The 552,963-nt window shown below is 46.5% G+C and overlaps 14 protein-coding genes, 2 long non-coding RNA genes and 2 other non-coding genes across 35 annotated transcripts; 8 read left to right on the top strand and 10 right to left on the bottom strand.

The window, feature by feature from the left end:
* Nucleotides 1–503: 503 nt before the first annotated feature.
* RNF215 (ring finger protein 215) lies at nt 504–7,611 on the bottom strand. The gene is made up of 9 exons (XM_043559287.1): nt 7,229–7,611; nt 6,851–6,994; nt 6,301–6,372; nt 6,135–6,220; nt 5,520–5,676; nt 1,979–2,098; nt 1,756–1,899; nt 1,408–1,510; nt 504–1,319 (listed from the first exon to the last, which is right to left on the bottom strand). Exons 1-9 carry the CDS (start codon nt 7,511–7,513, stop codon nt 1,297–1,299), a joined length of 1,134 nt encoding a protein of 377 aa, XP_043415222.1. The 5' UTR covers nt 7,514–7,611; the 3' UTR covers nt 504–1,296.
* Nucleotides 7,612–21,724: 14,113 nt separating this feature from the next.
* SEC14L2 (SEC14 like lipid binding 2) lies at nt 21,725–42,183 on the top strand. 4 transcript variants are annotated; one of them, XM_043559270.1, is made up of 12 exons: nt 21,725–21,892; nt 24,001–24,076; nt 28,421–28,464; nt 28,867–28,926; nt 29,194–29,382; nt 30,381–30,476; nt 30,673–30,733; nt 31,366–31,449; nt 35,912–36,018; nt 36,124–36,263; nt 36,403–36,572; nt 41,924–42,183. In XM_043559270.1, the coding sequence occupies exons 1-12, from the start codon at nt 21,839–21,841 to the stop codon at nt 42,052–42,054; spliced, it is 1,212 nt and encodes a 403-aa protein (XP_043415205.1). In that variant the 5' UTR covers nt 21,725–21,838; the 3' UTR covers nt 42,055–42,183. The 4 variants fall into 4 exon arrangements, with proteins under 4 accessions (XP_043415205.1, XP_043415209.1, XP_043415208.1 ...); XM_043559273.1 differs by lacking the exon at nt 21,725–21,892 and adding an exon at nt 22,090–22,187; XM_043559274.1 differs by lacking the exon at nt 24,001–24,076 and having other exon boundaries at nt 21,736–21,892.
* On the bottom strand, nt 40,047–40,119 carry TRNAK-CUU. Its single transcript has one exon. It is a non-coding gene; the product is annotated as a tRNA-Lys (tRNA).
* A 3,016-nt stretch (nt 42,184–45,199) lies between the features above and the next one.
* Nucleotides 45,200–48,443, top strand: MTFP1 (mitochondrial fission process 1). Of its 2 annotated transcripts, none has more exons than XM_043559268.1 (4): nt 45,200–45,407; nt 46,159–46,286; nt 46,589–46,821; nt 47,786–48,443. In XM_043559268.1, the coding sequence occupies exons 1-4, from the start codon at nt 45,341–45,343 to the stop codon at nt 47,898–47,900; spliced, it is 543 nt and encodes a 180-aa protein (XP_043415203.1). In that variant the 5' UTR covers nt 45,200–45,340; the 3' UTR covers nt 47,901–48,443. The 2 variants fall into 2 exon arrangements, with proteins under 2 accessions (XP_043415203.1, XP_043415204.1); XM_043559269.1 differs by having other exon boundaries at nt 45,205–45,407; nt 47,828–48,443.
* A 15,912-nt stretch (nt 48,444–64,355) lies between these two features.
* On the bottom strand, nt 64,356–73,960 carry LOC122470983 (SEC14-like protein 3). Its single transcript, XM_043559267.1, has 12 exons — nt 73,837–73,960; nt 72,779–72,854; nt 72,459–72,502; nt 72,278–72,337; nt 71,046–71,234; nt 70,017–70,112; nt 69,298–69,358; nt 68,052–68,135; nt 66,828–66,934; nt 66,298–66,437; nt 66,032–66,201; nt 64,356–65,195 (listed from the first exon to the last, which is right to left on the bottom strand). The coding sequence occupies exons 1-12, from the start codon at nt 73,888–73,890 to the stop codon at nt 65,074–65,076; spliced, it is 1,203 nt and encodes a 400-aa protein (XP_043415202.1). The 5' UTR covers nt 73,891–73,960; the 3' UTR covers nt 64,356–65,073.
* A 9,356-nt stretch (nt 73,961–83,316) lies between these two features.
* On the bottom strand, nt 83,317–100,211 carry LOC122470982 (SEC14-like protein 4). 3 transcript variants are annotated; one of them, XM_043559264.1, is made up of 14 exons: nt 100,096–100,211; nt 99,866–99,976; nt 99,610–99,740; nt 96,867–96,942; nt 90,650–90,693; nt 90,278–90,337; nt 89,967–90,155; nt 88,430–88,525; nt 88,068–88,128; nt 87,017–87,100; nt 86,578–86,684; nt 86,362–86,501; nt 86,101–86,270; nt 83,317–84,968 (listed from the first exon to the last, which is right to left on the bottom strand). In XM_043559264.1, the coding sequence occupies exons 2-14, from the start codon at nt 99,954–99,956 to the stop codon at nt 84,829–84,831; spliced, it is 1,389 nt and encodes a 462-aa protein (XP_043415199.1). In that variant the 5' UTR covers nt 99,957–99,976; nt 100,096–100,211; the 3' UTR covers nt 83,317–84,828. The 3 variants fall into 3 exon arrangements, with proteins under 3 accessions (XP_043415199.1, XP_043415200.1, XP_043415201.1); XM_043559265.1 differs by lacking the exon at nt 99,610–99,740 and having other exon boundaries at nt 99,861–99,976; XM_043559266.1 differs by lacking the exon at nt 100,096–100,211 and having other exon boundaries at nt 99,861–99,973.
* Nucleotides 100,212–111,365: 11,154 nt separating this feature from the next.
* On the bottom strand, nt 111,366–120,161 carry LOC122470928 (putative SEC14-like protein 6). The gene is made up of 6 exons (XM_043559170.1): nt 120,118–120,161; nt 116,848–116,953; nt 116,632–116,771; nt 116,371–116,540; nt 116,018–116,130; nt 111,366–111,431 (listed from the first exon to the last, which is right to left on the bottom strand). Exons 1-6 carry the CDS (start codon nt 120,159–120,161, stop codon nt 111,366–111,368), a joined length of 639 nt encoding a protein of 212 aa, XP_043415105.1.
* A 5,641-nt stretch (nt 120,162–125,802) lies between these two features.
* GAL3ST1 (galactose-3-O-sulfotransferase 1) lies at nt 125,803–144,771 on the bottom strand. 3 transcript variants are annotated; one of them, XM_043559261.1, is made up of 3 exons: nt 144,615–144,771; nt 131,038–131,177; nt 125,803–130,233 (listed from the first exon to the last, which is right to left on the bottom strand). In XM_043559261.1, the coding sequence occupies exons 2-3, from the start codon at nt 131,166–131,168 to the stop codon at nt 129,090–129,092; spliced, it is 1,275 nt and encodes a 424-aa protein (XP_043415196.1). In that variant the 5' UTR covers nt 131,169–131,177; nt 144,615–144,771; the 3' UTR covers nt 125,803–129,089. The 3 variants fall into 3 exon arrangements, with proteins under 3 accessions (XP_043415196.1, XP_043415198.1, XP_043415197.1); XM_043559263.1 differs by having other exon boundaries at nt 125,803–130,230; XM_043559262.1 differs by lacking the exon at nt 144,615–144,771 and adding an exon at nt 137,134–137,439.
* A 1,796-nt stretch (nt 144,772–146,567) lies between these two features.
* Nucleotides 146,568–160,583, bottom strand: PES1 (pescadillo ribosomal biogenesis factor 1). Of its 2 annotated transcripts, none has more exons than XM_043559255.1 (15): nt 160,255–160,583; nt 157,707–157,786; nt 156,789–156,942; nt 155,511–155,620; nt 153,005–153,176; nt 152,830–152,919; nt 150,188–150,304; nt 150,001–150,075; nt 149,691–149,777; nt 149,424–149,554; nt 148,922–149,047; nt 148,618–148,802; nt 147,996–148,162; nt 147,696–147,857; nt 146,568–147,069 (listed from the first exon to the last, which is right to left on the bottom strand). In XM_043559255.1, the coding sequence occupies exons 1-15, from the start codon at nt 160,276–160,278 to the stop codon at nt 146,986–146,988; spliced, it is 1,764 nt and encodes a 587-aa protein (XP_043415190.1). In that variant the 5' UTR covers nt 160,279–160,583; the 3' UTR covers nt 146,568–146,985. The 2 variants fall into 2 exon arrangements, with proteins under 2 accessions (XP_043415190.1, XP_043415191.1); XM_043559256.1 differs by having other exon boundaries at nt 147,696–147,854; nt 160,255–160,385.
* Nucleotides 160,584–160,605: 22 nt separating this feature from the next.
* TCN2 (transcobalamin 2) lies at nt 160,606–202,653 on the top strand. 3 transcript variants are annotated; one of them, XM_043559257.1, is made up of 11 exons: nt 160,606–160,693; nt 188,003–188,155; nt 188,513–188,726; nt 192,653–192,845; nt 193,841–194,010; nt 195,058–195,219; nt 196,291–196,463; nt 196,601–196,787; nt 197,635–197,800; nt 199,557–199,672; nt 202,067–202,653. In XM_043559257.1, the coding sequence occupies exons 3-11, from the start codon at nt 188,663–188,665 to the stop codon at nt 202,126–202,128; spliced, it is 1,293 nt and encodes a 430-aa protein (XP_043415192.1). In that variant the 5' UTR covers nt 160,606–160,693; nt 188,003–188,155; nt 188,513–188,662; the 3' UTR covers nt 202,129–202,653. The 3 variants fall into 3 exon arrangements, with proteins under 3 accessions (XP_043415192.1, XP_043415194.1, XP_043415195.1); XM_043559259.1 differs by having other exon boundaries at nt 160,628–160,693; nt 188,516–188,726; XM_043559260.1 differs by lacking the exons at nt 160,606–160,693; nt 188,003–188,155 and having other exon boundaries at nt 188,256–188,726.
* TRNAN-GUU lies at nt 200,427–200,499 on the bottom strand. Its single transcript has one exon. It is a non-coding gene; the product is annotated as a tRNA-Asn (tRNA).
* A 4,489-nt stretch (nt 202,654–207,142) lies between the features above and the next one.
* On the top strand, nt 207,143–213,890 carry SLC35E4 (solute carrier family 35 member E4). Its single transcript, XM_043559252.1, has 2 exons — nt 207,143–208,475; nt 212,930–213,890. The coding sequence occupies exons 1-2, from the start codon at nt 207,857–207,859 to the stop codon at nt 213,361–213,363; spliced, it is 1,053 nt and encodes a 350-aa protein (XP_043415187.1). The 5' UTR covers nt 207,143–207,856; the 3' UTR covers nt 213,364–213,890.
* A 3,950-nt stretch (nt 213,891–217,840) lies between these two features.
* Nucleotides 217,841–227,726, top strand: LOC122470978. Its single transcript, XR_006294046.1, has 2 exons — nt 217,841–218,959; nt 227,650–227,726. It is a non-coding gene; the product is annotated as an uncharacterized LOC122470978 (long non-coding RNA).
* On the bottom strand, nt 225,552–232,486 carry DUSP18 (dual specificity phosphatase 18). Its single transcript, XM_043559254.1, has 2 exons — nt 232,043–232,486; nt 225,552–229,363 (listed from the first exon to the last, which is right to left on the bottom strand). Exon 2 carries the CDS (start codon nt 229,292–229,294, stop codon nt 228,728–228,730), a length of 567 nt encoding a protein of 188 aa, XP_043415189.1. The 5' UTR covers nt 229,295–229,363; nt 232,043–232,486; the 3' UTR covers nt 225,552–228,727.
* An 84-nt stretch (nt 232,487–232,570) lies between these two features.
* CD3H5orf52 (chromosome D3 C5orf52 homolog) lies at nt 232,571–239,289 on the top strand. The gene is made up of 3 exons (XM_043559253.1): nt 232,571–232,836; nt 234,960–235,068; nt 237,918–239,289. Exons 1-3 carry the CDS (start codon nt 232,571–232,573, stop codon nt 238,113–238,115), a joined length of 573 nt encoding a protein of 190 aa, XP_043415188.1. The 3' UTR covers nt 238,116–239,289.
* Nucleotides 239,290–253,502: 14,213 nt separating this feature from the next.
* OSBP2 (oxysterol binding protein 2) lies at nt 253,503–430,696 on the top strand. Of its 2 annotated transcripts, none has more exons than XM_043559251.1 (14): nt 253,503–254,194; nt 286,151–286,359; nt 397,779–398,035; nt 410,917–411,109; nt 411,742–411,859; nt 414,111–414,162; nt 414,415–414,561; nt 415,664–415,909; nt 418,650–418,770; nt 419,056–419,159; nt 419,232–419,327; nt 419,410–419,594; nt 428,672–428,898; nt 429,122–430,696. In XM_043559251.1, exons 1-14 carry the CDS (start codon nt 253,518–253,520, stop codon nt 429,262–429,264), a joined length of 2,775 nt encoding a protein of 924 aa, XP_043415186.1. In that variant the 5' UTR covers nt 253,503–253,517; the 3' UTR covers nt 429,265–430,696. The 2 variants fall into 2 exon arrangements, with proteins under 2 accessions (XP_043415186.1, XP_043415185.1); XM_043559250.1 differs by having other exon boundaries at nt 429,119–430,696.
* A 14,352-nt stretch (nt 430,697–445,048) lies between these two features.
* On the bottom strand, nt 445,049–486,310 carry MORC2 (MORC family CW-type zinc finger 2). 5 transcript variants are annotated; one of them, XM_043559245.1, is made up of 27 exons: nt 484,948–486,310; nt 477,380–477,433; nt 475,033–475,067; nt 469,217–469,285; nt 468,174–468,264; nt 464,641–464,749; nt 460,710–460,869; nt 460,490–460,601; nt 459,846–459,971; nt 459,161–459,240; nt 458,367–458,449; nt 457,723–457,808; nt 456,429–456,569; nt 456,176–456,330; nt 455,932–456,060; nt 455,308–455,413; nt 454,651–454,783; nt 453,233–453,307; nt 452,767–453,147; nt 452,128–452,259; nt 451,627–451,681; nt 451,065–451,206; nt 450,696–450,938; nt 450,515–450,608; nt 446,577–446,765; nt 446,391–446,483; nt 445,049–445,320 (listed from the first exon to the last, which is right to left on the bottom strand). In XM_043559245.1, the coding sequence occupies exons 1-27, from the start codon at nt 485,013–485,015 to the stop codon at nt 445,252–445,254; spliced, it is 3,210 nt and encodes a 1,069-aa protein (XP_043415180.1). In that variant the 5' UTR covers nt 485,016–486,310; the 3' UTR covers nt 445,049–445,251. The 5 variants fall into 5 exon arrangements, with proteins under 5 accessions (XP_043415180.1, XP_043415181.1, XP_043415179.1 ...); XM_043559246.1 differs by having other exon boundaries at nt 446,391–446,453; XM_043559244.1 differs by having other exon boundaries at nt 446,391–446,765.
* A 678-nt stretch (nt 486,311–486,988) lies between these two features.
* On the top strand, nt 486,989–496,166 carry LOC122470972. 2 transcript variants are annotated; one of them, XR_006294045.1, is made up of 3 exons: nt 486,989–488,891; nt 490,052–490,776; nt 492,431–496,166. It is a non-coding gene; the product is annotated as an uncharacterized LOC122470972 (long non-coding RNA). The 2 variants fall into 2 exon arrangements; XR_006294044.1 differs by having other exon boundaries at nt 490,052–496,166.
* The last annotated feature ends 56,797 nt before the right edge of the window (nt 496,167–552,963 follow it).

Below are 552,963 nucleotides of genomic sequence, written 5' to 3'. Positions count from 1 at the left end.
TCTGACAGCTCTGGGAAAGAACCCATTCCTAGGCTCATTCTGATTGTTGGAGGAATTCCGATTCTTGCAGCTATAGGACTGAGGTCCACTTCTTTGCTGGCCACTGGCAGCAGGGGCCACTCTTAGCTCTTACAGGCTGTCTGTCTTCCTTGCCCCCTCTGTCTTTAAGTCAGCAACAGAGAATTTCTCATGCATTGAATGCCCTTCCTGCTTCAACTTTTGACTTCTTCTTCTTCCATCAACTAGAGAAAACTCTCTGCTTCTAATGGGCTCTCGTGTTAGGTTAGGCCCTCTTGGATACTTTCTCTACCTTAAAGTCAACTGTGCCATATAACATAACCTAATCATGGGAATTAAATCCATTAGACTCATAGTTGCAGGTTTATAACAGGGGATGTTCAGGAGGGCTGGGAGATCTTGGGGCCCATTTTAGAATCCACCTCCCACACAGTAGAGCCCAAAGTGACTCTTCTGTCTTAAAACATCCACACAAATCTGATAGCTTATGTTAAAATATATCCATGTTTACTTCAATATTAAACCTCCCCCCTACCCCAAATCTAAAAAAACCGGCTGCCCCTAAAAGATGCACCACATTTATCCTGCAGCTTCAAGTATCCTGGGCGGCAACCTATAGCCCGGCCAAGAAGCACAGGACTTGATGGCTCTTGAGGCCTCTGATCCCAGCCAGGCCTGGGAAGGGAACCCCGCTGGACAGGCAGTAGCACTCATAGCTCCCAGTGTCCAAGGGCTGAGGGCAGTATCAGTGGAGGGGCCTCTCTGGGTTGACCATCACAGCCTTGACCAAGAGGTGTCCCCAAGGCTGGACAGCTCCTCCCACAACCCAAACCCCAATAAATAAACATAAAGCCTGGCCAGCCACTGCAGCCTCAGCCCCCAGGGATACCTGGACAGGCAGGTCAGAGAGCTGCCAGAGCCCTGGGAACAGCTGCGCTGCCCCACACCCTCTTTCCAGGGTTCCCACCCAGGGTCATGGGATCTGTCTGTGGGGAGGGCAGACACAGACACGCCAGGATGGCAGAGAAGGGCCCCAAAGTGGCTTCTCCCTCTTGACTGGCAGGTCCAGACCCTGCATCCTTAACTGGGGGCTGTGGTCCCTCCTTCCCAGTACAAATATGATGGGGTGCCTTGCCCCCCAGGAGGGGAGGCCCCTATCCTTCCTCCCACCGGCAGAGCTTCCCATCCATCTGCTGTTGTGTTCCACGAGCCCAGGCCTAGGGCCAGGGTGCAGGCGGGAGGGTCCCTTGCCCACATGCAGAGACCCAGCTGCGGCAGCTAATCATCTGAGTAGCGGTTCCCTGCAGGAGAGGAGGAAAAAACAGGAGGGAAGGGTCAGGTGGGAAGCAGGTATATAGCCAGCCAAGGGTCCCCACCCTTGGTGCTTACCCAGCACATTGAATTTGCACAGAGGGCAGGTCTGCTGGAGCATCAGCCAGGGGTCCACGCAGTCTCGGTGAAACTCGTGCTTACAGGGCAGCACCCGGAGCCACTGCAGGGGGTGAGGCAAGAGTTCAGGCCCCAGAGTCAAGCCTCCAAGTGGGGATGCCTGGCCCCCACCTGAGCTGGGGAAATGATGAAAATCCTGTGGCCTATCCCCCGCCCACTTCTGCTTTCCTAATTATAGCGGGGGCTGGGAGCATAAGGGCCCGGTCGGAATGGTTCTGGGGTCTCTCAGGAGTGGAGTGAGAGACATCATGGGTCAGCTGATGGCTGGCCTCTGCCCAGGGCACTAACCTGCTTGTTGCAGAAGTAGTCCAAACACACGGCGCAAGTCTCAGCACCAGGCTCTGGGGGCCCCTGTGCTGCCCTACCCAGACGGCAGCGCCGGGTCTTGAGGGATGCCAGTCTCCGCACCACACGGCGCTTAAACAGATCTACCTGTTGGGGGAGGGCAGACACAGTTAAAGGGTAGGTTGGAGGTCTGGGGGCACTGGGGCTCCCAGGAGCTGGCTCTCACCTGGCCTCCGGGCTCCCGCTGGCTCTGCCTTGATGCCTGCCGCTGGGCCTGGACCACAAGGCCTGTGCACAGGAGCATGGCCACCAGCAGGATGGCGTTCCACAGCTGCTGCAGGGGCTTCTGGAGAGGGGAGTAGAGTGTCAGGGGTCCTGGGGCCACTCCACACTCTTCCCACAGTAAATCCACTCAAAGGACCAGGCAGGTAAGGTCCGTTGGCACTGTGTCCCTGCAGGCTCCTGGCTTCCTCTTCTGAAGCCTCTGTTCCTCCCATCTGTGTGCTCCCAGGGTCTGCCCCCGGCTGTCTACACAACTCCTCATCCAGCAGCTGAGGGGACCCACATGTGTCCCCAGCCCAGGCCTCTCTTGGGCAACAAACTCAGTGTGTTTTGCATACTTGGAAGCTTCTCTCTGGCAGCCTTACAGACTCCCCAGCCCCTCCCCAGCTTACCTTCCCATCCCAATCCCTAACCCACACTTCTCCTGGTCTACTTTCTTGAGCGCCATCACTTACCCACTTCCGTGTGGGCAGAACATTCACATGGTCCCCTGTGGCTTCACGCTTAGGAGTCTCATGCATCCCTTCCCTCCATCCCACCCCTCCACTCCTTGGGTGACCTGCTCAAGCCTCATTAGCCCATTTCCCACAGCCACAAGGATCTCACCTGCAAACTGATCATGGAGGACCCCTGCTGGACACTCTTCCCTGCAATGCCCCCACCCCCTGCCCCCACCCTCAGGAGAAAACCCAAACTCCTCTAGCAGCCCTCTGACAAGGCCCTAGATCTTCCACCCACTCTGTTCCTTGCTTCTTCTCATGTTCCCTGTTCTTCCTCACCCCTTCCCTTGGCTAATGCCTTTGGAAGTCCCTTGCTCCCGAGCTCTCCCTGACCACCAGGGCTAAGCAAATGCTCCCACTTGCCTCCCCCTGCCCAGCCAAGCCCTCCTCACACTCTTTAGTGTGTACTTCCTTGCCGCCGCCCTTGGTGGTCCCGCTGGTGGGAGGGAACCACATCTGACCTGCCTCAGCCTTTGCGAGTCCCCTGAGGGCCTCAGAGTTCTGGGGCACACAGTGACTTTGACTGAACTCCCCCCACAGCAATGTGGCAGCTGGACTTTGACTACAAAACAGCTGGCTCAGGAAATGATGCAGCAGAGTAAGCAAACTCCAGCCAGCTCACCCACACAAGCTCACCTTTTCACAGGGTCTTTGGATATGTTAGGAGGAATGAAAGCATTCATTTAAAAGCTTTCTGCATTCCTAGCAGCTTTCTGCCATCATGTTCTTCCTCAGCCAACAATGAAGTTCAACTATCATCATGTTGGGGGAGAGAGGCTGAGAAATGATTTGCTACCAAAAGAGAACACCACTCTGGGTAAGGCTGGGTGTCACTAGTGTCACAAGATGTTAATCTTGCTCAGTGGTGGCACCCGAGAGACCATTATCAAGAGATGTCAGTGAGCCCCAGCTTCCCACTCCTCACCCTCTCCCCTGTGGTCTTTGTGTCCCTGTCTCCCTTGTGCACCTGCTCCAGGAAGCTTTCCCCAGCCCCTTAGGCTGAGCTCAGATGCATTTGCTGTGTCCCAAGGGCCGATGCACACCATCAGCTTGGTGTTCAACCCAGCAGAGGGACAGCCATGGCCTATCTCCTCCCCAGATGGGGCCCAGGGCTGGAGTCCAGGGCTGGAGCTACCCTGCTGAGCCAGACTGACACGTGGCAGGACTCCATGGCCATTGCAATGTAAGCTCTCCAGGGTGGAACCTGGACTTCCAGGCTTTGGAGCAGCCTGTGAGCACTGGGTGGGTGGAGGGCATGGCCGCCTTGGAGCTCTGCTGCAGGCTGGAGACCAGCCTCCCCAGGCTCAGCCCATCTTAGGGACCCCCAGGTGAGGAGGGAGGGCAGGGTCTGTCCATCCGAGCAGTAAGGGAGTGGTTCATCTGACCTTTCTGATACACGGGTGCTGTAGCTCTGGATTTTGAAGCTGGAAGGATGGTGACTAGGCCCTGGGGTTGGGGCTGAGAGCTGGCTTCAGCCACCCTTAAGATTCCTCAGCTATCATGGCTAGCCAACAATTGTATGGGTCCACCGTGGCCAGCAGCATGGCTGTTCAGCTTTGCCCTCTGTACCAGCCAGACTGACCTGAAGACTGCGTACATTCCCAGCTCCAGGCCCCTTGCCCAGCCTGCCCCTTCCCTATCTCCAGTCTTTCTACAGGCACTTCCTCTCATCTGACAGCCCTTCACCAAATGTCTGCCCCACCCACAGGTCTGAGGGGGCTGCCCTCCAGCGGGAAATATGGTGGGGCTCCCTTTTCTTCCAGAAAGCCCTTCCATTCTACCAGTCCCAGTGGCTGCTCCTTCCCTTCACAGAACTGTGGTTCAGTTCCTGCTGCTCAAACAGTAAATACCACAAGCTGGGCTGAACTGCAGAGGCCTTTTTGTGTGAGAGAGCCCTGCTCATCTTTGAGCCCTTCAGGTCAGAGCCCAGGTGTCTCAGGTCTTTTGGACCCTCCACAGCCCTTTTCATGGAGCCCTAAGTGTCCTAAGATCTCAAAAGTTATCTGATGACTGCTAACTCATTCAGGAACTTCTAACAGTGAAGATATTCAGGGTAGCAGCACCTGCCCATCTGCTCCATGCCCACTGCGAGCTTTATGTACACGACTCCCTGACAACCCTGTGGCTGTGTGCTGGCCTTGGTTCACAAGCGAGGGATATGAGACCAGAGAAGTTAAACACACAGCCTGAGATCACTCAGCTAAAATTGCAAGTCTGCCTGACTTGAAGTTGCCCCGCATGGTCCACATCCACCAACATCTACCGGAGGCTGCCCACCAGGAGACCAGGACATGCCTGCCCTGCAAAGAGTAGGGACTCGAGAAATGCTTATGGATGGAATACCTTTGAACCCTCTCGATGCCCAGCATTGAGAAATCCAGAGATAAGTAAGACATAGCCCCAGCCTTCAGGAGACACCCATTCCCCAACACATATACAGGATGGCCTGTCCTAAGAACCCTGTGAAGGGCTTGACAAGGCACTGCTGTGATTTAGAAGAAGGAGAGAGGAACAGTGAGCGGAGGTTGTGAGGGAAATTTTCCAAAGAAAGCAGGCAGACAGAGACATATGGAGATGGAGAAAAAGAGCAGGCATGGGCAAGGCCTAGAGGCAGGAAACCAGGGTATGTGTGAAGGCCAGTAAATGGCACAGGATGCAGAATATAAGGAGAAAGCTAGAAAATAAAGGATAGGTGAGTAATTAGGAGTGCTGTGAAAGCCAGACTAAGGAGTCTGAGCTTTATTCTGTAGGCAATGGGCAGCCAAAGAGGGCTTCTGAGGGGGAGAATAACATGACAATAGTAGTTGACACTGTGCATGACCCTGGTCAGGCACTGCACGGAGCACCCACCATGTCAATGAACACTCATTTCAGCCCTGGGAGGTGGAAGAAGTGCTCCTGGTCACCAAGGTGAGGAGAGGCCACAGGATCTGAGACAAGGCATGTGTGCGGCCCCACCTGAGTCTCCTCCCCCCAGGCACCCACCTGCTCCTGGGCCCGACTGCCTCCCAGGCACACCAAGTCCTGCCATCCTCCGTAGCCATCCTTGGAGAGGCCACAGGTGGTCCACAGGGTCAGCTTCCACTCGATATTGGCTGACAGGGACTCTCCGCTGGTGATCTCAGCTGTGGCCTGGGTCCTCCTGGAAGGGAAAGCCACAGAGGGGCCAGACAGAAGGACTCTTGGGAGGAGAGACCCAGACCCATCCACCCCAGCCTTGTAGAAAAAAAAGGATACCCCCAAGTATCCTCCCACAGCCCTTCTGCTTTGGCTTCTAGGTCCTTCCTGGCTATTGGTTTTTCCAGTTCTTGTATCAGCCAGGCCAGGGAGGCCTGCAAGTCCCAGAAAGAACCCGTTAATCAGGAATCCAGCTTCCTCCTTGCTAGAGCCAATTCCCCTCTGTCCCTAGAGCTGTCTCTTTGCTCCAGGCCTTGGTATCTTCTTTCAGTCCCCTCACCCATTTTTCAGACTAAGAGACTATAGCTTTAAGGTTAACAAGAAAATCCCTGGTCCTGAGACCTCTGAACCATGGCAGATTCAGGGACCCCTCAGTACCCAGGCTCCCAGGCCCAATCCTTTGGAACCCAAACCCCAACTCACTGCAGCAGTGCCTCCAGTAGCTTGGTGACATTGGAGGAATAATGGAGGACAATCACTGGTCTGAGCAGAAGCTGCGATATGTCTAGCTGTTAATGGACAAGAAGGTCAGCTGGCCTTGGTCCCCTCTTCCCTGGCCTGCACACCCCCACTGCCTGAACACGTTTACCTCTCGGACCACGTTGTGGTTCAAGATGAGGAGGAGCAGGGCAGAGGCTCCCAGGAAGAGTGCTCTCCGCATCTGCAAGGGGACAAAGGCAGAAGCTAGCAGGCACCCTGCCCACACACCTGCCTCACCACCCACGACAGGGTTCTTAGTTCCTGGCTCTGCAGCAAGTGTTTCCTCTGGACAGACTGGCTGTACACTCTTTGAGGTCAAGGGCAGAAACTCTTATTCCTCCTGCCATTCCCCCAGATGCTCTGTGGGACTCCAGTGATTCTGTGCCTTCCCTGGTCCTAGCAGGAAGGGCCTGCCCCCACACCCTGGGCAGGAACTCCCCATCTGATACTCTCAGAGCCTGATGAAGCTTCCTGGCTCTCTCTGGCCTCCTCCCACCTCCCTGTTTCCACTGACTCAATTCTACAAACTGGGGGCCCTTGCCTCACCCAGGCCCAGGGTTTCTCTGGAAGCTCCTTAGGGGCCCACATGGTAGTCTGGCTCTAGCAGATGCCTTGAAACCCCTTCCTCCAGCCCCCTTTGCCACCTACACCCTCTGCACCTGCTGGACCAGGGCCTTAGGATAGGCCTGCGGGCCGCTGCCCTGACTCTCCTGGTGGAACTGGGCCGCCTGCTCCTTGCCCACGTATGCCACTGCAATCCAGCCTTCTACCGGCACCTCCTGCTCAGCATCCACGATGTCCATCTGTGGGGCAAAGGACCATGGGCAGAGGGAGGAGGGGGAAGAAGAGGGGACACACGGAGGATTCAAGGCCAGGGTTTGGAAGCGAGTTTGAAGGGGAGAGCATCTGGATCTCAGGTTTTGGAAGCCGGAATCTGGGGCCTGGGCAGCCTGGGGAGGGAGCGCTGGACTGCTAGGGCTTGGTCCAGGATGAAGGCCAGATCTGGGTGCGGAGCCAGATGGCTCGGCTGCGCTCACCAGCAGCAGGCGACCGCCCAGCGTGGGTGCTGGGTCGGCTTCGGGGCCAATCCTGACGCCCTCCAGGATCAGAGCGTCCTGTCGCGGCAGCCTCACGTCCACCCTCACGGCGCGGGCCCCGCCCCGCCCCGCCCTGGCCGCAGGCTCGCTGCCGTCCGCCGCGGCGCCGGGTCCCGCCAGGCCCAGCCAGAGCGGCAGCAGGGGCAGCAGCAGTAGCAGTGGCGACGGCGGCGGCGGAGGAGGCGGCGGGGGCGACCTCAGAACGGGGCGAGCGGCGGGGCCCATGGCCGGACCCTGCGAGCAGACGAGACGGGAGCCGGGGGTCCGGGGCGCTGGGGGGCGAGGGGGTGGGGAACGTAAGGAACGAGGCCGCGGCCGGACGGGGCGGGGCGCCGGGAGGGGTGGGGGCGGGGCCGGACGGGGCGGGGCGGGGCGCCAGGATGGGGGTGGTTCTTTGCGACTCCAGCGCTCAGACTGGGCCGCGCGCACCCCCTGGTGGCGGCAGAGAATTCAGGCGCCCGCAGCCGCGGAGGCCGGAATGGGGCGGAGCCCGGGTAGAGGTCTGTGCAGAGGTGGGAAGTCAGAGAGTTAGCGGTCACCGCCTGTGGCTGTTAGACCTGCCGAGACCAGAGCAGGGAGACCGAGGGAAAAAGTTGGCCGCAAGGGAGGCGGAGGCACGATCAGGGCTCCAGAAGGGCAGGAGCAAGGGACAGCACTTGCTGTGCGCCAGCCTTAACGGTTACACGGTCATACGGTGTGGCCTTGGTCAAGTCACAACCCCCTCCTTCCTGGGTTTCTATCTCTCCTCCAGACCAAGCTCCAGGAGACAGAGAACCAGACATTGGCGTGGGAAGAAGATGGGGGAAGGGTCCTGAAAGGGCTGAGAAAGGGGCTTGGGGTGCTTGCCTGGACAAAGCAGGGCAGACACAGCTCCTCAGTGGCGCCCACAGGCTGGGTCTTCAGGCAGGTCACTTTCCTGGGTAGTAAAATGAGCGCGATATTAGAGCAGCACTGCCTCATCTCTAACGATTTCTGATGCCTAAAGGAATGTGAGAGGTCCACACGTCCTAAAACTCATCCTTTTCTCCCCAAGGTTGTGGCTGCTGGGAACTACCTCGTCTGAAATCTGAACCTTTTAAAAATTGTATCCTGGGGCGCCTGGGTGGCTCAGTCTGTTGAGCTTCCTACTCTTGATTTTGGCTCAGTGTGGTCTCATGGTTTGTGGGTTCCAGCCCCATGTCTGGCTCTGCGCTGGCAGCACAGAGCCTGCTTGGCATTCTCTGTCTCCTCCCTCTCTCTCTCAAATATAAATAATTTTTTAAAAATAAAAACTGTATCTTGATAAAAGGGCAAAGGCCAGATAAGGCACAACACTCTTTCCCCAGTATTTTATTTTGAACATTTTCAAATATACAGAAAATTTGAAAGAATTTTATAGTGAACACCCATAAAACCACCGATGATGAACTGTCAAGATGCCCCTGAAGAATAAGATGGAGAGATTAAGACAGTCCGATGTAAGTCCAAAGACAGACAAACAGGCATCCAACAGAGAAGCCAGAAACTGGCCTCCATAACTAAAATGTGGCTATGTCAGAGGAAGCACTGCAGTTGGGGGGAGTGGGGAGGGCCAGTATGATCACTGTTTGGCAAATTGTGCTAAGAAAATGAGTTTACCATAAGGAAAAGAAATGAAATTGGACCTCTTCTGTGCATCATACACAAAAAAATCAATTCAGTATGAATTAAAGATCTAAATATGAAAAGTAATACTTCAAACATTTTTAGAAAGAAATATAAAAGGCTATCGTATTTCCTTCAAGGTCAGGAGAGATTTTTTACAATGTAAAAACATTATAAAGGAAAAGATTGAAAAAATGCATCTACAATAAAATGACAAACTTCTAAATTTTATTTTAATGTTTATTTATTTATTTTTTAACATTTATTTATTATGGAGAGACAGAGAGACACAGAGTGTGAGCAGGGGAGGGGGCAGAGAGAGGGGGAGACACAGAATCCGAAGCAGGCTCCAGGCTCTGAGCTGTCAGCACAGAGCCCGACCCGAGGCTCGGACTCACAAACCGTGAGATCATGGCCTGAGCCAAAGTCTGACGCTTAACCAACTGAGCCACCCAGGCACCCCTAAAATGACAAACTTCTGTTAATCAGAACCTTGTAATAAAATGGCAGGGGAAGCCACAAACTGGGAGAAGGTGTTTGCAACCAAAGGATTCCTCTGCAGAATGTACAAATGGATAGATAGTTAAGGGCCTGAGGTACGCATAGCAATTGACAAAAGAGCAACAAGAATGGTCAATAGATATAACAAGGTGCTCAACGTCATCAGTAATCAGGAAAATACAAGTTAAGATCACACGAGAGATCAACTGGCAAAAATTTTAAATCTGACATATCATGGGTTGGTAGGGATGTGGAATAATGGAATCTGTACTATTGAGGGTGGTATGGCTTGGTTGTACTGAAAGGGCGGGCCTATGATGGCCTGTGGACTCCATCTTGTTCTGTGTCCTTCACCTTGACCACACCTCCTCCCCTTGAGCAACCCCCTCCCCCACCTGCCTAACAGGACTCGGACCCTTCCCCAGCCAATCGTCTGAGGCCATAGCCATTACATCACCAACTGCCCCTAGGCCCCAATAAAACCTTTGTGCTTTTGAAACTCGCTCTTGCTCCCTAGTATCTCACCGCTGCTGCATCGGTGCAGGTAGGGGATTGAGCTCGAGCTAGCTCGAATAAGGGCTCTTTTGCCTTTACATCGGACTCGGCTCCCTGGCGGTATTTGGGGATCACGAATTCTGGGCATAACAGTACCATACAGTTGGCAACGATTTTACATCAAATCAAACTGAAAATGTACACTCCCAGGAATCCCACTCCTAGGTATACACTCTAGAGTAGTGGTTCTCAACACAGACTGAACATTAGAATTATCTAAGGATCTTCTTAAAAATGCTGCCCAAACCCTACTCCAAATCAACAGAATCTTGGGAGGTAGGGCCTTGTTGCTGGTAATGACAAAAGACTTGTACTCCAGATGACTCTAATGTGCAGTCCCAGGTGAGAACCATTCCCTGGGTATATGCAGAACAGCCCTGCTTGAATAGTAAAAGACTAAAATAGCCTGACTCGTCATCACTACGAGAAGAGATAAACTGTAGTATCTTCTTATGTAAAATACCACGCAACAGAGAAAAACAAGTGTATTAGTTGTGCGTATCATCATGGACAATTCTAATAGAATGCTTGGCACAAAAAGCAAGTCTTCAAATAATATCATTTAAGCCCCAAAACATCAGGATTTAAGGGCGCCTGGGTGGCTCAGTGGGTTAAGCACCTGACTCTTGATTTCGGCTCAGGTCGTGATCTCCCGATTTGTGAGATGGAGCCCTCACTGGACTCCAGGCTGACAGCATGGAGCCTGCTTGGGATTCTCCCTCTCCCTCTCTCTCTCTGCCCCTCCCCTGCTTGCACATGCTCTCTCTCTCAAAATAAACTTTTAAGAGAAGTCAGAATGTATAAGATCAACACACAAAAATCAGTTGTGTATCTCCACGCCAGCAATGAAAGATTTTAAAAGAACATTAAGGTAACGATTCTATTTGTGATAGTTTCCATAAAAAGTTAAATTACCTGGGAATAAGCTTAGGCAAGGAGCTGAAAAACGTGCATTGAAAACTACAAAACATTCCTGAAATAAAGAAGACCTAAATAAATGGAGAGACATCCATGTTAATGGGTTGGCAGACTTAATATTGTTAAGATGGCCATACTACCCAAATTAATGTGCAGATTCAATGCAATCCCTATTGAAATCCTAATGACCCTTTTTGAAGACATGGAAAACTCATCCTAAAATTCATATGGAATCGCAAGTAGCCCTGAATACCCCATATTGAAAAAAAGGAACAGGGACGCCTGGATGGCTTGGTGGTTGGGCATCTGACTCTTGATTTGGGCTTAGGTCATGATCTCACGGTTTGGGAGTTTAAGCCCCATGACAGACTGCACTGACAGCGTGGAGCCTGCTTGGAATATTCATTCTCTCTCTCTCTCTCTCTCTCTCTCACTCACTCTCTCTCTCCCCACCTCCCAAATAAGTAAATAAACATTAAAAAGAAAAAGAAGAGAACAAATTTAGAGGACTCACACTTCCCAATTTAAAAATATACTACAAAGGACAGTAATCAAAACAGTGTGGTACTGGCATAAAGCGATCCATAGATCAATGGAATACAATTGCCAGTCCAGAAATATACCCAGACATCTATGGCCAACTGATTTTCAATAAGGGTGCCAAGACTATTCAATAAGGGAAAGAATAGTCTCTTTAACAAATGGTGCTGGGACAACTGGACAGCTACATGCAAAAGAATGAAATTGGACTCCTACCTCACGCTATATACAAAAATTAACTCAAAATGGATCAACAATGGGTATGTAAAATGGTGCAGCTGCTATGGAAAATAATATGATGGTTCCTTTAAAAATTAAACGTAAAATTACTATATTATCCAGCAATTCTACTTGTGGGTATATATCCAAAATAAATGAAGGCAAGGACTCGAACAGAGATTTGTACACCAATGTTCATAGCAGCGTTATTCACAATGATTGAAAGGTGGAAACAACTGAAATGTCCATTGATTGATGGATAAATTTTGATATGTCCATATAATAGAATATTATTTAGCCATAAATAGGAATGAAGTACTGACCCATGCTACCATATGGTTGAAGCTTGAAAACGTTATGCTAAGTGAAATAACCTCCACACAAAAGACCTAGATATTGTATGATATATCCAGAATAGATAAATTTGTAGAGACAGAAAGCTGATTGGTGACTGGGTCAGGGGGCAGGTAGAGGAAATGGTAAGTAACTGCTTAACGGGTATAAGGTTTCTTTCCGGGGTGATGAAAATGTTTTGGAACTAGATAGAGGTGCTGGCTGCACCACATTGAGTGTACGAAGTACCACTAGACTTTTTTTAACTCTAAAATTGTTAATTTTATGTTATGTGAATTTCACCTCAATTAAAGAAGAAACACGCAAGACTGACTATATTTTTAAGAGATAAATTCATCTGTAACATAACTATAGAGAAAATCAAAGGAATGAGAAACACAAACTTCAGTTCACCTGTGGGATATAATTGGGGAAGGGCACCCAGGAGTATTCTGCTTTTTAAATCACATCAGTGTTCATTATATCATTCTTTATTTCTTTGCGTAGGTTACTAACATTCTTTCATACGTCAAAGAAATCATTCTTGGGGGGCCTGGGTGGCTCAGTCGGTTGAGTGCCCAACTCTTAATTTCAACTCTGGTCATGATCTCACAGTGTGTGAGTTCGAGCCCCACATGGGGCTCTGTGCTGACAGTGCAGAGCCTCCTTGGGATTCTCTCTCTCTGCCCCTCCCCCACTTGTGTGCATGCTCTATCGCTCTCTCTCTCAAAAGTAAATAAATATTTTTTTTTAAAAAGCATTATCCATAATTTGCAAAATACACTGTGCAGTCTCCTTGGTGTCCACTGACAGTCTTGTTTCTCCAATTCTGTGGATGTCCCACCCCATCTGTCAGCCCCAATGACAGGGTTGCAAGGACACACCCTGTAATCAGCCAGGCTGCTGGCTCCACTGTCTGCCTATCCCCATTCCCACTACTTACTCCCTAACCCCCATCCTGGCCACCCAGGCAAGGGGTCCTCACTGCCCCCTTAATGCATATACACAAACCAGGCACAGAGCCTTGCCTGTATCTGTCACCAGCCTGGAACAAGTTTCTGCTTCCCCATGAATATACATATCCTGGCTTTCCCTCAGTGGGAGCCTGAGCACCCTTGTAAACTTGGTGAGTAATCAGAGTTCCTCTGTGGTCTGTCCTCCCACTGGGTAACCCTTAGTTACCCTCGAAGAGACAAGTGCTTGTAAACGTGGCAGGGTATAGCCCAGCCCAACTGGGGCCCTTCTGCTGTTGTGTGTGGTGGGTTGGGGTGGGGGGCAGGTAGAGGGGCAGTGAAGATGGGAGCTACTGCTGGAGGGAGTATCAGCCCAGGGACAAGGCAGCAAAGGTCAGGAGACTGACTGCAGGGAATGAATGCCAGGAGAGGTCCTGCTTGGGATCACAGCATCTGAGGAGGAGGAGACTAGAGGACCCAACAGGGAAGGAAGGGATCCCAGCTGGGAGAAGAGGCAGGCAGCTAGACCTGGTGCCGTACCTCGGGCTTCCCTGCTCTCAGGGAGGGACAAACAGGATGCTCAGCCCTGTGGGCCGCTCCAGAAGAGCCAAGTTCCTCAGATCCTAGCTTGCTTCACTTCTGGGGCTGGGTGGGGAGCTGGCAGGGACAGGGCTGTCACTCTTTCTGCCATGTTCTTCTGAGCAAGCCACTTCCCTTTTCTTGGCTTGTGTCTCCAACTGTAAAGTAAAATGGGAGTTGGACCAAACACTTTGGAGCTGGGGGAGGCTTTCACCAGAACATGCTGTCATTCCAAATGGCTTGTGTCTTGGGTTAGAAGGTTTCCTAGCCCTGGGCTGGGCTGTGAACTGTGTGGAGGAGGCCCCAGTGCACCCTATCTCCTTCACCCCCTTAAGTTGCAGGGACCTAGGAAGAAATGAAGCTGTTAACAAAAGTGTGAGGCATGGCATGTGTTCCCCCAAGTGGAACAGGGTTGGGCCAGTGAAATGTTTTAGAATCGACACCAGTAATAGAATATGTGGTAAGGCCGGTGAGTTCCACGGGCACAAGCCCATGGCTGCTCTTCCTTTGCTGTGAAATGAATTCTTCAATGTGATGCCAGGCTGTGCATAAAAATGGACAAAGCATTCCGTGAGCGATGCTGGAAGTAGGATGAAGGGCAGGGAAGGCAAGTCCATATCCAGAATGTGTGTCTGCCAGCCAGGAGTACCCTCCCGGGATGGAAGAGGCCAATGTAATCAAGCTGCCACCAGGAGGCAGGCTAGTCCCCGGGGACCACGCTGGGGCCCCGTGCTGCACTCTGCTGTTTTCAAAAAGGGCCTTCAGGAAGGCAATGCCTAGCTGAGGGGAGTGCGCCCCGCCCCTACCCCCATGGGAGCTTTCAGGACCAGTGGCAACAAGAGAGGGCTAGGCTGGGGGCTGCATTTTCAGACCTCAGAGATCCTTGAGGTCCTTTCACTTAATAGGCATGAGCTCCGGGACATGTAACAAATTTTCTTAGAAAATTCTTAGACTGTCGGGGCATCTGGGTGGCTCAGTAGGTTCAACATCCAACTTCGGCTCAGGTCATGATCTCACGGGTCATGGGTTCAAGCCCTGCGTCGGGCTGTCAGCACAGAGCCCTCTTCAGATCCTCTGGTGCCTTCTCTCTCTGCCTCTCCCCCACTCGTGCTCTCTCTCTCTCTCTCTCTCTCTCTCTCTCAAAAATAAATTAACATTAAAAAAAAGCAGATTTTAAAAAATTTGTCTAGTTACATTGCCCTCTCCCTCCCCTCCCCCAGATGCCCAGAAAGGGGTGGTGACTTTCCAAAGATCACACAGGGCAGGGTCAGAGGTATAGAGTAGCAGCATCTTAACTGTGGTGTCAGGGGGAGGAAGGGCTACCAAAGGAGGGGTGGCCAGGGGCCTGCTCCTTCCCTGGGCCCAGCCCTTGGGGGACAGAGTGAGTGCTGGGTCCTGCCCACAAATGGATATGGAGCGCCTGCTGGGTTCTAGGCACTGGACATGGAACAGTGACCAGGACCAGCAATGGCTTCTGCCCTTCCGAATAGATAGGAAACCATCACCACATATACAAGCAGGGTAATTTCAGGCCATGGTTAGTGCCATATGAAGGAGATAAAATAGCATGGGGGGGGGGGGGTTGCTAGGGGCTACTTCAGTTTCAGTACCAAGGGAGGAAAGGCCTCTCTGAGAGGTGGTGTGTGTGTTAAGATCTGAATGGCAAGAATATCATGGGGGGAAGAAATAAGAAGTACAAATAAAAACAGCCAGTACATTTAATATGTTCCAGGCACTGTTCAAGGTCCCTTTGCATGAATTAGCTCATTTAATCTCACCAAAGGCATATGAGGTAGTAGATTATCATTGCCATCTAATGGAAGGGAAATTGAGGCATGGAGATCAAGTAACCTTGGTAGGTGATGGAACCAGGACCTGAACCCAGGTAGTCTGACTCCAGAGTCAGGGGGGGCTTATCCCATGCCATTCTGTTTCTCAAAGGCACTGATCTGCCCTGAGCAAGTCTGACTGTAGAATCTGGATTCTATCTCGGATGCAGGGTACAGGTGTAGAAATGAAAACCCACTCTGCCCAAGGGAAGTCTCCAGGCTCATGCCAGCTAGTCCAGAGCCAGGGTAGGGTCTCCAGTACCCTTCCTACACTCCTCCACTGTCCCCTCCACTCGGGGGGAGTCCTGAAGTCCCTGCTCCCTGCCCCCAGCTTCTGGGTTCACAGCTAACTGGGCCACCTCATTCTAAAGGGATTTGAATCCCTGGGACAACTGGAGACGGGTGAGAAAAGGCTTAGGGATTAGATAATGATAGCTGGGAAGGTAAGGGACTTAATTAGGGGGGTTCGGTTGTGGGAAGTGGGGCGGGGAGGGGATTTGCGTCTTCACAAAGCCAGGATGGACTGCGGAAGTGAAGAGGAAGTGGGCTCCTTGGGAGGAGCTGGACAGGCTAAGTTTCTCCAGTCTGTTGTGCCTTCAGAATTAACACATAATAGTACTAATAATCCCCCACATTTGTGCACCCATCACTTTTTCAGCCATTATTTCACTTGGAATTCTCACAGCAGCCCTGGGAAAGAGGCAAGGATTATTTTTCTCCCCAGGAAACAGGCACCTGGAGAAGGCAGGTGACTTTGCCCTCTGAAAAGGTGGGATTTAGCTCCAGGCTTCCTTGCTCTCACTGCATTACTTCAGGGGGAGAGGCAACAGCAGGGGCCAAGGAGCTGCCTCAGGGGAGGAACCCCGGCTGCCACCTCCTATCCTGAAGTCCTTGAAGACTCCTGCCCTCCTCACTGGGAGCTGGGGAGGAGAGGAAAGAGTAAGGGAATAGAGAGGTTGCCAATCTGTATTGTGGGCAGTTGGGCAGGGCTGGGCTGGGACCTGAGGGGTCTGGCAAGGGGGCTCTTTACCCCACCCCTTCTCCTACACATACCCTGCCCTCCCCAAGGGAGATCCATTTGTGGCCCTTCAGTCTTCAAAGGTACTTTCTGCCTGCAGTCTGAATTTACCCTAGCAGATGTCCCAGTATTATTCAACACCAAGGATGTTGAGGCCCCAAAAGGGAGAAGACTTCCCCACCCCCGCCATCCACACAGAGCATCCCCAGCTCAAGGGTCTTAGAATAACCCCTCACCACCGCTCAAAGGTCCTTCCTGACCCCTGCCTCTCCTACATGCATGTACCCCCAAGCCCTGATTCTTTATCTGAGTCCCTACTAGCCCCTCTCACTTCTCCACAGCCCAAGCTCAGTCTGGGCATGGCCCCAACCCCAAGTTCCATGCGGGCAGTTTTTTTACTCCAGGATTACCACAGTGCTCAGTGAAATATGGGAAGAAAGGAAGGAAGGAAGGAAGGAAGGAAGGAAGGAAGGAAAAAAGAAGGAAGGAGGGAGGGAAGGAAGAAGGAAGGAAGGAAGGAAGGAAGGAAGGAAGGGAGGGAGGGAAGGGAGGAAGGGAGGGAGGAAAGAAGGAAGGGGGGAGTGAATGGTTTCCAGGACTCCTGCCTCCTCCAATATGGCAGACTCCTGCTCAGTCATTAGGTCTCTTGACTGGGTGTAGAACTTCCTGACTGCACCAATGTGGTGGTGCTGGCTGCACTATACTGGAATGACCTGTTGCCTTAGCCATTCTCCCTGTGGACCAGGAACTCCTTGAGGGCAGGACCTGGTTGGCCTCATTCTCTAAGGTGTCCCCATGCCTGGTGACATGTCTGTTGCCTAAATACTCATGGAGCCAAGGCACAAAAGGTGCTCTGGCTCCCAGCTCCAGTTAGGAGCTGAATCCTTGACCATCTGGAGGACAGTGCAGGCAGGAATAGGAGTCAGTCTATCACTGCTGCCTCCTCATTCTGCTGCTGTCACCTCCACTGTCAGGGCCGTGTCATCCCAGGTAGGGTAGATTTCTTCATTCCTTCCCCCACTTTGTTGGAAAAAAACTTAAGGCAGCTGAAACTCTGCATGGCAGGCTTGGGATAAGGACAGGAAGCATGGAGGCTGGAGTCAGGGCCCTTCTGCATGGTCACAAGGGCTTTCTAGAAAGTTCTGTCTGGCCCTATGGAAGTAGAGTTTTCCACAAATATTTGTTGAAGGGTTTAAGAGACTGTTCAGGTCTCAGACCACTGTGCCAATCTCAGCACCACCCCCTTCCCGCTGGCACCAGAGAATCAGAGGACAACGCACCTAGGAGCCTCTGATCTGGAGGTCAGTGGCCTTGTTTTAGAGAAGAGTCAACCAAGGCCCAGAGGTCAAGGCAGATAGCCCCGAGGTGCACACCCCCTCTCCCCAGTATTCATTGCTAAATAGTCACTGCAGCACATTCACTCAAGAACACAGTCAAAAGCCCTAGCTCTGGGAAGTCTGGGTGGCTCAGTCAGTTAAGCATCCAACTCTTGATTTTGGCTCAGGTCATGATCTCACAGTTCGTGAGATTGAGCCCTGCATGGGGCTCTGCACTGACAGCATGGAGACTGCTTGGGATTCTCTCTCTCTCCCTCTCTCTGCCCTCTTCCGCTCACTCTTTCTCTAGAAAATAAATAAATAAACTTAAAAAAAAAAGGGAGGGAGAGACCCCAGTCCAGTGCTCCTGCCCACGTCTGTAGCCATGTCACAGAGGAATCTTAGCCCCAGGGCACTAACTCCCAAGACTAGAACCATCAGTGACCCCACGTTCCTTCTAGACCTCCTAGGCCCAGCAGCCTTCTTTCAGCTGTTAACATCACCTTGCCTGGCAAGGTATACTCAGCATAGCACCCTCATCACACAGCTGGCAAGCAGTGGGGCCTGGATCTCACCTGGGACCTGCCTGACTAAGGATGCTGGGCTCTTCCTATTGGGCCAGGCCATTGCCTGATAGTCACCACTGCAATACAGAGTAGTCAGTGTCAAGTTCAAGAGAGAGGGGCTACTGTTTTGCAGGGCTCGTGTTGGATTGGTTAAATCAGGGAGAGGGTTCCTGGAAACAGCAGGAACAGGGTTCTGATGGCCTGGGAGGATCTGGCAGGAGGATCTGGCAGGAAGAAACAGGAGAGAGAAGCAATTTTGATAGAGGCAGGAGGGCCAAGGTATGTCTGAGGAACAGCACAGAGCTTCTTTGACTAAAACGAAAGTGTGTGGAGGGGAGGAGCGGCAGTGAAGGCCCCAAAGGATGCTGGAACGAGATAGGCCTTGGCCTTGAATGCAAGTCAGTGAGATTGAGCTGATGCCTGAAGGAACTAGGGAGCCACTGCAGAATCTTGAACAGGGGAACAACATACCTAGCAGGGAGAGAGAATTGCTGGACAGGGGTAGGGGGATAGAGAAAAGGTAGGGATGTGGAGGAGGGGTTCTCTCTTAGTAACCAGCTCAGAGGAATTTACCAGATTATTATTCTAGGATTTATATGATCAGATTAACTAGTCCTTCCATAGTGGGCCAGAGATAGGTAAGTTTCAGTGGAGGAAGGAGAAGCAGGTAGCCACAGGACTTGGAAAAAGCAGACTGGAAGAAGGGTACTTCACTTAGGCCTTTATCGTAGGTAACTCCAGATTCCTGGGGGTTTGTTGGGGGCTGAGGGTGATTTCCTGCTGTGTAAACGTTTTCCTGGGTAGCCTATGCAGGTAACTCCGAGGCTAGTCCACACCCCAACCTATGGGTGCCTGGAAGCATAGGGCCCAGAAGCCAGAGACTTGGGTGCAAGTCCTAAATTTGCACATATTCTTACAGGATCACTTCTCTCCCTAGGTTCCTCAATAAATCACCTGACTCAGAGGGTCACCATAGGCTTAAACGAAAAGCTAGATCTGAAAGTGCCTTCTAAACTGTAAAGTGCTGTAAATGGGCTATTCTATTTTCCTTTGAATGGGCCCTACATCTTGTCCCTGGGAGGGTCTTATATAAGGATTTGAGCCACAAGTCCAACAAGGAAGGCAGCCTTGTCCTGCCCTAAGCCAGAAGGCGATGGTTCTTTCTTTAACTAGGGCAGAACAGCTGGGACAACCTGAAAACTCCTCCCAGAGGTGGGAGTTGGGGGCTTCTCAGTCACAGAGCTGAATCTGAGACCCTCAGCTCTGCACCCTGTAGCAGACCCTCATGGTAGGGGGCCTTGTCAGGTGCAGAGCAGAGTCCTCCCAGGTGTCTTTAACAGGCCTGCTGTAGCCGGCCTCTGCCTTCTAACTGGGATCCTCCTGCTTTCTACTCTCCTGGAGACCGGAGCGTAGAGTTGGCGGGAACCAACTCTGAGAGGTGGGATGCCCACAAGCTCCTGGGCCTAGCTCTGCAGGCACTAAGTGGTGGTTTTCCATGTGCCAGGCACCGGGCAGAGTTCTCCACATCTGTCACGCCACTAACGATTTGGGGTCGTGCTCTCTCTGGGCTTCAGTTTCCACAGCTGTCAAGTGAGGTGAGCTGCCTGATCCCTGAATGATCTGTGCTTAGGTCTTCTTCCCTGGGCTCCCTCAGCACTGGGCTCCGTGCCTATTGGAGCATTTCTCACATTCATTCATTCAGCATACATTTATTGAACAGCCCCTGTGTATAGGATGCTGTGCTGAGGGTAAGGGGCTTGTGGGGGTTCAGAGATGAGTAAGCCAGGACGGTGTGCCCAAGGACCTCATGGTGTAGCAGGGCCGATGCTACTAAGCAGGGCCACACTGTGGTCCCTCCTGCCTATTCTTCCTCTCCCCTCCTCTCTGGCAGGAGCCATGCTTCCCATCAACCACCCGAACTTTGCTTATGTCATTGTGCCAGCATGGAATGAATGGATTTCCTTTCCATTTCCTCCCTACCCCATATTTTAGGGTGCAGCTCCAATGTCTCTCCCTCCACAAAGCCTTCTAGGATTCTTACAACCCAAAGCAAATTCTCCTCCTTAACCTCCCAGGCACTTGTTCTGTTTGGAACATTTGTCTCGCTCCTATATTCTAGGTGATGGTGCCTGTATCTTATCTTTGGGAGGCAAGATGGTGTCTGATTCATTTCAGAATAGTGCCTAGGACCTGGCACACAGTAGGAGGAAAGAATGGTCCAGGGTATGTGAGCAGCTGCTACCACAGAGGTAGGAAGAGAGTATATAGTGTGTGTGTTGCGGGGGGGGGGGGGGAGGGCAGGAGGGGGCAGACAGAGGGAGGAGGCTGTTGAGCACAGAAAGGAGGAAAGGGCTTCATTGTATGAGGAAGGGGCTGTGAGACATGGCAAGACAGTCACATAGCACTGAAGCATCCATCACACAAGTCAGACTCGCAATTATAGGAACCCAGAGCTCTGGCCCTTGGGCAGAAGCAGGGGAAGCAGATAAGCTGATAGCAGGCCTGCTTTCATTGAGCGGTGGCTTTACTGTGGCTTCCTCCATGTCCACCCTACATCCCCACCCAGAGGCCAAAGCCTGGCCAGGCAGGCGGCAAAGGGAGGTGTGCAGGGCAGACTAGGGAGTGGTCACAGAGGCAACCCCTTTGTTAGGCACTTGAGTGCATAAGGCACAGAGTGACTTATATACGTTATATAAGCTCCCTTGATGCTCTCAAGCTGACTTGAAATCCAGATCATCATCTCCATGTCATGAATGAAGAAGCTTGGGTGCACAGAGGTGAAGTCGCTTGCTGAAGTCTGACAGACAGAAGTGGAGGATTTAGGATTCAAACCCAGGACTTCTGATTCCCAGAGAGGAAGCACTCCTCTCTGCCTGCTGAGGAGCAGCTCTTGGAGAGCTGGGAAGGTCAGAAGCAGAGGTCAGGGCCCTGGGTTGGGATACCTGGTCTGTGGTTCCTTGTTCCCTAGGCCTGCCTGTCTCACAGGTGGAGGGAAAAGTCTGTCAACACTGAGAGACCCCAAGCTGGTTGGCAGCAGTGGTCCAAAACCAATGGCAAAGGGAAAGAGGGCAGGGGCTCCAGAGAGAAATGGCCAATACCATGGTTCATCACAGGGCGTTGTCTAGGTTTCAGGACTTGGCCCTCCACAGCGGCACCAGGCAAGCTCTTCACCATCTGGGGCAGTGAGGTTCTGCCCTATGGGGTCTGATTGCAGGAGAGGTCATTAGATAGCACCTAGATGGGGAAACTGAGGCCCAGAGAGTCAGGTGTCTCGTCCAAGGTCACAGGGGAGCTAAGGATAAATTTGAGACCAGAACCCAGATTTCCTGACCCTCTAATGTCCACTAACCTCGGCCCGGGTGGGGCACCCCTGGTCGCCTCCTGCCAGGGTCTCCGACTTCAGGAGGATAGAGGGCAACGCGCCAGAGGCTCCCGCGCCCAGCGCATCCCTCCCTACTCCACCCCTCGGGATCCTTTAAGAGGCGGGGCTTGGCGGCCAGCCCCGAGGCCCGGGGAAAAGGCTGGGACTTTACTCCGGCGGCAGAGAGCGACCCGTGCTCCATCAGCTGCCGCAACCGCCGCGCCCGCGCCCGAGCCACGATGAGCGGCAGAGTCGGCGATCTGAGCCCCAAGCAGAAGGAGGCGCTGGCCAAGGTGAGTCCTCATCCTGGCCCGGCCCCCGCCCCCCGGCCCGGGGCCTCACCTTCCGGCAGCTGAGAGCTGGGAAGGAACTGGGCGGGGGGCGAGCGACGGTGCGGGACCGGCGGGAGGCTGGCGGAGCTGCGGCCGGCAGCACCTGGCGCCTCGCGCCCCTCTCCCCGAGGCCTGCCCCTCCCAACCCTCGCCCGCCGAGGAGGCCCCGGGGAAGTTTGGCCACCCCAGCCTCAGCCCCGAGCGAGACCTTGGCGGTGCCAACTGGGAAGAAGTGGTTGCTTGGAAGCCCTCGGAGGTAGCTAAGGGTACAAAGGCAATATTCATTCACAAGACTGGCAGCTGGGCCCTGGGGGCTGCTCCCTTCCATTTCCCAGAGGTTTTCCTCTTACGGGGCAGCGGCACCCTGAACAGGGCCCTGACAGCTCTTGAGGATACTTGGAGAGCCCTTTCTGGGGCACCAAGTCTCTCTGCCGACCTTGGGCAAAACCGGTCCTTCTCTGTGTGCTCCTTGATGAAACGAAGTGAGGGGTTGGACCCGATGGTGTTGAAGGGAGCACCCTCATGTGAAGGCTGGAATCCTATCAGCGACTCACTGGGTTGAGGTTAGTTTGAGCTCAGACCAGCCCTCCCTTGTCCTGCAATCCAGGCCCCTCCCTGGGACTGGGGCAGATGCTCTTCAGAAGGCTAGAAGGTAAGCCTGGCTTTGCCTTGGCGCCTGGGCAGAGGAGGGGGCAGCAGTTTGAAAGCTGGACCCTCTCTCCACCAACTGAATCTACTTTTTGTTGCCCTTGAGGAGAGGGGAGGTTGGCTGTTCTGGGAGCCAGAACCCATTGGGTCTGGTCTGAAGGTTTGGAATCTTCACAGCTGAGCAGTTTTCCATGGCTGGACAGGGGGTGGGGGGCCAGATGTCTCCTGCCATGGCAGTGGGCTGAGGCACCAACCCCATGAAGGTTCTGCCCCAGGCTGGGCCTCCCCCATCCCAGGGAGGCTGGATAGGGAGGTTTCAGGTTTTACTGCTGACCTGCAGGGGAAGTCAGGCAGAGGAGGGATTAGGTGGTGATTAAACTGGAAACCAGGGGCTGGGTAGGGTCCTTGGTGAGGGGTGGCTTCATGCCTGGGCCCTGGATGAGCAGTTCCCCTGGGAGTCTGGGAGTCTGGGGGATGGGATGGGATGGTTCAAGTCCCTGGCTGACCTAGGCAAGGGGTGGAGGTGGCAGGTCCTCATTGGTCCCCTCTGGACTGTCCTGTAAGGTCAGTGAGTAGGGAAAGGTGAGTGGCCAGGAGCAGGAGGCATGGGGAGAGCACGTGGGGGTGTGCTCACCTACTTGGAGGTGGATGTCCACATCCATCCCTTGTTTGGCACTCCCTGCACTTTCTGCCTTCATGGCTTCCTGTTGGAACTGTTCCCTCCACCTGGATTGCCCTCCTCCCTCCTCCTGCTGCCTTTGAAGTCCTTCTAGCCCAACGCAAATGCCATTTTTTTGAAGTCGTATGAGACCACTGTCTTCCTGGGCCGGTCATAAAAACTTTTCCTCTGCTCCCCCAGCACATTGTTCACCAGTCCATTACTAAAGGGCAGAAGACTACAGTGGAAAGAGTGTGCTGTCTGGCCTCAGACAGACCTGGGTTTGCATCCCAGCTCTGCTGATTACTAGCTGTTCAGCCTTGGGAATGTTACTTAGCCTCTCTGAACTCTAATTTCTTCATCTGTAAAATAGGGACAGTGAAACCTCCAGGGACTCTGAGTGAGGCATGAATAAGATAAATGCCAAGTTCAGTGCTGGGCACACAGGGAACGCTTGGCAAACTGATAGCTTTTACTGTGGCATGTGCCAGAGTGTCTATTATCACAGCTGGGAACACATATGCCCACCTGCCACACTGGAGTGGAAGTGCACACAGCCAGGCAGAGGTAGTGTCTTACTTCCTTCCTGCCTCCTCCTCGCTATCCACTGAGGCAGCAGAGTGTACTATGCAGCCCATGTGCTCAGCCAGTGTCTACAAGTTGACTGTATTGAAGAGAGGTCTAGCAAAGTCCCTGCGGAGAGCCCCCGGCAGAGGGTGGTTGGGGTGGGGCCTGCCACTCACCCTACTGCCTCTCCCTACAGTTTCGGGAGAATGTCCAGGATGTGCTGCCTACTCTGCCAAATCCAGATGACTATTTTCTCCTGCGCTGGCTCCGAGGTGAGGGAATCGGGGCTGCGGGAGGCTGGGGCAGGGGCTTGTCCTGGGTAACAGAATGGTGCACTCTGGAAACCCTGCCCCTGGCAATCTGAGAATCCGGAGAATTCAACCTTTAGAACCCAAAGGGCTCTTGGCAATTGTATAACCTTGATCCTCCTATTGGGTAGATAACAACCCTGAGGCTCAGAGAGGTGAAGTAACTTGCTCCAAGTCACACAGTGCTTGAATTACAGGCAGAGAGAAGACTAGAACTGGTGGGACTCCCAGCCCAGTGCCCTTTCCATCCATTTGATAAATGCACTCTCCCGATGGACTTGGGGAAATGGGTTGAAGAAAAGCCTAGGAAGACCAAGCCACGTGAGTAGTCAGAGGCAGAGCCAAGTTTAGAACCAGAGTGCAGGCCCCTGGGAGAGGCCGGCCCCCTCTGTGACCTCTTGGGATGGCAAGCCACCTGCTGCCAGCAGTTTAGGTGGCTTGAAGGAGGGGCAGAGTGCACGGGGAACGTGGGAGCACTCAGCCAAACCTAGGTTGACAAGACTGCCCTCAGGCCACTACCAGGCTCCAGAGCCTCAAGTTCTAGCTCTAACTCTGCCCTGGTCTGGCTGTGGCATGTAGGCCAGGGGCACACATCTGCTTTAGGCTCCTCTCTGCTAGAACAGGACCAGACAGGGTGCCTTGCCTATTACAGGATGTAACATGACAGAACTCTGTGTGTGGTGATGAAATGTACATGTTTCTACTAGCTTCAGAGTCCAATTCAGCTCCATGCCCCAACTCCTGAAATCTCTCCTTTCTTGTTTCCCTTTTTTTCCTCCTGTGGTTCAAGGCATGTGCTACCCTCTCTGGTTCCTGTGACACACTTTTTTTTTCTTTATAGAAATTCTCTTAGCAGACACTGAAATAATAGAGAAAATTCCACTGTGTTAGATTGGCAGAGATTCAATTATGATGTAGAATCATAGCCCCAAATATTAAAGTACAAATCATGCCTGATTATTTATTTATAGACACATACACACACGTACATACCTTAGGGGTCTTGGAACAGGTGAAAAGATGTATTTTCCTTTTCTGTCCAGAAAAGGTACTAGTATGTATCCCATGGCAGGTGCAGCCAGGGAAGCCACACGGGGCCCTGTGTGCCTCTGGAAGTGCCACTTGCCCTTTCCCCCAAAAAGAGCTGTGACTACCCCACCAGCACCACCATCAGCCCACTTGGATTGGGTGAAGGGGCGGCACGGGGGCTCAATGGCCTCAGTCCAGGGGTGGAGGATGTTTTGCTGAAGGGCCTTAGCTAGAAGTGGGCGGGTAGGCAGCGTGGGAAGAATGTGCTGCCTTAAAGAGCCAGCTGTAAGATGATCAAACACCCCACCGAGCTGCTGTTAGGTAGAGGCGTGTGGTTTCAGAGAGATGAACAACATAACACAGCTCTTTTATCTAAGAGAAGACCACCTGGGCTCCTGGCACTTGGTTTCCCAGGCATTCCCAACTCCCCAGTCCTTGGATAACCCCTCTCTTTGCAGGCATACGGAAGAGTATAGTCATCCTCATTTGCCGGTTAAGACAACTGAGGCTCAGAGCGGGGAAGGCACTTACCTGAAGGCACACAGCTAATGAGAAGCAGAATCAGGGCAGAAACCTAGGGCCCCAGACTCCCAGGCCAGCAGTCTCTCTAGGAAGCCACCCCTGCCCTCTGAAGACAGAGGAAGTGTCTCCTCTGCCCTTTGTGCCTCACATTTCCTGGGCAGGAGCTCAGGCTGGGTCAGACTCTGCTATGAATTTCAATTACGGTTTTTGTTGCGTTTTTTTTTTTTTTAAGGAAACATTTTCCCTCTTACCTTTGATTCTAAAGGAAACATTTTCAAGGCGCATGCCAGCAGAATGTCTTTCTCTAACCTAGGTATGAACTCGGGCTTCTACTCTTGGCCCCTTCTCCTCACATGGGTTGAGTTTTCTGCTGGCCCCAAGCCCTGAGAGCAGGCACACGAATCTGTACTGCTTCAGTACAGGGTCAGGTGGCCAGATGAAAATGAGGAGGTGGTAGAAATATTGTGTGTGTGTGTGTGTGTGCGTGTGCGCGCGTGCGGGGTGGGGGCAAAGGATGTCTGAGTCTTCTTCACTAGGACTAGGAAGTGATCAGATAAGAACCCAGGACAGCTGCTCCTGGACCAGCTTCTCTGGCAGTGCCCTAAGCCATGCTTTGAGCTGCCCCTGACTAGGGTAGCAGGAGCTCTGGAGAGGCCCGACTCAGCAGGCATGGGGAGGCAGTCAGGGCCAAGTGGCAACTTGGGGAGGGCCCTCAAAGAAGACCCTGGATGTTGGACTCTGGCAGATATTAGGGAGCTCCCTCAAAGAAGATGCTAGATGTTGGACTCTTGCAGATACCGGTTAACTGGAGAGTCACCTGGAGATAAGGGGGGTCACAGTTCACTACCACTCCTTCACAGACCAGCTGGGTTCCCCCATCATGATAGCATGTTGCTTTGCATCTTTCATGTGTTTCCAGATCATTAGATGATTCAGAGATGTGCAGTATCTTGTGCAAGGTCAAACTGCAAGAAAGTGGAGGGGCTGAGAGGCAAACCCAGATTATATTCCTCTAAAAGCCGCCCCTTGCTGCCATGATGGCATGTAAAGGGTGGCCATCAGAAGAAACTTCCTAAGAGCAAAGGCTGTTCACCAGTGTGTGTCCAGCACCAACGAGAGGGGGGGCATTGGTCAAATCTCTTGATATACCCTTTGGGTGCAGGAGCGTGGACTGGATTTCATGATAGCAGAGTCAGGGAATGTGCTCGGCCACTCCCAGAGATCAGTGATTAAGGTGACAGTCCAGAGGGCAGCCTGTCTGGCCCAGCTTCCAGGGCTGTCAGCAATTCTAGATACCAATCAGATCCACAGAGGACATGCAGCTGGGAGGGAAGGTTCATAGGTCAGTTGGCAAAATTGGTAAGAGTCTGGATCTCAAAAACTCTTTAAAGGATCAAATGAAGCTGATTGTAACAAGAGGAAATCTGATAGGGATGGGTCCAGAAAACCACCTCACAACATATGGGATGGAGGCTTCCCAACAGCACAGCTGAAAAGGATTTGGGGGTTTCCGTTGACTGAAAGCTCCATCTGAGTTAAGGGTGGGACTGTTGCCGAGAAATTTCTTAGGCTTTGTTGGAGAAGGGTAGACAACACCTGGTGCTGTGCTCAGTTATGGACAGCACACTTTATCATTAAAAAAATTTTTTTTAATGTTTATTTATCTTTGAGAGGCAGAGACAGAGACAGAGCATGAGCGGAGGAGGGGCAGAGAGAGAGGGAGACACAGACTCCAGGCTCTGAGCTGCCAGCACAGAGCCTGACGCAGGACTCGAACCCACAAACCACTAGATCATGACCTGAGCCGAAGTTAGATGCTCAACCAACTTAGCCACCCAGGTGTCCCTGGACAGCACACTTTAAGGAGGGCACTGGCAAACTGGGAAACATCTAAAGGGAAGTTCTGTAGATGGACTTGAAACTGGGCTGTGAGAAATGGTTAGAGAAAGGATCCATGGATGGGCAACATGATAGCCGAGAGGACTCAGGTGGCAGCACAGAGTTCACTAGTATTGAAGAGGCTGTCACATGACTGAGGAAGCGACCCTATTTTCTGAGTGTCCCGGAGGCAGATCTCAGTGTAACAATGAGGACTGAGTGCAAATAGCAGTGCAGATTACCTGGAAGGAGGTGGCATTTGGGGTAGTGAGGTCTTTGTGTTCAAGTTTGAGCAGAATGACTTGGGGTTGGAACATAAAATGAAGACTTGGCCCAGGTGAACTTGAATTCTGAAGCTTTCCAGGAACCGTGGGAGGAGGGCCCTCTGTGTCTCATTAGGGTATGCATGGATCCTTTGAAGATAGGGCAAGGTTGACTCGAGGCTCATCAACTCTATCCTACTGGGATGTTCTGCCAGATCCACCCCAGACTGTGGGGCAACTATGCTCATCTTTGAACTGTGGATCAAGTTCTCAGAATTGGATGTTAGACCGTGAAGATTAACTTTGTGTAACTGGAGAGGCAGAATGATAAAGCGGTCCAGGGTTTACTTTCCGTGAGAGAAGATAAGATCTTTCACCTATTGCATCCACTAGGGTAAAATTCTTTTAATCCTGAAGTTGCAAGGCTCTAGCCACCTGCCCTGATCCTTGACCTTCAGGGACTATGGTGTTCCAGAAGCACCCAGTGAAGGTCTTCATGTTACCTTCTGCTTGTGGGGTGATCTGGGAGTCAGCCCCTGCATGGGAATAGGGAAATCTCCCTGTCCTTGGATGCCCAGCCTGCTGGTCTAACCCTAACCACCTTTCCCTGTTACAGCTAGAAACTTTGACCTGCAGAAGTCCGAAGCCATGCTCCGGAAGGTGAGATCCATTTGGCTTCATATCCCGCTGTTGCCTCCATTCCTGCCTGTCAGGATCACACTGTGCTTCCTTTGCCCACCCTGCCCATCCAATCACAGCTTTTGGCTTGTGTGACATATCTGAGTATTAGCTGACCATTGTTACCTTCGACCTCTGTGACAAAGTGCATTCCCTTCCTTGGAAACACAGAACTTTAATAGTTCTGGGCCAGCCAAGAATTATAATCCCTTCTTCCCAGACCTCTAAACCATGCAGTGCCTTCTTTTCCATTCCTGCCAGTTGCCTTCTCATGACGTACCTGAGATGTGATGGTGGCCTCTTCATACTGTCATCTATTGCTAGATACCCCTTAAGGGTTCCCCCCACTCCTGCTCTTTTAAAGCCCTGACTGTGTGTTTGCAGCACGTGGAGTTCCGAAAGCAAAAGGACATTGACAACATCATGAGCTGGCAGCCTCCAGAGGTGAGGACAAATGATCTTGCCGCATCCCTACGTTGGGTCTGTTAGACCCACAATCTGTGCCCGAATCTGGTGGACTGGGACCTTCAGAGGAAAGGTCTGACAATTCTAAGTGAGCCCCAGTGGTTCCCAGGGTGGGTTATCTATTGGCACCCAGGAGAAGGCTGTGGAGGGAGAGCTTGATGAACCCCTGGGAAGGCTCTGGGATACAGGGAAGGCACGACTGCCCTGGGCCTGCTGACCAGGTGCCTCCTCTATGTTTTTGCCCAGGTGGTCCAACAGTATCTGTCAGGGGGCATGTGTGGCTATGACCTGGATGGCTGCCCCGTCTGGTATGATGTCATTGGACCTCTGGATGCCAAGGGTCTGCTCCTCTCAGCCACCAAACAGGACTTGCTCAAGACCAAGATGCGGGACTGTGAGCGGCTTCTTCAGGAGTGTGTCCGCCAGACCGAAAAGGCAAGTGGGCTTATCACGGTTGAAAATGAGTTCATCACAGTAGAGGTGTTCAAGCAGAAACAGGCATATCACACAGGGATTTAAGCACAGCTTCAGGACTGGGGCCCAGACGTTTGGATTTCACACACGAGTGAAATTACAAAGTTTTGGGGACTGACATACGTTGCCAAATTTTTATTTTTCCAAGTAAGGACTTAAAAAGAAAATGTACCAGCTACTATTGCCATAATCAGCCCCCAAAACTATAGGAATGGCATAATCTCAGAATAAAGAGCAGTCCTTTAAATTGAAGAAATTTATTACATTATCATTGTTTTTCTCATTCATCTGGGCACCAGTAAAATCTTTGTCACGGACCACCCTGTCCTCAGACAAGTGTTTGGGTACCGCTGGTGAGATGAGCTCAGAGTCTGTATTCAAAACAAAAAGGTGAGGACAGGTGATTCCCTCTCTAAGAAAAAGACTGAAGGGAGAGCTGGAGCCACACTGACCATCTCTTCTGCCTTCCTCTTCAGCTATCATAAGGATCCAGTGAAATAATGTGATAAATTTGGGAACACTCCAACACCGTCATTCACAAACATGCACTGAGAGCCCAGTGTGTGCAGAGATCCTGCAGGCTGGGGACACAGAGAATCATTAGGTGGGCATGTACCCTTAAGGGCTTAGGTTGGATGGAGAGTCTCCGTGCCTGCTCACCAGAAAAGTTGCCCAACAAGGCCCCACGGACTGAACACTACCAGGTGCTGCACACAGAGGAAGGGGGGGCCACGAGGTCAAACTGCAGAACAGAAGGGACCTCAGAGAGAATCTAGATCCACCCAGTTGTTTACTGGACAAGAACAGGGACACCGAGGCAGGAAGAGTGACTAGCCTAGGCCACAATTCTGGCCTGGGGGTGATTATTTCAACATGGAAGGCCCTTGGTATGGCCCTGTCCAGATCTGGGCCCATGACCAAATCAGCAAGATGTGACTCTGCTCCTCTGTCCTCTGCAGATGGGGAAGAAGGTGGAGACAGTCACCCTGATTTATGACTGTGAGGGTCTTGGCCTCAAGCATCTCTGGAAGCCTGCGGTGGAGGCCTATGGAGAGGTGAGGAGCAGGGCTGGGAGGGGGCTGTGAGGAGGAGAAAAAGTAGGAGTGAGCCCCTCTGCTAGATGCTCTGTGGGTGAGGTGATGGGGGCGGAGTTTAGCCTGAAGGAGGCGGAGCCTGCCTCCCTCCTGCCTCCCTCCTGCCTCCCTGGTACAGAGGTCTGGGCCCTCTGGACTCCGTGATTTGTTTCCACAGTTTCTCTGCATGTTTGAGGAAAACTATCCTGAGACACTGAAGCGTCTTTTTGTTGTTAAAGGTAAGTTGAGGGGCGCCTGGGTGGCTCAGTCAGTTAAGTGCCTGACTTCAGCCCGGGTCATGATCTCATGGTTTGTGGGTTCAAGCCCTGTGTCAGTCTCTGTGCTGACAGCTCAGAGCCTGGAGCCTGCTTCAGATTCTGAGTCTCCCTGTCTCTCTGCCCCTCCCCTCCTCATGCTTTGTCTTTCTCTGTCTCTCAAAAATAAATAAATGTTGAAAAAACAATAAAAAAAAAAAAATAAAGGTAAGTTGGGAACTATCTGTGATGAAGTCAAATGGGAAAGAGGGGCCCAAAATGTTTCTGGGACAGGTCCAGGGGAGTAGAATGGGGTGAGGCAGAGGAGGGGATCTGGGGACCCCTGACATATGCAGACTGGGTTACAATTCACAAAGCTTTTAGGATTTATTATCTCCTTGGAGCCAGCCAGACGGGTGAGATAGGAAGGCAATACCCACTTTCTAGACAGGGAAGCTGGATGTCAAAGAGGTGCCTGTGCCAAGCCTCACACCCTGGGCTGTGTGGGCTCCACAGCACTGGGGAGCCTGTGGCCCGACACAAGGGGCTGTGGAGGACACTGTTAGGGACAAAGTGAGCCTCGCTCCCGGTCTCACATTGCCTGGTCTCTGTTCCAGCCCCCAAGCTGTTTCCTGTGGCCTATAACCTCATCAAGCCCTTCCTGAGTGAGGACACTCGCAAGAAGATCATGGTCCTGGGGGGTGAGTAGCCCAGACTCTTCTCAATGCCACTGGATGCTCTGTGGGCCAAATTGGGGACAGCTTTAGATGTATCTAAGGTGAAGGCTTCCTTTGCTGGTTTGGTAGCAGTGAGACCCAGGAGCAAATAGGGGCCGGGCTAGGGTCTGCCTTTCTGTTTTAATAAGAACTCTTTCACTCAGACGCTCTAGAAGAAAGTACTGAGCTCAGCACTGTAGATGCAAAGATGAACAAAATACCAGTCTTGCCCTTAAGGAGCTTACAGGGTAATAGGAGAGAGAAGACCTTTAGAGAGAAAGCGATGATACAAGCTAGAAAAGGTACTAGAAACAGCAGAGAGAAGGTGCATGGAGGAAACAGGAGCAGAGGTTGCTTTCAGTTAGGGGCAACTAGGAGTTGCTTCCTTTGATGAGCACCTACTGTGTGCCAGGCCCCCTGGATTAGGTGACAAAGATGAGTAAGATAGAATCCCTTGAAGAGCTCCAGGCCCTGTTGGGGAAGGGAGATGCAGACAACACATTACATGTAAAAGAGAGAAAGCAAGTGGGTGGGGACACTGAGCAGGGACACTCACCTTCTCCTGACCCAGGAAGGAGCAGATGCCTACCTCACCTGAGTGCTACAGAATGAGTTAAGAGGCAGCAAGATGATGCCAGGCAGGAACCCGTTGGGCAGAAAGAACAGCACTGAGAAAAGACCTTACACACCGTGGTTTAGGCAATTGTAGAGAGCACAGCAGGGTGTGACAAGAGAGGGGCCACACTGGAGAGGGGCCGAGAGCCAGGGCACAGAGAATCCAGGGCACCATGCCGAGAAGCCTGGACATGACTCTACAGGCCACTGGGAACCACGGAAGATTCTGAGCAGGGAAGGTACTGGCATCAGATTCTTTAATTAATTAATTAACTTTCTAGCCATTTTATTATTATTTTTAATGTTTATTTATTTTTGAGAGACACATCGACAGAGTGCAAGCAGGGAAGGGGCAGAGAGAGAGGGAGATACAGAATCTGAAGCAGGCTCCAGGCTCACAGAGCCCGACGCAGGGCTCAAACCCACAAACCGTGAGATCATGACCTGAGCTGAAGTCGGACGCTTAACCGACTAAGCCACCCAGGCGCCCCTATTTTATTATTAAAAAAAAATGTTTTTAATGTTTTTATTTATTTTTTATTTATTTTGTTTTATTTATTTTTATATATTTTATTTATTTTTAATGTTTTTATTTATTTATTTATTTATTTATTTATTTATTTATTTATAATGTATTTATTTATTTTGAGACACAGAGTGAGTGGGGGAGGGGCAGAGAGCGAGATGGAGACACAGAATCTGAGGCAGGCTCCAGGCTCTGAGCTGTCAGCACAGAGCCCGATGTGGGGTCCGAATTCACGAGCCGTGAGATCGTGACCCGGGCTGAAGTTGGACGCCTAACTGACTGAGCCACCCAGGTGCCGCCCCTTATTATTTTTTAAAATTTATGCTCAAGTTAGCTAACATACAGTGGTCTTGTTTTCAGGAGTAGATTCCAATGATTCATCACTTACACATAACACCCAGTGCTCATCCTGACAAGTGCCCTCCTTAATGCCCCTCACCCATTTTCCCCCACCCCTCCACCCCCATCAACCCTTAGTTTGTTCTCTGTATTTAAGAGTCTCTTATGGTTTGCCTCCCTCTCTGTTTTTATCTTATTTTTCATACCCTTCCCCTATGATCATCTGTTAAGTTTCTCAAATTCCACATGAGTCAAATAATATATTTCTTTCTCTGACTTATTTCGCTTAGCATAATAGCCTCCAGTTCCATCCACGTTGTTGCAAATGGCAAGATTTCATTCTTTTTCATCATTGAGTAGTATTCAATGTAGTAGTATTCAAAGTAGAATTGTATATGTGTACCCCATCTTCTTAACCAGGATCAGATTTTTACTTTATTTTTTAAGTTTTTAAGTTTATTTATTTTGATAGAGAGTGAGAGAGAGCACAAGCTGGGGAGGGGCAGAGGGAAGGAGAGACAGAATCCCAAGCAGCTTCCATGCTATCAGTGCAGAGCCCGACGTAGGGCTCAAATTCACATAATGTGAAATCGTGACCGGAGCTGAGATCAAGAGTCAGATGCTTAACCGACTGCACCACCAGGCACCCCAACCAGGATCAGATTTCAAATGGAGACACATTTTACTGGCAAGCTTGCAAAGCACAGGTACCAATTTGCAGTGTGGCCACAGTCCATGCAAGAGGTGTTGCAAACCTGAGCTGGGGAGGTGGCAGTAGGGATGGAGAGAAGAGGATGGACTAGAGACTTACTTAGGAAGTGAAACAGCAGAACTCAGTCGACTGGATAGAGGAAGGAAGAGAAATCTAGAAATGACTTTCTGGTGTCTGGCGTGAATGACTGGATATCACAATCATTCTGGTACAATTCGTTCAGCTAGAGAACACAACTGGAAGAATAAGCTTGATGTTGAGTTTGGGGAATCTCTGAGATACACAGATGTTGGGGTTACTTGAGCCTGAAGCTGAGGAGAGAACTCCAGTTTGGAAATTCGGGAGTTATCGAATACAGGCAGCAACTAAAACCTTGTGAGTAGATAAAGGATGCCCACAGAAGAGTGGAGGCTCAGCCCTGGGGACTGTCCAAGCTCAAGGGCAGGCAGAGCCAGAGGAGCCCACCAGGGAGAATGAAGAGTGATTGGTGACGTTGGCAGGACCACACCCGGCAGGGATTGGATGTGCTGGGGAGCTAGGAGAACATCAGGGCACAAGAGGGAAGCTGGAGCAAGAGACGCATAGGAATCAAGCCAGCCACGGACAGAGAGGAGCTGAGTTTTACCAGAACATTAGGCGAAGTTGGTGGGAAGAAAAGACCACAGAGGTAGATTGGGACTGGCTCCTGGAAGACTCGATGTCACCCGTGGAGTTGAATTTAGGGGTAGGTAATACAGATTCTGAACGTTTCTGAATGTTCACCATTAGGCAACACATTGAAAGTGGAAATCTTCCCAGTGCGTATTAATGAGCCCCGGGAGCAGCGTGGAGCATTCTAGAAAGTACAGGACTTCTGGGATTTGGTCCTGACTCTGACAGCAACAAGTTCTCCTTCTTGTTGCCTCAGTTACTCTCTCTGTAAGATGGGAAGTTCTTTTTGGCCTTATTCCAACTCTCCAGCTGAGCTGGGGGAAGACATACAAAATCTGAGCAAAAGGCTCTGATGATTCTTGGCTTTTCTGCTGCTACCACCCACCATGAGCATGTGGTGGTTGGGTTTCCTGGCAGCAGAGCTGTAGAGAAGGTGCCGTCTGTTCTCCCACCCACACCTGAAACCCTTTCAACCAAACCCATCTCAGTCTCGGAAGATACAGGATCTTCAGCAGAGGAGGGAAGACATTCATTTTGGGTTGGTCAGTGAGGCTTAGAAGCACAGATTAAATCACTCCCCAAACCACAGACGCTGTGTCGCAGGAGTTGCATGGTCCCGGGACCCTAGAAATCAGAGGGTTGGGAGACTCTGGACAGTCTCTGTGGGCTTCCAGCCAGTACCAACAACAGAGGATACTGGGTTGTACCCCATGACTTGGAGCTGCTGCCTATTTATGGTCTATATAGTCAGCATGGAAAGGTTTCCAGCATCAAAATATTGTACTTGGCTGATAATAGGTTAGGAATTTGGTTCTCAGCATTGGTTGCACTAGAATCAAACTCTCTGAGTCAGGAAAGGGCTTGGTTATTTACAAAAAAAAAAGGGGGGGGGGCCGAGTCACTGGCAGCTTAGACAGCCTGAAAAACAGCAGAAGTAAAGTCGTGGCTGGGGTAAAGCCAAGGGAACCCATTTCAAGGGCCACTCTACAGTGGTGCATTCAGTAACTCACGACTGAGCATGATTCGTATAGATAAAAGTAGGGGATGAGACACAGGGTTGTGCCCTCCTGGAATTCAGTCTACCCAGGACAGATTATGTTGATTCAGGCCCTCCTGCTTGATGCATATGCTGTTCCCTCTACGTGGGATGCCCTTCCCTTTCTTTGTTCCCTCTGCCTGCACTGCAGGTATTTGTATCATCTTCCAAGGAGTGATAATATATTCTGATGTGCGTAGGGCACTTAACAGTTTATGGCATCTTCTCAAGTACTTAGTTCACTTCACCCCCCACTGAAGCCTTGCAAGGTGGGAGGAATCAGGCTCAGAGTGAAGCAATGCCCAAGGTTGTTCAACTGGCCAGAGGCAGGGGAGACACGACTCAAGGTGTTCTGATTCTTAGTTCAGGGCAGGGCAATCCTCTGGGTGATGGTTCCTCCTGAATCCCCTGCAGATCTGTGTGTATACTGTGTACTCCTAATGCCTGTGTTTTGCGTCCTGGGGCAGACAGGGTTTTTCCTGCCTCTTTTGTGTTGACCACCAGGGCCGTGAGGAAATCTTGCCTAGTGGTGACCCTTTTTTTCTCCTTCCTTCCCTCTACTGCCCAGCAAACTGGAAGGAGGTTTTACTGAAATATATCAGCCCTGACCAGCTGCCTATGGAGTATGGGGGTACCATGACTGATTCTGATGGAGACCCCAAGTGCAAATCCAAGGTAGGGGACTGCATGCCCCCCGCCGCGTAGCCCATAGGGCTAGGGGATCGCCCGGGAAGCCTGGCTCAAATGCCCATTCCAGTTCATTCTGTGTTCTGCTTCTAGATTAACTACGGGGGTGACATTCCGAAGAAGTATTATGTGCGAGATCAAGTGAAACAGCAGTATGAGCACAGTGTGCAGATTTCTCGTGGCTCCTCCCACCAAGTGGAGTATGAGATCCTCTTCCCTGGCTGTGTCCTCAGGTAGTGCTCTGGACCCTAGGAGGCAGCCTGTGCCTTTGAGCCAGTGGGTGGGCCGGGCTGGGAGAAGCCCTGGGGGCAGGACCCCAGAGAGTGCACACATGGACGGAATCACGTCTCAATGGGTGGATGTCTCCTGCAGGTGGCAGTTCATGTCAGATGGTTCAGACATCGGTTTTGGGATTTTCCTGAAGACCAAAATGGGGGAGCGGCAGCGGGCAGGGGAGATGACGGAGGTGCTTTCCAACCAGAGGTACAATGCCCATCTCGTCCCTGAGGATGGGACCCTCACCTGCAGTGATCCTGGCATCTGTAAGTCTTGGCTTACAGCCCCTGCCCTAGCTGTCTGCCTGTGAGGTCCCTCTTTCTCCATGGGTTTATGCTCTCAGACTGTTAGAACTAGACATAGGGCTCCATCAGATCAACCCTCTCCTGACATAGGTAAGGAAACCTAGGCTTGGACAGGTACAATGACCAGGTGACCCTCCTGGTTAGCAGCAGGATGGGACTCTGACCAAATATTCCCAGGTAGAGATGAGTCATGGTGCTAGGTGATCACAAGGTTCAGAATATTTGCTATCTGGTTCAAGACTAACTGGATCTATGACTGTCATCAGACATTTCTTGGGAATGTTCCTCTCCCCAGACATCAGAGAGGCAGAACTTGCCTGGGTGGGTGCAGGGATCCCCGGGTGAGCAATGCTGAAAAGCCCAGTCTTGATCCCTCTGAGCTTCATTTATCTCCACCTTGATCAAAAAAAATGGGCACAGACCATGAATAGGAAGTTTGGGCAAGAGGAATAAGAATGGCAAACAGGCATTTGAAAAAGTGTTTGATCTCACTCAACTTTGTAGTATCTATTAAAATCCCCTTTTAGCAATTCTAATTCTGGAAATTTAGTCTACAGGAATGTTTATACAAAGACACAAGGATATAGGTACAGGGATGTTCCTAGCAGTCTGGGAAACTGGCAATAAACTAAATGGCCTTAATAAGATCTCGTTAAATGAATTATGGTCCATGCATATACGTATATGGAACACAATATACACATTAGAGGGAATAAATTGACACATAAGATGTCTGGTACATGTTTTAAAAAAACAAAGAGTGAAGCATAGCATATGGTATACACTCTGCTTTTTTTAAAAACATGTATATTAAAAATAATTCTGGGGAATAGTGGTTATCTCTGAGATGGTAAGAAGCTTATAGAGGGCTTTAATTTTTTTACATGAGTTCTGCAAATAGTTATTTTACAATGACCATGTACTACATTTATAAGTAGAAAAACTACACACACACACACATACTTCCCTTCCAGTCTCCAGTTTCCTTTCTATTAGAGCCAATGGGCCAGGCATGGAAAGTCAATGAGAGCAAGGGCTTTATCATTAAGCCACTTGGATTTGACTCTAGACTAGTCCTTAGACAAGTGACAGCCTCCCTGGGCTTCGGTTTCCTGATTGCTAACTGGGGATCAAACTCTCTACCTCATGGGGATAGGTCTGTGCAGCACTTAGCATAATTCCTGGCGTACAGCAAGCACTTAACACACTGTAGTCACCATTATTGTTATTAGGGCAAGACCTGGCAGGGAGAAGGGCCATCCTGGAGATGATGTTGGAGATGGGAGAAGCCCTGTGCCCCATTTCTAGGGCAGCATCACCAGGAGATCTGAGCTAGCCCCCAGATGCCTCACAACATCATCCCGATCTCAGATGCCGTGTACTTCCCCACATGCCAGGCAATGTTCAGTCTCTACAGCCCCTTCCTCAGATGCTCTGTGGTATGGCTCCCCACGGAGGAGGAGTATTCTTGTTAGTGAGCAAGCAGCTAGGTCCTTGGAGGAGAAGGCATATTACTACATGCTTCAGTAAGAACAAGTCCTAGCACACCAGCCCAGATACTATTATCCACAGAGCATAAAGCATTTTGTATATAAGCTTAAATTTTTTTTAAAAAGTTTGTAAAAATGTTTTATTTATTTTTGAGAGAGAGAGGGAGAGAGAGAAAACAAGTGGGGGAGGGGCAGAGAAAGAGGGAGACACAGAATACAAAACAGGCTCCAGTCTCTGAGCTGTCAGTACAGAGCCCGATGTGGGGCTCAAACTCAGGAACCATGAGATCATGACCTGAGCCGAAGTCAGATGCTTAACCGACTAAGCCACCCAGGTGCCCCAAGCTTGAATTTTTTAAAATATTTTTTTAACTTTATTTATTTTGAGAGAGAGAAAGAAAGAGCGAGCAAGCCAGGGAGGGGCAGAGAGAGAGAGAGAGAGAGAGAGAGAGGAGAATCCTCAGTAGACTCCATGCTGTCAGTGCAGAGCCTGATGCAGAGCTCAATCTTACAAACCATGAGATCATGCCCTGAGCCAAAACCAAGAGTTGGACGCTTAATCAACTAAGCCACCCTGGTGCCCCAACTTGAATTTTTTTTAATGGACGGGGAAGCTGAGGTATAGAGAAGGGATGTCACCTCTCCCACAAAGTAGCTTATATGAACACCAAAAGACAGAGGACATGAGGCAATCCTAGAGTCCTGGTCCAGATCTCTAGGCCATAGCTATCTTAGAGATGATCAGGTCTGCCCTGATGTTACAGAACAGAGAGTGGAGTCCCAGACCAGGGAAGTAATTTACCCAAATTCATGCAGCCAACAGCAGTGCCCCACCCATTTTCCAGCAGTGCTCATTACCAATTATAGTACCGGAAGGACACAGCCTGAGAGAGGACCAGGAACCTTATAACATAACCAGGCTTAGGTTTGCAAATCCCAAATATATTTTAGCTCTTCTTGGATACATTCCCAGATGGAACGTTTATCGGCCTGTGGGGCCTTGACTGCCGCTTCTTGTCCATTCCAAGGAGGATTAGAGGCAGGTCAGGGCATCCACCTCCCAGGTGTAAAGACAATGAGGTGGGATCAGCTGTTGTCTGGAGCCGTGGCTCAGGTTAGACCTGAGCCCAGAGAGAATGCAGTATTAGGTTACAAACTTACCTGTGGGAGGGCAGTGCCCTTGGAGAGCCAGGTGACCCCCTGCAAAGTGGAACATAATCGCTCAGTGGAGAAATTAAAACTCTGTGCCAGCCTCCAGTGGTAAAAACACATTAATCCTCCCCAGGCCACACGGGTCCTTGCCCAAGTGTACTTAATGGCTGAGAAGGATAAACGAAGTCTGAATTGATTTCACTTATTTTTTTTCTCAACTAAAATTTCCTGAGGGCCTGAGTTTAGAATACTTGGAAAGAAGATTCAGAAGAAAAGATACAGACTTTGTCTGCCAGGAGTACTTAACATGGTCTAGAAGACCTAAAAGACTAGATGAAGGTTCAACAGTACTTCCAGGCAGTGTTGGGGAGAAGAGAGTCTTGGGGAGAAGAGAGTCTAGCCAGGCTCCAGGAGGCTTGGTTTCTGAGTCCCCCTGTGCCATCAACTCTCCAAGTGTTTTGGGCAGGTGTCTCTAAGTAGTTTTTGCTTTCCTCCTCTTCCCCCTCCCCCTCCTCCTCCTTCTAAGTTTGTTTATTTTGAGAGGATGAGCAGGGGTGGAGCAGAGAGAGGGAGAGAGAGAATCCCGAGCAGGCTCTGCAGTGTCAGCACAGAGCCCCATGTGGGGCTTGATCCCACGAACTGTGAGATCATGACCTGTGCCAAAGTCAAGAGTTGGCTGCTTAACGAAGCCACCCAGGCGCCCCAGCTTTTGCTTTCCTTCTTAAAATGAGGGGAGTGGGCTAGAGCAGGAGGTCTTTTTTTTTTTTTAATTTAATTTTTTAAGTAGGTTCCATGCCCAACGTGGGGCTTGAACTCACATCCCTGAGATTAAGAGTCACATGCCCTACCAACTGAGCCAGCCAGGCTCCCCTAGAGCAGGAGGTCTTAATCTGGGGTTTGTGGACTCCCCATAGATGTGACTGTGAATCTTAAAAGACCAAACCACCCCCCTTTTATAACATAGAGTGTCTAACATCCCCTTTTCTATTCTCAAATGAAATTCATGGATAATATAACCCATCTAAACACATGATTTAAAAAGCAATATAATCTCCCACTGGGAGAAATAAAAGGAAGTTAATTTAGAATATATATTTGTTTCCATACATAAACGAGAGGGCATGATTACACCCATGTGCTGAGACTCTTCAGAATGGTGCCTTTCCCATTGGGACCCCCTGCCCCCAAGGGTCCATGATGGGGTCCAGGGGATCTGAAGTTGTATGATTTCATCAGATTCTCAGGGGGCCAGTTCCCCAACAAAGGTTGAGGAGCCCTAGCCTGGAAGGATCTCTGAGGGCCCTACAGGCCTGTGAGTACATGATTAGTGTCAAAATGAACCATGTAGTTCATGAACTCCACTTCCCTTGGGCCTGGGCCTTAGAACAGCCTCTTCCTTGTTTCTGAGAGCAAAATATCATACAAGGCAGAGCCATCTTGATCCTGGTGCTTGGTCCAAGGAGCTCAGACCTTTCCTCTAGCATGACTGATTCTAGTTGCTAGGGCTCTGTTGTCCAGGACAGCGAGGCAGTGTCGCTCTTTCCGGAGGGACTACTGGTTCTGAAAAACCTCTGGTGCAGAGAGAAAATCAATGAGTAATACTTCCTTCATACCGTGAAAAAAGTGTGGGTGGAGTGTCTACTCAAGGTCTAAACTATGTATTTTATTTAGGGGCAGGAAAGAGGAGAGGCTAATTCTCAGGATTAAATATACTTTTTGGGGGGGGGGGGGCTTGTTCTAAGTTTTTATTTTTGCTGGGAAAAGCGAGAGAACTCCTGGATAGGGAAAGGGCAGAGTGAGTGTTTTTGTTCTCACACTCTGTTCTCTTGAAGGGGTACTTGACTGAAATGGAACTTCTCAACAAAAAAAAAAAAAAAAAAAGGGTTAGATTAAAAGCAGTTTGTTCCTCGGCCAAGGCTTCAAAGCCTTCTCTGCCAACTGCATGCCCACTTTGAGTTTTCCTAATCATTTATGATTACAAACAGGGGCAAAATGAGCATCTTTGTCCATTTATTTGGGACAAATTCACTGGGATGAATTCCTGGTTCAAAAATTCTGTGTATTTTTTACCTTGGCCAGAAACTGAACAGGGCTCGTCTTTTTCCAGGGCCCAAGGCAGGCAACAATGCAGACCAGAGGGAAATTGCAGCTCTATCACCTCACCATGTGATACAGTGACCTCCTTTTTATACCCTATAAAGCAGGATTAATACTGAATTCATAGTTATTTGGAGCAATAATCTAGTAGTATATATAGATTACCAAGCCAGGGCTGAGACACATAAGTAGGCATTTTCCCATAACTATTATTATTTTGACAACTACTGCTGCTACTAATTCTGCTATGCCATTTCAAGGCCCAGTTCAAGTTCTAACACCTCTGAAAAGCCTTTTTACATGATTTCAGTCAATAGGGCCCTCTCCTTCCAAGCTGTTAACAGATATGGTTGTCTCTCTCACTCATCTGGCGCTCGGCATGTTCCGTCTCATATATTTTTTTCTCTCTGTGCATATCTTGTCGACCCAGCTTGATTTAAGTTTCAGAAGGTGAAGGACCATTGCTTATGCCACCTTCATCCTCATTATGGACCACACTGCCTTGTTCAGTCAACAAAACTCGCTGCCCTTTGTTAGAATTGCCTGAATGTCTGGTTTTCTGCCTCCCCTCAGATGTCCTGCGGTTTGACAATACCTACAGCTTCATTCATGCCAAGAAGGTCAGTTTCACTGTGGAGGTCCTGCTTCCAGACAAAGCCTCAGAAGAGAAGATGAAACAGCTGGGGGCAGTCACCCCAAAGTAATGCCTCCTCCCACAGAAGGCCTGGCTCCCTCAGTGTCTCCCTGTCAGTTTCTGTCCCTTGTAGCAGTCATTTGCCCAGTATCCAGATGCCTCCCAAAAAACTGGGCTACAAGAAAGACCCTGGGCTGGATTTGGGAAACTTTCATTTCAGAATTAGGAAGAGGGAGAGTAGCAGGAGAGGGTCCCCTTGCCTCTCAAATTGCTAAGAAGTCCCAGGGGCTGGGCACCATGATAGGACCTACCATCCTATAAGCTGTGCCAACTTTACCTGTCCAGTGACAGCTGAGACAGGAAGTGAAAGGGGGGGAGATGGGGGTGGCAGCAGGGAAGAAATTAGAAAAGGGGGGAGAGATTGAGACCTAACACTTTGGGGAAGCCAGCTGTAGGGGAGGAACTTGTTCCCAAATGAAAATGTTAAGTCTAGATCATAATGAGGAGTATAGCAAGGTAGCAGGTTGCTAGAGTTATGGTGGGGGTCAAAAACTCTTCTAAACTTTCTATCACCAAGGCTGGGATCTTTTGGCTTTGCCTATCAGGTCTCAGAAGATGGTCTCAGTGTAGATCTTCCCACTCAGGGGTAGACAGGAAGGCCACCTTGAGATTTTTGCAATTCTTGGGACCCACTGGCTGCCTCTTTAATTACTGATTGTCAGTGACTCAGCTTCTCAGGACAGTGAGATTTGGTGCCCAGCCACTGTCCTCCAACATAAACAAAGCACAGGGAAATTACCTCCAGGGATCCCAGCTCCATGATGGGCCAGGGAGGTTAGGGGTGGGGGTGAGTCCTGAGGCTTCCACCCCCCCTTTTCAGTGCTGCCGGCCTCTCATCAAGTTAACTCTCCATTTGAGCACCCCACACAAAAATGACAAGTGGGCTCAAAACAGTAGATCTCAGTGAGTGCATTTCCCAGTCTGAGTCTCCCACGGTGCCGGCCAGGCCGCTTCCTGACTGACCTCAGCAATGCTTTGGCAGTCCCATCTCTGTGGGAGGCATTCGGCTGGTGCATTGGGTTCCTGGTGTCTGGCGGGGAGGCTGCCCGGGCAGGGGGCCAAAGCCCGGGCCAGCATCTGGGGGCAGCCACAAACGGCCTCACAGGTCCCCAGCCCCTCCATCCACAGTGACGAACAGGGGGCGCTTGGCGACCAGGTACTGGAGGGCACGGACCCTGGGGGCAACCACAGCACTTAACACCACGCCCTGCAAACGAACACTGGAAAACGAACCCGCCTGGGCCCTCGCAGGGACTGCTTTCCCTCCGAGACCCAGGCCCCGGCCCAGCGTGGGGAGATGGTCTGGTGAAACTGAGTAGGGGCTGGGCTGCGTGGACAGCAGCCAGACCGCTTGGCAGGGGTCACCCCGACCTTGGTTTACAACGCTCTGTTAGGAAAATTAACCAATGAATAAAGCAACATTCAGTGCACAGGAAGTGGAAATCAATGCCCGCCGCCTCGCTCCTCTCTGCCCCTCCCTCAGAACGACAAATTTACTCCTCAGCAGCAACTAGCCGGCAATAGGTGGGGAGCATGCGCAGAAGTCACCCGTTACTTCCCTCTGGCGCGCGCTTTCCCTTGGGGCCCAACAGCCAGCTTGCCTCCAGGCTGGCCCAGCCCGTTGCTGTCTTCCGCCATCTTTGTTAAGGGCACCAGGGCTCGCTACTGGCCGCCTTCAAGGTCAGGGCGGAGGCCCCGCCCCACTCGGTCCCTCGTTACGCGCCGGAAGATTCTTGCGCGCTGTTAAGTGCGGGTCTGGGGAGTACGTGCAGCGCCTGCGGTGGGCCCGGGGGGGGGGGGGGGGGGGGGGGGAGCGGACGAACGACGCTCACGTGGTGCTAGGGACCGTCTCCTAATTCCGCGTCAGCATTACCGATGTTTCCGGGGCTGGAGATCCCTTTGGGCCCAAGCCCAGCTTCCTGCGAGGTCACCGCCAACCGGCTGACCTACACGACCGAACGATGACAGAGACGGCCAGGGCTGAAAATGGGGCCCTTAATATTGAATCAGTGGTCTTTATTTTCTCTGTCTTTATTTGATGACAATAAAAGCTAATTCTTTAATGAGCGCATACTAGGTACCATGCAACAACCCTGTGCTTCGTTAGGGCCCTGGGTTGTTGCAGAAATTCAAGGAAATTACGTGCAAAGCGCTTAGAAGAGAGCCTTAACAAGTGAGTGCTCAGTAAATACTGACTACTCATAAATTTTACTGACGTGGCTAATAGGTGGCACAACTGGGATTGAACCCAGGACTACCTGCCTTTAATGGCTGCATCTTCGCTGGCAAAATCCAAAGGATTCAGAGCTTTAGTGAAGTGCACTCATTGCCCACATGAGTAAACAGAGGTCCAGCTGGGGAAGAGTTTCTTAGTAACCACTACCCCCCCAAGACCACACATTCTGTTCTGCTCATTTCCCTGAAGTCTTGTTTCCCTTGACTCATTCATTCGTTGGTTCATTCATTCATTCATTCATTCAAGGTCCTGCCCCCAGGAAGCTTGGTCTGAGGGTTATATGGATCCGGTTAGAACCCAGAGCTTGATAAATGAACATGGCACCTGCCAGGAAGGCACTCGAGTCCAAATACCCACTTCTTCAGGGCGCTCACCATTCACTCCCCAGACTCATTAACTCAACTCCCCTTAAGAGCGTGGAATCTGGAGCCACACGGCCTGGATTCAAATGCCAGCTTCACCACTTAGCTGTATGACCTGGAAAGTGACCCATCTTTTTTGTGCCTCTATTTCATCATCTGTAAAATGGGGGTCCCAGGTTGGTGGGAGGCTTTAAGAAAGTAATCTGTCTAGAGTCTTTAGTCAATGGTCTGATCAGTAAACTTAACAAATGGTTACCTAAAAATAATCCTTGCAACTGTCCGAGGAGTGAACATTGTGTTCCGCATTTAATACATTAATACATTAATAAAATGAGGCTTAGCGAAGTACAGCCTATTGCCTGAGGTCACACAGCTATGAAGTGTAATTAGGAAGTGTAGCTTCCCGCATTTGAACCCCCTTCTCTTAGGCTCCAAAACTACAGTCAGTCAGTCGTGGGAAAGGACTGCGCCAACCGCTCAAACCCAGAAAAAACGTGAAGAAAATTAATCTGTAAAGCCCAAGCCTGGGAGAGGGGCTTCAGTGCGCGGGGTAATTTGCAGACGCTCCCTGCTGGCGGGGACAGCGCGACCTGTCCTTCAGTCCCGGACCTTCAGCAGGTCCTGCCGCGGCAGATTGGAGCGGTAGTGGAAGCTGAAGTGGTATCGGCTGCAGTGGCTGGTGCGGAGGTAGAAGCGCCATGTCCGAGCCGCCCCCTCGGGGTGCTGAGCGCGACATTTTCCGAGACACGTGGGTGCGGTACCTAGGTGAGAGGGGGCCGGGGGTGCGCGAGGGGCTCCGCGACCCCTCACCGTGTGGCTGGAGAGGTAGGGGTCGCCAGACGCTGGTCAGGGGCCTGGAGAAGGTGGAAGGATCTTAGTTCTCATTCTGCCCGGGCCAGAGACTGGGCTCAGAGAGGGCTAGGGACTTGCCCAGAGTCACACAGCTCAGGTCGGCCCACCCCTGCCCTCGGGGTCTGTCTGTACAGATCAGTCTCCCAGGTGTAAGCTCCAGACGGGCTAGGAGGAACGGGGCGGGGGGGGGGGGGGGGGTGGTTACTGGCTGTAGAGTCAGATTATGGGGCCTCATACCGATTCAGTTTGACTCTTGGTTTTCTCATCATAAAGGAATGAACGCAGCGTCTCTCTCATGGGGTGGTAGTTGTAAGGGTAGAAAGAGATAAGGCAGAGGAAAGGCCTGGCACATGGTGAGTACCTCATCAGGGAACTTGCTCTTAGTCTCTCCATTAGTGCTCATGCTTCTAGAACCCAGACTGGGAAGGCAAGTGAGTGATGACAATGGTGACTGTACTCAGCGCTCCCACAATGGGCCTAGAATGGAGGTGGGTTTCATGGATGCCTCTTTATAGACTGGGAATCGAAAGCTCGGAGAAGTAAAATCACTTACCTAAGGTCACCCAGCTCCTCCTTAGCAGGCTGGGAATTAGGACTAGTGCCCCCTTGTGGAGCAAACCATACCCACTCCTACCCCTGGAATTAAATGTCTCCTCTCCAACAGGCTATGCCAATGAGGTGGGAGAGGCATTCCGCTCCCTGGTGCCAGCGGCTGTGGTGTGGTTGAGCTATGGTGTATCCAGCTCCTACGTGCTGGCAGATGCCATTGACAAGGGCAAGAAGGCAGGAGATGTGAGTGTTAGCCTGCCTCTCAACCCCCGACCCTAGTCCACTCCCTTGTGATTTAGTCCCCAGCCTTGCATGTGGTAAAATCCCTTGTGGGACAGTCCAACCCCTACAACCTTGCCTGGTGCAGTCCATACCCCCATCCTGTTTGTAGGGTGCTACATCCTGCCCCCAGCCCTGAATTGGTACAGTCCAGAACCCGACACCCCCAACCGGCCACTTCCCTCCCCTGGTCCAACCTCATGCCCCTTGTCCACAGCGTTTCCCACCTCTGCCCTGCTGGATGAAGTATCTCTTGTCCCTACCAGGTACGAAGCCCTGAAGCAGGCCGCAGCACCAGGGTGACTGTGGCTGTGGTGGACACTTTCGTGTGGCAGGCTCTGGCTTCTGTGGCCATCCCAGGCTTCACTATCAACCGTGTGTGTGCTGCCTCTCTCTACATCCTGGGCACTGCCACCCGCTGGCCTCTGTCCATCCGCAAGTGGACTACCACTGCACTGGGGCTTCTGGTCATCCCTGTCATCATCCACCCCATTGACAGGTGAGTGCCCCTTCCAGCTTCAGGGATCATCCACTCTACAGGTGGAGATAAGCTCTGAGAGACATGGTGTCCCCACTTTGCACACAACAGTAGCAGCAGAGGCAGGGCTGGCACTCAGGACTCCTCAGGTAGAAAGGACAGTCTGTGTCCTCGTCATATGATCCTGGCAGGTACTTTGGCAGTAAACATAAGGAGGATGCCTTGAGGGTATGGGACACAGGACCAGTAAGTTCTAGAAAGAAAACCTAGTGTTACAAAACAACCGGAGGCAGGCAGGAACAGGTGCGCATTGGAGGGGATGGGTTTGGGGAGATTTTGGTGACAGGAGCCCACCTGAAACTGGGCTAAGTAAAATAAGAATTAATTGCTTCATGAAACTGAAAAGTCCAGAGTTCTGCTGCTTTCAGGCATGGCTGGATCTAGGCACCCAAATGATGTCATTAGGGGTCTTGGTCTCCCCATCCTGATGCCTGTCTTCTGACACCACCCCCTATTGGCTTCACTCATATTCTCCACAGGGGAGCAGAGATGGCTTCCAGCAGTTCCCAGCTTCCATCCTACCAGCTTAGCAAGACCCATAGGAAGCTTCTTATAGTCGACCATAAATAAATAAATAAATAAATAAATAAAGTAAGTAAGTAAGTAAGTAAGTAAGTAAGTCGGAAAGCTGTCATTGGTCTATTCTGGACTGAGTGCCTAGTCCTGAGCCAGTTTCCCTTTTCTGATTGGCCAGGCGTGGGTCATGTGCCTGCTCATAGAACCAAAGATGGGCCAACCTAGATCAACATAGAGTGGGAGGAGCAGTCTTTTTCCGAGGGAACATAGCTGACCCAAAGGCCCAAGGGTGAGCCTTTTAACCTCTCTGTGCCTCAGTTTCCCCAACTGAATAGAGAAATGGCACTGTGTCCTGCATCTAGGAATCCCTTCGCTGGCCCTGACCTCCTGCCTCCCATTCCCCCACTAGCACCCATTGGTCACCTGCTCATCACTGTCCACTGTCCCACAGATCAGTGGACTTCCTCCTGGACTCCAGCCTCCGCAAGCTCTACCCTTCAGTGGAGAAGCCCAGCTCCTCCTGATCCCGCCCTGGTACCTGGTGTGTGAGTTGGCCTACTCCCTGCTCTGGTCCAACTTCCTCCTCTTGCCAGGGGATGTGGATGCCTGGCTTTCTGGGGTCTGAGGCCCTGGCGTCTGAGTATATTTGAGCCCAATGGAAAGTGAGACACAAAGGCCTCAAGGAGCAGCAGCTGCAGTAACTCACAGAAAGGGGACACCTGAACCCTATTTGCTTCCATGGAATCCGTGATACTGAGTGGGAGTGGACCTGTCTTTTGACAAGGAAGTAACATCCTCCCATGGAGGATAAGCAGACTAAGGCCCAGATAGGGCCAGGAATACAGCCAAGATCACTTGGCAAGCTGGGGACCCAGGAGTCCCAGTGGCTTGGCCCCATGGCAGTATGGCTGGCTGGAGGAGCAGCAGACACACGGAGAAATGTAGCAGTGCAGTGGTGGGCACCCTCAGGACTGATTCTCTGGCCAGCCCATCCCTGGTGCAGGAGCTGCTCGGACTTGCCTGGAAGACAGGACAGCCCCCGGCCCAATAAATCCTCAAAAAGTTGAGTTCTCTTCTCCTTTCCTCTTGGGGATGAGCAGGGGTGTGGTGGTGGGGAGCAAGCCTGGGGGCCCTCAGAGGTGGAGGCCAACTTTGGCTATGCATTGCTTGCAATAGCCAGCACTGGGCCTGTCTGTACCTCCCCACCCACCAGTGCTCCCCTGCAGATGCCTGGGATCCCACCTTTGGTGCTGTCAGCCTCCTTTGGGCATTGACCTCTTTGCAAGCCTAAAGGACCAATACTTCTGGAAGGGGAGCCTGTTGGGCAGGAACCACCTGAACCTGAAGGTGCCTGAGGTGAAGACAGCCCCCATATGAGTATCACAGAAGACTCAGGAGTCTTGGAGAAAAAAGAGTGACCCGGTAGTAGGGGGCAGGGGCTGTCCCTGGGAGCACTGTAGGAAGGGAGACATTCCTCCTTGATTCTGGGCCAGCCCCTTTTTTGGCTGTTAACAACTTGGAGGGGTAGAGAGGTGGGGAATGGGGTTTTGGATGTGGAGCAGAAACAGGCCTAGGTCTCTGTCACTCAGCACTGCTCCAAGCCACAAATCGGTTCCAGCCGAGACCCTGGCCATGCCCCTTGCAGCCCAGGTACAGACTGGGGGGGCTAACCCCACCCCAGAGAGACCCCCTGCACCTGGATGGGGACTTATAGGAGCCAAGGGACTGGGCAGGATGGCTAGTGAGACAAGATGGGGGCTCCAGTTGTGGCTCATGCTCTGGGGGTGTCTGCAGCTGCAGGGTGAGTCTGATGTCTGGGGGTCTCTGACGGTGAGCCTTTCTCTGCTGCCCTTCTCATCCCACAGCAGCTGGGTTCCTTTCTCAGTCCCTCCCTGACCTCTGCTCAGTCTCCTGCTGCTCCCTCCGGCTCCCTTAAATGCTCTGAGCCCCTGCAATTCTCCAGCCCTTTCTCTGCCCCCTTCTATGCCCCTCTCCAGTCCTGCATCCCCCTGTACCCCCCACCAGGTTCACACCTGCATCCCTATGACATCTGGGTTCTACCACCAGTTCCCTGCTCAGTTAGTCTCTAACCTTCCACCCTCTGAGTTCCCCCTAAAACTGGGAGCTGCTGGCCAGAGTCAGACCTCTGTGTTTTGGGCCACAGCTCTTGGACCTGCCCCAGCCTTGTGTTCTTCCCTATCACCTGCCTCCTAGCCTCTCTTATCCCACCCCACACTCTTCCTCAGCTGGAAATACTTTTCCTCTTAGTCAACCTTGAACATTCTTCATAACCAGCCCCGATACCCCTTCTGTATTGCCCCTCAGCTCTTTCTGAGAGTGTGCACCTGTTGTGTGGTTACCTGCCCCTGGTCACCCCATCAAAGAGCCTTGGCAGGTTGGAGCCTCTTGGTTTTGTAGGTAGGGGTTAGGGGTAGGCTCTGAGGCACTCATAGCAGTGGGGGGGATGGGCCTATGGAAGGTACTGTCGTGCTTCTGAAGACCTTTGAGGAAGCTGACCCTGGCCCTTCCAAACTATGAGACCCACTCAAGTTATCTGTTGATCAGGAGAATCAAAGAGGGATCTGGCCTCTGGAGAGCCCTCTGAGCCCCCTTCTATGTGTGATCTTGGGCAAATCCCTTCCCTCTCTGAGCCTCAATTTCCCCAAGTATAAAATGAGGGCATTAAGCTTGGTCTGCCACTTTTGAGCTTCTGGTCTCATCTTTATTAAACAGATGCCTAGAGACTCATTCAATTCCATTCATACAATCTTGGTAAGTGCCTTACTGAGAGAAGGCTCTTAGTCACTGACATCATGGTGTAAACATGTTCTGTTCTTGCTTTGAGATAAATAGCTTCGTTTTCTCTCAACTTTCAGCACCAGTGGGCAGATACTAGGTCAGAAGGTTAGAGGTATGTAGAGGTTGGGTGGGTGGATGGCTTAAAGCCTTCTGGTGGGATATCTTTATCTTCCAGCCTCTGGCAAGGCCACTGAGGAGGCTTCCCACCAGTTGACATGGTCCTTTTAGTTGAGTTAGGCTTCTGACTCCAGGGAGCCCAGAGGTGAGCGAGGGAGTCCCTTTCCAGAGTTTGGGCCCTTTTCAGGGTGCCCTTCACAGTGGAAGACACTGGGGCCCCAGGTTCGGGGACCCTTGGCAATCCCAGTAGAACCTGGTTCTGGCTTCTTCCTTCCCCCTTCCCCCATTTGGCCCTCATTCATGGCCTGCCAGAGTAAAGCCCAAAATCTCAGACAAGTTAGCTTTAAGCTCGCTCACCCCATCACTGTGGAAGCCACTCACCCCTCTGAGCCTCCTCACCCTGAAGAAGGGTAACTGCCACCCACTATATATTAATAAATGCTACCGTTTGTTGCCTGGCAGCTTCCATTTTTCTGTGATGACCTCATTTGATTCTCCTAAGAATCCTATGCAGTAGACGTGGTAAATGACCAGCCCCATTTTAGAGATGAGGAAACTGAGGCTTGAGGTCACATAGGCACCACTTAGCCCAGTACACCCGTTCTCTCCAAGTCAACAACACAGTCTGGGGGGTGGAAGCTGTTGCCCAGCCCCTTTCCAGCCCTTGCTGGTGTACTTACTGCCTCTCCAGGCCCTGATCAACCTCTGCCTCTTACGCCAGGGAGTCTCCCCAGCTTGCTGATGCTGTTGCCGATGCAGATGTCAGGGACTCTGCTCATGGTGGTGTTGACGTCTATCCTAGGCATGGGCTTCTGCATCTTCACCCACTGCCGCTGGCTCAGGGCACAGAGCCTTGCAGACATGTCCAGCTGCAGGCCTAAGCAGCGGGGTCTAAGGAGCCCCCAACCCCTACCGAAGTTTTCCAATAAAGAGATGTTCACCAATGACTCTATTACTTATGATTTTCCTGAGGCAGTTTGGGGAAATAAGGCCCCCCAAAGCAGGAGCTAGTGTTGGGTCTTCTATGAGGCCCCTGGGAATAAGCAGATCTTGTGCCTGCCAAATGTGAACCTGGGCAGGAGTGGTGGGGTGGTGGGCAAACCTGTGGCTTACCCGGGGACACTGAGACTAGGGTGCTTCTCCTTGTCTCCTCTAATATTTGCCCAGCAGCCCCCTAGGCAGAGGTTGGGCCTCTCCTGGATGCCTGAGACCCAGGCCCATCTGGAGGCTTTGCACATCCTCTTGCTGTGGGCCAAATAGTGGTGTGCTAGTGCTGTTCATAGGGGCCAGAGCTGATATTGTTACCTTTTTAGGAATCATTTTAAACAGAGCCATTATTAAAAATTAAATGAGGGGGAGAGGCTGGTGCAAGATGCCTGCAGTGTGTCAGAGCGTCAAGGGCCTGGTTGCTGTAATAACCGAAAGAGTCTCTGGCCCGGGTCTGGCCACGGCAGAGTGGCAAGGGGCCACTGCTGTGCTTCTGGACCTGCCCAGTTCCAGTGGGGAGGCCCAAGCCAAGAAATTAGGGAAGAGCTGGAAAAAAAAAATTAAATAAGGTGAAAAAAAGAAGGATATAAACAGATTTAAATGCATTATATTGGGGCACGTGGGTGGCTCAGCTGGTTAAGTATCTGACTTTGGCTCAAGTCAGGATCGCATGGTTCATGAGTTTGAGCCCTGCTTCGGGTGAGCACAAACCCCTCATCGGGTGAGCTTGAACCCTGCTCAGATGAACATGAGCCCCGCTTCTCTCTCTCTCTCTCTCTCTCTCTCTCTCTCTGCCCTTGATTACTTGTGGCCTTGATTTTCTCCCCCCAAATAAATAAATAAATAAATGTGATATATTGGGGCACCTGGTTGGCTCAGTGCAGCTCTTGATCTTGCGGTCATGGATTCAAGCCCCATGTAGGGTGTAGAGATTACTTAAATAAGTAAAACTTTACAAAAATGTGTTACATTAAAAACAAAGGTACTGAAAAGTTATCATCACGAAGAAAAATTTGTAGCTTATGTGTGGTAATGGATGTTCACTAGACGATTATAATCATTTTGCAATATATCCAAATTGCAAATCATCTACACCCAAAACTAATATAATGTCAATTATATCTCAAAAAACCACACACACACACACACACACACACACACTCAACCAAAAAAGAACAGGTAGTAACACTCAAAACATGTTGCTTCTTGGTGATTTTACTAGACTTCATTATTATCTACACTCTTGAGGTTATTTATATTTCTTGTTATCTGTTTGGTGGCTGTACTCTATTAGAGTATTAGCATGTTGCTTCTACAACTCTGTGTTCAGTAACTTCTCTTGGGTAGCTTGAAATAGGTCACAATGGGACTATTAAATTTTTTTTTTAATGTTTATTTATTTTTGAGAGAGAGCATGAACAGGGGAGGAGACAGAATCTGAAGCCGTCTTCAGGCTCTGAACTATCAGCACAGAGCCTGATGCAGGGCTCAAACTCACAAACCATGAGATCATGACCTGAGCTGAAGTTGGACGCTTAACTGACTGAGCCACCCAGGTGCTCCTTGATGGCACTGTTTATACCACGAAGATCAACAAATCAGGGTCCTCTTGCCTGGGGAGCCAGTAAATTAAACATTTACCAGCACACTACTGCTCTGGCCCTCCTGCCAACCCAGGAGGTGGGTCATAGCACCATCATCCCCCTGTATAGACCCACATCTAGGATCAGAGAGGGCAAGTGACCTGGCAGAGGCCTCACAGCCTGTAAGGTCATAGGTAAGACTCATCCCTGGTCTGCTCCTTCTCCCAAAAAAGCCAGGTGGGGAGAAGGGAAGGTGGCCTCGGCTGCAACCCTTGCTCCTCTGGAGCCTTCACTCCAGCTTTCCTCCGGCTGCTACCCCAGCGCCTGGTGCTCTGGCTCAGGCCCTTCTCGCTCTTCCCTGGGTGTTCCCATTCACTCATATAGTTTCTGCCCCAATCCTCTGCCACCACGTGTCCTATCTGTCCCCTCCAGGCTTGGATGAGGGCAGCAGCCTCTGGCTTATCTCCCCACCACACCCCCACCCCCACCCCTGGCTTTTCTATCTACCCAACATTCTTAAAATGTTCAGAACAGAGTCCAGACTCCTTGTGGGGACTCTTACTTAGATCCCTACATAGTATGGATGACCCCACCCTTGCCCCTTCCCCTAAATCTTCATTTCAGCCATTCTGTCCTTTTTGGTTTCTTAGATCTGACATTTGTCTTGACTGGGCTTTCTCATACAGTGTTCCCTCCTACTGGACACTCCCTTCCAACCTTTACCCCACCTCACACTGTAGGCCCACCCTCCCTCCGCTGACTACAGCCTACTCAATTCCTTCCCCCTCAAAGTACCCTCTGACCCCCTAGTGCTGGCTTGGTAGCTTCCTCTGGGCTCCCTCCAGCCTGATACTTCCTCCATTGCCTGAAAGGAGGGGCAGGCCCCTTTTGGGATTCACGGGCGGGGAGGCTTGTCTTTTCCCAATGCCCCCCAGGCCTTTGTCCGAGAGCATTCTGGGAGTTGGGTCTCCCCGGTGGCCACTTCATGCAATGCTCAGCATCACCACAAAGAGGCAGCACCACCAAACATGCTTTGTTGGCTGTTTCAAACTGCCTCCAGGGTTTTTGAGAACAGCATGTTAGTGAACCCCTGGGGGCCTGCACCAAGTCCTGTGCTAAGCACTTCCTGCCATGTGGCTCATTTACTCTTTACAACCACATCATAGTTAGGTCTGTGTTTCTTGGAGTTGGAGTCACTAGCCTAAGCTCACACAGTCTGTCCCCCACCCCTACCTGCCCTCCCATGTAACTCAACATTCTCTCCAGTTCTTCTAACTTCCCTCTCTCCCTCCTCCCCTAACCTCTCTCAGCCCAATTCTGATTCTGTTCCCATTGTCTTCCAACTCATGGTTCTCTACACAGCAAGGGCAGAGCTGATTCACAGGCTGTGTGACCATGGGCAAGTTACCTAACCTCTCTGAGCCTCGGTTTCCTCACCATACAATCTTCTATAATGAGCTCCTAAAACTGCTGCCAGGATTATAGGAGAAATGGCTCACAAAGCATTCAGCCAGAGCAAGGCTCACAGAGAGAGCTCCACAAACACTGGCCATTATTAGTGTGTCAAGACACCTCTACTTCAAGGGCAATTGATTGAATCATTCCATCTGATGACTAATCCAGATATAAATTATGCCAGTTATATGCTTCAAGGATTCCACTCCCTAAGAATTTATTCAGAGGAAATAATTGGATGATTGTCCAAAGATGTGCAGCTGAAGGTGATCGTCGTGGACTTATTTGTACGAACTAAGATCTTGGGAACTCCTTAAATGCCCAACGCATAAAGGAACATTCTTCTGAGCTGATGGTGCTGGTGGCTGAATCTCCCCAAGGGCCTTCTGTTCTGATACCTCGAATGACTCCAGGCAGCCTCCACGATCCAGTCCCAACACCTCAGCGTGGCATTCAGAGCCTTGAGGCCTTGACAGCCTCATCTCTCATCACGACTCACCCCTGCACCTGCATTCCTGCCTCTGCTGACTCCTTACCGTTCCCTGGATGTGCCCTGTGCGTTAGCCTCTGTTCCTTCATCCAGGCTGTGCCCTCTCCACTTCCGTGTTCTTCTGTTGCCAGCCCCAGCTCTGATGGTACCTGCCCCATGAACACTTCTCGACTTTTTCTCCAGACAGCATCATCTTGCTGTGCAGCCCCCTCCATCATCATGCCCCTCCCTCCCCTTGGACAAGAGTTATGAAAGACTGAGAGCAAACATGGATGGAGCACTTACTGTGTGCCAGGCACTGTACTAAGCACTGTGTTATACAACCTCCACCAGAGCCAGTGCAGTGGGTTCTCATCCTACAGATGAGAACATGAAGCCCACTGTGCGGTAAGCCTTCCATCAGCATTAACTCTTACAGACCTCACTAAATCCTCATGAGTAAGGAGGACGTTGGTATCTTTTCTAAAATCAGGAGGCACTGCAGGCAGATGGGGGAGTGTGGAAGTATTTGGCCTGTGCCCAGCTCAGCCATGCCCTAGGCTCACCTGTGGGCTCCAGAGGAGGTTTGTTCCCTCCCCAGCCTCCTCTGGACCATTTTAAGGGGGCTTGTGGAGGGGGGGCAGCAGTGTTTCTTTTAATTATCACCACCCCCAGGGGCCTTCTGCAGGTTGCTCTGGTCTTGCTGCAGCTGGGTAAGTTCTGGGCAATGGGGATCCCTTGGGACCTGGAGTGCTGGGTGGGGGTCCTTCCCCCCTCCCCGAGCTGAGCCTCCCCCTATCAGCAGTGCACCTGGTGAGCCCCTTTGAGGATAACTTGAGGAGCAGCAGGAGCAGACTTGGCATCCTGGGGATACCTGGAGGAGGGGACTTCTTTCCTGATGGCCTGTGAGTGGCTCTGCTGGTTGCCTTTCAACACTTGGCCTCACCTCCTAACGCCTCCAGCCCCTGGAGTTCCTTGCTGCTTCCCCCACTGAGAGCTAATGACACTAGAACCCTGGGTCACCTATTCTTCTTCCCTGACCTTCACCCTGCTTCTTGGGAGTCTTTCAGCCTTGTCCTAGGCTGAGCAGGATCCTCCTGGAGTCCAGGCAGTCCTGCTTCTTGAGGCTCGGGGTCCCCAGCCAGGCAAACTTGGGGGGCAGAGGCCCCCCCAGTTATGCACCCCTGGCTTCTAAGGCAGAGCTTGTCATGCAGTAAACACCTAGCAAACGCTAAACAGATGCCTTACCTTCGTATCTTAAAAAAAACAAATGAACACCCAAAAAGCCTAAAACTTCTTTCTGGTCTTTGGTCTGCCATTGCCCTCTGGGATGAGATAATCCTTCTTCAGACAGGGTGGCGAGGTGGTCAGGAGCCCAAATGGTAAAAAGAATTAATTGGGGCTATGCAGGGGTGAGTGTGCTTTTACACCACTGCTCACACAGACGAGAAGAAATAGGGAAAGGTAAACTCAGGTTTCATTTTTTTTTTAATTTTTGAAAAAAAAATTTTATTTTTGAAAGAGAGAGAGAGCACAAGTGGGGGAGGGGTAGAGAGAAGGAGACACAGAATCTGAAGCAGGCTCCAGGCTCTAGGTTCCAAGCTGTCAGCACAGAGCCCGGACGCAGGGCTCAAATCCACAAACCAAGAGATCACGGCCTGAGCTGAAGTCGGACGCTTAACCAACTGAGCCACCCAGGCACCCCAAACTCAGGTTGTATTTTAATGCTGTTTGGTATCCTTAGAGTCTTGCCATATGAGAACTCCAACCTTTAAATATTTCTGGAAGAGGGGCATCTGGGTGGCTCAGATGGTTAAGTGTCTGACTCTTGATTTTGGACCAGGTCATGATCTCACAGTTTAGGAGTTTGAGCCCTACATTGGGCTCTGTGCTGACAGCTAGGAGCCTGCTTGGAATTCTCTCTCTGTCTCTCTCTCTCTCTCTGTCTCTCTCTCTCTCTCCCTCTCTCTCTGCCCCTTTCATGATCACACATTCTCTCTCTCTCACTCAAAGTAAATAAACATTTAAAAAAATATTTCTGGGGCACCTGGGTGGCTCAGTCAGTTGGACATCCAACTTCAGCTCAGGTCATGATTTCACAATTCATGAGTTCGAGCCCCACGTTGGGCTCTGTGCTGACAGCTCAGAGCCTGGAGCCTGCTTTGGATTCTGTGTCTCCCTCTCTCTCTGCCCCTCCCCTGCTCTCTCTCTCTGTCTCTCCCTCTATCAAAAGCAAATAAACTATAAGAAAATAAAAAAAATTTTGAATTAAATATATTTCTGGAAGAGACCTTGCTTGGGAGTTTGAATCTGAGTTCTGCAGCTGAGAAGCTGCATGTAACACCCATGGGCAGATGGCAGCAGGACTTCCTGCCTCAGTGTCCACATCTGAAAAATAGAAGTGGTTGTGCAGTTCACAAAGTATGTGTGAAATTTCCCCAAATGGCAGCTATGATGATACTCAGTGCTGGTCAAGCTCATTTGAGCAGCTTCTCTTTGGCCTTCCCACCCCCATTACCTCCCCTGGGGTAACTTGCCCAGGGCTTGCCCTTCAGTCTGGCTGTGGGGACCCACCAAATGCCCTTGACCTGTGGTGCCTCTTTCTCTGCAACCACTCAGCCTAGGCCACTCCTTGGGCAGGAGGTGAACAGTTCTGTTGCAGGTGGCCTGTCATTGACCCAGCATGGCCCTCTGAAGAACCCCTTCCAGGAGCCTTCACCCTGTATCACAAAGCCCCAGCAGGTGACTCTCCAGGTACTGCATGGTGAGTCTTGGGCTGTTGTGTATATGTGTGTGTGTGGGGGGATGGAGTGTGGACCCCCGAGGGTTGCCTAAGGGGGAGATCAGAGTGTGGTCTACCTATACCATCTTGTGTCTGGCCTCAGTCTTCTGCCCTTGGTGGAACAGGTGCACACCCATTTGGTAGATGAGACTGGGGTAGAGAACTGAGGTTCAACCGTCTCTCTGAGCCTCCATCATCCTACCTGTAAAATGGGTCTAGCAAACACTTCTAGGACCATTCAGGAATAAATGGAATTATGGTTGTGACCTAACAGGCATGCAGTATATACTTGTTAGGAGGTGGCGATGACTACTTACCAGGAATAACCCTCTTCCCTCTCTTCCCCCAGATGCCTTGCCACCTCCCCATGTAGAAGGCTCATGGCTGACTCTTGAAGCCTACATCCAGCTTGTGTCAAACTAGGCCATGAAATTCTACGTGGATGAGTGTGTGGGCTCTCAGAGCCATTACCTGAACCACTCCCAGAGAATATACACCCTTGTCTTCAACTGAGGGTCTAAGAGGCTACAGAGGGAGTAAGAGGGAGGGCAGGGGCTTATCCCTACCCTGATGTCTTGCTGAGCTGGGCCATTGGTGTGATAATGTAGAGGGGTCTATCTTGTTGTACTTGGTCATTGGTGACCAGCCTTTTTTTGTGTCTGATCTGAACTTGTCTGGGTCTGAACCTGCCACCTGGGCTATGAGTTTGGCAAAGGATGGGCTGTCCTTGCCAGCCAGGATGCAAGCTGTTGAGTGACTATAGAGGCCTTAGGGTCTGCCGTTTGCTCAGGCTAAACACAACTGTCCTTGAACTCTGGTAATGGGGTGGACATTCTTTAATGAGGCTTTAAGGAGCAAGAAGGTCCCATAGTATGAGCTTCTTTGTGGATTCACAGGAAACTTGTTCCAGCCAGTCTCTGAGTTGAAGATCCCTGTGGTCCCCTTGGCTGTCCCCCGGGTGCCTCTCAATAGGTCCCAGATCTGGCCCTTGGTCCAGGCAGGACAATGAGACACTACAGTTCAGCGTGGAAGCCTTCATGCTCAACAATGATGTGGAAGAGAATGAGGCGAGGACCATGCCTCAGGCCCAGCTGGAGGTGCTGGGGACTCTCTTCCTGTTACTTTTCTTCCTTTCCCAGAGCTATTTTGGGCAGAGCTGGAGGTCAGCCCAGAAAGGGAGTGCTGGATCCCCTGATAGGGTCTACAAATAAAAATATAGGATATCCAGTTAAGCTTGAATTTCAAATAAATAATGAATTTTTTAGTATAAATATGTCCCAAATATTGCATGAGACTGATTTATACTAAATTTTGAAAGATTTAACTGGGTGTTCTGAATTTTATCTGGCAACCCTAACCCCTGAGAATGGCAGTGGGATAGGGATCCAGAGTTGGGATAACACCCACAGCACTGGCTTTGGCTGCAGCTCTGACCATAAGGTGAGTCCCTCAGGGTCTCACATTTCCATGTGTGGGATCAAGTTTGGGATCAGGCCTGGCTCAAGGATTGCATGTTGGGGGTGGGTGTTGGGAATTACCACTCACCCCAGAGAGATCTTGATAAATGTGATTATGAGTGAGGGAACCTGGGTAACCATGGCTTCTGTCCCTCTGATGCTGAAAGCCTGGGGCTACTTGGAGCTTCCTTCCTTTGTATCATCCTAAGATACTGTCATCATGGGAAGTACAGATGTGCGACAGACAACTGTCACTGCTTGATGGTTGTCCCAAGATGGCACTGGAATTTCCTAAGTGTATGCCTATTTATAAAGAGCTATACTTGACACTTGACTCTTCGCTTTCTTTCTTTTCTCGATTTACTTGTTAACTCATGCATAGAACAGGAAATGAAAATCCTGAAATCCTGAGAATCACTAATATTTGTATATATGCTAAGTTAGTGTTTTGTAAAATAGGATTCTTTTTTTAATGTTTATTTATTTTGAGAGAGCATGTGAGAGTGCATGTGAGTGGGGGGTGTGCAGAGAGAGAGAGAGAGAGAGAGAGAGAGAGAGAATCCCAAGCAGGCTCCGCAATGTCTACACTGAGCCTGACGGGGCTCAAACTCACGAACTGTGAGATCATGACCTGAGCCGAAACCAAGAGTCGGACACTTAACCAACTGAGCCATCCAAGAGCCCCTATAAAATAGAATTATATGTGCCATTACAGAATTTGTGTCTGGCCCCCACTCTCAACATTAAGCACATTTCTCTGCATAGGAGAACATTTTTGTATTCTCTTATGAAAGTTAACAGCTACATAGAACCCAGTGTCTGACCAGGTTGTAGCTTAACCAGGGCCCTGTTTGAAACCAGGACTGCAGTGAGAAAATACTCATAGATAAGGGAAAATAAGAATTTTCTTTCCCTCTAAGGACCTGTAATAGACTGGGGCTGTGCCTTCCACAGACTGGCCTGACTTCCTCCCTGCAGTGCCCAGCTCAGGGAGATAAATAAGATATAACATGGTTCTACACGTGGGTGGCTGTCAGGGGCCATGGGTGCCCAGGAGGAACCTCTAAGTGGGTGTTGGGGTCCCAGATTCTTCCTTAATCCATCCTTCCAGGTGTATATCACTTGCTGACTGAGCACTTGGAGTTGGACAAGACCCTTTGAGTCTGGTTGGAAATCCTGTTTTTATAACACTTCCTCATAGAGGTGAGTGTTCTCTGTTTCAAGCTGTAGGACGCTGGACAAGCCCTTTCACTATTTTGGGTCTCCAGGACCCCCATTTCTAAAATGAGCATGTTTGCTGCCATGATATGTGGGCCTTAAGTCCTGGAAGCTGGCCAATGGAGAGAGGATGAAAGGCCTCACCTGGCCCTGTACTGGGATGCTTCATCTGGACCAGTGGAAATCCTTACCCTGGAAATATAGGTGGCCTCTCCCTGGTATAGGCAAACCAGGGAGAGGAAGGTCCAGGGAGGCCAAGTGATGGCCTGCTGTCACCCAGCTAATACTGCCATGCTGGAATCGGACATGGGGTAGACTGTCCCCCTCCTACCTTCCTGACTGAGCGTGTCTTTCTGTCTGGACCACTGGAAGCTGACAACTGACAGATAAGTGGGAGAGTTCTGTGTGTGACTGCTGTGACTTTGGCTGTTCCCACCCAAAAAGAGGCCGGCGCCGTGGTAAGGCAGAGCGGGACCAGGTTAGAGGGGCTACTGAGGGCCTTCGGCTTGTGTGGGCAGATGGATGTTACTGAATCTGCCATGGGCACAGCCCCTGGGCTGGGAAGGTAGCAAGGTGGTGAGTCAGGGGGCAGGGGCCAGGAAGAAATTGTAGCTTGGGTGGGATGGGCTGTGGGCTGTTGGGTAACCCATGTGGGTGCCTTGAGGAGGAAGCTTGCTCTGGTGAGGGCAACCCTGCTTGGTGCCAGGACCTCATGATATGTATACTAATAACATTCCCCTGCCCTCCTTTACCAAACAAATATAATAAGTATGTAACCATCCAAGACAATTTAGAGACTTCAAAAAGATCTAAACCTACAACTCAGACCATTGTTAACTAGCATCTTAGTGTAACCATATCCAGACAGCTTTTGTTGTATATACACATTAATATAATGGTCCAGTTTTTATTCTGTATTCCAGTATTCTATAATACTCTGCAGACAGCTCTGTAGGTCAGATATCTCTTTTACATTTATGACCGTACGAACCGTGGAATGGAGGTATTAGAATTTATTCGGTCCCTTGTGGATGGATATTTGTGCTCTTTAGGTATTTTTCTCTTAAACCTTGTTAAGTGACAGCTCACTGTCCTTTGCCCCCTGCCCCCATTTAGTAGTTGAACACACACCTGCTTAGGCGTTACCTGGCTCCAAGTCTCTGCCAAGGGCTGGGAGGGGAGGAAGATGCCAGGGCTAACAGCTTCCCCTCCACAGAGTTCCAGGCGAAGGGAACACCCATATGGTAGTCGTGGGACCACTGACAATCAAGAAGCTGCTGATGTCATGGTTTAAAAATAGGTGCAGGGCGGGGAGGCAGCCTAGGCCCCAAAAGGTCTGGTTCCACCATCCAGGTTCGTAGACACTTGCTCTTGGTCCTGATCTCCCTGCCTTATCTTATCCCAAGCCACATCCTGTTTTTCCCCACATGTTCCTGGTTTTTCTTTTTCTCCTTTGAATAACTCTGGGCTCAAAGTCTGCCCCAGCTGTCTTGTGTGGCCTGCCCTAACCTCCAGGCAGTCCTGAGCCACTCCCTGGCCCCATCCTTCCCAGCCTCTTGAAAGACACTGAAGCACTTGGTGGCAGTGGTGCTGGTCTTCAGCTGTGTCACTCTGCTACTGATCCTGTTCCTACTGGCTCTGAAGAAGTTAGTCCAGGCCTTTGCGCTGCACTCTCCCCTTGGCTGCCTAGGGAGCATGCTGGCCGACCCAGGATGCCAGGAGTTGAAACCAGTGGCTGAAGCAATGGAGAGACCCTCTTCTGAGGAGGAGATTGATATGGTGTCCCAGTCTGCCATCAAGGAAAGCTTGGAGGCAGCAGGCCCTTCAGAAGACAACTAAACCACTCTTTTACACACAATAAAATTTTCTATTTCTCTAGTGCTCTGGTCTTGGGTTAACTCTCTCTGGCTGGCACTTGTGTATGTTAGCACCATGTGTTGGGGGACGAATCGGACCTCTTAACTGCATGATGTGAAAGTGGGCTCTCTGGAGAGGCCACTGCAGTGGTGGCTTCCTGAGGAAGGTGCCTGTTTGGCACCATTTGGCTTGTTCTCTGCCTGTGGGTTGCCCTGGCCTGGGGCCTGCATGGTAAGTGTCCCAGACTGCCAAATTTGATCCCTCTTATGGGAAACAGCCCGTAGCTACCAAGGGAAGCTGAGGCCTTTCCTTCCCAGTCAGTTCTGGGCCGTTGGAACTGAAAGGTAATTGACCTTCACACACTGTAGGGAGCATGCAGACCTCAGTCTTTCTGCCCCTACACTGCTTGCTGACCATTGCTGTAATGGGGTGTCCATCAGCCAAGGTAACGAAGTAGGGCCTTTTCCCCTCCCCCTACACCACCTCCTGGACATTCAGAACTGGAGCTAAGTGGCCCCTCAGTGAGGCTGGGAGCTGGGGAGGGCTATTTCTCCACTGGTGGTGGAAATGAGGTGGGAGCTGATTTGCCATGGCTGGGTGTCAGCAGATGCTGAGGGACACTTTTTGGTTCTCAGTTCCAGCCCTGGCCTGGGCTCCCTGTGCTGCCCTGTTTTTTGGTAGCAAGTACCCTTCTGCTCAAAGTGATATCCCTGAGCAGCAGTAGAGGAGGTGAGGCAAATGAGGGCATCCAGTGGTGCTTATGGCTGCCTCAGCTTCGAGGGTGCAAAGGTCCACCCCCTCATCCTCTTTCTGACTCCTCTGCAATGTGGGATCCTTTCCCTCGGGGGCAAGGGTGAGAGCGCCATGTCCATCTACCATGCACCACTGATGCCTGAGCCAACCTCTCCCAAGGACCCCTTGGCCCACATTGCTGATGTTACTACAGTCTTCCAAGACAGTGAGCCCATCCTCCTCTTCCCTTTCTCCCTTGCTTCACCCTCCCTTCTCCCTCATTTGTAGGGTGGCCAGATAAAATACAGGATGTCCCATTAAGTTTTAATTTCAGATAAACAATAAATTTTAAGTATGTCCCAAATATTGCATTTCCCCCCATAAATATGACAACCCTCTCTTCCTTTTCTTCTCTTTCTCCCTCCCTCACCCTCCCCATCTCTGAGAGTTGGCAGTCTTATTCTGGCATGTTGCTGTAGTAACATGAATTTGGTGGGAGTGAGCAGGTGGGGAGGGTAGCCTTAACTTCAGTGCTATTTCTGCCATGCATGGGCCAAAGGAAACAAGGCCAGTGCCTTTTGGGAGCTCAGTTTCCCATCTATAAAGTAGAGATAAAATCCTGTACCTGTAAGCGCAGATGGAAAGTGCTAGCTGCTGCTGAACGTTTGCTTGATTGGTTTCAGAGTCAGGCCTCCCACTCTGGCTCACTCCAGCAGCCTTGGTCCTGGGCAACCCATTCCCAAGGACCAGTTAGCCCTTTGGTTCCCACCCACCCATGTTCTCTGTGTAATTTGTTTCCTCCTGGCAAGAGTTGTGTCAGGATGTAGGGCTCAAGCCAGTGAGGGACTCCAAGTCCCTGACTTGGAGTAGGAACATCGGGGAGACCCTACTTCTCCCTCAGTCACCCAGGGCCATAGTGGGTGTCAGAGGGTCATGCTTCTCAGAGGCCATGTGAACAGTGGACAGCATGCTAGGTTTAGAAGCATAAGGTTTAGAAGCATAAAGTTTAGAAGCTGGCCCATTTTCCCATGAGTTTCCTTGAACAAACATTATGCAGTTGAGTACTGGTGGGTCTCTATTGCCTCAGCTTCCCAATGGGCATAACACATATTTTGTCCTGGGTGTCAACTAAGGACACATCTACTGGAAGCTCTAGGACAAACAAATCATTCCTTCTCTCCTTTTTTGTGTAAGTAGGCTCTTAGGAAGTGGTATTAAGGGACAATTAAGAGCAATGTCTTCGGAATAAAGAAACAACAACAACAACAACAAAAACCCTGGATCTTGAATCTGCCATTTAAGAGTTGTATGACATTGGGAGTGACTTCACCTCTCTAAGCCTTAGTTTTCTATCCATAAGATGGCCATGATAAGTGGTCCCAGGGAAGGTTTGAGTGTGAAATAGGCTAAATTCATTAAGCACTTGGCACCATGTGTGATATGCAAGACATCACTTACCAGATGATAGCTGCGATTTTTAAATTTTTAGTGCCAGGCAGCAGCTAGAACCAGATAGGACTTCCTTTGCTTCCGGTAAAATTTCTTTAATTGTTTAAAATATAAGCTGTGAATTCCAAGGGAAAAGGGTAAGGGTCAGAGTGATGGGTTGGGAAAGCTGTGTGCTGAGTCAGACAAAGCCTTATGCAGACATCTCCTACCTACCTGAGGGGGCAGCCACTCCCAGAAACCTGGGGGCTAGATCACCTGGGTCCTGCAGGAGAGTCCCCTGCTTCCACAGCCCTGTCTCTGTCCGAGGTGCTGAAACCTGCTCCGGGTAAGGTTCCTTCTTGTCAGGCATACCCATGAATTACTTGCTCATTACCTTAATTCAACTTCACAAGTATACATTGAGCATCTACTGTATATGTATCTAAAAAGAATTTAGATATACCTGTAACCCACGTGGCTCATAGATGATAGGGAAGAAATTCAAACACACACACAAATGCCTTAGAAGAAGTGAGGACAAAAGCTAAGGATTCATTTCCTATTTCTTGGGTTTCAGTGACATTCACCTCTTGCTTTTGCCTTGCTTCTTCCCCTATGCAATCTTGGCATCCTCCAAAACTGTGCCTCTCATACCTTTCCTGATCTAACCACAGCATATAAGTCTTCCCCAAGGCAACTTTTTCTCTACTCACTAGTCTCAGTGTCAAGAGGAGTAATGATCAATTTCTGAGGGGATAGTATATAGATAGACAAAGGAGAGGGTCAGGGGTCTCTGAGAAGTGAGGGGGCAGCCTAGACAGGGGTGAGCTCCTTGTCATACTTCTGCATGCCCTCGTCTGGGAGCAGCACCTCCACTGTGAAGCTGACCTTCTTGGCGTGGACAAAGCTATAAGTGTTGTCAAAGCGCAGGACATCTGGGGAAACAAATGGACCGATGGGTAGTTAGATCTGGCTTCATACTCCCCATGTCTCTGCCCTGGCCACCGGAGGGATGACAAGCTCTATTCCTAATTGCTGTGTTTGCCAAGCTGGGGCAAGTTCTCACTACTCCTGTCCCTTTCCCATGGGAGCTGTCACCCTTGAGCCATGTCTGTAAACAGACACTGACCTCCTCTTGGCATGTGCCCAGGCTGGCTTTAGTTGCTCCAACTGACAATGAGAACAATGGCCATTGCATCCTATTGTCTCTACACCTGGACATCGCATGATAGAGGTGTGGGGTGGGCAGTTGAGAATGTCAAAGGCCTCTCAGCCTCCTTGGATAAAGTGAGATGCTGGATAAGGCCTGTGCACACCCTTTACTTCCTCACAACCACCCCAAAAGGCAGGGTTTGTAACCTCTGCTTCACAGATGAGCAAGCTAAGGGTCTGGATTGGTAAGATTTTGCCCAGTGTAATGCAGCTACCATGAAGCTGAGGTGGGACCCTGGCATCACACTCAGCTCTGTGGCTCTGGACAAGTTGATTTACTTCTCAGAGCCCCAGTTTCCTCCTGCAAAATGTTGCATCTGCCCTATTCTCTGCCTGTGTCCTGAGTGCTCTCACTCCCTGCAAGGCCTATGTGTCTCTGGTTCTTGGTGTGTAGCAAATGCTTGAGAGTGGGGCCTGAATGAACAACTGTGTGAATGAATAGCACTAACCTAGGCTGTATGTTCCTGGGGAAGGGGGTGGTCACTGACCCTCTTTTTCTCTTTCTAAACTATGAGACAGGTGGCCTTCCAGAGCTGGGGCCCAGCCAGTGTAGACTTACATACACCAGCTTCTGAGCAGGTGAGGCTCCCGTCCTCAGGCACCATGTGGGCATTGTAGCGCTGGCTGGGCAGCACTTCTGTCATCTCCCCAGCCCTCTGTCGCTCCCCCATCTTGGTCTTCAGGAAAACACCAAAACCAATGTCTGCACCATCAGATGAGAACTGCCACCTGGGTGAGCGGGAGGAGGACAAGTTCCTGCTCAGTCTGATGGGAACTTGAGGGTCTAAGACACAGCCAGGGATGGGTTGGTGGCCTGGTGCTTACCTGAGGACACAGCCTGGGAACAGAATCTCATATTCCACCTGGTGTGAGGAGCCACGGTTGATCTGCACTGAGTGCTCATACTGAGTCTTCACTTGGTCCCGCACATACATGGACTTGGGGATCTCCCCACCATAGTTAATCTGCAGACACAGGACAAAATGGGCTTGCTTCTCTCTTTTGGCCATTGCATTGTTTGTGCTGTTTCATCTGCTTGAGATGCTTTCAACATCTTCTGGAAGTATCCTGCTCACCCCGTCCTCTCCCACCCCCTGGGAAACCTTCCCTGACCCTACAGGGTCAAGGCCTCTTCTGGAAACTTCCCCTTCCAGTTCATCCCTCTGAGTCAAATTTTCCTCATTTCTTGTTTGCCTATACAGCTTCTGAGAGCCCGGTGATGGTAGGGCTAGGACTGTCTAGCTCAATACCTGGCTCACAGGGGTTTCTCCATAGACATTTGTGGAATGAATGGATGGGTGAGAAAGGAACTCAGCTCTATTCCTTTCCCCTCCCCTGTCTGGGGCTCTTCATACCTTAGTTAAACATTTGGGGTTCCCATCTGGGTCAGTCAGAGTCCCCCCAAACTGAACAGGCAGTTCCTCGGGACTGATTAATTTCAGCAAACCGTCCTTCCAGTTGCCTGTGGGCAGAGGGGTTGAAGAGTTGTTACCAGGCATGGAGGGGACTTGTCAGCCCCTCATTTCCACCAGGGGGACCTGAGCTTGGGGAGAAACCCTACAAGGATTAGGCTTCCAAGGCCAATTCCTCAGCTTCCCAGGCCTCAGACTGCAGGAAGTGTTTTCCAGCATTATGTTGCTATGGAAACATGTTTCCTCCTAGGTGATGGGTTGGCACATTTTTGAGGGTCTTCCAGTCATGAGTAATGAAGATAAGAATTATCTAATTGTCTCAAGAAGACTTTATTTTTTAAAAATGTTTATTTATTTTTGAGAGAGACAGAGCGTGAGTGGGGGAGGGGTAGAGAGGGAGGGAGACAGAATCCAAAGCAGGCTCCAGGCTCTGAGCTGTCAGCGCAGAGCCTGACGTGGGGCTCGAACCCACGAATCATGAGATCATGACCTGAGCCAAAGTTGGATGCTTAACCTACTGAGTCACCCAGGTTCCCCTCTCAAGGAGACTTTAAAGCCTTATGAGGTCAAGGACCTTGTGGGGGACCCTATAGCACATAAGTGGCATTTATTGACCTTTCCTTCTCTGAATCACATCTTCTCTTCTACTTTTCTTCCTCATCCTCCCCAGCCCAAATTGGCTTTATTTTTTTTTTAATTTTTTTTCAACGTTTTTATTTATTTTTGGGAGAGAGAGACAGAGCATGAATGGGGGAGGGGCAGAGAGACAGGGAGACACAGAATCAGAAACAGGCTCCAGGCTCCGAGCCATCAGCCCAGAGCCTGACGCGGGGCTCGAACTCACGGACTGCGAGATTGTGACCTGGCTGAAGTCGGACGCTTAACCGACTGCGCCACCCAGGCGCCCCCCAAATTGGCTTTAGAAGCACTGAGGTGTTGAGTGTTGAAAGGAAAATGAGGCTCATAGGCTCATTGGCTGATTGACTATCAACCAAACTGAAACTGATAAGGAAGAAGGTGTGAAGGCCTTAGTCACCAAAGACAGGGAATGAAGCAGAGGTAACTGGAAAGACTTTGTCGTGTAAAATACATTTCGCTTCACTTTTGGGGACACGTTTCTGAGTCTAAGTGGCACAGAGTTCAGGGGATAGAACTGGAATTACTTACTTCCCAATACTATAATTTTTCTGCGAGTGTCTTCACTCAGGAAGGGCTTCATGAGGTTGTAGCCCACAGGGAACAGTTTGGTGGCTGGAGAGATATAAACAGAGATAATGGAGGAGAAAATAATTCCATTGGGCCATTCTCTCCATAACATTCATAGCCAATCATATGGAAAAGTCATGAATTGGAAAATGCCCTGCACCTGACAAACCATTCAACAACTGGTCAACCAGCCAACAAACAAGCAAGCAACCACCCACCCAATCATTCATCCAATCTATCAACAAACCAACAGAATGGCCAATCAACTTATCTTCTATTCAGCCCACCAGTAAACCACCAACCAGTCAGCCAACCTACCAAATAGTGAAACAACCAATTATCAAATCAGCCAACCAGAAAACCCATCAGCCTGTTAAGCAACCAGCTAACCACCCAGCCAATTACCTTCTGCAACCAGCAGAAGATCTAGCCAAACAACAAACCAGTCGGCCAACCAACCAATCTGCCAACTAGCTACTCACCTACCTACTCAACCAAAAATGCCAGCTGATCACTCAGTCGACCAAACTAACAACTATACAACAAACCAACCAGTCACCCAACCAACCAACCAACCAACTATCCAACCAAACACCAGTCATTCAACTAGACAGCCAACCAATTTGCCAGTAAACTAGACAATCAACTAAGCAGCTAATCAACAAATCAACCAATTAACCAGCCAACCATCAAATATCCACACACCCTTCCATCTACCAATCCACTCAAACAACAACACAAATACCTATTGAACATCCACATGGTCCCAGGCCTACAAAAGATACAACAGAAGTGGAAAATCAGAGGCCCTGCTTTCAAGGAGCAGACAACTCAGGAAAAAAACCAGGATGAACACACATAAGACAACTAGAGGCCTCCAGAAGACAGCAGACAGGAGAGGCCAGACTTGAATGTTCCAGATGCCAGTACCACAAGCAGTTTGGGAATGGAGAGATCAATGTAGGTGGGAGAAAAGAGTGAGGATTCCTAGAAGAGCTAGTGTTGGAACTGCCTCTTCTCGCAGTAAGGCCAACCATAGAAATTGCTATTTATGGAGCACTTACTTTGTTCCAAGCACTCTAAGTGATTTTTATGAAGCCAAGCAACCAACCTGCCTCACTACTACCCAGGAAAGAAGGCACTTTTGTTGTCCCCAGGGTTCAAATGACGAAACAGAAGTACAAAAAAGTGAAGTCACTTGCCACACCTTTCACAATGAGCATGAACTTCAGGGTCTCTGGGTAATTCTCTTCAAGGAGGCCGAAGAACTGTGGAACCAAGAAAGACCCCATCAGAGCCTACATCTCATCTTCTCCTATCCCCATCACCTTTGCAATCTCCCATCTGGAGTGTTCAAAGAGAGATAGAGGGTTTCCCTTCTTTTCATCACCTCCACTGGCCTCTGGAGGACAGCTTCGCACCTCAGACAATAACAACCACACTTTAAAAACAATTATTTTTAGAGTAAATCTTATAGTAATTATAGTATAGCGATATTAATGACTATTGTATATTAAATGTTCATTATTTGCCAAGCACTGTGTACACATTTTATATATCAACTCACTGGAATATCCCTACATCCCTTTGAAATGCAGAATATCAGTGTCCCCATTTTGTAGGTGAGGGAACTGAAACATGGAGGGATGAAGTGACTTGCTGGAGTCACAGAGCTAGGGATGACAGAGCTGGGAAGGGTTGGAAGAAGGTGGTCCTGGTGGTGTCAGTACAGTGTTGAATCTGAGGCCTGATTTGTGGGCTCTTTCAGGAAACACATTAAGGCCACTTAGGTCCTGAGTCACAGTGCTGGGGCCCAGAAAGTCCACTGTCTTTTACCAAATCCTGGCTCTGAGTGAGCAAGAAGGTCACTGCAGACTGAACTCATCATTAAAGTAGGCAGGGGTCACCCAGGGGCCTTCTCCTCACCTCTTGGTACACTTCCACCAGAGGTTTCCAGAAGTGCTTCAGTCCCAGGCCCTCACAGTCAAATATCATCACAATGGTCTCAATCTTCTTTCCCAGCTGCAAGGATGAAAACAAAGACCAGTACCCAGGTTTAGGGTGCAGGCTCAAAACTTGGGAAATGGTGACCCTAGCACATGACCCCTCAGAGATTCTTCCTGTCCCCTACTCTGAACAAGTGAACAAAACAGTGAATGCATTTACCCACACATCCACCCGCCCATCCATCCATCCATTCATCCATTATCCATTTATAATCCATCCATCCATCCATTTGTCCATTCATCCATTAATTGGCCCACCCATCCATCAATTCACCCATCCATCCTTTCTTACTGCCATTCAATCATCCATTCATCCCTCCATTTGTCCAACTGATATTTATGAAGCACCTATTTTGTGCCAGACACTGAGAGTATAACATATAATACTCAATAATCCACAGTTCTGGTCCTCAAAGGGTTCACAGCCTGCTTGGAGAGACTGACAAGCAACCAGATCACTATAAGTTCTGAGATAGATGCTGCAAATAAACAGCACAGGAACTGTGAGAATATATGTTAACCCATATATGACGGGGACATCAGAGAAGGTGACATCTAAGTTTGAGACATGAAAGATAGAAGGGAAAGAGCCAAGGGGAGTGTGGGAGGTAGGGGTGTGCTGGAAGTAGAGTTATCCAGACAGAAGGAACAGAACAGGCAGCCTCAGAGGGAATAACAGTAACTAGGGTTGAGAAATATGCATGAAGCTCTGTGTGCTGGGCCATACATTTGCATTATCTCATTTAATCTTTGCAACCATTATTTATTATTTATAGGTGAGGAACAGGCTCAGAGAGGGGAGACCACTCTCCAAGAACACACAGCTAGGAAGCAGCAGAGCTGAAATTTAACTCCAGAGTCCTTTGGTGGTGATAGTAGAGAGCACAGGTGTATTCCTGGGACCATGTTCCCTGGCAGCCTCACCTCCCCACAGAGGAGCTGGCCTTACCCGCTCGGTCTGCAGGTCACACTCATGCAAGATGCGCTCGCAGTCCCTCATCTTGGTCTTAAGCAAGTCTTGCTTGGTGACTGAGAAGAGCAGGCCCTTTGGGTCAAGTGGTCCAATGATGTCATACCACACGGGGCAGCCATCCCGGTCATAGCCACACAGGCCTCCAGGCATGTACTTTTGGATCACCTGGGCATGGAAAAGATACACAGAACTTGGCATTATTCACCTCCCGGAGACCCCCAGACTAGGTTAACTTGGGTGGCCCAAGCCTACACACAACATGATACAATCACTGTCTCTTCCCTGAAGGTGGCACTATTGTCCAGGTGAGAAAACTAAGGGACCTTCAGGGGAGGGCCTTACAATGAGTACATGGCAGAGCCAGGCCTTACCTGGGCCTGGCTGAAGGCTTCTGGAGTCCTTAATGTTCTGGAGTCCCCCCGCCCCCAACATCTCCCACGTTCTTTTCCATTGAGAGAAGTTAGGTTTAGTGATGGAAAACATGGATTCTGAAGGTCAACATGTCTGGTTCAAATACAGACACTCCTGCTTCCTTGTTGTGCATCCTTGAACAAGTGACACTATCTCTCTGAGTCCCATTCCATTCCCTCTTCTGTAAAATGGTTTAGATACTTCCTCCCTTAGGGGACTGTTGGGGAAACTCCCCAGTATCAGTGACTGGCCCACAGTTCATGCTCTACAAATGCAACCATGTCCATTGTTTTACTAAGGTGCCAGTGGGTGGGACTGTTCTCTCCAACTCCTTAGTGGGTTAAGTTTCTTTCCCACCAGACAGGATGTTCTGAGCAAGACCCTAGAGGTGAGGGCTCAGAGGCACAAGCTGACTGTGGTGGTGAAGAACCCAGCTTCATGAATTCAAATCCCAGCTCCACATTGGGGCTGTGGGACTTTGGGTAGGCTGCTTAACCTTTGCTGGACCTCAGTGTCCGCATCTGTAAAATGGGGACACTTGCACCCACCTCACTGAGCTGTGAGGACTAAATAAGTTCATGCGGCTAAAGTTTTAACTCAGGTCAGAATCTCATAAACACCCAGGAAATATTCATAATTATCATAGGAGAGGTGCCTGTAGGCCTGTGGGCAGTTCTACAAGCTTCCCAGGCTTTCTGGCCTTCACTCATGCTTTCCAGTGAGCCAGAGGCTGTTTGAATGCTGTGTCTGTAAAAACTTGGGATGTGTGTGTGTGTGTGGGGGGGCGGTTGGCTCACCTCTGGGGGCTGCCAATCAAGGATGTGATCAATGTCCATGGACTTCCGGAACTCCATGTACTGAAAGAGAGAGGAGAGGTAAGGTCTCACAGGCTCCCAGCACCTCTGAGATAGGGGCTCAAGACATGGATTGCCCCCCACAAAGCCTTTCCCCAAATCTCCGGGGGTGGATGCATCTCACCTTGCGGAGCATGGCCTCTGATTTCTGCAGGTCAAAATTTCGAGCTGTGTGAAGATGGAAGGAAGGTGTGAGGTGACAGAGAGGCTACCTTGTGGTTACCTCGTCCTGGTTCTGGGCTGTGAGGAGCTAGGCATGGCACTGGGGGCCCGGGGAAGGACCTTCATTCTCTGCACCCTCCCTTCTCCTGGACCTGAACATATGAAGTGAGATGGCATGGCTGGATTCTGAGAGCCATGAGTTGTTGTGGAACAGTTGGGACAAGGCCCCTCTTGCTGCCCCTCAACCTGATCCGCCCCCCACCCCCCAACCTCTGCCCTCACCTCGGAGCCAGCGCAGAAGGAAATAGTCATCAGGATTGGGCAGGGCAGGCAACACATCCTGCACATTTTCTCGGAACTGGGAAAAGAGATGCTGGTTAAAGTGGCTTCTGCACTTAGCCTTTGCCTCCAGACCGAATAATTATTTTCATCATCCCTTCTCTTACACATGCAGTCTGGTGCATAATGGTGGAAGGATGGGTGGGCAGATGGGTAGAAGGAGAGATGGATCATTGGATGGATATATGGATAGATGGGTAGGTGAATGCAAGTAAGGATAGATGCTAAGTAAATGAATAGAAAGAAGAATGAATAGAGGAATGGGTGGGTGGATGGAAAAAGAAGGAAGGAGAAATCAATGGATGGGAGGAGAGAGAGATAGTTGAGTAGAGAAAGGAGAGATTGGTGGGTGAATAGAGAGCAGGGGGGATGGATAGATGGGTGGGTGGGGTGCAGGGTTGGATGAAAGAAAGGATAAATGAGTGGGTGGGATGTGGGCAAGTGGATTGGAGTATGGAGGTATCCATAGTTCTTTCCATGTGCTGACTCACCAAGGCTTCTGCCTTTTTTCATTCCATTTTCTACAAAAGCATGGTTAGTGATTACGTGTCCCCTTCCCCATTGACCATGGGGATGACAACACACCCTGCCCTATCTCGCTCTTCCAGACAGGTTGTCTTTCAGGGTCCTGGGGAAGGAGGGGGAACAGACTCAGAGGTGCAGACCATTAGCATCCTTAGTCTCCCACCTAAGGGGCCTGGGAGGGATAGGAAGAGGGCAGCTGTTTGGTAGAGCTCTCTAGTTCTGGTTCCTACATGAGAAGTCAAGTTTGATCTGGCGCACACACTATTATTGCTTGGATGCGGTACTGTTCCATCAACTCCTGCCCTGGACAGAGCTGATGTCACTGGCCGCTTTGGAGCATGGCCCTGGGTAAGGTGACAGTAAAGGGAAAATATCAAAGACACTCTAAGCCAACAGAGTGGGCCAGGGCTCTGGCCACCTCCTCCCCTTGCCCCTCAACCCTTTTCTTCTGGGGGTCCAGGGAAAGGGTCTCTCACCTTGGCCAGGGTCTCTGCCTGCTTGGGGCTCAGGTCTCCGACTCGGCCACTCATGGTGTCTGGTTGCAGCTAGAGGAGTGGGGGACGCTTCAGGCAGAAGCCAAGCTTGATCTGTGGCCCTGACCCAGCTAGAGCCTTTTGCCCCACTCCTGGGTGTGGCTCCAGGCCCCTCCTCCTTAGCCAACTGTTGGATTGCACGTTACATAATTGGGATTAAGTGAGGTCCCGTGCTTGGCTCTGAGACAGGTCTGGGGGGGCAGGTGGGCACAGGATAGCATGCCAGAGGGCATGGTTGTCCAGGCTGGGTGCCTGTAAAACCTCCATCCATGCTCCCAGACCTCTAGAGAAGCGGGCAATGTCAGGAGGAGTGAGGACTTCTCCCTGCAGGCACTCTTTCTCTCCCATCCTCAGTCTCCCCATCTCCCTAATGAAGAGACCCCACACCTGGAGTTATGCAAAGGTCACCCTCTACACCCAGCTCTGACTGGTAAGAGTCAGGGACTTGGCCAATCCAGTAAATAATTCATTCAGTTTGTTGGGGGTGGGAAACTCACATCCTTTTTCACCAAGCATCCATATTTAAGAAGAGACAGGCTAGGGCAGAAAAATGGAACTCAAATGTGTCCTTGCTGAAGGTTTGTTTTTTTCCACAGGATCATAGGACTTCTATGATGCAATGCTGACCCTGAACCTTCAGCATGAGGAAGGGCTGAGCACCCCCACCCTGTTGCCTGCTTTCCCATCACTGCGATCCCTCATGCCCTGGGCCCTAAGGGAGAGGTGGTGCATATTGATAGTCTTGGGGGACAGTGAGGGTGTTTTTTGAGATTTTTTAAATGTTTATTTATTTAACAGAGAGTGTGCACAAGCTGGGTAGGGGCAGAGAGGGAGAGGGAGAGAGAGAGGATCCCAAGCAGGTTCCATACTGTCAGCACAGAGCTCAACACAGGGCTCAGACTCACAAACTGTGAGATCATGACCTGAGCCAAAATCTGTCACCTGATCTAAAGAGACAGAGTCAAGTCAGATGCTTAACCTACTGAGCCACCCAGGCACCCTTCGGATTTCAAAGGCCTGATCAGTGAGGGGTGTCCACCAAGTATGCGAGGTGATGAAGGAAGCCCAGAAGATTTCCCTGCCTTTTGATTTCTGTCATGCTGCTTGATGTTCCACCATTAGAAATGCCTGCGAGGCCCGGCCCTCCTCCCCATTCCTCTATGAGACATCCCTTTCAGGATAACATCTCTGAGTGTCGTTTGTCTCATTTATGGAATGGGGCTATCAGTGCTTGCCCTGTCCTTATGCAGAGAGAAGATCTAAGGAGACATATAGACTGTCAAGGGTCATAACATCTAAGGGATTATTCTTGTCCAGCTGCCAAAACTCCAAGAGAGCAGAGGCCACATTGTCAATGGCTATCTGTAAAGAAACCAGAAGTGCATCTGCTTGAGATCACAGCATATCCATGTGGTCACCTCTTCCAGGACTTGAGGGCTAGCCCAGGGCTCTCCCAGGTTCCCTGTCTGTAAGCATCCTGTGTTCCCATCCCTGGACTATCTTGGGACTTCTTTAGGCCAGCTGACATCAGTTAGTGCTGCACACCTTCTTTGCTCTGGGCCCTGATAGAGTCTGGCCCAAGAGAAGGGGGGACATCTTTGGCCATCTCCTTCCATCTGAGGCACCTGGCCAGGCATACTCAGGAGCAGTTAGGTAACTCCATACCTCAGCCCCACCCCACTTCACATTCCAGCGTCTTTCTGCAAAGCCCCAGCTGCTGTCCACACCCACTTCCTGCCAGACTGGTGGCAGATGGAGATTGGGTTTCTCCACTGCTCTCTCATTAGCCCCTAATCCTGCTTATTTCCCACCAGTCTCCTTTCTCTCCCTCATCCCTCTAATGTGAGGTGCCCCAGTTATTTCTAGGGACATCAAAGGCTGAGCAAGGAGGGTCAGGAGGAGTGCCTATTGCGCCCACAGCATCATCATTCATAGCAGCATCCAATAGAACTTTCCACAATGATGGAAATGTTCTGTATTTGGGCTGTCCTATTGGACATATTTGGTAGCTTCTAGTTAGATAGGAAAATGGTTAGTGAGGCTGGGAAATATAAGTGTGAATTGAATTAAATTCAATTTTGATTAATTTTAATGAATTTTACTTTAAATCACCCCATATGGTTTGTGGCTACCATATTGAACAGTGCATGTTCACTACACTTATTGAAGGCTTATTCCATGCCAAGCTCCATCCTAAATGCATTACCTCGTTGAAGCCTCAGAACACCCCTAGGGGTAGGTACCATTATTAAGCCCGTTTTACAGACAAGCAAACTGAGGTATAGAGAAGTTAAGTAACTTAGCCAGAGTTAAGCCCAGGCAATTAAGTGCTCTGTTGTTGCACAGTCTCAGCTCCAGGAGTTTCCGTCCTAATCAGGGAGAGGACCCAGACACAGAAGTCACCCCAATGGGATGCAAGTGGTATTTGAGCGAAAGGAAGGATGTGAGTTAGTGGATTGGAGTAGAGGAAAGGGCATTCCAGGTGGAGGGACCAGCATGGGCAAAGTCACGGGGGTGGGAAAGTGAGGAGTGTGTGCAATGCTGGAGATATTGCAGTAAACAAGATGGATTAGGTCTCTGCATGGAGCTCACAGTCTCCTATTTGGGGAGCATTTCCTCTGAGTATTATTACATCATTATGGGACCATTTGAAAATAGATAAGGGTATCCCCATTCTACAAACAAATGGAAGATCAGAGAGATTAAGAAAATTTTCTGAGGTCACTCAGCCAGGAAAAGGGGAGCCAAGATATGAACCCAAGCCTGTTTGATTGTGGAACCTGCAGCAGAACCACAGCCCAACCTCGCCTTCCCTTGGAAGGCACATTTGTTCCAGGGACATTGTGTCTGGAACATTGTAAGTGCTCAATAAATGGTCTAAATCATCATCGTGTGCTAGGAAGCCTGGGTCCACACCCCTCGGGCTACAGAGTGTTTTGAGGCCAGCAGAATTAATTTTCCTCCTCTGAAACAAAGGCCCTGGCAAAGGAGAACCTCCAACCCCCAAACCCAGTACATGTCTTCTCCAAGTAAATCCCCAGATTGTGTTTAGCTGCTAGCTTGCCAAACTCTCAGGGGAACATGGCAACAGCCACAGAAGCAAACAGTGGCAGGGGGGCAGATGGGGGCACCCACACCACACCCTGGAATCCCTCCTTCTAGGCGGTTACTAGGAAATGTGAAAAGGCTGCCCCTCAGGCCCCTTGGGCCCCAGCATGGTCATATTTCTGCCCACCTTCCCCTAGATAAGTCATACCAGAACCAGTTGGGTGAGTGCAGAGGGGGCCCAGGAGAAGCATCACCATGGGGTGACTGTTGCTGGGGAGAGGCAAGTAGGAAGGGTTCAGATGGCTGTAAGGTGAGATGGGGATGGCCTGAAAAGGGGAGATGGAGGGGAATTGGGGGTGCCTCACCAGAGTTCTAATGACATTCTGGGTAGCAATCTGAGACAGTATACTTCCCATCTATACTTTTGGGCAGTTTTGTCTCCTTCTTAAATTAAAAAACTTTAGGAGTGCCTGGGTGGCTCAGTCAGTTAAACATCCAACTTTGGCTCGGGTCATGATCTCATGGTTCCTGGGTTCAAGCCCTGTGTTGGGCTCTCTGCTTTCAGCGTGTAGCCTGCTTCAGATCCTCTCTCTCCCTGTCTCTCGGCCCCTCCTCCTCTTGCACGCTCTCTCTCTCTCAAAAATAAATAATTTTTTAAAAATTTAAAAACTTGTGGTGTTATAATTCACATACCATAAATCCTTGAAGTGTAAATTCAGTGATTTTTAGTATATTCACAAGGTTGTGCAACTATCACCACTATCTAATTACAGAACATTTTCATCACCCCCCCCCAAAAAAACAACCCCTGTACCCGTTAGCAGTCATTTCTCATTCCCTGCTCCCCTACTCCAGCCTTTGGCAACTACAAATCTACTTTCTATCTCTATAGATTTCCCTGTTCCGGATATTTCATATGAAGAGAATCATAGAGTCTTTTGAGACTGGCTTCTTTCACTTGGCATAATGTTTTTAAGGTTCATCCATGTTGTAGTACACTTGCCCCAGCACTATTTGTTGAAGAGATTATTCTTTTCCCATTGAATGGTCTTTGTACACTTGCTGAAAATCACTTGACCATAGTTGAGTGGATTTTTGGACTCTCAATTCTATTCCATTGGTCTGTATGTCTATCGTTATGCCAGTACCACATTGTTTTTGACTACAGCAGCTTAGTATTAAATTTGAAATCAGGTAGTGTGAGTCCTCCCTGACTTCATTTTACTTTTCCAAGATTGTTTGGGCTATTCTGAGTCCCTTGTGTTTCCACATGAACTTTGGGATCAGCTTGTCCACTTCTGCAAAAAAAAGCAGTTGGGATTTTGGTAGAGATTGCACTGAAATTGTGGATCACTTTAGGGAATATTGCCACCTTCACAGTATTAAGCCTTCTGAAACATAAACATAGGTGTCTTTTCACTTATGAAGTCTTTAATTTCCTTCAACAATATTTTATGGTTTTCAGTGTACAAATCGTGCACTACTTTAGTTAAGGTTATTTTTGAGTATTTTACTTTTTGATGCTGATGTAAATGAAATTGTTTTCTTAATTTCATTTTTTGAATGTTCCTTGTCAATGTGTAGAAATACAACTGATTTTTGCATACTACGCTTGTATTCTGCAACCTGGCTGAAATTGGCAGCTCTAATTTTTTTTCTGGTACATATTCCTCATTGTTTAATTTCCTTTCTTGATCAAAGAATAAAATTAAGTATAACAGTGGTGACGATGATGTTGGTGGTACAGTTGCTTCTGATGTCTGCACCATGGAGTGCCAAGAGCCACAGAGAATCAAAACTCTCGCTGGAGGAGATCTCAAAGAACTCTCTGAGTTGGTGACAAAACTGGACTGGTCAAGTTCATAAGCTCTTTCCTTCCTTCTCTCATATGCTGCTTATCATAGGAATGGGTTGCTATGGTGATAGGAACATGGGGGTGGATAGTGAAGGAGACTGCAAAGTAGGGTAGCTTATACACTTTCCAGAGCAGGAGCTGGCATATCCCTTCTCACAATACCTGGGGGCACCATGAGAGTATTGAGTATTCTGAGTTCTTTGTGCCAAACTGCTCTCTGTTTTTATTATCACCCTTGGGAAACCTGGAGTGCCCAAGAGTACTGTGGGGGAGGCTGAGTCTGGGGGTGACCACAAAAAAACCACCCAAGCAGCTTAATTCCTCTCCCAACACTGAGCAAATAATCCCCAAGTAGTTCAGAAATGGATGGTACTGAAACATAGCCTGGGTGCCTGGGTTTGAATCCTGGCTTCACCTTTAATGTACTGTATGATTTTGAGTCTCAGTTTTCTCACCTGTAAACTGGGGCAAATAACATCCCCCTTTTATAGGGCTACTGAAATGGCTAGAGGCCATTACCACCCACTGCCTGGCTCACAGTAAGTGACCAATAGTGCTGGCTTTTATTTTATTTTTTTAAAGTTTATTTACTTTTTAAAGTAATCTCTACACCCCAAGATCAAGAGTTTTATGATCTTCCAGCTGAGCCAGCCAGGTGCCCCAATAATGCTGGCTTTTATAGTTATTGTCAGGCTGGTCACCCAGCCTACCATCCACTCCAGGACGAGGGCACAGCTAGCCGAGCCACTCCTTTCTGGTTCCTACTCCTCTGTTCTGTGGCTGTCCAACTCTCATTGGGTCTCTTGCTAGTGCTGAGTCATGCTGTTATGCTCCGCTTTTTGGCAATGCTCCTGGTATGACCCAACTTCTGGGAGTGGATGGGCAAGGGAGACACCTTGCTCTGGAGTCAAACATCCTAGATTCCAGTCTTTTTTTTTTTAATTTTTGTAAATGTTTATTTTTGAGACAGAGTGCACACTGGGGAGGGGTGGAGAGATAGGTAGAATCTGAAGCAGGCTCCAGGCTCTGAGCTGTCAGCACAGAGCCCAACCCGAGACTCGAACCCACAAACTGTGAGATCATGACCTGAGCTGAAGTCGATGCTTAACCGACTGAGCCACCCAGGCACCCCCTGAATTCCAGTCCTGATGCCATCACTGAGCAAATAACTGTCTCTGAGACTTACTTTCCTCCCCTATATAACCAAGATGACTATATTTATTTGACAAGGCTGCCATGAAGATTAAACAAGATAGCACAAGGGCAGCAGGCCTACATAGGTGCTCAGTAAATGGTTATCTATTGTTTTTGCAAGGCTTTATTGAGCATCTGAGGAGTGTAGCCTGGACTGGTGGCTGGTGGGGAATAGGAGACAGACACAAAGCAGATAATGACTCTACTGCATGATAAACACTGGCCCTGTTGCTCCAAGAGCATGCAGAAGAGACTCTAACTCTGCTAGAGACTACGGGGGTTGGATAGGCAAAGAAGGCCCTAAGGACCTTGAGGGTGAACAGAACAAGACTGGGAAGGGAGTCCTAGACTGAGGGAACAGCATGAGCAAAAGCAGGGACGCAGAAACCAGTCTGATAGATTGAATTCAAGTCGTTGATAGAATTCAAGTCATTGGGTGAAACTGCAATGAGGGTGTCATAGCCAGGTCACAGAGAGCCTTATAAGCCACCAATGAAACTGAACTTTCCCTGGGGGAGAAATGAGGAGCCAGTGAAGGGCCTATACAGGAAGTGATGATCAGATTTTCATTTCAGAAAGATTTTGTCTGGCTATCCTGTGGACTCTCATGGGAGGTGGTAGGAATGGGCACAGGGAGACTCATGGACTCCTTTCTAATAATCCAAGTAAGAGATGATGGAGGCCCTGACTAGGGTGGCAGGCACGGGATAGAAGATGGAGCCCTCAGGGGTTTAGAAAGAAAGCCAGGCAAGTGGCAGAACCAGGATCTGAACCAAGGTGGGACCACCTCTTTCTGCTGCTCCAGATGGGCCCACAAATAGCTCAGGCCCAGTGAATTTTGCCTCACCCCGCCTGTAAAACCAGCCTTCGTGAGCGGGATGCTAAGGGGCCTGGTTCCTGCTTCTGCCACAGGGAAAGAGGCACAGTTGGCTCAACACTACCCCCCGGTGGCTAAGAGCAGAGATCGCCAATGTTAGCTGAATGCCATCGGCTCAAGCTTGCTCTCTGAGGTCACCAAGTGTGAAGCCTGCTCACCCAGTGTGCTCAGTTAGCACCTCGCCTATCTGGATTGGTGAACCCCATTTCACGTCTTTTTTTCTTTGAGTTTATTTATTTTGAGAGAGATAGTGCGAGTGAGGGAGGCACAGAGAGAAAGAATCCCAAGCAGGCTCCGCACTGCCAGTGCAGAGCCCAATGCAGGGCTTGAACTCATGAACTGTGAAGTCATGACCTGAGCTGAAACCAAGAATCAGATGCTTAACCAACTGAGCCAGCCAGGCGCCCCTGAACCCCACTTCACGTCTTACCTTCCCCTCTTTATGTTGTGAGACATGACAAGTCACTTCCTGCCCTAGGCCTCCCCCTCCTCATTAGTAAACAGGGGATGATGCTTCCTGCATCAGCTTGGGCCTGGCACACGGTAGGCATGGAGCGGAGCTGACATTGTCCCAACCCACAGAGAGGCAGCTTCCTCAGGCTCTGGTCAGTGCCACTGTGTCCCACTGTGTGCCCTCTCCCCAGGCTGGACCTCCCTGGCAGGAACACACCTGCTCGCATTGGCCCTCTCCTCCCTTGCAACACAGGGCGGGGTCACCCCTGGCAGCTAACCCGGGTGCTGGCTCTAACTCTGCCACAGGATACTCAGCCTTTGGCCAAGGCACTCCCCCTCACTGAGCCTTGGTTTCCTGACTATAATTCCTGTCTGCTTCAGGGATGCATGTAAAGGAGCTATACAAATTGTGGAGGACCATGGCCTGGAGCCCTGCTGAAGACTTGTTCTGGGCTGCTATGATTGTCCCACACTGGTGTCCCTTCTGGCCTGGGGACTTGGAATGTGAGCTGAACTGAAGTAGAGTTTTGGGGGCAAGGGAGCTTTTCCAACTGCCCTCAAAAAACCCTAGCGGTACCCCGCTGCTTATCCGCCTGCCTGCCCTGGAAGACTGTGGGGCTCTCCAGTTAGGAGATACGCCCTGGGGAAGGACAGGCCCCGCCCCCATTCCTCTGGACAGGTAAGGCCTATTTCCAACCACCTCATTTTGAGCAAGGGTTTTGATCCATGGCTTCCTGCCAAGATTTTGTCATTCTTTCCTGACGAACAATAAGTCTCTGTTTTGTAACCTCCATTATGAAATGGTTTTATTAACGACTACCTAATGTGTACTCAGTTGTTCACAAAGAAATAGCAAACATCAGTGACCTATTACCTGCGTCACCCAAGGGCCCTCCTGGCTTTCCTCTGGCTTCAAACACCCCACGGTTGCCCTCACCCCATTCCTCAGTCTGGAAGGCTCGCCCACACCCTCAGCTCTCCCTTCAGGGATTCCTGCCTTGGGCAAAGCATGTCTGATCCCCCATCAGGCTTTTTTTGTTGGATGCTCCCCCAGAATTTGGCTCCTGCCCCACCAAGCTGCCCACCTGAGAATGCCCATCAGAGTCATTTTGGCCTCCCTCAATACAGGCAAGCTTCCTGCTCACAAAGTCGGGTAAGCCCAGCACCCCCGGTGTCCCCAGGGCCTGCAGTGCCTGGGCACTGGGGACAGACTCAATAAACATTGACGAATGAATGGAAGGAAGAAGCAAACTTTAGGTGAGCCAGCCCCTCTCTGGGCTACTTCTTTTTTTTTTTTTTTTCCTGTAAAGAAGTGATGGTATTGAGCAAGGGATGGAGTTGTGGAGGACATGCCCCCATCCACCTTGCCAGATAGGAGGTCCTGTCCTCACTTCCGAAGGTGACCACTGTGCTCACTGCTTAACATGAGGTGCACTCTGCCAGCTCCGAGATTCATCACTGGTTCCCTGCACCCGACCCCTCTGTGACTTGCTACTCCCCAGGCAGTCCCGTGCAAATTAAACCCTTGGGCATGGTGTGAGCCAATCTGCTACCTACAAGGAAACCAGAGGCTGTGCTGATGGTGGAAAATGAGCGTGGGTGGTTGGAAAAGCAAGGATCAGGGTTCAAATCCATGAACACCTTGTTTTTAGGCCGGGGTTGTGAGGTTGAAGGGAGGCATTGTGAGCCCCCAGTCAGGACAACAGGTGGGCCCAGGGAAACCTGTCAGGGGAAACCTTACAACCCCCGCCGGCCCAGTGGGAAGATGGCTCTGGAACACCCAAGTGTCTCTGCATCTGGGGAGGCTGTACAGAGGGTGGCCACACAGTGCAGTGGGGACGCTGGGAAAGCTTCTTGCATCGGGGATGCAGGAGCGGCGCTTGGACACAAGGATATCTTGTGATTTTCACCTGACAGCCCCAGGCTATCTCCTTGGAGCTGGCACAAAAGTTTTTTTCTTGCCAAACTCCTCAAACACTGTTGGGCCAGGAATTCCTCAGTGCACCAGCTTTTCGTATTTTATTTCCTTTGGTTAGTTTGCTTTTCACAGCAGCAGAGCCCCCTGTTCAGACTATGTGCTGAACCATGGGTGATGCGGCTGCCACAGAGGGCGGGCCTGGGGCCCCAAGGACCTCACAGAGCTCACCTGAAGACCCACCTTCACAAGCCTCATCATTTTCTTACCTGGGAAGAACAGGCCCTGGGAAATCAGGAAATCTATTAAATAGTGAAAATGAAATCACAGAATCTGAGAGCAAGAAGGGGGCTAGAACCGGGTTCTTATTCACAAAGCACCTGGATGTTGCTGTTTGCTGAGGCTTCCGGTCTCTGGCAAGGGTCTCGATGGCCAGGATGTTAATCCTTTGCAGCAAGGATCCCCTTTGACAGGGACATCTGACCACTCAGCAGCTTCATTGGCTCATTCCGGGCAAGGTCTGCTCTGCTGGGTGCGGTTTGTCCAGAAGAGCGGACTGCGGTCCTGACTGTGGGTGTGGGGCACCAGGAGAGCCAGCCTTTGGGAAATGGAAGCCATCACTGGCCAGCTACGGAGTCGCATTTGGGGTGGGTTGGTAGGGAGCTGGCAGACATTAGCTGTCCCTCTAGTGACACACAAAGACGGAGGAAAAGCTTGATGTTTCTCCAAGAAGTAAATCAAGTCTGGGATGAGCACCCTGGGATGGCAGCCCCACCCAGGTGCGTTCTACCTTATTCCAGCATGTTCCACCTCACTCCAGCACTGCTACGATCCTGGTCCTTACTCAGAGCCAGAAAGAACCCAAGCTGAATGTCAGCTGGATCACAGCAGGTGAGGAGGAGGCGGGGGTCACTGAGAATTCCGAGAGAGTCTTCACCCATTTAGCTCTGTGTGGCTGAGTGTGGCTTTTCCTGATGGTTATCCCCGCTGGGCCTCATGCTCCATTTCTGATCTTCCCTCCAAAGGCAGTAAGGAGACTCTGAAGAGGCTTTGGTGCCCTGCCAGAACCAAGACCCTCAGCTCCACCACCCGGCTGGTCCTATCCCTCCACCCAGCTGCCTCCAGCTGGCCTTGTCTATCCGTGTCGAGCCCCCACATGCAGAGATGGGGGCTTCCCTGCTCTTCAGACTTGACGCTGTGCTCCCTGCCTGGCCTGGGACTCATGCACACGCCCCCAAGCCGGGTCACTAGGTGTGGGTGAGTCCTGAGACGGTGGACCTCATCAGGAGTGACATAAGGGCAGCTTCTGTGGGCAGGACCCTCCCTCAGTGGCTTCTGGTTCATCCTCAGCGTCCCCATTCTCAGTCTCTGCAAACAGGAGATCAGGTGCCTGTCTGAATCCTCAAGGTGGCCTATGAGCTGGATGTCCCCTTCCTGCTCTGCCACCATGCCAGGTGAGCCCACGAAGAGCCGAGATGGTGATGCGGGGAGGGGGGTGGCTCCTCCAAACACCACGCTGCTCAGGAGGGAAAGGGACAGGGAGGGGGTACTAAGGGGTTGAAGAGCACAGGGACTGAGAGGTATCAGGGGTCTTCATTGCGCTGGGGACGGTCTCCTTGCCTCAAGACCCTGAATCTTCTCTTCAGAGGTCTTGTCTGGGAGCAGCACCTCCACAGTGTAGCTGACCTTCTTGGTGTGTATCAGGCTGTAGGTGTTGTCGAAGCGCAGTACGTCTGCAAGGACGGAGAAGTCGTCAGGCGAAGTAAACCCAACTCATCTGCACGCCTGGTGCCCTTGAGAATGGGCCCAGGGCTGTGGGTGTTGGAGGGTGAGCCACGACCCAGCCCCCAGCCCCCAGCCCCCAGCCCACTGCTCAGGACCATCTCCTTGTGCTAACTAAAGGAATAATAATAACCAGCTGGCACGCACCAACCCCTTCTATGCACCAGGCATCACATCTGCACTCACAGCTGTCTGAATCCTCAAAGCAGCCCCACAGAAGGTACTATCACCCCCATTTTAAGGATGGGGAAGCTGAGGCCTACAGAGGTTGATGGAACTATCTAATGAGTGCCGAGCTAGGGAAGGGAGGGACTAGGATTCCCTTATCCTGATGCTCCAACCCAGAGAGGAGCCCTGCTCTCGCCAGAGGAGGGGGCTGAGCTCCATAAGCCACTTTTCCGTCTCGCCTTTCAAAGAAGGCATTCCCTTCAACGCCAAGATGCAAAGCGAACTCTGGGAGGTGGTAAGTCATCCAGATTTCTTGGGCTCCACCCTTCTAATTCTCCCTTTCCACAAAGGTGAACTAGGTATGTATTAAACCAAAGCATTAGTAAAACCTGTGCTCCTCAACCTTGGGTTCCCCTTCTCCTAGCTCTGTCGCTGATTGAGGCGGGAGGTCAGCACGGTTCCTGGGGAATGTTCATCTGGCCTGGGTGGCCTGAGAATGAAGGATAAGCACATGGAAGAATCATCTCTTTGGGACTCCCACAGTGGGTCTGCTTATGCTCCTGGGCAGGCTGGGACCCCGGAAGCTAAGCGCACGGCTGTTTACCTATCTGTCTCTTAGCTTGTTGAATGCTGTGTAAGGGCTTCCCGGGAGTTGAGTTTATGGTTCTGGGCTATGCATCCCACTTTCCAAAATGCATCTCTGCCTTTGTACCCATACCCAGGGGCCACTCACCAGATCCAACACCCCGAAGCCAATTCCCCTGGCAACCACGGGATCTAGGAGCTCACACAAACCCCCACACCCTCCCCGAGAGCCAGAAATAGAGGGCAAACAGGACAGCCTGGCAAGAGATATCAGCTCATTTCTCTGCCAGAAGGAGGAAAACAGATTCCAATGAATCCTACAGCTCTTACAGACGCCGGGCTTGAGGCAGGTGAGGCTCCCGTCCTCAGGTACCAGGTGGGCTTTGTAGCGCCGGATGGGGAGCACCTCCACCATCTCCCCCGCCCGCTTCCGCTCACACGTCTTGGTCTTCAGGAAAACCCCGAAGCCGATGTCGGCCCCATGAGATGCGAACTGCCACCTGCAGGGGACAGGGCCCTACTAATGACCACCCGCTGGGGCTCCGGGCCGCTCCCAGCTGGGCCCAGGTGTGGAGTGGCCGCCATCCCTACCTGAGCACACAGCCTGGGAACAGGATTTCGTTCTCCACCTGCACGAAGGAGCCTCGGGCCACTGTCATTTTGTGCTCATACTGCATCCTCACCTGGTTGCGCAGGTAGTAGCTCTTGGGCACCTCACCCCCATAGTTGATCTGTGGGTGAGGGCTGCTGAGTGAGCACTGACCCCAGCCATCAGCTCTCCCTTCTCACCCTCTGGGCACCCGGTACCTTGGTCAGGCACTTGGGGTTGCCATCAGGATCAGTCATGGTCCCCCCAAACTCCATGGGCAGCTGCTCAGGGCTGATGAACTTTGGCAGCTCCTGCTTCCAGTTGCCTGTGGGAGTAAGGTGGTGGGGGGGAGCTGTGGGGAAATCAGGGATGCTCAACAGAAGGGAGAGGAGCCAAGTCCAGGGAGGAAACCTGATGTGACCTTGGCTTGCTCCCCTATGCACCTACTGCAGAGAACACCCAAATGCTTTATATGGCCACTCAGGCTGGGGTCTCGGGCTGAAATATCATCTGAGTGTGCAAAGGCCAGCAGGGGTCAGGCCAAAGTCAGTACCTGAGTAAAGAGGATGAGCCAGGGAGAAATGGGGCCTTTCACATTGACCTCTGCTTCTCTGGTAGATGCGGAGACAGGTACAGCCAGGACACCAGGTCACTCACCTCCCAGAATCACTATCTTCCTTTGTGTTTCCTCACTCATGAACATCTTGACCAAGTTGAAGGCCACAGGGAAGAGCTTGGGGGCTGAAACACATGAAGCTCCTTTGGGAAGCTGGGCTAGAGGACTTGGAGGTATAGTCATGGCCAAGGGCATAAGCTGGACAGGGGTTGGATAGATCTAGATTCTGCTATTTCCTGCTGTGTGACCTTCAGCTAGTTACTCACCCTCTCTGAGTCTTAGTGCTATTAACTAGAAAATGGAGAAATTTAACCAATGTATGCATAACACTTGGCATAGTGTCTGGCTCTCAATAAATGGGTGCCTCCCCTACCCAGTTGGAGGGTGCCAATAATGTGGATTTCCCAATGGTGACTCTTTTTTTTCTTCCACACTCACAGTTTTCCCAAGTTGTCTTGGAATTCTCTGGGGTACAAGTTGATGTGGCATCTGCGTTAGACCTCACGTCCCACTTGAATTACTTATACTTACTGGGTGCTTTCTATGGGCCAGACTCTGTGTGACTCCTCCATAAAGTGTCTCATTTAAACTCACAGCTGCCCTACAGGGAGGTGCCACTGCGCCCCTATTTTACGGGTTGGGAAAACTGAGGCTCAGTAAGGTTAAGTAGACTTGATCAAAATCACAGAGCTAGCTAGATTGGAAAGCAGATCATCTGACCCCAGGACACACATGGTGGCCCCCTCACTCTACAACCATCGCAGACAGGGAACACGCCCACTCAGCGCACATCTGTCAACCAGTGTGATCCACGAACTGTCTGTTGCCACCAATCCACACCCAGAGAGGTAAAGAAAATAAGGGTGTATGTTTAGAAACAGAACTTATTTGATATTTGCTGCCACGCACCAGAGCATGAGTTTGTATACTCCAAAAGTATTGGTCTGTGAAAGGCTGACTGAAAAAACAAAAAACAAAAACCTGACCTTCTCAAAGCATGGCTTGAGAGGCCCTGTACTGGGTGATTTGTCCACTGTTCCCCCCTATTCCCCTTCCCCCTTCCCCAAAGAGTCATTCCCATTATGGGCTCACCTCGAATGACAATTAAATTCTTCAGCGTCTCAGGATAATTTGCTTCCAGGATGGCAAAAAACTGTGGCAAGAAAAGTCTCGTCAAGGTCACACTCCAACACACTCTATGCCTGGACTTGGTGGCTTCTAATCCCTCTGAGACCAGAGCCCATGCCAACCCCCACGCCCCCGGCCATCCACTTCCCCCATGAGATGTACTTCGTTCTCTGTGATGTTCGTGCTCCTCTTTCTCCTTGGAGGGGGAAACCCCAGGCCAGCTTCTCTGGCTGCTCTGGGGGCCTGGGGGCCAATTCCTCCTCCATGGATGGGAAGCTGGTGTGGAGAGTGGCTCCCCGTTAGCCTCGAGCCAGCTGCCTACCTACCTGCTGGTAGATCTCTACAGCTGGCTTCCACAGGTGTTTCAGGCTGAACCCCTCCAAGTCAAACACCATCAGTACCATCTCGATCTTCCTGCCCAGCTACATGGGACAGCACAGATACATAGGTCAGACAATAACTCCAGCCAGGAGGTCCTGGTCAGGGAGACCTGGAACTCACTGCTCCCACCCTCCAGCTACCCTCAACCTCAATTGCCCACAGAGTTTTCTAAACAGAGCCCACCCAGGATCTAAGAAGATACTGCATCTGAGCACTGGCACAGTCTCCTTTATCCCACTGTTTGCTCAACACGATTGCCTGGAATTAGTTAACTGTAGAATTAAAGATATCACTCATCGCTCATTGGGCATCTTCACGTACAATAGCACAGTGTCTGCAGTCCCATGGTGTGTGAAACCAGAGCTACACTGCTGGCAGGCTGTGTGGCCTTGGGTGGGTTTTTAAGCGCTCTGAGCCTTGTTTTTTTCCTCTGTGCAGGGGGGATAGTTCCAGGTTCTGACGGAATTTCTGTGAAGATTCAGTGAGATAACTCACAAAGAGCCCCGTGCCTGACACACGCTGGTCCCTAGTAAATATCAGCAGATGTTATTATTAGTATCATCATCACCACAATTATCAGCTCCAACTGGAAACGTCCATGAAGTAGAAGATACTGTTGTGACTCCATAAGGTCAGCCACGTTGTTTGAAAGACACACATCTGTTCAAACTAGGCACTGAATAGGGTGCTTTGCAATTTTCTTAGGTTTGCCACACATCTTTGTGCAGAGGGCCTACTTTGTGTATGACACCATGACAGACACTGGGGATGCACGCCCGGTCCTCGTCATTAGGCAACTCATCCCACAGTGACATGACAGCTCCCTGCCAGTGTTCTTCTTAGGCTCATGTAGACACTTAGACTCAAGGCCAACAGATCATGCTTGGCATTGGATTCATTCTGAAGGGTATGAACCGGGAAACACAGAGCCAGGGCAAAGAGAAGATCTGCACAGGTGGGTGTGGGTCCTTCTTGGCTTGGAATCCCAATGCCCCACAGAACTCAATTTTTTTTTTCTGTAGTAATTCCATATTAGCTTCTAGGGATCCACAAAGGATGCACCAAGTTTCAGGGGTCACTGTTCTTGGGGATACCCAAAGCAATGTCTCCCCTGTCAGGTGTTATAGTTATGCAGTTTACAACTGGGAACATCTTTTCCATAGGCAAAGCTGACCATCCACTGTTCCTAGAGTTCCCAGGGAACAGAACTAGAGCATTCACTGCACCCAAGGTCAACCTCTCACCCAAGGTCAGAGGGGAAAGGGCTTTGGTGTTCCTTGGCACCTGCCAGCAGAGAGTGCCACGCACATGTTAGATGCTCATGGATGGGTAACTTCGGGAGAAGCCACGTTCCACCAAGGCCCAGAGTGCTGAGGCCTGGGGAAAAGCAGAGGCAGGGTGTCCTTCCTACCTGGTCCTGGTGCCACCCTTTGGACAGATCGGGTTCACCATATGCTGCCCATCCTAGACCCAGTCACTTACCTTTTGACTCTGCAGCTCACACTCCCGCAAAAGCAGCTCACAGATCTTGATGCGCTTCCGGATCAGCTCTTCCTTGGAGGCTGACAGGAGAAGACCCTTGGGGTCAAGGGTCCCAATGAGGTCGAACCACACGGGGCAGCCTTCAGGGTCATAGCCGCTCAGACCACCAGAGTCGTACAGCTGGATCACCTGGGCACGGGGGTGAGATCTTAAACCAGTCTACTAGGCCATGTCCCTGCTCCATCAGATGGCTGGATGTGAGGAGGTCTGAGGGACATCTGCCTGTCTTGGGGGTGCTGCATGGGGCTCACCTCTGGGGGCTGCCATGTGAGGATGTTGTCCAGGTCCTGTTGCTTCCGGAATTCTATGTGCTGCAGAGAAATTGCAGGACCTGAGGACTGCCTGCTACAAAGGTCTTGAGGGCACCTGAGGGCATCAGGCCAAGTCCCTATGCCTACATCCCCAAGACCCTGCAAGAGCATCCCCAGGCTCTACTCATAGAACCGGGAATGGCAATGCCAGGAGGAGGGCTGTGGGAGAACCAGGTCTGATGCATAAAGGGATCCAAGGAGGAAGGGAGGAAACACATGAGAATAGGACAGGACAAGAGTCCCCACCCTTTGTCGATGATCCCTGGGGTACAGTGTGTGGGAGGCAGGACACTCATGAGTATGGGGCCTCACCTTCCGGAGCATGTCCTCAGATTTCTGCAGGTCAAAGTTCCGAGCTACAAGAAGAGCCAAGGTAAGAGGAGGCTTGAGGCCGGACTAGAACTCACAGTTTCCTGAAAACTCATGAGGAAATAGCGGGGGTACCTGAGCCTTTCATGACATCCCGAGAATACACTGGGGGTCTACACATTATTTTTAATTTTTTTTAATATTTATTTATTTTTGAGAGAGATAGAAACAGAATGCGAATGGGTTAGGGGCAGAGAGAGAGGGAGACACAGAATCCGAAGCAGGCTCCAGGCTCCGAGCTGTCAGCACAGAGCCCGACGCGGGGCTTGAACTCACGAGCTGTGAGATCATGACTTAAGCCAAAGTTGGACGCTCAACTGACTGAGCCACCCAGGAGCCCCCTAGACATTATTTTTAAAAGCAAGGTTTTACTCTTATGTGGATCCTGAGAAACTTAACAGGAACCCATGGGGGAGGGGAAGGAAAAAAAAAAAAAAGAGGTTAGAGGGGGAGAGAGCCAAAGCATAAGACACTCTTAAAAACTGAGAACAAACTGAGGGTTGATGGGGGGTGGGAGGGAGGAGAGGGTGGGTGATGGGTATTGAGGAAGGCACCTTTTGGGATGAGCACTGGGTGTTGTATGGAAACCAATTTGACAATAAATTTCATATAAAAAATAAATAAATAAAAGCAAGGATCTTTGGGGCGCCTGGGTGGCTCAGTCCGTTGAGTGTCCAACTTCAGCTCAGGTCATAATCTCACAGCTCGTGAGTTCGAGCCCCACGTCGGGCTCTGTGCTGACAGCTCGGAGCCTGGAGCCTGCTTCTGCTTCTGTGTCTCCCTCTCTCTCTGCCCATAACCCATTCGCATTCTGTCTCTGTTTCTCTCAAAAATAAATAAAACATTAAATAAATAAATAAATAAATAAATAAATAAAAGCAAGGATCTTTAATCCTGTAGAAGATGTTGGAGGCCCTTGATTTCAGTATCCAGGACTTTTTAATTTTTTTTTTCAACGTTTATTTATTTTTGGGACAGAGAGAGACAGAGCATGAATGGGGGAGGGGCAGAGAGAGAGGGAGACACAGAATCGGAAACAGGCTCCAGGCTCTGAGCCATCAGCCCAGAGCCCGACGCGGGGCTCGAACTCCCAGACCGCGAGATCGTGACCTGGCTGAAGTCGGACGCTTAACCGACTGCGCCACCCAGGCGCCCCTCCAGGACTTTTTAAACTGTTCATTCCAGAGGCTGATCTAACCTGTAATATTTGACGTCCCCATGGGAGCACAGACCTCCTCAGTATTAAGGCTAGTGAGGAGCATGGACTTTGGAGTCAGACTTGGGTCTGAATTCTAGTTTTGTCCTTTTATTTGTTGTGCAACATTGAGCAACTCACTTACCTTCTCTGACTCTTAGTTTTTTAATCTGCTAAATAGGAATAGTATCTTTTTCAGGTATTCAAAGGATGACATGAGATAAAACATGTAAAGTGCTTGGCACATTACCTGGCTCCCAGTAACTTCTTAGTAAATAGAAACTATTGTTGTGACTACTTCTTGTGAAGAAATAAATTCCTTTTAATTGAAAATGTGATGCTTTATTTTAAAAACAAAATTTCTAAATTTAGAAAAGAAATTTAACTCCTCCCTTCTAGTCTTTACACCACTGATTACTTTTTTTCTTTCCTTATAACATTGGCAAGGGTCTAATTCTATTTAAACTGTAATGTTGTGGGGCGCCTGGGTGGCGCAGTCGGTTAAGCGTCCGGCTTCAGCCAGGTCACGATCTCGCGGTCCGTGAGTTCGAGCCCCGCGTCGGGCTCTGGGCTGATGGCTCAGAGCCTGGAGCCTGTTTCCAATTCTGTGTCTCCCTCTCTCTCTGCCCCTCCCCCGTTCATGCTCTGTCTCTCTCTGTCTCAAAAATAAATAAACGTTAAAAAAAAAAATTAAACTGTAATGTTGTTTGACATCCTTTCCTTGTTCCTGATTTTATTTATCTATCTATTTTTAAATGTTTTATCTATTTTTGAGAGAGAGAGCACGAGAATGGGAGGGGCAAAGAGAGAATGGACAGAGGATCCGAAGTGGACTCGTGCTGATAGTAGTGAACCCAATGTGAGGCTTAAACCCACAAACCATGAGATCATGACCTGAGCTGAAGCTGGATGCCAAACTGACTGAGCCACCCAGGTGTGCCTCCTTGTTCCTGATTTTAAAGAAAACGAATCTAAACCTTCTACTTAAGCATAGCATGTATTGTAAGAGTTTTGCTACATAAGCATTACCAAGCCAAGCCAAGGAAATTCCCTTCTATTTCTAGTTTGGTAAGACTTTTATTTTGTTTTTATATTATAAATAGGATTTGAACCTTTTCAAATGTTTTTCCTGCATTAAGATAGCCACATCATTCTCATTTTTAATTCTATTAATGTGTGCAATGACACTGATAGATTTCCTAAAGTTGAATTCTTCCTGCATACCTAAGATAAACTCCCCTTCACCATGCTGTGTAATTTTAATACCCTATCGGATTCTATTATGTAATGTTTTACTTAGATTTCCTTACATCTACATTAATAAGTGAAACAAGACTAGAATTGTCTTTTATTGTCCTGATCTCATTTTGGAATCAAACTTACTCAAGCCTCATAAAGTAACTTTCACTTTTTTTTTTTTTTGAGAGAGAGAGAGAGATAGTGCACGCGAGCAGGGGAGGAACAGAAGGAGAGAGAGAGAGAGAGAGAGAGAGAGAGAGAGAGAGAGAGAAAGGAGAGAATCTTAAGCAGACTCCACCACCCAGCATAGAGCCCCATGCAGGGCTTGATCTCACAACTGTGAGATCATGACCTGAGCCAAAATTAAGAGTTGGAGGCTTAACTGACTGAGCCACCCATGTGTCCCAACTTTCAAATTTTTATATATTTTAAAGCAACTCAAACAATTTATAAAAGTAGGTATTAGCTAGTCTTAAAACTTTGGAAAAATTCACCTGTAAAGCCATTGGGGTCTGAGTTTTGGAAGGAGGGAAGCTTTTTAGTACCACTTATGTGTCTTTAATATTTATTGGCTTTTTACTTTTTTTTACTTTTTTATTTTTAAACTTTTTTTAACGTTTATTTTTCAGAGAGAGAGAGAGAGCGAGCATGAGTGGGGGAGGGGCAGAGAGAGAGGGAAACACAGAATCCAAAGCAGGCTCCAGGCTCTGAGTTGTCAGCACAGAGTCCAATGCAGGGTTCGAACTCACGAACTGCGAGATCATGACCTGAGCCGAAGTCAGACATTTAACCAACTGAGCCACCCAGGTGCCCCTTTAATATTTATTAGCTTTTTAAAAAATCTCTGTGGTGTCTATAGATTTTTTTACTGAGAACCAGGGTGTTTTCTTGTTCCATAGAAAGTGGTTTGGGTGCTGTTGATGGACCCTCACAACTTTTTTAGTAGCACCTACTATGTGTCAGGCTGGAGGTATGTGGCAGGCACAGTCCCTGCCCTCATGGGGCTGGCATCTGAGTGGGAGAGATGGACACAGTCATGGAATGGAGATAAAGAAAACAAAGGGAAGCGACTTCAGAGAGAGGGTTCTCTGTGTCTGGACTGAGGGGGAAGGTTCCAAGTTCAGCCCCAGTGATCACTCTCCCTGTTGCCTGGGTCTTGAGCTAGTGAGGCAGGAAGTGGCTACAGAGGTGAAGTTGAAGGGGACAGGGCCACATCAGCAGGTCTGCCACAACAGACAATGGGAGGCATCAGGACACCTGGTGTCCTTAGGTGACCTTTTCCTTAGGTCCTTTTCCTTTCCCGTGACCCAGCAGCCTACAGGGTCTGTGACTTCACTCCTTTCTCAAGGACACACCAGGTACCTGAAAAGTTGGTTTTTAACCCCAGAAAGACTCCAAAAGAGGAGAGAGGTCTGATGCTGTATCAAGGGGCTTCAAGAAACCTACTGTCTGGGGGCCAAGGTGGGACTAGGCATGAGCCACCTTGGATCTGACAGCCCAGAGAAGGGCTAGAGGAGTAAGGATGGGGTCAGGCGTTGAGACCGGGCCTTGTGTGAACCCTTAACCCCACCCTGCTCACCTTGGAGAAGCCGTGAGCAAGAACCCTGCTATATCAAACTTCACAAGATCCAGGCAGCCCAGAACATCTCCAAGACGATTGCCACATCACAGAACCATAATCTATCTCACTGCTGACAACCTTGTCCTGAATGAAAGTTTTCCCTGGGGCAGCGACAGCCTCATCAAGGGTAAGAAACTCCCTTGGTGACCAGGAACTCCACCCCCAGAGAAGAAGTGGATCTATTTCTCCCCTGGTTTTTTTTTTTTTTTTTTTTTTTTTTTTTTTTTTTTTTTTTTCCACGTTTATTTATTTTTGGGACAGAGAGAGACAGAGCATGAACGGGGGAGGGGCAGAGAGAGAGGGAGACACAGAATCGGAAACAGGCTCCAGGCTCTGAGCCGTCAGCCCAGAGCCATTTCTCCCCTGGTTTTTGAGAAGCTAGCTTGGGGTCCAACATACCCCCATCTCACCCCCAGTATCATGTGATGGTCCCTTTTGCATCTGTCCTCCCAACCCTTCTTGGATGAACAAAGCCTGACCAATTTTCAGAGAAATGATTTTGCTCCTTCCTGTGTTAGCCAGAGATGTTGGGATTGTGTGATTTCTGAGCGATTTCCTACAATGTTGGTTCCTCCCTGTAGGTCGGGAGGCGATAACTACCATCCCAGAGATTCTCAATGAGGTTTTTTTTTTTTTACTTAAAAAAAAAGGAATCTACTGTCCTCACTCCTTCTTTAGCCCAAGAGAATGACATGGACATAACTTGTCAAAAACAGAATAGAAATTGCCACAGCCGAGAGCGCCTAACAAGTTTAATGTGGCATCCTAGATGGGATCCTGGAACAGAAAAACTCAGGAAATCTAAATAAAGTAGAGATTTTAGTTAATAGTCACGTATCAATATTGGTTCATTAAGGGGCACCTGGGTGGCTCAGTCAGTTAAGTGTCCGATGTCAGCTCAGGTCACGATCTCACAGCCCATGGGTTCAAACCCCGCGTCAGGCTCTGGGCTGACAGCTCAGAGCCTGGAGCCTGCTTCAGATTCTGTGTCTCCCTCTCTCTCTGCCCCTCCCCTGCTCACACTCTGTCTCTTTCTCAAAAATAAAATAAAAACATTAAAAAAAATACTGGCTCATTAATTGTAACAAATGAACCATAGGAATGAAAAATGTTGATAGGGGAAACTGGGTGCAGTGTATATGGGGGCTTCCTGTACTATCTTCGCAACACTTCTGTAAATCCAAACCAACCTAAAAAATAAAGTTTGTAGAAAATGGTAATTTTAAAAAGTAACCAAACAGAACAGAACAGGAGGGAGGGAGGGTTTCCTCTATGCAGGCGCTGTGCACGCCCCTGACCTCATATCTGACTCACAGCGTCCTGAAGGTGGGAAGCAGTTTTACACCCATTACCCAGAAGAGAAAAGTAAGGCTGAGACACAGTGGGTAATTGCCATAGGCACACTGCTAGCACGGGGCAGAGCTGGGATTCAATGGCATGTGTGCCTGAGTCCAAGGCTGGTTATTATCACCACACTGTGTGTGCACTTTCCAGCCCCACTTCTGACTTCTCTCCCATTTCAAGTTCAAAATCCATCCCATGGGGTGTGTTGAGTTGAAACGAATTTTTCCCTAAGGTTTCTGTTATTCTCATTTTACACCACTGTGGCAATTCCTAGAAGAAACTGCTTCTCTACCTTTAACTGCATCGACTTCCTGAAGTGTTTGCTGGGCACCTGCTCAGTTTCCAGGTTCCCCAGGGGGATGACACAGCCCTGTCTTCAAGGAACTGGAGACAGACCCAAAGGCAAGTCGTGCAGAGTATATTCAGGGTTATCAGACTCAAAGGCCTGGCCAGGCCAGTCATCCTGAGAACTTCCCAGGTGTGAACTGTAACCTCACCTGGACCATATGCCCACCCAGTGCCTGGCATTTGACACTGACAACAACCCTCGGGGAGGTAGCCCCATCCCCACTTTACAGATGAAGAAACTGAGGCTCAATGGGTTTTTTATGCCATGCTGATTTGGAGGGGAGCTCAGACTCCAGTCCAAAGCAGGCTGATTCCAGGGCCTACGTTCTCCACTGTCTCCCAAATCCCCACCCACTTTCCTGAAACCCTTCTGCCCTCTCTCCCTCTCTGCCCCCTGATGCTGCCAGCCTCACCTCGGAGCCAGCGCAGGAGGAAGTATTCGTCAGCATTGGGCAGGGTGGGCAGCAGGTCCTGGAGGTTGTCCTGGAACTGAGGGGGAGATACAATGGTCAAAGGGGCTCCCATGACCCCTGTGCTCCCCACCCCATCCCTGCCCCTTCCCAAACTCAGTCTGCCAGTCAGTCCTGTCCAGGGACCCTGCAGGGTGGGGGACCCTGCACAACTAGCAGCAGCTGCCTGGACCTTTTTGCCACCTGAGAATGGGGCACCCCTCAGCCCACCATGGCAGGAAGAGTTGGGTCCTTCTCAAACTTTGAAGGTTCTACACCTCCCCAAGATCCTCATTCTAGAGGTCTGAGGTAGAGCCCTGCCATCCCTATTTTCAGAAAGATCCCTGGAGAAGCTGATGTGAGCAAACCAGAACATCGTAGGAACCTTGCCCTCGATATACCGTATCTCGAGGGTCTAAATTTGGAAGCAAGTTACTTAACCACTCCGAGCCTCAATTTCCTCATCTGTGAAGTGGAGATAAAGATAAACTTGTGCCAATCAAAGGAGTGTGCACAGGTAAAGCACTTAGTGCCAGTCCTGGCTTGCAACAGGTGCCAAAAAAATGTGGGCACTCAGCAAACTTGGGCTGCCCGGAGCTCTGGACAGTGGAGTCTTTGTGGAAACAACCCCAGGCAAAGGTCAGCAGGGAGGAACTGAAATAGAAGCCAGGGATGCCTCATCAGGCACCATGGAGGCTGGAGAAAGAGGGGGGCTGACCTGCTGCCAGAGCTTCTTCCTACCGACAAAGTTTGGGGAAGCCACTGAAAGTTTGGGCACGGGACTGAGGCTCAGGTCTGGGACGGAGAAGAGACCTCACTTTCATGGGGACTAAGGGAGCTGAAGGCAAGTCCTGGAGGAGCGGGTTTGCAGGGGGACCCGTGCATGGGAATTTGGGATTAGAAGCCAATGCTAGCAACACCATAGGAAGCTAGCTGGACAGCCATCCACCAAACCTCCTTTAGCTTCATGGATGATGTTTCAAATAAGAATGTATTCATGTATTGCTCACATAATTAAAAGCGAATAATAGGATTAAACATCTCCAGTGTAACAAGTCACATGAATGACAGCACGTGCTATCATCACCCCCAGTCCACCCCCAGGCTCCTGGAATGGAGGTTCTTGCACATTGATCAACTGCAACCTCTGGGCCTCGAGGAGGTTTTTTAGTGGGAGCGAAGGCAGTAACAATAACGGAGAAACAGTAACTCTGCACCCCTCCGCCCTTCCAGATTACCAGAGTCCCTCCTTTGAACCTCAGGATGTGCCTGCCCTAGGGCAGGAGGAGCAAATGTCACATCCCTGCTTTGTGGATGAGGACACTGAGGCTGGCGGTGGAGGGTCTTCCCCAGGGACAGAGTGGGGGAGCTGCAAGGCTAGGAGAACTCCACAGTTTCCAATCCCAACGCCACTCCATCTTTGGAAAGCACATCAAGTAAGAGAGAACGCCACTAAGCAGGTGCTGGAGAGGGTCTCGAGTAACTTGAAGAAAACACTATCTTAACAAAGATGCCATAGGGAGAAAGTAGCCTCTGGCAGTGCAACTAAAGGTGGTAAAAACCAGGCTTCAGAAAAAGCTGGAAGGAAACGCTCCTAGGCATGGTTGTCTAGACCTCTGGGACCATGGATGACTTCTTCTTTATCCTACTTTTCCCTTTTCCCTAAATTTTAAAACAACTACCATTCATTTCTTTTAAGTAATGGAAAAAATAAGAATAAACTCGTTTTACATTACTTAAAGCTCTTTGACCCACAAGCATCACCATCATAATTCACCCCCAAAGTCCAGGTGTCCAGCCCTTCCCATGAGCCTAGTGGCTGGGGCTTCCTTGAGGTCATTGCCAGTGAGGAGGGAGAGGGCTAACCAGGGGACTCCCCCTCCTCCTTCACTTGGGGACACCTCCTTCAGCTCAGGACCCTCAGCTCCTGGCACCTCCTCCTTGACCTGGCAATTCACTCAGGGACCCCACTCTTCACCTGGGACCCTTCTTTACTTTGCTAGGAATTCACCCAGGATTCCCCTCCTTCATCAGGGATCCTCATTCTTCCCTGGCGGACCCTTCCCAGGGTGGGAGTCACAAAAGAAACTATTCTCCACAAGTCTGAAGCTGTCCAAAGTGTGAACCAGGCCTGTAACCCTCACTCCCCTAACCCGAAGTCACAGTTTCTAGGCCTTGCCATCTGCAAACCAAATTAATGCTGTGGCACCTAAGACCTGAATATGCTCCTTTTTCCCCGTGGGGTGACACTCTCAGAGGCAGCTTGCAGGACTGTCACCAAAGCTGGCCCATTCCTGTTTAATGAAAACATTGATGATAGGAAGAAGGCTTGGACCCCCGGGGAGCCAGAAAGGCACAAAAAGAAACCAAACAAATGTTGCAATTCCCGCAGGAGATCTGCTAGTCTGTCTGCCCGAGACTGCCCAGAGGAATGGCAGCACCACCCTACCCCCACAACCAGGGGACAAGAGCCAAAGCCCGGGGGTCCGGAGAGGGCAGCAGTGCAAAGCCGGATACCCCCGCGCGGGTAGCCCAGGGAAGGGCTCAAGTGTGCTGCCCCGCATAAGGCCGCCTCAGCAACTGCGTCCCGAAGGGGGCGGGCGCTCTCTTGGGTCCCTTTTCTGGAACAATGGGGGTTCCAGACCTGGTGGGCAGCGTCAGGCAGCTCGCACCCTCCCGAAGCCTTCCCGCCCGCGAAGCCCCTCACCCTGGCCAGCGCCTCCTGCTGCTGGGGGCTCAGGTCCCCGACTCGGCCGCTCATGGTGCCCGTGGGTGCAGGGGGTAGCGGGGCGCTGGTGTGTCTGGAGTCTTCGGCCCGCAGCCTGACCTCGCCGCCTCCTGGTTTTGCCCCGCGGATCAGATGTTGGTCCCGCCCCGACGGGAGAGGACCAGCCCTGCCCCGCCCCGCCCAGTTCTCCCCTCCCCTCGGGTTGTTTGGCGGCGGTGGCCAGGACTCACCCTACCCGGGGCTGGGAGGTGACCGGCTCCAGAGGGTTCCCGGAGCGCAGACTCCAGGGGAGGGCTGTAGGTGTCACCACCTCCAGGCGTCCTCATCCCAAGGCTTCCACAGGTTCCTGCGTGGTAGGGGAAGGGGGGTGGGCATAAAGGACATGTGGGCAAGTTCTGGGGAACACACCTAGATCCTCCTCCCCCCCCCCCCGCACCCCGCAATATGGAGGGACCTTCTATAAACCTGGCTCAACGCTCTAGGTGATCCCCAGGACCTTCTGCCCTGAGGGACGCCATCCTCCCTCCCCTGGCCTTGAACACAGGCTGGGCCCTGTCTGTGTTCACTGGCTGATAGAAGTCTTTATGTGCCAAATGGTTCCAGCCTTCAAGATGGTCAGGAGGATTAGATAAGATGATCCACCAGGGGTTAGCCTGGCATTGCACCACCAGTCAGTGTGCAATGTTAGGAATATTGTATCATCATTATTATTATTGATGCGTTCACCAGAGCAGGGAGCTGCAGAGGTGGAAATTCTGGGACGGCCTTCCGCTGGTGAGCTCCTGGGTAAGATCTACAGCCTGAAGGCTGGCGAATGGGAGGTGGCAGTGGATGGCTGGAAGCCCCGGGTGGGGTGATGGAGGAGTCAGGAGGCCAAGGGTGGGAGGCAGCTGACACAGGTGGCCAGGATGGCATCCAGGAACCAGGCAAAGGTCATGGAAAAGGTGAGAAAACAGCTTGGCTGGGCAGGAATTTTCAAGAGAGGAGCAGGTGGAAACTGAAGGAGGAGGTAAATCAAGCCACCAGAACCTTTCTCCCTCTGCCCTCCCTCGAGGCTGAACCAAGTTCTAGACCTGTACTGACCAATCTGGTTGCCATGAGCCACATGGGGCTGTTAAGTATTGGGACCTTGGCTCGTCACTGGCGCGGAATAGAGATGTGCTGTAAGTGTAAAATACACGTCAAATTTTGAAGACTTAACACCCCCAGAATGAAAGATTTCATTAATTAATTTCTTACATTGATTATAATATTGGAATATTTTTTTGAAATATTGGGATAAATAAGATATATTATTAAAATTGATTTCATCTGTTTCTTTAAAATATTTTTTATAATTTAGAATTTTTTTAAATGAATAAGTTTTATTTTTTAGGGCAGTTTTAGATTTACAGGAAAATTGAGTGGAAAGTATAGAGACGTCTCATATATTCTGTTCTCCCCACCACACGCACAGCCTCTGCCACTATGGACAGTCTCTACCAGGGTGGGACATTTGTCACAACTGATAAGCCTATACTAACACATCATTATCACCCAAAGTCCACAGTTTACATTAGGGCTTACTTCTGGTAAGTAGGGCTGTACATTCTGTGGGTTTGGACAAATATGTAGTGACATATATTTACCATTGTGGTATCATACAGAATACTTTTACTATTTTCACTAAAAATCCTCTGTGCTCTTTTCTTTTTACTTTTTAAAAAAATGTGACTACCAGAAAAAATTCAATTGCATGTGTGGCTCACATTTGTGACTTGCATTCTATTTCATTTGGACAGCACTGTCCTAGAGGGATTTAAAATCTTAATTTAAAAAAAAATTGTAGCCTGGGTGGCTTAATCAGTTGAGCGTCTGACTTATGATTTTGGCTCAAGTCATGACCTCAGGGTGGTGGGATTGAGCCCCATTGTGGGCTCTGTGCTGAGCATGGAGCCTGCTTGGGATTCTCTCTCTCTCTCTCTCTCTCTCTCTCCCTCTGCCCTTCCCTCTCCGCTCAAATAGAAAAAAACAAAATTGTAAAAAGCTAAAATAAAGTGAAACTGCCAGCCCATCTCTGGAAGGGCATGGTCTTTGTTTAAAAGCAATGACAGGGGTGCCAGGGTGGCTCAGTTGGTTAAGTGCCCGGCTTTGGCTCAGGTCATGATCTCACAGTTTGTGGGTTTGAGCCCTGCTTCAGCTTCTGTGCTGACAGCCCAGAGCCTGGAGCCTGCTTTGGATTATGTGTGTGTGTCTCTCTCTCTGCCCCTCCCCTGCTCATGCTGTCTTTCTCTCTCTCTCAAAGTAATAAATAAACATTATTATTTTTTTTAATTTAAAAGCAATGACAGAAATCACAAAGGGGATAGTCGATTTGACTACATAAAAATGCAAAAATCTGTTAAACAAGACACACAACTAAGCATTTGCTAATGTGAATTTGTAAAAATAATATACAAAAATTGATATTTTTATAAAGAATCCATGTAAATTAATAAGAAAAACAGTAAGGCACTAAGAAATGGACAAAGGACTCAACACACTGTCAGAAGAGGAAATGCACAGGGGAAATAATCAAATGGATAAATGCTCAAATTCCAGGTCATCAAAGAAATGGGTATACAAGCAATGAGATACTTTTTTTCCCCTGGCTAAATCAGCCTCAGAACAAACCAAACCAAACCACACACACACACACACACACACACACACACACACCCATCTTTTTTAAAAATAATCTGATAATAAAGGAAGAAGCTGGGGGCACGTGGGTGGCTCAGTCGGTTAAGTTCTGGACGTCAGCTCAGGTCATGATCTCACGGTTCGTGGGTTCAAGCCCTGGCCAGGTTCTGTGCTGACAACTTGGAGCCTGGAGCCTGCTTCGGATTCTGTGTCTCCTTCTCTCTCTGCCCATTCCCCACTCACACACTCTCAATCTCTCTCTAAAAAATAAATAAACATTAAATTAAAAAAAATAAAGGAAGAAGCTGGTGAAATGGAGATATGTATACATTGCTGACAGGACTGGTAATTAATTCAGCTTTTCTAGAAAACGACCTGACAATATGCATTGGATCCTTCAATAGTTTACCACTTTGTCCAATAACAATCCTAACTAACAGAAAGGATTTTCTTTTTTTTTTTTAAGTTTTTTTTTAATGTTTGTTTATTTTTGAGAGACAAAGAGACAGAGAGTGGGGGAGGGGCAGAGAGAGAGGGAGACAGAATCTGAAGCAGGCTCCAGGCTCTGGGCTGTCTGCCCAGAGCCGGACATGGGGCTCGAACCCACAAACTGTGAGATCGTGACCTGAGCTGAAGTCAGACGCTTAAATGACTGAGCCACCCAGGTGCCCAACAGAAAGGATTTTCAACTTAAAGTTATGTGTGCATTGTTAATAGGAAAATTAGAAACAATTTTTCCAGAAACCACAGTGCTTAATGTGGTTGATGAAGAGTGTATAATGACACAGAAAAAAAAATACCATGGAACAATTTGGCAAAGATGAGACCACGTTATATATGCCATATGCTTCCAGAATAGACAACAAAATCCATTCAATAAAAGGAAGTCCAGGCAAGGAATATGTTCCCAACTTTTCCCAGTCTCCGAGAAGTGGGGAAAGTCGTATTTTTAAAATGCCACAAGTAACAAGTCGCCTTCAAAGAGAAGCCTTTACTTAACAGCACTTATAGGCATTTCCCTTGGGCCGGGCCTGTTCCAAGGGCTTTGTAAATATTAGTTCAGTACTGTCCAGTAGATAAATAATGAAAGCCACATGGGTAACTTTAATTTTTTTTTTTTAATTTATTTGAGGGAGAGAAGGGTGGGGGGAGAGACAGAGAGAGTGAGAAAATCTTAAGCAGTGTCCACACCCAGTGCAGAGTCCTTCTTGGGGCTCAATCTCACAATCATGAGATGGTGACCTGAGCCAAAATCAAGAGTGGGACTCTTAACCGACTGAGCCACCCAGACACCCTCACAAACGTAACTTCAAATTCTCTAGCAGCCATGTTAAAAAAAATCTCATTTTAATAATGCTTTATTTAACACAGGGTAGCCAAAATATTATCATTTTGTCACCTGTAAACACGATCCATAAAGAAGATAATTATCTTATTAAAAAATTAATAGTGAGATATCTTGCATTTTTTTTGTACAAAGCCTCTGAAATACAGTGTGTATTTAGTATTTCAGCTTAGTATGTAGTATTTCATTTCAATTCTGACCAGCCACATTTCAAACGCTCAATGAGCCACATGTGGTGTTTTAGATTGAATTGTGTCCCCTCCCAAATTCATATGCCGAAGCCCTAATCCTCAGTATCTCAGAATGTGGCCTTACCTGGAAACAGGGTCATTGCATATGTAATTAGTTTAGATGAGGTCATACTGGAGAAGGATGGGCCCCTATTTCACTGTGACTGGTGTCCTTAACAAGAGGGGGAATTTGGATACTGACATACCCACGGGGAGAATACCATGTGAGGGTGAAGACAGAGATTGGGGTGATGCTTCCACACGCCAAGAAATGCCAAAGATTGTGGGGAAACCATCAGAAGCCAGGGGAGATGCAGGGAACAGATTCTCCCTCAGCCCTCGGAATGAAGCCTGCTGACATTTTAATCTTGGACTTGCAGCCTCCAGAACTGTGAGAGAATAAATTTTGTTGCATAAGCCACTCAGTTTGGGGTGCTTTATTAGGGTGATCCTAGCAAACTACCACAGGTGGTTAGTGGTTGCCTTCTTGAACAGTGCGGGGTTGGTTCATGTGGTCCTCCTGGCACATTCTGAGATTGGCACTGTGATCACCCCCCTTAGGGACCAGGAAACTGAAGCTCAAGGAGCCTCTGAGGTCTCAGAGCCAGCAAGCAGCAAAGCCAGGCAGGCTGGTGCCGGTCCAGGCACTCATCGCCCATGTTGTGTCCTTCTGCCTGCCAAGCTCCGTGCTTCCAGGTTACCCTCAAGTCCTGTCATGCTAACAGGGGCAGATGTCCTCCCCCTGACCCTGTAGCACTATGCCACCTCCTCAAACGTCATCTACTGGCTGGTTGTGGAGCACTTTCATTCTTTTTTTTTTTAAAGAATTTTCATATTCTTTATTCATATATAATATATTTAAGTTTATTTATTTACTTAGAGAGAGAGAGCAGGGGAGGGGCAGAGAGAGAATCCCAAGCAGGCTTCGCACTGACAGTGCCGAGCCGGACTTGGGGCTGGAACCCCCAAACCGTGAGATCGTGACCCGAAATCAAGAGTCAGACGCTGAACCCACTTAGCCACCCAGACGCCCTGGAGGACTTTCATTCTAACCATCCAGTGTTTTGAGGGACAGATACTTCCCCTCTTCCATGGTGTGCCTGTCTCCCCCTGCCTTCTCAAGCTCATTCCCTTGGTCCCCCCTGACCCATGGGCTGAGAAGCTAAACCACAATGGTGGTATCATCATGGTATGTAACCCGAATCCCACACCTCCTGACCACTCACTGCACTTCCTCTCCTGCCCACCTTCTGGGTGCTCTGGAAACTCCTGGCATCTCTCAGGGGCCATAAGTGCTCTGCTTGCAGTCCTAATTCAAGCCTAAAACCTACCAACTGAAGGAAGTTCTGTGGGAGTGAATGGCATCTCTGTTGTTGGAGTGGGATCATTCTTTGCAGGAGCCCCTGCCTGCTCTGCCCCTCCACATCATGGCTAAATCAGTCCTACCCGTCAGACCTGTTGGCTGGACAGATGCCACTGAATGTCTCTCCAAATATGTAGGATGTGGCTTGGGTTACCCTAGGTGCAGAGTTTGGAAAGGAGTATCTACCTGACACAGATGCCCAGGGCAGGTGTGGCCTCATGCCTGAGCCTGCTTGGGAAGTGGAGATTAGGCTTTACAGCAGCTGGGGGAAAGTTCTGTTGGCTCCCACCACCAACTCAGGATGGCCCCAGGAAAAGGTGGGGTCTGGTGTGGCCACATATCCTCTACGCTCTAACTCTAAGAAGGGAGGTAGTCACAAGGGTCTGGGAGAGGGAGGGGTGGGCAGTGGGAGCCTGACCAACAACCCTAAAGACCTGGGACCAGGGAGGAAAAACATGGCTTAGGGGTCTGGGACCACAACTGCATTTCTATCTTTCTTCCCTCACAAAAGCCAGGAGGTCTCTGGCCCTTCCCAAGCCACAGAACATCAGGTAGGGAGTGTATAGAGCTATCTCTCTCCCCTTGCTGCTCTCTCCTGCCATAGGGCCTTTGCACACGCAATTCTCTCAGCTTGAATACTCTTTCCTTGCCTCCTTTTCCTGCACTGCCTCATTAGTGCTGCCTCAACTTCTCTGATCCCCAGTTAAATGCTCAGACAGAACCGTGCTCCTCTATTCCAGAATATTGTTCTCATTAGACATTGCTTGATTCGACTATTTGACTCACCCCTTAACTGTCAGCCCCATGAAGGCACAGGCCATATTTGTTGTGCTCACCATTGGACCCATGTGCTCATTTACATGGGCAGCAACTGAGAGGCTAGTAAGACCCAGAGCTAGGATTTGAACCCTTATTTGTCTATACCCAAGGCCTGGATCTTTAACCACTACCTGTCTTGGATCCCTGAAGATAGAGTGTTTTAGTAAAGACATAAGCAAGAACTCTGCACTAGGGGGGTCCTGAAATGTCCCCCAGAGGAGATGGTCTTTGGGCTGGGCCTCTAAGGTGGGAACGGGAAGAAGACATTCTGGGTAGAGACGAAGAAACTCATAGAGGTAAGAGAGGGGAGAGGGGCCATGAGGGCAGGGACTTCAAAAAGATCGAGGTCAGGTCATGAAAGAACTTCAAGCCATGTTGGGGACTTTGGGCCATGTCTTGTCGTTGGTGGGGAGCCTTTGAAAGTTTAGAGGGGTCCCTGGGTGGCTCTTGATTTTGGCTCAGGTTATGATCTCATGGTTATGAAATCAAGTCCTGCATCAGGCTCTGTGCTGGGCAAGGAGCCCAAGATTCTCTCTCTCCCAGGGCACCTGGGTGACTCGGTTGAGCATCCAACTTTGGTTCAGGTCATGATCTCGCAATTCATGAGTTTGAGCCCCACATCAGGCTCACTGCTATCAGTGTGTCAGCACAGAGCCCACTTTGGATCATCTCTCCTCCTCTTTCTGCCCCTCCCCTGCTTGTACTCTCCCCAAAATAAATAAATACTAAAAGGAAAAAATTGTTTCTCTCCCTCTCTCTCTGCCCCACTCTCAAGGAAGGAAGGAAGGAAGGAAGGAAGGAAGGAAGGAAGGAAGGAAAAAAGAAAGTGATAGCTTTAGAGGCAGAAACTGATGATTCTCCCTGTGCCAGGAAGATAACCCTGGGCCCAAGTGAAGAATGACAGAGCAGATGTTCAGAGCAGGAAACTGGTCAGGAGGCTATTGCATAAATTCATGGTGGATGTGGGAGAGGAAACAGAGAGCAAACAGTGATCAGGGACAGGTCAGAGTCTCACCTCTATCCCAAACCGGCACCCTGTTGGCAAACTTGCTTGGGGAATATGAAGGCTGAAAGTTGCTCAGTGCCTGACTGGTCTGTGGGAGTTATACTCTACCTGTAAATTACCAATTCATTACAAGTGGTAATTATGAGCACTTCAAATACTTTGAACAGCAAAGGCAGAAATCCAATGATTCTCAAAATTGCTACAATAATACTTAAGCTTGTTTCTAAATATTCCACTTGAACTTCATTTGTTTATTGGTTATTTCTATACTTCTTTCATACCTTCCTATAACATAACCACAGGGTTACAGCTCTATAATTTTACATCTCTGCTGAATTTCAATGTTACACTTTAATTATTTTGTTGGAGTTGTAATTTGAATAGGCCCAGGTGAAAATGTAAATACTTCTTGGTGTCACAGTTCTGAGTTACAGGCCAATTAACTGGACTAGAGGAGCACGGAATCTGGGGTTTTCTCCCAAGGGGATTAAAGCCAGACTGAATTGACTGTCTATAAACTTTACTTGTTACCTCAGTCAGACTTAAAGTTCACACCTTTTACACACGGTTCACTTGTTTGTTTACAACTTAAAGTGCCCTTCCTTTCTCCAAAATGGCTTTTTATGCTTTTCTGTTATTATGAATCATTGGTCTGATTTGCTTTTTAAATATTCTGCTTCATTGGTTGAGCTATTTGGAGGTGTCCTCTCCAAGGAGATAAAGGATCAGTTTGGCTCAGGGGCCCCCCCTCCCTTGGGAAGATTTCGTGATGTCATCATGTTATATAGCACTGCCCAATAGAATTTTCCCCAATGATGGACATGTCCTATGTCCACGCTGTCTAACTTGGTAATGCCAAGGAGCAACAAAGCCAGACACTAACTAGTTAAGGCAAACAAAATTCTTGTATTTTTAGGGAGGTAGTGGTGCTAGTTGGAGTAAGCATCCTCCCTCCCATTCACTCCCAGCCCCCAACTTAGGCTTTTACCTCCCACAGGAACTGGGAGCAGGATCAAAAGTCATCTTCTTGAATGTTTGACTTTGAAAGAGATGGCTTTCAGGTACTTGATGCAATAGTTTTGGGTGGTAGATGATTTACCTCTCAAAGGGGTAGAGAAAGGATTTATAAGTGCAAGCTTGTCAGTGGGCATTTTAAGGGAATTGGGGCAATCCTAGGGACGGGCACAAGCAGCTAGAAGCCATGCTGAACTTGGTCAAGGAGAAAGTCTTTGCAGCAGCCACTAACCACATGTGGCTACTGAGTCCTTGAAATATGACTAATGAACTGAAGAACTGAATTTTTTATTTTAGTTGTTTAAATTTAAATCGTGGCTGATTACCACTGTATTGGACCACACAGTCTTAGAACATACTATTGACACATCCTTCTTCTTGGTTATTGTGTGTGGCCCCTTCTTTGACCCCCTTCTCACCTATTATAAAGTCTGACTTTATAAAGTTGGTCAGCCCTTCTGTTCTTTATGTAGTTCTTTATTTTTCCATGACTGTGTGGCCAACTCATATCTCCCCATGGATTTTATTTCTTTGCATGTGTATTGCTTATATATTTGAGATGAAGGAATCCACAAGTGTTATTTTATTTTTATTTACTTATTATTTTTTGAGTAAACTCTCTCCCAATGTGGGGCTCAAACTCACAACCCTGAGATCAAGAGTCACATGCTCTACCCACTGAGCCAACCAGGTGCCCCCACAAATGTTATTTTTTAAAAATTTCTTATTGGAGTAAAATTTGCATAACATAAAATTAACTAATTTAAAGTGTGCCATTCAGTGGCATTATTTGTCAAAATGTTGTCCAACCACTACCTCTACCTAGTTCCAAAACATTTCATCAACCCAAAAGGAGAAACTCTATTAAATTTTTTTAATGTTTATTTATTTTTGAGAGAGAGAGAGAGAGAGAGAGAGAGAGAGAGACAGAGCACAACTGGGGAGGGGCAGAGACAGAGGGAGACAGAATCCTAAACAGGCTCTAGGCTCTGAGCTGTCAGTATAGAACCTAACACGGGGCTTGAACCCACAAACCGTGAGATCATGACCTGAGCCGAAGTCGGATGTTTGACTGAGCCACCCAGGTGTGGAGAACCCCCATTAAACAATCACTGCCCATTTCCCACCTTTCCCCAGCTTCTGGCAACCACCAATATGCTTTCTGTCTCTGGATTTACCTATTCTGGATAATTCACATTCAATGCATCATACAATATGTGATCTTTTGTGTGTGGCTTTGTTCACTTAGCACAATGTTTTCAGGGGTCATCCATGTTATAATGTGCATCACTACTTCATTCTTTTTTATGAATGAATACTATTCTATTGTGTAGATATACCCATTGTATTTATCCATTCATCTATTGATGGACTCTTGGTTGTTTTTACCTTTTAGCTATTGTGAATAGTGCTGCTGTGAACCTGGGTGTACAAGTCTTTGTTTGAACCCCTGTTTTTCTAAAACAATTTTTTAAATTTTTATCTATTTTTGAGAGAGTGAGAGAGACAGAGCAGTAGCAAGGGAGGGGCAGAGAGAGAGAGACACAGAATCCAAAGCAGGCTCCAGGCTCTGAGCTGTCAGCAGAACCCAATGCAGGGCTCAAACTCACGAACCATGAGATCGTGACCTGAACTGAAGTTGGATACTTAACTGACTGAGCCAGCCAGGCACCCCTGAACCCTTGTTTTTCAAGTCTTGTGGGTATCTACCTAGGAGTAGAATTGCTAGGTCATATGACAATTCTATGTTTAAATTTTGAGGAACACAGGGCCGCCTGGGTGGCTCAGTCGGTTAAGCAGCCAACTTTGGCTCAGGTCATGATCTCACAGTCTATGGGTTTGAGCCCTGCATCAGGCTCTGTGCTGACAGCTCAGAGCCTGGTGCTCACTTCGGATTTTGTGTCTCCTTCTTTCTCTGTCCCTCCTCCACTCGCTCTCTGTCTCTCTGTCTCTCGGTCTCTCTCAAAAATAGACAAACATTAAAATTTTGTTTTTAATTTTGAGGAACACGATTTTTTTTTTCTTAAAGGCAGAAGCACAGACAAAGAGCCCAGGACTCTGGAGTCCCTGCTCTCCCCAACCCCAGGTGTCCCATCTGGGAAGTGTCAGCACATAGGCCCCGTGGGGCCTGGCCATCTCCTCTAGACAGGACATGCTCAGTGGGAAGGCATAGATAGACAGGAAGAGAGGGTCTTTGGAATAGAAAGTTAAGCCCAAGTGTAGGGCAGGATTGAGGAGACAGAAAGAGAGACAAAAGGATGAGTAGGGACCCTTTAGAAGAGGCAGGAGCTGTAGAATGAGCATCAAGGACTTGGAAGAGCCTTGTGAGTGGAGCCACACCAAAGCCTCCCCAGTCCTTGGCAGGGGGACTAGTTTTCTGAAGCCTGAACTCAGGAAGGCTCAGCCCCTAAGCCTGTTCTGGTGGTGAGGCTGGTCGGACACCCATTGCTTGTTGAGTTCAAGCTGCAGGACAGGGGGGGCTTCTGCTCACAGAGGCTGCCTTTGACTGAGAGCCTGAAGCCTAGGCCCAGGAGACCATGGGTGTGACAGGATCCCCTGGGGTTATGGTGCAGAGGACGAGCCTCTTAGCAGAGCATCCCAGAAATTCATCAGAGCCCTACGCACAGCAGAGGAGGAGGAACTTGGCATCGTTTATTCATTCAGCAAGCAACAGCTCCATGCCCTGCACTGGCCCAGTGCTGGAGACGATTAGTGGAAACTGTGGACGGGAAACATTAGGAGCTCCTGCATGTACTGCCAACCCTCAGCTGCCTACAATAGGTCCTTCAGGCCAGGAGCCCACCCAGGTCTTGGCCAAGGGCCATGTGTGCTCCCAGAAGAGGACCTCTAGGCTTCCTTTTCTCTCTGCCCCTAAGGTACACTAGCAGCCTCTTATATGGCTGCAGGGTGGTGGTGTCCTGGAGGCCTGGGGTGAGTGGACAATCCCAGGCCTGGCCAGGGCAGCAGGGGTGGGGGGGACATGCACTGCACAAGGGGGCTTCTTACCCTGCTGCCAGAGTCATTGCCTCATGGCCAAGATTGCACTGACCCCAGAATGGGGGATATTCTGAGAGCCGGATAGTTCGCAGGCCTAATGCCCAGAATCCAGAGCCCAAGTGGGTGGCTGCAGTCTGTGTTACCACTCCATGAAATTTGTTGAGCTGGAATAGATGCAAGATCATTTACTAAGGATGATTCTCTCAGGTCTGGAGGGGCACTCACCACCCAGAGCAAAGAGTCTATGGAAAGATGTGTAAGTTCACAAGCTAATGGCAGTGGAAGCCAATGGGCACTGAATCAGCACAGGCTGGACGGGGCCACAGAGAACATAATACACGTGCCCCGGATCTGGCCAAGCAGTCCCTGCAGGGGGGAATGGGGGACGGCTCTCTAATGGCCTAAGGAGAGCAGGTGTTTTGAGCTATTGGCTGAATTAAGAGAAGAAAGTCCAGCAACAGGGTAAGTGAGAAGGTAAAATTCAGGGGAAGATATAAGGGGGGTCACTGAGTCTTATGTGCAAGAGATCAGGGTCAGGGTTGGCCACACTAGGACGCCAGCAGCCAGCTGGGGGGGAGATGGTGGAGAGCACCAGAGTGCACTGGGAGATCAGAGCCGGGGTAAATAACAGAGGGACTTTTGGGCTAGCCAGGGGGAGAACAGCAGAAGAGATGAAGCTGTCTGGGCAAGGCTTGTGGGACAGGGGCAGGTAGGTCTCTAACACTTGTTATCAGCACCCATTAGTAGCTGCTGTTTCCCACCCACTTGCTCTGTGCCTGTGGCTCTCATTTCTCCTCATAGCAGCCACTCTAAGTACTGTTGGCTTCCCCACTTTCCAGTGAGGAAACAGCCTCAGAGAGATCTGGTTAAGGTCAGACAAGTGCCAGAAAAAGAACTTGAACTTGGGTCTGCCTTATCTCACAGACTGTGCCCTATTTTTGAAAAGATGCTCAACATCACTAGTCATTAGCAATGTAAATTAAAACCACAGAAACATAACCACGTACCTTCTAGAGTAGCTACACCAGAATAACTAGTAATACCAAGGCCCTGGATGTGGAGCAAACGGAGCACTCAAACACTCTGGTGGGAATGCAAAGTGATGCAAAACAGTTGGCCAGTTTCCTACAACATTAAACATACCCCAACCAGCAGCTCAGCGGTGATCCCACCCCTGGACATTTACCCTGGATCGATGAAGACAGGATCACACAAAAACCTGACGCAAATGCACCTAGCAGTTTCATTAGTCATTGCTCCAAACTGGAAGTGCAGCTAGTCTTCAACTGGGAAATGGATAAACACTCTGTGGTGCATCGGCACAACAGAATATTACTCAGCCACAAAAAGGAACCAACCACATGCAACAACACAGATGAATCTCTGGGCAGTATGCCGAGTGAAGAAAGCCAGCTCCAAAAGGCCACATACTGTATGATGCCATCCTCATGGCATTTCGGAAAAGTCAACTGCAGCGTTACAGAACAGATCAGCAGTTGTCAGGGCTGGGCTGGGGGAGGGGTTGACCACAAAGGTGATGAGGGAACATAAGGCAAGCTGAGGACAAAGCACAAGCTAGCGAACACCACCCCCTTCTCCCCCTCCCCATGAGATATGTGTGATGTTCCTCAGGCACTCCTGGCTGCCCTAAAGCTACGAGGCGAAAACAAATGGTTAACTGATCGAGATCACAGTCACATAGGACCTGAGTCTCCGTCAGTTTACAAATATCTTAGTAAATTACAAGAAAAAGGCTATCTTATCAATAGCTTCATCTCCAGAAACCTATAGACTCAGTTTCCTGGAGCCCCAACATCACCCTCCCCTCCATAGTGTTGTGGGGAACAAAGACAAGAAGGAAATGGTAGGTAAAATTAAATTTCTTTATAACCTGTTGCTCATTGACTTAAGGCATATACAGAGTATAACATTTCTCCAGCAATTCCCTACTGTCTTTCTCTTTTTTAAGTTCATTTATTTATTTTGAGAGACAGAGAGAGAGAGAGAGAGAGAGAGGAAGAGAACAAGTCGGGGAGGGGCAGAGAGAGAGGGAGAGAATCCCAAGCAGCCACTGTCAGCATGCAGAGCCCTGTGTGGGGCAGAGAGCCTGATATGAGGCTGGAACTCTAGCCGGAGCCCAAGGCAGGACTCCAACTCACAAACCATGAGATCATGACCTCAACTGAAGTCAGCCGCTTGCTTAACTGACTGAGCCACCCAGGTGCCCCAACTGCCCACTGTCTTAATGTTAATGTCGTACTAGAGGGAAAACAACCTTACCGGGACAATAACAAAGCCTCCATTATCTTAGAAGCATATGAAAGTCCTTTTACAGGCCTCCCTTTTGCCTTTACCTCCCCCAACTCCATAGTATGTGATCAGTCACTCCTCACAACCCCAGTGAAGCCCTTTCTGCCCAGGGGTCCTGTCCCTGTGCTTCAATAAAAATCACCTTTTTGCACCAAAGATGTCTCAAGAATTCTTTCTTGGCCATCAGCTCCAGACCCCCACCACTCCAAAACCTCATCAAAGGGATAGCAGGAGGGAATTTGGGGGGTGATGGAGCTGCTATGTGTCCTGATTGTGGCAGTGGTTATGGGACTGTATGCGTTTGTCAAAGCTCCCGGGATTGTATGATAAAAAGAAAGAGTCTCACAGGTATAAATTACTAAGTACATGCCCTCACTCTGACTCAGCACTGCCTGCTGGAGAGAAAATTTGTACAGGGGGAGAAAGGCAGGCCTTCTAGGTGAGGAGACAGCTTGAACAAAGACAGAGATTTGGGGCAGGGGAGGGTGAGCCTGGAGTGGAGGCTTTGGGTGGGGGGACAGTGGGAGAGGAGGCAGGTGGGGACAGCTGTGGACATGTCCATTATCTGGCCAATGGCTCCGGCCTTCGGCCCACGTTTCAAGACTGTAGCAAGGGCAGATGCTAGAAGCAGATGGGGTGATGGGTGGGATATGGCAGGTCATGGGAAACCCCTCGACCCTTGCCTTGGCTCCCCAGTGCCCTCCCCTCCCCCACTAAGCTGCAGCCCACATGGCACCTCCAGCTAACCTCCCTCAACCACCTCCCCTCCCTGCCAACCCCAGTTCCTTGGTGCCGTCTGTTCGAGATAACATGGTAGAATCATGGAGGATGGTAGGAACCAGCCAATCAGGAATCAGTTGAGTAAACTTGCTACCAAAATTCTAGGACAGATTGTTGAGTAGGGGTGGATTATGGTGAGCCCTTAAAAATGAAGGCAATGACCCCTAGGAGCCTATGTGGGGTCCCTAAGAAAGACCTGTTGAATGCCCACATTTCCATATTTGCACAGGTGGCCATATTTGGCCATGTTTGCCAAGTGGCCAATGAAAGAAGTAGTTTGGCTGGCAACCATACTGACAGCAAGCGGGGACAATGTGTGTGAGTAGTGGAATGCTTAGGCCAGAATCTCTGTTGAGATCTAACCTAATGCGCCTGTGGGACCTGACATCAGCTCAGTCCGAGGCTGAGTCTAAAATCTTAATGAAGGGGCGCCTGGGTGGCTCAGTCAGTTAAGCCTCTGACTTCAGCTTGGGTCACAATCTCACGGTTGGTGAGTCTGAGCCCTGTGTCGGGCTGTGCGCTGACAGTGCAGAGCCTGCTTGGGATTCTCTCTCTCTCCCTCTCTCTCTCTCTGCCCCTCCCCTATTTGTGCACTTGTGCTCTCTCAAAATAAATACATAAACTGAAAATAAAATAAAATAAAATCTTAATGGAGAGTTTAGATGGAGAACCAGACAATGAAGACATTCTCAGATGCCCTAACACTGGAATGGAAAGTTTATGAGTCAAAATTTCTTTCTAGATGGGGAAAGCTCTAAGGTTGAATTCCTTTTTTAAAAATATTTATTTATTTTGGGCAAAATGCCAGTGGGGGAGAGGCAGAGAGAGGGGGACAGAGGATCTGAAGCGGGCTCTAACGTTGACAGGTTGACAGCAGTCAGCCCTATGTGGGGCCCGAACTCAGGAACCATGAGATCATGACCTGAGCCAAAGTTGGAAGCTCAGCCCACTGAGCCACCCAGGTGCCCCTGAGGCTGAATTTCAATTCAGAGTGGTGATTGCTGTATTGCCTTGTCTTCTGTATTAACTGTATCAACCTTGTCTTCTATTTTCTATATTCTGATGCTCTGACATCTGGGGCCTTGCTGACCCCGGGAGGAACTGTGTCTCCCAGGGATAGCCAGTTCCTAGAGATAGCAAACAACTGACCCAGGATTGCGCTTTTCAAATGCAAACCAACTAATACAGAGCCTACACTCCAACCACCTCCAGTGCTGGCTCTAGCACTTAGGGCCACACTATTTCCTTGCCCTGATCACCCTATTACCTGGGGCAGTCCCTACGCCCCAGAGCCTGCTGACATCATGCAAACTAGCCAATCCTAATGATTTCCCCGCCGCACCCATTCCTTCCAGGGAAAACCGTAACCAAAACTCCCACCCAGTTCCTCTCCCCCTCTACCTCATGAGGAACCCTGACGTTTATTCCATTTGTCGATTTCTCCATGTGGCTCTCTGTGGCTTGGCATCTCCATCTCCTCCTCTTGGGAACTGTGAGTAATAAATTATCTTTTCAACGGCAATTGTTTCCAGATCTGTTGTTCTTACTATACCTCAAGTGTTAGAACAGTAACTCATAACTTGGTATTGGCTCATAGAAAAGAGCCTAGAGTTTTCACTGAGCCTGAGGTCCCAGGAGGATAGAGTGTTTTGGTTGCTTTGCTGTGGCTGTCTGGCCATCGGGACACAGTCCCAGCAGTGACACGGTCCTAAGACGCTGACCCACTGTGACAGATGGGCTGGGAGCAGCTGTTGTAGGATTCCCATCCCTGGGGAGGTTGGAGAGTGTCTGGCCAGGGAAGGCTGTGAATTCACTGTGGACCCAGAGATCAAAGGGGAGGCTGTGGGAGCCACAAGGTTTGCCCAGGATCTCTCTGTCTTCTCCACAAAGGTTTGGTCAGTGAGCAGCACCTCCACAGTGGAGTTGATGTGTTTGGAATGAACTAGGCTATAAGTGTTATCAAACCTCAAGACATCTGCATTGAGGGACAGACATTCAGACAGGGTGACCCACCCAGGAGCTCATCCTCCATGGTGTAAATCCTTGTACCAGGACCCAGACCAGGGAGCCATTGTCATGCCTGAGAGCCTGAAGCCGGCTATACACTGTGTCTACCGGAGCCAGGGGCCTCCACGTGGCAAAGCCTGGATGCACCTTGAGGCGCCTGCCTCCAGCCCCCCAGCTCCTAGTGGAGCTGTTCGCTGCCAATACTGACAGATGCCAGCCTCGAGGCAGGTGAGGCTCCCGTCCTCAGGTACCAAGTGGGCTTTGTAGCGCCGGATGGGGAGCCCCTCCACCATCTCCCCCGCCCGCTTCTGCTCACACATCTTGGTCTTCAGGAAAACCCCGAAGCCGATGTCGGCCCCATGTGATGCGAACTGCCACCTGCAGGGGACAGGGCCCTACTAATGACCACCCGCTGGGCTCCGGGGCCGCTCCCAGCTGGGCCTAGGTGTGGAGTGGCCGCCATCCCTACCTGAGCACACAGCCCGGGAACAGGATTTCGTTCTCCACCTGCAAGAAGGAGCCTTGGGCCACGGTCATCTTGTGCTCATACTGCATCCTCACCTGGTTGCGCAGGTAGTAGCTCTTGGGCACCTCACCCCCATAGTTGATCTGTGGGTGAGGGCTGCTGAATGAGCACTGACCCCAGCCATCAGCTCTCCCTTCTCACCCTCTGGGCACCCGGTACCTTGGTCAGGCACTTGGGGTTGCCATCAGGATCAGTCATGGTCCCCCCAAACTCCACGGGCAGCTGCTCAGGGCTGATGAACTTTGACAGCTCCTGCTTCCATTGCCTGTGGGAGGAGGAGAGGGGACCTGTGGGGTCTCAGGAAGGCTTGAAAGAGGCAAGAGATGCCAAGCCCAGTGCTTTCCTGTGCCATACTGCTTCCTATCCCTGGCATGCTTCTGGTGCCCCTAGGAGAAGAAGCTAAGAGACTGTAGATCTAGGCTGGGGGTTTACTATATGCACCTGTGTTGACCAGTTCCTGCCCCCAGACCTGCCCTTCTAGACCCAGCACCCTGCCCTCATCTGTCCAGGTGTTGGCCCCTTGGCCATCTTAGTAGGGACTCAGACTAGCGCCTCGTGGAACCCAAAGCCGAGGAGGGGCTATCTCTGACCTGGGCTTCCTTTCCCTTAGAGACTGAACTTCCAATCAGCCTCTCCCCTCGGCATCTACAGCTCCAGCACCCCCAGAACTGGGGGCAAGCTTGTGTCAGTTTTCCCACAAGCTGCTCTGAGATAGCCAATGGTGGTCCATAGACAAAGGAATGTTATTGTAGGAACAAAGTAGAAGAAAGCAGAGGTAGGGTCACCTGGGTGGCACAGTCAGTTAAGCATCTGACTCTTGATTTCAGCTCAGGTCATCATCTCATGGTTCATGAGTTCAAGTCCCACACTGGGCACCTTGCTGACAGTTCAGAGCCTGCTTGGGATTCTCTCTCTCTCCCTCCCTCTCTGCCCCTCCCTCATGCTCATGTGGTCTCTCTCTCTCAAAACAAACAAACTTAAAAAAAAAAAGCAGAGGAAAATATCTAACATACCTACAATAGGTATGAACTACTGAAACATAAAAGCAATGGAGAAACCAAAGGAAAAGCCCCATGAATGTAACATAACACAAAGTCAAAAGCCAAAGATAGCAGGAAAACTACAAACTGGGGAACATGCCACAAATATGACAGAAAAGGCCAATGCACTTAATATGTAAAGAGCACTTATAAATCAATAGCAAAAATACTTTTCTAGAAAATGGGCAAGAGATACCAGGAGGCAATAAATAAACAAAAAATTAAAACATCAGTTAGCATAAAGAAAAATTCTTACCACACCAGTGATAAAAGAAACCCAATGCAGTCCCTTAGATTCAGAGCAAGAATGTCATCACACATCATGTAGCCTCTGGGAAACTCTGGTGTATATACATGAGAGGATGAGAGTGAAAAAGGCAAATAACATCTAGATATTGTTATGAAAATAGTTTAGACCTTGAGGGCCCCCTGAAAGGGTCTTGGGAGCCCTCAGGGTTCCAGGACCACACTTTGAGAACTACTGGTTCAGACTGTGAATGACTTAAAATACATAAGGAGGAGGGACACCTGGGTAGCTCAGTTGGTTAAGGGTCTGACTCTTGATTTTGGCTCAGGTCATGATCTCATGGTTCATGTGATCGAGCCCCGCTCTGGACTCTGCGTTGACAGCAACACAGATCTTGCTTGGGATTCTCTCTCTCCCTCTCTCTCTACCCCTCCCCTACTTGTGCATGCACACACACTCTCTCTCTAACATTAATAAATAAACTTAAAAAAAAAACCATAAGGTGGATAACCCAAAAGGTCACATCTCCACACTGTCACCAACCTGTGACTTTGAGCCATTCCCTTCTCTGTTAGAGTTCAGTTTTCTTGCCTCTCAGTTAAGGCAGCCCATGACCCAGTGGCCCCACCTCTTGAGATCCACCTGAGAAAAACACTCACACATTTGTGTAAGGAAAGTGTGTAGGTTTTCCACATTGAAGAGTTCGTAATAATGAAACATTGGAAACAACCTGAATGTCCACCCCTAGTGGGCTGGTTATGTAAATGCTGACCCCTCTACCCTGTGAAATACTATACAATCATTAAAAAGGACGAGGTGTATTAAAACATTCTCAGATGGACAAATCTGCAAGTCATATGTATTATCTAATAAAAAGAGCAAGTTGCAGAATAATTCTTATAATATATTAAATCATGTGTTCTTGGTATTTCTATTTTATTATATTATTTATATTCTATCTATACTCTTAAAAAATTTTTTAATGTTTACTTTTTTTTTGAAAGAGAGATAGAGTGCGAGTGGGGGAGGGGCAGAGAGAGAGGGAGACACAGATTAGAGGCAGGCTCCAGGCTCTGAGCTGTCAGCACAGAGCCTGACATGGGACTCAAACTCACGAACCACGAGATCATGACCTGAGCTGAAATCAGATGCTTAACCAACTGAACCACCCAGGTACTCCTATTCTATATTATATTTTGTATATTTATATGCATATTTCTGTGTGTATGCATGGAAATGTATTGAAAGAGTCTGCAAGATACACAGAAACTGGTGACAATCGTTATTTTGGGGGGCTCAGGAGGCTTCAATGTTATCAGAAAGGTTTGGATTTTTTATAATGAGAATATTTTCAGATATCCCCTGTATAATTAAACTTTATTTTTTTTAAAATGGTTTTTTTTAATGTTTATTTTTGACAGAGAGACAGAGCATGAGCGGGGGAGGGGCAGAGAGAGAGGGAGACACAGAATCCGAAGCAGGCTCCAGGCTCTGAGCTGGCAGCACAGAGCCCGATGCAGGGCTCGAACTCACAGACTGCGAGATCATGACCTGAGCTGAAGTCAGACGCTCAACCAACTGAGCCACCCAGGTGCCCCATAAACTTAAAAAAAATAATAATAATGTGACAATAGAGCACTTCACCATTGCCAGCCACTCTTCAGTCCTCAAATTTATAATTCAAGAGGTTCATGGAGCAGATGGAACCAGTTCTGTCCAACTGAAAGTCGGGCTTCCAGGAAGGGAGTATTTAAATCAATCACATAGAGTCACCCACTGGAACATTCTGCAGCCTTACAACTATACTAGAGAAGAAAATCTTTTTTAAGATCAAAACAAAGGTTTTTTTTAAGAGAGAGAGAGAGAAAGAGGGAGGGAGGGGAGGAGAGAGAGAGAGAATCCCAAGCAGGCTCCACGCTGGCAGGCGCAGAGCCCGATGTAGGGCTTGATCTCACAAACCTTGAGATCATGACCTGAGCTGAAATCAAGAGTCAGACTCTCAACAGACTGAGCCACCCAGGTGCCCTGGAAAGAAGAAATGTTTTAATGACTTGGAGAGAGGTTCCTGAAATTAGCAGTGAACAAAACAGTATATAATGTAGGAGCTCAATTGTGTAAAAAAATAATTATATGTAAAGTTACCTCATGGTGATGGTGGGATTACAGGTTATTTCTATAACCCTCATGGTGCTTCTCTTTATCTACACTTTCCAGATTTTCCATGATAGAAGTGTGCCCTGATATCATAATCAGAAAAACATGGATGTTAGAAACAAATGCAAATCAGGTCTTATTTAGCAGTCCCTATAGGCTGGCAACCCAGGCCTTTGCTCCAGGGCCAACCCCAGCTGCTGCAGTGATCCCCTGGCTCTCTTGGAGCCAGAATTGCTCCTCTGGGCTCACACTCCTGCTTCTGCAGCACTTCCGCTAAGTGCCCCTGGCTGATGAGAACTGAGTGGTTTCACTTGGTCTGCAGAGCCCCAGCATTGATCACTGCATTGAGTTCACATGGATCTGGTGGGCAGACAAGAGAGTCTAGTTTCTCATGAACAGACAAGGAAACTGAGGCCTCAGTCACCTGTCCTGGGTTCCACCCAGCTAGTAAGAGGCATGGATGGGATTAGACTGGGTCTTTAGGACTCCAGGAGGGATTCTTTTCTGATTTGGTGGCCGTCTGAGGGGCATTGTGGGTGGAGGGAACTGTCCGAGCAAAGGCTTTGCACTGAGAAAGTGTCATAACTTGGATAAACTAGACTACATTCAGAGGCAAGTGGCCCTCAAAGATTTACAAAAGCTGTTCATCACATATTAAGTATTCCATGCATGCTTTCTCCATTAGGGGATGGGAATTTTTGTGTACTCAGCAATAGTTGGGGTATGTGTGACCATCAACATGGCTTATATTGGCTTCCTCGCAGCAGCCAAAAGTGATTCCAGCCCTATCCTATGGAGAAGGAGTCCAAGAACTCCTGCCACATTCTCAGGGCCATGGACAAGGGGTTTCCTTTGTGTGCATTCAGATTCCTGGGATTCCAATGTATATCTCAAGAGCAAACCTCTTCCCTATCCTTTTCTCCAAACTCTTTCTCTGGGAGGATGTTAAACAATTGGTCTCTAACAACAGACTGACCTGGCTTTGCCACTTGCTGGCTGAGTGACTTTAATCAAGTGGTTTAACCTCTCTGAGCCAGTTACCTCCAATGAAAAATGGGGCTGATAATAGTATCTTCCTCACTGGGTTGTTGTGCAAAAAAAAAACAACAAACAAAACCAAAACCAGAACCAAAACAATACAAAACAACAATATATGACAATAAACAAAAATTATCTTCCTCAGTGCCTGGCACAGAATAAGTCCTCAAAAGATAGCAGTAATTATTATTACTCCTTGCAGTAGCCACCTCCAAAATGGTTCCCAATGATCCACAACTCCTGGTTTTCATGGCCTTGTTCAGCCCCCTCTGACACCAAGCAGGGCTGACCTGTGTAATCAAGAGGATATTGCAGGAATGATGTTGACCCTTCAGACGACTGCAGTGCTGGCTGACATCTCACCTGTAACAATGGAGACCCTGAGCCGGAACAAGTCAGCTCTACCATAATTCCTGACCACAGACACTGGGAGATAAGAAATGTTTATGGTTGTTTTAAATAAATGGCTATGTTTTGGAGTAACTTGTCATAACAGATGTAGATATAGCAATAGATACACAATACACTCCTCTTTTTACCCTTGACCTCATCCCACTCCACCCTCCATCCTCACTTTGAACCAGAGTAGGAAGGAGTAGTCATCAGGGTGGGCAGGACAGATAGCACATCCTGGATATTATCCTAGAATGAGGGACAGATTGGGAAAGACCAAGGTCAGAGGGGCTCTGTAGTGCCAGCACCCCTCAGGCCTTCAGATCTCACCTGCCCTTAGGAGAGGACCCATTCCTGCTGGAGGAGCCAAGGCTTGGGTCAAGTCAGGCATTAGCTTTCTCCTTCTGTGAAATGGGATAATAACAAGCCAGTTTCCCAAAGCTTAATCCACAGAAAGGATTAAATGTGGATTAAATGCAGTTTGGGGTTATGTGCCAGACTCTTCCCTCAGGTCTATAGGTGCAGGGAGGGGCCCTCTTTACACCTGTAATCCACATCTTCAGAGCAGATTGTGGTGCTACATGGAATCTGAGGCTCAGAGAGGTCATGCAATTTGCCCGACCATCATCACACAGCCAGCAAGTAGCAGAGTTGGGAGCCAGATCACACATCTGGCCCAGAGCCCATTGTCCAGGCCTGAGTGAAGGGCAGTTTGACCTAGCCTGGGAGAGGATCTTGCACAGGCAAGCCCAAGAGTTGGTTGCTGACTGTGGGCCAAAGACAAACGTCAATAGTGATGAATCTGGTGGCGAAAGAGCACTGGACAAGAAGTCAGCAGCTCTAGTGTGGCCTTGATTGGGTCACTTCCTCTCTCTCCGGGTCCCAGTTTCCTCAGCTTCTAAAAGAGGGTCCAAAGGACTTTCTCTGGGCCCCCTACCCCAAATGAGCTGTTAACCTTTGTCTTCAAGGACACAAAGGAGTGTTTGGCTCTGGACTAAGCATTAAATTAACCCTGACATGATACTGCTTTTATACCCGTTCCCCAGGTGAGGAAACTGAGGCTTGAACTTGTGACTTGATTTGCTCAGATGAGATCTGGACCCAATTCTTGACCCCAGCTGTCTTGTAACAGGATTTATTCCTGGCCTGGGACGAATATGCCCTCTTTCTGATGGAACACTTCGAGGGCAGGAGTCGGGACCTCCACTGCTCAGTCACTCCCTCAATGTTCATGAAAGTGTGTGAATTTCACTGGAGCCCACACTTGCCATTAGCAACCACAAGGGAAGGACCCTAAGATCCTATGAGATACTCCTCACAGTCTAGAGACGAAAACTCACACCTGCTCCTGCTTCCTAGTCACAGCTAAAGGTTGTGACCTGCCATGCCAGGCTCCCCTCACAGGGCTAGCAGTCCTTACCTGTGCCATCCAATATGAGCCACTCGATGTGGCTGGTCCAAACTGAAATCTGCTGTGAGTATGACATACACAAAATACAGGTAGGATTCCAAAGACTTGGTACCCCCCCCCAAAAAATCTCAGTAATAATTTCTATATTGATTACATATTGAAATGGTAATAATTTGACTGTATCAGGTTAAATAAAATATATTATTGAATTTATGTCATTGGTTTCTTTTTACTTTTTTGAATGTGGCTACTAGAAAATTTGAAATGACACATTTGTCTTGCATTTGTGATTTGTGTTATATTTCTAATGGATAGCACTGGTGTGGCCTCTCGTCACCAAGACTCTCAGAGTTGGGAAGAAACCCAGAGCTATAGAGCTCAGAGTGACTTCAGGGGCCTTGGGTGCTGCCTTTTCTGGGACAGAAGAAGAAACTGAGGACAGTGTAGGCCAGAAGAAGAAACCAACTTACCTGGCCTAAAGTCTTCTCCCGTAACACAAGGTGGCCAGGCTGGTGTCTGAGTCTCTGGTCTGGGGTCCAGGTCCTGCCCTGTGACCTCCTCCAGACCTCCTTTCTTTTACCCAGTGGCAGCCCGCCATGCCTACCCCTCCCCAGAAAGACAGCCCCTTCCTGCCGGGCTTCTATTCTCTACCTCAAGGTGACTTGTAGGGCCCATTCCTTGCTAGATGCCTGAGGCACTGGCCCCTAGACTTGCTGCCCTGGGTTCAAAAAGTCATTTGTAAAATGAGGACAGTGGTGCTTTCCCCACGGTGTTGATGTGGGTGTGTTGGAAGGACACCATCTGTTGTCACACACATACATACGGGCTGTTGTCCATCCTGCCTCAGTTCCCCACTCTCTACTCCTATGGTCCCATCAGATACCTCCTTGAGCTGGGTTGGCTTCTGCTCACCCCCAGCAAAGGCCTGGAACCCATTGTCATTGTGTCCCAAATTGTCCCAGGCTCCATCTACCACCTGATGTGTCAGGTGCAACTGTCCATGATTCAAACAGCACGTGGCTTCAGGGTGAGGAGAGACGTCCCAGGTCCAGACCCAGCAGGTGAATGTACAGCCTGACCTTTGGGTGAGGGGTGATGGGGGACTCCTGGCTATAGTCTGCCTCCATACCCTCTGGACAAGCAGAAAGCCAGAGCCCAAGACAAGGACACATAAGACTGTTACTGGCAAGACCCCCTGACTCCCTAAACTCAGGAAATTCCTGGAAGCTTCTGCCTAACTGTCAATTTCATCTTTTGGAAACTAACTGACAAATTTCTGAAATAGGAAAAGACACATCTGAGGACCATGCCTATGCAGGTGATTAAATGCCCAACAGATAGCTTCATTATAATGTTAAAATCTCTTTCTGAATATTCACCCCAAACCCTAATAAAAGGAGCCTGTTTACTCCTGTTTAGGGAGTCACTGCTTTGGGAATTATTCCCTGTGATCTTCTTATTAAAAATAACTTTGAGGGGCGCCTGGGTGGCTTGGTCGGTTAAACGTCCGACTTTGGGACTTCGGCTCAGGTCATGATCTCACGGCCTGAGAGTTCGAGCCCCGCGTTGGGCTCTGTGCTGACCGCTCAGAGCCTGCAGCCTGTTTCGGATTCTGTGTCTCCCTCTGTCTCTGCCCCTCCCCTGTTCATGCTCTGTCTCTCTCTGTCTCAAAAATAAATAAATGTTGAAAAAAAAATTTAAAAAAACCCAAAACTTTGAGAAGCAAGGCCACCTGGTGTAGTCTCTTCCTATAGCTCACCAAGGAGCGGACCTACTTCGGTCAGGTAAAAAGATCATGCTGTGTGCAGGGGGTCATGCACACAGTAGGTACTTGTCTTAGTCTTGTTCACCCAGAGGCAGACCCTGAGACAAGGGTTCCAGTGTAGGGAGTTTATTCCAGATGTGATCCTGGAAAACCCAAGTAGGGCAGTGGAGGTAGTGAGACCAAACATGGGAGGCAGGTATACAGGGAGGGTAACCAAGGATATAAAGCAGAGCTCAGTCCCAGCGGGGACTAACGTGAGTGAGGGGCAGAGAGAGAGGGAGAGAGAGTGAGGAGCTTGGAGCGGAGCTCTCCTGAAGTGAGGCTTGAACTCACAAAATCATGAGATCATGACCTGTGCCAAAGTCAGACACTTAACCAACTGAGCCACCCAGGCACTCCCTGCCCTCCCTTTTCTGCTTCTTCTCTTCCACCTTCCCTCCTTTCCTTCTTTCCTCTCTTCCTTCCTTCTTTCCTTTATCGCTTCTTTCTTTCTTTCTTTCTTTCTTTCTTTCTTTCTTTCTTTCTTTCTTTCCTCTTTCAATATTTATTGAAAACCAACTGTGTGCCAGGCAATGGACTGGGCACTAGAGGCTGATTGTGTTAAGACAAACAAAGATCCTGTCCTGGAGGAGCATACCATCGGGGCCTCGCAGACAAATGTATCCATAGTTGTGGCCCTGTGTGAGCAGGACTGAGATGGGGGAGCCCAGAAGCCCCAGGCTAGCTTGAGGGCTAGGCTGTCAGAGAATGTCCAGAGGAGGCAGCAGAGCTTGCTTTGAAAACACTCAGCAGTGTTAGACCTGCAATGGGAAAGGGGCCTTATAGTAGAGGGAACAGCACGTGCAAAGCCGTAGATGCTTGCAGTTGCATGGCTTCTCCCCGAGGGAAAGGGGGACCATGGATGGCCTCTGGTTGCAGGTGAAGGGTGGATCACAGGAGCAAGCCTGGGGGAGGGAGCCGGGGAGGGAGTCCAGGTAAGGGGCAGAGGCTTGACCCAGAGCAGGGCCCTGGGCACAGAGAATGTGTTTGTGTCCTGAGGCTGCTGTAACAAAGTACACAAACTGGATGGCTTAGAACAACAGAAATTTATTCTTGCACAGTTCCGCAGGCTGGAAGTCCAAAATCAAAGTGTCAGCAGGGCCTTGTTCCCTCTGAGACTCTGGGTAGAATCCTTCATTGCCTCTTCTTAGCTTCTGGAGGTCACCATCAGCCTTTGGCTTATAACTGCATCATGCCAATCTCTGCCTGTCTTCATGTGGCACTGTCCCTGTGTGTCTGTATCTTCACATGACATTGCCACTTCTTTTAAGGACACCAGCTATGGCCATATTGGATTAGCTCCCACCCTAATGACTTCATCTTAACTTGATTACATGTACAAAGACCTTATTTCCAAATAAGATCAGTCATAGAGAACTGGGGGTTAGGACTTCAACATATCTTTTTAAGGGATACAATTCATCCCATAACAGAGAGGAACAGGGAGTTCCACTGAATTTCTCCCAGGGAACAGCATGACCCTCACCCTGGCTTTCACTTGTAGGCTCAGCCCTAACTGTGGGTGCCCTCAGCCCCCACTGCTGGGAATGTCTTGACAGGCTGAGACCAAATTTGGCACCATGGCGCCCTCTGCTGCCAGGTGTGGCTAGAGCAGGCTGGTTCCTGCGAGCTACGAGCTGCAGAGCCCCTCGGAGACCTCATACATTTTCAACCATGGAAAAAACCTCGGTCCTGAGGCTGAGATGGCAGGCTGGAATGGCACTGAAGGTCTGGAGCCTGCAAACACCAGCCTTGGTGTCTGACAGACCTGGGTTTGCATCCTGCCTCTATGGCTGCCTGGCTGAGTGACCGTAGGGCTTGTTACTCAGCTTCTCTGAGTCTTGGCTGCCTCCTCAGGAGAGCAAAGGGAATTGTCCATGTTCCTGTATGGTGCAGAGTGCTTGTTCAGTACCACGCAACTACGTATTGTTAAATATTAATTATGTTAATAAATGAGTTAATAACTATAATGTTCGTAAAACAAATCAGGCAGATAGTAAATGCTAATGGGACAATTTATATTCTTGGCATCTATTATTTGCCAGATTTATTCTCCTTGGATCCCTAAGGGCTTAGAAGTGCCAGTATTAATAATAAATAATGTGATGACATATAATATTATTATTGGCAGTTTTAGGCCCCTAAAGGTCCAATGAAATAAAATTATGGGGTTCCACAAACCCAAGATACTATCATATTGCACTAAGTCACATCTCTTTTTGATTACTAAAAAGGGAGGGGGATTATCTCATGAATTTGGAGTCAATAATAACTTACACTTTCTTTCTCCCTTTCTTTCTTTCTTTCTTTCTTTCTTTCTTTCTTTCTTTCTTTCTTTTTTTCTTCTGCTTAGTTTTCTCCATATGATTTAAAGCCCTCAAAGATGTGCTTATTGCTTGCTGCAAAGAAACTTTAAGAAGGTATAGACAGTAGCTCCTGGGGGCTGGTGGGGTCAAAACTGTTCCAGGCTGAGCAACCATCCTGGTTGCCCAAGACTGAGGGGTTTCCTGGGATGTGAGACCTTTTGGTGCAAAAACTGGGACAGTCCGAGGAAATTGAGACAGCTGGTCACCTTCTTCCCAGCCTGTTTGGGCCAGAAACTTGCTCCCAGGAGAAACAGTGACTCAAACTCAGGGAGGGGTTAAGATAAGAGCTGACTAATCTGGCTTTGAAATGTGGTACTGGCACTCATTAGATGTGTGGCCTTGGGTAGGTCACTTAACCTCTCTGAGCTTTGGTTTATAAAGCTGGGATGTTGTAGATATTCAGATAAGGTGTGCAAGCATGTGGTTTGGAGCCTGGTACAGACAGGTCTCCAATAAAGTCACTTGCTGTGGTTTCTGCCTTTTGTGTCTGGCTGCTGGCTCTTAGAGATCTAAGAGTCCCGTGCCCCAGAAAGGGCTGTTGTCCCCCTGGGGAGGCTGAGGGAGACAGATGGTTAGAACTGACGCATCCCCACCTTTGTTGGTCATACTCAATGTGACTTGATTGCTTGGCCTCTATCTTTGTCTCTGGACCTGAGCTCCAGGAGGGCAGGGATCAACTTGCTGACTGTTGTATGCTCAGGGCCAGCTCAGGGGTGGGGGGCACAGCAGCTATCTGATAAATGCCAAATTTTTTTGGATTAATTAAACTGAACCCCAGGGTAGAAGGGGGAAACCCAGAGCCTGGGCAGGGTGGAGTACAAGCAGATGGTGAGGCAGCCTGGAGTGGTCAGTGGAGAGATGGGGTAAACAGGGACAGCATGCACAGGCATTGAGGCAAGGCATCTGGGGTCCCAGGGAGAAGAAGGTTTAGTTTTGGGTCTAATGTGTACCTGCAAGATCTCGGGAAAGTCCCTTTTGCTGTCACTCAGAATGTCAATTCCCACATCTGTAACATGGGATGGTAACTGTGCCTACTGCAAAGGGTGATTGTGAGGATTAATGAGATTACACAAGGAACTCAGCCTGGGCCCAGGGCTTGCTGCTCAGCGCTACACCAAGTACTCCCTGTCACACACACACACACACACACACACACACACACACCACTTGGACGGTCTCAAATCTGGCTGCACACATCATCCTTCCCGGCCTCTGTTCCAGTCCTACCACTTACTTGCTGTGTGATCTTGGCCAAACGACTTTCTCTCTCTGAGCTCCCTTCCTCATCTCTGGCATGAGAAAATAACAGTTCCCATGTTGCTAAGTTTTGACGAAGATGAACTGAGATAACCAACCCACTTAGCCCAACGCTGGGCACATAACCAATGTTCAATTGGAGTAAGTGACTGGAATAGTCCCAGGATGATCACACACACACACGCTCTTCCAGGTCTTGGTAAATCATGGGAGTCCTTCAACCACTCAGGGCTTCAGCATGTAACAGGTGCACATCAAACCCCGTCACGTCAACTGGGCTCTGTCCCACAGACACTCTCAGGTACCCGCCATGCTCTCTTGCGGGTCCCCCCATCCTCAGTCACCTCCCACCCAGGGCCCCATCAGTCAGCACCACTGAGGCTGATTAACAAAAAACACAACATCAAATTCTTTTACTTCTCAAGTCTCCCCTTTAAGAGGAGGCAGGAAACAGAACATTCGTTTTTGGAGGGGAGGAGATTTAACTTTTAAAAAAGCTATAACTAGTCAAATACTGATCTCAGGCCCTGTGTGCCTGGGCCCAGTCCTGGCTGGCTGCGCCCCTGCAGCAGCCCCACCTTACCCCCAGAGCCGGGGTGGCACCAGGAGGGCATAGGGGAGGCCAGCAGGCCCCTGCCCGGCCCCTCCTCAGCGATGCAGCGGGCAGAGGGGGCTGCCGGTGGGCCGGATGTCACCACTTGAGAAAGTCCCGGATGAGCTTCCAGAGCTTAGTGACCCACAGGTTGACACCGAGGTCCATCAGGTACTGGATCTCAGGCGTGAGCATGCGACGGCAAAGCTCCGCGTGCCGCTGCCCGATGCTCTTCTTGAGGTTGTAGCCCAGGATGGACTTGGCGCCCAGCGGCTGCCAGGGTTGCATGGCCGAGTCCTGGATGGCGGCGGCATCCACGGCTCGGCCCCCATCGATACAGATGTGCCGCATGCGCTCGTTGGCGCGCCGCAGGGCGGCGACCTCGCGGGCCATGCGCTCCCTCCCGAACGCCTCCACCTTGCGCCAGAAGCTGGCGTTGAAGTGGCGGTAGAGGCGGGCGTCCAGCACATTCCAGGCTGTGGCGCGCTGGTACAGCTCCCCGGAGAGGCGCGGCACGGCTGAGGCGCGGCGGGCATTGAGCTTGAAGTAGAGCACGTCCTCCAGCTCCCAGCACAGCAGGTCCTTGAGCAGCACCAGGGACTCGTCGAAGTACTCCTGCAGGAGCACCAGGTGGAAGCGGCGCTCCACCTCCAGGATGTGCTCCTGCACCTGCGGGTTGCCCGGGTCCAGGCCACTGTCGTAGCCCAGGTCGAAGAAGAGCAGGTTGCGGAGGTAGTGGGCGTTGTAGCCGTTGGGGTCATAGTAGCGGTCTGGGTCCTGCAGGAACTCGGCCAGCTTGTCGTGGCCCGAGAGCTTCCACGTGAAGGGCACCACTGAGCCGAAGTAGTGGAAGGAGGACTCGAAGAGGCGGGCTGGGTCACGGAGCACGGTGATGAAGGTGGCGTTGGGGGGCACCAGGCCCCGGACCTCGTCATAGTGGAAGCGCATGTGGTTGCAGATGATGTTGAAGCAGGCCCCGGGCCGGTAGTCTTGCACCAGGCTGCGGGCAAAGAAAGCCGGGTAGTCGAAGTCGTTGCGGCCGTTGGGGAAGGCGAACTTCAGTCCGTGCTTCTGGCCAAAGCGGAACAGGATGTTGAGCAGCGTGCTGCTGGCCGTCTTGTGCGTCTTCATGAACACGATGTCGCGCCGAGGCTGGCACCCTCCTGCAGAGCCGTTGGCGAGGGTGGGCATCTCTGGCTCACCCGGGGCCGGGGAGCAGGGTGCTGCGCCCTCTGGGGTCCTGCTGTGGATGAAATGGTGGGGAGAGCCTCAGGGTCTGCTGGGGCCCTCAGGACTCAGCACCCCCTGCCCACTGGTATCTAAAGATCAGGGTTGTTGAGGATGGTGATAGCAGGAGAGGCAGGCCAGGGGACCAGACCAGTCTAGGGGACCAGACCAGTCTAGGCTGTGATGCGTGGGCAAATGGTGTGGTCTCTTGGGCCTCACTTTCCTTATCTATGAAATGGGGAAAATAACAGGCCCCATTTGCGGTGTTGGTGTGAGGTCAAGCTTGCTGGTTCTTGTCTCATCCATGGCCACCACATCCTACATTTATCATGAACTAGGATTAGGCTGAACCACATATTTTGTAGGTCAGTTTTTGACCAGAAAGTCAATAATTGGTAATTTCCTCTAGTTCAACTTAATACCACCAACTAAGAGCACAAGCCATGCCAGGCCTGGCTGAGCAGCCCCACGAGGAGGTGGGAGAGCCTCATGGCTAGGAGCCAGGCTTGGAGGCAGACAGACCGCAGTCTGAATCTCGGCCCTGTGCCAGTGAGTTCTCTTGGACAAGTCACCCCCGCCTCCCAGCTCCATTGCAACCTCAGATGATAATCCCAGCCCTGTACACAGTGTTATTTTCTTCACATGATCCACAAGGCAGGCTCTATTATGCCCACTTCACAGATGAGGACACTGAGGCCCAGGATTACACAGCAAGCTCTGCCCTCAGTACAATTTCTGCCCAGCACAGCATGGTGCAGGGTACAGGGTGCCCCCTCACCCCAACCCTCCCACCCCTTGGCCCTCCAGGAGGGCCACTCACGTGGAGGCCAGGCCAGCGTGCAGCGGGGGGACAGCATAGGAGTACAGCAGCAGCAGGAAGCTAGTGAAGAGTGCTCCTAGCACCAGCCCCTTGGCCATGGACACCCAGCGCTTCTTCTGCGGCAGCGGCATCTCAGACAACTGAGGGAGCAGAGAACAGGGCAAGCATTAGGAGGCCGGCCCCAGGGAGCCTCCACTGCTACCCCAGGCCTGGCTGGGTTGAGGGGAAGCCTTTGACATTGGGACTGGCCTCTGCCAGCTCTGTGGCGCCAGCAAGGTCTATACAGGGACAGAGTGACAAACACATGGAGAGGGAGAAACAGGGTTGCAGACAGAGTCAGTGGGCAAAGCCAATGCAGACAGAGACCCGGGAATGGGACAGGGAGAAGGGAGAAGGTTCTACTGTCTGGTTTGGTTTTAAAAAAAATTTTTAGGGGCGCCTGGGTGGCTCAGTCGGTCAAGCGTCCAACTTCAGCTCAGGTCACGATCTCGTGGTCCATGAGTTTGAGCCCCGCGTCGGGCTCTGTGCAGACAGCTCAGAGCCTGGAGCCTGCTTCCGATTCTGTGTCTCTCTCTTTCTCTGCCCCTCCCCCATTCATTCTCTGTCTCTCTCTGTCTCAAAAATAAACGTTAATAAAAAAAAATTTTTTTTAGGGGCACCTGGGTGGCGCAGTCGGTTAAGCGTCCGACATCAGCCAGGTCACGATCTCGCGGTCCGTGAGTTCGAGCCCCGCGTCGGGCTCTGGGCTGATGGCTCAGAGCCTGGAGCCTGTTTCTGATTCTGTGTCTCCCTCTCTCTCTGCCCCTCGCCCGTTCATGCTCTGTCTCTCTCTGTCCCAAAAAATAAATAAACGTTGAAAAAAAAAAATTAAAAAAAAAAAAATTTTTTTTAAATTGATGAGTGCCTGGGTGGCTCAGTTGGTTAAGTGGCAGACTTCAGCTCAAGTCATGTTCTCCCAGTTTGTGGGTTCGAGCCCCATATCGGGCTCTGTGCTGACAGCTCAGAGCCTGAAGTCTGCTTCGGATCTGTGTCTCCCTCTCTCTCTGCCCCTCCCCCACTCCTGCTCTGTCTCTCTCTCTCTCAATCTCAAAATTAAATAAACATTAAAAATTTTTAATAAAATAAATATTTTAATTGATTAATTAATTAATTTTCATTTTTGGGGGGGAGAGAGAGGGTGAGAGTAAGCAAGGGGTTGAGAGAGAGAATCCCACACAGGCTCCACACTGTCAGTGAGGAGCCTGAAGCAGGGCTCGAGCTCACCTGATGTGGGACTTGAACTCGTGAACTGCAAGATCATGACCTGAGCTGAAGTCGGATGCTTAACTGACTGAGCCACCAAGGTGCCCCTTGGTTTTAATTTTTAAGCTGAGGGGTAGGGTGGATACCTGGGTGTTCATCAGTGTACTTCTTATACATTTTTGTGCTTCATAATGAAATCATTTTCTAAGATGGAGAAGAAGACCGTCTCCCAACGCCCTGTCCCCCCAGGCCTGGGGCCAGGGACCTCCCAGGGCCTGGATGTCTCACCTTTCAAAGGACCTAACCAGTCCCACCTGTTCCCTGTGCCACCCTTCCCAGCTGCCTGGTGAAGGGTTGAGGCTCTTCCGCTCCTTTCGCTGGCCCCTATGTCCCTGTATCTGTAGGGCAGGCAGATGGAGAAACTGAGGCTCAGAGAGAGGAAGGAGAGGTTCAAGTCACACAGCACAGCCTCTGCCCACATGCCTACCTCTTCTCTAATTTCCAGCAGGCAGGTTTGCCCAGGTAATCCTGAATTTCAGATAAACAATGAATAAAATTTAATTTTAATATTATACAGGACATAATAAAAATTATTCAATGTCTATCTGAAAATTAAATTTAGTTTGGTGTCCTGGTTTTTTTTTGGGGGGGTGGCGGGCTTGGGGAAAGTTTCAGTCTAGTTTTGGTCTAATTGTGGCAACCCTAATAGCAGAGGAATGAGGCATGAACTGTAATGGAGGTAGTTCATGCTGAGGGATGGGAGTCCAGGAGAGAGCTGGGGCTCAGGATGCCTTCCTACCTCCCTTTAGCTATAAGACCAGGGCACGAAACTTTCCACTCCTGTTCTGACACAAGCTGCATGGGGGCCTTGGGCCCCTGAGGCCACAAGAAATCATGCATGCTGCCCCGTGACCACACACGCATGGCACGTTCCCACCATCCCTGGGGCAGAGGCTAAATAACCAGCCTGGAGGGGGACCCCACACTCCCCTCTGGGAAAGTTATCCAAGGCACCCATAAACGCTTCTCAGAGAAGGAGCACTCCAGGCCAACCCCACCAGCCAGCACCCATCCCTGAGTCTTCTGCTTATCTAGAAATTTCTCGTCACTGGAAAGGACATGAAGAAACAAGTTGCAGAGGAAGAAACTATGTGAGAGGGAATTTGGCTTCCCTCATGACAATGACATATCCCTGTTCACTCTTAGGTGGGCAATGTGGACAGGTCAGGAGTAAATGAGAATGGGGGAGAATGTTTCCAGAGAGCCATTTATTCTATCAAAGGAGGAAGGTATAAGCTCTCCAAATTCCAACTATTCTACAGAAACACTTGGACAAAGTCACACATGTAATGGTGTTTATAGAAGCTTAGTCAAAAATTTGAAAAACTAGAAACAATCTGTGTCCATCGGGGGGTGGGGGGAAGGACTGTTACACAAACCAAGGCCTTTTCCCAGATGGAGTCATCTGTACCAAATAACAAAACAAGGCAGAGCTAAGTGGACTGACTCAAAAAACATCATGATCTGGGGCGCCTGGGTGGCTCAGTCAGTTAAGTGACCGACTCTTGATCTCAGCTCAGGTCACGATCTCACTTGAGATTGAGCCCCAAGTTGGGCTCTGCACTGACAGCACAGGGCCTGCTTGGGATTCTCTCTCTCTCTTTCTCAAAATAAATAAATTTTTTTTTAATCCTAGAAAAAAAAAAAAAGCACATGATCTATTAATGTGAAAAAAAAAGTTCCAGAACTTTATGCCCCCACATCCATATGCATATATAGGTAAATATACATGCAGGCCCAGAAACAACTGGAGGGCAGTATTCTAAATTTGAGCCGTAGTATCCTCTACATAGCTTGGAAAGGGGTACATAATGGAATATTTTTCAATATTATGCGTTTCTGTAACAATTACTTTTTTAAAAAGGAGTTATATATATTTTTTAAGTTTATTTTGAGAGGGAGAGCACACATGTGCAGGGGAGGGGCAGAAAGGGAGAGAGAGAATCCCAAGCAGGCAACCAGTGGTTGGGGGATGGAGGTTGACTCCACAAACCATGAGACCATGACCTGACCCGAAATCAAGAGTCAGACGCTTAACTGACTGAGCCACCCAGGTGCCCCAAAAGGGAATATGGATTTTTTAATAAAAAGGCAATAAAATATATTTAATATGTTTAAATAATAGGTCATAAAGCTTGCCAGGTGGGGTAAGGTCATAAAGCTTGCCAGGTGGGGTAAGGTCATAAAGCTTGCCAGGTGGGGTAAGGTGACTAGACAGTATGGTAATGGAGGGGGAGGTGCCGACCTCAGGCTCTGGAAGCCCCAGGCCTGTGTTTCAATCACAGGAACCTGAGAGCCTCAGTTTCTCATCTCTGAAATTGGGAAGCTGATAGACCCCCTCACTGGCTCTTCCAGAGATGGGAGTAGGCAAAGCAATTAGCACATAGGTCTCTCTCAAAGAGTATTAGCTGTTTCCCTCCTGAGCTCCTGGGGACCTGCTCCTGGTCTCTGTCAGGGTGAGCTCTCCTGAACAAGGAGTGGCTGCTAGCCCCCCGCCGTCTCCCCCCCCTTTCCCTGTCCCCCACCAAGCACAAACTGGCCCCATGCATCAAGTGCCCCATTTGGCCTCCCGCTCCCTGGGGGCCCAGCGAGGAGGTGGTTAAGGGGGAACAGGGCAGAACCTTGGGCCAGGCCAGAGCCTCAGACTGGGGCCCAAACCCTGAATGAGGCCCTAGGCCTCAGGTTCTCTGACTTTAAAACAGGGAAGGGTAAAATTCTTGCCCTCCCTAGATCTCAAGGGCCCACCCTTGTCCCAGCAGCGCAACTCACCAGGGCACTTTCCAGAAATCTGGAAGCTGAAGGCACAGGCTCTGGGGTGGAGGCCCAGCAGTAGGGGGCAGACCAGCTTCCCAAAACCACCAATCAGTCTCTGCCTAGACTTGCCCAGGACAGCGCCCCCAACCCTCCCATCACTGCGTCACTACTTCACTCCACCACTTGGGCTTCCTCAAACCATGCCGGCCCTCAGGTTTCACTTTTGAGCCCCTGCTATGAGGCAGGCCCTGGACAGGGGTTTCTCTAGAGCATCTCATGGGTTCTGCTCAGCTATCCTGCCAGGCAGACCCCACTGTCACCCCCATTTTGCAGATGGGGAAACTGGGGCTCCAGGAGGTGATGTGACTTGCCCAGGTAAGGCAGGGGGCAGGGCCGGGATTGAAGCCCAAGTCTGTCGGCCTCCAATATGCAGTTTCCAGCTCTGTCTATGACAGCCTCTGCCTGGCACGTCCCAGGCCTGGTCCCAAGCCTGCAGGAAGTGTGTGTGCAGCCAGAAGATCCACTGCAGGAGGCCACAGTGTGGCTAATGGGGCTCTCTCTCAGCAGCACAGCAGATTCTGGCCTCTGTGGGCTGGGGTAGGGCAGCCAGGATGAAGAGTGGACAGACGGGGGGCCTTGGTGGCTGGTCCCTACTGTGTCAGCCTGAAGCATTCAAGGCTAGTGGTTTCCTTCCTGCCTGGCCTCTGTGAACTTAGGCATGTCGCTCACCCTCTCAAGAGTCTCAGTCTCCTCACATATACAATGGACACACAACAGCAAGATAGGGGCAAACAGGGCCCTTGGTAATCACAGGCAGAGCCCCTGGGTAGACCGAGGCCCAGAGAGGGGCTGGCTGGCAGCCAGGAGCCTGGCAGAAAGGAAATAGTCATGAGACTGAGATTTGAATGAGAGAATGCATGCACACGAATGGAGATCAATCCATATTAATTATTATTATCACTATTGACCAGGGCCCAGTCCTGGTTCGCAGTCCCAGGCTTATGGGAGGAGAGATCTCCTCTGTGCCCAGCCACACGCAAGCCTGAAGCTAACTCATCCCTGAGCTCTTGGAGCCTGGCACCTGGTAAATGTTTGATTAATGACCCCCCTGACCTTCAGAGCAGAGCATGGCCAGGGCTAATACAAGTGTGAGAGCCACATATGTGAGTCACACATATGAGAGGCACCTGGAGCCAGCACCTTGGGGCCAAGGTCCTGGATTTGAAACCCAGTTGTGCTGCTTCCTTTCTGTGTGCCCTAGGCAAGGCTGTGTCTCTCTCTGGTTCTCAGTTTCTCCTCCAAAATGATGCCACCAACTCTCCATCACAGGGTGCTCTGCAGAAAGCATCCCACAAGGAAAGTGCCCAGCACAGGGCTGGCACAGAGCAGACACTCCCTGTGCAGGAGCTGCCACCATTATTATTATTATCATCATTATTATTACCCTCCCAGGTCCCAGTCACAGGTGCTTCAAGGTGTGTGCTCACTGGCCCGTGATGGAGGCTTGCAGTCAGCTAAAAGCCCCAGGTCCAAGGCCATGGGGTACCAGGCACAATTTCAGTGTGGCCCAAGCCTCACAGCTTCCAATCTGGAAGACAGACGGCAGAGAGGCTAAGGCTCAGAGAGAACAGGGCCACCCTCAAGGTCACACAGCACAGCCATAGCAGAGACAGAACTAGAACCTGGGTCTCTCTTCCTCTGCCTATGGTCGTGACAGTTCCAGGCACTCAGGGTAGATGGCACCCCCTCCCTAGTCCACCCCATCTATTCCTGTCCTTCTTGGTTACCCTAGCCACATCACCTTCCATCTGTGCTGACAGCTGGCTCCAGGCCAGGCCCAGCAATCCTCCTGTTTGGTTGGACCAGCATCCTCTAGAGAATGAAGGAGAAACAGGACTCATCCCCACAGTGTGCACATAGGGAAACCGAGCCCAGGATGGTAAACCTTCTGTCCTACAGCATCACTACTGGCAGGCCTTGGTTCCAGGTGTCCTGCTCTCCCAGGGACCTAAATGCAGGAGTGGAGGAAGACACACTCACCTCAGGCCGTAGCTGGTTGCCCCTTTCCTCTCCCTGTATAGCCACGTCTGACTCTCAGGCTGCCTCTGCGGTCACTGGGAAACAGGAACGCTCCAATGACACCCAGCAGTATTCTGGCTGGCTCCCTCACGCTCCAGCGGGTGTGAATATTCATGAGCTCCCTCCCTGGGGATAGCAGGTGGCATGTGTCTATACCTTGCAGGTGCTGCCTTGGCCCTCTGCCAGGAGCACCCTCTGGGTGGTCCCTGACTGTCTCTAGACCTCAGCAGCCAGGCAGCAACTTCATCCAAGGGCTCAGCAAGGTCTCAGGTGTCCTTGGATAAAGGACACAAGCAGCCGCAGAGCCCTGCAGAGAGTCTGGGATAGGCTCAAAGGCCATGGGAGGGACAGGGAGGCAAGTGGGGCAGGGAGGTTAATTGCTCCTCAAGCTGCACCTCATTTAAGTTGCACGCCTGCCCTAGGCAGGAAGCACCAGGATTAGCCCACTCACAAGGTGAAAAACCAAGGCTCAGAGAGGTGAACTCATCTGTCCACGGTCACACAGTTAGCAGGGGGCAGTCAGAGCCAGAGTTCAAATGCAGACTTGCCAAACTCCAAGGCTTCAAGATTCTAAGACACAACCAGAGACCAAGGTTTGGCTAAAATCTCTGGGAGCCCAGAGAGCAAGTAACCCAGCCTGGGAGGCCTCCTGGAGGCGGAAAACCTGACCAGCTCTGGGAGGAGGTATCTGATGAGATTTCACCTCTCTGAGCTCCAAGTCCTTCATCAAAGAGGCAGTATGGTCATGCCTGTCCTGACTGCAGTTGCCAATACTTCCCAAGGTCTTGACAGGAAGAGGCAGTTCTAGGGGCCCTAGTCCCAAACCCCAGTGGCCCTCAGGCTCAGCCCAGGCACTGAAATCTCTTATACCTTGCTCTTAGCTGGGTTCAGGTCTGTCTTCAGGTCTGGATTCAGCCTTGCCCATGAACAGAGGATGCCCAGAAAAGAACCTCACACCCTTCCTTCAGGCATGGGGGGCTCTAGGGACCAAGGTGTCACTCTCAGCTAATAGTAACCATTATTGTGACAATCATGTATCCCACACTGAGCACTGTCATAAGTTGAGCGGCTGCCAGCTCCTCCCAGGGAACAGCAGGCATCTGACACTGCTCTGACATTTTGCTCTTTCCCCTAGAGCCCCACACAGCCTGGGAGCAACCCTCAAGTACCCATGAAATACCAGAGTTTAAACAGCCACTGGGGAGGCTGAGAGTCCTTATATCTGTGAGTGCTGGATTGGTCCAGGGCATGGAGTAGAGTCGTTTTATCTGTCCTGGACCAAGCTAGTCTGAAGACAGATAAATGTATGGGCGTGAGTCAGGGCAGAGCGGGCATAAAACAGCAGAGAGGTGGTTTATGAGTGTGGACTTTTGAGCAAACACAGTCTGGTGCCTGGGACTTCCCATGCATCACACACACCCCTAATCCTTGCCACTGGGAGGCCCTGTTACCACCTCTAGTTTACAGAGGAGGGAGCTGAGTCTCAAGGACCAGATATGACACACAAGGTTAAGGACCTCAGGCAGGTGGGAGTGGAGCTCAGGCTCCTGAAGCAAAGGTGAGGTCATGGGTGGGGTGGGAAGGCCAGTAAAGAAGAGCCTCGTGAAGGAAAGCTTTCTAGAGTAGGAAGCATTGATAGCAGAACCTATGCTTCCAGCCCTGCCAGAGGCTTCTCTTCTCAGAATATTGATAGTGACACCATCTCTGGCCAGTTCAACCCCTAAACCCTGGCAAAATTTATTTTAATCATAAAAGCAGTGCATGCTCACTGAAAAAAAACAAACATACAATTACAGAAAAATGTAAAGAAGACCATTAAAGGAGGCCACTGTCCTTAAAACTTTAGCACAAGCCTCCCCGTATTTTTTCTGTCTATATTAACCCATACAGATGACAGAAGGGTCTCTTCAGGGAAGCACATTTTGTTTTTAACTTGCTCCCCAGGCCCCTCCCACATATCAATAGATTGTGGATATCTTTTTCATGACCACAAGGAGTTTTAAATTGATCTGTTCCACAGATACTTAGGGAGCACCTGCACCATGCCCAGTGCTGGGGTTCATGTTGTCCTGTGCCAGAGCTCTGGGCTCACATTCCTGGGGGTGAGAGGAGCAGACAGCTGCAGGTTGTGATGGAGGACACATTGGTGGGCCCTGCTGGAACACAAACACCTGATCCAGCCTGGGGAGCAGGAAAAGCATCGTCAGGGAAGCTTCCTGGGCTTACAGGGCCCTGGTAGCAGAAGCTGCTGCATGTTTTCCAATTTAAAGGCAGTTAGTTCCTTTTTCTCCTGGAGTACATGGCCAAACTATATCTCCCATCCTCCCTTGCAGTTCAGTGTCCTTATGTGACGGAATTCTGGCCAATGGAATGTAAGCAGAATAATAACTGTTGATGTTAAGCGGGCAGGCCTTCTCTGTGGTCTCCTTTCCCATAGGCTGGATGAATGAGGTGGTCTTTAAGGATCTGGAAGTGGGCAGGGCTACGAATGGGAGGAGCCTGGTATTCGCTTGACCACTCTCCTAACACCCATTTCAAAATGACAACTAAACTTCCAGTGTGTCAAGCCTTTTGGAACTTGGGGCTTGTCTGTTACAGCAGCTAGCATTAATTAATGCACTTGTTACCCTAGAATGAGCCAGGAGGCAGACAGAAAAGCATGTGCAAAGACCCAGGGGACTCGAGAAACTAACAAATGTTCAGCTTGGCTGGCCTGTCCAGTATGTGTGTATGTCAGAGGTTGGGTGTACAGGGGAGACTGGAGGCACAGCCAGAAAGGGGGCAGGGGCAGGCAGGAGATGCAAGACTTTGGGAGGCATGCTAAGGAATCTGGGCTGGATCCTGTGGGCAATGGGGAACCCTGGGAAGGTCTTCAGCAGAGGAGTGAGGAGATGGGATTCCCACCAGGCTGCTGGATGGAAAACAAACAGTAGAGGTGGGGAAGGACTGGGAGAAGCCAGCAGACCTTGACAGTGTTTGTTATAGCTGTCCAGGTGTGAAATGACCTGGACCAAGGAAAGCACTGGGAATGAACTGGAACCATCTGTAGACCATGGAATAGACAACATTTGGTGAGTGATAGGGTGTGGAAGAGGGGAAGGAAGAACTCCTGTTGGGTGACTGGCTGGCTGGGGGTGGAGCTAGTCCCTGAGTGGGGGGCAGATAAGAGAGCCGTATGTTTACTATTGGAGTTGTGTTTCAATTTTCAGTTTCCATTTAGGACCAGTTAAGTCTGGGGTGTGTGGGGGATGCTTGTAGAATGTGCAAAGAGCAATAGGATCCCTTGCCTGGAGCATAAGAGGGAGACCTCAGGAGAAAGAGGTTGGGGGTCATGGGCACAGAGGTGGGGACTGAGGTCGGAGGGGCAGATGGGATCATCAAAGAAAGGGTGAGGAAGGTGAAGAGCCCTGAGCTTAAGAGAGCAGGGAGGGGAAGAGCCCCCCAAGGAGATAAAGATAAAGGTTGCCTCTAGAGCCACTCCCTGTAGAACATTCTGTGGAACACTGCTCCCCATGAGCCATTCCCTGACTGTTGGTCATCAATGCTGTTTGCTCAGTGTGCATAGCAACAGGGCTCTGGCAGAGAAGCTGAACGGGTGAGGGTGTCCTAGGGTTGTTTCTTGTAGCTGGAAGGGAATCTCATGGGGAGGACACTTCAAAAGTGGAGCAAAAAAACTCTCCCTACAGTGCTCGGACTGCAGGTTTGACAGCAACTTATTACAGTTCTAAAAGTGTCCAATCTCAGACCCAGCAATACCATCTGTGGTAATTTGTTCACAGAAGATAATCTAACAGGAGATCTGAGATGGGTGCAAAAGTTTAGCAAAGAGGAGAGAAACAACTTAAATGTCCAATGATAGGGGATGGTTAAAAATATTACGTGCCATTAACCCCATGGTTTGTTATGTATTCATTTAAGTGGTGTCCACAATACATAATGAAGTGAAAAAATATATACACACATATATAGTTTTGTTTTACCAAGAGTCTGTATTACTTGGGGAAAAAAACTAAAATGAAAAATAAAGATATTTCCATTTTGAAAAAACTAGTCTGACTGGTGAAGGAGGGAGAAGTGGCTAGTCTGAACCATACCCCACCTTGCTGTGTGACCATAGCCCTCTCTGAGCCTCAGTGTCCTACAGTGGGGAAAAGGCAGCAGGGGCATGGGACAGAGAATCTGGGAAGTGTGGGCTGCACAGTTAAAGGTGCAGATGGGAGAGGTTGGCCCTCCACCCGGGAGTCCTGGGGCAGTGACCTGCAAGGACCCAGAAGCTTCCTCACTCTGTCCCTCTGGAGTGGGGTGCTGGAGTAGAGATGGGTAGGATCGCCCAGAGAGGCACTTAAGCTGAACCCCAACTTGCTGGCTTGCAGGATCCCCCCCAAACTGTCAGCCCTGACATCTTGCTCCTACTGCCCCCTTGGCTGGGGGAATGGCTGCCAGTTGGGTACCAGGCCTGGCAGCTGACTGGAAAGAGGGCAATGTCTTTGACGACTCGGAAAGCACTTTTTGAACCTGCAGGGTCACCTGTCTTTACTGTTTCAAATGGCACCCATACCTGGGACCTCAACAGGTTTCCCAGTGTCACCTGCTGGCCCATGTGACAGGTGGGAAAACTGAGGCCCAGAAACTTGTGGAGGGGCTAAATGGGCAAAGTCAGAACTACAGGCAAGCTCTTCCTGCTACACTGCCTTGCCTGGGCAAAATCACCACCAGACTGGAGTTGCCCCAAAGTAGCTTCAGAGTGGCAAAGAACAGGTTAACCAAGAAGTCAGTCATTTCTTTATTGGTACCAAAATTACTGAGAACACCAGAGGTGAGTATGTGGAGGTTGGTAATATCATTCTCTGTATCTTCTAGCATGACTGAACTGTTTTCACTTACTTATTTTTTTTAATATTTGAGAGAGAGAGAGAGAGCATGAACAGGGGAGGGACAGGGAGAGAGAGGGGGCCAGAGGATCCGAAGCGGGCTCTGTGTTGACAACAGTGAGCCTGATTCGGGACTCGACCTCAGGAACCACAAGATCACGACCTGAGCCAAAGTGGGACGCTCAACTGAATGAGCCACCCAGGCACCCTGACTGAAATGTTTTTTAAAGGAATGCCATGCACTTGTTTGCATAAAAATATGTAACAATATAAAGGTTTTTCCAAAGTGCTGAGCAGTTGCTCTGCACCACGTCCTAGGTCCGCCCACCTGCCTCTCCCCTCCTGGAGAGGCTGAGATGCTTTGGCTATGAAGTCTGGCTCCATCACTCCCCAGCTGGGCAGTCTTGGGCAGGTGACTTCACCTCTCTGAGCCTCACCTCTTAAAAATGGGAATACTTTGACCCTCTCAAGGGCTTGCTGTGAGGATCAAATGAGACGAGGCATGCAGAGCCCTTTGCTCATACCTCAGATTATTATCATGACCCTTCTAGACCCACTTGGCAGGAAAAACAGAACCCACCAGTGCAGACTTCTGGGGAGGCTACCCTCCTCATCCAAACACCCGTACTTCCCATGCTCCAAACCCAAGTTCCCTAACCCCCAGGTTTCACATCGGGGGAAGCTGAGGCACAGATAAGAAAAGACTTGCCTAAGGTCCCATGACAAGTCAGGGCACTGTTGGGACCAGGCCTGGGAGTGCCCAAGCCACCTGGAACTGGCAGGTGGGAAAGAAGGTATTGTCTGGAACGCCAGTTCTTTCCAACCATCACTCCTCTCCTGGGGATTCCTCCAGCCCCCAGCCCACTGATCCCCATGGGCACCTCTGCTCAATCCTGCCCTTCCTGTCTGGAGTAGAATAAGGCTCACAAAAGGGGTTGTTCTTCATATTCCTCACTCAGTCAAAGTGAAGCAAGAAGCCCTTCACAAGCCTGCTGCCATGCCTGGAATTCTACCATCTGTGTCTCATTCTCCCAGGTTAATCACTGCCTCTCCCTGGGGTCTGTTAGGGCCCAGAGTGGGGACTGTCAGGGATACACCCCTTTCTTGTGGGGTGACAAGAGGGCCTCCAACCCATGCTCTCAAACAGCAGACCCATGTCCATTGGACAAGGGGATATGTGGGAAGCAGGCAGGCTTCTTTGTCCACAGGGAGCTTCCTTCAGGCAGGGCTCTGCCTGAGTGAGAAGCAGGGAATGAAGCAGCCCGAGGTGGCAGCTGGGAACAGGGCTCTGTTGTCTCTGCTCCCAGGGTAGCAGCCTGCCCACCCCCTGAGTGTCAGGCAGAGCTGGGAGCTAGGAAGGCAAGGAGGGGGAGGGGTCCTGAGCTAGGGGTTTGGGGCAGCACAGGCAGATCCAAGAGCCCAGGACCCCAGAGCAGCAGAGAGGTCTTGAGCAGGGCTTTGGTCCTGAGATGCAGGCTGGGACAGGACTCCTGTGATCTGTAGTCAACTCAGCCACCTTTGAACTATGTGACCTTGGGCAAGTCACTGAATTGCCTGGAGCCTCAGTTTCTCCATAAGGATAATGGGGATGGTAGCAATGCCTCCGCTGCAGGGCAAAATACAGTGCAGCAGTATTGGGGCTGCTCTGGCCCAGGCCTGCTCGTGCCTTACCCTCCCTGGACCTTGGGTCACCCCCTTGGTAAAGGAAGAGGTTGGATTCTCCCAACTGGACTGTCCTCCTGAGGATTTTCATGGCACCTGTCACCTTGGCAACACAGGCGATCAGGTGTCAGGTCTGCAGCCCTCTCCCCCCCCCCCCCCACTGGTGTGGGTTACTGCAGCCAGATGTGTGATCATACCCTCTCCTGCTCAAGACAGGTGGGGAGAAGGGCTCCCCTGGGAAGAGACCACAGTCTTGCTCTGTGCTGTGACCAAATACTGGCTTGATACTGAGGGGACAGACCAAGCTGGACCCCCTCCTGGGCACTGGTGCTGGAAACTCAACTGGCTAGGCTGGATTTCCTGTGGGCCCTTCCTGGATATCAAGGTTTGTCCTACTCCCACATGCCTCTCTTTGGTGGCCTTGCCCCCTCTGTGGTTTAGGACAGGGCCTTCCCCAAGCAGAGGGGACCCATCCCTTCTCCTGGCCCCTAGCCCCTGGTCGGATGCCCCTCCTCCTTGGGGAGAGCGCTGGTGGGAACAGGGGAGATCCCTGCCCTTCCTCCTCCAGAGCTCAGGCTGCTGTGTCCAAGATTAATCATTAATGGACTGCCAGCTCCAACCCAGCTCCACCCACCCCACATCCAAGGACTGGGAAAACCCTGGACAGGGGTCTACGAGGAAGAAATCAAGGGCAGGGCACACACCAACCTGCCCCCTCCCTGCCCCCACCTGCCCACCCTCTGTCAGCCTGCAGGGGCACTGGGACCCTGGAGCAGTTGTGCAGCACTCCCCACTCAGCTCTGAGTCTGAGTCTGACTGCGGTCCCAGTTTGGAGGTTTGGGGAGTACTGGCCGAGAGACCCCCGGCAGGGCACAAGCTGGCGGTGGGTCCTGGGCCCCCAGAACATACCTTGGCCCCGTTCTCCTCGGGCTTGGCGTGGCTGGTTCGTCCCGGGCCGCGCCGCCCGGGCCCTTCCTAGGCGGCGGGGCGTACCCGCCCGGGCCCCCGACTCCACCGGGCCTGGACCATGCTCCCGCCTCCGCCGCCGCACTTACTCCGGCCAGGTGCGGCCGCCTGGCCCGTCCCCCGGTGCTGCGGCCAATAGGCGCCCTGGCCCCGGCCCCCTCCCGGCCCCTCCGCGCCCGCCCGGAACGCACAGAAGCCGCATTCAGCGTCCCCGAGCGCAGCGCCTCGCCCCCGCCGCCGGCTCAACAAGGCGCGTTTGTCTCGGAAGCGCCAACGGGGCCATTGTCCCACCGCCGGACCCTGAGGCTGGGCTGAGCTCCCAGCCCCGGAAGGGGATTCGAGGGTGCCTGGGAAACGGGGTGGCGTGGTGGTGGTGATGAGGGCAGCCCAGCTCTGGGAAAAGGGAGGTGGCTAGACCAATTGGTGAACTTTTACTGGGGGTTCCGGAGCCCTAAAGATCCAATGTAAGGTATGGGCTCCTGGTTCAAGAGTCAGGGCAAGCTGGGGACATACTTTTAGGGTCCAAAATATGGATGAGAAGGGTGGGGGTCGTGCCAGAATCCCTTGAGGGAAGCTCACACAAGGGACCTATCTGCAACCAGTCATGCCACTAGGAAGTCTCAGCTGCCACACCTCTCCAGGGTGCCCATAAGGGTTGAGCATAGCACAGGCTGCAGGTGCCCCATCCCCATCCACCTTTTTTCAGTTCCTGGCTTCCCTCCTCACCCTAGAGGACCAAGGATAGGAAGTAATGCCCACCTGAGTTGGGAATGCACAGCTCCAGCTGTGGGCAGTGCAAAACCAGCTGGCCACTCAGTGGGACATGGGCCACGTCAGAGCCCCACTGCCCCCACCATTATGGGCGACTCTGGAATGGGGAAAATTCCACATCATCATGGCTGCCGGGGATTTTTCCATATCTGATGGGCTTGCTTTTCAGCCTTGCCCTGGCACTCTTGCCATGGTCCTGGGATGCACATGCACCAAGGCAGGCCCAAGGCATTCCCTAGGGCACAGGCTTTGGCTCGAGGCCCTGACCCCATCCCTGCCTCTGCACGGACATATACCACCCTATCCCCATGAGCATGCCAGAGTAGAACATAACCCTCCCCACCCACAGCAAAACCCAGCCAAGAGGGGGGCCCTGGGTTCTCTGGTCCCTCTGCCAGAGCCTGCCAAACTCTGGTCTTCCCTCCTGCACACGGTGAGCCTGCAGCCACTGCCCAAAACACTTTGAGAGAGCCTGGGCACAGGCCAAGGCCCTCAGGTGCCGACTGGGGGGACACGGAACCTCAGTCCAAAGCCACACTCCACCACCCTGGCCCCAGCTCCTGATAGCCTTGAGCACCGTCCTGAGCCCTGGTTTCTGGCCCTGGCTCTGCTGTGGGGTCCTAGCAGTCTAGGCAAAGGCATGTTTCTCCAGGCCTCAGCGAGGGCACTGTCAGGGTCAGGTGGGAAGCTGTAAGGCTGTCCCAGCAAGGGTCACAAGTCAGACTGGTGGCAATGCCCACACTGGGGGTTACTGGGTAGTTCTGACCATGAGCCAACAAGGTAAAGCTAGGTACCCCTCAACTCAAGCCTCACAAATCCTTTAGGCACTGGCTTTCACCTCTGGTCTTACTCCAGCAGAAAGCTATGACAATCACAGTTGGTATTTATAGAGTACCTTACTTTCTAGACCTTGATACTAAGTCTGCATAACATTATCACTGAACCTTCCTCACCTACAGCACTCCTGGCTCCCCAGAGAGGCTCCAGAATTTCTACCCCTAATTTACACACAAGGAAGCAATGTTTATAGGGGAAAAGTACCTGGGCTGGAATGTGAACAAAGGGTAGACTCCACGTCACTAGGTGTCCCTTCTCCAACCCCAAGAAGGCTAATGGGACACAGAATTCAATCGTTCCAAAACTCCAGCTGTTTAATAACAAATGCTTCCTCACCCTCACCCCATCACAGCAGCAGGAAAATCACCAGTCCAACCTTGGAGGGAGGGGTGCGCTGCAGAAAACCAGAGAACAGGGAACAACTGGTGAGGGGCTGGTCCTGCCCCCCATGTCACGGATTCCTGGGAGCATCAAGTTGGGCTGGGCACAAAGGCCTCTCCTCTGCCCAGCCACCAGCAGGGAGCTCCATCCAAGGGAGGCTGGGGATCCAGCCAGAGAGCTTGAGAGGAAGCCAGGGCTGGCAGGGGGAGGAAGGGGATGAAAAGAGAAGAGACTCTGGTCTGCCACCAAGCCTGGGTCCTCTGGCCTGCCTGTGCCAAGTCCAGCTGCCAGGAGCGGGCCTCGCCCATCAAGAGGCTGCCACCACTCACACGGGCCTGGCCTTCTTGGCTTTCTTCTGAGACCTCACAGCGTCGTCGTGGGCTTTCCGCTTCGCTGCCAATTTGGTGGCCTGTGAGGAGGAAAAGGGGATCAAGCTGTGATTGTAGGGTACTTCTCCTACTCAAGGCCATCCCTTAAAAGCAGAGCTTCCACAGAAACTAAAAAAGCAAATTACCAGGAGAAAAAACAATTATTTGAACCACCTCAGGTCATTAAACATGCCTTTACCTTTGCCTTTATGACTCTATTATGTTATGGGCCCACAGCAAGTTAGTAGGATCCCACGTTCCTAGAGCCAGAGGCAACTGCCCCATTTACCCTTCTCCTTGGGAAAGCTGAGTGCCAATCAAACCTTCACCAGGCTGCTGGGGAGGTGTCAACCTGGAACAGTAGTCTTTTCGCCTGGGGAACATTTGGCAATACCTACTACAAAACACACATAGGCCTCTCAACCTGGCAATGACATGCCTAAGAATTTACCCTGCAGAGACTTCAAAGGGATGTGCTCAAGGATATTTTCTAAGAATGCCTCAAAATGAAAAACAATCCAATCCTATTGGCAGGTAACAGGCCACTTGTATAAGCTACAAAAGGGATGGAATCAGCACAGAGGAGAGCAAGCTGGCCCCAGAGTTCACATGTGCAGCCACAAATGGTGGCCATACCTGGAGTCTCAGGCAGATGGCAGGGACTCACCTCTCGGATTTTGCGCCTCTTGCCAAACATGATCTTGTTATAAAGATACTTCTCCCGCTTCTTCATCATCATGATGGCCAGGCGCTTGGCTTCATTCTCCTCCTCCTGGGCCAGCCGCTGCTTGTCCTCCAGCTTCACAGTGCCTGCCATCACTCTGGGCTTCTGGGGACACAGGGTCAACACTTGCGGATGCCCCACCCCCACCAGTCCCCTGGCTCTTGCCCTTCTGGCCCAGGGCTGGTACCAAAGATGGCCAGTGGAGCTGCTTTCCAGACTGTACCCCAGTCAGCTTCCCAGTACCTTCCCCTCCATCCTCTCCTCCTCCAGGGCTGTCAGTCGGGCCTCTTCTTCCTTTTCTGAACCGGCCTCCACATCTTCTTCCTCCTCCTCTTCGTTTTCTCCCCCTTCATCACCATCACTATCATTGTCTTCCTCTTCATCCTTCTCTTCAGATTCATCCATACTTCCTGTAAATAACCAACGACTTCTGAGCCTGCTCTTCTCCTTGCAGGGTGAGAACTGGGGCCAGGCACCACATTCCTCAGCCACGAAGACATTCCAGAGACAGTGCAGGGCTGCCCCAACCACAGTTCCTTCCGGCACCTCTCCCCACAGCCCCCAACACCTTCAGAGGAAACTCAAGGCGCCTCCTCCTGAGCTCTGCCACCTCCTATATAAATACTGATGACAACTTCCAGACCACTCGTGCTCAGTTACTCTCAACATCAACAGGTGATCATAGAATACAAACGTTGCCTTCTCCTAAGCCTTACTCCAAAGGTAGGCTTAAAGGGCTTTGTGCCCCTGCTGCCCACTCTCAGGAGTTTGCTTTCTTCGTAGCCAAGAAGGGAAACAACCAGGTGGGGCCGAGGCCAAAACCAGCCTGGAGGCACCCATCCACCCCATCGCCTGGCCCACTCACCTGGGTGCTCTCCCCGCTGCAGGGCCAGCAGCTTCAGCTTCTCAGGAGGGATGTAATCTCCTTCCTTCTCTGATACGAAGGGTGAGAGGTGTGGAGGCAACTGCACTCCAGGGAAGTAGTCCGCCACGGGGAGGAGGAGCCGGGCATTTACACAGTCAAACACCCACTGGGGCTGCACATAATACCTGGTGGTGGAGATAGGTCATGGAAGCAACCTGAAGCCCCACTGCATCTGCGCTTGAGACAGACCTCTACACCCAGAAACCCAAACAGGAGAAGGAAGATGAGAGCCTTGGGGGCTTACCTGCCAATAACAGGTGTCTGTTGCCCAGGCCGGTCCACAATCTGGTGGGTGATGCAGGAGTCTGTGACATCATATGTGGCCCCAATGCACAGAGACTTGTCCCAGGACACATCCCCCCCAAAACTCCTACAGGCACAGGAAGAGCCCACAGGAGTATTCAGTATGAAGTGGCTGTCCTGGGACCCACTGGCCCACGAGCTCACCCTCCCGGGACACTCCTGTCCCCACCCCACACCAGGATCAGCCCTGTCGTCACGCTAACATATCCAGTGCCAGCCCAGTGGAGGCCTGCCCTAAGCTGGTGAGAAAGTGGTGCCAGCTGCCCTCTAACAAGTGCCTGCCACATACTCCAGAGCGAGCCAAGCACTCTCCAAGCCCACACAGGTGAATCTGCACAAGCGCCCTGAGGGGTGGATACTGACACCACCCTGATATTACTGTCGGGCATCTGGGGCAGGACGCAGCCCAGAGTGTGGCAGAGCCAATGCCATCAGCTTCCCACCTGATGACAAAAGCCAGGGCCTCGCGGGGCACCTCACGGTTCAGGAAGAACTTCAGGCCCTCAAAGAGCTTCTTGTGCTTTTCCTGTGCCTCCAAATCCTTCCTGCGGTCCTCCTCCTGTGCCGTCATCTCCTGCCACAAAAGGGGCCATGGCACCATCAAACCTGCCCATACCCGCACTGGAGGGCAGAGGGTGGAGATGGTCCTCAGCTTCCATCTAGGTCCCTCAGTCCCAATGCCCGCCACTACCCCAGCACGCAGTCCTCACCCCATCAGCAGGAAACTCGTCCACCTCGGCCTCTTCCTCCACAGGCACTACCATGCGGGCCAGACTGGCACCGAGGGCCGCCAGTTTCTATAGGAAAGAAGCAGGGCTGTTGCTTGCAGGTGGGAGATCTTGTCTGGGTGCACAGTCAGGGTGGAGAAGGTGGAGCAGCAACAGTTCTGGGACATCAGTGGGCTTGCGTTGCAAGGGCAAGCCCCGAGCCCACTCATCTAGCCATGCACAGTCCCACCCCCAGGCCAGGACCCACCCTTCTGAGGGGATGCAAGGCCAGTGCTCTGGAAGCCTCTCTCACCTCCATAGAGCTCTCAGAGTCCAAGGCATAGGTGTCCTCACTGGCCTTCACCTCTGCATGGGCCTGACCCTCCAGCTGCAAGGCAGGGGGAAGATCAGAGGGAAAAGATGCCACAGCCCCCTACATCCATGCGGGGAGAAGGGCCACAGCCCCTGCACACTGAGAAAGACCCAGGCTGGGACCCTACCTTGGGCGGGTAGTGCAGGTTGATCGACTGGTAGAGGCGGAAGTTGACGAAGCCCAGTAGGGTGGTGTAGAACTCGGTGAAGGTGGCCATGACCCTGTAGTCAACATCTGTTGGGTGCTGGGGGGCACACAAGACCCGTTGGCAGTGCAGGTGCAGGTACAGGGGAAAGACAGCACGGACAACCCACATGGGGCAGGGGACTCCAGCCTGCCTGAAGCTCTACCATGGTAGCTCTGCCTTCAGAGCTCTGTTCCATGAGAAGGAGCCATGTGGCATGTCCTACCCAGGAGCATTTTGGCTGAGGCTCTGGACAGGGGTCCCAAAGGTTAGGGGCATCCTGAGGTCAGTCCAAATCCCTGAGCCAGAAAGGGGGAGATGAAAAGGAGAAAAGGGAAAGTTCTGTCATGCCGCTCCCAGGACTGGATGGAGCTCCGCTGCCCCTGCCCAAGCTCCCCAATCATCCTATAAATCCCAGCTCAGACCAGACTTCGGTCACAGAGGTGGCCTTCCAGGGCCAGTCGGGTCACAGCTCATTCCTATGCATCAGTCATCCCATAATCTTCATTAAATGTCTTCTCCAGGCCTAGGCTGCTAGCCTCCCAGAGCCCCACCCCATCGCCAGTCCAGCTGGGAGAGGCGGCCCTGCAGCAAGCAGTCTGTCACCCTGGGTGGACAGAACTCAGCATCCTCAAGCCTTGGCAGGAGGGATGGAGACTCAATTCAGCAACTCAGCCCCAGCCCCAAGCCAGAGACAAAGGTACAACTTAAGGATCCAAGATAGGGTGGAACAGCTGCCTGGCTCAGCCCCAGGAAGCTCTGGAGAAATGGTGGGAGAAAAGCTGCTTGCTTGGGGCAAAGGCACACAGCTACCCTCAAGAGCAGCCAACCCAGCAAGTAGGGAACATCAAAGGACTCATCTTTGCCCTTGAGGAGTTGATAAAGCAAAATACGGAAAGGATCTGAAAGCCAGAAAAACAGCCTCGTCTCTTGAGCAGCACTGCCCCCAACAACCCGGGAGGCTAGCCCAGCTCTGCTGACCTCTGGGACCTGGATGGCAGGATATACCCAGCAATGTCAAAGTTAGTAGTGATCACAACGTTCCTTTTTATGCTGGCCATGCCTGTGACTTTGAGGATGCAGGGACCAAGAGGTACCCCACCTGTCCCCCTACTCACACCTCCATCTTTCCAAGAGCATCTGAGGACAACTCCATTCTGAACCGCATAGTGCTGAGCAGGGTCCCTCCAACCCCCCCCTCCTACCCTACTGCCTGCCTGGGTCGTACTTTGAAGAGCCCAGCACTGGCTGCTCAGGGAAAGAGGACACAAGGGCCTTAGCTATGACCCAGGACTGGTCCCCCATTCTCCTGCTGAGAGGAAGTAGCAGTAAGCTGGCAGGGAGGAAGGAGGAATGGGCAGTCTGTTCCCTTCCCCCAGGGTCAGCTGTGTGGAGGCTGGCCTCCACAGGGCCCTATTCACTACCCATAGGACATACAAAGACCAGTCTGAGCAGCACGGGGGTGGGACATCAGAGAGAAGGAAGGAGAGAGAGGGCCAGAGAGGAAGGAAGCATGGCAGGAAGACAGGAAGGAAGGAGGAGGACAGAAGGGAAGGAACAAGGAAGAGGGAAGGGCCAAAGGCTTTGGCACACAAGTGCCTTGAAGAGTGGGAAGAGGGGATTGCCGAGGACCAAGCTACCTCTTACCCACAGACTGCAGCCTACCCCCAAACACCTCTACTGCCCTGTGGTCAGAGTGGGTTCTGGCCTCGGACCCCTGCCAACCCAGAGAAAAGGGAAGGGGCCCAGACCCCCAGCTCAACCTGGAGCACCTGATAACTTGGCGGGTGAACACACTGTCCAGCCAGGCTGGTGCATTTGCTGCTCAAAGCACAGGCAGGAAACTGGGTCAAATGCAGGCCCACAAGATGACAAGTCAGGCAGAGGGACAGCCTGGCCGAGACTGTGGAGGGGAATAGAGGCTAATGCTGTCCCACGAGGAGGCAAAACCAGGATTTCTCTCTGTGGATCCCTGCCAAAAATTCCCAGTTTAAACCAAAATAAGTAAGTAGTACCATGTGCTAAAACCTTCTCATGTGCTCATCCTCCTCCATCTCTCCCAGTCCCCCCAGCCCTGGGTAGCGGTCAGGGGAAGCTGAGGAGTTACGCAAAGCAGCCTGGCCAAGGTCTGGCAGCCACTAGCGGTAGAGTGAGATGATGACCCCATGGGTCTGAGGGTAGGGTTAGGCTCATCCAAGCCTTGGCAGTTGCTCACTGTTCACTCAGCAACCCCAAAGGGCCAGGCACCAGGCACTTTGAAAGATTTTATTTTTTCTTAAATCCTCAGGACAAGGCTTAGAAAGTGGAAGCACATCAACTGAGGCACAGAGAGATGCAGGAACATGTCCAAGGTCACCCAGCTGGAGGATGCTGGAGACAGGCTGACTCCAGTTCTTACTATGATGCTGTGCAGTACACTCCTCACCCCACATCCCAGCCCCGGCCACACGCAGGAACCCAGCACATGCTGGACTATGCAGGACAACAAAATCCCCCACTCTGCCCAAGTCCTCATCTCTGTGTAGGAGCCAGAGAAGGAGCAATGGCCCAGCACAGGCCCCTGCCTTCCCCATGAGCATACTCACGTCATGGGAGAAGGCATACGGTGTGATCCACACGATGGGCTGCCCCAGCACTTCAGCCTGGTAGTAAATGCCTTTGATGGACAGGAAGACCTATGGGGAGAGACAGTGTGGTGAAAAGGGCAGGCAAAGGAGGGAGCTGGCCGGTCCCCCCTTCCCCAGGAGGCCCTGGGCTTACCTTGCGCAGGGCACGGGCAGCAATGACATAGTGCATAAACTCCACAGTGAGCCGGCGGCACAGATGAATGGTCTGCACGTGGCACTTGCCAGTCCGTGGGAAGGTGGAGAAGAGGAAGCACATGGAGAGGGCGTCGTCCAGGTCCCGTAGAGCGTCTATGAATGTGGGGTACCTGCAGGACCAAGAGGACAGTGCCCAGAGGCTTGGTCAGTCTGGGTTTCAAGGGGGACCCTGAATCCCTTGCCCACCCTGTTAGTCACCCCAGAGGCCCCATTCCCAATCAGGCTTTGCCACTCTCATCTCCTGACCACAAAGTTGGGCAAAGCCCAGGGGCCTGGCAGTGCCAGCTTCTCTATAGCCTTGGGAGGAACCATGGAATGAGGAAATGCCCACTTAGCTCTGAGGATCAGAGAAATCCCAATGGAGGTTCTGAAGACACCCACTGCTCACCAGTCTCTGCCTGGACCCATTTCTATTTGTGGCCAAAGAGGGTAGACCGAGTCAGTGGCTCGCTAACTCTTTTTCAAGGTGGAAACTGCAGTTCAAAACAAACATATCTGGATGTCCAAAACAGAAAGCAGAAAAATGTGATGCTGACCTAGTGGACCAAGGGGGAGGGTGGGGCCTGCCCACACTCAGCAGCACTTACAGCTTGGCCCAGCCACAGGTCACCAGAGTGGGTTATGTCTTGTGCCTCACCACCCAGACCTCTAAGTTTACAGAACCAATTAGAACCAGATGATAAAAATGCTGGAATTTTTTCAGTCCTGGGGCAGGAAAAGTCAGAGCAAGAAAGTGCCTCCAGGAATCCTGTGGTAAATTAGGAAGCTGACGAGAATGAGCCATCCATGGCGGTGGAGGATCCACTACTGCACATCTGCCCTGCTGAGGGATGGGGGCCTGGGTCATGGAGAGGACACTGGAGTACACGTAAGGACACCTGGATGCGTCCCAGCTGTGACCCAGAATGGGTCACTTTGCCTCACACAACCCTAGTGATATCATTTGGAAAATGACATTGTTGGAACAGACTATTGGTTTAAAACTGGGCTCCTGCAGCTCCCTGGAAACACTTGGGGACAAGTGGACAGACAGGGCCTCAGGTCTCCCTCCCCCAGCCAGAGTGGTTGTCAGGGCCTCTGGCACCCTAACTGCCTTCCAGGAAGTTTTCTTTTAAAGAAAGGGTTCTGCTGCTTCAAAGAGGAACTCTGAAAGCCACGAGACCAGAGGTGGCCATAGTCCTTCCAGGGCAACACTCCTTGCAATGCCTCAGGAGGAACCTGCCAGTCTTCGAACCATACCAAGATGGAAGAAAGGCTGCAGGGGCCTCTCCAAAGACAACAGGAAGAGAGGCATCTGGTTTTCTTGTGTGGAGGTGGGAACCTCAACTGGCCCCCTCTGGTGCCTCAAAGTTTTCCTCTCTACACCTCATTGACAAACCCACCAATCCAGGGCCTTTGTAGAAATAGCACCTGAGCCGCCTGCTTTTTTTTTTTTTAAACGGATGGCTAAGGAAATGGGGGTGACACACACTTGGAACACCACAACCACACAGCCACCTGGTGTGGGCATGAATCCAGACACTTGATTTTTTGTGTGTGTAATTTTACATTTGCTCCACACAACAGCTGTGTGTCACAGGCAGGACAGGAGCTATCGTCTCTCTCTGAGAGAACTTGCTCAGAGCAGGAACTGTTCTCAGGCCACCCAGGCTGCAGAGCTATGGTGAGGACACATGTTGGGCTCCTAAGCCAGGGCTCTTCCCATGCTAGCCTGTGGCTGGCCTGACTCAATGAGCCAAGTCCATCCGGCCTGGAACTAAGTGTTCCCAGGCCATCAGCCCCCAAGAGAAAGCAGACATTCACTAGCCCAGAATTTCAGAACCTTACCACTACTGACAATTTGGGCCAGGTTGTTCTGTGTGGTGGGGACTGTTTAGCAGCATCCCTGACCTTTACCCATTAAACACCAGTAAGACTCCTCCCCTGCCCCCCAAGCCCAAGTCACAAGAACCACAAGTGCCTCCAGACATTGCCAAATGTCTCCTAGGTGCCAAAACTGCTTGGTTAAGAACCACTGACTTTGCCAATGGATGAGTGGGACTGCTGAGTAGGCTGGGCAAAAAACACTTAAGATCAGAGGCAGCCAGCCATGTCTGCCAGGTGTGACCATGTGCCTGGTATGCACTCCCAGAACTCTGGCTCTCAATCACCACAGGGCCTATACACCTGCTGTTTCCTCTGCTTTGACCAGGCTTCCTTTGGCTGGCTGAAACATCTGCCCCCAAAGACTTATCTGACAAACCTGTAACTAACATATGTCCCCCAGATCCCTTTACACTGTTAGCATCCCACATGGCTCTTGCTGTGACTTGCAATCATTATAGCAATTTGTTTGCTTGGTTTTTTTTTTTTTTTTTTTTGGTCAGCTTCCTCCAAAAGGATGCCAGCAACATAAGCAGGGTCCTCGTCTTAATCCCAGTGCTTGGACTGAGTCCCCAACTCACCGCTCCTTGACAATGTGATCAAGTTTGTAGTTTGGTTTGTTGTCCTTCAGACGCTCTACCGTGTTCCACTCACTCTTCCCATAGGCCTTCCGGAGCTTCCTGACGAACACCTGGGTGAGAAGATCACTGATGCTGGGACCAAAGGCTCCTGGAGACCCCTCTTTCATCAAAGAGGGATGCATGGGGCAGGAGGACTCTCAAGGCCTTCTGAAGCTGACCACAGCTGTCTGATTGTGCCATCTGACCCCCTCAAGCCCAGGATGTATAAAACAGCAAACTCCAAAAAACATCAAAACTGACCCACACTGATAATCAGAGCCAGCTTGCTGGACCCATGATGGATGACCAGAGATAACCACTTAGAAGGCTGACTCCTCACATTTACATGAAAACATATTTTCAGCTCTATTTTCCAACTGAGGCCAAGTGACTCGCCAGCAAAGCAGCTCAGGGCCAGGAAGGCTGGCCTTCATTCTCAGCACCAGTCTGCACGGGCATGAAGCAAGCCACGGGCCCACATATGGGGCTAGGTCACACAGGAAAATGCAGCTGAGGCCAGGCATGGGCCCAGAAGGTCCTCCAAGCCAACTGATTTCTTCCCTATAAGTACTTTTGGTCAGGGCTGCCCTTGGTACTCTTCAAAGGCTCTAAAGCTGCCTCTGCTAGTGTCATGAACAGCAGCTCCAAGACAGCCATTTTCCACAAGAGGGCCAGCAGCAGGCGCTGGCCAGTCTCCTGTAGCCACCAGGCGGCGCCTCACCCTTCCTAGCACAGGGCCTCAGCCTGGTCCTGCAGCTCAGTGAAGGCTTCAGTAACAGTAGTCTACTCTCAATTACCTGCATTTGGTCTATGAAGTTTCTACTTCCCCTGTGGCATTTAAGCATTTAATAGTTTCTATTCGTGGAATAAAAAGCTTGGTCTCCTGGGAGCAATTCCAGAACGAATTCGAAAAGCAGTGGTTTCTTTGGGCAAAGAAGAATACACAAAAAAGCCCCTCAAATAGTACCACCTTTGCTTCAAAGGCAATAAATTTATTCTTCCAAAAGACCCAGGGGAAAGGTACAACAGGTAAAGCATTAATCATTTGCCAGGTTCTGTGCAAATGATTTCCACACATGTGATCTCATTTGGTTAATCCTCAAGACATTCCTTTGAGGTAGAATTACTTCACCCTTCCATAGGCTTGCTCAGAGAGGTTAAACAATCTGCCCAAGGTCACGGGTGGTGGGTCACAGAGCAGTGATGGACCCCATCCAGACACTAGAGCCTAGGCCTTACCTTGTACTCCCGGAACTTGTTGACAATAGGTTCGTGGAGGAGGAACTTGATGTCTTTGAGAAGGTAAAAAGTTCGGGCTGCTGTGGAGCCCTTGTTAACCTTCTTCTTATGTTTGGGTTCATGGGGATAAATGCCCTTCAGGATGCACAGCCGCCTGGAAGATAAAAATTATTCCTTCTGTAGGTAAATGTACTAAGCACTGGCCACATCAGGCCAGCAAAACAGCAGTGAACAATGAAAATGGGGGCCTTGCCCTTAGAGAATTCACATCTTAGTGCAGGATCTGACAATCCCAAGTTCCCCCAAAACCAACTAATGTAGACTGTCACAAGCACCAGAAAGGAAACAATCAGAATGCTAACAGGGGCCAGATGGCAGGTATCCTTTTTTCACAAAGGGAGTCAGAAAAGGCCTTGCTGAGAAACTCACACTTCAGCCATATAAAAGGTAGAGGGAAAGGCATCCTAGGAAGGACAGAGGCTGTAGGAGCGAAAAGTGCTGTGTGACTAAAAGCGGGCCATGTGGCAGGGCCCACAGGCTGTGGAAAGATATGATTTGACTCTATGAGGAGTTGAGAACCCCTAGCTGCAGGATCAGGGGTCTCTTCTGCCAGAATGGAGGGAATGGGTGACAAAGACCCAGCCAGAGAGTAGCAATGCCTTGTACCAGTGGACCCATTCTGATGATTAAGGGTGGCATGACCCATTCTCCAGCTTCCCTAGAGACCACACCTGGCAAAGCACAGCTCACTTACAGCAAAGCCAGATGAGGAAGAGAATGAGAAATGTCAGAATTCTGGACAGAGTTTGTGGTGGCACAGGGAAGATAGGGATGTGGCTGAGTTTTCACCGTTACTGAGCATGATTCATTGCTCAGGAACCCCCGTGGCCCCCTTATGCCACTCCTCTCCAACCTCACCTGAAGTCGGCCAGACTCAGCTGCAGCTTCTTTCGGGCTTTGTTTCGGGTGATGTAGTTGGTGGCAGAGCCTCGTTCATACTTGGGGAGAAAAAAACCCAAGTGACCAATAGCAATGATTGCAGTGATAGCATCAATCTCTGGGCATGCCTCATGCTAGGGGCAACTATCACTGTGCATAACCAGCTGATAGGCTTCTGGGACAGGAAATGCTATAGGGAGGGAGTCCACCCACCTGAACAAGCTCTCCTGTACTGTCCTTGCAGTACTCAGCATAAAGGACACACACATCTGCATGATGTTGGGGACCATGAGGTTGCTATGGATCAGGTGCTATACCAAAAGCACTTAGTAGTGGCTCTAAGTATTGGCTACTTTGATCAGCAATTATTTAATCCTCACAACAACCATGGCTTGTGTCCAGGTCACACAGATTTTTAAAGGCTGGGATTCAAATGTAGGTCTGAGTCCTGAGCCTCAGTGCCTAATCCCCTCAACTGGTTTTTTCAACTTTTTCACTATAACCAACCCTTACCACCAGAAGGTTTTTTAGACCTCCCCCTTAATCATCCCCTCTCACAGCCCCACGAAATGTTAATACTACAGACATACCAATGATCTGTTTAATGTGGTCTTTTAGAGGGCCACAAACCATGGAAATATCTAAGATACCTTCAACGAATTTTTGTTCGTTTGGGGGTGATATCTGGTTGAAAATGCATGCCCTAAGCTAAAAAACCTCTCCCCTCCATCATTCATTCACTTAACAGAAAATAAGAGGATCTCTACTATGTTCCAAATATTAAGCAAGATGCTATGAGGGCAAGGAAGACAAAAAAGGCCTGGTCTCTACCTGCCCCTAAGGAGCATACTGTCTGATGCAATCATGTGGATGTCTGTAGTGCCAAGATGCTGCCTCATGCTCATATCTCTGTATTCCTGATAAAGAGTAGCAGTTCAAGGTACCAAGCGTGTCCTTTCCAAACAAGATCATCCTCTGCAGTAAAACAGCAGGGACCTGACGGCCAGGTCTAGCTCTAAAGAGATAAACCTATAGCCCCTCAAGAGGTTTATGATCACCCCCCATCATAAAACACACCTTCATTTATTCTTTCCAGACATTGTCCACTGGGGATACAAAGATGAGCTTCAGACTGTCTCAGAAAGTTGGGTTTAAAAGTGTTTTCCATTACATATATGTCTGTCATTATGCTTATCCTTTTAAATAGCAAGTGGATAAATAGTTCTCAACTGGGATGATTTTACTCCCTGGGTGTGTGTGAGATGGAGGGAAGGGAATTAGGCATTTTGGGTTGTTGAGTGGCACTGGCATCTAGTGTGTAAGAAGTCAGGATGATACTAAACATCCTACAATGCACAGGACAAGTCTTTCCACAACAAAGCATTATGTGGCTCAAAATGGTTGTGAAACCCAGCTTTGACAACTGTCGTGACTTGTTTACATATCTGCACCTGTGCTGCAAGGAAAAATTTTCTATCTTAAATCTTTGTGATTCTAAACACTAGCACTTACTGGTTGTTCAACAGTGTATTGGGTTAAATATAAACAGGCAACAGAAACTTTCAATCTGAAGAAAACACAAGACAACTACATCTTCCTCACCTTCATCCCTTCCCCCATCTTTTCATACCACTAAGGTGATTCTCCATACGGCAACAAGAAACCCTTGAAAAACTGTATCGTGGTACTTTCCCTTTAGCTGAGTTGTACTGCACTTGGAATAAAATCCAAGCTCCTCACTGTGGCTCACAGGCCTTATACATCTGGTCCCTGTCTAACCTCAACCTCACCAAACGCCATTCTTCCCTTCCCTTGGTTTACTATACCCTAAGCCATCTTGATGTCTTAATTCCTCGCGCACAGAAAGCTTTTCCCACCTAAGGGTCTTGGCACTGAGTTTCCCCCGCCAGGTTTGCTCGCTAAGCACTCCCATGGCCCAGAACCCACGTGAGATCTTCTGAACTTTCTGATTGCGGCTTAAATGTTGAATAGGAGAGACCTTCCAAGACAACACCAACTAAAGTAAGTAGCTTTTTCTATCCACCAGCCTTATCTTTCACATCACATTTAACAATCTGTGATCGTTTTGTTGGGTGTCCACATCCATTTGTTTACGTTTCCCTCTCCAATGTCAAGGGCAAGTCTAACAGAAAAGAGAATAACAAGTTTTGGAAATGATAAACTTGACCTAACGATAAACTTCTCATAATGTTTTTTTACTGTTTCAGTAAACAGTTGCCTTTCGACCGGGGCTGCATTTGGGGTGCTTGGCAACCCCAACTTTGTTTTACAGCCCTACTCTAAGGTTCTTTCCTGAACTTCATCGGACGAATAGCCGTCCTCGCCTATTCTCGGACCCCATCTCGTGGCTGTTTCTCATTGCGCTGATCCCAGTCGTTTCTGTACGCATGAAGGGCTGAGGCCGGGAAAGGCGCAGTCCCCTGGCTCCGTCGCTCCCACCTCCCACCCCCCGCCCCCCGCCCCCCGCCCCCCAGCGCCACCCCGCCTGGTCATATGCCCCACTTACCTTCTTCTTCTCTAGGCCTCCCATGGCTCCACGCTGAAGGGTCTACTAGCGCCCCGTGGGCAGACGGCGCCACTTCCTCCCGCAACGTGCCCCGCTTAGGGCCCCGAGGCCCCTACGCCGCGGGTCTGCGCGGGCTGCCCGATGAGGTGCCTGAGCGAGTCTGGGGAATTATTTGACTTTCCTCCTCGAAATTTACTACTGAACTTTCTGGAAAAAAAAATTCACTGAGACCTCTATTTAGAGTTCTTTCCATCTATGGACCTATTTTAGACAGTTTTAATGTTTCAGCGAACGCAGATTTTCAGGCGTTTCTATAGACATCCTGATGAGGATCGCTTGACTTTATGAGCCCCGTTGCATGTTGGGATGGAGGGAGGCGGAAGGCCCTGCGGCTGCAGCGCAGTACCTTCTGGGATTCCAAGGACGGCTACAGTCTGAGGTGCGTGAGCGGCAGTGGCGTTGTCCCGGTAACGGTTGCTAGGCGTCGTGGGAACTTGGGAATTTGTCCTCTGTGGAGGAAAAGCCACCGCCAGGGGCGCTGAGTGAAGCTGGACTCTGTTCCCCGCTGGCCTGTGTCGGTTTTCCTTTGGTTCTTTGGCTCTTAGTGGGGATAAAGTAGATCAAAAGCAGACTTTTCCTCACAGAAGTATAGTGACTTGAGAAGCCACTCATATATACCGAGCCTTAGCGGTGGATTGAAAAATGACAAAAGGCCAAGTAGAGTTATGGAACTTGTGGTATTTTAAATGTACATTCAGCACATTTGAGCTTTTTAAATGTACATATGTCTTCCGTATGTGTTCCTCAAAGGATAATTACAAGGTTTATACAAATATTCACACCACCTTCAGATGGTGTGTGATGTGAAATGTTGGGATCTGGGAGCCAACAGTCAAGAAAGAATTCTTGAGATGTCTCTGGTGCAAATGGGTGGTTTTATTAAAGCACCGGGCTAGGACCCATGGGCAGAAAGAGCTGCACTGGGTTTGTGAGGAGTGACTGATTATATGCTTTCAAGTTGGAGGCAGGGATAGTGTAAGTCTCTAAGGAATTTGGATGCAAGGTTTCTAGGACTTTGAGGGGCTAGCTGCTGTTAAGACAAGGTCATTTACTACTGTCTAGTAAACCCTTAGTCATGAGACCCTTCAGATGTGTATCAGTGGGCCATATGCTTGGAGGATGATTGCTAACATATATCTTGGAGGAGAGGGTAGAGAAAAAGGCAGTTTCCATAGAGATGTTTACATATTAAAGAAGACTTACAGGATCCTGGAGAATTTGGGCTAATGTTAAGATAAGGTTGCCTTTTGCCTCTAGCAAAGTACTAACATCGAGGCAGTTGAGTTCCTGGAGAATGGTCACTCTCCCTGTCTCAAGTACTTGTCAGTAGGCTGTAAGTCATAAGGAAATTTAATTTTTTTTCTTTTGCCTTTGTTCTCCAAATCATTGCCCAGCCCCTCCGAATAATCTTGACCCTAAAATCTTTAAGGTTGCTGAGGTTGGAAGGTCTTATCTTCTGTAACTTCTTGCTGAATAGGGGTGTAGAGATGTCCCTACCTATGGTCACTTGGAGACATATATATAGGAGTTACGAAAAGTAGAGACAGCTGAATCTAAGGGAGACTGCATATATGGATCTCCCTGAGTGGAAGGGATCATCTGCCAACTTGACGATATGGCAGTGAAGGAGTCTGGTCACCAGGTGGGCGGTATGGGAGAAAACAGCAAAACATGATTAGAATAACAAAAAGAAGAAGAAGCCCAAATAAGAGTCCTTTGATAGTTGACAAAAATCATCTCCAGTCTAGGAGTTTAACCAATCATTAAAGGAAAGAGAGGGATCATTTATAAGTGCCCATTTGAGGGGCATCTGGATGGCTTAGCTGGTTGAACATCTGGCTCTTGATTTCAGCTCAGGTCACAATCTCATTGTGACTCTGAGCCCCACATCAGGCTCTGCACTGAAAGGAAATTCTCTCTTCCTCTCTCTGCCCCTTTTCTGGGCACGTGCTTGCTCTCTCTCAAAATAAACTTAAAAAATAATAAAGTGACCATTTGAGTATTCATGCCAGTTAGAAACCCAGTAACATTTTTGTTGCCACAGAATGTGTCCATGGTTGTTTTAAATTTGGAAGGTTGGCTGGGTTGGTAATGGTTTTAATAATGCATCTGTGCATCCAGGCAAAACCCAGAGTACAGCAATCTATCCAGCTTGGGGGAAACCATGACCACAGGTTAGAGCTGCATAGACATTGGGTCTCATTAGGAGCTAGCCATCTAATTCTGGGCCTCCTTGGGATGCAGTCAGGATATCAAGGGTCATTCGGTTTTAGAGGGCCACCTTTTGAATTTGTGGTTGACAATGAGTTGGGTCTGGTTAAAGGCGGCTGTTGTATGCTTGGCTGAAGCCTCTACTTGCAATTTTATATCATTAGAAGCAACTCCTGGGACAAATATGGCTAAGGGATAAAACCATCAAGAAACCCTCTTTGTTTGATGTCTAACTTTAACAATATCCAATTACGAGGAATCACTGGCAAGTAGGAGAAAACTTGTCTGGGGATATGGGCATCCCCAAGTGCAATATCCAATACAGTCATAAGGAAAGTGGGGCCATCCATTATCTCCACAAGTCCATAGTTAACCCCATGGAGTGAAGTGCACTCTGGCTTTTTGTGGGGAATAAACGTAGGAATCCCCTGGGCTTCACCAGTAGGTTAACAAGGCATAAAGAAATACAAAGCCATAGGATGCTTACACCCGAGTTTGGGTAAATAAGATTGGCAACCTGGAATAGGGAGGTGCAAAGGCACCCCCAAATAGAGGAGGTACAGAGCCCCCAGAATAGAGAGGGAGGGGCACAAAGGCACCCAATACAAAGCTATATGAGGTAAACAAGATTAGGTGTTCAGGGTGGAAGCATCCCCCAATTTAGTACTATAGCAAAAAGCTGCTTTCACAGGAGGAAAGGACGAAGTTAGGTAAACTGGTAAATTGAGCTACAGACCTCTGCACTGCAGGTGAAGCAGCCCAGAGTGGAAATAGTTAACAAAAGAAAAGTTGTCTTGTTAACCCTCAGGTTATTACCCCTATCTGCCTTATCCCCTAGGCTAACTAAGATAAACAGACAGGGTGCCTCCTGTCTGCTGTTAACAACAATCTGCCCATCTGCCTGGTGCCAGGATTTTGTTTTATATTGACCCAACCCCCAAACACCATATATCTTCAAAACCCCCTTTTCCCTCTCATCCCCAAGTTAATGTTCCTAGTTTCTTTGTCTCTTTGTGCACATCCATCACATTTGTAAGCCTTCTGATCTTAATAAATAGAGGGCAAGGACCCTTATTTGGGGCTCTTGTCTTTTCCAGGACATTAGCCATCTCTCACTTTTAATCCTGTGTTCTGCTCTCTTGCTAGACAAGAGAGAATTTTAGACCCAGAGTCTACAACAGCTTTTAAGAAGTGATTTTTTCATCCCAGCCACACAGAATTGGTCAAGATGATAGTTGAGTTATACAATTGTTGAGGAATCCCTCCCATTTTCTGGCTATTCAAATAATCATATGCCCACGGGGTCCTGTGATTATCCCCACAGAATAACAAACATGAAGATTGTCTATACATGAGCTATTGTGGCAATTTTTTGGAAGTTTACCTCAAGTTGTCTACCTTAGACAACTAACAAATATTCAAAGACAATCAAAACTAGAATTTAACATCTGCAAAGGTGTGTTCCTGAAACATAATTTTTCTTTAAATTCACCCTTATTTCCAGAGATAGCCAAATCAAGACTAATTTGTTTGTAAAACAAGAGCAATTTTAACCAACTTGGCCTAATTGTTTACATAAGTTCGGCAAGAATAGTGATTGATCGTACAGATCTTTCAAAATCCGTTTGGCTGGAACTTTTTTTCTTTTTCTTTTTTTTCCTTTTTTTATTAATCAACTTTTCTTATTTTCTATTTTTTACAGTATATTTATTTTTGAGAGAGAGTGACAGTGCGTGCATGAGCAGGGAAAGGGCAGAGAGAGAGAGGGACAGAGGATCCAAAGAAGGCTCTGTGCTGACAGCAGCGAGCCCAACATGGGGCTCAAACTCATGAACTATGAGATCATGACCTGAGCTGAAGTCAGACACTTAACCAACTGAGCCATCCAGGCGCCCCCTGGCTGGAGCTTTAATAAGGAATCTAGATTAAACTTTTAGTAGCCCCTCTAGGCCAATAGCCAAGCCAAACACTTGCCATCAGACATACTTGAAAGAGCTGTAGATTTGGGCAAATTCCTCTTCTCAAGATCCCCACAATATCCTGAGGTTTCTGTACCTGCCAGGAAGTGACATTCTTTACTTACCTGGTAAGTCTGCTGGGAACTCTATAAGCAAGGTATCAGGCCAACATTTCTAAGGGCTTTATTGACTCCATAAAGCTAACCTGAATTCCTTAAAGCCATCTGGTCATATCTGAGTCTATGCGTGTCTCTCTCAAATATGACATTTCAGTGAAAGCCTTGGTATAAAAACAAGAAGAAGAAGAAGAAGAAGAAGAAGAAGAAGAAGAACAACAACAACAACAACAACAACAACAACAACAACAAAACAGTGTTTCCAGTGGTGTCTTGTTACAAGGAGAACAGCTTCTTACTGAACTTATGCAAAGGATTGTAATTGCCATGGGGGAGAAATACTGAGACTTTTTGAATTTCAGAGGGTTCAGGTAGGGAGAAAAAATGCTTCCATTTGTTCACAAATGAATACTTTCATTACATTTTTGTAAGTCATAGTTATCTTAAGAGAAAGTTTCCTTAATCAGGAGGAGCCAACATTAGAGAACCAGCAGTGTTTCAAACAAGAGTCACAACAACTGTAATCCTCTTCCTCAATTCATTTAGTCCCATGTTACTAATTCTTGTTCAGTTTGAATGCAGCTTTTTAGTTAGTTCTGGAAATTATTCCCCACTTCAGTTTTAGGATCGTAAAGATACCAAATACCTGTATTTGTCAAAAGACCTTTTTATGAATCTCCTTGGAGATTAAACACGTTTCACAAATGACAAAAGGACTATAATGCAATTGACAAGGAAATTCAGTTATTTCTGTGACACATAACACTGCAATAATCAGAATATTAAGTGCTGACCTTATACCAGAACATAACATACCAAATAAACAAGCCTAATTAGTCAGAGACTGAGCTTAAGATTTAAATCTTGGGGAAGTTTGTTTAAAAACCTCAGAAAGTTTTAAAGCACAAGCCTAAGTAGGATTAGGAATCATCAAAGACCTGATAAAAACAAAACATAGAAACTGGTTTTTCTGGGCAGCCAAAGAAAAAACAACTTTGTTTACATTTTCTTGCCAAGAGCAGATCAGCAATCCAAGAAAACCTTGTCTTTTTAACAGGAGAAAGCAGATTTTCAGTCTTATACAAGTGTACTTTTAAAATCCATTCATTTCATGGGAGCCTGGGTGGCTCAGTCCGTTGGATGTCCAACTTTGGCTCAGGTCATGATCTCCTGGTTTGTGGGTTCAAGCCCCGTGTTGGGGTCTGTGATGACAGCCTGGAGCCTGCTTTGGATTCTGTGTCTCCCTCTCTCTCTGTTCCTCCCCCTCTTGCGCTCTCTCTCTCTCTCTCTCTCTCTCTCTCTCTCTCTCTCAAAGGTAAATAAAGATTTTAAAAAATTGTTTTTTAAATCCATTCATTTCAATCTAGTCCATCCTGACCACACATAAAATTCCTTTCCAAAGGTTTGCCTTCACAAACCTTCTACAAGTTGCTTTTGTATTCAGATTTTGCCCCAATCCATTTCTCTCCAAACAGCCAGTCTCATTTTAGGACAAAATTACTTTCTTTTTCCTTCAACAAAAATGTATTCCTGTTCCTTATATCTTTCTCATACATCTCCTACTTTCCCTACATACAGAGTTGCTTCCCTTATATCAATCAGTCTTAATTACATTTAGCAGAATTTTAACTCTTAGAAATCTTAGTCTCCAGTGAAAACTAAGTACTAATCAATTGTGAACTGTCTGTTGTGCCAGAATTCTTTAGATAGCAAATTTATGAATACATTTAAGCACAAAGCATGTTTTCCAACAGACCCAAATATCCTTAGTTTCTTTGCAATAAGAAGCCAAAAGCACAAACCTACATGCAGGAATCAGTGCTTTAGCACTCCCTCCTATTTGGAAAAGGTCTAGATGTCCAATGAATTCAATCCAATTTATCATCCAAGCAAAACTTTAAAGTTTCAGGTTGCCAAAGACTATCTTAATTACCCATGAAAACATTGAGACAGACAAAATTAACCATTTTAAGTCACTGTTTTGCTGACAAATTGCAACAGGTAACATGAGCTAATTTGACCTTCAGTAAACCAGGGTAGAATAAAAGTTTCAAATTTAATGCTGATAACTCCAAAGACATGTCTATCTTAATTAAACCAACAAACTTAAATTAGTTTAAATACCAAATATGTTCTACCTGGGTCTCCTTAAAAGTCAGTCAATTTGTTCCCCAATGTCAATTTTACCTGGGGCACCAGTGGGGAAATCTGAAGTGGGTGGAGTTCACCCACTTCAAGGGGGTGCTCTTCACTCCTTGACAGTGAGAGTAGGAGGAGGAGCCCATGGTGCCAGAGGCACGCAGAATGGTACAGGAGCCAGTGATGCAGACTACACCCAACGTGGTACAGAAACAGGAAGAGGGGAAGAGGGAGGCAGAAGAAGTGAGGGGCTGCCTGAGGGCCAGAAAGAGGACTCCTGGTTCTAAAGCTTATCATCTCAGACAGATGAGCAGATGCCATGTTTTTTCTTCCAACAAGTAAAAGTAGGCAGTCTATGTCAGGCCAGAGAAAACAGAAAACTTCCCTGTTACAAGGAGTTTCAGCAGCTGCTTGGAAATATTCTTTAAAGTCCCCATCCCAAGGTAGACTAACCACAGTTGGCTCCAATGATCATAGCCATTAACCCAGGAAATGAATGAAGAAGAAGCCCCCACATCTACTAGGAGGAACAGTGAGAGAGGGTCAGCATCCCCTTCGTTAGGGATGGTCTGTGTTTCCTCCAGCAACCTGGGTTTAGGAGGAAACCTATTTGGATAGTTATTATCCATTGTCAGGAGGGAGTTTACCAGCCTGGTTAGTGGCCAAACACATTCTGCAAAATGCCCTTAGATCAGGGTTCTGATTTGGGGCCATGCAGGGCTGGACATAGAGTAAATTCCATCCATTTACTCTATTTCCTGCAGAAGAAATCTAACTGATTTATTGAAGCTTAATGTTCCTTTAATGAACCATTTTTCCTCGTCTCCTAAGGAGTATTAAAGCCATCCAATGTTACAGAAGAAGATCAGGCTTTTCTTAAATTTTGCAATCTGAATTGTTTCCAGTGCATTAAAAGGAAGAGTCCTTGGGAACTGAAGAAGATCCTAGAAAAGTAGAGAAGGTCCATTACCCAAAAAATCACCTCCAACTCCCAGGTGGCATCCCATGCAGGATATGTCAGAAGTTCCTGGTGTCAAAGTGACCTGAGGTGTCCCTCAAATGAAATCACTATGATCAGTGCCCTGACCTGTAGGAGGGATGCCAGCAGTCCCCTGCTTCCCTATTGCATTCTAGACTACAAATGGGTGCTGGTGTATGGGCCGAGATACTGTGACACACTGCACCATGCCATGCCATGCCATGCCTTAAAGAACCTACCCTTTTTAACCCATGGAAAACACTAGAAAAGTTTTAAAAGGGGAAATTACCCAATTTTGTAATTTAAGTAGTTAATAGGGAGCATTGATGGGAAACAGTAAAGGTAGAAATCCATTATGGTCTGAAAAACTTTCTAACACATGTAATCCTTAAAGCCACGTTCCCTAAGAAATGGTTCCTGGTTGGGTTTTAATTCAATTGGGTACTAGTTTGGGCTGGCTCCGAGTGGAGGTCTTGTGGCCAGAAGTGGCTAAACCAGAGATGTGGAGGGGATCACATTAGACCAATTAGGAGGAAACCTTACATGGGGGTCAAGATTTGCAGCTGTCCTTGTGACTTAGGTGGCTGTCCTGTGCCCAAGACAGACACCTTTGTATAAGGACATGAATGAAGAGAGGAGAACAAGTTTCTGGGTCTTCTTATCATTCTGGCCATGGTACTAACTTCGAGTCAAAAGGCAGGCTTTTAATTCCTCCCTATAAAGCAGCCAGGGGCTAGAGCATTGCAGCCTGAACAATTGACATGAAAGTGTTCCGATAAGACCATACTCCTTGAAAAGCTCCTGGAATGAAAGTAAAGGAATAGAAGAGGAGATACTCATGAATCTTGCACCTAGCCTCAGAGTCCAGATGAGAAGACTCAGGCCCCACGTTGGGCCCTGAAAGATGTGAAATGTTGGGGTCTGGGAGCAAATGGTCAAGAAAGAATTCTTGAGATATTTTCAGTGCAAAAAGGTGGTTTTATTAAAGCATGTGGACAGGACTCATGGGCAGAAAGGGCTGCACTGGGTTTGTGAGGAGTGACCGATTACATACTTTCACGTTGGGAGGCAGTTAGGGATAGTGTACGTCTCTAAGGAGTTTGGAAGCAAGGTTTCCAGGACCTTGAGGGGCTAGCTGTTAAGTAAGGTCATTTATTACTGTCTAGTAAACCCTTAGTCATGAGACACTTCAGATATATATCAGTGGGCCATATGCTTGGAGGATGATTGCTAACATATATCTTGGGAGGAGCGGTAGAGATAAAGGAAGTTTCCATAGGGATTTTTATATGTTAAAAAAGACATAGGATCCTGGAGGTTGGACTAATGTCAAGCTAAGTTTGCCTTTGGCCTCTAGCAAAACATTAAGGCAGTTGAGTTCCTGGAGGAAGGTCACTCTGCCTGTCCCATGTACTTGTCAATGGGCTATAAATTATAAGGAAATTTAGTTTTTTTTCCCTTTGCCTTTTTTCTCCACATCAGTGTGGTCTTGGGAAGTAGATAAAAATTTTAAGGCCTCCAAACTCCCATTTAGATATTGCCTTGAAAGTTTAACTTTGATGCTTTTGTGAATCTGACCTAGCCCAAAGTCATGGTCACAGAGTTCATCCTTTAGAGGTAGAGACAGACGTTAAACACTGGCTGATGCTTGTTTTGAACTATGTGAAGTCTATTATCGACCTTAAACTAAAGCTAAAATAAAGATCCAGAAATTTCACAAACAATGAAAAATGAAATAAAAACCAGATAGGGCAAAGTGAGCTGGCAAAGACTTTGAAGAAACTTGCCAGAGAGAAGTGTGAGGAAAACCAGGGGCATGTGATGTTAACAGCAGAAGACTGAGGAGTGTTTCACAAAGAATCTGAGGACAATAGGAGTGGAGTAAGGATGAAGGAGAAAGAGACTGCCCAGGCCAGAGGCAAAAGTTTGGGTGATTTGAAGAATGACAGATTGCAGAAGTCCATTATGACTGGAGCCTGGAGGGTGTGACTGGACAAAAGGAGATGATGGACACGAGAGGTCAGTAGTGGCTGGTTCCTAAAAGGAAGATGGGAGTGAGACCTGTATGAGACATGTGACCTGGGCAGTTGTTCCTGGCCCTGTGCTTGATCCAGTACTCTCTCCATTGCTATCTTGAAATTCTCTCTCTCTCTTTTTGAGAGAGAGCATGCGAGTGGGGGAGAAGGGCAGAGGGAGAAAGAGAGAGAAATTCTTAAACAGGCTCCATGCTCAGCACAGAGCCTGACACTGAGCTTGATCCCACGACCCTGGGATCATGACCTGAGCTGAAATCAAGAGTTGGACAATCAACCAATTGAGCCACCCGGTAGTCCCACTGTCTTGAAATTCTTAACAATTTTTTTAACAAGGCACCCTGCATTTTCATTTCACACTGCCCCTGATAAATCATGTAGCTGGTGATGTGATGTTATGGGGGTCAGGAGTGAACGGTCAGTAAAGAATTCTTGAGACGTCTTTGGTACAAAAAAGGTTTTTTTATTAAAGCATGGGGACAGGACCCATGGGTAGAAAGAGCTGCACTGGGATTGTGAGGAGTGACTGATTATATACTTTTTAGTTAGTAGGAGTTAGGGATAGTGTAAGTCTCTAAGGAATTCAGAAGCAAAGCTTCCAGCACCTTGAGGGGCTAGCTGCTATTAAGTAAGGTCATTTACTACTGTCTTACTAGACTTACTAGACTTACTCTTAAGTCATGAGACCCTTCAGAGGTAATCAGTGGGCTTGGAGGATGATTGCTAACCTGTATCTTGGGTGGTTAGAGATAAAGGAAGTTTCCAAGGGGATTTTCATATGTTAAAGAAGACTTACAGGATCCTGGAGGTCAGCTAATGTCAAGCTAAGATTGCCTCTGTCTCTAGTGAAATATTAACATCTAGGCAGTTGAGTTCCTGGAGGAAGGTTACTCTGCCTGTCCCAAGTACTTGTCAATAGACTGCAAATTGTAAAGAGATTTAGTTTTTTCTACATTTCTTTTGCCTTTATTCTTAGTATCAGTTGGTCCTGTTCACAGGAGGGACCTTGTTTTGCTTACATTGATCTTGAGGGGTCAGTAGAAGACACAAGTGGAGGTATCTAGGAAAGCAGTTGTACATTTAGGTGCAGAGCTCAAAATCGAGGTCATATAGGTACCAGATATTTATAGGTATCTAAATCTCAGGGAAGTGAAAGGACTTACCCAAGGTCACTGCACCCAAGGTAAATTGGCTGAAGAACCCACTGCTGAATGCACATTCCACTGCCTGAAGAGCTGTAGACAGGCTCAATTCAGGCATGTAAGGCTTAGTTCCCTCCTGTCTTATGGAAAGTGTTGTGTAACTCCAGAACAATGTGAGGCAGACTTTAGTTCCATAAAGGGAAGATTTTTTTTGTTTTATTTTTTATTAAAAGTAGGGATAAGACAGAGAAGCTTTAACCTCTGTGCCTGAAAAGCTGTCTTTTTTTTTATAATATAATTTACTGTCAAATTGGTTTCCATACAATACCTAGTGCTCATCCCAAGTGCCCTCCTCAATGCCCATCACCCACTTTCCCCACTCCCCCACCCCCCTCAACCCTCAGTTTGTTCTCAGTATCCAAGAGTCTCTTATGGTTTGCCTCCCTCCCTTTCTGTAACTTTTTTTTCCCTTCCTCTCCCCCAATGCTATGGGCACCAGTGACAGTCACAACAAAGTTTATTGCAATGAGAGGCAAGGCCAACCGATTGGGACCGACACTCTTGACCAGAGTGAGGTCTCGAACAGCCGGGGTACAGAGTTTTTATAGCCGACCACATCGTCTTATCATCACCTGGTAACAGAACAAAGAAATAGTTCCCAGATGGGGGTGGAAACAGCCCCAATCCAATCAAACACTAATCCAGTTGATTTTGCTTGAACTTTTGTTCCCTGATTGATAGGACAAGGTTGTTATCTCTTAATCTACAGTGTTAAAACAAAGCTGTTATTTCTTAAGGCTACAGGTTAGCCCTACACTACAATTTAACCCTTACACAAGGTCTTCTGAAGTTTCTCAAGATCCACATATGAGTGAAAACATATGGTATCTTTCTCTGACTGACTTACTTCACTTAGCATAATACCCTCCAGTTTCATCCACGTTGCTGCAAATGGCCAGATTTCATTCTTTCTCATTGCCAAAGTAGTATTCCATTGTGTATATAAACCACATCTTCTTTATCCATTCGTCAGTTGATGGACATTTAGGCTCTTTCCATAATTTGGCTATTGTTGAAAGTGCTGCTGTAAACATTGGGGTACATGTGCCCCCACGCATCCGCACTCCTGTATCCCTTGGGTAAATTCCTAGCAGTGCTATTGCTGGGTCATAGGGTAGTTCTATTTTTAGTTTTTTGAGGAACCGCCACATTGTTTTCCAGAGTGGCTCCACCAGTTTGCATTCCCACCAACAGTGCAAGAGGGTGAGGGAAGAGGTTTTTAATCTTTAGATCTGTCTGATGTGATAGGATGTGGGCTCTGGGAGCAGATGGTCAAGAAAGAATTCTTGAGACATTTTCAGTGCAAAAAAGTGTTGTGCCCAGAATTCGTGATCTCCAAAGACCACCAGGAAGCTGAGTCCGATGCAAAAGCAAAGAGCCTTTATTTGAGCTAGTTCGAGCTCAATCCCCTACCCGCACCGATGCAGCGGTGAGATGCCGGAGAGAGAGAGAGCGAATTTCAAAAGCACAAAGGTTTTATAGGGATCTAGGGGCGGTTGGTGGGGTAATGGTCGTGGCCTTAGCCGATTGGCTGGGGAAGGGTCAGAGTCCCGTGGCGCAGATTGCCAGATGTGGTTTGAACGGGAAGTTTGAACGGGTGAGCGGGAAGTTACTCAAGGGGAGGAGGTGTGGTCTGAGGTTTGAGCTGGAATTTCTTTCTGTGGTTTTCCCGGAAAGGGGGCCATGTTGGGGATATAGTCACTCAAGATGGAGGACACAGAACAAAATGAAGTCGGCCGGCCTAGGTCAGCTCTTTCAAAAGGTGGTTTTACTAAAGCATGGGCACAGGACCCATGGGTACAAGGAGCCACCCAGGATTTGTGAGGAATGATTGGTTATACACTTTTAAGTTGAGGAGGGACACAGAGAAAGGAAGTTTCCAAAACAATTTCCCTATGTTAAAGAAGACTTAACAGGATCCTGGAGGTCTTGCTATCTTAAAGCTAAGGTTGCTTTTTGCCTCTAGCAAGGCGTTAACTTTAAAAGACAATTGTCAGTTCCCGGATGAATGTCATACTTTGCCTGTCTCAAGTATTTGTTAATGGGCTGCAAGTTGTAAGGAAATTTAATTTCACTTACATTTCCTTTTGCCTTTATTCTCTTCCTCCTGTGCACTCACAGAATTCATTCTTCACCATTGTGGGTGAAGAACCCAGTCTCTGCAGGTAGACACATCTGGCTTTATCCCCAAGCTATGGACAAGCCACTTTACCCCTCTGTACCACACTTCCTCAGTTGTAAAATGGGGAAAACACAAAGTAGTTGTTGATATAAATATTGTTAAATTATTTTTTTAAACAGACAATTGTGATACAGCCACTTTGGAAGATAGTTTGGCAGGTTTTGTTTTTTTGTTTTTTTTTACAAAACTAAATGTGGTGTTACCATACTATCCAATAACAGCACTTTTAGGTATTTACTCAACTGATGTGAATATTAAATGATGAGGTTTTTGGGGTGACAGTGGGGTTTGTGGGGTCCGGAGCTGATGACCAAGAAAGAATTCTCGAAGACATCTTTGGTGCAAAAAGGTGATTTTATTAAAGCACAGGGAAAGGACCCGTGGGCAGAAAAGAGCTGCCCAGGGAACATGAGAAGAGACTGGTTATATACTGTGGAGATCAAAGTCCTGGGGAAGTTTCCAATGGGATTTTCATATGTTATAGAGGACTCGCAGGCTCCTGGAGGCCTACCTATTGTCAGGCTAAGGTTTTTCCCTCCAGCAAAGCATTAGCATTAAGACATAGGGAGTTCCTGGAGAAACTTTTTACTCTGCTGACCTCAAGTATTTGTCAATGGGCTGCAGGTTATAAGGAAATTTAGTTCTACCTGTCGTTTCCTTCTGCCTTTGTTTCCACATCACTATGGAGGGGTGATGTTGGGGCTCCAGGAAACGGAGTCTATAGTTTTCTGGAGATTAGGCTATTGATGAGATTGCCTTTTTCTTGTGATTTACTAAGATATTTGTAAATAGATGGAGACTTGGGTCCTGCATGACTGTGATCTCTCCCAGTTAACCATTTGTTTTTCCCCTTTCCTTTGTTCTTGGGCCGCCTGAGGAATATCACACATATCCCACCTGGGGGTGTGTGGGGGTATTTGCAGCCTGTCAGCTTGCCTTATGCTCCTTCATCACTACATATACACATAAAACCTGCACCTGAATATTTACAGCAACTTTATTCATAATTGCCAAGATTTAAAAGGAACCAAGATATCCTTCAATAGGCGGATGGATAAACAAATCACACTATGATATATTATGTATATACCATACAATGAATATTACTCCACAATAAAAAGAAATGCATCATCAAGCCATGAGAAGAATGGATAAATCTTAAATACACATTGCTAAGCAAAAGAAGCCAGTCAGCAAAGCCTATATATCTTAAGATTTCAATCTTGTGACATTCTGAAAAAGGCAAACTATAGACAGTTAAAAGGTCAATGGTTGACAGCAGTTTGGTGGTAAGGGCTAAAGAGGGTTGAATAGATGAAACACAAGGAGTTTTTTAGGGTGGTGAAACTATCCTGTGTGATACCGTATAGGAGGATGTATGACACTACGCATTTGTCAAAACCCATGGAATGTCACAGCACAAAGAGTGAATCTTAATGTGTGCAAATTAACCACAGAAAAAGAACCACTTAGGAGGCTGGTGGAATCCCAGCATGGAAGGCAGAATGTGACAAAACAGTCTAAAGGTTTTACAAATGTATGAAACAACCTTGCTGAAATGGATGGGAAAAAAAGGTAATGAGACAAGTAACAAGTCAAAAATCATTTGCTATATATGCGAGGATTTATCTTTGGTCCCTCCATTATATTACATTGGTCTGTATGTATATCCTTATACCAAACTATTTTTTAAAATTCTCTATGCTATACTTTTCATCTCCATGACTTATTTATTTTATAACTGTAAGTTTGTATCTCTTAATCCACTTTACCTATTTAACATGCCACCCCTCTGGCAACCACCAGTTTGTTGTCTGTATTTTAAGAGTCTATTTAGCTTTGTTTTGTTTCTTTGTTTGTTTTAGATTCTACATATGAGTGAAATCATGTGGCATTTGTCTTTTTCTGTCTGACTTATTTCATTTAGCTTAGTACAACCTAGGTACATCCATGTTGTCCCAGATGGCAAGATTTCATTATTTTTTATGGCTGAGTAATATTTCATTGTACACAACATATACCATATCTTCTTTATCTGTTCATCTATCCATGGACACTTTGGGTTGCTTCTGTATCTTGGCTATTGTAAATAATGCTTCAATGAACATAGGGGTATATATATCTTTTCAAATGAGTGTTTTTGGTTTCTTTGGGCAAATACCCAGTAGTAAAATTACTGGATCATAATTTTAATTAAAAATTTTAATTAAAAATTTTTAAGTTTATTTATTTATTTTGAGAGAGAGACAGAGAGAGAGGAGAGTACGGGCAGAGAGAAAGGGGGAGAGAGAATTCTAAGCAGGCTCTGCACTGACAGCACAGAATCCAACATGGGGCTTGAACTCATGAACTGTGAGATCATGACCTGAGCTGAAATCAAGAGTCAGATGCTTAACTGACTGAGCCACCCAGGCACCCCTCTATTTTTAATTTTTTGAGGAACCTCCATAGTGTTTTTCATGGTGGGAAGTATAACCAAGCCTTTATGGGACCAGAGGGCACAAGTAAGCAACATGAACAGGTAGTCTAAGGCCTCTCTATTACACACAACAGTTGCTCCAGAATCCCTCCTCACTTTGTACCAAAGGCTGTATGGAGGTCCCATTTGACTAGCTGAAGGAGGAGGAAAATACTCAAGCTTGATTTATGGATGACTAGGCTCAGTATACAGGTACAAGGCAAAAATAGACCATAGATGATGCATCATAGCTACTTTCAGGGTTGGTCTTGAAAGACAGTAGAGATGGAAGATCTTCCCAGTGGGTGGGGCAGCAACCAGTCATCTGTCTATATGGAAGATAAAGTGGCCCAAGAGAAGAATACACATAGATTCCTGGGCAGTAATTAATGGTTTGGCTGTGGGGTAGATGTATGTTGATGGATGTGATGGTGAAAGTAATAGAGAAATCACTGATCCCCCAATATGCCACTATTCTTTGAGGCAGACAACTGGCTACTCAATGGCAGTTTAGCCACAGTATACACTCTTTGTCCTGGAAAGGTCACTGGTTTGTCCTCACAGGGATAGATACATAATCTGGGTAAGGTTTGTCTTTTCTGCCTGGAGAGTTTCAGCCAGCATCACTATCCAGCAGCCTATGGAATTCCTGATACATGTCATTTCATTCAACCAGGGGACCCATTTCACATGTAACATTATGTAGGAGTCAGCAGGTGGCCATGGGATTCAGTGGTTGTATCACTTATTGCACCATCCAGAAGCAGCCAGCATCACAGAATACTGGAATGGTCTTCTACAGGCATAGCTGAAGCATCAGGTTGGAGAAAATACTCTGCAACAATGAGAACTCATTCCAATTATACCCAATGACCCACTGGGAGGATATTATACTACTCATCCTCGTAACTCTGGGCTCTGCAGAGCTGGAGACCCTGGTTCTCAAAGGGGACATGCTTTTTCCAGGATCCACAGAAAAGATCCCATTGAACTATAAGTTATGGCTGCCACCTGGGTGCTTTGACCTCTTGTTGTCCAGGGACCATCGGGTTTGAAAAGGAGTCACTGGGGCGCCTGAGTGGCGCAGTCGGTTGAGCGTCCGACTTCAGCCAGGTCACGATCTCACGGCCCGTGAGTTCGAGCCCCGCGTCGGGCTCTGGGCTGATGGCTCAGAGCCTGGAGCCTGTTTCCGATTCTGTGTCTCCCTCTCTCTCTGCCCCTCCCCCGTTCATGCTCTGTCTCTCTCTGTCCCAAAAATAAATAGACGTTGAAAAAAAAAAATTTAAAAAAAAAAAAAAAAGAAAAGGAGTCACTGTACTGGTAGGAGTAATTGACTCTGACCAGCTGGAAGAAGAGGTCAGGCCACTTTATTCAGTGGGGATGGGGCAATATGTATAGAGCACAGGTGAATTGTGGGAGCTTCCTTGTATTCCATTGCCCATTGCAGCTGTGAGTGGACACATGGAATGCCCTGCCATGAAGACAGTTAGCATTCCAAGGGCTCAGGACCCTCAGCAATAAGGTTTGGATTACACCACTGAGTTAGCCATCAAGACCTGCTGAGTTGAGAGCTGAGGGTCAGGTAAATTTAGAATGGATAGTGGAAGACAGAGAGGAGGAGTACCAGTTGCAACCCCGAGAACAACTGAAACAATGGGGTGGTTGTAATTTATTCCACGAACTTCCCTCTTTTAAAGTTCTGCTAAGGAAACGAGGCCTGTGGAGCTATTCCCTGAACCTGTGTGGAGAAGCCAATATATATAGCACAAGGGGTGGACTGTAATGGCTGCAAAACACACCCCTTAGATCTCCTACTGTGGGAAGCACAATTGTCTGACTGCCCCAGCTGTGCTATGAAGTTTATCACATGTTAGTGCCAAGATGACTCTTCCCATGGGGCTGCTCTCAGCCAATGACTGAGCACAGCAAGGATACAGACTTGTTCCTTAGGATCACAGGACTCCTCTATTGGGTGATTGTTTTGTGTCCATCTCAGCTATTGATAGTGATGCTCTCAGCTAGGAATGTAAGGCACTCCTCTGGGGCTGTACAACTTGTGATGGGCCCCCACAGACATTGCCCAGACTGGAGCTAGTGTTGTGGTCAGACTGGCCCTTGTGCTTCCTATTATGATTGCAAAACATACCTTAACAATAACCATCAGGGAGATTAAAAAAAAAAGGTTTATTACTCACAGATTCTAGAGGGTACATGACATGCCCAGGGCCATACAGGAAGGTCATGGGTAGAGGGAGATAGAGCATGCACCAGGGGTTTTGCCTCTATTAGGGTCAAGGATGAGTTGCCTATGGTTTTGAGGTTTCACTCTTCATTGGCAAATTAAAAACATAAGAACAGGAAATAGGGCACCAGGGGAGAAAAGCAGGGTCGCTCAATGGGCAGTCATATAGGTTATCCAGGGCTTAATAACACGGAGACTGCATGAATGGGGTCTGCCTCTCTCCTTATCTGTTTGGTTAGCTAGTAACTGGATCACATAAGTTGGCAATATGTTTATTTCAGATGAATGTTCTTGAAATGGATGCCTTGGCAATCAAAAGTTTAATGTCAGGCACTTCTACTACAATTTTTAAAAAGCTTATTTTCAGACACAGACACTATAGTGACTGATTTGAGGGCTCATTATCAGTCTTGTTAAAACTTTCTTAGAGCTATACACCAGCCTTTGATCTCCCTTACTTATTTCCTTCTTTCCCTCTCTCCTTCACAGGGTTTAGACCTGTACCCCAGGCTGATGGGTCCCCTGGCCTCCTCTGGCTCCCTCCCAGAGAATTCTCCCCAGTCAATCCTATGCACCCCTAATCTCATCTTGGCATCTGTTCTTGGAGAACCTGGACTAACATAGCCAGTAATAGGTTCATAGCTTGTTGATGGTTCAAAGTAAGCATATCCATAGAACCAGCACCCAGATAAGGAAACAGAATGTGACCAGCAACCTGGAAGTCCTCCCAACTGTGTTCCCTTTTAGTTCCTATTCCTCAAAGAGAATCACTAATTTGACTTCCCAAATCATACCTTAGCATTGCCTGTTTTTGAACTTTGTATCAATTGACTCTCGATTGTTTTGTTAAGAACTGTGAAGGGTCCAAGGTGTTAACCCACTCTCACAGATATGTAATTTTATATATAAACACTGCAGAAACATGAGGCCTCTGGGTCAGGGAAAGAATTTTTGCTTGATACCCACAACCAGATCAATAGCTAGAGTAGCACTGTAGCATTGGTTCCCTGCACCTAGACCCACAGACAATTCAGTAACAGCTAATGGAGGCTTTCTGTGTGAGTGGTGAGTCATACCTCATAAGTGAGAGATAGAAAACAATGGTTTTTCCCCACTTATATATGTAGGAAAAAAGCAGCTGCCTTCTCCTTCCCTCTTGAAAGAGAAACATCTCTGTTTATTGGACACTGAATGCAAAAGCTCCTAGGTACTTACCCTAATCTGACAGATTGTAAATACATCCTTCCAAGAACTGGATAAGCCCCAGTATCTGGCTCTTATGATGTAGAGATGTTTGGGGTATCTGGGCTTTATCCATTTTGACAAGTAAGTACATGGGGAGAATAGCACTCCAGTCTTCCTGGAACCTTGGGAGCTTAAGCCAGGGGCCTAGTTAGATTGTACCCACGTGGCCTTCTCAGGGAAATAAGAGAAGTTTTATTATGCTTTTGGATAGGACTTAAATTAACTAGACAAATGGCTACAGATTAAGCTCTCGTGATACCTGAAAAGTTGAATGTTGAATTGAAAGTGAGCATTGCCTATCTTTATATCATATACATGCCCACATCTTAGGAGACTAGGGTTTTCTATAGGAGCACCGAGACAGCCATGGACGTTTTATTTCCTTCCACGTTGTTTTCTTTTTTGTCTGGCTTCTTTCATTCAACATTATGTTTATGAAATTCATCCTTATTGTGTGAATGTCCATTCATTCTCATTGCTATACAGAATATGCCATACTTTATCCATGTTATTTTTGGTGGAGACTAGATAGTGCAAAAAGTTCACCAACTGGGAAGATAGGGAATAGTCCACACTTCTGACAATAATTACAAGTTCAGGGGTTCCCAAGATCATCCTCAGGTTTGATAATTTACTAGAAGGATGGATTTTCAAAACTCAGTGAAAGCTGTTATACTCATGTTTACAATTTATTACAGGCAAAGGATGCAGATTAAAATCAGCCAAGAGATGAGACATATAGGGTGGAGTCTAGGAAAGTACCAAAGGTAGAGTTTCAAATTATCCTCTCCTTGTAGACTCAAGACACTGTTAGTACATGGACTGTGATAGCTGATATATTTGGGTTTATGTCTTCTGTCTAACTTTTGTTCTATCTATTCACTTTTTCTAGGTTTTGCCCCCCACCCCTCCACTGCTTTTTGTTTTCTTTTGGATTCATTCTCCCAATACTAATTCTGTTTTTCTCTCTACTAGATTATATACTGTTTCTGTTCTTCTAATGATTACCCCCAAATTTTAACTTACACCTTTGACTTAGCAGATCCTAAAGTTAATCATTATTTTATTCTTCTCAGGAAAAATACACAGACCTTTATTTCCTTTAATTCCAATCTGAACACTCTACACTTATATACAATTGTACTTTATTTTTATCTTGATGTTATGCCCTGTATATTAGACATTATTTACATTGTTTTACATAGTCAATATTTGTTTACATTTGTCCTCAAGCTTGACATTTTCTTTGCTCTTGTTCTTTCTTACATCTTAGACTTTCCTTCTGTAAGGAAGTTTGGATTTGTTTATATTTCTCTGGCTTGAGATTCACTGGTATTCCTCATTCTGAGGATTTATATCTTTTCTCAACTGTAAAGTTGCTCTTCCTCCCACTTCCTTTCCATACTGTACTCTTCTGAAGGAAGTCACTATGCATAGCCCATACTTGTGGAGTGGGGAGCATAACTCCCCACTTCAAGAAGGCAGAATATCTACACACATTATTTGGAGTTCTTCTGCATAATATATTTGTCTCTTATCCATTGTCTTAGTCTGTTAAGGCTGCTATAACAAAATACTGTAGACTAGGTGGCTTATACACAATAGAAATCCATTTTTCACATTTCTGGAAGCTGGAAAGTCCATGATCAAGATGCCAGCAGATTTGATATCTGGGGAGGACCTGCTTTCTGGTTTGTAGACAGTTGTCTTTTCACTGTGTTCTTCACATGACTGAAGGAGTAAAGGAGCTTCCTGGGGTGTTTTTTATAAGGGGACTAATTCCACTTATGAGGGCTCCTAATTACCTCCCAAAGGCCCCACCTCCAAATACCATCACATTGGTTGCAGATTGGATTAAGTTTCAATACATGAATTTTGGGAAGACATAAATGTGCAGCCTATGGCACCATTTGTTTACTTATTCAATCATTTATTAAATCAGTATGGACTTAATGATATTGTTGTTTTGGGAGTTATATTCTAATACTTCTTTATTTTGTTGCTCAGATTGTTCCAGCTTTGGCCATTAGGGGGTTCTTTTCATTGACTTCTCTATTCCCTTGGCACACTCCATCAGATGCATACATGCCTCTGTGTGTGTGTGTGTATGTGTGTGTGTGTGTGTGTGTGTGTGTGTGTGTGTGTGAAAGGGGGGGGGCTGGCATGTACACACTTCTTTACTTTCTGGCACTATAAGGTGTTCCAGGCTCATCTTGTATATTTCTTGCCCCAGTCCTAGAATCAGGCTATTTTCCAGGGAGCCCTCCTCTCTCTTATTGGAGAATAGTATTATAAACTAAAATCTGGGCAGTAGGTAATCTTATTGCTACTGTGGTGTCTTTGCTTCTAGGCCTTCACAGCTGATAGCAAAAAATATATGTATGTACGCTGTTAACCTTAGAAGTAAAAGTGCCAATTATTTTACCGGCAAAAGATGGCTTTACTTGGGAATAGCTGAGAATTGCAATCCAGGACAGGCAAGCTACAGCAAAACCATAAGTGAGTCAGGAGAAAAAATGAGAGGAACACTTTTTTTTTTATAGAGAAAAGGGGGATTTGGAAGGGCTGTTGTAAATAGTCCATTGGAGTAGACTGGGAGTTCTAAGAATAGTGGCTTCTTATTTGCTGAACTTTGACTGTCTCTCATTGGCTATGTGGTTGCCAGGGGAGGAGGAAATCTTCCTTCCTCCAGCTAGGACACTAGGGTATCCACGTGCAAAGTCTCTTAGAGGGTCTGCAACTGAAGACAAGTGGTAGGCCACGAGAGCTCCCCCTGCTGGCTTCTCAATGCCATTGTAAACAAAGTTTCCTTTTTTTAATTTTCACAATACTGTTCTGTTTTGTACACACAAATCTATACATATTCTATATGTAACCATCTTTGTCTACGTTAAGCTAAATATGACTTCATAGTGATGCCTCCAGTGCTAATCCATTATCATCTGGATCATTCTAACCTCCCCTTGCTTATCTGTAAATTCCCACTCCAGCTGTGAGAAACCTACCTTCCATAATCTGCCATCCATTTACTTAATTGTTCAGTTCCAGTACACATGCCTAATAGTATCAGAATTAACTCATACCCTCATGATATACAACTTAGAGTACAGTGCTTATGTGCAAATCCTTTTGCCATTATTCTTACGATCCCACTCATTTTCAAAGTTTCTTAGGTCAGCATCCTCTCCTCCACCCTTTCAGTGAGGTTGTTTCATATATTGGTAATACAGACTAGATTGCTTATCACATTCTGCTTTCTATCCTGGAATCTCCTGATCTCCTCAATCATTTTTTTTAATTTGCATGCACTAAATTCACTCTATGTGTTGTAAAGTTCTATAGGTCTTGAGAAATACATATATTATGTATCCACCATATTACTATCATACAGAATAGTTTTACTGTGCTAAAAAAATGCCCTGTTCTTGCTTTACCTATTCAATCCCCCTACCCTAGCTTCTTCCCCCCAGTCTCTGGGAACTCCTGATCTTACTATCTCTATAGTTTTGCCTTTCCTAGAATGTTATATTACAGTCATATACTAGGTAGACTTTTCAGACTCTCTTCTTTCTTCACTCATTAATAGGCCTTTAGGTTTCATTTGTGTGTCTTTGTGGCTTGTTTTACCATTTCTTTTGATTGCTATTTAAATTTATACCATATTTCATTACATATGTGTGTGAGAATTTGTTTATCCATTTACCCATTAAAGAATATCTTGGGGACGGTGCCTGGGTGGCTTAGTCAGTTAAGCATCTGACTTCAGCTGAGGTCATCATCTCGCGGTTCATGGGTTTGAGCCCCGGCTCTGGCTCTGTGCTGACAGCTCAGAGCCCGGAGACTTCTTCAAGTTCTGTTTCTCCCTCTTTCTACCCTTCCCTCACTCATGCTTGCTCTCTCTCTCTCTCTCTCACAAAAATAAATAAACACTAAAAAATTTTTTAAAAAATATCTTGGTTGCTTCCAGTTTTTGGTAATTATGAATAAAGTTGTTGTAAAGTTACACATGAAGAATTTTGTGTGGACCTCCAGTTGGGTAAATAGCTAGGAATATGACTGCAGGATCTGATAGTAAGACTATGTTTTGCCTTTAAGAAACTGCCAAACTGTCTTCCAAAGTGAGTGTTCCACCTTGCATTCCCACCAACAATGAATGGCAGTTTCTGTTGATCTGCAGACTCACCAGCATTTGATGTTGTCAGTGTTTTGGATTTTGAGCACTATTGGTGTGTAGTGGTATCACTGTTGTCTGAATTTGCAATTTCCTAATGACATATGACATGGAGCATCTTTTCAGATGCTTATTTGCCATTTATATATCATCTTTGATGAGGTGTCTGTTCAGGTCTTTTGCCCATTTTTAAAATGGATTGCTTGTTTTCTTAATGTTGAGTTTTAAGAGTTCTTCGTATATTTTGGGTAACAGTCTTTTACCATAAATGTCTTTTGCAAGTATTTCCTCCCAGTTTATGGCTTGTCTTCTCATTCTCCTGACTGTGTCCTCAGCAGAGCAGAAGTTTTTAATTTTAATGAAGCTCAGCTTATCAGTTATTTCTTTCACAGATCATGACCTTGATGTTGTATCTAAAAAGTCATCACCTCAGGGCTCCTGGCTGTCTCTGTCAGTAGAGCGTGTGACTCTTGATCTTTGGATTATAGGTTTGAGCCCCATGTTGGAGGTAAAGATTACTTTAAAAAAACTTAAAAATCTTAAAAAATGAAAATAAGAAATAAAAAGTTATTGCCTCTTCTAGAAGTTTTATAGCTTTGTATCTTACATTTAGCTCTCATTTTTTAATAAGACCTATCCCTACATAGACTTTTTTTTTTTTCTGCTTATGGACATCCAATTTGTTCCAGCACATTTGTTGTACTAGAACACAAAATTACTATCCTTTTTCCATTGTCAATTTCCTTTGCTTCTTTGTCAAGATATCAGTGGACAATTTTTGTGTGGGTCTATTTCTGGGGTCTTTATTCTGTTCCATTAGCCAATCCATTGATTCTTTCACCAGTTCTATACCATATATATATTTGTTAATATTTATTTATTTTTGAGAGACAGAGCGTGAGCAGGAGAGGGGCAGAGAGAGAGGGAGACACAGAATCTGAACCAGGCTCCAGGCTCTGAGTGGTCAGCATTAGCTCAGAACCTGACACAGGGCTCAAACCCATGAATCACGAGATGATGACCTGAGCAGAAGTCAGGCGCTTAACTGACTGAGCCACCCAGGTCCCCCAACACCATCTTGATTATTTATATCCTGAAATTATAGTAAATCCTGAAATTTATAGTAAATCCTGAAATTATAGTAAATCCTGAAATTAGATAGTGTCAGTCCTTCAACTTTGTTCTTTTTCAGTAGTTGATTATTCTCGGTATTTTGCTTCTCCATACAAGCTTTAGAATCAGTTTATCAACATCCACAAAATAGCTTACTGGGATTTTGAATGGGGTCATTCGAATTTCTAGATCACATTGACATCAGTGTCACCATGACATCTTAACAATATTGGATCTTCCAGTCCATGGATACAGGATATTTCTCCATTTATTTAGATCTTCCTTGATTTCTTTTATCAACATTTTAGAGTTTTCTACGTATAGATCCTATACATTTTTTTTAAGTAGGCTTCACACCCAGTGTGGGGTTTGAACTCATGACCCTGAGATCAAGAGTTGCATGCTCCACCAACTGAGCCAGCCCAGAGCTCCAATCCCATACATATTTTGTTCAGTTTACTGTTCACATTGTTTTATCTCTTTGACTTTTGGAATTCTTTGAAGCCTAGGTTTGAAGTACATTCTTTTATTTTTTTATTATATTTTTTATTTTTTGAGGGAGAGAGAGAGCGAGCGAGCTGGAGAGGGGCAGAGAGAGAGGGAGACACAGAATCTGAAAACAGGTTCCAGGCTTTGAGCTGTCAGCACAGAGACTGACTTGGGGCTCAAACCCACAAATGGCGAGATCTTGACCTGAGCCGAAGTTGAATACTTAACTGACTGAGCCACCCAGGTGCCCCTGAAGTACATTCTTTTTTTTTTTTTTTTAATTTTTTTTTTTCAACGTTTTTTTATTTTATTTTTTTTTTTGGGACAGAGAGAGACAGAGCATGAACGGGGGAGGGGCAGAGAGAGAGGGAGACACAGAATCGGAAACAGGCTCCAGGCTCTGAGCCATCAGCCCAGAGCCTGACGCGGGGCTTGAACTCACGGACGGCGAGATCGTGACCTGGCTGAAGTCGGACGCTTAACCGACTGCTCCACCCAGGCGCCCCTGAAGTACATTCTTAAAGACCTACCATTTCCTTCTGCCATGTGCTGAGATGGTTGTCCAAGCCCGTTTCTTATAAAATGGGAGTGTAATACTGTACTCCTAGGTTTCTCATTAGGATCAGATGAGAATGTTTGTGAACTGCTTAGCACAGTGGTAGGCATATGGTTCAAGCTCATTCCATTTTAGTGCTTATTAATGGCTAACTATCAAAATCCAGGAAAGAACGCTACAGGGGAAGAGTTAAATGTCCACTTAGCAAGTTTCCCATCTCCAAAGGTCTGGATTCCAGCTTAGTAAGAGAAAACAGAATTGCACGTGACACAAGACTGTTAGACTATCTTAATCCATGCAATGCTGGGCAACATCAGACAATCTGAGTAATCCTGTCTGACAGCCTTTCCTTCTTTTTTTTTTTTTTTCATTGTAGTTTTTTTTTCAATATATGAAATTTATTGTCAAATTGGTTTCCATACAACACCCAGTGCTCATCCCAAAAGGTGCCCTCCTCAATACCCATCACCCACCCTCCCCTCCCTCCCTCCCACCCCCCATCAACCCTCAGTTTGTTCTCAGTTTTTAAGAGTCTCTTATGCTTTGGCTCTCTCCCACTCTAACCTCTTTTTTTTTCCTTCCCCTCCCCCATGGGTTTCTGTTAAGTTTCTCAGGATCCACATAAGAGTGAAAACATATGGTATCTGTCTTTCTCTGTATGGCTTATTTCACTTAGCATCACACTCTCTAGTTCCATCCACATTGCTACAAAGGGCCGTATTTCGTTCTTTCTCATTGCCACGTAGTACTCCATTGTGTATATAAACCACAATTTCTTTATCCATTCATCAGTTGATGGACATTTAGGCTCTTTCCATAATTTGGCTATTGTTGAGAGTGCTGCTACAAACATTGGGGTACAAGTGCCCCTATGCATCAGTACTCCTGTATCCCTTGGGTAAATTCCAGCAGTGCTATTTTCCTTCTTTCACCTGAAACTCCCTCCATCCTGAAAGGCTGGTTGTTCTGACCAGGACCCTTGGAGAGAACACACTGGATCCCTGCTGGCAGGTCCCAAGAGAACTTCTCAGACAGATCCTTGGGACTGTTTTGAATCTGCAGGCTCCTCTGTGGAGCAGAGCAACTATGGGGGTCTGACCACACAAACAGAGAGGTTATTGAAGTATTTGGCAAAAGGCTGTGGTTAGATGAAATGTAAACCAAGCAGTGTTTCGATAGACTCAATGCATTGCAGGGCTGCGTGAGAGGGATCAACTTCAGACCTGGACAGCAAAGTGGACCCAAAGTCCTGTTCCCTTGGAAATTACAAGGATGGGTGTGTAATGTTGTGTCCAGAAACTCCTTACCTGAGGCTGCTTCTCTGTGTCAAAGTGACTTAGCTCCTCCAGGCATGTTTCTTTCTTATAATTATGATTTCAAATAGCAAATTTATGATTTTAGGGGGAAAACAAAGAAATCTCAGTAAAAAAGTAATAGTCACTCAAAGAACATGATTATTGGGACACTTTATAGCTGTAACATGACCTTGGGAAAAATGTTTCCTGTTAACATTGCAGCTGACTTTATCGGTACCTGTCCTGATGCATGGACAGGGCAGACTTTCACTTGTTCATTCCAAGCTAACTTTTACTTTCTTGGTGTAGATCCCTAAGTAGAAATCCTGAACCAAACATTTTAGTCATCTTTCTTTTTCACTTTTCTAGAGGGTATTACCTAAAACAGCCCAGCTTTGCCCCCAGTGATTCTGTTTCTGATAAGCTATGGGAAATGTACCTCCTCCCTGGTTGGTCACCACAGTACTTTTGAGTCTGTGGGAATCAGAGGTGATCCTCCTAAAGGAAACTGTTTCTCACCAGAGGCTGGAGGATGGGGAGTTCCTCCATCATGGTTACCTCCTCCAGGCTGCCTTCCTGGAAGTGGCAGGAATCAGAATCACCACCACCCACCACAGGCAGAGGGTTGGGGGGCCAGGACGGTCCTGTCCCAGATCAAGACAACTCCATTGCACACAAATTGCTGAGGGTCCACTGGAGGTCCAAACCTGAGAATCTGCAGATGTTGGGCCTCCAGCTGGCCTCCCTCCTTCCCAAGAACCTCACTCCTATGGGCCACACCCAGTCTTCTTGCACCAGAGAATCTAATTTGAATTTGTAATGTATTTCTGTAAACAGATACATATACTTGTATTTATCGATGTCAAGAGCTTGAATTGTGATAAGTCAGGCACAAAACCAGATTATCTTGAAAGGCTAAACCTTGGCAATTAGCCATAATATGACTGCATTCCTCATTAGAGGAAATGATTATAGGTGTTTTAAGATCATAACATTTTCACAAGTTGAGCTGGAAAGGAGCTTAGAATGATCTCATGCAACCCTGTCATCTCACACAGAAGAAACTATTTCAAACTCAGAGAGGTTAAGTGACCTGGCCAAGGCCACACAGTACCACCAGGGTTAACTCTTAGACATTGATTCTCCTGTTGTAGTTAGGCAGATGAGGAATCCTTTGTTCTCTCTTCTCCTTACAGATTTTTTTAAGGTTACTTTCCTAGACCTAATAAGTAGCCCTGCTACCCAGCGCTTCGTGTCTCAAATGATTAAATCCTGTTCCTTGTTTCGTTTTGTCTTCAGGAGGCCTCCAGCTTTCCTGGCCGGTTGAAAAAACTGGCCCGGGTCCAGCCCCTCCCACCCCCAACTCTGGGCGGGCAGGCAGAGAACAGCTGACGCCAGCAGTCACTCATGTGACCACTACAGCTTTCTGTTTGCTCCCTGTCCCAGAACTGGGTGAGCACTTCCAGGGTCTCCTTCTGTTGGGGTGGGGGGTACCAGGTAGGCACCCCAGTCCTTCCTGTCCACAGCTGGAACAGTGAAAGGGATACCACACAGGCACAGTTGGACAGACTTGGGCCGATCAGATGTCAGGCCTTCTGTGCTTGCCCAGGGCTCTTTAGGCAGCAAGACAGAATGTGGCTGGCCTCAAGGTGTCTCATACCATTCCTACTTGCCCCCCCTCTCCTCCCCCCCCCCCCCCGCCGCCGTTCCCTACCTCCAGGAAGACTGCTCTGCCCTTCCTTCCTCTGTTCTTTGCCCTTCCTTTTCCCTCAGCTACAGATCTTTTCCTCTTTCTCTCTGTTGACTTAGCAGTTTGCTGCTTGGCGTGGAGGGATTAATCAGTGACAGGAAGCTGCCTCTTCTAGAGCCGTGACCGGCTGTGGTTAGGAAAGCCTCTGCAAGACCAGCCCTAGGAGTCTGTCCAGCTTCCCGCCTGCTGCTCACCCACCTGCTCCTGCCATGGGGCACCTTGGAGTCCTCCTCTTCCTGCTTGGGGGCCTGGGGGCTCTCGCTGATATCTGCGGTGAGTAACCAGATCTACCCTGCACCTCTTTCCTCCTGGGTCCTTAGGAGGGAGGACTATAATGTCCAAGCCCCTGATTATATAATACCTGGGGAAGTAGGCTGGGGTGTGTGGGAGGGTGCACTATATCTGCCCCTTTGGGCTTCATTAACAGTTGGGACTTAGCTGGACCTCAATGTTTGACACACTATAATGAGATTAGTTATAGTTGACCCTCGAAAAATGTGGGTTAGGGCTGCCAACCCTCCATGCAGCCAAAAATCCATGTATAACTTTTGACTCCCCTAAAACTTAACTACCAATAGCCTACTGTTGACTGGAAAGAAGCCTTACTGATAAGGTAAACAGTCAATTAACACATGTTTTGTATGTTATATGTATTATATACTGAACTCTTATGATAAAGTAGGCTAGAAAAAAATATTATTAAGAAAATCACAAGGTAGGGGCACCTGGGCGGCTCAGTCAGTTAAGCGTCCGACTTTGGCTCAGGTCACGATCTCACAGTTCATGAGTTTGAGCCCTGCGTCGGCCTTGGGCTGACAGCTCAGAGCCTGGAGCCCACTTCCGATTTTGTGTCTCCCTCTGTCTGCCCCTCCGCTGCTTGCACGCTGTCTCTCGCATTGTCTCAAAAATAAATAAACATTAAAAAAATATTAAAAACAAAAAAAATCACAAGGTAAAGAAAGTATATATTTTTTAAGTTTATTTATTTTGAGACAGAGAAAGAGTGTGAGCAGGGGAGGGGCAGAGAGAGAGGGAGAGAGAGAGAATCCCTGCACTGATAGTGCAGAGCCAGATTGGGGCTCGAACCCACAGACCGTGAAGTCATGACTTGAGCTAAAACCAAGAGTCAGGCACTTAAGTGACTGAGCTACCCAGGCACCACAGAAAATACATTTAAAGTACTGTACTGTATTAAGAAAAATTCACATATAAGTGGACCCATGCAGTTCAAACACGTGTTGTTGAAGGGTCAACTGTGTATGTCTGATAGCCCACCATACAAAAATGCTCCCATTCATTCACTCATGGGTTTATTTATTTATTCAACATGCATTGGCTAAGACTTCTCTGTGTCAGTGCAGTGTTAGACTTTGGGGAAAGAACAAGGAGCAAGACAGGTCCCATCCTTGTCTTCCTAGTCCATCTGTTCTAGTAAAGGGGACAGACAAAAGAAGTCAAGAGACAAATCAGTGCTGTATTTGGGGGCCGTGGTAAGCACCAAAGGAAGTGAGCCAGGCATGGAGGTGGAGAGCTGGGGGCCACTGATTCAGGAAGAGCGTTCAGGGAAGGATTTCCGAGGACCAGGGGTGACAGGGGGATTGAGGCCCAGAGGAAGAAAAGGAGCTGGCAAGAAAAGGAGTGTGTTTGGGGGGTAGAACGGGCATCCCAGGCAGAGGGAAGCTAGTATGCAGTCACTGTTACAGGAGACAAGCCCGAGAGAAGCACAGGTGGCAGGTCATGGCAAGGCATTTGCATACTAGCATAGGAGCCTGGCTGCTTCAGCTCTGTGTGCCCGTGTCCCCAGGAGTCTCTCTGGGAACCCTTGGGAGTCTGAGCACACAGGCCTGGGGCTATTTGTGCTCTGACGATGGGCAGAAAGCAGAAGGCAGACAGGGAAGCCTCTGTGTTTTGGGGCTACCCACCTCTCCTCCCTCCTTATATTCTGCCCACGGCCTTACACTGTGCAATATGCTTTCACTCCCAGTGTCTCTTGTGATCTTTGGAGAAATCGAGAGGCAGGTTCAGTCATGTCCAAGTGACAGATAAGTCTGTCAAGGGTTGGAGGAGCCCGGTGACCTGTCGGGGCTTTGTTGGACTCAGTTCTCAGAATTCCAGGCCAGGGTCTTCCCTGAGCACCAGGAGCCTCCAACCTGTGTTCCATAAGTGCAACCAGACCCCTCACTATTGGATCTTGGTTCCTGTCTAGATAGTCCCCAGGGGAGACCTGGGACCCAGTCCTCATCCTCACTGGGCATGAACCATTCAATAGTGGGCCCATAGCCAAGACAGAAGCCCTGGGCAGGGCTTGGGGGTACAGCCCACTACTGCTGAGCCACTTACCTGCCCAACCCTCATTCCCTCACCTGCAAAATGGTCTAAGAATGCTTCCTGGCCTTCCTCCTTGGTGTGGTGTGAAGGATCCCACAACATCTGCTTTACCAGCTTAAAGCTCTGTGCAGTTGTGAAATTGACAAGGATGCTGCACTAATGCTTGCCCAGGGTAGGCTTCTATGCTTCTGAATGTCAAAGCCAGTCAGCTGGCAACGCTGGGTGGCCCTGTGAGCAGGAAGCACCATGGGAGGGAGCTTGCCCAGCGCCACTTTTATTACTGAGGTGAATCTGCCTGTCTCCTTCCTTTTAAGGAGGCTGAATTGTGGTTATCAGCCTCTCTTTATAGCCCTGGCTCCTCTTTTTATCACTTGTAACCCCAGGGCTGACTCATCTGCTGGAGGTCAAAGCCTGGAGTGGGGGTGAGGCTCCCCTACCAGTTTGAAGAAAAGAGAGAGGGAAAGAGAGGTACAGAGAGACAGATGACCAGAGAGATAGGCTGAAAGAGGTAGAGACTAAGACAGATCCAGAGAGAATGAGAGAAATACCTACAGAAATGGAAGCAGATACAGAAAGGCACTGAGAAAGAGAAAGAGAAAGAAAAGTCACCCTTACCCCTTACCCCCACCACCTCCACAGGTAGCAACAAATACCTGTGACTTTTGGGAAAAGAGGCATAAGATGGTGGGACCCATTAGGCACCTGGCTAGCTCAGTCTGTAGAACATGGGACTCTTGATCTTAGGGTCGTGAGTTCGAGCCCCACGTTGAGGGTAGAGATTACTTTAAAAAAAAAATGGTGGGACCCAAACCAAGAAAGATGGGCCTGTATGAGAGGAAACCCTGTCCTCGTATCAGAAGGCCCAAGAGGCAGGTGAAGAGCTCTGGTTGGCAGTTCCATTGCTGAATCTCCTGGGAGGGGTAGCCTGCCCAGCATCCTGAGATGTGGCCCAGTGGAAGTAGCTGGAGCCCTACAGCAACTGGGAGGCAGTAAATGGGGAAAAGTCCAAAGTGCCTCCAGGGCCACCTACTGAGCTCAAGTTTCCTTCCCTAAGGGTGGAAGGCAGCAGTCAGCTGGAGCTGGAAAATATCCCTGAGGCTTCCCCTAGTATGTCAGCATTTTGGTTACACAGTTTCAGGCAAATCCCAAAGCACACAGAGATATGGTTGTAAACGATGATGGCTTTCCAAGGATTCACCCCTCAATCTCAGGTCCCTTTCACCTAAACAGATGTGATAGGAAAAGCATTATTTTGAGATCTATACAGAGGAAGCTCACCAGGCAGCCCCAGTTAGCCGTAGGCAGCCAGCAGAGTTTTAAAACTGTATGTAACATGTTCTGCATGTGGGTTGCAGTTTGTGTAAATGGATAGAACATGAATTTAGCCGAACACCAGAGAACAGGGGTTTTGTAGGCAGGTTTATCCTTGGCCGTGCAACCTTCTGGAAGACACAACCTGATTCTGAATGGATGTTTCCTCTTTTGTGCAAAGCAATGATGACAGTACTTATGCCACAGGGCTGGCATGAGGACCAAGTGAGGTCGGGCACAGTGGCTGGGGCATAACACACGGCTTGGCCTCCATTCTCTGTTACTCCTGATGGCAGACTGGTTGCCCGGTACCAGCTTCCTCTGCCCTCAGCCCGCCACCTCTCCCTGGCCCACTCCAACTGCTCTTCTGGGAAATCTACTTTCCCCTATTTACATACTGCCTTTTATTACAGCCATATTTCCCCATACAAGTAGGGTGTGTACTGGATGGAGAGGGAGTAGAGCTGTTTATACCCCGGAGAAGGCCCTGGTAAGGTAAAAGCAGTTCCTTGCTGGTGGCCTAGCCTTGTGACCTCACTTGGTCTGTTCTCTTTCCTAAGAAATACCACAGGTGGATAGCAAGCTGGTGGAGAGGCTGGGCCAGCGCCTCTTGCCCTGGATGGACTGGCTCTCTCTGGAGCACCTGAACCCCAGTATCTACGTGGGTCTGCGCCTCTCCAGCTTGCAGGCCGGGTCCAGGGAGGCCTTCTATCTGCACATCCTCAAACTCAGTTACCAGCACAGCCTCCTGGGGTATTGCTGTTCACTTTCTTCTCCTTTCCCCACACCTTGCTCCACATCCTAAGAGACAGGAGAACTATATTCTCGTTTGGGCTGCCATTGATTTGTTGGGAGATTTTGGGCAAGTTTGTCTCCTTTGGCACTTTCTCCATCTGTAGAATGGGGTTGGCTTGACCAGATTGGAGGCAGACATCACTAATCCATGACCACAGTTCCCCCTCTGCCCCCCATCCCATACTGAGCCCAGAAGCAGCATCCGTCTGTGCTTCCCTCCCATGCTAAGGCAGACATCACTAATCCATGACTGCAATCTTCCATACTAAGCCCAGAAGCAGCATCTAGCAGCATCTAACTCTGTGCTCCCTTTCCAGGGGCATTAAGGAAGACCTGTTCTGAGGCTCACTGTGAGAGTTTGAATGAGAGGTGAAGGATCAGGAACACCATGAAGCCTGTCCTGCTTGGACTCCCTCTCAAAGAGTGGATGCAGGGCAGGGAGAGGGAAGAAAGGGAAGACTGTGTAGGCAAAGTGTGATCAAAATGGTGGGGTAAGCACAGGTCATTTGGATGTGAGAACCCTCAGGGTTTGTCCTTGAGTCTAATTTTTCATCTTTATGGTGTGTGGCATGCACCTTACAACTTGCACAGCTGATTACATCTGCTTTGGGCGGTTCAAAGTTTCTTATTGTTAGGTTTTTTTTCACTTTATGATGTTGAGGGGGGTGCCCCAAGCCAGGCTCACCAGGGTGGCACTTTTTTTTTTTTTAATTTTTTTTTAACGTTTATTTATTTTTGAGACAGAGAGAGACAGAGCATGAACAGGGGAGGGTCAGAGAGAGGGAGACACAGAATCTGAAACAGGCTCCAGGCTCTGAGCTGTCAGCACAGAGCCTGATGCGGGGCTCGAACTCACGGACCATGAGATCATGACCTGAGCCGAAGTCGGATGCTTAACCAACTGAGAGGGTGGCACTTTCTTACAGAAGTGTTGTTAACTGGCTTTTTCCTAGGCTTACCTTCAACGATGACAACAGTGACTACCAGGACAAGCCCTCCATGGGCCAGCTGGCCCTCTACCTGCTAGCTCTCAGGGCTAACTGTGAGCTTGTTGAGGGCCGCAAGGGGGACAGGCTGGTCTCACAGCTGAAGCGGTTCCTGGAGGACGAGAAAAAGGCCATTGGTGAGGGGGACGTGGTATGCCAAGTGTTGGGGGGTGGGGCTCATCAGATAGTATTCTGTGGGGAAGCATCTAAGTCAGAACTTTGGGTTTTCTCCTCAGGCTTCTTTCCTACCCCCCATTCTGCCTGTGTCACTATCCACCTAGAGGCTTAGGCCTGCTGCAGTTGCCATCCTTGATCAAGTCTTTCCTGCACTCTACATATACTCTGTTGACAAGTTCTACTGCTCAGCCACCATGACTGACCTGACTGTCGACCCCTGGCACAGCCCCTGTACTACTTACTCCTCAGCCTCTCTCTGCCACTGTCTTGCCTCCTGATTCGGCCTGGCACATGACAGCCAGAGCAAGCATTTTAAATGTAAATCTGATGTTATTAGCCCTGCTCAAACCCTGCACAGGCTGCCCACTGCTGTGTCCACAGCACCTCAAGCCCAGTCTGTCTGCCCTTCTTCTCCTCTCTAAGACCTGCTCTCCCATTCTCTGGCTCACCCAGTCACCTGCCCCTCTGGCTCTGGCCACACTGATCTCTCAGCTTGCAGATCAAGGTCTTAATATATGTTTTCTCAATCTAGAAGATTTCCCTCCCCTTCTAGCTTACTCCTGCTTCACCTTAGCTCCCCTCCCCCCCCCCCCCCCCCCCCGCCCACCATCCCAGCATCACTGTCTTAGAGAATCCTGCTCTGACTCCCCAGCTAGTCAAAGACCTCTACCATATGGCCCCAGAGACCTCGGTCCACATTTCAGTACTAATCATGCTGTCATGAGTACAGGTTGTGTTACTGTTGGAGACCCTGGCTGTGCTGTGCCTGGCCGGTCACCACCGGCTTGGTCATCACTCTGAGCACAGCACCTGACACATAGTGGATCTTCAGCAAGAACGGATTGAGGGAATGAAGGAATGAAGGATCTCTCAACCCAAAGGAGGGTGTCAGGAAGCATAGGCAAGGGGGTCCTGTGTGCCGGCTGGGATGGTTGCTGGGAGTGGGCAGAGAGGCAACCCCTCAGGCCTGGTATGAAGTCCCTGCCCCATGGTTTTCTCCCTCCCAGGACACAATAACAAAGGCCAGCCCCACACCAGCTACTATCAGTATGGCCTGGGCATCCTGGCCCTGTGTGTTCACCAGAAGCGGCTCCATGACAGTGTGGTGGGAAAGCTCCTGTATGCCGTGGAACATGAACAGCATCTCCACCAGGGCCACCTCTCTGTGGGTGAGTGGGCTAGACCCTGCTAAAGCCAGGCTGGCACTCCTCCAGTCCCCAGCCCCAACTGAGGGCCTCTACCCCTCGGCCCAAGATCACCTTTCCTTGGGGCCCCTCCTCATGAGTCCCTTAGGAGTGAAATGGTGAGGACTCTTGAGTGTGGTACAGTGGTTGTGAGCCAGTGTTGGAGCCGAACTGAGATCCTGACCCCTGCTCTGTCACACACACTGATTGTAGGACACCCTGGGTAAGCCAGCTGGCCTTTCTGGTTCAGCCTCTCCTGTAAAATAACCTCCCAGCAGTATCTTGATAGAAGATGCCTTATAAATAAAGGACTTAGATTGGTGCTTGGCACAGAGAAGTTCTGGATACATAGTTATAATCTTGTCATTATATGAGCTTGGAAGCCTGAGACGTGGATTTTGGAACTGCTACCTCACTATGTGACCTTGGGCTTCCAGTGCCCTTTCTTGTCACTGTGATTCAGGGTCTCTTTCAGTTCTGGCATTCTGTGAGTGAGTGTGTGTGCCTCGCATAGGGTGGGGGTAGGATGGAGTAGGTTGGGAGGGCAAGGAGGTGCCCCAGAGAGAAGGCAGTAGGAAGCTTTCTCTGCCCGAGGCTTGTAGAAAAACCACTGTGGACACAGTAATCACCTTGGGGCCCAGGAAGCTCCCTGGACCAATTAAATCTAGCTGGAGGTAGACCCAGCTATCAGTGAGTTCCAGACTTCCCTGGTGATTTCAAAGGGCAGGCAGGTTTGGGAATGAGTGGTGTAAGATAAAGTCCTCTTGGATCTCTCTCCTCCAGGTTCTCTCCCTAACCTCTAACCCTTAAATAATAGACAGGGGTAGGGTGACCTATCATCCCCATTTGCCTGGAACTAAGGGGCTTCCAGGACTCTGGACTTACAGTGGCCAAACTGAGCAAACTCTAGGCACGCTGGACTGAGTTGTTCCCTTTAGCTGGTGAAAACTTTCTAAACTGCTGATCTGATTATGGCCCTTCTTCGAGGCCTTGGGTGGTCACCTATTGCCCCAGGGCCCTGCCTGGTCTGACCCCAATTGGCTCTGTCCCCTGCAGACACAGTGGCCATGGCAGGCTTGGCCTTCACCTGTCTAGAGCACTCCAACCTCAACCCCAATCGGAAACACCAGATCACCCGGGCCATTGAGAACATACGAGAGAAGATCCTAAAGGCCCAGACCCCTGAGGGCTACTTTGGAAATGTCTACAGCACCCCTCTGGCACTACAGGTAGGAAGGAGAGCTTGGGGCCATAGCCCACCCTGGTGTTTGGTGGGAGGTGGCCTGGTCAGAGGCTGGAAGACTTGTCCCCTCCATGCCAGCTGACCCACCTCACCTCCTCCTTCTCTTCCCTGTTCTGTCACCAGTTACTGATGAAGTCCTCCATGCCTGGGGTGGAGCTGGGCACAGCGTGCCTTAAGGCAAGGGCTGCTCTGTTGGCCAGTGTGCAGGATGGGGCCTTCCAGAATGCTCTCATGATTTCCCAGCTGCTGCCTGTCCTGAATGGCAAGAGCTATGTGGATCTCATCTCCCCAGACTGTGAGGCACCAAGAGGTAGCTAGGCCTTTCAGGGGAGCCCTGTTCTTTTCAGTCTGCAGGGCCCTTCCTGAAGTCTGCATGTGTCAGGGAAGGGAAGTTGCTTAGTCCTGATTTGCTGAGTCAACGGGGGTTTGGGGGTGCACGTGGGACATACTGTCAGCTAAGATGCAGTCACAGCTTCTAGAAAGCCACAGTATGAGGAGGAGATACCAAATAGAGAGCTCTGGGTGGGCCATGAATCTGCAGCCCCTTGCATGATGCCCGATATAGAAATGTTTGAATGAATGAATGGGAGAGACACATTTTGGGTAGCTCTGATACATCGTAATGAGTTCCAATTAGCAGCTTGAATCAGGGCTTCATCTGGGAGACAGACTTGAGTTGGAGAGTGGGATCTGCTAGTGGAGGAAGAAGGTAGCAAGGGCAGAGGAGAGAGGAGGCAGCAAGAACAGGCACTGAGGTGGAAAAGACTGAAATTTTGGGGAAGGTCTTACTAGAGAGTAGGGTCTGGGAGAATGAGCTGGGCTTACAGGCAGGAGAATGAAGAGAGGAGACCTTCGGAGGTAACAGGGGAGTCATATGAATAAATGCATGTTCTAGAAAGAGCCCTCTGGGGTGCTATGTGGGAAGGGGGATACTGGAGGCAGAAAAACCAGTGAGGGGCCCAACTTTGGGCAGCTGGGGAACTGGGGGGCTAAGGGACAAGGAAGGCTGGGATGGCAGCTGGTGGTGCTGGCTGAGATGGGACCAAGGGGCAGGAAGAGGTTCTGACGAGCCATAGTGTCTTCGAGGGAAGAAAGGAACACCAACACCTGGCTCCTTGCCCTCACACCAGCTGCCCCTTCCTCTCTCCCTGACATAGTCATGTTGGAACCAGTTGTGGAGACCCCTTCACCGCCCCAAGAGGTCATCCGTGTCGTGCTGAAGGTCCCCAGTGTCTCGCCACCATACATAAACTCCATCTCTGTCCCTGCTGGGTCCTCCTTGGAAGATGTCCTTAAGAAGGCCCAGAAGCTCAGAGGATTCATGTGAGACCCCCACCTCCCAGCCCTTACCCCCTCCTGACCCCACATCCCTGAAACAGAACTTGGATGGGACGAGGATGGAAGAGAAGGCTCCCTCAAGAGAGGTGCCGGCCCAGGCTCTGCTTCCACCTTCTCCAACCCTGATAGCTCACGCTGTAGTGGAAACAGACAGCCATGGGCCAGCGTTGTTCTGTAGCTATGAAAACATGCTCTGGAGGCAGAGTACCCACACTGGAATCCCAGCTCCACCACTCCCCAGCTACAGGCCCAGAACCCGTTATTTCCAATGAGCCATTGAAGACACCAGCTGTACCCTGCTCCTCATGGGGCCCATGCAAAGAGTCTAGGAATTAGTGCACAAAGAAGACATGGAACATGCTTGTTATATATGCAGGGTCCCACACTTAGTAAGCTCAATACATGTTAGCTTTCATAAGAATAAGAATTTTTATTATCAGATGGGCTTGGTCTACTCCCTGTGATGAGTTACCTACTAAGCCCACCTCAGTTCTCTTCCTGGTAGCCTGCAGCTCATACAGCAATACTGCTGGGAGCCAACACAGTCCCAGACGGCCACACACACGGAGCACCTTTGGCAGGCCACAGTCCAGCAGGCATTGAGATTACCCAGAACCTGCTGGCCTTCCTGTCTGTAAAATGTCATCAAAATGAAAAATAAATAAATAAAAGAACTTAACGTTTTAATTCAGAATTCCAAAGCCTCTGAGAATACATCAGGGATATTAATCAGAGAAGCAATTCTGTTAGTGGAAGTAGGTGTCTGAACTGGGTGCAGAGGCCAGGCAGGAAGGCCATGTCTGACGGCACATGAATGCATGGCAGGGAAAGCTGGACTGCAGAGAGATTCCTGAGAGAAAGAGAGGAGAGAGAGAGAAACAGAGAGACGTGCTCCAAGCAGCCACACGGACCCATAGAGTTAGGGAATGACAGGGCAATGGGGACTGCTCCATGACACCCCCTCAAATAACACTTTCCCTTTGACTAAGTCACCATGAGTGGTTTTCTGTTTCTTAAAACTGTAAAAACCCTCCCTCTCTAAGACAGAAACGTTGATAAGCCTTTTGGGGAGAGGAAGAACATGGCCTATGGATTTAAGAGGATCCCTTTGGCAACAGCATCCACATGATCTGGAGAAACACAGAGTTGGAGACCAGGAACTCAGGGTGGGGGTGGTGTGAATAAGGAGTCTCTTGGTTGCAAAGGTCAGAAATCTAACTCCAACTCTCTCTGGTAACGGGGAGCATGGGGTGTGTAGAATCAGAGAGAAGACTGAGCAATCTTGCCACAAGAAGAGGGGAGTGCCACTGAGTCATAAAATTTCCAGAACCAGAGACCCAATGCCACCACCAGGTGTCTCCATCTCGCATGTTCCTGCTTTTATCTACATGCTGGCTTCACCCTCTCTCATTGGGCATTGGCATCTTATATATGGGGCTGGCATCTTCTGACCGTCACCCCTGCAATATCAGCTCCCAGAGAAGGGGCAGCTGCTGAGTTGTTAATATAATAGGTGTCCCTTCCTGTAGGCCATGGTCCTGGTCAATGCAGAGGGGGTGAAGTCCCCTGGGTGGGCAGTGTCAGGGGGCTGCAGAGGAGGCATGGAGGTGAGGCCTATGGCCTGGGAAGGACTCTGGCCCTAAGGGAGAGGCCAGGACTTTCTTGGTGGGAGCAGTTCTGCTCCTGCTGTTGGGTCAGTGGAAGCAAAAGTCACTTCTCCCTCTCTTTGTCCCTTTGGTAGGTATGGAACGCAGAACACCTTGTCAGGCCCCTTCCTGACCTCTGTGATGGGAAAAGAAGCTGGGGAACGTGAGTTCTGGCAGCTCCTCCGAGCCCCTGACACCCCACTGCTACAGGGTAGGTCTGGTGTCCAGCTACCTCTGGACATTTCCCCCATCCAGCCTTGTTGCAGTGAGGCCAGCACACCTCAGCTTTCCTCTGAATCTTTCTGGGCCTCAGCTTCAGATAATCACTGATGCCCAAGGTTGCTTGTACGTTATTTAACTGAATGCTTAAGAATTTTTATGTAAGTTACTGTGGCAACTGTAGGAAATCAGGCAAAAAAGAAGAAAGTTAAAATCACCTATAATTTGCTACCCGGAAATAACTTCTTTTAACTATTGATATATTTTCTTTTCCTTTCTTTTTTCTTTTTTTTTTGTTTCTGTTTTTGCTTTTTATTTCTTGTTTTTAACTGTTGGTGTATTTTTTCTACCTAATTTTTTAAATACATAAGTTTATTTTTTCATAAAAATGGACCCATGCTCTGTAGCAATACTGTCCAACAGAAGTAAAATGCAAGGCACATGTGTAATTCTAAATTTTCTAGTTGGTGACACTAATATTAAGAATGTATCTTATTTAACCAAATATATCCAAAATATTATCATTCCAAGTTATAATCAATGTAAAATTATTAGTGACATTTTGCATGCTTTTTCTGTGCTAAGATTTCAAACACTGTATAGCTGCATGTGGCTAGTGCTAGCATACTGCATGGCAGAGCCCTGTATATTGTTTTGCAACTTATTTTTTTTAATTTTTGTTCTTTTTTTAAAACACTTTATTTGTTTGTTTGTTTGTTTGTTTGTTTATTTTAAAGTAAGCTCTGTGCCCAGTGTGGGACTCGAACTCATGACCCTGAGATCAACAGTCACATGTTCTACCAACTGAGCCACCCAGGCGCCCCTTTTTTCATTCTTAATGTATTGTAGACATCTTTCTGTGTTGCTGTATGTAGATTTCCCCCTTCCTTTGTAATAGCCACGTAGAATATATCACTCACGAGGGTGCTTTGAGCTGTAAGTAACAGGAAACACGATGCAAACTAGCTTCCACTGTATGACATCCATTGGGTTGTTGTGACCCAAGTCCAGAGTGTCTTGGACTGAGGACTTCAGGGCTGGTGTAACCTGGTCTCCAGCCCTGCTCCCCTGTGATTCCATACTCCTTTCTCTGTTGGCTTCCACACCCTTCTTATGTCTTCCCAGAGCTGCTCCCTTTTAGAACTTTGTTTGCCCCCAGCAGACAAAGGTGGAATTGGGACACAGGCACATTCCTGGACCCATCCCTGTTGCTAGGAGCTGGTTCAGGTTCTGCACTCACCATTGGCTGGAGAGCAAGGATTGCCACACACCTGGTTTAGGCCAGTCAGGGCCTGCCCTGGCACTGTGTGCTGCAGTGGGGCATAGAGTGAGATGGATAGGCTGCAGCTTCTTGATTTCTGCTAGATATTTGGGGTGTCTCCAGTTTTAACTCTTACACCTCAAGCTGTCATGAGCATCCTTGTGCATCAGCCCCCAGTCACCAGGCAGACTCTTAAGGGTCATCTGTCCCTGCTCTTGCTACCTGGAGCTTCTGTTGGGCACCTGTCATGTGCCAGGAATTGAGCTAAGTGCTTTCCAGAATGTGGGACTTTCTGAAGGAGTCCAAGAAAAAGCATTCTCTTTCTCTGCCTGGCTTCTGAGAAGATTGAGTAATAAAACAAAGACGTGGCATATGGAGACCCCAGATCTGGCCTCTAATTACTGAGGCTGGGCTGTGGGGAAGGAAGGGGGTGGCGCAGGGAGGGTAGCCTGGGACAACTCAATCATGAGGCAGATGTGGGACATGTGTCCTCTATCTCTCACCCCCTAGCCCTCCAGTCCAGCTTGAACCCCCTCTCATGGGGAAAAAGGAATACCTGGTTGTTGATACCATTATTGTCCCCATTTCAGAGATGGGAAAACTAGCACTCACAGAGGTTAAATAACTTGCTCAAAGTCATACCACTGATGAGTGAAGAGCTGGGGCTTGAACCCAGGTATCATGCTGGAGCCTGGTTTGTCTCTAGTGATCAGAGGCTGGCCCTGAAGGAGACTTCACTCACGGTCTTGGTTCTTCCTTCAGACCACACTGAGCAAGCCCCTCTTCCCATTGGCCCCACAGGGGACTATGAAGACAGTGACCCTGCCCACCAGGTGTTGTCAAGGGGTCTCTGGCTCCTTTCACCCTGTGTTAGTTATCCAGAATGCTGTCCTGTATACCCCCTTGGGGGGGCTCCCCCACCTTAAAATAAGCCTGTGGGCCTTAGGGACCCGCGGTTACAGCTAATTTCAGTTTCCAGACTGGCTCTGGATAGTTCCCACTTTCCCACCACCAAGCCCTGAGTGGATCTTATAGACCCTGGCCTCAGGGTGCTTGTCCATAAGAAGAGGTTGGGGATAGGATTCTCTTCCCTGTTAACCCCCCCTGCTCAATCTGTTTCTGCAGGTATTGCTGAATACACCCCCAAGGATGGAGAAACCATTGAGCTGAGGCTGGCTTCCTGGTAGCTTCTGCGCTCACTCACCCCAGCAGCCTTGCCCACTCCCTGGGCTTCTGCCTTCCCTCCAGACATCTCTGTAACAGGCCAACCCTGCTGCTACCTCATGTGCACTTGGATAGGGTCCCCTGGATCATTCCAGCTACCACCCTTGTGAAGGTCCTAAGCTATCATCCACCCTGGATCAGTTAACCAAGCGCTTTCCCTGGGAGGGCTGTCTGCTCCAGTCTGGCCCAGTCTGGCCACACAGGCATCCTTTGAAGGCCATGCATGGTCTGTAGGGTATAAAGCATCTCCGACTCCTCAACACAAGGAGGAGAAGTCACCGGCTACTGGTGCTATGAGGACTGCCCCTCTGGGATTGAAGCCCTGCAAGGAGACCTCTATGGCCCAGGGGCTACAGCCCTGATCCCAGCTCTCAACTCCACCTTCATGGTGGTGGCCCCAGTGCTTGCTGTGGCATAGTAGCTGGTGGGGGCTCCGCAGAGATGCTCAAACCCTGCCTATGAAATGATTAAAGTGTTTGTGCACCTGCCCCAGTGTCCTGATGCCTCAAGTTGGCGAGTGAGTGCCGGGGGCTGGAACACAAAAGGAAGAGGTACCTGCAGGGGAGCAAAGGAAGGTGGGTGAGCCTTCTCCTGGGTGCTGGGGGAGTGATGCAGGCCGTAGTAAAGGTGATTGCTGTTTAGGGAGCATGTACTTGCTAGACACTTTCTTGCATGACTCTGAGGTTGTGGATATTTTTGTTTCCATCTCTGCCTTACAGTTAAGGAAATTGGTACTCAAAGAGGACATGTGACTCACCCACAATGTCAGGCAGGGGACGTGCCTTAGGAGACAGACCTGGCCTGGGGTGGCCTCCTGGCTCTTCCACTCAAACACTGAAAGTTGGGGCTTCCCATGGTTGTTATGACTATATGGCAGAACCCAAAGGCAACCTGAGGCCCAGGACCCTAGAGCTTGGGCTCTCGCTTCTGCTTTGCCCAACACACAGTCAGGGTACCACTCCAGGCCCCAGCAGCCAGGCCCCAGAACCTTGCCTGTTAGTGGGAGGGCCCTGAACCCTGAGCTGACCTTGGGAACCTCAGGAAGTGGGGTTCAGGCCAAGGAGGCACCCCACATGCCCCACCTCACCGAGGTTAGGAAGGGGGCTTGTCTCAGAGGGGCTTTCTGAGCTACAGCGCTACAAAGTTATCAAACCTGCATATTACATATATGCCTCTTCCTAGGACTCCAGTTTCAAATATTTAGCATCTGGATTGGAAGGGGAAGTAGGCGATTTAAAAATTCTTATATTGAAACAAACGTCAAAGTACCAGAAAGCCAAATGAAGATATGCAGCCTGCTTTGAAGGTGAAATGTATGTGCCCAGAACCCCAGAGTGCTTGTTCCCTTGCCCCACCTTAGTCACCATCAGGAGCACTTCTCAGAGGCTTCAGAACCTGCTCTGTGCTCCTTGGTTTTACAATCCTGACAAAGAAGGGTGGAGACTCAGAGAGGCCTGAGGCTTGCCTTAGGTCACATAGCCTGGAGGTGTCAGAGCCATTGATGCCAGCCCTCGGGCACTTGCCACTGTACCACCCTGCTGCCTCCTCACCAGCTGGCAGTGGCAGGTCTCAGGCCAGGCTAGGGAGAGCCCCCTGCACGGGCTTTCAAGGGCATATGTACTAGGTGTGATCTACCCCTTCCAAAGGGATTATTGTAGTCAAGGATGTGTTTGGCTCTGAGGAGCAGGGACTACTCAGTCCTGCTCAAATCAAAGCCTATTTGCTGAAAAAGCCCAGCTCATCAACTCAGGGGCAGCCAAGGGTGGTAGAGAAACAGAAGTTGGGGCTCAAGGTTCCTTCAGCTCTGCTAATGCTCCCTACTCTCTGTATCTTCCCCATCAGTCAGCTTCTTCTGAATGTGGCCCCAGCAGTGGCTTTGTCACTTTCCAGTTCAATTTCCCAGCCCCCTCTCATTTTCTCAGCCCATGTCCCATAGCCTGAGAGGGGTCTGCCCAGCCCAACCCACCTGTGGATTCTGGGCTAGGTGTCTAGTCTGGCACAATCTGCTGGTACCCTGAGAAGGGGTGTGTGTGAGAGCACAATCATGTCTGGTGCAGGGCCCCACCATAAGAGATAAACAGAGATAAACAGAGGCCCTCCCTGGGGATTGGGGACCAGGTTTGTATTTAGCCTTAACTTAGATCTGTAGACCTCCAGACAAACCACTTCCCCTCTTTCACAGCTATACGATGGTGCCTGGGTTTACATAGCATGTTCATGCTTATCAGCTCATCATGTTGCAGGATTTTTTACCACAATACCCAGGATTCGTTGTCTCACTGCTTTGAAGAATGAAGAGGTGGACACAAAATGAACAGCCGGCAAAAGTTTATTAGAATATAAGATTAGAAAGGAAGAAGAATAGGAAAGCTCTCTTTACAGAGAAGAGACATTCAAAAGTGAACGCCCGAGGACTATAAGGCAAGGGTCCATGTTTTATAAGGTTCTGGTCAGCCCTCCCCCTTCCTTTCCCCCTTGTTCCTTCCCAAGTTCTACCCTTTTTGGCTTGATAGTTCTAGGTGCTGGGTTGTCCATTCCTGATTGGTGGTGAGGGATGGTCAATGGCCATACTTAGGTCTTTTGTCAAATTCCAGAAGGGAAACCTGAGGTGGAGTAGCTGGGGCCTGTTACACTCTTAAGAGGAACCTGGACACTCCCAGCATTGTTCCAAAATAGGTGTTTTTCCCCACACAGGGACCTCAGGCCATAATCTTTTCCTCTCTGCCTACTGAATCCTGTCTTCTCCTATCATAATCATATCACAGATGGGAAACTGAGGTCCTAGCAGTGATTTATCTAGGGACATGCAGTGACCAGAGGAGAGGTCTATCCCACAGCCTCTGTAGCACAGTTGCTAGAAATGGGTTCTCCTGCCCCTGGTGCCACCCAGAGTCCCTCTCTGAATTACCTGCTTCCCATAGTACCCTGGGCCCCCCATGGGCAGAACTTGGATCTAAAGGATTTGGGAGTCTGTGGGCAAGGAGAGGCTGCTCTGGGCTTTTGGGTGGACCCCAGGGATATGGAAGGAACCCCCTGCTCCCATTTTTGCACAAGGAAATATTCTATAGAGAATCTTGCTGCCTACAAGTCAAGGCAGGTTAAAAAACTGGGGCTCTGGACCCAGGCAAAACTAATCTGAATGCCCCCACCAGCACTCAGGCTGCACAACCCCTGCTTTGGGCTGTGCTCTCAGCTGCTGCCTCGCCTCCCACCACAACATGGGCAGCTCTCTCTATCCTGCCATGGCCCACTCAGGCCTTATCTTGACTAATCTTCATTACTCATAGCCCATCCCTTACCAGGCTGGGCAGGTAGGAGGTGAGCTGCTTTGTGGCGGTCTTGGAGGAGTTGTAAACACTGTTTACCACTCCCTGGGAGCTCAGCTCTGAGAAGGTCAGGGTATTTACTATCTTTAAAATCATTATTATTATTTTTTTTAATTAAAGGAAACTTACTGGAAAACTGACAGAATCTCAAAAAGAATATAACTCTTAGGTGGCACTGATTCCTCTTCTTCAGGAAATATGGAAGGAGGGAGGTTGCCCCCTTGGCTGGCTCAGTTTCTCTCCCACAACCCTTCCTAGAGAAACCCTGTCCAAATACTCCCTTATTTTAGTCCTTGACCTAGAAATCCCTTACCCTACAATTTGGGCTATTAAGCAGCTATTTGCAGGCTCCAGCAGGCATCAGAATCACCAGAGGCAAGTGTAAAAATGCAGATTCCTGGGCCCACCAGAAACCGTATGATTCAGCAGCCCTCCAGTGAAGCTGGGGACAAGCGTCGGGGGAGGACACGGTACTAATCCTTGCCCCGTGATTGTGATGGGGCTGGGGGACGCTTGCTGTCATCCCGCGGTCTGACCACGGCGGGGCGCCGCGGACCGAGCTAAGTGGTTCCCCTTTGGGATCTTGTTCCTCAGAACAGGCTGCGGTCATCAGGACTTGCTTGTCAGACAGCAGGCCAAGGTTGAGCCGTGTTCCAGTGGGCAGGAGCTTCCGCAGGAAAGGAAGCCGGACGTCAGGAAAGAGGCTCACAGTTGGCAGTGGGCACCTACCTGCTCCAGACATTCATTCCACCTTGGTTCTTGGCGCACACTTCAGAGCTCAGAGTCGAGCCTGGAATCCGAAACAGCTTGTTCTGTTCTGGGGTGCGTTGTTTACCCAACTCTGAGCTCAGAGAGCATCCGTTGTTCAGATGGGAAAACGGAGACCGAAACAGGGGCAAGGGCTTAGTGGCTGCTGCTCTGGCTCCCAGCCCACCCAGGGCTCTTTGTCCTGTTAGGGGGCAGAGGGTGGACCCCAGAAAGTCCAGCTATGAGTCAGCTCTGAGTGCCCAGGGGACGGGACAGGGGCTGTTGGCTAGGGACAGATGCTGGCTGGCACCCCGCTTCCACAAATGTCGGTGGCCTTGGTGATTCAGTTTCCTTGCGCCTGCCTAGAAGGGGCCGGCCCTAGGCTGGGAGAGGGAGGAGGTGCTGAGAGTAGGGAGGGGCTATGGAGGGGCCTAAGGGGCCCGGTGGTCCAACTCATCTGGATGCCGAGGTCCCACGGAGTAACTGTAGCCAGAGATCGTGTGGCCCCGAGACTGGTCCTGGAATGGGGGTTCCTGGGTGGGGGTCCTTGACGGTGCAGTCTCCTGTGAGGCTGGGGGATTTTATTGAGATCCCTCAGAAAGGCACACTGTTGTCCCCGCCTCGTGTTGGTCTCTATGGGGGCTTGCCTTGGCGCTGGGTGTGAAGGGGTCTGATCCCGCACTGGTGGGAGGAGTAAGGAACAGGCAGCCTGAACACTCCAGCTGGGGGGCTCGGCTGAGGGGAGGACTTCTTGGAGGATGGAGGAGGGGCTGTGAGCAGGCGGCGTGGGGGCGGAGCGAGACCGCCCACCCGGCTCCGGGGGCGGTGCCTGGCCAGGGGCGGTGCTGGGGGCTCCCCCCAACTTTCCGGGTGGGGCGCGGGCGGCGGCGGTGGAGGCGGGGTCTAGAGCGCGGGGCCTCGCCCGCCGCGCCGGCTCGGGCTGAAGCCAGGCGGGAGGTGCTGCCGGAGCCGGAGCCGCAGCCGCAGCCCGAGCCGCCGGGAGCCGGAGCCGCCAGGAGCTGGAGCCGGAGCCGGGGCTAAAATACAGGCCTTGCCGCAGCCTAACCGAGCCGAGCTCGTCGCCTGGCACCAGCCTGAGCGCGGGTCGGTGTGTCAGCCAGCCGCAGGGCCTGGGCGCACTGGCGGAGGGAGCGAGCCGCGACCACCGGACACCACCGGGAGCGTGTGCCCGGATCGCCCCTGCCAGGCCTGGGCCCGGCCTGAACAAGCATTAGGTCGCGGGGTCTGGACCAAAGAGAAAAAGGAACGAGGGTTCCATCTAATTGTGGAGTGGGCTTAAAAGCGGGAAGAAGAGTGGAGACTTCACCTAGGATTGAGCAGAGGTGCCTGCAGCTTACTAGGCCAGGCTGGAGCACCAGAGAGCCTGGCATCCCAGCAGCTACGACCTGGGTTCTGTCCTGCCCGAGCCAGGAATACAGCATAGCTCCTGGACCTTGGCTGGCACAGGCCTGGCACAAGAAGCAGTGCCTTAACCTGTCTGAGACTGGGCCCAGGACCCGAGGAACTTGGGATCAGGCCTGGCCCAGAGTGGGACTCTCTGGTGGCCCAGAGCTGGTCACTGGGGAGCTGTCCTTCTGCCCCAGACCCACTGGTACGGATGTGTCGCTGCCCACTGGAGCACCATGACGGCAGGATGACCTCAGCGGAGGCAGTGGCAGTGGCCAGTGGTGCTCGGGTGGCTGGGTCCCCCGAGTGGCCCCCCGACACTCCCCAGGCCCTTGGTCGGCCTGGCCGGGTCAGGGTGGCAGTGGCAGCGCTGGTGTGGCTGCTGGCAGGAGCCAGCATGTCGAGCCTCAACAAGTGGATCTTCACTGTGCATGGCTTCGGGCGGCCCCTCCTGCTGTCAGCGCTGCACATGCTGGCAGCAGCATTGGCATGCCGTTGGGGGGCACAGCGCCCCATGCCCAGCCGCACCCGCCGCCAAGTGCTGCTGCTTAGCTTCACCTTCGGCACCTCGATGGCCTGTGGCAACGTGGGCCTGAGCGCTGTGCCCCTAGACCTGGCACAACTGGCCACCACTACTACACCACTGATCACGCTGGCCCTGTCAGCGCTGCTGCTCGGCCGTCGCCACCACCCGCTACAATTTGCTGCCATGGGCCCACTCTGCCTGGGGGCTGCCTGCAGCTTGGCTGGTGAGCTCCGGACACCTCCTGCTGGCTGTGGCTTCCTGTTGGCTGCTACCTGCCTCCGTGGCCTCAAGTCCATTCAGCAGAGTGAGTGGTTGAGGAGGTGGGGACTGGGGTGGTTGTGTGGCCTGGGTCATCCTGGGAGGGGCATGGCTGTTATCCCATTTTCCAGATGAAGAAACTGAGATTCATGACTTTGGAAGAGGCAGAAACTGAGACTCAGAAAGGGCTAACAGCTCAGTGAATTCCAGGCCCCAAACTTAGGCTCTAGACCCCAACCGATATTTAATAATAGTTGCCGTTGATCTGTGTCTCGTGTTTTTTCTTTTTTTTAAATTTTTTTTTCAACGTTTATTTATTTTTGGGACAGAGAGAGACAGAGCATGAACGGGGGAGGGGCAGAGAGAGAGGGAGACACAGAATTGGAAGCAGGCTCCAGGCTCTGAGCCATCAGCCCAGAGCCTGACGCGGGGCTCGAACTCACGGACCGCGAGATCGTGACCTGGCTGAAGTCGGACGCTTAACCGACTGCGCCACCCAGGCGCCCCGTCTCGTGTTTTTTCAAGCCCTTTATCTCTTTGGATCTCCATACTGCCCTGATTAAGGAAGGCACAATATTGTTCCCACTGACAGGTAGAGAGACTTGTCCTGGGTCATGTGGCCAGTGAGCAACAGAGACAAGATCTGAACCCAGGCAGTCAGACTCCATGCTGTCCAAGTGATGTGGTATAAGGCTGTGGACCCAGAGGGGAATCTGATAGTGGGGACCTGGGAGAGAGAAAGAGGGCAAGACCTTGAGCCAGGATCTGGGAGGTGAGGTGATATTTAGTGGGAGCTGCAGTGTAAGAGGCCCCATGCTGGGTGTTGACCTTGAATTGTCATGGCAACCACCACCTTCATCCCTGTTTTATAGCCCATGGAACTGAGACCTAGAGGTGCCCCAGGTCACCTCACCTCTGAGGAAAGGAGCCAGGGGGCTCTGGGAGAAGGTGAAGTGGAGGCTCCAGGCCTAGACCCTGCCAAATCACTGTGTCTGATGGTGGAGGATGCCTTCCTGTGGCTTATCAAGGGGCATCCAAGTCACAGTCCTCACTCTCTCTCTTCCTCAACTGAAGGGAGAGGCTGGGGAAGGCAAGGTGCCCATTTGGGGTAGGAGGCCTGGGTTCTAGCCACACCCTTGTTCATACTTGTTGGTCAGCCTTCAGCAGATCTGGGTCTTATCTGGGCCTCAGTCTCCTTATCTGTTCAGTGGAGGAGGGTTGGAGTTGTTGGGAGTCCCAGGGGTCTCTTGCTCTCTCTCCCTTCCAGCTCTGAGATCTGTGACCCAAGCCTGGGAGAAGGAAGAGGGGGCTCCAAGGGTGCTAGGCTGGGGTTTGGGGCAGCCTGAAGGCAAGAGAAAGTTGAAGTTAGAGCTCAGCCCCTGCCCTGGCATCTTCAGAGCCAGCACTCAGAGGCCTTGTCCCCATACTGGGCCCTGAGGCATGGCCAAAGCTCAGTTCTATTTTTGCCCTCCCAGTTACATGAGAGCTGGTGACTAAGCTCGGGCCTGAGCTCTGGGCAGGAGTCGCAATGGGAAACCTGACCTCTTGCCCCCCCACCTTACCTGGGAAGGCCCCAGCTTTCAGGCCCATGCCATGCCTGCTGAGGCCGGTGCTTCTCGCCCAGGCCACAGGCACACGGGCATGGAACAGCAGGTGCCTGGCATTGGGCTGCTTCTTGGCTGCTGCCAGCCTTCTCTCTCAAGTGTCAACTGCCTGGCCCTCGAGGTGGCTTGGTTGGGTGCTTCCTCCAGGCTCCCACAGCATCTTCTACTTCCCCTATCACAACTCTGAATGTCCTGTATTGTAGCCACTTGGTTACCTGTCTGTGTCCCCCCAGACAGGAGCTCTGAGTGGGCATGGACTGGTTTTGGGCATCTCCTTGTCCCCAACACCTGGCCTGAGGCCTGGAACGGGGCAAGTACTCCTTAGGTGGTGGTGTTATTAATGGCTCTGACAGAATAATTGGCAGGCTGGTTAGGCTACATGGCCTAGAGTGTTAAGGAGGGCGCTTGGGAGGCTGGAGGCCTCACCAACAGAGGTGGGATGGGGAGAAACAGACTGGAGCCAGGAAATGAGTTGGGTTTTGGACAAGAGGAGGTGTCTACTCCCAGGGGTTCCAGATTCAGACTAAAGTGTAAATGACAGATATCAGCTCCTTTCCTGAGAGCAGACTCCATGGCAGTAGGCATGAAAGTCCAGGAAGAGGAGCATCCAGGCAGCCACAGGCAGGGCCAGTAGCTTCCTTCCGACCTGGGCCAGTTGCAGGCCCAGGGGGTCTACACTCACAAAAAGACTGGAAAGTGGGGGGGCAGCTTGCTGAACTTGCTTTTAGCTGTACCCACCTGCATCAGAGAGCAACCTGACCTGATCCCTGCCTGAGCTCTCCGGCTGGTGGGCAGATGCACTCAGAAACAGAGATTACTATGGCAAGAGAAAAGTTCTAGAGCCAAGGTGGGCACAGGTGTGGTCAGGGGCGGTTTCTTCCTCCTGGGGAGACCAGGGGAGGCTACCTGGGGGAGGAGGCATGCAATGATGATAAAAATAAGATCATAGTAGTAGTGAACACTTGCTGAGCCCTCACTATGTGCCCCCACTGTGCCCAACTCTATGCAGGAGGGCATTCTGGGAGTGGGAAGCAGACCTTGCCAGGGCACAGGTGTCAGCCAGCAGGAGCTGTGTGGGGGATCATGACAGCTATCATAGTGAGCAGTTGCTGCTGGGCACCAGTCCCTAAGCTCAGCATCTCACACACTCCAGTGAGGGGGCTGTTGTCACCTTCCCCAGGCACACATGAGGAGACGAGACACAGAGTGACTTGTGTGATGTCACACAGCAAGTGAAGGAACAAAAATGGGATAAGCCAGCAGGCAGTGGAACAGAGGGTCTAGAGGACATGTTTGTCTGAATGTGGCAGAAGCCTGGGTGTGTTCAGATGCTGAAACAAAAATGCCTTTAGAGAAGGAGAGGTTGAGATAGAGGGTTTGGTGGGGCTAACAGGGGAGGGGTCATTAAGGAGGCAGGATGAGAGACTGGCATTTGGGGGGGTTTGGGTGGGGTGAGTGGCCTGTGGTGGAGGATCATTGCTTTTTCCCCTGGGCTGCAGGGAAGGGAGGCAGAGGGCTGGGTGGGATGTAGAATAGGCACAAGGGGCTGGGGATGGTGGGGGGAGGTTAGGACGTTCCTCCCTGGCTGCCTCACAGAGGTGAAGTTCACCTGAAACCCTAAACACCTTCCAACGATTGGACCTTAAACGTACAAGCCACACACTACTTGTAATGGTGCTAAATTTGGAGTGAATGAGCAGGAGACATTTCAATTATCTGTTCATTTCTAGAAACGCTGGAGGAACTGTTGCCTAGAGAACAAAGCCAAAACATCAAAATGAAATCGAGAGAAATACAGTTTTCCTCTTCTAGCCTATGAGTAAGCACCCCTTGTAGCTCTTTGGAAAGCGTGTTTCAGAAAATGCACAGAGGCTCCAAGAGCCCTGGGAGGGGGGCCTCCATCGATTACTCATCTCTCTCCACTAAAGCTTGGAGGAGGCTGCAAAACATCATTGCCTGTGCAAATACTATCATTTCACTGAAGCAGTGTCTGACTTTGGTGATGGGCACCGCTTCCTTTGCGAACCAGCTGGGCAATAACACATAAGTGCACACACACACACACACACACACGCAGGCAGACGATCACACGTATGCAAGCTGGTAGGATCCTCTCCTCTGCAAAACTAAAAGGTTTCCTCTTAGGCCTGGATTCATCTTGACAAGCCTTAGTGATCAGTTATAAACAGTGAGTGACAGCCAAGCGCAAACAATGACTTTCTTGTTGTTCTTAGTCATCCCAGGGGTCATAAGTGAATGAAGCAATGAATGAACCCACCATTTGACTCAAACAATTCATTATTGTAACACTTTTTTTTTTTTTTTTTTTGGCTAGTCAGTGGCGGAGCTGGGACCTTCTACTGGTCTGTCCCTGCTTTGGTGGTGGGAGCTGTGGTGTGGGGTAGTGGGTGTGGTAAGGACTAAGGCCAAGAAAGGTGGGTCGGTGTCCCTTGGCACAGGACCTTCTGAGCAGGTTAAGAACCTCGGATATTTTTCTCCAGGGCCTGGGAGCCCCTGAAGATTTTTTTTAGAGCCATGCTTCATGTTTATTGATCATATCTTTTTACATTTACTGAGCATTTACCTTACAAAGGCTTTATAAATGTTATCTATTTTAATCTTTACGACAATGCTGCGTATTAGGTGTGGTTATCACTGAACTTTGCAGGTGATACAGAGGTTAAGTACGAGGTCACAGCTGGTAAGGAGTGGATACAGGTCACAACCCAGGTGGTGTGACTGGGTTCTTGTCCCTCATGTTACGGAGCAGGAGCCACTGATTCTGCCCGAGGGATTGAGGCAGGCTTCCAGAGTGATGGGCCCCGGAGGCCATGCCGGATTAGCCAAGTGGGGGTTGTCTGCCTCCGGTTGCTGATGGCTGCTGTCCTGGTTGCAGGTGCCCTGCTGCAGGAGGAGAGGCTGGACGCGGTGACCCTGCTGTACGCCACCTCGCTGCCCAGCTTCTGCCTGCTGGCGGGCGCGGCCCTGGTGCTGGAGGCTGGTGTGGCACCGCCGCCCGCTCCCACCAACTCCCACCTCTGGGCCTGCATCCTGATCAGCTGCCTCCTGTCCGTGCTCTACAACTTAGCCAGCTTCTCCCTGCTGGCTCTCACCTCTGCTCTCACCGTCCATGTCCTGGGCAACCTCACTGTCGTGGGCAACCTCATCCTGTCCCGGCTCCTGTTTGGCAGCCGCCTCAGCGCCCTCAGCTATGTGGGCATTGCACTCACCCTTTCAGGAATGTTCCTTTACCACAATTGCGAGTTCGTGGCCTCCTGGGCTGCCCGCCGTGGCCTCTGGCGGAGGGACCAGACTGGCAAGGGTCTATGACATCTTAGGGGAATATGTGGGCTCCTGGAACAGCCCCAGCCTGAATCCAACCTCGGCCAGTGGCCATGGGAAAAGTGGAGAGCAGGCAGCTACTGGGGCCATGGGAGAGAGAGGGGCCTTCTGGAAAGGCCACCTTGGAAGCTGGCATGGGGATTCCCAGACACCCACCTCCTGTCCCTGCCTGCCTCTCATCACAGACCTCACTCACCACTGGATGGTGGGTCCAGACCTGGCACAGTCACTGTGCTTGTCGGACTGATTATTATGATTAGCATCAACTACTACTCCAAAAATTTGGAAAACCTCACCACGTTCTGATGACGACGATGATGATTCTTGGCGATTGCACAATCCTTCCTCCAGGAAGTGGGGGAGGCAGCTAGGGGGCCCAGGGAAGGGCTTCTTTGTTGCTGGGATCCCCTGGGGATTGGGGTCATCTATGCCAATTCCAGGCAGCTGCTGTAGCCTCACCCCTGGGCCCCCCAATTTTGGGTCTTCCATCCTTAAATAAACTATTTTTGCTTGTATACCTGTGTCATTGCTCAGGGTTACAGCCAAGGAAATACAGGGAGAGCTCTGGGCCTGCTGGTGACTGCCACCCACCCAGAAACGGGGACATCCTTCCTTACCCGTCATAGCCTGTCTGGGTCCCCAACCTAGCCCCCTTCTCTAAAGTCCCTCCACTGGCCAGGCCACCATTGCTCATATTCTGGATGGTGGCAGTAGCTTCCTCCCTGCTCTGCTCTGGCCCCTCCACTCCACCTTACACGTAGCCCCAGAGGGATCTTTCTAAAACACACACCTTCTGGGGCTCTATACTGCTTCTGGGACAAAGTCAGAACTTCCTGCCCCAGACCATAAGATCCCCGGGGTCTGGCCCCTGTGGCCTCACCAGGCTCCTGTCTCACTTCTCCTCTCCTTGGGCTCTACTTTCCATCCTCGCTGACTTCCTTCAGGCACCTGGCCTGGGAAGGACAGGCACAGGGTTTCCTGGCCCTGGCCTCCACCCGGCTGGCCTTGTGGAGGGGAAGTGGGCCCAGGCTGAGTCACTACCCACCCTGCCTGTGACTCAGAGATGCCACTGGCCCAGCCCTGTCCCTGTGGAGCCTGGGCATTTCCAGCCTCCGCTCTGAGGCTTGGCCAGAGAAGACAGATTAGATATCTTTGGTTCGGCAGAACCTCACTGGTACCCAGGACCCTTCCCCCATTCAAGGGAGCCCACAGCCATAGCAAGATCCTCCCTGTAGCACCCTTGCCCTGGCTCCTGGGTCCCCACGGAATGCTTGGCTGAAGAGTGAGCCTATCCCACCCCCATCCCCAAACCCGGCAGATCAAAGCCAGCCCTTGGTGGTTGTGGGGATAGGGCAGGGGGGAATTGGAGCTGTGCTTGGCGGGGGGCTGGCTTGTCACCAGACTCAGGACCATCCTGCATTGAGGAGATTCCCTCAAGGTCATGTTTAAAGCACACCACCCCCCCCCCCCCCCATCAGAAAACCCTTTCTCACAGTGTGATCTGTTTTGGTCTCTCTTGGCATCACAGAGTCATTTCATTAGGAGTGGGCAGTGAGGATTGCTAGAATAACTGGTAAGAAAGGCTTAGTTGGGGGTGATCCCCACCAAGGGCCCCTGCCCCTCTAGGCTCTGCTTCTTACTAGATGATTGCCCCAGGCAAGTCACTCTGCCTCTCCACGCCTCAATGTCTGTACCCAGGAGAACAGATGTCCCCTTCCTTGGGAAACTCTTTCCTAACCGCACCGCTGCCCTGCCCCATGCCAAGCTGAGTTGAGAGCCACAGCTAAAGGTCAGCCCAGCTCCCTGTACTTCAGGCGGGGCGTTGAGCACATCCCACTCTTAGAACTAGTTTATCACCTCTCTTCTCCACCAGGAGGGGCTCTGGGAGGGCCAAGACAGCTGTCCTGCTCATGGCTGTCTCCCCAGTACCAATACCTGGCATGGATAGAGTAGATGGAAGAGAATACTAGGGGTCAGACTTGGGTTCAAACCCCAGCCCTGGTGTGTCTAAGCTGTGTGACCCGGGAAAAAGGCCTTCGCCTGTGCCTCTGTGTGTTAAGTGGGGGTAGCAGTAGAACCCAACCCTGTCTAGCTCCAGGAGGCTGCAGTGGGCTAATGTGTAGGAAGTGCTTAGCAATAGTGCCTGAAACTTAATAGGCCTTAAGAAATGTTAGCAGACTAACTCACACAGACACTTCACAGTTCCTTCCCAAGGCTTTTCACACTAGCCATCCCCCTCCCACCCAGCCTTCCACTGCACACTGAGAGCCCCCAGAGAGTGCTTTTGGAGCACAGCGGGGTGGATGCCCTAGCTCCCGCCCCCTTGCCCTGCTTTGGAGGAAGCCAGGGAAGCTGGGTCTGTGCTGGGCATCCTGCCATTGTGGATTCAGAACAAAGCTGCTGCCTTGTCTTAGCCCCAGCTGCCAGGAGGCCCCTCCCAGCCTCCCCAGGAGGCCCTTGGATTGTCATTCCAGGGGGCCAGTGCAAACAAGGACTCTTCTCGCTCTCTGCTCTGCTCTAGAATCAGCTCTGGGATGCCAGAAACTCCACCATCTCACTGCTCCTGCTCAGTTGCCAGTACATCCTGGAAATAACACAAAATGTGATGGAGAGCCATGAGAGGTTTTGAGCAGGCAAGAGCCATGATGTTCAATAAGCATTTCCTGATAATGGCCCTTTAGTACAGTCTGGATCCTATGTGGAGGGGATATTGACAGGAGGTAGAAAGACCAGGGAAGAGGTATTGTAGTGGTTCAGATGACAATGGGAACAGTGTTTTGGGCACAGCACAGAGTACCATAAATTGTATAGGTTTGGGGTAACAAATTATCTCCAGACATTATGGCTTAAAGCAGCACATATGAATTATTTCACAGTTTCTGTGCATCAGGTATTTGGGAGTGGCTTAGTGGAATAATTCTGGATATCGGCCAGGGCTGTGGTCATATGCAAGTTTGGCTGGGGCTAGAGGGTCCACTTCCAAGATGGGTCATTCACATGGCTGCAGGAGGCCTCAGTTCCTTGCCACATGGGCCTCTCCACAAGGCATCTTGAATGTCCTCATGACATGGTAGTTGGTTTCCATCAGAGTGAGTGATAAAGGGAGCAAAAAGCCACAATGGCCTTCTTGACTCAATCTCAAAAGTCACACTCATTTCTCTAATATCTTCATTTATTATTTAATTCTAATACTGTTATTTCTCTGCTAGCTTAGGTCAACTCCATTCAGTATGGGCCCTCCCATCTTGACTACCATTAGGGCATGAATGCCAAGAGTACAGGATCTTTGAGGTCATCTCAGGCTGGCTACCACATTAGTGAATGTTGGCTGAGTGAGTGATTGAGGAGGACACAGCTTGGGGCCATGGGGAATTAGTCTGGGAGCCTCCTGCTCCAGGTGGATCTTGTCAACCATATCTCCGCATCCTCCCTGATAAAATACTATATGATCCTGCCCACCATGGTCACTTGGCAAATGTTTGCTCAATGAGGGCTGGAGGCTGCTTTCTCTGCTCCCCACTTGCAGACTCCTTGGTCTATTTGAAGCCCTGGATGCTCTGATATCTCCAAGCCCCCTCCCTCTGATTTCTTCCAGTTATATGAGGCCAGATCTGCTCCCGGTACCTGATGGAACCTTCCAGTATCTAGACCTCCTACTGCCTGCTCCTGACAGCCACAACCCTCATGTGACCCTCCTTCCTTCTCTAAGCACTGCCACGCATCCCAACTGGGTAGATTCTGGCCCAGCAGCACCTGCTGCCTGGACTAGGCCATTTCTCTTTGTACATAAACTTTCTTTGGTGGAAGAACACTTGTCCCTGCATACTATGCTGAAGTCGGATAGCAAATGAAAGCTGAGTGGCCTTAGATGAACCAGGAAACCTCTTACCCCTGAGGCATTGCTGCTAAATTTCCCAGGAACCCTGTTTGAAAACCACAGATCTAATTCAGTCCTTGTCAAACATATGAGGAAACTAAAGCCCAAAGAGGAGGAAGAACCAAGATGATTATCTTAGTCTGTTCAGGCTGCTATAACAAAATTCCACAGGCTCCAAAACTATAAGAAATAAACAACAGAAATTTCTTACAGTTTTGGAGACTGGAGGTCTGAGACCTGGGTGCCAGCATGGTCGGTGAGGGGCCTCTTCTGGGTCACTTTGTTGTATCCTTACAAGGCAGATGGGGCTAGCTGGCTCTCTAGGGCCTCTTTTTTTTTTTTTTTAATTTTTTTTCAACGTTTATTTATTTTTGGGAGAGAGACAGAGCATGAACGGGGGAGGGGCAGAGAGAGAGAGAGACACAGAATCGGAAACAGGCTCCAGGCTCGGAGCCATCAGCCCAGAGCCCGATGCGGGGCTCGAACTCACGGACCGCGAGATCGTGACCTGGCTGAAGTCGGACACTTAACCGACTGTGCCACCCAGGTGCCCCTCTAGGGCCTCTTTTATAAGGGTACTAATCTCATTTATGATGGGTACACTCTCATGACCCCAACACCTCCCAAAGACCCTGCCTCCTAATACCATCATCTTGGGCATTAAGCTTTCAACATATGAATTGAGGGGGGGTGCGGACACAAATATTCAGACCATAGCAAAAATCTTATGCAAAGAATGAACAGCAGGGCTAGGATTTCACCTCCTAAGTTTTTGGATTCTGCCATATCCTGCTTCCCACTGTGCTCTGAGAACAGAGCCAGGGTGTGAAGTTATGGAGGTATGCAGGGTCTGGCTCAGGTTGACAGGGAGTGTCTGTCATAGAAGCTACCAGCCAGGTATCCCCCAGCTCAGTCAACAAAACATTTTTGTCTTCAGGGGGAAAGAATTACAAATGTTTTGTCAAGGGGAAGTCTAAAAAGATTTGTGGCAAGAGGCTGTTACATGTGTTGAGAGCTTTCTGCTTTGGGTGTCTCTTGGAAACTCTGAGAGGTGGGTAGGATGGTGTATTACTCTGGGTCCTCTGAGAAGCAGACACCAAGGTGGAATGAAAAGTACAAGGGTTTTATGAGGGCAAACGTTTGTGAGAGAAAATGGGAAGGAAGCTGGGGAGGCTGGGAGAGTTGTCAGATCATGATTTAAATCAGACTCTGAGTGGAGGAGAGAGGGGAGCATGGTTGGGGAGAAACGTTCCTGACCATGCTGCAGTCTAAGGAAGGTTCGGCAGGGCCATCAGAGTCCTTGAGCCAAAGAAGCCAACCAGAAGAGTCCCACGTCTCCTAGGACTGGGTCTGCCTTACTGAGTACATCCCTGCTGTACTCAGGAACTGGCTAGAAGGAGTTTGAGGGAAATCAAGCCTCAGCATAAACATGGTGATGGATTTCACCCTGCCCTTGGTCAGTTTTTCTTTCTGTTATTGGAGGTCTGTGGGACACATTCTTAGAATCACCATAGATGCCATTGTCACTTGCATTTTACAGAGTGGGCAGAATTCCAGAAAAATTCCAGGGTCTGTCTGAACTCACAAAGCAGGATGAAAATCCATCTTTTGATTCTCTTTCAAGCTTGTTACGTGATATAGATCCTAAATCCAGAGGTGGAGTTTGAAGGATTCTTAGGGCATTTGGATGTAATATCCCAGAGATAGGTAAGCAGGGTTGTGTGCTTCAGGGTCGAGAGCTAACTGTCCTTGGGGTTTGTAATAGGATCACCATCTTAACACATGTTGTTCAGGGAAATCACCAGGGCCACTATCATGTCACTATTTATCTGACAGGGTATTATGAATTTCACAGAAACTTCTTAAACCACATTAATTCTTTAATTCATCATAAAGAAAGAAAGTAATTCTGGACTTTTAAGGTGGGAAAGTTAGGGGCACCTGGGTGGCTCAGTTTGTTAAGTGTCTAACTCTTGGTTTTGGCTCAGGTCATGATTTTACAGGTTCATGAGTTTGAGCCCTGAATCAGGCTCTGTGCTGGCAGTGTAGAGCCTGCTTGGGGTTCTCTCTCTCTCTCCCTTTCTCTCTGCTCCTCCCCCACTCTCACAGTCCCTGTCTCTCTCAAAATAAATAAATAAGCTTAAAAAAAATAAAGTGGGAAAGTTAAAGGTTCATAAAATCTCACAGAGACCTGGAATCCCTGTTCCAGGCCAGGATGTTGGGCTGTGAGGATCACTTCATTTTCCCCTATTACAGGACTATGTCAAAGCTCCAACATGACCTACTTTTCCTATGTTGTTTGAGTAAAGGGCTACTCTCCTGAGTCTGAAGGAATGAAGTGAACTTTTTGGGAAAAGGACTTGAACCCTCCCAAGAGCCCTTGATCTCAACCTCTTCCACTTAGGATGTGAAATCCTGGTCCTACCACAACCAATTCTGAAAATTAAAAAGATTATTTTCGGGGCGCCTGGGTGGCTCAGTTGGTTGGGCGTCTGACTGTATCTCAGGTCGAGTCTCGCTGTCTGCGAGTTCGAGCCCCACATCGGGCTCCATGCCCGTCACTCAGAGCCTGTTTCCGATTCTGTGCCTGCCATCTGACTCTCTCCCGTCCGCACTCTGTGCCAAGAAAATAAATAAAGGTTAAAAAAAAAAAATTAAAAAAAAAAAAAAAGATTATTTTCAAAAGGAAGATCCAAAATTATATTTCTCCAACTACAAAAAAAAAAAAAATGCATAGAAGGAAATATACCAGTACACTAAAATGCTGACTTCGTTATTGCCTGAAGATAGTATTGTAGGTGGACTATATTTGTTTTCCTTTTTCTGCAAATGGGCACATATTTTTAAAAATAAATTTCTTAGGGTTCCAGTTCTGAGTAAGGTAGAGTAAGCATCATCTGTCCTTCCCCCAAATGCAACTAAAAACACTGGACAGAATGGAGCAGCTCTCTGAGGACTCTGAAAATGAAAGTGTAGCAGGTGGTTTGGGAAAGGGAATCAGATTTGAAGTATTAACAATCTGGCGGTGAGCTTCCTGTTTGTTTTTTGTTCCTGTATCACCTGGCCTGGTCTCAGAGGCAGCGTGACTCCTGGACCTGTGCACTGGACGTGGAAGAAAACAGTCCAAGAGAAGCCATCTTCCTGGTCTGAGGAGTAGAAAGGAGGGCCCCTTTAGAACAAAGTAAGGGAAATCCTCCCCCCCCACCCCGACTTTTCTCTTCTTTTGCCCTATCCCCAGGCAAGCCTCATACTTAAGTTAGAACTCAGGGCAGCAGCAGTGGCAGTGGCAGCTAGGAAAGCATACCAAACTCTGAGGGGAATCCTGCTCTCTGAACAAAAGAACTGTCGCCATAAGAAAAGTGTGTATGGAGGGAGGAAGGGAGGGGCAGGGGGAGGAATTCTCATTACCTTTTATCTCTTCATCCTGTTGCTTGGCCCCCGAGCAGACCCAGTCACAGAATGTATGCTGCAGAGCAGGCAGACCAAAAGGCCCTGATTTCTAGCTGGAGGAACAGGGAATGGGTGGTCTAGAAAACTCGTAAGTGTGGCAGAGATCGTGGAGAAGAGAGAGCTTGAGAAATAGATCCCATAAAGTTCCACATGAACTGGTAGGCTCCATGCATGGATCTGACTCTAAACAGTATTCCAATGACTTCCAGAACTAAACTAGGTAGCCCAGATTACAGACTGGCCCCTGAGTGGCACAAACTTAGGACAGATCTAAACTACATTGCAAAAGTTTTGAAAATTGAAATGACGTTGGAACTATGGCTCTTTTAAAACACAAACTTCAACTGAGTAGATTTTAAAGATCTTATAGGCTTTATTCAACAATTCATGAATCTGGCAGCATCCAATCTAGCAGAAAGAAAGGAGCTCCAAGGAGTTGTACAAAATGAAAGACATTTTTAAACAGAAGGGAGCAGGTACAAGAAAGTTATTTTAGGCAAAACAGTGGGTAGGTTATTGCAAGGTAATTTTTCTTTAGGGGATGGCAGGGATTTATCAGGCAGATTACCTAACTAGTACTGATCATGCAACTTCTGATTGACTGGTTTAATATTCCATTTCTGGTAGAGCCAAAACTGTAATTAAATAAAGTCTCAGTTTGGTGACATGGGGCTCAGCATAAATGACTCCATTTTGTGCTTTGTGTTTGTAGTGTTGTTTTTAACAGTCTATAGGAGGCAGATCAGAACTGAACTTCAATGGGGCAACTGCCTCCTAAAACAAAAACTCACCATTTTCCATAGGATTTAACTAAGACCTACAGCCTCATAACATAGTATTCAAAATGTTCAGGATACAATCCAAAATTACTCTATGTAGAAAGAACGAAGAAAGTCTGAACACTGAGATGACCTGGACGGAATTATTGGAAAAAGACTTTAGAAATGAAAAAACTTAGCAGAAAAATAGAAGCTATAGAAAAAAACTAAATAGAAAGTTTTAAACTAAGAAATTATATTCATCAAAATTAGAAAATATACTGGATGGCCTTAGTAGCAGAATGGAGATGAAAGAGGAAAGTCTGTAAACTTGAAGATAGATCAAGTGGGTGAAATGCCCAACCCTCTCAAAGATGTCCTGCCCAATTTTCTGGAAACAGTGAATGTTACTTTATATGCCAAAAGGAACATTTAGATCTAATTGAGCTTATGGACTTTAAAATGAGGATTACCTGGGGTGCCTGGCTGGCCAAGTCGGTTAAGCTTCTGAGTTCGGCTCAGGTCATAATCCCGAGGTTCACAAATTCAAGCGCTGTGTCGGGCTCTGTGCTTACAGCTTAGAGCCTGGAGCTTGCTTTGGATTCTGTGTCTCCCTCTCTTTCTGCCCCTCTCCTTCACTCATACTCTCTCTCTCTCTCAAAAATAAAAAATAAAAAAAACATTAAAAATAATATGAATATTATCTGGAATGTTGGGCGGGCCTAATCTAATCACATGAATCCTTAAAACAGAGAATTTTCTCTGGCTAGATTTAGAGTGATGCAACAGAGGGAAAAGTCACAGTATTCAAAGTGTGAGAGGGACTCAACCTGCTGGAAAGCCTTTGAAGGAATGTGGGCAGCTTCCAGGAGAAAAGACCAGCCCCCACCTGACAGCAAGGAAATGGGTCTTTTGTGCTACAATTACAAGAAACTGAATTCAGTCAACAACTTCAATACACTTGGAAGCAGAATCCTTCCTTAGTGCCTCCAGTAAAAAACAAGACAAACAACAACAACAACAAAAAAATGCATGTAATTTCAGCCTTATGAAATATCTTGATTTTGGCCTTGTGAGACCCTACGCAAAGGATTCAGTCAAGCCCAACAAGACTTCTGACCTACAGAAATTGTGAAATATTGATAGGTATTGTTTTAAGCCACTGAGTTTGTGGCAATTTGTTCTAGCAGCAAGAGAAAACTAATACATTATCCACTGAACATCAAAGGGAAGTGATTAAGATATTAATTCTAAATAGATTCTGAAAAGTTAAGTATGTATATTATATTCTCTAGTGTAACCTCTAAGAAAACTGTATAAAATTAAAATGGAATACTTTAAAAGTATTCAATAATCCGAAAGACAGCAGGAAACGGGAAACAAATAGAAAAGAGGGCAAATGGAAAACAAAATGGTAGACCTAAATCCAAATATTGATAATTTTGGTCTAAACACACCAATTTAAAGACCTATTGGATGTGTAAAAACAAAATGCAACCATAATGTGTCTCAAAAAAACCCATTTTCAATGTAATGATATAGTAGGTTCAAAGTAAAAGGATGTAAAAGTATGCAAATACTACTCAAAACAAAGCTGGAGTGGCTATATTAATATCAAAGTAGACTTCAAAAACTTAAGAAGGATAAAGAGACATTGCATATTGAAAAAGGGTCAATTCACCATGAAGACATAACAATCCTAAATATGTATGTACCTAACAACAAAGCTTCAAAATACATGAAACAAAAATTAATAGAATTGAAAGGAGGTATAGACAAATCTACAACTTCAGTTAAATATCTCAACACTCTTTTCCCCGTAATCAGTAGAATAAGTAAACAGAAAATCAGGATGAGTGTAAAAGAATTGACACCACCATCACCATCAATCAATAAATTTCAATCAATAAATTTACATTTATTGACCACTCTATCGAAAATAACCTTTTTTCCTCAAGTGCACATAAAGCATTCACCATGATAGACCATATCCTACATGATAAAGTGAACATTGACAAACTAAAAAAAAGTTCATGTTTTTTAAAAATTTAGTTTTGAAAGCAAGAGAGACAGAGCATGAGCGGGGGAGGGGCAGAGAGCAAGAGGGAGACAGAATCTGAGACAGGCTCCAGGTTCTGAGCTGTCAGCACAGAGCCCAATGCGGGACTTGAACTCACAGACTGAGAGATCATGAACTGAGCCGAAGTTGGACATTTAACCCACTGAACCATGCAGGTGCCCCAAATTTAAAAGAAATGAAAGCATACGACTTATGATGTCCTCTTATGATGTTTCATCATGATGGAATTAAATAGAAACCAATAACAGAGAGATGGTTGTAAAATTTTCAAATACTTACAAATTAAAACTATACACTTCTAAGTAATACATGGGTAAAGGAGGACATTTCAAGAGAAATTAGAAAATATTCTGAAATGAACAAAATGAAAATGCAGCATATTAAAATTTATGGGATGCAGGTCTGAAATCAATAATCTAAGTTTCTACTTTATGAAATTAGAAAAAAGAACAAAATAAATTTGAAACAAGCAGAATTGTAGAAATAATAACAGAAATCAAGAAGTAGAAAAGGGGATTGGGGCACCTGGGTGACTCAGTTGGTTGAGCATCTGACTTCAGCTCAGGTCATGATCTCGTGGTTTGTGAGTTCAAGCCCCACGTCCAGCTCTGTGCTGACAGCTCGGAGCCTGGTGCCTGCTTCAGATTCTGTGTCTCCTTCTCTCTCTTCCCATCCCTCGCTCGTGCTCTGTCTCTCTCTGTCTCTCAAAAATAAATAAGTAAATGTAAATAAAAAATTAAAAAAAAGAAGTAGAAAAGGGAAGAACAATAGAGAAAATAAAAAACAAGATAGGTAGTTCTTTATTTCTTTTAATGTTTATTTACTTTTGAGACAGAGAGAGAGAAAGAGAACGAGCGGGGAAGGGGGAGAGAGAGAAAGGGAGACACAGAATCCAAAGCAGGCTCCAGACTCTAAGCTGTCAGCACAGAGCCCAACAAAGGTTCGAACTCACAGATTTCGAGATCATGACCTGAGCTGAAGTCGGAAGCTTAACCGGCTAAGCCACCCAGGTGCCCCGTAGGTGGTTCTTTAAAAAGACTTTAAAAGTTGATAAACCTGTAGCCAGACTAATAAAGAAATAAAGAGAGAAGACAAATTATCAGCACAAAGAATGAAAAGGTGATATCTCTGTGAACCCTGCAGATAATAAAGCTAATAAGGAATACCACACATAAGTCTACATCCATAGATTTGACAATTTCAATGAAATGGAGCTATTCCTCAAAATTCACAAACTACCAAAACTCACCCAAGATGAGATAACTTGAACAACCTTCTAACTATTAAAAGAATTGAATTCATTGTTAAATACTTCTGAAAAAGACATCTCTAGGTCCAGACAGTTTCCCTGGTGAATTCTATCAAACATTTAAAGAAATAACACCAATTCATACATCTCTTTCAGTAAACAGAAGAAGAGAAAATACTTTCCTACTCATCCCTAACTTCCTTAACTTAATAAAGGGTTTCCTTAACTACAAAAACCTATAGTTAACATCATAATTAGTGGTAAAAGATTGAACATTTTCTAAGATCAGGAACAAAGCAAGAATGTCTATTTTCATCCCATATTCATCATCATACTGGAAGTTGTAGCCAGTGTAGTAATAAAGACATTCAGATTGGAAAGGAAGAAATAAAACGATTTCTGTTTGAATATTACATGATTGTCTACATGCAGATTGCCAAGGAATCTACAAAAATGTTCTTAGAAAAGTCATAGGATACAAGGCCAACACACAAAAATCAATTGTATTTCTATATGGTACCAACAATGAACAATTGGAAACCAACATTAAAATTTTTTTTTTTTTTACAATTCCCTCTCAGTGAAATACTTAGGTATAAATACAGTAAAATCTATAAGATTTGTATGCTGAAAAACCACGAAACACTGATTGAAGACATCAAAGACTAACTAAATGGAGAGATATAATATATTCATGGATCAGAAGATTCAACAGAGTAAAGATGGCAATTCTCCCCCAAATTGGCCAATAGATTTAACACATTTTCAATTGAAATCCCAGTAGAAGTTTATTTTTGTTGTTGTTGATACAGACAAGTTGGTTCTAAAATTCATATGAAAGGCAAAGAAACCAGAATAACCCAAACAATTTTTTTTAAAGAAGAAAAATTGGAGGACTCATACTATCAGACTTTAAAACTTACTATAAAGCCACAGTAATCAAGACAGTTATGGTACAGGTGAAGAGAAAGATACATATATTACACAGAATAAAGAATCCAAAATAGACCTAAACAAAGGAGCAAATGCAACCAATAAAGACAGTCTTCAACAAATGTAGTTGAAACCATTAGACATCTATATGAAAAAAATATGAACCTCAAACTAAACCTCACACCTTATACCAAAGGATAATAAAAATAAGTGAAAAATTTAACCCCCCAATCTTTAATATTGGAGAAAAGCTTTGTGCTCTGGGGTTAGGCAAAGAATTCTTAGACATGACACCAAAACAACAATCTATAAAAGGAAAAATTGGCAAGTAGCCCTTCATCAAAATGAAAGACTTTTGTTCTGCAAAAGACATTTCTAAGAGAGATGCAAAGACAAGTCAGACTGGGAAAAATATTTACAAATCTGTATCTCACAAATGACTTGTATCCAGAATATATAAAGAATTCCCAACCCTTAAGAGTGAGAAAACAGTCCAATTTTAAAATGGGCAAAAGAGCTGAATAGACATTTCACCAAAGAAGGCAGGTGGAAGGCAATTAAGTACACAAAAAGATGCTCACCATCATGAACCATTAGGAATATGCAATTGAGCTAATACCACACATCTATCAGAATGGCTAAAATAAAAAGTATTGGCAATACCAAATCCTAGTGAGGAAGTGGATCTCTCATAGTGGAACACAAAACGGTATGCAGCCACTCTGGAAGTCTGGTAGTTATTTTGTGAAGTTAAATATAACCTTTACCATATAACTGATCAATCCCACTCTTGGCATATACCCTAGACAAATGAAAACTTATGTTGACATAAAAACCTATACACAAATGTTTGTAGCAGTTTTATTCAAAATCACCCCAAACTGGAAACAACCCAAATATCCTTCAATGGGTGAATGTTAAAAAACAAACTGTGGTACATCTGCACATTGGAACACTATTTAGCTATAAAAAACAACCTGAATGAATCTCAAAGACATACTAAAGAAGCCAGTCTCCAGAGATTACATCCTCTATGATGCTATGGATGTGACATTCTAGAAAAGGCAAATCTTCAGGAATGGAGAACAGATTGGTGTGTGCCAGAGGCTTGAGTGGAGCGAAGGTTTGACAACAAAGAGGTGGCATCAGATAATTTTTTGGGTGATGGAACTGCTGTGTTCTAACTGCAGAGGTAGTTACACAAATGTGTTAAAACAGAACTGTACATACAAAAAAGTTAATTTTATGGTATATTAATTCAAAGTTTTTAAAAATGAAGATAAAACATGTCCCAATCAATTTCTTTTTAAGAAGGCTATAGAAGAAATTTCCCCCTTGTGTTTATTCCAGAAAGTCTGCTTTGTGGGGGCTCTGCCACACCAGCCCTGGTGTTTGGGGGTCTGTTTATTTGCCTATAAAACGAGAAGTCAGTCTACAGCAGTGATTTTCCTTCTCCCCCACACTCTAAAATTGTACCCTTGGGCATGCCCGTCATGGAAGTGGGGGTGGGGTAGAAGGCATTTGGCTTCCACTGGACTCGACCCACAGAGAAGTTGTGCTTTTGTCTCCTATATTGTTCATTTGAAAACCTCTGGATTAGAATTGCTGGTCTTGAGTCAGATCCTCAGGTCCTTGGGAGGTTTACACCATCTTGGATTTCAGGTTCTATAGGTTGGGCCCACTCATTTGTCCCTTTGTCATGTGCCCTCATAGACCCAGGTGGTTAGCCAGCCCAGGGCACTGGCTTTAGTGGTCAGCAATCTAAACAAGGCCTTTGTGGGGAATCTGGAAGAGTGCTCCTTGCTTTAGGACCCCCAGGGCATGCATGGATTAAATGCAATGGGAACTCTGAAAAGGCTAAGAAGCTAGGCCTCTTCTAAAGTAGGGTGTGAAGGGACTTAAACCATTTTTTTTTTTTTTCACACAGGAGGACTTTTTGGAAGAACATTTTGTAAACAGTAAAGGGTTGTGCAAAGATAGGGGAAATGCCATTGTGAGGATGACCGCGATAACCGGGACCAGCAGGGCCAAAGCATCATTCATGCCTAGAGTTGCTACCATAAGCCCTGACCATGTGTCAGGCACCAAGTTAAGGAATTGCTGAATCTTCATGACAATGCTGGGAGAAAAGGGCTGTAATTGCTTGGACAGATGAGAAAGCTGAGGCTCCAAGAGGTCCCAAATCATATAGGGAGGAGGTGACAAGGCTAGGTTCCAGTCTGCAGCTCTGGCCTTCCAAATCAAGACCTGTGAGAGGAACCCCTGAAGCCTGATGTCAGGCCTGCTCTCCACGTGTGCCTCTAAGAAGGAAACTAATGCCACCATCAAAGGCCGGCGGGGGACTGCCATGGGTACTTTGAGACCTTGCCACCTACAATAGCACTAAAAAAAAAAATTTTTTTTTTAGTTTTATACAATGGAATGCTTTCTTTGAAAACTATGTCATGTGTAAATCCAATCCAGAAAACCAGAGTTGGGTCCCTGTGGCTGAAGGTAGAAGCAGGGTTGGCCTGGGCCCCCAGGGCTCCCAGAGCACCACCTGAAGGCCATTTATCTAGTAGGTTGGCACTGACTGTGAGTGGCACAGGAGGCGCCATGATGCTTAAGGCTCTGGCTTTGGGTTTGAAAGAGTGAAGTGGAATGGTGGCTGACTCGTTTGTGGGTTGGTCGGTCTGCGGGAGGGCAGCAGGCTTCCAAGCTTGCCATATGCTTTAGGCACTGGTCCATTTGTCCTGGGCACTTGCCTCTCTCTCCCATCTGGCCAGCAGCCATGACCTGTCACTCACAGGGTAGGACACTTACCTGCACCATCGTACAGTTAGTGAATTTAATCTTTGAAGATATGGATAATAAGGTTAAAAACTACAGCACCTTTCCTTTTTTTTCTGATCCTTATAAAAGGCATCATCTGTTTTTTCTGTAACAACAGTAGAACGTTTAAGTTCAGATCTCGGTCAACAGCAGATCTGCACCTTTGACCTGGGCACAGAGGCTGGTGAGATGGCTCACAGTGGAATCATCAAATGGACCTCCTTCTCGTAGATGTCAGGGATTACTCCCATAGGGGAGCTGACCATGTGCACGGAGTTCTTGCCAAAGAGCTGGAACTCATAGTGGATGAGCTGCTCCCAAAAGCCATTGTTGGGCCGGATGATGGGCCGGCATGACTTGGTCCACGTGTGGGCGTCCAGCAGGGACATGGCATGGTACTTCATGAGGTAGGCAAGGCAGAGGGCAGCTGAGCGGCTCACGCCAGCAGCGCAGTGCAGCAGTGTGCGGCCCTGCTTCATCTCCACACTGTGGATGTGGTCAGCAATGGGGTCAAAGAAGTCACAGAGACGTGAGATGGGTGTGTCAGCCACTGGCACCTGTACATACTGGATGTCCTCGTATAAAGTGTTCACCACTTCTACTGAGACATTGATGACCGTGGTGATCCGGTTGCTGGAGAGCATGAGCTTGTTGTTGGCAGCCACCCCATTGCTGATGTATAGGCTGCTGGTGATCTGTGAGAGGCCGCTGACTGATGGCTGCCGGAACTGAACCGGAAAGGTACACGGGGGTGCTGTCATCAGGCCAGTGGGTCAGCGGCCAGTGAGGCACAAAGGCTGCATCTTTCTGCTAGGCTGTGCCATGGGAAACTGCAAGGAGGGAGAGAATGTTTAGAGAGCAGGAGCCCAGCTGGGCCAGAAAGCCAACTGCAGGGGATTCCTGGGAAATGGATGGATGGATCTACAGCAGAATCCCCAAGGTGGTCTTCTGGCCATCACAGCAGAATTAGCCAGAGAACTTATCTTCAAGTCTGGAACTCAAGGCCTCCCTTGAGGGGCTCCATGTCTCTAGCTGGGTAGGCTGACTGGTGTCCATCAGATGTGGCCTGGCCTCTCTACCTAGATTCACACGGCCCTCTTCTCCCTCTAAGTGGGAACTTCTCACACAGCTTTACTTCTCTTCTGACTTTATGCTTAAATCATGAGACTCTGAACCAGTGATATGGTACCAGAGCCTACTGTGCTGGGAGTCACTAGTGGTATAAGAGGACGTAGGGTCTCAGCTTCCCCCCTTCAAGAACTACCCCTTTGAAGAGACCAGATGTGCCCCTGTAAAAGTGACGTAAATCACAGAATACTACATCACTAACCAAGTTCCTACACCTTGCCTCTAAGGAATGCCTGGGGAAGAGGGTGGCTGAAAGCTTCCTGGAGGCCAGCATAAGGCACACTATATAGCAGCTCCCAGGAGCAAGTGCAGAGAAGCAGAGGGGCCTCAGGTAGACAAGCTACACCAGCATGATGCTGTGTGCAGCAGGGCTGTGGCATGCACCCCATGGAGGGGCATAGCCCTGCTTTCTCCTAAGAAATCCCTGGCCCTTCACTCTCCTAGTCTTGAACATAGCTGTAAAAAAAAATAGCACATTTTCACATGTTCCACTGAAATAGGAATATTCATATTTAAAGCACACTTGTCAAGGCCAAATAGCAGCCTTCATCAGGCATAGACAAATGAGGAGCAGAAGTTCTGTTCCCCTGCTTAATAGCTGCCCACTGTCAGGATGAGATAGAGCCCCTTGGCTTGGCTGTCAAGGCCATTTGTGGTCTGGCTCCTGCCCATCTCTAGCCTCTTATTAGCTTTTCCTACATCCTGAAGGGCTTTAGCTAGGCTGAGCCATTAGCAGTGCCTTATGGACACCTGGTTCTCTCTGGCCCAGGGCCTTTGCTGCTCTCTCAGCCCAGAACCCTCTTTCCCTACAAGCCTATCAGATCCTGATCTATTCCATTCAGCAGAAGACTTGGGATCTTAGTCAAGGGTCACTTCCTGAGGGAAACCTCCTGGAACCATACCCCTCTCCCACATTTGATCAAGCCCCTGCTCCAGGCTTTCTAAGCCCTGAGTGTTTTTCTTCCTACCATTTCCTGAAGATGGGGTTTTGCCTTGATTTGTCTGTGAGTTCTATTGAGATTCACTGTAACTATCTTTACTTCTACCATATCACTAATGCTAAGTTCTGTGTCCCTACAAGTAGGTGCTTGATAAATATTTGTTAAACGAAGGAATGACTCTAACAGCCACAACTCGGCGTTCTGAGAGATCTTCTGGAAAAGATGAGTTCCCTGGCTTTTTTTTTTTTGTCTAGAATTTGGGCAAAGAGCTTAGTAGAAGTAAGAATGATTCCTAAGCTGCTGGAGAGGATGGCCAAAGGCTACATAGGCAAATCCTACCAGCCAATGCCCCAAAGCATCAGGCTCACCTCAGGAATGGCAGATGGGGTGTTTGTTCTAAAGGTCATGTGGGGGCAGAGAAAAATCCCCTCAAAACTCAGTTGAAAGCCTAAATGCTATGGGATGTCCATTACCCAAAATGAAGGATCTTTATCGCCCGAAAATCCAGAGAAAAGTGGACTGAGGGTCCCCAAAATTAGTGCCCAGTGGGTAACAGGTATAGAGGATGCTATTGATCACAGTGACAAAAAGTTTGCAGAGAATACACTTCTCTTGAAGGTGAGGGTAGTGATGGGAGGAGACATTTTCATGCTAGTCAAGAAATATTTATCAGGCTCTGTATTAGGTGCCAGGAAAATCAAGTGTAAAAGAGAGTGATGGCCCTTCCTCACAGAGCAAAAAGTCCAGTAAGAGAGACAGAAGACATTAAATAGACAATAATAAGCACAACAGAGCTGGAAAACAGGGAAAACAGTGCCTATCTTATAAGGATCTTCTGAGGATGAAATGAGGTAACCTAGGTAAAGTGCTTAACAGGGCCTGGCACAGAGTAAGCTATGGTAACTAGCTGCTGTTAAGGACGTTGAAATGCAGGGCATTATGGGAGTGAAGAGTAAAAGGATTTATTTCAGGCTGGGGGTGAGGGAGTTGCAATGATTGCCTCAAGAAATGACACAAAGATTTGAAAAATATTCAGCATGAAGGGGAGGGTGGTGGAGATTAATTTCACCGTTTTATAGCCTACAAAGCCTTTGGCTTCCCTCATCTGGTTCTGTCTTCAAACCAACATAACAGGCTGGTGTCTGGAGTTAGTATCTCCATTATACACACGGGGAAAGTGAGATAAAGAGGAGAAAAGGATCTATCTAGGGTCACGAAGCAAGGTCCTAAAGCTGATCTTTATGGTCTCATTATGGGCGAGAAAAGTCAGCAAACACCGCGGGGCGTTCATTAATACTGGGTTAAAAGCATGGAACGAGGTCCACGGGTTGACCAGAGCAAATAGCCCCTTCCAGGGGTGAGTCACATAGGTTTCCTGGGGGAGTTAATGTTGGAATAGGCTCTTTCGCCTGCTGAGTGTTAAGACCCCCATAATCTTACCTTTCTCTCGTGGGCGAGAGAGCAGGTTCGTTCAGGAAGCAACCTCTCCCGAAGTGGGCGAGGGTCTCGGGGAGAGAGAAGACCCGTCACCACCATCCGGGAGCCACAATCCCGGGCCGTCCCACGCTCTGGTTTCCATAGCGATGGTCCTTCCTCGCGGTGAGGGATCCTCAGGGCCGGGTCTTCGGAGAAACCCCGGCCTCCTCTCCGCTCTCTGGAGCTGTCCCGCCCGCCCTCGCCAGGTTACCCGCCCCTCGATCACGCCCGGGCCACATCAGTTTTAGCGGTGAGGTAGTATCTGCCACGCTCTCCGCAGCCCGCTGAGTCTCGCCCAGCTCGTTTCCACGGCAACGCGCCCGGCCGCAGTACGGCGGCCGCCGAGGGACAATCCTGCCGCGTCCGCAGCCCCCGGGGCTCCCGGCACAAGTCCCGCCTCCAGGTCCCACCTAGTCCCCCGGGCAACGCGCTTGGGGTTGCGCAACGTGTGCGCCCTGGGACTCACTCTGTGTCCGCCCGCGCCCTCCGAGCATGGCTTATCATCTGGTTACCATTTCTGAGTCGTTCTCCAGTGTGGTAGACGCGGCTGCCCAGCAACCCAGGCCCTCGGTCACATGGAACCTGGGCTCGCCTTTGGGTTATTTGACCGCCGCCCAGGCCACCACCAGTTCCGGCACCACCCCGGCCTGGACCTTCCAGCGCGAGAGGCTCGGCTCTCACCCCGAAATCAACGTAGGGACCCACCCGCAGATCTGCTTCCTGCGGCCGCGGACAGCGCAGCTGCCGGTGCTCTTCAGGTGCGGCCCAGGTGCCCAGGGCTTTGCTCAGACCTGGAAATCTCTCAGATCCCCGCTCCCCCAGCGGCCTTGGGACTCCCCCCCGCCCCCCCCACCCCCACCCTTGGCTCTCCCAGAGCCCCGAGCCCCTCAGAGCCTGGCACTTCGTGAAACTACAAGAGAGTCTGGATTTCTCGCAGGTGCGAGCCCCTCAGCTCCTTCCCAGTCCAGCTCCTCGCATCCCCGGGAGCCCAAACGCCCTCAGCCCGGACTCCCAGGAAAAGTTGGAATCTCCATCTCCCACCCACATGTCTTCCAAATCTCCCGGGCCCTTCAGTCACCCAAGCTTGACATCTCGTGGCGCCAGGGTCCCCAGCGCCCTTTGGGCCAGCCTTGAATTTCCTTAGAGCCTAGCAAGTCCCAGGCCCCCTCAGGCCTCTGACATCCCCGTCCTCAGCCTCTCTGTTCCCCAGTAGTCCTGACAAAGCCCCTCAGCTCAGCTCCAGTCCCCACAGACTCAAACTTCCCCTCCTTCCCGTCCATTCCACAACCCTGGCAGCATCCTCTAGGCTCCCACAAAGGCTTTGGGTTGGAAAGCAATTTGGTTCAAAATGACCACTTATTACTTGAAAGGGGATATGTACAGTCACTGCCCCCGCCCCCCCCTTTTAAATTTTCCCAGGAAGTATTGGTAAATTTGGTGCACCACTGAGTGGGTGAAGAGTGTTTTATATTACCTTTAAATATTTTTGGTCTTTTTAAAAAAAAAAAAAAGGAATTAGGAGACTTTCGTATGTGAGCATCTTTTTGTATGTGAGCCTTTTTCATTTCATGCCTTTGCTGTCAGAAAAATGTAAATGCGGGACTGGGGACATTTGTTTATACTAGTCTGAAAATGTAAAAACATTCATAAAACTTTGAAATTGGCTGAAAGTAAACTAGAAAAACATTTTTTAATCCTTCAAAATGTTTTAACCTTTAAAAATTGCCCTTTTTGTCCTATCAAAGTAATATACACTTATAGGAAAACCATACCAGACAAACAAGCAAAATGTATGGCCACATACAACCACCGTGTATATTTTTCCTGATCCATTCATATATATGTACCACAACATAGTGATACATCTTTTAGGGGAAAATTTTGTCACAAGAAAGTTCACTCTTGTGTTACCTATCTGCTCCCCCCTCCTCTAATACACCATGGATGTCTGTTTTATTCATGGCTGCATAGTATTTTATTGCATGACCTAATTATGATTTATTCAATTGCTTCCCTATTGTACATTTAGTTTACAAATTTTAGGAAGAAAATATGAAGAATTATTTTGAAATAGGCAAAAACACTTAAAGGTACATATTTGCAAAACCATTTCATGGTGCAACCAAATTATCAAAAAGTGAAAACTTGGCATATCCATTTTTGACCCAAATTCTTCATTTTGGCCAAATTTTTATCTCTAGTTTCACCTGGAGCACTTGGCTCCATTCTGTTCCCCTCCCCACCCCACCTGCCTCCCTCCCATCCCATCTTTATTTCTCATCTCAGAGAGTTTTCTCAAGCCTTTCTCCACCACAGATTTCCCTCACTTTTCTAGACTTTTTCCAAACCTTCTTCCCTTAGAATTTCCCTATTAACCAGCCTAACCTCCAAACCTCTCTTTTTCCCTGCTTCCCCTGATCCCTCCCCCTTCCAGTCTTTCTTAGACCTAGGCTCTGGAGCAAATGCTCCCCTCCTCACCTCCCTCTGACCCTTATCGTACAACTTTTGCTCCTTTCCACTAAGACCCCCACCTTCCATCTCATCCTACATTTTCTCCTTAAGATGGCTGCTTCTGAGGACAGTTCTGAGTCCTGTTCACACTTTTCTTGTGGACTGCTATGGGCCTTTCTACATCCTTCTCAGGATGGCTTTTCCTTTCAACATCCAGGAAATACCCCTTTAGTGCATTTTCTGCAAGAGGAGTAGCCTAGGCCTACTCCTTTGCTCCTCTGACAATTATGACAGAGTTGTGTCTCTCCTAAGAATATCCTGGAGAAGTCTTAGTCATCCCCCTAGGACCCCAGCAAATCAGTCCCTGTCCTAGCCCTGCCATATGTCCCCAGCCATCTCACCCCGCACCACTTTTCCCTTCCATTTCCAGCTTAATGAATTCCAGTGAAGCAGCAGTGAAAAAATTTTTACCCAAGAGCAACTTACCCCCGGTGATTATTCGTGACAACCTCAGTGCACAACGAGTCTATGAGATGGAGGTAAAGTCATCAAAAGCTTTTGGCTTAGAGGACATTAGTGGCTTGACCCGTGTTCACTTCACTCTCCCCAGTAGCCTTGGGGGTGCAGATTACAGATCTCAGAGGTGATAGGGGGCCATCAAGGTGCTTTAAAGCTAGTCCCATTTTACAGAGGAGGCAACTGAGATTCAGGGTTACTGATTTACCCCAGATGTCCTAGCTATTCTTGGGCTGCGGGAGCTAGGGAGAGGATTCTGTTTCTTGGCTCTTGTGGCATTTCTCCCCCTCCAATCATGTTATTTCTCTATTTAGGGAATCCATAAATGGATTCTACTATATCCTGTAGAAAGAAATCTTGGGTCTTAGAGTTTGAAGTGGCATCAACACTATTCGGTCTGTTTTTTCCCTCAGAGATTCCCCCTGTTTTCCGGAGGAGAACTGAAGCCCACCCCCCCTTTTTTTTTTTGCTTTTAAGTAGGGTTAGACCTGCTTACCCAAAAGCCCACAGAAGAATGGGAAAGAAAACAGTGTTTTCACCACACAGGCTCAATTAATTCATTAAATATATCATTAGGGACTTTTTGGGATAGGCACTGTGTTGGGCACTAGGAAGAGGCTGGTGAACACAATGGACTATGAGGATGTACTCATTTCTTCAAGCAGAGCAGGCAGCCCAGAGTTGAGTTGCTGCCCCCTTCTTGACTCTACTGACTTCTCTCCAACATTCCAGGCCCAAATCTGGATGGGCCTATGAGATTCTGACATTAAAAAGAGTAGAAGAGGCTCAGGAGATGATGCTAAATCCTCTTAAAGGTCTTAGAGGCCAAAAGAAGAGCAGGGGTCTGGGTGTTTCTCCTTCTGCTAAACTTCAATGGCACAGTTAGTGGAAAGAGGGTGGACTTGGCAATGGGCAAGCCAGCTTTGTGTGACCTTGGGGAATCACATTTCCTGTAGGACTCTTTCTCATTTGTAAACTAGGATCTATTAGGATCCTTTTGGTTGCAGGTGACTCAAACTGAACTTGAACTAGTACAAGTAAATAGAGAACAATGTGTTTACATAATCAAGGATAGGTAGGGCAGGATCACCAATGTTTGGGATGAGAGGAGCCAGAGGCTCCAATACCATTGGATGTATCTTCCATTTTCCCTTTTCATCTCTTTCCTGTGTCTTTTTGCATGTTGGCTGGCTATCCCTGGGGAGCATGGCCCCAGGAAACCTTGGCCTGTAGCCTAGAAAGGAAATGGAGTGTTTCCACTGTTGCTCACATTAGACAATTCCTGGAGAAGGACTCCTATTGGCCCAGGATGTGTCACTGGTCCATTGTTGCCCCGGTCAGTGTGGCCAGTGGGTATGAGCTATTCTGATTGGCTCAGGATGGATTGGGGGTCAATTCCTATAACCAGTGGGGGAGGGGATGTTATACCTCTGGCAAATGGGTTGAGGATCCCTGAGATACTATAACTGGAGACTCTCCTGAGGTGCTTTATATGTACCAGAGGGCTGTGCCAAGCACCCTCCAGCCATCCAGAAGTTCTCCTTTTAAAGCTATATCGAGCCCTTATGTGTTTTAGATACTCAGTGTCCATTATGTATTATTAACCTACTTACTAGTTCAGGAAATTGAGGCTCAGAGAGATGGAGTAAATTCATTAAGATCATACAGTGCATCATTGTAGAATTGCAAACCTGGGTCTGACTGACCACGGTATGGGACATCTTCCCTTAAGGACAAAGACTATCTTCTCCTTATTTGTAGACCTGGTGACTTGCTAAGGGCCCAGCATGGCAGTCTTTCTGTCTCCCCACAGAAAGGAAAAGAGGCACATTAGGCAAAGAGGCAGCTTTGACTAGCCACTGATTTCTCAGGACCTTGACAAGAACAGCAAAGGCCTTGTGTCTTGGGAATAATCTGAGCACACAGAGAGAAATCACCCACCCTCCCTCTTTATCCCTTGTTCCCAAGATCCACTTAGGTTCTTTAACTCCCTTTGTCACATAATCATGGCAACACTGACTGGCCTTTATGGAGTTTTCCTTTGCTTATATTTTGCTGGGTTTTGAGACAGCATCCATTTTTAGAGTCCCTGGGAGAGTTTGTGAAAATGTCAACCCCAAGATCACCTCCCACCTGATTCTTATTTCACACGCCCAACGCTTCCCCATCCTTCAAAACCCAACCCCAATTTATATGTCACTCTTACAGGAGGCTTTTCTTGATATCTCCCTTCTTTGAACTCTGTATTTTTAGGGATATGGCACCCTGTGCCTCACTTAGAAATATTTGGGCATGTGCCCCACCTTCCTGACTATGTTGTAGTTGTTATGAAGACCTGTGGTTGATTTTTGTTAGTATCCTCCTCACAGCTAGCTCATTGGAATAAGTACATGAGTGAATAAGATAGAGAATGTGCCTTCCCAGAGCTTCTAGTCTTGTTGGGGACAGGACGGAAATGATATGATAGATGAAATAAGTAGAGTTCAGTGTGATACAGAGGATGTCGCAGACAATATGTGGTAAGCACTGAATGAATCATAGGGACGGGGTGATAGGATTTGAAGAGGAGGAGGAACAAGATGGTCTTTTCCTCCACCCTCCCCACCCGCACCTCTTTCTGACCAGTTTTCAAATAGAGATGTTGAGGTCAAAATCAGGCCCCTGGGCTGCAGACTGTTGGAGGTACTCTAGGGGTAATCTAGCTCAATGCCCACATTTTACAAATAGGGAAACTGAGGTTCCCTATGAGTCAATATATTTATGGAATATTGGGTCCATCTGGCACATTTTCCACCCCCATATCAGCAGCATGAGCATTTCTCTTTCTGTGAAGTAGCCTCTTCATCCTAACGTCGCCTCTGTTTTTTGTCAGATAAGAGCTTCAGACAAGACCAAGAGAAAGATGAGCCACTTGTATGACCATCTGAAGAAAAAGTTCATGACCGACCAGCTCAGAAAGCTGGGGTGCTGGAGACGGGAATCCATGAACATCCAGCAGTACCTGGATAGCATCCAAGTATGCAAGGTCCAGTTCAACCTCCATCCTCACAGGAAAAGCCAGCCACCCTAGTCAAGGCAGAATAATCTGCCCCTGAACCATGATGACACTAGACTACAGGAGGAGGAGACTTAGAAACTAGCCAGCCTACACCATCACAGAACCATAATAAACTAAGATCAGTGGACAGTGGAGCACGAAAACCCTCAGCCACTGTAATATTCCTTCCCCTACCCATCCCATCTGTTCTGGTAAAGGTGATCCTGAAGGTCCTGTAGCTGCCTAACTGGGAGGAGGCTGAATCAAGCTGGTTTCCATGGTTAAGGCAAAGATCGACCTCTGGTACCCATGTGTCTGAAGTGAAATGTTAGGCCAGGTGTCCTGGGACAGTAGTACCTTAAATGGGAAGGATTCAATAGTGCCACTGCCTAGTGGTAAGGGGGTCAAGGTGGGGCATTGGACAGACCTAGGTTAAGGGCTATATCTGCTACCCCTCAGCTGTGTGACTTTGTAACCTCTCTGAGCCTCTGTTTTCCTATCTGAAAGAGTGGGCTAGTAGTGAGGGAACCAACCTCCAAGAACTGGTGTGAGGATGTGGTGTGTGGTGTGGTTGGCCTGGGGCCTGCTGATGGCTCTTATCATGATGGCTCCCGTTGGCTTCCAGCCTTGCCAGTTCTCACTTCCTGGCCTGCCTGCTGTTCCAACTACACTCTTGACAGTTCTCACATTGTGCCTTTACATGCACAGGCCCCTTATCCAGAACACTCCTTCAGCCCCCCAGGGCTGTCAGAAAACTCTTCATCTTTCAGTTTATCTCAATGCCATTTCCTGCAAAGTGTTTCTGACCTCCTCTGCCTCCTGCCTGACCCTTCTCCCACCCTGCCTTTGTCACATGGGTTTCTTCTCCCCTCTGAACTTGGATTACCCAGGGTGGCTTCATTCTGCCTTAGGTGGTAGCTGTTTGGGCATTTGTCCTAACCCCGATTAGATGGTACGGACTTCAAGAGCAGGGACGAAGGATCCTCCAAGATTCAGTCCAGGCTTCTTCTGTGACACTTGCCCCACCTGGCCCCAGTGGAAAAGGCCACTCCTTCCTGTGCCCACACCTCTGTCTGCACTGAGTATATGGTTGGCCATTTCTTGTTTGCTCACTGTCTCCCTAACCAGATTGTGAATGTCTTAATGGCAGGAACCCTGACTTACTCATCTGTAACCACAATGCCTAGTAAATGGAGTAGGCACTTGGTGTTTTTTTATTTTTTTTGTTTTTTTTTAAATAAACGACTGGTTCCTCTTTGTATTATAGCTTTAGCACAGTGCATAGAGCAAGGGCCTAGTATATATATATTTTTTAAGTTAACCAAGTCCCCTCATTTTCCAGATAAGGAAACTGAGGCCAGAGAGGTGACCTGATATACCCAAGGTCATGCAGCATGTTAATGGCAGAGAACTAGAAGCAGGTTTCCTTACTGCCATGGAGTGGTCATTCTGCATCACAACACCTGCTAGGTAAGGACATCAGTACTCTCAGTGGCTGTTCTCACTGTCCTCACCATGCCCTCTCCAGTCTTGCTGCCTGGCAGCAGACCTTCCTCTAGGCTGAATTTCCAGGAGTCCCCAGCCCAGGTGGCCTGCAGATGGAGGGGGAGGGGGAGATGTTCATGATGTTTTTCTTTTCCTCCTTTATGGTCTTCCTTTGAGAACTGGAGTGTGCTGCTTTTCAGTAGGGGTAAAAGCAGTCTTTTCCCAGACTCTTATCTGTTTCCTTGGCTGATCACAATTGATTAGAATAATTGATTTTCAATATTTAAATTTTATTTTAATATTTTCAATGTTTAAATTTTATCATACAAGCAATATGACCACATTTGCCAAAGACCTCTTCTGTTAGATCAACCATTGTTAGCGCTTTGGTGTCTTTCCTAAATTTGGTGTATTTGTTTCCTTTCCACAAATATTTTCCCTTGACCATCAGCTGATGTACCAGGAAAGGGGAAAGGCTCTGGGGATCCTGGAGTCTTTACAGGACACACAGAGCAGCCCCAGCCCCTCTTTCTCCAAACTGTCCCCGGGGTCTCCCTGCTTCCTGGATCTCATTTTATGCATTCTCTCTGAGCCTTACCCCAGTCTAGCCTCCAGCCACATGCACACTTCTCCCCTGGATGGCTGGCCTTGGCTGAGGGTCTTTGCATTCTCTTGCTGTGGCTGGAAGGATTGGGGGATCCTTGGGAGTGGAGCAGGTGGTGGAGCTGAGATGTCAACCTAATGAGTCATGTTATAGGTCACTACTTCACCTCTGATTGTGTGGACTTAGTCTTCCCATTTTCACATTAAAAACCAGGGAATGTTGTGGCACCTCGGTGGCTCAGTCGGTTGGACGTCCAACTTTGGCTCAGGTCATGATCTCACAGTTTGTGGGTTTGAGCCCCTTGTTGGGCTCTGTGGTGACACCTCGGAGCCTGGAGCCTGCTTTGGCTTCTGTGTCTACCTTTCTCTCTGACCCTCCCCCACTCATGCTTTGTCTCTATCTCTCAAAAATAAATAAATGTTAAAAAAAAATTAAAAAGGGGTGCCTGGGTGGCTCAGTTAAGCGTCCTACTTTGGCTTAGGTGATGATCTCGAGGTCTGTGAGTTCGAGCCCTGCATTGGGCTCTCTGCTGACAGCTCAGAGCCTGGAGCCTGCTTCAGATTCTGTGTCTCCCTCTGTCTCTGCCCTTCTCCCATTTGCACTCTGTCTCCCTCTCTCTCAAAAATAAATAAACATTAATTTTTTTTTTAAATTAAAAATGGGATGTTGCATTTAAGCAGGGAACAAGACATGATAGAATTCTGGAGACTCCACTTAATTGTTGGGTGGGAAAAAGAAGTTTAAAGAGAAGAAAAATCAGCAAGGAAAGAATGGAGGGGTGTTGGATGGGATGATATTGTTCAAGAAATAGAATCTTGAAGTTAAGGAGGTTTAGAGATTCTTTAGTTCAGTGGATACACATGCATGCATGCACACATGTGTGAAACTATTAGTTCAAATGAAATTTTGCCTGGAAGCCCATTATGGTAATCAAGACTTTTGCCATATTAACATTTATTTAGCACTCATGTGCCAGGCACAAGGCTCAGCTCTTTTCAAACATGAGTCATTGAATCCTCCCAATGACAAAGTGGGTAATTTTATTAGCCCCATTTTATAGGTGAGAAGGCTCAGAGAGTAAGAATCCTGTCTAAGGTTGGGCACCTAATAAGTGACAAAAGCCACCCTAAGCCTGTCTCACTCTGAAGACCATCTCCTAACCACCATGTGTTAAGTTCCCCATCTTTATTACTCTAGTTGAAAGTGGAGGGCCTGGGACCTAGAGCCTTCTGGAGCATGATTTCACAGATGGTCTTGCAGGAGCCTCAGCTGTAATAGCAGCTGGACTAAAGCCCAGGTCTGCCTTCTGCCAGGTGGCTAAGAAGACCTTGTCAGTGATCCTGGGATGGATAGGCTGTTTAAGGAGAGTTAGGCTGGGCTAGGGAGATAGAGATGAGCGAGATGAAGTAGGGCACAGGAGTCCCACCTACTGCCCACTGGCTGTGAAGACATGTTCCCAGTTTCACCCTCAGGAAATCTCTGTGGGATATCTTTTGTGTCTGAGGAGCTATGCTGAGGGCAGGGCACAGATGAATATAATCTCTTTGAAAGGGATCGAGTCTGTTTCAGCACACCTTTAATTCTTGCTGAAAATACATTTCATTCCCTCCTCCTCTATCACCACATGCATGTTACTACTTTAGAGTACTTGGAAAAAATTCCCAGTGTATAAAATGTACTGGGTGCACAGTGGACCTTGTTTTCCTTCCAGAATTTCTCCATGACCTGGAACAAAAGGAGGGAGCTTCTATTTACTGAGCACCTGTTTCATGCAAGGCATTTCATATTTTACCTCATTCAATCCTCACAATAGTTGTCAGGTATGATGTCCATTTCACAGGTGAGAAAACCAAGGCACAGAGAGGCTAAGGAACTTGCTCAGAGTCAGTACGTTTGATCCAGCCCATGAAATGCATAGGGCACACTCTTTCCATACCATCCAGTCACTCTGGTGATCCTGAGCCTCACTGTCAGCACCGAACCCAATTCCAGCCATTGTTGGCTGCAGAAATTGCTCTGTGAGGGATACCCATGTTGTGGGCCTATTCATGGCCTTGGCCGCTGACTTTCTTCCTGGCTACTGCTGTTGGCCACGGTGGTCAGTGACATGGCGGGGAGGAAGTCTTAAATGAAGACTCAATCCCCTCATGGCGGGTCCCAGCTCCAGGCTGTCAGACTGGGGCAGTGGCTTTGGAACCCCAGCAGGGGAATGTGGGCTGCCAAGGGGCTAGACAGCTAGAATTATAGCCGCAGCTTGTCAGGGAGCAGGGGGAGGCAGCTGGCTGCTACAGCTGCAGCTCAGAGTGAACCCAGAATTCTTACATATCCACCCCAGTAGTCCGTCTGTCCGTCCATCCATCCATCCATCCATCCATCCATCCATTCCTCCATCCATCCACTCAACTATCCATGTGGCCCTTCAGCACATAATCAGAACACAAAGGTGGAAGAACTCATTTTCTTGTTTGCTGTGATTCCTCTCAGTTTTCCTGATCAGTGGGGAGAAGTGGGGTGGCCTGCCGGCTGGGAGTGCTTCTGCCTGGCTTCACTCTGACCTTGGGTGGGCAAGTCACCTCTCCACTCTAGGAGTTTGTGGGGCTCAAAAAACCTTAGGGCTGCCTGGTGCAGGTCACTTCTCTTATTTTACTGGTGGGTAAGTGAGGCAGGGAGAGGGGAACTGATTTGTCAAGGTTAAGTAAGGAATTCATGGTGGATTTAGGACTGGATTGCAGGATGCTGCCACTCATTTGTAAAGTGGGAGTGGGGATCCTGGCTCTCCTAGCCTCCTGGGATTGTAGGGAGGACCCCACAAGGTAAGTGGTGGGAAAGCGCCTTGAGAAGTGAGGTTACTAGGCCAGAATGTCCCAGAGGAGCAACCAAGGCCCAGGCTACTGGGCCAGGACAGATCCCACAGTGACCACAAGGGGTCAGCAGACAGTTGTGAGCTCAGTCAGGATCTGCTGGAAGGCAGGAGCTTGTGTGCTGGGGTCTGGGAGGGAGGCCAAGTCATTCAATTCCTGGGGACCCGTAGCACAGAGAGGTGGGGACCTATCCCAGTCCAGCCCCTTGTTGAATTGAGAAATGTTACTTTGGGTATTGTAGTACAGAGCCTGGTCCAGCTGATGACTTTGGAATTCTGCCCAGCTGTGAGGGCTGAGGAGGCAGAGCTAGAAGCAGGCCTGGGGCTCCCTACCTTCTCAAGTAAACTTTCTCTGGGCTTTAGCTTTCCCACCTGCAACCTGGTGGCTGACACCTGCACTTCCTTCCAGTTCTCAGCTCCTGAGATGTGGCAAAGGGCTTTGCACACATAATGCCCCATAAATAACTGCATTTGAATGGATGGGAGAAACTCCTGCTCTTAGCTAATCCAGGTTTATCCCAAATGATAATTCAGGCTGAACTTTGCTTTACTAATGTTATTTATCACCTGGCAGAATAATTCCTAATGAGATTACTTTAGCCACTCTGCTCATCTGGGAGCATTTTAAAGGTTCTGTCACCAAGTCACTGTCATTCAAGTGCACATGCCCTCCTGCCCTCCATTATTCACATTAGATCTCTCAGCTGCTGGCTGGCTCAAATCCTTTGCCCTCATGGAGGTTACATTTGAATAGTCCCTAGTGGGGGAAAATGAATCAGATGAAAATCCTGGCTGTTGGTGGCTGGTACCTCTTTTGGGTTCTACAGGAAGAACTATTGGGGCTGCACTTGCCCTGTTCAACCCTTTTAGCCACTGGAAATGCTGCCCACAAGCCTTGAGGATTCTTGTGTCCTCATTCTTCACTGCCACAGTGAGGTTTCATTCATCTGATGTACATGGGCTCTGTAGTTGAATGACTCTGAGTCGGAATCTCAGCTCTATCTTTCAGGAGAAAGCTATTTTACCCTCCACCCCCCCTATTTGGAGCTTTAGTTCCTCATCTGATGATGGGAATAATTGTGGTATCTATATTATAGGCTTATTCTTAGAACTCAGTGAGCTAATGCTCACATCAGGAACATGGCATGAGGCCTGGCACCTCATGGGGTAAATATGAAGAGGATTGTGGTGGCGATCGTTGAGATGTACTTGGAGTTGACATGTAAACCTCAAGAGGCAGCCTGGTGCGGGGCACCTAGGTGGCTCAGTTGGTTAAGCTCAGGTCATGATCTCATAGTTTGTGGGATCAAGCCCCATGTCAGGCAGCATGTTGACGGTGAGGAGCCTGCTTGGGATTCTCTCCCTTTCTCTCTGCCCCTCCCCTGCTTGTGCGCATGCTTTCTCTCTTTCTCTCTCTCTCTCAAAATAAATAAATAAGCTTTTTTATTTTTAAGAGACAGCCTGAGAAAAAAAGAGGAGAGTGAGCCCGTCAATTTGCTCTGAGACCCTGGGCAACATACATCCCATCTCTGGGTCTTGATGGACTTCTCTCTTCCCTGAATTTTAGTTAATTGCTCAGGAGGAAGAGGATGGACTGAGATACATCTATAACCCATTCAGGGCCTCAGAGCCTCTGTAAGTCAATGACTACCTGGGGGAACTTGGTCATGGAGCAGTGGTTAGTCACTGGGGGACCCCAACCAAGCCTTCCTCTGGTGGTTCTATGGGGCCAAGTACACAGGCTCTGCAGGATGAAGTGGTCACAGGGGAAAAAACAGTTCCTTAGCTTCATTCCAAATGTAAATTAGAGGACCAGGAGCACCTAATCCTGTGGAACCTAGCTTTCCAAGCTTATTTCCTGTGTTTCTTCCCATGAGCCAAACCTCATGAATTCTCTTCTCCAAAGAGGCCTCTTGATTTTCTACCTGGAACCTTTGATCCTACTGTTTACTCTGCTAGGAATACAGCCCTCCCACCTCTCCACTTGATATTCAGCCCAGACCCTTCAGGGACTGACTCCTGGTCCACCTTCATGAAGCCTGCCCTGAGGTTAGCTCTCCTTCCTGGACCTAGACCTACCCCATCTGTCTCTCATACCTGGTGTTGTCATTGTCTACCATCCTCCCTTTGTTCTCTAATGGGACTGGGAGGCCCCACTAGGTAGGGGTTGGACAAATAGGCAAAAGGGAGACTTGGCTACCCCTTTGTAAAATTTGTGTCATGCACCACCATTTTCTCTGGAGCTCCCAGGTCATTTCCAAGAGGTTTTCTATTTTCTTTTTCCTTCTGCCGCTTCAGAGATTCTGCATACCCTAGCACTGAGGATTCTTTGACTACCCAGAAAGGTTTTCAAACACAACCTAGGATTTCTATCACTCTAAGCAGAGGGCAAAACAGAGGTTGCTAACCAATAGTCCTCTCAGGGCTGACAGTGGGGATATCGAGTTTGATCAACACCATGTTTTCCGTGCTGTGAAAGTTAAGCACTTTGAGTGGGATATCCAAGTTCTGATTAGCAACAGCCCCAACCACCACCATTGGCCAAGTGCGTTTACCTCCCTGGCCCCTGAAGACATGTGAGTTTGTGATCACCCCTAAGTGCCAGAACATAGGTTCCTTTAAAATATTTAACTAGTTTCTACAACTTTAAACTTACACTTTATACAAAATTGAAATGTACAGGGTACATAATGAAATGAGAACTCCTCACTTCCTCCTCTCTGGGACAACCAAGTTAACAGTTTCTATGCATCTTTCCAGAAATGTTTTAAGATCACAGGTCCTTAAGATGAAGTTCATGGTCTTCATAAACTATATGTAAAATTTTAGATGTAAATGCTGATTTATAGATTCTGTAGGTTTCATCAAAATCTTATAAGGGTCCTCAATCCCTCCCCCCCCCCCCCCCCCACACACACACATTAAGAACCACTGACTTTGAGACTTCTAGTTCAGGAGGCACTAGTAGCACCCATGTTGGGCTCCCATCTTTCTTGAGACTCCAGTGAAAAAGAAGTATAGTAAATTCTAAAAGTACTAAACACTCAACAGCAAAGAGAACTAGAAAGAAGACTTCATTTAACAGGTATTCATTGAAGTCATATTATATGAAAAGTCTTCTTCTAGGCGATGGTAGAGCAGTGAAATAAATCTGATAAAAATTTCTGCCATCCTGGAGCTTATATTCTAATAAGAAGAGACATAAATAAACCAAAGAAATCATTTAGAAGGTGACAAATTCTGTCGGAGATAAAGAAAACAGTTAAGGGGGCTTGGTGAGGCCATGTTGGGGCGTTTCAGTTTTAAAGATGGATAACTGATGAATGAGAAATTTCAACAGGTGCTTGGAATGTGGAAGAGAATGAGAGATCTTGATGAATGAATCAGGTGGAAGTAGCAGTCAAGAATATTCTCTTAGCCAACTAAAGAGGAGACAGGAGTCAGTTGGCTTGAAAAAAATCCATGGAGGCTTTGGGCTCAAAGTCAACAGGTTATGGAAGAAGGGAGGAGGGAGAAAAGTGAACTAAAATAAGACATTTTATTCCTTAAGCTAGTTAGTAAGCTCATGGATGTCACTTGTACTGTTATTTGTATGCCCTACACATAGTTTATAATATTCTTTTGTATCTACTCAGTATATAATAAGCTCATACACAACCTGGGGTGGATGGGAATGGAGAGGGGGTTGGATAACCGCTCCAACCTACTGTCCTATACTTCTCTATACTCAAGTTTCCAAAGTGCAGGTAACATTTCTCCCAGGCAGAAAACAGTATGGCTCTTCTCTAAATAAATTAAATTAAATATCTGAGGTCAGGGGCTCCTGGTTGGCTCAGTCGGTTAAGCATCTGACTTTTAATTTCGGCTTAGGTCATGATCTCCCAGTCCATGGGATTGAACCCCACATCTGGCTCTGCACTGACAGTGTGGAGCCTGCTTAGGATTCTCTCTCTCAACACACACACACACACACACACATACACACACACACACACACACACTGACCGCTCATATTTGCTCTCAAAAAAATGATAAAATATTAAAAAAAAATTTTTTTACTAGTCACCTAGAGCTTGCAGTGTGGATGTTGGCACCACAGAATAGAAGCCTCCTGACTCTGCTATCTGTGATTCTCCCTCACACAGGGCTTCCAGCCAGGTATTCTCATTTAGCAAAAGGGCCAGAGGTACAACAGACCTAATTGTGTAATAGCAGAAGAAACCCACACCAACTCATTTTACGAGGTGCTCACTAATGGGCATACAGCCAGAAAGTGGCTAACCTGGGATTTGAACAGAGGCCTTCCTTCCAAACTTGTGCTCTTAGCTACCTGCCGTCCTGCCTCCCTCTCAGCTCATGCATATCCTTTCCTGGGGAAAATGAGGCACAAACTACTGTCAACATCTGTGCCTACAAGCCTATAGGAGAATCTGTCTGGATTTTGAACAAAGACCAATGGGAACTGAAAGGCCTAGTTCTTATCCAGTTAGCAATGTGACCTTGAGCTGACCTCAGGTGTAAGTGGTGGCTGTGACCAGCTCTGTTGCATGAGGTTGGATCAGCTATCCCAGGGTCTTTCGGCTCACAAGGGCCTTCACTGACTGTCACTCTTAGTATTTTCCTGTTCCTAAGGTCCTCAGGGACAGTCAGGGAAGGCTTCTTTTGGGGGTGGGAGGCAGGTGTCTGGAATCTCTATCCTGGCACAGGTGGACAGGCTTTGTGGATAGAAAACCTTCTGTTTGAATCTTGGCTTCCCGTTTGCCCATGGTGTGACTGGGGGCAGGCCTTTAGCTCTGTGAACCTCAATTTCCTATTATGTAAACATAGGGGAACTTACAGAGTTGTTGGAAAGGTAGGAGGTGAGTTCTGTAAAAGGCCCAACATCTGTAAAACAAAGCAGTTTCATGGTAATTTTCAAACCTACACAAAAACAGAGAAAACAATATAATGTATGCCTGTGTACTCATCACCCAACTTCAACACTGTCAACATCTGGCCATTCTTTTTTCATCTGCTCCCCACCCACCTCATTCTTTTTAAAGCTGTATTATTTTTTTTTTTGTAATTTTTTAAATGTTTATTTATCTTTGAGAGAGAGAGACGCACAGAGAGAGAGAGACAGAGTGCAAGCAGGGGAGGGGCAGAAAGAGAGGGAGACACAGAATCCGAAGTAGGCTCCAGGCTCCAAGCTGTCAGCACAGAACCCAACATGGGGCTCGAACTCACGGACTATGAGATCATGACCTAAGAGAAGTTGGGATGCTTAATTGGCTGAGCCAATTAGGTGCCCCTAAAACTGTATTATTTTAAAGTAAATCCAAATATCATATAATTTCACTCATAAATACATCAAAATGTATCTCTATAGATAAATCCTTTTAAAAAATCACAATACCATTATAACACATATAGCAAAATTAACAATTTCTTAATATTTCTTAAAACCCACTCTTTGTTCAATATTACCCAACTGTTCCGGAAATATATTTTTTACAGTTGGTTTGTTTGAATCAAGACCCAAACAAGGTTCACATACTGCATCTGGTTGATATGTCTCTTAAGTCTTTAAAATTGATAACATTTTCCTTTTCCCATCTTTTTTCCTAGGCCATGTATTTATTGAATAGGTCATTTGAATATAGATTTTCTTATTTTATGGTTTTAATTTGCATTTCCTTGATGATGAGTGATGTTGAGCATTTTTTTTTCATGTGTCTGTTGGCCATCTGGATGTCTTCTTTGGAAAAGTGTCTATTCATGTCTTTTTCCCATTTCTTCACTGGATTATTTGGTTTTTGGGTGTTGAGTTTGATAAGTTCTTCATAGATTTTGGATACTAACCCTTTATCTGATATGTCATTTGCAAATATCTTCTCCCATTCCATCGGTTGCCCTTTAGTTTTGCTGATTAGATTTTCCTATTTTATGAATTTGACTGATTGACTCCTTGGGTCATTTAGCATGTTCCTCTGTCCTCTGCATTTCTTTTGTATTGGTCAAGCTAGAAGCTTGATTACTTTCAGGTTTAGAGGTTTCTTTTGGAGGGAAAATGAGGGAGAAGTAAAAATACTTCATAGGTGGTGCTATGAGTTTCCTACTGGGTCATATCCAGAAGCACATAATATCCTGTGGTTTCACTTTCAGTGATGTGAGATCGATCTGTAGATTCAGCTGACAACAGCCTGATCAGTCTTTATGAAGTTGCCCATATACCCCATCACTAGGAAGCTTTGATGATCATTGCCTGGATCCATTATTTCATTTGGGGTTGCCAATAGATGATGTTTTCTTCTAAATTTTATTTTATTTTTTAAACATTTATTTTTGAGAGACAGAGCGTGAACAGAGGAGGGCCAGAGACAGAGGGAGACACAGAATCCAAAGCAGGCTCCAGGCTGTGAGCTGTCAGCATAGAGCCCAACGTGGGGCTCGAACCCATGAACCATGAGATCATGACCTGAGCTGAAGTCGGACACTTAACCGATTGAGCCACCTAGGCACCACTAATTTTATTATTCCTTCTGCATTCATTAGCTAATACATCTATAAAGATTTTTCCCTCATAAACTCTTTGGTTACTATGAGATAGGGTTTGTATAAGAAAGGAAAGATACAGACTTAATTCTTTCTCTTTATTCTCAGTTTTCAGAAAAATGAATTGGTGCTGGTCACCAAAAGCAACCTATAAGTTTTTGTTTTTGTTTTTGTTTTTGTTTTTTTTGTAACTTTAGGAACTGTGGGCCTAACTTCTGGATCTTTATATATTTGGTGTTTTGACCCATTGTAATCATTATTCTTTTGGATGCTCAAGTTGTCCTGTCTTTGGCCTGTGGGAGTCCCTTTAAAGATGGCATCTGAGTCCTTTTGACACACAGTGGTCTTGACTAGCCTCTTTACTTTCTGGCATGACAAAATATCTCAGGCAGACTCATCTCGCATATTTCCTGCCCCAGACTTGGAGACAGCCATTTCTCCATTAGGTGGAATCTGGCACTTTAAATGTAAAAAAATCTCTCAGGAGACCCCAGTGCCCAGGAGGCCCACTTTCTGTACGATATAGGGTATTCCTGATTGTATGGTGCCCATCTAGCTTAGCTCCCTGTTTTATCTCCTTTCCAGCTTTTTCAAATATGCTGAGCTCTTTGTCATTTCCCAGACAAGGTCTTCTCTCCTGATTTGGGACTTTGTGCACACTGATTCCTTTGTCTTAAATGCCCTTCCACTTCCTGCCCCTCTGACTCAGTGCAAGCCTTGACCTTTCTTTTTTAAAAAAAAATTTAATGTTTATTCATTTTTGAGAGACAGAGGGCGAGTGGGGGAGGAGCAGAGAGGGAGACACAGAATCTGAAGCAGGCTCCAGGCTCTGAGCTGTCAGCATAGAGCCCAATATGGGGCTCGAACCCATGAACAGTGAGATCATGACTTGAGCCAAAGTCGGATGCTTAACCGACTGAGCCACCCAGGCGCCCCACCCCCCAAACCTTGCCCTTTCTGTGACACCTTCTTCACTCTGGTGGGTGACTTAGATCCTATCATCCATTTATTGAAGTAGTCAAAACAGATCATTAAACTTTTAATAGTTGGCTTCCTTCCTTGGGGTTGCAAACACATCTGGCACATACATAGCAGGCACTGAGCTTTTCCTATCGTTGTGGCTATTTTCCAAGCTTATTAACCTTGGTCTCATCTCTTCCTGCTCTGGCTTCTGTTTAATACATTTCACAGAGCATCCTCTAGTTAAATAGCTAGAAAATAGTTACTAAACACCTACTATGCCAAATGTGCTTTACAGACATGATTTTATTACTCTCAGCCAGTGAGGTAGGGATTATTATCCTCATTTTACAGATGAGCAAGAGGAAGCTAAGTGAGGTGGCTGAAGTTCCCATAGCTAGGTAGTGGCTGGGCTGGGATTTCTGTAGTGGATCTGACGCACAAAGCCCAAGATTTCCCTCCACATCACTGTCCATCAAAGTGTGGTCAATGATCCACCCACTTCAGAAACCCCTGGGGAGTTCATTAAAATGCACACTCTTGGATTCCATCCCAGATCTACTGACTCAGAATCCCAGGGAAATGAGGATGGAAAACTGAATTTCTAATAAGCTTCCTTGGGATGAGCTGAAACAATTATTATTTTTTGAATATGTGAAACACACACAGTTAAAACATACAAAAGGTTCAAAGGATATAAATGAAAAAAGCAAACACCCCAGCTCCATTCCCCAATTGCCCAGTTCTCAGAGGCAACCACTTTTCCTTGACTCCACACACTGAAGTTTGAGGGCCATCTTTGTATTTAGCCGATACATCAAGAGAAGCAGGTGTCTGCACTCCAGAGCCCACAAAAATCTGCAGGTAAGATCACCATTCAAGGGCAGGTCCCAGAGTCACCAGCAAAGATGGCAAGGAGTTCTGTTTGGGCAGTGCCTACACCACCCTTTTCTAGGACTTTCCAACTTGCTCTGCTCAGTCTATCACTTCATGTAGGAGGGTGGTCCCTGCACAGGCAGTCTTATCACAAGCAAAGATCAAGAAAGAACTGGGCAGGGGCGCCTGGGTGGCGCAGTCGGTTAAGCGTCCGACTTCAGCCAGGTCACGATCTCGCGGTCTGTGAGTTCGAGCCCCGCGTCAGGCTCTGGGCTGATGGCTCAGAGCCTGGAGCCTGTTTCTGATTCTGTGTCTCCCTCTCTCTCTGCCCTTCCCCCGTTCATGCTCTGTCTCTCTCTGTTCCAAAAATAAATAAACGTTGAAAAAAAAATTTAAAAAAAAAAGAAAAAAAAAAAAAAAAAAAAGAAAGAACTGGGCAAAGGGAAGGTAAGACACATTAGGATGAACAGAGGGGAGCCTGCACAGAGGTCTAGAGATGGAAGGGTCTGGGTAGGAGTTGCAAATCTAACATTTCCATTTGTATTTCCCATTATTTGTGGTAGCCATGAACCTTTCCCTTTAATATCAGTATTACTGGGGCACTTGGGTGGCTCAGTCCATTAAGCCTCTGACTTTGGCTCAGGTCATGATCTCACAGTTTGTGAGTTCTAGCCCCACATTGGGCTCTGTGCTGACAGTTCTGAGCTTGGAGCCTGCTTCAGATTCTGTGTCTCCCTCTCCCTTTCTCTCTGCCCCTCCCTTGCTTGCACTCTGTCTCTCTCTCTCTCAAAAATAAACATTAAAAATTTTTAAAAAATCAGTATTATTTAGGGGCGCCTGGGTGGTTCATTCGGTTAAGCATCCAACTCCGGTCATGATCTTACCATTGGTGAGGTCAGGCTCCGCTAACAGTGCAGAGCCTGCTTGGATTCTCTCTCTCCCTCTCTCTGCCCCACCCCCACCAAAAATTAATAAAATTTATTATTTTATTAATAGATTAAATAGATTAATATTATATAATATATAATAATATATATAATATTAATACTAATAATTAATAGATTAAGAGAGCACACCTCCGTGTGCTCTCTCAAAAATTAATAAACATTAAAAAATCAGTGATATTTAACTTTTCTGGTATCACAGACTCCTTTAGGAATCTCATGAAAACCGTGGTCCATCTCCCTAGAAAAACGCACAGATACATAAAACTCTGCAGCCTATCGCAGAAGCTTCACAGCCAGCCAGCCAAGATTACCCAGGATATCCAGGAGGTCCAAGTTAAGAACTCTGCTTTTAGATGTTCCTTTATATATATACTTAAAACGCTCAGTTTACAAAAACTCTCTATTCTTTAGAGAGCCTGAACTATGTCGCCACTTGCAGCGAAGTGCCCTGCTGGCCTTGAACTAGAGGCCTGCTTGCTCAGGAGGCGGAGGCGGCAGTGGCTTCGGCCATTGAGACAGATCGTCGGCTAGTCGGGGGCGGGGGGTAAGGACCCACAGATAGGTAATGGCTCCCGTTGGGGCAGTGGGTGTCCTCCTCAGCTTTTAGCATCATCCCTCTGGGTCCCGGTGCTTCGGGCGCATTTCACGGTTTTTGAGCACGGCACCACCTGCTCTCCGCACCGCCCCACCCCCGCTTTCCTGGGTTTTGGGGAGCGAACCCACCCCTGACAGGGAACGCCGGCGCTGGGCGCGGCAGGCAGAGCTGCGCTGGAAGCCGGCGGGCTCCGCATTCATCATTGTTCCCCCAGCGCCTGGCACGGGTTGGGGCGCAGGCAGGGATGGTGGCCTGAAGCGCGCGGTCCCTTCCGCGTCGCCCGTCGCCAAGCTCTAGCGCCACAGGTGTTTCCAGAGAGCCTTCCCAGGGCCAGACCTGAGCCAGGCGCTGGCGACGCGAGAGAGGGACAAGGGTCCAAGTCTGGCCCGCTGAGCGCGGGGAGGACAACAGTCAGCTGGCTCAGGCAGCGCGGGGCGCACGGGGCCGCGAGGGGACCTGCGCGTGCTCCCGCCCCGTGCCGCGCGCTCGTGACGGCGCCCCCGGCCCCGCCCCCGGCCTCCGCCTCCGGCTTCCCCCTCCCAGCGACTCGGCCGCGCTCCGGTCGGCGGGCTCTATGGGGAAAGCGGCCGCTCTGTGCCGAGGCGGCGGCTGTGGCGGCCGCTCCCGCGGACTCTCGTCGCTTTTCACGGTTGTCCCCTGCCTGTCCTGCCACACGGCGGCGCCGAGCATGAGCGCTTCCACGCCTGGCCCCGGGCCGGAGCCCAAGCCCCAGCCCAAGCCTCAGCCCCAGCCAGTGCCGAAGCCTGAGCGGCACCCTGTGTCACAACAGGTGTCGGAGCCAGTTTCTGAGCCGGTGCCAAGACTGGAGCCTGCGTCTGAGAAGACGTCCGACCCAAGGCCAGAGTCCAGACCGGGGACGGAACTGCTGCTGGGATTGGAGCGGGGGTCAGGGCCCTGGCAAGAGTTGGGCTCAAGTGTAGGGGCTGGACCCTTCCCCAAGACCTCTCCAGAGCAGCTACCGGCACTCGGGCCAGTAGCGGGGAGCGTGCCCTGGACCAAACCCGAGCCCGGGTCGCTGCCGGCGTCAAAGCCGCTACCCCTTGGGCGACCTGGACAGGTGAGGACGCCTCTTGGGGTTCCAATGTCAGGGACTGACACGACCTCCACTGCGCCCATGGCTTTACTGCCTCTGGACAGCTTCAAGGGCTGGCTGCTCAAGTGGACCAACTACCTGAAAGGCTACCAGCGGCGCTGGTTCGTGCTCAGCAACGGCCTGCTGTCTTACTACAGGTAGGAATGTGCCAAGTTGGGGCATCTGACGTTGGAGGGTGGTGATGCTACAGTGATGGTGACAGAGGGCGTCTAGGGTTGGAGGACACTGCCACTAGCCTAGGGATGTTTGGGAACAAGCCCCTAGCAGGAGAAATAATATCTCTGGCCAACCTCTAAAGGCTGGGGGCCCTGACCTCTAATGGGGGAGCCCCCCGCCTCCCACCTCCACCTCCTCTGACAGGACCTCTGACAAGCTTGGGTTAAAGGAGTGAGTGGGGACATGGAGGGAGAGAGTGATCTGGGGCCTCCAGGGCCCTCTGGTCTTGGTAACTGTGGAACCTCAGGCAGCCAATCAGAGTCAGTTCCCCCAAAGTCTTTGATTCTGGTTCAGGACCTAAGTCCTCAGTTAAGGACTGAGGGGGACAGTCACCTTGTTCAGTACTTTGGGACCCACAGTACTTGGGACTGTTTGTTCCCCCCTTAGTTGGTCACTTAGTTTATTTCCCACTTTTCCTGACACCCCTGGTTGCCAGGCCTTGGGAGGGGCACAGCAGACTCACAGATGCATCAGACACAGTGTCTGCATTTTAAGGGCCCATCTTAGCGTTCTGTGGAGAACCAGAAGTGTCCTGCTGGGTTTCAAGCAGCATGGGTTTCAAAATTGAAGTCGGGTAGTGAGATAGCTAACACTGCCCACTGAAATGGATGAAAGGGGGAAAGATACTGAAGGCTTTCTCTCCTTTCTTACTGGCTATTGCCTTAGTGTATTTCCTGGGGATGGTTAGTTTCAACATCGAGGTCTTAGATCACTCTATGCCATTGGTCCTCAAACCTGAGCCATCAGCAGAATTCCCAGAAGGGCCACAAAGTACTTGCCCCTCTGCTGTGTTTCTGAGGCAGTGAGTCTAGGAGGACCTGAGATTTGGCATTTCTCCCAAGTTCCCAGATGTTACTGCTCTGGACCATGGTCTGAGAAGAACTGCTCCATTGTCATTGCAAACAGGAGGGCCCTGCCTTGCTATTTGCTGAAACTCAGGTCACCTTGGTCACTTCACTTGGCCAAGCAGTATGCCTTCAGGTCACTCACTATAGGATTTATATGACCTTCTCCAGCTTTCTTGGGACACAGCTTCTAGAGGATGTTTCAGTCTATGATGCCCCTGAGAATTCAAGAGCTCCACTGGACTTAAGTGATGGCTCCCACTCCAAAATGGGGATCACTGTTGTTAATTCCTGAAAAGGGAGAAAGCTGACACTTTTCATGTGCTTTTCTCATGTGATATCTTGGTGCCCCTAAGCTCACTCAGCTGTGCCATCCGGATCACACAGAACAGTGTTCTTAGAGTTAGGCAACCAAATGAAAAGAGGACCTTTTCCAAATGGTGTTTTATCCCACTTACCATTCTCTGTCAGGTGTATAAACACTTCACCAAGACATGCAATGATAGGGATCATCAGTGATTTGGTATAAATGTGTCATTGTCAGCTATAGACCACACTGTTTTACGTTACATTCACATCATCCTCACCACCACACTGTTGTACAAATGAGGGGTTCTGAGGTTTGACAGGAGGATGTAGCTTGTCAGGAGTCACTGGCCCAATAGGCAATGGAGAGAGATTCTGACCTGGGCCTTTAGTACTCCATGGTCTGTGCCTGTCCCAGATGTGTGTCCGGATGCCCACGCATCTCTGAGTTAGCATTGTTGAATCATCTGTATTTACCAGGTATTACTAACCTATAGGGATCAAGATAATGTTTATGAATATGGGGTCCCCCAGTTCTAGTGGAAGTAAAACCTGATTGCATTCACTTTTGTTTTGTTTTATTCTAGTTGAAAGGGCAAAGATGTCTCATTTTCTTTTCTTAAAAATAACTGTGTGTAGACAGTTGGCATTTCAAGGTTATCTTGAATGTGCAGATTCTTTGGGTAACAAGAAAAATTCTTATTGCTTGCTGATAAGGTTGTGGGGACAGATACTGGTTTGTGGGGTGGAGGGGGAGGGAACAAGTTTCTTGTGTGTGTCCTTGCATAGTCTGGCTCTGTAGTTTTGCTTTTGGACATTTCTAGACTCCAAGATGGACAGAATAGTTATTTGACTTGTCCGGGTGGAGTGAATGATTCCTGACATTTGTACAGCCCTGTGCCATCATTTAGTCCCATGTGAGCCTTTCCATGAATATGTCCTCATTCCCATTTTATAGGAAGAGAAACTGAAGCCAAATGACCAAACTTCAGTGGCTTACCCAGAGGTGCCCACTTGTACGTGGTGCCACTGGAGATGGGTAAGTCTCCAAGTACAGAAAAGGCCCTTCTGAAGCGGAGCCAAAATTGCCACTTCTTCCTGGCACTTCTGTTCTGCCCTCTGGAAGACCCTTTGGTCTGGCCCTCCTCGTGCTCCTCAGCAGGTCAGATGTTTGACACCACACCGCTCTCCTGTCCCTGCTTCTGATCTGAATCCTGCCATCCTGCCTGCTGTGGTCAAGGATTGAGTGCCCTGTAGGCCTGTCGCTCACGGTGCTGACAGCAGTGGGGTGGGTTACCCAGGGCTCTGTCTGTGCCTGCTCATGTGTGTTCTCTCCTCACTCTCCCTGGAACCCCAGCTCTCAGTAGTTCTCTAAGTGTGTGTGTGGCTAGAAGAGAGGCAAGATACAAGCTTGTGGGCTGCAGATAGGGTGAGAGAATTTTTGTTCATGATCTCTCTTCCTTAGGGGCCAGGTAGAGCCAGGTTTAACCTGTTGGGCTGATGCGCCCGGGTAGAGAAGGAATCAGAGCCATTTCTCTCACAAGCTTCCCTTTTGGAAAGACCACTCTGATTTTATTTTATTATTATTTTTTTAACTAAGTGAAGCCTGGTGTTTGGAGAAATGTCTTCAGAGAAAATGTGGGCAGACATTTCTTGTGCTCTCTCTCCTAATCCCATCCTCCGGCCTCCCTCCCTCCAGGGTAGCCACCATCCCAAATTTTGCTCACTATCCTCTTTCTTTCCTTCTTATTTAGTTTTATCTCCTTTATGTACAGTTTAAAAGCCCCATATTTTTCATTTCAGCAATTTTTAACTTGATAAAAAGAGTATTGTACAATATATGATTTGGAGAGGGGGGACTCATTTTGACTGCTGTATAACAGTCCAGGATGTGAGTGTGCCACTTTCATTTATGCATTTTCCTGTTGATGGGTGACCATGATAATTCTAGTACACATGCAGGGGTTTCTCTTGGGTGAAATTGCCAGGTTGTAGGAATGTGAAAATTCCCCTTATATAATGCCCAAACTGTTGGCCAAAGCGGTTGTATCAATTTAGACTCCCACCGGCAGTTAATAGATTTTTTGGATTTGTATTCTTTGCAACACTTGGTATCCTCAGCATTGATTTTTACCAATCAAATAGGCATACTATGGTATCTTGTCATTTTGGCCTGAATTCCTCATTATTTTTACCTTAATGTAAAGTCAGTGGAGGTTTGGATTAGAATTTCTCTATTAAGTGTGACTTCTTCAGGTACTTCTGTCCTGGATTTTGCTTGAGAAGCTCATTTGATCACCTAAGCTTATTCTAGGTACATAGTGAGAGAAAGTGCATAGTGCCAACAGCTGGGCTTAGTAACAGTCATGTTATCAGGATTAAAAAAATACTCTAAATATTGTCACGTGTAAAAACAATTTCTGGGAAGTATCAGGAATTGTTGGCAGGTATTTACTTCTTTCCAACAATGTGCTAGGAATATAAATAAATACAGGAGTTACGGTTCTTATTCCATTGCTAGCATTCTTTTTTTTTTAAGTTTGTTTGTTTGTTTGTTTATTTATTTATTTTGAAAGAGAGAGAGCACAAGCATGGGAGGGGCAGTGAGAGAGAGAGAGAGAGAGAGAGAGAGAGAGAGAGAGAGAGAGACTCCCAAGCAGGCTTTGCACTGACAGTGGAGATGTGGGGCTCGGACTCACAAACTGTGAGATCATGACCTGAGCCAAAATTCAGAGTTGGAAGCTTAACTGACTGAGTCACACAGGTGCCCCTCCATTGCTGGCATTCTTAATCACATATCTGTTTGGATACAAACAAAGAGAATATGGTTTGCGCTCAGTTTTTTTTTTTTCTTTTGGTTGTTGGTTCCCATGTATCCCTAGTTCTCTCATCTCACAGAGAACATGTGATTACATGACATTAAGGAAAAATTCATAAATGATGTGGAATTTTCAAAGGTGTCATCTTCAGCCAGTCCTTAGGGAAATACCATTTCACGCATATTGCTTTATCAACATTAATGACAAAATTGATTTGGTTAAGCAAAATTCAGCTTTGTTTATACCAGTTGCTTATTCAGTGACACTATAAATGACATTTGTTTCCCAGGAAATGATTTCAAACAGGAGCATTTGTTTTAATTTATTTGTTGTTCAGGCTGATCTGTGCAGGTAGGCATGGCTAAGGCAGTTAGCAAGGGAGGCCTCAAAGAAATTAGTCTGGGTCTGTAAGAAAGAAGGCTTCAGTCAAGTGAGAGTAAAATTTGAAAGCCTTTTGGTGAGGAAGACCATTGAACATTTGGTGAGCTGGGCCCATTGTGGGGTTGTGGCCAGGTGAGAGAAGATGGCACACCAAGACATCTTTGCCTCTAGGATGGATCGTGCACTCATTCTTCCAGCGAGACCATCTCTCAAAAGCCACTGTCACAGAGACTGGGTGCCAGGAAATAGTAGTGTCCTCAGTGTCACTTTAGGTAATACTCATAGGACAGATATGGGAAAGTTGCAAAATGTCCCTGAAAAACGTGAAGTTAAGAGTGCAGGTCTGCAGGTTAAACCACTGGGGTCTCTACCCTAGAAGATGGTGGCCTTACCATATTGGATTCGGCTTTAAAATATCATTCAGTGTTTCATACTGTGAGACCGTTAGGAAGCTGAGAAGAAATGCGTTGATTGCTAATGTGTCCACATTTGTTTGAAGTCTATTTTCTTCACATTTAGCATAAGGGTGTGGCAAAAAAGGTCGTGAGTGGACTGGTAGCATATTTTGGAGAAGCACGGTACACACCAACATTCTTAGCAAGGTCTGGTGACACGAATTGTAATTTTCCCCACCAAGCCTGCTCCTCCTGCTAACTTTTCTTTCTATGAATAGCTGCAAACCTCTGAGTCATGCTTGCTGCCTCCTCCCTCCCTATTCCGACATCAGATGGAATTGTGAGCTCTGCCTGTCTTTCTCCTCTAGTCCCTCCTCTCCGTTCCTAGTGCCACATTGTGGTTCAGGTCTGCCTTCTGCTTCACTGGTGTCCCAGCTTCCAAATTCTGCTCTGGACAGCTCATCCCCACCCAGTGGCCCTGGAGTTGCCTTGTCTTCTCCAGGATTCTTTTTCAACAGTTTCATCCCTTGTGTTCATACATCCCTGCATTGGTTTTCTCCTGTTTAAAATGCCCACAGTGGCCCCTGACTGATCCAAGGGCCATGTCTTCCTTCTCTGGGAGCCCATATACACAGTGTGCCTGTAGGCATCTCTGCAGATAGCTTTGCAGCAAAGGAACATCATGGCCAAGTGCAGCATCTTTGTATTCTGCATAGAGCCTAGCAGGGTGCTTTGCTGCTGGTATGTTCTCAGTAGCTTGGTTAATCTGAATGGATGAGTAAGTGAATGAATGAGAATTGCCTGAAATTTTATGAGATTTCAGAAAGCCAAGTATGTTAGTGCCAAACTTGGATTTTCTTAATTTGTTTTCAGTTTTAAAAACTTGTTTGCTGGAAGGAGATTTGGATGATAAGTGGGAGATTACTGGCTTAAGCCTGGCGTGCCAGAAAAGCTATAGTTATAAAATAGAGATTATCTGGATATATTATGTTGACAGATTTGAATGTGTTGAAATAGGCTTTTCAATGAAACAGTAACCTCTTTCTGTGTTCCTCATTTGTATTCCCATAGGGTTATAAGTGTTTGTGCATATGGTCTCTATATACCTAAGACGATTTGTCACTTCATAAAGTTGGAGGAATGGGGAGCAAAGATAAAGCTATTGAAAGGGCTTTTTGTGATTTTATCGCTCCTTCAAAACTAGTTTCATGTTCACCAGACGGTTTGCTTTGCACACGCTCCATGTGTAAGACCCTGTGGGAAGCAGGCCATGGATCAGAGGTGAGGCTCCCACCCCAAAATGTTAGAACCAATCAGGTAATAGGCCCTCACATCTGTGGGATTCTCCGCAGATATCAGAGGGATTTCCAGCTCATGGTTTCAGTGAGGAGTGCAGACCAGGAGTGCTGTTCTATTATTTGGAACAAAAAGTAGGAGCTCATGGACAGCACCAGGGACAGCTCATGAACTCCACCACCTCACATTGGGGAGACCCCTAGTGTGGTCTTGTGTCGACTAACTCCAGGTTACATAAGGAGCTAGGAGGACTCCTACGACTCAGCATCTATTTGTGCTTACAGCTATGCTTTATTACAGTGAAAGGGGGCAAAGCACCATCAGCAAGAGGAAGGAGAGGGCATGGGGCGAAGTCTGGGGAAACCAGGTGCAAGCTTCTGAGAGTCCTTTCCCAGTGGAGTCACACAGAACATGCTCAATTCCTCCAGCAATGAAATGTGAAATGTTGCCAGCCAGAGAAACTCATTAGAGACTCAGTGGCCATGGTTTTTACTGGGGGCTGACCACATGGGTACCCTCTGCCTGGCATATACCCAAAGTCCAGACTCCCAGAAGGAAAGAAGGTATTCAGCAGAGACCACAGTTTTGTACAAGTAGTTTAGGCACAATGAGCCACCTTTAGCAGTTAGTGAATGGGGGGAGACTTCCCCAAATCCAGGTTCCCAGATGCCGGCCAAGGGCAAATCTCAGGTGCAGGCCTTTCAAAGGGTAAGTGGTCTCAGGCCAGCCGTGTTCATTCTTTTCTGCACAGCTCTGACTTCCTTCCTCCTTGCAGACTTCAGTGATGTCAGGCAGGGGTAAGGGCCAACACTTGCTCTGGTTCAAGGAGAGTAAGTGCTTACCTTTGGCTTTGAGTGGCAGAGTGGCTTGTTATTTTCTATCAGAGAAAGCATGTGCCAGTTGTGCAGGGTATGGGTGTGGCCTGCTCTGTATGTCTGAGGGCCTTCTCTATGGAGTTCTGGTCACTTGGTTGTCCCTTTATCGTTTCAAAGACACTTTTGTAATCTAGACCTTCCCCAGTACCCTTTGGTGACTTGGATTTTGCATATGTCTAGGGTACACTTGCTACATGGACTTCCTTCCTCTGCAAGTACTTTTGTTCCTTTGATGGAATGTCTGGTGTGAGTTCTTCAGCTGCTACTGACCCTTGTGCCTTCTTCGGGAAGGGTCTGTTAATCCAAGATTGGGGCCTGATGAGCAGTCTGGAACATTTGCAACAGTAAGCATACACCAGCTCTGGTTGTATCTTTTATTGAGGGCCAACGATCTATAAGGCAGTGTGGGAGATAGACATGCATACCACCATCAAACCACTGGGTGGAGGAGGAAGGGGAGGAGAGGAATCCATACCCATCCTGGCCATTAAGTAAAAGGCCAGCAGTTCAGACACAGTGTTGTGGGGGAGCACCCAGGAAGTTGGGTATCCAAGCATGCAGCTTTCATGCCTCTGTAGTCTTCTGGGGTATAGTTCATAGACTATGTCAGCAAAGAAAGACAAGTCTGTGAAAAGGGTGTGAGGGTTCCTTAACTAGGATCAATGTCTGCTTGTCCTAGGGGGAGAGAAGTACACTATACTGTAAACTCACATACAAGGAGTAGGAGATGGTAAGAAACACCCTGAACAAAATTGAAATTGGCAGCTTGATGTGTGGTGAATCACACATACCAGGTGTCACCACACAGAGATGTGGCTTTAAGAGGCCCCTTTCATAATCACACACATGAAGCAAACTGTCAGTGAGTTTCAGGGTCATGCTGGGTGTTGTATGTTTTTTTTTTTTTCTTTTATATGGGACTACTTCCTGCGTCTGTTTCCGTTTTTAAGAGTTCTGATCACTAAGCTTCACTCCTCTTGACACCTCATCACATGCTCAGCCACAGCTCTGCGCATTGAAGGCTGATTTAACAATCTTGACTCATACCATTTGATCTGCTTTGCTGGGCCATTGCCTAAACCAAGAAGAGGGCATATGGCATTGCTGAGCTTGCATAGAAAGCTGCCAGATTGTGTTGTTCTGAAGCAGCAGTAGGTACTGTCTTCCTGAAATATAGTGTGTGACTTTCCTGGGCTCACCATTCGTTGTCCTTCCCAGCTGAGTGCCCCTTCCCTTTCTACCCCTCCCTCTCTCTCAATCCCCTGGCCTTGACCCTTCTTCTATCTAATTTGCCTTATTTCCCCTCTGCAAACCACATGACCTTCAGTATCCTATTCAAATCTCTATACTGGCCATCCCTTCATCCCCTCTTCATTGCTATAGACATCCTAACTGACAGTCTTAATTCCAAGTCATCTCAGGATGAACCTGCCTGGATTCCCCTCTGACGAGCTGGGCTGGCAGAACCATTCTTCCTCTGACGCTCTTTTGTTTTGTATTATATCATTTGGCTGTGCACTCCTATTAGCAGGATTTTGGTTTATCTCCCTCTATAAGATTAATACCTGGCTCCTCCCCTCCATAGCCTGGGGCTGTGTTTTCTCACTGTAGTGTTCCCTGGGGTTCTGGGCATAGTGTCTTCTTTTTTTTTTTTTTATTTTTATTAAAAAAATTTTTTTTAATGTTTATTTATTTTTGAGACAGAGAGAGACAGAGCATAAACGGGGGAGGGGCAGAGAGAGAGGGAGACACAGAATCGGAAGCAATCTCCAGGCTCTGAGCCATCAGCCCAGAGCCCGACGCGGGGCTTGAACTCACGGACCGCGAGATCATGACCTGAGCTGAAGTCGGACGCTTAACCGACTGAGCCACCCAGGCACCCCGGGCATAGTGTCTTCTACTTAGTAGAGTCTCAAATTCCTGTGAAGTCTTTTTCTTTTTTTTTTTTAATAGAAGACCTTTTGTAAATTTATTTATTTATTTATTTATTTATTTATTTTTACATGCTATAAAGACTCAACACGCTATTGCAATAGCCCGGGGGACATCACTGAATTGCCAGGAGAAACGGAGTGACCACAGAGGCTATACATCGCTCAGATTTTCGCTTCTTTTCTGAGGCTTATTGTGAACCAAGGATATGTGACATTATTGAGAATTCATTGTACTCATTTGTATTTAATTGGGGCACCTGGGTGGCTCAGTCAGTAAAGCATCTGACTTCGGTTCAGGTCATGATCTCACGGCTTGTGAGTTCAAGCCCCAGGCTGGGCTCTGTGCTGACAGCTCAGAGCCTGGAGCCTGCTTCAGATTCTGTGTCCCTCTCTCACTCTGCCCCTCCTCTGCTCGTGCTCTGTCTGTCTCTCTCTCTCAAGAATAAATAAAACATTAAAAATTTTTTTAAAATTCTTTGGAGGGGGGTGTCTGGATGACTCAGTGAGTTAAGTGTTGGACTCTTGATTTTGGCTCAGGTCATGATCTCATGGTTGATGGGATAGAGACCCATGTCAGGCTCTGTGCTGACAGTGCAGAGCCTGCTTGGGATTCTCTCCCTCTTTCTCTGCCCCTCCCCTGCTTGTGTACTCTCTCTCTCTCTCAAAATAAATGAGTAAACATTAAAAAAATAAAACTTTGGTGAAGAAGTTTAAACATATGCATTAGTAGACAATAGTATAATAAACCCCCGTGCACCCATTACCCAGTTTTAGCAATTACTAAGTTTCTGGCCAATCTTATTTCATCTCAGTCTCCTGCCAATACCATTTCAAAGTGAATCACAAATATCACATTTCACCTGTAAATGTTTCAGTATATCTCTCTAAAGGATAAGGATTTTTAAGAACTTATCTGCAATACCATTGTTACACTAAAAATAATAATAATTCCTGATTATTACCAAATATCCAGTGTCCACAGTTTTAATTGTCTCAAATGTTGTGAATGGTTTTTTGATACATTTTTTTGTACAAGGACCAAAATGAGGTCCACCCATAGAATTTCACACAGTCTGGGTTTTGCTGATTGCATTCTCTTGGTGTCAGTTAACAAGTTCCTGTGTCCTCTGTAGTTCTTTAATTCAGCAGATGGATCTAGAAACTTGATCCAGGAGGTAATGTGTTCTTCCCCTTAATCACAAGATTTCAAAATCATGAGTTGGTTCTTATCTTCTAATGGTGACCAATCTGTTTGGTTTGTTTTCTCAAAACCACTATCATCTCATGGATACAAACATGTTTGCCGTGTGTCGGCCCACTGTTGTATTGCACTTAATGATGTTTCTATTGTCCTGCCTTGTCTTTGCCTTCAGGGGGGCCTCTTCAGTTGGTTCTGGAGTCCTTTGGATAGGACTCTGATGGGATTAAGAGTTTCCTGTGTCTAGCTTGAAAACATGTTCCAGGCTCTTCTTGCACTTGTCTTGTCCCAACCCTGGAGTCAGTCAAGGCTCCAATTTCATTCTTTTGCATGTAGACATTCGGTTTTCCCAGAACCATTGGCTGAAGATGTCCTTTCCCCATTGAGTGGTCTTAGTACCCTTGGCACCATATATGCAAGGATGAAAATCAAACCTATTTGGAAAACATGTATACTTATTGGATAGGACATTGTGCCATTGCAGGGTCCACCTGCAGCTCCGTTGTCTGGGACTGTGGGAAGTTTATCCAAGAAAACAGACATCTAAGTTCCCTTCCCACATCTCTAGGTTTCTGTAACCAGCTACTAAACCCCCCACTTGCAAAAAAAAAAAATGATTGTGATAGCATAAGAGAAAGTGGGTTGAAATCAAAAGCACTCAGTTAGGTTGCTGACAAAGATTGCTGACAGGTATCTGCATTTTGGCACAAGAGACTCCTTTTTCATCTTCTAAGCATCCCAAATATATACAACCACTGCTTATTCTTAGGACCAGCCTTGTCTCTGCCTCTCCAAGATCATCTTCTGGTTTCTTCCTCTACTGTCATACCACAGTGACAATGGGCTCTGTGTACTCTTTTTTTTAAAAAATTTTTAAAATGTTTTATTTATTTTTGAGAGAGAGACAGAGTATGAGCAGGGGAGAGGCAGAGAGAGCAGGAGACAGAATCCACAAAGCAGGCTCTAGGCTCTAAGCTGTCAGCACAGAGCCTGATGCGGGGCTTGAACTCACAAACTGTGAGATCATGACCTGAGCCAAAGTCGGATGCTTAACCGACTGAGCCACCCAGGCACCCCATGTGTATTCTTAACAGGGGAGAGGGTAGATGAGAGTTAGAACTGGGTCCTCATCTCACTTGTACTCCTGGATCAGGCAGCCCCAAAATAAATCACCCCAAAATTCAGAGGTTTAAAGCAAGGGGGGTTTATTCTTGTTTGCACGTCTGCAGATGGCTGGGGCAGCTCTGCCTCCAGCAGCAGCACCTGGGACACTCCTCTGCTTTGAACAAGTAGGCTAGCAGAGTCAGTCTTCTTCCCATGATGGTAGAAGTGTAGGAGGCCGAGCAGGAAAGGAAGCACCCTGGCTCGAGCCCGCACACCTTTACTCTGGTCCACATTCTGTTGGCTGAATCAAGGCATATGGCCTCTTCCAATATCAGTGGGGCCAGTGGGTACCCACTCCCCACTGTAGTGAGTGATCCTCCAAAGTCCAATGACAAAGGGTGTGGACATGTAATTGTAATTCATGAAGGACATTAGGAATTGGGGAAAATACTTCAGTCTATCCCAGCCTCTAACCTTCCTTCCAATGATCCCACTAATCATCTGTAAAATAAAGGGGCTGGACTGGGAGATCTATGGGGTTCCTTTTAGCCCCAGCTTCCTGAGAATTTGATGGGGAGCTGATTAAAAGAAGTTGGAAGAGATATGAAATATCAAAGATGATCTGGGCATGGCATGGAAATGTCTATTGACTTAGTGGCTTAGAGATCAGAGTCCAGGCAGCTGGAGCTGGGGCTGGTTTTGCTGAGCCACAGATGGGCTAATGGTGTGTTCCTGTTCCCAGTTTGGGGAGACTTGCAAGCAGGCTGAGTGTGGGAGGGTACCACCTTTTGCTACATTGTTCACATGCTGTGACAAGAAAGACACCTTCCTTGGGGCACCTGGGTGGCTCAGTTGGTTAAGCGTCCGACTTCAGCTCAGGTCATGATCTCACGGCTGGTGAGTTTGAGCCCTGCTGTGCTGACAGCTCAGAGCCTGGAGCCTGCTTCGGATTCTGTAACTCCCTCTCTCTCTGCTCCTCCCATGCTCATGCTCTGTCTCTCTCTGTCTCTAAATAAATAAACAAACAAACAAACAAACAAACAAACATAAAAAAAAGACATTTTCCTTGAATTTTCCATTTTTAGAAAATGAAATTATTTTGCCAGATGCAGGCACAGAAGTAATTTCCTTCTGAGTCCTGCAGTTCTAAGTTTGAATTTATTTTGCCTGCCAGTTTACTGAGTCATTGCCTTCAGGAGATGTGATTAGGGCATTCTTAACCCCTGAGCAGATTTCCATAGTGTTTTCTCTGTCACTTGCATTTACCTGAGTGCCTCACAATGTGCCCTGCCTTTGCAACCTTTTAGACATTAATGACTTCGGGCTGAAGCCCTCCTGCCTCCCTTCCCCTGTCAGCCCTAGATTGTACTTGGTGGCAATATGCCGCTCATGTGCATGTACAGCTGTTTGAAGGCAGGACCAGTAGATCATGTGTTGTCTGCTTCCTCCCAGAAAGAATCAGTTTTCAGAAACTGTTAGCCAGACACACATTGTACGGGCATGTCATTGGTGCCTAGGAAGCTGGTGAGCAAGTTTCTCCAGGTCCCTGCATGGTGTGGCAGCGGAAGAATCTTTGGTAGGAAAGGAACTTAGAAGTCATCCAATCTAACCATCTCTCTGTTCATTGACTTCTTCCTATGGCATATCTGCCCCATCAGCACCAGCCTCTGAGCAAACCTCTGTGGTGACAGAGAACAGACCTATCTCCCAAGACAAGCTGGTATTCCTTAGATAACTTGGACTGTTAGAAAGTTCTCCCTCTGTTGAGCTGAGATGGGTTTCCAGGCAACATCCATGCTCAATGGAATGTTTCTCTGTCCCACAGGGATGGACTTATCCATTCCATGCAGCCATATTCTTCATCCTCAGAGATGCTGGCTCTATGTTCCTGTGGATTCTTTCTTGCTGCATAACAAATCATCCTAAAATTTAGTGGCTTAAAACAACAATTAACATTATCTCACAGTTTCTGTGGGTCTAGAATTCCTGAGTGGGTGGTTAGTTGGGGTGATTCTGGCTTGGGATGTCTCATGAGAGCTGCACTCACTTGAAGGCTTGACTGGGGCTGGAGGCTCCACTTTCAAGATGGCTCACTCATGTGCCTTGCAAAGTGATGCTGGCCTCGGTGCTTCTCTCTTTGGACCTCTCCAAAGAGCTATTTGAGTGTCCTCACAGCATGGCAGCTGGCTTTTTCCAGAGAGAGTGATCCAAGAGAGAGCAAGCAGAAATCACAATTTTTAAAGCCTTTTTGACCTTTTTGACTATGTAATTTCCACAGTAGCCTGTTAGTTACACAATCGTCCCTGCCAATGTGGGAGAAAGTCTCCAAACCTCTGTGGCCTCCACTTTTGTGATCTATAAACAGCCCAACTTGACTGTTCAAAACAAACCATGAGGAAGTACTTGGTAAACTCTTTCATAAGTGAAAGAGATGTTTTGAATGTAAGGATTTTGCTAGTAGTAAATGCTTAACTAGCGAAAACCTTCTGTTTAACCTCACACTCCTGTTTAACATGTACAATCAAGGAAAGCAGGGCTAGATTTGCCAGAGGATGGAGAAGACATATTTGAGGGCTCTTTTGGGTGTAGCCATGCTGTGTACTATCCTTCTGGAGTTCAGAAACGTGTTCATAGGAAGACCCCTCTCTGCTGACAGGGCCCTTCCCTCATTCAGTCCAAATGGTGGAGGAGAGACAGAGGGTCATTCACTCTTGTTGGATTCTCTGGGGGCCCAGGAGAGCCACCACCCCATGGAGGCTTGGACCTGTGCTGTTTTTTTCAATGGTCTGAACCTACTGCCTGGCCTGCCACACTGACTGAATGAAACAGTGAACATGACAAGTGGGGGTGAGAGTTGTTTTAAACACAGTCTCTGTTTGGGCAATCTGTGGCTGCCTGTGGTGTGAGACCTTCAGTTTTGTAGGCTGCTGTCATGTTTTGATTGGAGTTTAGCTGCCATTTCTGCTTCACTTGAAGCTCAGTGGGAGTCACTTTCTCATAAGATTATTCCATCTAATATTAATATCAGTGTTCATAATACTGGAGGCCATGAAAGGAAGGAATAGAATTCCTGAATAAATTATGTGTCTCACCATCAGATCTGTAAATTTATATTGTAATCTGTGCATTTAAATTTGTAATTGGTTTTGATGTGTTAAAATTCAATCTAAGTGTTTCCTTAATTGACTTCTAATTTGTAGTGTTCTAGTCTTTTGCTTAGCTTGCTAGCTGATTTTCTTTTTTAGAACCTTCTTTGTTTAGTGTAGTATTTGGTAGGGGGATATGTTTAGTGTTGCTGAAATTTTAAGCTAACAGATCACTTGTAAAAGGAAGAATCTAGGTTGCTAGAACATTCTGTAGATTGTGGCTGCAGCTACAGAGATTGTGCGATGATTTAAAAAAACAAATCTGTTCAACTATCCTGAATTGTTCTGTACCCATGACTAGGTCTTGAAATAGATCCATCCCTTTGCCCTGGGGACCTGTCATCTTTTATCTCCTTCTGAGACACTCAGTGCACAGCCTCATTCCTGTGCCAGGCTCACTGGGACTCAAGAGGTCCCCTTTATCATTAAAGTAGTTCAGCCCAGGGGTGCCTGGCTGCCTCAGTTGGTGGAGCATATGACTGATCTCAGGGCTGTGAGTTCAAACCCCGTGTTGGGTGTAGAGTTTACTTAAAAATAAATAAATAGGGATGCCTGGGTGGCTCAGTCAGTTAAGCATCTGGCTTGATCTTGGCTCAGGTCATGATCTCATGGGTTCTTGAGTTCAAGCCCTGCATTGGGCTATGCACTGTCAGCCTAGAGCCTGCTTAGGATTCTCTTTCTCCCTCTCTGTCCCTCCCCTGCACATGCTCTCTCTCCTCTTTCTCAGAATAAATAAGTAAACTTTAAAAATAAGTAAGTAAGTAAGTAAGTAAGTAAATAAATAAATAAATAAATAAAAGTCCTTTAAAAAAACAGTTCAGCACTGCTGTTGGTTGCCATTGCACACGGGGAAGAATTTAAATTTTTTTTTTTAATCTTTATTTATTTTTGAGAGAGAGAGAGAGACAGAGTGAGAGTAGGGGAGGAACAGAGAGAGAGGGAGATGCAGAATCCGAAGCAGGCTCCAGGCTCCGAGCTGTCAGCACAGAGCCTGACATGGGGCTTTAACTCACAAGTGCGAGATCATGACGTGAGCCAAAGTCGGACACTTAACCGACTGGGCCACCCAGGCGCCCCGACACAGTGAAGAATTTAAAATGCAATGGATCGCTTTTTTTTTTTTAACTAAAAAAATTTTTTTAATGTTTATTTTTAATAGAGAGAGAGAGAGAGAGGGAGAGAGAGAGAGAGAGAGAGAGCGAGAGAGCATGAGCAGAAGAAGGGCAGTGAGAGAGAGGGAGACACAGAATCCAAACCAGGCTCCAGGCTCTGAGCTGTCAGCACAGAGCCTGACACAGGACCTGAACTCACGAACTGTGAGATCATGACCTGAGCTGAAGTTGGATGCTTAACCGACTGAGCCACCCAGGCACCCAATGCAATGGATTTCAAATGGATTTTATTTTTTACTATGGGGAATTTCAAACACATACAAGTAGAGATGTTGGTATGATGAGCCCTGTGTCCCCATCACTCAATGTGAGCAAGTCTTACTTTTGGATCAGTCTATGGTCTCCCCACACTCACTTAATTTGAAGCAGATCCAAGATACCTTTAATCCAATTTTAATGACTAAGTTTAAAAATGATTTAAGTTAAAAATGATTTAAATTAAAAATAACTTTAATAGGGGGTCCCATGTTGGGTGTAGAATTTGCTTAAAAATAAATAAAGAGGGGCACCTGGGTGGCTCAGTTGGTTAAGTATCCAGCTCTTGATCTTGGCTCAGGTCATGATCTCACAGGTTTGTGAGTTCAAACATTGGCCTCTATGCTGTCAGCACAGACAGAGCCTGCTTCTGATCCTCTTGTCCCCCCCTCCCTTTCTGCCCCTCCCCAAAGCATGTGCATTCTCTCTATCAAAAATAAATAAATAAACATTAAAAATAATTTTAATAATAAATATTTGCAAATATTTCAGTTTCTCTATAGAGATAGCAGGTTTTTAAAAAAAACGTAATCAAAATGGCATTAACAAGCCCAAAAGTTTAACAATGATTCCTTAATGTTATCAGATATTCAGTCAGTATTAAAATTTCCCCATTGACTTAAAAACATTTTTTGCAGTTTCTAGAAATCAGGATCCAAATAAGGTCCATTTATTGCAATTGTTGATATTTCTCACCAGATTTTTTAAATAAATTTTTTGTTTTGAAATAATTTCAAACTTAGCAGGAAGTTTCAAGAATAGCACAGAGAACTCCTATGTACTCATCCCTGAGAAACCCCCAATTGTTGCTATACTCCATTTACCTTATCATTTTCTATGTTATATTTATATATAATATTTCTTAAGCATTTAAAAGTAAGTTCCAGACATGATACCTATTATCACTTAATACTTCAGTGTGTATTCCTTAATATAAGGGCATTCTCCTATATTCACAGTGTAAACATTGATACAATGCTACCATCTAATCCATGGACCCCATCCAGATTTTGCCATTTGTCCCAATAATGTCCTTTAGAGGTACAAGAGCCAATCCAGGATCATCGATTGCATTTGGTTGTCTTGTCTTGTCACTTGAGTTTCAGTGTGGACTAGTTCCTCCATTTTTCCTTGTCTTTCATGACATGAATATTTTTGATAAATATATGCCAGTTACCTTGTAGAATCTGCCTCAATTTGGAATTTCCCAGTGTTCCCTTATGTTTAGATTCAGGGCCTGCGTTTGTTTTGGAACACCACAGGATACACTACTGTGTCCTTCACAGTGCACCATATCAAGAGGCACATGATGTTGATTGTCCTACTACTAGTGATGTAACTTTTATCATTTGGTTAGGATGGTGTTTGCCAGATTTCTCTACTGTAAAGCTAACTTATAATTATTGATTAATAAGTAATTAATCATAACTAAGAACTAATTAATTAGAATTAATAAATGATTGGAATTATAAACAATTAGAATCAATAAGTAATTTATTAGAATTAAATTATAGTGTAGTTAGTTGGGATGATTAGTTAGAATGAAATGAGAATATAATTGATATAATAATGTGTAATTAATTAGAATTAAATTAAAATGTATTTTTAAAAGATGTATTATATTTTTAGAGAGAGAGAGCATGTGAGCAGGGAGAGGCACAGAGGGGGAGAGAGAGAGAATCTTAAACAGATTCCATGCCCAGCATGGAGCCTGACATGGGGCTCAATCCCATGACCATGGGATCATGACCTGAGCCAAAATCAAGAGTCAGAACTTCAGCTGACTGAGCTACCCAGGCACCCGAGAATTAGAATGTATTTTTATGGGAAGACACTTTGAAGCTAGGTAAAACCCTGTTCTTTAATACATCCCCTGGTTTTTAGTACACTTTGGTTATTCTTGGCCAAATCAAATATTTATCATTTTGATGGTTGCCAGTTGGTGGTTTTTATTATAACCATTCTTTGCATATTTATTAGAAGGTGTTGTACTATAAAGAGGAGCTTTTTATTTATTTGTCTGCTCATCTGTTTTTATCAATGTGACCTCATGGATTTCTGTCTCATCCAGTGAGTTATTATCAGTAACTCTCATTTATACTGATACTCAAATTGTCTCAGCTTTGGATAGGAGGAGTCTTTTGCTCCTGTGTCCTTTTGACATTTCCTATCACTCTGGACATTTCCTTACTTTTGGCACAACAAAATGTCCCTGGTTTATCTTGTACTGGACTGTGTGTTTCTCTGATGAGCCCTGGTTCCTTTTAGTAGAAAGTGGTATCTAGAAGCCAAATTCTGAGTGCTGGGTGTGCTTATTGTCATTGGGACATCACTACTTCTAGGCTTTCTATGTGGATAGAGACAGTTTTTTTCCTCATGTTCCCCTTCCATATTTCCAACTTCAGAATCTAACAATAAGAGCTCTGGCTCCCACTATCCTTAATATATTTACTTATTTGCTCAGTTTCCTATATAAAACTACTCTTCCAGCCATGCTGAACAAATCTCCTGTTCCTCCACACCCAGTCATACTGGATGAATTTTCTTGACCTTGGTAATGCTGATATTGCTGGTTATGCCAGCCAAACCTCTCTGCCTTAGGGCCTGGCTGCCCTGATGCTCATGGCTGAGCACAGCCTGGGAAAGGAGAAGGAGTTCCCCAGTCTCTTGTGATTTATAGGTTCTCCCCATCTCTTTATTTTTCTCTTGCAATTTATTGGTTGGAAAAACTAGGTCATTTGTTCTGTAGTTTCCCACAGACTGGATTTTGCTGATTTCATCTCCATAATGCTGTTTATGATACCCTTCTATCTCCTTTATTTACTGTAAACTGATGAATAGAAATTCAGAGTAAGTTTCAATTATATTGGCAAAATGATTCATAGATATATTAAAAGGGGACACGTGTTGTCTAGTTCTTCCCTCTCTTTCTCTCACACACACACACACCAGCAGTCATTGAGGACAAATTCCTAGACCCATTAGTTCAGTACAGGTTGCAAAATGATAATATTCTATCATTCCTTTTGTAGTTATTAGTGAAAATAATTCTATAAAGAGAAAATTCCCCTCATCTAACCATTTGGTTACCCAATAGTTTAGTTACTATGGAAACAGTAGGAAAAATGCACCATGATTTCCTTTATTCACCAGTTATCAGACAAATGAGTTGGACCTCTAGCATCTCTCCAGGGTCACTAATGACTTATTTTTTAAGCATCATTATGAACTTCTTGACTTGGTGCCTTTTGGTGTATTGCAGTTGTTATTCTTGTTCTAATCTTTGAGATATGATTCATATACCATGAATTTAAAGTCTACAACTTAATAATTTTTAATATATTCACTGATATGTGCAACTATCATAGTCAATTTTTGAACATTTTCATTACCTCCCAAAGAGACCCCATACCATTTAGCTATCACTCCCTTACCCATCTCTCCACCCCTGAATCTACCCCCAGTCCTAAGCAACCACTCATATACTTTCTGTCTCTATGTATTTCCCTTTTGTGGACTTTCATACAGATGGAATCATACAACGCATGGACTTTTGTGACTGGCTTATTTCACTTAGCACTATGTTCAAGGTTCATCCAAGTTGTAGCATATATCAGTTCTTTGTTCCTTTTTATGGCTGAATAATATTCCATTGTGTGAATATAATTTCACTGTATAACATACCATTTTTTATGTCCATTCATCTACTGATGGATATCTGGATTATTTCCACCATTTATGTGTAATGCTATTATAAAAGTTTGTGTACAGGTTTTTGTGTGGACATATGTTTTCATTTCTCTTGGTTATATTTCTCTTGGAAGTGCTGGATCATATGGTAACTATATTTAATAATTCTAAAGTGTTTTTGAGTATATATCTTTGGATAACTTTTTTAGTGGTTCCTCCACACATTATATATATATATATAATTTATCACATCTGTTGATGTCATTTAATTAGTTTCAATGAAGTATAGAAACTTTACTTCCCTGTAAGTTCCTTTACCTTCCCCTATTAATAGGATAGTGTAGTCTTACATTTTCCTCTATATACATGTAGAATCACATCATACAGTGTTTTAATTTTTGCTTCAGCCATCAAACATAGTTTAAAAACTCAAGAGAAGAAATATCTATTGTCTTAATCCATATTTTTGTTTATCATGTTCTTTTTTCCTCTTTGATGTTCTAAGATTCCTTCTTTTATCATTTCCTTTATTTCTAGAGAATCTTTCTCTTGCCATTCTTTTAGGGTAGGTCTGCTGGTCTAAAAGAATGTTTGTTTTCCTTCATCTGAGAATCGCCTTACCTTTCCATCATTCTTGGAGGATATTTTCACTGGATTCTGAGTTGACAGTTCTTTACTTTCAGCCCTTGAAAAATGTTGTGGCACTTTACTCTAGCTCAGGAAGAGCTGGTAAGTCTTATTCAGGAGCAAGGAATTTGTCCTGAAGAAAGAGGATATTAGGGCCTCCTGGGTGGCTCAGTTGGTTGAGTGTCTGACTCCTGATTTCAGCTCAGTTCATGATCTCAGCATTTTGGAATCAAGCTCTACATGGGGCTCCGTGCTGGGTGTGGATATGGAGCTGGTGGCAGAGAAACTCAGTTCCAGCCTGGATTTATTGGTTTACAGTTAAAAAAATTTTTTTTAAGTTTGTTTATTTATTTTGAGAGAGAGAGCAAGCAAACAGGGGAGGGGCAGAGAGAGAGAGGGAGAGAGAATCCCAAGCAGGCTCCACTCTGTCAGCAAAGAGCCTGGTGTGGGGCATGAACTCACACACTGTGAGATCATGACCTGAGCTGAAACCAAGAGGCAGATGCTTAACTGACTGAGCCACCCAGGTACCCCTTATTGTTTACCAGTTTTATGGACAGGGAAACATGAGTCACCTTTTCCTGGCCTCCTCCCCTTTCTTGGCTATAAAATGAGGCTAATTCCCTCCTGCAGGGGCCTGCCATTTAGAATATACTTGATAAATATTTGCTAAACAAATCAATGTCTGCTTTGCCTACTTTATGGGTTCTTGCGAGGATTGAAGGAATCCTGTTTTCTAGCCTCCCATGGAAAGTGAGGTACTACCTAGATGTAAGTTGTATTGATAAGTGTACTGGCCTTTGTAAATCACCATCTGTCATCCTCCATTTGTGTAAACATGCAGCAATGTGAATTTCAGTTACTGGAGAATGGCTCCCAAGTCTCCTTTTTTATTGAAAAAAAAATTACATTGGAAATGTCCTTCCTGTAGAATTTGCAGCAGCATTTTTTGAGCATTTCTCGAGGGAAGCTCTAAATGGAAAAGAATGAGGCCAGAAGCAAAGTGAAACGGTGTCAGGTCTCATGGTGACAATCTCATCTGCACAGTAAATGCTTCTGTTTGGCCACTTCTGACAGTTGCCATACTGAGCATTTTCTGGATGGCACCATTTAACCAGCTTTGATGACTTTTTTTCTTAATGTTTACCTGATGAGGGGCTTGATCCCATGAACCATGAGATTATGACCTGAGGTAAAATCAAGAGTTGGGTACTTAACCAACTGAGCCACCCAGGTGCCCCTAACCAGCTTTGATGACTTTTAAGAGTAGAAATGAAGCCTGGGGACAAGTCCATGCACCCCTCTGGGTAAGAAACAGGGCTGCAGGTGAATGGGTGAGACTGGCTTGGTCCCCCTTAGAACCTGCAATGAGCTGCCCACTTAGCCAAGCCTCAGCCTCAGCCTCTGCCTCTGGAACAGGGAGGTCATTCCTGCCTTTCCTATCACATCTTAAGTGGCTAATCCATGTGAGACACCTCTAAGGTAAGTCCTCAGGATGTGGTAGTTAAAATGAATAAGCTGAGCTTTGTTACTTAGATCTGGAAGGATCCTAACAGCATCCCCATGACCTGAGAGATAAAAGAACCGAAATCTGTTTCTCCTGCATGTGTCTTTTGTACGACCTTCTTCACTGTCTTCTCTGCCTTCTGACATCCCTTCTGTGGCCGCTGTCCACCTGTCCTAGCAGAATAACAGAAACCCAGCTCTGGATATTTTAAGGAAAAAAAAAAGATGTATTTACTGGAAGGATCTTCAGGAACTCACAGACAGGATTCCTGGAAAGGTAGGAGGACAGAGGTCTCAGAGGGGGGGAGGTGAGAACAAGGCAGGCTAGTAGCCAGGTCTATGACCAAAATCATGTCACAAAACTATCCTGGAGAGGACATTGCCACCTGGGCACTGGATGTTGATGCTCCCTAGGCTTTGCTACTTCTGCTGCCCTAGAGAACCAGTTGTTGCTGCCTCCACTGCCAGGAAAGGATTCCCTGTATCTCTGTTCTTTTTATTTTTTTATTTTTTTTTCAACGTTTATTTATTTTTGGGACAGAGAGAGACAGAGCATGAACGGGGGAGGGGCAGAGAGAGAGGCAGACACAGAATCGGAAACAGGCTCCAGGCTCTGAGCCATCAGCCCAGAGCCTGACGCGGGGCTCGAACTCCCGGACCGCGAGATCATGACCTGGCTGAAGTCGGACGCTTAACCGACTGCGCCACCCAGGCGCCCCTCTCTGTTCTTTTTAAATGCCATTTTAATGAGGTTTGATATGCATAGAGACAAGTGGTAAATATATATACAGCTCAGGAGATGTTCCCCAAATGAACACATTAGATAGCTGTTGACCTGCTAAAGAAATAAAACATGACCAGCTCCCCCCACCCCCAGGAGCCTCCCCTTGTCTCCCCTCCACTCATTGCTCCTTAAAGGTAACTGCTACCTTGACTTCTCACCCCAGAGCTTAGGTTTGCCTGTAACTGTGCTTTGTCTAAGTAGACTCACACAATACGTTTTCTTTGTGTCTGACTTCTGCTCAACATTATATTTGAGGTTCTTCCAGGTCATTTGCGTGGTTCTTATGGATTTATTCTCATTTCTGTATAATACTCTACCATTTGGGTAAGCTGTGAATTGGATAAGCCACCATTTGCTTATCGATTCTAGTATGGATGGTATGGATGGACATGTGGGTTATTGCAGTTTGGGGCTTTTAAGAAGAAGGCTGCAGATACTCCAGCACATGTCTTTGGTAACCACATGCATATATCCCTAATGGGGAGGTCCATAGGAATGGAATTGCTGGATCATGGTGCACATGTATGTTTACTAATTACTGATGAGGTTGAGCCCTTTTTAATATGTTCATTAGTTATTCAGAGATCCCCTTTTGTGAAGTATCTGTTCAAATCCTTTGCCTATTTTTATTTTTATTTAATGTTTATTTATTTATTTTTGAGAGAGAGGGAGAATACAAGCAGGGGAGGGGCAGAGAGGGGGAGACACAGAATCCAAAGCAGGCTCCAGGCTCTGAGCTGTCAGCCCAGAGCTCGACGTGGGGCTTGAACCCATGAACCGCGAGATCACACCTGAGCCAAAGTCAGATGCTTAACTGAGTGAGCCACACAGGTGCCCCTCTTTTGCCTATTTTTAAATTGGGTTGTTGGCTATACATTTTGCATCTCTGGATCCAGATTTTAAAATCTTTGCAAGTGCATGGGATGAGCCTATGGGTGCCTTGGTTGCTAGAGATCCCAAACAGCACACATCAAACCTTATTTGCAGTCTTGGATATTCATTCTGAGATGTTGTAGCCTCTAGGAAGGTGCCTTGGCCAGGACTCAGCTGCACATACCAGAAATGAGTCTGGCTAGTGTTAGCTGAACGGCTATGCTGCCAGGGGTGAGGTAGCTTCCTAGTTGCTGGGAGGGCTGGAAAAGCAGCTGGAAGCTGAAAGTCAGGAGTATTGAGGGTCCCCAGACTCTCACTAGCTCTGCTGGTAGGCGGCTGCTGCTGCAGGGAGCCACGGAATCAGGAAGCCGATGGCAACAAAATCCTGCTCCCTCTGTCACAGTTCCTGCCACCACAATGAATAACTTTTCTCCTGCTCAGTTCCATCCTAACTTGCTTCTGCAGTTAATACGTGTCATGTCATTGATGGAACCTGAATCCTTGGAATCTTTGCTGCGGGTCATTTTGGGTGCTCCAACCTCAATGGTATAGGAAAAGGGGAAAGCTCTGAGCTGCGATGGGTGGTTTGGGGGCAGGGCTGTTCTAGGGAAAAAAGAGCCATATGGGTGCTGTGGTGACTGAGTGTTCTCAGTGGAGATTGGGGGTGGGGGTGGGGGTTGAAATGCAGTCCCATGATCGATATGTAGAGATAAACCAGCTCAGCTGTATGGGAACTTCCAAAGGGCCCTTCCTGCACTCATCTGTTCAGCCATCATGTTTAGTGTCCTAGGGATGCAGTAATAAAACACCATAAACTGGGTGGCTAAAGACAGCAGAAATTTACTGCCTCACATTTCCAGAGGCTAGAAGTCTAAAATCAAAGGGCTAGCAGCACTGTACTCTCTCTGCAGGCTGTAGGGGAGGTTTTCTTCCAGGCCTGGCTAGCTTCTGATGTTTGCCAGTAATCCTTGGTGCTCCTTGGCTTGTAGATGCATCATTCCCATCTCTACTGCCCTCTGTGCCTCTGTCTCTCTCTCTTCTTCTTATAAGGACACCAGTCATACTGGATTAGGGCCCACCCTAATGACCTCATCTTAACTTGATTATATCTTCAAAGACCATATTTCCTAATAAGGTCATATTTGCAGGTACTACTAGGGGTTAGGACTTCACAATATCTTCCTGGGGGGCACAGTTTAACTCAATACTCATCGTCAAGCCTGGCCATGTGTAGACCCTCTCCTTTGGCTGTCCTAGATCCCTGGGCTTTCCCAGAGCCACATGCCTCCACATCGCTGCTCTGGTTTGGCCTGGTCCTCCTCCTAGCCTTTGCCTGGGCAGAGTCCCCTCATTGTTTGAAATTCTGCTCCAGTGTATGTACCTCCTTGATCCATCTGGAAAGGAAAGTGTCATTCTGTCTCCTGAGCTCCCACCACTGGTGACTTATCCTTCCATTTTGAGTTTGTTTTTAAAGCAAACTGTTTATTAACAATGGCTATGTATGTAGCATACAACATACTGTATGTGTGTAACATACATGCAGAAAAGTAGGTAAATTATAAGGACACAACTCAATGAATTTTCATAAAGTAAATGCTCCTTTTATTTTGAGTTTATTTTCCTCTGCCTATTAAATAGCAGTTTACCATTTACAGGTCTGTCTCTTTCACAAGATGGAATGTTCTTTGAGGCCCGAAAATGTGTTTCATTTATCTTTATATTTACCCTCTCTCCAGTTTCTAGCACAATTCCTTTATATAGTAGCCCATAGGAAGTACTTGCTGAATTTGGATTTGGAAGATTAGAGTGGAATTTGCCGGGTGAATCAGACTCAGCTTGAGCTAGCAATTGAATGAAAGTCATACACAAGGATAAGTGCTTTGCTCCAAATTAGTAGCTTTTGTCTTTCTGTGTGTCTGGATTCAAATTTGTTGCTTATCAATTTTCTTCCTGCCTATGGACAATTTTTATGAAGGTCCTCTAGACAACAGAGCCAAGGCAAGGATAAAAGGGCTGACACTCTGAGAGATGCGGTCCCAGGGTGGTGAGGCAGAAACAGGAAGTGGAAGGATGGATGTCCCATCACAGTGAGCTGCAGAGAGACAGCAGGTCTGGCACATGGACTTCTCCAGAAGATATGCAAGGAGAAAACACACCTCTGAGAAGTCTGCAGAAGAAAAAATGGAGGTGGAATTTATCTGCCCCCTTTGCTTCCACCTCCTGTCTCCCACTGTGGCATTTCATGAAAGTCCAGAAGCGGAAGGACAATTGGGCAAGGCTGAGGTACCGACCGAGAGAGACAGAGAAGGAGGTGGTCGAGGGAATCTGAGAAGGTGCACAAGGTTTGTGTCCAATATGCTTCACACCTTGCGCTACTCAGGTCCTCTTGTGCCCTCCCATGGTGTCAGCTTTCCTACTACGATGTGGGGACATCCATTCTCTTGAGAGAATGAAGACATCTTTACCCCTTCCTTGGAGGTGCAAGTCCAATCAATGACAGAGTCCCCTTCCTGGTGGCTAACTGAGGTTGCCCGGAAAATGAAGTAAGAAGGCTATGAAACAAGTTCATTTGCTGCTGCTATGTCTGGTCCCAATGCTGTAATTGATATTCATCATATTCCTCCCCCCCACGCATTCTAGATCCTCTTCATTCTCTGCTAGCACTTTGGCTGGTCTGTGACATTTGTCCTGAGGGGTTTGAGTTCCTTGTTGCCTTGCCCATTAATAACCATTACCAGACATAAAAGTATTAAGAGAGTCTCTGGGGGAATCCCTTCAGCTCTATTCCAGACATTCCTCTCCCATCCCCATATGTACCACTAACCTAAATCTTCATGGAAGTTGGTATTAGCGACTCAGTAGTATTGTCACTCCCTTCTTGGTCTGTTGGTCACTGTCAGGAGGAGCAGAAAGTGGCCAGGGGGTAGCATCAGCTTCCGATTTAATGGAAGCCTTATTGTGTTGTGTTTCCCCTTTCCCTGGAAGCAGAACCTCTAACCCAGCTTAGCCCAGCTGATGAGAAGCATAGACTCTGCTAGGGGTCACTATGTGTAACAGTGAACAGGGCCACTCCTGGACCCATCTTCTGTAATTATACAGGTCATCCAGATATCAGTTGTCAGTTCAGGGCATATACTTCATCCTGGGGGATTGATGCTCAAGCCCATAGACATCTCCTCAGTAGGTGCCCCAGCTGAGCCTTCACTAGGCCATTCCATTCTTCTGTCAGGTTGGCTGCTCCCGAGTGGCAGCAGGGTTCACAGTAAGATAGGCGAACTCCAATCAGGAGTTATTGGTTCACTTCCTTAGTTGAAGTGGGTGACTTAATCTGAGGCTGTGTCCTATGAGAATCTAGGCAGGCATATGAGGATTTGATAACTATGGACTATAGGGCTGCTGGAGGCAACCCTATTACCAGAAAACACATGGATTCCAGTAAGGACAAATTGCTCAGTCTCCCCTCCCCCTGCCCCACCAAGTGAAAGCTGTTTGATCTAGTTGATGGATGTCTTATTCTTCCCAAAGACTGGGTTATACCATGAAGGTTGTGTCAGTCACTCCTGCTGACAGGTTGGACACTCAGCGAGACAAACATTGGTGATGTGGAGGCAAAAAGGTAAAGGTAAGGGAAAGATACAAAGTGATGCAATACTTTAATAGGTTGGCTATGACCTCACAGCAGACTGCAAGGGTCATAGGAGCTACTCGTTCTCTGGGCTCATGGACTTCTCCAAAAGGTTTTCAAGCATAAAGCATACTTTGGAGAGGTCCACTGAGGGAAGAATGAGGAGTATTTATCTGCCTACTTCCCATCTATTTCCCACTTCCCACTGGTCATTGTTCAGCCTGTGAGGTGAAAACCTTTCTAAACTAGTGGATTGCAAAAATCTAGCCTCTTGATGGCCACTCAAGAAGCCAGATCCCACACTCTGAGATTCAGCATCCTTCCAAGCTCAGAAATGGAGGAGTGTCCCAAGCCACATGGGGTGCCAAGAGATAATAAAGGAGGTGGTAAGGGGTCTCTGAGCTGGTACACAAGGTTTATATCCAATACAGGTGGGTAGTCACTAGCCAAAATGCTACATTAATTATTACAGCTTAGTTAGTGCTTAGAAAGTTCTATATAAACTATTACGGGCTTCCAAGTTCTGATAGCTGATGTCATATTCTTATCTGTGGCAAGGACACTGGCCATCAGAACAGCTGAATATTATTTGGTTGAGAGTCAGTGTGCCTCACTTAGAAGAATGTTAGTTATGGTAGCCTCTCTTACAGTTAAGTTTACTGCAGGTGTTCCATATTTTGTCTCTACTTGTTCTAAATACTTAAAACATTCACTGAATGTAAAGTAATGCCACAAAACATATTCTTTTAAAAACTGGCAGAAGATACTTGATCATGTGTGCTGGATATGAGCTCTCATATAACTGGCAAACCCTATCACATGGCCTGGTTTGTCTTGAGGCACTAAATATGCCTAGGGCTCAATGAGAATAGATGGTTCTGGGTTGTTGCACACCTCCAAAGCTCTCCTTCCAGGGTGGGTAGGATAGGAATTGCCACTGCAGCTTGCAGACCCAAGTCCACAGTGTGCCATGAGTGGGACTTTAACCTTTCCACCATCTGGACTGTTGGGTGGCCCTGGGAGGTTGACTCTCATAGAAGTTACCTCAGCCAGAACTTACAATGGGAGAAACAAAAACTTATATACAACATGGGTAGGTGCACCACTCCCAAAAAACAACCTGAATTTTATATGACTCTGAATTTTGGACCCTTTTGTGACTTACTTTGAAGGCATTGAAATCTTAAAAACTGAGTAACAGGACAAAAAATATCACTTTGGCTACTAGTGGAAAATGGATTGACCACAAAACATCTAAATGAAAGAAAAAAGAACAGAGTTAAATTCCAAGACAAGTAAATATATTGGACCTTGATGATTTTAATGAACCTTTAATTCCTAAATTCCCATGTGTTGCTACATAATTTCTTCCAATAATGCAGAAAAATAAAACAAAAAATCAATCTCCCCTCAAATCTTTTAATGAAAAGTAACTCTAGTTACAAAGAGTTAAGGTTAAATTTAGATGTGGATGCTGGGTGACTGGTAAAGCTTATCTGCTTATATTTTCATTTTCTGAAATTCCCTGTTACTTTTTCACGTCTACTTGTTCTTGTTTCATTTTTACCAGCTTTGTTTCACAAATTATTTCTCTTTTATTGATATTATTCCTTCATCTTTAGAATATTAAACCTATTTACATTCATTTTTAAAATATTGTTCTGATACATCCATTTTGTCTGAAGTGATTCATCTGCTGAGCATTTGACTTTGTTGGCTTCTTTGTTAGCATTGATTTTCTTCATTGATTTTAAAGTTTGGTTTCCAGTTTGTCTTGAGTGGGGAGTTTCTCTCTCCCTCCCTGAGCCTTACCCGCAACTTTACTTTTTGTCTAGTGATTTTTTTTTTTATTTTTTTTTTTAAATTTTTTTTTTCAACGTTTATTTATTTTTGGGACAGAGAGAGACAGAGCATGAACGGGGGAGGGGCAGAGAGAGAGGGAGACACAGAATCGGAAGCAGGCTCCAGGCTCTGAGCCGTCATCCCAGAGCCCGATGCGGGGCTCGAACTCACAGACCGCGAGATCGTGACCTGGCTGAAGTCGGACGCTTAACCGACTATGCCACCCAGGCGCCCCTGTCTAGTGATTTTTAAAAATGTTTTACTTAAGGGGCACCTGGTTGGCTCAGTTCTTTAAGCATCTGACTTTGGCTCAAGTCATGATCTTGTGGCTGATGGTTTGAGCCCCAGGTCAGGCTCTGTGCTGACAGCTCAGAACCTGGGGCCTGCTTCAGAATCTGTGTCTCCTTCTCTCTCCACCCCTCCCCTGCTCATGCTCTGTCTCTCAAAAATGAATAAACCTTACAAAAAATCTTAAGTTTTGTTTGTTTGTTTGTTTGTTTAAATGTTTATTTATTTTTGAGAGAGAGTGCAAACTGGGGAAGGTTGGAGAAAGGGGAACAGAGGATCTGAAGAGGGCTCCATGTTGACATCAGTGAGCCCAATGTGGGGCTCGAACTCACAAACTGTAAGATCATGACCTGAGCCAAAGTCAGATGCTCAACTGACTGAGCCACACAGGCAACCCTCTAGTGATTTTCAAAGTTCCTGCACCTCACTCTGGAGAGCCCAGTCCAGAGCTAGGCCTTATAATAGGGACTTAGGGCTTCTGTTCTTCAGTAACATTGGGAACATATCCCACCCACCCTGTCACTGAGCCTGACAGCAAGTAAGTTCAGGTTCTGGCCACAAGACTTCATTTCAGCTATGACTCTGGGAAGAGTGTGATAGCAGCATTAAAATTTTTATTTTTAATTTTGAAATAACTTATACTGTGGTTTGGAGAGTTTCCAGAGTTTTCATGGTGAACATGTGGAGATATGGGGACAGTGGCATGCTCAGAGAGCGTGGAAACTCTACACTCTTTTCCTATTTATCTCTTCCATCTGGCTATTCCTGTGTTGTGTACTTTTAAAATAAACTGGTGATCTACAAAGAAGAAAGGGGAGGAGGAGAAAGAGGAGGAGAAGGAAGAAGAAGAAAGAAGAAAGAAAGAAGAAGGAAGAATGAAGGAAGGAAGGAAGGAAGAGGAGGAGGAGAACGAAAAGGAGGAGGAGGAAGAGGAGGAGGAGGAGGAAGAGGCGGAAGAGGAAGAGGAGGAGTCTTATAGAAAAGTTCAAGTATCCATCATCTAGCTTCCCCTAATGTTAATATCTTATCTCAGCAAAGTACAATTATCAAAACCAGAAAATTAACATGATATTATACTATTAACTAAACCTCCAACTTTATTCATATTTCACAAGTTTTTCTCTAATGTCTTTTTCTATCTTGTAATCCAGTCTAGAATCCTACATTGCATTTAGTGAGTTTCTATATCTGTGATCACATCTACTTTTATTGAAGAAGATCTGTCCTCCCCCATTTATTTATCCCTTCAACTATTTGCTTATATCAGCATGAACTCAGCGGTATTTATTTTAGTTGATGGGTTGTAATCCAATACAATAGCCACTGGATAACTTCCAGCCCACTCTGATACCACACAGTGGCCTGGCTTCCATATCCCATCTCATACCAGGTACTTCTATTCCCCGTTTTCCATAGGAATTTCTGTAACTCTTGGCCACCTCTGCTTCTTTCCTAACATTAGGCCTAAGAGGCCCACTGTTTTAGTTTTGAGAAAAGTCTAAATCCTAACATAACCCACAAGGTATTGCATCTGGCCCCTATGTAATTTTCTAGCTTCACCTTTTTCTCATTCACTCTGTTGTTCTCAATGCTCTTACTACACAGAAACTTTTCTTCTTTTTTGAAACCTGTAAAGTTCACCTTGCCTTATGTTCTTTGCCCTTTCTGTTCCCCCTGCCTAGAATGGTCACCACCTCCCCGCCTTCTTTTTGAGCTGAGCCATAGTGGCCTTTTTGGTTAGTTACTGTATTGTTTAACACCTGAACAGCCTCTAGCCAAAAAGTCCTTGAATCAAAAAGGGCAGGCTTCCAACAGGTATGCTCATCTTTGCCAGTTTTGTTAATTAGAAGGAGTTTTCTTCAAGTAGAACATGTCAGCACCTAGGAGCGGGACTTTTCCTCAAGTATAAACTATGTCATCTTCTCTAAGGAATGTAGCCAAAGCAGGAGGGAATTGGAAAAGGCATAAGCTGTTCACATAAAAGCTGAATGTCTTGTTGAGTGTCAAGTCATTTGACTTTAGAACTGGTAGAAGAATCAAGAAAATAACATGAGGAACAACCAGCATCAAAGGGCAGCAGAATTTGCCAAATGAGCTTCTGCCACTGGCTGTGTTACATGCTGACCACCAATTGCTCTTCCTTTTCCAATACTCTCTGTGAAAAGAGATTTGGTATGTTGTGAGGGTTCCAAATTTCCTTTAAGTATGTGAAGGACTAAGGTAGATCCAGTCATGATGGTTGGATCTGTTTTTAGACATTGGTCATAGTTGGAAATGGCCTGCACTTCAGTCACTTCCATTTCCCCTTACTTTGGTACCATTAGCTCCATAATCTTATAACCAGCAAAGGTTATAAGGTCATGTCCGTCATGAGGCAGCACTGTGTTAGTCCCGCCATTGCCTTCTTCCCATTTGTTGTGGGGCCAGAAGAGTGTGGTGGCATCCTTGCTCTGTGGATCTCTGTTCCTAGGTCACTCCTGGCAGGGTGTGCCTCCAAATCCACCCTCTGGGGTTCTGGGTCTCTAATCTCAGTTTCAGTGGTATTTGCCATCCTGCTCCAGCTCTGTGGTTCTGAGACTTAGTGGAAGGAGGCTGGGTTGGAGTTAGTGGTCTGTGCTGCCTCACAGGTCTCTAGACAGTCACCCTTCTCCATTTCCTCATGTCTGCAAGGGCTTAACCCACAGCCAGCATGCCCTGCAGTTGGCACTAATGTGGGCCCTCCTCCCTTTGCTATCTCCCCACTGAGCGCCCCTCAGCCAAGCCCCTACCAGTCAATCCCATCAGGCATTATCTCCCTGCTCTGACTCCAGGGACTCTCTCAGTTCTAAGGGTCTGAGGTTCTGAGGATTTGCCTTGAGCAGTCTAGAGGTATTGAGTTTGGGAGCCTCACCCCATACCTTCTCTTGCATCCTACAGAAATCAGGGTGAAATGGCCCACACCTGTCGTGGCACCATCAACCTGTCCACCGCGCACTTTGACACGGAGGACTCTTGCAGTATCGTGCTGACCAGTGGGGCAAGGACCTACCACCTCAAGGCCAGCTCGGAAGTAGAGCGGCAGCAGTGGATCACCGCCCTGGAGCTGGCCAAGGCCAAGGCTGTCTGCATGATGAGCAGCCACTCAGGTAGTGAGCACTTGGTGAGCGGGTATACATGCAGTGTCATGGATCCAGAGAGAGTGGGACTTGAAAGTGTTTGGGGGGTGGTGGTGACCAGGAGACCCAGGCTAGTCCAGACCAACCCTGGAAGGTTGGGATATGTGTTTACCCTTCCCATTCAACTCTGTGTGTCCTCAGCAATGAGATGCTTAGGTGGTCAAGGTTGGGTGGACAGGTCTTGGGATAGAAATATTTGTGATGAGGAGGGCTGTGTGTATCTTTCTTTGGGCAAGTATGGTTCCTAGATTTTAACAGAACCTTCAGATGCTGCAGTGAGTGAGATCCAGAAGCAGCAGCAGAGGTGGGAGTCCAGGATCATGTACCTGTGCCGTGGGCCAGACTTTTTCCCAGGCCCATTATGGAGATTGAAAGCTATTTAGCCAGAGCTGTTGTCTTTGCTGAGGTGGTAGACCAGCTCAGATATCCTGAGCAAGACATTTAATTGTTTAATACCTGCATTTATTTTTTTAATATGTCATGTCTTTATGTGATTCATAAACCAGAAGTTTCAAAAGCACATGCAGTGACACCTGCCCTTGACTCTTGTTCCCAGCCAACCACCCTATTATCCCTCCCAGAGGCAACCAGACCTACCTTGTGTCTTTTACGTATTTATTAAAATTGGTACTTATTTTAAAATAAATGCAGTCTTCCACTTTCCTTTCTTTCCACTTAGCAATATATCTTGGAATTTCTTCCCTATCAGTACATAAAAAGCTTCCTCCTTGTTTTTACAGCAGTATAGTACTTTGTTGTATGGATATATCATAGTTTATTTAACCCAAAACCTGTTGATGAACATTTAGGTTGTTTATTTTTCTATGACATGCTGCACTGCAATGAGTAATCTTGCATTTTGTTTCACATTCGTAAAAGTATAAATGAAGTATACATTCTAGAAAGTAGGGTTGCTGGGTTAATAGCAGTGTGCCTTTATAATTCTGAGAGATTGTCAAGCTAACTTCCATAGGGGTTGTAATATCAGATGACTGTAGCAGTGTGTGAGAATGTCTGCCTCCCATAGCCGTGTCCACCCAGAGTGATAGCAAATGTTTCTGATGGGTGAAAACTAGGTCCACACACACTCAGGGAGGAGATAGTGGGAAGCTGTAACTCTTCTGAAGTTAAAGCAAAATGGCGTCTGCTTTCTCAGACCTATGTGGGGTTCTTTTAGGAAGGCAGGGCTCCATGTGAGAACAAATCACAGCCTCTCCGCTCCAGGATTATCTCACAGGCTGGTTGGGGAGACATTGAGTCCTATGGAAGGAGCTCTAGCACAAAACAGGATGAGAGGGACTGGTAATGTCAGTCACCATGCCCCATACCTGGTCTATTGTATTGGGGTCTCCCCCAGCACTAGCTTCTCAGTGAACATTGATGGTCATTTAATATCATTCTGACCTTCTCTTTTGGTCTCACATATTTGGAGCATGGATTCCCCCTTACCCCCGGTGATTTTTCCTTGGGATCATCACTCATGTGACTCTGGTGTGTCAACAGTGATGCTGACTTTGACACAGGATCCCCAAGATACCACTCCATTTCTCAGTGAAGGAGGGTTTTGGAGCCATTTCAGGCATGGGCTGTGCTGGGACCCCCAGTAGGACCTGTGCTTTCTGTTTGGAGGTCTATGGAAAGCCACTGTGGTGGATGACATGGTGGGTGGTGTGGCTGGTGGTGTGGATGACATGGCTCAAGACACCCATTGGCTAAGTGTAGGAGCACTGATGGTCATGGAAGAATGAGTTTCCTCTTTCTAGCTTCTCGTGAGTAAAATAAAATGAAATAATTAAAATGATTGTTTCATAAATTCAGCAAAGTTGCAGGATACAAAATTAATGTACAGAAATCAGTTGCATTCTTATACAGTAATAATGAAGCAGCAGAAAGACAAATAAAGAAACTGATCCCACTCACAATTGCACTGAGAATCATAAAATACCTAGGAATAAATCTAACCCAAGATGTAAAGGATCTGTATGCTGAAAACTATAGAAAGCTTATGAAGGAAATTGAAGAAGATACGAAGAAATGGAAAAACATTCCATGCTCATGGATTGGAAGAATAAATATTGTTAAAATGTCAACACTACCCAAAGCAATCTACATATTCAATGCAATCCCAATCAAAATTGCACCAGCATTCTTCTTGAAGCTAGAACAAGCAATCCTAAAATTTGTACAGAACCACAAAAGACCCCAAATAGCCAAAGTAATATTGAAGAAGAAGACCAAAGCAGGAGGCATCACAATCCCAGACTTTAGCCTCTACTACAAAGCTGTAATCATCAAGACAGCATGGCATTGGTACAAAAACAGACAGATAGACCAATGCAATAGAATAGAGACTCCAGAACTGGACCCACAAAAGTATGGCCAACTAATCTTTGACAAAGCAGGAAAGAATATCCAATGGAAAAAAAGACAGTCTCTTTAACAAATGGTGCTGGGATAACTGGACAGCAACATGCAGAAGAATGAAACTAGACCACTTTCTTACACCATTCACAAAAATGGATGAAGGACCTGAATGTGAGACAGGAAACCATCAAAACCATAGAGGAGAAAGCAGGAAAAAACCTCTCTGACCTCAGCCGCAGTAATTTCTTACTTGACACATCCCCAAAGGCAAGGGAATTAAAAGCAGAAATGAACTATTGGGACCTCATGAAGATAAAAAGCTTCTGCACTGCAAAGGAAACAATGAGCAAAACTAAAAGGCAATTGATGGAATGGGAAAAGATATATGCAAATGACATATTGGACAAAGGGCTAGTTTCCAAAATCTATAAAGAACTCACCAAACTCCACACCTTAAAAAAAAATAATCCAGTGAAGAAATGGGCAGAAGATATGAATAGACACTCCTCTAAAGAAGACATCCAGATGGCCAACAGGCACATGAAAAGATGCTCAATGTCACTCCTCATCAGGGAAATACAAATGAAAACCACACTGAGATATCACCTCATGTCAGTCAGAGTGGCTAAAATGAAAAAATCAGGAGACTATAGATGCTGGAGAGGATGTGGAGAAATGGGAACTCTCTTGCACTGTTGGTGGGAATGCAAACTGGTGCAGCCGCTCTGGAAAACAGTGTGGAGGTTCCTCAAAAAATTAAAAATAGACCTACCCTATGATCCAGCAATAGCACTGCTAGGAATTTACCCAAGGGATACAAGAGTGCTGATGCATAGGGGCACTTGTACCCTAATGTTTATAGCAGCACTTTCAACAATAGCCAAATTATGGAAAGAACCTAAATGTCCATCAACTGATGAATGGATGAAGTTGTGGTTTATATATACAATGGAATACTACTTGGCAATGAGAAAGAATGAAATGTGGCCCTTTGTAGCAACGTGGATGGAACTGGAGAGTGTGATGCTAAGTGAAATAAGTCATACAGAGAAAGACAGATACCGTATGTTTTCACTTTTATGTGGATCCTGAGAAACTTAACGGAAGACCATGGGGGAGGGGAAAGGGGGGGAAAGCTACAGAGGGAGGGAGGCAAACCATAAGAGACTCTTAAAAACAGAATAAACTGAGGGTTGATGGGTGGTGGGAGGGAGGGGAAAGTGGGTGATGGGTATTGAGGAGGGCACCTGTTGGGATGAGCACTGGGTGTTGTATGGAAACCAATTTGATGAATAAACTTCGTATTAAAAAAAAAGAAAAAAATAATTGAATCATATTCTAGGAACCTTTTGAAAATAACGTAGCAGGTAGTATTTATTGGATTCATCATTCTGGAACAATTTTCCTGGGACAGCCAATGGACAGAGTTTCTTCTGCACCTGGGGTGGAAGTACTTGTTAACTCAGCTGGGAAGTGCTAGTAATTTCTAAGCCTGACTTCCTCTAAGAGGGTTGGGACCCCTGAGGGAGTTGCCTCAGGCTCACCTTCCTTCGTTTCATACCCCTTAGGCATGGTCAGGGGCTGGAGACATAGCACATGTCTTGTGTTCCCAAGGGGTTAGCCTCCTGGGTAGGGACATAGGGCAAACATTCAGGTACAATTCAAGGTAGCACTTGCTATGTGTTAATCAGAAATGGTAGGATTCCTCTCCTTTTGGTGTTTTGAAACATAAATGAACTAATGCATGTGAAGGTGAAGACTTCAAAAAGGTACTGTGCTTTTATAAAAAGGTTGGGGTTACCTGATTATTTCTTGAGAAAGAGTTCTTGTGGTGGCATCTCTGCAAGGCAATATCTTTCTCCCACAGTTCTCAGGCTGATGTTAAAGAGTTGTGGTTTGCAACTTTTCACATGGGGTCAGATTCAGGTAACCCCAAATAAGGGAAGACAGCCTAGTGTGGTTCTCCTTGACTCTGGCTCATAGCTACCAGCTGGGTCAAGGGCATAGATAGTGCTCCAGATGGACCCACTTCAGGTCATCCCAAGGCCTATCTGTCCCTTCCTCGGCTATGGACTATCTCTCATCCATCAGGAAGCCTACTCTCTAGCTTTTCTGCCACCCCTCACAACCCCAGTCCAGGCACCATCCCCTCTTACCTGAATGTCTGAAAACCTCCTCACTGTCTTCCTGCTTTCAGTCAGTTCCCCAAACAGCAGGCAAAATGACATGTTAAAAAGTGGGAATCTGATCATATCACTGCATTACTTACACCTCTTGAGTGCTATAAACCAACTAGACTTAACAAACATATACAGAACACTCACCCAACAACAGTGGGACACACATACTCTTCTCAAGTGCATGTAGAAAGTTCTCCATGATACACTAAATGTTAGGCCACAAAACAAGTCTCAGTAAGTTTAAGAAGATTGAAATCATACAAAGTATCTTTTCTAACCACAGTGAAATTAAACTAGAAATCAATTACAGAAGAAAATTAAAAAATATGTAGATATTAAATAACACACTCTTGAACAACCCTTGATTCAAAGATGAAATCACAAGGGAAATTAAAAAATACTTTGAGAAGAATGAAAATGAAAACACAACATGCCATAATTTATGGGATACAGCAAAAGCAGTACTCAGAGGGAAATTTATAGCTATAAAATATACATTTAAAAAGACAGAAAATCTCAAATCAGTAATCAAGCTTTACATCTTACATTTTAAGGAAGACCAAACTAAACCCAAAACTAGTAGAAGGAAGGAAACAACAAATATCAGAGTTGAGATAAATGAAATAGAGAATAGAAAAATAATAAAAAAAATCAATGAAACTAAAAGTTGCTTCTTTAAGGTGATCAACAAAGTTGGCAAACCTTCCACTAGACTGACTAGGAAAAAAAGAGAGAAGACTCAAATTACTAAAATCAGAAATGAAAGTGAGGACATTACTGCTGACATTATAGAAATAAAAGGGATTGTAAAACAATACTATGAACAATTGTACACCAAAAAATTAGACTAAATAGATGAAATGGACAAATTCCTAGAAACACACAAGTTACTAAACCAACTAAATAAGAAATAGAAAATCTTAGCAGTTCTGTAATAAGAGATTGAATCAGTCCTCAAAAGTCTCCCAACAAAGAAAAGCCCAGGACTAGATGGTTTCACTGATGAATTCTACTAAACATTTAAAGAAGAATTAATACCAGTCTTTCTCAAACTCTTCCAAAAAAATTAAGGGGAGGGAAACACTTTCTAACTTATTCTGTGAGTCTGCCCCTATACCAAAGCCAAACAAAGGCATCACAAGAAAGGAAAACTATAGACCATTATCCCTTATGAATATAGATTCAACATCTCAACCCCTCAACTCCTCAACACAATACTGGCAAACAAAATCCAACAGCATATCAAAAGGATTATACACCATGACCATGTGGGATTTATCCCAGGAATTACAAGGGCAGTTCAATATAAGAAACCAATCAATATAGTATACCTCACTGATTGAAGGAAAAAATCCTCACTTATGTGATCATCTCAATTGATGCAGAAAAAGGATTTGACAAAATCTAACACCCTTTCTTGATAAAAACATCAGCAAATATGATGAAGGCCATTTATGAAAAACCCATAGCTGGCTTCCTATTCAATGGTAAAAAACTGAAGTTTTCCCCTAAGATGAGGAACAAGACAAGGATCCCATTTTCACCATGGCTATTCAACATTGTACTTGAAGTTCTAGACAAGAAAAGAAAACAAAAGGAAAAATTGGAAAGGAAGAAGTAAAACTTTCTATTGGCACATAGATGATACAATTCTACATATAGAAAATGCCAAAGAATCCACAAAAAAAACCCTATGAGAGCTAATAAACAAATTCAGCAAAGCTGCAGGGCACAAGATCAACAAATATCACTTATATTTCTATATACCCACAATGAACAATCCAAAAAAAAGAGATTAAGAAAACAATTTCCTTTAAGCATCATCACAAATAAATTCTGAAGAGTAAATTTAACCAAGAATATGAAATTTCACTGAAAACTTAAAAAATTTTTAAATTAAAAAAACTACTGAAAGAAATTAATGAAAACCTAAATAAATGGAAAGACATCTGTGTTCATGGATTGGAAGGCTTAATATTACTAAGACAACAATAAAACCCAAAGCAATGTATAGATTCAGTATAATCCATATCAAAATTACAATGACCTTTTTTCTTAGAGGTAGAAAAAAACATTCCAGGGAACCCAAAGTAGTCAAAACAATCTTGGAAAGGAAGACAAAGTTAAGAGAACTCTTTTCAACATCAAAACTTACTATAAAGCTAGTTTACTATAAATCAAAACAGTATGGTACTGACCTAAGGACAGACATACAGATGAATGAAATAAAATTAAGAGTCTAGAAATAAACTATACATCTATGATCAATGGATTTTCAGCGAGGGTACCAAGGTCATTCAATGGAGAAAGGATAGTCTCTTCAACAAAGGTGCTGAGATGGCTGGATGTCCACATGTAAAAGAATGAAGTTAGACTCCTACCTCACTCCATATACAAAGACTTAACTCAAATGCAGCAAAGACCTAAATATAAGGGCCAAAACCATAATACCCGAAGGAAGAAAAAGGAGTAAATCTTCATGACCTTGGGTTTGGCAGTGGTTGTTTAGATATAACACCAAAAGCACAGGCAGCCAAAGACAAAAAAAAAAAATACATAAATTACACTTTATCAAAATTTAAAACTTTTGTGCATCTAAGGACATTTATTAAGAAAGGGAAAAGACAACTCACAGAATGGGAGAGAATATTTGCAAGACATGTTTTTGATGAGGCTAGTATCCAGAATATTAGTGGGCAGAGTACTTGAATAGACATTTCCTCAAAGAAGACACAAATGGCCAATAAACACATGAAAAGATAATCAACATTGTTAGTCATTAAGAAAATGAAAATCTGAATCACGAAATACCACTTCACACCTATTAGGATGGCTATTATCAAAACAAAAACAAAAACCCAACAACAAAACAATGGAAAGTAAGCATTGGCAGGGATATAGAAGATAGGAACCCTCATACATTGCCAGTAGGAATGTAAAATAGTGCAGCTACTATGGAAAATGTTCTAGTGCTTTCTCACTGAGTTAAGCATAATTACCCCTATGATCCTAGCACTTCCACTCCATTCAGTGGAAAGAAATGAACACTGAAAGAACTGAAAACACGTTTTCAAGCAAAAAAGAACTGAAAACATGTTTTCAAACAAAAACTTGTACATGAATGTTAATAGCATCACTATCCACAAGAGCCAAAAGGTGAACATAGTCCAAATGTCCATCATCAGATGAATGAATGAATAAGGGTGGTATGTCCATTCAGTGGAATATTACTGAGCAAGGAAAAGGGACGAAGTACTAATGCATGCTATGACATGGATGAACCTTGAACACACGTTAAGAAGACAGATACAGAAGGCCATATGTTTTATGATTCTGTTCACATGAAATGTCCACAATAGGCAAGTCCAGAGAGACAGAAAGCAGAGTAGTGGTTGCCAGGCACTGGGGAAAGAGGTTGAGAAGTGTCTGCTTAGTGGGTACAGGATTTCTTTTTGGGTAGTGAAAATGTTGTGATGGTTGCACAACATTGTGAATGTACTAAATATCACTGAATTATATATGTAAAATGTTTAAAATGTTAAATGTTATGTATATTTTACCACACACACACAGTAATCTCAGGTGGCTTGTCGGTGCTCTTAGGGTAAAATCTGAGTTCCTTGTGCTGTATGACAGTCTATGGCCTCCTTCCCCGCCTGTCTCCCTCCTCACTATACTCAGATCCTGCCTCAGGACCTTTGTATTCGTTGGCCTTTCTTCTCTGCCTAGAACACTCCTGCTCCTACTCTTGGCCTGCCTGGCTTTCATCCTTCAGGTCTCAGCTTAATAACACTTCGGAGTGTTTTAAGTTATTCCCTTCTTAGGACAGCTTCATGACAGAATCCTTGTTATTTTCTCCACTGCAATTTTTCATTATTAGTTGACTGACTTGTTTATTTACTTATTATCCATCCTTTTCATAAAACCTTAGTTCCTCCAGGGCAGAGAGATCCTGTGTATCTTGTTTCCATGGTGACCTCAGGGCCCACCACTGGGCTTGGCACTGGAGGATCTGTTGTGGGGCCAGTGTGCAGAGCAGCCAGGACACCCTTGTCCATGCTAGAATCATCTTTGGAGAGGAGGATTGGGGTGTTGTGGTTTCTCTATACCTGTCACCACTAGAACAGATGAAGGAACTGATGACGTTTAATCTGGAGAAGGGAAGGCCAGGTAGAGCCTACTCATATTGAAAATTTGAAGGGTCAGAGAATGTGAATAAGGATGCAGACCTGTGTTTCTGTTTTTGTTTTTGTTTTTGTTTTTGTGGCACTGGAAGACATAAGCAGAACCAGTGGAGAAAGGGGTGAGACCGATTTCTGCTTAGTCTGGGAAACAGATCAGTGGACTACAAAAGGGAAAGTGTTGGTAGGGGACATGATGGGAGGTTCCAGCACAGAGCTGGGCTGGGGCTGGGGGTCCCAAAGGTACTTCATGACTCCAAGGTTGTCTTTCTGGGCTACTTTGTGTTTCTTTTGCCATTCACTTTCCAAATTTGGTAGAATGTTCTGTGGTACTATGGCCAGTGTGCTGAGTCAAGGAGGGTCAGATATGACCTTGGGCAAGTCACTGTGTCCCTTGGGACCTCACTCTATCTATAAAATGGGTGGTTGGCAAGGCTTTTCTGTGAGCTCCCATCCAGCTCTGGGGCCTTGGTCAAACCAGTGAATATTTCTGGGTTCCAGATTCCTCATCTTTCGCACTCCTGCTCAGTTGCCAGGAGGATACGTGATAACACATGGGAGGTGTGTACTGCTATGGGTGCTAGTAATTCCATTCATCCCAGCACTGTTGTTGGGGAGTGTGCCCCAGCACTCATAAATCATCCTGCCCACGGCTGGTAGTAAGTGGTATGACAGAATCAACCGCAGAAGGTCAAGCACCCCAGGGTATTTGAAAAGGGAAGGGGAAAAATATTCTTTCACTGTCTTACAATGACCTACCTCCAACAGCATGAAATGTGGCACAGCAGCCCCAGGGGGCTGCATCTCTGAGAAGGCAGCTGCCCTCCCCTCTGGGTGGGGATATGTCACTGGTGGATGCAGAGGGACGAGTCATGATCACCTTGGGGGTATGCCTGCACCTCCTAAAGAAGTGTCTGTGTCAGTCAGGAGTGTGGGTGCTGTGACAGTGGCCCTTCCCCTGCCAGCCCTGCCCTAGCTGTGGACCTTCTGCAGAGCCCAGGACCTGGACACACTCCTGGAGCCCACCCCTCAGCTGTGCATATCTGCCCCTGCTCTCTGTAGAAGTAACTGATCTCTTGGGCACCTGAAACTTGGCCTTTTGAGCTCTTCCAGTTTTTTAAAATATTTATATTTTTATTTGCTATCTTTGTAAATATTCTTGAATATATTGGAATATTGTATTCTTGAGTATATTGGTATATTGGAATATTCTTCCAGTTTTATATTTCTGGCTTTAACCTGCCAGTTGTCTAAAATGAGCAAAAGTTGGGGGCACCTGGCTGGTTCAGTCAGTAGAGCACGCACTTCTCAATTTCAGAGTTGTAAGTTCAAGCCCATGCTGGGCATGGAGCCTACTTAAAAAAAAAAAAAGATTAAAATGGGCAAAAGGAAGGAACCACCTATTTCCAGGCCACAATAATTTTTATTATATAAAAAATAACCCCTAATAGACCTCTGCACAGTATGTGCTCTTGTATATTAACATTTCAGAGGGAATGGATGTCATTCAAATGGCACAGTCCTACATGAACTCAAACTTTATGAACGAGGCGTGACAGTTCCCATGGAGGTTAGAGTAATTTGCAGGTGAGTTAGCACAGTGTAAGGTAGGAGGCTGTCACCACTGGGATGGGTGGGAGAGGGGACAAAGTCAGGGAAGATCACTCGTAGGAGCTGAGACCTGAGCTGGGTTTTGAGGGACAGAGAAGAGCTTGAAATATGGAGATGGAGGTGAGGAGAGAAGGGAAGAAGGAAGACTATCCAGGCAGTGGGAATGTCTGGAGCAGAGGGGAGGATGTGTTCAGGGACTGTGTGGGTTCTCTGTGGCTGGGGACATGCATTTGGGCTGCATCGTCCCTCAGCCTGGCAGTCACCAAGGGGAGGTTTGAGAACAGTCTGGTAGGGGTGGGCTTGGGAATATCTGGGGCTAGGGCCTCCATCTGGCTGTGTGCACAGGGCTCCTGAAGGGAGAGTTTAGCCAGGAGGACTGACTGGTTCAGCAGCCAGAGCACAGAAGCCACGTGCCCATCCCAGGAGGCCTGAGCACCTTTGGTCAGTGGCAGAATCCCCCATACAGCAGAATGACCTTTTTGCCCAGGGACCTTGCATCAGAAGATTTGAATACTTCAGTTATTTGGACCCCTTTGAAAAAGGGTTTGGCTAACAGCTATCATTGGGCTTTTCCTGGGCAAGGTCCTATTTGCCTGCAAATTACTTACACATATTTCAAATTATCACAAGGATTTGGAAGCACTGAAGCATCATGTCCTGTCAAATGCCCTAAAATCCAATGTCCTTTTCTCCAGTCAATGTTAGATTTCTTCCTTTTTGCTTAGTGAAGGCTCTTACACTACCTCTTACCTATGTATCTGGGGTTCCTTGTTTGAGTTTCCTTGTCCTTATTTGTCACACCCAAATACTGTGTCACATTGATCAGGTCCCAAGAGATCAGAAGCACACAGCACTTACAAAAATGACATTGACACAGTTGTCAAATCTTTCTTTCTGCTATGTGGGGGAAAAAAGATTTTTATTTTAATCTTTTGTAAATAATCACTAAAGAAATGGATTTTTAGCCAAAAATTGGGCAGACTTCCCCAAGTGCACGAGGGGATGCTCAAACTCCCTAGATGTTGTTTTTTCATTTAATGCTCCCTCATTTTATAGTTGCTTTTTATTGTGGACTCTAGAAGCCTTCTTTTCTGTCTGTGAAAGAAAGAAAGCAGTACAGTAACATGAGATTTCTTGAAGCCTAAATGTTTCTTATACGCTAAAGTGCATGCATATGTCTCGCAGGGCTCTTGATTGGTGTCCCCTTGGGTCCTGGGGGCTGGGCCATGTGTGGGGAAGTCAGAGATGAGCAGGCACAGGCTTGGACCCAGCCTTGGAGGAGCTCTCTGGCTGGGGTTGAGAGTAAGCAGCCATGGTGCCCCTGACCCATTGGAGGTTGAGACGAGCTATGCCTGAAGGCAGAGTGAGAAGGAGGCCAAGGACACAGGGATACATGCCCCAGAACCCATTGTGGGAAAAGGGAGCTGGCATTGGACTAAGCAGCAGCCCAGCCTAGGCCAGTACTCCCAAAGGAGGGGACAGAGGATATGGGATGAGAGAGGCAAGCTGAGCCCCCCTATCAGATGGGGCAGGTTGAGGAGCCTTTCACAAGGGAACAGTGGAAGGAAGGATTACAGGACAGGGCCACCGTCAGGAGGACACGTGAACTGAGAGCAACAGCAGGCATGGATGTGGGGTCCACCCTGATGGTGTACTCTGAGCCCTGCCCCTTGCTGACTCCAGGCCACATGGTTCACTTCTCTCCAGCCTTTGCTTTCCCATTGGGTCCTGGCCTGGCTGCTATACCTGGTCCCTTTGGCCTGCTGTGCTATAGGCAGCCAGGCCCCAAGGCTGACTATAACTTCTAAAAATGCCTCAAGGGATGAGGTCAGAAGGCCAAGACCCTACAGGACCAGTTCTTGCTAGGGCTGGGATTGCCTGCCCTGGTGGCGTGCAGCTACTGTGGCATCTCATCCACAGGACCCAGAGATGCTGTTACAGTCCTCCATGTCCACACGATGGTGATGCCTCGCAAAATATCTGTCGAGGGCAGTGCTCATTTTGGCAACTACCTTGGTTTTTAAAAAATTATTTTTAAGTTTATTTATTTATTTTGAGAGAGAGAGAGAGAGCACAAGAGGGAGAGGGGCAGAGAGAGGGAGAGGGGCAGAGAGAGAATCCTAAGCAGGATCTGTGCTGGTGCAGGGCTCGATCCCACAAACTGCGAGATCATGAACTAAACCAAGATCAAGAGTCAGATGCTTAACTGAATAAGCCACCCAGGCGCCAAGGCAACTACCTTGTTTTTATTGGCTTGTTTTATTTATTTATTTATTTATTTATTTATTTATTTATTTAGTCAATATATGAAATTTATTGTCAAATTGGTTTCCATACAACACCCAGTGCTCATCCCAAAAGGTGCCCTCCTCCCACCCCCCATCAACCCTCAGTTTGTTCTCAGTTTTTAAGAGTCTCTTATGCTTTGGCTCTCTCCCACTCTAAACTCTTTTTTTTTTTTTCCTTCCCCTCCCCCATGGGTTTCTGTTAAGTTTCTCAGGATCCGCATACAAGTGAAAACATATGGTATCTGTCTTTCTCTGTATGACTTATTTCACTTAGCATCACACTCTCCAGTTCCATCCACGTTGCTACAAAGGGCCATATTTCATTCTTTCTCATTGCCACGTAGTACTCCATTGTGTATATAAGCCACAATTTCTTCATCCATTCATCAGTTGATGGACATTTAGGCTCTTTCCATAATTTGGCTATTGTTGAGAGTGCTGCTATAAACATTGGGGTACAAGTGCCCCTACGCATCAGTAACTTCTGTATCCCTTGGGTAAATTCCTAGCAGTGCTATTGCTGGGTCATAGGGTAGGTCTATTTTTAATTTTTTGAGGAACCTCCACACTGTTTTCCAGAGTGGCTGCACCAGTTTGCATTCCCACCAACAGTGCAGGAGGGTTCCCGTTTCTCCACATCCTCTCCAGCATCTATAGTCTCCTGATTTGTTCATTTTGGCCACTCTGACTGGTGTGAGGTGGTATCTGAGTGTGGTTTTGATTTGTATTTCCCTGATGAGGAGCGACGTTGAGCATCTTTTCATGTGCCTGTTGGCCATCCGGATGTCTTCTTTAGGGAAGTGTCTATTCATGTTTTCTGCCCATTTCTTCACTGGTTTATTTGTTTTTCGGGTGTGGAGTTTGGTGAGCTCTTTATAGATTTTGGATACTAACCCTTTGTCCGATATGTCATTTGCAAATATCTTTTCCCATTCCATTGGTTGCCTTTTAGTTTTGTTGGTTGTTTCCTTTGCTGTGCAGAAGCTTCCAAAGCTATCTACACATTCAATGCAATCCCAATCAAAATTTCACCAGCATTCTTCTCGAAACTAGAACACGCAATCCTAAAATTCATATGGAACCACAAAAGGCCCTGAATAGCCAAAGTAATTTTGAAGAAGAAGACCAAAGCAGGAGGCATCACAATCCCAGACTTTAGCCTCTACTACAAAGCTGTAATCATCAAGACAGCATGGTATTGGCACAAAAACAGACACATAGACCAATGGAATAGAATAGAAACCCCAGAACTAGACCCACAAACATATGGCCAACTAATCTTTGACAAAGCAGGAAAGAATATCCAATGGAAAAAAGACAGTCTTTTTAACAAATGGTGCTGGGAGAACTGGACAGCAACATGCAGAAGATTGAAACTAGACCACTTTCTCACACCATTCACAAAAATAAACTCAAAATGGATAAAGAACCTGAAGATGAGATAGGAAACCATCAAAACCCTAGAGGAGAAAGCAGGAAAAGACCCCTCTGACCTCAGCCGTAGCAATTTCTTACTTGACACATCCCCAAAGGCAAGGGAATTAAAAGCAAAAATGAACTACTGGGACCTTATAAAGATAAAAAGCTTCTGCACAGCAAAGGAAACAACCAACAAAACTTATTGGCTTGTTTTAAATGGAGTTCTCTTTTCCTTATTTATTGTCCTTACTGCTTCTTAGGAAGAAATGAACCCACCTGTCCCTGCTATCCTCAGCCACTGTCCTCTGTTTCTCCTTTGTGCTGGAGGGCTCTTCCCTCCCTAGCCTTCTTTCTGTGTCCCTCACTTACACCGCACCCTGTGGCATACCCTGCTCCCCTCCTTGTCCTTTGTTCTTTCTTGGAGGCTTTTTTTCAGCTTCAGGGAAGCCTGTGTCAGGTGGTGGCCTGCCCCAGAAGTGCCTGACTCTTTTACGTGGAGCTGCTCTGCATGCAGGGCTCCTGCTGCTCACCCTTATCTCCTGCAACTTCACTGAAGGTTGCAAGTTCTGGCATCATCTTTGGCCATCTCTTAGGACTGTCCCCTCTCCCCCTACCCCTCACAAGTCTTCTATTGTTTTGTCATTGCTGACCATATCTTGCTGTCCCCATTACTGATCATCCCCACATCTGTCTTCAAGCTCCCGAAGACCCTTGTCCTTTGACCCCCCTGCCTTCTTCTGTCCACCCACCCTTCCCGCTATGCAGCCTTTCCCATGGGTCTCCCGTGAAGCCCCTTCCTTGCCAGGCCCTTGTTGGCCTCTTGACCTTTCAGCATATCCACCTGCTAAACCCCAATCTGGGATCATCCTGCTTGTGTACTCCTGTGGGCCTCTGCCCAGTTGCCATGGAATGCTCAAGACAACATCTACGCCTACATAGGCTGCAGCTAGTGAATGGTCAGGCTTCCCGCCTCAGGCAGCATGCCAGACAAGGGGAGCCTGGGAAGAGTGAGCACATGGAGCTCTAGGAGGCTGGTGGCTGGGGCCTCAGGTGATGTCCTGGGCAGCTGATCAGGGGACCTTCTGGCTGGGCTGGAGATGGGCAGTGCCCCATGTCACCAGAAAGAGCAGAGCTCACCAGTGTTTCAGGAGAGTCTTTCCTTCATCTCAGATTCACAAGCCTTTTCTCGTGTGTTGCTAGAAGAATCTGTGTAAGGAAGGGCATGGAGTCTTCTTGATATTCTGATGTGGAATCAGGCAACCCCAGGACTGGATGATCTGCTCTTTTAGTAGCTTCTAAATGCAGGTGTCCTTTGACTATGGAAGGCTTTATCTGATGTCTACAGCTGCCATCTAGTGGCTGGATCTTCTGAGGTTGTGCTGGGCCTGCTAGGGCTGGCTTGCACATGCGCCTTTGCTCCATCACTCATCATTTTATTTTTTTATTTTTTATTTTTTTTTACATTTATTTATTTTTGATAGAGAGAGACAGAGCACAAGTGGGGGAGGGGCAGAGAGAGAAGGAGACACAGAATTGGGAGCAGGCTCCAGGCTCCAAGCTGCGAGCTGCGAACTGTCAGCACAGAGCCTGATATGGGGCTCAAACTCACAAACCGTGAGATCATGACCTAAGCCGAAGTCAGACGCTTAACCGACTGAGCCACCAGGTCACCCCTCAATCACTCATCTTTTTAAAAAGGTCACTGTGGGTTCATCAGACTGTGGTACCTCCAGGAAGAAGAACACAATCAGGAAAATGAACTTACATCTAGGCAGCCCCCTCGGTCTGAGAGGGGCTGGGGACTAGGACCAGGGTCATGCCCATCTCCAGTGTTCACCTCCCCCAGCCCGTCATTCATCCAAATCCTGGCATCTTGGTGCCCCTGCTGGGATTGTTTTCCACCATCTCAGCCCTCAGGTCCAACAGGGAGCTTGGATGTGGAGCTTGTCCTCAAGCTCCTGGGCCTTGCCCTCTGATTGGCACACTCTTTCATCTTCAGATTTCCGCCTCCCCAACACAACTACCTCTGGACCCTGGGGCTCTGGCTCAGTAATTTGAAGTCAGAGGCTGGCCCTTTTCTGGTTGCCATAGTAGCTACCCTCCCAGTTCCCTTCTAGACCCTGGCTCCTCCTCCTGCAGCTGCCTTCTTCCTTTTTTCTCCCTTGCTTAGCCTGGCCCAGTATCTATCTCTCAGTTCCTCCTTGGAAGGGTCTTCCTCCCTCACCTGGTTGTCTAGCTTCTGTCACACCCACGTATCCTCTGCCTAACTGTGTGGCAGCCCAGGAACGGATAACCCTGGGCTTGAATCCTGGCTGTGCCACTTGCTAGCTGGGTCACTTTGGCAGTGTTGCTTGACCACTTTGTGACTCTGCTTCCTTACCCTCAAAGCATGTCTATTGATAAAGACCACTTACGGTTGTCAAGAGGAATAAATTAAATCATATCACAAACTGCTCAGCTCAGCAGCTTGAGTGTGGTAGCTGTTCAGTTGACAGCAGTGAGGCTGTTGCTGTTTTGGTGATGACCCTTCAGTACTGCACATTCTGCCTTCAGGCAGTATTAGTAGGGTCCCTTTGCTGAGCCAAGGTACACATGCCACACAGTCAAGCTTTAGGGTCGACCCCTCCCAACCATATAGATAGCACACCCTCAGACCCAGGGCTTCTGCTGGGCCTTTATCAGTGCCAGCCCTTCTAGGGGTTCCCCTGACAGCCTCCTTCCCTATCTTCTAGTGACTCTTGAAGTCCTTGCCACTCTACATATCCTCACTACACTCCAGAAAAATCCCTTGCCTCCTTCTCATTCCATAGAACCAAAAAGCCCACCTTCCGGACCACCTCAGCTCTCTGCCGTCAGACTTAGCAACCTCCCTGCATGCACCCCTGTGTGACTCCAAAGGGACCTGGTTACACTGCTGTTCTTTCTCTCCTGTAGCCTCAACTCCTCTCCTGGCTTCTTCCCACTGCCCCACCTGACCCACTGCCCACTGCCTTGAAACTGCCCTCATCATAGTCTTAGGTTATCTTCCAGATCTGGAAGTTGGCCAAGTGTCCTGAATGTCCTGTTTACTCCTGCCCTCCTTCACCTCTCAAATTCAGCTGTCATGAGATCCTGTGAGCACCAGCCCTGAACAGTTTTGTATCTGCCTGCTGTCCTTCACCTGTATGGCCTCTGCCTTGGTTCGGCCACCTGAGTTCCCAGACTGTGGACTCGAGAGACTCCAACAGCCAGAGTAAGTCTTCTAAAATTCAGTTCAGCCCAATTCCAGTTCTGAGTAGGATGAAATGAGAATACTTCACTTTGTGCAGCTAGAAAACCTGGACAGAATGCGTGGGGGAGCTGTTTGAGCACCCTAGGTGTTAAATAGCCACAAGCAGATTGGAGAAGACCATAATTTGAATTAACACTGAACAGGTGGTGAATTTATAACTTTTTTCCTTCCAGTATTTTCCAGTCTGGACTCAGGGGAGACCTCTGAGTAAGCAGACAGAGAGAGCTCCAGGACAAGCCCTCTTGTTCAGACCTAAGTAGCAGGAAAGTTCTCCTGGCAGTGATGGTGGCAGCAGGAGCTACAGGCCCCTCAAGCTCTGAGGGGAACTCTCCTCTCCAGTAGAAAGGGCTGTGGTCCCAAGAGGGTGAGTGAGGACCTGTTGAAATCTTCTCTTTCTCCTCCCATCCACTTGGCCCCAGATGTGGGTGCAGTTATGGGAAATGGGCAGGGGAGATAAGTAAATTAAGCCCCAGTTGTGGGCCAGAGGACAGAAAGAGAGAGCCCTTGGGAACTGGGAAACACCAAGATATTACAGAGAGGAGCTTGGTAAAGTGACTCCATAAAGTTGTTTATGAATTTCTAGGTTCACATCCAAGCTGCACATGCATGATTCAGATCCTAAATTGCATACTTTGAGAACTGACCTAAAACCCACGTGAATACCAAGGTCCCAGTGGCCACTGGCTGGCATATATGAGGGAGCGATTCACTGCACTACAAAGGTATGGAAAGGGGAATTGACAATGAAACCATCACCAGGAGGAGTTTGATTAGAACTTATGGTTTGAACCCACCTAGGTCAATTGCCTACTAAAATGAAAATATCAAAGTATCAACATTGGGAATGAAAGAAGCAATTAGCAGACATAACAGAATAATAAAGGAATACTACAAGTAACTCTGCCCACAATTCTGACAACTTAGATGAAATAAACTGGTTCTTCAAAAATCATAAACTCCAGAATGTACCCAAGATCAAGTACATAATCTGAATAATCCTTTAAGTATTAAAAAATTTGCATTCATAGTTTAAAAGCTTAAAAGAAAAAAAAAAAGAAATCAAGGGGCACCTGTGTGGCTCAGTTGGTTAAGTGTCTGACTTCAGCTCAGGTCATGATCTCGCAGTTCATGAGTTTGAGCCCCGCATCAGGCTTCATTCTGAAAGCTCAGAATCTGGAGCCTGCTTCGGATTCTGTGTATTCCTCTCCCCTCTGCCCCTTCCCCGATCATGCTCTGTCTCTCTCTGTCTCTCAAAAATAAGTAAACATTGAGGAAAAAAAAAAAAAAGATCTTCAGGCCCAGGTGATTTCATTGGTGAGTTCTATCAAACATTTGAAAAAGGAATAACACCATTTGCATTAATCTGTCCTCATTTTATGAGGACAGCATTACCCTGATATCAAACTGGACAAAGATAGTACAAGGAAACCTCAGACCAATATTTATCATGAACATAGATGATAAAGTCCTCAACAAACTATTAGTAATTTGAATATAGCAATATATAAGTAGAATAATACACAGTGATTGAGTGGGATTCATACTAGCTGTGCAATATGGATTCAGTATTTGAAAATCAGTTGATGTAATCACCATCTTAATGGTCCAAATAAAGACTACATGATCATGTCTATTGATTCAGAAAAAGCACTTGAAAAAATTCAGTATCATTCATGGTAAAAACATTCAGCAAACTGGGAATTGCTCCAAGTGAAGGAATTCTTGCACCGGATTAAGAGCAACTTTAAAAAACCTACATTGTACTTAATGGTGAAAGACTCCTAGGATCATTAACAAGGCAGGGATGTCTATCCTCATAACTCATATTCATCTTCATTCTAGAAGTCCTAGCCAGTATAATAAAGCAAGAAAAAGAAATCAAAGACATTCAGATTAGAAAGGAAGAAACAAAAACTTACCCCTATTTGCAAATGACAAGATAGCTATATAGAAGATCCTAAGAAATCTACAAAAATACTCTTAGAATAAGTGAGTTTAGCAAAGCTATGGAATACAGGATCAATACACAAAGGTCAATTGTATTTCTTTTTTTTTTAATTTTTTAAATGTTTTATTTATTTTTGAGAGAGGCAGAGTGTAAGCAGGGATGGGGAGAGAGAGACACACAGAATCCAAAGCAGGCTCCAGGCTCTGAGCTGTCAGCACAGAGCCTGATATAGGGCTCGAACCCACAAACCATGAGATCATGACCTGAGACAAAGTTGGGACACTCAACCAACTGAGCCACCAAGGTGCCCCAATATATTTCTGTGTACTAGCAGTGAGCCTTTGGAAACCACATTTTTAAAATTTATAATGTGCCCCCATGAAATACTTAGGTATAAATATTGCAAAACATATAGTATCTGTGTACCAAAAACTATAAAATGCAGATAAAAGACCAAAATAAATGGAGAGACATACAATGCTCATGGATCAGAAGATTCAACAGACTGACAAAGATGTCAGTCCTCCCCAAATTGATCAATAGATTTAATGCCATTCCAATAAAAATCCCAGCAAGATTTTTTTCATTGTAGACAAGATTATTATAAATTTATATGGGAAGACAAATGAACTAGAGAAGCTAAAACAATTTTGGAAAGGATAAGGTTGGATTAATTTCCCAATTTTAAGACTTACTATAAAGAACTGTAATGAAGATAGTGTTGTGTTGGCAAAGAGACACGTATATTAATGGGACAGAATAGTCCAAAAGTGGACCTACACAAATAAGGGCAGTAGGATTTTGACAAAGTTATGAAAGCAATATTCAATTGAGAAAGGATAATCTTTTCAACAAGTAATGTTGGAACAATTAGACATTTATATGTTAAAAAAGAATCTTGATCTAAGCCTTACTCATATAAAGGTTATCTCAAAATATAAAACACAAAACTATAACACTTTTAGAAAAAAACATAGGAGAAAACTTTTGTGACTTAAGATTAAGCAATAAGTTCTTAAATATGATCTCTTAAACATGACATCAAAAGCATAATCCATAAAAGAAAAAAATTGATATGTTGATATACATCAAAAATGTAAAACTTTAACTCTGCAAAAGACACTGCAAAGAGACCAAAAAAGTTAAGCTATAGACTAGCAAATTATATATTCAATATAAGACTTGTATCCAAACTATGTTAAGAATTTTAAAACTCAACAGTGAAAACCTAAATAACTCCCCAAAGTGCATAGAACTAATAAGAGAGTTCAAGAAAGTTGTAGGATATAAGATCAAAAAACAAAAATCAATCATATACCTATATATTGGCAAAGAACATATGGGAACAGAAATTTAAAACACAATACCATTGGGGCACCTGGGTGGCTCAGTCGGTTAACTGTCTGATTCTTGGTTTCAGCTCAGGTCATGATCTCATGGTTCATGAGTTCAGGCCCTGAGTCTGGCTGCAAGCTGACAGTGAAGAGCCTGCTTGGGATTCTCTCTTTCCCTCTCTCTCTGCCCCTCTCCTGCTCGTTCTGTCTGTCTCTTTCTCTTAAACTTAAAAAAAACCAAAACACCATACCACTTATTATTTCCTCAGAATGAAATACTTAAGTATAAATCTAACAAAACTTGTACAGGATCTGTTTGCTAAAAATTACAAAATGCTTATGAAAAGAAATCAAATATCTGAAGAAATGGAAAGACATACCATATCCATAGACTGGGAGACTCAACATAGTAAAGATGTGAGTTTTCCCTAAATTGATCTACGTGTTTAAAACAATTTCTATCAAAATCCTAGCAAGATATTTTTTTAACTTACTCTAAATTTTATATGGAAACACAAAGGAACTAGAGCAGCTAAAACCATTTTGAAAAAAATCTCCAAAGAAGACATCCAGATGGCCAACCAACACATGAAAAAATGGTCAACATCACTCATCATCAGGGAAATACAAATCAAAACCACAATGAGATATTACCTTACACCTGTCAGAATGGCTAACGTTATCAACTCAGGCAACAACAGATGTTGGTGAGGATGCAGAGAAGGAGGATCTCTTTTGCATTGTTGGTGGGAATGCAAGCTGGTGCAGCCACTCTGGAAAACAGTATGGAGGTTGTTCAAAAAACTAAAAATAGAAGCTATATATACATACAATGGAGTATTACTTGGCAATCAAAAAGAATGAAATCATGCCATTTGCAACTACGTGGATAGAACTGGAGGGTATTAATGCTAACTGAAATTAGTCAGAAAAAGACAAAAATCATATGACTTCACTCATATGAGGACTTTAAGAGACAAAACAGATGAACATAAGGGAAGGGAAACAAAAATAATATAAAAACGCGGGGGGGGGGCAAAACAGAAGAGACTCATAAATATGGAGAACAAACTGAGGGTTACTGGAGGGGTGTGGGAGGGGTGATGGGCTAATTGGGTAAGGGGCACTAAGGAATCTACTCCTGAAATCATTGTTGCACTATATGCTAACTAATTTGGATGTAAATTTTAAAAAATAAAAAATAAAACAAGTTAAAAAAAATAAATAAACATTAAGAAATCAAAAAACATTTTGAAATAAAATAAACTGGAAGAAATCTCTTTACCTGATGCTAAGACTTTACTATATAGCTAGAATGATCAAGACAATATGATGTTGGTGGAGAAACAGAGACCTATAGACAAACTAACAGAATAAAAAAAAGCAGAAATAAACACAAATACACCAAACTGATTTTTTGACAGAGATACTAAAGAAATTTCATGCAGGCAAAATAGTCTTCTCAACAAATTATGCTGGAGTCACTGGACATCCATAGGCAAAAAAAATAACCTCAACCTAAGCACCATATAGTATACAGAAATTAATCCAAAATGGAGCATAGTTTTAAATGTAAAACTATAAAACTTTCAAAGACATAGGATATCTTTGGGATGTAGGGATAGATGAAGAGTTCTCAGAGATGAGATCGTGTCTAAGACATGAGAAGCACACTCCATAAAAGAAAACCTTAATAAATTGGACTTCAAATTGGAAAACTTTTGCATTGCAAAAGACCCTATCAAAAGGATGGAAAGACAAAGTACAGACTGGGAGAAAATATTTGCAAACTACTTGTCCAACAGAGGACTAGTATCTAGAATATATAAAGAAATCTAAAAAGTCAACAATAAAAAGACAATCTAACTATAAATGGGGAAATAAAACATGAACAGATATTTCACTGAAGAGAAGATAAGTTGACAAATAAATACATGAAAAGGTGATTATTATCATTAGCTATTAGAGAAATGCAAATTAAGATCATTATAATATATGACTGCATACTTATTACATGAGCTAAAATAAAAAATAGTGATGATACCAAATGTGGCAAGGATCTGTCGTATACATTGCTGGTGGGAATATAGGATGGTACAGCTACCCTGGAAAATAGTTTGGCAGTTTCTTACAATGCTAAACATGCAATTACCATATGACCCAGCAGTCACACCCCTGCATATTTATCCTAGAGAAATGGAAACTTAGGTTCACTCAACAGCCTGCATACAGAACAGCATTGGTTTTAATGGCAAAGTACAGGAAACTACCCAAATGTCTTTCAATGGGTAAATGACTGAACAAACTCAGGTCCACAACATAATGGAGTACCACTCAGCAATAACAATGAATGAGTTACCCAGACATGCAACAACTTGGATGAATCTCAAAGGCATTATGCCAAGCGAAAGAAGCCATTCTCAAAAAGTTGTAGGACTCCATTTATATAACATTCTGGAAAAGGTAAAAACTGTAGAGATGAAGGACAGATCAGTGATTGCCAGGGGTGAGGGGTGGAAGGAGGGTGTGATACAAAGTTACAGGATGAGGGAGTGTTTTGAGGGTGATGGAACTACTCTATGTCCTAGTTGTGGAGGTGTTTTAATGAATCTACACATGTGTTAAAATGCATAAAACTGTATGACGTCTACACATGTGTTAAAATGCATAAAACTGTATGACGAAAAAGTAAAATTTGCTGCAGGCTAATTTGAAACAAAATGCAATTTTGATTCGTATTCCTTCTTTGGCTCTCCCCTGCCCTCCAGACCTGCCCAGCTTCCCCTCTCTTCATCAGCACACTGCTTGTTGCCAGGCATGCTGAACCTCTTACCTGCAAACCCTTTTCCGTAGCACCCAGCCCCTTTCCCACACCTTGCTTCTCTTTAAATCTGCTTCTTCAAGGAGAGACCATTCTGGAAACTTTCCCTGAGCCAGCCTCCTGCTGGGGCCAGATGCTTGCTCTCTGCAACTTGGCTTAGCCCCGTGTACACAGTAGCTAGCGGTTAATATGAATATGGGCTTCCCAGAGCCTCAGATTCCCCATTTGTCAGTTCACTGGAGGCTTCTATTATGTGCCTCCCAGGGTCCTTCCAGTTCAAAGATTTCTAAGTCCCTGGGAGCCAGCCTCCCTGGGCTCAAACCATGGCTACCTTACTTACCAGCTGTGTGACCTTAGGCAAGTTGCTTGCTGTCTTTTGGCTCATTCTCTCCTTTGTCAAATGGACTTAATAATAGAACCACCCCTTAGAGGTGCTGTGAGGACTAACTTATTAGGTAATGCATGGAAAGAACTTAGCACTTGGCTTGGCAAATGCCCAAGAACAATTAGCTGTAGTTACTGATAATAGCCATCTTGGCAGCTTTAAAAAAATACAGGTTCCCAGGCCTCCCTGCCCTGATAAATCTGAATGAATGAGAAAAGTCCTGAGTAGGGTGGGGGGAGGGTACCTGCATTAAAAAAAAAAATCTCCTTAGGTAGGAGTGCCAAATTTAGCAGATAAAATACAGATCACCTAGTTTAATCTGAACTTCAGATACACAGCAAATAATGGTGTTTTTAAAAAATGTTTGTTTATTTTTGAGAAAGAGAGTGTGAGCAGGGGAGGGTCAGAGAGAGAGAGAGAGAGAGAGAGAGAGAGAGAGAGACAGACAGAGAGACAGAGAGACAGAGAGACAGAGAGAGACAGAATCTGAAGCAGACTCCAGGCTCTGAGCTGTCAGCACAGAGCCCGATGTGGGGCTTGAGCCCACAAACTGCAAGATCATGACCTGAGCCGAAGTCGGATGCTTAACCGACTAAGCCACCCAGATGCCTCACAAATAATGTTTTAATATAAGTATGTCCTATGCAATAGTTGGGGCATATACTAAAATTTATTTATTGTGTATCTGGAATTCAAATGTAAGGATTGTCTTGCATTTTATGTCTCTGCATTTAACTATATCCTGGGAGACCATGATATTCAACCCATTTGGGAGCTGTGCTCCTGACTCCCTGGGTGGGGTCCAAAGTTGAACCTCCCAGTCAGAAAATAGAGAGTATTTTTTCACTTGACGCAGGGGGGAGCTAGAGGATGGTTGTTCACTTTCTCTGCTCCTAAGTTGCTGTCTAAGGAAGCATGGGCAAGCATGCTTGCAATTTACCTCTCAGTACTTGTGAATCATTTTTAGAAGATCTGCAGGTCTGCCTCCCAGTGTGGCTCTGAGAGAAACAATAAGTGACCACAGAGCCAGCCACCTCTCTCCCTTGCCCTTACTTCTAGGGGGCTGGTCCAGCCCCCCAGGGGCTCTCTCTCTTGTACCCAGCTTCCCTAGACTGGCCTATCTTCACATTGATGTCATAGCCCTATTCTGACATCACAGCCCAGTGCTTGGAATTATCCCAGGCATCCCAGATTCTGCCTGTAGAGCAACCAAGGCTGGCATTTGAGCAAGGGGGTGAGGGGGGTATGGGTGGCTGCTGGCCCTAGGGGTTGACCCTAAAGAATATCTGGGAAGTCTGCCATCCAATTGCTCCAAAATGAAAATCCTCTAAAAGGTAGGACTTCAAAGGCTTTCTTTCTGTCCCTGTTTGCCCTGGTTTCCAGAGGTGGAAATGAATTCCTGGGGAACGTGGGTTTGTTCTGGCTCTGTAAATAGTTCCTGGAAAACCTGCTGCCTTTGTGTGCTGGGATGCAAGTGGCCTGGAGAAATGGTGGTCTCTTCTTGGACTGCTCAACACTCTTCTCTTTCCATTTGAAGGAATGACTTCCTCAAATGCAGGGTGTCTTGTTGCAAGGAGTTGTCCTTTAATGTTTGGAGAATGCCTGCAAGTACTGAGCCATGGTGGGTTCTTCTGTGTCCACTGCCTCCATCTTCAATCCCTAGAGACTGGGTGGGGACAGGGCTGTGGCCTTTTTAGCACAAAGGGAAAATGCAGTCACATTCAAGTTATTAGATCTCAGATCCCTCAGTCCCAAAGAGGAAGATCCCTATCTGCCTAGTTGGCCAGAAGGTGTAATGAGGTCTCTTGTGAGCTTATTAAGTTAGTAAAATATTGACTGGCATTGATTAAACAACACACACACACACACACACACACACACACACACACACACACAACCTGAGTCACTTCTCTTTAACTTTGGTAGGTGGGCATAAAGTACCCTGGGATGAGCATGTTAAAAGTCTTAGGGGAGGACCACCAAGATTCTTATGTCATGGTCATGTGGTGCCTGGGAACCCCTGTGTTTTTCTGGAATCCCCATTTTTAATAAGTGTTCCACACAACGCTCATGTTAAGAAATGTCACCTGTTCAGGGGCACCTTGGTGTCTCAGTCAGTTAAACATCTGACTTCGGCTCAGCTCATGATCTCGTGGTTCATTGTTTTGAGCCCTGCATCAGGCTGATAGCTCAGAGCCTGGAGCATGCTTTGGATTCTGTGTCTTCCTCTCTCTCTGAGCCTCCCCTGCTCCCACTCTGATTCTGTCTCTCAAAAATAAATAAATGTTAAAAAAAAAAAGAAAGAAATATCATCTGTTCAGACTCCCTGCATTGTTTGCCACAGCTGGCTTGATTCCTCCATTTCCAAAGTTCCTGGTTTCCATGGAATGGGGATTTAGTTCTGTTTTACCCACATTTTTATTTAATGCAGTGGATATAGAGAGGCAAAAGAGACAGGGTAAGGTGATCACGAGGTGCATTCGTATCCAAATTCTTGGCCCCTGTTTTCCAGGCATAGGTGCAGCCTTTTTTCTACCTGAGAAGAGAGATTGTATCTATATTGGGAGTGCTATACCCTTTACTCATCAGATTCTCTTCCTGGTCCTTACTGAACTGAGAGAATGGGAATATGGGTGTGAATTATTGGTTATTGAAGTTGATGGTAGTGAAGGGTGTTACTGACTGACGGGACTGGCTTCCATTTCTATGGTGGCCCCAGGAGAAACATTTAACATTACCTGGGAGGGCAGCAAATTGCATGTTGATAGGTCAACAGCTCATGGTGGAAATTCCTTCCCCACTTTGGCTGTGAGTTCAGACTTCCCTGAGAATGCTGCACAGACTTCTTAACAAATCAACATATCTGTGCCTAGTTTGGAAAGGAAGTTGGTTTCTGGTTTGGAGCTCTTTGGACAAGACTGTGTCCTATGTCCATGCATTGAGCCTCTAGTGGTTTCAGTACTTCTCTCTATGCTTCTGATCCTGAAGGGAGGCAGGACATGTCCTGGCCCTTGGTCCTTTGTCCACAAGTTGCTAAACAGAGTGGTTGACCTCACCCAAACCCTCCAAAATGTGGATGAGTCAGCCTCTCTTTCTCTGAAACTCTTCTCTGCCCTGCCCCACACCTGGGCCACCTCATTCAGTTGGAGTGAGGGAAGAACAGGAGTTGGTATCCCCTTAGTGATGCCAGGACAGGAAGCTGGGCTCACTCCATTCCATGTGGCCAGGGAAGGGGAGGCCCTGACTGTCCACCTTGGCTTGGAGGAGAGAAAAATCAGTCCCAGTTGGAGAAATGAAGCTTTGGAGACTTTGTTAAAACAAAGGACAGGACTCTGCAGGACAGGACAACATCCTGAGGGCTCATTGGCAGGGCCAGTCAATTTTATTCTGCAGCTTTAGCAATACCTTGAGTGTAGTAGTTGCTCAGTAAACATGTGCCAATTGAAAAGGATGCAGAGAAAAGCTCAGGTGGGACAGTTGGACTCAAGGATGCTGTAAAATCCCAGGGAGGGGATTTTGTAAAACCTTTTTGTTGTTATGGAAAATTTAACACATAAAGAGAAGTGGACAGAAGAGTCTCAGGAACCCACACACCTGTCCTTCAACCTTGTCTCTACCTCCATCCTCTTCCCTTATCCTGTGTCATTTTGAAGCCAATTGCAGACATTATGTCATTCCATTTGTCAATATTTCAGATGTACCTTTATTTTATTTTATTTTATTTTATCTTATTTTATTTTATTTTTGAGAGAGCACAAGTGGAGGAGGGGCAGAGAGAGAGGGGGACAGAGGATCCAAAGCAGGCTCCACACTGACAGCAGAGAGCCTGATGTGGGCTTGAACTCATGAACTGTGAGATCATGACCTGAACCGAAGTTGGACACTCAACTGGCTGAGCCACCCATGTGCTCCAGGATGCACCTTTAAAAGAGTAAGGACTCATTCTTTAAAATTTAACATAACCAAAATACAGTTATCACATCTAAAAAATTAACAGTGCTTTGGAATGAGCTTTATTTAAGGGAACCAGTGCTCTCACTGGTGCTCAAGAGGGTAGAAGGGAATTAGAAATAGGAATGCAGTGACTGAGAAAGGGGGGCACACCTGTACTTCCAGCAGAGAAGGCAGGGCTTTATTCAGAGTCTGAAAAAACCAAAGAGGAAGTTAACATCCCTCAGCTGGGAGAAAATTCTGGCCCTTCATAAAGAAGCAGGGCGTGGCATGGCTCAGAAGGTCATGGAAGGATGGAGACTCCTGTTGGTTTGGCCTTGCCAGGAGGCCCTGCAAGGTAAAGAGCAGGTCATGAGCTAGAGGCAGTTCTCAAGTAACAAGGGCAAGAGGCACCAGAAGGGAACTTAGCAACGTGATGATATTTGTTCTGTAGGGGGTGTTGACAATTTGGATTTAGATGTGACCCTGTGACCCACACAGATGGCAGCAGCTTACCCCCGAGGGACTCATATAAATCAGTGCTAGCTGAAAGAGGCTCAGGGTAAATGGGTCACCGGCGAGTTTGAACGTATGTGCAGAATTTAAAGAGATTGATGTTCAGTCCTCAGAGAAATTGAGTTGGATTTTCACAGTGAGGATGATAGGCTGCGTCTGTTCTGACTTCCAACTCTTCCTTTAAGACCCTCTGCCTGCCTCCTAAGCCCAGGAGCCAGCCTAAAGATGCCCCTCTTATTTCAGCAGAAACTAGGAATTCTGAAATGTGTTTGCATTGGGAGGTGGTCGTCATAAGAGGGTTAGTAGGTCATAGTCATTTGACTAAAAAAGTAGACAAAACAGTCACTGTCTACATTTGATATAGTTTTACCATTAAGATGGTTTTAAGCGTTGTTTTCCTGCCCAGGGAATTACCTTGATTACTAATTGCTTTCTTTGTAACTGAAGGACATAATAGCACTTTCCTTTGTAATTATCAGATTCATAGGCTTATATTTTGTTACCATCTAGATATTAACCTGCTTGTGCATCTGTGGGCATGAGTGCCAAGCTTGGACACAGGTGAGGCTGTCAGCTCACTATGTCACTAGCTCCCAAGGCAAAGGGGTCAGGGGGCCAGGTCAGGACATGTGACGTAAGCCCAAGACACATTGTCTGGGACATCTTCCTGGGTTCCTTCTGCACCTTACTTTGCCAGTTTGAGATTTGATTTGGAGATAAACTTTGAAAGGTCAAGGCTAGGAACTCTGGGATATAGATGTGGAAGGCTGGGCTCTGCTGGACTCCCAGGAAGTTGTTGAGTCTCAATTGCATGGTGTTGTGAAGGGGTGTGGTTAAGTAAAAGGGGTGCAAAATTTGGAATCCTGGCTTTGCTCTGAGTCACTTTGTGACTTTGGATGAGACCTTCAAAGCCTCAATTTCCCTGCCTCTCAAAGGGAAGAATAATATTTGTATCACAAGATGGTTATGAGGATAAATAACAAGAACAACAATAATAAAAGAATACAAAACAACTCTAGGTGAGAGGGGACCACGTGGTACAGTTGATCAATGTCAGTCATTACCACCACCCACTTTCCTTGGCTCTTCAGCCTATATCCCCAGTTGGCCACAGATCTGTGTGTGATGGTCTCATGCATGTGGGGATGTCTCCTAACTGCACTGGAAGTACCTTTGTAGACAGGGACCTGTTTACTAATTTTTAATCATTATTTTGTCGGGGAGCCTGGGTGGCTCAGTCAGTTGAGTGTCCGACTTTGGCTCAGGTCATGATCGCACAGCTTGTGAGTTCAAGCATCTGGCTCTGTGCTGAAAGCTCGGAGCCTGGAGCCTGCTTCAGATTCTGTGTCTCCCTCTCTCTCTGCCCCTCCCCTGCTCACACACTCTCTCTCTCTCAAAAATAAACATACATTAAAAAAATTATTTTGTCATGATTTTCTATTCAGGGTTAGTGGCAGAGAATTAAAACCCACTCAAACTATCCTAAGGAAAAGTAGGGAGTTATGCCCAGGGTGTATCCTAGAGGGACCGAATGTGTCGGCAGCTGCTGCTTCTGACTGTTCCATTTCTGGCTCTCTTCTGGTGTCCCCTGTGCAGGTGGGCTTCTGTGTTCCTCCTATAACCTTGTTCTGCCAGTGGGCCTGCCCTCCCCTGGCTGTGCCCAGCTTTGTGCTGCTGTCTCTGTGCCCCAGTTTCAAATTTTTGGGTGAGAGGCCCCAGAGCAGCTTGGAGCAGGTACCCAGTCCTGGTCCCATCAGGTGTGGCTAGAGGGGACAGGGTCATACCTCAGGGAAACCTGAATGTGTTTAGTGAGGGAGAAATCCTGCCCCCTCTGAAATCCTTCTGAGATATTACCTCTTCTGTAGACCCTACCCTGACCATCTCCAGCCTCTATCCAGTGGCCCCTCACTGTCCCCACCAGGAGCAGGAGCAGGATCAGGAGCAGAAAAAGAACAAGAGGGCAGAGAGCAGCTGTATGGGTTCTACATGTTCTGTGGCTGCCCCTTGCCCACATCCAACCCAGACCCAGGAACCTCAGTGAGCTCACACCCATCTCTGAAGGGAGGCCAGGCCAGCAGGTGGGTGCGATAACCATGAATTGTGGAAGAGAATCATTGGGGGGGCAAGACAAGTCCCCTGGAAGCAGAGGCAGGAGTCATGGAAACTTCTGGAGCCTCCTCAAAAGTGGCTGAGTTGTCAGGGAGGGCCTTGTGAGCACGGAAAGAGCTGGGTTCAATGGAGACTGGCTCTCAGCAGCATGGTCCACATGTGGCACACCTGGGCACAGTGGCCCTGGCAGCCCGGGGCCTTGGCATAATTCCTGCGCCTTGGGCCAGTGGGGGGGGGGGGGTGCTCTGGGCTGGCCTCTTCCCACTCTGTCAGCCTAAGTAGCTTCCCTTGTTCTGGTGGTGTCTGGTGAAGGACATCTATTTGAAAAGTAGATTCTACTGCAAAAGGGTTAAGAACCATTGGTCCAGAGCTGTCAGCCGAGGTCAGCATTAGCTTTGAAACCAAGGCTGAGCCTGAGGGTGGCAAGGGCTGGACAGGGGACAGGGCCTGGCCATTTTCATGATCTCCCTGTTCCCCACCTCCCTGGAAGGCTTCACAGACCTTGGTCTGGGTTTGCTCTTGCCTGTTTAGCTGGCATTGCTCTCCAGGGGCCCCCACATTAGGGGTCCTTTCTTCTCTCATGGAAAGAACAAAAGCTGTACCCCTAATGCCTGGATGCAGAAAGAACATTCTGTCCAGCACTCAGATGTTTGGTGTGCACAGTGCTGCATGCTTGTAGGCTGCGTTAGTCCAGATGGGAGCAGGGAAGAGTGAAGCTGACCCAACAGGCAGCCCCAAGCCCTGAGAGCCAGGCTGAATGTGAGCTACCTCCGGCTGCCCTGGCGGGAGTTGGCAGCTCCTGCAGCCTAGGACTCAGACTTCTATAGAAAGAGAAGAAATCCTCCTAGTGGGTTCGTGTAGGGCCAGGATAGAGACTGCAAGCTGAGATCCTGGTGGGTGAGTTCTGCTTTTAGATGACTGAGTGGTGGGTTTTCCTCTCCTGCTAGCATACCTTACTTACATTTTTCTGTAGAAGGCAGTGGGAAACACTTGATTGCTCAGAGATGAGGCGGCCTCTCTTGAGGAATGGGATTTTCATTTTAATTAGGCTCTTGAGTCATGGTGCCATGCCTGCTTTGGAAGAGTTGCAGCTACAATGAACCGTCTTTCCTCATCTCTGTTAAACACCAGAAGTAGGGAGGCCAGACTGGCCCATGAGACATCTTGTCATTGATGAGGCAGCTCTGCCTTTGCAGAGAGCTCCTATTCATAGCTGTCTTGTGAGCTCTGCCAGAAGAGTCACCTTCAGGGCCTGGCCACAGAAGCCCTAGAGCCCCACCATCCTATTAGCAGCTCCTGCTGGCTCCAGGGAAGCCAGTGACTGGTTAGGCCTGGCTTTGATGCCATTGTAAGGTCTGATTTTCCCTCTCCTCAGCTGAATGCTGTCCTCTGTTGCCTTTGTCTCTCTGGAACTCAGGTTCCTGTCTGTAGAAGGGAAACGAGAGCCCCTAGGCAGTTAGACAGCTGGTGTGAGCCCCACACACTGTGCAGTGTCACGCACATACAGAATGGCTGTTATGTCACGAGTGTTCTTCTGTAGGACACCTTCTAGCCCAGCCCAGCCCAGCCCAGCCCAGCTGCTTCCCACCTGAAGCGGGTGCTCTCCCAGCCGCTGGTGCCTCTCCTTCGTAGAGCTCACCACACTGTGGTTATTACACACTTGTGTGCTTATCTGTTTAATGTCTGACTTCCCTGATAATCCTGGTGCCTAGGCCTCTCCCATCTCAGAGTAGACATGCAGCAACTATTTGTTGGGTGGATAAAGCAAGGGATGGAGGGAGGAAGAATAGATGAAAGAATGAATGTAGAAGAGGGTGTCCAGTGCTTTGACCAGACAAAGGAATGTGGTTCCTTTCATTCATACTTTCTGGGTGTGGAGCCTTCAGGCCATTCGGATAAGTTGCAGGGGGATCCTACAGAGCCGAGTTTGAAGAGCATGTCCTTCTGAAGGGCATTACCGGGAATGTGGGAGATCAGGAGGGACTTCACGGTAACTCCAGGCAGCTAATCTAGAGAGACCGCAAGGGAGCATCAGTGTCCTTAGGAATGGGCAGTTGCTAAGTCACCAACAGTGGTCACCGTATTTAGCCCTCCAGTGGGTGCTGTTCACAAGAAATGCAGTAGGGGCTGGAAACACTTGGCTGTGAGCAATACTACATGTGTTAGGGTTTTGCTTCTTTATGCAAGATCAATGTATAGTGGTCTTTACCTCCTGGGTAGGCGGCTGGCCTCAGCCCCCAGCAGCAAGGTCCTAACCACTAATGAGGAATCATTCCTGGGAGAAGGAAGAGTCCATGTGGGGCTGGGTCCGGCCTCAATTTCTCAGCTGTGGTATGTGGGCACTGGCTTTAGCATCATCATCTCTGAAATAGGGACAGCCTTGGTCCTGGCCCAGCTGACTTCACAGGATGGCTATGAGTCTGGAGGAATATGGTCAAGAAAGAGTGCCTGGGGGTCACTGTTGGGGTTGTCTTTGGCAGAGGTGTTCAACAGTAAAGTTGGGCCCTCCTCTGCCCCTCCATGGGGCAATGGTCATCATAGATAGCCATTGTCATTGGTGGAGTAAGTGCCAGGTTCCAGGTGGCTTTTGTTAGGAATGTGCCATTATCCAGGACCATTCCATCAGGATTCTAGAAGTGCATTTCTGCCTTTAAAGAAAAAAAGCTTTATTGTTTTATAAAAAATACTCGGTGGAAAAAGAAAAGAGTAAACCATACTGAAAAAATAGATAAAAGGGAGAAAAATCTCCTCAAATCTACTAACCCAGAAATGATCGCTGTGAAATTGAAATGTTCTTTACTGAACAGAATTACAAACATTTTATTTATTTTTTAGGTTTATTTATTTATTTGAGAGAGAGAGAGAGAGTGCATGCATGGGAGAAGGGCAGAGAGAGGGGGAGATCTATCCAACCATGCTCCATGCTGTCAGCAAGAAGCCTGGTGTGGGGCTTGAACTCACAAACTGTGAGATCATGACCTGAGTCGAAATCAAGAGTTGGATGCTTAACTGACAGAGCCACCCAGGCACCCCACAAACATTTTATTTATGCATATATGTGCATTTAGATCTAGGTATATAATTTCACATCATTGGGGGAAATTCCCAGTATTCAGTTTTGTAATTGAGTCCCTAAACTCAGCATGTTGTGGACATCCCATGCTAATACATCTACGGCATCACTTATTGCATAAACTTCCTAGTAAGTTACATAAATGTATATAAATGTACACATATAGCCCAATGTTCTTATCACTCACTTTTCAACAATTATCAATTACAGCCAATCTTCTCTCACCCCATGTTCTGTACTCCCTATTGCTATTTTTTATTGTGGTAAATACACATAACATAAAATTCACCATTAATGATATTTAGCACATTTACAGTGCCATGCAACCATTACCTCTATCTAGTTCCAAAGCACTTTATCTTTTTTAAAAATATTTTATTGTATTTTATTTTATTTTTTAAATTTACATCCAAGTTAGCATATAGTGCAACAATGATTTCAGAAGTAGATTCCTTAATGCCCCTTACCCATTTAGCCTCCCCCCCACAGCCCTCCAGTAACCCTCTGTTCTCCATATTTAAGATTCTCTTATGTTTTGTCCCCTTCCCTTTTTTAAAAAAAATTTTTTAACATTTATTTATTTTTGAGACAGAGAGAGACAGAGCATGAACGGGGGAGGGTCAGAGAGAGAAGGAGACACAGAATCTGAAACAGACTCCAGGCTCTGAGCTGTCAGCACAGAGCCTGACACGGGGCTCGAACTCACAGACTGTGAGATCATGACCTGAGCTGAAGTCGGACGCTTAACCGACTGAGCCACCCAGGTGCCCCTCCCCCTCCCTTTTTTTTATATTATTTTTGCTTCCCTTCTCTTGTGCTCATCTGTTCTGAGCCTTAAAATCCTCATAGAGTTAATTCATATATTTGTCTTTTCTGATTGACTAATTTTGTTTAGCATAATACCTTCTAGTTCCATCCACAGAGTTGCAAATGGCAAGATTTCATTCTTTTTGATTGCCGAGTAATACTCCATTGTATATATATATACCACGTCTTCTTTATCCATTCATCCATAGATGGACATTTGGGCTCTTTCCATACTTGGGCTATTGTTGATAGTGCTGCTATAAACATTGGGGTGCATGTGCCCCTTATAAACAGCATACCTGTATTGTATCCCTTGGATAAATGCCTAGTAGTGCAATTGCTGGGTCATAGGATAGTTCTATTTTTAATTTTTTGAGGAACCTCCATCCTGTTTTCCAGAGTGGCTGTACCAGTTTGCATTCCCACCAGCAGTGCAAAAGAGATCCTCTTTCTCCACATCCTCACCAACATTTGTTGTTGCCTGAGTTGTTAATGTTAGCCATTCTGACAGGTGTGAGGTGGTATCTCATTGTGGTTTATGATTTGTATTTCCCTGATGATGAGTGATGGTGAGCATTTTTTCATGTGTTGGTTGGCCATCTGGATGTCTTCTTTGGAGAAGTGTCTATTCATGTCTTTTGCTCATTTCTTCACTGGATTATTTGTATTTTGGGTGTTGTGTTTGATAAGTTCTTTATGGATTTTGGATACTAACCCTTTATCTGATATGTCATTTGCAAATATCTTCTCCCATTCCATCGGTTGCCTTTTAGTTTTGCCAATTGTTTCCTTCGCTGTGCAGAAGCTTTTTATTTTGATGAGGTCCCAATAGTTCATTTTTGCTTTTGTTTCCATTGCCTCTGGAGACGTGTTGAGTAAGAAATTACTGCAACCAAGATCAAAGAGGTTTTTGCTTGCTTTCTCCTCAAGGATTTTGATGGCTTACATTGAGGTCTTTCATCCATTTTGAGTTTATTTTTGTGTATGGTGTAAGAAAGTGGTCCAGGTTCATTCTTCTGCATGTCGCTGTCCAGTTTTCCCAGCACCACTTGCTGAAGAGACTGTCTTTATTCCATTGGATATTCTTTCCTGCTTTGTCAAAAATTAGTTGGCCATACATTTGTGGGTCCATTTCTGGGTTCTCTATTCTGTTCCATTGATCTGAGTGTCTGTTTTTGTGCCAAACATTTTCATTACCCCTGAAAGAAACCCCATACCCATTAAACAGTCACTCCCTATTTCCCCCATCTCCTTTAATCTTCTTTCCCACCTATTATTTTTTTTAAAGCCCCATCTGTAAACAGCTTACTGTGTATCTCTAAAAAACAAGGACTCTTGTAAAAGTGTAAATTCAGGACCACTAATACACCTGAAATGACAATTCTTTAATATCACCTGTTTAAATATCTAATTATAACATAATTTTAAATGGTGCATAATATTCCACTGAATGGATATAGCATAATTTAATTAAATACTTTTTAGCTATTTAGGCTGTTTGCAATGTTTCCTTATTATCAAAAAAAAGTACTGGCACAAACATTTCTGTTCTTTCTTTTTTTTTTTTTTTTTGGCATTAGTGTGATTATTTCTGAAGGGTTAATTCTTAGAAAAGAAATTACTTGATCAGGTGCATGTTTTCCATTTTGATTCCATTGCCAAGTTATCCCTCATAAAGCTTCCAGTTTACACTGTCCTTAGCAGAAAATGGATGTCTTGGTTAAGAGAAATTACTTCCTGGAAATGTCTGTGTGTTAATCCTTTGCCACAGCTCATGTAAAAGTCCCACTACTTCCCATTTGTATAGAAATGCTCTGTCACACTGGGCGAAGGGTCTCTCAGATGCCACAGCAGCTCGAGGCCATTGATTGATAATGAAATGCAGGAGAAAAATGCTGTGGTGTGGCGTCCACTGTGACAGACCACAGGACCTTGAGCCGAAAGAGGGCAAGGAGTTGTCGGGGAGAGTGATGGCCACAGCCTCGAAGTGCAGGAAGACAGAGGCCCCGTTAGTGGAGCTGGGCTGGATCATCAGTCTGGAAGCTAGGGGAGGTGAGGGAGGAAGTAGGAAGCTGGTGGTAGGAAATCGATACTCTTTCGGAAGAGGAGAGGAAGAGAGAACTAGTGAGAAAAACCAACCTCTGCCATTCATGTAAATGACCTCCTGTGCTATTAAAGACATTGTAGTGGCATTAAAGGTCAATGGAAAGAAGAAATGAAAGTAATGCCATGATTCCAGCCATGGCCATGCCCTTGGGGCCCCACTCATATCCCACCCTCCACTCCTACCCCCACACAGCTGAAGTTGTGGTGACCAACACATTCTCATTTCACTCGGCTTCACAGCATTAGTATTCCAGGCTGTTCTGCAGCCTTGGCTGATCACTTTTTATGCTTGCTTCTAGCCTTAATTTTCTTACCCTGCTGTCCTTCGACTGGACACCAAGCAGCTTCCAGTTATGGCCTGTTAAGAGTATAATGTCCATGCATGCAGCTGTCCTCTCCTGTGATGCTTTCCTAGGAAAAGTTGTGTTAGGGAGGGGGTGCAAACAGTACTGTGGTTCTTGATTCCACTGCCCTCCAGCCCAGTTGTTTTCAAGAAGGGGATGAGTGCCCTGCAGGAGGGTACTAGAGCATAAAGGGTTAAGTCAAATAGTACAACATGTGTATAATTTACAAATAACTGTTAATAAATTGGGGGCGACTGGTCAATCTTGTTTTATTGGGGGGCTGTGCATAACCCTAACAGCTTGGACATCTGGCTTGTGGGTTCTTTGAGGGCCAGCACCACCTTCTAACTTACTCCCTGTGCCCACTTCCCGGCACTGAGTGGCATTCCACAGACATTTGACAAAGCTTCCAAAAGGTGATCCCAGGAAGCATTGCCACCTGGCCTGCTTCTGTACTTCAGCTGGGCTTCAGCTTACTCGGGAAACTGATGCTTTTCTGTCTTAACCACCTTGGCCCCCTGAACCTCCTAGATGCACTTGTTGCTGCAGTGGCTGGATAGAAGTGACTCTGGTTGACAGCAACACATATCCTGTCCTTCCCTGGGAAAGCTCCAGATAGAAAGGAAGCACCTTTTTTTTCCTTTAAGTATCCCCAGCTCCTTTCCAGAATGAATTTGAAATAGAGCCAAGGGAACAAAGGAGGGGTTCAGTCTTGTGCTTGAGCAGCAGGAACAGACTCGAGGCAGAAGGACCGTGGCCCCTTTGGTGGTTGGGTATTCTTTTCCCTGGTTCTTGCCACCCGCCCTGGCCCATCCCTGGTGGCACTGACCTTAGCTTGTCCTCTCTCCCTCACGTTTGCTCCCAGCTCCTCCCTACACAGAAATCCAGCTCATCCCCACTCCTCAGGCTGTCTTCTTGCTCTTCAATATTCCTTTGTTTGTCAGTTTTCCTTTCAGGGGAGTATTTCATGTGTGCCAGTCAGATTTTCATTCAACATGAAGCAAAAATTTTAATCTATTTGTAGTCTATTTAAAGCCAAACATAGGTGCTTAAATTGAATGATTATTCAGGCTGAGCATTCAGCCCTTAAGGGGCTCACAGCCCTGGGTGAGCTGACGGGTGCAGTTATCTGAAAACCACGAGTCACCCAGCATCATTTCTTGCATGCCCATGCCAATACTTTTGCAGTAAGTATGCCATAGTGATCCATCTCTTCTCAAACACAGTGAAGTGATTATCCTTGCAGCAGTTCCTGGGGACAAATTTGGGCACCGGTGAGTGGAAAAGCAGCTGCAAATGTCATCAGTGAGCTTTACTCAGCCCCTACTGTGTAACAAACCGACGCTTGTAAGATGCCACTGGGCTGTAGCTCTGGCACTTTCCACATTCCGCTGTAGGGCACCCTGGCCATTAAGATACCATTACACCATTTTCACTGAATCTCTTTGGCATTTGTGGATCTAACTTCTGTCAAATCACCTTCCCATTCCTTAGGCTTCATGCACTCATTCCAAGCAACCCAAAAGTAAATGCCATGTATTAATTTTACTTTAATATTAAAAATCATCCTCTCCCCAAAGGCAGCCATTCCTGCATTTGGTTGACTCTGTGGTTCCTGCCACACTCTGAGTCATCTGTCCCTTGGCTCAGGCCTCAACTTGAGTTGTGGGTGTGGAGAGGCCAGTGTGGAGCCTGGGGATCTCTCGGCCAGGAAATCTATCATCTACCTCTCCACATCTCCTTTGGAGCCTCCACTCCCCAGAGACACACTGACTCTTCATGTTTCTTTGTGAAAAATTCCCCTGAAGTGGGTTGAAGCCTTCTGATCTTGGGCTGCTTGGAGGGAATGAGACCCATTAAGGGACGTCCTTTCCCTGCACCTAGGTCCTAAGACTGACCATAGGCAGTGCTGGGTTCTGTGCAGGGCATGTCTGGGGCACCATCTCCATGAGTCAAGTAATCCCACTGAGAGGGAGGGAACATTTTCCCTGTTTACAGAGGAGGACCTCAGTGCCTTTAATGATGCTTTGATCGACATCTGGCTGCGCAACTAGACTATCTACTTCAAGAAGAGTGCTGAGTGCAGGGCCTGCCATAGGAGATGCTCAGGAAATATCCAGTGAATGCATGGTGGCACCAAAATCCAAATACAGACTTTTGCAGCTTCAAAGCTAGGCCTTGTTGCAAATTCTGGATGAGAACATAGTGAAGGACAGGAACAAGTAAGGATGATTTTGTTTATTATTTGGTAGGGACATTTGCCCAGTAGATGGCCATGGAGCTCTGCAGGCTTGAAAGAATTAATGCAGATTCCTAAAAGTCCAGGTACTCTCTTGCTTTCTTGGAATAGCAGTTTTACTACACTGAACCTCAGGGAGAGGGAAATAAAGCATGTGAGCTGGATTTTTATTAGCTATGGTGCTGGTGTCCTGCCTAAAAGCATCTCGAGAAGATGATCTATGGTCACAAATTGAATTATGTCAGAACACCTCTGCCTCCTACAAAGGTCCTAGCCAGTTGGGGGGAGGATTCCCCAGGGAACGTGAATGGTGGCCCTGCGTGGATGATGGACTATGCACTGGCTTTGTACGGGCTGACTGGGGAGGAGTGCCTGCCCAGCAGGGAAAGTTGGGGCTGGCGGTCCAGTGGACAGGGAGACTGCCGTGAGATGTCCAACAACATGAAGGTGCCAGGCCTTATGTTCCTGCTGGCTTGCAGCCACTGTCCCAGCTGGAGGACATAGTGAGCACAGGGGTCTTTGATGGACAGCCACTTATTTTGGTCTTCAATATATGTCTTTTAAAGCAATCTTTACTGGAGGGCTTGAGTAGCTCAGTTAGTTGTGCCCAACTCTTGATTTTGGCTCAGGTCATGATCCCAGAATTTTGGGATCGAGCCCTGCATCAGGATCTATGCTGAGCATAAGATTCTCTTAAGATTCTCTCTCTCTCCCCCTGCTCCCCATCTGCCCCTCTCCTTTGCTTATGCTCATGCTCTCTCTCTCTCTAAACTAACTTAAAAAATCCTTACTGAGGTATAATTGACATGAAATAAACTGCCTATATTTAAAGTGCCTAATTTGATAAGTTTTGACATACATATGCACCCACGAAACCATCACCACAATCAAGATAATGGCCATATTCGTCACCTCCAATGTCTTCCCGTGCCCTTCTGTAATTCCTCTTCAGCCCTTCCTACCTCCCCAGATAACCACTTATGCTTTCTGCCACAACAGGTTAGTTTGCATTTTCTAGAATTGTATACAAATAGAATTGTACAGTATATGCTCTATTTGTCTTCTTTCACCCCAGCATAACTATTTTGAAATCCATTCGTGTTGTGGCATATATCACTAGTTTTTTTCCTTTTCATTGCCAAGCAGTATTCCATTGTTGGGCGGAATGTCTGCCATTGCCTGTTGATATAGACATTTGGTTTTTTTCTAGGTTTTAACTGTCACAGATAGAACTGCCATGAACGTTCATGTCCAAATCTTTGTATGGACATATGCTTTCTTTTCTCTTGGGTAAACACCTAGATTGCAATGGCTAGGCTGTAGGGTAGTAGATACATGTTTAGCTAAGAAACTGCCAAACTGTCTTCCAAAGTAGACGTACTATTTAAATGTCTGCCAGAAGTGTGGGAGGGGCCAGGCTGGAGGACACTGAGTCTAGCATCCCAGGACAACCTAAAGAAATGTTGAGCACAGGCTTTCTTGATGAGCAATCATTTTGCCTTTAAAAAAATGATTGTATGTTTTGTCAGGAATTATAGTGTCTTATATGTTTTTTTTTAATTTGTTTTTTGTTTTTGTTTTTTATGCTTCAAGAAGTAGGAGACCTGTGCACATACTGCCCTCTTCGTTGGTGCCCTGGGGGAATTAGTGAAGGCAGCTTACTGCAGACACAGGTTCTGTCTGTTTTCATTCCCCTGGGACATGAAATATCACATCTCAGAACAGGAGGCCTGTTCAGAGAGCATATGTCTGTCTAAAGGTAAATGAATAACCCCATAACACTCCTAACAGTGTTGTTCCCCAAATCTGACTGATCATATAAAATCTTTGCCTTTGCAAATATTTGCATAAGAATGCAATTCATGGAGAGTCTTTTGGAAATAGAAAAACTGTGGCACCTTGATGAAAAATGTGCCTTTTATCTCTACTTGGTGTACCTCACCAACATTGCCCATGAACCCTGGAAGCTTCCCAGAGCCACACCTACTTGGGTCAGCCAGGCAGGTGATGGAGAGGAGAGCGTGGGTCTCAGAAAGGTTCACTGTAATTACTTAGGACCGCGTTAATTGAAAGTTGTCTTCAGCGTGTATCTGCAGAATGACTATTTCCTCCCATAAAGAGGCTTCAGAAGCAGGGGACAGCATTTTCAGAGGTGGGCATTAAGCGTCCACAGTCCTCTCCTGAGTGAGTAGTCTCACAGAGCCGTGTCTGTGGTTACTTACTAAAATGCTATAGGTGAGAGCACCTGGGTGGCTCAGCTGGTTAAGCATCAACTCTTGATTTTGACTCAGGTCATGATCTCACAGTTTGTGAGTTCAAGCCCCATGTCAGGCTCTGTGCTGAGAGCACAGAACCTGCTTGGGATTCTCTCTCTCCCTTTCTTTCTGCCCCTCCCTGACTCATTCTCTGTCTCCCTCTCTCCTTCTCTCTCTCTCAAAAAAAAAAAAACTTAAAAAAAATAAATGCTGTGGTAATCCTTGTTTTTCATTCTTAAAACCAGAATGTCATCTCCAGAAATAGATTTATGTATTTATGGGAATTCACTTAGTGATATAGGTGACATTCAAATCACTTGGGAAAGGAGAGACCATTAATGAGTATGTTTTAAATTATAGCCTCTGGAATTTGTTTTTATGCAAGATATGAGGTAGGCATCTAATTTTATGTGTTCCAAAAGTGTATCTCCTTTTTGCCAGGAGAATTTATTCTGCATTTGAATACTACTCTTTATTGATCTCTTTATCATGCCTTCTGCCTATATCCCACAGTAAAGTCCCTGTAGCTTGACAGCTGGTCAGATAAATCCTCCCACACTGTACTTTAATTTCAAAAATGTATTGGGATTTCCCCCTTCTGTATCAATTTTAGAATCAGTATATGTTTTATTTAAAGTATCCCCTTGGGATTTTGTTTGGGGTTGCATCTTAATCGTAGATAATTTTTCCTTTCTATCCATGTAATGTGTAGGCCATGTTTTGTTCTTTGAATAATTTTACTCGTATATCTAAAGCGGTGCTTAATATTTGAGTTAGAAAACTTGCTTCCTTGCTAAATTTTATAGAAGTTAGTATATTTTAAGTCGGTACATGATAAATATTTACTGTGCATCTCTCTGTGCTAGACAGTGCTAGGAGATGAGGATTTAATGGAAAACAAAACCAGTCATTGCTGCCAGGGACCTTGCTGCCTGCCGTGAGGAAACAGACAACAGAAAATCACGGTGGATGGCATATAAGGCTAAAACCTGGAGAGGGCACCTAGCCCAGTTTGGAGGGTCAGGGAAGGCTGCCTGAGGAAGTGATGTGTAAGCTGAGGCCTAAAGGTCAAGGAGGAATTGACCTGGTAAAGTATGGGGAATACAAGTGAAAGTGAGTCTGGAGGTGAAGAGGAACATGACTGTCTGAGAGCTATAGATAGTTTGAGAGTGGCCCAAGCAGGGAAGGCTGGGATGGGGTGGGGATGTCCCAACATGAGGCTGGAGGGGCCAGATCATGGATCATGAAAGGCCTTCCCAGCCAGACTCCCCGCTGGATCCCAAGAAGGGCTGAGTCTGTAAGAAACGTGCTATTCCGGAACCTGGCTCTCTCAGCTTTGCTCCTCTGGCTGTGGGGTGAACAGTGTGTGAGAGCGAGGCAGGACTGGGGACAGGGTGCACTGGCAGTGGGGGAGGAGAGAAGCACTGGGATTTGAGAGCTTCATGGGGCAGAGCCAAGCTCTGTGTCCTGTTTGTTCCTTATGGTGTCTTCAGTACCAGAACCCAACCACATTGGGATCTCAGCTGTGTCACTTTCCAGCCACATGACCTGGGACAAATGATCTAACCCAACCCCCCATCTTCCCGAGCCCCAGTTCCATTATTTGAAGAATCAGGCTGTTGTGAGGATGTGTAAAGTATCAACACTGTGCCTGGCCTGTATGGCACCAATACAAGTGACAGCAATGATGCTGGTAGGGGGAACAGTTTGATCAGCTGCGAAATGTCCTGCTGAGTGGGAAAGGGGAGGGGAAGGGAGTGATACCATCCCCTCTTATCTACTATTTCCCTAGTGCCATGTCGATCCCTGTGAGATTGCTGCTGAGGCACTGGATGCAGAATCCCACCCAGTTCCCTTGGGAGATCTTCCTTTAAGGAGAAGCCTTCAGTGGAGAAAACCCAGCCCCCTGCAGCATGGAGAGCTGGTGGTGGATGGTGTGCTCAGAGCCAGGCCCTGACCTTCTAGCCACATTATTCCCCTTTCACTCGGGGCCCTCAGTCAGAAGGCTGAATGTGCTCTGGGGTGACTGGCAAACCAGCCAAGGCCTCTGGTATGATTTAATCTGACAGATTCAAAGAGGAGCATAAAATGATTTTGCTGTGGCTCAGACTTGCAGAGCTTCTGCATTTATATGTCTCCTTTCATGTAAAATTAGATTAGCACCATGGCTCCAGCGTAATAAGTCTCTCATGCCAAAGACCGTGTTAATTAGTAAGTTGTAAATATTGACTTTTGATTCAGGGTTTCTTTGGGAGTGATAATTAATTTTTAATAGCTTTGGGAAAATCTACATGCAATACCATGAAAGGGCCAAAATGACTTGTCATGAGGCCATTGCTCTGTATGCCTGCACTATCTGTTGGCCATCTCAGAGACTGTGCCATAAAGGAAAAATGAACGTGAAATGTCTGCTGCTGGTATTGACTGGTGAAGCTTCAGCTTTTGGTTGTTGCACCCTCTTGGAAAGAACTGTGCTATTTTTAAGCTTAGATGGAGGATCTTGGAAGGCTTATTCTTCCATCTCTGAGTTGCATGCTGGAGGTTGTGGGGAGGGGCTCTGGAAGAAGTCCAGTCCTGACCAGAGATGGAGGGCCTGAGACTGGCCAGCAGGTGGAGACTGCATCCTCTGTGCATTCAAACACCAGGATTTCAGGCCAGTGAAATGTTTCCTCTTATAAATTATCTGGCTCATCTTTCCAGATTGCACATCTTCCAACCAGTTCCAGGAGCTAGTAGCTAACACGAGGAACAAGGTCTCCCTTCCATTAACTCACCAACTCGGTTCAGATACTCTCAGAGAGAAAAATCAACTTACAGAGCACACCAAAATCAGAAAAAAAAAATCAAAAGAGCCCCAGGACAACCCAGTGCCCTCTTGGGGTTCACCACATAGGAGAAGCATTGACTAAGGCTCCAAAGTCCACTGGAGGCTCTCAAGTCCAAGTCATCCTAAAGAGAAAGAAATGATTTGATTGGAGATGGTTTGAATGCAGCCTTTTGGAAGGCAGCACTAATGACCAGAAGGTAGACAGACTTCATTCAGTTTTAACCCCAAGAGCACAAGGCAGGATGAACTTTTCTCTAAGAACAGAGTCTGCCCTTGAGAGTCTTTCTCTGTAGCAGCTTTGCCTCCTCTTCTGGTGGAAACTCTGCTTCAATTTAGAACACAGCTTAGTTTCATTTTGTGCCATGTTATTTGGGGGTAGGAGGGATGTGAATCTCAGAACACATGTTGTTTCTTATGCATCTCTCTCTATGTGACAATGGCTGTCTTCAGAAGGAGGGTAGTGGGAGTGGGGGGTGACTCTATCTCCATGCTACAAGGTGACTGGGCTTCAGAAGGAGGGCACAGGCCCCTGGGCTTGGTGGACTTGTAGTTTGTTGCCGTGACTGACTGCGTGTGATCCTTGGGCTGGAAGCAGTGGTTGGCTGAATGACTCGCAGAGCTTATTGTGTCTATCCTTTCAAGTGTCACCCTCTGCCTCCACATACTCCCAGGTTCCAGAAAGACCTTGCCCCATGAAAATATGTGGCACTTCTGTTTGACCCCTTTTTTAGGGAGAAAGGGAGAGAAGGGATAGAAAAGATTTGACAACTTGAAACTGCATCACCCATTTGTAGGAGTTTGGGCTGCATATCTAATTTACACACACACACACACACACACACACACACATACACACACACACACACACACACACAATCCATCATGGATTTGGAGGGAGATAGGAAAGAGGACAAAGCCAGAGCTCCACATTAGTCTTGAGCTATCAAGTAGATATCACTTTGAGGGCTGGTTGAGAGAGAAAGAAGAGAAGAGAGAAAGGTTGTGTACACGTCTTATAGAGCACACAAACAGAGCACAGTTTCTACTGCTGATTGCTCTCATAACCAGTATGCCTATGGCTCTCAGGAAATCTTTCAGCAAGACTCTTAAGACATGCAAACACCAACCCCTAAGGGATGTAGCAAACTGTATTTGAGAGACAGAGGGAGGGAGGGGGAGCGGAAGGGAGGAAGAGAATAGAGAAAGAAAGGTGGGGGAATACTTTATATGTTAAATTGTTTGAGATGTGGTAACTTGCTAAGAATCCACTGGCAAATGTGGTTAAGGGTCATTTCAAGACTGATAAGCTCTTGGATCAACAATTTAAAAATCAGTTAAGGGATGTTTCTTCTATTATCTCTGTACTTGCCTCATTGTATCATATGGCTGCCCTGAAACCAGGGGGAATAGGATCTGTTTCATTGGTTTTTAAGTTCCATTGCTTGGAAGGTCTTTGACAGTCAAGAGCAACATGATCCCCGTTTCAAACACTGCTCTTTTCCAGGTTCCCAGATATTAACAGTCCTATCTCTTTACCATATCTGTGCCACAGTCTTGTGAAATATGTTGTCAATCATAATTTCACTTTGTGGATAGAGAAAAACAAATTGTGGACTGGCAGATGCCTTAGCTAGCAGAGAGCAGCAAGACTGAGAGGGTCACAGTGATGTCCCAGGGCTGGGTCCAGGCCAGTGGGGATTTCATGAGCCTTTGCAGTAAATAGTTTTATTAAGATACCAGCTAGCCGCCTACCCTATCCCCTAATCAATGGGTACATAGATAGACATCACCAAAATATAGAAATAAAGTCAAAAGGCTCATGATTAAAACATCCATAAGCATTTAACAAAACAGCTCCTAAGTATTTAGGAACTGTATACATAAGCATTTAACAAAACAGCTCCTAAGTATTTAGGAACTGTATACAAAAACTTCGGTCACCATGGTTTGCATGATAAGAAATTGTTTATGCATGCAAGTATTCTTTTCATCCACCATCTGCAGTGTTGTTTACTGAAGAAGCTGAGGTTATAAACCTTCCTCAAATGCTTCCTGCAGACATTTACTTGCAAACCCTTGGGTAAAAGTTTGCATTTCTATTTTTTAATGAATAGTCTCTATTGGGTTTAATTAGTCATTGTGTCTGTGCATGAATCATTCATAATCTGGGTTTGCCACTGGCACATGGCAGTTAAAGTCAGATGAAGAGAAACAATATATATTTTTTTAATGTTTTATTTATTTTTAAGACAGAGAGAGACAGAGTATGAGTGGGGATGGGGCAGAGAGAGAGGGAGACACAGAATCCGAAGCAGGCTCCAAGCTCTGAGCTGTCAGCACAGAGCCCGACGCAGGGCTCGAACTCACGAACTGTGAGATCATGACCTGGGCCGAAGTCGGACACTCAACCGACTGAGCCACCCGGGTGCCCCGAGAAACAATATTTTTAAGCACAATGTAAAGTAAATTCTTTGGCAAATTCTCATTGGTTGACAACATGTTTTATAGGATAAAAATTGATTGGCAGCTGTTAGAAGTTTTGTTTTGTCTTTTTGCCTGTTGGGGAAAAAACAAACAATATGAAAATCATAAGCCTCAGGCATCTTCTCTATCAGTACTTGGAGGACCCAGAGTCTGGGACATTCCCCAGCCCACCTGACATCAGAAGGGTGCTCTGACCTCATGAGCATAACATGAATAATTGCTACCATGTGTGCCTGCTGTGTGCCTGGCATTTTCACATACGTTATGTGTAACTCTCCAAGAAACTTGTTACAGTCACTCAGCAAGTGGCGGAGACTGACTTTGAATCCAGGTCTATCTGACTTCAAGTTCTTTGCTTCATACTGTCTACTACATTGTCTGAACACTGAAAGTACAAGTGATTAAGGTTGTGTTTCAGCTAAAAGGTTGATTTCAAATGTGATTTGGGTTGTACAAATATTCATATTCTTAGAAGCATTATTCACAATAGCTGAAAGGTGGAAGTAGCCCAAGTGTCCGCTGGCAATAATTGGATACACAAAATGTGGTCTATCCATACAATGGAATTTTATTCAGCCATGAAAAGAAAGGAAATTCTGATATATGCTACAACATTAATGTTCCTTCTCTTTCATTTTTTATTATTAATCAAGCATTTTTTGGTGATTTTATTCTCTTCTCTATTCATTCTTAGTTATACCTTCTATTTATTTGTTTGTTTGTTTATTTATTTATTTATTTATTTATTTATTTATGAGAGTGTGAACAGGAGAGGAGCAGAGGGAGAGGGAGAGAGAATCTTTTTTTTTTGTTTGTTTATTTACTTTGAGGGGGGAGAGGCAGGCAGAGAGAGAGAGAGAGAGAGAGAGAGAGAGAGAGAGAGAATCCCAAGCAGGCTCCACACTGTCAGAACGGAGCCCAATATGGGGCTCGAACCCATGAACTGTGAGATCATGACCCGAGCCAAAGTCAGACGCTCAACCGACTGAGCCACCCAGGTACCCCGAGGGAGAGAGAATCTTAAGCAGGCTCCATGCCCAACATGGAGCTCAATGCTGGGCTCAATCTCATGACCATGATATCATGACCTGAACCCAAATCAAGAGTTGGATGCCTAATGCCCCCTTTCTCTTATTCTTTTAATAAAAGAGGCTATAATGTGAATTTTTGATATATCAGAGTCTACTTTAAATTAGTAATTTTACCACTTCCCAATTTAAGAACTTCACAAGTTAAATTCCATTTATCTCTTCTTGTTCTTCTTTTTGTTTTTATATGCATTCACTTGTATGTTATAAATTCCACAGATCACTATAATTGTTATTTTAAGCAATATTTACTTATATTTAGCTACATTTAAAAAGTCAATTCTGGGGGCGCCTGTGTGGCGCCTGTGAAGTGTCCAACTTCAGCTCAGGTTGTGATCTCATGGTTTGTGAGTTCAAGGTCCACATCAGGATCTGTGCTGACAGCTCAGAGCCTGGAGCCTGCTTCAGATTCTGTGTCTCCCTCTTTCTCTGCCCCTCCCTCGCTCATGCTCTGTGTCTCTCTCTCAAAAATAAACAAATATTTCTTTAAAAAATTAAAAAAAAAACAATTCTGATGTTCTTTTATTTTATTTTTATTTTTTTTAATGTTTGTTTATTTTTGAGAGAGAGTGTGTGTGTGTGTGTAAGCAGGGGAGGAGCAGAGAGAGAGGGAGACACAGACTCTGAAGCCGGCTCCAGGCTTCAAGCTGTCAACTCAGAGCCTGACATGGGGCCTTAACTCACGAACAATGAGACCATGACCTGACCCAAAATCGGATGTTCAACTGACTGAGCAACCGAGGTGCCCCCAATTCTGATGTTCTTTATCCCTTTCTGCATTTCTTTTCTTATGTCTGGGACCATTTTCCTTCTGTGCAAAGAACTTTAATATTTCTTGTGATGCATGTCTACTAGCAGTGGAACTCTTTGCTTCTTGTTTTTTATTTTGCCTTAAAATATCTCTTTTTCACCTTAATTTTTGAAGGATCTTTTCCCTGGGTATAGAATACTAGATTAGCAGTCCATCCTCCCACCTTTCCTCCCTCCCTTCCTTCTTTCCCTCCTTTTTTAAGCTTTAAAGATCCCATTGTCTTCTTTCTTCTCTATTTTATATTGAAAAGACAAGTCTTATTGTTCCTTTGAAATAGTGTATCTCTTTTTTCTCCAGCTGCTTTTAAGTTTATTTTTTTTCCCTCTGTTGATTTTTAGGACTGGCTAGTAATGTGCCTAAATAGGGTTTGACTTATAGTTCTCCTTCTTAGGGCTCACTGAGCATCTTGAATCTGTGGACTAACCAGATTTGGGAAAATTCATGGTTATTATTTCTTCCATGACTGCTTTTTCTTTTCTTTTCTTTTGACTGCTTTTTCTTTTCTTTTCTTTTCTTTTCTTTTCCTTTTTCTTTTCTTTGTCTTTTTCTTTTCTTTTTTTTTTTAAAATTTTTTTTCAACGTTTATTTATTTTTTGGGGACAGAGAGAGACAGAGCATGAACGGGGGTGGGGCAGAGAGAGAGGCAGACACAGAATTGGAAACAGGCTCCAGGCTCTGAGCCATCAGCCCAGAGCCCGACGCGGGGCTCGAACTCCCGGACCACGAGATCGTGACCTGGTTGAAGTCGGACGCTTAACCGACTGCGCCACCCAGGCGCCCCTCTTTTCTTTTCTTTTCTTTTCTCAAGTAGGCTCCACTCACAGCATGGACCCCAACATGAGGCTGAGCTGAGATCAACTTGGTTGCTTAACCCACTGAGCCACCAAGGAGGCACCACTCCATGACTGCTTCTGACTTATCCTCTATCTGTCTCTCTGTGGGACTCAGATTACATGTATGTTAGACCTTTTGATGATTGCCCATGTGACCTTTATGTTCTGTTCTGTCTTTTCCATCTTTTTTTCTCTCTGGATATTTTTAATTAACCAGACTTTGAGTTCATTAATCCTGCTTTCTACTTTACCCATTCTGTTGTGAAGCCAATGCAATGAATTCTTAATTTCAGATATTGTATTTTTAAATTCTGGAATGTCCATCTGATTACTTTTATAGATTTCCAGTTCTGTTGAAATGCTACATCTATGTATCCATTTTGTATTTTTTTAAAACTTATTAATCATAGTTTTTCTGAAGTTACCTTCTTGCCAATCAAGCTGCTTAGGACACACTAGATATGCCAAGTGGCTCTTCTTACTGGCTCTTGACATTTCAGCCATCTGCATATTTGAAGGTTTACATTTCTCTTTGGTAATATTTTCTTAGGCTTCCCTAACTGTCCGTAGGCTTCATGCAGGGAGAACATTAAGTCTTTGAGAATTTACCAGACTCTATGAAGACACAGAGCCCCCAGTATATGTAGATGTGGCTGCTTGGCAACTGCTGAGGGAAATCTGATTTCTTGGGCTTGGATCCACCTACCTGAGAGCCCCTTGGTCAGTCAAAACTACAAGGATGGTATTCAGGGTTGAATTTATTTGTTTTAAACATTAAAAATGTTTTTACAGGGGAAATAACTAATATTAAGCTTAACTAAATACTCAATGTTTTAAAAAATTCTCTTCCACACTGTAAATATATATACTTCAGATAAGATTTTTTAAATATTAATAATATTATTATAATATGTCACATATTTGAAATTTTAACATTTTTTAAAGTAAGCTTCACACCCAACATGGGGCTTGAACACATGACCCTGAGATCAAGAGTTGGATGCTCTACTGACTGGACCACCCAGGCACCCCTGAAATTTTAACCTTTTTTTTTTTTTTCTGAGAGAGAGAGTGTGCAAGGAGGGGAGGGGCAGAGGGAGAGAGAGAGGAGAATCTTAAGCAGTTTCCATGCTCACCACAGAGTCCAACACGGGACTTCATCTCACGACTGTGAGATCATAACCTCAGCCGAAACCAAAGAGTCAAATGCTGGGGCACCTGGGTGGCACAGTCGGTTAAGCGTCCGACTTCAGCCAGGTCACGATCTCGCGGTCCGGGAGTTCGAGCCCCGCATCGGGCTCTGGGCTGATGGCTCAGAGCCTGGAGCCTGTTTCCGATTCTGTGTCTCCCTCTCTTTCTGACCCTCCCCCGTTCATGCTCTGTCTCTCTCTGTCTCAAAAATAAATGTTAAAAAAAAAATTTAAAAAAAAGAGTCAAATGCTTAACCAACTGAGCCACCCAGGTGCCTCAGTTTTAACCATTTTTAAGTGTGCAGTTCATTGGTATTAAATAGTCATATTGTTCAACCATCACCACCATTTGTTTCAGAACTCTTATCTTGCAAAACTGAAATGCTATACCCAAGAAACAATAAATCTGTCCCCCCCCCACCTCAGCCCCCCGCCCCCCCGTGACAACATTCTACTTTCTGTATCTATGAATTTCACTACTCTGGATATGTCATATAAGTGGAATTGTAAAGTATTTTTCTTTTTGTTGGTGGCTTATTTTACTTAGCATAACATCTTCAAGTTTCATTCATGTTGTAGCATGTGTCAGAATTTCCTTCCTTTTCAAGGCTGAATAATATTACACTATATGTATATATCACATTTTATTTCTTTCATCTATCAGTGGAGACTTGGGTTGCTTCCATCTTTTGGCTATTATAAATAATGCTGCTATGAATGAACATGGGTGTAGAAATAGCTTTTTAAAACCCTGCTTTCAGTTCTTTTGGGTATGTACTCAGATGTAGGATTCCTTGACCATATGATAATTCTATTTTTAATTTTTTGAGGAACCCATGATGCTGTTTTCCATAATCTGCACCATTTTATATTCCCACTAACAGTGTACATGGTTCCCAATTTCTCCACATCCTCACCAATACTTGTTGTTTTGTTTTTTCAATGTTTTTTTTTTTTTTTAATTTTTGAGAGAGAGAGAACACAAGCAGGGAAGGGACAGAGAGAGAGGGAGACACAGAATCCAAAGCAGGATCCAGGCTCTGAGCTGTCAGTGCAGAGCTAGATGCAGGGCTCGAACCCACAAACCATGACATTGTGACCTGAGCAGAAGTCGGACGCTTAACTGGCTGAGCCACCCAGGAACCCCTGTTTGTTTGTTTGTTTGTTTGTTTGTTTGTTTGTTTGTTTGTTTTAATATTAGCCATTCTAATAGATGTGAGGTGATATCTCATTATGGTTTTAGATTTGCATTCCTCTAATGACTGATGATGTTGAGCATCTTTTCATGTGTTTATTGCCCATTTGTATATCTTCTTTGGAGAAATGTCTATTCAAGTCCTTTGCCCATTTTTGAATCAGGTGGGGTTTTTGTTGCTCAGTTTTAGGAGTTCTTTATATATTCTGGTTATTAACCCTATATCAGATAGAATTTGCAAATATTTTCTCCCATTCTGTGGATTGGCTTTTTACTCGGTTGATAGTATCCTTAGATGCACAGAAGTTTTTAAATTTGTTTATTTTTTCTTCTGCTTCCTGTGCCTTTGGTGTCATATCTAAGAAGTCATTGCCAAATCTAATGTTTTGAAGTTTTTGTCCTATATTTTCTTCTAAGAGTCTTACTGTTAGATCTTACATTTAGGTCTTTGATCCATTTGAGTTAATTTTTGTACATAGTGTTAGGTGCGGTTCAATTTCATTCTTTTGCATGTGGACATGCAGTTTTCCCAGCACTATTTGTTGAAAAGACTGTCCTTTCTCCACTGCATGGTCTTGGCACCCTTGACAAAAAGCCTTTGACTAAAAAAACAAAACAAAACAAAAACACCTTTGACTATACATATAAGGGTTTATTTCTGAAGACCTATTGAATTTTTAGAGGTAAAAGAGACTGCCAGAATTAGTTAATCCAATGCCTTCTTACTACAGACAAGGAAACTGAAGCCCAACGTGCGAAACTGACTTGCCCTGGGTTTCCTAGCTAGTGTATGGCAGAGCTAGGAGTCTGTCCCTGGCCTGATTTCACATCTGATGCTTTTTTATAGCTGGTTGCCAGTTTGCTTTGTTCCTAGAGTACTGTCAGTTACTACTTTGATGGAAGCAGTGAATACAGTTTCCACTCTTCAGAAAATGAATTGTTGTTTGTCCAGCCCCTCACCACTCCTATGGAGCAGTCACTGGCAACAGCTATGTTTTTGAGGTATTGCTATGGTGAGAATATCTGTTCCCCAGCCTGTCAGTAAGTTCCAATTTGCTCTGTTGTTTGGTTTACAGAGTTACTTGAAGAGTCCCGAATACAGCTATGCAATAACATACCACAGAATGCCTTATCAGTCTTGTCTTTATCACCCACTGGCAATGAACTTGTTCTGTGATTCTCTGGCAACCTAGAGCCTCTTTCTCCCCTGCCTGCCATCCCAAGCTCAGCTTGGCAGGATGTGGCCTGGGAGTGAGGAAAGACAAAGAAAATATGAATTAGATAAAATTCAAAACTAGATTTAAAATTATCCTTTTCTTGGTATTACCCATGCTGAGTTTGCTCATTCAAGAACTATTGAGAACCTCTCAATAGTGCTATGAACACTTTGCTAGGAAGCGACAGGCCCCCATAAAAACAGAAGGCAAGAACTCTTATTGACTTTCCGGAGAGGTAAGATGCCTGGGCATGGGACAGGTAGGTAGTCGTATAGATGGTTGGAATGATTAAGTGTCTGGTACTGCATGGTACTCTAAAAACTCAAGGAAGTGTAACTGGAGGCCAAGATGAGGAGCCATGCCTCAGGATGGTAAGCACTGCCAGCACCAGTCCCAGCATTGGCCACAGCAGCACTTGGGAGCACTTCTGGAGAGCTTTGGAGCTCCAGTGGGTGGATAGGAACTTGGATGTCAGGTAAGGGATAGTGGAGCAGATTCTCAGAGTTGGCAAGGGATGGTCAGGGTCATGAGGCAAAGACCTGAGACATCATGGCCAGGGAGCAGAACTGTCATTAGGGCGGCCTGGGAAATGGAATACAAAAGGTATGTCTGCCTAGGATCCAGAGGGTTAGGCTTGGAAGTTGAACCTTGCATGGTTAGTAGTGGGATGGTAGCATTTTAGGCTTGTAACAGAGGTAGAGACAGGTACCTGTCCTAGGTATCTTAACAAGAGTCATATGGCCAGAGAGGAGGTTAAGAGAGGGGACAGGGAAGAGGTGGCTATGGTGGACAAGGGAGAGAGGAAGAAGGCTAGGTCCAGGTCCCTAGTTGGGTGAGAAGGAAAGAGTGGGCTAAGAAAGCACTGGTGAAACCTGAGACAGGCTGGTTGTAAGGGAGGAGGAAGGGACAAGCCAAGGACATGCTCATGTTTTCAGGGCATAGCAGAGGGAGCAAAGTATAGCTGGGCTGGGAAGAATGGATTTGGTTGGGATTTACCAGCCACACTGGCAGTTGTCAGCAGTAGTGGCAGGCATAGTCTGCCCACAAAGAAGAGATTTTGTAGTGAGGTCAAAGAGCAGGGTTTGAGCCCTGAGGCAGAGGGAGGAATGGGGCCTTGGGCAGATGTGTCTTCCTGCCTTTGTGGTTAAGAATCATTGGGATGTATTCCAGTTTTTTGGCTTTTCCAGAACCTAGAGAATAACTGAATAACTGAACTGAAATTTAAAATCTTGATATGTGGCTTAGATTGTTTCTGTTGCTCCAAATCGTGAACGTTTCATGGTCTTCAGTGTATCTGTGATCCTCTTGTGTCAGTAGAAATTGTAGGTTTTGTGCTAGTGGTGTGTGTGTCCGTGGAAATGGGCTTTACTGGGCCCCTCTCTGATCTCCTGGAACGTAAGGATGCAGACATGCTGGTGATTGCTGAATGTGCCATAAGTTAGACAATTAAAAGAGTTAAATTGAAGGAATCCTTTGTCACAAAATACTCAAGAAATTAAATTCCATATGAGGAAATGCACAAAGAAAGACTTGAGATTTTCCTCCTATTAGTCAACATGCCCACTGGGCAAATGTTGGATGTTTGGGAGGTAGATGGGCACCCCATTCCCCCATCTGATGCCTGTGACCAGTGCAGCAGAAAGCCCACAAAACCTGTGCCCTGGAACCTGACTTGTTTCTTGTCTTTGGATTTTGATGGTATGCTACAAAAAAAAAAAAAAAAAAAAAAAAAAAAAAAAAAAGCCTCTTGGAAGTAATTTTCAAAGGAGGAAAAAAAAGATGTTAAAAGGTACAGGTAGTGGTTTTGTTTCTTTTTTAAGGCACCACATGTGGATTGTGATTCTTCCTTGATGTGGAAACTAAAGGAGTCCCTGCCCCTCTTTTCCCCACCTGACTCTCCCCAGCCCCTTGCCACATTTCCTGGATGGCAAATGTTCAGTCCTGTTCCTGCCGTGCTCTTCCTGAAGGTTTCAGCTCTGGGCTCTTTGTGTAGCAGCCTTGATCTGTGAATGTTTGAGCAGAGTGCCTCATGCCTACTTGGGTAGCATTTATTAACCTCGACTTGAACTCATTTCATTGGTCATCCCCTTTAAACTGGGGACTCAACCAAATGGCAAAAATGAATATGTCTTTGGATTTGAATTAATGAGGCATAAAAGTTGTGGTTGCTTTAGAAAGAATTAGATAAGAGTTGCCAGTTTCACCGAGTGGAAAGAAGGGCCCCCTCACCTTGTACTCTATAAAGGCCTGAGAGGGGCCATGAAGTGGACAGGGCTGGGGGTGGCTGTCCATGCTGTGGATTCTTCTCTCTGCCTGGCCAGATAGACAAGCTGAGTTATCTCAGACTTGGAACCAAAGGTTGCTCCACCCCCACAAGCCAAGAGGAGAAGCTGAGGCTCACTGAGGGCAGAGGTAAGGGTGGTCCAGGTCATGTTTTTGATCTGTGGCAGAGGCTGTCAGAACTAGGGCCCCTGCTCTCAGTTGGGAACTTTCCTGGCAGGGGGCAAGGAGGAGTAGGAGGGATTTGAACAGAAGTGAAAAACGTGGAAGCGTTCTGCGTGATGTCACCAGGCTCCAGCAGTCCCATCTGTTGGTTGATTGACGCTCTGGCACCAAGGATGTGGAGGAGGGAATTGGATTCCAGATGGGGATGGAACCCCAACGGTTCACCCTCCCCTAGTTCCCAAGACACTCTAACTGGTTAACTCCTTACAACCCCGGGGCATATGACAATGGAGAAATGAGGGCTTGAGCCAAGGGCCCCTCCTCCACTGGACTCAGGCGAAGGGCCAGCCCTCTTTGGCCTCGGTTGAGCCGCGATAGCGCCCTTAGGGTCGGGTCGGGTTCCGGGCCATGCTCCCGCATTTTAAGAGGCTGAGCTGAGCTTTCCGCCGCCCGTTGGCGTCCAGACACCGAGAGCTCGCCTTTGTCTAGCCCGCTGAGCGGGAGGAGAGCGCTAGTCCCTGCCCCAGACCGGGCTGGAGGAGGCGCGTCCCGTCCTCCGCGGACTGTCTGGTGGCCTCGCGGCGCCCTTCGCTCTTGGAGCGGGGCCCTGAGGGAGAGGCGGGTGGGAAGGAGGCTGGAGGAATGAAGACGCGGCTCGCCGCGCCCCTGCCGCGCTCAGGCTGACTGGCGGACGTACGGAGCCGGGCTCAGGGCACCTCTTGGCTGGGCTGCACTCAGAGCGCTTGGGCTGGCCGCTATCCGCGGTGCTGAAGGGGCGGCCGCGGCGCGGAGGCGGGCCCGGGGCCGCCGGGTAGCACACACCCAATCCGGGGACCGCCGTCCTTCTCCCGGGCTTGGCGCGGCGGTGGCAGCCGGCACTGCACCGAGATGGACTGAGAGCTCGGCGGCGGGAAGGCGGCGGCGGCGGCGGCAGCTGCAAGAGCCCCCACAGCCTCGGGGCCAGACCCACTTCCACACCCGGGAGCCCCTTCCTGGGGTGAGTTGGGGCGAGCGGAGCAAGCATGGGGCAGGCGGGTCCTTGAGGCATGGGATCTCTTGGGCTTTTAAATTTTCCTTACCTATTGTAAATTTCTTCTAGCCCTCATCTTGAGCAGCCTACAGGACTGAGGGATCAGATCTCTGCCCTGGCACTTACTCAGTCCTGGGATAGAGGGCAGGCCCCTCTGCCCTCACAAGCCAGGGGACAAAGGGTTTAGCTAGAAGTCTAAGGGCAGTCACTAAGCATGTCCCCTTCACCACCCTGGGTGCAGCCCACTATATGATACTGAGAAGGGATGTTTGCCCAGGTTGGTGTCACAGGGATGATACTCTCCCCTTTCAGTGCAGGGGATTGGCCCCATGTAGACCAGCCACTAGAATATAGCCCAGACAGAGGCCAGCCATCTTTTAGCAGGGAAGGTAGGCTTGAGCCTTCCCCAGGGGCTTCAATCAAGAGGTAAAGCCCTTTCCCTGCCTTCCTCCAGTCTTCTTAGGCACCTGAGCTGCCATTACCAGAGCTTCAAGGGCAAGGGTCACTTCAGTGCACCTGGCTATTGTAAGTGAGCTGGACTCAGGCAGAAGAGCTTTGGAGTGGATACTGGGCAGGCACTTCCTGCTACTGTGTGTGTGTATGTGTTTGTGTGTGTGTGTGTGTGTGTGTGTGTGTGTGTGTTCCCAGCACGCAAAGGGGATTTTAAACTCCAGTGGTGCCTGTCACAGGAAAAGCCCTTCTCCAGCCAGCCTGTGCCTCTGAGTAAGCAGTTTGGGGTCAGGCTGGGCAACTACCCAGCCAGGAGCCTTGAGCTTCCTCGGCCCTTAAAGCTGCCCCCCCTCCTGCCTTGAGCCATCCACTGAAGGGGGAGATGTGTTTAAACTTGATGGGTCACCTCTGCCTTCGATCCCACCAGCATTCGGTTCCCATCTCCATCACCTGGCAAGGTCAGACAGATAGACCTCTTGACTCCTAGAACCTGATGGGTGGGCTGTTGGGGGGCTCTACTGCCTCGACAAAGGACTTTTGGTGTGTTGGGGAGGTGAAGGGGTGGAAGGAAGGAGGGGTGGAGTTGGAGGGACTGTCCTCCAGGGCCCTGAAGAAGTCTAGATGCCAAGCCTTGTAAAGTGCTTATTGTAACCAGGTGGCTGTAAATGAAGCCTCTGAATCTCAACAGGCTCATGCTGGAGGGCTGGGGTCTGTGTTTTGTTTTGACTGTCTAGCCTAAGCTATGTGCATCAGAAATGACTCTGGTGGGCAACTTCCTTGGATCATCGGATGCCTGATGATGGTGCTGATGAAATGAAGGAGAGGTAGAGAAGATGTATGAGATGATGTGCTGGTTTTAGGGTCAGTGTGAGCTGCAATGGTACTGCAGTGCTGATGGAAATGTATGCCAAGGACGTGGTAGCATTACTGGGTACCATTCGGTACCGGGTACCATTTATCCCTGGCCAGTGTTCTGAAGAGAGGAAAAGTCATACCAGAGAAAGTACAATAACTGCATATATATCATGTACTTGATTTACATTATTCTTGACCACTTTTTTCCCACCCAAAAGCATTTTTGTTTACAGTAGTTAAGTTTTTACTTACCATGTCAACACTTTGTATTTTGGCCAGATGAGTAAACCTCTTTAGAGAATAGTTGTCAGGAAGGATGACTGACTCATAACTGTACTTTGAGATCCTTGCTGACTTCGTTCATAAAAATATGAAGTCCAAAATGCATAATGGCAGGCTGGCCAAGCAGCAAGCCATTGCTTTTGCTTTGGGAAAACAATATATTTGAGCTTTGCATGTTGTTTATTTTGAAAATACATTTATAGGCCCAAAGTTTTCTGTAACTAGATCAAGTTGGGGTGTGTGTGCATATATATACATGCATATATTTAGCATGCTCTCTGCCTGTAATGCCATCAGGCTACCTATTTTTATTCACAATCTGAGCAACTTAAAACCTCCTCAATAATTAAGGTGGGCTCAAGTTCTCCTCTGTAACTGAGGAAGATAACATTTGACGGTTGTCTAGATGCTACACAGTCCTAGATCCAGCTCACAGTCTCTGTTCAGAAGTCCTGCATTTGGTTTTATCATATGCAAGCCAGCATCTATGTAAAATTATAAAATGTGCATGGAAAACATGAACAGAACTTTTCTGACTGGATTTCTCAAGGCCAAGGCAGGAAATAAAGATATATACAGCAACAGAACATAATATAGTAATGAATATATGGCAATTGAACAAGTTTCATTTTGGTGAATACAGTTCATCTTGTTGTTTGAGATGGTGGTCACAGCTGTGTTGTGTAAAGGAAGTGAAAAAAGGCCTCGCTTTGTAGATTGAGCAACCTCAAAATTCCCATTTTACCTCTTACTAACTACATCCTGTGATTGAGCCTCTCTGAGCCTTGGTTTTATCATATGAAAAATAGAGAAAGTAACAGCTGCCTACTATGTAAACAGCACAGGATTGTAGGGGCTCAATGTTATCCTTGAAATCTCTTGCCATGGCCTACCATCACCACTTATTAGAAGAATCTGAGCATATTGAGACAAAAATCCACACACACTGATGTTTATACTGAAACTGTGAGGGCCATGAAAGGACTCAGTAGTTTGCTTTGGGGTAGCCTGGTCCTGCTGGAGGTAGTGTTCCCAAGGTAGGGACTGTACTTGGGTCTGCTGTCATCCAGGGACCTTGGCTGACCAGCAGTGGAGCTTGGGCAAAAGGAGACAAGGGGAGTGTTCCCTCCAGGAAGAAGGAGCCTAAATGTCAAAGGCCATGAGGGGTCTCTGTTCAGAGAAACCCCTTCCAGGAAAGGACTTGTGGCAGGGGATGCTTTCTTGTGGGGAGAGGCTGCTGCTGTTCCTCCAATAATGCATGTCTTCTCGTCCTGCTTATGTCCCCCAGACCCTGTGGTACTAGCAGCTAACACTGGCCAGGCTTTTCTGTAGTAACTCAATCCTCATAACAACCCTGTGAAATAAAACCATTACCATCCCTATCATGTGAATGAGGAGACATTCTCAGATGTTACATCATAGGTGCCCAAGGTCTGACCGTGGCACCCACCTCTCCAGCATGAGGAGAGGGCCTCACAGATGAGCTGGTGGCACAGAAAAGGGGAGCAACACACCCAGAGTCGCCTTGATCTCCAGGCTCACAGTGCATCCTTCTCACACTGAGGTGATAGCACCCATCGCTGGGTGGCCAGAGGAAGAAGAAAAAGCAGGGGTTAGGATCAGCTGTACAGAATCACAACTTGGAGGAGTTAGTGTCTGAGACCTTCCCTTTCAGGTTTGCCAGATCTTCTCATCCCCACCTGGGATGAGGCTTGTGATCAGGCAACAGGGGTGGTAGCCACAGCCGTAAGCAGAGCTGGAAGGTAGAAGAGCCCTTGGAAATCAATGAGGCTATCCTCTGGTGATACGAAGTGCCTGAGGCCCAGAGAGGGAATGAATCATCCATGAAGGTGGAGGGAATGGAGAGAAGGGTCTTTATTCTATCCCCCAAGGCAAGAGCCTCTCCTAATGCCGTGCCTCAGCAATGCCTCTCTGGTAAGTCTGGGGTGTTGCTGGTAGCTCTCTCAGAAAGGGCCTCCGAAGTCCCAGGACCTCTACCGATCCCAGAGATGCCCCCATGGTGGACAGCTCCCTCTGCCCCAGGATCCCCTGCCTGGGAACCAGCTCCATCTGGCCTCTGCTGGCACATGGTAGCCCTTTGCAGACTGCATTGATTTCCATTGCCCAAGGTGATGAGGTAATTTAAAGGTTATTCAGTTGAATTTCTAGTTCCCTTGGCTTGAGACCTTTCTTCCAAAATGCCTGCTGCTAACAGCCAGGGTACCAGGCATTGATATAAAAAGACGTGTTTGTTTCCCACAAACTTGAGTTATTTACAAAGTGTGTGGACTCTTACAGCTGTTTTGCACACATGCCCTGCTTCAGTGATTACTTAATGAGTGTACCCATGAGCTTGCTTTTTAAATTGAATGGTATTTCATGAGGCTAAACTGAATTGCCGCTTCTGCAGGCACAGTGCTCTCCCTGGGCTGCTATTTTCAGTCACTGGCCACTGAACCCCTTCAAGCTTCAGCCTCTTCCTCTCCTTGCTGCCTGAGGTCATGCCCTGTCCATTCTCCCATCACATTTTCTCTGGATTCTGTCCTTGCCCCGCTGCCACTGCCCTGGTTTAGTTCCTCATTATTGGTAACTCCCTGCATAGGGAGGGCTCCTTTTAGACTTGCCCCTCTATGCCTCAGGAAGATTAATCTTTCAGGAACACTTGTTCTGCTCTTGTCACTGCTTTCCTGATGGCTGCCTACTGCTTCCACAGTACCAGGGCAGATGCTTCAGCCCAGCCTGAAAGCCTTTCTGCAGACTGGCCCAGCTCCCTGCACCACAAAGCACAGAGCCAAGGCCTCTCATGCAGCCCAGCTCTCCCTCCTCTCCCATGCAGTTTTCCTCCTTCCACCTGGACATGCTTCTTCCCTCCCATCTCCTCCAGGTCCAACTTCAAGATGCCTTCTTCATCTGACTGTTCCTCCCCTGTCTAGACCTAGAGCACACTGGCTCAGCCATCCATTAACAGTTCTTGGCAATAGTGATACCAAAGTAAGGGCTATGGGTTGTAGTGTGTCCCCCCCCCTCCCCAAAGATATATTGAAGACCTACCCCTTCAGTACCTGTGAATGTGACTAGAAATAGGGTCTTCACAGATGTAATCAAGTTAAGATGAGGTCACGAGCATGGTCCTGAATCCAATATGACTGATGTCCTTCTAAAAAGAGGGAAATTTGGACTCAGACACATACACAGAGGGGAAGGCCATGTGAAGATGGAAGCAGAGATTGGATTTATGCCTCCACAGGCCAAAGAACACCCCGGGCCACCAGAAACTAAAAGAGGCAAGGAGAGATCCTTCCCTACAACCTTCAGAGGGAGCATGACCCTACCAACACCTTGATGGTGGACTTCTAGCCTTCAGAATTGTGAGAGAATAAATTTCTGTTGTTTGAAGCCACCTAGTGTGTGGTGGCCCTAGGAAGCTAATACAGAGAGTATGCCCCCTTCCCGGACCTCAAGGCACTGAATATTTATTTGCAGGGGGACAGACAAGATCCTTATGAGTCAGTGTGATGAGTACAGCTTGTGATGGGCAAAGGTGTGAGGAGAACCCTGAGGAAGGACCCTCTCCAGATAGCTTTCCATCCCTCTCTGGGGTGGCAGCTGTCAAGTAAGGCTCCTTAGGGAGGGGCCCACACTCAGTATCCAGAGATGATAGGAGCCAGCCAAGGGAGGGAAAGGCAAGGCATCTCAGCCAGGTGAGTAAAGGCAAGGGAGGGAGGAGCAGGGGTGAAGCTAAGGAGTAAGGAGTGCTGAGGCCCACAAGGCTTACCTCCTGGTTGGCTGTGGTTTGCCAAGGAGTTTGAACTTGAACTTGCTTCTGTGGGTATCGAGGACCCATGGAAGGGAAGTGACAGAGTGGATGGTGTATTTTCAGTAAATTGTCTCCATGGCAGCTTGAAGGATGGATCAGAAGGGGTAAATGTAGAATCTGAGACCTTGAAAGTGAGCTGGGGGGTGGCTTACTCACCTGAGGGGGAGAAGAGGGTATGAATTTGGAAGCTATTTTGAAGTTAACGTCCTCAGGACTTGGGGATGCATTGCATGTAGGGGCCCAAGGTGAGGGAGAGAACATAGGAGCTGACCCTCAAGTCTCCAGCCTGGTACCTGGGGGCAGAAAGAATTGTCTGGAGAGGGAAAGGTTGTCCTGAGGGAGCAGAGGCAAGATACTGGGCTCAGTGGGGACAGGTTGAGTGTGGGTGTCATCCAGGTAGCCATGGATATCTGGGGCTTGAAGGGGAGGACCATAGCAATGGTACAGATGGGGAAACATGAACAGGGAGACAGGACAATGAGTCGTGGGCATGGACATCATCATTTGGGCCCCACCCAGCATGAAGTGGGAAGAACATGGGAGTGAGGACTGAATCTTGCCTGGGAGCAGGGAGAGAGGAGGGTGGAGGACAATGGGTGTGTGGCCACAGGAGCAGGAAGCAGGGTGTTTCAAAAAGGGGCCACTGGTGTGACTCATGCCTGCCACAGTAAGGGCACTAGAGAGGGCATCACATGGGGCTGCTGCATTCAGGGGTGACTCTTTTGAGCAGCAGCTTATCTGTCACTTCTTCCCTGTATCTGCAGTCTCTACTTGCCTACAACGTCCTCTCTCCTTTTCTGACATTTTTCCTAACACCTCTCTGGACCATGCAACCCAGAGCAGCCCTGGTGAAGTGAGCACAGGTGGATGCCTGGACATCAACATGGCGGCCCCTCCTGAGCCTCATCCCTGAGCCATAGCCACTACTCTCAAGGTCACTGGTGTCTGTAGCCAAGAGCACCTACCAACAGCCTGGTGGCTGAGGGTGGGGTGAGGCCTGCAACCTGGCCAAATGACAGGTGCCTGAGCCTTTTGCCTCCCACACTTGGTTGCATCTGTGTCCGTTCTTTGCAGGGCCCGTCACCATGGGCGGCTCTGTTCCTCCGCCTCATGGGGATTGTGCCACGGGTGCGTCAAATGATCCAGCCCCTCTCTGATTGCTGCCTTCCAGGTTGGTCTGTGTGCACTGATGTGGTGGCTTCTCTGATGTGATTTCTGGACCCTCCTGCTCCCAAAACTCACTCATTATGAACCTCCCTTCATGCTTGACCTTCCACCATTAGAGAGTCTTTTGTAGGGTCTCAGAATTCAACACAAGCAGGAGTTGATTCTTGCCAATTTTAATTTGTTGAGAGATAACATTCATTAGGAAATACAAATTTGTAAAATATTTAAATGACTCTAGAATAAATAACATACAACGTAGTCATCTTTCAGTACCTCCTTCCCAAGGAATATACACATGCATTGGTTACCAGTGATACTTTTCCAGATTTTTCCCATGCTTTTACAAAGCCATGTAAGCACACACACACACACACACATAGTTACATATATATAAATGAGATCGTATTGTGCATATTGATAAGCAGTTGCTTTTTCCCTTACTGATATATTTTGGAGATCCTTATGTGTCAGTACATATAGACCGATCTCATTTTTAAAATAACTGCATGGAATTCTAAAGTGTGTCATAATGTATTTAATCATCTCCCTCTTTAAAAAAATTTTTTTTAAACATTTATTTATTATTGAGAGACAGAAAGCATGAGCATGGAAGGGAGAGACAGAGAGAGGAGGAGACACCGAATCTGAAGCAGGCTCCAGGCTCTGGGCTGTCAGCACAGAGCCCGACGTGGGGCTCGAACTCATAATCCGTGAGATCATGACCTGAGCCGAAGTCAGACGCTCAACTGACTGAGCCACCCAGGCGCCTCTAATTGTCTCCCTCTTGATGGGCAGTAGGTTCTTTACATTTTATTAGTTTCACTGTAATGCTGTAGTAGACCTTCTTGTGCATGCAAATTTGTGCATGTGTGTAAGTTTTTCCAAAGCATAGATTGCTAGCAGTAGGATTGCCAGTTTATATCCAGAGGATACCCATGATGGATAACAACAGACACTATCAAATTGTCAGCCAAAAAGAGGGCATAAATTTATATGTCCCAACAGTGTGGGTTGTCATTGCATTTCTCTTATTACTGATAGAGATTGAGTCTACTTTTATCTGTTTATTGACCAATCATGCACATTTTGTGACTTGTATATTTATATTTATTGCCATTTTGCTGTTTAGATATTTGTGGTTTTATGCTGATCTGTAGGAGCTCATTCCGAGTTATGGTTCTTTCTCCTTTGTCAATTATGTATTTTGCAAGTATTTTCTGTGTTGCTTATCTTTTAACTTGATTTATGGTGGCTTTGATGTTATGGAATTTCTAAGCTTTTGTGTTGTAAGATCAATCAGTCAGAGCCTTATTTTTTAGTAGTGTGGAAAAGTGGAGCTTGGAGGTTTAAGATGTTGCATTAGTGACCCTTCTCTGGTCTGTTTTTGCTCTTTGGCTTTGAATAAAACCCCTTAACTTTACTAAACTTTCATTTTGCCAGCTATGTACAGTGTTGTCTCTCCTGCCCAACCTCATCCCAGTTGCCATGAGGATCACAGAAGCTGTCTTGCAGAACTCCATAGCCATTCTAAACTTCACAGTTAAACTAACTCGCCGATAGACATTGAGGCCCAGTCTTCCAGCACAGGCCTTGTCTGAGGCAGTGGTTTTCAGGGTGCCAAGACCCTGCCTCAGACCTGGTTCACTTTTCCCAAATGTCTTTTGAGTTCCTGCCCCATGCTGGTGATGTCATCCTTGTGGCTCTGCAAAGGGAGATGTATACCTTTGTTCCGGTTGCCATGAAATACCACATACTGGCTGGCTTAAGCAACAAAAATGTATTTCCTCACAGCTCTGGAGGCTAGAAGTCTGAGATCAAGGTGTCAGCAGGTTTGGTTTCTTCTGAGGCCTCTCTCCTTGGTTTATATGTTGTTGCTTTCTAGTTGTCTCCTCACATGGTCATCTGCACGTGTCTGTGTGTATCCTGTGTGTGTCTGCACGTGTCTGTGTGTGTCCTGATCTCCTCTTCTTTTTTTTCTTTTTAATTTTTTTCTTTCTTTTTTTTTAAGTTTATTTATTTATTTTTGAGAGAAAGAGAGTAAGTGAGGGAGGGGCGGGGAGGTTGGAGAGAGAGAATCTTGAGGAGGCTCTGTGCTGTCAGTGCAGAGCCCAACTCGGGGCTCAATCTCACAAACTGAAAGATCAAGACTTGAGCCAAGATCAAGAGTCAGATGCTTAGGGCACCTGGGTGGCCCAGTCGGTTGAGCATCCATCTTTGGATCAGGTCATGATCTCGCGCTCCATGAGCTCGAGCCCACGTTGGGCTCTGTGCTGACAACTTAGAGCCTGGAGCCTGCTTCGGATTCTGTGTCTCCTTCTCTCTCTGCCCCTCCTCCGCTTGCTTGCGCATGCACTCTCTCTCCCTCTGTCTCTCTCAAACATAAATAAACATAAAAAAAAAAAAAAAAAGAATCAGATGCTTAACCGACTGAGCCCCCCAGGTGCCCTGTGATCTCTTCATATGAAAACACCAGTCATATGGAATAGGGGCCCACCTATATGACCTCATTTTACCTTAGTCACCTCTCTAAAGGCTCTTTCTCCAAATACAGTCACATTCTGAGGTACTGTGGGTTTGAACTTCCACATATGAATTTGGGTTGGGTGGACACAATTCAGCCGATAATAGGGAGCGAGCACTGTATCTGGATGAGAATCAGGAAAGTGAGGCTCAGAGAGGCTCCTGCACTTGGTTCATGTCACCTGGTGAGCGGGTTGCAGCTCTGTGCTCAGACCCATGCATCTGAACCCTAAGTGCAGGCCTCCCCAGGGCAGCCTGAGTGATGCTGGGACTGCTTTGGTTCCACTGCCATGACTTCCTGTTCATTGGTCCCACCCATCCTGTTCCCCTGCCATCCTGCTGCCTCATACTCCATGCTCCCTAAGCAGGGCAGGGCACCTATTCCCGGCTGGCTGACTCTTCTGTACCTCCTTTGGCCCCTTGGAAAAGGGTTTCAAATAATTCATTTGACTGAATGTAGCTTGCTCAATTGTTGTTGTTGTTGTGGAAAAAGATTCCACAGTAAGATAAAGAGCATTTGGAATATGAGTAACTCCCCAGTAATCTCACACCCTCACAAAACTGTTTTTGACTTTTGCACATTACCTTCTCTTCCCCACTCTGCACATACCCTTGTATTTCACATCGTTGGCATCATATTAAATATGGCCTTTATGCTCTGCCTTTTTCACCCCACATTATAACTTACAGTCTCTCTATCTTTATAATGATCATTTTAATGGCTGTGTAATATTCCACTGAGTTGATGTACTCTAATGTTTTGAATTACCGTCTGATTTTTGTGCATTTGAGTTTCCCCATTTATGCTATTATAGATAATGATGCAATGAATGTCTTTGTACTGAATGCTCTTTGCTTCTCTTGAATTATTTCCTGAGGGAAAATTCCCAGGAGTCAGATTACTGAGTTGAGAAAGGCAACATCATCACAGCACCTTGATGAGCTGTAATATCTCTTTCTGGAATGAGCATACTGTTGTTCCATGCCACCAGCAATGAATGAGCATGCCAGCTTCACTGCCATCTCATTTGCATTTGGTGTTAATAATTCAATACATGTTGGGCCATTTTAATATACTTTAAAAGCTACCTACCTCAAAGCTGCTTTAATTTGTACTTTTTTTTTTCCATGAAGGAGGAACATTCTGCAATAGATTTGTATTTTCAATCATTTTTGTTGTTGCTTTTTTTTTAAATAAGTTTTTTGAAAAAGAAATAATTGAAGACTAGACAAATGGATACTAATCACCTGGAAATCCCAGCCCTTTGGATGTCTTGGGGGATTTGTTGGTCAAAGTGTTATTTAGACCTCAACAAGCAAAAGGCCTTTTGGTCAATAAGTGGTATAAGCAATCGAATGGGCCAGCTGGGGGCCAGCCACTTCTGTGAACAAAAAGGGCTGAAAAGAGGCCAAGCATCCTCAGAACTGCCTGGTGGGACCTGACCCTCATTCTCCACGGGGTCCTCTAGGCGACCTGGTCTTCAGGCAGGCCACTTCTTCCAAACATATGTGCAGGGATACAGTAGCCCCTGGCTCACTCCAGAGCAAAGCCCACCAGACTCAGCTCCCAGAGAAGTGGTCTCTGGGGCTGTTACTAGCAGCAGAAGGGACATGCAGGCAGAGTCAGGCCTAAGGCACTGTCCCTAGTGAACTCTATCTTGTGTTTGCCGTTTTTTAAGCTAGTTTGACCAAGTGCACTCTCCCCTATTCCATCTTTCTGATCTAAAATAATCAACAACAAATTGAAGTTTTCCCCCCTCGGAAATTTATTTTAATTGCCTAGCAATACATTATCATAAATTGCTCTGAAATTAATTATTTGGCTTTGGTGCAGAATCATTTATTAATGAGGATAGCAGTCAGCATCTATGAGCAGCTATTCTTAGAACACTGCTGTTTTAAAGGACTTCATTCTTAAGATACCTCCACAAGGAACATGTATGCTAGGCAGGCCCTTGGAGAGGTTGATTCTCCAGACAACACAGAGGTCAATGCCTCTCTCCTGAGGGCCTGAACCCTTCATTAGTGATGAGTTTGAGGCCCAGAGGGGGATCCAAAGGTCCCTAAGTCCCACAGCAGTGGAGGGCTGTGACCAACTCAGGTCAGGAAGCCGCCATTGGATCCTGCCCTTGAGGACCTCCTCAGCCTGTGCTCACCTTTGCATGGTCTAGTCAAGGTCCAGTCAAGGGCAGAGGTGCAGAGGGGAAGGGGCTGCCTGATGGTGTGCACCAGAAATGCCATCTATGAGGGGCCACCTGCTGGGAGGGGAAGGATGGTGACAGAAAGCTTGGGAAGGCAAGAAGGTAGTGTGTGAGTGTGTAGGCTGGACCAAATAGGGCTCCTGATAAAGTTGCTTTCATTGATTGATTTATCAATGAATTTATTTATTTGTTTATTCCTGTGTTCATTTATTCAGTGTGTGCCTACCATGTGCTGGGCCATGCTAGAGGCTGGGAGCAGTAAGAAAAGACCACAGTCTCTGCCCTTAAGGAGTTTGCAGTCTGGTGTGGGAGATACACAAGTAAGTAGGAACCCCACAGTAGGGCGAGTTAGGTCCTGGGAAAGAAAGAACCTTGGGGCATTCTGGGAGCCCAGGCCGGGGGGAGATTCGCCTATGATCCTACTATATTAACATTCTGTGTATGGATAGTTTTCACACAATTATAAATATATTGCATGATTTGCCTTTTTCCTCTTAGCATTTTCTTTTTAAGCACAGTTTCTTATTTCTGCAGAGTCATCACATACATAAGTCTAAATGGCTCCGTGATATTCCACGAAGTTGATGAAATAAACATTTGCCTGCTGTTATATCGTTAGGTTGCTTCTAGGTTTTTGCAACAAATGGCATTGGATGCAGAACTTTGTGCTCCTTTCCCACTGTTCACTTGTGATGAATCCCAGGGGATTTATTATTCTGGGCTGGAGGGTGTGGGTGTGTGTCCGTGGTTCTTACAGTGTGCTACCACATGTTCCCCCACCCCTCTTGAGGCCTGGGACCAGTTTCCAGGTACCTATTTCTCTGTTACCCCCAGTACTGGGATGGACAACAAGTATACCTATCTACCCCACATATGCATGTACACACAAACACACACAGATATGTATGTGTGAATTTTGTCTGAGTGGGTGTGTCTGCCATATTACTGAGCAAAGGAGGAAACATATTGGAAACAGAGCCTGTGTAACAATGTCCTGGTAGCAAGTAGAAGTGAGGAGGTCAGCCTGTAGGAGGGCTGTTGCAGCAGCAGCAGCCCAGAGGAGCTGTGACAAAGGAGTGGTCACCATAGACATGAGGGGAAGCCAAAAACTCTGACGTGGCCAAATCAACTGGTCTTGATGTAGGGTCAATTACAGCCTAGAGACAGGGTTGAAGTTGCCTCCAGGATTGTCAGTGCAGGGTATTTGGGGTGAGTGGATCTCAGGAAGGTTACAGAGTTAGTGCACTTGATTTTAGGACATCATGTTTAAGATGTTGGTGGCTGTCCACCTGGAGCTGTTCAGGAGCTGCCCTCTATGCACGCATGAAGATGAGGGGCAGGAGCGGACTGGGGTTCAGCCTGACCCACACATGGACAGGAAGGAAACTTTGACAGGCCTCAGGGCCTGAATTACCCATCCATCATCTCCTGCTCTGTCTCTTGGATTTCTCGCTGCTGGGTCAACTAAGACATTTCAGCTAGTGTATCTTCTCCTTTAAGGACAAATAGATGCTGTTCTGGCTGCCTGCAAAGCTAGGTTGCAGATTTTTAAAGTATTTCACATGAGCAGAATCTGATAATTGTTTGACATCACTTATAGCAGAAGACAATTATGTAGCAAGGAGAAGATATGTGTTTGCCTTAGTAGGACTGCATGATTTTCTTCCATATTTCTCTTTACTGTTTTAGTTTCCTCCCTGGGTGTGTTTGTTCCCTGTCTCCTCCATTATACAGCTCTAAGTAAGGGGAAGTGGACAAAGGAAACAGGGTCGGTGACCCCAGCATCCACTCACTGTGAGGATAGGCACCAGGTACTCAGCCCCTGTGCCTTCCCCTTCCTCAGCTCTGAGATGGAGGGCACAGCTCTGAGTTTGAAAGATTCTTCCAGCTTCCAGAGTCCATGAAACTCAGAGTATCTGGTTAAATATCCTGGGTTGGATTGTTCTTCTACATGCAAATCTTTTAAAAATAGCTAGTGTGTTCATGAAAGGTTCCCAAAGCACTCAGAGCACTGTTCCAGTCTCACCCCACTTTTCCTTACGAGGCATCTGGGAGCCTGGGGAGCAATATTCTGCCTAAGGGACCCCACAGAACGTGGTTCAGAGTGTGCCTACCAGGTCAGCCAGAACAGGTTGGGTCCAAGCCTGGTGACCCTAGGCAAGTCACTTTACCTCAGAGCCTTAGTTTCCTCATCTGTAAAAGAAGATGTTGGTGGACCGTACCAAAGGCTATTACCATGAGGCACTGCAGGAAATGTAGGTAAAGCTTGAAGCCCAGCATGTGGCATTCAGTCAGCACTCCTCCACTGGCGGCCATTTGCATTATTCTCATGCTCTTCATTTCGTAGCCAAAAATTCAAGGCCCAGAGTGGCTAAATGCCTTATATCCCCTGGGCCAGCAAATCTAACACAATTGCTCTAGATTGATCCTCTAGGTGGAAGAAATACTCAGTTGCTTCAAAGGCGCAGAAGGGAATTATTGACCCAGCACTGCTTACCCTGAGTTTATTATAACAGGAGCTTCATTGAATATTTGAAAACCTTTAAATTGGTGAAACTTGACTCAGTTGCATTAGATTACATTTGGTAAATTCCCTTGACTGAACTCCTGTGAAGAGGTGGTGTTGAGGAGGGCTTTGTCAGGGGTGGAACGAGGGCTGAAACCCAGTCCCAGGGCCCAGAATCTGTAGGCCAGTGGGGGAAACAAGATCTAAACAGGGCAGAGTAAGGTGGGAGCCAGGGCCAATAAGAACGGCCAGCCTGGGCTTAGACTGCCTTCCAGTGAGTGTTCAAGCCAAGGTGTCAGTGTAGCTAAAGCTGAGAGAGGGAGGGAGACAGGATAGGTATGTTTGTGGGGATGTAGAGACCACTGAGTGGAAGGGTGACAAGAGTCTGGGATACATTGGAACAGATTGTTTTGGCTGTTGTATTCAGTGTAGGCTGTGAGGGACCAAAGTGGAAGCAGGAGACCTGCTGGGAGGCTCTGGAAGAATCCACAAGGAAGATGATGGTGTGTCTGGCCTGGGTGGCAGTAGTGGGGGTGGTGAGAAGGGATGAGATCCTGGCTGTATTCTAAGACTATTGCTTGTCAGGATGTGCTGACCTACTGGAGGTGGGTCTAAGAGACATAGGAGTCAAGGATGACTTCCAGGTTTCTGTCCTGAGCAACTGGAAGAATGGCAGTGTCCTAGGTGAGGTGGGGAGGACTGTGGGAAGGATGAGGTCACAGGTTGGGGGTGCCATTGGGAGCTCAGACTTGGTCAGTTAGGTTTGGGTTGTCCATCAGACATCCCATGGAGAACTTGTGCCGGCAGCTGGACAGGCGAATTGTGTTCAGAGAGGTCTGAGGAGAGAAGAGAGACTCTTGTTCCCAGGTGCCTGCAGCCCTGCGGTAGCAGTGCCAAGGTAGCCAGCTCCCTGGGCCCTGCCTGTTGCCTTCCTCTAGGACGGTGGACAGGTGTCTGCAGGTGGTCAGAAACAGGTGCACCAGGCTCACCGGGCGCCACAGGGGAATCAGAGGGTGACCAGGTCTCAGAGGTGACCCCGATTTCTTGGAATCACTGTCAGGCCCTGGGCCATCCTCATTTCCCATGTGCCCTTAGCTCTCAAGGGCACCTTTCCCTTTGAAATAAAGCAACGCCAATCCTGCTGCTACAGGAGGCGGCACCTTCGGCCGGATTTTCTCATTAAAATGTGACGTTTAATTGAGGAGCCCGCCGGACACCTGAGTCCGACCTGGATGCCCTCGGGGTCACACGGGGTACCTGGCGGGCGGGCCGGGCCCCCGCTCCAGGGAGAAGAGACCGGGAGGCCGCAGCTCGAGCTCCGCTCGACTCCTGTGGCGCCGACGGGGTTAACGGGCTCGTGCACCGGGCGGCGGGCGGGCAGCAGTGGTGCATTGTGGTAACGCGGCGCCGGGACCGAGAGCACTCGCCACCTCCGCCGAGAGGCCCGCCAAGCTGTGCGCGCGTCTGTTTGGGCCCTCGGGTCGGCGCCATGTAGCGCCCGGCTACTCGGAGGCTGCCCCGCCACGGGGATGAAGGGACGCGGCTGCTGGGAGTCGGCCTCCGTGCGCTCCTTCTGCAGCTCCGGCTGCCTGAATAAATTTAAGAAGGGTTAGTGCTGCCCGGCTTCCGCCTAAAGGCTCGGATCCCTGCGCACGCCCGCCCGCCTGGCGCCGGGCGGGCTCCAGGATCAGTCCACTCGAGCCTCTGATGTCACTCCCTCGCTGCGTGGGGAGCACGGAGAGCCTCGGGAAACCTCTGTCCCGGTACCTAGCTAGCGTGTGCTCCGGACTCGCTTCAAGCGCGGAGCATTTTGGAGAGAGGGCTGTGGCTCTAGACACGTCCGACTGATTAACAGCTGCAAAAGAAACAAAGTATAATACAGAGCTTTCTGGAAATAAGGAAGAGGCGGTCCGTGTGTAGCCCTCCCCCCGCTTAGTTCCCCAGAGTAGGCTTGGGACCCGCGTGCCCCTGGAGCGCTGGTAGAATTGCTGCTTTGCCCCCAAGGGCCTCGTCCTGGGGTCCTGGGGCTAACCGTGGTGTCAGCTGTGCTCAGTGCATGACCCAACCAACTTCTCTTTGCCCTTTGAGCAAGCTGTGACAGATCAGGAGAGTCCGTGTAAGTGGCCACCTGGGTTTAAGCTAGGACCAGCTTTGAGGATGCCGCCCGCAGGCAATGTGGTCTTGTGGTCTTGAACGACAGCCCAAGGGTGTGCAGGCGTGCTAGCCAGGGAGCCCTTTGTCAGCGTTGCGTGAAGGGGGGGGGGGGGGGGTGGAACCTTAGCTGTTGTTAAGGTTAAAGCCTTGCAAACTGGTGAAGCTCCTGCTTGCGGTTCCTGATGCTTGAAACTTGCATTTTTGGAGATTTTGCACGAGTGAAACTTGCTGTATTTACCATATTGTTTGTTATAATTTCAAACTCTAAGAAAAATAGGGTTCTTTGACTCTCTAGATCTAGAAGACACAGAGGCAGTTAAATTCACTTAACATGAATTTGTTAGAAAGAGCTCCTTTTAGAAATTAACTCCCTCTGATCTGTAATGAGCCTTGTAATTAATTTTGCTGACTGGTCACACTAATAGCTTTATAAAGCCCTGGTTTAGGGCAGACATCCTTGAAGTTGTAGACTCCAAGCCTCAGCCCTGGAGTCAGGTTTAATCATGCAGAGTCTCCTGAAAACACCATCTGAAGTCATGGAGTGTTTGTAATTACAAACATTTGAAATTTATTTTACTGGGAGCTGATGCTGTGGCTCCATCTTGAGAATCCTTTACAGAAACTTCCAAGTGAATTTTGTCTAAAGTATGTCTTCTGGTTTTAGATTGGTTTTGATTTCCAACTTTTATTTTGGATATAGTGTCATTTCTAATGCAGTTATGTTCTTAATGAAAAGTTTAAATGATGTTCCTGTTATCACTTTGGATGAATTTATTCTGAGGGTGAATTTTGGAGTTAATTTTTTAAAAAAGAAGAGAATATACAGTTAGGTATTAAGCTGTTTTTCTTCTGTTGTCCTGCTGATGATTTTCTTGGTCACCATTCTCTTGAACATTTGGCTGCTGACAGGGAGCATTGGACTTCATCTCCACTTGCTTTCTGCTTGGTTGTGAGGATGCTCATCTTTGTCTGAAAGCTAAAAAACAGCTGTACCTCAGGACTGATGACAGTAACTTCTTTTGTTTTGTACACACACACACACACACACACACACACACACACACACACACGGCATGAGTGGGGGAGGGGCAGAGGGAGAGAGAGAGAATTCCAAGCAGGCTCCGCACTGTCAGCGCAGAGCCTGATACGGGGCTTGAACTCAAAAACTGTGAGATCATGACCTGAACTGAAATCAGGAGTTGGATGCTTAACCAACTGAGCCACCCACACGCCCCAAGAGTAACCTCTTTGACTGCTAGACCCCTCCAGACCAGACCTTCCTTCTTACCTCTCTTGTGTCCCACTCTCCACAGTAGGTCTGAGGATGAGGAGCTGTGGAAGTTGTAGTTGGGTGGGCATGGTGCTTAGAACAGGACCTGGAAGGCAGCTTGCTCGGCTGTGGGAGGAGCCCCAGGAGCCAGCACAGTGGGTCAAGAGCAGCCAGGATTTAGCCTCAATGTCAGATGCCCTGGGGGCAGACTGCAGAGTGTGTCCCTCTGGTGCCATGTGAGTAAACATTCTGTAAGACCAAACAGAACATTTCTGTGGGCAGGATAATGCTTGCAAACCTGGCCAGCTAGAAAGAGCGGAATGAGAAGCGCAGAGATGGACCCTGCGGGGGGCCTGGTTAGCGGTCAGCTCTGGGAGGTGGGAGCCTCTTGGCCCCTCAAGTGTGGGTGTAACAGGCACAGGTGGGGCCCTCATCCCCAGCTTGCAAATGAGGTGAGACTGGCCTTCTCCTTTCAGAGACATTGAAGGGTATTGCAGTGAGAGGCCATTCTAGACACATCTACCCTCAGAGAAGGGTCCCAGTGAAATTGTGCAGGTTGAAGAGAGAGCTGGGCTAGCAGCCTGCCCTAGGCACTAGGGGCTGAGATCCAGGTAGTGATCATTTAGGTGGCAGGCTGGCATCTGGGCCTGTAGAGGTTCATCACATGGGCTATTACTCTGCGTGGGGGTGGGTTCCCACCGTGGATCCAGGGTGTCAGGGGGCCTGAGTACTTCTCCTGACTCTGCTGCTGGGCTGTGTGACCATGGGGAAGTCCCTGTCCCTCTGTGGAGGGGGGATGCTCCCGCCTCTGTAAATGACAGAGAGGAGTGGGTTGAGAAGGCTTAGTGTCTGTCCTGCTCTCAGACCTGGGCTTGTGAAAAGGAGCCCTGGGGGTCTGTTGACGGGAGGCTGCTCCTCAGTGGGCAATGGGCTATTCAAACCACACCTCCAGTGCCTGCCTGACCTTCAGCTAGCTTCTTGACCTTTCTGATCTGCAATTTTCTTGTCTAAAAGATGGCATTAAACCTACTTACCTGGCAAGATTGCTAGGAAATTGAAATAAGATAATATATATCCACACCTACTAATTAGTCAATCAATCAATCTGTGTGTCCCTGTGTTTCAAACAGAGCCAGGAACCACAGATGAGGAAATGCCCATTCAGGGTCTCTCATAAGCTCTGAATTCAGCCATTGGCCGTTCACTTATTTGCTTGTGTGTGCACATGTGGACAGTTGTATATAGAACTTCTGCATCTTTTTGGAATGTAAAGTTCTCTTTTTTAAGAAACCTTATTTATTTTGAGAGAGAGAGAAGTGGAGGAGAGGAGAGAGAAGGAGAGAGAGAATCCTAAGCAAACTCCCCACCAGCAGTGAACTCTGAGAACAGTGAGATCATGACCTGAGCTGAAACCAAGAGTTGGATGCTTAACTGAAGTTCTGAAAGAGCAGAAAATAGGGACCCCTTGCCCTGGCCACGAAGACTCACCAGAGGTCAGAGCCAGGTGACCTTGACCTGTCTGCAGCTCTGCTGAGGTTGCCACTTTCCCATTTGTGGCCTCAAAGAGCCCCTGTGTACCCATGAGCCAGCCTCCATCTTCTGAGCCCAGCTCTGATTGGCAGCACTTGCACAGTGGAGAGAGGCTGAACTGAGCTTGGCGAAGACTGGGTGATGTGTCACGGAAACAGGAGGGGATCGGGGCAATGGTAGCAACATGAGCCATCATCAAGGGCAAGTTTATGGGGTCAGGCAGGTCAGGTGTCTTTGCACAGGCTCCCAACAGAGTCAGTGGCAAGCATGCTCTAGCTTCTAGAGTGTAGGTATGATATAGTGCCAGGTACTTGACTGTTCTGAGGGCCTGTTGTTTTGATGAGGATTGTTTGTTTGTTTGTTTTTGCATCTTTGAGGCCTAGAACAGGTACCATTCTCAGAGACTGCTTCCCATGGAACATCAGCTGAGAATTGCTGTTGGGTATGGTGTCCTTCAAAAAGTCATAGGTGGGGTTCTTTTGTGTTCATTTTGGGGCTTGCCAACTGATCTTGTGTTTCCCTGCATTGTGCTCCCAGGTGTCTGCTGAGGTCCTTGGGAAGAAGGACTGAGGCACAAAGTGAAAGACTAGCTCTCTGTGCTAATCATTTTCTGTGTGTGTACTGAATGGCCCCCTAGTGCAGTGCCTGGAGATTAGCAACTCTGACCTCACTGGGCCTGGCCTCACAGCCCACCCAGTCCAGCGTCACTCTGCTCTGCCCACTCAGCTGAATGCCTTTGCTCATCCCTCACATGTTAATCAGATTCTTCCTTGGAGTCCCTGTGCCCATCCTAGTTCTTCCTGAAGCTTCCCCAAACCCCTCAAAGGTTACCTCTCCCCTCAGGCCTCTCCTGGGCCTGTCTCCTGTAGCGGACCTGGGTTGTTTGACTACAAGCCATGTCCCCCTCAGAGGCTGTAAGCTCCCAAAGGTGGAGCCTGGGTTCCGCCTGTGTCTGTGATGTGCCCCCTACTCCTGGTACTTGGCCCTTTGCAAATTGCTATTCCATAACCAACCCACCAGCATGGAAGTGAATGGAGGGAAGGGCCATCTGAGGCTGAGTGGTCAGGAGCATTCTTGGCTGGTGTCTTCCCCTTGAAGCTGGGGTTCTCAGCCTCCTGTTTTCCCTCTGGGAAACAGGTTTCTCCTGGTTCACTGGAACTCTCCTAACTCAAGATTGAAGGAATAGAGGCTCCTGGGTGTCTCACTTGGTTAGGCATCCAACTCAATTTCAGCACAGGTCATGATCCCAGTGTTGTGGTTTGAGCCTCATATCAGGCTCCGTGCTGAACATGGAACCTGTTTAAGATTCTCTCTCTCTTTTCTCTCTCTCCCTCTGCCCCTGTCCCCTGCTCACACACACACACACACACACACACACACACACACAAACACTCTCTAAAAGAAATACAAATGCATTTAAATATTGGAGCAAGGGGTAGAATCTGTCCTGCTTTGCCTCTTCTCATCCTACCATGGTAAGTGCCTCCCCTGGAACAACCAAGGAAGCTCAGAGGTATGAGGAAGTGAGGCTCTTAGGTAAATGTGGGAGATCATAAGGAACTTCCTGGAGGAGGTGGTGCCCAGATGGGTGTTGGAGGATGAGGATGAGTGGGCAGGTAGGGGGTGGGGATAGGCAGGTGCTCAGTTAGGCTTGAGCAAGCTGTCAGGGCCCTTGACAGGCAAGAGGCGGAGCAGAGCCTCACTGGTGGGTTGGATCCAAAAGGACAGGTAGGCAGGAAAGGATGTGAGCTCTGCTGGCTCTGCAGGTGGTGTATGGCTTGTACAAAGGAGGCTTTAGAGTAGCATTGACCCCATTTATGTCCACCCTGGGAAGGACATCTGACCTCACGAGTGGTCACCATTACTTGGTGTGATGAATGGAAGGAGGACATTCTCTCACAAGCATGTTGCCTGGTGGGAGCCTCTGTCTGCATACCTGTAGGATGGAGGTGGGGAGCAATATGTATGAGAGGCCCCTCCCCCCACCTTCCCGGCACATGGTAGCTGCTCATCCTTATTACTATTACTTTGTGGAGCTTGAAATGAAAGGGAATGTGAAGCCCTTGGCACACATAAGGGGGCTTAATCAGTAGTGGCAAATATGATGATTATTGTATCATTGTACTGTATCATTCTGTGGATGGGGAAACTGAAGCTAAAAGACTTTCCCAAGATCACAGGCTTAAGTGGGACCCAGAGCCTGCATGCTCTGCCAGCATTTATCGTGTGTCAGTAGAATGGATGGTCAAGGGGCAGGGGAAGGCCAGCGAGGGAACGGTATAGACCAAGAATCTGCTGGACTCTGAACAAGCCTGGCCTAGCTAGAGGCCACATTGGTGAGGCCTGGGCCTCAATTTCTGGGGCAGAACATGGGAAGTGCTAAGTGTGGTGATTTGGGGGGGGATTCCTTATTGAAAACGCTAAATGCCAGGGGGAAGTTTTAAATGTTTCAATGCTTTTGGGTGAGAGTGAAGAGCATTAAATGGTAAGAGAAGACAGTAGAATTTTTCTTTTCTATTTTAGCAGGAAATCTGGTTAGTCATTCACTCTATGCTAAGAACTGTCCCAGTAGCTGTATGGAACACACAGCATCCACAGCCAGGTGACAGGAATCTAGCCCAAAAGGGCTGGGCATGCTGGAGCCCTGCCCACATCCTTCTGAGCCACCACATGGGTTCCTCTCCTGCCACCCCTTTGCCCCTGGGAAGGAATGGATGATGAGCATGGCCCTGGCTGGCCAAATTCAGAACTCAGGAGTTCATGCCCTGTGGAGAAGATTTGAGCCTATTCACACAGCATGAAGCTCTCAAGAGTCCATGAGCTCTGCTAGGGGGCAGTGATGCGACAGGTAGGTAGGCAGGGAGCCCAGCATGGAGGGCCCACTCTGGGCAGGCAGCTAAGTAGGGTGGGTGGGTTGGATGGGCTGCATGCAGGGGCATCGCAGGTAGAGAGAACGACATGTTGGGGATACTGAGGAGGGCTGCACGTGGGAGAGCATGTGGGTATCACCATGTGTAAGGGGGAGGCCATCAGGTAGGGAGAACAGAGAGCTAATGGCGGTGGGGGGAGTGGAGAAAGGTGGGCAGAGTGGGCTTCCCCCAGTGCTCTGGACTGGCTGTGCAGAATTCCCTGTCTGCAAATAGGCTTCCTGTGTAAACTCTGAGCCCCTAGGTGGCAAGTGGACCGCTGTGCTGGATTTGAGGGCTGAGAGGGAAAAGAGGGTCATGAACAGAAGTGGCCTCTACTTGGAGGACAGTAGAGAATAGAAGCTGCTTGTGCATTCATGGCTGTGCCCTTGAACAGCAGCATGCCAGTGAGGAGGGTACTGGCAGCATGGAGGTGACAAGACTATAATGGGCCCTGTGCTGCCCCAGCCAGGGATCTGTTGCCATTGGTGGCTGCAAGGAGCCTGGAGAGTGTGATGTGTTCTCTGGGGAGCTGGTTCACTGATTGTTCACAGGCTGGTGTGCAGGGCTGCAGTGAGCCCACTTGGTGCCCATCTTTAGAAAAGGGCACCCCTCCTTCAAGATCCTTTACCTCCACTTAACCTGAAACTGTTGTAGTATACTAATTTTGTTAGAGCAGTGCTCTTTTTTTCTTCATTTGCTGTTGTAATAAAAACAAATATACAGTGTCTGTTGTGAAAGGTGCCCCCTATGGTTGTGCAGTGGGCAACCAGCTCAACCATAAGCAATAGCCCTGTTAATATCAACACTTCCTAAGAGCAATGTTTGGCCCCAAGGATTACACAACGACCTCTGTTGTCTCTAGGCAAAGAGAGAGAGGGCTGTCCAGGTGCCATGCCAAGAGAGATGACTGCAGGGAGCCTGGCATAGGCCAAAGTGGGAGAAGGACTCAGAGATGCCATGTGAAGCTATGTGCAGAGGCCTCAGGGAAGCCGGAAAAATAGAGAGAGGGGCCTCCAAGCCACAGGAGAAAGAGGCAGCCTGAGTCAGTCTTCATGGGGACTGAGAGGTTTGCAGTAGGTACTTACTCCTCTGACCTCATGAGTGAGTGTCCTACAGCGTGCAGTACTGCCCTCTGCAGAAACAAGTCGTTCCCTGGCTGCCTGGTTTTCCTGTAAAGTGCCAGTCAGCACAGACCAGCAGCAGCATCTGATCAAATAGATGAACAATGTGAATAAAGATGAGGTTATGGGCTTCAGGCTGCCAGAGATAAATTTCCTTTTATGTCCTGTTTTCCTCTGACGTGTGTGTTGAATAATGACACCTGACGCACATCTTCAGAAATAGTAGCTACTCAGGCTGGATGGTGTGGTGAGGTCAAAGGAGGCCACGGACTCAAGGAAGGGGGATCCCCACGTGGGCAGCGCTCTGCGTCCTGGCCTGGTGGGCCCAGTGTCCTTGTGGCTATCGGTGGGAGCTGGTTCATGGACAGATGTTTTCCCTGAGAGGCTAGAACTGACAGCCAGCAAAGCCCCCTGGGTCCCACCCTCTGCCTGCATCAGAAGCAGCACAGTTTGTTTGGAGGGGCCCCTAGAGCATGACTCTTGGCTCATTAACCATTTAGAAGCTGCTTTTCTGTGTGATGAAATCCCCTCCCCATACCCACCCTTAACCTCCCCCAACAGACACACACACAGACTTTATTCTTAGCCAAACTGGGGTTCATCTGGGCCAATCTTCTGCATCCTGCACATTCATTATTTTTAAGGGTTGTTGACCATTAAAGCAACAATTCCAGATGTTCAAGATCCTGGTGTTTCCATAACTCACATCGCTGTTTTTAGGTCTCTATTTTTAGTCAGTGTTTTTCCTTTATGCAAACATCCTTTTTACATCATTGAGATACCAAAAAAAAAAAAATACCATTTTCACATGGCTTGTACATCATAAGCACTTTCCCACGTTATCACAGGCTTAAGAAGTATCTGTTGAATGGCTGTGGAACATCTTTTCCTTCTGTTAGACATTTCGTTTCTTCCCAGATTGTCACCAGAGCCAAACTGCTGCCTGAGCATCTTTGGCACATAAGATTTTTCTTTGGTGTCTCTTTCCGGACAAATTCCCAAGAGTACTGTTGCTGAGTTAAAGAGAGTGATTGCTTCCCTCTGGCAACTCCATGGCCCTGGGCCCAAAGTGTTCTGGTCCATCACACTCTCGGGGCTGGGTGTGGACATCTTGTCCTCTCCCCCTGCCCTGCACTAGCCTTCCATCATTCTGCGAGTATTTTTTAGCCAGGCATAAGATTGTGCCTTATTAGTGTTTTAACTTGCATTTAACTAAGCAGAAAGGATGAATTTCCTCCTACCCGCGAATTTCATTATTATTTGTGGTTACCCTTCCATGGCTCATCAGCTACATCTTTTCCTGCCCTGTGTGGAAACCCAAAGGGTAGCATTATGAGTGTTGTTGGTTTACGTCAGACATGGCTCGAACCCAAGCCAGACAGGACTGCCTGGGACCCTGGCACTGCTCCACTTTGCTTGGTGGGTGAAGTTCTGAGAAATGGTCCTTGGAACTGTCATCCCCTAGCAGGATCCTCTGCCTAACTTGTGAAGCCCCTTGTTTGAAAATTATTAAGAGTTTCAAGAGGGAGGGGCACCTGGGTGGCACAGTCAGTTAAGCGTCCGACTTGGGCTCAGGTCATGATCTCCTGGTTTGTGGGTTCGAGCCCTGCGTAGGGCTCTGTGCTGACAGCTCAGAGCCTGGAGCCTGCTTCGGATTCTGTGTCTCTCTCTGCCCCTCCCCAACTCATGCTCTGTCTCTCTCTCTCTCTTTCAAAAATAAATAAACATTAAAAAAAAAAAGTTTCAAGAGGAAGGCAGCTGAACATTAAACCAAGCATGAGAACCTTCTGACTTTGGGCCCTGTGTGACTGTGCAGGTCACATGCCTGTGGTGGCCCCCGTTCGTCCACTCCTTGGAGTCATCTAATTGGCAGTGGAGAGAGTTTGGAAGTGGTTTGCCTGACTGTGCCGAATCCACCCTTCAGCTTTCCTAAGGCCTAGTTGAGATGCAGAGATTCCAGATCCAGATATGGATGGGCTTCTGACATGAGGCCCTGCTCCTGCTGCTCTTGACTGACATTGGCTGTTTACCCTCCCAGGTCTCCCCCGCCCTGGACTTTTTCTCAGTGGCCATTTCTGTGCCCACTTACACCTCACCCTGACCCCTAGTGGCTCTTTCTGATAGAGAGCTGTCCCTCCTGCTCATCTTCACCTACCTTTGCCAAGCAGAACAAGAAGTACCTCACTGCCCTGAATATTTAATAACATCCTGTGCTGTTTTTCCTGTGTGCACTTTCACCTTTGCCTTTCCCACTTCCGTCTTGCCTTCCCCCTCCTGAGCCTCTTCTTTCCAGCCCAGGGCTAGGAGTTGTTGCTTCTGTAGAGACAGGTTGCTAATCCAAGTGGCTGCAGATAGCTGCTGATAATCAATAGCTAGTTGTACTTGCTCTTAATTGGAAATGCCAAGCTGTCTCCCTGATCCAAGTCCCCATGTTCCCCCTGCAAACAGCAGGGGTTCTGGGGGTGGAGGTGGGGAATGTTAACTTCAGAGGGGGCTCCAAAACATGGTGGCATTCTGAATGGAACAAATGGATTTCCAAAGAAGGAGAGTATGTGAACCCTGGTGTGTGTTCTCAGTAGTGGCATTCTGCAGGGGACCTGGAGGACAGTTCCTGGAATGTGCCTCCTGCATTCTCCCCATGAATTACATAGAGTTTGGAGCTTTCTTAAATGGTCCTTGACTTGATTTAGCTCTTACTGTCATGAGAAATGTGTCCTTACAGTCGTGGATTTTGTTCGTTTGTTTGTTTTCCATGTTTTATATTTTTCAAAGTTTGAATCAGAAAGGTATCGATATGAATTACACATTAAGTTGAGAAGGGTTCAGTTACCCATATGAAGGAAAATCATGTAGCCACAGAATCCATGACTGTCACAGTTAGAGGGATCTTGTAGGTGATTCACCTAGCGCTAATGGTACAGACAAGGAAACTGAGGCCTGGAAACACACAGTTGGCACAGTTGGGAATCCACGGAGCCAGCCATCCACTGCTAGATGAGATCAGTGGATGCAGTCCCAAATCATTGCCATTTGGCTATTTAAATGATTTTTGACATTTTTTCCAGATTACAAAGATAATTCATGCTCAGTGTAGAAAATTTAGTAAAGAAAAAGCACTTAGAAGAAAAGAAAAAGCACCTGTAATTCTACTGCACAGAGATAACCACAAATAATTTTAATTTTGTTAAACCCTAACGCGGGAAGATGCATTTGAGTTTGACATGTGTTTTGAAGCTTAAAAATATTGGTAAATTTATAGAGAAGTACTTGACTGAACAGGAAAAATACCATGGGATGGTACTGAATGTAGAAAAGTATACACTAGGCTCATCATGAGAGGACACATTCAAGGGAGAGATGATGTGCATTTAACGAATGTCACCTGCAAAGCATAGAATAATTCTGTGAATGAATTTAGCCCAAGAATTAGCTAGGATATTACCACTTACCTGCGTATATCCATTTACCTCTTACCCTATCCCCTGTACCTTCCTTCTTCTTCCTGCAGTGAACCACTATCCTAAATTTTGTATTTATCATGTGATTGGTTTTTTAAAAAATATAGTCTTATTTCTAACATCATTTTGTTTGGAAGGTATACTGTTTATTTTTTTATTTTAGCTCAAATAAAAATCAGACTCTATGCATCTTTTAGGACTTGTTTTTTTCTCTTTCACCATTATGCTTTTAAGATTAATCTACATTGTTGGGTGTGGCTATTGTTCATTTCCACAGCTTCTAATATTCTTTTGTGTGACTATATCACAATTCATGTACCCTTTCTCTGTTGATGGACATGAGATATGTTTCTGATACTTGGCAGTAATGAGCTTTGCTGCTATGAACATTTCTGTACACATCTCCAAGTACAAAAGTTTGCCAAGGGGTTACCTAGGTAAGCCATTTCCAGTCATGGGATATACAAAGGATGAGTTTTGAAAAATAATACCAGATTGTTTTTCAGAATGGTTGTACTGATTTACTTTCTCAATGGGTAAATATGGGTGAGTTCCCTTTGATTGCCATTCTCTTTAACACTTGGTTTTGTGACATGTATTCTTGCAAATCTGATGGCCCTTAAATGGTATTTCTGTATAATCTTAATTGGCATTTCCTTCATATCAGAATAGTGTAAGCATTTTATTGGTGAGTATATATATCTTATGTGAAATGCACTTTTCTGTTGGTAGTTCGTCTTTTTTTATGTTTCTGTAGGAGCTCTTTATATAATCTTGATACCTACCATTTGTCAGTGATAAGCTTTTAGTTTGTTTTTTTTTTAATTTGTTAAAAAAAATTTTTTTAATGTTTATCCATTCATTTTGATATAGAGAGCATGTGTGAACAGGGGAGGAGCAGAGAGACAAAAAGAGAGAAAAATCCCAAGCAGGCTCCATGCCATAGGAACAGAGCCCAGTGTGGGGCTTAATCCCATGAACCATGAAATCATGACCTGAGCTGAGGCCAAGAGTTGGGCACTCAACTTACTGAGCCACCAAGGCACCCTTAGTTTGTATTTTTGTATCATTTTATTTATGATGTCTTCTGATAAACATACTTATTTTTTTTATTTTATTTTATTTTTTATTTATTTATTTTGAGAGAGACAGAAACAGTGAGAGCAGGGGAGGGGTAGAAAGAGAGAGGGAGAGAAAGAATCCCAAGCAGGCTCTGTACCGACTGCGCAAAGCCTGGTGCGGGGCTCTCAAACTCGCGAAACCATGAGATCGTGACCTGAGCTGAAACCAAAAGTCTGATGCTTAACTGACTAAGCCACCCAGGCGCCCCTTAACACACTAATGTTTAAATAGCTTCATTGGAATATTCATATACCACAAACTCACTAATATAAAGTGTATAATTCAGTGTTTTTTATTGTATTCACAGGGTGTACAACCATAATCTAAATTATATTTTTGTCCCTCCTAAAGGAAACCATAGCAGTCATGCTATGACGGTCCACATCCCTCCTCTACCAACCCCAAGCAACCACTGACCTACTTTTTGTCTCTATATGATTGCCTATTCTAGATATTTCATATAAATGTCATATATTTTTATGTCTGGTTTCTTTCATTTAGCATAATGTTTTCAAGGTTTATCCATGTCGTAGCATGTATCAGTACTTCTCTCCTTTTTGTCACCATATAATGACTCATTGTGTGGTTATACAACATTTCATTTTATCTATTCATCAGTTGATAGGCATTTGTACTATTTCTCCTTTTTGGCCATTATGAGTAATGCTGCTGTGAACATTGGTGTGTAAGTTTCCGTGTGGATGTGTGCCTTCATTTCTCTTGGGTAGATGCCCACGAGTGGGATTGCTGGGTCATACCATCGTATTGCTGAGTTATACAGTTTAACTTTTTAAAGGTACTGCCAAACTGTTTTTCGCCGCGACTGTACCATTTCACATTACCACGACTGTACCATTTCACATTACCACGGGCAGCAGTGTATTAGGGTTGCAATTTCTCCATTTCTTTGCCAACACTTGTTATTTTATGATTATTATTATTATTGCCATCCTAGTGGGTGTGAAATGCTATCTCATTGTGGCTTTGATTTTCATTTTCCTAATGACTAAGAATGTTGGGCATTTTTTCATGTACTTGTTGGTCATTCATATATCTTCTTTGGAGAAATGTCTATTCTAACCTTTGTCCATGTTTTATTTGAGTTACTTTTTTTTAATGTTTATTCACTTATTTTGAGTGCAAGAGCATGGGGAGAGGGGCAGAAGTAGAGAGAGAGAGAATCCCAAGCAGGCTCCTCACTGTCAGCTCATAGCCCAATGTGGGGCTTGATCCCATGAACCATGAGATCATAATCTGAGCTGAAATCAAGACTCAGATACTTAACTGACTGAGCCACCCAGGCACTACTGTTTGAGTTTTATTATATGAGTTCTTTATATTTTCTGGATGTCTTTTATCAGCTGTATCATTTGCAGATGTTTCCTCTCATGTCTTCTCACTCTCTTGATGGTATCATTTGTAGCACAAAAGTTTTAATTTTGTTAGTGTCTGATTGATCTATTTTTTTTTCTTTTGTCATGTGTGCTTTTGGTGTCATATCTAGGTATCCACTGGCCTAATCCAAACTCATGAAGATTAACTTCTGTGTTTCTTCAAAGTATTTTATACTTTTAGCCCTTAACATTTAGGGGGATGATCCATTTTGAGTTAGTTTTTGTCTGTGGTGTGAGGTAGGGGTCCAACTTCATTCTTTTGCGTGTTTTCCAGCATTTTTAAAAAAGATTACTTTTTCTGTACTTAATTGTCTTAGCGTCCTTATTGAAAATCAATTGGCTATAGGGGCACCTGTGTGGCTCAGTAGGTTGAGCTTCTGACTTTGGCTCAGGTCATGATCTCCCAGTTAGTGAGTTTGAGCCCCGCATCAGGCTCTGTGCTGACAGCTCGGAGCCTGGAGCCTGCTTCAGATTCTGTGTCTCCCTCTCTCTCTGCCCCTCTCCTACTCACATTCTGTCTATCTCTCTTTTAAAAATAAATAAACATTAAAAAAAATTTTTTTAAAGAAAATCAATTGGCCATAAACGTAAGGATTTGTTTCTAGATTCTCAGTTCTGTCCCATTGATCTATATGTATATCCTCATGCCATTACCACACTGTCAAGAGACACTCTTAATTTTAATTTAGTTGAATTTATCAGTCTAATGATATATTCAGTCTTAGGTTTCTACCTAAAGATAACATATTTTTCTATATTTTCTCCTTGTCAGTTTTAAAGTTTCACAATGAAGTCCTTAATACATCCAGAATTGATTTCTGGATAAGATGTGAAATGTGTAGTTAATTTCATTTTTTCCCCATGTGGTCAATTACTTGGCCTAGTACTGTTTATTGAACAGTTCTTTTTCCCCCCACTGATCTGCTCGATTACCTCTGGCAACTATCAGAGTTCCACATATGCTTGGATCTCTTTGGGACTCTTCTCTCACTTCATAGGACTGCTTTTCCCTTTTACTAGTACCATGCTGTCTTAAGCACTTTATAATACATTTTGATATCTTGTAGATCAAGTCCTGTAGCATATCAGGGTGATTTTATATTTATTCCCATTTTACATATGAGAAAACTGAGTCTAGAGAGGTTACATCCCTGACAGAGCCAGGCTTGTTTGGACTCAGGCAGTTAGGATCACAGCTCACTCTCTTAGCCTCTGAACTCTGCATCGCTGAACAACAATCACATACAAATCACAGTTGCTCTACCAGTTGAAAGTTTAAGACTTTCCCCCTTTCTGCTTCTTTGCCTGGCAAAGGGAAAGTAAGTAAAATTTAAATGTAACAAGATCTGGTTCATTTGAGGTTTAATCATCTCCTGCTTTCCTTCTTGAGATATTTCAGGGAAAGTTTTCCAAAGATATTTACCACCAGTTTGATATTTTTGGGCAGTTTTCTAGGCAGAGATGTGGTCTAGTTGTGGTCAAGAGAAGAGCTGCCTTAGAGCAGGTAAGATTCAGCAGGACAGATGACCTGGGGTTAGCAGACAGAGTGGGCAGTTGGGACAGGAGAGAACCAGACACCCCAAGAAGTGGGTTGATGTTGGCTGGAGAATGAGGCTTGGGGACTTAGTGATCCTTAGGGACTGCTGCTTGTGTCCCCAGTACCCCACATGGTAGCTGGCACACAACAGTCAACACATGTTAAGTGAGTAATGTGATTAAGGAACCAATTCAACAGATTAAAGATGCTAAATTGAATTACTGTGTTCCCAAGCTGTCATCAGGCAGTATTTTTGAGTGGTGCAGTGTGCTGGGGATCAAGAGACAGAGTTTTCACCCCAGTCCCAATGTATATAGTTTGTCTTTAGCTCCAGAGGACCTTGGCTTCCTTATCTGTTTCATGTTGGGGGGTGGGGGGTAGGGATGTGGTTTTGTGCTCCTGCAGTGATGCAAAAGCAAGGAAACTACCAAAACCTCTCTTGTAGGGGAGTTCCTCCCACACCTCTGTTTGAAGGAGGTGGGCCATGCCACCCAGCTGTGTGCTGGTTTATAGGCGTAGCCTGTGGCCAGACTTTGCGCGCCAGCTGCTCACTCACGTTGCTGTCAGCCAGAGGCTGAGGTTGTGATGTGGTTCTTCGCAGACTCAGGTTGGGAGTGAAGCTCAAGGAATGACAGAAGCAATCTGATCAATGGGGTCACTGGAGCTAAACCTTGGTGCCGACACTGTCCTGGTTCCTTCCTCTGTAGTCCTTATCAGCTGATGGACATTTTGGTTGTTTTCACTTTTTGGACATTATGACTAACACTACTGTACAATAAACATTCATGTGCAAGTTTTCATGTAGACACATGTTTTCGTTTATACCTAAGATAGGATTGCTGAGTTGTGTAATAACTACCAAAAAACTGTTTTCTAAAGCAGCTGTACTATTTTATATTCCCATTAGGATGAAAGTTCCAGTTTTTCTGCATCCTTATCAATGCTTATTATTTTCTTCTTTTGATGACTGACACCGAGCATTTTTTTCATGTACTTATTGGCTATCTGTATATCTTCTTTGGAGATATGGTATGGCTGTTCAGATCCATTTATTTATTTATTTATTTACTTGTTTTTTTATTTATTATTTTCAAATCCCATTTTTTAATTAGATTGTCTTTCACTGATTGATATTTGAATGTTAAACCAAGTTTGCATTTCTGGGATAAACTTCAGTTAATCAAGATGAATTACCCTTTTTTTAAAAGTGTATTTCTTTATTTTGAGAGAGAGTGAGGTAGGGGCAGAGAGAGAAGGAAAGAGAGAATCCCAAGCAGGCTCTGCACTGTCAGTGCAAAGGCTCAAATTCACAAACCATGAGATCGTGACCTGAACGAAATCAAGAGTCCGATGCTTAACCAACTGAGCCACCCAAGCATCCCATGATGTATTACCCTTTTTTTTTTTTAATTTTTTTTTCAACGTTTATTTATTTTTGGGACAGAGAGAGACAGAGCATGAACAGGGGAGGGGCAGAGAGAGAGGGAGACACAGAATCGGAAACAGGCTCCAGGCTCTGAGCCATCAGCCCAGAGCCCGATGCGGGGCTCGAACTCCTGGACCACGAGATCGTGACCTGGCTGAAGTCGGACGCTTAACCGACTGCGCCACCCAGGCGCCCCGTATTACCCTTTTTATATATTGCTAGATTATATTTGTTTAATACTTTTTTGAGGACCTTTGTGTCTTTGTTCATGAGGAATATTGGCCTATATGGTTTTTCAGTGTTTGCTTTGTAATGTCCTTGCCTGGTTTTGGTATCAGGTAATTCTGGCCTTATAAAATGAATCGGTTGATACTCCCTCCTCTTTAATTTTCTGAGACTCTATATAGAATTGATATCATTTCTTCTTTAAGTGTTTGGTAGAACTTATCAGCAGATCCTTCTGAGCCCTGAGTTTCCTTAAAGATGTTTAACTATAAAATCAACTTTTTTTAATAGACTGCTCATGTGTTTGTTTTTTTAACTGAGTAACTTGCTGTATTTTTGTATTTCAAGGATTTGTTTATTTCATCTAAGTTGTTGAATCTGTGGGCACAGACTCATTCACAGTACTTCCTTATTATCTTTTAAAGTCTGTAGTGATGTTCCCTCTTTCATTGCTGATATTAGTAATAGGTTATACTTTTTTTATTCTTCCTCAATCTGGCTAGAAGTATATAGATTTTATTGATATTTTCAAAGAATCAGATTTTGGTTTCATTGGTCTTATCTACTGTTTTTCTTATGTGCTCTTTAAAAATGTATGTATTATAGATACCCTTTTTTTTTAATTTTTTTTTTCAACGTTTATTTATTTTTGGGACAGAGAGAGACAGAGCATGAACGGGGGAGGGGCAGAGAGAGAGGGAGACACAGAATCGGAAACAGGCTCCAGGCTCCGAGCCATCAGCCCAGAGCCTGATGCGGGGCTCGAACTCACGGACCGCGAGATCGTGACCTGGCTGAAGTCGGATGCTTAACCGACTGCGCCACCCAGGCGCCCCTATAGATACCCTTTTAAAAAGTAAACTGAATCATACTATACTGTTCTGCCCCTTGATCTTTTTCATTGACTATGTCTTCAGTGTTTTTTCACATCACACAGAAGCTCATGGATTCTCTTCCATCTGTACAATATGCTTTTATATGCATGTATCATAGTTTAATAACCAATCCATTCTGAAAGGCATCTAAGATGTTTATAGACTCATTACTACTGCAAACAATGCTGAAATGGACATTTATTATACATCAGTCTTTGGCCACATATCTGCACGTGTAACTGCATATCTGTATGATATATTACTACAACTGGATCAGTAGGTGATTATTCTCTTTTTTCTTTTTAAATCAACTTTATTGATGTATTAAGTACAATCAAATGAACTGATTTTAACCATTCTGCAAGTTTTAAAAAATGTATACAACTGTATATCCACCACTCCAAATAAGATATAGAACATTTTGGGGGCACTTGGGTGGCTCAGTTGGTTGAGCGTCTGACTCTTGATCTCAACTCAGGTCTTAATCTCAGGGTCATGAGGTCAAGCCCTGCAGTGGGCTTTGTGCTGGCATGGAGCCTACTCAAAAAAGAAAAAAAAAAAGATACAGAACATTTTTATCATCCCCAAAAGTTTCCTCATGTCCTTTTGCAGCCAGTGCCTTTCATACCTAGCCCCATACAAACACTGATCTCTTTTTATTTGTTCTAGAATGTTATATAATGGAATCGAATAATAGTATGTGTGGTTTCTTTCATTCAGCATGATGTTTTCAGGGTTCATTCTTGTGTGAATACATAATTTGTTCCTTTTTATTGCTGAGTGGTTTTTCATAGTGTGAATGTACTACAATTACCTGTATTCACCTGTTAATGGACATTTGGGTTGTTTTCACTTTGGGGCTGCTATGAGCCAGAAAGCTGCTATGAGCATTTAAAATGCATGTATTTTGTGGACGTAAATTTTTATTTCTCTTGGGTATACCTACAAGAAGAATTGTGGGTCATATTGTATGTTTATCTTTATAAGTAACTGTCTATTTTCCCAAATGCTTGTACCACATTACATCAACCAGCAATGTATGTGAGTTACCCTACATCATGCCAATACTTGCTATTGTTGGTCTTTTTAAAATTCACCTACTCTAGTGAGCATTTAGTGGTTTCTCGTTGTAGTTTTTTTTAAGAGGGAGGGTATGAGTGGGGGAAAGGAGCAGAGAGAGAGAGAGAGAGAGAGAGAGACAGACAGACAGAATCTTAAGCAGGCTCCATGCTCACTGTGGAGCCCAACGCAGGGCTCTATCCCACACTCTGGGATCATGACCTGAGCCAAAAGCAAGAGTCAGATGATCAACTGACTGAGCCACCCAGGCACCCTCCTTATAGTTTTAATTTATTTTTCATGAATTACAAATGATGTTGAGCATCTTTTCACATACTTATTAGTCATTTGTATATATTTTTTCATAAAGTGCCTTTTCGAATATTTTATCAATCTGTCGGCGGTGGGGGGGGGGCTGTTTGCTTTATTATTAAGTTTCAAGAATTCTTTATATATTCTGAATACAAGTTCTTTTTTAGGAATATGTACTTAGAAAAAGTTCTTCTAATCTCTGGGTTTACCTTTTCATTTTTAATGATATCTTTCTGGGAGCACAGGGTTTTAATTTTGACTAGATCTGTCAGTTCTTTTATGATTAATGCTTTTCGTGTTCTAAGAATTTTTTGACTCCTCAAGATAGTCTTGTTTCCTTCTATACGTTTTGTAGTTTTAGCTCTTACATTTAGGTGTAAGATCCACTTTCAGTTAACTTTGTGTATGGTGTGAGGTAGTTTTGTTTTTTTTTTTTCTCCATGTGAATGTCCAGTTATTCAAGCACCATTTTTTTTTAATAAAGCATTTCTCTCATTGACTGACCTTGACACTTTACTTGAAAATCAGTTGATCACACATTTATAAGTCTGTTTCTGAACTCTATTGTGTTCCATTATAAATCTATACTGGTGCCAATACTATACTGTCTTGATGACTATAGCTGTAGAGTAATTCATGATATCGTGTAGTGTCAGTCCTCTAGGCTTGCTCTTTTCCCAAATGGTTTTGGCTATTTCTTGTTCTTTCTTGTGTTTCTCTATAAATTTTAGAATTGGCATGTCAGTTCCTACAAAAAAGTCTGCTGGGATGTTGATTGGGATTGTATTCAATCTATAGATCAATTTGTGGAGAACTGATTGAAGTTTCTAATTCATGAATATGATATTTATTTTTCTTTAATTTCTCTAAGCTATGTGTTTTCTTGCACATATTTTGTTAAATTTACCTGGTTTTGATGCTCTTATAAATAGTATTTTTTTTAACTTTATTTTAGAGAGAAAGCAAGCGCATGAGACTGGGGGAGAGGGGAGAGGGAGAGAGAACAAGTCCAGCGTGGAACCCGTTGTGGGGCTTGATCCCATGACCCTGAGATCATGAGCTGAGCCAAAATCAAGAGTCAGACTCTCAACCAACTGAACGATGCAGGCACCCCTATAAATAGTATTTTTAAATTTTTATTTTCCAGCTGTTTGTTGCTAGTGTTATAGAAATACAATTGTTGTATGTAACCTTTTATTCTGCTATCCTGTGCTAAATTCACCTGTTAGTTCTAGTGGCTTTTCTTAGGTTCCTCAGGATTTCCTGTATATGTAATCATGTTGTCTGTACCTAAAAGGCTTTTTGCCCCTTCCTTTCTAACTTATATGCATTTGATTTTTTTTTTTTTTAATTTCCTTATTGCACTGGCTAGGGCCTCCAGTGTAATATTGAATAGAAGTAGTGAGAGCAGATTTGCCTTGTTCCTGTTCTTAGGGGGAAAAGTTCAACTTTTCATCATTAAGTATGAAGACAACTGTAGGATTTTTATAGATGTCTTATGTAATGGTGAGAAGGTCCCCTTTTTTTTTTTCTGAGTTTTTCTCTTAAATGGGCGTTGAGTTTTGTCAGATACTTTAAAAAAATTTTTTATTACATTTATTTATTTTTGATAGAGAGAGACAGAGCACAAGTGGGGGAGGGGCAGAGAGAGAAGAAGACACAGAATCCGAAGCAGGCTCCAGACTCTGAGCTGTCAGCACAGAGCCCGACACAGGGCTCGAACTCACAAACCGTGAGATCATGACCTGAGCCAAAGTCGGACTGAGCCACCCAGGTGTCCCTTGTCAGATACTTTTTAAATATTTATTGAGTTGATTCTGTTGACTCTTTATACTGTTTTCTTTATACTGTTAATACGAATTGTATTAATTTCAAATGTTAAACCTTGCATTCCTAAGATAAACCCCATTTGTTCATGATGTTTTATCCTTTTTAGCCGAATTTTATCAGCTAATATTTTGTCAAGGAATTTTACTTCTATATTCATGAGGGATCTTGGGCTATAGTTTTCTTATAATGTCTTTGTCTACTTTTGGTATGTATATTACTGGTACCTCATAAGATGAGGTAATAGTGCCTCATAAGATCATTGAGAGAATCAATGAGAATTATTTCTCCCTCTTCTATTTTTTGACAAAGTTTGTATACTAATTGTACTATTTCTTCCCTAAATATTTGGCAGAATTCACCAGTGCAGCCATTTGTACCTGAGTTTTCTTTAAGGTTTTCATTTTTGAATTCAGTTTCTTCCTAAAGGGCTTTTTTTTTTTTCCTCTTGTGTCATTTCTGGTAATTTGTTCTTTCAAGAAATATTCCATTTCATCAAAGGTGTCAAGCTTATTGGCATAACATTTTACATCATATTCTTTTAATACCCCTTTAATGTCAATAGGAGCTATAGTGATGTTTCTTCTTTCATTTCTGTTATTGGTAATTTGCATGTTCCTTCTTTCTTGATTGTTCTAGCTAGAGGAGTATCAATTTCTTGATCATGTCAAAGAAAATCTTTTCAAAGTTTTTAATTTAATTTTTCCATTGTTATTCTGTTTTCTATTTCATTGATTTTTGCTGTTATCCATTTTATTCCTTCTACTTAATTTTGAGTGTATTTTGCTTTTCATTTTCTAGTTTCTCAAGGTAGAAGCTTAGATCATCCATAAATAGATCATCATAAATAGATCTTACAGATCTATTATCATCTTAGATTATCATAAATAGATCTTTTAAACCTTTCTTCTTTCCTACAATAAGCATTTAAAACTGTTCATTTCCTTCCAAGTACTGCTTTAACTGCATCCTGCAGATTCAATGTGTTGCATTTTCTTCATCACTCATTTCAGAATATTTTCTAATTTCCTGTGTGGTTATTTGAACCCATCAGTTATTTAGACATGTGTGATTTAATTTCCACATATTTGGGTATTTTCCAGATATTTTTTGTTACTGCTTTCTAATTCTGTAGCAACCAGAGAACATACATCCTATAATTTAAATTTAAGATTTGATTTGTGGCCCAGCATATGCACTGACTTGGGAAATGTTTCGTGAATTGTTGAAAAGAATGTGTATCCTGCCATTGTAGGGTATAGTGTTCTAAAAATATCCAGTAGGTCAAGTTGGCCAATAAAGGATACTTGAAGATTCATGTCCTCTAAATCCTCATTCACTTTATGTACTTCTATCAGTTCCTACCAAAGTAGTACTGAAATCTCTAACTGTAATTGTAGGTTTGTCCCTTTCTCCATTCATTTCTGGTTTTGTTTCACGTACTTTCAAACTCTGCCCTAAGATGCATGCAGAGTCAGGAATTTGGATCATCTTGAGGAATTGATATCTGTTGTCATTATGAAATTTTCCTCTTTATCTCTGTCCTCAAGCCTCCTTTTGGATGTTGGTCTTATAATAATTGCTGTTTTCCTGGTGTTTCTTTTTCCAGTCTTTTCTTTTAAACCATTGGTATCTTTATATTTAAAGTGTGTTTCTTGTAGAAAGCATATGGTTGATTATTTTATCTATGCTTTTAAATTTAAAGGGATTTTATTATAGATAGCATATCATGAGTTTTGCTTTTTTATACAGTCCAATAAAGTTTCTACCTTTTAATTAGAGTGTTGAGACCATTTTAATTTAGTGTAATTACTGATATGGTTGGGTTTAAATCTACCATTTTACTATATGTTTTGGTCTCGTCTATTTTCAAGCACTTTTTTTTCCTCTTTGCTACCATCTGTGGTATGATTTTTAGCATTCCATTTTTTCCCCTTTATTAACCCATAACTATACATCTCTCTCCTTGGTAGGTTGCTCTAGGGTTTACATTACACATCTTTAATGTAGCACAGCCTTCTTTCAGGTCATACACTGTTTCAGCTATAAGAACCTTAAAACAATGCTTTTCCATTGCCCCAGTCCTCTCTGCCGTATCCTGTTTTACTTTTAAAGATGATGTAAATCCTACAATATACTTTTTTTCTTGCTCTGTACAATCAGTTATCTCTAAGTGAAACTTAAAAGTGATAAAACCAGAATCTTTTATATTTACTCACATATTCATCCTTTTTAGCACTCCTCATTCCTTTGTCTGGATCTGAGTTTCCATTTGGTATCATTTTCTCTCAGCTTGAAGAACTTGCTTTAACATTTCTTACAGTGCAGGTCAACTAGCCACAAATTCTCTCAGGTTTTATTTAACTTTCTTTCGCCTTTACGTTTGAAAGACATTTTTGTGAGCTATGTAATTCTAGGGTCTTTTCTTCTTTCAAACTGTAAAGAAGTTGTTTCTTCTTTGTCTTCTGGCTTATGTGCCCACTGCCCTGGCACATCCCTTCTTCGGACCCCAGTAGCTAAGGCTCAGAGTCACAACTGCTCACAGATGACTGTGGACAGGAACCTTACCTCATGGTACCTCTCAGCACTCCTGACATTTAAGGGGGCCGGAAGTGGAGCCCACAGCATGGCAGTGTGGTGAGCCCAGGGGGAACTGTCTAGCAGAGTGCTTGAGGAACTATAAAGTAACTTGTGTTGTCAGCAGGCAGTGGCCACTGCCGTTGTTGCCGGGACCTCTGCCTCAGGCTCACCTGCTCCAGAAAAGGGGCTCTTTTTAGGACTTGGCCATTCTAAGGCCCCAAGGCCCTCTGGTCCTAAATGGCCTTGGATATTCCTCAGCACAGCCCTCCAAAGGCCTCATGGCCCCCCACTACACGCTCCATCATTCTTTCCCCCTTCTAGCATGGGTAGCCCTAGGGCAAGGACACCAGAAAATTCTTAGCCACAGAATGACCTGTGTAAGGGGAACACCACCAGGCCAGCATGGAACCTATCTGAGATGGGTCTTGCGTGGAAACTTGGCCCAAAGATGCTGGCTCTCTGCAGAATGGTTGTAATTCAAGTGCACCTGGCTGTGGGGTTTTGGATTTTGCCGGATCATATTCTGACACCTCGCAGACTGCGTGGTGTGTGCATCTCTGGGCATGTCCGTGTTTCTCTCTCAGCCCCACAGCCTATGTGAGAAGAGCCTAGGCACAAAGTGGCTCCACAGTTGAGGGGAAGGTCCCAGCCACGTTCTGGGGACCTGATGTTGCTGAGGCTGTAAGGAGCCCCCCTGCCGACTCAGAGCAGCTGCTGAGTAGTGGGGGCCCCAGAACTGGGGTGTGGGCAAGTGGCCCTCCTCTCAGGCTGTGCTCTGAGATGAGGTTTTTCCTCTCCCATTCTCATCACCCCCACCTCTACCTCAGCAGGCTATCACTCCTACCTCCTTCAGCAGGTTTTTCCCTCCCCTGGCCCTACAGTAGCTCTCACTTCCACTGTGTAACACCCCCTCCCCACCCCCGTCAAGGTTTCCTGAGGTGGTATTTCCTACCCAGGAACCAGCTCCTAGTCACCAGGACTTGGCAGTTAGAAATAGCTCCCTTTAGTTTTTAGGAATAGTCACCTTTAGTTTCTTGACCAATACGATCACACATGTAGGAATTTCTAATTTCCGTTTATTTTAGTAAATAAAAAACCAATTTATTACTTTACAGCAAGAAATGTAACTGCCAAGAACCTGAGAATGAAGCTCACTGGCCCAGTAGAAATCAGTTCTCTTCTGAAGGAGTCTGGGCAAGCAGGTGGTCAGGGCTGTGGGGAGCCTGGGTTCATGGCCTTCACTCTCAGCCTCTCGAGGAAAAGGCCAGCTAAATCCCACGTGGTTTGTCTCTGGCCAAGCTCCTGTTAAGCAGCTTTCTTCCTGAATGTGGACTTTTCTGAGACCTCATTATTTTCAGATTGATTTTCCTCTTTAGCAGCAACTTGGATAGCTTCCCCCCAAGCCAAGTCTTGGAAGCCACCTTCCCGCAGTGGTGTTTGCGCTGGTCCTGCTGGTAGGGTCCCTCAACCACCCGCTCTCAGTCCAGCAGGTGCGGGCACAGGACAGGGCAGGGAGACGATGGTGGACCTGGGCAGGGACACAGCCTCCCTGGGAGCTGCTTCCACACTGACTGATGGAGGAAGGCACAGAGCGGAGGGGAGAGGGTGCTGATGAACGATTCCCTCGAGTCTTTCTTGCTACAGACCTTTCCTCAGCTCTTTCGCCTTCTCCCCACTCTGGATTTGAGCCCCAGATCAGAATCCCCAGCTGGTAGATCTGGGCTCAGCCTGCCTGGCTGGATGCAGTTATCCTCAGTCAGCTTTCTGCTCCATCTCACAGTGGTGGAGGTGCCCATGGATCCTGGCCTCTGGCCTGGCTCACAAGGCTTCTTCATAAATGAGCAATTCTGCTGAATCGTCAAGTCCAGAGGAAGCCGTTGTTTACATGGTCAATCGTCCTCAGAGTGCAACTGGCTGAGGGGTCCCTGGCCCTGGACCAGGGTTGAGGGCACGCCTGTGTGAATCTACCCACAGCTGACAGGGCATCTCTGCAGAGGTGAGGGGGTCTGCCCAGTAGAGGGCCTTCCTCTTACAGGAGCAAACACTGAGGCCCAGGGAAGGAAAGGGACTGGCTCAAAGTCACATAGTCTTTTGGTGTCCAAACCAACTCTTAAACTAAGGATGTGCCCACCCAGCACCCTCCCTAATGATATAGGAACATAGAAAACAGAAAACAAAGGACTACATTGGCAATTGGAAAGGCCTTAAAGTCTTCTAGGTCTTTCCTTGGCCTCACTGACCCTCACATCGGCCTCTCCCCATCAGTTCTGGGTCGGGGCTCACACCTGCTTAGCAGCTCAAGGGCACCTTTGGCTTCTCCAAAGCCCCCGCAAGGGAGGGCTGTCCACTGCCCTTGGTGTCCTTCAGGAAGAATGTTCAGATGCTGGCAAATACAGAGCACATGCCAGGCTCCCAGTTGCACGGACAGTGACCCAGAACTAGGAGAGGAATAAAAGGAGCTTTGGAGGAGCCAAAATAGCCTCCACAAAAGTAATCCCCACCCCCACCCCTTTCTCTCAGCCTCACTCTGAGCCTGTTTACTTTAAACATATCCTGCCAAGGGTACTTTTCTGGTGTTGCCATCAGAGACAGGCCTTCCCTAGGTGGCACCTCTGCCAGCCCGGTCCTCAGCTCTGCAGGCACGTCTGTTCACTCAGTCTCTACATGCCCTGCTGGCCGGGGCTCAGGGTCCGCCTCCAGGGACGCAGACTGGCGGGGAGCTGGTAACGATGTTAACCTGGTTCCAAGCCCCCAGGACACATGCCCTTCAAGTGATGAGAGTGCACACCTGCTCTCCTGGCCCCAGAAAGGTCTCTTAGTTGGGTGTTCTTGGTCACTTGGCAGGCATGGAATTGAAACGAGGGAGGCAACCGTTGTTCTGCACAGCACGTTTGAGTGAGGCAGGGAGGAGTTACAATGGGCATCAGACAGACAGATGAGGTTATCTGAAGAATTGCCGGGGATTGTTTCTTTGCTACTTTTTGCTTTTCTCTACAGAGCTTTTCAGTTTTTCTACCATAAATGTGAATCATTTTTATGGCCAGGTAATAATGGCCGCTATTTGTGGCACTGTGTTGAACACTTCATAGGCATTAACCCATTTTACAGATGAAGAACTGAAGGTTAAGATATTAAATAGCTGTACAAGGTCACAGTGGTAATAAATTCCAGGTCTGCTAGACTCATGAAAGGGGAGAACATCTCTTACTCAGGCAATTAAATGAGAGGGGCTACTGTATCCCCTTGTTCATTTAAGACACGGATTTGGCTCTCTGCCAAAAAGTGGAACATGGTATGAGACTCCACCTTGACAGGGACCCTAGGTCTCTTCCTCGCCCTCCCTGCAGAGTTCCTCCAGGGCCAGGGGCCCCACCTGCCCCCCTGCAGCCAGAAGAGGAGGAAGGGTGCCCGAAGAAGGTCTGCAGGGTGGGAAAGAGGATCTTTGCAAGGACTGTGTAGTGAGGCCTGGCCAAGGGGGTGAGTCACAGGGCACCTGGGTTGTGATTCACTTCACTTTGGATTCCTGCCGTAACTCAAGAGCCAGGGGCAGCATAAAGGAAGACCCTGAACCTGGACCTTTCTCCTAATCCCAGAGCACCATAATCCTCCCCACCACTCATGCCTGCATGCTGCTGCAGCTCGCAAAACACTTTTCTACCCGTTGTCTCTGGTGTCATCCATTCATTCAGTGGGTTCCTAGTTAGCATTTCCTCCGTACCTGGCTTGAGGGTGTGAGGATCAACCAGGAAGACATGGCTCCTAGTGATGGGACCCTTCTCCCCACCCTGGGGCCCCCTGCTTCAGCTCACTCCTTGTCATTGACGCCTAGAGGCAGCTGCATGTGGAAAGTTCTTTAGTGTGGTTACATGGGCATTAGATGGTTTCCAAGGATAAGCAGCCGTGCCTGTCTACAGGCCAGGAAAATGTAAACTAGTAGTTTCCAGTGACCTGCTCAACAGCACTGGCGCCGTCTGGGACAGATCAGTGGGTTCGCACGTGTAGGTTGCCAGACCTTGCTTTAGAGTTTAGTTCCCCTTGCTTTGGCCTTGAGACAGATGTCTGCGCTGAGCAAAACCCCCAGATGGGGTTCCTTGTGGTCCATTAAAGGATCATTCTCCCTGGTCCCATGCCCATTAACCAAGGGTTCAGGTGAAAGCTGCAGCTTCTTGCCCCAGTAAGCTTACACTGGGGGAGGGGGCTGCAGTAGCATGGGGCCCAGCCCCCATGCAACTGCCTCCAGCTGGCTGGGGAGCAACCCACTTCTGCACCTTGGGAACCTGGGGCGAGACTCAAACCAAGCAAGACAAGGCGGGCAAGTGAACCAGAAGCCCTGGGAGGGGGGGTCAGCTCCCTGCAGTGCTAGACCCTGAACAGCACCCCTATTCCTTCAAGGACATCCCCTAGAAGTGGAAGCTCAAGGTAGGCTAGGCACTCTGCCGGACGGAGGAGGCCGTGGGCGGCAGGTTGGCCTCAGCATCACAGCAGCTGCCATAATTGGAGCATGCGCCTCTATTTTTATGTTCCATCTCTGTGCCAGTGTTCATTTCCCTGGAGGAGGTGGGCCCTGCTTCCAGAGCTGTTCAGTATCCTCAGAATACTGTGTGTGTGGCTCCTGATCACAGCCTTCTGCTGAGTAGGGGACGCACCAGGTTCTGTGGGCATCCTGTCAGTTGTGTGTACTTATTTTTCACCCTTCACTGTGGCTCCTGGCTTTGACCCTGTGCCCCAGCCCCCTCCAAGTGAGAGGAAAGGAGATGGGTTTCTTTGCCCTTGGGGATTTTTGCCAGCCTTCTGCTTGCTGGAGTCTGTAGCCTGCCAAGGGGTCCCAGTGAGTGTTTTTTCCTGGGAAGATCAGAGATTTGGCTGCCACAGATGTGTTTGTGGGATGAGGGTTCTGCCTCTTTGCAGCTCCAGCAGAATGGAAGGAAAGCCCAGTTTCTATGTCAGCCTAGGGTGCCCATCCCTCAGCCCCCATCCCTTGGCCTTGTTGATAGCTGTCCCTAGTTAGGGTTCCACCCCTGTACCCCACTCCAGGGGAAGTTGCTAGAGAGCCCAGATGTCTCACTGGGACCCCGATGCCCTCAACACACCCTGTGCTGGTCACCAGTGAAAGAGGAGGGGAGATGAGTCACAGACCAAAGGCCAAGACAACGATGGTACTCTGGCTTGTGTTTTCCATCTGCCTGCCAGGATCTCGCAATTTATTATTTATTATTATCTGATTTTTCCATCCAATCAGATCCTGACACACCTTCTAGTGCCCTAGAGGCCGAGCTTCTCCAAGCATTGAGTCACACTTGCCCCCCTTTGGGGAGGGATGTCATTCATCCTATTTTCCAAAGTTTTTTGTTTTCTATCATCGATTCCTTTTTTTGCAGAACTCCCTACAGGACTAATGCCCCACAGGACCTACTTAGGGGAAAGCAGACCTTCCCCAGTCAGGAAGGACTGGCAGTGCCTTGGCAGCCACCCCCATGCCCATGAGCCCTCGGTGGCTCCCTGTCACATGTGACCTGGTCCATGTGCTTCACTGTCCAGGACCGAGGCCTCCGACCTGCCTCATGCACTACATGTCAGGAGTGGTCATACTCAGTGCTCCGGCCTGGTGCTCCCGCTCCTTCCTCTCCCTGTAGCATCACCCCTCTATAGTATATGCATCTGTAAGGCAGCCACCTCCTCCCAAAGGCCTCTCGGGGCCCTACCCCAGCCTGAAGTCCCCTCTCCAACACTCTCACCCCGGGGCTCCTGAGCCCCTTCTCTGTCAGAGGTCTGAGGCTCCCTGTGCACTCAGGAGCACCCAAATACCTCTTAGCCTCCCTCTCCCCCTTGCTCGAGTGGGGCAGAGTGCTGGCGTGTCTCCTCCAGGGCAGGGGACCAGAGGCACAGCGCCACCCCCCCCAAGTAAGTCTCGCCTCCCTGCCTGCCCACTCCAGGGCAGGCATGGGCCTCATCTCAGGGCTGGGTGCAGGCAAGCTGCTGCAGGACCCCCGTCTCCAGGGATATGGAGTGGCAGGTGCCATCAGACTCTCTGTACATGCTGCCAATTCCAGCTCCACCTCTTGGGAGCCTTGGGGTCTTGGGCATGATCCTTAGCTTTCCATGCCATCCTTTCCTCTTTGGGTGTGATTCTTGCCGAGTACTGTGCTGGACGTGGGAACGACACAACATATGGAAGCTCAGGGCAGGCAGTCACTGAGCAACCAGGCTGTTCATTCTCAGACCCACTGAAGTCACTTGACATCCCGCAGACCTGCCTCAAGTCCTGTTTCTGTTCTCAGCAGCCAGCTGATTAGATTCTGCGATCAAATTCCGGCAGCTTAACAAACCTCCCGAAATCTAAAGAAAAGCCACCAAACCTGCTGTAATTGAATTTTCAGGGCGCTAACGTTGCAGCTTGGAAATGGCTGTTTTCTGCCAAGAGTGCAGTGCCCCCGCGGTTCTCACTTGAAAGTGATACCTGCTTTGTTTGTGTCTCCTCAGAGGCCCTGCAGTGGGGTGTGTCTTTGCACAGCCAGACTGCAAACTACGAGGATGCGCTCCCTGCGCAGAGTCCTTCTGGCTCAGGATGGGGATGAAAGTCCTCCCGGTGGGGCATCTGGGAGCCCCAGGGAGATGTGGCCACTGAGGGAGGAAAGGGAGCAGTGCCTGTCCCCATTAACCGTGTTGCTGGCTCAAGGGGGCACCACTGGGTCAGGGTTAGTCCTGCTGGTGATGTAAGTGCCCGGCAGCTGCCGCTGGGAAGTTGGGTCTCAGGCCCCAGGCGCAGTGGGGCCCAGGCTGCACTAATGCGGGCTCCAGCCATGTGACAGGGGCAGGGTCTCTCTCCCTGTGGAAGGCCAGGACAGGGCCAGTGGGGCCAGCCTGGGGCGAGCAAGGACACACAGACACTGAGACAACGTGGGTCCTGGGCCTCGGGGAAGTAGCCAGCTGCCAGACAGAGTAGAGGGGGAAAGAAATCCAGGCAATGGGGCCAAAGTGGAAAAACACCGAGGCTGTGAGATCTCCACCTGAGGCACAGGGTGAGCTGAAGAGCCGGGAAGGAGAAGTAAAGAGGGGCAATGGCAGGTGCTGCTCCAAGCTGGGCCTGGGCGTGGGGGCCGGGGAGTTCCTGCCTTTTTGGCACCCAGAGATGGATGAGCCTTCTGAATGTTCCTCAATGTTCCTCCCTGCCCAGGACCCTGCTGGGGCCTCTGTGCTTGTCCCTCCACCCCCATAGACCTGTCCTCTTCCCCTGTGGTCAGGACCCATCGCTGCACCACCTCCTCATAAAACTCATCCAGTCTAGTGCTGGGTGCAGGTGCAGAGGGGGAGGGGTGTGTGCTTGGCTCCCTCTGGCCTTGGCTTTGCCTGTCCTGAGGTCCCTTCGCAGCCAGGGTCTCATCTCCAGCACATCTCCAGCATAGCATGTGAAGGGAGGGGTGTCCCCTGGCCATCTCATGCCTTGATCCCAAGGAGTTCATGGGCAGGTGAGGGCAAAGCCAGGCTTCCCAGAGAAACAAGCAAGAGGTAGTACAATATGGGGTGGCCCCAGGGCCTGTGACTCCCGCGTCCCCGCCATGTCTCCCTGCCCTCTCCAAACCAGCTTTCACAGCCTTTTGTTAGTTCCAAGCTTGTGTTTGCTGCCCCTGACAGGGCTTCCCCACCCAGAAATCTGATCCATTTTCCTCCAAAGATGAAAAAAAAAAAGCTCTACTTCTAAAAATAGCCTACCTGGCTCCACTGCACTATTTCCATAGCAACCCAATCCTTCCCAGGAGGCCCCCCAGTGAAAGAGGGTGAATGAGGGTCCCAGCCCTGGTGCGGGTCCCCAGCAGGCTCCTCAGCCAGAGCTGGCTATTAAAGGCATTGAGGAGAGCCCGAGTGGGGAGCAGGGGCGGGGGCACAGCCAATATACAGGGACTCTCTCCCTATGGCTCCCAGCCTCTACGATTTGAAGTAAACTCAAGACTGGTTCTGTGCAAAAGTGAGCTATACTGATAAGGGTGACAGGGATCTTGGTGGGCCACAGACCAGTAACTCCCAGTTCTGCCCTGGTTGCACACTGGCTGCTTAAATCCTTTTCCAGAGCAGGTATTGATATCCCCAAGCATATGGATGAGCACACTTAACCCAGAGCACATGGGGTCAAAGCAGGACTGCCTGGCCCAGAACCCAGCTCCTCCCTGGGTCAGGAAGATATATGTGCCAGGCTTTGAGGGGGTACAGAGGAATTTGTGAGGCCTCTGTGCCCAGGTAGAGGTCTCCACATTTAATGAGAGAGCATCCAGGAACCACACCCCAGGGCAGCAAATCAAACATGATGAAGCAGGACAGGTGAGAATGTGGCCTGCTGTGCAGCTCAGCCACAGCTACTTGGTGTGGCCCCTAAAGATGTCCAAGGCCTAGTTTCCAGAACCTGTGCATGGCAGAGGGGCTTTGCAGATGTATTTAAGAATGTTGAGATAGGGAGACTCTCCTGGATTATCCACCTGGCTCAGTAGAATCACAAGCATCCTTATACGAGGGAGGCAGGAGGCTGAGAGTCGCAGAGATGCTACTCTCTCGGCTTTGAGGATGGAGGCAGGGGCCACAGGCTGAGGAACAGGGGCAGCCTCTACAAGCCAGAAAGGCCACAGAAACAGAGTCTCCCCTGGAGCCTCCAGAGGAATTCAGCCCTGATTTTAGGGCTGATATCAGGGCCCTAAAACACCTTGATTTTACAACTTATGACCTCAACAACTGTAAGGTAATGAATAAGCGTTTAAGCTGTCCTTTTCATGTCCTAGGGTCGCCATCACAAATCACCACAAACTGGTGGCATAAAACCACAGAAGTTTATTCTTGCACAGTTCTGTATGCCAGAAGTCTGAAATCAAGGTGTTGGCACAGCCGTGCTCTCCAAAGGCCTAAGAACCTGTTCCAGGCTTTTCTCAGCTTCTGGGGTTGCCGACAACAGTTGGCATAGATCTTTGGCTTGTGAATACATCCGTCCCCTAGGTCTCTGTTTCTGTTATCATGTATATTTCTGTGTCTTTTCTCCTCCTCTTATAAGGACATCAGTCATAGATTAAGGACCCACCCTATTCCAGTATGACCTCATCTTAACCAATTACCTCTGTAACTGGAATGTAACTTTACATTCTGAAGTTCCAGGAAGGACATGAATTTTGGGATGGGGGTCAGGGAACACTAGCCAAGCTAGTATAGCAACTAAGGGTTGGAAACTCATACACTCAGAGAGCTTGCTGTGGATGAGAGGCCACTGCCACACTCTGCTGGCCTGGCCATGATGGACAGAGAAGTTGTGACTGCTGCCTTATAACACTGGTAACCTGAGTTTTGTGGATTTATTCTCTTCTAACAAAAAGTTCATTCTGGTGTGTAGCTGGTGAAAGCTGATGGGTATTTTAGGAATCCGTACTTTTCTGGAAATGGTGGTGTCTGAGAATAGGCTGGAACATTTGTTTTACATGGCCTCGCTGTCTCAAGAGCTGCCTGTGCCTTGTCCTGAGTCTGCCTTGGAGGCCAGGTCAGTTGTTCTTTCATGTTTCATAGTCTGGAGCTGCTATTTGCTTCTGTTGCTTTAGTGAAGGAGGCTTGGGAGTGCCACTGGCCGAGGAATGTCAGGCCAAGCTCCTCAGCAGTTACTGAGAAGTTGTTTTTGCTAGAAGGTGCAGGTTCTCTTTGGCCCAGCGCCCTCTCTGGGGAAGATGAAGAGCAGAGTCGGCTTCTCCATCTTCCATGTCCAGCATCCTTGTTTCAGAAGCCACAGCCTTCTGAAACATCTCTAGATGTTTCTAGATGGCAATGCAACTCACCAGGATTCCTGCTTAGTCGCTTTTCTGTGAAGGTTTGATCTGAGTGTTAGCGTGCTGGGATCAGCCGTACACAGACAGAGCAAAGGCCTGGGGAAGCGAGGTGGGAGTTCAGCAAGATGGCCCTGGCATCCCTGCTGGGAGGCACAGAAGGGGAGAAACCAGTCCTTTGCAAAGCAGGGCATGAGCATTGCCCATGCAGAAGTCCCATGCTGCCTGCATCCTGCCAGAGGCCCTCATCTTTCCCCCTTCAGCTCTCCTGTACTCCCTATCACTGCCCCTCAAGGTAGGTTCCCTGGGGTCATTGTCCTCTGTGAACTGTGTCCTTGGAGGCCAGCAGTGTGGGGATGTGGGCTCCTGCCCTGACTCTGGTGGCCTTGGCCCAGACACCCCCTGCCCTGAGCCTCAGCCGTCTCCCGGAGATGAGGGCACAGGGTGGCAGGGTCCTCAGGCCCCCCCAGTGCAGACACTCTGGCTCTGTCCTCCTCCTGGAAACCCTGACAGTTTCGGAGGGGGCATGAGATGACCTCGGCTGGGAAGAGCAGGGCAAGATGAGATGCGTTAGTCCTGCAATAAAGAGAAATCACTGTGCAGGGTGAGGGTGGGCACTCGCTCCGGGACTAGAGGATAGTGCATGGTCTCCCAGAAGCCAGGGTGTCTCTCCTGGCCTTACTGCTTATCTCCCAGGCCAGATGCACAGAGATCCCCGCAGTGTGGCCAGCACTGAGGGGTGGAAAATGGCCATGATGACAGGGCAGGGGGGACGTGACACCCCAACTCTGCCACTCGCATAGGATCCATCCTGCTCTGAGCCTCAGTTTCCTCACCTGTAAAATGAGGGTGCTAAGGGTACAAGGATAGGATGCTGCCATCTCATCCAGCTGCTTCATCGCTGCGGGAAGCTGCCTCTTCCAGACCTTTCTTCCTGAGCTGCTGAGACCCAAGCTGGGTCTGAGTGCAACTCATGCAGCGTTTCCGGAGGGCACCAGCGAGGCGCAGAGCCAGCCAGAAGCCAAATGAGTGAAACAGAGCAACTGACTGCAGGGAGCTTGGCGGAGGCAGCCAGTGAGGGGCACTGCAGGGCCAGCATGACAGTGCATGGAGAGAAGGGGAAAGATGAGCCCTGTGAAGGGATAGAGATTTGACAGGAAGGATGGGCAGAAGGATCCTCACCAAGCTAAGGGCAGGTGCCATGTGCACTTCGGGGTCCTTTCACTGGCCCTTTTGCTCGCACCTGCTGCCCAGTAAAGGCAGTCCCCTGTCCTCTCCTATCTTCCCCCACCCTCAGGCTGTGCTGAGAGAAAAAGTGAGCCCCAGCACTCTGCCCCAGCAGACCTGAGTGCCCGCGCTCAGCGCTGTGGGCTCCTGATATCAGCAGCTTGTGCGTGACATGGGATCAGAGGCCAGCTTCCCACCGCCTGGGGAGGAGGCTCTGATAGCAGCAGTGCTCCCCATGTACTCCCCTCCTGGAAGAGGTATCTGGATCATCTTCCCAAAAACCCAGGCTCTGAGCCCTCAACAAATGCACCTTAGCCACTTGGAAAGAGTCTGCCCAAGGTCTAGGCCGTATCTGACAGACTGGGGGCTCAGTCAAAGCAAATTACAGCTGCCATTGCTGCTGCTCCAGCGTCTGACCTTGACCAAGCATCTCTCTCCTTCTGGGCCTCAGTTGTCCCATCTGAAAGCAAAGGCATGGCCTGGAGGCAATGGGCACAACCGAAAAGCATCCATGCTCTGGAGGGAGTTCGTGGACCAGTCTGCCTTCTTGGGTTTATCCTGGCCATGCCACAACCATCCTGTGTCACCCGACAGCCTAAGAGGCTGCCAGAATGCTCTTGCCATGCTTGTATCAGCTAACAGCAACTGTGAAGAAAACGAGAGAAGTGAATGGAAGAGACAGGGAAGGCTAGGAGCCATGCTCCTCCATCACCTCCTCTTGTCCTGTTGGGCCACCCTCACCATTAGACACTTGTCCTTTATCTGAGGGTCAGAGTCTGCCTCCCCAGAAGCTCTACCAGTTGTTCTGAATGGAGACAAAGCAACAGCTGAGGAGGGGCCCAGAAAAGTAGGATATTTTCTGATGCTCTCCGCAGCGGCCCTGAGAAGCCCTAGAAGGTGCCACCACAGCTCTGAGCCTGGGGCCACATCCCTGCCCCGCTGGCCTCCCTCCCTGCCTCAGCACTTCAGCAGTGCAGCTCTCCCACCCCCAGTCCCCCACTCCTGGCTTAACCCCTGGGCCTTATGCAGAGACACCACCTGCTAGGGATCCACTGGCTCCTTCCCAGTCTCCACTGAAACTCGGCTGGGGCCGAGCCCGGGTCGGCACCGGGTCCTGGCTGATAAAACATTTCACCCTCCCAGTGCTCAGGTAGACCTCCATTTAAAGGACCAGCATTTTCTAGAAGGTCATGGAGGGGCGTTGGGTTCAGCCACCACATGAAAACCAGGGTGTGCTTCTCTGAACGTTGCATCTCGTTTCCCAGGCCAGGTGCACAGAAATCCCCTCGGTGTGGCTGCTGCTGTCGCTGGGGATAATCCCACCTGATGTGGCCCACCTGACACTCAGTTGCATCCCAGACCTGTGAGGTGGGTGTTGGTGTCTTTGCTGTCCACCCGAGGATCCCAAGGCTCAGAGAAGGAAGACAGCCACACAAAGCAGCATTCATGCCTGTTCACTCTGACCACCTCATTTTTATACCACCCCAGGACAACCTGGCAGCCCCCACCCCCAAGAACTGCTCAGCGTACTAAATCCTGGCCTTCACGTGGGCTTTGAGGCAGGCAAGGGGGCCCTCTGTGCCCAGGAGCATGGCTTTGACTTGGCCCTAGATTTCAGTTCCTGCTGTTCTTGTATTAATATACAAAACTGCAAAATTTCTATAGGATTTTACATTTGTGGATGGTTTCGTGTTTGCTGTTTTGTGGAGATGGGGACTGAACAGAGGGGATACGTGGGGTCATAAAAAGCGTGAGAGTCCAAGACCATAAACTTGAGAGCCATAGGCCTGAACAACCTTGTGCATACAAGTGTCTGCCTTCCTTTGGACCAAATCCCCACCAATAGAGTGTCCCCATCAAAGGAAGAAGCGGGGGGCATCTGGGTGGCTCAATCAGTTAAGTGTCCAACCCTTGATCTCAGCTCAGGTCATGATTTCCATGGTTCATGGAATTAAGCCCCATGTCCAACTCTGCACTGACAGCATGGAGACTGCTTAGGATTTTCTCTCTCTCTCTCTCTCTCTCTCTCTCTCTCACTCTCTCTCTGCCTCCTCTCTGCCTCTCCCCTACTGTTTCTCTCTCTCAAAAAAAAAAAAAAACTTGAAAGGGAGAAGCTGAAGAGCCATTTTCAGAACTCTTGACGGGTATCTGCCAGTTTATCCTTCAGAAAGCCTAAGCTAATCCAGCACCATTCATTCTTTTTTATAATTTGACTAGTATCACATTAGTTTTATTTACATCTCTAATAATGAGTTTCATATCTCTTTCCAGTGTGAGTCTGCTCATTGCAAGGACCCCTGACCCCAAATTGAGACCTGGGGACTCAGCATGGTCAGGGTTCATCATTTTAAAAAAAATTCTTTTAATGTTTATTTTTGAGAGAGAAAGGGACAGAATTCAAACAGGGAGGGACAGAGAGAGAGGGAGACAGAAGCAGAAGCAGAATCTGAGCTATCAGCACAAAGCCCCCTCGTAGGGGCTCAAACCTATGAACTGTGAGATCATGACCTAAGCCGAAGTCAAACGCCTAATTGACTGAGCCACCCAGGTGCCCCAGGGTTCATCATTTTAGAGGCAGAGTCCCTTTCCTGGTTCAGCTCTGCTTGCACCCAGGCTTGGGTGGGGGTTCACAGCACTATGCTCAGGAATGTGTCTGAACAGCCATGACCCTGTGGGAAAGCGAGAGGCTGGGCCGCACATCAGCTTCTGAGTGACATCTACCTGCTCCTCTTAGAGGACTGGCTGGGGACGGGCACTGCCTGGGAGTGCGGCCATCACTAGATGGTCATGGCCTTGGGGCTCGGTGGGTTCTGGGTGGGTGCTGCCGTCAGCACATCTGGGCTGGGCTCAGGGGTCCTGTTCTTTCCAACCGCTGGCCTCCTGTGGCTACTCTGGCCCTTCAGTCTGCTCATCCTGCCACTTACCACCCATCTCATCTTTCCCAGGGACCTCTATTTAAATGCCCACACTCTCCCTCTTGCCAAGGGATGAAGGCCCAGGCTCCTTAGCTGTGCCAGAGGCCCTTTACCATCCCCCCTCTCCAGTCAATTCCTCAGTGCCTCACTCCTGCTGCTCATGCCTCTCTCCAGACACTACACTGGTGTGTGTGACCTGCTACCTCCATGCATGCCACTGAGAATCGTGGATGGGCCTCGTGAAAAGCCCAAGATCATTCATTCCGTCACTCACCCACTCCCTCCCTCCCTCTTGCCCCGCCCACACACCCGCCCTCCCTCCCTCATTCTCCTGATCTCACTGTCCCTCTGGGAGAGACTCTCCTTGCCCATCCCCATAGAACACATTGTGCTGGTCAGTAACCGCTGACCCAAGAATCTTCCCATCCCTGCCCGAACAACACAGCTCACAGCTTGGGAGCAGAACAAGTACATCCTTGTGTCCCCGGCCACTGGACCTGAACTTGGACCCTAAGAGCTGCTTACTAAGGTGTACTGCATAACAACGAGTTAAGTAGAGGTGTGGTTACCCACCTCTGCCCACCACACAGACAGATGCTCAGAAGTAGCCTAGTCATGCCTCTCATCAGTTCTTGCTTAGAGCACAGAGGGTCCCGTTCAGGCTGACCCGCAGCCAGCGTGTCCCCACACACCCCTCCCAGCGTACAACTTCAGCTGTTCTGACAGGTCGGTGGCTGACCAATCTGGTTTTTGGACATGTTGAACCTGGAAAGGTGACAGGAGATTGCATTGTAACTGAGAGACCAGGCTCTAAGCCAGACAGACCTGGATTCAGAAACGGCTCTGCCCCCTTGACAGCAGGGCTCTAAACTGGTGGCTTCGTGTCTCAGAACCTGCGTTTTCTCATTTCTCACTGTCTGCTGACCACCATGAGGCTCAGCATTCACACTGATCAAGCGAGGGGCCCAGACACTGACCCAGCACTTGTGGTCTCCTGACACTGGGTCATTTCTGCACTGTAGTTGGGCTGGCTGTGGTGGGCAGAGGGAGAGCCCTCTCTGCCCCAAGCCTGGATGCTGGCCGCTAGCCCCCATGACCAGCAGGGACAGGGTTGCAGTGGACACTGCACCCCCAGCCTCCAACCCACCCAGGCCCCACGCTGCTGGCTGTCCTGGCACTGCCACCAGCTTAGGGCATGCTCAGAGCAGTAACTCAGCCGTGGCCACCCCCACGCACCCTGCCTGCCATGGGAAGAACTCTATTCTGTCACAGTATACTTTTTTTTTTAATTTTGTATCTTGGGTTACAGATTTCCTTTACAAAAAAAAAAAAAAAAAGTTTTGTGCTGATTATTTCTGAAGAAAGACATTTCAGAAACCCCTGGGAGTTACAGGTTCTGGGTTCTTTATTGTCCCGTGCAGTCTGTTAAAGCAGCAGCGGGAGCCAGGCGAGCTGCCCACCTACCCCACCCACTGCAGTGCACCCCCTCGGGGTCCCCATAGCCCCGCCTCCCTTTGGACACAGCCAGGGCTGGCAGTGGGCTGGACTCCAAGGCACCCCGGACTCCCAGGAAGGGCACCTGGGCAGCTTTGTGAGAGGTGAGAGGGGTTGGCACAGAGGAGAGTGGGCACCAGCCTGGCCCACTCACAGAGGCCCCAGCAGCCTGGCATGAAGAAGGTAGCTGTAAAGGCAGACAGACTAGCTGGATGGCCTGGGGCATGACTTCACCTCTCTGGTCCTCAGCTACCTGTCTGTCCCTGGGGGGTGGTATAGTCCCTCACCTGACAAGGCCATGGAGATGCTACAGCCAGCGTCTGGACAGAAAGACATTTGATAAATGAGAGGGGCCCGGCTACTGCAGGGGAGTTGGGTGGAGCCTGTGGGAAGATGACATGGGGCAGAAACAGGGCAGGGGAGTACGGCCTGGGGGGTCTTCAGGCAGGCTTTGAAGATAGGGTGGCATTGAGCTGGGGCTGGGTAGGGGTGAGACCTCTGAGAAGGTAGGGGAGGTGTGAGGAGGTTTCAGGCTGTAAAGACACAGGCCCCGAGCATGAGCACTCAAGTGTCGCAGGGAACAGGGGGCAGCTGGGCATGGCTGGGCATGGGCAGAGAGCAAAGTGAGGCCGGCAGGAAAGTGTGGGTCAGTTTAGGCTGAGCCTGTGATGTAGGGAAAGGAGCCTGCCTTCATCCGGGGTCCCTGGTCTGCAATGAGAGCTGCTCCTCACAACAGCCCCCACCTCTCTACCCAGCACAGTCCACCCTGGCCTATAAGGTGCAGCTTAGGGGACTGGTGCCCCACATGCAGGCGGGTGCCTGCAGGCCTTCTCCCCCAAAGTGCAAGCCGGGCCTCGTCCATCGAGCTGGTCTCCCCTTGCATCCCCTCCCCCTGACTCAGGAGGGCCTGTGCCTACCCTGGAAGCCTGGCCAGGAGCAGGAGCTGGCACCATCCAGTGCACTCTTTTGAGTGGCTCTATCTGCTCCTTCCTCCTGGGCCCAGGCCATGTAGGCCCCTTGGTGCTGTGCTGGTCGGTTAATAACCATGGTGACTCGTTTTCCTTCCACAGATGACTCTGGGGACGAAGACGACGAGACTGCCTCTCCAGCTGACAAGAGCGAGCTACACAGCACCATCAAGAGTCTCTCCTTGAAGTTGGACGACCTCAGCACGTGCAATGACCTCATCGCCAAGCACGGTGCCGCCCTCCAGCGCTCGCTGAGTGAGCTGGACAGCCTCAAAATCCCATACGAGAGCAGTGAGAAGCTGAAGGCTGTGAACGAACGGGCCACCCTCTTCCGCATCACCTCAAATGCTATGATCAATGTAAGTGCCCACTGGCATCACTGCCTTGGCCCAGGGCTCCCCAGAAGGGAAGCGGCTCCCCGACACCAGCACCACAGTCCCTGAGTGGGCGGCCGGGGTGCTTGACAAACCCTGACTCCGTTTCTTGGTGGCTTCAGGTCATTTCCCAAAGCTGGCTCCCTCCTGTGTTCTTTGTGATTGTCTGGTGGAAACCAGAGTGGGGGTTGGAATCTCGAGGCTTGCAGGTGATTCGGGCCTAGCTGAGGAAGCCCAGGGCCCGAGTTGAGCAGGTGGCTCTGCCCACACATTAGGGACACAGCTGCCACGTTGACCCACAACAACTGCTACTGCTCTTTCCCCTAGTTCACCACTCAGATGTAACAGGATCAGGACCCAGTAACCACAGGGGCATGTACGCGGGTAGAAGACGGGCATTGGGGGTTCCTTTAGCCAGAAGAGCTTAAAGATGAACCTGCCATCATGGGTCATACCAACCTGATAGTAGCCAAATGAGTAGCCACGGTCTGTAAATTAAGAGGCACAGCCTTGGGGGTCATTGCTTTCCATGGGTTTCTAGAAACCACATTGCTGTGACTGGGAGCTGGGAGGGTCTTTTCATAGTGGCAGAGAATATAATGCTTAACTGTGCTTCTGGGACCTTCTCCCTTCTGCCTGGTAAGTTTTTCCCTGAGATGTGTATGCTCTTCTAGGCCTCTGCCATGCAGACACAGGTCTCACTGCAATAGCCTCCTCCCAGGGACGGCCCCCAGGAGGAACACATCAGGACCAGGGTGGCATGTTGGCAAAGGGACCAGAAAGGGGAGATGTGGAGAAATGGAGGCCACCTCAGAGGAGGCGGCCCATGTCCAGAGAAGGTGGTTTAGGCAGACCATCAGGCTGGCCACAGACAATGGACAGTACTGGTGCCCAGCAAGCGCCAAATGGGGGATCCAGCCTCCAAATCAAGGGGTTCATACCAGAGCAGGGTCAGGAGTTGGGACTAGGCTGTACATCCAGGGCAGTGTGGGAAGGTAGAGGCTGGAGCCCACTGCAGGCCAAGACCCCTGGGCAAAAGAGACCCCGGGGCATCAGAGACTTGCCCCGAGCCTGATTCACTGGGACAATGGGCAGTCCATTTGGGGCGAGTAGACCACATCCACCACCCACACCCACCCTGCCACTGGAGCCACCCCTGGTGCAGGAGGAAGCCTTAGGAATCTGTACCCTGGGGCCTGGGGCTGAGGACGTGAGCCCCTCTTCCCAGGCACAGCATCCACAGTGCTTGGCTCCCTGAGCTCAACAAGTGCAGACCTTTGTCCACAGCGTTCAGGGGTATTTGGTGCTTGCTGAGAGGCTGCTGGGTCACAGCCGTGCTGCCACCCTGCGGGTTAATCCCATCATTGGTCATACTGTCATCTTCCTGTGTTAACCCTCTCGGCCAACTGGCCTCCTTAGAGCCCCCAGACTCTACGGGTCTGGGTCATCGCACTTCTTCCAGTGACAGGCACAGATATTAAGCATTTAATGACACGATGGTACATTTGTATTTCCCGTCCATCCTAGAAGCCATCCTCACGTGAGGCTTCCCTGGCTCTGCCTCTCCGCCTCCTGAGAGTGAAGCCGCTTTGTCTTGAGTAAGCAGTTTTGGCTTTTCCCAGATAATGAACTTCTCAACTGACGTCTTTAATAGCAATCTTTTATCAGGCATCAGAGACTTGTCTGTATTTAGGAAGCCATAAAAACAGTTTGCCATATAAGTGCATAATGAATTGTTTGATGGGAAGCAAGCCCCTAGGGTTGATTGCAGAAGACTGCAGTTCTGGCACCAGGAAAGTCGACCCAAGTGACCAAGAGCCGTACTCTTGGCTGGGGTCTGCCCACCTGCTAGCATGAAGCTGATGTGAGGACCTCTCCCATCTACCTCCATTGTGGGGGGTGCACACAGAAGTGTGGTGTTGGCCCCAGCAGGCTGTGCTAATAGCCCAGGCTGGTACAGAGGCCCATGTTTCTACTGGGGACCCTTCCTGATGCTTCCTGCCTCACCTGGCAGGAACCGAGTCAGCTCTGGGAGCGCAGTTTACACGGTTGTCAGACACCAAATGTCTAAATTCCCTTCCCACATAGAGAGGGATCAGCTGTGTCGCCTTCACTTTTCCCCAAAGTGGCCAGGAATCTGGACTTGTTCAGCCTTCAGGAGAAAAGTCAGAGGGACAATTAAATCTCTTTCAAATTTGGGAAAGGGTACTGATATCACAAGCATAGCTCCTAGCAGGGTGGAGAGAGCGCTCCCTGGACAATTCCTAAGACCCCAGGAACTGTGGTTAGTGACACAGCCCATTCCTGTGCCGTTGCTCCCAGGCGCAGTGAGACTCACCTCGAGTCAAGCATGGCCCTTTCTGTAAGTGTTTGAGGGAACAGGACACACAGAGGAAGTTTCTGGATCAGGAAGGTTGAACAGTATCACAGTGTTCCACCTCTTTGTGCCTTTGCCTATGCTGTACCTTCTAGACATTTCTCCACCCTTTAGATGCCTGGTAGATCCCTTTTCATCCTTCAGAACCCCACATGGATGTTACCATGGCCAGAAGACTTTCCAAGCTTCCTGTCAGGAAAGCCATTCCTCTGGCTTGAACCCCCTGGAACCTAGGGGCACTGCTGTGCCTCACTGAGCCCACTGTGCAGAGTTTCCCCTGTTACTTTACATCTCCCCCTCACCAGGCTTTGTGCCCCCAGATCTTTTTTTTTTTAATGTTTATTTTTGAGAGAGATAGAGACAGAATGTGAGTGGGGGAGGAGCAGAAAGAGAGGGAGACACAGGATCCGTAGCAGGCTGCAAGCTCTGAGCTGTCAGCCCAGACCCTGACGTGTGGCTCAAACCCACACATCAGGAGATCATGACCTGAGCCCAAGTCGGACACTTAACCGACTGAGCCACCCAGGCATCCCTGTGCCCCCAGATCTCAAGTCACCTGTGTCCCCAACAGTAGCCCAGTGGGAACACCTAATATGTGATGTTCCAACCAAAGTGGGTGTCGTGTCAGAAAAGAAATTCTAAGTAGCAACATCTCATGTTTGCCTGCTGTTCACCATTTAAAAAGCCATTCTTGTTCCATTTCCCCACTTGAACAAGGTCAGTCAGAAAGTAGGCCCTGCACCCAGCCCTTGGCAGGCAGAACCATGTGTCACTGCCCCATGCCACCGTTGTCACTCCACCTTTCAGAGAAATGACCCAGCCTGGTCACAGAGAAATAGGAACAGTGCTTTATGAAATTAATTCATAACTAACTGCGTTTTTCACAGGAGGGCTATACTTAGCCCCAGCCTCCCTCCCTCTACTTGTGGTTTGGTTGCTAGGACTCAGAGATTGGCCCGCAGCACAGCAGTGAACTCAGGGCAACCCCTTCCACTCTTCTTATCACCTAGTGAAGCCGTGACCACATGGCTCATGCAGTTAGGAAAGTCCTGCCTGTTGGGAATTGAACCCAGACCTGAGCAGCTTCCCACTGAGCCTTCCCAGGGCTTGGGCCAGGCAGGGACTCCGCCCTACCCCCAGAGCTCACAGTCCAGAGGACTCACATAGTGACACCCTGTCACATGTGGGTGCAACCTTCTCAAGGAGCTGCAGGGATAGCAGCTCACGTGCCCACTTTTGAAGGCCAAGTGTGTAGAAGGCCTGGCAAAGGGCTGGGGAGGTTCACGGTCGGCCGGAAGGTGAGCTCAAGCCCAGCTGACCACAGCCCACCAAGAGAGTGACCCTTGGGTGCTAATTATACATCCTGGGTGCCAGGGCACATCCTGCAAATGTAGTGGCCACAGAGTGGGGCCTGTACATGTGAGGAAAGTCACTCACAGGCAGGGAAGGGAAGTGTGAATAGTGGCCACATCTGTCTGTGGGGCCACAGCATCTGACGGACTTTTGTGCTGCAGCGTCTTGCCCATCCTCCTGCTGGGCTGGGCATCCTGTCAGAAGCCCCGGACCTTCCCCATCCAGCACAGTGCCCGGAGTCCAGGAGCCTCAGTGAATGACTGAGAGCAAGCAGGTAGTGAGAATGCAGGAGCCGCGGTGGCATGGCGTCTTCCTGGCAGAACTCCCTGGTGGGGGATTTTGTGAGTCTGATCAAAGGCAGCTCAGCAGCCCCCAGCATGGATGACTGTTTGGGTAACTGGATTAGCCTGCCATCAGAGGAGCCTCACAGCACTGTTAAATGACTTTGGTTCTTAGATGGAGGAGTCTTGAACCTCAGTGCACCTGTTGTACAGCATCCCTCTTGGGAACCAAGATGTGCCTGGTGTACTAGCATTGAGCTGGTCACAGGGTTTAAGGTGGAAAATGATTGAATTAATACATATTAGTAGCTCATGCTTTGGGAGTTAGTTTCCATAAAGTGAAAAGAATAAACTCCAGTTTCGTTCTCTTTTCCTGTAAATTTATCTTTGCTGTAAAGCAGAGTGTCCTGGCTTGTAGGGCGGGCCTTCAGGAAGGTGGCAGCCTGCCCCAGTTTCTTCCCAGTACTTTGCTCCTCACAGTGGCCACTGAGGTTGGTGTCATCATGGCTTCCTTGTCGTCAGCGTCATTTGTACTATTCAGGTGCCACCCTAAGGCCCAGAACAGTCATTTTGCCCAAGAGTGGCAGGCCTGGCTATTACATGAGCACTTGGAGTCACAGCCATTGGCCCCTGGGAAGTCCCCAGTGCTGGCTGTGGGGTCTGTGCACAAGGGCTGAAGTACATCACCTGTCTCCAGGCCCAGCATACCTGGGCTTTCCTGGGTGACCTGGGCTTCCCATGGGTTGCCCTTGAGCCCTGCATTCCAGCCTCATGGCCCCTGCCCCCTGCAGAAGAGACCCTCCAGGGAGCCAGCCTGGAGTGATGCGAGTGCCAGTCTCCCCTCCCCCGGCCTGTGGAAGCAGGCTCTATCTGCAGGTCCCAGACAATGGAGCCTGTCTGGGGAAGTGGTGTTTCTGTGACTTGCATGCGGCCCACTTCCCTGCCATTGAGCCCTGGGAACCTCCTCATGCCACCAGCTCACAGCTCCTTCTCTGGGCCGTGGCAGCCACAGTCCAATTAGAAGGCACTGAGGGCTGTGTGGCAGGTGCTGGTGTCAACTTCCTCCAGTGCTGAGCCCCCTTGGTGGGCTGGCAGCCTCTGTTCCCTATTGGCTGCTCCTCCGGGCCCTCGCAGTGCGGAAGCTGCCCCCAAGCAAGGCAGACTGCTCCTGACACAGCCCCCACCCTTGAGTTGTGAGAAGCTCCTCAGAGTTCGTGACTCTTGTTGGGGCCCAGGACTTGGCTCCTCCAACCACGTGACCACCCCATGGCCCTTAGGAGCTATGAGTTCAGGTCAGCCTGACTCGCACCCACTGAGCACTTTGCAACAGGGCAATGTGCAGCTGCTGGTGGACACTGAGGCACAAGAGGCCCTCCGTGATCCCTCCGTGATCCAGTCAGGCCCTGGTCTAGGCCCTGGGCACACAGGAAACAAAGCCCAGCCTCATAGAAACTGTATCCTCTTGGGAAGATGTAACCATGCAGTTGATAGGGCATGTCAGAGGCGAAAAGATCTTCAGAGGAAACAGAATGGGCGGGTGGGGTGGGGTGGGAGGTCCCGGGCACTGATTGGCTGGAGGGGAGGGGAGCAGAACCTGGAAGGAGGTGGGGAAAGAGCCAGTTCTGGGTTTTCAGGCAGGTCTGGAGCAACGGGAGGCCGGGGTGAGTGCTGGCCATCATGGAGGAGAGGCCTGGGGAGACAGAGCCACTCACAGGAGACTTTGTGCGCTCATGGAGAACACTGTGCTTTCCACTCTGAATGAGCCCACAGTCAAGGACTATGATCTGACTCACATTTTAGCAAGAGCCCCCTGCTGCTTGGAGAATGAGCTACAGGCAAGGCAGGGGCAGGTGCTTAGAGCCCCTTTAGCAGGCCCCTGTTGTCCCCTGTGGTGGGGTGGTGGCTTAGACTGGAGGGGGCAGCGAGGAGCTGGCGTGGCTAGCCCGGCTGCTTTGTGTGTTGACGGTAGGGCCAGCAGATCAGATGTGAAGGGAGAGATCAGGGCTCTCAGGGAACTGCAAGGTATGGGCATGGGCCACTAGAGGAATGGGTGGCCCTTGCTGTCTGACCCCCACCTCCACCCTCACAATGCTAGACATGGACTCAGTGGTCAGTCCCATGGATTCAGGTAGGATGCAGGAGGGCCTTTCCCAGAAACAAGTTTTGTGCAGCCAGCGAGTGAGCAGAGCCGGGCAGTGGGTGAGCCCCACGGGAGACCAAAGACCAAAAGTGCCCAATGGGGACAGGAAGTGGTACTGACCAACAGAAGATGGTTACCCATCAGGCCTACCTCAAAGGGCCTGACGAGACAGCACACTCTTGGGCTCTCAGTTTACCGAGGAAGGAAGAGGCTCACGAGGGACACCCTTTGATGCCTGCCAGAGAGCTGGCTGAGCAGGATGACGGTGTGGATCCTGACGGCAGGGACGCAGGAGAGCCTGTGGAGGGAGGCACTCAGCACATCCAGACTGGGAGGGAGTGGGCCCCCAACTCCAGTTGAAGGGAGCTGTAAGAGCAAACTGCAGGGCAGGCAGGGACAGGTGGGGGCAGACGGGGACAGGTGGGCAAGTAGGGCCAGGTGGGAGATGTATGCAGATATAGATGCAGCAACTCAGAGCACTCAGATTTGGGGCACCACAGAAATAAAGTCCCAGATCGGAACTATTTGTGCTGGAAATGCTCTGAGGCTTCTCTCAGCCTTGTTTGGAGACCACAGAGGGGTCCTTGCGCCCACCCAAACAGAGCAGTGGTGAGGGGAGCTGCCTTCCCTTGTCCTTCTGGGGCCCGTGGGCAGGTTCCTGTCCAGCTGACCACTATTCTGCTCCTGACAGCTTGCTCATTTGAGGCCTGGGGAGATGAATAAAAATAGATTCCATAACTGTTTAAAATCGGTTGGCAAACTGACGGCCAGATGGTGCTGGTTCCTGTGTGCAAGGGGTAAACTATTTTGAATGTGGAAAGGACTATTTTAAAGTTTGAATTGAAGTGAAAAGCTGCCTCCCCAATGCCATGAGTGAGACACATCAAGGAGAAGCCATAACTGTCCCCTCGGTGTCTGGGAAGGGCTCGGCCCTGTGTGAGTCGCACGGTCTATTCTGAGTGCTGCATGAGGAGCGGGAACAGGCAGGTGGCTGGCCCAGCCCCCGCTGAGAGGCTTGGTTTCCAGGGGCCAGGACAGTGCTGAACACCCAGCATGGCATTTTGGCTGGTCCTAACCCAGGGGGACTCTACCCCCAAGCCCCAGGTTAGCCCAGCACTACTGTCCTGGCTCCAGAGGTCCCCACTCTTGGTCTTGGAGGCCTGAGATGGCTGTGTGTCTCCTGCTATAGTAGCCTCTGAGCCGTGCAGGCCTAGCGTGAACCTCGACATTTCCCCTACCTGCCTTTAGGATGTGTGTACTGAGGACAGCCTACTGCTTCTTGGTGGGAGGCCGAGGGTGGAGGGGGGATGTTGTTGACCTCAGTGTGTCCCCAGGTGTGAGCTTCTGGACATGCAGAGTGGCTCAGAGAGACTGTGAGTCTGCACGACTTCCTCCTGTTTGCTACTTTTATGATGACAGGCCAGTTAGAGGCAAGACTACAGTCATGCTGGCCATGTGAGGACCAGTATGGTGGGGTAGATGGTGGGTGGGCAGCCTCAGCCCCAGCAGCATGGGGGGCAGATACCTGGGAGCCCCAAAGCCTGAGGGTGCCTGCAGGCCAGACATGGCAGTCAGACATCTGGCAGGTCCTGGCTGACTGCAGGTGGAAATGCGGCCCTTTCTCCTGTCCTCCCTGCATCCATGGTTACCAGAATTTGCTGTGCGCTGGTGGCTAGATACAGAGCCAGTCACCAAGCTGGCCCCTGTCAACCCAAGGAACCCACTCAGCCTAGAACTTCTGGGCATTTGCCCCATCTCCCCACCTCCTCCATGAGCCCAAGGGCCACCTGCCTCAGCGTCCAGCAGTCCCCTGGCTCCTTCCTCAAGCCCATATCTAGGAGGGCAGTGACTGCACAGGGGCCAGGCTTAAGCAGGGTCTCGGCTCTGCAGACCCTTCTGAGAGCTTGAGGGGCTGCCTGGGGCCACAGGCAGGACAGGCACAGGGCCCAGGCTGGCTGACCCCACGCCCTGCTCACCCGCCCATATTTGGGGAGCAGTGAGATCGTTGTCAGGATTAGGATTAGGGACGACAAAAGCGATTAGAGTTTGTCCTCCTTCCTCCTGGCCACAGCTGGACAAAGGTTTCTAGCTCAGAGACACGGCGTCCATCCCCCCGGATCCCTGTCAGGAGGACCGGCAGCAGCTCCCCTTGGAGCTCACACGGCTCAGGTGGGCAGGCCTCACAGCCCCCTTCACCAAGGCGAGGCTTCTGAGAAGGCAGAGCCCCTCGTGGGAAGGAATGGTCTACCGGCCCCCCAGCCTGTTGCTGAGCAGAGCTAGCCCCAGTTTGGGAGGCTGCCTTTTCTGTCCTGGGCTTTTTGGTTCTCACTCTGCTTTGGGGCAGCTCAGCAGGCTCCCCACCCTCCACACAGAGGTAGAACTGCATTGCCTGCAGGACCCCGCACCTCTTCATCTCAGGCACCCTCTCGACAGCCCTGAGGGTAGGAGGAAGGGGCAGGGCTTGGAGACTGGAACCTTGTTTCCACCCAGAGGGCAATTACCCAATGGGCCATGGAATCAGGAACTTTGTAGGAGTCTTGGGGTTCAGCCCTCTATTTTTCCCATGAGGACACCACGGCCCAAGAGGCCAGCCTCCTTGTTCTGTCCATTTCTCGTCCCTTGCTTCATTTAAGAGCATGTACGGTGTGGGAGGGGGCTTCGTGGTGGCCTAGGGCACCGCTCTTAAAGCTGGGCCCGAGCTCTCTGAGAGTTGTGGCAGAGAGGAAATGTGACCATGTTCAGGGTGTGGGTAAGCCAGGCCCCTCCCTGGGCCCTGGAAGCTGCCCCCAGCCGGCCCCCCAGCAGGCCCCAGGCCTAATCCAGCTTAGTGAATGCACAGTGCACAGACCAGCTCAGCATTCCAGGGCAGCTGGGCCAGGCCAGCACCTGCCTCCCTCCACGGCGTGGCTGGGATGGGGCCTGGAGAAGGTGGGCAGCGGCAGAGGAAACCTTGGGAGTTGAGGATGGACACCAGGTAGGCACATCAGGGTGGAAGGGGTGGATGAACTCCCCACAGCCCGTACAGTGACCGGGGCATTTCATTTATTGCAGATGAGCTAGGAGTCTGATGGGCCACATGTGAGTGGGGAAGGATGGGGCTCCGGGGGGTGAGTCTGGAGAGGATAGGAGGCCAGGTCTGTAAGAGACTGTCAGCTATTGCACAAAATACACCAAACATTCCATTTTCTCTTGGAAGAAAAGATGGTAGCTTCCAAAGCATTTTGAGTTCGTGAACATCAGAACATCAGGGGTGGGAGATAGGGAGTCTAATTCATCTCTGCACTATGATCATCTCTCCCTCTTTGCTTTTGTAGCCAGAAAGCCCAAAGGCCACATAGAGTCCTCCGACGTGGATTTGTGGGAGGTAGTTACCATGACCTCTGGCTACTGTTTTATACTGTGGTTTGTGGCTCTTTTACCAGTCTTGTTTTAAATGCCATCAGTTACATGATATCAAAGTGCCCATCAGTGTCAAAGCCCAGTGACAGAGAGATGGCGACAGGAACTATAGAGGGCTACCGGGGAGTGACGGTGGCAGGTATGAAGGAGTGGTGCTGGTGGAGGGCAAGGGTGGAGGTCAGGGGCGTGGTGCCGCTGCCAGGCCAATCTGGGGAAGGGGGACAGGCAACATGCCACGGGGCAGAGCACCCACAGACCGAGAAGAACCCAGAAAACCTTGAGGCACCCATTGTGTGTCTTGCCCATAAAAAGGCCGTGTGTGCGGCACAGCCTGGGCCTCTGTACCCTCACCCCAAGACATGCAGGCCTGGCTCTATGGGGGAAGCATGGCTCTGGGGCCCATCCTGCCTGTCCCTTGGGCAGCCCCTTCTCCCTGGGCCTCAGTCTCGGGACAGGGGACCCGGCAAGGGGCTTTCCTGGAGCGGTGTGCCCCATGCCTATGCCCACCCAGGGAAACAAGGGTGCTCCTCCTCCAGCAGCACTGGGCCTCCTTCTGACATGCACGGTGCACCCGGCTCAGCAGGGCCTAACAAGCTTCCAGGGCCAGCGGCAGAGTCGGCCGGCACCCCTGCAGTGTTAGGACTCCTTACTTGATCAGCAAACAGGTGGCAGGAACTGAGACTAGCTTGACTGGACACCGTGGCTGAGCTTAGGGCTGTGGGGAGACAAGCAGGATGTGGGACAGGAGTCTCAAGGGAGTAACGGCTCAGGGTGGACTGAACTCTGGGGTGAGGACCTGGGTTCTGGGTCTTGGTCTGCTACCTCTTGGTTGTGGGACCTCGGAGCCTCGGTTTCACCATCTTTGGAATGGGGTGGGGGGGGTCCCTACCCACCCATTTCATAGGATTCCAGGGGATACCCCGCCCCGCACCCTCTACCACTACTTCTTATACTCACTGGTGCAGACCCAGCAAAGAGGTGCCTTCTACTTTGGCCTTTGGAATGGGTAGCCATGTGGCCTGAGGCCTGCAGTGGTGAGGGAGGAGCAGGGACCCAGGACAAGGACTGAAGCCTTGTGGGACCCTGGGTGGTGAAAGCTTGGCTCCAAGTCACAGGCCAGTCAGGCGTGGCCTCATCCCCAAATTGCATGACAGACAATGAATGCAGCTCCACACCAGTGGGGGAACCTCATAGATCCTTAATTTGCAAACTCAAAATAGCCCCGGATCTGCGGCTGCCCTGGGTGCAGCCTCTCCTGTCTCCAGACCCTGTTAAATTTGTAAGGATTTAATTCCCGCCCCACCCTGTGCCAGGTCACCTGCCAGTATAAATCCCTGCCCCTTCTGGAGAAGCCGGTTACAGTGGCTTAGGTATGGCCAGGCAGGAACATTCTGGGGAGGGTGGGGAAGCCCCTGAATCTGAGGTGGACTGAATACACCTCCTCCCCAGAGCCTTGCAGGGCAGCTGCTGGAAACTGAGCCTCAGTTTCCTCATTTGTTAATTGGGGATGATCCCACTCCTCCTACCTCAAGGATTTTCCTGGGCAAAGCTGGACAGGGAAACTGAGAGCACAGGATCTGTCCGGTATTACTGTTCTGCATCACAGGACACAGGCTCAGAGGGGCAGAGTGGCTTGTGCAGGAACCCAGGCCTTCCCACTCCTGATAACAAGCCTTTTTCATTATACTTTGCTGGTTCCCTTGGGCCCCCATCACATCTTTAGAATGGTGTGTGGGGATGAGGGGGTATGGGGAGGAAGCCTGGCCCAGCCCACTCCACATGGGTGCTGGGAGGGGAGATGAGAGAGACAGGAAGGCACAAGGGGGTGGGCTTGAGGAGTGAGATGCCTGCTGGGGCCTGCTGGGCAGCCAGCCCTCTGGGTCCCAGGCTGGGACCCTTCCCCACAGGAGCTTGCCCCCTCTGGTGAGGCGCTGTCCCTCCCCATTCTCCTGAGAGGCCCCGACACCCATCCCTAGGAGGGTGTTCCCTCACCCAGCAAATGTGCGGAGCCGCTGCTGAGTTTGGGGGTTCTGCGGGACCAAGAGAAACCAGCACAGTCACTAGAGAAGCTAATTTGCAGACGTGAGATTGGGGAGTGGGAGTAGGAGTGTCTGGGGGAACCTGACTGAGCTGGCACAGGAGCCTTTCCTGGGGGAGACGTGGGAGAGGTCTGAGCAGCAGTTGGGTAGCCAGTAGGCAGGTGCTGATGCCTGTGGTGTCCCCGAGGGAGTGTCTGTGGCGTGCTACTTGGCCAGTCACTGCACAGGACCTCCATGGTTCCTCCCGACTGCCCTCAAGATAGTGCCACATTGTCCCTGTGTCACAGACGCGGGGCTGTGTACCTCTGTCCCTCCGGAAAAGCGTGACTCTAACCCTCAGGGTCAGACAGCATGTAATGTGTGTGGAGCCCTGTGGCTGGTGCAACAAGAGTGGGAAGGGAGAGCTGGGGAGTGGTGGCCAGAGACCAGTGACGCAGGTCGGGCTGAGGATATATATGTCCCTTCCTACTGCATTGAAGGAGTCCAGAAGGGACAAATCCAGAGGCTGCTGGCTCGGACCTCAATGCCCTCCAGGGACAGCTGAGCCCAGCGCCCTCCTCTCTGCTGGGATGACAGGGGCAGAATGCCCAACCCCTGCTTCATAAGAGTGTGGTAGAACCACTATGAACCTTGGAAGCTGAAAAGAATCTGGATGTGAATGTAGGCCACAAGTTTGAAGGGGGAACCTCACTTAAAGGCAGAGTTATGTGGTACAGACTTGGAGGCAACCTTGGGGAAAGGTCCAGTCTCAGCTCCTCTGCCAGACAAGTCTTCACCTCTCTAAACCAGGAAGTACAGCAGAATGTGGCTTTCCTTCCTTCTGTGCCAAAGGCGGGGACTGGCCTGAGCACCACAGGTCTTGGGCTCTAGTGGGGACAGAGGTTGTGACAGACCTCAGGTCCAGCACACAGTGAGGATGTGGCAGCTGAACTTGGGACCCAATCATATGGAAACCCAGCCTCCCCAGCTGCTGCTGGTGCAGCAGCATCCGCCAGTCACACCCGGCTTTGGTGTTCTCAGATGGCATCCTGACTGTGGGACGCCGGCCAGGGCAGATGCCAGTCCTTGGGCTGGCTCTGAGAAAGCCAGGGTCCCCATGTCCCCATGGCAGCTAAAAGGGGCAGCAAAGGTGTTTCTGACCACCCCAGCTAAGGGAGGGGGAGGGGTGAGAGCACCCCAGGGCCTTCCTCGCTGACCCGCAGCTGGCAGGTGGGGTGTGGGGGCGGACAGGCCCGCTGCCCCAGGCCCTGTGCTCACCGCCACTCCTCCCTCCCAAGGCCTGCAAGGACTTCTTGGAACTAGCAGAGACACACAGCCGGAAATGGCAGCGTGCATTACAGTATGAGCAAGAACAGCGCATCCACCTGGAAGAGACCATTGAGCAGCTAGCCAAGCAGCACAATAGTCTCGAACGGGCCTTCCGCAGTGCCCCCGGCCGGGCCACCAACCCCACCAAGAGCTTCAGCGAAGGTGAGTGGGTGAGGGCCGCCCAGCCTGGCTAGGTCCCTTGCTCCGGGGCTGCTCAGCCTCTGTCCATCCAACTGGTGCTTCGCCTACTCCTGTCTCTGCCAGCCGGCTCTGCTTACACAGGCCACTAATGCACATAGCCCTTGACATGCCCGCATTTGGATGTGCCTATGTGACTTTGTATGTCCCACAGCCACCCTCAAAGGGCAATTATCTATCTCCCTGTGTTTAAGTTCTAGTTCTCATAAGAAGAGTCCAGTGAGCCCAACTGGCCCTCTGTGGCAGGGCTGCCCTGGGGTTGGCCTGGGGGTGACAGGTACCCCAGGAAGGGGGTCCTTCAAAGGGAAGCTCGGCCCTAGACAGGCTGACTGGCATGTTGAGAGATCAGAGGAGGCTTCCAGAAGTAGGGAGGCCTCTGAGCCAGAGCACCGAGAGGGAAACTCATTCCAGGAAGGGGAGGGAGGGCAGCCACAGCCAGGTTAATGGGGACCAGGTGACTAGAGTGGGGAGGGGGCGAGGGGCAGGGGCAAGGAGCAGGGTCCAAAGTGGAAGTTACCCTTTGGGCTCTGGACTTCCTCAGGCAGTTGAGTTTTCAGAGTTCCAGACTGAGGTGGTGGTTTTACATGTGTCTCTAGGAAGCCTCTTAACTCCCAAAGGAGAGGACAGTGAGGAAGATGAAGATACCGAGTACTTCGATGCCATGGAAGACTCTACATCTTTCATCACCGTGATCACCGAGGCCAAGGAGGACAGGTGGGTTCTCCAGGCAGGGCTGGCTGTCCCTGGAAGGAGCCTCTCCCAGGGTTAGCCTTCCCTGCCTTGTTCTTCCTACCCTCTGTACTCAGGGCTTTCTTTCAAGCCTTGCTCCAAATTATATTTTGGTTAGATTTGTTCTGTTCTTCCTTTGATCCAAAATGCCCAAATAGAGTTTGAATCAGGGTTTAATTTTAAGTGGAGCCGGAGAACAAGGCAGTGGCTGGATCTAGTTCCAGCCGGAGGAGGTGGGGGTTGAGGCTGTGACCCAAGGGCCGGGGCCTAGAAGGCAGTGGCTGCTCATTCTTGCCTCCGGAGCTACACACAGTCCCAGCCACTCCCTCCAGTACATCAGCATTCCAGAACAGACCAGAGATGCAGGAAGTCCCATTTATTTTCTATTTTCAAGCCTTGGTTTCATTTTTTCATAAAAACCTGCTCATTCAAGATGTTTCTGAATACCTAGTAGAGCACAGTAGTAACTGGGACGCTGTTGTCCCAGTTGTCTGGGGTCCTCAGGAAGTGCCCATGGGTCAGATCGTGCTGGTGCCAGACAAGCAGAGATGTGGGTGGGCAGGCCGAGTCAAAGGGCAGCACCCTGGGGCTTGAACGTAGATTTTGCTCTAATTAGGAGTTCCCTCATTAGGATCTTTTATTCTCATTACATTGCTTCAGGCCCTAACAATAGAAGGCTCGTGAGTCTGGCAGCACTGGGGGCCAGAGAGGAGGCCACTGAGCCCCACCGGTGTCTGCCCCCAACCCCCATGGCCTGGGGAGGAGCTGCCGCTCCAAGTCCTGGAACGGTGACCTAACTGACCACAGCCTGTGCTGCTCACTGCCACCTTCCCCCATGGGGCACATCAGAGTCACAGAGTCTCCCGGGCTCACTCACAGGCTGCCCTCAGGCAGGGTACTCAGCTCCTTGTGGATGAGGAAGTGCAGGCTTTCTAGCAGCCTTACTCCCCGAATCTGTTCTGCTGCCTGCCACGTCCCACGCTGCCTTCCATGGATGGACTCCCTGAAGCCCAGTCCAGGGGTCACGGAGGCTGGTAAAAACCCCTGGCTGCTCCTTTTTTTGCATCTGTGGACCAACATGTGTCACCCCCTCCCTGTCCTGGTTTCTTCCAGGGGAAGAGCTATTCGGATCTCTCTAACCCCTTCCGGAGTTTCTGGTCCTATCAACATTGTATTTCCAACTCAGTTACGTTCCATTTTCCAGTAGTATTTTAAAATTTGCTCTCAAAATTAGCTTGGCTTAGCCTTTCTGAATTTCCTTTCACTTTATAACCTAGCATGCCACCCTCTTAGATCCCTCCAGGTCCCCACCCACCCCTCCCATACCTGCAGTCCCCAGGGGCCTCGGCTCAGCCTCCTCCTTCCTGCCCCCATCCCAGCCACCTGCCACACCTCAGCCAACAGCCCCAGGCCCCTCTGCTGCCACTCGACCAGCAAGCAGGTGACCCCTGTACTCAACACTCTTCATTGGCTCCCAAGGTTCCCAACATGGCCCCGAGGCCCAAACCAGCCCCTTCCCTGGTGGTGCAGCTACTCTGGACATCAGGCAGAGGACTCTGGGCATCAGGCAGGTCCTCTGCCAAGGTGGCCCCTGGTCCCCTTCCTCTTCCCCCAGCGATCAATAAATCCTTCCCATTCCCTGAGGCCCTGACTGCCAAGTGCCTGTCCCCTGCCCCAGTTGGCCCAGGTCACCCCTCCTTGGGGCTCCCTCAGAGCCTGGGCCCCTTGGCCATAGCGCCCCCTGCTGCTCTGGCCAACCATCCCTCCACAAGCACTCAGACACAGGGATGCATCTGATCCACGTCCTCCCCTTCTGGAATCCCAGTCTAGTGCAGGAATCAGACCAGGAGAGAGTGAGGACACAGTGGGGTCTTGTCTGTGACAGAGAGCGCCCACAGGGCCCTAGGAGGCTCTGCCAGAGGATATAGCCATCCCCAGCGTCATCTGGGTCCTGGGTCAGCCAGTTCCAGGAGGGGGTTGTGTACAGGGACCTCACGGGACTTTGCTTGAGCAGCTGCTCCCACAGGGCATCAGTGGGTGGGAGCCCCTCCAAATTGCTGCCCTGGGTCCCTCAGCCCAGCTGAATGTCCCAAACTGGAGATGCCCCATTGGAGAAGCAGCCTTGGGGTGGCTGCCCCTGGCACCTCACCGGAGGTGTCTGCACAGAAGGTGGCCATGTCCCCAGGAGGCCTCAGGATTTATAAATAACTTGCCTCCCCTTTTGTGTTCCCTGCAGAAAAGCTGAGGGTGGAACCACAGGCTCAGTGGACTGGACATCATCAGACAATGTGAGTGAGAGGGAGAGACCCCAAGGGTGGCTGGAGGGCAGGCTGACACTTTGGGCTCAGGGCCGCTGGGGCGGGCTTGGTGCCCTGGCTGCCTTCCCCCTGCTTCAGGTGGAGCCAGCCTGGCCCTTTGCCAACCATATGCCAGTGGCCAGCTCCGTCCTCTAACCGCACTGGGGTTAGTGAGGGCCAGGGCGGGAGGGCTGAAGGGGCATGCTGGCCTCCACTGATAGGCACATTCTGCCTCTCTGGCAGGTGCTAGATGGTGCCTCACTTGTGCCCAAGGGCCCCTCCAAAGTCAAGAGACGTGTCCGCATCCCCGACAAACCCAACTACAGCCTTAATCTCTGGAGCATCATGAAGAACTGCATCGGCCGGGAGCTCTCCAAGATCCCCATGCCGGTAGGGGGCTGGGGCAGGGCAGCCTCAGTGGGTCCTGGTAGGCTCTCTTCTCTGCGTGGATGGAAAGTAATGGCCTGTGTGAAGGGCAAGTGGCGCTGGGTGTCATTTTCTTGATGATACCCAAGGAGCATGTAACAAATTATCAAATTGTGTTCAAGGACATTGCCAAAATCCCCCCAACAGCAGAGGTCTCAGGCTCTGAGGGAAGGAGCTAAGGAGTGATGTGGGGACCTCCAGAGTGCCTCTGCACCTGACAGAGCCTCACGATGTCCTGACTGTCCTGACCTCATAGACAAGGGGGTGGCAGGATTGGGCCGTGTGTATGGACGGGTAGGCCCCCCCCCTCTGTGCTGGGATCTGTCCCTGGCACCTACACCATCCTCGTGCCACCGGGCTGTGATGGCATCTCCAGGAGGAAGAGTTTGGGGGTTCTGGGCCAGACTTGGTTTCACTGTGTACGCCGGGACAAACCCCTTGTATCTCTGGCCTCTGTGTCCACATCTGCAAAGTGGGGAGAGTAACAGCACCCACATAACAGTGTTTGGGAGGATGAAAGGAGAGAACACAGGGAAGACTGGCTGTGCCCAATGGCTGGCCAAAGGTTGCAGCCCAGCATCACAAGGAGTGAGCAACCCTGCCATGTCTGAGGCCAGGTTGGAGGGCAGGGGCATCCACAGGAGCTTTCAACAGAACGCTTGCAAAATAGCTCAGAATAAGAGGGAAAACCCACAATCTGTTCATTTGTTCATTCACTCACTCACTCACTACCTGATTCTATGACTCAGTGCTCAACAAGTCAGAAACCCTGGCCTTTATGGCATTTACATTCTAGGACGGGAGAGTGACAGCAACCATCATGAAAGGGTACGAGGTACAGCAGGTCAGAAAGTGGTGAGGCTGTGGAGGAAACCGAGGCAGGAGGCACTGGGGAGGTGAGTGCATGGAGCCGCTGCTGTAGACAGGGTCATCAGAGGAACCTCACTGTGAAGGTGCCATCTGAGCAGCAGTCTGCGAACATCTGAGGAAGGCAAGGGTGCTGTGCCCACCCCAGGTCTGTGCCGGAAGCAGTGGCCTGACCGCCCACCCGCCCGCCCGCCCGCAGGTCAACTTTAATGAGCCCCTGTCTATGCTCCAGCGGCTGACAGAGGACCTGGAGTACCACCACCTGCTGGACAAGGCGGTGCACTGCACCAGCTCGGTGGAGCAGATGTGCCTGGTGGCCGCCTTCTCCGTGTCCTCCTACTCCACCACGGTGCACCGCATCGCCAAGCCCTTCAACCCCATGCTGGGGGAGACCTTTGAGCTGGACCGCCTCGATGATATGGGCCTGCGCTCCCTCTGCGAGCAGGTGAGGCCCACTCACACTCCACCCGAAATGCTCCTGCCAGGCCTGGGGGGCAGGGCGAGACGAATGGGACCGGCTTCTGACCCCAACGTGCCGGTGCCCACAGGGCCAAACCAAGGTCCAGGCAGAAGGCGGGCCTCCTGCAACAGGGGCAGGTCCAGGAACGTGCCATTCCAACAGGCCTCCCAGAGACACCTTGGTAAGGACAGAGTCAGGGCTGGTGTGCCGGAAAGAGGACGTTCCCCCTCCCAGCCAGGAGCCATGTGGCAGCCGTCGAGGGACATGTGCGAGGGTGCTCTTAGGGAGTCCCGGTGGGCTAGAGTGGGGAAGGTGGCAGGCAGAGAGAAGCCTGCACCCTGTGGGGCCCCTGGTCAGGGACGGTGCAGGTCTGGGGTATGAGGAGCTTCTGGGGCGCAGGGGTCCTGTCCTGGGCGTGGTGGGGGTGGGAGGGACAGAGGCCAGCTTGCTTCCATCCCTTCTCCAAGCCTTCCCCGCAGAGATGTGTATTCTCCCCACAGAGCAGAGCCAAAACCGGGCCCTGCAGTCTGGGAGCCTCAGCAATAGCACCTCAGCCTTTGGCACCCTTGTCTGAAGAGGGGTGGTTCTCTTGGTCCCTCCCTGGTGCTGGGAGGACCCAGGCAAGTGCTGTGTAAAGGCACCCAAAATAGAGCTTCCTGCTTGGGCTGCTGAATGTTAGTGGTGTGCCAAGCACTGTTCTGGGATTACAGTCTGGTGGCTAGTTTAAAATGCGCATTCTGGCTGCAGTGTAGCCCTACAGGAGGCGGTTGTGGTGGCCACACCAGGAGGAAGCGGGAGGGCAGAGCACAGGCATGCTTAGAAAGTAGAGCTGGAGACTGGCTCATGCTTTGGATGTGGGGAGACAGGGCATGGGAGCAAGGGAGGCAAGGGAAGGCAGCAAGAATGATCCCAGCGTTCTTGGCCTGAACTACTAAGTGAACACATTTCTTCACTCAGTAGAGTTGACGAAGTGCCCACAGTGTACCAGGTGCTATATAGGCTGCTGGGAAGTGAGCAGATGGGGCACCTGTTCTCATGAGGGGGGAGGGAAGGATAGGACTGTGTACATCAGATGGTTCTGGCTCATTTAGAAAGCCAGCTGAGGCACAGAGGGAGAAAGGCACACAGGTCAGAGAGGAAGCAGGGGGGCAGCCAGAGGTCTCTGGTTCCATTCCATGTGGCAGGTGGAGGAATCATGACACCTGACTTGTTTTATGGGGTCCCCCTGGGTACAGCAGAGAGTGAAGCCCGAAGAGGCTTTGTGCCACCCACTGTGGCCTGGTGAGGGAGAGGGATGGATTCTAGATGCATTTGCTAAGAATTAGAGGGGGAACACAAGAAAGAGGGCCAGGGAGGACTCCAGAGAATTTGGTGTGAGCAGCTGTTAAGACTAGATCATTGTGGGGTGCCTGGGTGGCTCAGTTGGTTAAGCCCCCGACTTTGGCTCAGGTCTTGATCTCGCAGTTCGTGAGTTCAAGTCCCACGTCGGGCTCTGTGCTGACAGCTCAGAGCCTGGAGCCTGCTTCAGATTGTGTCTCCCTCTCTCTCTGCCCCTCCCCTGCTAATTCTCTCTCTCTCTCTCTCTCTCTCTCTCAAAAATAAACATTAAAAAAAAAAAGATTCTATCATTGGCCTGCAGGAAGCCATGACACAGAGTTCCAGGGCCAGCCCCTTGGGGGTCACGTCCCTGAGTTTGCCAGTGGGGTAGGCTTTAGGGCATGTGGGGCCCTGACTATAGGCGACAAGGAGTGGTTGGCAGGTTTGGCCTGTGCTTCTGAGACTAGAAAGGAAGTGAGTGCCACTGACAGTGACAGGAGACAATGAGAGATGCAGGCAGGCATGTCAGGAGCTCTGGTCAGTCCAAACAGCCACCTGAGTGGAGGTGTCCAGCGGGCAGCCGGGCTGCGAGGCAGGAGCCTGAGGCCATGATACAGTGACAAGGTGCCCTAGGAAGTGAGAAGCCTGGGAGAGGCTGAGCCCAAGCAGCCTGCGACCAAAGGAGCCACAGAAATGAGGAAAAACAAACAAGGGGAAGTTGATGGGGGTGTCCTGGCAGGTGGGACAGCCATCAGGGGCACCCTGGTGTCTGTGAGAGGAAGGTGGAGGTTCTGGGGGCCCCATGTGGGTGTGCACAGCTGGCTGCACTGCCCTCCAGGCCCAGGACAGGACACGGACATGGACTCCCATGACGGAGCATGCTGGCCAGGAGGGAGGCTGGGTCCAACTCTGCCCCTCAGTTGAAATGGCTTCCCCAGCCTGGGCCTCCTGTGTAACATGGCACACTGGTAGAGGCTCCCCTTTGCAGGCAAGTGGGGAGGCTAACTAGAAAGTAGGCACAGAAGCCTTCGGGAGAGCATCATACTTCACTTCCTAGCCCTCGGCACAGCCTGTCACAGGTGCGTCCTTGAGGCCAGGCTTTGTCATCACCCCATTTCATAGCCCGAGTCCAGCATAGAGATGCCTCAGCCCTCTTCTCTCGACCACAGCAAGGCCAGGACAGCCACCCAAGCTGGTCCCACTGCCACACCCTTGCTCTTCCACTCAGAGCACCATCCTTCCCAGCAGCTGCTATGGGTTTGTGGCCCGTAGAGGAGCAGCCAGGCCTGCTCCCAGGGCCATGGAGCCGTTCATGCCGAGCACAGGGCAGGCTGTCCCTGCCGGCTGGTTGGGGGGCAGGCCTGGGCCCATGTCAGCAGACACTCATGTCCTGTGGGTCTGGTCTCAGGTGAGCCACCACCCACCATCAGCCGCCCACTACGTGTTCTCCAAGCATGGCTGGAGCCTCTGGCAGGAGATCACCATCTCCAGCAAGTTCCGGGGAAAATACCTCTCCATCATGCCGCTAGGTGAGCTAGAGCCCTGTGCTCTCCCAGGACAGAAAGACATTCTGGATAAGGGGGAGGGTTTTGCCAACCCAGAAGTCATATCAGGCCTCTAGGAGTGACATTAGTCTCTCTGCAAGTCTGCTCCCCACCTCCCCAAGCTTCCTGGATGCCTCCCTGGCCTATGTCCTGTCCCCAGTCTACATGAATACTGCTTCCACTTGTCAGGACCCTGGGACTGTGGGCAGGCAGGCTGGCTGGGGCCTAGCATGACAAGCCCTGACCTCTGACCCTGTATCTGGCCTCCAGGTGCCATCCACTTAGAATTCCAGGCCAGTGGGAATCACTACGTGTGGAGGAAGAGCACCTCGACTGTGCATAACATCATCGTGGGCAAGCTCTGGATCGACCAGGTCAGGGGGTGCCCTCAGGGAGGGGGTGTGTGGCCCGGAGTTGGGCCGCTGACCACTACCCTCACTCACCAGACAGGGGATATCGAGATTGTGAACCATAAGACCAAGGACCGGTGCCAGCTGAAGTTCTTGCCCTACAGCTACTTCTCCAAAGAGGTCGCCCGGAAGGTAAGCAAGGCTGCCCCTCAGGGTCCCAGGGGTCTGGAGCGGGGGGAAGTGCAGGCCTATGCCAGAGTGCCAATGTCCACAGGTAACAGGAGTGGTGAGTGACAGCCAAGGCAAAGCCCACTACGTGCTGTCAGGTTCGTGGGATGAACAGATGGAGTGCGCCAAGATCGTGCAAAGCAGCCCCAGCAGCCCCGGCTCGGATGGGAAGCAGAAGACAGTGTACCAGACGCTGCCAGCCAAGCTGCTGTGGAAGAAGTACCCGCTGCCGTGAGTGGGGCTGCAGGGCTGGCGAAGAGCACAGGGGGAGGGGGAGACGGAGGCAGGGGACCCTGCTCGGCCAGACAAGAAGTGAGCGGCGGGCCCTGGGGTTGGGAAGATTCTGTCCGCATGGAGGCAGAGACCTTGTTGTGTGCCTGGCATCCCAGGGTGGGAGCCAGACACCCAACTGTAAGTAAGCGTGACAGTCTCGGGTGGTAACGAGTCCTATGCAGAGACCTTAAGCAGACTGATAAGCACAGAGTCCCCACACTCCAAGGAATGAAAACCAAATGTGAAAATAAGTACAAGAAATAGAAAACTATAAAAAGCGGTACAGCAGATTCCAAAGAGCACAAAACAGAAACTCTACAAAGGAAAAATTAAGTAACTGAATTTGAGAACTCCATTGGGAAGGCTTAACAGAATCCATCAACTGAACCCAGGTCAGAAGAAATAAACACTTCAGACAGACAAAGCCTGGCAAAGACAAGAAGCTAACAGAGAAAGCTTACCACCTCGTGACCCGGAGTGAGTCCCTGGAGCAGCATCACCAGCAGCCCAGGAGCCCGTAAGAGTGCAGAGTGTCAGGAAGATCCCCAGGGCAGCTGTGTGCCTGTCACGTTGGAGAGCAGGGTCTAACATCCTTCTAGTTAGAGTCCAGAAGGAAAGGGACCATATCTGAAGAGCAAACATCAGAGAATTTTCCACACCAAATCCACACAGTGGAACTGTTGACACTAAATCAAAGAGGAAATATTAAGCAGCCAGATTTGAAGAAGACATGTATTACTTTCTGAGGGACAGACAGGCAGCTCTGTCCTCCTCAGCAATAGTGGAAGCTTGAAGACAGTCAAACAACATCTTCCACGTGCAGGAAGACTCCCCGCCAGCCTAGAGTCCTACACCCAGCAAGAACACCTTTACAAAATGAAACTGAAATAGGCACTTTCAGACTATGACTGAAACTCCTTTCGCCACCAGCAGGCGTGTATTAAAGGATATGCCTCCTGCGGAAGGAAAGTGATCCCCGAGGGAAGATCTGAGATGTATGAATGAAGAACAAAAACTATGTGAACGTAAGTCAACAGTAAATAAGAACAGCGATGTCTTGTGGGGTTTAGAATCTAAACAAAAAAATACAACTGTGTGATCGCATAAGTAGGAAGAGGGAAACTTCTCAAAGGCCTTTCTGTTACCCAAGGAGGGCAAGATGCACATGAACTTTTGGCTGTGTGAAGTACGCATATTGTAATTCCTACAATAACCACTAAAATAATGTTTACTTGGAATCCAGAAGGAAAAGAATGAAAGAAAAATGGAAAGGAGAGAGAAATAGTTAAATAGTGGAGATAAATTTCCCAGAATAAAAACAAAGAGATGGGAGACCTTGGGTTGCAGAGTTAGTAGAGTTTCAGAGAGAAGAGAGAAAGAAAAACTTTCACCTCGACCACACTATAGTGAAATTTAAGAATACCAAGGAGAAAATTCTCATAGCTCCCAGAGAGGAGTACAAGAAGATTGCAGTCAAGGATGAAGAATCAGATTGACATCAGATCTTTCTTTAAAAAAATGTTTTTATTATTTTTTGAGAGAGACAGAGCATGAGCAGGGGAAGGGCAGAGAGAGAGAGACACAGAATCCAAAACAGGCTCCAGGCTCTGAGCTGTCAGCACAGAGCTCGACGTGGGACTCAAACCCACAAACTGTGAGATCGTGACCTGAGCTAAAGTCAGACATGTATTACTTTCTGTGAAGTACACATGTGAAGTACTTCCTACATTTGTAATTCCTACAATAACCACTAAAATAACGTCTAATTGGAATCCCAGAAGGAAAAGAATGAAAGAAAAATGGAAAGGAGAAATAGTTAGACCCTGCTCTCCAACTGAGCACCTGGGAGCCCTGACATCAGATCTTTCAATAACCAATATTTGGAGTAATATTTTCAAGGTAATGAAGATGAAAAAATTAAAAGGTTAGGATTTTTAACCAACCAAGCTATCATTTAAATATGACGACATAAAAAAAAAAGTCATCAAGCAAACAGCCTCAGAAGGTTTGCCACACAAAACGCACAATAAAAAAGGTATTAGACATAGTACTTTAAAAGGGGGAGAAAAAAGTCCAGACGTTGCCGCAACAGACACATGAAGTAAAAGCTGTGTTTTTTTTTAACAATTACTAAGACCAAAGAAAAAGAGAAAATATTCCCATAATAATCCAGAACTTAAGATGTAGATAATGTTGACATGACAGGGTTTGAGGAGAGTTGAAAAGGAGGCTGAGGGATATGAAGGAATGCTGAGTTCTTATTGGAAGGAAGAGACAAATATAAGATGTTTCAAATAGTAAGAAAAGACTAAAAAGAAAAAGTACAAATAAGAACGGTAAATCAACACAGTGGGAATAGGCCCAAGCATAACAAATATAAATTGATGACACTCACCAGTCGAAAAGCAAAATACTGATTGAGTGGATTTTTAAAATCCAGATACATGCATCTTCTAAGAGATGTCAAAGACAAAAATGTGCAAAGGTTGAAAGTAAAAGATTGACATATCATGGAAACACTCACCAAAAAAGCTACAATAACTATCTTCAAATCAGACAAAATAGACTTTAATAAGAAAAAGACATTATTAGGGATGGAAGAGTTGCTGCATGATAAAAGTCTGAGTTCTTCAAGAAGATCTAAGAGTTCCATTATGCAGGCAATGAAACAGCTTCAAAAATATACAAGCATGAATTGATAGTAAAGGGAGAAATTGATAAATCCATCACTGTGGTGGGAGACAGAGAGATTTCAATACACCCCTCTCATTTGTTGATCGGTCGGCAGTGGGGGAGCCAACAAGGGTCTGCAGGAGATCAAAACAACACAGGATGCCAACATACTTGCAGGTGCAACAATCAGAGAACATACTTTTTACCCTAGTAGACATGGAGTGTAGGCAAAAGTCAGTCATGTACTGAACCCTAAAGAAAGACTCAACAAAATCATAGGTAGTGTACAGACCACATCTATGATAAGACGGTAAGTCAGAAGTTATGAACAAGGTGACAAAAAGCCCCACAGTGTTTGGAAAAAGTCTCCACATGTTTGGAAAAACTTGTTACGCTGCTAAATAATGCATGGGTAAAATAATAAATTAGAACGGGAATTCTAAAATACCTATAATTGAGAATGAAGAGATATCAAAACTGGCTGGATGTAACAAAGGCAACACCACAAAGGAAATGGATTGCCTTAAATAGGCACGTAAGTGCATTAATTTTGAGACTTTCTTTTCTGAGTTTCTAATTGAAGAAATTAAAGAAAGTTCAACATACAAAACCAAAGAAAGAAGAAAACAGACTTTAAAAATAAGAGCAGAGGGGTGCCTGGGTGGCTCAGTCAGTTAAGCATCTGACTTCAGCTCAGGTCATGATCTCACGGTTCGTGAGTTCGAGCCCCACGTCGGGCTCTGTGTTGACAACTCAGAGCCTGAAGCCTGCTTCAGATTCTGTGTCTCCCTCTCTCTCTCACCCTCCCCTGTTCACACTCTGTCTCTCTCTCTCAAAAATAAACATTAATTTTTTTTAAAATAAGAGCAGAGATTAATGAAATAGAAAAAAATAAAATAGAGTTTAAAAAGCCAAAATTTGATTCTTTGGGGGGAAAAAAACTGACAGAAAACTACTGGCAAGACTGATGAAGAGAGAGTATAGAAATAAATATTATTTTTTAATGTTTATTTATTTTTGAGAAAGAGAACATGAGCAGGGGAGGGGCAGAGAGAGAGGGGGAGAGAGGGGGAGAGAGGATCTGAAGTGGGCTCCTCAGTGCTAGAGCCTGATGCAGAGCTCAAATTCATGAACCATGCAATCATGACCTGAGTTGAAATCAGATACTTAACCTACTGAGCCACCCAGGTGCTCCTAGAAATAAATATTAAAAAAGACTTTAATAAGACATATAAAGTACAAAGAGATCATTAAAATTCAGAAGCACAAATTAGAAAAATAAGAACTGAGTCCAGAAGAAATAAAAAGCCATGAGTAGTCCTATAATAATTAAAGAAACTGAAGCAGTAATTTCAAAATCCCCACAAGGAAAACACAAAGCCCAGATAATTCTGGAGGTGAATTCTACCAAGTTTTCCAGAAATATATTATCCTAGTATTGTATAAAAATCTTCCAGATCAAAGGAAAAGAAGAAATGTTCCCCCTTTCTTATACTGTGAGGCCAGGATAACACTGATGTTGAACTAAGCAAGAAGAGTAGTAAGAAAATTAAAGTTCTGCCCTATTTCACTCATGAATATATCAGCAAAATTCCAAAACAAGACATCAAAAAAATCCAATCCAACAGTGTATAAAAAAGAAAACAATCAGTCCTGTTGAGTTAATCCTAGGCATGCAAGGATGATTTTATATTAGAAAATCTATAAATTAATTCATCACATTAACAAATCTCATTAAGAAAAAAATGTTTTTTTATTTTAAAAAGGGGCACCTGTGTGGCTCAGTCGGTCAGATGTCCGACTCTTGATTTTGGCTCAGGTCATGATCTCACAGTCATGAGATCAACCCCCACATCGGCCTCCACACTGAGTGTGGAGCCTGCTTAAGATTCTCTCTCTCTCTCTGGGCGCCTGGATGGCTCAGATGGTTAAGTGTCTGACTTTGGCAGGTCATGATCTAATGGTTCATGAGTTTGTGCTTTATGTCAGGCTCTGTTCTGACAGCTCAGAGCCTAGAGCCTGCTTCAGATTCTGTCTCCCTCTCTGCCCCTCCCCCACTCACACTTTGTGTTTCTCTTTCTCAAAAATAAACATTGAAAAATAAAATTAAAAAAATATATATTCTCTATCCCTCTTCCTCTGCCCCTCCCTGGGCTCATTCTCATTCTCTCTCTCTCTCTCTCTCAAAAAAAAAAAAAAAAAAAAAACAACCACAATCTCCGTAGATTCAGAAAAAGCATTTTAGGTATCTTAGTATAAGGTTAATATGCAAAAGTCAATTGCATTTCTATACACTAAAAGAAAACAACTAGAAAATACAATTTAAGAGAAGACAATTATAGGGGCACCTGGGTGGCTCAGTTGGTTGGGTATCCAACTTCAGCTTGGGTCATGATCTCACAGTTTGTGAGTTCGAGCCCCGTGTTGGGCTCTGTAATGACAGCTCAGAGCCTGGAGCCTGCTTCGGATTCTGTGTCTCCCTCTCTCTCTCTGCCCCTCCCTTGCTTGTGCTCTCTCTCTCTCTCTCTCAAAAATAAACATTAAAAATTTTTTTTAAAAAAGAGAAGATAATTATATCAGAGAACATCAAGGACCTTGTAATGAATCTTATATTCAAGATCTCTATAGGGAAAATTATAAAACTTTACTGAGATATCAAAAAAGAGCTAAATCAATGGATAAAGATACAGTGTTCATAAATAGAAAGACTTAGTATTACAAAGACATCAGTATCTAAAGAGTAGATCAAACAAAATCGCAATGGTGATTTTCACTGCTTGATATTAATCATTTTTAAATTTATACTTAAGAATAAAGGGCCAGAACATTTCTAAACAAGAACAACAGAGAAATAAGGACTAGCCCTACTAGACATCAAGACTTACTTTGAAACTGGAATAGAACAGTGAGCCTGGAAACAGACCCATGGATGTATGCATCTTTGGTGTATAACAAAAGTAACATGGCATCGTGTGGAAAGATGGCACTGTTCACTGAAGGAGGTTGGGGAGATGGTTACCCTTATGTAAAAAGATTAACTGAATCTCTCCCTTACATTGTAACAGAAATTGACTCAAGGCAAAGGTCTTACAAAAAGTATTAAGCTTAACTTGCTGTTAAGCAAGAGGTTAAACTCTAAGGGAAAATATAGATGAATATCTTTTAGACCTTAAGGAAATACATTTTAAGACACAGAACAGTACTTATGCATTCAACTATATTAAAATATTTTTTTCATTAAATTTTTCTTCAACAACGTGGATGGAACTAAAGTGTATTATGCTAAGTGAAATTAGTCAGAGAAAGACAAATATCATATGACTTCACTCATATGTGGAATTTAAGATACAAAATAGATAAACATAAGGGAAGGGAAGCAAAAATAATATAAAAACAGGAAGGGGGACAAACCATAAGAGACTCTTAAATACAGAGAACAAACTGAGGGTTGCTGGAGGGGTTGTTGGTGGGGGGATGGGCTAAATGGGCAAGAGGCATTAAGGAAGACACTTGTTGGGGTGAGCACTGGGTGTTATATGTAGGGGATGAATCCCAGGATTCTACTCCTGAAATCATTGCACTATATGCTAACTAACTTGGATATAAATTTTTTAAAAATAAATAATAAAATAAATAATTTTTAAAAAAGAAACTTTGCTTGTTAAAAGACAGTCTAAAGAAAGTGAATATATATGGGGCGCCTGGGTGGCTCAGTCAGGCATCCTGACTTCAGCTCAGGCCATGATCTCACAACTCATGAGTTCAAGCCCTGCGTCAGGCTCTGTTCTGACAGCTCAGAGCCTGGAGCCTGCTTCAGATTCTGTGTCTCCCTCTCTCTTTGCCTCTCTCCCACTCACAGTCTGTCTCTCTCTCAAAAATAAATAAACATTAAAAAAAAATTTTTTTAAGTGAATATATAAACTTGCAGAAGAGAATCATAATACTTAACACCCAACAAAAGATCAGTATGGAGATACATAAAGAGTATTTGACCACAATTAAAAACAATAATTAAAAAAATCAAGAACACCTAACCCATGAATAAGACAAAAACATCCAGCAGAAAAAGTGCGAGTCACAAGCAAGAATTTCACTTGAGAAGAAACACGTATGACCAGTCATCATAGGACTGGTTATCAACATCGTTGGTAATTAGGGAAATTCAAATCAAAACCACAGTGAGACCATTTTACCTTCGTTTAATTAGAAAAAAAAAATCTGACAGTATCAAGTGTTGAAGATGATACAGATCCACAATATCTCTTATGCATCACTAGTGGGAATGTGAATTGGTGCCACCATGTTGGAAAGCAGGTTGGCCTTACCTCCTAAAGAAGAACATCACAGACTCTATAGCCGAGCAATTCCACTTCTAGGTATATACACAAGAGAAATTCCTGCAAATGTACAATAGGAAACATGCATAAGATTACTCCAAAGCAAAAACTTTAAACAACCCAGATTTATTGAATGAATAACGGGGGTATTAGTCACAGGAGGGAATATTACACAGTAGTTGAAATTAACAAACAACAGAAACATGCAACAATATAAATTTTAGCAATGTAATATTAAGGGGAAAAAAGTCCCACAAGGTTACATATATCATGGAATTCTTTTTATACAGTTAAAAACAAGTATGTATGTACGTATATGTAAATGAACACACACACACATACATGCCCAATTAAGACTATTTAAAGATGCAATAAAATTACATTAAATGGCAGGCAAGGGACTGATGAACCCAGGAGTCTTGTAGATGGCTACCTGAGAAGGAGATGGATTGATGAGTTTTCCATATGATTATATGTAGGTTTTGTCAGGATTCTACCTTTTGTCTAGAGGGTTTTCTGGTGGCAGAGTTGCATTAATACAAGCAGACCATGCAAGGACCAATAAAAAGAGGGTGTCATGTAGCAAGGATGGTGTTTAATCCAAAGCTGTGCACTTGAGGTCCAAAAAAGGAGAACAAAAAAAAAAAAAAAAAACAAAAAACAAAAAAAAAAAACGAAATAAGACACATTTAAATCCAACATATCAGTAATTACATTAAGTACTCCCATTATAAGTGTAAGATTTCAGATAAGTTTTAAAAATCCAAATATATGTGATTTACAAGAGATACATCTAAGTAAGAAAGTAAAGACTGGAATAACAATACAAAAAGAGATGTCCATAGATACAACAAACAAAAGCTACTGTAGCTAGATTAATGTCACAAAAACAGATTTTAAAACAAAAGGTAAGACGAGAGGTAAGGGACATAATGATAAAGGTTCAATTCACTAGGAAGATGAGTTTTAAGTTTGAATGTATCCTGTACCTAAAAACAGAGCCTCAAAATATTTACAGCAAAAGCTGGTAGAACTCTAAGGAGAAATGGATTGATTTACAATGGATTAACTACAAGAGATGACATTTTAATATACCTCTCTTAGTAATGGCTAGAAATAAAAAAAAAAAATGAAAAGAGTTTGAACCATAGAATGTACTGGACAGTTGTAGAACACACTGAACAACTGCAGGAAACACATTCTCTTCAGGCACACCTGGAGCATCTGCAAAAAACTGGCCATTTACTGGGCCTTTCAGCAAATTTTAAAGAACTGAGATTATATGGGCATACTGTCTGACTCCATGGCAATTATACTAGAAATAAAGATGACTAAAAAAAAAACCCAGATGTTTATAAATTCAAGAAATATGCTTCCAAACTAATCCACAAATCAAAGAACATACACTGATATTAGATACTAGAAAATATAACTGCATGATAAAGTAATACATATAAAAACCGTGAGATTCATCTAATGCAGTACTTGGAGTGCAATGCGTAACCTAAAATGTGTATACTCGAACAGCTGAAAAATCATGAGCTAATAAGCAACGATCTCATGAAGTTAGAAAAAGAACAGCAAAATAAACCCCAACAAAGCAGGAGAGGATAAAAGCAAACTCAGTGAAGCAGAAAAACCTAAAATAGAATCAACAGTTTCATCTTCAACCAATGAAGGAAGGGAACGGACAAACCTCTGCCATGACTGTTTGGAATGGAGGGAAGGCATGTATAACCCACATCACAAATGCAAAAGAGGACGTCGCCATGTCACAGATATTAAAGCAGTAGTAAATGAGGGGATGGTGAAACAACGTCACGCTGATCTACTTGAAAAACTGATAGAAATAGGCAAATGCCCAGAGAAGCAGAAGGTAGCAAAACTGATGCGGGTCGGTGGAGCCAGTACACAAGGTGTGAGGAGGAAAGACACCTCCTCGTGGTGGTGGACACGGGGACCCTGGGGGCAGCGGGGTGGGGGAGGCCGTGCGGAGCCCTCACACAGCCATGCCGTGCGCCGCAGGGAGAACGCGGAGAACATGTACTACTTCTCGGAGCTGGCCCTGACCCTCAACGAGCACGAGGAGGGCGTGGCGCCCACGGACAGCCGCCTGCGGCCAGACCAGCGGCTGATGGAGAAGGGGCACTGGGACGAGGCCAACACGGAGAAGCAGCGGCTGGAGGAGAAGCAGCGCGTGTCGCGGCGCCGGCGGCTGGAGGCCTGCTCACGGGGCTGTGGCACGGAGGAAGGTGAGGCTGGGCGGGGAGGCGGTGAGAGAAGGTACCCTGGGTATGGGGAGCGGGTTCCCACAAGAAAGGGATGGGGTGGGGGAGGGAGGGAAAGGGTACCGCAGGGACAGGGTGACAGGCAGCAGGGTCCTAGGGGCGGGGGGAATGGCGTGGGGGGAAGGGTGGGAGAGAGCCTGGGAGTACACCACCGCCCACCCGCACGCCCACTGTGCCTGCCCAGCAGAGAAGGAAGCCGATGTGTACGTGCCGCTGTGGTTCGAGAAGAGGCTGGACCCACTGACCGGGGAGACGGCCTGCATGTACAAGGGCGGCTACTGGGAGGCCAAGGAGAGGCAGGACTGGCACATGTGTCCTAACATCTTCTGAGCTCCATCCCCTCCTGCAAATACAGGCGCCTGTACAGCCTGGTCCACCTTTTCTTTAATACGCTCAATTTAGTACTCAGTGGCCCTCCCCCTTACACCTTTTCCCTTTCCTTTTTTTTTTTTTTTTAACACTTTTTTGGGGCTTCCACCTTGAAAGGAGCAAGTGCTGATCTGCATTCTCTCCAGCCCCCAGGTGCCCTGGGTCACCCAAGCCCCATCATTTTGGACTTGGGTCCCACTGGGACCCAGCTCCCAGATACCACAACTCAGGCAGGCTGGCCCAGGCCCTGGGCTGCCCCAGTCACCAGCCCCACCAAGGGAGGCACTGTCCCCCACTGGGGAGCCACTTTTGACTTTTTTAGAAAAAACGATCTCCATTTTCTTTCCAGCCAAGACGTTTAGTAAATATTTTTAGTACAGCACTTAGCAGACCACTTTCTAAGTGTGCTTTCTTGCCACAAATGTGTCCTGGCAAGAGCCCCTTCTTTTTAAGACATCAGGAAGCTAGACCCCTTTGAGCAGGGAGCATTTTGTAGCTCAACATAGCAGGGTCACCAGGAGCACAGGACTCCAGAGAGAAGGGAACTGGAAGGGCCACCTGGCCCAGGAGAGCACAAGTCAGTTGTCTCCAGAGCTACAGCAGCACCCACTGTGGGGGAGGGGATGCCCAAGGGTCCCCAGATAGATTTGAGGGTAACAGCCCCTTGCCTAGCTTTGGCCATGCAGGGGCTGCTCCCCAGCCCCAGAGAGGTCAGAAAGGGCTGGGGGCAGGGCCTGCAGGTGCTCCCCACCCCAGAACCAGGCCCCAAATCAGCAATAAGAACAAACACTTGGCTCAGCCTAGGCTGGTGCCCCCAGGCACCAGAGGCCCAGTGTCCTGCCTCGGCCTCAGGCACCTCCGGGGTGCCCATCTCCGCACCCCCTGAACTCTTTATTTGCCTGATTTATATATATATGATATATAAATATATAAAAAATAGCTATTTTGCTTAAATTTCTATGGTATGTGGAAGTTAAAAAATGATGAAGACAGGGCACCCCTGTCTGAGTTTGGCTCTCCTGTCAGCTGTGTCCTACCCTCTCCTCGGACCCCCTTCCAAGGGCTCCTGCCAATGGTAGGGGGGTACTGGGCCACAGTGGCCATTATCCAGCCCCTCAGAACCCCCATTCCAAACCCTCCCACTTCAGTTTGGTCCTGAAAATTCATCACAGGGTTTTTTCTGTATATTCCAGGACTGCGTTTGTTTTTATAAAATAAAAAAATAAAAAAAGTGAAAACACCAACATGTGAAATGCCTTAGGGTGCCCACTCAAGAGGCAGGGCGGGCAGGGTGGCCCCACCACGCCCACAGCAGAGCTGTGCAATGTACCTCTTCTCCACACTGTTTGTGAGGGAGCACCTTCTGACCGGTAATAAAAACCTTGGATTTGGAGTTTTCCAAGGCCTTGTCCCTGAGTCTGTGACTGGGTGGATTGGGGCTGATGCACAGAACAGGTGACCACCTGTATGGCAGCATGGGGGAGGAGCCCCCAGGCTTTATTCTGCTCAGCACTGATCCCAGCAATGGGAAGCTGGTCTAAATGAGGGGGTGGGGGTGAGAAGGGGGTGGAAGACCTGGTAGGGTCAGGGCCAGGTAGGCTGCGGAGGGCTGAGACAGCACCTAGGAGAGGGGTCACAGCTTTGCCTGGGACTGTCTAGAGCCAAGCCATGGCACCTGCCATGCTCTTCTCTTTGAGGTAACACCCACCTTGGTGAATTCTAAGGTTACTGGACAACCATGACCTGGACTGCTTCTGTTGTCCCAGGTTGCCAAGCAACTCAGATTACTAGCTCCCAGGGCTGGCCAAGAATGGCGTGGTCTGGCCCACTGTGGTGGGGCCTCCCACTGCCAGTGCTTCCAGGTGAGAGAATGTGGTGGGGCAGGGCACCACAGGGGCATCAGAGCCAGGCTCCAACTGCCTGCCCTGAAACCCCAGCACTGTGGGATCCAAGGCTGGCCCTGCACAACTCCTTCCTTACCCAAGCCTTGCTTTCCCATCTGTGAGGAGGCAGGCACTGGTGAGTCCTGCAGCTCTCACTGGCTAGAAGATGCAAGGCGGTGAGACAACCCCAGTATGAACCTGAACCCCGAGATGGGGGAGGGCAGTGGAAGCAGGTCTGCCAGGGGAGAAGATAGGCTGCATGGACAAGGCCCAGAGGTGACAGAAGCCAGTCCACTTAGGCAAAGTAAAGGAAGAGCCTACAGTGAAGCCAGACAGAGCTCTGAACAGGGAGTGACATCAGGTTGATGTTCTAGAAACCGCTCTGACCAGATCACACAAGTTCCGCCTGCACTCAGTAGTCTACTAGCCATCACTGAGTTGAAAATGTCATAGAAAAGATTCTGCAACAAAGGCCATAAGGGGCCTCATAATACATCTGACAAAAAGATGCAAAAGACCTTTATAGATACAACTTTAAATTTTTACTGAGTAATAAGACCTGAGTTAAAGGGAAAAACACCATCTTCATAGGTGGCCAACTCAGTTATGTGGGTTCTTCCAAATCTACAAATCCAACATGATCCAAATCAAAATCTTACCAATATTTTTCAGACACTTGACAAGTGGATTGTGAAATTTGCATGAGAGAGTAATTGAACAAAAAATAGTAGAGCAATTCTTAAGAAGAAGGTAGGGGATGTGGACTTGACCTGCAGATACCCAAACATGCTAGAAAGCTACCAAAAGAATTGCATGTTTTCTCCACTGCATTCTGGCACCATGTGTAATACCATGTATTTTACTCATTTGTTGACTCTCTCCCCCACCCCCCCAGTGGACTGTGAGCCTCATGAGAGTAGGAATCATGTCTTATACACTGTAGCATCCCCAGTGCCTGGCACATAGGAGATGCTCAGTGAATAGGTGTTGAATTAATTCCAGGCCAGAAGGCCCAGCCAGAGCAAAGGCTCAGGGGGACACTCCCTGGGGCCACTGGGAAATGTGACTGCAGTGTCAAATTGTAAGGGGGCCTCAGAGATGCAACGGGGAAGAGTTGAACCTCAGGTCCCAGGAAACTTCTGCTCCCACAAACTCCAGAGTCCAAATCTTTGCTCCTGACAGACTGTGGGGGAGGAGGCCTGAGGTTCCCTTATCCCCTGGGCTGGGGCTCAGCACAGTCATGAGATCAAGCCCTGCATCGGGCTCTGCGCTGAGCATGGAGCCTGCTTGGGATTCTCTATCTCCCTCTCTCTGCCCCTCCCCAACTCATGCTCTATCTTGAAATAAATATTTTTGAAAATAGAATATATATTTCAATCTCATTTTAAGAATAGAATTTTCAAAAGCCCAAAGAGCAAATAGAATCCAGCCACATACAAAAGACTGATACCTCAGTTGGTAAACCCATGCCCAAGTTAGGTTTACCACAGAAATGCGAGAATGGGTCAGTGTTGGAAGCGTCTCATTGTAAATCACTCATTACATCAACCAGTTCAAGGAGGACTTATCTTTCTGCCAATATGGTAGACTAGGTACCTGGATAACCTTCCCTTATGTAAAACTAGGCATGCTAGATAACACTTTAAAATATCCTAAAAGCATCCATGAGTTGGAAAGAATATAAGGAATACTTGGGCCAAATATTAAGTGACTGTAGAAACATGGAAAGAACTCTGAAGTCTGTTTTTCCCTCAGAGCCACTTACTGTACCCAGCGAGCCTAAGTTTTCACTGCCTCAAATGACCCTTCCAAGGTAGGGTATCTAATAGGAGGTGTCTGCTGTAAAGCTGGACTCCCAAAGGTCTATACCTTCAATATAATGATGAATCCAAAATCAAATACAGAAAATCAAATACAAGATCAGTCCTATGCAGAGCAGAAAAGAATCCCCTAAGAATTTGTAATCAGGAGCACGGCCTCACTTGGTTTGGTTTTATAGCCCAAATATATACTACCCAGATGGTCAAATAAAACATCTAGCAGAGAATATAACATGGTCTCAAAATGGCAATGTCCCCAGTCCCACAAGAGAAGCAAAGAAAGCCTCTCTGGAGGCTCTCCCCTTCATTCCAGACCTTATGGAATCTCAGATGGGAAGTTGCAAGGAAAATGAATAGCTAACAATGTGACATCTCTAAAGACGCAAGGAAACAGCACACAAGTGGGCACGTGAGCACAGGACAGCAGAAATAACAGCAGAATAAGACATAAAACTCCTCCATGTAGTGAAATTAGACACAATATAAAATAAGCATGTGTAATATATTTCTAGAAATAGGTTTCTAGAATTCTCATTCCTAAAAATGAAGGGTATTTTTTAAAAATAAAAGGAACTTACAGGGGCACCTGTGGTGGCCTCGGTTAAGCATCTGACTTCAGCTTAGGTCATGATCTTGAGGTTAGTGAGTTAGAGCCCCATGTCGGGTTCTGTGCTGACAGCTCAGAGCCTGGAGCCTGCTTCGGATTCTGTGTTTCCCTCTTTCTCTGCCCCTCCCCCACTCACGCTCAGCCTCGCTCTCTCTCTCAAAAAACGAATAAACATTTCAAATTTTTTTTAAATAAACTAAGGAATTTCCAGAAATTGAAAAAAAATCACTGAAAATAATTTTATAACAGATTACACTACTGAAGAGCATATTAGTGACATGGAAGTAAGACCTAAAGAAAGTATTCAGAATGCTGGGGTGCCTGGGTGGCTCAGTCAGTTGAGCGCCCAACTCTTGATTGCAGCTCAGGTCATGATCTCACTGTTCGTGAGTTTGAGCCCTGCATCCAACTCTGAGCTGACAGCGCAGAGCCTGCTTGGTATTCTCTCTCTGCCCCCTCCCCACTTCCACATGCGTGCTCTCTCTCAAATATTTTTTTAAAAAAGTATTCAGAATGCAACATAAAGACACAAAGAAGTGAAAAATATAAAAGAGACATGGAGAATAAAGTGAGAAGGTCCCATATGTCGTTAATCAAAATGGAGCAGAAGCAATCTTTAAAGACTGAATGCCTAAAAAATTTCCAAGAAGTCATGAGAAACACCAATATACAGAGTTAATCTCAACACATCCTAGTCAGGTAAATAAACATTCACAGCTAAGTATAATATAGTGAATTTGCAAGACTCAACAAAATCTTAAAAGCAGCCAGATTTGGGGTGGGCAGTGGTAATTACCTTCAAGGATCACCAATCAGACTTAGAGCTGACTTCCTAGTTAAGAAGACAAAGTGGGGCACCTCGGTGGCTCAGTCAGTTAAGCATCTGACTTAGGCTCAGGTCACGATCTCACGGTTCATGAGTTTGAGCCCCACATTGGGCTCTGCACTGTCAGTGTGGTTTGGGATTCTCTCTCTTCCTCTCTCTGCCCCTCCCCCACTTACACGCACTCTCTCTCAAAATAAAAAAACTCTAAAAAACAAAAAAAGAAGACAAAGTGAGATCTCCAAAGTAGAGGGGATAATGTCAGTATTCCCAGTGAAAATATCTTTCAGGAACCAAAGGAAAATAAATCTTTTAATAAAAACTTATTAAAACAATACTGAGAGTCTTGAGTAGACTTTGATGAGTTAACTATTATGTGAAATATACAAAGTAATGGCTAAAGGAAGAATAACATTTATGAAACAAAGGAGAACATTGTATGTGGGGGGAAATTTTTTCAATCTAAAGGCAAGAAGAAAGAGGAAAAAGGAATGCAGATAAGGTGGAATAAAAATTTAAAAATAAGACAAACATAAGTCAATTATCAATGCAACAATAATACACAAAATTTAAGTAAATTAAATCTTCAAGTAAGAACAAAAATATCTGGAATTTAAAAATCTGGCCATATGCTATTTACAAGAATACACTAAAAACATAAATATACAGACAAGATAGGCTTTAAGGCAAAAATGTATTTCTGTATGTCAACTCCTAGAAATAAAAAGGTCACTTTATAAGGATAAAAGGTAGAATTCATAAAGTTCTAAAACTCCTATACACCTAATAACATCTCAAGATAAATGGACACAATCACAAGGAGAAATAGATAAATCCACAATCATAATGGAAGATTTTTTAACATATCTCTCCGTGTAGTGAGAGCTCAGACAGACATAGCATATCAGCAAGGTTTCCAACAACACAATTCACAAACTTGGTGTAATGGACACACATGGGGTATTACACATAACAGCAGAATATATAGTTTTAAAGTGCACATGGAACATTTATTAATATTAACCACATATCTGGGCCAGTCATAATGCCTCAGCAAATTTCAAAAGACTAATATACAGACCACATTCTCAGACCAAACTCTTGAGCATTAAGAAATACACTTTTAGGGGCGCCTGGGTGGCTCAGTTGGTTAAGCGTCCGACTTTGGCTCAGGTCATGATCTCACAGTTCGTGAGTTCGGGCCCCACGTCGGGGTCTGTGCTGACGGCTCAGAGCCTGGAGCCTGTTTCAGATTCTGTGTCTCCCTCTCTCTCTCTGACCCTCCCCCGTTCATATTCTGTCTCTCTCTGTCTCAAAAATAAATAAACATTTAAAAAAATTTAAAAAAAAAGAAATACACTTTTAAATAACTGGTGGACCAAAGAAGAAAACAACAGAAATTATAAAATAGTTAAACATTAAAATGCCACATATCAAAACTTAGGATAGAGGTAAAGCAGTACTAAGAGAAAAACTTAGAGCATTAAAAGCTCATGTTGTAAAAGAAGAAAGACTAAAAATGATGAGCTAACCATCCAATCTAAGAAAATGAACATTAAGACAAACTCAAAGGAAATAAATACCAGAAATTAAAGAAAAAACAAACAGAGAGGACCATTTAAGCTAAGGTTGATTCTTTGAGAAACTAAAATGGACAAGACTTTACTGATAAGGAAGACAGAGAAAGGGAAGGAAGGAGAGAGGAAATGGATGAACCCCAAAAAACAATATTTGAAATAAAAGAATACATAAATACAGACGCTACAAAAAACAGTAACTTTAAAAACTGAGATAAGGTTCTAGAAAAATATAACTTAAAAATGACTCAAAAATTAGAAAAACCTGAGTAGTATTACAATCATTAAAAAAAAGTTAAATCAGTTAAAAAAAAAAAACTCCTCTCACATATATACACAAAATTCTCCACACACAGCTGACCTAGGAATAACCAGCTTTACAGAAACTATCCCAAAAGTAGAGGAAATAGTCCCCAACTCATTTCTTGAGACTAGCATAATCTGGTCACCAAAACCTAACAAGGACAGTAGGATAGAGGAAAATTACAAACTGGTGTCACATGATCTATAATTCAAAACAATATACAAGTCTAGAAATATAGAAAACTTACAATCATTATTCCAGAAATGCAAGGTTAGTTTACCCTATGAAAAAGTAATAAATATAATTCACCACATTAACAAAGTAAAGGAGAACACGACATGGTCATCTCCATAGATGCAGAAAACACTTTATAGAATCCAACATGCATCCATGATATTTAAAAGGAAAAAAAAATACTTTAAAATAGAAATAGAGGGAAACTTCCTTAATCAGATGAATGGTATCTAACAAAACAAAAACAAAAACAAAAAAACAGCTTTGTCTGTGAGATAGAGAACAAAAAAATACCTGCTTTTACCCTTTACATTCAACATTGTACTGGCAGCCCTAGCCAATGCAATAAGGCAAGAAAAATATATGAAATGTGAGAATTGACAAAATTATCATTGCTCACAGATGATATGTAATAGAAAACTCAAAAGAATCTAAAGATAAAGTAGAATAACATGAAAATCAGTTACATTTTTATATGCTAGCAACAAACCATCAGCAAATGAAGTTTTAAAAATATCATTTACAGTAGCATCAAAACCCATCAGGTATCTAGGATACATCTAATCAAGGAAATGTAAGACCTTTTCAAGGGAAAATTATAATACTTTCTTGAGAGATATAAAGAAAAGAGGATCTAAATTAATGGACACCAATACCATCTTCATGGTTTGGAAGACTTAAAAAGATATCAATTTTTCTCAAACTGATCACATACAATCAATTCCAATGAAACCCCTACAGGTTTTCTTATGGAGTTTAAATAATTCTAAAATTTATATGGAACTACAAAGGGCCAAGAATAGTCAAGACACTCTTGAAGCATAAAAAGTGGTAGAACTGGCTATACTAAATTAAAAAACTTACTGTAAAATGATAATAATTAAATCAGTGTGGTACTGGCATAGAAAAAACAAGAGACAAATGTAACAATAAAAATCCAGAAACAGATTTATACATATCTAAACATTTGATATATAAGAGAGGTAGCACTGCAGATTAATGGAGAAAGATAAGACTTTTCATTAAAGGATGTAGGGACAATCAGGAAGAAGGAAGGAATTAGAGCTCTACCTCAAACCATATACAAAAATCAATTCCAGGGGCGCCTGGGTGGCTCAGTCGGTTGGGTATCTGACTTCGGCTCAGGTCATGATCTCACAGCTCGTGAGTTCGAGCCCCGCATCAGGCCCTGTGCTGACGGCTCAGAGCCTGGAGCCCGCTTCGGATTCTGTGTCTCCCTCTCTCTCTCCCCCTACCCTGCTCACACACTGTCTCTCTCTGTCTCTCAAAAATGAATAAATGTTAAAAAAAAATTAAAACAAAACAAAAACAAAAATCAATTCCAGGTGGATTAAAGATCTATATGTGAAAGACAAAACTATAAAGCCTCTATAATATAAAACAGTATCTTCATGACTTAAAGATTTTTTTTTCTCAATGTTTGTTTATTTATTTTGAGAGAGATCATGAGCAGGGGAGAGGCAGAGAGGGAGGGAGAGAGAAAATCCCAAGCAGGCTCTGTGCTATCAGTGTGAGATCATGACCTGAGCCAAAATCAAGAGTCAGACACTTAACCAACTGAACCACTTAGGTGCCTCTAGGGAAGGATTTATTAAAACAAGTTAGACAGAGGGGTACCTGGGTGGCTCAGTTGGTTAAGGGTCTGACTTTAGCTCAGGTCATGATCTCACAGTTCATGGATTCAAACCCTGCATGAGGCTCTGTGCTGACAGCTCAGAGCCTGGAGACTTATTCAGATTCTGTGTCTCCCCCTCTCTCTCTCTTCCCATCCCCACTCACACTCTGTCTCTCAAAAATAAATAAACATTTAAAAAGTATTTAAAAAAAAAACAAGATGATAGGTGTACACTGCATATTCTTACCATATAAACATTTTATAAATACAGTATTCTTTTGTAGCTACTCAGTGTCTAATAAAAATAATTATTAAAATAGCAGCTTAAAGGGGGGGGGGGGGACACAAAAACCATACAGTCCAGGTTGTGTGCCTGACAGTTGTGTGCCCCTAACCCACATTGCAGTCTATGTAACTAGTGCCCCCTGGTGCTCCACTCAGGTAAGACTGGCAGCCACTGCTCCACCACTGAAGCCCCAAGTTAAAACAAGATGGAAATTCTTTCCACATTTTAAAGGCCATTCACCAAAACCAACAGCAAATATATATTCTGTTCAACCCTAATGTAGATTTCCATCCCATCAGAAACAAGACCCAGATAATTATTCAACACTGTTTCATTGCGTCAGAGGTTCTAGCCAAAGCAAAATGGCAATTAAACTGACACACTGGCAAATTTGCACCTTGCATCTATTAAAAAGAAAAAAACGCACACAGTTTATTTTTAAAACTGCCAGAGTTCATAACATAGAAAATAAGTTGTTTGGTCTTCTCTATATTAATACTCAGGAATAGAGATGGAAAAAAATAACCCATTCACAATACTGATAAATACAGTTATAAAACGCTTAGAAAAATGAGAAAGTTATAGAACTTGTATGAAGAAATTATAAAATCTTATCGTAGGATCTAAAGAGTCAAACAAATGAAAAACCAGTTTTTATCCTCTGGGGATATTTAATTAAGGTCATAAAAATGTCAACCTTCTCGTAACTTACATCTAAATTTAATACAGTTATAATTTAAATCCCAATGGAATTTTTTCTTTGGCAAGGATGGGAAAAATTGGGTAACATGATTTTAAATTTCACTTAACAGAATGAATTCTAAGAATAGCCGGAAAAGTCTTTTTAAAAGGTTGGGGGGTAGGGGGGAGACTGATCCATCTAGATGTTGATGATGCTCAGAATTCTAGTTTCAGCTAGGACCTCACCTCTCACACCAGAACCACCTGTCCAACAGGATGTCTTCACTGACATGTCTAAGGGGCATCTCAAGCCCATCTAATAGTGGAATATAAATAATGACCAAGATGGTTCACTTAATAGGGCGAGCATAGTGAATTTCCATTTGGAAAAAGAAGCAAAGCTTGACTCTTGCCTTACTGCTTAAACTAAAATGTATCCCACAGGGAGCAGACATTGACAAAAAAATTTTTTTTAGTATTTCAACAAAGAGTAAGAGAACGTTTGAGGGATGGCGATGGAGGGAAGAGGAAAGGTTTTCCTAAGCATGATAGGAAACCCCAAAACCTAAAAATGTTTACCTTCCAAGTAACAGTCTTCTACCAAGTTAAGACAAACCAGTAGAAAATGGGCCAAGGTTGTGAAGTGCAAGAGGTCTCAGGTCCTGGAAGAGGCCAACAGGCTGGCAAGTAGGCTGGACCTTCAAGGAAAATTACCTGGAAATGGCTATTTTAAGACGTAAAACATGCAGCTTCCTTTCCAGGTCCTCCGTCTTGCAGATATAAAACCACCACACCACAAAGTCATCTATGCAAAAAATGCTTTCTGCAGTGGCTTTAAAAAGTTAAAGAAACAACCAGGGAAAATTTTTTTTATCTACTCTTGGGCTTAATATGCAGGCGCCAGAATTTAAGAAAATAAATTAAATAACCACTTTTCTGCTTGGGTTGTGGGCAGGCCATTGGATCCCCAAGGCCTTTCCCCCATGCCCTAGGATATGAAACCCCTGGGGACGATACCTCCCACCCTGTTTGCCCCGTTTGGATACTTGCAGTGGTGCCGCGAGGTCCCCACATCTCGACCCTGAGACCAGCCTCGAACATCTGCGTAAGGTCACATCGCTTCCTCCACGCCACACGCCCCCCACCGAGCGCCTCCGGGCTCCAACCCCATAGGCAGGCTCATTTTGTCTCAGACGGGTGCACGGGCGCAGCCGCACGTGCTGGACAGCTGCATCACGCAGGCGCTGTTACGTGCCAGCCTCGAGGGTCTGGAGAACAGGCGACGGGGTGCCCTGCCCTCGACGGACCACAATCGTTGGCGGGTTGGAAGGCCGGCGCTTGTTTGGGACTGCGGCTGGGTCCCGGCCGCGTCTTCTGGACAAGAATTTGCAGCCAGTTCTGCAGCCTGCTCTCCAGCCCATGTTGTATTGTGATAGAGGATTTAGAGGAAAAAACGCTTTCCCTTGTAACAAATAGGGGTTCTCTTCCCACCACAGGGCCCCAAACCCGGTTAGTGGCAGACTGTCTTAAACGGGGGCATTAGGGAGGGGAGTGAGAGCCCAGAGCTTCACTAGAGGAAAACTTAAATGTAAAGGGAAGGAAAGTAAATTTAAAGTGGTGGATTAGAGCTGGTCACAGCTTTCTTGGAAAGGAGGTGGACCCACCAAGTCTCATGGAAGCATCTCAGCCAAGTCCAAAGAGCAAAGGGGAAAGGATAGGTCTGTCAGACCCATCTATCAAGTGGTCTAAGTTTGCCCCAGTGGTGTGAGGCCTTGGCTGGCAGCTACCCAGAATATCAGAGCGCCAGAACATACCATACAAAACCTGAAGGGCAGGCCCAAAGGAGGCTGGATGGAAGCCCTGCCCCTCCTCACCCTTAGGATATACTGAAACAGGCGAAATGGTTTAGGCCATGAGGATAGCCATGGGTTAGGGGCACTCAGTAAGCAGTGGAATGCCTAGAGGTAGGTAGCAGGTAGGGACCAGTGAATCTTGGACACAAAAACTCGGGGTCAGGGCAACAAGGGCTTTGGACCCCCATTCTAACTTCAGTCAGACCAGCACCAGATTAGTGGCTATCTATAATGTGCCTCTGAATAACTTTCAGGTAGAGAACTAGCCTTGAGGCTAAATAAGCCAGGATGGGCAGTGATTTGTCTCAGGCCTTGTGAGCTGGTAGAATTTCTACAGGATCCACCAGGAGCCCTAATTAGGCTTGGCACATTGCCAAGTTTCCAAATGAAAAAGGCCACAGACTGATCAATATTTTGGCTCATTGCTGAGTGAGATGTGCCTTGCCAGGCCCTTCCTCTGCCCAGTCTTTTTCTCGCTCACTGGAGGATGACCCTATTTGTGCTGAGAACAGGCAGAGAATAGTCTGCAGCCTCAAACAGGGCAGCAGAGAAAGCATGTTCCTTGGAGCTCTTGCCTTTCATAACCAAGCTGGCCATTGACCCATTCAGGGAAACAAAAGCAATGTGATCATCCAAAGAAAGCTTCCATCTCCAAAAAAGGCCAGAACCCTCCAGTGGAATTCTGAGGGATGTTTCAGGCACCTTGGTGACCACCCAGCAACAGGTCCCTTACAGTCTGGCCCAGCTAGAGAACCACCTTCCAACAAGGACAAGTACTGAAGAAGCACTGCCCACTCCAGTCAAGACTTGTAGAATACAAGAGTACATAGAATATGTAAATGGCAAAGAAATTTGAGCTTTCTCAGTCTTATCACTAATTGACCCTTAGAGCTATGAACTCTTGGCTACCACTGCTTGAACCACATCTGAAAAGCGGTCATGTAGACATGGGGAACTGGACCCAACAAGAACAGCCAAAAAATAGTGTTACTCAGATAGATATAAAAGTTTTTCTCAACCTATTAACTCATGCCTTCCTTGAGTAAACAAACATATCAAACCCTTGTCCTGACCTAGTAATACTATTGGTAGGTAATATGGTATTGATCCTAAAGTGGGGGGTTTTAATCCTAAATCCATGGGACACTTAGGGTGTTGAAGGGATCATACAAGGTGAACCTTTTCCTGAGGACTTCACTCCTTGGTTTTTCATCTTTTTTTGTAAGCTCTTTTGTAGAGTCCCTAACCCAGATTCAGAACTACAGCCCTGCATCAGAGACACAACTGACCAATGAAGATGCTCAATCTTAAATTAGTTCAAATCAATTCAAAAATACCTCACTTTTCACCTTTCACATTAGTACAGGATGCAAGAGACTGCATACTGATAAGTATAGCCAGGGTGGGTGGGGAATACACTGTTGGTAGGAGTTAAAACTGGGGGTTTTTCTGGACTGTATCTTAATATTTTTAATATTAATATCTACCATTTGACACAGCCACTTCTCTTTGGAATTTACCATGCATACATACGGATCTGAATTAATGAACACACACACACACACACACACACTCATCATACCATTTTCCATAAATGTTAACCCAAATGTTTGTAAGTAGAAGACTCTTAAATGACAGTACATCCAAGACAATGAAGTGCTATGAGGTTGTTCTAAAGAAAAAAGACCCACATGGGCTATTCTGAAACAGGTTCCAAGATACATTGAGTGGGAAACAAGCAGAAACAGAATAGAGTGGATGTGTATTTGTATGCTCAGCATGAATATTCTTTTCAGGGATCAAGAGTGAAAGGGAGCCTTGCTTTTCATAGTGTAGCATTTTGTACTGTTTGAAATTTTTGTACTATTTGAAGTTTTACTGTATGCATGTGTCACTTAAAAGTCCCCATTGCTCCCATTCCTTAAAAACAGTGATGCTGTACATTCACCTTTTTGCAGCTGTGTGCTATGGACTTTTCCTGCCACAGATCATCCAGACCACACCCTCCTCCCAAGTCCTCAGACAATCCCAAGCAGGTCCTATGACAGGAAAGGGGAGAGACACTGCATTTTATCTTCCCACCCAGAATGACAGGACCTCCGTCTGGGAAACAGGCTGCATGCAGTACAGCTGTGATTGGATATAAACACCAAAGTGGATGTGGAGGGGGTGGGGTGTGCCTGGGTGGCTTAGTCAGTCGAGCAGCTTGCGTATCCAACTCTAGATTTTGGCTCAGGTCACGATCACAGGGTCATGGGATCGAGTCCTATGTCTGCTTGATCCTTTCTCACTTTCCCTCTGCCCCTCTCCCCTGCTTGTGCTAAAATTAAAAAAAAAAAAAAAAAAGCAAAGCGCATACATTGAGAATTTCACGCTAAAATGTTTAAGAAATTCATCATTTCTGTTTCTGTGGATGTTAAGGACGGTGAAGACAGAAAAAGGAAGATGGTGATGAGGAAAAATGTGAAGACAGTTTAAAGCCATAGTAGCAGAAAGAATGAAGAGGAAATAAGGTGCTGAATTTTACTAAGAGAAGAAAACAGACTGAGTTCAGGAGTCTCACCAAGTTTTATAGTATTGCATTTTGATTACAGGTGTGTAAATAAAAAACTTGGGTATTATCTATTATCCTATGGTAAAAATGCAGAACCAACTTCCTTTTAGATTAAAACAGTAGGTTTGGGGACAAAAATGAACCACATGCTGCCTGGGATGATAAGAGAGAACTGGATGGGAGAGGAATCACCAGCTCAACAAACCCCAAGATTCAGAGAATCTTCCGGAAGAAGAGGCCAGGTTCTGAGTGGTATTTCCCTAAATAACCCTCCCCCCAGGGATGTGGTTTGGGGAAGCCTCAAACCCACAAGTTGCAGGTGCTTCTGGGCCCACACACAAATGGGTAAAGACTTCCCTCACCAGTGCCTCCCAGTTTTCTGCAGACTCCACAGAGCGGCATGTGGGCCACTGTTGACCTGGGATAGGTAGATGCCAGAAACACACCAAGAAAGGTCTGAATCACAGACCAGTGGTACCAAGTCATAGTTCTCGTGCCTCTAGAAAACACAAAGTCCCCAGATAAAGAGAGGACAGAAGAGAGTTGGAGGAAATCAAACCAAAATTTTTCCAATGACCACTAAAGAGAAACTCAGCAACTCTTGCCTTTGTCTTTGACCCTGAGAAGTTGCCTGAGGGACACAGCTGTGTGAGGCCCTGACTAGAAGGGAGGGAAGGCATGGTGTGTTTCCTGAAGAGCTGCCTCTGGAGTCCCTGTGGCTCAGTGACCCCCTCTCCTGTCTGGCCCAGAGCAGGGACTGGTGGGGCCAGGTACAGGGGAAAACAGTAAAAGCAGCAGCAGCAGGTTCTCCAGATTAGCCAGCACCATCTAAGGTAGCATGCTTTCTCCGGACTCTGCCAAACCCACAGATGGAGGTCACCACCAAATCAGCACCAGGGGTTCTGTCACAAGGGGCTTTCTCAAAAAGAATCCTTTGGAATTCAAACATTCATTCAGTGTGCAACCCACCAGAGTCAGATCTGTCTACTACTCAACCTGGACTCAAATTTTTGCGGTGGGATATGTCACTGTCCACAGTTAACTGAAGAAATCACTGCCACAGGAAGAACTTGAGTGGTAGATGGGGAGGGTGAATGGGAGGCTCTTTCTTCCCCAAGCTGTCTGGACAATGCCACAGCCATAATGACTGACAGCAGGATGGGCCGACATTCACGTCCCTGACCTGAGACAGGACCTGCTCAGTGCTGTTTCTCTATCCTGACCCACTACCCCCAGAGGTCTTCCAGATTAGAGCCCCCAGAAGAAGCACCACTCTGGAGGGTCTTTCCGTCCCCCCACCCCTCAGATCCCAACACTGTTCATCTTCTAGGAGAGACCAGCCCTGCCCCTGAAGCCTCTCCGACTTCCAGGTGGCACTGGATTTACCACATCTTGAGAAGCCAGGAGCCAAGAGAAGGAGCTTGGCATCCCAGTTCTCTGTTCTTTGCCCAACAGTTACCAAAAAAAATGTATGGTCTCACAGCAGGTGCAGCATCTTATTTCTTTTAAAAAATAAATATTTATAAACTTAGGGAGGAAGATTCAAAGAATCAGAGTATTTTTCCCTCCAAAAGCACAAATGTTTCATGTGAATCAAACCAAGGTAAGTCCACCAACCCAAGAACAAAACACCACCCCCCGAGGGCTCTGCCTTGAAGGGCAGAGGAGCTGGTTTTTGGCTCCAAGCCCTTCAGTCCCCCTTGGTGATCAGGTCCTCGATGTAGGCATCCAGCTCATCATCTGTGTTGATGTCTATGTCCTGGAATAGAAGGGAGCAGTCAGCTGGGGGCCTGAAAGCGGTGAGGGGGCCCACCACCTCCCCATCCTTCTTGCAGCCCATGGAGCCTGAGCCCAGAGTCCCCTCCTCTTCCCCCTCCGCCCTGTCAGGCCTATCCCATCTTGGTCATTCTCCCCCCTCCCCATCCTCTATGCACAGATGACGCCCAGATTTCTTGCTACTTCCCTGCCTCTACCCCAGGTTTCTGGTTGCCTTAGATGTGTTGCAGGCTTCTAAGAATCAGTACATTCAAAACAGGCCAAATGCACCGACCCACCCCAGGTTGCATCCATCTCAGTACAGGCTACCACCTTCCCTCACCTAGGGACTCAAGACAAACCGAAGAATCACCCGTTTCCTTTTTCCTTCAGATATTACAAATCTGTGTTTCTCACTGTCACCATCCAAGAATCAGGCCACCAAAATCTCTCACCCAAGTCCTGGGTTCTAACCTCCACCCCACTCCAGGCCTTCCTACAACCAACAGAGTAAATGTCTTGGGTTGCAAACTGGATTGTGCCACAACCCTCCAGGGACATCCCACCTTGCACAAGCCCTGCCTCTTCTCCTATGGCCCACAACTCTCTGCCCTGGGCCTCAGGTCCTACTCTTACATCTGACTAAAGCACTCACACAGCCAATCTTGTATGACTGATTCTACTCTCAGCTCAAATATTAATACCCCTTTCTCAGGCCATCCCTGAACACCCTAGTAAAGTGGCCTCCCTGTTTTTCTTCTCTTGTATTTACTTCACAGGACTTCCCATAATCAATATTCTGTGTCCTTTACCACTGTTGGGCCATGAGGATAGGGACCTTATCTTGCCTATCTGGTTCACCCGGTATCCACAAGAGAGACACAGAGCCATGTCCTCAGTTTTCACTGCCTGGATGAAGGACTGAGACCCTCTAGGGGTATTCCCCACTTCTAGGCAACCCAATCCCATCTGGGCGTCATCTGGAACAGTAAGAACATCTTTGTTTCATGGCGTGGAGGATTTTCAAACCAGGCTATAAATCAGAAGATCTAAACAAGGGCAAAAATCTGATACCGTGGGTCTGGCTGGGATGAGGCCCAGGCAGCCGCACCACCTCCAGCCCTCTTGGTCAGGATGCTGTGCAGCCAGGGTTGAAACCACAGATTCCTGTGAGTGGGGAGAAGGGAGCAGGAGGTGCCCAGGCCCCCCTCCCTGAGACACCAGGTGGTCCAGCTGCAATGAGAGGGCTGCCTGGCTCACCTCCTGCACCTTTTGCAGGAGCGCCACGATGTTGGTCCTCAGCTTCTGCAACTTCTCCTCTGTCTCTCGGAGCTTTCTCTCAGAAGTGCGCAGGCTCTCCTCAGAGGCCTTGGCCCGTGAGTCAGCACGGCTCTGGTAGGAATGGCACAGATTCTGGAGCCCCACTTCATACTGCTTGAAGTACTCTTTCTGTAGGGAAGAAACCCAGAGAGTGAGTGCATGGGCTTACAGGGGTCCCCAGGGCCCCTCTAGATAGGCACTAGTATCCCCAACTAGCTCAGCACAAGGATGTGTGAAGGGATATCCATATAAGGGACAAGTGGGCTCTTTAGTTCCAGAGTGCAGGACCCGATGCCCATCTCGTGGGGCTGCCATGAGGATGGAGATGAGATTACTCATGTGAAGCACTCAGCAAAATGCCTTGGCAGACAGCAAGCCGTCAGGAAATGTGAGGCAAGATTCTTCCACTCCAGTTAGGACAAAAAAGATGAGTCTCCCTCCCAGCTCAATCACATCTAACTTCACCACAGCCCTTTCAGCAGTCCATTCCAAGTCACATCCCACAATGTCAGAACCAAAAATCCTGTTCCAGAAACATTTATCAAGCACCCACCAATAGCAGATACCTCAGATTTGTATAATATATAAGCAGGATCAGAGCTTTTACTATCTTTCCTGAGTACCTGAAACTTCCAAAGTGCGGGGAAATGATGTTAACTAGCAGTTTCTCTAGACATGAGGCTTTTCAAACTTTTAAAAGGTAGCAGAAAACTTGCTTCAAAAGCAATTTACATGGAATCTCATTAAAAAATTTGAGCAGGAGCTCTTTACGTTTATTTTTAAAATTCAAATTTATAACATAATTTACTCATAAGTCACCAATGAGAACGATAAAACCATTTTGATGAAAATGAGTGGTGCTGACTGACCATTGCAGTAATATCAACTCCTGCATTTACATGCTTCTATGTACGGGCTATATGGCATTTAGCAGTTCCTTACTGCTGGTTTTAAAAACTATTTTGCTACAAGTACTTACCTTACAATTTTAGAATATTATCCTATTAAACCAAAATGGCAAGAGAAATTTCAAGTTCTGTGTAGAAAATAATTACCTTGGCAGCACAAATTAAGTGTTCAAGCAGGCTCCAAAGTATTAAAACTTTAATTGTATGATGTTTTGAGCCCATGATCTGTGTTCGTTTATCTCTTTAACTTTCTATCACAGATTTGCATGGTTATATTATTTTAAACATATATATTCATATATTCATATATATTCATATTCATATATATGAATCTAACATTTGCAAGACCTTCTGATGGTTTTATGGAACTCCTAGTCCAGCATGAAGGGAAAAAGGATGATCTTTTACAGACAGACAAGAACATAATGACCGTTAGACTGTTTTGTCCGTGACATTAAAAAAAATCAGTTTGCCTTATTTTACACATTCTGGTCAGCAGACTATAAAGTTGATGCCTTGGTGGTATACCTCCTTTTTATTTATTTATTTATTTATTTATTTATTTATTTATTTTTAAAGAGTTCACAAAGTGGAAGCTTTCTTTTTTTTTTTATTTTTTTTTTCAACATTTATTTTTGGGACAGAGAGAGACAGAGCATGAACGGGGGAGGGGCAGAGAGAGAGGGAGACACAGAATTGGAAACAGGCTCCAGGCTCTAAGCCATCAGCCCAGAGCCCGACGCGGGGCTCGAACTCACGGACCACAAGATCGTGACCTGGCTGAAGTCGGACGCTTAACCGACTGCGCCACCCAGGCGCCCCGGTATACCTCCTTTTACAAGCATTGCTCAGATGCTTCTGGCTGTGTTTATGGTCTGAGCAGCAGAGATCCCACTGCACCCAGAGTTTGCTCTGAGTCTGGCAACAACCTTAAGCCAAAAGCAACAAATCTGACTGATAGGATGCCAGGCCATCCTAGCCAGCCTATCAGCGTTTTTTTTTCCTGGAACTTTCAGACAGCACCTGCAGCCTCAACAAGGTCAAGAGTTGAGGTACGGAGCTTTCTGGGAAGCTGCTATGAGCTCTGCCATCCTCTAGCTTCCTTAGCTTGCACCTGCCTTCTCATCTCACAGGGAAGCAAGGCAGCACTGGGAGAAGGGCAAGACCCTTGTCCTAAAGAAGCACCTGGAGTCAAATCTGGGCTCTATTACAACAGACTCTACCTCTCTGAGCCTGTTTCTTCAACTCCTAACCTCACTGTCTAATGGAGGTTAAAATCCCCATCTCTTTCCTCAAGCACATACCTACCACATGTGGGCCTGACATCTTGAACATACTAGCCCTGCAGTTTTGATTCTAGTTCTATTTTCTAGAAACTCCTCCCTGAAAACTTAAACTATTCCAACCATAAAGATATCTATCCCATTTGATGTAGACAACTCACAGATCCCATCTGCAGCCCTGGCCTTCCTGCCCCTCCAAGTTGAGAACTTGGACTGAGAGTCCCCAGTCTCCACCTGCCCAATGGACATCACCAGAACTATAGGTGCCGGTGCTTCCAGCCCAACACAAATCACAATTCATCACCTCTCTTACCCTCACCCTCTGTTTTCTCTCCAGTTAATAGCTTTGTCATCATTTCCCACAGGCCTGAGACACAGGGAAGCATGTGGCCTCTGCCTCCTCCCCCATCACTTGCTTGCTGTCAACAACTTCTGACACAGACCTTTTACTGGCCAGTCCACTTTCACCACTCTTGTTCCTGTTCCCGTTCCCTCATCTCTGACCTTTCACGACTGGACCTGCCCCCTTGCCCTTGCATCTTCCATCCACCCAAACAATCTGCCACCAGAGGTATCCTCTTAGGACAGGGTCAGTAAACTAGAGCCCCAGGCCAAATCAGCTGCCTATTTTTATAAATAAAGCTTTACTGAAGCACAACCACATCCATTCCTTAAAAATAATCTGCAGCTTTCACGCTCTAATAGTGGAATAGTCACCACAGAGACTCTAAGACCCACAAAGCTGAAAATATTTGCTAACTGGCCCTCTACAGAAAAAATTTTTGACCCCTCCCCTAGACCAGGTTCAGACTAACAACACCCCCAAGCTCCAAACTTTTGCTGGCCCTCCACTTCACACAAGGTTTAAACTACTATAGCTAGGATCAGACATTCAAGACACACCATAACTTGGCTCTCAGGCCCTCTTCTTCCCTAAATGCTCACCACATGCCTGCTGCCTTGACTTGGGAACTTTCATTCCTCTGACACCTCACTCACAAAAGTTCCCCTGCCTCAAACCTTGCTCATCACTTACACAGGCACTTGCAGAAATCCACATCTTCTTCAGGCTGCTGCTCTCTCCTTCCCCAAGGCTGCCACAGGCCAACTACCTGCTTCCACAGCACTGACTGCTCTCATTGGTCTCTTGTCCAGCTACCTGGTAAAAATTCAGTCTCTACTAAATCTTTAGTCCCCTGCAGGCAGCACTCTCTTTTGTTGCTCATTAAAAGGTCCAGCAGAGGGCCTGTGACACAACAGCATACCACCACCCAGTGCTTGCTTCCACACATCTCTACCTCCCTCTAAGAGTCAACTTTTAGGCACTTTGAACCTAAGTTCTTCACTACTGCTTGGGACAAGTTTACTCCATCTGCCAGGATAGAGGAAGAAGGACATATTCATTGTAAAACATGAAACTAGGCTTCTATCCATGAGGATTCAGCCCCAGCATCTTATGGTAGGGTGTGGTCGGCTTCTGCACACCACAATCATATCCAGCTAAGCTGCTTCTTTTTCTACAGTAAGTCTCCTATTCCTTTTAGCAAAAAAAAAAAAAAAGGGGGGGGGTGGGGTACTGGCTAGGGGGTGGGAACACAGCTGAGAGCTTGTAATCACAAGCACAAAGGGGCAGGGGCATGTGCAGTTAAAAAAAAAAAAAACACCCCAAAGATTAGGCCAGACTCACCAGAGGAAATGATATTAGCTCATCTGAATTCATAACACTCAGCTCCTTCTTGGAGATGGGGAAACTTGGAGGCAGGAAGTACCGTAAACAATTCCTAAAAAAAGAAGGTGGGGACAGGAATTCAGAACAGCAAGAACAAGGTGTAGAGCCACTGCTAGCCCGAGTGGGAAGACACACGCACCGGAGGATCTGAACAAGCAGGTCAATGGTCTCGTGGTTGGTGCTGGGGGCGGTGGTGTCAGGCTCTATGCGGATGCAGTCAGAAGTGGAGGGCTCTGCCATGGCTACAGCCTGCTGGGCCACCACCACCTCCTCTTCCTCCTCCTCTTCCTCCTCCTCCCCACCCTCCTGCTGAGTGTCAGGGCTCTGGTACTCCGGAGAAGGAGGTTTCATCAGCCGCACATCCTCACTGCCTTTCTCCACCCTAGGAGGCACACAGCATTTATTATGTGTGTCCCAGACTCCCAGGATGGGCTGTCTGCAGGGAAGCTAGGGACACACCCACCCCCCCACCTGGCCAATTTTGTCAGCCTCTGGAAAGGGGCATTACCAGCGGTCTCTCGGAGTGGTGTCTGTGGGCACGTAGTCAAACTTCACCTTCCACCGCACCACATGCTTGCCCACCTCCACAGCTGTGACACGGCCCGTGTACCACTCCCTGTTCACACGCACCTCCACGTGCAACCCTTTATCTGAGACAATGAGGATGGAGTGAGTGTCAGAAAACTATAGACTCCCCCACTCAGCCAGGGTCACCTTGACAGAGGCAGCCCCAGGATTTGCAGGGACAAGAATCCCCTAGATGCTTGCCCTGCACTTTTCCAGGAACATGCAGCCCAGCCACCCTAGTCTCCTTCCCCATCTACCATGAAGGTACCAAAGAGCAGCAGGATGAGTGACTGCTAGAGGTGCAAGCCAAGAAATTTGTGCTAAAAATACACATAAGGGTGTGTTCTCTTCAGACTTCTTCTTGGGATCAGACTTGGAATGATTGCTGCACAAAAGCTCAGAGCCAGGAAAGCCTCCAAGAGTCTTTAAGATAAGCTGTTGCTGGCCGAGGGGTCCGAATACCCCCTTCCCCCACAGGCTGCCAGGAACCTCCCCAAACTCACCTTTCTGAGCCCTCTTAAGGTCAGCTGGATCCTCTTCCCCAGCACTGTCCGAGAGCTGCAAGGAGAACAGTCTGTTAGAGGCATCCCCAATGCCCCTGAAGAGCAGATTTTTGCATGATTGGCCACCCAGGGTCATCAGCTATCACTTCATACTGCATTATATGGCTGTTTAAATCTCCATGCCTCACCAAGAGCTGTTCTCTAAATCATCTACCTTGTATAAACAAGATAACACACAAAGGACAGAAAATCACAGACACAGGGAAGCAAAGGGTTTCAAGCCTTCCTCATCTGTATGTGATCTCCAGCCTGTGATTAGAGCCAGAAGCCAGTCTCACTCAGAAGCCTACCTGACACCATGTTTCTAAATCATCTGGATAACTAAGAGTCCTACAGAGATGAACTGGGTTTCTGGAAGGCTGAGGTCACAAAACAGAAACAGAGCTGGTGCAGACTGCAATCCTAGGGAAGGAGACTCTAACCTCACCTGGAACCACCTACCTCATTCAAGTCCTTCTTTTCCTCCTTCACAGCAAACTTGCCCCGCTTAGACCTCTCTTTCCTCCTCTCAGCCTCTTCCTCAGCTTCTTCCTCGTCAGAAACCCCAAGAGTCCGCTTCCGACTAGGAGTGGTCTACAGCAACAGGAGAGGGAATGTGAGGGGCCCTGTCAGCCCTTGAGATGCAGGAAGATTTCATCTGGCCTAAAGCTGTTCTACTTGTATGCTTCTCAGTCCCCCCAGGGCTGAACCTTCCCTGACGTTACTCAGTACACAGCAACCTCCTAGTCCCTGTGCCCACGAGGACCTTTGCTCAAAGCTGTCGTAGGGGGAGCCTCTCAGTTCACTTCTCTCTTAGCCTGCCTGGCCAGCCAGGTGTGATGTCCCTGAAACATACTGACCATCTGCCGCGGCCCACCAATGCTGCCACCAGGCTGCCAACCTATGCCCACAGCATAGAAGCTGATGGAAGTGACTCAAATTTATGGCAGACCAATATTCAAAGGGAGCAGTGAAGAACTCCCTTCAATTATTTAGACTCCTCCTGAAGGGCAACAGAAAGCTCCCCCAGTACAGCTTTGACACAGCCTGATTCCACTCCTACACCACTGAAGGTAGGTTCAGGTTGGAAAAGCATCTCACTGGGGAGAGTTTACTGGGTGGCTCTGGCTTCTTGACCACTGGAGTCTTGATTGCTCTGGGAGCAGGGACCTCCCGAGGGCTCTTGGAGTTGGGCAGCAGAGATGATGATAGTGGCTGCACCATGGGGGTGGGCCGGGATGCAGTCTTGACCGGCGTGTTAGCAGGCTTCCGGGGTGCCTCCGGTGGTTGGAGAAGCCTGGATGTACTGGCCTCCTCCCGGGCTGCCAGGACAGGAGGCTTTAGGGTGGTGTTGATGACAGCAGCCTTTCGGGGCTGGCTGGCTGGCCTGGGAGCTTGCAAAGAAGGGGGCCTGCTTGGGGCATTCTTGATGACAGCAGGTAAAGGAGGTGATCGAGGTCGCTGAGGTCTACGTGCAGGTTCCTAAAAAAGATCCAGAGAAAGTGAGAACACTGATCCTAGTACAAGACACCTAAGGAAAAGCTCCTCCCCTGTGCCTGGGCTTTACCTCAGTGGAAGGTCTGGTGGTCACTTCCAAAGGCAATTTCTTCAGGTCAGCTTGGGAACGGATAGGTGTGGTTTTCTGCACAGGAAACATGGTGATGAGGTTGTTTGCGTATCTTGGTACATTCAAACAAAACTTTTTTTGGATCCCTACTATGTGTCTGGGACAGTGGGAAAACAAAAAAGAAAACCTAGGCCTATTATAAAACTCCCTACTATGATAAGACTCCCATTCTCACTGGGGAGACAAAAAATAAAGTCACTAAACCATCAGCAAACTACAGGATTCTATGTCTGATTAACCTAGCATTGGAGAGACCGGGAAAAAGTGTCAATGGACTAAATTCCTATAAAAGAAGCCAGAAAAAGTAGGAAAAGCTTGACGGACAAGGCCAGAAGGGACAAGTGAGATTCAGCAGACAGGAAGGCACGCATAAGACATCCAGGTTAGTGTGACCATCTCCACAGACAGGGAAGCCAGAAAAAAAAAAAAAAAAAAAAACCTTTTATAATAAATACAATAAAGGATTAATACCTCAAATATATCTCAAAAACCTGACAAATCAATTAATAAAAAAATAAACAAATCTGAAAAAACAGAAAAGTAAAAAAATTATCCAATTTAGAAATATGAAAGAAATTCTAAGATGCATAGCTTTGTCTGTCAAATGTGCAAAAAATACCCTAAAATAAATGTTCTGCTTGTAAAAAAAACAGAAATTAACACATCTTCTGGAAGATAATTTGGAAGCAGTTATAAAAAGCCATAAAATTTTATAAACCCTTTTATTATTTGAAATTTCCTAGAAAATTATCCCAAGAAAATTGTGTGCTAAAAAAAGTTTGTGTGTGATGACATTATATATATGTATCATGACCTCCATATTTTTATTTATATATATATATTTATGACTATGTAGGCAATCATAAAAAATTAGAAGAATATGTTAGTGGTGGTTACCTCTATGGTAGGATATTTATTTTCTGACCACTTGGGAACATATAAATAAGACAGTTTGCTTTTTTAAAATGATCATCATGAAAAAAGAAAAAAGGAAAAAAAAAAAAAAAAAAAGGCCAGGTGCCTGCGTGGCTCAGCAGGTTAAGTGTCTGACTTTGGCTCAGATCATGATCTCACGGTTCATGGATTCAAGCCCTGAAACGGGGTCTGTGTTGATAGCTCAGAGCCTGGAGCCTGCTTCAGATTCTCTCTCTCTCTCTCTCTCTCTCTCTCTCTCTCTCTCTCTCTGCTCCTCCCCCACTTGTGCGTGCTCCCTCACTCTCTCAAAAATAAACACTTAAAAAAATTTTTTAAACGCTCATGGTGTACTCAAGAACCAGTGAGTCACTGAGGGTTCCTGTCCCATCCCAGACAGATCCCTGATACAGGCTGGCTCTGCCCATTGCCCATGACCCATGTACCTGCAGGGCCTCTAGCTTCTCCTGCTGCTGGCGAATTTTCTCTGTCAGCTGCTTCTGCTTCTCTTCTTGTGTCTTCAGGTCCTTTCTGAATGTCCCCAGGGGAACCTTCTGCTTCTGTTCAGAAGCCTCACATCTGTTGAGAAAAGGTGCTAGGACGGTTGTAGCAAAATAGGGCTCTAGGGGTCCCTGGGTGGCTCAGTCGGTTAAGCATCCAACTCTTGATTTCAGCTCAGGTCATGATCTCACGGTTCATGAGTTCAAGCCCTGCGTTGGGCACTGTAAGTGCAGAGCCTGCTTGGGATTCTCTCTCCTCCTCCCTCTCTGCTCCTCCCTGGCTCCTGCTTTCTCTCTCTCTCAAAATAAATAAACCTAAAAAACAGGGTTCTAAGTAGGACATGGTCCTTCTTCCTCAGTCAACCCATTCTCTTACCATAGTATAACAACCTCAGGGTTCTCAAATGTACAGAATTAATACTCACTGCAGGACAGACATGTATTCGTATTTCCAGGGCACTTCTTATTTGCAGCAAGACAGAAATATGAGGATATCAGCAATGACTTCAAGATGTACAGCGAGTTATTTACCCAAAGAGTGGAGAGAATATAGTGGAAGAGATAGGAGATACCCACAATCTCCTTGTTAGAGCAAGTGCTCACCGGTCCTGCTCAGGATCAGGGTTCATGGAGCAAACCCAGGTATCAGGGTAATCTTTTTCCACAGAACTCAGCTGGAAGGGGAGGGTTCGCCACTTCAGACACAAATCTGTGACACAGAAAACACCCCAACAAACATCAGCTATACCCGACAACAATTGTAAGCAGGTTCCTCCCAAGCAGGCACAAGGCAAAGATGCCCCCCGACTTTCCATGCAAAGATCTTCACTCTGGCTTCAACTCTGCCTTCCTTGAAGAACAGTAATTCTTCTCAGGGACAGTAATTCCAGCAAGAATAGACACTTTACATCGTGGACTTTCAACACTCCCAGCCCCTCTCCCTCCAACAGGATCCTGGCTCAGTCACTACTCACACTGTTAACAATGTGGTACCAAACCAAATGAGGTCTGGCAGGTTAGACACCTTCTGCCTCATTCAGGAGGGACAGGTAGAACCTGGCACAGCCCCAAGGCTGAGCTCCCAGGGCCATCACCAAACAGACATCCCCAGTGGGACCAAAAGTCCATGAATGTTTGTCAAGTCAGAAGGCCAGCAAGGGTACAGTAAAAGAGGTTCATGGACTATATCACATGGGAGTCAGAAGGGGGTTCTGACCACTGGCTCACCACACTGGATTGTGGTTGGGATTTCCATAGCTCTCCGACGCTTGTAACGTAGCTCACTGGATGGGGGCTGGTTCCAGTTGGCAGAGAGGTAGCCAAACTCATCCCAGAACTTGATGATTCCCCTCTGGGCTAGAAAGCAAACACCCACACATCATATTAGGAGCTAGCCTCTCGCTCTTCCTAAATTCACACCCTTGGGTGCTAAGAGTATCCTAAGATTGGAAGTGAACAAAAAGGTAATTACCAATCGCAATGTCCTTCCAGTACTGTGCCAGATGCTCCCCCATCGCCCTCAACAGGTGCCGGTACTCCTTGGCATCAGCAAAGTCCTGCTTGTTGTGTGTAGGTTCCAGGACCAGGTAGGGCACATCAACAACCCCAACAACTCCACCACATGCCCTGCAGGGAGAAAGAAGACATAGCTCTGTCACCCCATTGGCCAAAACCCTCCCTGCCATCTGCCTTGGGCTGAAAAGTCCTCCTTGGGGAATACTCACATGCCCCCTTCCAGCTGTGGGCCCACTTTCTCATACATCTTGATCAGGCGGCTACAGTTATAGATGAACATGCCATCCAGGTCCCGGTGTTCAATGTTGACCCCAAAAACAAAATTCAGTTCCTTAGGTTCTTTAAGTGCTCTGAGAAGACATGAGATAAATTCAAGCAGATCAACCCATTAACACACAAACACCATGGTGTTTAAGATATGTTAGCTTACGCTTAAAACTTGAGACATGTTAAGCAAAAAGTTTTGCATTTCCATTCAGTGTGTAACCTATTAGACTTGGTGAGGATACATGAAGCACAGTGACTCTAAACATCCCAAATTAAAAGTATATGACTTTGGCTTTTGGTAACAAAACAGGGATGGATTTAAGTATAAATGGGATACTGTGAAATGGCTACAAATCGCTGCAAAGATAGTTACATGGTGGACCAAACACAAGGTTATACCTATTCTACCAACGTGACAGTAATTAATCTTAAAAAGACAAAAATTCACCGGCACAATGAACGTGTATGTGAGAGAAGAGACTATCGTGTGATACAGATCAACAAAATCATGGAGCTGGAAAGCAGATGAATGGAGCAGTGAAATGAGTTAGAAGAAACCTGAAATTGATGCCTATGATAGGAAGGCCATGAAGCAGCAACCCAGGAATTCAAGGTCCAGAGCCCCAAGAAGCTCCAGACATAAGGTGGGACATGGAGATAATCAAATGAGCCAGGACAAGTGCCCATTCCAGATGAAAAAGGTCCAAAACTCAATTTACAGCATTATTTCACATTTGTAACCACAGATAAAATATTAAGATATTAACAAATAATACAAATAAAAGGGAGTTTTAAAATCCTATTTCTTAAATGATCTGTGCTTTACAAGTTTTATACAATAAGCATTTTCTACATCCTTTAAATGAAAAGGGAAAAACAAAAAAGGACAAGAGAGGATAGAAGGAAAAAAAAGAAGAGAGGGAGTGAGGAAACAAAAAGAAAAGAAAGAAAGGAATACAGGGAGGGAGGAAGGAAGGAAAGAAAGGGAGTTTCCAGCAAAGAAGGTCTGGTGTTCAATTCCAGGGATTGGCCCTGCCCTGGCTTTTCCTACCTCAGCCAAGAAACCTGCAGTGGGCATGTGACAAGCATTTGGGATCACAACATCAACAGTTTTCTCAAAGCAATCTTTGTGACAAAAATGGCACAGGAGGGGGAAGGATTCCCCAAGCTCTTTGTCAATAACGAGTAAAAAAGTTACAGAATTTTAAAAAACCAAAAGCCAGCCCTGGCACTCACCGCTGCTTGGCCTCCTTGATCCGCTTCTTGACATCAGCTTCCCTGCGCAGGGTAATGGCTGTGTTCTGGACCTGCCGCAACATTACCTGGAAATGTACATTGGCGCAAGTGAGGGAGGAGGTGCTCTGGGCCACAGCAGGCAATATTATAACAAACATCTAAAACTTCTTTAAATCACAGGAATTCAAAACCACATTCAGAGACTTACTTCTTTCTACAGAAAGTGGTCTTGATGAGGACAAACTCAAAAGCTGTGTTTCACCTGACCAGGCTCACTCACGTGAAGGAGGAAACACCCCCAACTGAAATAATAGTCTACAGACATGTGTGTCAGACAGGGAAGGGTAGAAAACTGCTCAGACTATCACTACTGTGTGTGACCCAGGGCTAGCGACCATCTTCACTTCATTCTTCCTTTCTATAAACTGAGAATACTAACAGTATCCACTTTACATGGTTGTCAGGATGTTGAAATGACTAGCCAAGATTCTCATATACAGTGTATTCAACAGTGATTATGGAAACATCCCATTTTGCAGCTTTAGGGCAAGGAGTTCATGACTACACTGGAGCTGAGCCAGGCCAGCTCTGGGATCCTAATGCCAGAAATGCTAGACAACAGCTGCTCAGATCTAGGGCCTTACCCTAGAGTCCCGTGTGAGGTCTCCACCTAGGCGAACTTCTAATGTCCGAGCTTTGCTCTCCGCCTCCCGTGCCTTCTCCTCAGCTAAAACCCAGAAGAAATCATGAAAAGGAATTCAAAGGTTCAAAATTCTTAGTCATCCTTCCTGAATCCAACAGTGTAGCTCCCACTGGAAAAGATGTATATGCACTTTCAAGGAATAGGACAGCTGGGAAAGCAACCTCCCTGCCTGGAATGTAGAGTTGGTACAAAAAGGAACATCCTTTTGTTTGGAGGCCCTAAAGAAAACAGGCACTATTTATACTTGAGACGTACTTTTTAAACTTTACAAATGAATGAGAACAGGTCAAAAACTGCCCAAGGCAACCAGAGTTACAGCCTCAGCAGGAGCAGGAAGTTATCAAAGTACTCAGCCAATCACTCTCCATCAAGCAGCCCCGAAGCCCTGTCAGCATGAGAGACCTTGAGATTTTTGCCCTGGAGTCAGGATAATCAGTTTCACAAGTATTTGGGCCAGAAGACAGTAAGATTCTTCACTCTAGGCAAGCTGAAGAGTTGTCAGTTTTAGTAAGTCCCTATAAATGGCTGATAAAGAGAAAGTAAAGTCTGGGGAGAAAAACAGCTGAAAGGATTGGCATGCAGGGGGAGGGGTACAAGAGGAACCAGACCAGTGGTTTAGGAGAACAACTTGCTCCTGGGTGCTGGACGGAGCTTTTTTGGATCCTGCTGTGGCCACAAGTATTTCCCAGACAACCCCAACCTGACTACTCCTGTCCAGGGGGTGGGGGACATTACCAATCCGTGCCACATGTTCAGCTTTCTTCACCTCCTGCTCTGCACGAGTCTTGAAACGGCTTGATGTGTACTTGTACATCCTGAACAGGGGAAAAAGCAACCTGAAGACACAAGCAGCAGTGGGGTAGGACAGCAACCCGAGCAACTCAGGAAACACTCTGCCTTCCTGCCTCCTCCCAGGCTATAGTGATAATGAGTCAAAAACAAACATTTCAGCAAAAAAGACTAAATTCCTTATTCCACTGGCCCCTTCCTCCACCTTTGATTAGCAACCCCACTACTCACCAGGTGTGTCATTAATCTCACAGCAGAAATAAATCTCAGCAATCAGCCAGGGCCTTTGCTCTCCTGTGTAGTGTCTAAAGGCCCCTTGGCCCTGAAGCTGAGAGGCTCAGATAGTTCACGGTGCCAGGCAGGGCACCCTCCATGTCAGAGAAGGCACTCATGCTCAACGAGCTTCACCAGCCAACCTCCATAGCTTATCAGCCATCTGTGTCCCTCCCTCAGGACTCAAAAGTTTCTATGTGGTAAATCACAAGCAGCTTAAAGGCCCAAGTGCAATCAACACTGTCAGAGCCTCTTATCATCATTCCTAGCATCATTCCAACAATGCTCCAGAGAATCACAGCCAAGGCCCCATTCTCAGCTCAAGGGAAACAGCAGACCAGGGTGGGCAGGCCCCTACCTGGGCTTATACAGGCAGCAGGAGAGTCTCTTGGTCTGCACCTTGTGCCCATGAATGAAGATCCGCATCCGGGGATCAATATAGAGCACGGCAGCATAGGCTCGGAATGAGCGCCGCTCTGGCTTCCTAGAGGTGGCAGGAACAAAGGAGTGCTATCACCTACCCCACAATCAGCTTGACCACAGGTAAGGTAGGACAAACTCTCTGCAGGCCCTTCACCTTTCCACCTCACATCTTGGCTTCTCTCACCACCCTGAAGGGCTGCTCCCTCACTGTGGGCACCACACCCCTCACGTCTCCAGCACAGGCACTCCACAGACACTTGACCCGGCCCTACCACTGGCCCCACTACAGACCCAGCAAATCCTCTCCCCTCTCTAGACTCTGGTTTCTTCTGTCAAATCAAGGAACTGGAACCAGAGATAATTAACCTTTTCTTTTGGCTTAGCTGAAGAGCTGCTGTCCTAGTCATCCCTCTGCTTGGGGCAAGAAGACATGGGCATGCTCAGCTTCATCAACTCCAATACTGGGAAATTCAGGGAACAAGCTCTCCCCCACTCCCTGAAGTCACCTCCAGAGCTTTCCCTCCCTGAGAAAATGGAACACCAGTTCCAAGCCTTCCCTCCCTTCCCAGCCACACTCACGTGCCCTCTGGGGAAGTCTCTGCCATCTGGATATCTCTTGGATTTGAGATTATGTCTAGCTCTGGCTCTCCATTATCCATGAGTTTGAGATTGAAAATGATCACCAGTGTTCCTGGGAAACAAATCCTTTCATTCTCCAGGTGCCCCCTACCCATCCCCAAACTCCTCATGGCTCTGGAGCTACTGGATTCTAGGGGCTGCAGGCTCAAAGCCTACTTACCACTGTCCCCAGGAATCTTCATGAACTGAGACATAACCTCCTCTTCATTGCGGAAGGGAGAATACTTATAGATGAGTTCTGTCTCAATGGCAAACTTCTCCACATTGTCTGTGACAGGTTCCCGGGTGCGAGCATTCCAGGTGGGCAATGGAACTATCACCTTTGGAGTAAACATGGGCAGATACTTTGAGGGAGGACCCAGAACAGCCTTCCCCCAAAATGTGTATCCATCTCATCCCTCTCCACAGTGGCTCCACAATGCCCCAGTGGTGAGGTCCAAGCTTTGCAGCTTGGCACCAGAGGCTCTGTGGCTTCTGCCCCTTCCCAAGACTCAGCGTCACAGCACTAGATCCTCTGGGATGTGCTGATTTATGCTGTTGGGGGGTCTCTGCATGAGCGGTGCCCTGCTTGGGATGCCCCTGGACATCCTCCTAATCTGCTAATAATTCTACTCTACTACCAAAAAAATATTTGTTATTATCTAGTAAATCCAAAGATACAAATAAACCTACAACTCAGCAATTCCATCCCCAGGTTATATCCTAGCAGAAACTTCCGCACTTACATACCAGCAAACATGTAAGGGTAACACAAATATCCAATACAGAATAGATAAATTACACTGTTGTATATTTATACAACGGAATACTGTGTAGTGACGACAATGAACAAACAGCTACTAACATCAACATGGATGGATCTCAAAAACAATGTTAGGTGAAAAAGGCAAAGTGGAAAAAAAACCTATGGTAGGAGCCCACTTCTATAAAAGTCATAAACACACAAAACTAAACTGTTACTCAAGAATGCATACACACAATACAGGTGACAAAACTATAAAGAGAAACAAGGCAATCATCACAAAACCTACCTGAAGGCAGCTCCTTCAGAGGTGCAATAAGGAATACAACTGGTGAGGGGCACACTGGGAACTCCTAGTATCAGTCTATCATGGCAGCTATCATGTTCACTTTATACTTATTCTCCCAACTGTACCCATATTTTAATATACTCTTTCATATTATGGAATTTAATCTTATGTTTATGTTTTTAAAAATCCTACCCTTATCAACTATACCTCAATAAAACTAAGAGGAAAAAAATCCTCTTTCTTCTAAAACTGTATCCTCAAGTGCCACTCCCACAGGTTTAGATGTACTCCTCCCCCAGCCAGCTGCCCATGAGAGCCTAGGGATGGCTGACTGCTTGATTCCCTCTATAGAGCAAACCAGTCCAGATACCTCAAAGGTTCAAATCACATGCCCCCCTCCACCTAAGGAAAAAGGGACACTGCATTTTAACAAGTGCCAGGGTGATAAAACTGTTGAGGGTTGGAAGAGATTTTACTGGTTTCTAAGAAGCTTAATGTCTGATGGTATTCATCCCTAGAGCTGGTTTGGACACATTCCTAACCAGCCAAAAATGATCTTATTTTGAAATCTTGGCTGAGTTTGCACTAGAGTACAATCCAAAATAGTGACCTTCTAGCACCAAGTAAGGAAAAAATTTCAACCTAGCTTTTTCACCAGGGGAACCGAGTTCCATTTGTGTTCTGTGAATCTGTACCTCACACTGCAACTCCCATTTTTCACAGCAGCCCCAGGTGATAAGAGCTTTTTTTGTTGTTTTTTGTTTTTTTTGACAATAATATTACTTTAAACTGCATGTACTTCCACTGGCACCCATCCCTGCCATTGGGACACTTCTTTAGTTTCAATGTCACCACTCTGCTGGTTTTCCTCCTACCCACTCCTGTCTTTTTTGCCACCTTCTCCTCTTCCTACACTTTAAATGTTAGCATCCCTGAGATCCCAAGTCCTCTTCTCACTCTGCATGCTCCTTTAGGTGAGCTCATCTGCTACCAAGGTTTCCAGAGCCTAGGCCTCCCCTCAAGCTCTGGACCCAGACCCAACTGCGTGTCCAGGAGAAAACTTAAGTTCTTCAGCAAAGACTAGCAGAAGAGGATGTCACTCTCTTCCATTCTTCACCAGCTCCAGACAGCCCACTATGCCCCAGCTGCCACATCAGAACCTGCATCGTGACCCTCCTTCCCCTTTCTGCTAATCAAACATCAGGTTTGTGGGCCCCGCATGCTAAAGAGATGACAATTCTTCCTACATCTCTCGCCTCCCTACTGCAGCCCTGCAGGCTACACATAGCCAGGGCATCTCAACTAGTTTACTCCAACACCTCTATCTTTCCAATCTAATCACCACACAACAATCAAACTGACCTTTTTATAAAAGATACTGATACTGCTACACCTTTGCTTAAAATCCCTTTGAAGCTTGCCGTTTTAAGTCCTGCACACTCACCAAGGCCCTGAGGTCAAGCCTGACTGACCCTCCCTGATCTCCAGAGGCCACCACCTTTCTTCAGGTGGCACCTCTGCCAAGTCCCTTCCCACAAGGGAAGGTGATGGCCTTGAACAGATGATTTCCATGGACTTCACCACCCACCTCCTACCACCCACAGTCCATCAGGAAACATTCCTGAAAATCGCAGCATGGGCAAAAGTTCTCCTGCCCTACCTTCTCCCAAGAGACTGTTCTTTCCAGCCACAGCACCTCTCTCACTCCATGTATGATGGGTGAACTGACGCAGTGCACCAAAAAGGCAAATACATCCACCGGCTTGCCAAGGAAAGGCAGTGGAAAAAGACAACCTTTCATTCCCAACATGAACTATTTTGCTATGATTTAGGCTCATCTAAACAGGGCCAGCACAAATTTACCCACAGCTAACCACCAGAGATTAATCAGATTGAAAACCTGACCAAATTCACCTATCTATTTATGCAACAGCCATGGATTTCTCTCTGAAAACCCTCTTAACCCCCTCTCTAAAGCTCTAGTCACCACTTCTCACACATGAAAGGAGGTAAGAGTCCAGTCTGAGGCTGGGAAGACTGAGGCTATCCCTGATCCCCACCATGAGGAAGCACAGACCTCACCAGACCAGCTCTGCAGATATGTGAACCACCAGGCCACAAAGAAAATCAATGGAGCATGTGTTTAGCTTACATAGTTAATTACCAACAACACGTTTTAAAATCAGAATATTCTAGATTCATTAGAACTTCCTTCCAATATAGCAATGATGACCTGGGGCTATTTGTCATCTGCCATTTAGTGAAGAACTTACAACGATTTCCATACACTCACCACCTGCTTCACTACCTACCCAGGCCCTATAGGGATCTGACTTGTACCTTCTGATACAGACAATTAAAGCAACATATTTCTTCAAAAGGAAAATACATTCATAGCACATCCCACAAAATCACCATCATATAGGAAAGACTATGCTGCTCCAATTATTAGTTCCTATTATTATTACAGCCTGTGGTCTCCACCCATAGTTATGAAGCCAAAACACTCCCCTTGATAAAACAACTCCATATTGACACCCTGCCAGAATGAATTCAGGCTGCAGCTCTAAAGAAGGTACAAATCCTTGGTTCCTGCCATTTGATGACCCCATTCTCAGAAACAGGACAACTGTTCTCTGAAGCTTTGAGATTTTACCTTCTCTTAAACTAAAAGGTCTGCCTGATGCTTCAACCAATTCATCCAACCAGCTAATCCAATAACAGGGGTGTGGCTGTAATCCTGCAACCTCAATGAGTCCAGCATCGATGGCAAATGACCTACAGAAAGACCCTGGTCAGATGTGGGAAATGTCTATTTGTGTGCTTGTTTTTAATGTTTATTTATTTTTGGAGAGAGAAAGAGAGGCAGAGAGAGACAGAGAATCCCAAGCAGGCTTCATGCTGTCAGTGCAGAGCCTGACGCGGGGCTCAAACTCATGAATTGTGAGATCACGACCTGAGACAAAATCAAGAGTTGGATGCTTAGCTGACTGGGCCATCCAGGTGCCCCAGATCTGGAAAATGTTAAATGGCAACTCGAACCACAAGGATAGGACCTACCTCATCAATGCCTTCCTCCTCATGAAAGGTCCTGGACAAGAAGAGGCAAGTCATAGTATCCTCCTTCTTGGTGAAGAGTATAAAATCCTTCCCAATGCGCATTGAGCCCCTGAAAGGGAAGCAAAAATGGATTATTCTCTCAGGGATTCAAAAACTCATCTGAAAAAGAAGCAAATTCACTCTCTGGACGTGACTAAAACTGCCTTTAGGAGGCTCTTCTCAAGACCTCCCTCCATTAGGACCCTGAGCTGAGGCCCACGGCCCTCATTCCTCTGTTCTTCCATCAACTTTCATCACTCCTCACAACTTGCCTGACCCCACTTACCCACCATACAGGGCTCCTTCACCACCCTTATAGGGCACATTCCCAGCGATCGTCAGTCCCAAGTTAGTGTCACCCCCAACCTGCTGCCACAATAGTAACAAGTAATCCTGCTGCCCATGCACCAGGTTCATCTCAGCTACACAAGGGCTGCTGTACTCTTTGAATGTGTCACCATCAAGTTTCCCTCCAGGAACTGACACCTTCAACATGCTGACTACATCCAGTTCCCGTCAGGTATTTCTCATTCACTCATCAAATGGCAGAACCATCAAGGGCATAGCCCACGATCTATGCTCATAAGTTCTCAAAAAAAAACAAAACAAAAAAACAACAAAAAAAAAAACCCAACGGTATGACCCCAAAGCTCAGCTAAACCTGACCTCCCCAACCATACACAATATAATTCTTAATCACAGTTTTTAAGGCCTATAATTGGTTCATATCTTAGAACTATAACCATCTTCTGTCTCAAAATTGTTTTGCCACCTCAAGCTCATTATGACATAGGTGGTCCCTGCTTCTGTATGCAACTGGTTCTGGGAAATGTGCCTCAAGGCTGGGTTCCACAAGGCAAAAGTCTGAATGGAATCAACTGCTTCCTTCCTCTGGCCACATTCAATCATCTGAGGAACAGGCAAGGACAAGCCTTTCTGGGCAACATGGAACAGGGCAGAAGTTCTAACAGTTCATTGCCCAATGAACAATGGGACTGTTTAGCTCCCTTCTTCTGAGTAGCTTCTGGGGCTTTATGGCTATTATCTCATTAGTCTCCATAATACCCCAGGGAGAGGATGGCAATGAGAAGCCTCAATACTCTCTTCTATGTACAAATACAAACCAGGCTAGCATGCCAAACACATAAATGAATGCCATGTCCCATTTCCCCCAAATGCTCAGGAAAACACCCAGGACACTATCCAGAGACACCCTGGGGGCTGCCAAGTTCTGTTTTTCATCCTCTAGTTCCTAAGACATTGGCAATGTTCCTTCCCCTGACAATTTCACAGCCCTCCTCCTTCTTCTCTGAAGCTTATGGGTGGCAAAATGAGGCACATTACCTTGCCTTCTGTCAAAGCTTACTCTTGCCCTAATTTGGCAAAAACTCTCACTTTGTGCCTCTTTCTTCCCTCTTTGAACCTGACCTTGGAGGCTGAAGAGCAACAACTCCAAAAATACCATGTCTGCTGGCTTCCTTGCTTCTCAGCCCTATTCTCAGCACAAATCACTCCCTCCCGAAACACTTTTTCAACTTCTGAATTGGTATCAAAATAAATACACTCTCAACACTAGATGGCTCCAACCTCAATGGGTCCTTTACAAATATCATTGTACTAAATTATGCTAATAACACTCTCAACTTCCTGGTCTTCTAATTCTAAGCACAGTCAGAGTCACATTTTGTTTACTCCTTAAGCTTGCTTTGTAAGAGAGAATGTCAAAGAGTAGAACCCCATTTTCTAGATTAGGAAATAGATTTCAGAGACATGAAACAGCTTGCCTAAGGTCACAAAATTACCAAGACCAGTTAGGAGGAGGTTAGCCTATAATCCAGAAGGGAAGTCGGGCTTCTTCTATCACACTGACTCTAGGAGACTACAGTTATTGGGGACTTAGAGCACCGGTGCTGGAATCACCTGGGGAACCCACAGAACCCACAAACCCAGTGAATCAGGCCAGGAATCTGCCATGGAAAGATCAAAAGAGAAATAAAATAAGAATCCAGAAACTAGGGGTGCCTGGGTGGCTCAGCTGGTTACACATCCAACTCTTGGTTTCGGCTCAGGTCATGATCTCACAGTTGTGAGTTCTGGCCCCACATCGGGCTCTGTGCTGACAGCACAGAGCATGCTTGGGATTTTCTCTCTCTGCCCCTCCCCTGCTTGCTTTCTCTCTCTCTCCCTCTCAAAATAAATAAATAAACTTAAAAAAGAAAAAAATCCAGAAACTAGTCTAGGGCTCTCACAGCAATGAGAGCATTTAATCCTTAACTTATTCAGTATGTATTATAATCCCAATTTACAAAGGAAGAAACTGAGGGTCAAAGAAGTAATTAAGTGGCTGAAGTGAGATTTGAACTTTAGTTTGTGTGACTGAAGTGAGATGGAGAACAGCTCCAGCTCTGCAGTCAGAAGGACCTGGTTCTTATCTCAGCTATACGCTCGGGCCAATATTTTTGTAACTCTGGGGAAATCACTTCATCCCCATAAACCTCAATTTCCTCAGTAGAAAATGAAAATAATAGTCCCTACACCACAAAGGGGTATAATGAGAATTAAACGAAATCATCCAAGTAAAGTTTTTAGCATGGTGCCTGGCACATGATAAGTGCCTGTTATTTCCATTTGGTTTCTCCCCTGAAAGACAAATCAAAAAGTCCAGGTACCATGTCCCTCATGTCTTTGTAAGCATTCTCTTCCCCTGCCACACACCCAAAGCACACTGCATGTGAGGGACTACTGATACCGTTAACTAACCAAAGCACCATCCTCTCTCAAACAACACGTTTCCACAGCAAGACTGGAAACGTGACTCAGAATTCCATTTGTACAAACTCTAAATCTTATTCCATCCAAAGGTATGTACAGCTGGAAGTGAGCACTTCAGAAATAGAAACCTTTCTCTTGGGGCTTCACTGAAAATCAGAACAACACATTCCAAACACCAAACAAGTGGGAACCAAGGGCTGAGAAAGAAGTCCCAAGAGATTTGAAGACATTAGGTAGGTCCCTGCTACAGAGTCCAGCAGGACATATGAGTGGAGACCCTGTCTTCTGGGAAGGAGGGTTCAGATCTTTTACTCACCCTGGATCCCCATATGGCAGGCGCTCAGGGAACAGTGCTGTGACATGAAACAACCCTTTACCATCTCAGATATCCTAACCCCAAAAACAACCACCTCAACCGCAGGGTAAAAATAAGAATTTTCCTCAGGAGGAGAGATGTGGTTCCAGAGCACACTGCCAAGAGAAAACTACAACTCCACTCACCCCAATTGGTTTAAGATGTTCATACTTTTCAATCTGTAAGGAAAACTACAGATTTAGAACAGTTACTAAGTCCCCAAACTACCACTTCTTTTTGACTTTTCTTCTGTTCCAGAGTTACAGTGATGAAGGGTTAAGGAGCAGGAAAATTTTCATTGGACAGAAGCAAGAGAGCACTGCTTGATTTTGTACGGAGTCCTATGACAGGTTTCTGGTATACTTACGATTTTAACCCATTCCCATACTGCCCAATCTGGGTGGACTCAGGCGTTCGCTTGGCTGACTTCCCAAACTGGATCACACTGGCAGCATCACCTGAAGTGGCAGGCACAAAAGAAAGTGAAGCATTTGCATTTCTTTCCCAGGATCCTCAAAAATCAAAGGTCTGAACCTTGTTAAATCCAAGCAGGGCTGTGTGTATGTAGGCAATCTCAGACTGGCCTGTCAACACCACCATCACTATGACCTTATTCTGTTACCAGAACATGGTATGAAGGCTGAGGGAGACCTCTGTAGTTCTAGCTCTAGGATGTTGTGCAAGCTGATAAGTACACTGTCAAGAGACAGGTAATCTGGGGCGCCTGGGTGGCTCAGTCGGTTAAGCGTCCGACTTCAGCTCAGGTCACGATCTCACGGTCCGTGAGTTCGAGCCCCGCGTCGGGCTCTGTGCTGACAGCTCAGAGCCTGGAGCCTGTTTCGGATTCTGTGTCTCCCTCTCTCTCTGACCCTCCCCTGTTCATGCTCTGTCTCTCTCTGTCTCAAAAATAAATAAACGTTAAAAAAAAAATTAAGGGGCGCCTGGGTGGCGCAGTCGGTTAAGCGTCCGACTTCAGCCAGGTCACGATCTCGCGGTCCGGGAGTTCGAGCCCCGCGTCGGGCTCTGGGCTGATGGCTCAGAGCCTGGAGCCTGTTTCCAATTCTGTGTCTCCCTCTCTCTCTGCCCCTCCCCCATTCATGCTCTGTCTCTCTCTGTCCCAAAAATAAATAAACGTTGAAAAAAAATTTAAAAAAAAAAAAAAATTAAAAAAAAAAAAAAAAAAGAGACAGGTAATCTGACTGACTTCAGGTTGCCACTCAGATCCTATCTCCCATGCTAGGACAAGACCTGGCAAATCCATTAGTGGAATTAAGCCTATGATCCTGCAACAGACCTCTCTCTCCAGATGGATCTTCTAATCACAATAGTGAGGTAACAAAAACAACACGATAAGTTTTTTGTAAAAAGAGTTACGTCCTCCCCCAAAGAAGCAATCATCTCATCACTTACTTGGATCCATTCCTGCTCCATCATCCAAAAAGCAAAGCATAAATCCTCCTCGAAGGTCCTCTCGCCTTTCTGTAAAAGAAGCAGTTGCCATTACTGGGTAGTTACCTATCAGAGGGTGGCAACATGGGTAAAATCAGAATGTATACCAATGTGACGTTTGATCCAAAAAGGTTAGAATGCCAAATCTAGCTCCTCCTTCTAACAGCCTTAGCTAGTATGAAGTAAATGTCAGAGCCCTTGAGGGTGGGCCTTACTATCAAAGGTTCTCCAATGCTTTCTAGTTCATGACAAAGCTTGAGAGAATCTTTGAGGGCAGGAAATACCTGGTCCACTAGACTAACCACACCAAGGACCACTAAATATCATGTATTTCACACAAACCTCAATCATCCTTCTGCCTCTTTCCACCTGGATTACTTCTACCTCTGCCCTCTGCCATGGACCCCAAGCCACTAAAGCATTCCAACTACTACACACTCTACCTTATCAATACTCTTCAAATTCAACAGAGCATCTCCTTTGTGGGTTAAGTTTGGGGTAGCCATCAGACAAAGCAATCAAGCCAGACACGCCACGGGCACAGCGGTGACAGCTACTATCCAGACAAACTGCTATGTCTATGTGTGACTAGCCCCAGGCTAACTTTAGTTTCTGGGCTATATGTATTCATTGCCACATCTTCTGCTTGGCACGGGTCCTTGAAATGGCTCCCTAACCTAGGAATGAGATGGCACAAGGTATAGTGAGAACTTCCTGGTTCCCAGCTGGACTTGCTCAACTGGAAGGAGGAGCAGTCTTTTGACAAAAGAAGTCCTTTGACAGTGCAGCCATGGCAAGGCTTCCTGGTCAACAGGAAGGGAACAAAACAAACTGACTGCCATTTCAGTAGGTGGAAGAACCTCTTCTTTCGGTAGCTGTCTTCTGCAGCAGCAGGTGGTTACTCAAAGTAGTCTGGGTCTAAGCATCTCACAAACACTAAAGAAAAGATTCTCAAATAGGGAAGGGGACCATACTGGAGTTTCCAAGGTGCCTTTGACCAATAATGAGTACTGTGTTGGCAAAGGAGGAACAGCACGGGCTTTGGAATCAGGAGAGCACTTCTATTAAAAGAAAGGTCTATGTAAGGTACTACGGAGACAAGCCCAAGACTGCTTTGGAGACTACTTCCTGAGAACTTTTTTGTCTCCCCTAAGCTGAGGTTCACCAACTTCATACACGATCCAAGCTGAGGAATCTCAGTTTAAAACACTCTTTGTCCTCTCCTAAGGCTAAAGATTCAAGGGAGTCATGATCACCTTCGTTAAATGAACTAGTTAGTGTAATTTAAAACGCTATTTCAAAAGTACTATAAAGCACAGAGATTTTCAAGTATCACTAAGTGTTCAGGAATTTAGCTCTACTAAAACGTTAATAACAAGTGCTTCTTGAAAGTTCAAGAACAAGGATCTTCCTGGAAGTACTACTAGTAGATAAGAAAATTTCTCCTTATGGCAGTGCCTCTTATCAAAGTATGGAGAATCCAAATGAGATCTAGTAAGCAGGAGCAAGTGCAAGAGAAGTGCAAAAAGACTTCAAAATTTCCTTCTGGAGGAAGCAAGGTATCACATGGAGACTCAATCTGGGTCAGATACAGAACATGGTAAAAGTGTTCTAAATCTAACCAAGAGCCATTTGCTGTACACTTCAGCCATAAAATGTACATGAAGACTGTGCTTCAGGATTCAGAAATTGGTTCAAGCCAAGTGCATTTCAAAAGTCTTCAAAGATTACTGGCATTTCTGGAACACTAAATAGGAAGTTACTCTAGGCCCTTGTGTTTGTTAGAATAGGATTTGCAGGCTGTTTTAACACAAAATCACCACTTAACAGGGGGTCTGAGATACCTTTCTTGTTCAAAGACTTCATTTCAAAGATTTTTCATATGGTTTACAAGGGTTAAGAGATCCACCAATAGAGGATCCTCCTGGCCACACAGTAATCAACAGCCTGTATGCAGCTAGTAGTAACCAAGTCCATGATCAAGTGCAACACTCCCTCAGGGCCAAGAGAGACTAGCTGACACAGCAGTCACTTCTTCAACTTTGTAAATATGCAATGTGGTATCTTTACCTGGCTACAATGCTTATCCTAATCACTCATTTATTCAATGAGCATTTACTGAGCACTTCCTCTGTGCCTGGCTCTGTGATAAAAACAACAGTAAACAATACAGATATGATCACTGCCTTCACAGAGCTTAGAGTCCAAAAGCTGCTACTCTCTGTAGAAGGTTAGGTAATCAGGAGGGTTTAAGCAGGAGACCAAGAAGAGTAACAGCAAGAGCAAAATGTAGTCTGCGTTAAGAATCAGCTGAAGACCTTGTTAAAAATACAGATTCTGGGCTCTACCCTGGAAAGTCTGTGTGAATCTGAGGTGGTACCTAAGAATTTTATTTCTTTTTTTTTTTTAATTTTTAAAAATGTTTTTATTTATTTTTGAGACAGAGAGAGACAGAGCATGAGCAGGGGAGGGGCAGAGAGAGAGGGAGACGCAGAATCCAAAGCAGGCTCCAGGCTCCAAGCTGTCAGCACAGAGCCCAACTCGGGGCTCGAACTCAGGAACCGCGAGATCATGACCTGAGCAGAAGTCAGACGCTCTACCGACTGAGCCACCCAGGCGCCCCAGAATTTTTATTTCTAACAAGCTCCACAGGTGACGCTGTCCATCAACAGACCACTCTTTGAGAAGCACTGAACTAGAGAATAAAGAACCCATTGCATCCCTGCTTAAAACAATCTCCTCAGACATTCCACAAGTTAGAGATGTATTCCTAACACCTGATATTTACTTTGTCAGTCATTTGAGTGATATATGAAGCCTCCAAGCAAAGGATTTTGATGAAGAACAGGGAGTTCTGGAGAGAGGAGAGTCTAAGCAGCTGGGGGTTGTATGCTTCCACTCCCATCATACATTTTGGAACCAAGACAGGGAGGGCAAAGCCAAACTGCCTTCTTTGCAGTTGTGCCTCAGATCCTGGTAGCAGCTATGTAAGATTATCAGAACAAATTTGGAAGGATGCACATCTAAGCTCCCCCCAATATGGCTAAGTCTAGCTTCTCCAAATCAGCCTGACATCCCACATCCCATCATCCAACTCTCACTGGGGAGAAGACAGGAAATAGAAGCAGAAGAAATGTAAAATGGAGCTAATAAATCAAAAGTCAGAGATGATAAAATAATGTCCTCAGCAGAAGTTGTAATAAAATGACATCCAAGTTCTTGTTCTTTTGCCATCTGAGCACTATACATTTCAGGTTCACATGCTCTAATTTTCCATTTCTATGATTCGGCATCACAAAAGGGATCTTTCTTTGAGAAATGACACTCCTATACAAAGAAGTCAAGAAAGTCAATAAAAATACCAAATCTACTTCTGACAGGCACATTATGGTATGACCCCATCTAATAGGAATGTTTTGGGTGAGTGAACACCTCTGCACTTTAAGAGCCTGGTTCCTTTGTCACCCTTCTTAGGTTTAAATACAATCTTTTGGGGCGCCTGGGTGGCGCAGTCGGTTAAGTGTCCGACTTCAGCCAGGTCACAATCTCGTGGCCTGTGAGTTCGAGCCCCGCGTCGGGCTCTGGGCTGATGGCTCAGAGCCTGGAGCCTGTTTCCAATTCTGTGTCTCCCTCTCTCTCTGCCCCTCCCCCGTTCATGCTCTGTCTCTCTCTGTCCCAAAAATAAATAAACGTTGAAAAAAAAAATGTAAAAAAAAAAAACACAATCTTTTAAAATGTGAATTTGTAGTGAATTCAAACTAAATCTGATGTTTGAGGGGATTTCCAAGTTCAGTATCAATCTAGTTTCAGAACAGGAGACAGGAAAATACTTTCCCCTCTGTACCAACAATAAGAACTTTATAGTACTAGGATATTACTGATTTTATTATTCTACTTGTAAAATGAGGTTGCTTTTATTCCTCCTGTTGAATGTGTTAATAAGGCTCTGAGGTAGAAAAGAGTGAAGTGATACCTCAGCCAAGACTCCCAATCTCGAGCTATTTGGAGTAAATCAAGTCTTTTTCCAAAATGCTGTAGTCCTTACTGATTATATCATACCATTTAATCATTAACTGCCTTGACAATTCCCTTAAGACCAAGTTATTGTTCTCTAATCATCTGCAGAGTGCTGTCTCTCCAATTAGAGACTTAAGTTCTCTAATGAGAACTTAGAAAAGGCCCCATCACATCCTCTCTGGACTCCTCCCAAAGCACAACAGCAGTAAGAACACTGAGCACAGAATAAATGCACAGTTGGCCCTTTTCATTTAAATTGAAATCCAACTGTTATGCTCCATTTTGAGTATAATGGACAAAATTTTCTTAGTGAAATTCACCCGCCGAAGGTGGAAGGAGGGGACAGAGATGATCTCTGTTTAAAACTGTTTCTTTCAAATAGACTCAGCTCTGATGATTTTTCTTTTCAATGTCACTTGGAGTAGAGGCCCTTTCTCTGCTTTACCATCTGTGCGATGATTAAGACAACTGCTGATTCTTTCAGAGGTAGCTGTAATTGCTCCTCATCATAGCACACTTGAGATGTAAGATACACAGTAAGTTGGGAATGGTTCCTCCATTTGGCCTTAGGGTTTAAGTAACCATCTTCTAAGACTCTTCTGCTATGACTTTTTCCTGTTCATTTCTTCTAAAAATAAAAGAAGTCTTATTTTCACCACTTCGGCATAGCTTTTTGAGAAGGCTTTCAGAATTTAAACAGTATAGCTGACGTTTAGCTGTCCTGAATGATTTTCTTTGCTCTAAAGAAAATGTGCATGAGAAATCCATCATATCTAGGGAGATTCATCATAATTATATAACACTGAGGTTCTGAGAATCACTTCTTAGTTATGTGCTTGTTCCCATTTATCAAATGAGTGAGTCCATGAAGAGGGGCTATTTGATAATTGTATATTCCCACAAAAACTACCAGTATTCTCAGATGTTAGTCAATGTTATTCAAAATATTAGCCTAAACCTTTCAGAAGACTTTAGAAAAGTTTATCAGAAAAACAGAGTATGCTAGCCAAATTGGATTTAAAAGCTATCTTCCCCTATTCCCCTTCCAAATTTCTAGCATTCAAATTACCAAAAAACATGCTGGTACAAACACTGAACAGGCAGAAAGCAAACTAAAAATGATAATTTAAAATTTTTAAAAAGCCAATGATAATGACTAAGAATTCTTCCACTGTTGTACCTACTCCAGAAAAAAAAAGAATTTTACTACCAACCAGCAGAGCCAATTAAATAAGCAAAACAGTAGACACTGTTAGTATCTTTAAATTCCAAGCAAAGCAGCCCTCCTTTCTGACATTTCTGCCTGGGAACATCTCAGCGAATTCCAGCACCAACCCAGTTAACCCACCTGTTTTAGGCAACTGACACCAGCAACCCTCCAAGTCCTTGCTGAGGTTGCAGAGAGAGGAAGTGGCCTCCAATAAGCTCTTTTTGGCCTCAGGCAGCAGTAAAATCAACCAATCAGTAAGCCAACCAATCAAATCACTGGTACTTGGTCACTTTGTTCCCCACTACTCTACTCCATTAACCCATAAATCTCTCAGTGGCTACTTAAGTAGATCTATAGATCTGGACACCACATGTTAGTTCCCTTGCACCAAAATTTTTGGTTTCTATTATATGCCTGACCAGGAATGCCCTGTTTCTACCTGTGACCTGGAATAATCAAGCTCTTAAGCATTTCTTCTTAGGCATACCAATAAATTCATTCAAAGGAACTGAACGTCAGAGGAAAGGACTGACATGTAACTTAGACTTACCTGCATAAATATCTATTCTGGTGGCATCAGCATCTCTGCAAAATTAAAAGAAAAAAATCAAGATCCAGTTGAAAATATGAAGTATCAACCATCAAAATGTACAATATTTTAAGTGGGATGCATACTATTTTGAGTCTATTTTCAGGAAGTCACACAGAAATTCTGTATCCATTACACTTTCACACTTAGTAATACTGTTTTCCTTATGTGTCTGTGAAACACTTCTGAAGCTCTGAACTATTTAAAATAATCACATGACACATAGGGCCTGGATACATTTTTTAAATACAGATTTCACAGTAAAAACATCTAGAGAATAAGAAAGAACACCATCCTTTACACACTAAAAAATGACTCACAACTGTGTTTCTCTCACTCGACTGCAATCATAAAAAATGTTCTAGTAACTTGTCCATTTTTCTTTGTCACAAAATGTTAAAGGAAAAAAAAATCATCTGCCACGAAGCCTATGAAAAATCAGGTCTCATAGTATACACACTACAGTCAACATACTAATTCACAAGCCCATAATCTTATCCTAACCTAAAAGGAAGTTGGGGCACTCCATCAGACTCCAACCATTAGCTGAAATAACAAGTTCAGTCATCAAGAGCAGCTTGAAGGTAATCTAGTCCAATTCTGCCAACTGCAGGCAAGGAAAATGAGGCACGGAGAGTTTCATCAGTTTTATTTTATTTTTTTAATTTTTAAAGGTTTTTTATTATTTGGAGAAAGAGAGAGAGAGAGAGAGAGAGAGAGAGAGAGAGAGAAAGCACAAGTAGGGGAGGGTCAGAGAAAGGAGACACAGAATCCGAAGCAGGCTCCAAGCTCTGAGCTGTCAGTACAGAGCCCAATGCGGGGCTTGAACCCACAAACCGTGAGATCATGACCTGAGCCAAAGTCAGACACTCAACCGACTGAGCCACCCAGGTACCCTAAGTTTCATCAGTTTTAAGTGGGGGGAAAAAAACCCACTCAAGTCCATTCAGTTCTATATGTACCTATTCCTAAAAACATAAAAACATTTTCAAATATGAGAAAAATTAGCAAAATGTGTGCATGAACAGTAACATATACTCCTAGGAATCTCCAATTCACCATAGGATATAAAAAAAGATAGTCTGCCACAACACACCATGGTCTCACAAAGCTAATAAGTGGCAAAGTCATAGTTCCATTAAGCTACAGCATCTTTAAATTGAATACAAAAATTATGACTCAACCAGGATTGAAACAAAATGGAACTTTTCTGGTGAAACAACTTATTAACAAGCACACTTTCATGAACAGTCCAGTGAATAACAATAAAAGTAATAATAGCATAGATTTATAGTATAGATATAGATACAAACAGAAAATTACCCAGCAGCTCATTAACTAGGGATCTGTTTAGAAAGTACTTCTACTCTCAGGGCACCTAGGTGGCTCAGTCAGTTAGGCATCTGACTCTTAAGTTTGGTCCAGGTCATGATCTCCCAGTTTGTGGGACTGAGCCTCACGTCAGTCTCCACAATGACAGCACGGAGCCTACTTGGGATTCTCTCTCTCTCTCTGCCCTTCCCTTGCTCATGTGCACATGCACATATGCATTCTCTCTCTCAAAATAAGTTAACTAAAAAAAATGGAAGTACTCTACTCTCAATTCTTACCCTCTTCCTTCATTAGTCATCAACACTTGGTCAATAAGCAATGTGTCTGAATTTTATGTCTGCATTCAGAAACAAAACTGAGAGAATATTTTCATAATTATGAACAGAATCGTGATTTGGATGTTCCTATTTGCTTATCTTTGAGGCAACCTAAACTTTCTAGTCTTGCACATAACATTTATAGACTTCCATCACTAAGAACTCAATATAACACAGTGCTGAAGACTTTCTTCCAAACACAGCTACTAATAACAGAAGATACTTTGATCAACTAGGGTCAATTAAATATACATTTTAGGAACACACTCTGGCATAATTTTAAAGACTTTAGATGGTGTACATTTTTGGTAACACAAATTAAATAAGATCTTGTCTGTCCCATTACCTTGATTGCTAAATTCCTATCTTAATTCCTTGCATTTCATTGCAATTATCTTGCTCTAATACACAAGGGAAGATAACTTGGAAGGTCATAAGTTCACTATTTTTAGGACAAGCAATGGGTGAATTAAAGTTAATCAAGTAAAGTAGAAGTATCAACTAACACGCTATTAAAAATACTTTTGGGGTAAGAGGCCTCTTAGGAGGGAATTGCAGCTGCTTACAGAACTGTCTCCTTCCTAAGTCTTCAGAAAACAATAGTCACAAGGACCCAAAAAGTTTTCAAGCACAGCTTGTATGCCTAAAAGACTACATACCTTGCATTATCAACCAGTTCAGCAAGAGCACCAAACAAGAATTCATGAGTAGTTCTGAAATGATAAATACTAAGAATCAGCAAAAGAATTACAGAATTGAACTATGATACCTAATAAGTCAAGGTTATAAAATATTAAAGTTTTTAGAAAATCTAAAATTGCCATTTGCATTGTCACTTTACACTACTGAAATTTCCCCACAACTCGAAACCTTTAAGAGTTGCTAAGCCCCCTCAAATGTTAATCTATTAAATCTTGCTGTCTACTCATGTCTATTCTTACTATGTTAAGAAACCCACTCTGAAGCATTAAGATTCCTATGTGTATATACTATTTTAAAAGCAGCATTTTCCACTACTCATGTTCTGTCTAGAAAAAATGTCTGTATTTTATTTTTCATTGCCTTAACCAGCTATCAGTTTCTGCATATCTCTAAGCATGCTCAATGGGTGACTTGCTAACATTCTGCTTTATCAGTACTTATGTGTTATCTATTGGTAAAAGAAGAAAACCCATTTGCTTTTGTGCAGTTTATAAGCAAAATATTCCATTTGGAAGTGAGGAGAAAGGAGAGGATAATCTATTTCCTGACTTTCCAATTCTAGTCAAAAACAGCTTTCTCCACATTAAAGAAGGGAATCCAAGACCCTGTTGAACAATTCCTCTTAGGAGGACAATAGCGTGGTGTGTTCTTCCTAAGGTCCCTGTTAGCCCCTTCAAGGTCATCTCTCTTCCAGGAGGCTGCTCAAAGTTGGGTTAGATAAATACACAATTACCATTATTATTCATAACTCAATAAATATGTGTGCCTAAGATGCATCCTTAAATTACTTCTCCACTTACACTCTCTTTGTGCTATTTTCCATAATAGTCCTCTTATAGGTATAAGAGTAAAATGCGTCCCCCTAGAAACCTTGACTTTTGATTAAAGAAAATGTAAAATCATTAACCTAAGTACATTACCATCATCAATTTTTCAAAAATACACAAATTATACCCGTTGATTTTTTTTTTGGTATAACTGTTGTAGCCATTAAAGTGAAAATTTCTAAAAATTTAGAATGAAATATACCAAAATTAAACAACCAGTGTCCAGGATCTCTGATCACTTACTATATCATGTAAAACTTAAAACAAATTGTAAAATATTTGCTTATAAAATAAACACCCAAAGCTGAACTGTCCAGAAACCCTGGTTTCCCCTCAAGTAAACCCACAAATTTTTACAACTACAAATTTTGAATTAAAACTGTTACTAAAAGAAAAAAAAATATTGGAATTTTAGGAAGAACTTTTCCCCCATGAGATCAGTGATTATATCTGTTGCTAATCCAAGATGGCATCAATAAATAGGTCTTAGTAAAAAGTAGAAATTTATCTCCAATTCACTTAGAAAATAGAGTTCAAATTCTTCTGACCAAAATCCAATCCTTAATTATTTTACATGAAAAGAAAAACAATTTCAGGGGCACCTGGGTGGCTCAGTCAGTTAAGCATCAGACATCAGCTCAGATCGTGATCTTGATGCTCATGGGTTTGAGCCCTGCCATCGGGCTGTGCTGACAGCTCAGAGCCTGGAGCCTGCTTAGGACTCTGTGTCTCCCTCTCTCTCTGCCCCTCCCCCACTGGCGCTCTGTCTCTCTCTAAACTAAATAACCATTAAAAAAATTTTTTTTAAAGAAAAACAATTTCTATGAAAAAAACACCTGCATAAAACATATGTGTCTTTAATTAAAAATATTTAAGTTTCTAGAATCATCTTAAATTCTTCAAGTTATCATCTGAAGAAACAAAGAAGTATTCTGTAGATTACTACACTAAAGAAATAGAGAGAAATGTTAGAAAATTAAAGGTGATTTACTAAAGGTAATATAATTTAAAAGTGAATCTAACATTTGCTCTCAAGCTTTCAGTCATTTTCCTGTCTGAATAGAAGTAGCTAAAAACTTAACAAAGTGAATTACTCTCCATCCTCAAAATTTTTTTTAATTTTGAGGATTGTTATATAAAATAACAAATTCTATTGCAATACTTATTTCAATAAAAAGTTATACTTTAATATAGTCAAGGAAATTCAGAAATAAAACTCCTGTAAACCAAAAAAACCCAAACAAACAAACAAACAAACAGAACAACCATAAGAATGGACTACAATTTATATGCAGGAATCCTTGGAATACATCAAAGAATGAAGAACTGGCCTTTGGTAGTGAAAACAGTGAATATGAATAGTCTTCAAAACTTACTCTAATACCCTTTACTATCAGGGCAAAGAAATCACAAACAGAAATGGTGACCATAGGGGCACCTGGGTGGCTCAGTCGATTAGATTAGGCGTCAGCTCAGGTCATGACCTCGCAGTTTGTGAGTTCAAGCTCCACATCAGGCTCTATGCTGACAGCTCAGAGCCTAGAGCCTGTTTAGGATTCTGTGGCTCTCTCTCTCTCTCTGCCCCTCCCTTGCTTGCTCGCTGCCTCTCTCTCTCTCTCTCTCTCAAAAATGAATAAACATTTAAAAAAAATTAAAAAAAAGAAATGGTGACTGCTTCTCAGCAATACATATTTTTTTTCTTTTTTTTATATGAAATTTATTGACAAATTGGTTTCCATACAACACCCAGTGCTCACCCCAAAAGGTGCCCTCCTCAATACCCATCACCCACCCTCCCCTCCCTCCCACCCCCCATCAACCCTCAGTTTGTTCTCAGTTTTTAACAGTCTCTTATGCTTTGGCTGTCTCCCACTCTAACCTCTTTTTTTTTTTTTCCTTCCCCTCCTCCATGGGTTTCTGTTGAGTTTCTCAGGATCCACATAAGAGTGAAACCATATGGTATCTGTCTTTCTCTGTATGGCTTATTTCACTTAGCATCACACTCTCCAGTTCCATCCACGAGCAATACATATTTCTGATTGCTTCACATGAAAACTGCTTCACATGAAAATGAGAGACATTCAGAATTCAAGAAGATCTCAATAGGGCAAGGACAAAGTATCTCTGGCTAAGTTTTCACTGCTTTCTACACGATGTTTAGAAATGTGCCTTGTATATTTAGAATTTAAAGAAAACATTCCAAATGGCTTTTGTTGTTCCACATAGTATCAGTGCTGTTCCATACGTAACTATTTCAGACAAGCTAACAAATATCTTTAAAATGTAACCAAGGGAGGGGCACTTGGGTGGCTCAGTCAGTTAAGTGTCAGACTCTTGAGATCAGGTCATGATCTCATGGTTCATGGGATTGAGCCCTACATTGGGCTCTGTGCTGACAGCACGGAGCCTGCTCGGGATCCTCTTTCTCCCTCTCTCTCTACTCCTCCCCTGACTAGCTTGTGTGCACACACACACACATTCCCTCTCAAAATAAATAGACATTTAAAAAAATAAATAAATAAAGTGAGAGCTCCTGGGTGGCTCAGTCAGTTAAGCATCTGACTTCGGCTCAGGTCATGATCTCATGGTCCATGAGTTTGAGCCCCATGTCAGGCTCTGTGCTGACAGCTCAGAGCCTGGAGCCTGGTTTGGATTCTGTGTCTCCCTCTCTCTGCTCCTCCTCCGCTCACACACACGTGTGCTCTCTCCCTCTCAAAAATAAACATTAAAAAAATAAGAATAAAATTTAAAAAGTGTAGCTAAGGGATATTATTGTGATGTATACTGACACATCACAAAAGGCGCCTTTTGTGACAACTGTTGGGAAAGTCAGAGACAACGCACATCTCTTCTCCAGACCTTCAACTGATTGATTAATGGGTCCTACTAACAAATTCTAAAATCAGAGTTCTAAATGTTTTTTAAAATCAGAAGAATCAAAAACATACTGACTGCGTAAGTTCTCTCCTTTTTCAAATAATATTCAAACAGGCACACTCATTGCTTGCTAGCATTTGAAACAGATATCTGAGCAAGTATCAAAGAAAATTATTTTCACAGATGTAAAGATTCTTTGCATGTTATCAAAGAAAGGTCAACCATCTGGAAAAAGACAAGGATTTTTAACAAACTCTCACTTTCAAGTGATCTTGGCTTTTATGCCATTTGTGCCATGATCAAAATAGTTTTGCAGCTCAGCATTTCCAGTGACAAATTCACGGGTAGATCTACTCATTACATAAGGAATATGCTGTCCCTATTTATATTCAGCCTGAATTTAAACCAATAGATTATCCACAAGTCTATCATACAGTGATAGCTTCTGCTGTGTTCTTGGAGATGTTGACAACAGTTAATTGCCTTAACTGCTAGAAAATAAAGCTGAGAAACTAGAGCAACAATTTTTACATTCAAATAGCTTTAATATATTTAGAGCGTGAACCCACATTTCAACAGGATTGTAAGTCCCCAAAACTATTAAGTCTCTAGAGGTGACAGGTTCCTCTATGTTCATTCACTACATATATAAATAAAACAAACCAAAGTATCATATGGCCAAGATAATTTATCAAACATGCCAAGAGGAAAAGACATGGAAAGCAGTCATCTTATACTTAAGCATCCTGCTCTCTCAGACCACTTAGCAGTACTGCAAACAGTGACATAAGACACGCATCTTGTCACAAAGGAACATCACTACCATCACTATATCTGGAATCTAGCACCTAGATTGCCATGAACTTTTTACTAACAGTCACAAAACCCACCACTAAAGACCAGTAACTGTATAAAACTCCTTTTATTCAAAAACTCTTATCATTTAGTAATTGCAACACCCAGTATTAAAAGAAAATAACCAAGACTAAGACTTTCATGTTATGAAAATTTCACAGGCCTGCTTTAAACCTTAATGCTGACGTAACCAATAACCATCAACACTTACCACAGACATCATACCAAAAAAAAAAAAAAAAAAAAAATTCAAGACAGATGTTTACTGTCTCCAGTAAATGCTCCTAAGAATGTACCTGTCTAATGAATACCACCAAACAGCAACTTGCTACCATATTGACCAACTTGTGGTTTATATAAATCATACACTGAATAAACAATAATCGCCATCTATTCAATGATCATCATGTACCATGTATGAGCTAATTATTTTATAAACATTATTTAACATACTCCTCATAAACACTGTCAGATTAGCTCCATTTTATAGATGAAGAAACAGAGGCTCAGGGAAATCATTCTGCCCAAAAACTCAACCAGGAAGCAGTCAAATCCAAGCCTGGCTGGCTCCCAAGCCTATGCATGCTCTCTCCATTGCACCACACTGATTTCTATCCTTCTAGTCTGCCTGTGTTCCACCTGCAAGTCTATGTTACACGGGAGGTAAGCAAAGGGCCATACCTTACATAATTCACAATATGGCAATATTGTAGATGTCAGACACTCTATAATGGTTTTGTGTTTTAAAAATTGTAACAGAACAAAGGAGAAGGTACTCTAAGAAAAATCTTCCCATTTCTGAAGGTGACCTTGCATCACTTAACACAGAGAAGATCCATCTACCATCATAACGAGTAACAAGTCACGGCTTAGGAAAATTTAAACATTTGTTTCCTCTAGAAATGAATTTCTAGTCACATTACCATGATAAATAAATCTTCAAACTGGTTACAAACCAACTTATCTTGGTATTCCAGGGTTCATATTTTTTCTGGCAGGATTAGATACATCCTAAAGTATACAACTTCAAAGGTGTGATCCAGATTTAAAAATCTAGAGCTTCCAAAATGATACATTCAACCCTCAAATGTTCATGCAAGCAGGTGGTTCCAACTCAGTATGGGAAAGTCAAATTCACAGAGAATTCTCCAGTTGTATTTTAAACAAGTGACTTAACTAGAATTTTATTCTATACCTTAGTTCTGTTCACCTATTGTCAATAAGTTATAAAATGGCAATGTAAGAGTATTCCAGAACCTCAAATTAAAAAATTTGAGATAAACTAAAATTGAATAGACTTTCAAAGTAGGAAGTAAACCCTTTGCTTTATAAGAAAACAAGCCCTTAAAAGTATACTCGACTAGAGTTAGTACTGCCTGATAGCTAAAAACACTAACCATTATGGCCAGGTAAAACTTATTGCCTTAAATCTTGATGCCTTAAACCTGCCACTTAGCAGATGTGTAACTTCTGGCATGTTACTCTGAGCCCAGTTTCCTCAAATGCAAAATAGGAATAATCCTTACTCCAGCAAGGTTACTATAAGGATTATTTTACCCGTTTAAAAGTGACTGGCAAGAAGCAATTAACTGTTGTTACTATTATTATCAAAAAAGTCTTTGGGGAAGCTCTTCCAAGATTATCATATAGTCTTGTCATTCCAAATTTGGCCCCTCATTCCACAATTCAGAACTGAAGTAACCAATTATTAAATACAATCACCGGTGAACATCTAAGTGGCCTTCAAATGCTTGTTCTTAAACACAATTCAAATATAAAAAAGGATACTGAGGGTCTTGCCCAAGACATTATTAATTAGCTAAATAAGCATCACCAACCTATCTAAGTGGGCTTCAGATTCATCTTCCGTAGCATGAGACTTCGCCTCTCAGGCTCTACAGTACCTATTCTAAAACCAGTTCTAGTTCACTAATAAGCTTCCTAAACAAAAAATAAAACCAGACTATCACCATTTGGCAATTCACTACTCAAAATTTTTATTTCCTTGATAGGAAAAAAAGCAAAAAAAAAAATTACAGACGTCATAACATGTTGCCCTTTCCCATAAAAAGCTAAAAATTATTTTACTGTTACTAGATGTTTGAAGTCTATCATCTCAACCCTCAAAGCGGTTCTTCAGATCTCTGAGCCATTCATGTAGCTGCTCATCACCTCTGCAGATACTAAAATGGTAGAATACTTACCTTCATCTCAAAAGTGATGAATGAATGTATTAGAACACTAAGTAGTTATGACCCCACTGAATTACTTCCAAGAGGGTGGCATTAACAGTTAACCCTGAAACATTCCAGATCAACACGGAATAATGATAATCTCCTCATGAGCTCGAACATAAACACCATATGTGTTCTGTGATTTGCACACATTTTGGGGAAAGGCTACTTAAATTATGGGTTTAAACAAGTTGCTATTTTCTGCCTAGCACATAAAAATTTCATTGGAATTAGGGACGAATTTCCCAGGAAGATAAGGCCAACTGTTTGCTGAAAACAAAAATTAGTAATTTCTTCTCACAAGTTGTCATTTAAAGATCTTCATTCTTTTCTTTTTCTTGTTAGGAAAAAAAAGACTTGTTATAACCCAACTGTTTTGGCTGTTGTCGCTAAAAAGAAAGTTGATATGAGAATAGTCCAACTCCTGCGGATCCAAAGAACAGCACTTGTTGGATTCCTATCAAACACTTGAATCAAACACCTCAACATATTGACTTCAAATAACTAAAATTTGCATTTGATCAAATAAATTTTGATCCAACAAATGAAGATCGTATTCTTCTGGATTAGCAACAAATATCTCACTTATCTCAGTTCTTCAATACAGAGCTCAAGACTCATCCAGTGATACATCCCAAAAAGTAAAAAAAGCAGAATTTTCTGGGAAAATGATTTTCGTATTATCAAGGAATGAGTTATCAGTGACCTCAGTGGCACCTAAAGGATACTTACGAATTTGTATGTAGATATTCAAAGGTTAGCTGAGCTCGATTCAGACTGCTGTAATTTGTGAAAGCCATGAGTGCGGTGAGGTCTCCAGTCCTTCACCCACTAACTGGGAACTATAACTTTATAATGGAATAGATTTTCCAGGATTCCTCCCAGTAAAGGTTTGGTTAAGTCTGTGCTCCTTACTGTTAAACAAGGTTAACTGGTGTCTATCCAAAATATATTGAAAGAGATGTCTAAAACTACAATTGATCTCTCCAAGCTTTTTTATCTTCTTAATGACTATGATGTAATATTCTGAAAACAACTATGTCATAGATTTGTAGTCTTAAGCTTTAGTTTAAGTTGCGATAGTTCAAGGAGTCGAATGTGGACGGTCTTGGAGTAGACAGTATTGGACTTGAGAGGTTTTATTACTGCTCCATCTTCACGTTCTTCGAGCTTTTTTGTTCCTCTAAATTTCCGGCCAGGAAATTTATCAATCCGGAAAGCTACCAACTTCTGTCATAAAACTGGACAGCCACCCATGTCTTCACCAAAGATCCTGTGATTCTTAAAGAGGCCCCAGGCTGGCGGCCACGAAGTCGACGGAGTGCATATGGCGTTAGTTCCCGCTTCACCACCTCCCAACTGAAGTCTCCTAATCGCTGACGGCGATTTCCGTTTCGAAAGCCCTGACCAGACCTAGCTTGTGGTCCCGTCGCAATCTCCTCAGGGTAGTGGGTCAAATTACCTCACAATGACCCACAAAAACGCCTCAGAATTGACCCGCCCAAATCACCTCAGGCGGGCAGCGCCCCTCCCCCACTTCCCTCAGACAGAGGCCTCCGGCTCTCAGGCCCTTCCAGGGCCTCAGTCCCGAGGCCGCCGCCTCCTCCTCCTCACAGAGAGGAGTTAGTCCCAGCTTTCAAGGCCCGGATCGAGGGCAGGGTGGCGAGTGCAGCACCCGACCCGGCGTTGCCGGGTGCTCAAAGCTGCCTTTGTCCCTCCCCACGGAATTGGAACCCAACAACCGCAGCGCGCTCTTGGAACCATGTGCTGCCTCCGCCTCCGCCGCTGCCGCCGCCGCCGCGAGACCAGCCGCCCACGCGCCGCGCTGGATGAGATGACAGGACTCAACACCACAGAATTCGTTGTTTATAGGTGTTCTGCCGCCGCTGCCGCAGCCGCCACAGCCACCTCAGCCACTGCTTTGTCTCCGCTAGAGCACACAACCCGAGCCACCTCGCGCACTCCCCGACGCCCCAAGCCCCCGAGGCCTCCGCGGTGCATTAGGCCAATCACAGAGCCACAGCTCCTCCCGCCCCCGCCCTGATGCGACGCCTTCTGATTGGTGGGTAGCGTGTCTCCACGTGACCGGATCTTGTTAGCCGGGCCCGCCCCTGTCACGTGAGAGCGCGCGCCTCTCTTCCTGCTTTCATGACCCTCTCCGCCATTTAAAGAAACAGTACCGGGGGCGGGCCGAGCGACGCAGCCGGGACGGTAGCTGCGGCGCGGACCGGAGGAGCCATCTTGTCTCGTCGCCGGGGAGTCAGGCCCCTAACTCGAAGACGCCCTGGCGCGCCCTCCCCCCCTCCCCGGTCTGGTAGGGCGAAGGAGCGGGCGCGCGGTCGATCGAGCGATCGGTTGGCGGCTCTTTCTCCTGCTCTGGCATCCAGCTCTTGGGGCGCAGGCCCGGCCGCCGCGGCGCGCGCCCGGTGGCCGTTGGCGCTCGCGCCGCGTCTTTCTTCTCGTACGCAGAACTCGGGCGGCGGCCTATGCGTTTGCGATTCGACGAGGAGTCGTCCGGGTGGTTGGCGGCGGCGGGCAGCTGCTCCGCCCCGCTCCCGGGGAGGCGGCGGCGGCGGGATTTGGCGCGGCCGGGGAGGCGGGGGTTGCCGGGGCCGGCGTGGAGGCCTGGCGCCACCCTTCGGGGCCTGCAAGGACCCAGTTGGGGGGGCAAGAAGGGGCTGGGGGATGGTTGGTGGTGGGCTTTCTACTTTGTCTTTTCCTCCTCATGCCCCCTTAGTGAGGGGGGGGAGCTTTGGCGGCAGCTCCGGGGCGGGGAGACAAGCCCCGGAGTCGGAAGAGCTGGGTTTGCTTCCGGGCCTAGCCACCAGCTGGCCGAGTGACCTTAGGCAAATCACTCTGTAATTTGTCAGCGCCTCAGTTTCCTCCTCTGCCTATCAATGTTTGTAGGGTTGAAAGCGCTTTGTAAACTATAAAGCGTCGGTGTACGTAAGGGATGATTATTGTTTGTAATGGGGTTTTTTTTGAGTTGTAAGAAAAGTTAGCAATTGCCCAGTTCTTGGATTTTGAACCTGGGAACCTTGGATTGGAGTTGGAAGCCCCCAAGTTCCCCCGAAATTGTATGCAGAAATAGTGGGAGTGTACATTTGGGGGAATGAGGATCCATCGCCAGCAAGTTTTCAAAAGGGGGCTGTGACCCAGAAGAGTTAAGAACTACAATTCCGTAATGCCACGAGGAGGAAACTGAGGCCTAGATGTCATTTGGGACCCTTCACAACCGATTTGAAGCCCCTGTTAGGATCCCTGGGATATGTGAGCTGTTTCTATGCATAATGGATATTTGGGGTAACAACACTCCACTGCTTGGCTTCTATTCTGAGTCCTTTCCTTTTACCATGGGGTGCCTGAACGCTGGCTGACGTGTATGGTATGGTTTATGGCACCCAATATAAAGCAGCTGAAACTAGAAATGGATGTGTTCCCTAGTATCGAGAAACCTATTTAATCCTTGGCCCAGCAACTCTTGTTTTTCTGCTGCTTATACTGGTGCCTGACTACCTTTCCCTTTCATTGACCATTTTCCACGACCATGGTTGCCATCCATTACTTGCTTCTATTGTATATCTTTAGTCTCTGCGGTTGGTAGTGAGCAGGCTTATTTTTAAATGGTGCTGCCGAGTCCAGCTAATTAATGGTGCAGGTGGATTTTTAGCAAGCTGGCTCACTGGAACAGACTAAACCAGGCATGGAATTCTTGAAGATGTTTGGGGGCTTATCTTTATTAATTGAAGGTTAGCATTCTCTGAAATTTTGTTATGACTTTGGCTGAACTTCAAAATCAGTAGATTTGGAAGTGTTTCAGTGCTTACTTTTTTCCTGGCCTGCTTTGTATTCTATTTGCTTGCAAGTGTGTTACTAAGATGGCCAAGATGCCAGTTATTGCTTCTTTGTTAATTGTCAGCTGCTTTTATCAAATTCCAGGCCATTATCCAGCAAACACTATAGAAATGTTTGAACAGTTGTATTTCAAACATTTTCTCTTTGTGGAGTGGTGCTTACCAGTGGTACAGCTCTAAGCAAGTGAACATAAATACATATAAGTGTATTTCGTCTGGTTAGGCGTTCACCTGTTTTGTTATTTCATACAAATGTCTGAGAAAATCAATTGACTATTCCTTTTACGTAAAGGGCAGAGACAAATGATCTCACTTCCAGAGAAAGGACTGTTGTAGAGAAAAATGTGTTGGTCTTTTAGCTCCTTTGTTGTTATCTGGATGTACCTCAAAAGAATCTTAAGACTGTGGTGATCTTATAAGATGCTTTCCTCAGGAGAAAAGAGGAAAAAAAACAACTGGAACTCAAAGCTTGAAATTCTGTAACAAAACATGAGATGTCCAGGATAGGAGGCCGAAAAGATTTCACTACAGTGTTCTGCACTAGCTGCAGCAGATGCTTTTCTGTGTAGCCACGGCATGGACTCCAGATTTCCAGATTTTCAAGAACTGCACCTGGGACCTGAAGAGCTTGTCAGGATGTGACAGGGACTCTGGAGCTGAACATACTTGTTTTTGAATCTGGGGGCTGTTGACCTTGATTTGAGAAGAGACAACAATGGAGCAAGCACTGCCACCAGCGCTATTACTGGGAATTTGAAGACCTGAGTCTCTGCCAGAGCTTCATTGCAAGTTCTAGTGATGCTCCATCCAAAGTGAACTACGGTACTTGCTATTTTCCAAAATGCCTTATTCTTACATCTCTGCACTTACGTTCATGCTCTCTTCTCTACCCTGGAATGCTCTCCTCTGGTTCTTCACCTGTCAGAACAATGCCATTTCTTCAGTATTCAAGTCAGATATTCTCTTCTTCATGAGTCTCCCTAACTTTATCTTTTTTTTTTTTTGAGTATTATATCATGTTTACCTTTTAGCTCTCTATGCAGAGCATACCTCGTAGTCATTTGCAAGCATTTGCTCTCTTTCCAGATAGTAAGCCCTTGAAAGCAAAGGCTTTGTTTTAAGAGTCTTTGCTGCACATACTGCTATATGTAATGAAGCATTTCATAGAAAGGAGTAATTTAGAGACTAGGCTATCTCAGAATAAACATTTAGTAAGCATTTGTTTAATTGCTGTGTGGTTATCTAATTACTCTTGATTAGGCAAAAGATCACTAGTATGGGCCATGTTTCTTTCTGTGTTTCATGTATTTCTTTTTTTTAATTCTAAGTTTTAAAAGATTTAGGGAGCCCTCAAACATGGAAGAGAAACTGATACGTTGCATAGGGTATTTAACAGAAGGATGCAAAGAACAGTGCCTTATTTCCCAAGTACCTTATTCTCTACCACTCAAGATGGCATCTTGTTAAAATGAAAGTAAAAGCTTTTGAAAGCGCAAGGTCCTGAAATAATTTGAGCAAGGCATTGGAAAAGGAAGAAGGACAAAATCTAGGTTCGTGTTCTATGTAAATTTAAATTCAGTTCTTGTGCTATCCATGGAGCCACTTCTTCCCCCTCCCCCCCCATCAACCACTGCCCAACAGCCTGAATACAGTCACATTACTCCCCCAGAATATGAGACTTAAGGCAGTTCTTGTTTGCTGCTTTCCTAAGACAGTTTGTTCTCAAGAGTCAGGAAGCAGTCCCTGCCAGAGAACTGTTTCTGTTCTTATCATCACTAATTGTTAATCAGAAGGCTTTTTTAAAAAAAATTATTATTATTCCCCATTTTCCCATCTGTCAGCTTTTTAGCTAGGCTTACTGAGAATTAGTACCCATCCAGCAGCTGATAATCCTGACAGTAGACCCACTCTAGTGTTAGGAGTCCTGTGTTTGTAATTCTGTGCATTTGTTATCTTACCTGTTTTGTTCCTATCCCTTCCAGTCCTGTGCCTCCTGATGGCTGAGTGTTCACCTGGACCTTCTGACCACCTTCCTTGTACTGTTCCATCAGCCTATAGATCTGGTACCTGGATTTTTGCCCATGGTGATTCCTTCACCTTACTGCTGAGAAGACACCATTCCAGTGGACCATGGTGATCCAAGAGGCATTCAACCATCATGATGTGGCCTTCATCTCCACTCCTGTCCTGTTCTACCCAGATTCAGCACAGCCCTTTATAGTGAAGTCAAACTATTCAAGGCAGATAGCTGAAGCTATTTTATCACAGCAAAAGGCCCAGTTTGTTCCATGAGTGTGCATTTCGTTTCTTCAATTAAAGCCTTCAGAGACACATAATAAATTTGGACCAGGGGATTTTTAGTTATCAACACTGAAGAATGGTAACATCTTTCAAGAACGACGTTGGATCATACCCCACAATTTCGAATGATTGAAATTCGTGAAGTGTCTAGGGTCCTATCCAGATCACGGGGCCCTATTCTTTTTCCACTTCAAGTCTGTAGTAGCCTACTGAATAGAAAGCAGATATTCTGACCAGCAGATACTGGAATTAAAACAAAGGCACAGTGAACTCAGCATCTTTGGGATTACTCAGGAACCAGAACTTTTCACACAAATGTAAGAAATTCTACCAAGGAATCCCTGTATCTAACAGCATCTCACAAAGCTCCAATCAGATTCCAGAAAAGGCCTCTTGATACATCCAGGTAGAACCTATCATGGTAATCCCTTATGTTTATATAGCACTTTATAGTTTCAAAGCACTTTTACATGCATAAATCTCAATTATCAAAACAACACAATAGGTTATAACTTCTTTTTGCAAATGAGGAAATTGAAGTTTAAAGGTTATCCACGGTGACATAGCTACAAAGTGATAAAGGTCAGGCCTTCTGACTCCCAGTCCAGTTCTCTCCATGGAATTAATTTAGCCTCTACTTTACCTGCAGTGTTAAAATGACTGGAGTTTGGTAACCCCAGAAAAGTTTCCCACTTCCTGATCTGGTGCCCTCAGTCAGTCAGGATGTCATAAGTGTAATTTTATGATGGCTCCATCTAAGCCAGAATTCTATGGCACTACCCCTAAGGTTTAAGAGCAGACTGTCTCCTTAGTGGTAGATTTATCCAGTCAACATGGCACATGGTCATCTGACAGTAAGACTACACAACATGAAACACAAAGCTACTTCTAGATCCGTTGTTCACATAGTCTTCTCACATTCCCAAATGGCCTGATTGGAAATCCCTTTTCATGTTTTGTTCTTTGTAAAATTTTTTAAAAAGTTTTATTAGTACTCTTGGACACTGAGATCTTATCTAAGGTCTTCTGTCCCTCAAAATTTACTTAAAATGGATCCTCCATTTCTTTAGAGCAGTGCTGTTCACATATGTGTATGTATGCATGTATATGATGCATGCATACAACATCTATATGTAGAGCTTGTGTAGTCTTGTAAGGTGGTAAAATACGTGTTCCCTTCCCAATTGAGTGTAGCATATTAAAGGATCTCAGAAGACTTGCAACAAAGAGCCTCATTGAGATATTTAGCCTAGTGTGTAGGAAGTTTAATCAAGGACAGACTGTTCTTTTGGGAGCATTCCTTTTAATAGAGAAACTGCTTTGGAGCAGTATAGCCAGTGCTTCCTGATTGCCCTGAAGACTCAGGAGTAAATGGAATCTTTGAAACCACCACCCTCTTTTCTTACTTTTGTTAATAACTGCTTGAATTTGTATGTCTTTATCATCTGAGAGTCCTACATCTTGACCGTTACCTCTTATTTTCTGTGAAAGGAACCTCTAGAAGGTTTGTGGGGATATGTGGGAAGAGAATGGGGAAAAGTTTATTTTGCCCCCAAATTGGTTGAATTCCATGACATTTAACAACATATTTTTCTGTCCCTAAAATTGTGCTGTAAACCTAGTTTAAGGGCATTGTATCTCAGGTGGGTGAGGAGATTGGGAAGGGAAGGGAGGAGGAAAAGGATGGTGGGAGAAAAGGGGGAGGAGAATAATATTTTCATAGAATTTGAGTTGTGGCCCATTGAGATCTTCAAAGATCTTGAAGAGAAGTCATCTAGCCATGGACTTGGGATAATACTTGCAAAGAAATGAAAGCATTTTGCAGCTGTATGCTGACTGCAAAAATCCCAGTGCTATTGTCACTTAAAACCAATAGCCCTGTTCACTGATAGTCACAAACCCAATTTGAGGCAATCAGAATTTATAGCAGAGTTGAGTGTTAACTTCATCATTCTGTAATGTGGTCCGTATTAAGGAAAGAATGAATAGGAAAACACCTTGGCTTACCACAGGCTTTGCTCACAGTTTCTGGTTTCTGTGACCTATTTTTTGTATTTCAGCATTTTGTGAACAACTTATTCTTAGATCATTGGTTTTCCAAAGGCTTTGTGACCATGAAGCCCTTTCAATGAAAACTATGTGGAAGCCCAGAATAAAAGAGAAGCTGCTGTAGATGAAGCAGGAGTGGGGGGCCTGAAACCTGCCACAAGCATCTTCCTTTACCACCATGGTGACCCCTAAGGAGACTTCTTTACAACACCTAGAATTCTTCAGAACACAGTTTGAAAACCACTGCCCTAGACAACATGTGCAACCTGAATGGCATTCTGATCTGTACCTCTACCCAACCCAGTCCATGTTCAGTCGATGCTGCACATTCTTAGGAATGCTTACTGTGGGCAAAGTCAGAAAAGTGCAAGAAGATGGGCATATCTTTGCCACCCCAGGGTAGTCAAGTGGGCTGAAAGTGGTATCAAATGGACCTAGATTAACAGCCCTGTACCCCCAGATGGATTTCAAATGAGTGATTCCTGGCATTCAATATAGTTAGAGAGCAATGCATATGTACTCTACACTGACACACTCCCTTACCCAACTTCTATCACAAACACCACATGCTCTAGTGGTACTTGAAATACATAACTTTGAAGTCTTGATCTCCTTGGATACCTGAATCGCCAGGTATTGAAGCTGGTACTAAAGTTGATGATGCCTCGTTGAGGCCATATAAGACCAACTTGTACATTGGACCTCCCATCATCAGCCATGGTACTCTACTTCGTGTGCAAGGGATAACCATTAACTATGAAAGCAGAACTGAAATTCTGGCAACATTACCTAAAAAGGTACCTGGTTATTCATGTTATTCTCAAAACTGCAAGTCACTATGACTCAACCAGTGGCAGTTACACTGCTCCTTGGTTTTTATTCATTTTAACTGCTGTTTCCAGGATAAATGAGGTAATAACCTTAAAAAACAAAATTTCCTCCATCACTGGCATATCTGCTCCAAAATTACGAATATTCTGCTCTAACTACAGGTAACATCTGGTCCACAAGAGACAATTTTTGAACATCCTCTGATGTATGTGATTTTAAATGTGACCCTTTGGAAGATTTTCTTCTAACCAATGAGAGATGTTCTTTTATGCTGGACCTTTTGATGTCAGGTACCATCAACTACAGGTGTTAGGATTATTTGGAGGTAGACCTTTTGACCAGGCCATGGAGCTTGCTTGCTGGGCATCTCAAGTTGCATATCTACCTTTTTGCTGAAAATGTAGACTGACTTGAAAAAAAATCTACAAAGCCTGCAGCTAAGAATTTTATCAGTAGACTCAAGAGCTTCCTGCAGCTTCTTCCTAATGTCACAAGACCACAGTGTCTTGTCCTTGTGGATATTTTAATGGAATTTCATCTGTCTCAATATTGTTTTACACTGATTCAGAGTGGCTGACTTCATTCCTTGCTATGAGATACTCTCAGGCATTAAGACACTTACCTGTTTCTGCAGGATGGATTCAATTCATGAACTCCCAGACCAGATCATGTCAAACAAGTAGACTTCGATTTTTGTCATGAGAAAAATCTCATTCTCTTACTTCACAGTCTACTTAAGGGGCAGCTGTCCTCAACTACTTTAATGAATGCACTGGTTAAATGTTGGGAATGATTTCTTTGTATCTTTGTCTCTTACTCTTTAGACTAACCCTGATTACATGACTCTGTCTACAAATCATCAAACAAGGCCTGCACATCCTCAACTAATAAAAAATCTAATGACTAGCTGCTTGTATATACAACTATTGTTTGTTAATAAGAAGTTATCTACAGACTCCATTTTTCTACTACCTTCAAAACATCAGCTCAATTTTCTCTTTCTCCTGTACATTACAGAAAAAGACATTGGTCTACACTGCCAGTCATTCCCTTTAATCCTGTCAAATGCAGTCAAAATGAGGGGCTTAAGGTGAGGATGATCATCTGTTCAAGAGTCTAATATGCTCTGTGTATAAGAATTGATAGTTGAAAATGCAGAAAGCCTAAAACTGAAACCTAGGATCTTACCTACTATCTCCCTGCTTCAGATCTCAATATAAGTCTCAGCAGCACCACCCACCAATCTAAGGCCTTGTTTTTAAGCTGATTCTCAGAGATGGACTGAGTTTCAGAAGGTGGAGACTTGATTACCAAAGAGAGTAGGGCCAACCTTGATGAATCTGGCTCTCCCAACCTTGTCATTCCCAGATGTAGCATAGACTCCTCAACAGAACCTCAAGTCTGAATTGAGAATATAGCCTTCTACTGAGCTGAAAGTTCCTGGGCAGATAAACAGGAAAATTAAAGCTGCTATACCTGACTGGCCCTTTAAGATCAGAAAATGGTATCCAGAGTCAACCCTATGGAATAACCCTGGAGGACTCAGGGTGAAAGCTAATTTACAGAGCTTTGATATTAATCTGCCCATTCTTCCAGATCACATCCTGGCTATTGGTGTGGCTAGCCCTGCTGAAGGTACTCTATTTACCTGTTTACCTGACTCAGCCCTCGTCTGCCTTTTTTGACATGTTGCAATCAGACTGGCTGTGCTTGAGAAGACTACAACTGGTATCAGCCTATCTTACACCCAGTTCCACCAGGGAATTTTGAACAGAAGCAACCTGCACCTCACCTCCCCCCCAGCCCCCAGGACTTACTATTCATAACTGGAAGGACCATGCTATGTACTCCTTGACCAGCAGCCTTTTTGTTTGTTCATTTTGTTTTGTTTTTAATGCAGAGTAAGCCTCTATGCCTATATATATTTGATCATTTTCAGCACCTGAGATCCTTTCCACCCAATCTGAAGGAGTACAGCAGATTACAAGCTCTGTCCATTCCTCTCTTCTGCAATAATACAGAGATGACAGAAATGTTCCAGTTCAACTTGGCGAAAGACTAAAGAAACACAAGAGCTTTCCACTGAACTTAAAATTTACCACTGACTTCAGTAGTCTCACAGAACTATTTGCCAGTGGGAGGCTAGTTGTCCTGCTTCATGTCAGCAAGATGGTTGGGCTGTCAGATTCATGGCCACTGAGTTTTACTTTTATTGAAACTTTATTGCATCATCCAAAGTATGCTATTGGATATGATTATTCCATTCAAATGGATTACAAGCTTCCTGAGTACAGGACAAACTTACTCATGACGTTTTTTCAGAATTCTTTTATTGTCAAGAAAGTAACAATGCCAGCTGTTACTGAACACAGACTAAACTTTTTTAGTATCTGGTCTTATCATTGGCATCAGTTGTTTTTGATTGACCAGCATTCATTCCATCTCATTGTAACAACTCTGATGTTTCTTGGAACCACTTCTCTGTTTCTAGTCCACATGGTTCAAACAGTCTGGCCTAACTTTAAGCTTCTTGGGTGGACATGTAATTCAGACCTGATCAATCAGCATGGTCCATCTCCTTCACCATAGTAATTGGTTCTGGAATGGCCGTGTGATTCAAGCTGGTCCAGTGATACTCAGCCCTAGGAGTTTTACTGAACTGTGGAGGAGAGGCTCAGGAGCTCTCTTTACTGAGATTGCTTGACTTTGTAGTATGAAAAGTTCTAACCAACAGGGCCCACCCTATCAAATGAGCCAGAGAATGAAGCCAGTGCAAAGGAAAGCAGAGCCAAATGATGGAGAGACTTGAGTCCTGATGACAATGTTTATGCCCCTGGATCCAACCGTGCCTGAAGCTAGTTTATCCCTATGGACTTTTCAGTTATGTGAGCCAATAAATACCCTTTTTTGCTTTAAGTTACTTTGAGTTGGGTTTCTATTGTTTAAAATTGAGTCAGCCCTGACTAAATACTATCTACCAATATCAAAACTTGACAAATCCAAATATTTATTAAACTAGAGGTCATGGCCACACTGAAATTTATTTTCCATGCCAGAAGACAAAGTGAAACAAGAAGTGACAATGTTTAAGTTACTACCGAAGCATAAAAATTACATGGTAGAAAAATATAGAGGAAAACCTAAGTGTTTATCCATAAAGGATTGTTGAATAATATGGTTCAGCCATATAAGGAAATCTACATGTCTGTTAAAATTAATAAAGTACATGTATTGTGTATGGACATGGGAAAATGGCCATGATATATTAAGTGAAACTATTAATAGAAAAATGTATAGTGTGAACTCACTTAAAAATTTGTGTTTATGATGCATAGAAAAGTCTACTAATGGCTTTCTTCGAATAGTGTAGATTACATGAGACTTTCAACTTTATACATTTCTGTATTTGAATATTTTACACTACTCACATTACTTTTAAACTTTATTTAAAATAAAAGAATTTTAAAAATTAAATTTATTGCTTATTGTTTGACTCTGGCAAGTTACTTACCACCAAGCCTATTTTGTCAAATAATACAAAATACCTATCTTCATGTTAGTGAATATTTAGATAAATATATTCATCATCCAGTACTGAAACTGACAAGGTCATTGTACCTTGTTTGAGGAACTCAGAATTCAGTAATTTTTTTTTTTAATTATCTAAGCCTATGTCTTTAAATGAGTGTATTTGGACTATCAGGATATCATAGTATCAGTGTTCATCAGTGATTCACCAGTTCTTAACTGATATTGATCTACTAAGGCTTATTGCAGTGTTCACACTGGGTAGGTAGAAGGGGAGAAAAAATCACATTTTCTTTGAAATCCTTGATTATTCTTAACCTCACTACAGTCAAGTTCAATAGTGGCCTTTTTATTGCAAAGTCCAGTACATGTACCTCTTCCGTGAACTTCCAGCAGACTGCTCCCAACACACCTTGGCACTCTTTTTTCCCTTAGGTGTTGTGACATTTCTCATTTTCTTCCTGCCTTTCTGGCTATGCTCCACTGTAGATACTTTTCTTCTCCCCATCATTTAAATATTAGTATAATGGTCATCCATTGATTTTTGCCTCCCCTGAGTCATTTCTCCTTTCCTTTAGTGATAGATCCCCACTTTTCTTTGGGATGACTTTTGAGTCTTAGGGACCCAAAATCAGGAGCCGGGTCATTCTGATGGTAGTGTTCCAAGGAAACTCTATCAGAATTGGTGCAAGGACATCCCTCTTGGTTCCCTGGTTCCTGTTGTCAAGGCCCAGCTATCCCAAGTTTTACTTTGATTTTTATAGACCCCCATGTATCCATAAAATATGTTCCCTTTTCATTTGTTAGCTAAAGCAGGTTTGTATTGCTTGCATCCAAATTACTGAATGATAACAGGAATTGATACCAGGGAATTAAGCTTCAGACCCTGAGGAACATGGAAGATCTGGAACTGAGACTGAAATACAAGCAGCAAAAACTTGCTCTGTGTCCCAGGGTGGGGGAAATGAGCAATTCTTATTGGCAAAGGAGCCGGTACAGGTACTTCCCCCTTGTCATTTGGAAGCATGTGCCTAGTGACAGCAAAATTTGGATAACCAGGTAGCTGTTGACAATAGAACAATTTTAAATGGATAAGAAAGCTGTTCTACTGGCAGTGTCTTTTCACTAATGTATACAGGTGTGTTGGTGATGGTTAAATATGCCAGCAGATGCATAAGTTGTACATTTCAAGGCACACCTTAGTTTAATAACTGAAGGAGACTATCACCCAGAAATCTTAGGTTTGACACTGAATGTGATACATGGAAATTATTTTTAAGTTCTCTCCTGGGGGAGAAGAATCCATTTTCTACAGTATATTGAATGGAAACATTTATAAAATTATTCATGTTGAAGAATGCATGTTCTGGACAGCCAAAGGATGTAACATAATGGACAGCTATATTCATCTGCCCAGTGCCTTTTTCCTCCTTTGAAAGCAGCACTTCACCTTCCCTTTGGGAAACTGCCCTTCTCCCATGCTACCAGAAAATAATTTGTAAGGGGCATATGAGTTCATGTTACTGAGACTTCCTCAGTTGCCCAGATTTCCTGATTTTCTTGAATGTTAAGCTTCTCTAATTCTTGGGAACTGCCTTATTATATCCTTCCAATAAATTCCATTGGCCGTACAGGCTGTTACATATGGCTGCGAAAGATATCCCTGTATAACTATATGCAGAGGCTCTTGTAGCCAGGGTCAATTTTTGTTGCTTACAGTCAGAGAACCCCAAGTGAATCAGTGCCCCTCCTATGTCTTGGGCTTTCTTGCCCTACTCTGAAAAATCTCAATTTCCATGGCTTTGGTGTCCAACTATATGTTGATAACTTCCAGAGTCCTATTTTCAGCCCAGATGCATTTCCTGAGCTTTAGATCTGAAAGTCCACCTGGCATTTGGATGTCCCTCTGCTTGATGAACACACAGATACTTCACACTGACCCCATCATTTTCCCCCTCAAAATCTGCTCTTCTAGTGTTCTGTTCTTGATAAATGGCACCACCCATTTATCTGTTTCTCAAACCAGAACACAGGAATTATTCTTGTCATTTCCTTCTCCCCTGTCACCCCAGACATCCCTGTTAGTCATTAAACTCTCTTGGTGTATCATGTAAATAAATATACCTTAAAACTGCTTCTATCATCCTTGTCCAATGTATCTATTGCTAGGACTACTGTGATGCCATTCTAGTGTCACTGTCTCTGCTGTTGTCCTACTATAGTCTGTTCTTTACAGAGCAGCTGGAGTAATCTTTGATACGCAGATCTGATTGAGTCACTCCCTGCCTAAAACCTTTTAATGGTTCTCCAGTTGTTTCAGAATAAAATCTCAATTTTTATTCTGGAACTTTATCCATGTTTACAAGGCTTTTTGTTATCTTAACTCAAGCCTTTTATCTTTCACCACTTGAAACAGGAACAGCTCAACTTCATATATTGGAGTTTCCTATAATATTTCATATGAAAAAAGGATTCCATGTGGTTTCTTTTAGTTTTTATTTATTTATTTATTTATTTATTTTTGAGAGAGAGCACAGCAGGGGAGGGGCAGAGAGAGAGAGAGGGAGACACAGAATCCAAAGCAGGCTCCAGGTTCTGAGCTGTCAGCACAGAGCCTGACACGGGGCTCAAACCCAAGAACTGCAAGATTATGACCTGAGCCAGTCAGACACTTAACTGACCACCCAGGATTCCATGTATGTAAAGAGAAGATTCCATTAAAAGAATAAAATCAAAACCCATTGGTATTCAGAACTACCCAATTGGGGGCACCTGGGTGGCTCAGTTGGTTAAGCGTCTGACTTCAGCTCAGGTCATGCTCTCAGTCTATGAGTTTGAGCCCCGCTTCGAACCTGTGCTGACAGCTCAGAGTCTGGAGCCTGCTTCAGATTCTCTCTCTCTCTCTCTCTCTCTCTCTCTCTCTGCCCCTCCCCCACTCGTGCTCTGTCTCTCTCCTAAAAATAAACATTAAAAGATTAAAAAAAAAAAAAACTACCCAATTGATTACCTATTTCTGTGAATACTATATTTTCTTCCAAATATCTCTTTCCATGAAGTTTCTAAATTAAATATCATATGTTACTACTATATAGAACTACAGTAAATGCCTAAAACGCAACCAAATCCCTGACTCAAAAGATACACAATGCCAGAGGGACTACAAATTTAAATGCTAAAATGAAATATTGGAAGCATTTTTAGGAGACTTTGTAATCTTATGATGGGGAATCATAAGCAAAACAAAATCTAGAAGCCCTCAAGGAAATTATAGACATATTTGACTACATGAGCAACTTTGGGGAGAACAAGTCTTGGTTCTATAAAAGACACCTGACAGATGGGAAAAATTTTCCAGCACAAGTGACAGAAATAGAAGTAATATCCCTAGTATACAGAGAATTCCTACGTATTGATTACTACAAAACAGTCATCCCAATAGCAATGCAAGAAATCTAAAAGATCAACAATAATTATCACTAACCATTTATTTAGAACTTGCTATGCGGTAGACATTGTTTCACTTTACAAGTATTATTTACCCTTGGAGATAGGTAATGTCCTTATTTTACAGCTACGAAAACAGGCTCAGAGGAGTAAAGTAACTTGCCCAAGTCATACAATAGGTGGTCCCACGTCTTGAGCTATGACACAAACCCAAGTAATTCGACTCTTGAGTCCATGTTTCAAACCATTATTCTCTCTGGCATTTCAATAAGCATATGAAAGCGGATCAAGTGTACACTTGGTCAGTGAAATGTAAATCAAAACCCAGTACCATTGGTCACCTGCCAATCAGATGCAAAATTTAAAAGAACAATGATCAGTGCTGGCAATAATTAGGATAAATGACAACTTTGTACATTGTTGGTGCGAATGTGGATTGTTCCAGTCTTTTAAAATAATCTGGCCATATCAATTACAATTTTTAAATGCATCTTTTAACCTAGCAGTCCCACTTTGAAAAACTGTCTCAAAGAACTAAAAGCACTGAGATACAAGGACATCAGTAGGAGACATTAGCTGCAACACAGCCTGTGGTAACAGAAAAATGGAAACAATTTGAGAGTCCATCAAAGGGGAATGGTTGAATCATTTATAGAACAGCCACACTCTGGAGTATTATGGTGCTGTATAAAAGAATAAGTGAGATTTCTAGCTCTTGTGGCATGTCCATGATATGTTTAAGTGAAAAGACAAAGTTACAGAATAATGTATATCGTGAGCCCCTTTTTGTGAAAACAAAACCTACAAATGTCTCAGTGAATAAATGATCATGAAAGAAAGGTGGACACACAGCAGACTATTAGGTGTAAACTGAAGAGTTTGAAGAAATTTAGTACTTTCTACATATTGGCATTGTTTCACTAGTTGTGGGAAATATATGCCTTTTTAAAATAAAAAACGAACTTCTTTCTAAGAAATAATATATATATATATTTTTTTAATTTTTAACGTTTATTTATTTTAGACAGAGAGAGACAGAACGTGAGTGGGAGAGGGGAAGAGAAAGAGAAAGAGACACAGAATCTGAAACAGGCTCCAAGCTGTAAGCACAGAGCCTAAGGTGGGGCTTAAACCCGGGAACGGCGAGATGATGACCTAGGCTGAAGTCAGATGCTTAATCACCTGAGCCACCCAGGCACCCCAATTTAAATATATTTTTTAAAGAAGCAATTAAATTGCAACTGGACATTTTGTAATTAAAATATGCTAATCAAAGAATGATCATCAAAGGGCAACAAAGAATATGGTTAGTTACATTTTACATATTTAGGGTTGCTTTTTGAACGTGCTTGGTTTCCAAGTGACAGGTCCTTAGCCTTTGGATAGGCCACTCTGTGCAACAAAGAGCTGTTCATTAAGGTGCCACGTTCTGACAAAGATTGGTTGTCTCCTTGTGTCTGTTCTGCCCAGAATAAACACATTTCCCAGCCTCCTTTGCTTGTAGGTATAGCCCACTGACTACATTTTAGCCAATAGGGCATGAGCAACTGCTGCAACTTGTCCATAAAAGAATGTGTGCCCATCTCTTCCATTCTGCTGACTGCAATGTGGGCTTGGCGGCTGGAACTTGAGCATGTCATAGACTATGAAGGAGAAGGAGCTGTGTGTGAATGGTGATGGAGCAATAAGCTAGAAGGAGCTTAGGTTTGTGATGAATACGGAGCCACCATACGCCTGAACTGTTTACCTCTGGGCTTTGTTTATAAGAAAAGCTTCTATCCTCTTTACCTAATTGGTACTTGAGGGTTTCTCTCCTTCACAGCTGAACCTAATCTGCCCACAAATACTTTGATGGGAATATTTCTTAGTACCTTCTCAGTCCATCTGTTCTAATTTTTATGCTACCAAAGCAATCTGCCCCCTAGCTGGACTGACAAAAAGTGCAGTGCCCTAAGTGGATGACTGGTCAGGTCAAGAACTAGGCTGTGTCTCCCATCATAATCAGTTGCTTTATTAGCCAGGTGCCCATTCTTTATGCTCCCGGAGTTCCCACTGCTGTGGACATCTATTGCTTTTGTATTCTCATTATCCATCGCCACTTCTTTTGAATTTCCCTCCAGGACTTTTTGTATGCTAACTACCCCTGGCTCCAGGGTGAGCACATAACCAAGACTTACTGACCAGAGCCCTGCAGCCCCTTGATCAGGGTATTTACGTAAGGGATGAACACATGATCTAAGCCAAACCAATCGTATAGAAACTAGAAGTTAATTCTGAGAGGTGAGAGGATGGGGGCGGGGGTGTTTAAACAATGGAGAAAGGCATTTCTTTTTGTTTTGGATCCACCAAATTTAGAACTGTAAGGCTATCAGTCTGGTACTGCTGGTAACCATCTTGCTACCTTAAGGAGACTGCCTGAGAATGGAACATGCACAGGGGCCTAAGAAAGAGCATCCTCAAAGATATTGTCCCCCCAGGGTCCAGCCATTCCTGAAGCTAAACTAACCCTGGCCTTTTTTTGCAAGCCAGTAAATCCAACTTTCACCTATTTCATTTGAGTTGTCTTCTCTTTTCATGAAATGGACAAAGTCCTAACTAAGCCATCCCATTTCAATTTATTACCAGCACCTGACATGTAATGTTTAGAAAATATTATGAGATCAGTCCATAAGAGGCAGAAACTTAGAACCTGTTAACTCCAGTAGATTGAGCCACAGAAGTTTCTGCGTTGGCAGAACTGAAGACACTGGCAAGCTGCTTAACCTCTCTGAGCCAATTTCTTTATTCATAAAAGGAAGAATAGCAACAGTCCCAATCTCAAAGAATGTGAGGATTGGGACACACAGTACTGAGCACAGTGCCTGGCACCCAATAAGCCCTTAGTAAATGGCAGTTGTTGTTAGTAGTAACATTAAGGCAACAATAGCCTGGAAGCCTCTCAGCTCAGCCAGCCAGCCATTCCCCTGCCATCTTTTTAATCTCAACTTGCCAGTGTCAATGGCATACATGCCATCATATTCAATCTCTTTTATAAGAAAAATCAATTCCTTATTTGCCCTATCACTCTTGGGAGTGCTGGTGGCAGCAAAACATGTCACATTCCATTTCTCTTGTGGGCTGAGGTCCTTGGATGCCACCCATGCCAGCTGGCCTGTTAGCAAATGTGGCAGAAAGCCTGGATTAAGGAGGCTCAATTCTCATTCATAGAAATATGTTCTTCCTCATCTGTCAGAGCAGGTGGCCAATCTGGGCATGCTCCAGACAGATGAGTGGCTCACCACTTCACTGTCACATTGAGACTCAGCACTCCCAACTGCTCCTCGTTTAAAACAACAACAACAACAACAAGCAGGTTTAAGTCACAGTTAAGAATCCTGATCATTCACACCAACAAGAATAAAAGGTATTTTTCTGTTTTCTGTTCAGGTATAATTCTGACTATCCCAGAAGACCTATGGCTTTATCCCAGGTTGCCATCCTGGACTGCCAGGACTTCGAATCTTAAGGAAAGTAGCTGAAATCAGACCTAGTCATTAGGTCAGGGAAAATTGGCCAAAGCCAAATTTCATCAAGTGGCAAGCACTGAGGGGCCTCGGGAAGCCCCAGGCTTGTTATTGTCATTCTCCTGGGGCAAAAGCAACAGAACAGAAACATCCAGCTACGTTTGCCTGACTCAATGCCAGGCTTCTTTGGACAAGAACTCTGATTTCTCAAGTTCAGAAGATGTCTGGGACTGTCTGGATTTGGGGAGAAAATAGTTTTCCCAGAGAAGGTATTCAACTTCAGATGCTGTTTTAGATGGTCCAGGACTCTGGAGATATACACAGATCAGGGCTTCAAAGACTGCGGAGTTGGTGGGAGGGAGGGAGAGGATGATAGGAGGACCATCAAGCCCACTTCATTCTTACCACAAAGATTTCCTGACATGGTCAAAAGATAATGACTACAGTCCTCAAGATGGTGTTAACTTCTGTCCCATCTTCAGAACACATTGCCTGTAGCGTACTATGAATTAACATGTTTAAATCCTTTGGTTGCATTGTGACCAGCACAATTATGCTGAAGTATATTGTTGTGTGTCTGTTACAAAATTCATTTTACAATGTGATCAGTTATACCACAAATTTTGAAAAGTTTATGACAAAACAAGCATGAAATTAGAGTCCAAGGCCACCCACACATATCTGCCGCCATCACCACTGAGCTGAGACAGCCCAGAAAGCCATCCCAAAGGCAGGGCTCAGCTGGGGTCTCCATGAAAGGCAGCCTGTGGCAGGAGACCATCAAACCTCCTGTGGTCCCTACAGAGGATCTAAGTAATTACATGGCTTCTTCCTATCACTCCCTGCCCCAAAGCAAAACCCCTAGCCACTCTGAGATATTTCATTTTCTCTAATGATGGGAAATCTTTCAGTAATCAAAAGTAAATGTGGAAAATTTCAAGAAACCTCAAGTCTATAAAAGCAGGCATCCTTGGCCTTGGCTGACAAGCAAGTTGATACCAAGTTTTTTTTAGCGCTTTGCCAAATGGATTGCTGTTTCCTCGGGCCTTGGGCACCCAAAAAGGGAACGAGGGCTCAGGCTATATTTATGGCTCTTTGCCTAGATACCTCTCCCAGTCCCCTCTTTTAAGCAAAGAGCCCCACTCTAATCATATTTTGTCCTCCAGAGCCAGACCTTGCCTATTTGGACCTGTTTTATGATAAGTAGGTACTTTTGGCTTTACTTTCTGTGCTTGTCCTTGGGCCTAAGGGGGAGAAGCAGAACCTGCTTGTTCCCCCTCCCTTGCTTCTCTCATTCTGGTCTATCTTCCACTTAGAAAATTTGAGTCAAGCTTCCATGTTCCTCACATATGGGCCTTTCAAGAAACCAACTTCCTTTTACACATCTCTGTGTACCAAGTTGATATGGAGAAGATCCTCACATACTCTCCCCAACTCTGGTTCTCCCCCTTTTCCTAATCCTATTGTGTCCACCTTCTATCCCTACCTTGTGAAATTTTTTATGGAGGAGGGTGCTCAAGATATATAGAGACATAAGAAAAATGGCTGTAAGAAATTTGAAAACTATATGCAGGTTACTACTATGAACTTGAGTCAAAATGTGGTGTTACAGGTCCAGTTACATAATTTGTGGACCCCAGTGCAAAATGAAAAGACAAAGGCCCTTGTTCAAAAATTATTAAGAATTTCAAGATGGCTCAGGGTGCCTAGGTAGCTCAGTTGGGTAAACCATCTGACTCTTGATTTCAGCTCAGGTAATGATCTCACAGTTTGTGAGTTTGAGCCCCATGTTGGGCTCTACACTGACAGCACAGAGCCTGCTTGGGATTCTCTCCCCCTCTCTCTGTCCCTACCCCCCACAAAAATAAATAAATAAATAAACATTTTTTTAAAAAAAGAATTTCAGGGGCGCCTGGGTGGCGCAGTCGGTTAAGCGTCCGACTTCAGCCAGGTCACGATCTCGCGGTCCGTGAGTTCGAGCCCCGCGTCGGGCTCTGGGCTGATGGCTCGGAGCCTGGAGCCTGTTTCAGATTCTGTGTCTCCCTCTCTCTCTGCCCCTCCCCCGTTCATGCTCTGTCTCTCTCTGTCCGAAAAATAAATAAACGTTGAAAAAAAAAATTTTTTTAAAAAAAAGAATTTCAAGATGGCAGCAGCAGAGCATTAAGCCAATGTGAGGCCCTCCTGAGCACAGGACTCTTCTAAGTATGGGGTCCTAAATATGCATGCAGGCCCCATGCCCAGGAATCTGGTTCTGGTGGTATATTTCTCTCAAATACCCTTTGGTTAACAGCCTGAAACACATCCATGCCACTCAGTCTGCCAATTCTGGCCAGCATTTGGTATATCAATATTATAATATGTACTAGTAATTATCATTTATTAGTGCTAAGAATGGAACTAAGCCCTCTGCCTGTTAACTCAGTTAATACTCAGAATATTCTAGTCATTACAGAGGAGGAAAACCTGAGTCCCTCATCTTGTAGGTGGTCTTCTACTCAGATTTCTAACCAAAACCCCATCCTCTAAATGACAGATCTCTTTCAGCCTGGAAATCAGTGGGACCCATGGTGGTGGATAAATAACAGAGGTAAGAGTTTTATAGGCATTCAAACCAGGAGATTTTCACATAATAGAATAATAACTTTCATTTAAGAAAAAACCTTTAGTTCGTGCCAGGTGCTGTGCTCTGCAGTTTACACCATCATCTGACACCTTTCTGGTGTGAGTTTTATTCCCTAGCCCTAGTGCAAAAAGTTCCTTAAGTCTTTATCTCTCTATAGGTCGTTTAATACTGCCCTGAGTCAGCTTGCCCACATACAGCCCCACCCCAGCCATGGGCTCTTTGTAATGTCAGAAAACAGGCCCCACATGGAGGCTTCTCTGCCCTTCTCATGACATTATGGCTGAGGACTTCTTTTCCTTCTGGTATCCAGGGACACTGGCCCTTACCTCAGTTCCTCAGACATACACCTGGACCTTCCCCTTCTTCACTGCCAGTGGTTTATTTCAGTTCCCCCAAAAAAGAAGCAATGCAAGGACAAGCAAGACCCAGGTCACTTCCATGTTTGAACATGTTCCAAATCCTGTCCCCCTTCTGATTTCAAATTTTCCATGGCCTTGAAACATTAAACACTAAGGGGATGGGGGTATAAGGCAGAAATTCCAGCCTCCTTTTGCTAGGGCTCAGCTGCAGAAAGGAACTACTGACATTAGAGGGTGTTTTTCTTTTTTTTATTTCAGTAACTTGCCACATTATATCAGATTAAGAAACTTTGGCTGAAAGGAGAAGTCACTGATCTCAGGTCCTATAGATAAGAAATGGCAGGGCTGGGGATTTGAAGCTGTTGACTCTAACCTTCAACTGTGGACTCCCTACCCCAGCATTAGAGTCACCATGAGAAAGCTCATTAAAACTTCCCAGGCCACACACTGGCCTACAGAATGAGAAACTGAGAACAGTCTGCATTTTTTAACATCCTGTGTGTTACCTAGAAGCTTTGGGAATTTTTACTTAAAATTCCAGCCAACTTCACAATATTAACTGTGGCAGACAAACTCTAAGGTGCCCCCACTATGATCAGTGCCTTCTGGCGTTCACACCTGTCTTAGTTCAGGGTGCCATAAGAGAATACCATAGACTGGATGGTCTACTCAACAAAAACTTATTCTCTCACAGTTGTAGAGGCTGGAAGTCTGAGATCAGGGTGACCTGCCAATTTGGTTTGTAGTAAGGGCCCTCCTCCTGGCTTGCAGATGACTACCTTTTTGCAACAGCCTCACATGGCCTTTCCTCAATGTGTGTGTGAGCGGACAGAGTGAGATCTTTGGTACCTCCTCTTATTTCTTCTGTAGAGGTCCCATCTCCAAATACAGCCATGCCGGGGATTAAGGCTTCCACACGATTCTGTTCATAACACACAACGTTCAGTTCATAACAACACCTTTGAGTAATCCATTCGGCTTCAGTTGGACTTCCCCCTGACGTGGGACTTGTGATTTGCTTCTAACCAATACCATCTGGCAAAAGTGATGGGATGTCCCTCTGTGATTTCATTGCATTATATAAAACCCCATCTTGCTAGCAAAATTGCTCTACCGGCTCTTCTTGCTGATTTGTTGAAGTAAGTGGCCATGTTGGGAAAGCCCACATGGCAAAAATTACAGACAGCCTCTAGGAGCAAAGGGTGGCCTCCAGACAAAGGAAGAAGCTGGGGCCCTCGATCTTACAGCCTTGAATTCTGTTAACAACCTTAGTGACCTTGTGAACAGGTTTTTCCCCATTCATGCCCCTTGATGAGAATGAAGTCTGGCCAACACTTTGGCTGGTGCCTTGTGAGTCCTTGAGAAGAGGAGTCAGCCAAGCCATGCCTGGACTCTCAACCCACAGAAACCATGAGGTAATAAATGTGTGCTTCTCTAAGTCCCTAACTCATTTGTTACACAGCAATGGAAAGAAAGCTAATACATTAGAAAACATCACAGTCTCCACTAACAGGGCTCCCTCTTTTTTTTCACTTCTACCTAGAAGAGCTTGTGTACCTACTGAGCATGACAAAGAACACATGCCAAATTGTCTATTAAAATTTTTTTTTAATTTCTTGATTATGCAAAGTAATAGGTATTCATTGTAGTACATCTGGAGGCACACCAAAAAGAAAATAAAAATTACCAGGAATAATTTCCTCCCACTCCCTCAGATAACCACAGATAACATATTGGCAAACAGCCTCCCCCAACTTGGTTCTATGCAGAGAGACCAGAAAAAGTTACGAACAGAGAACACTCTGTACGGACTGTTTTGTAGCTTGTCCTTTCCACAGTGTCAGCCCACATTTTCTAAAGAATTTGAAGCATTGGAGGGGTGAACTTGTTCTTGGTATTTTGGGAGACTGCCGGACCCCACTTTTAATGACCTCAGGTTTTTCCCAGGCTGGGCTTTGGCAAAGGGGACTCATAAAGAGAAAAGTGAGGCCAGAGAATGGGTGACATGCCCAAAGCCAGATAGCCTGTTGTCATCCAGAAATTTCTCCCCCCTTCAAATGCCTCATAACATTGTAGTTGAGCTGTTATATCCCCAAATCTGTTACTCTAGAAAATCTTGGGAAAGTTCGGTTCGTGTAATCCACAACCTAACCTCTAACCAAGAGGGGTGCTCAGAGGGGCTTGGAATAGAGACAGCCAGCACCCCTCTCCTGAGACCTGGCCAGCCCACCATTCATGAGGTCTGATTATCCCCTGGCCCCCAGAGCAGCTAAAACGACCCCTAGTGCACCATTTCAGAACTTTTAGGGTTTGATCTTTTGAATGTGAGAGGGAAGGTAGTAAGGAAGGAGATGAGAAAAGGAAGGCAAGAATCATTTATCCAGTAAATTTGTCACGCTTCTGGAAGTCCAGGCCTTAAGCTAGGTACTGAAGCCATGGAGATAAGTACCACAAGGTCCCAACCCTAAACAATACTCCTATATTTGAATGTGATACAACAAACAGGTATTATTCCTGCAATTAAAAAAAAAAAAGTTTAGCAAATATATTTTTTTAAGATTTATTTATTTATGGGAGAGTGCAAGCCGGGGAGGGGCAGAGAGAGGGAGACAGGAGATTCAAAGCAGATTCCATGCTGACAGGCTGACAGCAACCAGATTGATGCGGGGCTCAAACCCACACACTACAAGATCGTGACGTGAAGTAGGACCCTCAATTGACTGAGCCACCCAGGTGCCCCAGTAAAGATATTTTTAAGAATGCCTGAGTTAGTTTAGGGGCGCCTGGGTGGCTCAGTCGGTAAGCGTCCAACTTCAGCTCAGGTCATGATCTCATGGTTCATGGGTTCGAACCCCATGTCGGGCTCTGTGCTGACAGTTCAGAGCCTGGGGCCTGCTTCAGATTCTGTGTCTCCCTCGCTCTCTGCTCCTCCCCCATTCATACTCTGTCTCTCTCTCAAAAATAAATAAATATTAAAAAAAAAATTTTTAATAATAAAAATAAAAAAATTTTAAAAAAGAATGCCTGAGTTAGTTTAACATTTATAATTGTGTGATTATTCCAGTTGTTTATTATTATGTAACAAACCACCCCAAAACTTCATAGTATAAAGTAACAACCATTTAATATACTCATGATTCTATAGGGTCAGAATTGCACAGAATATAGGATGGATGATTCATCTCTGTGCTTAGATATCTGGGACACCAACTGGAGTGCCTAATATGGCTATAGATGGCTGAAACAGCTCACCTAGGGCCATCTGTCTGGGGCCTCAGTTGTTCTCTGTGATGTATCTTCTAGGTCAGGAATGACCAAGATGGCTCCCTCATGTCCATGCATGGCACCCGAGCTGAGAACAGTTGGCTAGCTGGAGGCAGGATGGGTTACTTTCTGTGATGCTGCCTTTCCACATGACTAGCTTGGGCTTCGCCTCAGCATGGCAGTCTCAGGATAGTCAGACTTCTATGTCGTTATGTGGCTTCCCCCAGAGCAAGAATTCCAGGAAAGAGGAGATCCTGTAATCAAAACAGAAGCCACAGTGCCGAAGTCACATACCATTACTTCTATTTTATTTTCTGTTCATTAGAAACAAATCACCAAGTCTAGCCCACACTTAAGGGAAAGAGAACTAAGTTCTATCTCTTGAAGAGAGGAGTATTAAAGAATTTGTTATTGTTGTTATTTTTTAAGTAGGCTCCACGCCCAGTGCAGAGACCAATGCAAGGTTTGAACTCTTAACCCGGAGATCAAGACCTGAGCTGAGATCAAGAGTCACTGACTCTTGGGGCGCCTGGGTGGCTTGGTCGGTTAAGCGTCTGACTTCGGCTCCGGTCATGATCTCACGGTCTGTGAGTTCAAGCCCCACGTCGGGCTCTGTGCTGACAGCTCAGAGCCTGGAGCCTGTTTCAGATTCTGTGTCTCCCTCTCTCTCTGCTCCTCCCCTGTTCATGCTCTGTCTCTCTCTGTCTCAAAAATAAATAAACGTTAAAAAAAAATTTTTTTTAATAAAAAAAATAAAAAGAGTCACTGACTCTTGATCACTTAACCAACTCAGTCACTTCACCAACTGAGCCACCCATGTGCCCCAGGAGTATTAAAGAATTTATGGACGTATTTCTTCAAAAGCACCACATCAGCCATATATTTCATTACATCCTGGGCATTAGACAGGCACCCCCTCCAATCTTCTGCTCTCTTGGAACCAGTTCAAATCTCCAGCCTTGTCTCATAATGAGCAGTGTGGCTGATATCCTTTTCCCCCTGGTCTCTCCCAAACACTCCTGCCCTTCTCTTCTATCCACAAGAACTTAACAGTATATATTTTCCCATCCTTGAAACAGTCCCCTCCCTTAAATGAATTCTGACACCAATTGTTAAAATAATAAAAATTCTGTTTCTTACATGAAACTTTGTATGGAAGAAATTATTCTGAAAGGAAAGTCCCTCTCCAGCCATACTGTTAAGCAAATGTGAGGACAAAAGATATCTGAAGACAGGCAGGGACTCTGAAACTTTCTCTTATACACCCCCTCTGAAGAAAAACACTTGAGAAAGTACTCCAAAACTGATAAAGGAGTCCAGGGAAAAGACTAGCAGGAAAAAAAAAAAAACAAAAAAACAAAAAAAAACAGGTGCCTGCGTAGCTCAGTCTTTAAGCATCTGACTTTTGCCGAGGTTATGTTCTCACAGTTCCTGAGTTCAAGTCCTGCATGGTGAGCTCCAGCCCTGCTTCAGGTAAGCACCAGCTCCAATTCAAGTAAGCCCTCCTTCTCTCTCTCTCCTCACTCTCTCTGCCCCTCACTCACTTCTGCCCTCTCTCTCTCTCAAAAAGAAAGAAAGAAAGAAAGAAAGAACCAAGAACAGTGGAACTAAAGCAAGAAAATGTTTGAAAAAAATCCAACCTAACAGCTATTCACCAGACTTACAATACAATCTGTCAAAACCAGAATTGGATATTAGCTGTCTTTGGGACAAAAACTGTAGGAAAGAAATAGATGTCATTGTGCAAATTAAGTAAAAATCTGAAAATCCTTAAAAGTGAAGATAAGAGCTTCTGGGTGGCTCAGTCAGTTAAGCGTCCTACTTCGGCACCGGTCATGCTCTTGTAGCTGGTAGGTTCAAGCCCTGCATCTGGTTCTGTGCTGACAGCTTAGAGCCTGGAGCCTTTTCAGAGTCTGTGCCTCCATCTCTCTGCCCTTCCCCTACTCACACTCTCTCTCTCTCCCTCTCTCTCTCTCTCTCTCTCTCAAAAATAAACATTAAAAAAAATTTTTTTTTAAGTGAAGATACAAGACTCTCTGCCAAAAAAGGAGGATGTAGTTAAGAAAATCGGTGGAAGGAGCACCTGGGTAGCTTAATCAGTTAAGTATCCAACTTTGGCTCAGGTCATGATCTCACCGGTTTGTGAGTTCAAGCCCCGCATTGGGCTCTGTGCTGACAGCTCAGATCCTAGAACCTGCTTCGGATTCTGTGTCTCCCTCTTTTTCTCTGCCCCTCCCCTGCTCACACTCTCTCTCTCTCTCTCTGTCTCTCTCTCTCTCTCTCAAAAATAAATAAACATTAAAAAAAATTGGTGGAGGGAGGTGGGGTGAGGAGTGAGATACAAGCTACACTGGAAAATCATGGTCAGGCTAAAATGCACATGATTTTGGACAAATGATTGTGATTTAAACAGTGAGAAACAAAATCACCAAATAGTCTAAAACAAAGCTGACTTTATTGCCTTCCTGGCACAGGAGAGCCATGCCATTCAAATGCAAGTTCCACAGGTCTCTCTGAGTGAAAACTGAAGTAAATAAAAGGGCAGGAAAAAAGAATGCATCAAATAAGGCAAGATTCTGATTTATGGTCTAGCTGGTTCACAAAGCAGATTGTCAAACCATGTTTGCACGTGGTCACTCTTAAATTCGGTATCACGGATAGAAGGAATCTGATTTCGAATAAGTCCAAAACGTTACAAGATTCCCCTGGGTCTCAGGTCATTCAGCAAGGTGCTTGAATGTACATGTTTGAAGCATAGCAAAGTGCTGTTTGTTTGTTTTTTAACAAGTATGAAACTGCCCATCCCTTATTGGACAAAAAAAAAAAAATGGATAGAGAAGTAAGATTAATATTCTGAATTCACGATTGACTTTGTTGAGTTTAAGCTAGCAGGAATAAGTATTTTCACAGGATGTCTTTTTTTTTTTTTATCCCTACAAGCAATCTGTCACTTTTATTGGATCTTTTCTTGGATCAGCCTTTCTCAATTGCTTTCTTCTAATGGGTTCAGGTTTAAATCCTTATCCTGTTCAATAAATCTTTTTTAAAGTGTATGTGTGTGTTTACTGTCTCCTTAGCCATGACAGTTGTCTTCTGATTTTCATTTGGCAGGTGACAAGGTTTTATTACATAGAAATTTAAAGTTATAGCTATTAAGTAAACACAGTTTAATCAAAAACACAAGGTTCCCTGGGAATGCAAGCTGGTGCAGCCACTCTAGAAAACAGTATGGAGGTTCCTCAAAAAACTAAAAATAGAACTACCCTACGACCCAGCAATTACACTACTAGGCATTTATCCAAGGGATACAGGTGTGCTGTTTCGAAGGGACACATGCACCCCCAAGTTTATAGCAGCACTAGCAACAATAGCCAAAGTATGGAAAGAGCCCAAATGTCCATCAATGGATGAATGGATAAAGAAGATGTGGTATATATATACAATGGAGTATTACTCGGCAATCAAAAAGAATGAAATCCTGCCATTTGCAACTACGTGGATGGAACTAGAGGGTATTATGCTAAGCGAAATTAGTCAGAGAAAGACAAAAATCATATGACTTCACTCATATGAGGACTTTAAGAGAAAAAACAGATGAACATAAGGGAAGGGAAACAAAAATAATATAAAAGCAGGGAGGGGGACAAAACAGAAGAGACTCATAAATATGGAGAACAAACAGGGTTACTGGAGGGGGTGTGTGGGGGGGGGATGGGATAAATTGGTAAAGGGCATTAAGGAATCTACTCCTGAAATCATTGTTACACTATATGCTAACTAACTTGGATGTAAATTTAAAAAAATAAAAAATTAAGTTAAAAAATTAAAACAATGAATAACAAAAAAATAAAAGTGAAAAAAAACCCCACACTGTTCTCATCCTTACTATTTCACAATCTCTTTTTAGCTATAGAAGGGAGGCACCAGGGTGGCTCAGTCAATTAAGTGTCTAACTCTCGATCACAGTCAGTTTAGGTCTTGATCTCAGAGTTGTGAGTTCAAGCCCCACACTGGGCTCTGCACTGGGCATGAAGTCTACTGAAAGAAAGAAAGAAAGAAAGAAAGAAAGAAAGAAAGAAAGAAGAATTTGAGGGAGGCAAAAGGAGACTCTGGTTTCACTTCAGTTCTTTTTCTTCTATTAAATTCTAGTAAGATAAATTAAATGTTTTATTTAAAAAAATTTTTTTTAACGTTTATTCATTCTTTTTTTTTTTTTTTTTTTTTTAATTTTTTTTTTTCCAACGTTTTATTTATTTTTGGGACAGAGAGAGACAGAGCATGAACGGGGGAGGGGCAGAGAGAGAGGGAGACACAGAATCGGAAACAGGCTCCAGGCTCTGAGCCATCAGCCCAGAGCCCGACGCGGGGCTCGAACTCACGGACCGCGAGATCGTGACCTGGCTGAAGTCGGACGCTTAACCGACTGCGCCACCCAGGCGCCCCACGTTTATTCATTCTTGAGACAGAGAGAGACACAGCATGAACGGGGGAGGGGCAGGGAGAGAGGGAAACACAGAATTGGAAGCAGGCTCCGGACTCTGAGCCATCAGCCCAGAGCCCGATGCGGGGCTCGAACTCGTGGATCGCGAGATCGTGACCTGAGCCGAAGTCGGACGCCCAACCGACTGAGCTACCCAGGCGCCCCTAAATGTTTTATTTTAAAAAGCTGAGACTCCATATGTCATGGTGATGAAATTAATGATGATTTATGGGGCGCCTGGGTGGCTCAGTCGGTTGAGCGTCCGACTTCGGCTCAGGTCATGATCTCGCAGTTCGTGAGTTCGAGCCCCGCGTCAGGCTCTGTGCTGATGGCTAAGAGCCTGGAGCCTGCTTCAGATTCTGTGTCTCCCTCTCTCTCTGACCCTCCCCCGTTCATGTTCTGTCTCTCTCTGTCTCAAAAATAAATAAACGTTAAAAAAAAAATTTTTTTTTTAATTAAAAAAAAAAAAGAAATTAATGATGATTTTTTATTTTCATCTGTATGTGTTTGTATTTCTGTAATTTTCTTTAAACATTTAACCACAGATGATCCTGACTGGCTAAGTCAGTAGAACATGTGACTCTTGATCTAGGGGTTCTAAGTTTGAGCACCACTTTGGGCATAGAGCCTACTAAAACAAAACAACAACAACAACAACAACAACAACAAAATTCACTCCACCCTAAAAATAAGTTATGTTTTAAAAGAATAATTACAGGGGCACCTGGGTGGCTCAGTCAGTTAAGCAGCTGACTCTTGATTTCAGCTCAGGTCATGATCTCACGGTTTGTGAGTTTGAGCCCGACATCGGGTTCTGCTCTTACTGCGCAGAGCCTGCTTGGGATTCTCTCTCCCCTCTCTCTCTCTCTGCCCCTCCCCTGCTCTCTCTCTGTCTCTCAAAAATAAAGAAATGTTTAAAAAGTTAATAATTATAAAAGAAAAATAAATAAAAATTTAATCACAAATATGCATTATTTTTGAATTATAAAATGTTATTTTATAAAAAAAATTTAAATATATATTTTAATGGATGCTCATGAGAACTTTAACCTTAAAAATAAAACTGCCAGTTATTTTACCAGCAAAAATTGGCTTATTCAGGAAGGCAGGGAATTGCAATCGGGGACAAACAAGCTATGGCAAAACCATAGAGGCAAGTCCACAGAACAAAGAAGAGGAATGCTTTGTTATTGAGAAAAGGGGGAGATTGGAGGGACTCTTATAAACAAAAAGTCCATTGGGGTGCCTGGGTGGCTCATCTGGTTAAACTAGTGACTTGGGCTCAGGTCATGATCTCACAGTTCATCAGTTCAAGCCCCGCGTCAGGCTCTGGGCTGACAGCTCAGAGCCTGGAGCCTGCTTTGGATTCTGTGTCTCTGTCTCTCTCTGACCCTCCCCTGCTTGTCTGTCTCAAAAATAAATAAACATTTTTAATAAATAAAGAAAGAAACAAAAAGTCCATTGGCATAAACTGGGAGTTTGAAGTATAGTGGCTTTTCATTGGCTGAGCTGTGACAGTCTCTCCTTGACTAAGCTGTTGCCAGGGGAGGAAGAAAGCCTTCCTCCTACTGGGATAGTAAAGAAGTATCCACATGCAAGGTGTGTCTCTTCCCGTAGGGTCTACAATTGAGAAGTGATAGGGCTTGAGAGTGCCCCCTGTCAGCTTCCTGACTTCATTCTTTTTTTTTTTTTTTAACATTCATTTTATTTTTGAGAGACAGAGAGAAAAGAGCATGAGCCAGGTAGGGGCAGAGAGAGACAGAGACACAGAATCCAAAGCAGGCTCCAGGCTCTGAGCTGTCAGCACAGAGTCCGATGCGGGGCTGAACTCACGAACTGTGGGGTCATGACCTGAACCAAAGTCAGATGCTTAATCGACTGAGCCACCCAAGCACCTCCCTGACTTCATTCTACATGAGGTTTCCTTTTATTAATTTCCACACAACATCGCTCATAATAACAAAAAATGGCAAGCAATGGAAAGCTCTGTCAACAAGGGAAGAGAGTGGTTAAAGTATTGTATCCTCATAAGTGATGATATAGCTATTAAAAATATTGAGGTAGTTTTACATGAAGGGACTTGGAAAAATATTAAAGAAAGCAAATCACAGAAAAAATATAGTTTCATGTCTGTGGGGTATAGAGAGCAAGATGGAGTCACTCATGTCAAGCCGTAACTCATGTTAAGCAGTGACATAAGCAGCCAAGGGTGTTGCAAGTAAGACCAGATATCACTGAAACCAGCATAGTCTGGTGGCACTCAGACAACCAGCAAAGCCAAGAAAGCCTGGAAAAAGCAAGAGCTGATAATCACTAGAACCAGAAATCGTCTGCAAAGACCCAGGGCTGATTAAACTCCTTTAAGAAGGGAGGATTTTTGGGGCACAGGCCAAGTCATGATCTCAGGTCATGATCTCATGGTTTGTGGATGCAAGCCCCGTGTCGGGCTCTGTGCTGACACCTCAGAGCCTGGAGGCTGCTTCAAATTCTGTGTCTCCCTCTCTCTCTGCCTCTTCCCTGCTCACACTCTGTCTCTCTCTCAAAAATAAACAAACATTAAAAAAAAAAAAAAAAAAAGGAGGGTGGACTTTTGTAGCCAACTGTCAGATTCTCTAGATGCTGAACCTTCCATGTCTGACTGCATTTGAAAGGCAACTTCCGTCAAACCTTCCTCTTGGGGTACCTGGGTGGCTCAGTCCATTAAGCAGCCAACTCTTGGTTTTGGCTCAGGTCATGATCTTGCAGTTTGTGAGTTTGAGCCATGCATCAGGCTCTGCACAGAGCTTGCTTCAGATTCTCTCTCTCTCTCTCTCTCTCTCTCCCCCTCCCGTGCTCATGCTCTCTCTCTCAAAATAAAGTAAAAATAAAATAAAATAAAAAGCTTCCTCTCAATTGATCTCTGAACATAATAGAGATCCTCCACTGCTTCAACATAAGCAATAACACCCTAGAACAGACCTGGACCAGACTGAGTCCTCATTTCAACTGCAGGCTCACTGACCGATTGGGTATTCAGTTCATTAACTTCTTACCCCTTATTGTATCTTGTTGTGCTGGCTTGTATTGTGCCTTGCTTTGTGTGACATGTGTGAAGCCAAGGTAAATGCCTACTGAAATGTCATTGAGTTTGGAATCCTGGTTAACAATTACGTTAACCTTGCTTTATGATAGAATAAGGGTGACATTATGGAAAGACAACTTGTGTCTTTGTAGTATGCTCACGACATGGGCTACAAGAGTTCAATTTAAATTACCTAGGTAAAACTCAAAGGATTTGGAGATTAAAAAGAGAGAAACATAGAGATATATGTGTACATGTGTATATTTATGTGTATGGAAATGCAACTTGACCCCTAAATGCAAACTGGTACTCAAGTGGAAAAAAATGGTCTGATTTAGGAAAACTAGGTGGAGTTACTAAAGAAGGTACAGTATATCTTAAGAGCACATATACTGAACTGTATGAAATGTGAAATATTTTAGGGGTAATTTTGACAATTATAAAATTTTACATTATGAACTGACTTTAGAAGCCATCACTAAACACCATGTTAGGACATAACTTCACTCCTTATGTGTGGACGAGAAATTAACATCTGATAACTGATGTTAACCTTTAGTTAACAGTCGCTGGGAGACAGACTGTTACTTTGGTTTTTTTTAAGAATTTTTTTTAAACATGTATTCATTTTTGAGAGACAGAGGGTGAGTGGGGGAAGGGCATAGAGAGAGGGGGGAGACAGAACCCAAAGCAGACTCCAGGCTCTGAGCTGTCAGCACAGAGCCAGACGTGGGGCTTGAACCCATTGACCCTGAGATCATGACCTGAGCTGAAGTCAGACGTTCAACCGACTGAGCCATCCAGGAGCCCCCAGACTGTTACTTTTAATACTTACCCACATAGAGTTCTATATTTTGGATTTGTTAAGTTTATTCATAATTTATCACTTTCAAAAATTATAAAGATTTATAAGTCTTTATATAATGTACATTATCTTTCTCCATTAATATATATTCTTATAATACTATTTTTAATGGTTGCATTTAGTTGGACATTTAAGTCTTCTAGTTTTTTATAATGATAAACACTCTCTAAACCTTTGTTCATTTTTCCATTTATTCTTTTATGAATTCATCCTGGGGGCGGGGGTGGGGTGGGGAGTGGGGAAAGGATATGCATTGTTTAGTAACATATTTGTGAGGATAAAGTAAAATAATGCTGAAAAGAACCTCACTTCTATAATTTTTGCCACTGGGCTTGGACCCAGGTCTGAAAATCCCTAAAGGTTAAACAAACATCTGGGCCCCATTTCAGTTGCCACAGATTAGGCTTGTCCCTGAATGGTACATGGACCCTGACCCTGACACTGACTCTGAGCTCAGGAAATTCAGCCTTTTTTTTCTTTTGAAGTTTATTTATTTATTTTGAGAGAGAGAGAGAGCTTGAGCAGAGGAGAGGCAGAGAGAGAGAGAGAGGGAGAGAATCCCAAGCATGAGACTCCATCCCAGGAACCACTAGATCATGACCTGAGCCTAAATCAAAAGTCTGACGCATAACTGACTGAACCACCCAGGTGCCCCCAGGGAACTCACGTCTTGAGGGGAAAACTGACAGAAATAGTTACAAAATAATGCAACTCATGTCAAAATGAAAGTGCAGTGTCAGAAGTGAGCTACACTTCTCAAACTTTAACAGGCACATGCATCACCTAGAGATCATTTAAAAGGCAGACCCCTGATTCAGTAGGTCTCCTGGAATAGAGCCTGAGATTTTGCATTTCTACCAATTTCCAGGTGATGCCATAAGTGTGGTCATTTGCACACCACACTTTTGGTAGCAAGCGTACAAATAGAAGATAAACAGAGCTTTCCAGATGCCTGAACAGAATTTTGAAAGATGAGTATGAATTGCCCAGTGAGTTAAGGAGGGAAAAGTTACCTTGATGAGGTGTGGGACCCAAGGAATTTAACAACCCCCCCCCACCCCTGGACAAGCAGAGCAAGACTAACTCCATTTTGTGCTACACCCACCATCTCATGTATAACCCCCATATGACCTACTTATTGGCTTAAGACACTCCCCCACCCTAGTCAAGCCGCTAAGCACACCCTTACTGGAAATCGGCTCATATAGGAATGCGGAACCCCTAACCGCCAAACTTGCGCGCCAATTCTTAAACCCCGCCTTTTGCCCGCCAAACTTGCATGCCAATTCTGACCAGAGTGATAGGCAAGTTCAAACAGTTACTATAGGGTAAATTGTAATTCAATTGGCTACCTGCGTGTGGACTGACATGACTATGCAACTTTCTGTGTGTGTTACAATCTCATTGGCCACTGACCCCTATAAAACTGCTACGCCTCTTAACCTAGGGGTCCAAGTCCCTGCTCCGCTGTGTCGGGTATACTTGGGCCCAAGCTCAAGCTTGCAAATAAATCCTCGTGCATTTGCATTGGTATCGGCTCCTTGGTGGTCTCTCGGATTCGAAATCGGGGGCATTACAGAGGGACCACAAGGCAAATGGAGGGCAAAATACAAGCTAGCACACACACCACCCCCCAAAGTGGGATATGTGTTACTCCTCAGGCAAAAACAAAGGAAAAGAATTTTGGCTGCCCAAAAACAAAGGAAAATGGGGAAAAATGGTTAAACTGAATAGAGTCTCAAGCAGTTTACAAGAAAAAGGCAATCCCATCAACAGCCTAAAGCCCAGGAACTCCCTACTGTCTTAATGTTAATGCTTTGATAGATGGCAAAACATTAGCTTGACAATAGCTAGGCCTTCAATAATCTGTGAGTCTTTAGCATATGAAAATCCCTTTGGAGCTCCCTCTCCCCTGACTCCGTAAAATGGTCCCCATCCCGCCCCCACCCCTACAGTGCAGCTCTTCCTGCCCACGAGTCCTGTCCCCATGCTTTAATAAAATCACCTTTTTGCACCAAAAACATCTTCAAGAATCTTTCTTGACCATCGGCTCTGAACCTCACAAACCCCACCATCACCCCCAAATCTCAACACACTGGCAAAGGGAAGGGCTTATGAAAAGACACAGAGGTACAAATGGCATGGTTTGTCTAAAGCACCAAGTTCAGGGACGCCTGGGTGGCTCAGTCACCCAGTCAGTTAAGCGTCTGACTTCAGCTCAGGTCATGATCACATGGTCCTTGAGTTCCAGCCCTGTGTCGGGCTCTGTGCTGACAGCTCAGAGCCTGGAGCCTGCTTCAGATTCTGTGTCTCCCTCTCTCTCTGACCCTCCTCTGTTCATGCTCTGTCTCTCTCTGTCTCAAAAATAAACATTAAAATAAATAAATAAAGCTCCAATTTCAAAAGGTAAGATTCAAAAGCACCAAGATCAAAAGGAAAGATCAAAAGAGCTTTCTGACCTTCCCTAAGGTGGCATCAATGGTGATGAAACAGAGGAGGAGGAGACTTCAGGGTGAACCCTCCAGCTGGATAACTGACTGGATATGAGAAGTAGAGGAGGGCATTGGGGTTAGGGGGATGGGTGCCCCCACCAAGTGATTGAATAAAGAACCTAGTGCATATTTGACAGAGAAAGTAATGAGTTCATTTTGAGATTTGTGCAAAGGAGGTGGAGGAGTAGGAAGCAGTGAGACATTAGTGAGACCTCTGGGGACAAGCTGGAGCAGGTAACAGGCAAGTTGTCAATGTGCTGGGTAGTCAAAGCCATGGACTGAAAGGAGAAGGATTCTCTAAGCCAAAGGATAGACTGAGACCCTCAGAACCACCACTGTAAAGCTGCAAACCCGTAAATGATGTTTCTCATCCTATAGCTGAGAATGTGGGGATAAAGCTAGATGCCCTAGACACCCCAAAATTATCATCAACACCTCACACAAAGAAATTGCATGGAAATGTTTATAGCAGCTTTATTCATAATTGCCCCAAACCGGAAGCAATCAAAATGTCTTTCAATAGATGAATGGATAACTAAACTACGGTACATTGATACAGTGGATTGTTATTCAGCAATGTAAAGAAATAAGCTATTAAGCCATGAAAAGACATGGAAAAACCTTAAATGCGTATTACAGAGTGAAAGAAGCTGATATGAAAAGGCTATGATTGTATGATTCCAGCTGGACAACACAACACTGTACAGACAGTAAAATAATCAGTGGATGCTAGTTGAGATATTGTGATTTATAATAAGAATTAAGCATTTGGCAAATCAAAACCACAATGAGATACCACCTCACACCTGTCAGAATGGCTGACATTAACAACGTAGGCAACAACAGATGCTGGTGAGGATGCAGAGAAAGAGGATCTCTTTTGCACTGCTCGTGAGAATGCAAATTGGTGCAGCCAGTCTGGAAAACAGTATGGAGGTTCCTCAAAAAACTAAAAATAGAACTACCCTACGACCCAGCAATTGCACTACTAGGTATTTATCCAAGGGATACAGGTACGCTGTTTCGAAGGGGCACATGCAACCTCATGTTTATAGCAACACTATCAACAATAGCCAAAGTATGGAAAGAGCCCCAATGTCCATCGATGGATGAGTGGATAAAGAAGATGTGGTATGCACACACACGCACACACACACACACACACACACAATGAAGTATTACTCTGCAATCAAAAAGAATGAAATCTTGCCATTTGCAACTATGTGGATGGAACTAGAAGGTATTATGTTAAGTGAAATTAGTCAGTCAGAGAAAGACAAATATCATATAACTTCACTCAAATGAGGACCTTAAGATACAAAACAGATGAACATAAGGGAATGGAAACAAAAATAATATAGAAACAGGGAGAGGGACAAAACATAAGAGATTCTTAAATATGGAGAACAAACAGGGTTACTGGAGGGGTTGTGGGAGGAGGGATGGACTAAATTGGTAAGGGGCATTAAGGAATCTACTCCTGAAATCATTGTTGCACTATATGCTAACTAACTTGGATGTAAATTAAAAAAAAAAAAAAAATTAAATAAAAATACAAAAAAAAAAAAAAAGAATTAAGTATTTGGTCTTCATCCCTGTTCTGACACAAAGCTCCTAAAAACCTTGGAATTTGCTAAGTGACAAGAGTGACAAAATGTGTCTTTGTTATGTGAATGAAGTGGCTTTTGGAAAACCCCTAGGTAACCTAAGGGTGGGGGCTCCTTCCCAAGAGAAACAACCACGTGATTCAAGGGTTAGAATTTTCAGTCCCACCACCACCCCCACCTCTAGGGTGGGGAGAAGGGCTTGATATTGAACTCAATCATACCTATATTATGAAGCCTTCAAAAAACCCCAAAAGGACAGGGTTTGGAGAGCCGCCAAGTTGGTGAACACATAGAAATACAAGAGAATTCCAGAATGCCTTCTGGAAACTCTGGGCCTCTTCCCACATACCTTACCCTATGCATCTCTCCCATCTGGCTGTTCCTAAGTTATATCTTTTTATAACAAACTGATAATTTGGTAAGTAAAATGTTTGTCTGATTCTTTGAGCCACTCTAACAAGTTACTAAAACCCACGGATGGGTCATGGGAATATTTGATCTATAGCCAATTGGTCAGAAGCACAAATGACAACCCAGACTTGTGATTAGCTTCTGAAGAGTTGGGGGGTGGGAGGTTGTGTCTTGTAGGACTGAACCCTCAACCTGTGGGATCTTAAGCTGTCTCCAGGCAGATAGTGTCAGAATTGAGTTAATTGAGTTAATTGCTTGTGGTGTTGGAAAAGTACACACAGAGGTTCGTGGAGAGGGATGAATAATGAGGCACAGGGGATTTTAAGGCAATGAAATTCTATGATCCTGTAATGGTGGATACAATTCATTATTGCAATTCTCAAAACTCAGAACTGTACCACACAAAGAGTGAACCTTAATGTCCGCAAATTTTTAAAAAGTCACATAGGAAGTTGGGGGATCCTAGGAAGGAAGGCAGGCCATGGTAAAAGAATTTGACTCTATAAATGTATGAGTAGGTGAAACAACTTCACTGAAGGGGATCGGGTACTGATCTAAACAAATCTTTGGAATAAGTCCAGTCTTAAAGGCAAAAGGAAATACACAGAAGCATTGTTCTATTGATATTATTGTTTCCTATGTGGGTACAGGTTAACAATTCTGATATAAGAATACTGGAATAGAATGGTTAAATAAATGGGTATCAGGTGGCAATTTTCTGTGTTGGAATAGGAGTTTACAGATAACCAAAGGTAGAAACCTGGAATGATCCATGTGGTATTGGATACATCAACATGAGCTCATGTTCAGCTCTCTCTCTCTCTCTATATATATATAAATATATAGCTATATATAGAAAAATGCATAGATGTGTGTGTGCGCATGTGTGTATATAGTTATAGTTAGTAAAACACAAATATTTTTTGCTTTATCAGCTGAGAGGGCCTAAAAGAAATGACACTCCTGTAGCCACAAGAATGCCTAATGTCCAGATCTTGGTTTCTAATGCTGATCTTCAATAAAAGGAACCAGAACTCCTTGCAGAAATAGTTGGTTCTAGGACAGGTGCAGGAAATACACAAGATGATCCAGGATCATCATATAATGCCAAAGAGTAAAGAAATACTCAAAAAAAAAATTAATGAGAATATGTCACAGGAACCAACTGAAACAGTTCCTGATAGCCAAAGCTAAAACAATTTGAGCAAGAAAAAAAGTAGTATTGGATTATGACACAAAGCAAAAAATAAATATCCATTAGTCTATAATGATATAAATGATTGAATAAATTAAGAAAAGGGAGAGAAGATGACAAGTCTTCTACACAGAATGGAATGAGCTGAATAGCATCCCTCAAAGACTCATGTTCACTGGAACCTCAGAATGTGACTTTCTTTGGAAATAGGTTACTTGCAAACAGAATTAGCTAAAGATCTTCAGCTGTTCCACTGGATTTACAATGAGCCCTTAATCCAGTGATTGGTGTCCTTATAAGAAGAGAAGAGGACACAGAGATACACAAAGAAGGCCATGTGAAGGTTGAGGCAGAGATTGGAGTCATGCTGTCACAAACTAAGTAATGCCTGGGGTTACCAGAAGCTGGAAGAGCCACAGAAGGATTCTTTCCCAGATCCTTCAGAGGAAACATGGCCCTGCCGACACTTTAACTTCAGACTTCTAGACTCCAGAACTCTGAGAGAATACATTTCTGTTGTTTTAAACCACCCAGTCGGTGGTAATTTGTTATTGGCAGCTCTAGGACTAATACACAAAAGAATTCTAAATAATTTATGTAGATATTCTGCTCTCAAGGAGGGGGAGCATCAGTCTTCACCCATTAGGCACAGTCTGTGCATAGTGACTTCCTTGCAAAGTGTACGATATAGAAAGGGGAACAACGAGTAACTTGACAGTGGAGAAACCTGACAAACACTACATCAGCCATGTGATCAAGGCCAATATCAACAGTCATAAATCGTGTATGCTTACTATGAGGTAATGAAAATGGAGACCTCTGTGGTCTCCCTCCCAATAGCCCAAAATCATGAGGCAAGCCTAACAGTGGAACAGCCTAGAAAATACTTGACCAGTAGTTCTCAAAACTGTCAAGGTCACCAACAATCAGAAAATATGATAAACAGTCACAGCCAAGAGGGGCCTAAGGAGAGATGACAACTTAGTGTAATGTGGTATCCTGGAGGAATTCTGGAACAGAAGAAGGACATTAGGTGAAAACTAAGAAAATTTGGATAAAGTATGGATTTTAGTTAATTGTAATGTATCAGTATGATTCACTAATTGTAAGCAAATGTATCATACTAATGGAAGATGTTAATAATAGGGAAATCAGATGCAGGGTACTCCATACTATCTTGTCAATTTTTCTATGAATCTAAAATGTTCTAAAAATAAAGTGTATTAAAAAGAAAAAAAACTAAACACAAAGATGTAGAAAGTGAAGATCTTTCTCTTCTGTTTTGAAGTCTTAATCCTCAGAGGATTAGATTAATTAATACATTAATAAACTTGGTGCATATCCAAAAAAGAAAATTATTGACAACATCTCCCAGGGATGTGCTCCAGGGAGCCATGGTTGTCATCTCTGGCATCAACCTGTACATCCCAGCAACTCTTGTCTGACTGCACGAGCAGGATGACCCTGTCAGCCCTGATGACCCAAGCCCCTTGTTCTCAGAGAGTCAGTGCTCAAGAGCACCCTACAGAGATGACCCTCCCAGACCACAGCTGATTGACCCAGGGGTGGACATCAAGTTCCAGCTGAGCAAATCAGACTCTGCCCTGGAATGTGCTTATTCCCTCAAAAGTCAGTCCTGCAGCATTGAACTGGAAGGAAAACAAAAACTCCAGTGGCCATCTGCTGGACAGACAGGGAGAAACAGTCAAGAGGCCAGGAATCTCTTGGACAGACAGTTCCCGCTCCAGCACATGGTGAAAAGGAAGAAGCCTGTCCCTGGCAACAGGTGTTATCCATCAAGGAAAGCAACATGGCATTTTACAGAACGTGTGCTATTTGTACACATGGCAAACAACTATTATAATCCATTTGCCTTAAAAGACAATGAAGAAAACCTGGGTGGCTCAGTCGGTTAACATCCAACTTCGGCTCAGGTCATGATCTCATGGTTCTTGGGTTCCAGTCCGGCATCAGGCTCTGTGCTAACATTTCAGAACCTGGAACCTGCTTCAGATTCTGTGTCTCCCCCTTTGTCTGTCCTTCTCTCAGCTCACACTCTGTCTCTCTCTCTTTCTCTAGAATAAATAATATGTTAAAAAACATTTTAAAGAAAGAAAGAAAGAAAAGGAAACCAAAAGATTTCTTCACAGGGGAATTTTGTAGAAAGTTTAGTGCTAGTTAGGTTTTTCTTTTGCTTTTTCTTTTTTGTAATCATTAATTTTGAATGTGCTGGGGGAGTTATAAACAAATCCTTGCACCTATCAATAATATTTTAAAATAACAATAACAATAATGATAGCTTATGCTTACTAGTTCCCAGTTGCCTTTATAGGAACCAGACTAAGCATTTGACATACACTGTCTCTTTCATTCTTCATTAGCCCCAGGAATTAAGCACTAATATCATCTCCATTTTACACACAAGGAAACAGACGCTTGGAATGTTAGTATCTTACCCGCAATCAAATAGTGTTTAACTTGTCAGCTGAGAAGTCACAGTGTCCCTAAACAGAAGGAAATGTAGAAAATGTTGAGGCTGCTGTGCACTTCTAAGGGGAATCCATTGAGCTGAACCTCTTCAATGACGTTTGTTTCTGTAACAGAGCCGGAGCCTCCAGAAAACTCAGGAGCTCTGCGGGGGCAAGGCAGGACTGTGAGCCGGCCAACTGCATAGACCTGTCCTACAGCAAAGCCCATGGAAGAGTGGGCCTAGAGCTCTCCAGTTCAAAGAAGCACAGCTGAGATGTGGCCTACCATGGGCAAGATTTGGAGCTGGATCCTCACAACAAGACTCAGAGCTGAAGCTTAGAGCGAGTCACATGGGAGGTGTCATCATCTTTGATACCACCAGCCTGCTGAAGAACCCAGGCTTCATGAGCATGGCACCAAACCCGATGTATAGTTCCCAGCTGCTGCATAGGAAGGAGAGTGCAGTAAGAGCATGATGGCAGTGATGACCATGACAGAGCTGGTGAATGCTGGACTGGAAGTGAAAGATTTAAAACAAGATGAGGATACGCAGTGGAGAAGGTTAGTCACTGAAGTCTTGACTGCTTGAAGGCAATGATTTCAGACTGGAAAACAAAAACTGAAGAAATCTACATGGACACTGGGGAAAAGGAGGTGGGTGGAAAAGTTGCCTGGTGATAGTTAAGAAGTAACTGGTCTTCAAGGTGCATAAGAGGGATTTATAGTAGGGAAATGGGAGGATTTAGATCTCCTCATAGACTGCAGAGGGAGGGAAGGAGAGAGACAAACCAAAAAACAGAATCTTTTTTTAAAAATTTATTTGTATTCAAGTTAGTTAATATATAGTGTAGTATTGGTTTCAGGAGTATAATTTAGTGACTCATGATGAGCATGTAACACCCACTGTGCTCATCCCAACAAGTGCCCTCCTTAATGCCCCTTGCCCATTTGGCCCATCCCCCCATCGACCTCCCCTCCAGCAACCCTCAGCTTGTTCTCTGTATTTAAGAATCTCTTATGGTTTGCATCCCTCTCTGCTTTTATCTTATTTTACCCTCCCTTCCCCTATGTTCATCTGTTGTGTTTCTTAAATTCCACGTATGAGTGACATCATATGGTATTTATCTTTCTCTGATTGACTTATTTCACTTAGCATACTACACTCTAGTTCCATCCATGTTGTTGCAAATGGCAAGATTTCATTCTTTTTCATCACTGAACAGTATTCCATTGTATATATATACTACATCTTCTTTATCCATTCATCAGTCAATGGACATTTGGGGTCTTTCCATAACTTGGCTACTGTTGGTAGCACTGCTATAAATATTGGGGTGCATGTGCTCCTTCAAATCAGCATGTTTGTATCCTTTGGATAAATACCTACTAGTTCAATTGCTTAGTCATAGGGTAGTTCTATTTTGTATTTTTTGAGGAACCTCCATATTGTTTTCCAGAATGTCTGCACCAGTTTGCATTCCCACCAACAGTGCAAAAGAGATCCTCTTTCTCTGTATTCTCTCCTACATCTGTTGTTGCCTGAGTTGTTAATTTTAGACATTCTGATGGGTGTGAGGTGGTATCTCATTGTTGTTTTGATTTGTATTTCCCTGATGATGAGACTCTTAACTATAGAGAACAAACTGATGGTTGCCAGAGGGGAGGTAAGTAGAGGGATGGGTGAAATGAGTGATGTGGATTGGGAAGTGCATTTGTCATGATGAGCAACGGGTAATTTAAATAAATAAATAAATAAATAAATAAATAAATAAATAAATCCCATAGCCTTAAATATGGCCCTATTACTTTAGACAGATTTTAGGTAAGAAATTCAAAATACTAGGTAATGGTGAAGAGTGAGGAAGAACAGAATGAACCACGGAATAGGGGTGTCCATGGAGCATGAGTGGAAGAAACTCCCTCTCTATGTTGTGTTTGCCATCAGAATTGTATATGGGAGATAAAGAAGCATGGCAAGTCATTTTGGGACCAGTCTTTAGGGGTGTCAAAGGAACAACAACAGCATCAACTCCCCACCCACAGAGATGTTAAAAGTAGTGCTTTGTGATGTTGAAGCCACCCCAGGGCTACCATTGGCTGGAACAGTGCCTTGATGACCAAAGCCAAAGGGTGTGGCTCCTTGTTGCCTAAGGGAGGGTGGGGGGGTATGTGTATATACACACATAGAGGTCAGGAACCCTGGGATAGATCACTGGGAGGCTTAAATATGGTGATGGGATGTGCACACCGGAAGAACCTAACATAAATGTAGAACAACCAAGCATAAGAATGAAACGGCCAACCCCACGCACCAAAGGAAGGAAGGAGCAGAACATTTCCTGTCAATCCAACAACAAAAAAAATGACAAGGTGCAAAAGGGAATCACAAGGGCAACGTTAGGCCTTCAACAGAATTCAAAAAAAAAACAAAGAAAGCAGAAAAGCCAACAATAATAGTCTGTTACTACAGGATGAACAAGAAAATAAATCAAAATCGGCTGGAATATAAAGAGACTCCAGAGAGCTCCGATGATCCAAGTAATGCCCTGTGAGTGGCAGGGGCCAGAGATTTGGACCTATCTCCTGTGTCTCATGAGGATGCAGTGAATTGCCGACTACAGAAAGACCAAATCTGAAAAATAGAGGGTATACCAGTGGTGATGATGGCAATAAGTCAAGTTATCAACAAGGAAAAAAAACTTGAGAGCTGAGTCTTTTTTTTTTTTTAATGTTTATTCATTGTTGAGAGGCAGAGAGAGACAGTGCGAGTGGGGGAAGGGCAGAGAGAGAGGGAGACACAGAATCTGAAGCAGGCTCCAGGCTCTGAGCTGTCAGCACACAGCACAGAGCCCGACGTGGGGCTCAAACTCACAATGGTGAGATCATGACTTGAGCTGAAGTTGGACACTTAACCAGCTGAGCCACCCAAGCACCCCTGAGTCTTTTTTTTTTAAGTTCATTTATTTTGAGAAAGAGAGACCACTAGCAGGGGAGGGGCAGAGAGAGAAGGAGAGAGAGAATCCCAAGTGGCTTGTATGATGATAGCTTGGAGCCTGATGTGGGGCTCCACACAGGGTTCGATCCCATGAACCATGAGATCATGACCTGGGCCAAAATCAAGAGTTGGACACTTAACTGACTGAGACACCCAAGCACCCTGAGAGCTGTGTCTTAAATCCAGATCTATCTGATTCCAGGGCCCATTCTTTTGAGACCAGTTTATACAGACCTTTCAAAACAATTCATGGGTTATAGTGGAATAGAGCACAGGCAAAGTCTTTGCCTCAGTTTACTCATCAGGGGTGCGTGGCTGGCTCAGTTGGTAGAGCATGCAATCTTGATTTCAGGGTTCTGAGTTCAAAACCCACAATGGGAGTAGAGCTTACTTTAAAAAAAAACAGTTCCTCATGAGTAATACCTACCTCATGATGATTAAAAGAAATACAACCTATAAAATGCCTTCATAGTGTTTGACACATAATAGGCACTTAAGAAACCAGTATTTCCAGTGTTAACTGAGTATAAAATCCAACCAGCAGAAATCTTAGTTGGCTGAAACAAGGACTGTTTGGCCCAAACAAGGACAAGGTATATGTGGGGGAAGGGGTGTGTGGGGGGTGCTCTTTGGTTATCCTACTCTTTTTTTTTTTTAATGTTTATTTACTTTGAGAAAGAGAGAGAATCCGAAGTAGGTTCCATGCTGTCAGCATAGAGCAGGATGAGGGGCTCGATCTCACAAACCATGAGATCATGACATGAGCCTAAATCAAGAGATGAAGAGTCAGATGCTCAAGTGGCTGAGCTACCTAGGCATCTCTATCCTACTCTTGTTTTTCGGAGGGGATTTGAAAGATTAAAACACACACACACACACACACACACACACACACACACACACTGTTGCCATGTCTTGCAATGAAAAGCCACACAAGTTTTTAAGATTTTGAATTAGCCACAAACATTTCAAACTTAGGAGATCACACAGAAAAATACGGATTCCCAGTTTCTTTGGACAAATTGGAAGCCCTGGCAGCACTAGACGCTTATTCCCCAGTGCTGCAATCACCAGAGCTGAGAGGTCTTGTTTAGACAGAGGGTATGCCCTCTGTAGGCATGTGTCATAGTCACTACGACCCATAATGTTCCTAACGTGGAGGCCTCTGAGATGGCTCGCAATGTTCTTTTCTAACATTTTATTATATCAAACATACAGAAAAGCAGAAATAATAGTACAATGAACTCTGTATTCATTTCTTATGGCTGCTATTGGAAATTACCATAGATTGGATGGCTTAAAACAACAGAAATTTATTTTATTTTTTTAAGGTTTTTTTTTTCAGAAATTAATTTTTTCACAGTTCTGGAGGAAGTCAAAACATGAGCAGGGCCATGCTCCCTCTGAAGGCTCTAGGGAAAAAACTTTCTTAGCTTCTTCCTAGCTTCTGGTGATTTCCAGTAATCCTTGGTGTTCCTTGGCTTGTTGGAAACAATCTCTACCTCTGTCTTCACATAATGGGTTCTCCCTGTGTGTCTCTGTGTCTCCAAACCTCTCTCATTGTATCCTCATAGGATGGAGGGTCCCTTCTAATCCAGTATGACTGCATTTTAACTTGATTACACCTGCAAAGGCCCTATTTCCAAATAAGGTCATAATCAACAATACTGGAGGTATGGACTTTAATATATCTTTTTAGGAGACACAATTGAACCCACTACAACTCCCCATTATCCATCACCCAGCTTCAATAACTATCTATATATTGCCAAAACTGCTTCATATATGCCTCCCACCCCCTACTTTTGGCCCATTACTGATTTTTTCCCAGCCTTATGGAGGTATTTATACAATAAAATTCACCAAAGATAAGCATACAATTAAACCAATTTTGGTAACTTTATAAAGTTATACAACCATCACCACAATTATTTTAGAATATTGCCAGAACCCTAACACATTCCCCTGTGAGTGCAAACACTCATCTCCACTTCAAGCTCAGCCCTGGGCAAACAATGACCTACTTTCTATGTCTACAAATGTGTCTCCTCTGGGCATTTCATTTAAGTGGAATCATATAATATGAGACCATGTGTGTCTGGCTGTTTTCATTTAGCATAAGGTTTTCAAGGTTCATCCCTGTTGTAGCTTGTATCAGTATTTCATTACTTTTTATTGCTGAGTAATATTCTATGCTGAATAATTTTCCATTGTTACCATATTTTGTTTATCCATTCACCAATTGGTGGGCATTTTGGATTGTTTCCAGTTTGGGGCTATTATGTGTGATGCTGCCATGAACATTCATGTACAAATTTTTGTGTGGACATATTTTCATTTCTGTTGGGTTGATACCTAGAATTGTATCTGCTGAGTAATGCACTAATTCTGTTTAGTGCCTAGTGTTTTCCAAAGCAGCATACTTTTTACATCCCTATCAACAGTGTGTAAGGATTCTGATTTCTTCATATTCTCACCAATACTTGTTATTGACTTTTTGAGTATGGCCATTCTAGTGAGTGTGAATCATGGTTTTGATTTGCATTTATCTGATGACTAACGAATTTGAGGATCTTTGCATGTGTGTATTGACTGTGTATCTTCTTTGGAGAAATGCTTATTCAAGTTTTTTGCTCATTTTTGTTTAAGTTTATTTATTTTGAATGAGAGAGAGAACAAGCATGAGCAGGGGAGGGGCAGAGAGAGAATCCCAAGCAGGCTCTGCACTGTCAGCACAGAGCTAGACTCTGGGCTCAAACTCACAAACTGTGAGATCATGACCTGAGCCAAAATCCAGAGTTGGAAGCTTAACCACTGAGCCACCCAGGTGCCACTTTTGCCCATTTTTAAATTGGGTTATTGGGCTTTTTTATTATTGAGTTATAAAAATTATTTATATATTCTAGATATCAGTCCCTTATCAGATATATGATTTGTAAATATTTTCTCCCATTCTTTGGGTTTTCATTTCATTTTCTTGCATTGTCAATTTGTTGTCCAAAACCGACCTCCATGCTTTGGAGCCAAAATATAACACGAAGACAGAGTTTGGGATAAAGAAGAACAATAGCTTTATTGCTTTGCCAGGCACAGGAGGCTGCAGCAGAATATGGCCTTCAAAACACTGCACACCTGCCGAGAGGAAGGGACTGGGGCAGGGTGTTATGGGGAAATACAGGATCTAGCTGGTTTTGACAGGAATCGTGTACTTGCTGCCAGCCTCTGTCAGGCCTTTAGGGTGGTACTGAGTTCTTCAAACAAAAGGCTAAGAAGGGAGGAGGGGAGGTTTGCAGAAGAGAGGAAAAATGTTACTTTAAAATAGAGCCTCGAGGGACACATGGGCGGTTCAGTTGGTTAAGCATGGCTCAGGTCATGATCTCATGTTTCAAGCCCTGTGTCAGGCTCTACGCTGACAGCTGGAGCCTGCTTGGGAGTCTCCCTTCCTCCCTCTCTCTGCCCCTCCCCCACTCTCTCATGCTCTCTCATTCTTTCTCCCTCTCAAAATAAATAAATTAACATTTAAAATAAAATCGAGTCTTATTGAAGCATTAGGGTAGCCCTTTTGATTTTTGTTCAACTTTATGCTTTTAAACTGTTCCACTTTGAAGCATAAAGTTTTTAATTTTGATGAAGTCCAGTTTCTCTCTTTTTCTTTTGTTCCTCATGCTTTTGGTGGCATATCTAAGAATCCATTCCCAAATCTGAGGTCATGAGCTATAACCCTATATTTTCTTCTAAGAGTTTTATACTTCTAGCTCTTACACTTATGTCTTTGATCTATTTTTCACTAATTTTTACATATGGTGTGAGATAAGAATCAAACTTCATTCTTTTGCATGTAGTGATCCAGTTGTCCCAGCACTATTTATTGAAGACTATTATTTTCCCATTAAATGACGTTGGTGGCATCCTTGTCAAAAATCAATTGGCCATAGACACATGGGTTTACTTTTGGACTCTCAATTCTATTTCATTCATCTATATGTTCTTCCTTATGCTAGTAACACACTGTCTCGATTATTGTTGCTTTGTAGTAAGTTTTGAAATTAGGAAGTGTGAGTTCTCTAACTTTTTTTTTTCAAGATTGTTTTGGTTACTCTTGGCAATTCCATGTGAAATCTAGAATCAGCTTGTCAGTTTCTACAAAGAAGCCAGCTAGGATTCTGATATTGTGTTGAATCTGTAGATCATTTTGGAGAGTATTACCATTTAACAGTATAGACTTTCCAATTCATGAATATGACATCTTTTTCCATATATTTAGATTTTTCTCCCATTTCTCTCAACAATGGTTTTTTTTTTTTTTTTGGAATATGTTTTGTGCATCTTTTGTTAAATGGTTCCTAAGTATTTTTTCTTTTTTGATGCTATTGTAAATATAATTATTCTCTTAATTTCATTTTAAGATTGTTCATTGATCTTGTATCCTGCAACTTTGCTGAGCTTGTTTCCTACTATAAGCTTTTTTAATGTATTCCTTTGGATTTTCTTCTTTTTTTAATGTTTATTTATTTAGAGAGAGAGAACATGAGCAGGGGAGGAGCAGAGAGAGAGAGAGAGGGGAGAGAGAGAATACCAAGCAGGCTCTGTGCTGTCAGCACAGAACTCCCAGATGCAGGGCTTGATCTCATGAATCATGAGATCATGACCTGAGCTGAAATCAAAGAGTCTGACACTTAAACCAACTGAGTCACCCAGGCACCCCTGTTCCTTTGGATTTTCTATATACAAATCATGTCATTGGCAAATGCAGATTTACTTTTTCTTTTCCAGTTCAATTATTTTTCTTGCTTAATTTTTCTGGTTAGAACCTTTAACACAATGGTGAAGAGAAGTGCCAAGAGTGGACATTTTGTCTTATTTCTGATCCTAAGGGGAAATTTTGGTGTTAAGTATGATGATAGCTGTAAGCTTTTCATAGTTACCTTTTATCATGTTGAAGTTCCCTTCTATTCCTATTTTATTGAATGTTTTTACCATGAAAAGGTGTTGGATTTTGTCAAATGCTTTTTCTGCATCTATTGAGATATTCATGTAGTTTTTGTTATTTATTCTATTGATATTATGTATTACATTAATTAACTTTTGGATGTTAACCAACCTCGTATTCCTGGGATAAATTCCACTTAGTCACAGTGTATAGTTCTTATTTTCTGTTGTTGGGTTCTAGTCCATTTTTTAAAAGTGTACTGTGTTATTATATTGAGTTGTAAAAGTTATTTATATGTTACAGATACAACTTATTTATCAAATAATATGGTTCAAAAATATGTTTCCCAATCTGTAATTTGTCTTTTTATCTTTTTATAAATGTGTGCTTCACAGAACAAAAGTTTTTCATTTTATTAAAACCCAATTTAGTTTTTTCTTTTGTGGATCATTATTTTAGTTCATATCTGAGAACACAAAGGTTTTCTCCTGTGTTTTCTTCTAAAAGGTTTAGAGCTGTAGTTCTTAAATTTATGTCTGTGACCTTTTTTCAATTCATTTTTCAGTATGGTGTGAGGTAAGGGTGTAAATTCATCATTTGCATATTGATATCCAATTGTACCAAAACCATTTGCTGAAAAAAAAACTACCTTCTCTTTATCAAATTGTCTTGACAGTTTGTTGCAAATCAATTGACCATAAACATAAGGGTTTATTTCTGGGCTCTTGATTCTATTTTATTGATGTATATCTAGCAATTTTCCAGTTGAGTTTGTATTTGGTCAGTGTAAGTCCTCCAACTCTTCTTTATTTTCCAAATTCTTTTGCCTATTTTAGAAACTTGCATTTCCATATAAGTTTTAGGATAGGTATGACAATTTCTACAAAAATCCTGCTAGGATTTTACTGGGATTGTATTAAAAGTGTAGATCAATTTGGGGGAAATTGCCATCCTAACAAGTCCATGATCATGAATGCCTCTCCATACATTCCAATATTCTTAAATTTCTCTCAGCAATGTTTTGTAAGTTTTGGTGTATAATCTTGCACTCCTTTTAATAAATTTATTCCTAAGCATTTTATTCTCTTTTTTTATGCTAATGTGAATGGAATAATTTTTCTCACTCCATTTTTAAATTATTTGTTGCTAGTGTAGACAAATACAATTTTGTTTTAAGATTTTATTTTTTAGGGGTGCCTGGGTGGCTCAGTCAATTAAGCGTCTGACTTCAGGTCAGGTCATGATCTCATGGTTCATGAGTTTGATCCCCACATCAGGCTCTCTTCTGTCAGCAGAGCCCACTTTGGATCCTCTGTTCTGCTCTCTTTCTGCCCTTCTCCACCTCGTGCTCTCTCTGTCTCTCTCAAAAACAAATAAACATTTAAAAAAGTTTTTAAGATTTTATTTTTTAAGTAATCTTTACACCCAACATGGGGCTCAAACTTACAACTCTGAGATCCAGGGTCCCATGTTCTACTGACTGAGCCAACCAGGCACCCCTACTATTTTTTCCTTTATATTAACTTTATATCCTATAACTTTACTAAACTCATTCATTAGTTCTTACAGTTTGTGTGTGTGATGGGAGGGAAATTCCTTAGGATTTAAAAAAAAATTAAATGTATTTTAAATAATCTCTACACCCAATGTGGGGCTTGAACTCACAAGAGCCTCATGCTCTTCCGACTGAGCTAGTCAGGTGCCCCTCTTTAGGATTTTCTATGTGATGACCATGTTATCTCTGAATAAACACAGGTCTACTTTTTTATTCCCAAAGGTGCCTTTAATTTCATTTCATTCTTTTTGCCTTGATGCCTATCTAGAACCTCCAGTACAATGTTGCATACAAGTGGCAAAAGTGGACACCCTTGCCTTGTTTCTGATCTTAGCAGAAAAGGCATTTCAATCTTTCACCATAATGATGGTAGTCGTAGGTTTTTCATTAAATTCTTCTTTTTTCTTCCAAGATTTTATTCAAATTCAAGTTAGTTAACATACAGTGTAGTATTGGCTTCAGGAGTAGAATTTAGTGATTCATCACTTACATACAACACCCAGTGCTCATCATAAGTGCCCTCCTTAATATCCATCACCCATTTAGCCCATTCCCCTACCCACCTCCCCTCCAGCAATCCTCAACTTGATCTCCATAGTTAAGAGTCTCTTATGGTTTGCCTTCCTCTCTGTTTTTATCCTAATTTTTACTCCCCTTCCCCTATGTTCATCTGTTGTGTTTCTTAAATTCCACATGAGTGAAATCATATGGTATTTGTCTTTCTCTGACTGACTTATTTTGCTTAGCGCAATACACTCTAGTTCTATCCATGTCATTGCAAATGGCAAGGTTTCATTTTTTTGATGCCTGAGTAATATTCCATTGTATATATGTACACCACATCTTCTTTATCCATTTATCTGTTGATGGACATTTTGGGTCTTTCCATAATTGGCTATTGTTGATAGTGCTGCTATAAACATTGGGGTGCATGTCCTCCTTTGGGTCAGTACTTTTGTATCCTTTGGATAAATACCTAGTAGTACAATTGCTGAGTCATAGGGTAGTTCTATTTTTAACCTTTTGAGGAACTTCCATACTGTTTTCCAGAGTGTCTGCACTAGTTTGCATTCCTACCAACAGTGTAAGAGGGTTTGCCTTTCTCCTCATCCTCACCAACATCTCTTGTTTCTTGAGTTTAATTTTAGCCATTCTGACAGGTGTGAGGTGGTATCTCATTGTGGTTTTGATTTGTATTTCCCTGATGATGAGTGATCTTGAGCATTTTTTCATGTGTCTGTTAGCCATCTGGATGTCTTCTTTAGAGAAATGTCTGTTCATGTCTTCTGCCCATTTCTTAACTGGATTATTTATTTTTTGAGTGTTGAGTTTGACAAGTTTTTTTATAGATTTTGGATTCTGGCCTTTTATCAGATATGTCCTTTGCAAATATCTTCTTCTATTCCATACGTTGTTTTTTAGTTTTGTTGCTTCCTTGGCTGTGAAGAAGTTTTTATCTTGATGAAGTCCCAATAGTTCATTTTCACTTTTGTTGTCCTTGCCTCCAGAGATGTGTCTAGTAAGAAGTTGCTATAGCAAGGCCAAAGAGGTTTCTGCCTGTGTTTTCCTCTAGATTTTGATGGTTTCCTGTCTCCCATTTAGGTCTTTCATCCATTTTGAATTTATTTCTGTGTACGGTGTAAGAAAGTAGTAACCTTCTATTCTAAGTTTATTGAGAATTTTTATTATTACTAGGTGTTGGATTTTGTCAGAAGATTTTCCTGTACCTATTGAGATGATTGTGTAGGTTTTGTCCTTTATTTTCACTGGTTTTTATTTTTTATTTTTTATGCCCAATGGGCTTCTTTCATTTACGTTGGCATCTTGGCAACTGTAGGTTGTGCCCCTTATTGTTTACTTAATAAAAAAATGTTTATTTATTTATTTTGAGAAAAAGTGGGTGAGCAGGGGAGGTGCAGAGAGAGAGAATCCTAACCAGGCTCCACACTCAGTACACAGCTCAATGTGGGGCTCAATCTTACAAACTGTGAGATCATGACCTGAGCTAAAATCAAGAGTCGGACGCTTAATTGACTAAGCCACTCAGGCATCACTTAATAATTTTCTTTATTAAAAAATTTTTTTTTAATGTTTATTTATTTTTGAGACAGAAAGAGACAGAGCATGAACAGGGGAGGGTCAGAGAGAGAGAGGGAGACACAGAATCTGAAACAGGCTCCGGGCTCTGAGCTGTCAGCACAGAGCCTGATGCGGGGCTCGAACCCACGGACCGCGAGATCATGACCTGGGCCGAAGTCGAACGCTCAACCGACTGAGCCACCCAGGTGCCCCAATAATTTTCTTTAAATTAGGGTGCTTGACTGGCTCAGCCAAAAGAACATGTGACTCTTGATCTTGGAGTCATGGGTTTGAGCCCAAGGTTGGGTATAGAGATCACTTCAACAAACAAACAATCAAACAAACTAACTTAAAAAAATAATTTTATTTAAATCAACTCACTTTAAAAAACTTGTTTCAGGAGCGCCTGGATGGCTCAGTCAGTTAAGCATCTGACTCTTGATTTTGGCTCAGGTCATAATCTCATGGTGGTGGGATCAAGCCCTGTGTTGGGCTCCCCACTGAGCTTGGAGCCTGCTTGGGATTCTCTCTTTCCTTCTCCCTCTGCCTCCCCCTTCCCCACACTTGCACACATGCTTCTCTCTCTCAAAAATAAATAAATAAATAAATAAATAAATAAGTATTTTTATTTTGAAATAATTATAGATTCACTGGAAGGAGCAAGAAATGTACAGGGAGGTCCCAAGCACTCCACCCAGACTCCCCAGTGGCAACATCTTACATAATTTAACAATTTATGGACCATGCTTTTGATATCAAAACCGGGAAGCTGATCTCGATATAATCCACAGAACACATTCAGATATGCACTTGTGTCTGTGTATGTATATGTGAGTATGTGTGTGTGTGTGTGTGTGTAGTGTTATGCAGTTTTATTGCATGTGTGGCTGAACCATCATAAGACTCCCTCCTGCTTCCTTTGTAGCCACACCCACTCCACTCCCTACCCATCCTTCATCCCTGGCAACCACTAATCTAGTCTCCATCTCTATAGCTGGTATTTAATGAATGTCACATAAATAGAATTGTGCAGTACACATCCTTTTGAGGCTGACTTTTTTCACTCAGCATACTTTCTTTGACGTTCAACCAAATGATTGCCTGTATGAATAGTTTCTTAGGGTTCTTTTTGTTTTTGTTTTTGTTTTATTTATTTATTTATTTACTTACTTACTTACTTACTTACTTACTTATTTATTGCTGAGTAGTATTCCATGGTCTGAATGTAGCATGGTTTTTTTCACCATTCATCCACTAACGGACATTTGGGTAATTTTCAGTTCGAGGATATTATGAATAAAGCTTCTATGAATATTTGTATACGTATTTCTGTAAGAAAGTAAGTTTTCATTGATGGGTTGTGTGGTAGGTCCATTTTAGTTTTGAAAGAAACTGTTTTCCAGAGATGCTGTACCATTTTATACTCCCACCAGCAATATGAATGATCCCATTTCTCCACATCCTCACCAGCATTTAGTGTTATAATTCCGTATTATTTTGTTCTAATAGGTGTGTGGTGATTTTACTTGCATTTCACTAATGTCTAATGATGTTGAACATCTTTTCGTACATGCTTCTTTTTGCCATCTGTATATCCTCTTCGATGCAATGTCTGTACATGTTTTTTCCCCATTTTCTAATCAGAGTGTTTGGTTTTCTTAATGTTCAGTTTTCGAGAGTTCTTTATATATTCAAGATACTATTCTTTTGTCTGATATGTGGTTTGTAAATATTTTCTCCCAATCTATCATTTGTCTTTTGATCCTCTTATTGGTCTTCTGTAGAGCAAAAGTTTTTAACTTTGGCAAGCTCCAATTTATCAATTTTCCATTATAGACCATGCTTTTTAAAATAAGAATTGTGGGGCACCTGGGTGGTCAGTTGAGCATCCAGCTTCGGCTCAGGTCATGATCTAGCAGTTTGTGGGTTCAAGCCCCACATCAAGCTCGCTGCACTAAAGCTGCTCTCATTGCAGAGCCTGCTTCAGATCCTCTGTCCCCCTCTTTCTGCTCCTCCCCCACTTGTACTTTGTCTCAAACATAACTAAACATTTAAAAAATAAAAATAAAAATTGTATATATTAAAGGTGTACAACACGATGCTTTGATGTACATATATAGTGAAACAATTACTACAGTGAAGTTAATTAACTTACCTCCTCACATAGTTACTGTTTTCTTGGTGATGAGAGCATGCAAAATCTGTTAGCAAATTTCCAATATTATTAACTATAGTCATCATGCTGTACAATAAATCTCTAGGTTTAGTCACCCTACATAACAGCAACTTTGTACCCTTTGACCGATATCTCCCCATGCCCCCACCCCACCACCCCAACCCCTGATAACCACTGTTATACCCTCTGGGTTCTATGAGTTTGACTTTTTTAGATTCGACATGTAAGTGAGATCATGTAGGGTTGTTTTTTTTTCTTTCTGTGAATAGCTTATTTCACTTAACATACTGTATGGATCAATGTTTTTGGTATCAAATCTAAAAACTTTTTGCCTAGTCCTGGGTTTCAAAGATTTTCTCCTATGTTTTATTTTTCCCAGATGTTTTATAGCTTTATGTTTCACACTTTAGTTCATAATTCATTTTGAGTTGCTTTTTATAAGGTATGAGGTTTTCTTTTTTCTTTTTTTCTTCTTGCCATTTTGGCACCATTTACTGAAAAAGTTATCCTTCCTCTATTGAATTGCTTTTGCTCTTTGTCAAAAATTAATTGGGCATATTTATGTGGATCTATTTCTGGATTCTCTATACTATTCCATTGACATTCCCTGCATTAGGTCCTGTGGCTATATAGTATGCCTTAACATTGGGAAAGTGATTCCTCCTATTTTGTTCTTTTTTAAAATTGCTTTGGTTGGGGTGCCTGGGTTGCTCAGTCAATTGAGTGTCTGACTCTTGATGTTGGCTCAGGTTGTATCTTGCTGTTGTGGGATTGAGCCCCGTGTTGGACTCCAAGTTGAGCATGAAGCCTGCTTGGGATTTTCTCTCTCTCTGCCCCTCCCCCACTCACATATGGGCACTCTCTCTCTCTCAAAATAAATAAACTTCAAAATAAAACAAAATAAAATTGAGCCCTTTCCTTTTCATATAAATTTTAGAATAAGATTGTCATTGTCTAAAAAAAATATTTTTTGCTGAGATTTTGATAGAAATTTTGTTAGATCCATAGATGAATGTAAGCAGAATTGACATCTTTGTAATAATGAATCTTTCAATTCATGAACATGATATGTTTCTCTAAGTATTTAGGGCTCCTTTGATTTGTTTCTTCAGAATTTTATAATTTTCATCAGACAGATTCTGTTCATATTTTGTTGGACTTAGGCCTGAGTGTACAATTTTAAATGTAATGATGGGTTACATTAATTGATTTTCAAATAATGAACCAGATTTGCATACCTTGAATAAATTCCACTTGGTTGTGGTATATTATTCTTTTTATTCATTGTTGGATTTGATTTCCTAAAAATTCTTTGAGAATTTTTGTGTCTAAATATATGAGAAATACTGATCTGTAGTTTTTTCTTTTTGAGCTGCTTTTGTCTGTGTTTGGTATGGGGACAGTACTAGCCTCATAAAATGAGTTAGGAAGTGAAAATTTTTCTTTTATATTCTGGGAGAGAGTGTGCATAATTGGTGTTAATTCTTTGACTGTTAGGTAACATTCTCCAGTAAACCATCAAGGCCTGGAGGGTTTTGTTTTGTTTTGTTTTTGAGAGCATTTAAAGTTTTAATTTTTTAATAATTAAAGCATTATTAAGGCTATCTATTTCACCTTGACTGAGCTTTGGTAGATTATAGATTTTGAAGAATTAGTTCATCTCTTCTAAGTTCAGTTGTTTCTGAACTTAGAAGTTGTTTCTTCAGTGAAGTTATTTGTAGTATTCTTTTATTATCCTTTTAATAACTGCATGATTTGTTGTGATATCTCCCATTCCATCCTGATATTGATTTCTCTTTTTTGTCAGTCTTGCCATAGGTTTGTCAATTTTTAAATATTTCCCCAAAGAAATAGCTTTTTATTTTATTAATTTTCTCCATTGTTTTTCTGTTTTCTTTTTTGTTTGTTTTTCTGTTTTCAATTTCATTTCTCTCTGCTCTTATATTTATTATTTTCTTCTATCTGCTTTGGGTTTATTTTTCTCTTCTTTTTCTAGTTTCTTGAGGTGGGAACTTAGATTATTAATTTAATATCTTTACTATTTTCTAATGTAAGGATTTTTTAGTGCTATCAATTTCCCTCTCAGGACTGCTTTAGCTACATCCCACAAATGTTAATATGTTATATTTTCATTTTCATTCAGTTATATATTTTTTAAAAATTTCCTTTGGTAGGGGCACCTGGGTGGCTCAGTTGGTTAAGCATCTGACTTTGGCTCAAGGTCATGATCTCACAGTTTGTGGATCCTGCTTCAGATTTTGTGTTTTCCTCTCTCTGCCTGTCCCCTGCTTGCACTCCGTCTCTCTCTCTTAAAAATAAATAAACATTAAACATTTTTTTAAATTTCCTTTGATATTTCTTCTTTAACCTATGAATTATATTAAAGTGTTTAATTTAATTTCCAGGAGTTTGGAGATTTTCCTGTTGTGTTTCTGTTACTGGTTTCTAGTTTGATTCCATTATGGTCCGAGCACATACACTGTATGATTTCAATTTTTAAAAATTTGTTTAAGTTTGTTTTATGACCCAGGATATGGTTCACCTTGGTGAATGTTCCTTGGTCACTTGGAAGGTATATATATTTTGTTTTGGTTAGGTGGAGAGCTCTATAAATGTCCTTTAGACCCTTTTGGTTGATGGTGTTGTTCAATTCTCCAAATCTCTTCTGATTTGTTTAGTAGTTCTATCAATTGCTGAGAATGATATGATAAAATTCCCAATTATAATTGTAGATTTATCTATTTCTCCTTCTGGTTATATCACTTTTGCTTGTATATTATGGAGCTCTGATGTTTGTTGCATATACCTTTAGGATTGCTATATCTTTTTCATGGATTGATCATTTTATCATTAAATATTGTCCTTCTTTGTTTCTAGTGATTTTCTTGCTCTGAATTCTAATTTTTTGACTATTAATATAGTCATTCCTTCTTTTTAAAATTAATGTTTGCATGATATAACTTTTTTATCATTTTACTTTCAACCTACCTATACACTATGTTCAAGATGAATTGCTTGTAGACAGCATATAGTTGGATCATAATTTTGAAGTAACTATTGATATGTTAGGCTTAAGTCTGCCATTTTATTATGTGTTTTCTGTTTTTTCCCTTTGTTTCTCATCCTGTTGCTTTTTACTACCTTCATATAGGTTAAACATTTAGGTAAAGGTAACATTTTTAGAGTTCCAGTTTGATTTATGATGTTTTTGAGTATATTGCTTTGAATACAGACACAATATACATATGAAGTGTGCAATATATTGTACAGAATGTATAACATACAAATTTATATATTTGTAGTGTTTCAAGTGACTCTCCTAGGTATTACCATATAATTATGTAATTCATCACAGCCCACTGGTGTTGATATTTACCACACTGAGTGAAGTCTAGAAATGATATTTCCCATTTAGTTCCCTTTACCTTTCCATTTTTTTGAGATAATTGTCTTATATAGTTCCTCTATATACATTGTGTGCGACATCAGATGATATTATAAATTTTGCTTCAATCATAAAATATGATTAAAAATCATGAGGTGAAGGATAGTTTACTTTTATTTCTACCCATTCCATTGCTCTTTAATTTCTAAACGTTCTGTCATTTTCTTTCTGATGAGAGAATAAACTTTAGCCATTCTTTAGTGGCAAGTCTGCTAGCAGCAAATTCTCTTAGTTTTCATTCATCTTAGAATGGTTTTATTTCCTCCTTCATTCCTCAAGGATAGTTTCACCAGATATAAGATTTGGGGTTGACAGTTTTTTATTTTATTCAGCAGTTGAAAAATATTGTGCTATTTACATCCTGATTCTATGGTTTCAGATGAGAAAGTTGCTATCATTGAAGGTAATATTCCTTTATTGGTAAGGTATCATTTCTCTCTGGTGGCTTTTATTTTTTTCTTTGTCTTTGGTTTTTAGAAGTTTAATTATGATGTACCTTGATGTGGATCTCTTTGAGTTTATCCTATTTGGGGTTCATTAAGCTTCATGTATCTATATTTTTATGTCTTTCACCAAATTTGAGAAGTTTTCAAATATTGTTTCTTTGAACACCTTTTTAGTCCCACACTCTTTCTCCACTTCTGGAACATGATATGAAAGTTAGATCCTTTGTTATCGTCCCACAGATCCATGTCCCACACATCCATGAGTCAGTCTCTGTTCAATTTTTTTCAATATTTAAAAAAAATTTTTTTGAAGCAGTTTTAGTTTCAAAGTGAAACTGAGATGAAGGTAGATAGATTTTCCTTATTTGCCATGCCCCATACATGCATGGCCTTTCTTATCAATATTCCTCACCAGAGAGGTACATTTGTTAATAACTGATGAACCTATAGTAACACATCATTATCACCAAAAGTCCATAGTTATCTTAGGGTTCATTCTTGGTTTTAAATAGTCTATCAGTTTGGACAAATGTATAACAATAGGTATCCTTTGTGCTCTACATATTCATCCCTCCCTACCCCTAACCCCTGGTAACCACTTATATTTGTACTGTCCACATAAGTTTTGCCTTTCCCAGAATATCATATAGTTGGAATCATACAGTATGTAAATTTTTCAGATTGACCTCTTTCACCTAATACTATGCATTTAAGGTTTTACCATGTCTTTCCTTTCATTTCTTAATTGCTCATTTATTTTTAGTGGTGAATAGTATTTCATTATCTGTATGTACCACAATTTATTTATCCATTCCTCACAAAAAGATACCTTGGTTCTTTCCAATTTTTGGCAATTATACATAAAGCTGCTATAAAAGTTTATGTATAGGTTTTGTGTAAACATACTTTTCCACTCCTTTAGGTAAATAGCAAGGAGCACAATTGCTGGATTGTATGTAAGAGTATGTTTAGTTTTGTAAAAAACTGCCAAGATGTCTTCCAAAGTGGTTGCCATTTTGCACGATCTTTTCATATGCTTATTTGCCATCTTTATATCTTCTTTGGTGAGGTGTCTGTTAAATGTTTGGCCAATTTTTTTAACAAAATTTTAATCAAAAAAATTTTAATTTTTTTACCTTCTTATTGTTGAGTTTTAAGTGTTCTTTGCATATTTTGGATGAGTCCTTTATCAGATGTCTTTTATGTATTTTTTTCAGCCCTTTTTCTCTCTGCTGTGCAGATTGAGAAGGTTCTATAGTCCTGTCTTCAAGTTCACAATTCTATTCTCTATCATGTCCACTCCCCTAATGAGCTTTTATTTTGGTTATTGTAGTTTTTAGTTCTGCAGCTACCACTTGGTTCTTTTTATAACTTCTATTTCTTTGTTGAGATTTTCTGTTTTACATTGTTTCAAGAGTATTTATAATTATTGTTGGAGCATTCTTATGATGGCTGCTTTAAAATCCTGTTTGTCAGACAATTCAAACATCTATTTCATCTTATAATTAGCACGTGTTAAGATTCTTTTCTCATCCAAATTATGATTTTCCTAGTTCTTGGTATAATAGATGATTTTTTAAGTTTTATTTATTTAAGTAATCACTGCACCTAATGTGGGGCTTGAGTTCGTGATCCCAAGATGAAGAGTCACACACTCCTCCCACTGAGCCAGCCAGGTGCCCCTGACAGATGGTTTTTTATTGCATCCTGGACATTTTGGTTATTGTATTAGGGGGCTGTTGATCCGACTAAAATCTTCTATTTTGGTAATCACCCTGTTCACATGTAGGTTCTGGCCTATTTCTGTGGGCTTGAGTTCCACTGGCAGCCTAATTTTCTGAGCCCTTGTACAGCTATAATAATCTGCTTCACTCCTCTGGTGATGTTAAGGTTCCTGCTCAATCCCTTATGGTGCCATATGTGGGGGAGAAGTGTTATTCTGGGTCACTTGCTGTCACCGAGGACCTTCTGGCAGTGGTGGGGTTGAGCAGATGCCGCTGGGCCTAGGACTCCCTATGCCACTGGATACCAGAAAAGCAAGGAAACACAGGATTTTGCTGCTGCTGCTGCTTGCTGCTGCCACTGTGGATAGATGGGACTGCCCACCAGTGCCCTGGTTATGGAATGGAAGTTATTATGGCTGAGACTTTGCTCCTGCCCCTACTGGCAGCAAATGAAGCTCTCCATATGGGCCACAGTTGTGGAGTAGGTCAATCATGTTACAAAACTGAATGACATGTATTACCAATTTTAACTCCTTCTAAGAACACAATGGCCACGCTTATATGTTTGGAGGACCAGTTTTAAGTTTTCCTCTACAATTCATGTAATGATTGATAGGGAAATAAAAGGTATTTATCCTTGTACCACCTGAAATCACTTCATGGACACCTAAGGCCAATTTGGGGAGCCAGCCCTACAGCACACTGAGACTGAAGCTTTGTTTGCCCTGCCTGACAGTGTGGTGAGTAGAAATAATGTCCCAAATGACCTAAGGCTATTTTGTGCCAGGAGAAACTCTAGAATGGGTCTTTGATGCTGTCACCTCACCACATTACAGGCCAAAACCATGATCTGGTTGAAATTCAGAAAACAGCTTGGTGTGTGCAAGCTCCATGTCTCACCTCAAGCAGCAGCCAAATGCTCATATGCTTCCACATTTACCCACTTACATGCTAATCCACTTATATGATTGCCTGCTTACATGTTTACTTATTTACAAACTTTCTGCCCACACATTAGGTGCTTCCTCCCTGACCTCGTTCCACAATTACATCCTGACACACTTACCAGCTTACGTGTTTACCTCCTTACATGCCACACACGTATCTCCTTGCACATGTACCTCTTACGTGCTTACACACTCGTGTGCTAACACAATTACTCCTCCAGTCGCTTACACAATTACAGACTCATTTGATCGCAAGCTTACACAATTACATGCTTATCACCCACTCACACAGCTCCAGTTCCAGATCTGGTGTGGTCTCAGCTGCAAAGACACCCGGTTTAACAAGGAAAGGAGGTTGGATTTCAGGGAAGGAAGGCCCTTAGTCACACTCCCAGCAGTCAGGCCCACTCTCATCTCTGGCTCCCGCCTCATACCAGCCTGTTCTTGCAAGAGCCCCTGTCCACACCTCTGACAGTTGCCAACATATTTCCTGTGGTCTGAACATTTTTGGTGGGATATTTTTCCTTCGTCTCCATGTGTGTCAAGTTGGAAGAAAAACAACCAGCATTTGGGACACTTGCACATTCACAGCTTTGTGTGAGGCACCCTGTGTACATTCTCCTCCCCAGTCTTTTGGCAACTGGCCTGCTCCATGAACTGATCCGTTCCCTCTGGTGTGAGTCAGAGTTGATTTTCAAATCAGTAGACACTGGCTTCATGGATGGTGTATGGATAAATCTCCAGGGAAGAACATCCTGAATATGGCTAGTGGAGGGGAAAGAGAAGTGGACTGGGGAGTCCATTGGCCTGAATTTGGTGTCCAGATGGGCCTCTTCTAAGCTGTGTGATCTTGAGGAAGTCATTTATCCCCTCTGAGTCTCTGTTTCCTCATACAAGAGAAGGGATAACTGGGGACATAGAGAGGCAGAGACTGGGTCCTTCTGCCTTTCTTTTCTATCCCTGAGTCCAGGTACACAATAGACTAGTAAATGCCTTCCAACTGGAACAATCTTGTCCAGACATTCATACTCCGCTGAGCGCCAGACAAGTGATAGGAAAGTGACAGAGCAGTGTTCTCAAAGTGGGGTCCCCTCTACCTGTATCAGAATCATTACAATGCTGTGTTAAATACAGATTCCTGGGCCCTAGCACCTCTGGGGATAGGACCCAGAAGCCAGCAATTTAACAACTTGCATAGAGAGAATCGCATGCATAGTGTGTGGGAAATAATTTACACTGCTCCCTTTTCTCCACATAATGGATTCTTGTTCATCCTTCAAGTGAACGTCAATGTCGCCTCCACCATGAAGCCTGCCTAGACTCACCCCAGATAGAATTAATTGTATCATCCTCTATGGGATATCTTATTCACATTTGTGTCCCAGACCTATCCCAGGAGCACATCGCAGATGGTCATAATTAAAAATAACCTCCCTCCCTTGACCTGTAAGGCCCTCAATGAACTGATCCTTCCCATTTCTACCTGTCCTCCATACCCCATCAGCTCATCTCTCCTGCCTCTGCCCTGATCCTCAATGTTCCTAGCAGACTGGCCTTCATTCTGTACCTTAATCAAGCCAAGTTTTGTCCAGCCTCTCAGCCTTTGCTCTCAGTCCCTCCTCTGACTGGAGCACTCTTTCTTCAGATCTTTGCATGACTGGCTCCTTCCTACTGCACATTCCAGTTCTAGATCAAATATCATCTTCTCAGAGATACCTTCTCTGCTCACCCAGCTGAAGAAGGTCCCCAGTAACGTTTGTCTCATCACACCATTTTCACTTTACCACACATTTCTTTTTAAATGTTTGCTGTCTGTCTCTCCCCAGGGAACATAAGCTCACGAGATGAGAGATCTTTATAAGTTTAGCTGTGTAATTCTTAACCAGGGTTGATTTTTTACCCCCTGCCCCGGGTCATTTGGCAGTGTCTGGAGACATTCTAGGCTGTCACACTGGGCAGGAGCTACTGGCATCTAGTGAGTAGATGCCAGGAATGCTGCTAAACATTTTGCAAGGTACAAGACAAGACAAAGAATTACCCAGCCCCAAATAATAATAGTGCCAGAGTGGAGAGATCCTGGTCCAGCTCATCTCTGATGCCCCAGTGCCTGGACCAGCACCTGGCAAATCTTCTGCAGTTCAAACATTTTTGTGGCATGAACGAATGAAATGTTTCAATTAAACGTTGGATTTAATTTTGAAGCCCCAAAAGTCCTTAGAGAGCAATTAAGCCACAAGTTTTCACACTCTGTTTCTGAAAGCCTCAGGCTATGGAGCAGAGTTTCAGGAATTCTGTACACCATGAAGAATTTCCAGCTAAATGCTGACGACGTAAATTTTGTGACTATGGTCTGCTTTATATATTGGGGTCCTGATTGTCTGACAAGTTCTCCTGCTTACAAAAAATGTTCCCAACCAGCCCCCTTATTTCACCAAGCTGGAAGCCAGGATACAAAGAAGCTGATAGGCCTGGGTCTCCCGAGTACCTGGCTGGCCTTGGTCACAGACTGGCCACAGCTCTGTGATTTGCCAAAGACACAATTTAGGAGCAAGTTGATGTGATATTAGCAGTTACAGGCATCAGAGACTTATGGGGTGGGTTTTTATCTTGGCTATGCCTCCAACCAATTGTGTGACCTTGGAAAAGCCACTTACCTCTTTGAGCTTCAGTTTCCCCCTGAGGATCTACAAACTAGAGATAATAATAGCACCTCCCTTATAAGGGTGTGATGCAGATCTAAGAAGTTAATATGTGAAAAATGTTCAGAACAGTGTCTAGCACAAAGTAACTGCGATATGTCAGGTGGGTGACCAGCTCATCCCAGTCTGCCTGGGATTTTCCTGGTTTTAGCACTAGAAGCCCTGTGTCCCAAGAAACCAATCAATCTAAGCAAAGAGGAATAATTGGTTATCCAGGCTGCAGTGCATGTTTCTTTTTTAAATTGTCTGATGTTCAGTATCTTCCTATATTAATATTGTTTGACTTTTCATTACTTAGTATGTTTCATATAATGAGCATGAGAGAAGGATTACTGACAAATCATTTACACAGATGGGATAGCAGGGGACAACTTTAGCCTACTTTCTTCTTTTTTTTTCCCCTAGAGTGTTTCCCTTGCCACATATGGTAATGACATTAGTGACTTTTTGCATTGATTTATGAGAACATTTTTCCTGAGTACTATTTTTCTCAACACTTTAATATTATCCCCATTTTTTTCAGTTTTATTGGGATGTAATTGACGTACAGCACTGAATAAGTTTAAGCTATACGGCATAATGATTTGACTTAACCCACTTCTTAAAATTTTTTTAAGTTTATTTATTTATTTTGAGAAAGAGAGAGAGAGAGCATGAATCGGGGAGAGGCAGAGAGAGAATCCCAAGCAGGCTCTGCGATGTTAGCATGGAGCCTGACATGGGGCTCGAACCTATGAACCTTGAGATCATGACCTGAGCCAAAATCAAGAGTCAAGACACCTAACCGACTGAGCCACCCAGGCACCCATTAACCTACTTTCTAATAATGAAGCAAATGAAACTGTTGACCTTTATTTACCAATTCATGCAAGGAGACCCACAGCACTTCTACTTAGAAAGCACTTTTTTTGGCGGGGGGGGGGGGGGGGGTACCTGGGTGGCTCAGTCGGTTATGTGTCTGACTTCAGCTCAGGTCCTGATCTTGCAGTTTGTGAGTTTGAGCCCGGCATCGGACTCTGTGCTGTGCTGACAGCTCAGAGCCTGGGGCTGCTTTGGATTCTGTGTCTCCCTCTCTCTCTCTGCCCCTCCTCTGCTCACACTCTTGTCTTTCTCTCTCAAAAATAAATAAAACATTTAAAAATTAAAAAAAAAAGAAAACACTTTTTAAAAATGCTTATTTATTTATTTTGAGAGAGAGCACTCACCTGAGCTGGGGAGGGGCAGAGAGAGAGAATCCCAAGCAAGCTTCTTCGTGCTGTCAGCACAGAGCCCAAGGTGAGGCTCGAGCCCACAAACCACAAGATCATGACCAAAAGTCAAGCATTTGGGGTGCCTGGGTGGCTCAGTCAATTGAGTGTCCGACTTTGGCTCAGGTCATTATCTCACAGTTCATGGATTCAAGCCCACATTGGACTTTCCACTGAGAGTGTGGAGACTGCTTCAGACTTTCTATCTCCTTATCTCTCTGCCCCTCCCCCTTCTCAAAAATAAATAAACATTAAAGAACAAGAGAGAGGGGTGCCTGGGTGGCTCAGTTGGTTGAGGGGCCGACTTCAGCTCAGGTCATGATCTCGCAGTCCGTGGGTTCGAGCCCTGCATCGGGCTCTGTGCTGACAGCTCAGAGCCTGGAGCCTGTTTCAGATTCTGTGTCTCCCTCTCTCTGACCCTCCCCATTCATGCTCTGTCTCTCTCTGTCTCAAAAATAAATAAAAAATAAAAAAAAAAAGAGAGAGAGAGAGTCAGATGCTTAACCCACTGAGCCACACAGGCGACCCTAGACAGCACTTTTATAGCTGTTGGTTTCTTACTGGATGTCCTCAAACAAGAGAACTTTGTTTCTTTTTTCCACAAGTCTGTATTTCCAACAGTTTACTGCTTCATACTAAATTTTCCCCAGTAACACAGAATCTTGGAACTAGAAAGAAGTTTATATTTAGTACAACTGTGCTATTTCCCAGATGGGAAAACTGAGTCCAGAGAAGCCACTCCCTTTTCTGAGGTTACATACTAATGAAGCATGACGTTGGGGCTCAGACCCAGGGTTCGATTCCTGGGCCAGGGTGTTCTCAGAGGTTCCCAAACTGGGTTCCACATCCAGTGGAAACATCAAGTGTCACAGAGAAGTGGGTAGCTAAGGAGTGAGAGGGAACCTGTGTCACTCAGCAATCAAAACCCTCCTCCTTCTATCACAGAAGCTCCACTTTCATGTGCTAAAAAAATATTTTTTGAAGGCCACTCAATTGTATTATAAGATTGACATTTTCTTCCCTGGAAAATTTGCTCCCATGGAGAAAACTTAACTACTTCTTTGAACCACGTTTTTCTTTTTTACGTGGTTGGAAAAGCAGATGCGTGGCCCTTTAAAAGCCAGCAGTTAAAATGAAAGGCTCATTCACTCACGGGAATGAGCTGGGTGAGTCAGGGCGTTGGTAACAACTAGCCCAGATGTATAATCTTGTGCCTATCACTTAGGAAAATGCTGCCGTTAGGGATCACTTAATAGAACCTTAGAGTGAGGGTCCAGGGGGATCCCAAGGTAGACAGTCTGCAAGAAGCAGGATGGTGGGGGACAAATTGCAGTGAGATCACCTAGAACCCAGGCCCAGGGTGCTGGGCAGGGCAGGAGTTGCTGTTGGTGAGTTCTGCTTCTCCCTACCCTCTCCAATATGATTTTAAGCTGAAACAGACAAAATCCAAGACCAGGAAAACATCCTGGGTTGACCACCCCCCCCCCAAAAGTGGAAGAAAGACAACAAGAAATGGCAAAGCAAAGTTCACAACCTTTGTCCAGAGCGATTCTGGCTTAAAGGAAGGGCGAGGAGGCATCAGCTGATTCCCCATAGCAGAGGTGAAAGCTCAAACTTGACACTCAGCATGACTGGGTTTGAATCTCAGGCTCACCCACTCATTAGCTGTGCAACCTCAGGAAAGCTACCTCACCTCTCTGAGCATCCTTTCCTCATTGGCAAATGTAGATTGAAATGGTACCGGACATATAGGTCCGGTGAAGGATTAGGAAAGAGGAGGGCGGCGACTAGGTGGTTCAGTCCGTTAAGCTTCTGACTCCTGACTCTTGATTTTGGCTCAGCTCATGATCACTGTTTGTGGGATTGAGCCCCCTGTTGGGCTCTGTGCTGACACCACGAGCCTGCTTGGGATTCTCTCTCTTGCTCTCTCTCTTTCTGCCCTTCCCTGGCTCACACTCACACGTGTGTGCTCTCTCTTTCTCTCAAAATAAACAAACTTTAAAAAAAAGAAAAGAGGAGGTCTCTGCTCCTTACAGTGCTTCTGTGCCAAGGGAAAAGTTGTAGCCACTTTCTATGAAGCACCTACTAAGTGCCCGTGTATGGATGCCAGAGCCTGAGCTGTGCGGCCTCTGTCTATTGGGGATACTACCTGGTACTGCAGTAGTTCAG

Source organism: Prionailurus bengalensis, chromosome D3, assembly GCF_016509475.1.
Source record: "Prionailurus bengalensis isolate Pbe53 chromosome D3, Fcat_Pben_1.1_paternal_pri, whole genome shotgun sequence".
NCBI classification, from domain to species: domain Eukaryota; kingdom Metazoa; phylum Chordata; class Mammalia; order Carnivora; family Felidae; genus Prionailurus; species Prionailurus bengalensis.
The sequence above is the reverse complement of the archived record's forward strand: the minus strand, read 5'-3'. Positions and strand labels throughout refer to the sequence as shown.

Bases quoted from the DNA above. Each gene is read 5' to 3' on its own strand.
- LOC122470928 (XM_043559170.1), bottom strand. From the start codon at position 120,161: ATGAGGGTTATAGAAATAACCTGTAATCCCACCATCACCATGAG. The intron at 116,131-116,370 runs GTCAGTATTGGC...CCCTCAATGCAG, and splicing joins CTGCCTCGAGGCTGGCATCT to ATGTCTTGAGGTTTGATAAC. The intron at 111,432-116,017 runs GCAAACCTTGTG...TCCCCCCTGCAG, and splicing joins AGAAGACAGAGAGATCCTGG to GGACTGCTTGGCCAGATCCG.
- DUSP18 (XM_043559254.1), bottom strand. From the start codon at position 229,294: ATGACAGCACCCCCGTGTACCTTTCCGGTTCAGTTCCGGCAGCCATCA.
- GAL3ST1 (XM_043559261.1), bottom strand. From the start codon at position 131,168: ATGCCGCTGCCGCAGAAGAAGCGCTGGGTGTCCATGGCCAAGGGGCTG. The intron at 130,234-131,037 runs GTGAGTGGCCCT...TTTCATCCACAG, and splicing joins CACGCTGGCCTGGCCTCCAC to CAGGACCCCAGAGGGCGCAG.
- OSBP2 (XM_043559250.1), top strand. From the start codon at position 253,518: ATGGGGAAAGCGGCCGCTCTGTGCCGAGGCGGCGGCTGTGGCGGCCGC. The intron at 411,860-414,110 runs GTGGGTTCTCCA...TGTTCCCTGCAG, and splicing joins ACCGAGGCCAAGGAGGACAG to AAAAGCTGAGGGTGGAACCA. The intron at 418,771-419,055 runs GTGAGCTAGAGC...TCTGGCCTCCAG, and splicing joins CCTCTCCATCATGCCGCTAG to GTGCCATCCACTTAGAATTC.
- LOC122470982 (XM_043559264.1), bottom strand. From the start codon at position 99,956: ATGAGGACGCCTGGAGGTGGTGACACCTACAGCCCTCCCCTGGAGTCT. The intron at 99,741-99,865 runs GTAGGGTGAGTC...GGGCAAAACCAG, and splicing joins CGGTCACCTCCCAGCCCCGG to GAGGCGGCGAGGTCAGGCTG. The intron at 96,943-99,609 runs GTGAGGGGCTTC...TCTCCCCCTCAG, and splicing joins AGCAGGAGGCGCTGGCCAGG to TTCCAGGACAACCTCCAGGA.
- TCN2 (XM_043559257.1), top strand. From the start codon at position 188,663: ATGGGGCACCTTGGAGTCCTCCTCTTCCTGCTTGGGGGCCTGGGGGCT. The intron at 196,788-197,634 runs GTAGCTAGGCCT...TCCCTGACATAG, and splicing joins AGACTGTGAGGCACCAAGAG to TCATGTTGGAACCAGTTGTG. The intron at 197,801-199,556 runs GTGAGACCCCCA...TCCCTTTGGTAG, and splicing joins CAGAAGCTCAGAGGATTCAT to GTATGGAACGCAGAACACCT.
- CD3H5orf52 (XM_043559253.1), top strand. From the start codon at position 232,571: ATGGCTTATCATCTGGTTACCATTTCTGAGTCGTTCTCCAGTGTGGTA. The intron at 232,837-234,959 runs GTGCGGCCCAGG...TTCCATTTCCAG, and splicing joins CAGCTGCCGGTGCTCTTCAG to CTTAATGAATTCCAGTGAAG. The intron at 235,069-237,917 runs GTAAAGTCATCA...GTTTTTTGTCAG, and splicing joins AACGAGTCTATGAGATGGAG to ATAAGAGCTTCAGACAAGAC.
- MTFP1 (XM_043559268.1), top strand. From the start codon at position 45,341: ATGTCCGAGCCGCCCCCTCGGGGTGCTGAGCGCGACATTTTCCGAGAC. The intron at 46,287-46,588 runs GTGAGTGTTAGC...TGTCCCTACCAG, and splicing joins AGGGCAAGAAGGCAGGAGAT to GTACGAAGCCCTGAAGCAGG. The intron at 46,822-47,785 runs GTGAGTGCCCCT...TTCCCCCACTAG, and splicing joins ATCATCCACCCCATTGACAG to CACCCATTGGTCACCTGCTC.
- RNF215 (XM_043559287.1), bottom strand. From the start codon at position 7,513: ATGGGCCCCGCCGCTCGCCCCGTTCTGAGGTCGCCCCCGCCGCCTCCT. The intron at 1,900-1,978 runs GTGAGAGCCAGC...CTCCCCCAACAG, and splicing joins AGCGGGAGCCCGGAGGCCAG to GTAGATCTGTTTAAGCGCCG. The intron at 1,511-1,755 runs GTTAGTGCCCTG...CACCCCCTGCAG, and splicing joins ACTACTTCTGCAACAAGCAG to TGGCTCCGGGTGCTGCCCTG.
- LOC122470983 (XM_043559267.1), bottom strand. From the start codon at position 73,890: ATGAGTGGCCGAGTCGGAGACCTGAGCCCCAAGCAGGCAGAGACCCTG. The intron at 72,338-72,458 runs GTGAGATGCATC...TCTCTCTTTCAG, and splicing joins CAGAGGCCATGCTCCGCAAG to TACATGGAGTTCCGGAAGTC. The intron at 66,202-66,297 runs GTAAGCACCAGG...CCGCTCACCCAG, and splicing joins TTCCCAGGCTGTGTCCTCAG to GTGGCAGTTCTCATCTGATG.
- PES1 (XM_043559255.1), bottom strand. From the start codon at position 160,278: ATGGGAGGCCTAGAGAAGAAGAAG. The intron at 152,920-153,004 runs GTAAGCCCAGGG...CTCTCCCCATAG, and splicing joins CTGCCCGTGCCCTGCGCAAG to GTCTTCCTGTCCATCAAAGG. The intron at 147,858-147,995 runs GTACTGGGAAGC...CTGTGTCCCCAG, and splicing joins AGGAGAGGATGGAGGGGAAG to AAGCCCAGAGTGATGGCAGG.
- SLC35E4 (XM_043559252.1), top strand. From the start codon at position 207,857: ATGTGTCGCTGCCCACTGGAGCACCATGACGGCAGGATGACCTCAGCG. The intron at 208,476-212,929 runs GTGAGTGGTTGA...TCCTGGTTGCAG, and splicing joins CCTCAAGTCCATTCAGCAGA to GTGCCCTGCTGCAGGAGGAG.
- MORC2 (XM_043559244.1), bottom strand. From the start codon at position 485,015: ATGGCTTTCACAAATTACAGCAGTCTGAATCGAGCTCAGCTAACCTTT. The intron at 477,434-484,947 runs GTAAGTATCCTT...TTATCATTTCAG, and splicing joins GAATATCTACATACAAATTC to AACTACTCATGAATTCTTGT. The intron at 468,265-469,216 runs GTAAGTGATGAG...CTGCCACTTCAG, and splicing joins TGGAGCAGGAATGGATCCAA to GTGATGCTGCCAGTGTGATC.
- SEC14L2 (XM_043559270.1), top strand. From the start codon at position 21,839: ATGAGCGGCAGAGTCGGCGATCTGAGCCCCAAGCAGAAGGAGGCGCTG. The intron at 30,734-31,365 runs GTAAGTTGAGGG...TCTCTGTTCCAG, and splicing joins GCGTCTTTTTGTTGTTAAAG to CCCCCAAGCTGTTTCCTGTG. The intron at 31,450-35,911 runs GTGAGTAGCCCA...TCTACTGCCCAG, and splicing joins GAAGATCATGGTCCTGGGGG to CAAACTGGAAGGAGGTTTTA.